Source organism: Centruroides vittatus, unplaced genomic scaffold (genome assembly GCF_030686945.1).
Source record: "Centruroides vittatus isolate TY-2023 unplaced genomic scaffold, ASM3068694v2 contig_4, whole genome shotgun sequence".
Taxonomy (NCBI): domain Eukaryota; kingdom Metazoa; phylum Arthropoda; class Arachnida; order Scorpiones; family Buthidae; genus Centruroides; species Centruroides vittatus.
The window spans coordinates 1,435,407-1,960,340 of NW_027122214.1; the positions used below are offsets into that span (position 1 = coordinate 1,435,407).

The 524,934-nt window shown below is 30.5% G+C and overlaps 18 protein-coding genes across 22 annotated transcripts in view; 6 read left to right on the plus strand and 12 right to left on the minus strand.

The window, feature by feature from the left end:
* The window catches only part of LOC136976248 (malonate--CoA ligase ACSF3, mitochondrial-like), a 24,225-nt gene extending 12,690 nt beyond the window's left edge, over window positions 1–11,535 (minus strand). Inside the window, exons 1-3 of the mRNA XM_067271470.1 lie at window positions 10,620–11,535; window positions 10,375–10,547; window positions 2,305–2,450 (exon numbers count right to left, since the gene is read on the minus strand). Coding sequence (XP_067127571.1) covers window positions 2,305–2,450; window positions 10,375–10,547; window positions 10,620–11,444 — 1,144 coding nt within the window. The 5' untranslated portion in view covers window positions 11,445–11,535. The remainder of the gene's footprint in view (window positions 1–2,304; window positions 2,451–10,374; window positions 10,548–10,619) is intronic.
* An 18,723-nt stretch (window positions 11,536–30,258) lies between these two features.
* LOC136976244 (uncharacterized) lies at window positions 30,259–31,371 on the plus strand. Its single transcript, XM_067271465.1, has 3 exons — window positions 30,259–30,459; window positions 30,548–31,047; window positions 31,114–31,371. Exons 2-3 carry the CDS (start codon window positions 30,554–30,556, stop codon window positions 31,295–31,297), a joined length of 678 nt encoding a protein of 225 aa, XP_067127566.1. The 5' UTR covers window positions 30,259–30,459; window positions 30,548–30,553; the 3' UTR covers window positions 31,298–31,371.
* A 73-nt stretch (window positions 31,372–31,444) lies between these two features.
* On the minus strand, window positions 31,445–33,138 carry LOC136976243 (ankyrin repeat, SAM and basic leucine zipper domain-containing protein 1-like). The gene has a single exon (XM_067271464.1). It carries the CDS (start codon window positions 33,116–33,118, stop codon window positions 31,634–31,636), a length of 1,485 nt encoding a protein of 494 aa, XP_067127565.1. The 5' UTR covers window positions 33,119–33,138; the 3' UTR covers window positions 31,445–31,633.
* Window positions 33,139–33,391: 253 nt separating this feature from the next.
* LOC136976250 (spermatogenesis-defective protein 39 homolog) lies at window positions 33,392–38,831 on the plus strand. Its single transcript, XM_067271472.1, has 17 exons — window positions 33,392–33,491; window positions 33,565–33,622; window positions 36,333–36,456; window positions 36,569–36,654; window positions 36,731–36,799; window positions 36,870–36,962; window positions 37,035–37,171; window positions 37,242–37,269; window positions 37,347–37,420; window positions 37,507–37,597; window positions 37,670–37,804; window positions 37,879–37,920; window positions 37,989–38,078; window positions 38,164–38,250; window positions 38,320–38,409; window positions 38,488–38,592; window positions 38,667–38,831. The coding sequence occupies exons 1-17, from the start codon at window positions 33,475–33,477 to the stop codon at window positions 38,685–38,687; spliced, it is 1,347 nt and encodes a 448-aa protein (XP_067127573.1). The 5' UTR covers window positions 33,392–33,474; the 3' UTR covers window positions 38,688–38,831.
* Window positions 38,832–50,399: 11,568 nt separating this feature from the next.
* Window positions 50,400–106,747, minus strand: LOC136976247 (putative leucine-rich repeat-containing protein DDB_G0290503). Its single transcript, XM_067271468.1, has 12 exons — window positions 106,604–106,747; window positions 93,139–93,240; window positions 84,351–84,456; window positions 75,562–75,693; window positions 73,275–73,375; window positions 71,450–71,535; window positions 68,759–68,843; window positions 67,817–68,685; window positions 67,590–67,665; window positions 59,966–60,014; window positions 59,257–59,357; window positions 50,400–50,825 (listed from the first exon to the last, which is right to left on the minus strand). Exons 1-12 carry the CDS (start codon window positions 106,625–106,627, stop codon window positions 50,691–50,693), a joined length of 1,866 nt encoding a protein of 621 aa, XP_067127569.1. The 5' UTR covers window positions 106,628–106,747; the 3' UTR covers window positions 50,400–50,690.
* Window positions 71,160–126,342, minus strand: LOC136976251 (uncharacterized). Of its 3 annotated transcripts, XM_067271474.1 has the most exons (3): window positions 123,796–125,133; window positions 123,638–123,724; window positions 71,160–71,170 (listed from the first exon to the last, which is right to left on the minus strand). In XM_067271474.1, the coding sequence occupies exons 1-2, from the start codon at window positions 124,739–124,741 to the stop codon at window positions 123,651–123,653; spliced, it is 1,020 nt and encodes a 339-aa protein (XP_067127575.1). In that variant the 5' UTR covers window positions 124,742–125,133; the 3' UTR covers window positions 71,160–71,170; window positions 123,638–123,650. The 3 variants fall into 3 exon arrangements, 2 of the variants coding, with proteins under 2 accessions (XP_067127575.1, XP_067127574.1); XR_010880902.1 differs by lacking the exon at window positions 71,160–71,170 and having other exon boundaries at window positions 123,561–123,724; window positions 123,796–126,342; XM_067271473.1 differs by lacking the exon at window positions 71,160–71,170 and having other exon boundaries at window positions 123,564–123,724.
* Window positions 126,343–126,525: 183 nt separating this feature from the next.
* Window positions 126,526–278,829, minus strand: Dhc64C (dynein heavy chain, cytoplasmic). 2 transcript variants are annotated; one of them, XM_067271466.1, is made up of 91 exons: window positions 278,473–278,829; window positions 268,595–268,697; window positions 265,546–265,719; window positions 264,780–265,035; window positions 257,626–257,812; window positions 257,270–257,490; window positions 257,145–257,195; window positions 248,247–248,416; window positions 241,687–241,843; window positions 241,473–241,564; window positions 240,775–241,078; window positions 238,407–238,562; window positions 238,069–238,200; window positions 237,832–237,966; window positions 233,448–233,519; window positions 233,186–233,269; window positions 226,643–226,822; window positions 223,817–224,113; window positions 223,223–223,458; window positions 222,749–222,821; window positions 222,535–222,645; window positions 219,448–219,567; window positions 219,092–219,331; window positions 218,892–219,015; window positions 215,154–215,299; window positions 212,269–212,379; window positions 211,977–212,186; window positions 211,682–211,828; window positions 209,420–209,586; window positions 209,168–209,341; window positions 208,936–209,101; window positions 208,522–208,707; window positions 207,170–207,370; window positions 206,802–207,084; window positions 205,973–206,073; window positions 205,047–205,203; window positions 201,454–201,688; window positions 201,043–201,226; window positions 200,720–200,932; window positions 196,553–196,705; window positions 196,394–196,479; window positions 195,348–195,504; window positions 194,949–195,179; window positions 193,106–193,309; window positions 188,410–188,577; window positions 185,364–185,597; window positions 185,080–185,254; window positions 184,853–185,006; window positions 177,936–178,101; window positions 177,684–177,847; window positions 177,412–177,598; window positions 174,491–174,586; window positions 174,214–174,309; window positions 171,205–171,276; window positions 170,918–171,130; window positions 170,745–170,836; window positions 170,567–170,660; window positions 165,026–165,217; window positions 164,751–164,930; window positions 158,804–158,869; window positions 158,636–158,723; window positions 153,285–153,480; window positions 143,697–143,814; window positions 140,910–141,125; window positions 140,640–140,778; window positions 139,506–139,606; window positions 139,066–139,250; window positions 138,924–138,993; window positions 138,710–138,856; window positions 137,451–137,540; window positions 137,322–137,382; window positions 134,242–134,329; window positions 133,993–134,158; window positions 133,601–133,735; window positions 133,431–133,525; window positions 131,299–131,473; window positions 130,897–131,133; window positions 130,651–130,823; window positions 130,346–130,583; window positions 130,071–130,241; window positions 129,898–129,999; window positions 129,697–129,815; window positions 129,530–129,633; window positions 129,224–129,459; window positions 129,004–129,127; window positions 127,478–127,620; window positions 127,283–127,393; window positions 127,126–127,189; window positions 126,965–127,061; window positions 126,860–126,887; window positions 126,526–126,780 (listed from the first exon to the last, which is right to left on the minus strand). In XM_067271466.1, exons 1-91 carry the CDS (start codon window positions 278,705–278,707, stop codon window positions 126,643–126,645), a joined length of 13,926 nt encoding a protein of 4,641 aa, XP_067127567.1. In that variant the 5' UTR covers window positions 278,708–278,829; the 3' UTR covers window positions 126,526–126,642. The 2 variants fall into 2 exon arrangements, with proteins under 2 accessions (XP_067127567.1, XP_067127568.1); XM_067271467.1 differs by lacking the exon at window positions 153,285–153,480 and adding an exon at window positions 152,567–152,762 and having other exon boundaries at window positions 278,473–278,827.
* A 222-nt stretch (window positions 278,830–279,051) lies between these two features.
* LOC136976249 (protein pellino-like) lies at window positions 279,052–337,356 on the plus strand. Its single transcript, XM_067271471.1, has 10 exons — window positions 279,052–279,276; window positions 310,269–310,445; window positions 318,285–318,414; window positions 324,040–324,141; window positions 328,287–328,481; window positions 330,189–330,374; window positions 331,648–331,746; window positions 333,356–333,571; window positions 333,685–333,800; window positions 336,076–337,356. Exons 1-10 carry the CDS (start codon window positions 279,257–279,259, stop codon window positions 336,200–336,202), a joined length of 1,368 nt encoding a protein of 455 aa, XP_067127572.1. The 5' UTR covers window positions 279,052–279,256; the 3' UTR covers window positions 336,203–337,356.
* Window positions 337,357–360,183: 22,827 nt separating this feature from the next.
* On the minus strand, window positions 360,184–361,629 carry LOC136976359 (craniofacial development protein 2-like). Its single transcript, XM_067271607.1, has one exon. The coding sequence runs from the start codon at window positions 361,627–361,629 to the stop codon at window positions 360,184–360,186; it is 1,446 nt and encodes a 481-aa protein (XP_067127708.1).
* Window positions 361,630–372,952: 11,323 nt separating this feature from the next.
* On the minus strand, window positions 372,953–375,073 carry LOC136976360 (uncharacterized). The gene has a single exon (XM_067271608.1). It carries the CDS (start codon window positions 375,071–375,073, stop codon window positions 372,953–372,955), a length of 2,121 nt encoding a protein of 706 aa, XP_067127709.1.
* A 130-nt stretch (window positions 375,074–375,203) lies between these two features.
* On the minus strand, window positions 375,204–376,526 carry LOC136976361 (THAP domain-containing protein 1-like). The gene is made up of 3 exons (XM_067271609.1): window positions 376,229–376,526; window positions 376,023–376,134; window positions 375,204–375,553 (listed from the first exon to the last, which is right to left on the minus strand). The coding sequence occupies exons 1-3, from the start codon at window positions 376,379–376,381 to the stop codon at window positions 375,204–375,206; spliced, it is 615 nt and encodes a 204-aa protein (XP_067127710.1). The 5' UTR covers window positions 376,382–376,526.
* Window positions 376,527–380,380: 3,854 nt separating this feature from the next.
* LOC136976332 (gem-associated protein 6-like) lies at window positions 380,381–386,343 on the plus strand. The gene is made up of 2 exons (XM_067271580.1): window positions 380,381–380,624; window positions 385,900–386,343. Exons 1-2 carry the CDS (start codon window positions 380,434–380,436, stop codon window positions 386,264–386,266), a joined length of 558 nt encoding a protein of 185 aa, XP_067127681.1. The 5' UTR covers window positions 380,381–380,433; the 3' UTR covers window positions 386,267–386,343.
* A 2,868-nt stretch (window positions 386,344–389,211) lies between these two features.
* On the plus strand, window positions 389,212–418,317 carry LOC136976362 (small ribosomal subunit protein mS39). Its single transcript, XM_067271610.1, has 28 exons — window positions 389,212–389,220; window positions 389,297–389,584; window positions 392,488–392,603; window positions 393,215–393,279; window positions 395,819–395,849; window positions 399,705–399,750; window positions 399,826–399,894; window positions 400,002–400,106; window positions 400,783–400,906; window positions 400,972–401,063; window positions 401,817–401,866; window positions 402,013–402,100; window positions 402,197–402,257; window positions 402,328–402,410; window positions 403,293–403,443; window positions 403,701–403,751; window positions 403,845–403,925; window positions 407,148–407,176; window positions 407,261–407,370; window positions 407,446–407,524; window positions 407,599–407,689; window positions 411,410–411,495; window positions 411,569–411,651; window positions 411,755–411,823; window positions 412,856–412,909; window positions 414,815–414,878; window positions 414,959–415,053; window positions 418,129–418,317. The coding sequence occupies exons 1-28, from the start codon at window positions 389,212–389,214 to the stop codon at window positions 418,205–418,207; spliced, it is 2,349 nt and encodes a 782-aa protein (XP_067127711.1). The 3' UTR covers window positions 418,208–418,317.
* Window positions 418,318–419,447: 1,130 nt separating this feature from the next.
* On the minus strand, window positions 419,448–426,214 carry LOC136976252 (uncharacterized). The gene is made up of 6 exons (XM_067271475.1): window positions 426,066–426,214; window positions 425,899–425,954; window positions 425,707–425,808; window positions 423,295–423,378; window positions 421,821–421,856; window positions 419,448–419,603 (listed from the first exon to the last, which is right to left on the minus strand). Exons 1-6 carry the CDS (start codon window positions 426,175–426,177, stop codon window positions 419,550–419,552), a joined length of 444 nt encoding a protein of 147 aa, XP_067127576.1. The 5' UTR covers window positions 426,178–426,214; the 3' UTR covers window positions 419,448–419,549.
* Window positions 426,215–433,053: 6,839 nt separating this feature from the next.
* LOC136976256 (uncharacterized) lies at window positions 433,054–470,906 on the plus strand. 2 transcript variants are annotated; one of them, XM_067271478.1, is made up of 6 exons: window positions 433,054–433,210; window positions 433,322–433,377; window positions 433,452–433,553; window positions 434,820–434,903; window positions 435,463–435,498; window positions 470,611–470,906. In XM_067271478.1, the coding sequence occupies exons 1-6, from the start codon at window positions 433,099–433,101 to the stop codon at window positions 470,662–470,664; spliced, it is 444 nt and encodes a 147-aa protein (XP_067127579.1). In that variant the 5' UTR covers window positions 433,054–433,098; the 3' UTR covers window positions 470,665–470,906. The 2 variants fall into 2 exon arrangements, with proteins under 2 accessions (XP_067127579.1, XP_067127580.1); XM_067271479.1 differs by lacking the exons at window positions 433,054–433,210; window positions 433,322–433,377; window positions 433,452–433,553; window positions 434,820–434,903; window positions 435,463–435,498 and adding exons at window positions 465,864–466,022; window positions 466,202–466,257; window positions 466,347–466,448; window positions 467,242–467,325; window positions 468,125–468,160.
* On the minus strand, window positions 442,227–447,100 carry LOC136976334 (uncharacterized). Its single transcript, XM_067271581.1, has 6 exons — window positions 446,954–447,100; window positions 446,803–446,858; window positions 446,608–446,709; window positions 444,275–444,358; window positions 443,475–443,510; window positions 442,227–442,380 (listed from the first exon to the last, which is right to left on the minus strand). Exons 1-6 carry the CDS (start codon window positions 447,063–447,065, stop codon window positions 442,327–442,329), a joined length of 444 nt encoding a protein of 147 aa, XP_067127682.1. The 5' UTR covers window positions 447,066–447,100; the 3' UTR covers window positions 442,227–442,326.
* Window positions 470,907–512,353: 41,447 nt separating the features above from the next.
* On the minus strand, window positions 512,354–515,415 carry LOC136976364 (uncharacterized). The gene is made up of 3 exons (XM_067271611.1): window positions 514,974–515,415; window positions 512,817–514,078; window positions 512,354–512,465 (listed from the first exon to the last, which is right to left on the minus strand). Exons 2-3 carry the CDS (start codon window positions 514,070–514,072, stop codon window positions 512,354–512,356), a joined length of 1,368 nt encoding a protein of 455 aa, XP_067127712.1. The 5' UTR covers window positions 514,073–514,078; window positions 514,974–515,415.
* Window positions 515,416–517,964: 2,549 nt separating this feature from the next.
* On the minus strand, window positions 517,965–521,022 carry LOC136976365 (uncharacterized). The gene is made up of 2 exons (XM_067271612.1): window positions 520,910–521,022; window positions 517,965–519,014 (listed from the first exon to the last, which is right to left on the minus strand). The coding sequence occupies exon 2, from the start codon at window positions 519,003–519,005 to the stop codon at window positions 517,965–517,967; it is 1,041 nt and encodes a 346-aa protein (XP_067127713.1). The 5' UTR covers window positions 519,006–519,014; window positions 520,910–521,022.
* Between the last annotated feature and the right edge of the window lie 3,912 nt (window positions 521,023–524,934).

Below are 524,934 nucleotides of genomic sequence, written 5' to 3' on the forward strand. Positions count from 1 at the left end.
TGCAACATTAAAAAGAATGGTTAATTACTCTTTCTGATATTTTCTATTGAAAAGTGATCAGTCACTTATTCCCATTTGAAAGGTCCTTATGTGATATTTGTTTGAGGGGCTATTTCAAGGCCAACCATTATTATGGAAATGTCCCTAACTTGGCAGTCCTAAAGGACAACACAACACAACACAACATTTACAAAACATTTCTCTCAGTATGTTCTGTCAAGCATGATGTGAGTAAAAAGCAGTCTCTGGTCCAAATGGCAATAACATAGAACAACATATAATTCATTGTAATTGGACTAAATAAACTTTCACTTCATGTGTCATTTTGTTATTCATCATATCTATTTTTCACCGTTTTTACCTTGTATGAACACTACCATATTTCTCTCAACCAGCATATTTTGGGATTAAAATTTTTTTGTGGCATTCTTTTCCATGCTCTGAAAAGTTTACCTTCCAAATTTTGTGACATTTCAACATCAGATCAAAAGCCAGAAAGCCTTAAAGTTTAAATATGACTAATTCATATTTTATTATATAAAACTGTGAAACTAAAAGAATTAATAGTCAACTGGAATGATGTAATAAACACTTCAATCAAAAGCCTTAAATTATATTCCAGTAAGGTTTAATCTGAAAAAGGGTTTTTCAACTGATGTTTTTGATCTGCAATTGGAGATCTTCTTCAGGTCTGTATATTTGATGACAGAATGATTAAATTGAACAATAACGTTTTTTGAAAAATTAAACAAAAGAAATTCTTGAAATATATAAAATAGAATTAAAAGTAACAGTATATGTAAAAGTTAATAGTACAAAAATATACAATTAAAAAGTAAATATTTAAAAACTATATAACTGTAACCAAGAACTTTTTGTTATACTGTCCCTACATCATGTTACATCATATTCAGTCACATGATCATATAAGGATTGCCATGTGTATGATAATTGTTTTTCGTCTTTGAAATTTATGCAATGGCCCTTTTTGTCAGATTTAAATATTTCTAATGCTTCTAGTATCTTGATAGAGCTGGTGCATTTTGTTCTCTTGATGACAGTAGCCTTACAGACCTGAAGATCTCCAATTGCAGATCAATAACATTAGTCAAAAAAAACCTTTTTTGAATTAAATCTTACTGGAATATAATTTAAGGCTTTTGAGTGAAGTGTTAATTGCAAAACTTTTGAGAAAGCATTAAATTATTTCATAGGCTAATTTAGTGAATGACTTCAATTTCAATTCTTTGCAAATTAGTTATGGAAATTATAAAATATATTTTCCATATATTTAAAATTAAAAACAAAAAACAAGAAAAAATATTTGTCTCTTCCTGGATTTAAGCTAATAAAATAATCAGTTAAAATAAATAAATTATATAAACTATAAATAAAATTGCAAGAATATATTTTTGTTGGACTTTTTGCCAATGTCTGAAGCAGCCCCATGGAGAAAGAACACAAATTCTAGTAAAACCTCTGGACCACTAAAACCCAGGCCCCTTTTCTAACCACATTTCCCCACCCACTGTATCTTAATAACTCAGCTGTATCCAACCAGCCAATCTTTTTATTTGGGGAAATTTTTCCATATTCCCTCTTCATAACCACAGTGATGTGTCCTTGCTTAGAAACAAAGAAACTAATTTTTCAAAATGGGCTCTTGAGTCCTCTATAAGGCCCTGGCTCCATATGTATGTCTTCCTCCTACGGAGCTGGTCTGGTATTTTACTATATTTGTTTAAAATCATGAAATTATTTTCAAATATCTTATCTATTAGCATAATCTTTTCTACAATAGTATAATTAATCCTTAATAAATAATAAACTCTTTTAATTAGATTTATAAGGAAATGATTATATTTAAAAAATTTAATAATTCTGAATTTAATTAATCATAATTAGCCTAGTTTGAAAATCAGTGGCTTAGTGAGGGGGGGTGCAAGGAGATGTATCATGTACCAGGCACCACTCGCAGAGGGGCGCCCAAATGGTCTCCAAGACAAACTATATGTGTTTGTGGAGGGGGGCACCAATAAAGTGTTGTGCCCATGGTGCCAGTTATGTTTGCTAAGCCACTGCTGAAAATATTAGTTCATGTAATTAATTTAAGAAAATATATGTATAATAGATATTCCTAAAGCATTGCTCACACATGCAACACTAAACTCTTAAAAACTGAATGGCAAAGTTAAAATTTCCAGCCAGTTAATTAGTTTTATCTAATTATTTAAAATTTAATCACAAATATATTTTGTAATATATTTAAACAATTTGTAAAAATTATGAAAATAGAATTATTACTTGGTTTTCGATTTCCATGTAATGGATTAGATAACGCCATTCCAATTTCTGTCATGCCATATCTCTCTAATAACCTGTGACCAGTAATTTCTTCCCATCTTTCTAAAATTGGCTTTGATAGAGAAGCTGATCCACTGACCATCAATCTGATATATAAAACGTTGTTATATAATTTTATAATTATTATTACATTTCAAAAATAATTATTATAATAAGAAACAATAAAAGATTTTAATAATTGTATCTAGAGTTGCCAGCATTCTTTATCTCAAAGGACAGTCTTTTATTTTAGCTAAAATGTCCTTGCCCTTTATCAAATTGAGATAAGATGCAATTTGTCCTTTATTTTTATCCTTCAATATCTGTGTTTCATAAAGGCAGTGACAAATTTCTGAATAGGTATATGCCTATCATTATATATCACACAATATCCTTCCAACAAAAAAATGGGTTTAGTTCAAAATCCTCAAGAAATAAAAATATCTACAAAATCAAAGCCTGCTGTTATTGTTTTTATATGTTGTTGTTTTGATAAAAAGTTTGAAATAAAATTTTTATACATTTTTGCAGATCTTGGGGATTTTATATTGACAATTTTGTATAGTTTAAGTAGAAAGAGCATAAAATTATATATCAACAAATGTTTAATGGTTGGTTTTAATAGTCTGTTTTCTGTGCCAAACAAATAAAGTTTGTTTTACAATAATTGATTATATAGTATTATGTATTGATGTATTATTTATTAATATACTAGGACAAACAACTCTATGAAAACCTGATATTACTAAAGCCAACCACTGCTATATACCATCACACTGTATAATGACTATAATACTTATAAATTACCAAACAATTTGACACTAGAGGGAAGCATTAGGCACCATCTCATAGTAAATTTAATAATTATAATTTTAATTAAATAATTTAATACTAGGACATCATACGACTTTGTTGTATCACAATAGAATTGAAACAGAGCCGGAAGGAAAGAAGTGACCCCTGCACCTGTTAGGCATAGAAGAGATGATTCTTGTACAGTACCTGATGGATGTAGACAGGTAAACTTTGCAGTTGCTGCCACAAAAAAGGCTATCCTCATACATACAGGCCACAAGAGAGACAATCCTTGCACTGGCCAGGTATGGGCAATGATTCAAGAACAAAGCAATCACTATTGATTTCTTTGTTCATGTGTTTTGCTCATTTTTTGTGCTTATTTTTCATTAGGTGCACATAATCCTATTTTTATTTTTGACCCCTAAGCCTAAATTCCATTAGGTGTGCTCATCGCATCAGAGAGCATGGACATTGTCACGGTAATACCTTTGTATATCAAAAACAAAGTCACAGACTCCTATTTTTACTTTCCCAGTTGTTAGCCTATATATAACAGAGGAAAAGTATGATGATTAGTCAAAAAATAATCCCCAAGATTTTTACTAAGATTCCCTAATACATTTTTTGACTTAGGCCACTAAGTCAAAAAATGTATTAGGGAATCTAATGCATTTCTCGATGTTTCAAGGCCCAGGAGACCTTGAAACATCGAGAAATGCAAAAACATTCAGAGTTTTTTTCTCTATGCATGGATGTTAAGGTGTGTGTGTGTGTTTGTGTGTGGCACAATTTTGTTTACCCTCTTTGAAGCTTAACTCTTGTGCTTTAAAAAATTTCTGAAATTTTGCAGGAAGATTTGTGTATTAGAAAGATTCATGCTAGTAAGTCTTGCTAGTTTAAGCAACAGGATGGAGATAAAGGGTGGTTGTGTGTCATAACTCGACTTAATGATGATTTTACTTGTTATTAGCATTTACAATTTTTTATAACACCCATCCCTACCCTCAAAATTAAGCTTTCTGTCATTTTATAATATTTAAAAATGTAAACAGGTTTTTTAACAGATAGCATAACCAGAATTTTAATGTTTCAGGAAAGTTAAGCAATTTGTTGCTGAATTTTTAAAATTTAAATGAACCCCATGTTACTTTTCTGGATTCCATGTCTCAATTAATGAAAAATGGCAGTTTTATCAAAATTGATCCATTAAATTTTAAGAACAAACTCAATTCTATAAGTCCATACAAGACATGTAGTAACCGTGATATATTACATGACAAAGTCGCTCAATTTACGGAATATCGCTTTGTCGTGCTCACTTGTGAAATGACCTTATATCTTGAAAACAGTCATGGACCCCCATTTTTTATTGCAGTTTTGGATTCCACATCACAATTAATGGAAAATGGCAAAGTTTAATCAAAATCTATCAAACAGATTTTGAGAATGAACACAATTCTGTAAGCCTCATAGAAGAAGCCTCACTAATGCTTTACTTCAAATATTTATCCCTGTACCTATACATCTCTTCCTCTATACGACTACTTTTATTTGTGAAACATGCATTCCTACATCAATCATATTTAAATTTTTTTTAGAACAATCCATAAAATGTTTAATGGTTAATTGATTAGCTGTTATGTTTATAATAATTTTTGGGTTATATTTATGTTTGAGAAAATAAGTTACTTCCATGCTAATAAAAACGTAGTAAAAATTAATGAGTTTCATTATTGACTTGTTATAGCTACTAAACAAAATGAATAAAAAATATATCAAAACAAGTAATTTGTGAAAATTATGAAAGTTATAAATCTAGAATTACAAAAATAATTTTATTTCAATAGAAAACCAAATAAACAACATTAATTAATGAAAGTTTTTTGACAGTGTTTTGATACAGGATCATCACACAAACAGATCTTTTGTTTGCGCAAATTTGATCACTATTGATTTTGTATGTGAGTATGTGTCAGTATGATTTTGTATTGTACAGTATGTCATTTGATGAGATTTTGACAGAATTTTGATTTGTTTGCATTTTGATTTCAGGATTTTGATTGGATCACCAAAAAGACATGGCTTACCATTACAATTTTAAACTAAAATTTGTGAATATTTAGAGTCAATATGAAAACTATAATTTTAAAATCAAAATCTTTCTTTGTAGGCACTAATAGAACCTATTTTCAGGCCAATTGTGGGTTTGGGCCAGGTCCCAATGGGGTGACTAGGGGGTGAGAGATGAGGTTCAATAGTATATAACAGAACAGATCAACCCAAAAAAATTCCTTGGTTTTTTGACCACCCAAGTTTGATCCTATGTTCCCAGAGCAGCAGGCTGATGCTGTAACTCTGCCATCCAGCTGACTTAAATGTTCCATGCTGGGTTTGATTCCAAGCATGGGAACATTTAAGTCTTCTGGGTGAAAGTCAGATATTTAACTACTAGAAAATACAGGAAAACAGAATGTTTAGTAATTAACTAAAAATTCATTCAATTTTATATTTTTGAATGGAATGGAATAAAAATTAGATGGTGGTAGCATTATCATTTTTAATTGTTCCAGTTAAATAATCCAGTTATAGAAATCTGGCAACCCTAGTTGTATCACTAATTTAATTAAAATAATTAAATCTATTATTATTATTATTTTAACATTATATAAGAAGTGTCACCTTTCAACAATTTGATATGAAAATTTTTTAATATAAACTATTCCTTACAGAACTCTATCCTTTCATATTTTAAATCATACCAGAATATAAGTTAAAATTAAAACATTTATACCTTATTTTTTGTACTCAATTTACTTCAGGTAGTAGCAGTTACAAGTTGCAAATTTACCAAATTTTTTATTACTGGTAAAACAGTAAATTTTCAAAACATGACTGGTTTACTGGTAGTGTTACCACCCGCCCGGTTTTCACCTGGACAGTCCGGGAATTGACTCACTGTCTGGGTGAACTATTAATTTTGTCCAGGAATTTCGTAGAAATTGTGAAATTACGATGAAACAAATTTCTTGCAAATATTTTTATAAATTTACTCATCTGCCATGTTACTCTGTTTACGCCAATGCGTGATGCGCAACCTGCCTCTCGACTTTTTTTCTTTCCTTTTTTTTAGCTTGTACATCCGTACACATCTTCTATAAAGCTAAATTGGTTGCTCTTTCTTAATTTAGATTACACACATTACTCCTATGCAAGTCCCTAATCCCTAACTGTAACTGATTTAGAACCGGTATGCACATTATTCTTTGCATTGTAAAATGACATTGCGCATGCGTCAGGAACTTCTGTTCCAACAAACTTGACCTGCCATCCAGGTCAGCAATGTTGTAAAGGTGGCAACACTATTTACTGGTAATTTATTAATTTTTTACTCCAAATGCAAAAATTAGTGTACTAGTGATTGTTCAGTTGTTGACTCATCAGTAAGCTGGCAATTAAATAATTACTAGTATGCTATGTTCAATTGAACTCCCTTTCTTCCATTTTGAAATGCATACATTGCCTGAGAAATGGCATATGTTGTAATTTTTTAGTTGCTATGATTAAATAATGGCCAATGCAAGTACTCATAATCAAATAAATGTTTTCCATTTTATCAACTAAAATCACTTTTATACTCTAGGTGTTACAAGTAAGAAACAAATTTCCAAACTTGTCCAGTATATTGCTGTTATTCAACTGTTAGCTATAGTCATCTGGTTAGGTTATGGTAGGTTAGTTTAGTTAGTGAGTAAGTAAATGTTTAAAAAATAAAATAAGTAAAATAAAAAGAATAAAAAAAAATTAAAATTAAAAAAAACTTGGGGTCTTGCTTGTTTGTCTTCTGTCGGTCCATTCATCTTGTCTAGTTTGTCTTGTGCTCATTTGTTTTCATATTGTCTGTCTAGCTGTTAATAGTATTTAGATTTGCACTTGCATTCTGTTTTATTAGTATTAAGTAGATATAAGTCTTCCTACTAACAGCCACTTGGCACCCAACTTCTATGCTTAGCTATTCATGGCGGCACTCAATTATTGATGTTTGCTACACTCAGGTTTTCTTTTAGACCCTTCGGCAGACTACGGCCTTGCAGCCTAAAAACTGCATGCCAATATCAAACATATAGGGTACATAGCCATATGTACACTGTTCAGAGGGATCCTACCTTTTTCTACTGTCTATCTCCTCCCCCCTTTCCCTTACCCTCTTTTCCACCAGCTAAACACCTTTGTATGGCCAATGTCTTTCATGTATGTATGTATGTTATTCAACTATGGTACTATTGAACACTATTCAAAAGTGTCCTAACTATTTGCTAAATAGTGCCCTAGTATGAACAAAACATTCAAATCAAAAAAATAAAATTTAGGTTAGATTTACTGTTTGAGATTAACTTTCCTTGTTATGGTTAAACAAACTGGAACACAAGATAACAACAACAATTAAAGAATTGTATGTCTTTTCTGAAAAACTACAAAACTACAATTCCAAAGTTACAATTTTCTCATTAAAAATCCATCCAATAAACAAAGTGTTGATTATAAATACACCTCACTAACCTTAATAATGCTTTGCAGTTATTTTGCAAAGTACTACGAACATTTTTGGTCCACACTAGGACCTTCTTCAGGTGGAGTTCTAGAAAAAAACTTTTTTCTGGTGTGATTAGTGCCTTATTCAGTTTCCAATGCATTCTAATTTCAAATGCTTCTATTTTCAAATTTCCTTTTAAAATTTTAATCCCTAACAATGAGCACCTGTGTTAACTGTTATAACGGCGGGCTATACAAAGCCTGCCATGCCCGAGAGTTGTTTTTTGTCTTTAAAATTTCTAATGCCTTCAAATTCCTAAGTTGATTTATATGACAAATTTGCTGGATTATGGATGCTTGTTGTAATTCAGGTATAATGCTGTTTTCACTTGCATATATAGCTAAGGCAGTAGTATTTTTCTTCTTTTCAAGATTGATTTTATGTTCATGGAGGCATTGTTTGAGCAATCTTCTTGTAGATCCAATATATACACAGTCTCTGTGAATAACGGACAAGCAAACAAACCAACTTTGAAATCAATTGAATGGGGCTCCAGAAAATAGTCCACAGTGAGACGTGTCTCCCTGTGGACTATTACTATAACATATGAACACCATATGCAGTCCTTATATCGAGAAATTGGGACTTACACTAATTCAAAAATAGCCTACAGATGTAAGCTGGATGCATTCAGCATGCTAAGGAATGAAAAGGATCAGGCAGACATCAAAAGAGTGCCAGGAGTATATAAAATTCCACTCAAAGATAACAGGTTCAACAGACCTTGTATATATTGGATCTACAAGAAGATCACTCAAACAACACCTCTGTGAACATAAAACCGACATTGAAAAGAAAAACACTACCGCCTTAGCTATATATGCCAGTGAAAACAGCATTACACCTGAATTACAACAAGCAACCATAATCCGGCAAACTTGTCATACAAATCAACTTAGGAATTTGGAGGCATTAGAAATTTTTAAAGCAGAACACCAGGGCCTTTCAATCAATTTTAAGGACAGAAAAACAACTCTGTTGTTTTCCGTCCTTAATATGTTACAAAATAACTGCAAAGCATTATTAAGATTAGTGAGGTGTATTTATAATTTTATTGCTGAAAATATAATCACCTCACAGGCAAACAAACATTATTCTGAATTGAAATCCACTTCTTGTACGTCAATTCAATATTAAGAAGACCTAATGCTCATTTTCTTGTTTTAATCCACACTAAAGGTTTACTGTTAAAAATTACCCCTATTGAAAGATAATATTCCTCTTTCTCTATGTTTAAAAAATGATTTAAATGGATTGTATAATAAAATGGTGGCATGTCTCTGATTCCAGCAAACAGAAGAAACAGTGGAGACGCACATTCTAACCTAACCTAACCTATTTTAATAAATTATCCCTTTCTAATAATTTGGTTGGTGATAATTATGGTAATTTATTAGAATAGGTTAGAACGTGCATCCCCACTGTTTCTTCTGTTTGCTGGAATTTTGCACACCATAGGTAAATTTAACCTATTATTACAAAGTTATATTTTGATAAATCTTTGTTTAATCATTGTTTGATCTTTCAGTCTAAATATTTACACATCACTATTTGTTATTTTCTATATATTTTCCAGTTTTTGTGATATCATTAACAGATAACACTTGTGTTTTTTTTCTTAATTTTATACACAGAGATGTTTGATTTTTTATAAAAATTTTTACTTTTTAATATTATTGTTAATTGTCTACTTGAACTTTACTTATTAATAGGACTTTATACTGGTGTTTAAAGATTGGCACAGTAATGAGAGTTAGTTCAGGAAAGAACAAAATTTCTTTATTATATTACCTGTAGTAATAATTAATATAGATATGTAGTAATATAATAATGTAGATATAATAAAGAAATTTTGTTCTTTCCTGAACTAACTCTCATTACTATGCCAATCTTTAAACACCAGTATAAAGTCCTATTAATAAGTAAAGTCCAAGTAGACAATTAACAATAATATTAGATTTTAAGGACAGTAAGGCTTTTACAATTATTTTTACTTTTTGTTTATGTCATAATATCCTTCTATCATTTAAAGAATTTTATTTTTTATTACGATAAGTAAGTATTACTATTCATTGTGAATTAATAAGTATTCATGCTTATTTATTGTAATAAAAACATTAACTTTCAAATTTTATATAAAAAATTAATTTTTATTTAAGAAATTAGAATAATTTGTGAAGGTGCATTTGAATACTAAATACAGTATAACTCTGATTATCTGAGTTAATGTGGACCAATGTTACTTCAAGTAACTGAAAGCTTGACTAGTCATTTTGGATTAAATACTATAAATAAGTTAATACCATATAATTCTTTTATAGGCTATTTTTATATCTTAGTGACTTTAATCATAAAAACAATATATTGTTTCATAATATAATACGTATCATATAATACATTTTAATATCAACAGTTTGTCTCAAATTGAAGTTAAAATGATAAAAGGTAACAGAAGCAAATTTTGTAATACATTATCATTTTAAACTTTCTTTAAGCAGTCCTTTAGAGTTAAGAAAAGTAATGTATTCACTTACATATTTGCCTTAGATAATGCAGGACCTCAGTTAATCAGAGCTATACTGTATTATATTTTCATAGTTATCACTTTATATTTTAATTCAATAAATATATGACTGTTTTACCTTATATCCTTTTTACAAACAGCTTTTATATACTCTCTACTATGGGAAAAATATTTATTTTTGGGAAACTGCTCATCAAACTCTTCAATTAATTTTACATAAATTGTTGGAACAGCCATGAATATATTAATCCTAGGTATTTTATTTAATGTATTAAGCAAATAATCCCAAACCTAAGAAGGAAAAATTATATACAGTATTAATAAACTTTAAAAAATAACAATATGAAAATTAGATCTAATCACCTCTGTCTTATTAAATTTAGGTAGCATAACGCAGCATGCTCCAACATATAAAGGGCACATCAAAGCATTCACAATACCGTGTGTATGATGAAGAGGTAAAGTATGCAATATCACATCTGTTTTTTTCCATTCCCATGCATCTATCAAAGTACACATACAACAATGTAGATTTTTATGAGTAAGCACAACACCTTTTGGTGATCCAGTAGTTCCACTAGTGTACAAAATCATTGCATTTTTATCCATTATTTTTTTATATTCTTTTATAACATAATTCAGATTATTTTTCAATTCTGGAATTTCTTCAAACTGATCACCTGATTTTCTTGGGTGTGTCATCAATAACATTGGCAGAGATAAAGCTTCAGAAATTGGATTTAATTTTTCTACAAATTCTTCTGTCGTTACAATTACCGAACTCTCTGAATTTTCAATATAATACTGTAGCCGTGGCACTGGATCAACATTACTTAATGGCACAGCTACATGTCCAGACATCCAGCAAGCCCATTGTGCAATTACATAGGAAACATCATTTTGACACAAAAATGATATTCTTTTCTGAACTTCCTTATTTTCATTAGTAAGAACATTTAACAACTTTTCAGTTAATGCTTTACTGTGTTTAAATATCTCACCATAATTATATTGTCCATAATGATCAACAACAGCAAGACGATTTGCGAACTCCAAAGAACGATTGTAAATGGGAATAAAAGGCGGAAATAAAGCAAAACTGTGAGAGTTTCGGAAATGACACTTATTTCTAAAGTTATTAAAATATATCCAATAATGATTTCTCGTTAATTTAGGTATAAACCGCATTTTATCTCTATTTGTTTAAATATTGAAAATATAATTTCATTTCGTAAATTCAAATACATTCAATAAAAATGGATTTTCCATTAATAAAAAAATCGAAATATCACATGCCAACGTCGTCAAGTGCTCTCTACCATACCAAAAACACGAAACGATTTCGGCCACCTAACGTTATTTAATTTATAAATAAATAAATAAAACATCCAAACTAAATTAGATCTTAATATGAAATTTTTTTATTAATGGTAAAATGATTAAAAATTCTTCCGTGTTTTTTAATTGTTTTAATTTTTGAAAATAAATTATTTAAAATAGGCTATATATAATTGTGTATACCAGTGTAAACGAAAAGGTTGGGGGGTGTCCAACCTTTTTCTTTCTCTGGGCTACATTGGAAGAAGTCGTGGAGTTTTGGGCCACAAGTATATTATATATACTTGCGGCCCAATCCTTAAATATACAAGTATATTTAAGGATTGACATGTCTAAACCAATGGTATTGAAACATTTTAACAGTGCGACCCCAAATGGAGTCGCGACCCATAGATTGAATACCACTGGTCTAAACTATGGTAATAAGTATTAAAACTTTATCACGAAAAAAGATATTTTAAAAACTTACTTCTACAAACAGTTTCAACTTTTACTTAGAAATAGATAAATCTATTAATTATAAAGAAGACAAACGTAAATTTATTTGAAAAACAAAAATATTTGTTTTATTTGGATCTCTAGTTAATAAAAAACGACGAAACACCATTTTAAAATGCATTTTTATTCAACTAATATATTTATAAATAATATGTAGCCCAAAAAGTAGTTAATGCGCCAAATGATATTTTTTACGCTAAACTAAAAAAAGTAGCCAAATTTGGCGCAAAGTAGCCAAATCTTCCAACGCTGGAAGGAATACTAAATAAAGCTGGAGTTGGGACTGTAAAGATTATAGACCCAAATGCCGGAAAAGGAGAAAGGACAAAAGATAAAGAAGTGAAGAAGGTTGGAAAATTAAGGGTCAATATTTGCATAACAGGTGTATTTAACCTTTCTCACTACTTTTTATCTTTTGACTTTCTCTCCTTTCCCCGAATTTGAGTCTATAATCCTTTGAGTCACAACTCCAGCTTTATTTAGTATTCCTTCCTCATTCACACATTTCCAAGTATTTGAAAATATTTCCTTTCCATTCAAAAATATAAGTATGTATAAATTACGGCTTTGTGAAACTTTTCTTTTTGAGTTGATGCGGTTGAAATAAAAGAATAATAAAAAATTTGTCGGTTTAGTTTACACGTTTATTGGGCCACATTGGAACTTGCCTTGGACCGCGGGTTAGGTACCCCTAGTGTACATTGTATATATTTACCAATTTTACAAGTTACTAGTGAATGAATAAAATCTACAGTAGAGAGTCGTTAATCGGAATCAATTGGGGACTGGGGTTGTTCAGATTAGTGATTTGTTCGGATTACCGATTCTTCTTCTTCTTCAATTTTATTTAATATGGAGATTATAGCCTTTGCGGCTCTTTATCCGACCGACTTCGGATTACCGATCATGTACGAAAAAATATATTAACCTGTCCGATGTTCAAATTTTTCTCCATTGCGTGTCGTTTCGTGTTGAATTTTCGTCGATTTTAAGCCTAACGAAAATTTTTATAATAATCGAGGCTACTGTATCGTTAAAAATTATTTCTTCATTTTGTACAAACAAAATAAATATATTGAAGAATATAAAAACATGAAAATTATACTTTAGAAGTAAATCTAGTATCTTTTTTTTTTTTTTTAACTCTTTCCGCCATGTGGGCACTAAGAGGGCCTCTTTTTGCAAGCCATTATGGGTTCGGCCAGGCCCACAATGGGGCGACCGGGTGGTGAGGGACGGGGCCCGACATATCCTAACGGACCACCCTCCGAAAGATTCCTGGGGATTTTTCGACCCGTCCGGATCCGATCCCAGATCTCCCAGAGCGGTAGGCTGTCATCTTGCCCGCTCGGTCATCCAGCCGTCACTTGTAAGGACTAAACTATACAACAACATTAGCACCATCAAAACTTAAGACTTCAGTCTACCGCTCTGACATCGAATTCGGACTGTTGAAGAACCCAGGGCGGTCTGTACCTGATGTGTCGAGTTCCGTTCCATGCAGTCCGGCAGCCCACATTGTGGATCTTAAGAAACCAAAAATGGGTAAGATTAAGACAGTTCTCGATGAACAAAACCAGCTACCCTGATGCTTGCAAGTATGATGAAACGTACGATAAGCACGAAGATCTTTAACGAGTTTTTTTTTTTTTTTTTTTTGTAACTCTTTCCGCCCAGTGGGCACTAAGAGGGCCTCTTATAGCAAGCCCATTATGGGTTCGGCCAGGCCCACAATGGGGCGGCCGGGTGGTGAGGGACGGGGACCGACATATCCGGACGGACCACCCCCCGAAAAATTCCTGGGGATTTTTCGACCCGTCCGGATTCGATCCCGGGTCTCCCAGGGCGGCAGGCTGCTAACCTTGACCGCTCGGCCATCCGGCCGCTATCTTTAACGAGTTAGCAATACTGAAATACGAGCGGGATTTGTGCGAAGATAATTTCTTACCACACTAAATTTAACAGAAAAATTCATCACAAAACGATTATTGATGCTAATGTGTGAAATTCCATTTAATCGATGCAAGATGTGTGATCACCAGAGCCCCTTCGGCCGCCAATTTAAAGTCAAGTTTTAATCTTTAAAATTGGCGTTTCCACTTCCCGGGACGAGGACCCAGGGGTTGGATTTGTGGGAAGCGAGTGTTCGGGTTGTTTCATTGTGTCGAATTACACAGAACTAGGAGCTTGGTATGTAAGTGCGTGAGCGCGAGAATTCGAGTAAAGGTTAAACGGTGTATATCTTCGTGTAAAGTGATGTTGTGTCCGTATGTGTTGTGTGTGTGTACGTGTGTGATCGAAGAACATCTTCGGCATGTCTATAAACAGAAAACAGTAAATTACTATACGAGAATAAGATGTGCTAAAAAATAAAACTAAAGAGTCCTTACCATCGAAGATTTCGGAAAATATTCACTTGTCCACTTGGTCCTCTTCATGGTAAAGTTGGGGAGGGAGATTCTTTTCCCTCCCAAATGTTCCTATAAAACACAAGGACAGTGAGAAAAGGAGAAGTTGATTCATTTATTACCTAAGGTTAAAATTATTACCTTTGTCAGATAGTCTTTCTTCCCGAACAGTGTTATGAGAACAGCCTGACCTAGCCTAGCCTAACCTACCCTACCCTAACTGGAAGCTCAATCCTCATAACTCCCCTGTTTGGGAAGAAAGCCGAATGTCATGTCCGGTGAGTAAACGTGTCACGTCTGGGTTGTCACAATCGGGAGTCAAATCCGTTGTCGTCGACCGAGTGTCAAGTTCGGGAGACAAGTCCGTGTGGGTCACGACCGGGTAAGAGAGGTCACGTCCGGGAAAAGGTGTCGAGTCCGGGTAAAGTGTCGAATCCGGTAAGAAAGTCGCGTCCGGGTGAAGAAGAGGAAATCGAAGAGGATCACCGCCTAGGCCAAGGGAACCGCAGCCGTCCGCAGCAACTAAACCACGGACAGCCCGGTCCCTCAACTTCGGCGGCTCTCTCCTTCGACTCCTCCCCGTTCCGACTTCGGCAAGGCGGTGGCGTCGCCGTCGCGGACGAACGGGCAGAACGCGACCAACCAGAAAATGTCAGCTCGGACGAGTTGTCACTTTCAGCATCCTCCACAGCAAGGTCTGTGGCAGGATGACCCCCGAAGACCTTGGCCAAGTGCACTGGACCCAGGGTGTAGCGTCGCATCATCCCGACTCCGGGAGGATGCCACGCCACGCGCACTTGGGGAACCGCTGCCTCTCGCTCGTCGAGCCCCCGTTCCTCCAACGGCACGGAACGACAGACTCGTTCCGCGTCGTCCGAGGAACCCCCTTCCTCCGGCGCCACCGTCTGCCTCCGCCGGAACCGCCTCCAAAGCCGCACCAACGTCTTCATTCTGTAAAAAAGAAAATTTGCAATTAGTCCAGTGAAAACAAAAGCTTAAATTAATATAGACATTGAAATATAACACCTTAATTTGTTGCTGAGAAGAATATATAATTAAAAAAACACAAACATTTTCAGCCCGATTAACAGGCCATCATCAGGTCAAAAACGTTACAGGATACGTTCCATGTATAGAATACAAATATTTAAATCAAAATTTAGAACAAAAAAATTTTTAAAAATATCCAAGAAAAACGGAAGGACATATAAAATTAACACAAAATAAAATTGAAAATAAAAAATATCATAAATCTTCCAATAAACTTTTTTTTTTAACTCTTTCCGCCCTGTGGCACCAACAGGGCCTCTTTTAGAAGGCCCATTATGGGTTCGGCCAGGGCCACAATGGGGCGACCGGGTGGTGAGGGACGAGGCCCAACATATCCGAACGGACCACCCCCCGAAAAATTCCTGGGGATTATTCGACCCGTTCGGATTCGATCCCGGGTCCCCCAGAGCAGTAGGCTGCCACCTTTACCGCTCGGCCATCCGGCCGTCCATCCAATAAACTAATTCTAGCTTAAATTAATGCTTAAATTCTTCCGAGAAAAGCAAAAGTTTCACCGCAGCTGCCTTTTAAATCTAAAAGATTCGAATCCGAAGCGCAAACGGACGACCATCGAACGATATGCCGAGATGCCTTCTGGGACCGATCCTCCAAATAATATTAAATAAATTCTTACGTCTAGGGTCAATATGCATTAAGACTTACCTGAAAAATCTTCAATCTTCTCCGCAAAAGTCCGCAAACCGCAAAAAAAACCAACGCAATCCAAGAGCACGAGAAAAGCACGTCCGACCACAACCAGAAACACAATCGAACTGCGAATCGTCATGTGTGACGTTTTTCGAACAAACGTTAAAAGACGCGTCAACAATGTTCGAATTACGTAAAAATTAAAATAAAAAAATAAATTTTATTTTTTTAATTAATTTATAATTCTTTTATTTTTAATTTTGCTTCAATCATTTTCTTGTGTTCGGAATTTGATAAATAAATTATCTTCTGCATTTACATGATGCAGAATGTCCAACGTGGAGATCTTTTTCAATTCTACGTCTCGAGGCTTGACCAACTCCGAAAATCGTCCGAAATTCGTTTGAATAAACATCTTTTTCGTCCATTTTCGGCCATGGCATGAAATAAATCAGATTCTTAGGATTTCGATTTATTTCGCTTTTCGGAAAGTCCCATAAACTCTGGCAACTGTTCCAAAAGGATGACACTTAAAACCGAAATGTTCCTCTTTTAGATTCTCTAATACTGGTTAACAAAAATAAACATGGTTTGTTGACCAAAAATGGTTAGCGAGCCATTTTTATTTAAAATATTTAAGCCGTGTCGTGAAAAAAATGGTCAGTAAAAAATTATTAACGCGCATAAAATTAATAAATATTTTTTTGTAAATTATGAGAAATAGTATGTACTGTATGTACAGTATATTCAGTGATAAATTCTTCCGAACTACTTGTTAATACTTCATAACGAAGCGTTTAGCATGTTAGTTGCGAAATGGGTTCTCTTTTGAACATACTATAGTTACAAACATACAAATAACTAGAATTTTGTGTTGTCTTGATAATTGTAAAATTTATGGTGATTTCATATTGTTAAGTGCATATTTCAATTTATAATTACACGTGTATTAATTTTTATAAATTTCGTTTAATTGAACGCTTCTATTTGTTTTACATAACAAAAATCAATTGAAATGTGAATTTAATTTGTAAAATTTTCTTATCTTTCATTACTTAAGTTAACATTCTTGAATTGATTAAAATGAATGTGGAGCACTTTAATACTAATCAACTTTGCTTCTCACAAATTGACATTGTTCAAAACGGTTGCTGATTATTCTTTGTGAATCGCAACATTTTCCCTTGCCTGAGTCGCAAAGGTCTCTCAGAATCCTGTTCTTATTATAAAATTATTCAATTTTATCAATCGCATAAAAAAACTACAATTTCTACGTTAAATTCTGCGCTTTGTTTTCTATCTAGTAGTATAAAGTACTTATGTATTGACAAAATTCCCTTTATAATATTTATTTTTATGTAATTTGATGGAAAAAATGCAATTAATAAACGTAGCATATTTCAACTCGGCTGTAAATTATCTCACGTTTCACTGATCGTCATTTGGTTTGTTCGTAAATAGGGAAGAAACATGACTCATTCACGTGAAGTTAGTAGAAATTTAATGCTACTGCAAAAAGATTTGTTAATAGACCTCTCGTTACCCCTACTGCGAGAGACAATAAACGTTAATTGTTTTATGACTCTATTGATAAATGCTTTTTTCCGGGTTATAACTCGACTAATTAACAAACGTTTCATTTCGTTTTACTTATAAAAATGTTGTCTTAAAGATTTAACAGTTGGCTTTGTTAGATTTTTAAACATAAATTTTATTTTTAATTTTTTTATGTGATTCAGTCGTGTGATAGGCAGAATTCGATCACCTGATATTAAAAATTAACATCGCTCAAAATATTATAGAAACCATCAAAATTCTTTGTTGATAGTTTAGACATAAATATTTTTTTTGTATGAAATGAAGCAATAAAAAAAAAATAATGGGTTGACCATAAAAATTTGGCAATTTACGAAGTGTTGTCGATTCTGTAATTTGTTTTCTTAACTTTTCCATATTTTTTATTTTTAGATATATAGTGCATTCATTATATACGGTATTCAACATAATGCTGGAAATTCGAGAAATTTGGTGTAGATCAACGTCCACGTGAATTCAATTACACCTGTCAATACTACTGATTACTGTTAAAACATGAATATCTACGTTACCCAAATTATCACACGAGCAGAATACATATTCATGCATCACTATTCATTTAATTTCATTAGATTAAGAAGTACTTCAACGCAACGTTTATTCGTATAAATTTCTGCTGTGAAGTTTGACATCAGCATTCCGAGTAGCCTTATTTACTCACCACTTAATGGAAAATGTTTACTTAATCATACCACCATGATCTTTCTCAAATTAATACAATACATTTTATGTTTCTGTTTTTACCTAAATAAAGCAATAGATTCAACACATTTATTGCTTTGTGTTTTAGCGTAATTGACAAAAAAACTGTTTGAAAAATTGTACTTAAAAACACTTCAAATTTCTGTCGGGTGTTCTTAGTCTGTGGTAAAAATTTTCTTTAGAACTTCGAGAAAATTTTCACACGTTAAGCCACAAAGCCACGTCAAGGCGACACCCATTTTGTGGTAGTTTTTTGATTTCCAGAAACTGACCCCGATTGCTCGACAGAATAACAATCGAGAAATAAAACTGGATATTCGTTGCTATTCAATTCATTTGGTAAACTAAAATACACTACGAAAATTTAATTTTTATGCCATTTTCCTCAAACTTTCCTATTGAAGGACATGAAGTTTAAATACAGATTTTTCATTTACAAATAAATATAGCAACGAATAAAAAATTATGTTCAAAATATAAATAACCACAAATTATAAAAATTGCATATGAAACATATACTAAAAACTTATTATATTGTAACAAAGACGCTGTTGCTTAAGCCTTTCGCAACCAATTTTTGTGTAGTGAAACTGTTTTTATACAGGAAAATAAATCAGAACGAAAAATATTACAATATTTATTAGGTATCGATTGAATAAAAAAATATATTTTCAAAAGAGAAATAAGCTTGTGTATCGGTCAAATGTTTCGTGTAATCATAGCGCCAAATATTTAAGATATATGTTATGTATTAATATAGTTGTTAAAAAGTATATCGAGTGAATGTTATATGAAATTAGAATATTAAAGATTACTAAAATTCCAGCTTATATATCAATTAGAATTAGAAAGAACCCGGTTATTACTTATTGAAATCATTAAATTAAATATTATGATATTAAATTAAAAGAAGGTGTAAAAATCATGCTACTTATCGTGATTTTACTGTCTGGCGTCGGGAAGAAAATTGTTCAAGTTAAATTTTAATTTGAACGTCGATACCTGAAAGTAATATTTTTGTAAAAATTTGAAAAAAGTTTAATAAGAGGAAAGATGAGAACTTACCTAATTGATTCTGCTTATATTATAAATCATTTGATGACACTGACCCTGGCGATAGTGTTGTTTAACTGTTTTATTCGATTTCGGCACTGAAATTAGATTTAACTGAATAAAACATTGCTTATTCATTGTTACAGAAGACGCTTTCTTTTGTTTTTTGTACTTCGTATTGTTAATCAAACACGAAATATAGCTTAGAAATCTTGGAATTAAAGTACTTTGCGTAGAAAATTATAATGTACATAAAATATATTAAAAGAACTAAGATTATTTATTGAACTGATTCCTGTTCAAACTATTGCACATTTACCGCATTTTCATTTTAATAATTTGAGAGTTATTATCAGAATTTGAACGAAAATAAGCTCGAATATAACAAAAATCTGTATATAAATCAATCTCGCTAATTCAGCAATAATTTGTATAATTATCTAAACTTGACCCGAAACATCGACCCGAATATGTTTCGGGTCGATGTTCTATTAGAATTTATACTCAATATTAATTATATAAACAAAAACAAAGGATTACTTACTTCCGTGAGACCTTCCGAAACGGAATTCAGCTGAAAAGTCTCTGAAAAGAAACAATAATAGAAATCATCTAAAAACAATATGAAAAAGAACAATTGTAAAGTATTGTTCGTTGAGTATTACGTCGCATCACGCGCGTCACTTATTACCTCGAAATTTCTACGATAAACCATTTAAGTCATTACCACAAATATTCAATAAGCTTTTAATTTCGTATAATTCAGATACCAGGGATTATCTGCGCGTGACATTTCAATCATGTTTACAGTTCGTAACGTCGTAAGGAATAGCGTAACGATAATTTTACGTCTTTTCTGTTAAAAACTTGTAGGAAATGCACCGGTCAAAGGCAAAAGCGTAATTTTGTTTCAGAATGTTACCGAAAACGAAAAAAAATTGTCGTCGTCGGACTGTTCAGAGTTCGAAAGTTTTCGGAAAATACGTCACACCGTGATTAAGGTTTGGAAATAGTAGTGTGATCGAATGTCGTTCTGCAACACACGTCGTGGTACACATATTGTCCGATAGAAAGCATAAAGAGATTGTAATTGGAAGATAGTAATAAATTTGCGAGAAAATGTCAGTGTGAGTGGTGAATTCGTGGAAAATCGTGTGCATTATAGAAAATTACAAAAATATCTATGAAATTTTGTTTCAAATATAAGTTACGTAGTTATATTATTGATCAAAATTGTAAAAAGCAAGGCCGTAACAATTTTTCCCCTCAATCCAGGGGCCAGGCAGTTTTTGAGACCCACAATCGGAAGACATTTTTATGTTCGTTGCACTTGAATAACTTATGTTTATTAGAAGAAATTGCGTAGGTTACATAAAAATTAACGAACCGACTTCACTACATTGATTCAGAGCAGCAGTTCCCATACTTTCTTTATATGCATGCCCCGTGGCAGCCATTTCCTTAAGTATTTTTCCATTTCGCATTTTTCTAGTTGTATTTCGTATTATCGACAAACGGGAGTGCCTTAGTCAATTATGTAGCAGTGTACAATTAAATGTAAAAAACATTTTTGTTAAAGCGAAAATTTTTGCAGGAAAAACATAGATAAATGTGATAAAATTATAATTACATTTTATTTAAGACTGAGCACCCAATGACATAGCGTGGTCAATGTAGCACCGGAATACAATACATTAGCTACTATTTATTTTTTTTTTTTTTCGCGTACTCTTAAACCATTCAATGCGTACCCCTAACTCTCACTTCCCTTCTCAACAGACGATCAATTGGCAGAAATATAGAAATATTTTCTGATAATTTCGAATTGCCAGTTAACAGGAAACCTATTTATTGAGTATGGATGTTTGAATTTTAATTGCGTTTTATTAACTTTTTTAAGTTTACTTGATCGGCAGTTTCATGCGCAATGGCCAAAATGCCCAAATTATTATGATGATTTTGCGTGGTAGTGGAACGTAAAAAGTTTTTAATTAAATTTTTATTTATAGAACTCTTTTCCCCCACTAGCTAGTTATTGGTATAATCGGCAGTATTCTTAAGGTGACACTAAGGTTTGGGACAAAATTTAACATTGTTGCTTATCTTTCCTTTTTGCCCAAAAGCCCTCTTTTATGGTTGTTTTCTTCGGAATTAAGGAATGCAAATATTTTCTTAGCTTTCAGGCAAAAATAATAAATACGAAATGTAATTGTAGCCATAGAAAAAATGTAGCCATAGAAAATTGTATGGTAATTGTATCCATAGAAAAAAATCGACAAATATAAATTTCGATTAACTAAGTATTTAACTTATAAATATTTTGTCACATTCACGACCAAAATGTCGCCTTTAGATCTGCCGCCCAAAACAAATGTCCGGGTTGTCCGCGCCTAGAGCGGGCCCTGTATATATATTTTAAAATTATATTATTTTTTTTGTAAGAATTAATTTTTAAAATTTTTTGCCAATAGATGATGCTACGTGTATAGCCAGCAATTAAATGTAGACAGAAATTAATTGATATATATGTCGCAGGGATATGATAAAAGTGGGGATTTGATCAAATTTCTTAACTGGTTTCGTGAAATGACGAAAAACGAATCAACAAATTAAGAAGTACTTATAAGAAAAGATAGAGATTTATTTACGCCAAGTTTATTTATTTTTATTGACACACGTTGTAGATTTGTGGCACCTGGAGTTACAGTGGACGTTATTTTTTTACAGGCACATCTATTTGTTTTGCAGTGTATCTTGGATTTTTCACAGGAACATTTCTTAAACCCTTGACCTCCGAATAAAGATAATTTTCCAGCAATTTCTCGCAAACTTAGCTTTATCGGTGTGACGGTTTCGGTAAATGTGGTTGTAGCTATTTGAAGAGCGTTTCTAGGGAGCCAATTTTTTATAATGCCAGCTGAAGTACCAATTTGGTATAAACCATTTTTTATCTAATACTATCCCCGTAATATTATTTCCATCTAATGGACCTCTATCTACCTTAGGTACAGTACATAGACGTTTAGTACAGAATACAAAGTAATATAGTTAATTTAACCATATGTTCTACTTTTGGATTGATTATAACTTCAAACAATAAAGTTTACATATTTTTAGGTTGATATTTTTCGTAAAAAGATCAAATGAGGAGGTCCGGAACAAAACGCTACATTTCCATTTTGGGACAAACTTAATTTTTGATTGGATCGTATTAAATTTGGATATGGTACACGAAACAATGACGGCTGTCAAATTCTTGACTTAGCATAAGCTAAGTCAAGAATTTGACGGTTGTTTGCAACACTTGTTGTCTGCAACACTTTTTTCAAAAAACGGACGAGTCATTTGGTTACCTACACCAGTGGAAACAGCTGCAGCCAGATCGACTACATGCTGGCACGGAGACGTGACTTCAACGATAGTGTCACCGATGTAAAGGTTATTCCATCCGATTGTCTGGCCCCGCAGCATAAGTTGCTAATCATTGACATGAAGATCACCATACAACGTCAGGGCGGCCGCATGAGAGGGCCGATGACGATTAATTGGTGAAAATTGCAGAAACATGAAGCTGCCATGATCAACAGCATTATCTTCCCCGAAGCCAACGGATCGTCAATTGACGCCATGTGGAATGCGCTCCACGACTCCATCGCCACAGCTGCAAAGACGACCCTTGGCGTCAAAAATTTAGGTAGTCGGCACATCGATAAGCAGACATAGCTCTGGACAGAGGAAGTACAACAAATGCTGCGGGAAAAAATAGCCTTTAGAGCTTGGTTCGTCAACAAGATCTGCGAAAACTGGCAGCGGTACATTGCAGGAAGCCAAGAGAGCGGTGGCTGCAGCGTGGGCCGAACCTATCGAGATCTTTACGAGCAACTTGACACACGAGAAGGTGAGAAGTACATCTATCGACTGGTGAAAGCGCGAACGAGGGCTGCGCGATACATCGAGTATACATGTGCATGAAGGATAAGAATGGACGGCGTCTGCGGGATAAGAAGAAAGTCTTGAGTCGTTGGAGCAAACATTTTGATGAGATCTCAAACATCGAATTCCCACATCCACCGATTCCTGAAGTCTGCTTGCTCTGGGCCGGTCCTTCAGATCACGGCTGGGGAGGTGTTTGTGGCGATTAGAAGTATGAAGAACCAGAAGGCACCAGGACCAGATGACCTGCCAGCCGACGTCTGGAAGCTTAAGGATCTGCACACTGAGGCTACAACTTGGCTAACTGCGTTTTTCAATGCTGTGGTCGCCACCGGCCGACCTCCGACGATCTGGTCCACAAGTAACACTGTACTGGTCTTCAAGAACAAGGGCGACCAAGCAGAATGCTCCAACTATCGGCCAACACGCCTACTCTCTCACACCATGAAAATCTTTGAGCGCATTATTGACCGACATCTGCGTGACATCGTTCGGATCAGTGTCGGCCAGTGTGTTTTGTGAGGGGCTGTGGAACTACTGACACAATATTCGCAGCCTGCAGGTTGATGGAGAAACACCGGGAGAAAAACCACTACACATTGCCTTCCTTGACTTGGAAAAGACCTTTGACCGTGTACCCTACCAGCTCATTTGGTATGCACTCCGCGACCACGGAGTGTCTGAGGACTTCGTCAACTGGGTCAGAATACTGTACACAAATACCAGCAGCCGAGTGAGGTGCCCGGTTGTACATCTGACAACTTCCCAGTGCACATTGGTGTTCATCAGGGCTCTGCACTGTCGCCACTGCTATTCATTCTCATCATGGACACTATCACAAAGAATATACAAAGCGATATGCCTTGGACGCTGCTTTATGCTGACGATATCATGCTTGCAGCTACCACTCGAGAAGAGCTACAGTGCCAGGTGCAGACCTGGAGCGACCTTCTGAGTTGTTTTGGCTTGCGCCTTAACACCAAGAAAACCGACTATTCCAAATGTGGGCACGATCCAAGTCAACGGTGATAACTTGTATAATATTAAAAATACCGAAAAACCTTTATAATACGGCCAAACGAAAACGGGGAAATTGACACAGAGGATAAACAGATTGAGCCAGGGAGAAGCCACCATTCTTTCTCCTCGAATTTCTGGCTTTTTAAAGGATCTCTCCCCTAAATTCTTAATTTGATGGATTAATCAATTTGACACCTCTGTTCGTCTTGGTCCGCGAGTGTTAATTTAAATTTGAAACTTTCGCTGGTATCTCACGCCATGATATTTTCTTTTCTGACGGCTAAAAATTTTCTTTTATGTCTTCACTACTTAGAACGCGACAATTTTGCTTTCGAAGGAATGCTACATTTATTTCCAAATTTTGTCATGTCTACGAGAATCAGAATCGAAGCTGGATTTTTCTGATTGACATTCTAAACATTCCAATCCATTAGTTGGTGTCGACCCGTGACCTCACGTTGCTGCAAATTGAAAAATTTGTAGACTTATAAATTCCCACTGTGGCCCGTCTGCTGTCTTAACAGCGGTCGCTCACCGGTGGCCCGCTCACCATTTGCCCCCTGGTCCTAAGCTCATAGGCATCGAATCTCAAGAGACCCTGATATACGTTACAGAGACTCCCCCTAATTGATTTATTTTAAATATTTAAAGATCGGCTATCGTAAATGTGTGTTTTTTTCTATTTATTTAGTAACGTTATAAACCCGTTATTTTATTTATTAAAATATATTAAACCCTAGTAATAATGCGAAACAATGAATTAAAAGACTAGTAATAATGCAAAATACCGCTTTTTTCCACTTTTCGAATGCTTATATTGCAGCAACCGCTTTATACAAAATCTTGAAATTTTACTACCTAAGAAAATAATTTACCTTCGAACGACACTAGATATTGGAAAATACCATAGGATGTTTGGGGGCAAAAAATCGATCCCCGAAAATCGGAAACTCTGATTCCTGTATATGTTGTCAGTTAGTGACTTTTTTAGTGTCTTATATCAGGGTCACTACCGTGACTCCTGATATAAGACACTAGATTATTGGATCAAATTTCATCCGTTATTATTAAATACAGAACATCCTCAATATATGTCATACTTAAGTTTTTAAAACCCACCGTGAACGAAATGGTGTACATCGAATATCAATTTCTCACCGAAATAATATATTATGTGACATTGCCGACCAACTAAAAACAATTTATGTGTAAGTGTCTAGTGTACAATAAGAAACTGTTTATATGGAAGTGTCGCTACTTTTAACACCTAGAAAACAAGGTGACGGCCGGATGTTTGAGCTATTAAAGCAGTTTTGAATGCGTTCAAAAATTAAGAATTCGCCATATATTCGCATTAATTCGTAAGGGGCACAAAAAATACTCACACGCGGGCGCGAGATACCTTAGTTTCTAGGTATCTTTCTAGTTTCTTTTTTAACATAATTCATATTATTTTTCAATTCTGGAATTTCTTTTCTTAGCTAGGGAATTTTTTTACTGTGGGTAATGTGTGGTAATATTTACACCAATTTTAAATTAGTCTCCTGTAAGATAACTTGAAAACACAAAATGAACTTTTATATTGAGTCCATTATAATTTCTTCGACGTATGGCTTATTGAAGAAATTTTCATATTGGTTAGAGAGTTGTAAATTTTGTATGTTATTTCGCTGTTAAGGCAAAGTAATGTCATCGCGAGCTGTAATAATTCCTGGATGGCCTGTGTTGACATTTCATCGGTTTTCTGAATCCGGCAATGATCTTTGAAACTAGAGATCATTTGGATAGCTATTCAGGTCTCTAAACGTAAGAATCTGAGAATGACCTGATTCCAGCGTTCTACGACTCTATTAATCGCATAAATGTATATGAAATTTTTAAGAATGTTTTATTGACAAAAAACGGCTTTATTCATTCGTTTCCGTCAAAAAATAATAATCTTACCACACTAGTTTTAAATAGGTCATATAATTATGTTGTGCGAATTTGATTATTCATTTTTTTTATATCAAAAAGTTTCAGACTATGGATCTTAGTGTATGTTTACGATAATTAATCTTCCCATTTTCATTAAATGGATACTTTGTTTTTCTTGTCAGATCAAAACATAAAAATGAAATAAAAAATAAAGAAAAATAGAAAAACGTCGCTATGACGTCTTGGTAAATATTTGTGCCTTACGTCTTTTCCTGTCCCCCTTCGCCACGTGGTGTGTCTGACCCGGTGGAGAGAAGTTGTGTAACCTAGGGAGTAGATTTATTGGAGGTGTGTTTCGGGGAGAAGTTACAACGGAAGTGTAGAGAGAAGGAAGAATGAGTAGGGAAGAGTGTGGTGTGTGAAAGTGCGTGAAAAAAATAGTCGGGAAGCCGGAAAGTAAAGATTGTGCAACCAGGTCAGCGGGAAGATTTTGTTTTCGAACTGTTTCCTGTCCGATAAGAAGTAAAAGAAGAGGTACACTTTAAACTCATTGTCGGTACGTTTTATGTCTGCGTATTACGGAATTCTGAAGCATATTATTGTCGGGAGAGTTGTGTGTTGAAGCTATTCGGTAGATTGGATTGTCAGGCTTCATACGTTCCTGTGTGTTTCCCTGGATGTATTATATGTTCGAAGGAAAATTAAAAAGTTATCTTGTTAATTTGGATAGTTGTCTTTGTCTAGTCCCCACTGAGATAAATAGATTCCCCCTTCTAACGTCTGCTCTATCGAGCACGTTTGTTATCAATTTGTCCCATAGAAGAAATCACTAAAGATCTCCGTGTCGACTTGTTCGTACTTTATATAATCTTACAGATTTACGTTTATAAAATGCATATATATATTTGACTACAGGCTTAAAAGAGTGAATTTACATACTGTATTCTAGTATCAACCGAATGAGATGAGAAAATCAGTTGTAATTAAAAAAAAATATTTATTCTTTCATAAATTATATTTGATATCTAATTTTAGCAAATCACAGATTAATTTCTGAATAAATTTGAAATTTGTGCAATTAAAAATTTTTTTCAGGATCATCCCGTGGATTTGAAAAAAGTCGTCAAAATAATTTATAGAATCTTATTAATTGACATTACGTTTCTAAAATAAAATAAAGTCGAAGTTTAATAGAATATAATGGTATCTCAAACGATTCTAACTTCGAAGATTCCAGTATTCGAATGCTAAATTCGTTAGAAATTACACTTGGGGTTCGAACCATGTTTCTAAGTTCGAACTGCGCGAGCAATGAAAAATTGCTTCTCTGTGTAACGCCATTTGTTGTACTACGTCCTAATCGTTTCGCTGTTGCTGTGAAAAATCTCTTGTGTTTTCAGTTCTTTGTTCGTTTTTGTTTTTGGTGTATTTGGTTATACATACTCCCTATCTATTAACCGCGGTCGCTCTGGGAGAACCAGGATCAAAACTGGACGGGTCGAAAAATTCCCACGAATTTTTTGGGGTGTGATCCGACCGGATATGTCGGCCCCCATCCCTCACCACCCAGCCGCTTCATTGTGGGCTTGCTATAAAAGGCTCTCATAGTGTCTACAGGGCGGAAAGAGCAAAAAAAGGAAAAGGCCTTAAGAAATGGGACATCAATACTCCTCACTAAGATACCGTAAATGTCATTTTTATTTTATTATACAGTATTTATGTATATTATTTATTGTTTTCGTATTTTAATTTATTATTTAGGCATTTAACTGTGTTATTTTTGTCTTAAATTATATGTATTTGCTATTCAAGTTTATCAAAATGTATATTGTTTGAAGTCTGGAATGGATTAATTAATTCACTTTCCATTATTTCTAACGTGGTTGATTTGGACTTCGAACGATTCAGAATTCGAACGGTCTCCTAGAACGAAAGTAATTCGAACTATGAGGCAACACTTAATCTATATATATAATCGAGACGAGTTGATGATGATAATAATAATAATAATAATCAGCGCAGAGCCCAAACGGTTAGGAGTTGAAAGTTGAAATTTGGTACATAGTTAGGGTATGTCACCGAAAACGCCCACTAAGAAGGGATTTTTTCAAAATTCCTCCCCACGGGGGAGAGGGACAGGATTAAGGCTTAACACTTCCATCAACAATGAAAGTGTCAAGTAACAATGGAAGTGTCAAGTAACAATGGAATTGTTAAGAGAAAGCGACGTGCAAAACGCAGATGCAGTTTTTTTTCGTTTTTGTGGGAAATCGAACATATTTTTAGACCCATCTAAAAATTCTTTAATTAGTCTGGAAACAGGGGGGACCCAATTTTTGCATTCTGTGAAAACGGGTAAGGTTGACTGTAACGTAATAATCTTAATTTTCGCTAAAACGGTTAGGCGTTGAAAGTTGAAATTTGGTACACAGTTAGGTACCAAATTTAAGTACCAAAGTGTTATGTAACGATGATAGTGTGAAGTAACAATGGAGAACAAGAGAAAGCGACGTGCAAGATTTACGGGCTCTGGAAAAAAAGGAAAAAGAAAAAGAGTAATATGTTAGAACACATTCGATTTTCAAATTTAAACGGATTAGTTCGGTTTTTCTCGATCTTTCTTCTTTAGAACATTCGATGAAAATCGAACGATATAATCAGAACACGTCGTGAAAATCGAACAATATTAGAACATTCGATTTTCAAATTCGACCTTTCTTTAGAAATACTTAGTTTGTTAATGAAATTACTCTTTTTCTTTTTGTGACTATAACGTAATAATCTCAATTTTCGCTATCGTTACTTTTGCCCGAGCAACGCCGGGCCTACCTGCTAGTATTAAATAAACTTGAGAGAGAGGAAAACGTTTCGTGTAAGATTGATGCCTCATCCATATACATTAGCTTATTTATAACTAATTTTAGAACTGTAACAGTACTACTTCAAATTAAGATTATTATCTACAAATCAAAGCATTGTTTAATAAATAACCATTAAATCTTTATTAATAATTTATCATTTCTTTTTCTTCTATTTTCTAATTTATTTTACAAGTTCATTCACCTAATTACAGTATATATTTATATACATCTTTTGTTCCTTTTCAGTTTGATTCTCACTTTTAAATAAAGCAATGAAACTATGAACCTGTATTTTTGTTTTTAAAATTTTAATTTGTTATTGGACTATCAAAACATTTAATTATGCAAATTCTGTATTTTACAATACATTTTTACGAATTTCCATTGTTTTCTACGATATCGAGAGAGGAAAGTTTTGTAAGATAACACTTTTATATGATTGCAATCTCATCTATACATTAAATTGAATGAATGATTTAAAATTTGTAACAGAACACCATTTACTTTTTATATTGTTTTTAAAAATACAATTTTGAAACCTAAATAAAGCAGTATATTGAGCTTTCACTTCTACATTACTTAAAAATCTTCACTGAACAGATGGTTTATATTATCACATTTCAGCGAATTGTTTGGGTTTTTTCCCCCATCACCTAGATCTAGTTCATATCTATCAACTCAACTTTTCCGTCTAAACTCTTCTTAATAACTACAAAACAGGCCGACTATAATTATAACGTACTTTCTCTTATCTAAGAGGAAGTTTGTTCTAATTTGCCTTTTTTTTTTTTTTATCATGAATCTTTATTCAACACCATTTTAAGTTTAAAAGACCAAAAAAATATATATATATAAAATCAGAACAGGAATAAAATACTTCCTGCTTTACTAAGTTCATGGCCATGTCATAAAATTGAATTTTAGGGAATATGCTATAGATAATTCTACATACTTGTTGAGAATTTGTAGGCTTATTTTAGGTTTTTAAATCGATAATTAAGAAATGCGATACTAAACATATCGATCCCTTAATTAACTATTTGTCAAAACCAGATCTGTTGGACAGGTGTACTGATTTGTCACCTCTGTGCTCATTTCTCAAACCTGTTTCGATATATTAATCGGAAAGTTACTATCCAGATCCAGTGAGGTTGTCAGACTTAGTCATTCTCTAGAAAGGTAATGGAGTATTTTGCATTTTAGTATATAGAAAAGTAATTTTGGCATGTAAGAGTAATAAGATCCCATTCTTCTCTTTTTTTTCTAGTTAATAATGTTGGTAGGTTGGATGGTATACATCTTTCTGACTCTATGCTGCATCCACGAAGCAGTATCAGATAAAACTGGAGGATCATCAGGATTATTATATCTGAAAAAACCGCTAAAGAAGCACGATATGAAAAGCCTCAAAGTGTTAAAAGTCGATGCGGATAAATTGATTAAACTTTCTAAGGAAAGAGGTGTGAAGAAAAGCGATTCAGACAATTTACCTGTCGAAATTGAGTATTTGTTGAACTTAACTCAAAGCAAAATAACGAAGAATCGTAAGTACGGATTATATGCTTTAACTCATAAACGATCTAAAAGAACACTCGAAGATGAAGAATACGACATAGATCTTGATGCTGCTGATGTCAATCTCGAAGAATTCTTTGCTAATTTGAAAAGAAACGATGATGATACTTGCTTGGCTAAAATGGTTTGTGAAATGGCTACAGGGAATCCAGCATTTGGTCATTTTGGAAGAGAAATAACAGAATTATTGCTGTAAGTATTGATTTTCTATATTAAAATATATATTCTTGAAGTTAATTATTGAGGTATATTTTACAGTTCTCTAGAGTCTTATGATCCTAATGTTTCTTGGAAACGTTACAAACAAGCAGCAATGATTGGGAGGAGAGCTAGATCAGATAGTACTTGTAAAAGAAGATATCCTTCATGCGATGCCACCTTTGAAGAATTGCTTGCTGCTAGTAGGTGCTTGGAACAAGGTGGAGATTGTCTTCAACCCTAGTTTCTGTATTTTTTGTTTTTATTTCACATTTAAAATTATATTTTCATGTTATTGTGTACAGAGAAATAAATGGTTAGTTGGTGAAATTTGTCTCATTATTTACAAATTTTTTCTATGAAACATGACAAAAATTTATTTTAAAAAATTCTCAAAATATTTACAATATAAGTAATACTGAAATAGAAAAATTATCTTAATAATAAACTTACTGTAATACAAAAATACTGTATCAAATATTAATACAATAACTAAACAATTACAAAACTTAAGTAATTTAGTAGGATATTACATTAAAGTACAAGTTTTCCTGAGTCCTGAGTCTTATTCTTTTTTAAATCACTGTTTAATTTTAATATTTTGAAAAAACTTAATGAACAGTGGAAACTTCCACCAAATACCTGTAGTTGAAATTATTGCAATAACTAAAATTTTAGAAGCAAATAGCCAGGACTTGCATCTGTGTGGAATGATTTCTTCAATCAGATCTGAAGCATGATATTCAACATTATCTTTTATCTTATCTAAATGTTTGCTAAAAGTTTTTAATTCCGTGGAAAGAAGTTGCAAATTTTTCAAACAACATTCAGTTTCATTAATTAGATGATGACTACTTGTCTGATTATTTTGTATTTTCAACATTTTTGGATAATCTTGAACTGTCTTTCTAAGATAAGTAACAGTTGCTTCAATGTATGAAATATGTTTTTGTGCACTTGTCAATACTGTAAAAAGATCAAAACAGGTAATTGTATTTTGTTTTGCTAATTGTGGTAGACTGGATGTCTGCCATTCTACTCTATGTACAGTATTAATCCCTTTTAAAATTCTTTTTCTAACTCCTACTTTATTTACACCAATATCTTCTAAATCTTTTTCTCTCATTACAAGTAGATCTTTAAATGTTAAATTCCTATCATTAAAGAGTGGAATGACATCAGAAAAATTTAAATTACTTAGAAATGTCTCCAAGTCTTCATACTTAACAATTCTTTGTGGCTCTGTTTTAGCTGTGGATGAGTCTTCTCCTAAAAGTTGTAACACTAGTTGGTTATTTTGAGATCGTGCCAGATCACTCGCAGTTTCACCATTATCTGCAACTAGAACAGTATTTGCTTTATTATCTAATAATAACTTCACTATATTTTCATACCCAAAAAAACTTGCCCACATCAAAGCAGTCCAACCTTTATAATCTACCTCATTAATATCTGCTCCATATTCAATTAGTTTTTGCATAATTTGATAATGATTTCCACGACTCGCAAAATGCAACGGTGACATTTTGTGTTTATCTTTGACATTCACTTTGGCCCCTTTTTCTAATAATTGTATAGTACATTGAAACAATTTCTCTTCATTTTCAACAGCAGAAGCGCACACAGCCATCAACGGAGTAAATAAATCCTTATGATAATTCGGATCAGCATTATTCTGGAGAAGATAACGAACGACATCATTTTCTCCAGAATTACAAGCATACATCAAAGCAGTCCACCCTCCTTTCAGTACATGATCGACTGGAACGCCTCGTTCTATAAAATATTTTACACAATCGATGTGTCCTATTTTAGAAGCAATTCTTAAATCATCCAATGGAACGTAATCCTCAGCAATGTTATATAATACGGGTCTATTCTTCTTTACATTTAATTCTACACGCATTGGTATTTCACCCTCCTCAAATTTAATTTCAACTTCAGGGGCGTCTTCTTTAAATTCGTTTCCAGAATCATAATCTGTTATCGGATCATTATTAAAATTATATACGATATCATCATCATCATAATCCCAACAATCTTCCATTCCAGCAGGATACGCCATCTCAGTTCAAACTTCAACAAAGTAAACAATACATTGTCGACACGTGGGTCTGATTCCAAAGCTATCTGTAAAAAATCGCCGCCAAATTATAGCCAATAAAAAAATAAACTACTTTTTCGTAAATCGATATTTTAAGATTAAGGATTTTATCAGTTAGAGTTTAAATTTATTTATTTATTATTTAACCTAAATTAAATGATGTAAAATTTTATTTAAAAATTAACCAACTTGGCAACACTTTCGTAACATAAACGTTGGAAATATATGTCAGAGAAAATCAATTTTTATATATATGAAGATAAACTATTTAAACATGTTTAACAAATGTAAATAATCTATATTTTATCACAGACAATATGAATAGACCACAAGAGTAAGATAATTTACACATTTTATAACATTTATAAAATTACCTTGTTAAAGTGCATTTTTCTTTAAAATTTTAGTTTGGCTGATGAAAACTATTGGAATCATTCGAAACAAATTGGATATAGTTTTGATGACGTAAGTAAATTCCATCAGATTGGTTAGCCTATATAATTTTTTGGAGAAAACTCTCTCTAACTATACACTACTATTTAGTCCAGAGACATGTTCAAGGTACAAATTATGGCTCAATTCAAGATCCGAATGATACGTTTGGGCCTTAACACAGCTGTAGAGCATACTCATACGAGCAAAAAAGTCAAAGGAACCATACCTCTACGTGTGACCCTTCATGAGATGTAGTTCCCCAAAAGTACTCTATGTAAACACAAAAACACAGACATATGTATGTGATATAATTTTTATTGTTTATTATCTTCTCTGGAATAACACTTTTGATAAAGGTTTATTTACTCCATTAATTTACAGAAGATTCAGTTGTATATCATATATATGCATAGTTATATATGTATATATTTACACAGACGTAGAATATGTAACAAAATATTTGATTTACTGAACATTTTTTTTTGTAAAGATAAGACCTATAACAAATGTAATGATCACTTCACGCCAACTTTTGTTAATATTATAAGTTTCACTTACATGTTGTGGTGTTACGAACGTTGACTATTTTGGATGAGTTCACAAGCACTTTCAATAGCATACAGCTACCATCTTCAGGTGAAATTCAAATATAACCGTTTTCAATTTTTAGCTTCACCGTTTTCACTACAATCTGCATTTCTAGTGCTTCAATGTTGCTCAATATGCATTGTTTGTGAACACTACATCATATAAATTGCTGTTCAAAAATATTTTTGAACCACATTCCGTTTTTAAATTAAATTGGTGTTCCATCTAGCCTCTTCGTTTGAATCAACAAGCTGTTCGAAAGCTAAAAATTGAAAACGGTTATATTCGAATTTCACCTGAAGATGGTAGTTGTATGCCATCGAAAGTGCTTGTGAACTCATCCAAAATAGTCAACGTTCGTAACGCCACAACACGTAAGTGAAACTTATAATATTAAGATAAGACCTTGGGGTTAACAAAGATTGTGATAAGATGTCCAAACACTGCCATTGAGCATAGCTAAAGGTGAAGAGTTCTGATAAAAGAATTTAATTCTCAAAAAATTGCAAAATCTGTTACTTATTGAAAATGTTGATTCATATATGTTTATAGCAATAAACAGACCAGAATCTAAGTAATCATAATATATAAAAAAATTTAAATAACGTTTTTATGAATGATTGATCTCTCTCACTATATACATCACTACAATGGTAGAGGTGGCCACTCTACTCCAACCTCTCTACAATGTATTTACCTATGCACACAACTGAAGTATTATTTATTGACATGATTACAGATTAAATTTTATTTTTGGTCATATATTTTGAGATTGGGGTGGATATGGTGGAAGTGGGACATGCCCTAAAACATCACTAAAATACTTTGTCATTATCAGACTTGAGTGTGTCTTCAAAGTTTCAGCATTCTACCTTACTTAGAAGTGAATGAAATTTAACTTGCATGATTTAAGTTATGTAATATGAAAGAACATTAAATAAAAGCTCTTACTAATTAATAATAATGAATTCAATACTATATGCCAAAGTAGAATAAGATAAGGAAATCATTTGGTAACTGATTGGAAGTTTTGCCATTAAAAAATGGGATTGGATTGATGGTGTAAGGCAGTGGTTCCCAAAGTGGGTACTACTGCCCCAGGGGTGGTGATTAAATCTAGAGGGCAAAAAGAAGCAAGGAGTGGCACTGGAAGCAGGACCATGGTGACCATAGGCAAAGGTTCAGGTCATTGACAACCTTTCCCTTTCCTCCATTAAAACGGGTAAGAAGAAATATTGCATTTAATGATTCCAGATGTTGGTGACAATATACGGTAAGGACACAAAGTATGAGGGTTGTAGAAAAGCTTTTCTACAATGGGCAATCTACCAAGGATGGGCAAGTACTTCCCAAGAGGACTTTTATGGGAAACGGCCTCATAGTTAGGTGTTAGACACATGAAGAAAATCTGGAAAACTACGCATTTGTGCCTCAATGAGGTGTGAACCCATGACTAACTACCAGTGTTCAGTAATTTTATTCACTCAGCCACTGGTGGGCTTAAAAAAAAAATTTTTACTACATGTAAAAACATTTCTGCTTTATTTTAAAGATAATTTTCTGCTATTGTAGACTGTTATTTTAAAAATATTGAAATAAAAAAAAGCTTTAATCATTTTTTATTTTAGGTAAATTTTATTACTGTTGTCCCAAAAGAGTTTGACCCTCTTGCCCTGAAAATGTAATTTCATCTAGATATGATGCTAGATACATACTTCTTCCAACAAGCCTTGACTTTGTCTTCATTCTTTTGAATGTACTTAATTGCAACTGATATCTTTGGAAAACTCTGCAATTTTGTTTTTTGTATGCTGCCTCACATTCTTGGTTTCACTGTGGCTTAGAATATTTTGGATACTTGGTTAATGTTTTCTTTATTAAATTTTTAGCTCTTTTTTTTATTGAATATTGTAGTCAGTGACAGCTATTATTGTATTGTTAATATCAGGATTGATACTTAAAAGACAAGATCAAATGTTATACTAAAAAAAAAATATAAAGATTCTCTAGAAAAATAGTACTTAGTTGAAAATTTTATTTTTATATAATTTTTTAGATGTGTTTTGAAGATAGGTGAATATCTTTGTAAATTTTTAATACTTTTCATCACTACATTATATTATTATTACAATGACATTTGTTTTTCTTAAAGGATAATGGCTTTGTTGTTGTAAATGACTTAAACAAATATTCTGGCATACAAGAATCTGGGGCATTTGAAGATATAGATTTTCAAGGTTTTGATGAATTAGCTGGAAAAAAATCATTTACGTCAGGTATTTTATACATTTAAAGTATATGTTAAGATTATATTTAATAGTGAAATATAAAATTTTAAAATAGGAAAATTTTGTAGCTTTTTGAATATTAAAATATTCTTTTTTTTAGATGTAGAGAATACAAGTTTAACAATAACAGAAACAACATCAGCTGTAATTCAAAAGCAGTTGGGCTCCTTAATACTTGAACTGAAAGTATGTAATTAAAAATAGAAGTAATTGTAGTTTTGTATTAGTTGAGTGTATAGCTAAAGTTACAAATTAATTGCAGACACCCGAAGAAAAAGATATCTGTAGTTATTCTCCTGGTGAAACAGCTAAAAACTTGTTTATTGGTCAGGTAAGTATTGAAATAATCATTTATATTTTTTATTTTATTTAAAAATAATTATAAATATTTATTTTTTTAGCCATATTTTTTTGAACAATTTAAGTCTTACGATAAAAAACTTATTCTTCTCGATTCTGCGATAAAACTTCATGATGGTAATGGAATTACTGCTGTAAGTATCATTTCCATAAATACAAAATAAATTTTTTTAAGAAAAGAAAACATTTTTGAAATTTTTTTTCAGGCTATTTTGTTTTTAGAAAAAACATTAAAGCCCTCACTCTTCTATCAAATACTTAAGGATAGACCTGTTGCTGTGTCTCATTATTTGACTTATTTGAAAATGCTACAAAAACATGTAGAACTTACAGATATGTTGGTGTGAGTATTGTTAAAACAAACAGTTTCTAAATATCAGCTTTCACATGATTAAAATATTTTCTATCTGTAGGATGCTTCAAAAGTCTGAAGAAGCAGCTGTAAGTTTTATTTCAATAATCAATTATTCAAATTACATTTAAAAGAACAATCTTAATTTCTATGCTTTTTTTTTTAGATGATTCAATATAAATCTGCAATATCTGTGCAACAAACTGAACAGAAGATAAAAAATTTACATAAATGTTGGAAGTCAGTCATTTATAAAAGAAGTCTTTCTTTTAAATATTAAAATCTTATTAAAATTTTCAATATCTTATTAAAATTTAATATTTCAGAAATCATTTAGATGGCGATCAGAATCTTTCATTATATTCAAATTCTGTAAAAGAGTACATACATTTGTTGGAAAGACAACTTCCAATTGAGGTTGTTTAAATTTTAAAAAATTATAAATGAAGCATATTATGGAAACTTTACATAAAAATTAATAATGTTTAGGAAGAAGATTTGAGACAGGAGAGAGAGATGAAAAATCCCACATTTCAGAAACTTCCTCGTACGGTTTCTTTGTTAAACATGCCAGTTGTGACGACTTTGTATTATTGTTGTTTGTATCATTATAATTTGCCTGAAGTAAGTGATGAATAGTTATTTTATTGAAATTTATTTTTTAAAAATTGATCCGTAAAATTTATCTATGCCAACAGAATCATCTTGCAAGTCCAAAGGCAATAAAAAAATATTTTGGGGTAAGTAAAAATATCTTTAAAAATTACATAAATTCAAATTATAGGTAACTATATAATATTATTTTTAGTTATCAAATAAGCTATTTGTTTGGACTGCACTTGCAGCTCTAGCAAAGAGACAGATGTGGGTGGAAATAGATAATCTTTTCCAGAGTAAAGTATGATCATTTTATTAAATATTTTCTGAAGTCATCAGTAAAGTAAAACCTCTTATTTAAACTGATATTTTACATGTTTCCTCAGTCCTGGTTAGGTGGAATGAAGCTTAGTTGTTGTATTGGTTTTGATAAAGCAGTTGAATTATTGCACGATCACCATGCACCAACCGAGGCAAGATAGTTTTATCCTATATAGAAATATTTATTCTAGATAGGAGTTTAAGTGTTTTATTACTTACAGATAATAATAAAATACTTGAGGTTGGTGGATAATATAGAAATAAGATTAGAATTAGCCAAGAAGTACAACTGTGAACAACTTGCAGTGGATGTAAGTCATGTCATACAAATAATTCGTACATTTATGAAAAACTGTTCATTTTGTAAATTTCTTATTTTTCTTTGATAGACTTTAGTATCCATGAATGATCGACAAGGCCTGGAGAAATATAAAGAAAAATTAGTTCCTCATAGCAAAGCTTATGAATATGTACAGGAAGCACTGAGATCATCTGTAAGTTTTTTTAAATATTAATTTTATAAAACCAAAAATTTTTAAATAGTAACAAGAGATAATGTGTTTTACAGATAATAAAATGGAAAAATTGAAACCAGTTAGGTTTGTTCATAACATGTTATATATATTAGGAAAAAGATTATACAGATTTGTTGTTGTTATTTTAATAATTGTATATTTAAATTTTGCTTATCAATTAAAACTACAGTCATTAAAAATTTTTATTCTATTTTAAATACAGTAAATTGTTGTTAACCACATTGTATAATAATTGTTTTCCAAAAAATATATTAAATAATTATTTTAATGTTGGTTTATATATGTACTCATAATCAGACTTGAAAGTTACATATTAACTTTCAAATTAACATACTGTGTACCAGATATTCTCTCTCTTCATTCAAAATTCATATTACTGTCAACAATTTTTATGATTATTTGTCTGATACCTTTATTTAGAACTGTGTTTATATTTAACAGATACATTTAGTAATAAGTTTTGATAATTATTGCAATAATATCAGTTCAAGAATATTTCATTCGTGATTGAATAAGTAGAATTGCATTATGGGATGATGACATTTGAGAGCTGTAATAGCAATCTGTGAGGTCAGCCCTATCAGAGCTTTGAGGAATTGCACAGTTAATTTGGATAAACTAGAGTTTAAATGATTTGTATAATATATCAAGTGGTGGGGAAACAAATGGATTACAATTGTTTATATGAGTAAGGAAAGTTATGTTGTTTCAAGGGTGAATGTAATTACATGTCATCTAATTTCAACTTCATTTATACATCAATTTTGAGACTAATAGTGGTAAATGAACTCTCTTGGCCATGGCTGAGACAATAAATGTAACTAACTTAGAGAGAAGATGCAGATGAGAAATCTTCCCTGGATAAGAGTCAAAATCCTAAGTTATTCTGGAGAGAAGTTTGAAGAAAAAAGTGAGGTTGAAATGATAATGAGTATGCTTATCTACCTTTATTGGCTCTCCAAGTTTTCTACAGTCTCTCCAATTCTATTCAGTTCCTGTCTATATAACTTGCCAAGTCTTCCAGGTTTGACCTGATCCATCAGACTCTGAATCTCTCTCTCCTAAATGTACTATGTAAAAATAACTACACAAACAAAAAAAAAATGTATTTGGAAATTTGCAGTGCATATAATGTACCGTATTTACTCGCATATAGGACAAGGTGTGACTTTCGAGATTCAAAAAGAAAATTTGATTTATTAATACAATTCTAATTTTTTTTTGTTTAATCACAAGTAAAATATCAAATGAACATAAATGCACATATTGTACCACAAAAATTACTGGCATTTTAAACTTTAAGGAAAAATCTCATAAAATTGACATTATTTGTCCATGTAAAGCCCTGTGGGAAAAAAAACGTTCCCGACTGTCCAAATCGGGAACGTTTTTTTGCCAATTCTTAACGGTTGAATCCACTCTTTGTTGATTACACTTATGAGTTTCTCCGAATTCTAATTTCTGAATAATCATCTGTTTTCACGTGAGAATGGATTAAAACTTATATCGGGCTCCTGCGTGATTTTGGAATTTCAATCTGGAATTTAATTCAAAAGCTTTGCTTTTCCTATTGCCCATCATCTTTTCTCCTGACAATATACAAGAATGATTCAAATGACCCAGATAAAATACTTATGTTTTTAAATACAAGAGAGTGAGCATCCAGTAAAAAATGTGAATACATGGTTCACAAAAATTATTTCGCTTGTGTGTATAGGACGACCTAGGAATTTGAAGCTGTGATAAATGAATGAAAACCTCGTCTTACAAGCAAGTAAATACAGTAATCAGTTAAATTAAAATTTGTTAGGAAATCAACTTTTTCTTTTAATTTAAATGTTTGTGTCAACATTTTGAACTGATTTTGCAACTTAAACCCAGTTTTTCAGGATTCCTAGGCTTTCAACTAACCCTTTATCAAATATATTCCAAACAATTCATATGCATTTCAAGCCAACTTCTTGTTTTTCTTTTAAATATCTTTCTTCTAACAGTCATGCATTTTCCCACCAAAGAAATCCAGCAATGAGATGTGTAACTTTCCCAGAGAAAAATATTTATGTTTAAGAAACACATTAGTAAAATTTAAAATTGTGTATGGTGCAATCTGTTTCAAGATTTTATTTAAAAAGAATAATGCTAGTCAAATTTTTAGGTCTACAATTTTTGAAAATTTCAGTCCAAACAGTAATAGGTTTGATTGGAGGTATGATATTTTATTAATGCATTAGCAAGTACAGTACACACCTGTATTCGGTATAAATAAAACATTTTTGACATACCCTTAACAGAAATAGTTTTTCAGTAGTTTCCAATGCCTGATTTCAATTAATAAAAAACAAACCAAACTCAAGCCAATTAGAGAAAAGAAGCATTAATTGCAACTATGTACTTTATTGCAAGAGATTTCTTGACTACAATTTATGCTATCAAAATGTAGTTGCCAAAGTTTGAATTTGTAATTGACACTTCAGTTCATAATTTGAGATACAGAGGTTTGAAAGAAAATTATTTGAGGTAAACATGGAAAATATATTGAATTTAGGTTGAAAATGCAGGCAAAAATATAAATTCCAAAATAAACATGTTTGAGATAGACACGTTCAACTGTATATAGTAAACAAATCATTACTACAAGAACAATTATTTTTAAGTTTTTGCTAAATAAGAAAAAATATTTAATGATAGGAACTCCTATTTAATGGCAGATTAAGTCTCTTAAAAATAAGTTTCTATGTTAATAGATTTTAGTATACAAGTATCCTTTAATGATAGCGATATATTCCACAAAACATGTTAAGTAAACATCAGAGCTTAGACAAACCCATATAGTATAGCTTACTATGTAGACTAAATGTAACACAGTGATAGTATTTATGTATATATATAAACGTAGAAAAGATACAGGCAGCTACAAATGTTTTTAGTTTCATTATAATCTTATGGGATCCTTGTTAAATGGAATATAAGGAAACTATTAGTAGTATTTTGTAATAATAGATAATGATATGATGATCATAAATAAATAATTCACTTTTATTTGAAATAATAAATATCAATAGCTTCAGTTTGAATATTTTTTAATATTTAAAAAAAAAATTAAATACACATTTACTGTTTTTTCCACCCTTGTCAAAACTGTTATAAACAATTGAAAATAACTTTTTGTTTTGAATGACAAACGAGTGATTATTTATTGTGAGGTCGTCACAATGCCCGGCTGCAATTTATAATTTCATTTAAAATACAGTATATGTTTTCACCTCAAATTAGTAGTGGCTTGCGCCTGTACATCACACTTTTCCTTTACCAATAGAGTCGTGCCGGTCATCTATTAACGCTTACGGGCAGGGGGATTTTGCATCGGAAGATTGTATATAGTTAATTGAGGCCTCCTTAACCTAAGGTTTCCACATCTGGTCTCGGATTTCATCTAACTCCGTTCTCGAGATTAAGACGGCCGGACGACAGTGGAAATTTATAGGTCCACAATTTTTTCAAATTGCAGCCGCGTGCAGTCACGGGTCGATGCGAACTAACGGATTGCAATGTTTAGAATGTCAATCGGAAAAATCGAGCTTCGACTCCGACTCTGGTCTAGACATGAGAAAATTTGCAAAATGTAGCATTTCTTTGAAAGCAAAATTGTCGCGTTGTAAGTAATGAAAACATTTGGAAAAATTCTTAGCCGTCAGAAAAGGAAATATGGCATGAGATACGAGCGAAAGTTTCAAGGTTGGATCGACACTCGTGGACCAAGTCGAACGGAAGCGTCAAATTGACTAAATTAGGAATTTAGGAAAGAGATCATTTAAAAAGCGAGAAACTAAAGGAGAAAGAATGGTCGTTTCTCCCTGGCTCAATCTGTTTATCCTCTGTGTCGATTTTCTCGTTTTCGTTCGGCCGTATTATAAAGGTTTTTTTTGGTATTTTTAATATTAACTTTATCCAATTTAATGTTGCATTAATACGCGAAACCCACAACCCCACGACGACCGAGGAATCTTTCCGAAAAGCGAAATCCTAAGAATTTGATTTACTTCATCCGATGGCCGAAAACGGACGAAAAACATATTTGTCAACGAATTTCGGGCAATTTTCGGAGATGGTTGAGCCTCAAGACGTAGAATTTAAAAAGATCATCTTTTATCTTGCCACGGTGGACATTCTGCACCACATAAATGCAGATAATTTATTTATCAAATTCCGAACACAAGAAAATGATTGAAGCAAAATTTTAAAAAAGTTAAATTTAAAAAAAAAAATAAAATTTAATTCGAACATTGTTGACGTGTCTTTTAGCGTTTGTTCGAAATTCGTCACACATGAAGATTCGCAGTTTGATTGTTTCTGATTCTGGTCGGACGTGCTTTTGTTGTGCTCTTCGGTTGCATTGCTTTTTTCTGTTCGCTGACTTTTGCAGAGAAAATTAAAGATTTTTCAGGTAAGTCTTAGTCCATATTGACCCTAGACGTAAGAATTTATTTAATATTACTTGGAGAATCGATCCCAGAAGACATCTCGGCGCATCGTTCGATGGTCGGTTCGAATCTTTTAGATTTAAAAAGGAGCAGCAAAGCTTCTTTCCGAGAGAAGCAAAATGCTCACCGCTGCGGTGAGCATTTTGCTTCTCTCGGAAGAATTTAGACATTAATTTAAGCTTTTGTTTTAATCGACTAATTGCAAATTTTCATTTTTTCGGAATGAAGATGGCGCGGTTTCACCGGAGGGAGGGGGTTCCTCGGACGGCTCCGATGAGACATTTGAGGACCGTGGGCTCGACTGGGTCTCTGCCGAATCGATTAGTTCGGTGTCGTTGGAGACAGCGGGTGGTGACCTTCCCCCCTGTCACTTTCTGTTTTCGCGAGGTCTTCCTCTTCGTCCTCGCTCGCGACTGCGTCGTCATCGTCTTTCGGAAGTCGGAACGGGGAAGAATCGGAGGAGAACGCCGCCGAAGTCGAGGAACCGCGGTTTTGTTGCTATGGGTGGCTGCGGTTCCCTTGGCCTAGGCCAGGGATGGGGAACCTGCGGTCTTTTGGGCCAACAAGTGTGGCCTTCTGCGGCCTGTGATGTAAACGTTGATATATATATTTTTAAGACCTTTATTTTTTTATAGTTATTATACATAAATTTACAATACACACACGCATATATAGACTGCCTTTCTTTTATTACATGACTTTCAAATTACATAGCAGCCTAAGCCTAGGGATAAAATGACAAAAAAAATTTCAATGCGGCATCTATAAGGGACGATGAATTGTAATGTGGCCTTCATGAACAAAAAGGTTCCCCACCCCTGGCCTAGGCGGTGATCCTCTCCGATTTTTCCCAACTCGTCCTTTGCATCTGGATGCGATATTCTGACCGAATTCGACATTTTTCACCGGGACATGACCTCTTTACTCGGATTTGGCCTTCGCTTACCCGGATGTCATCACGAACTTGTCTCCCGATTGTGACCACCCGGACTTGACACGTTTTTTCACTGGACGCGACATTCGGCCGGCCTTTCTTCCCAAACAGCTGTTACGAGGATTGAGCTTCTGGTTAAGGTTTTTTTTTTTTAACTCTTTCCGCCCTGTGGGCACTAAGAGGGCCTCTTTTAGTAGGCCCATTATGGGTTCGGCCAGGCCCACAATGGGGCGACCGGGTGGTGAGGGACGGGGCCCGACATATCCGAACGGACCACCCCCCGAAAAATTCCTGGGGATTATTCGACCCGCTCGGATTCGATCCCGGGTCCCCAGAGCGGTAGGCTGCCACCTTTACCGCTTGGCCATCCGGCCGTCTCTGGTTAAGGTTAGGCTAGGTCAGGTCCTTCGCTCTCCTCATGACACTGTTGGGGAAGAGACACTATCTGATAAATGTAATAACGTTGACCTTAGATAATAAATGAACGAACTTCTCGTTTTCTCACTGTCTTCGTTTTGTAGGAAATTTGGGAGGGAGAAGTATCTCCCTCTCCAACTTTACCACGAAGAGGACGAAGTGGCCATTGATCGTACAAGTGAATATTTTCCGAAATCTCCGATGGTAAGAACTTTCGTTTCATTTTTTAACACATCTTATTCTCGTATCGTAATTTACTGTTTTTCTGTTTTTAGACATGCCGAAGATGTTCTTCCACCACACACACACACTCACCGACATAACATCACTGTACAGTACATGAAGATATACACCGTTTAACCTTTACTCGAATTCTCGCACTCACGCACATGTCTAGACGTGTGTCTAGCGCCTCGTTCTCTGTAATTCCACACAATGAAACAACCCTAACACTCGCTTCCCACAAATCCAACCCCTGGGTCCTCGTCCCGGGAAGTGGAAACGCCAATTTTAAAGATTAAAACACTTTAAATTGGCGGCCGAAGGGACTCTGGTAACCACACATCTTGCATGGATTAAATAGAATTTCAGACATTAGCATCAATAATCGTTTTGTGATAAATTTTTCTGTTAAATTTAGGGTGGTAAGAAATTATTTGCGCACAAATCTCGCTCGTATTTCAGTATTGCTAACTCATTAAAGATTTTCTTGGTTATTGTATACTTCATCATACTTGCAACATGGCAACTGGTGGTTTTTTGTTCTGTTTATCGAGAACTGTCTTCATCGTAACCATTTTTGGTTTCTCAATATCCACAATGTGGGTAGCCGGACTGTATGGGACGGGGCTTGATACATCAGGTACAGACCGCCCTGGGTTCTTCAACAGCCCGAATTCGATGTCAGAGCGGTAGACCGGTCTTAACCGCTCAAACATCCGGCCGTCACTTTGTTACACTAGGCCTTGAAAATATAACAAGTAGCGACACTTCCATATAAACAGTTTCTTATTGTACACTAGACACTTGCACATAAATTGTTTTTAGTTGGTCGGCAATGTACAGTACTATATCTCTGACATATATTATTTCGGTGAAAACTTGATATTACACCATATCGTTCACGACTAGGGATTGCAATTGCTGGATCCAGCGCTGCGGATCTGCAAATACTCAATTAACTTTCTAAATAATGGCGCAAAAGTCTATGTTGTCGGCGTTGCCGCTTTGCTACGTGCGCTATCGCTCGGCGGCGAGAGTGACGTTACCGTTCAGTGTGGGATGTGCTACACCCCTTCTCTATACCGTACCGCCCGCCCTTTTACCTCTGCTGATCTAATTGCCAGTTGACTTTCCGCTCTCGCTAAATAAAGTGTCTTTGCCCTAAATAAAACAAATAACTCCTCTCTTAGTCCTGGTGCATAATTCTAATTTACGGTAAGTTGTGACATCAATGAATCACGTGACGGAACGATTTGTGTTTATTTGATGACCCTGAAACCAACTAGCGTAGACGCAGAAAACGCCTTCTCCGCCTTCTTGCTATATATGCAATTCATTAAGAAGTAGGTTGGGAGACAACACCATCAATACCATTTATTTCTTGAGATCCTACTTCCAGAAAAGTATAAAAAAAATAACAGAAGTGGTTGATTTAATTTTATTTAATCCTTTAAAATACTTTATTCAAGACAAGACTAATATTTTATAACTTCTACTCTAATTCTATTAAGTAAGAGTTTTGAAAATTTCGTGTCGTTTGAAGGAAAATTGCTTTCTTAGGTAGTGTGCAAAATTTCAAGATTTTATATAAAGCAGTTGCCGAAATATAAGTGATCGAAAAGTGCAAAACTCTGCAAAAAAGCAGTATTTTCTTCTCATTTTTCTTCGCCCGGTACTGCAGACGATCGTAGAGAGAAACCACTGGGTCCGGAAATCTCAAATTTTAAACTTAAGCCTGTCTCGTTATCAGTAGGGCCAAACTTTCAAGTCTATAGGTCAAAGTTCACGAGGTTTCCCATGGATCTATTTCGGTTTTACGGCTTAATTTTACGCTTATAAGAATGAAATTTCACGGAAACAAATGACTTTTTTCAAAATGTCACTCAGAATTACAAAAGCTGAAATTTATGCCAATGTTTTAATTGACATAAATTTCAGCTTTTGTAATTCCGAGTAACGATTTTATTAAACGGCGTTCAGTAACGTGACGATAATTTAATATGTATTTTGCTATCAACATAGATAACCACTAAAAATAAAAATTATTTTCAGTTAAAAACAAGTAAAAAAAATACTCGATCTATTTCCGACTTCGAGGACCATACAAGCCAAAAAAGGCAAACAAATGACAAGAAACAAATTAAACTTTCATCATTACCAACGCTTTAATTCTATAAATGATATACTCCAAATGCATTTCGCCTCTCTAGTAGGCCTAATCAGTGGATACATCCACTGATTAGGCCTACTAGAATCTTATCGACCACAGCCCGAGAGTGACCCCTTCGCCGTCATCGCAGATCCCACCACGTCCCATTCCGACTCCAGGCTTAACACATCCGGTTGAGAGACCGGCCTAGCAGGACGACGAGTCCCTGCCATTCGAAAGACCATGCGCCGTCAAAGAAACGCCGCCCAAGAAATTAGCAGTACAGCCTCCGTGTCGATCAGTCCACATTCGAATCCCGACTGGATGACTTCAAATCAACCCTTCTCGAAAGAACTATTATGAGACATAAACCGCCAATTCGGCTGGTTTTTTTCTTTCTTAAAAGGGGAGGTGTTGGGTCGGTTGTTTTTTTGGTGTGAGAACCTAATGACTGGGGTCCAATCTGGAACTGATCAGGTTAAATTACGTGTGGGCGCGTGATTCGGGTCATTTAGACAAGCAGGACGTGACCGGTATCCGACCATTATAACCAATTCTTTGTTAAATATTAAACAGCGATTTTACGATTAGATCTTTACATGCAAAGATCATAACACTGGTCCAATCTGATTTTTGTATCTGACAGTAATGTAATTTTTAGGAAATCAGTGAAATAAAAAATTTGGCGACTTTTTGTGACTTTGGATACAAAGTGCATTTTGTGCAAGTACAGTACCTGCAATGAAGTCTCTAGGAAATGCAATTACGAGCTTGCTGTAGCAATTGTATTTGTGTATTGGTAAATAAATATGTTGGTTGTCTTTATTTACTGTGTATTCAGTGTACTGCAGTGATTCTGAACCTTTTTTCGTCATGGTACACTTTTAATAATTTAAAACTTTGGCGGCACACATGGTTACTTCGGTAAGTACTGCAGGACAACGGTGACGTCATAACAGTGATTTTTAAACACGTTATTTAGGTCACATTTTCTAAATGCCTTGGTAACTACCTGCAGTTACTGGTAACACCTGTTACAATTTCCAAACGTGCCCTAGGAAGGTAGAATCAATTAAACTACTTGTCTGATGTCACTTATGTATGGATATTCGCAGTGGCGGCACACTTCAAAAATCTCACAGCACAGTGGTTAAGAATCACTGGTGTACTGTATTGAACAAAATGGTTATGCGGCCTGTGCTCAACGTTCTCTGTTGTCTGGCCCCGCTGTGAAAAGTTTGGTGACTCCTGGTCTGGTCCAACAGAACCCTCCTCTACAAAGTTGTGTTGATTGTGAATGAGTTTCTCAACTGCCAGATTCTTTTGTAATAAGCTTTACACATGTTTAGGTGATGAAACACAGAATTGTCTTTGCTTCCCGAAATCCTTTTTTGTAATACACTATAAAAATTATTATTTTTATTTTATTGAAAAAAGTTATTGATAAATCAGCACCCCTAATAGGTGCCTCAAGAATCCAATAAGTACCTATATTTATGTAATCGTCTTCAAATCTTGGGACAGGTGATCGCATCAGAAGACAAAAGAATCAAAAATAAAAAGAATTATTGAATACTTATATCTGTTAATAAAGCAGGGCTGTCTCTAGCTTATTTGCTTCCCTAAGCAATATATAACCCTTTTCACTCATATAAAAGTTTAAAAAAAAATCTATAAAATATCATTCTACTATATACACAATACCACTTTTTCTAGTAGTTTAGAATGAAATGTATAACACAGCTATTTTAATAATGAAATCTGTTTATTCTTAAAATTAATTAATTAAATCTGGATGTTAATTTAAGTAAGATAATAACACGGTAAGATAATAAGAGTAAAGTTAAAAATGTTTGGATGAAATTTTTAAGTCAGTATTGTTCATTAAAATAAAATCAGAACACACATTATAATTTCATAATAAATGTTTTAGCTCCAAGCTATATTTCTAAATATAGCTTGGAACTAAACAATTCTAAAACTGCAAGCAGGTATAATCTTGCTTGCAATTTCATTGCAATCTGTTTTATGCTAATTTTCTTAACAGCATTAAAAATATAGACAAACAATAAAATTAATTACTTTTTATTTTTAAAAAGTTCTGTTGCAGAATGAATTCACAAAACTTTGAGAACGTGATATTTGCAAAGTACAAATTTTATCAAATATTTTTATTGTTGGAAATTTTGATGTGATTAATAATTATACAGTTTTAATTAATTATAATCATTGTTCTGAGGGAAAAATTTTGTAAAACTAATAACATGAACAACTGAATATCAATTCACCCTAACTTTTTGGTGAAATATAACTTCACTCTTTAAATTACATTGTTTAATTATTTTGATTAGTTAAATATATTTCATACTTTAATCTATATTTGGCCAAATATTTTGGGTAAAAATTTATGAACATTTAAATGTAAACAATTATTTATAAATTTAACTAATATTTAAAAAGTTCTGTTTTTAATATTAAATTTCAAGTTGCTGTGTGATATGATAAGGGAAAAATATGCAAGTTTATAAGAGAACACAAAATCATTTGATTGTATACACAGTCAGCCCTTGACTTTCGCACATTTTTTTAAAAATTCAACTTTTTAAATATTTTTGTCGATAATGAAAAAATTTGCTTTCATGCAGAATGCTCATACACTCAAAGCTTGCTCTACGTTCACAGACACATTACTTCCTACAATAGCAGACTTCTCGAAATCCTAATCACTACTGTGTTGTTCTGAGCAAGAGGTCAAAACAGTTTCAGTCTTGCATTGGGGTGTGCGTCAACATGTGTGTTTTACCAATTTATTTATGTTTGAATATTTCGTCCTTATTATTTGATAAACATGAGTGAGAAATGGAGAAACTGCAGTGTTGATACAAACAAAAAGAAATTAAGGACTCATGAACTTCATACAATCGAAACAAAGATGGAAATAATTAAACGATCTGAAAACAGTGAATCTTTTGCTTCAATCGGACGTTTGTACAATGTAAACAGATCTATGACATGTTCAATTTTGAAAAATAAGAGTAAAATTAAGGAATACATTCAAAATTGTGGAAATATACCTTCAAAGATTGTTTCTAAAGGACAAGGCATAGTGATGGATGAAATGGAAAAAGCTTTATCATCATGGATTGATGATCAACATCAAAATAATGTCCCTCTGAGTTTTTCAATTATTCAAGCTAAGGCTCTTAGTTTGCATGAAGATTGAAAGACTAGATTAAATAAAGATTCTAACACAGCGTTTCAAGCAAGTAATGGCTGATTCAACAAATTTAACATGAGATCAATATTCAACTAACTCTTGGCAACTTTTTAAAGAAAACACCCAAAAGCACTTAAACATGCCTCGTTAACTTCATTATGTATATATATTGATAAATAAATACTTTAAAACACAGTTTTTGGTGCATATGTTTTTACATCCTTCTACTTTTGAACTTTCAACATTCGCACGCACTTTCAGGAACCAATTATGTGTGAAAGTTGAGGGCTGCCTGTAAAAAGATACATTGTATCATTTAAAAACTTCAAAATAAAATGAACAAAATAAATAAAAGCTTTTAATTCATTTCCATAAGATGTTCATATAAATCATATCTTAATAACAATAACTTAACAGAAGATACTTTTCCCCCTTTGTAAAAATTAATATATTACAGTATCACTAGTATTTTTCACTAGTTTCTGTACAGAAAGGCATCTTGTTTAAAATGAAAATTTTTCCTATTATTGAATAGTGCAAAGCCTTTTTGTGGAAACAAAGTAACCAAAATGTACACATTTGCTAGTATGAAACAAAGATGGAATGAAACAATTCTGTCTTCTGTCTTGGAGTAAACTATTTTGATTTACAAACTTTAAATGCTGCTTCTGACATCAACTTGTCACTTTCCTTGTGAGTGGTCCCATTTAATTCCATGTGAACAATTATTAGCATTTCTGGTAATAACACTTTCAGAATATAATCCATATCCTGTAAATTAATTATAAAAATGATTTATACATAAAGGAAAACTTTTTTCTAAATTATACCAATTAAACAAAATTAAAAGAAAAGAATAATTGCCTAAAAATTTAGGTACTTAGTTAGTTGGTTCTAGACTTTTTGCATAATTTGAGTTGTAGAGAGATTAAATTTTTCTCAGAATATATATGTTGAAAAGGTATGTACTGTACAATAAATTAATGAAATATGGTCGAGTCCACATAAGTCATCATAGGTATAACTAGACACTGTTGGTTAAGTAGTCAGTTTTCTGGTTCTGGCCAACTTACATAGGCATTAATGTTAAAAAACTCTGGTTTACTTGACACCATTTAACTCCTCACCACTGGCTAAATCTACATACTTTTTCTGTCCCACACTTGTTTAGGCATCTAATAACTCGACTCCCTTCCTGAAAAAAAATGAGTTCACACCACACAGCTCAACATCACAGCAGAATTCGATTTTGCATTTTCTTACTTTTCATTCATGCGTTATTTGAGCAAGTGTTTCACATTTCTGTTAGAAATGAGTATCTGAAACCTAACAACGCTTATGCTAAAGGAAAAATATGAATTTGTATCTGAATTTGAATGTAATAAAACTTCACAAGCCAAATTTGCAAAAAAAATAAATAAATAAATAAACAACAACATTGGTGGGAATTCTGAAGAAAAAACGAGGAAATTAAGAAACTTTTTCTTGGGTCTTCGTCGTGGCTGTTTCAAAAATGCCAGAGAAAGTCACCATACAAAGATGCTCTGGTATGTTGGCTAAAGCAAATTCATTCATCCTGTTTTGGGGCCTATACTGAAACAAAAAATGAAGGAAATTGCTGAGGTACTTGGAGCAGAAACCAACTTTAGTGCCAGTGGTCAGAGAGACACATTGCATGTACCGTATAAAGCACTACTATATTTTCGTAATTGTAGTGTGGTTATTTTTCAACTTTGTTTTAAATTTCATATCGGATAACTCAACACATTTCCACTTCTCCTTGGGGTGTCGACTTATGCGGACTTGACTGTATTAACATTTATATAATTGAAAGTGAAAACTAAGAATATTGTTGTATGATGGAAGATTGATACTCTTGAAAATTGTATAATTAATCCACAGGAAGAAAAAAACTACAAAGGGGTGAGTGCACATGTATGAAAAATTTTGGTTGGGAGCAGATATGCAAGTTTGGTTTGGTTAGCAGATATGTTTAGGGATCTGCAATGACTATTTTTTTGGTTTTGGTGTCTTTGCTATCTAGTCGATGATCAGCAGTGGCGTGCCATCATTGGAAGCAGTAGAAGCGCCGCTTTCCTTGTATTTTCTAAAATATAAATTTTCACATTTTAACGTAGTTTGAATTAATTAAAATTAATATTTTATTATAATTGCATTATGTATCTTATTACAAATTTCTATACTACATGTGAAATAAACGATAAGGTTGCTATTGTATATTCGAATATCAGTGGCGGAATGGAAGCGCTATATTGTCGAAACCGGGTCAACTTCCGAGTAGCCAGGTTATAGGCATTGGTGCACGCGCTTTACAGAGCACCAACCTCACATGGTTTAGCTGGTGGAAGCTACACACGTATAATGCTTCCAATGATTCTATCCCAGACCGGTTCTGGGCTGTTAGCCGCCCTCGCCCAATTATGTGAATCATAAGTACATTTATAACTTAACCTAACCGATAGGAATTTACTGGTATGTTTTTATGATAGTTCTGTATCGTTAACAGGAGTTTAAAAAGAATCCATTAAAATATTTGATATTTTTATTCCGCTCTCCCGTCTTATATTACTTACGGATTTCAATGTTAAACCAGTGATATTACGATCTTGTATGTCCCATCTATAAGGGTATGTAGAAAAAAAATGTGTACAATTCTTGTACAATGTTAAAAAATTAACTGTTACTTTGGCAGCATCATTTACAACCAAATTTAATGAATGAGATGCACAAGGTACAAAGAATTTATTTTCCTTAAATTTGCAATTTATGTATCCATTGTCATAAAAATTTGTCTTTCCACTTTTTTCCCAAGACTACAAATATTCAGGTACAAAGTAACTGGTTTCAACTTATTTCTACTTAACCTTTCAGCAGTGGGAGAGTCAGGTATGGTTCTACCCCTTAGTAGTGGAGAATATACCTGAAAAATTTTTAAAGTATTTTTTCACGCAATTTTTCTCATTTCCGTTTTAGAAAAAGTATTTGTAAACAGTTATGTCTAGTAAAGAAAAGTCTTTTTTTATTGTTACATAATTCATTTTTTATGTGAATTTTTTTTTTGCGGTAGTTTTTGGCTAGATTCTGGTGATACCCCCAAAAGAATTTAACGTATATATATGTCCCTCACCACTGCCACACGATCGCCCTCGATGTATATATACATCCCTCACTGCTGAGTGGTTAAGAAGTAATTAAATAATTAAGAGATTAGGGAATTGGGGACAAATAAAACCCTGCCGAAAGAGCCAGAATTTTACTTAAACAAAAGCTTAACCAAACCAATCTCTAGCCGAGTACAGTGGGGACTGATTTCTTCGTAATATTAGATAATAAAAACAGAAATTTTTCCAGTTCAATGAGAGTGACTAAAGTTGTAAATTTTGGAAATTTTCGTGGACACTGGTTTTAAAATGGATTAGTTAGAAAACAAATGACGGACAATCTACTTACTATTAAGTTTAACATATTTAGATTTTTACAGCTATGGCAAGAAACGTTTAAAATTTACAACAACCCTGTCGCATTCTTTGAGGTATACTAGTGATGTGACAAGAGGCATTTGACATTGACCGGTACCGGCACCCTTGGGATTTGGCATGCACACACCTACCTAGACCGTCTCTGATTCCATCATTAGCCACTCGTATCCAAACTATTTGACTAAGTGGATTGTTTTAAAATTTAAAAAGTAAGGAATACTTTATGTTAATTTTATGAATGTTTTTTTACTAAGCTACATTTAATTATAATTTTCTTTAAAAGTATATTAATACAATTCAACAATATATTGTACCAGATATGTATATCCACTGCCAATTTTGTTTCGCCAAGTAAGTTTTTATAATTTATTTTTAATTTTAGCCCTTATATCGTGGCTAGCAATTCAGAATGTAATTGTGATATTGAAAATATATTTAGAGAAAAGTACAGTTTTTACTGGCTTATCGAACAAATGAATACAAATGGACCCTAGACCAGGGATGGGCAACCTTTTTCTATGTAAGGGCCACATTTTAAGACTTTTGAACTGATGCGGGCTGCATACAAGAGAAAGAGAAAAAAAATGTTGTTAAATCAGAATTATTTATTCACATATAATTATAAATTAGCATAGGTATACTTAATTTAGCTTCTGGAACTGATGTAAACGTAATATATTGGAAATATTTGGTTAAATATTCGTCACTGCTAGTTTTAAATTAGTTTCGATGTATCTGTTAGCCGGTTTCTTGTTTTAATTTTTACTAAATTCATTGCGGGAAAAACTATTCACATACATAAGTTGTAAAAATAACGTTTGAATTTTTGCTGCATAGCTTAAGCTGGGAAATTGATATATTTATTTGCATTTTATGTGTTGCGGGCCACAAAATATATGAATGCGGGCCGCAGGTTGCCCATCCCTGCCCTAGACCAGCAGTGACGTGCAATTAACTGATTGCCCCTGGAAGTCGGCTTCTTACAGAAACACAGCTTCCCTGTTATCAAATGTCATGGCACGCCACTGGTGATCAGTTTGTTTTGTGAAGAATGTTAAACCAAGTTATTTTGGTATCTTATAACTTATTTTGTTATATTTTTTCATTTCGCAATGAAACCAATTGTTTCTGTTCTGTTTTTCAGATGCTAACCGTAAAATACAAAATAAGAATATAACTAACAATGATATAATTTTATTTGGTGTATAGTGTGTAGTATTGTATGTGTATAACATATTAGGGTTGATCATAAAATAAGTAGTTATGTTTTGTTGGCAACACTGCATATAAAGAGGCTGAAGTGCATGTCAAACTATGATCATATTGCAATGCTTCATTACAGGTTTTGGTTTGAGTCACAAATGATTAAACCAACAACACACACACTTCCAGAAGGCAAAAAGCTAGCCACCATTTTTTGGAAAATGAAAGAGGTTTCTGGAGCAGGCAACCTTTGGTGCACTGCTGCTTTCAACTGGTGTAAGAAGTTTGCAGGCAACCATCAATCGATGAAGGATAACCCTCACTCCGGATGGCTATCAGTGACCAGGAAATTCCTGGACCAATTCCAAAATGCATCATTCAACAGAATTGACGCATAACAATTAAGGTGGAGGCAAATGCGTTACACATCAGTTTTGGAAGCACGCGTAATGTCATATGCCAACAGTTGGGATACTGAAAAATTTGCTGCATGGGTTCCATAGTTTCTGACAGAGGAACAGAGTCAGTGAAGAATCTCTGGAACATCTCAGCCACTACCAGCAAGAGGGTGACTCATTCATGCACAGCATTGTTGCTGGGGATGAGACATGGTGTCACCACTATGAGCCACACACAACAGAGGAGTCAAGAATGGAAGCACGGTGTGTCCCACTATCCAAGAAGCTTTGAACCTCAATCAGTATGGGAAAGGTCAATTGACTTTATTCTTTGGTATGGAGGCACCCATTCTTTTAGACTGGCATCCAGTGGCGTGCCGTCATTGGAAGCAATGGAAGCACCAATTCCACCTTCCAATGACATTCCCTTGTATTTTATAAAATATAAATTTTCATATTTTAACATACTTTGCATTAATTAAAATTAATATTTTATTATAACTGCATTATGTATCTTTTACAAATTTTTATACTACATGTGAAAAAAATTATAAGATTGCTGTTGTATATTTGAATAATTCAGTGACGGAAGGAATGTCAAAACCGGGTCAGTTTCCAATCAGCCAGATTATATAGGCATTGGCACATGCGGTTTACAGAGCACCAACCTCACCCGGTTTAGCTGGTAGAAGCAACACACGCATAAAGCATCTAATTTTATATCCCAGACTGGTTCTGAGCTGTTAGCCGCCTGCCTATCAACTTCCAAGCAGCCAGATTATAGGCATTGGTGCATGTGCTTTACAAAGCACCAACGTCACCTGGTTTAGCTGGTGGATACTTCACACACAAAGCTTCTAAATTTATATCCCTGACCAATTGTGGGCTGTTAGCCACCTGCCTGCTAGATATTCGGCCACCCTCGCCCGATTATGTGAAACATGAGTAGACTAGATCAATGGTGGGCAACACCCAGCCCGCAAGCCAGCTGTGACTCGCGAGATCTTTAATAGATTATTAAATTGAAAAAATAACTGATTAATAGTTATTTTTCCAATTTTTTGTAATTTTCAAAAACGATAAGAAAAATAAATGTAGTAATTAACTTTTTATTTATTTATTTCATATTTGCAGACTAAAAAAATTAAAAGTCACAAGAAGGTGTCAATTAACTACTACGGCCTGCGGAAAAAACGTAAAATTTATTCTGGACCATGTTATAAAAAAAGGTTGCCTACCCTAGACTAGATTTATAACTTAACCCAACCGATAGGAGTTCACTGGCATGTTTTTATGATAGTTCTGTATAGTTGACAGGAGTTTAAATCCATTAAAATATTTGATATATTTATTCTGCTCTCCCATCTTATATTACTTACGGATTTCAATGTTAAACCGGTGATATTACAATTTAGTATGTCCTATCTGTAAGGGGATGCAGAAAAAATGTACAATTCTAGTAGTGTTAAAAAATTAACTGTTACTTTGGCAGCATCATTTACAACCAAATTTAATGAATGAGACATACAATGGTACAAAAAAGCTCTAGAATTTATTTTCCTTAAATTTACGATTTATGTATTGGTTGTCATAAAAATTTCTTTCCACTTCTTTCCCAAGACTACAGATATTCAAGTACAAAGTAACCGGTTTCAACTTATTTCTACTTAAGTAGTAGTTAAATAATTAAGCAATTAGGGAATTAGGGACATAAATAAAACCTCGATGAAAGAGCCGAAATTTTACTTAAACAGAAGCTTAACCGAACCAATCTCTTGCTGAGTACAGTGGGGTCTGATCTCTTCATAATATTAGATGTAATAAAGACAGAAATTTTTTCAGTTCAGTGAGAGTGACCGAAAAGTTGTAAATTTTGGAAACTTCTGTGGACACTTGGTCCTAAAACGAATTAGTTAGAAAATGAACGACAGACAATCTGTTAAGTCTAACATATTTAGATTTTTACAGCTATGGTGAGAAACGTTTAAAATCTACAACAACCCTGTCGCGTTCTTTGATATATACTAGTGATGCAACCAAAAGAGGCATTTGACATTGACCGGTATCGGCACCCTCAAGATTTGGCATGCACACACCTACCTGGACCGTCTCTGATTCCATTCATTAGCCACTCATAGGGAGCTATTTCACTAAGTGGATTGTTTTAAGATTTAAAAAGTAAAGAATATTTTGTTATTTTTATGTACGTTTCTTCACAAAGTTATATTTAATTATAAGTTTCTTTAAAAGTATATTCATACAATTGAAGAATTTTTTGTACTAGGTATGTATATTCGTCACACATTTTGTTTTACCAAGTACGTTTTTTTTTTATAATTTTAATTTTAGCCCTTATATCGTGGCTAGTGATTCAAAAATTTATTTTTAAAAAGTTTTGGCTCAAGACCACATAATAAAAAAGAAAACACTATTAAAAGAGAAAGACCAATGCCTAAATTAAATATAAATACGTCAACAAAAAATTTCGACATTTTGACGATAAAATTTATGACGAATGACGATTCTTTCGTAAAATTGAAGCAATTTGGAAATCAAAGCGGAATAGAATTTAACATTGGTAGACAATATAAAATAAATATTGAAAATTATAACAAGATAATTACGATTAATAGATATATCTAAATTAATAGATGTTATATGTTTTTTCTCAAAGCAATAATTGGCATTTAGAGGGCATAGGAAATTTATTGAATCTAATAACGAAGGTAATTATATTGAACTTTCTTATTTATTAAGTACGTCAGATAATCTATTAAAAATACATTTAAAGAAGTGTACGGTTTTTACTGGCTTATCGAACAAACGAATACGAACGGGCCCTGACGCGCAATTAATTGATTGCCCCTGAAAGTCGGCTTCTTACAGAAACACAGCTTCCCTATCATCAAATGTCATGGCACGTCGGTGGCATCCCAAAGGAATGACTATCAACTAAGCTTTCTACTGTGAAACCCCAAAGAAGCTATAATGAGCTGTAATAAAGAGCAAATGTGCCAGTTGTCTCTCACACGGTGTTGTGCTATTGCATGACAACAGCTGCCTCCACTCCAGGTATGCAGAATATGCTCTGTCAGTTCCACTGGGAGCAATTGGACCACCCTCCTACAGCCCTGATGACTGCACACATTAAAGAAAGATTTGAAGGGGTGCTGGTTTCAGTTGGATGACGAGGTGAAAAATGCAGTGAAGAACTGGCTGTTGCAGCAGCCCACCAGTTTCTTTGACGCTGTGCTCAAATAAGCTTTCCACCAGGCAAAGGTCACATTGCCTGGTGGAAAGATGGGACAAATGCAATAACAACTGTGCCACTTACTTTGATTAAAGTTGTTTTTGTCAACCTACAGTTTTTGTTGTCTACTTATTTTATGATCAACCCTAATACATAACTCAACCAAAACATTAGTAAAAGAAATTTGCAAGATTTTATTGGGCAAAAATTATTTTATTAAAGATATGTCATTCTTCGACAAGTTTTACTTCTTTCTAGCAGTTCTTGATTGTAACAGGTTGCAAATTCCATCAGCAGCTGGCAATCATCTTACATGCTTTTGTGTTTATGTTATATGGATTTTTTTAACTTTCTTTCAATGTTTATTAATAATCTATGCATTAAATGGAATCTGTACTTAGCTTTAAAACTCCAAATTATTCCTATAAATAGTGGTTGCAGCATTGACATACTATTAGGAAGAAAATAGCAAACTTCAATGTTGCATAATGATGGTATATTGGTATGAGCAGTACCGTTATCTACTAGAAGAGCTACTTTTTTCTTTTTCTGTATCATCTGTTTGTCCAAGTAGCTACTCATTAAAGATGCTTAAATTATAACATTTTCCATTGGCCTTATAATAAACTGAAGTAAGGAGTAATTATGATGCAGCAGGAGAGAAAAATTAAAGAAAAATATTTTCAGAAAGAAACCTTAACAACAACAAAACTTAGAATGGTTTAAAAATAATTTATACAAACTTATTCTTTGATATGCATAACTTTTTGATCACCCTCTATATTCAATATTTCCTTAATCATAATTTTAAATTTTTATTAGTAAATATGATCATTAAAATTTGAACCAACCTCATAATTGCCTTTATAAAACTCTGGTATTAAAAGATCCATTATATAATCTATTTGCTTCTCTGTAAATTGGTATAGATGTACTTGGTATGTCAGATCAACTAAACCAAAATTTTTAAACTTAATAAATAGTTCATTAAATTTAAAAATGTTTTAATAGGAAATAATAATAATAATAACAACAACAGTATTGGAAAACAGCATGCACAAAATGTACTATGACAGAGCCATAATCACAGATAAAACAATTTACCACAACAGACCAGACATCACACTCATTGACAAACACAATAAAATCACATACATTATAGACATATCCATTCTAAACACTCACAATGTACAAAACACATGCACTGAAAAAATTAGCAAGTACACAGAACTCGCCCAGAAAATAAGGCATTTGTGAAGGATGGATGCTTATTATACCAGTTGTTCTCTCCTCTGCAGGTGTGATATCACACACACTACACAAAAGTCTGGGAACATTACAATTGAATAGAAACACATATATCACACTACAAAAGGCCACTATATTGAATACATGCCATATTGTTAGGAAATTCCTAGACACAAACATTGACACACTTATTTAATTTTAGTTTTGCTTTGGTTGCTATGCGTTGACTCTGGTCCGGCATATTACACAGCCACTGATGTCAACCAAGTATAACCCATTAAACCCAACATAATAATACTAATAAAAACTTACTCTTTGCCCTTCCACCTCGAACATAGTCTCTGTGACGTCTGCTGTATACCTAAAATAAACATTTATTTTCAGTGACAAAAAGAAGTTTAATTGTAATGGACCAAATGGTTTTAAATTGTAATGATATGATCTACAGAAGGAAGAGCACTACTGCAGCAAAAGGATGCAAGGAGGAAGATGAGAAATGGCTTGGGTGGCTTTGAATTAAAGGGTAAAAATCCCTTTATCAGAAATAAATAGCAAGATGAACTCTGCTGACTATCAAAATATGCTTCAAATCCATTTACTGCCATGTGCTGTCAAAATTTAAGGTAGGAATTACACTTTCAACAGGATAATGCCTTAGTTCATATCTTGCAATCATCCAAAAGTAGTTTAGCAGGAAAAACATTCAACCTTTGGATTGGCCTGCATTAAGCCCTGACATAAATTGGATGGAAAATTTGTGGGAGATCATTGTGAAACAGGTATGAGGGTTGTTTGAAAAGTTATCAGCCTGAAAAATAAAATAAGAATTTTGACCAATTTTTTTTTTTTTTTTTTATTTTTTGACACTGAGAAATGTTCATTTGGATGCATTTCTGGTTGGCCTTTTAACTCAATACACTTAGAATAAACAATATTCTAACTTCTTTATATCTTCAGTGTAATATGATTTCTCTAACTCTGAGCTCTGTCTGAGCTGTGACCTCTGTATTTGAAGTGAATTTTTGTCCAGCAATCCATTTCTTCAGATTTGGAAAGAGGAAAAAGTCACTGGAGGTTAAACCTGGTGAGTTTGGTGCATGTGACAGCAATTCAAAGCACAATTCATGAAGTTTTGTGACTGCAATTGAAGAAGTGTGCATAGATACATTGTTGTGATGAAAAAGATCTCTTTTCTTTACCAAATATGGATGATTGGCCTTAATAGCATCCTACAATTACTCCAGAAATGCTGCATAATACTCTCCATTAATGGTTTTGCCTTTTTCTACATAGTCTGTAAGCCTCACTCCCCCAAGCATCCCAAAAAAACAGTGGCCATCATCTGTAGTCATCAATGCTTCCCACTGATGGAACACATTCTGTCTTCTTTGAAGCACTTTCATTCTATTCTAGCCATTAGTTTTGACTGCTGCTTCATCCCTGGTGTGTAGTGGTGAATTGATGTTTCATCAACAGTGATGAAATGTCAGAGACTCAGTTGAATTGCATTTAAACTAGTCCAAGCACTCCTGAGAAATGTTCATTTGGATGCATTTCTGGTTGACCATTAACAAACATGGCACCCATTGCACTGAGAGCTGTGCAAATGTTCATGAAGGACAGGGGTTGTCAACCGTCCTAATGCCACGACCCTTTAATACGGTTCCTTGTGTTGTGGTGACCCCCAACTATAGAATTATTTTCATTGCTACTTCATAACTAATTTTGCTACTGTTATGAATCGTAATGTAAATATCTGTTATGCAGGATGTATTTTCATTGTTAAATTAAATTGAACATAATTAAAAGCATAGCGATTAATCACAAAAACAGTATGTAATTTTATATTGTGAAATATTTATTTCTAATTACAAATGAAAGAAATTTTGTCTTGAAGCATGGTGTAGCATGGGTAACAGTCTTAATATAACAACAGTAAACTACATTGCTACATTCTGCAACAGTATGCGTAAAAAGCCAATGTCAGTGCGAAGGTTGAGATTGCTTCTTTCTCACAGATCAGATATTCTCAGAGCAGTCTTTGCAAGAGCACAACAAAAATCATCTTCCACAATAAGTCTATTTCTGTATTTAGACTTGATAACCAACAAGCTGGAAAACCCTGTTTCACAAAGATATGTTATTGGAAATGGAAGAAGAAGATGCAACACAGTCTCAGAACATGATATGACTGCAAACACTTGATCCAGAATTTTGTAACTGGCATTGTAGAGAAATCAGTTTTCGCTGCATCGCTGTTAATAAGTTCAATGAACTCCTCTTGTGCTGTCTCAGGAACATCTTCAACTTTGACTGTGAATGGGCTTTTGGAAAGTGCAAATGGGATGTCAGATAGATTTGGAAAGTACGATAAAATTTCGTCTGCAAGCATGTGCAAGTGTTCTTTCACAGAAATTATCATTGTAATCCTTTTGTCTGGTTCAATGTCATGTTCCTCAAAGAAAGCAGATAAGGTAGGCAACATGTAAATTTTATTTTCATCCAATTTTTTTTGCCAAAGCTAAAGTTTCATTTGGAATGATCGGATCTTTTCAGACAAATCAACGCATGTTGCATTTGATCCTTGCAGTGATAAATTTAACTCATTCAAGATGGCAAAGATGTCAACAAAGTAAGCTATTTTCTGCAGTTCACTTTTATTGCTGAAAAGTGCTTCCAACTGCAGTCTTGCTTTCTGATTAAAAAATGTTTTGAGTTCATCATGAAGTTCAAAAACACGTTTTAAAACTATTCCTCTTGACAACCATCTCACTTCAGTGTGAAATAGCAGAGCATTGTTTGGCACATCCAACTCGTTGCACAGTTGCAAAAACAGTCAACTTTTTAAAGTGCTTGCCTTTACAAAATTGACAGAACTCATGATGCTTTTCATTACTTCTTGTAACTCGTGTGGCAGTGTCATTGTTGCTAATATTTGCTGATGAATCATACACTGAGTTTGATGACTTTTGGTGACTCATCCAGTACCAAGTGTTGAAATCCAGATCGACATCCTAGCATAACTGGAGCAACATCTGTACAAACACCACAAACCTTTTTCCAAGAGATCTTATGCTCTTTCAGAAATGAACCAACTGTGTCAAATACATCACACGCAGTAGTTGTCGTTTCAAGAGGTTTGCAAAACAGAAACTCATCTTTAAAGTTGCCATCATTAACATACCTCATGTAAACTAGTAACTGAACAGTTTGCAATGTCTGTAGATTCATCAAGCTATATACTAAATATTGGAAGTGGAGCAGATTTAATTTCCTGGCTTACCTGACCAAGAATTTCATCAGACAGGTCATCAATTCTTCTGCGGACAGTGTCATTAGATGAGGAAATTGTACTCAATTTTGTAACAAATTTGTCTCCAATCATAACTCAAACAATATCTTTGGCTGTTGGCAACAGTAAATTCTCAGCAATGTTGTGAGGTTTCATAGCGCTGGTGATTCTGAGTGCTACCAAATATGAAGCTTCAACAGCTGCTACGTTTTGTTTGTGGTACTTGCCACAACAAAACAATCACTTGGCACAATTCATGCCAAGTGATCGTTATTGCGCTATATTGTGCTTATAGAACAAATATAAAAAATACAACACAGTTTTGAAAAATAACATTGCAGTTTCTCAATTCCTGCTGCAATTATTGAGGTAAAACCATACTGTAAAAAATCCTCACTATATTTTTTTTTCTTAACTTTCTTCTCTATATGACCCATTGTTATGGGATGGTTTGCTAATGAAAATAATATATAACAATAGCTTTAATAATACAAAAGATGATACATGGCATAGTTCAGTCAATATAGTTCATTAAAGTTTCCTATGATTTACCATTCTCTGTGTTTTTTTTTTTTTTTTTTTTTTTTTACATACCTGTTACTATCACAAGGGGGCAGTATTCACATCAACCACAGCTAAATACAAAGGCTATTTTTTAAATAAGGTCCGTTTTTAAGAAGAAAAATACTATAAATATCATTAAAATATATTTTTTTCATATTCTACATACTTTTATCTACTTTTCTACATAATTTCCATTTTTGTTTAAACATTTGTCATGCCGCTCAACAATTTTTTGAATTCTGACGTCAAAGAGTCTGCCGCCTGTGAAGAAGCCCGATCCATGACTGCAGTTTTCACTTCTTCATCGTTGTTGAACTGTTGACCACCAAGAAACTCCTTTAAGTATCGAAACAAGTGAAAATCACTGGGTGCAAGGTCTGGACTGTAAGGTGGATGATCTAGTTGTTCCCATCCAAAAGAACTGATTAGATCTTGTGTTTGTGCATAAACATGTAGCCTTGCATTGTCATGGAGCAACATTACACCAGAAGACAGTAGGCCACGCTGCTTGTTTTGTACAGCATGTCAGAGTTTTCTCAAGGTCACACAATATGCATCAGAACTGATTGTTGTACCTCTTGGAATAAAATCTACTAACAAAATTCCTTTCCTGTCCCAAAAGACAGTTGCCATGATCTTTCATGCAGAAATTGTCTGTTTGGCAAAGATGTGCACATCTTCACCATTCCATTGACTGTTGCTTGGACTCAGGAGTCATGTGAGACACCCAAGTCTCATCTCCTGTAACGATGTGGTCCAACACCTTCCTGATCGTATCGAGTCAAAAATGATAAAGCAATGCCCAATCTTTTTGTTTTGTGATCGTCAGAAAGCAGTCTTGGAACCCACAGAGAACACAATTTTTGATAATCCAGTTTCTCTGAAACAATGGTATACAAAACTGATCTTGAAATCTGTGGAAATTCAATTAATAACGTTGAAATTGTGAATTGTTGGTCCTCTCGAATTTTGTTATCCACATCACGAACTAAATCTTCAGAAATCAGAGAAGGTCGGCCAGGGTGTGGCTCATCATGCACATTAACTCGCCCATCCTTGAACATTCTTACCCATTTTTGAACATTACTGTCACTCATAGCATTATCACCGTAAACTTCACAAATCTGACGGTGAATTTCTGCTGCTGCCAAGTTTCTTGCACTCAAGAATCGAATAACAGATCATATCTCACAGTCGGCAGGAGACTCAATTTTCTTAAACATTTTAAACTTCTACAGCTCAGCATACAGACAGACGATATGGCTGCAAATGGTGTCAAAACGTGTGCCAAGCTTGCTCGGAGCAGAAGCGCATGTGTACAGTCATGATTGCACATTATTCTCACTCTCATTCACAAATGGACCTTATTTAAAAAATAGCCCTCATATAAAAAGACTGATCAGCATCCAGATTAAGTTCCCATGATACAGATATATATATATATATATATATATATATATATATATTTTGCAGTAGTTGACGCCAACCCTGTCACATACACCTGTATTTGTACAGGGTGTATGTGATAGGGTTGATGTAATGATCTCATCACACCAACCCTATCACATGTGTACTCGTGTGTGGGCGGACCTGCATGGAGAAGGATAGAGGAGCAGTGTCTCGGTTCCTAAGACCATTGGAAATATGTGTTTTCTAATGGTCTTAAGCAACTCCTATGGAAGGGTCATTCAACTCCCAAAGGGGTCACGACCCACAGGTTGAGAACTGCTAATGCAGACGTTGTGAACACAATCTATTGAGACCTCTGCAATAACAGTAAGTTCATGTACTTTCACTCATCAATCATTTAACACAACACTGTAGTTTTTTCTGATTTCCTTGTCATTGTAGTTTTTGGACATACTGAACATCTGTCATCAAAAATGGAAGAATGACCATGTGTAAATACAGTAGCCCATTTCTTCACTGTAGAAAACAATGGTGAAGTGTCTTTGGAAGTAAAATCCAATTTCTTTTTTAATATCTATTGGCATTAAACCTTTTAAAATGAAGTATTTTATCATAGTTTGACATTTGATTTTATCCATTTTTTTTTGGAAAACACTAAAAGTTGTTTGGTTTGCTCAATCACAACAAACTACTAAATGCATGTGTTTAAAATTTCAGTTTGCCTTCTAATGGATCACACTTGAGAAATAACCTTGACATTTGATATTACCAGTGCCATTTCTGTGTCAGGCCAAGAACTTTTCAAACTACTCTCATAAATAAAAATGGTCAGCAATTTTTTAATGTTACAGACTTGAAGGCCGCAATTCATGATACTTGGAACATAGTTCCTAAAAAATTCTTGAAAATTTATTAAATCTACAAAAAATTGTATATTTACATTAATTAATTTAAATGGAAAGTTTATTGGTTACTAATTCTCACTCTTTTATATTAATGGTTTCAGTTGAGTTGATAATTTTTTTGGGACAGTAAAATTTCTTTCTGCCAATTTAAATAACAGCCAGGAAAGTAAAAGAATTTGGAAGCATACAACTTTGTAGCATTTAATTCATGTAATAAACATGATTAAAAACAACATTGTTTTTAGCTAGTTAATATAACAGGTTTATTTAAATTTCAAAATAATATATGTTAATAATTATTTGGAATACATCTTAGCTACAAAAAGAATAAAATTTCAGTCTTGTAAAGGTTTGTAATGATCTTATTTATTTGTGTTTCAAATGTTATCCTTTGAGCTTGCATTAAATAAGTATTCAAAATTGAAATGTCTCTCACAATACATAGTGGGATAATAAAGATGGTTGCTTTACAGCAGGAGTCACCAAACTAAGACTTATGAGGTCAGTTCATCCGGCCCATCACCTCCCTGTGCCACAAATGAGCCAAAATATAATTATTCATATGGAAATATCTTAGATTATAGATAAACTTACTACATAGAAAAAATAAAAGTAAGTGTAAATAAAAATGTCAAAATCAGTCAAATCTAATTTTTGCATTTGACAGTAATATAATATTTAGGAAAATCATTGAAATAAAAAATTTGGTGACTTTTTGCTACATTGGATATCAGAGTGCTTTTTGTGTAAGTACAGTAGAGCGTCAATAAGTGGAACCAATTGGGGACTGGGGTCCTACCAGTTAATGATTTGTTCCAGTTTCTGACTTTGTACAAAAAAATACATTAACCTGTCCGATGTTCAAATTTTTCTCCGTTGCGTATCTCTTCCTGTTGAATTTTTCTCCGTTGCGTGTCGCTTCGTGTTGAATTTTCGTCGATTTTAAGCCTAATGAAAATTTTTATAATAATCATCAAGGCTATCGTATCGTTAAAAATTATTTCTGCATTTTGTACAAACAAAATAAATATATTAAAGAATATAAAAAACATGAAAATTATACTTTAGAAGTAAATTTAGTATCAAAAACATTCGATTCAGCACGACACAGTCCGACTGAAAATCGTTCCACTTTCCGGCCATTCCACTTACCGACGTTCCACTTATCGACACTCTACTGTATTTGCAATAAAATTTCTAAGAAAAGTGATTACGAGCTTGCTGCAGCGATCATGTTTGTGTATCGGTAAATTAAATATATTGGCTGTCTTTATTTTTTGCGTATTCAATATACTGTATTGAATAAAATGGTTATGAGGCCTGCGCTCATCATTCTTTCAGTTTTCTGGTCTACTGTGAAAAAAGTTTGGCGACCCCTGCTTTACAGCAATGTCACATTTGGCTCATAACACGAAATTCTTAACACTAATAAATTCCTAATGAGTAATATTGATAAACAAATGGAAAGTTAACTTTGATTTATATACCGTATTTTACGGACTATAAGACGCACTTTTTTCTTCGAAAAATTGCCTCCAAAATTCAGGTGCGTCTTATAGGTATTTTTTTTTTTTAAATTGCTTAAAAATTAAGGTGCGTCTTATAGTCCCTAGCATCTTATAGTCCATAAAATACGGTAATAAGTTTAGACTATCAAAATTTTTTGATAAATTTTACATAGAATTTCCTATAAATTAAATCTAATTTAACATATAAAAAATTATTATCTATGATAATTTCAAAATATTTAGTATTACATACAAACCTTGCCACATGCTATACCCTTTAACTTTGACCAGTTTCTTTTAACAATGTCTTTTAAGTAAGATTTCTTCACTTTACTAAAAAAAAAAAAAAATTTTAAATGATCTTACATTTTGATTTTGAAAAAAGCTATTTAGTTAATATGTTAACATAAATATCATATATGCTTAACACTATAAATTATTTAAGAAAAAATAAATTCTCTTAATATAATAATTTTATAATTACCCCAGCCATTCACATTTTTCTACAGGTTTTTCTTCAAAAATTAATTTACTGTTATTATTACTGCTGTCATTTAAAGGCACATCTGAAATGTAACTACATGATTCTTTATCTTTTATTGGTGTTTTACGAGAAACAATGTCATTAAACAACTTTGTTAATTTTGCTAATTGATCATCTGACAGTTCCTGTTCTGATGTAACATTATCAGAATTTTCTTCTGTAGATGTATCATCAGAATCTTCTCCAATATTATCCATTTTGTTTAAGATTTCATTTGTTGTTTCATTTACAGGCAATGGTCTTTCCAAAGAAAAATTTTTTCTCCGCCTGCTTTTTTTAAATCTTTTATTTCCTCCATTTTTCTCTCTAAAATCATTTAAATCATCACATTTTTTAAAATCTTGGTCATCTTCAAACTGATCATTGCTTTGTAATTTCCTTTTTAAATATGCAAAGTTGAGGTTTAAATTTTCTTTAAGAGAATCATTGTACTCAATATTTGTGTTTTTGATGGATGTATTCCTTGATGTTTCATTCAAATCTGTTGATAAATGAAGATCTTTAATATAACTATCTTTTTCTTTATTCGTCTTTGATAACTTTGAATTTACAACACTTTTGCTAAAACATTTATTTAAGTTATTTTGTGTAACCTTTCTTGTTTTATTAAGTCGTTTTACTTTTGGTTTTAAACATGTATCTGTTTGCAAATATTCATTTTTTGATAATGGAGATAAAGTTTCTGTTGTTGAACACATAGTATTCAGTAATCCTGATGAATTTTCTGTTTTTGAGTTTTGAGACAGCTTTTCTTGAACATCCCTCTTTGAGTGATGATTTGATGGAGAACTTAATAGTTGATCCGTTTTCTAAGAAAGATATTAGTCTTAACTTATTAACAATAAAAATTGCTTTTAATTACAAGTATATTTCAAAACTTACCAATTTTTTATTTTCTTCACAACTTGAAAAATTCAACTCATTTTTAACTTGTAATGAGCTACTCTGTTTCTTTTTCCTATATTTCCTAAAAGAATATAATTATTTTGAATCAAATTTAACAGATATAATTAAAAACTGACAAAATTAATAACAAAAAATCTGGTTAATTATGATAATTCCTTATTTCTGAAATTATTTGGTTATTATTCTAGATATTATCTTTTTATCTGCATTCTCCTTTTTCCTCACAAATACTAGAAGTTTTTGTAGTCTATCTTTAAATTAAGGCAGGAATTATCAACCATTTTTGCTTATTGACTGCTTTTCAAAATTAGGTTTAATTCCTCAACCACTTAAATAAATACAACACCTTAATTTGTTGCTGAGAAGAATATCTATTTGAACACAAATGTCACAAACACAAACATCCTCAGGTTACAACTCAGTTGTGACCTGAAAATGGCCTGTTAATCAGGCTGAAAACGTCTGTGTTCAAATAGATATTCTTCTCAGCAACAAATTAAGGTGTTGTATTTATTTGTGTTTATTTGCTGAGCACTGTTAAAGTCCTCAACCACTTCCTATACTGACACAGAATCAGAGAAAAAATTACAAAAATAGAATAAAATAAAACTAATCATACAGAAATTAATAGTAATTTTTTAAATTAAATGTAAACCAAATTCAAAACCACTTTATTTTATTAATATGTAAAGATGTGTCAACCATCTTATATAGAATTATCATTTTTAAATATAACAACAACAAATTTACCACAGAACTCAACTACTAGTAACTTATACTCTCTCCTGTATAAATTAATTGATCTCTCAGGATCATGACCACCATGAAAACCCTTTCTTTAGAATAAAAACAAACACACATTTCAGTCAATGAAAAGTTTATATTCAGAAGAATAAATCAAACCTTAATTACTATATTTTATAGTATATGATACATAACTTTTATCAAAAAGAACCTGATTCTTATATGAGAAGATGCAATCTTCTATATACTAGTGAATTCCCTAAATTATGTATACTAGTATTCTTGGATACCAGATATTTTAATTATGAAATGATATTCTGCTATATCTAAATCTAAGCAACTTTTCATTTACGATATTTTAATTATAAAGATCTTCCTCGTATTCATTATAAAACACTAACAGCTTGCTTTATATACAGGGTATAACAGAAATACACGTAAAAAAACAGAGAGGATTATAGAGAAGTTAATTTTTGAGTAAAAAACTCAAAGTATTTATCCACATCACTATTTATCCACAGTGATGGCTAGGTCAAAATGAGTGTGTGCTTGGCTTGCAGTCACCCAATCTGAATCCCCTAGATTTTTGTTTTGACCATTTGAAATGTCTGGTGTGTGGTACTAAGTTTTGAATCTCATAGAACTTAAGTGACAAATTCAAGACAGTTGTAACTCAATCTGAAATAGCCCAGGAGTGTTTGAATACATCCATCTGTCCTTATACCCATGGGCTGAAATCAGTATTCAAGCTGAAGGACACCATTTTGAATCCCTTTTGTAATTAAATGATTTGTTATTTCCAATAAATTAATAACGTTTAGTGGTTCTGTAAACACACTGATAGCTTACTAACAAATAATATATCTTTTATTTTTTTCCTTACATCCATTATAATCCATATTGTTACAAAATAGGAGTCAAAATTCAAGTAATAAATAAATATTGCAGATAATAAATGAAGGTTATCAAACTAACATGCAATTATTAACAGATATTTTAATGTCAGATGTCATTCTTGCTAAACAGTAAATGACATCCCAATGTTTTAATCACTTATAACTCAAAAAGAATGTTCCAAATCAAATAATGGTACTAGAGTTTTTGAATCAAAATTAAACTTTCTACAGTCCTTCCATTTATTTACACAAATTTCTGTTACACCTGTATAGTATATTTTGCTATTGCTGAGCAGTTTTTGCATGTATTAATGTATAATATTTTAATGGTAAGTTTTAATTGTAAATTACTTCTTTTAGACTCCTGTATTTACCTGATAAATAAAAACATGCACTCTAATTTTCCTTTTTTGTAACCATTATACTCAATACTTTTTTCCTAAATATTCTGTGCTGAAATCAGTATGGGTCATATATACTGTAAAATTTAAAATTTTTGTAATCAAAAGTGATAAACTGTTCTTCTGCAGATCATATTTGTTTAGGCTACACATTTTTTGCATTATCTACAAAAGCTGTCATATAGTATTAGTCTTGGCACTGCTAGATGTCGTGAGTATATCTAAGATACAATGATGTTAAGTTGCATCATAATATTTTTGTTTACATTTAAGTTTTATTTAACATCAAAACAATAATAATTACTTAAATAGTAAAACAACATATCTGCAAAGATTCGTGTTTGATATAAAATACAAAAATTATATTTTTTAGAATCTGTTTGTGTATTAAACATGCACAATAAATAAATGTCTCATAATTGTTACAAATGTAAATCTATACTCAGATCATTTTAAAGAGGTATTAATTTTACATAAATATGAAAAACCTATATATTCTACTGTGCAAGATGAATTATAAATGCAAAAATTCTTTATAATATACTAATTTAAGATTTCTGTATTTTTTGAAAAATTCACTATATCTAATTTGATAATTTCAAAATATTCAAAGACAAAATACTTACATATGAGGCAGAGAAGATTTGAAAGATGATAATGATGATGTGGAATCTTGTTCATTTTGAAAATAAGAACTTGTTTCTTTACATTTCTAATAATAGTAAATTAAGAGTTATCAAATTTGAATTTGAAGCTAGTGACCACTTAAGAAAAAATTAATTAGTAATTTGAGAAATTTAAAACTTTATATAACAACTCATACAGAAAATATATTTTTAAACACAACTTTTCATTATTATAATCTTAGATAACTTTCAAGTAAAAATAATAAATATATAAACATGGCCAATGGTATTACATTTAATTTCATTACACTTAATTGTATAAATATAAATATAAAATTGCAATGTTTAACAAAATACTTTGCTTCTGTTATTCATCCGTCGTTCGCTCCAGTGGACAGTCCATAATTTCACAAGCACAGAGGCAACCTTTCTTTAGAGGCTACTGCCTACACAACAAAATGCAAATATGGTAAAAAAAAAACATATTTTATGTTGAAAATGTGTTTTATGTAAAGATGGCAATAGCGTCAGCAAACTTTTTTTTTACCATATTTGCATTTTATTGTGGAGGCAGTAGCCTCTAAAGAAAGGTTGCCTCCATGCATGTGAAATTATGGACTGTCAACTGGAGCAAACAGCAGATGAATAATGGAAGCAAAGTATTTTGTTAAACATTGCAATTTTATATTTATATTTATACAATTAAGTGTAATGAAATTAAATAAATAACTGTTTAAAATTTTAAACAGTTATTTATTTATCTAAACAGAAAAAGTTGTTGACAAAGTCAGCACCCACTTTTTCTGTTCAACCGCCCAGTTGAGGGAGATTTATAATTTTTGTAAATAGTCAAATTTCAATTTTTAATTGAAGATAACCTGGGGTCTGCAACTTGAACACAAACTATATGGTGTATTTTCTCGGACACATGGCAAATTTCATCACTAAGTTTTCTTCAGTTGAACTGAAGAAAACTTAGTGATGAAATTTGCCATGTGTCCGAGAAAATACACCATATAGTTTGTGTTCAAGTTGCAGAATAAGCACCGGCACGGTTTCATAAACACTACGATAACCTGGGGTGTTATCATGTTATCATGTGTGCTTTTGTTGTTAGATTTTTATTGATTATTATGTTTCTACACCAAAACAAGTAAAGTTTTTATCTAAAACATTTTTTTGAAAAATGTACTTATGAGAAGTTATGAGTGTTTGAAGTTTCATGTGTCTGCCACATGGTGAATCTGTGAAGTTCATTAAAAAAATATATATATCATTATGAAACAATTATTATTTGGTGGAATCGTTCTTTTTCTTCAAAGATGTTGATCTTGGTTCCACAAAATAACAGTTTCCTAATGATTTTCCAGCATTTTTCTTCTTTTATTTCAAGGATCTTAACATGTGTACTGTGTGGTGGCTGTATAGAACTTCAATCACTCATAATCATTGATAAATGCATTAAAAAAAAAAAAAAGGAATTTTAATAAGTAATAAATAAGTTTGATAAGTAGTTAGTTCATTTTTGATGCAAAATCATAATATCCAATAAAAAAATGGAAATTTCCATTTCAGAAAAAGAAGCTGATCTACTTTTGCCAACTGTAGTGCCATCTATGATGAAATCAATAATCATCCCCCTCAATGTCTAACACTTTCGGTTCAATGATTTTTTCTGTAAGATGCATATTTTTTGAGTTATTCCAGCAGATTGATTAAAATGGACTTTTCTGTATAACTGATTCAGTTTTAAATAAAAATTTCTTAACAATGTATTAAAAAGATAAAATTAATTAATGTAACTATGTCTATGACATGTACTTACTAAATCAATTTCTTCCTTGACTTCTCTCTGTACAGCTTCAATTTTTTTAATATTAATAAAGAGGATATAATCCAAAATGTTTATGGGTTCAAATAAACCACCTTAAAGAAATAAAATAATTAAATTGCCATCACCATTACAAAATAGATATATTATTTAGAGAAAAATTTGTAGATTGTTGGGTTATTGATTAGTGTTATATAGGTTATGATACAAAAGCCTTAGTACACCAAAGAGTGTCAAAACCAGTTTAGTTATAGAAAAGAATTATAAGTTGTGTATGGGTAGATAATCAAAAAAAAAATGTTTTTTTTTGATACCAGTATAGTATAGAACAGGGATGGGCAACCTGCGGCCCGCATTCATATATTTTGCGGCCCGCGACGCATAAAATGTGAATAAATATATCAATTTCCCAGCTTAAGGAAGTATGCAGCAAAGATTCAAACGTTATCTTTACAATTTATGTATGTGAATAGTTTTTCCCGCGATGAATTCAGTAAAAATTAAAACAAGAAACTGGCTAACAGACACATTGAAACTAATTTAAAACTAGCAGTGACGAATATTTAACCAAATATTTCCAATATATTACGTTTACATCAGTTCCAGAAGCTAAATTAAGTATACCTATGCTAATTTATAATTATATATGAATGAATAATTCTGATTTACCAACATCTTTTTTCTCTTTCTCTTGTATGAGGCCCACATCAGTTCAAAAGTCTTAAAATGCAACCCTTACATAGAAAAAGGTTGCCCATCCCTGGAATAAAATATAAGTTAATGATTTGGTAAAAAGCAAAGGCTGATTCAAGTTGGCTATTGTCCCTAAGCTTTGCTCAAGCAAATTATCTGGAAAGTCTCATTTGTAAAAGTGGTATAACTCTGGCTATTTACATATATACCCAAAATTATAGTTTAGAACAATATATACATGTTCTAAACTATATGCTTAGAACATTCTAGATTATTGTTCTGAATTATAACTGCTCAATTCTAATAAAATAACTGATGACAAGCTTATGTATTTCATATTAACTTAAGTAAGTGTTCCGCTAAAGAAAATTGCTCACAAAAGTGTTCTGCATCCTAGAAAAGGTTGGGAACCACTGTATTAGACAATGATTTCCTTTTTTTCTATTGATTTTTATCAATAAATAATAAAGAAACACTAGGTAACATTTTCTGCCATAGTGAACTATTCTACAGAATACAAGTTTAACAGAAAAAATTGTAAATATTGATTTGATATTGCTTTTTGATAAACGTTTTTGAATTAAGAAAAATGTTAATACTATAGATATGAATTGTATTCAAAAAGTTTTAATCATGTGAAAATCTTACATAATTTGTATGTACGTAGGCTGTTTGTTTTCAAGCTCCAATGGTTCGTGAAACAAAGACAAGTGTAAATAACAAAATGAATTTATTACCAAAAGTTATGTACAAACATGGTTACTTTTTGACATAATCACTGAGGATTGAGGCATTTGTCATATCTGTGGACAAGCTTTTCCATCCCCTCTTCATAGAATGTTGCTGCCAATGACTTGAGATGGGCCCTAACATTGTTTTGAAGATTGTCATTAGTCTTGAATCTCTGCCCTCCTAGCCACTTTTCCTGTTCAGGAAAGAGGTGGAAATCGCTCGGCGCTAAATTCGGGCTATATGCTGGGTGCTTAAAGGTGGTGAAGACTTCCTCCTCTTTCCTGAACTGAAAACATGGCTAGCAGGGCAGAGGTTTGAGACTAATGACGATTTTCAAAACAACGTTGTTAAGGCCATCTCAATCTCAATTCACCGGCGGCAACATTCTATGACAAGGGAATGGAAAAACTTGTCCACAGATATGACAAATGCCTTCAATCTTCACAGCGATTGTAGATTGAGCAATCTTTACGTTGAAAAGTAATCATGTTTGTATCTAACTTTTGGTAATAAATTCATTTTGTTATTTACACTTGTCTTTTTTTATGGACCATCAGAGCTTGAAAAAACCACCCTCGTAATATTAAAAACAATGCTTTGCTTAATTTTTATAAAGTTTCATTTCAATAATAAAATTATATATAAATAACTGATGAAATTGAAATTATTCTAGTATGTTTTATTCATAAAATGAAATTTTCATTTATTATGAATGAGAAGATTGCATTTTCAAGGTCTGAAAAAATATAAATAATTATACTCTAAGATTATATTCTCTTTCTAAATAAAAATAGTAATTAAAGTTTAATACATTTGATACAACTTTTAAAATTATGAAAATAAATTAAAATACTACCATAATTATGATATTCTTTATCATCTTCATTCTTAACTGTTTCCCATAGTTTATGCTCAAATTCTGGTTTAACTACACTGTTATATAGCTTACTTCTTTGTTTTAATTCATACTTTAGTTGTATAGATACATCTATTAAAAAATTAAAAAATATATTTAATTCTGATATCATCATAGTACTTTTTAGTATTTAAATTTATAAGAACTGCTATAAACATTATACTCAATGGGTATGTTCGTAAAGTCGAACGAGTTAAATGAGAATGACATCATCGTTATTCTTATTTTGTTAGACTTTTTGAACAATTCGTTTATAACTAAATGGCTGTTTCTAAAATCGAAAATATGAATATTGCTAGTGCAGCCTTATCCGAAATATTTTTCTTAGATTGCTTCGGGTGGACAGTTATTTCAATCATTTCACCTTTTAATTCACAATTTAAACACTCGAGTAGATTTAGAAACATCGATATCGTCGAACACCATTTTCTTAATGAAGTAAACTAACTCTTTCCATCGTGAGCTTCGTTAGAGTTTCGTTCGAAATATCATCACCACAGAGCATGCGCACTGAGCAAGACTACTACTTTTCGAATGACTCATTACTAACGCGTTTAACTCGTTTGACTTTACGAACATATCCAATATTATAGGTAGCTAATAAGAATAAGTAAAAACTAATGAATGACTAAGTAGAACATTTATACTGTACAAGATAGATCAATGGAAGTAAACCAAACTTTTGGCATAGGTGTTTTTATTAAACAACACATAGATGCCTACCAAACCATTTTCAAGAAAAGGTCCTACTGTAGCTATAAATCCAAACAAAAATATCTGAGATGAAAAATTTGCACCAAGTAAAAAAATTATAACATTTTAGACAACAGTCCAACTTTTTTCTTAGGAGTTTTTCTTTGCTAAAGATAAGCTTGGCACTTCAAAAGCAAAATGTATTATAAAAAGCAATAATACAGGTAAAAATCTTGTGGGTACTGTTTTAAAATGCCAAGCTTGGGGGCAGAGAAATCAACCTCCAAAAACTGGGACTCTAATTCCAGTATATATTCATATAGTGATTTTTCACTTGGTGTGAAGTCACTGCCACAACTCGATGTCTGTCAGTGTCAATACCAGTTGTTAAAGCAGTCCTGGAAACCATTTAATTATATCTTTATTGGCTTTCATTGCCGTAGTTTCCATCTCTGTTAGTGATTGAAATCTACAACTCTTCATCTTCTCTTTCATTTTAAAGACAAATAAAAATTGAATAAAAGGAAGAAAAGAGATTGAGGAAGCATTATCATGAGACATTAAAATGTCAAAAAATGCAAAATTCCTAGATGGTCAAAATTTGACTTATTACAATACTTTTCCAGCTGTTACAGCAAGAGGAAATGCAAAATTAAAATATATTCTATCATATACAGGAATCCCCTGCTAATGAGTACCTTGTTATTGTGAACTGATTCTTTGTCTCCTGGCTGGCCCTATGGGACTTTTCACTCCTCTTAATGCAAAATTCCCAGTAACATGCAGTGAAAATTGGAACCTCAGTGTTCTACTGACCGCAATAATGCAAAGAAAAGAGAATGAAAAGAAAAAAAAAAAAAAATCAACAAAAACTTCTCTAGCTCCTTAACCCTTTATAACATTACTTCACTGTCGAGCCACTTAACACCTGATTTTCCAGTAAGATCAGCCGAAGATTAGACACAAAGGGGACAGGAAAAGAATGTGTCAAGAGCTGAATCTGTAGGCATATGAAATTGCTCACATACATGCCTAATTCATGTACATTTGTATGTTCATCTTTCCTTCATCTATTCACCCTGTAACCCATCCTCTAGAAACATTTGCCGTTATAGCTTTTGAGTGTTTTTAATAATTTAATGTTCCTTGGTTTTTAAATGAGAACTATACTTCCCATCATACTTAAAAACTATACTATTGTCTGATCAATACAATCTCAGAAACATGATTGTTTCTGAATAGAAGGTTGACATAACATTCAATATTGCTGATATCAGGAATTACTGTATTAGGAATTTAATTAATATAATGACAAACTTTAAATTTAAAATTTAGATTACAAATGAAATTTATTAAGTTCGATTCCTGTATCAACAATTAAAGGATTTCTAATCTACATTCTTGGATTTCACCCATTTAATGTTCAGAAATTGAAATTATGCTTTTGATTGGCTGACAAATTTCAACTGTAAACAATTTTATATTTGAATTTGAAAATACTCCTCAATATTTTAAATTTCTTGCTGTGATTGATTAGGAAAAGAAAGTCTGTTAACTAACAGTGATTTTAAAAACAGTATAAATACGTGCTTTCTGTTTGGTATCTCTATTTTCTAACTATTGTATTTATATACTGTATATTTTTCTATACATTAACATATTGGCCTGAATATTATGCAATGTTTTTCCTAGATTTTATTACCTTAGAAGTTTGCACTAAAAACGAGAAGCAGGCCACACTAGACTAGTACTTTTGAAAAGCTGTAGCTGTTCCTTGAATTGAATTAAATTGAATTGAATTTCATTGAATTCCTTTTGTAATGAAATACTACATCTGATTGAAAAAAAATTTTTGTCATTTCCACTTAAGATGTTTTCCCACTTAAAAGACATTTTTCCAAGTCAGCCCCTTCAAAAACATCTTAACAAAAACATTTTACTATATACAGTAAGTAAATGCTGCATCTCTCTTGCTTAGTATATTCTATGCAGTGATGAGCACTGTAGGAAAGAAGCAATTCACTTCTCGTTTGCATGATAAGGCTACAGCTACTGTATTTACTGCATATATGGTACTGTATTGATTGATTTCCTATTTTTCTCATCATGTTAGGAAAATGGCATGTGAAATGTCAGAGCAAAGAACTGTCAATGTCCAATAAATAAGGATTTTGGAAGAGGCAGACAAAAAGAGAAATCAAAATAGAAGATTGCAAAGCAGTATGGAATTCCCCCCTATTATACTGTCAACATATCTGAAGAGAAGAGATGCAATAGAGTCAGCAGCTGTAGATAGCTACAAAGTTGCAGGAAGAAAATGTGTGCACAAGTCAAAGTTTGAAGATCTTGACCAAGCCGTCTGAGTGGTTTTGCAATGCATAAGTGCATGATGCTGTGGTGTCTGGTGCTATGATAAAGTAATAGGCTGAATAAAAAGCTGCAGAGATCGGGGTTGATTTCAAGGTGTCCCACGGTGATTCTCTCACTTTCAGAATTAACATGCAATAGTTTCACTAACAATCTGCAGGGAAGAAACTGAAGTTGATATAGAGAAAGCAGAAACATGGCTAGAATATTTCAAATCCATTGCCAGAGAATATCCATCAAGCAATATCTTTAACTGCAAAAAGACAGGACCTTTCTTTAATTGCAAGCCAAACAGAACCCTTCATTTCAAAGGAAAAACTTGCCAAAGAGGAAAGAATTTGAAAAAGTGGACGACATTAAAATAAAATTATTTATTATATAAAAATCTACTTGAATATGACAAAATCATAACCGAATTTTTTGCAAAACATCTAAATAGTGCATGAAACAAGGAATCTATGGTAAGAGTGAATCAACCCTTACAGTCAAATTCATCTATGAGAACTCTAAATTCTTTTGTACTGGAGGATACAACCACAAATGAAGTCTATTATACAATAATGAACTTAAAAACCCATACTCCAGACATAGATAACACATAATTAAAGCAATAGTAGATATTATTGCTAATCCTCTATGTTTTCTGATATACAAATCCTTCAAAACAGGAACATTCCCAAATAAATTAAATTATAATATGGTCATAAAGATATACAAAAATAAAGGGTCTAAAAGCGACATAGAAAATTACCGTCTGATTATCATCGTCCCTGTGCTAGTAAAAATAATAGAGAAAATTTTCTATAAAAAAACTTTGGAAATACATTGCCAATCTAAATGTGATTCACTGTCATCAATATGCTTACAGACAAAACTTCTCCACAATAGATGCTTTATTACATTTCAAACAGGAAGTTACGAACAATTTCGACAAATCTCGTTCAGTAATAGCCTTGTTTCTAGACTTATCAAAAGTTTTTGACAGCGTAGACCTCTGGATTCTCAAAAAAATAACTTTTTAATACTGGCTTAAGAGGAGTGCCTCTACAATGGTTAATGTCGTATTTGTTAAACCAAAGATATCAAGTAAAAGTAAACAATGCGTACTCAAAAACCTTCTCACTGAAAACCAGAATCCCCATGGATCAAACTTGCACCATTACTCTTCAATATTTACTTAAATGACCTATTTGAAGTGATACCAGAAGCAAAAGTAATAGCATATGCAGATAATATAGTCCTAATACATTCCAACAACAACCCCCAAGCAGCACAATACAAATTAAATAACATTCTCTGCAAACTAACTAATTACGTGAGCTCAAATATGTTAAAACTGAACAAGAACAAAACAAAATATCTCTACTTTGTAAATAAAAATAAAAACATTGACAAGGTACAACTTCAAATAATAATATATGAAAAGATAGAAAGAATTAACTGCATAAAATATCTCAGAATTTTAATAGATGATAAACTCAAATACATGTCGTATTTGAGTTTATCATCTATTAAGATATAAAGAGTACAAAATTAAGAGTATAATAATATCAGAATATTAATACTGCTCAGTCCTAATGATCTACAGTCACTTCTCGAGTTATGACGAAAAACTTTCATTAAAAAATTTTTTAAATGTATCAATTTTTTATAGTTTTCATCACACATATCAAACACATATCATATACATATATATCTTGCACCAGACAAATCAAAAATTTAACAAAAACTGTCACAATCAGAAAAATACAGGATTTCCTACACATTAATACAATAAAACATTTATATCATATCAGTACAGAACTGAAAATTCAATACGATATAACAATAAGGAGAACGGCATCAGACTATGAGGTACACTCAAGTTATAACACCTCCAATTTTTTCCTCAGGACTGGAAACAGATAGAAACATGAGGTTTGTTTTAAAATATGCGTGCACTCATTGTGAATGCATGACAGAGATGACAGCACTGTACAGCACACAGAACTCTAGCGGCAGCGGCAAAAGTGAGGACTGTTTTGGATACTTAAAATGGCGACGTTTTCATTACAAGAACAGTGTGTAATCATTCATTTTCTCCATTTGAGTGGTGTGACACCGATTGAAATTCATTGCCAGTTGAATGAGACATGTGGTGATAATGTCATGGATGTGTCTGTCTAATGTGCATTCGTGGGTGTGACAGTTCAAAGAAGGCAGAACGTCGTGTGACAACAAACCAAGACACTCCCGGCCTCGCACCAGCCAGTCTGACAACATGATCAAGCAAGTGGAGAAAGTTGTTTTGGAGGATCACCAAATGAGTGTGGAACACATCGCCTCCAAAGTTGGCATTTCCATGGGATCTGTGCACACAATCCTGTATGAAGACCTGAAAATGCAAAAAGTGTCCTCCAGATGGGTGCCATGAATGCTGATGGAGGACCATAAGGCTGCGCACGTGGCATGTTGCCAGGCAATGTCGATGCTTGATGACGGCATGAATGGGACTTTCTTTTCATCGATTATGACAATGGATGAGACATGGATGCTGTTTTTCAATTCTGAAATGAAGCACCAGTCAGCTCAATGGAAGCACATAGACTCACTGCCACCAAAAAAATTTCAGGTAAGCACCAGTGCTGAAAAAATGATCATGACCATGTTCTGGGACAGCGATGGCATAATCCTTACTCATTGTGTTCCAAAGGGCACTATGGTGACAGGTGCATCTTACCAAGATGTTTTGAAAAACAAGCTCCTTCCAGCATTGTGTGAAAAACAGCCAGAAAAAGCTGCATGTGTTCTTTCACCAAGACAATGCACCAGCACATTGGGCAAACACAACAATGCAGTTTCTTCGTGACAACAACTTTGAAGTGATTTCTCATGCTCTCTACTCACCTGACTTGGCTCCTAGCGACTTCTGGCTGTTTCCAACGATGAAAGACACTCTCCGTGGTCGCACATTCACTAGCTGTGCGACTATTGCATCAGTGATTTTCCAGTGGTCAAACCAGACTCCCAAAGAAACGTTTGCATTGGCCATGGAATCATGGCGTCGATGTTGTGAAAAATGTGTATGGCTGCAGGGAGATTACGTTGAGAAGTGACACAACTTTCACAGTTTTCATGTGATTAGTTTGTGAGAAAAAAAATCAGAGGTGTTATAACTTGAATACACCACATACATTGCTAACTGTCTGCAAATACAACAAAATCATCTAATGAGAGCCATTTTTAAATTAACTACTACAAATCAACTTCCTATTGTTATCAACAAGAAAAAAATCGACAACATAAAAACTTTATACGCAAAGCAAACTGTACTTCTCTCCTTTAAATTTATAAAGCTTAAAACGCATAACAATTATCTTCTAATCAATACTGAAAATCATTGCAGGAAAGATAACTACTGCCACCGTCTAAACCATAACTTCTTAAAACCCTCAACAAAACTTTTGATTGGACAAACTGCCCCAATCTTTCAAATGATAAAATACTAGAACTTGTTATTTAAAGACTTTCAAGAATAACTAACAAGAAGAAATTCGACTTAAACATAAGAAAAAACCTCCTCAGCCAGATCTTTAAAGTAAAAATGTTTTAACTGAAAAACCAATGATTCTGCAGATCAAAGACTTTTTCCTACAAACTTAAATTAAAAAAAAAAAAAAAAAAAGGTAATTGACATAAGCCAAAAAAGAGGAAAAATGTAGGAAGAGGGGAAGTAAATTTCCGAAGGGATTTTGACTACTAAATTATGCTTCTCTGTTTTAGTGCAGTGAAATTTTTTCTTAGCTATTAACACATTTGTATTTTTTTGCTAATTTTCAAATGCTTTTTGTTCCTCTGTTGTTTGTTTATTTTGCATTTTTGAGGCACTTGAAAAAGGCCAAATGGCTATAGTGTCTTTTCATTAAAGATTAAAGACCATTATGCTGACTTGCAACACAGACAAAAGTGAAGAGTTAATGTCCATTGTTATTGGCAAGTATGATAAACCACAGTTTGAAACAGGTTTCACAGTTCCCTGCAAGTACACATAGTAAAAACACTTGAATGACTGCTGTGATCTTTCATGAGTGGTTTCTGTACTTAAGAGAGGAAAACGTGTTAACTGAAGCAAAAGATCTTGCTGGTTTTTGATAGCTGTCGCTCTCAGCACGTAGAGAAAAAGCTACTTTCATCAATGTTGTGTTTTGCCATCAAACTGCACTGTGAGGCTGCAACTGTTGGATTGTGGCATTATTTTGAGTTTCAAGGTTATGTACTGCAAGAGAGTGGCAAGGCACTGTTTGTTAGAAATAAAACAAATAGGAAAAGGTGTGGAAGAAGTTAAAAAGTGGACCATCCTGTATTGAATGAGGAATGCTGCAGTGGCATGGGATTCAGTAGCACTCCAAGAGATAGTGAAGATGCTTTATAAAATGCAGCCTCATTGATGAAGAAAAAAGTGCTGCTGAAGAGGAAATGAGTGTTGAAGAATCTGAAAAACATTCCAAGAATGGAAAGAACTCTACTCTAGCAAAAAACACCTTTAAACAATTCTCCCCTTATGTTAGTGTTGATGAGTCTGCTGAGACAAATGATGGTACTGCTGTGGAAGACGGGCCTGCGGAGCCTGCAATGAATTTAAGCAGGAAGTTTCCAATGAAGGAGAAGAGGAAGGAGAAGAGGAAGAAGTGACTCTCCCTTCATGCTCTCAAGCTATGGCAACAGTTGCAATGCTCAATGCCATTTTTTTAAAAATGAAAATACAAATTATAATCTCACTAAGTCATTTGATTCCATCTGAAATTATGTAAGGGGTAGCTATAAATGTGAGAAGAAATAGACTACCATTGATAATTTCTTTACAAAACTGGCCTAACAGAATAAGAATACTATAATGCAATTTTGATTGTTGACTTGGACTGTAAATCAGATTAATTTATTCTCAGATTCTAAACAGAAAAGCCAATCAACAAAAAAACTCTTAATTTTTATTATTTTCAATACTGTAATATGAGCATATTTGAATTTCTTGTTTCAGATCTACAAAGGAAAATGAATGAAATTTTAAATGCAACACCCTTTAATGCAAACTCAATTTTCTTGTCCCCTTCTGATTTGAATTAATGGCATGTATCCTCCTGTAACTGCATGTATTTATTTTTATAAACCACATCGTCATTGCAAATGCTTCTTTATTACTATGATAATAAAGAAAATTAATTAACTTAAAATTCTAAAATGTTTTTAATTCATAAAATGCATAATACTGCTTCATGAAAATAGTTCATCCATTTCTAAAATTTAGCAAATGAAAGTAATGTTCTCAGTATTATTATACAACAGAAAATTTAGAAAATAATGACATTATTATTTTAATATAAATAACTGATAAAATGATTAATTTGTTTTGTTTACATCATAAATGTCATCATCTAGCTAAGTTTATCTTTTAACACATTATCTTCTTCTTCAATGCTGCCGAATGGCGTTTACGACTTCGTATTGATATTGAAAGCCAAGCATGGGGGTTATGAATCAAAGGTGATCAAAAGAAAACAAAGGTGATGAAGGTCAGCATGATTCCAAGCAAAATCATGACCAAATTAAAAAAACACATGTTATGATTAAGTATAAACAAAAAATATAATATGCACTTAAAGGTGCACATGTTAAATTAATTTATATTTTACCATCAAAGTCATATGGAGTAGTTCCAAAAAAATTCACAATGATGTCCTTTTCTTTCAAATGGCTTAAACATTGTTTTAAAAGTGGTTTTAAGAAACATTCTATTGCCTGAAATTTAAAAAAAATAAGCAAAATATTTATAATTATTCAATTTACAAAAAATTAAAATTTAATTAAATTCATTTAATTAATCAATTTTTTATTTTAAAATATAAAAAAATAATAATCATCAACACACTAAAAACCTTTTTTATATCCCAGTACGAACAGCTTTAGATAAAAACTAATGTTTTCGACCAAAAACTTGGTCTTCGTCAAGTTATTGACCAGTATAAAATTTGAAACTGGAATTCGAACAATGTGTTTAAAATTATTTTAAATTCCAAATTATTTAAAAATTGGAAACTAATTTTTGCCGTACATGCTACTGAAGTGATAAAAATATTGTTATATCCCCACAAATAAATAATACAATGTATTTGCTGGTGTAGAAATGTTAGCACGTTGCTAACATTTCTACACCACCTCATGTTGTTCATGCTTTTTTTTTTCGTAGCACCACCTCCATGCATACGAAATATTGGCAGCATCTTTCGCATTAATACAGTTTCCGGCCAGGCCGGCTTTGTATATTTCCAACACTTCCAGGTTGCGAAGGTGTTGAACCTGATCTGACATTTTTACCAATTTGACCCTATGGAGGTCGGCTTGTATTTCAGGGTCTGTGGCATAGGCAGCTAGGATGGTGGTATGCCTTTGGTTGGCGATATCATACCCATGTTCCTGTATTCTTTTGCCTAGTGAGCGCTTTGTGGATCCAATGTATACTAGATCTTGCTGGAATCTGTGGTCTCTGAGAGGAACCATATAGACACCCAGTGCTCAACTTTTCTCTGTCCTGTCTTTGTCATTGCACACAGCCATATACTTTGCAATCTTTGTGCCTTTACAGGTAGTAATTTCTTTATAAATGGAACTTAGGTGTTGGTTGTATTGCACCACTGTGCATGATTGGTTCCCACTATGATTATGGGTGTTATTGGGATTTACCCCTGTGTGCTGTGTGTGTGTGTGTGGTGTGTCGTTAGTAGGTTGGAGTACCTGCATGATAAATTATGTATCATGCTTCCACTATACCTGTGCTTTACTGCTATGTTTTCTATGTGCTTTAATTCCGCCACAGTATCCTCCCATCTAGTGTGGTGCGTGTACGCCCTTCTAGTTAGTGCACAGAATGCAGAGATCTTGTAAGAATAGGGGTCCACAGAGTTCGACAGAATAAATATTGGTACGTAGCAAGGTTTGTAATGTACACTGGTTTGCACTCTGTCTGCCTCAAGGCAAAAGTTTACATCTAGGAAACGTGCTTTTATGTCACTCTTCTGCTACAGGTTGACATTAAGGCCATACGGGTTGTTGTTCATGTAATCCATGAAATCATTTATGTGAGATTGCAGGTTCAAAAGGGCACTAATTAATTAATAAATCATAAACTTTATTGAAAAATTTGAAATAATATCTTATAATTTTTAATAATAATTCAAAAGAAGTTTCCCTTAAAATAACTTCCTGGTCGATGACGTCAAATACGTCATCGACTTTCAATTTCGACTGTTTGGATAAAAATCCCTATTGTTAGCCTTAAAGAATTATATGACTATAATCAACAGTCGATATAGAATGTTATGTAAAAGAAATAATGTCAAGTCAAATTAAGACATTTTAGAAAATCAATAAAATAATAAAATGTAAAATCGAAAGTATTATCAAATCAACAGAAGTAGACTTCCTTTCCATCGACAGAGTTGAGATGAATCATAGAACAAGTCTTCGCCGGCTGCAGGCTGCTAGGCCCTATAAAAGGGAGCCGTTTTAGTGCCAAAATGCGCAGTTCCTGGTAGATCAAGTTGACACCAGAATAAGCCATACTAGTTAACGCAGTTCTATGAAGTCCAGAATACGCCATACTGTAATTAAGCACAGTCCTGAGGATAGGAGAAGCCATGCATATGTGTAGATAGGGCAGTAACCCATACTAGTTAGGCAGTTCAACGGAGAGTAATGCATGATCCAAACTGACCACATAGAACTGTCATAGAAGATACGACTGACCAGAATTTGCCATACCATTTTACTAAAGAAGAAACCTTTGAGGTATTATAATTGACAGATGGTTGTAAACTCTCTCGTGCACATTTAGTTTAGATATAGCGCAAATAAGTTATTTTTGGATCGTTCATAATTTAGTTAATTTTCATGCGATTTATTGTCGTATTTATCTTGAAATTCATTTGTTTATTTTACTATGTATATCTTGTAATTATTCTAGTTTAAGTCTTAATAAATATAATCTTTGTTTTATTTAAAATTGGACTAAGAACAATTCGTTTATCGCTGACGTCATTTCACGAGTTGATTATTCACGCGTGGTTATCCGCGCCCTAAAACTGATAACCTGGTGTTGGGTTCCTGACGTTAAGGAGAACGTTGATTTTGCGATCATCGATCTCCGATCCTTTATCTTTAAGTCCCTCCTACCACTTGGAACGTTACGGTAACCATCCCCTATATTGAGTTTATGACAATCAGAGAAACTGTTTATGACAAACAGGGTCGTGTAAGCAGTATAGAAGATAATTTCGTATCTTTCACACGCTGGTGAATCTCACATTTATGTTGGGCTCAGTCTTCCAAAGAATGCAGATGTCATCTACATACCTTTTATAAACTAGGATGTTGGGTAGGAATAGAGGTATGACCTTTTGCTCCAATTGTCGAACAACTAATTTGCTCAAGTCCTGAGATGGGGCTGCCCATAGGTACACCATGTTTTTGTAAATACGTAGAGTTGTTGAAGTAGAAGAATGAGGTATAGCGTAAGAGATGTGTTAGCTCTAATACATGCTTACGATGCATATCTGCCCTTTGTGGCTTAGTAACAGATCCCTGAGAGCACAGAAGCATGGTTGTATTTTAATCACGGGGTATAGGGAAACAAAATCAAAGACAGTAATGCATGCAACATATGTTGCCTTAACTTGTCGTAAGCTATCAATTAGATCATTGGAATTCTTGACTGTCCAATCATATCCCTGTAAGCACTCAGATATAAAGTTGTGTACTGCATTGTCAAGCAACATAGTAGGGGATCTGGATTTATCCAGAATGGGTCTCAGGGAAGGTATCGGTTTATGCGTCTTTATGAACGCAAATAGCCTATGAGTATCCGGCAAGGCAACCATCGCCCTGCTCAACTTCCATGCCTTGGCCAAGGGAGTTTGTGTGAATCTTTTGAAGCAAAAGGTCATACCTCTATTCCTACCCAACATCCTAGTTTATAAAGGTATGTAGATGGCATCTGCATTCTTTGGAAGACTGAGCCCAACATAAATGATTTAATGGATTACATGAACAACAACCCGTATGGCCTTAATGTCAAACTGGAGCAGAAGAGTGACACAAAAGCACGTTTCCTAGATGTAAACTTTTGCCTTGAGGCAGACAGAGTGCAAACCAGTGTACATTACAAACCTTGCTACGTACCAATATTTATTCTGTCGAACTCTGTGGACCCCTATTCTTACAAGATCTCTGCATTCTGTGCACTAACTAGAAGGGCGTACACGCACCACACTAGATGGGAGGATACTGTGGCGGAATTAAAGCACATAGAAAACATAGCAGTAAAGCACAGGTATAGTGGAAGCATGATACATAATTTATCATGCAGGTACTCCAACCTACTAACGACACACCACACACACACACACAGCACACAGGGGTAAATCCCAATAACACCCATAATCATAGTGGGAACCAATCATGCACAGTGGTGCAATACAACCAACACCTAAGTTCCATTTATAAAGAAATTACTACCTGTAAAGGCACAAAGATTGCAAAGTATATGGCTGTGTGCAATGACAAAGACAGGACAGAGAAAAGTTGAGCACTGGGTGTCTATATGGTTCCTCTCAGAGACCACAGATTCCAGCAAGATCTAGTATACATTGGATCCACAAAGCGCTCACTAGGCAAAAGAATACAGGAACATGGGTATGATATCGCCAACCAAAGGCATACCACCATCCTAGCTGCCTATGCCACAGACCCTGAAATACAAGCCGACCTCCATAGGGTCAAATTGGTAAAAATGTCAGATCAGGTTCAACACCTTCGCAACCTGGAAGTGTTGGAAATATACAAAGCCGGCCTGGCCGGAAACTGTATTAATGCGAAAGATGCTGCCAATATTTCGTATGCATGGAGGTGGTGCTACGAAAAAAAAAAGCATGAACAACATGAGGTGGTGTAGAAATGTTAGCAACGTGCTAACATTTCTACACCAGCAAATACATTGTATTATTTATTTGTGGGGATATAACAATATTTTTATCACTTCAGTAGCATGTACGGCAAAAATTAGTTTCCAATTTTTAAATAATTTGGAATTTAAAATAATTTTAAACACATTGTTCGAATTCCAGTTTCAAATTTTATACTGGTCAATAACTTGACGAAGACCAAGTTTTTGGTCGAAAACATTAGTTTTTATCTAAAGCTGTTCGTACTGGGATATAAAAAAGATTTTTAGTGTGTTGATTTATTCTTCCCAGGGATTGTGCGAGAATTTGATTTTAATGATTATAATGAAAAAAAATTTGAAAAATAAAATTTTTATAATGAAATTTACTACTTATAAACATATTTAAAATGTGCTCAAAAAACTATTTTACTTTAAATAATTGAACAATTTTATTAGAAAAATGCTTTCAATTCTTGAAAAATAACAACAATAAACATGTCATATTGTTAGGAAATTCCTGAATACAGACACAGACACAAACACTGACACACTTATTTAATTTTTGTTTTGTTTTCGTTACTATGTCTTGACTCTGGTCCAGCATAGTACACAGTCACCAGTGTCAACAGAGCATAACTCACTAAACCCAACATAATAATAATAATCTATTGTTAATTTAACATTTATTGTGTAGATATTATGTATAATTTTAATATAAACACAATCAGAACACAAATCAAGTCTGTTTTCTGGAATTTATATAACATGTACTTAAGTCAAAGTGATAAGAGTTGGAAGCAACCTAGGAGTTGACCTAGCAATTATGCCACCCTGGGCAAGATAGTTATGCCACTCCTTTTAAATATAGATATAGTGTAAAAAATAAAACACCTGACACATTTAATAATTTAATTATCTTCAAAAAGTAAAATAATAAATTTACTGAAATTAAGTATTTTTTGATGTTATTTTTATTTTCTTTGCCCAGTTTTGCCACCCCAAGCAATCTGCCTCCTTGGGCAGCTGCCCACTTGCCCATCCCTGTATCAGCCCCTAGTTACAAGAACATCTCTAAATACTGAAAATGAAATAGAACTAATCCCTTTAAAAAACAATAATCTTTAAAAAAAATTGTAAAATTTCTTAAAAATAAACGAGTTTCAAAAATTAACTCTTTTTTATCAGATTTCGAATGAGCTAAGAACTGAGATGGACATCAGTATCCACTGAAGAGGCAAAAAAAATTTGTGAAATGCATTTGGATAATTTGGAAAATAACGTAAGGATAATGAATAATAAAGTAAGGAATATTTATTAATTTTCACGGTGTCCATCTCAGTTCTTAGCTCATTCGAAATCGGATAAAAAAGAGTTAATTTTTGAAACTCGTTTATTTTTAAGAAATTTTACAATTTTTTAAAGATTATTGTTTTTTAAAGTATACAATAACCGATCCCATTGCTTGATATTTGTTTAAGAACTAATCCCATTTCAATGTCAAAATTTTATATTTATATTCAGTTATTATTATTATTATTGTTATATATTATTATTTTCTAATAAAAATTTTATAGTTATTTAAATTATTATTTAAATAATCACTTCTAAGCATAAAAAATAGTCTTATTAATAAAAAATATTGTACAAATATAAATATGTATTATAAAAGTGTTGTTATAAATTTTAATATATATATACTTCAATAATTCATTATAAAGTATTGGTTTTTGTGTTTATTTAATAATCTTTGAAATTTGATTCTTAAAATATGTTTCAACCTTAGTAATCAGAAATGTTTTCTTTTTAAATTGTTTCATGTAGACTACAAACCATAAATTAAAATTTAAAATTAAACTGTTACTCAATTTCCAAAGATAATGGGCCAATTGAATAAAAAGTAGTAAATACCTTTACTACAACTTTTCCAGCATTTACCAGAAGTTTGATGAATAAAAGTTAATAAATGCTTTTACTTACAGTAAAAGGTAGTAAATGCAAAAAGTAAAAACTTGGTTTTATTCACATTGATTATAAAGACAAGTAAATGCTTATAAATCTGTGAATAAAAATAAGTGAAGGCTTCCTTTTTTTTTAAGTAAATACTCCAAAACATTGAAGGTAGCTCTACAGGTACTGTACCTATAAACACAAGTAGGTTTCATATTTGTATATTTTTGATTGTCAACATAGAGAAAATGGCTTTGTTATATCCAACAATGTCAAGAAAAACTAAGCAGTATAGGCCCATAAACAATACAATAACTGCTGATTTCAGGAAATTATATCAATTTGAAGAAGAGAACATGGAGTGGATCACCAACTACTTTCTTGGTTGTGAAAATGAAACGAAGGGAGGTGCCCTTTCCTCCAAAACTAAAATGATGATATTTCTGAGATACATTTCTGATCTGGAATTTCAGACAGGCATTACAAACGACATCAGCGTTCACCCAAGCACTGTCAGCAAGATTATTAAACAGGTAAATTTGAAAGTTTTGCAGTATTATTTACAGAAAACTGAGTTACAGTACGTTTATTGCTATATAGGTTATTGCAAAGGCAGGGGACTGGATAAGGTTTCTGAAAACATTTAGTGAAAACAAGACTGTGAAACAGAATCAGCAAAAACAATTCTCAATTCCAAAGTGCATTGGAGCATTTGACTGTAAACATGTGTGAATCTTGAAACCAGGCCTTCATGGGGACAAATTTGTCAACAGGAAAGGAGTTTCAATGATAAACGTTCAGGTCACATGTAATGCCAACGAGTGATTTACTAGTGTTGATGCTCGTTGGCCTGGATGTGTTCATGACAGTCAAATTTGGAAATGAAGTGCAGAATGTAAAGTTATGATGAAGTCCAAAGATGTACTTCTACTCTCAGATGCTGGCTACAGTATTGCACCATGACTGTTGACTCCCTACAATGACCCTAGGACTCTCGAAGAAGAATACTTTGTTAAAGTGTTTATGAAGAAGCATGTTATTATTGAATGCTGTTTAGGGCAGTTGAAATGTAGGTTTCCTATTTTTTTTTAATACTAGGTTCATAGAAAAACAAATTAAAATAATATGTTTTATTTCAACATGCCCATTGGTGGTACACAACGGGCATGTTGAAATAAAATATTATGCAAATTACACAATGTGAAATAAAATATTACACAAATATTACGCATTTTCAATTTCAGCCATAATGAACTACCAATATAGTGAATGGTATATAAATCACCCATTAAAATTTTTTTTACTACAAAAATATTTAATCTGAGAACAATGAGTTAAAACTTACAGAATGAAGTAATGAAGTCCTTATGACTTTTAAAACACGAAATAAAAAAAGACCATCAAATATTAATTTATATTAACTCATACAAATCCAGATTTTTCAAGTAAAGAATTTAATAGTCTGAATACTCATTTTAATCTGTTGATGGAAATATAATTAGGTATTATCAAATGGTGATGTATGATTCATGTTTAAATTTTTCACAAATCAATCATAGTATTGTTTTTCTATCTTTTATCTAACACCAAGAATATTTCTGATGTGAGATTGTATTCTTTGTTTTGAAGCTTATTTTAAACTTTTTTACATCACATTTCATTTGAATAAAATCAAGTTGAAATGTCTGCAGATAAAATGCACATCGGGCATATTATGCATGCTTTTTAAGTTGCATTAAGTTGTTTTGAAAGTTTCGTTTGGGAAATTTTGAACTAAAGGATACTAAACATATGGGACTCAAAAAGCTGTTGAAGAGAAATTGCAAGAAGAAAATTGTTGAAGATTGACAAATAACAATGCATGAATTTGCAACAAATCTTAGTGTGTCACACACACAAACATTGTTGAAACATTAAATCCACTTGAAATGGCTGTAAAACATGCTGATGATTGTGATCTGCAGCAGTTCCCCCCACTTATGAAAAAAACAAACTGAATTAAGTATAATTTTGTCTGACGAAGGTAGGCAGCTGTAAGGTTTTATTTTTATTTGGTTACTCATTTTTATCTTAGAGAAATTTTACAAATGAATGAAAAAAATTAGTTAAAATAAAAATATTTGTTGTTAACAGAAAATTTGTTCTAGCAGGAAGTGATTGTCCAGTCAAGTACCAAGCTGTATTTGATTAATGCAATTTTGATATATGCAGTAACATTGAGAAACTTATTAATCAAGGGATACCTATAGTAGGTAACCTGTTTGTAGTGGAAACCTGTCTACTACAGAAAAGTTGTTTGGTCCCTTAGGGTTCCGTTATAGACAGGTTTGACTACATGTAGATTTTCCATTTACAGAAACTAATGAAAATATTCTGAATGATAATCAAGTTTTTATTAATATTTATACATAGAAACATTCTGTTTTCTAAATAAATTTAAAATTTATAATTTCTTTATGATAAAACTAATATTAAGAAAGAACTAACAAGAAATTAATAAATTTTAAAAGAATTTTCTAAATGAAAACAAATTTTACCTTCCAATAATTAATATCAAACCAAGTTATAGAAGCTTGTGAATGTTGATCTTGGAATGGTTCTACGATTAAGCAACATTGTAAAACATAATTCTCTTCTATCTGTATAAATCAAAAAGTAAAATTAAAATTGCTTAATTTATTTATAGATAATAATAATAAAGATCAACAACTGCCGAATTATCGGGCTAGCAAATGGCTATAGTAATATTAATAATTAAAGTTAATTTGCTACTAGAGTTAGGCGTTAGGCGCCATCTCTTGCTAAATTTAATAATTAGAATTTTAATTAAATAATTTAAATAATAATAAAACTACAAAACACAAAAATAAATTTCTTATAATAACAATAATTTTATATCAGTAAAATAACAATCCTATTTGCTAATTATTATCTATTTACATACTACTATAAATTTCAAAAAGATTGATTATAGAAATGCTGATGAATGATTATATCAACAAGTCTGTATTCTATATCAGCAATTTTTTTCATGTGAGAGAAGTTTATCGTCACACAAAAACTTTTCTTGATAACGAACTTATTTATATTACAGTGCAGCTATTATAGTGTTTAATTTTATATTTATTTTCAATTCCTTTATAGTTACTTTCCTATTCACATCAAGATTTGTCGATTTTCAAAACTCAATTTTGAAAACCGGTTTTTGAACAGAGACTTAAACATAATTAATTATTTGATTAAAAACATCAACATTTTGACACAAAATCATCTCTGGAATAAAACAGAAATATTGTTAAATACTAAGTTTTATAAAACTAACTACAAAAACAAAAAAAAAAGAAACTTCCAATGCCTAAAAAGTGTCCAATTCTTCCTACAATAGGGAGAAATCTTGCAATGATGGAAAAATGATAGAAAGATTTGTACACTTAAAAAAATATGTTGTTTTAGCTTTGAATGACATCGGTGCTTCTCACACGTGGAATGAAGCAGAGTATTGTAAAACTGTAGAGCTCCTTAAAGTTTTAGGACCAATACATTTAGTAGCTGATGCCTTAGGATGACAAGATGCAAATCTTGTTGTCCTATTTACTAACAAGTGAAGGCATATTTGAATTCATGTTACCTGAATTGAAAAATTTGAAAACTGAAATTTGTTCCAAGTTATAAATAATATGTTAAATCTGGTAACCAGAGTGGTTGATTTATAGGATAGCTAATGTTTTCGAGGTCCATTCTGGGCTCTTCTTCAGGGTTTTTGTGTAAATAATAACCCAGATGTTGAGAATCGAATATTTTTCTTTTGAAAAGTCTACCATTCAAATCAACACACACGTAAACCTTCCAGCAGATTTAAAAACAAAATGAACGATAGTTTGTGTAAAGCGCATACGCTCTGTACTAATGTTGATGGAAATTTTAAATGTTGTTATGTAGCATGATCTGCCACACTGTTGAAAGGGCCATCTCTTCATTAAAATTAATGCACGTGGTGTTGCGTCCTGCTCTAAATATCTTCCATAGCCTCCAACCATTTGAGATGTTCGGAGTAGGTGGTGATGAGGATAATGTGTACCGTGTCAAAGTCCGCCATGATGTCCTGATCAATCACATATGTTCAGAGAGCCATTGTAGTTCTGTTGTGTTGTATGTCAGCCTTATGTTCTTTAATCCTTATCCCCAATGTATGTTTGGTGGAGCCAATATAAACCATTTCTCTTTCAAATCTGTGGTCTCTGAGCGGAATGGTGCATATTCCTGGTAGTCTGACTGGGTTCGGAGGGTCTTTTCCATTACATAGTATTTGGAAAATGGTTTGGCATCTTCTGTATGCTATATTGATCCGACATCTCTTGGCTATCATGGTATATAATGATTTTAAATGTGAATTAAATGTGATGGGGATCCTTTCTGTATTTTCTTCTTGATTATTTATCTGTCTTTCTGTCGGATTGTTGTATGCTTCCTGACTACTTCTGTATCACTTACATAACCCACGTATAAGGTTAGTGTACCCGTGGGCCACTGCTGTTCCTTCTATATGTTTCATTTCCTGAGTCTGTACCTGGAGAGAGGACAAGTGCATGAAAGCTCTGCTAACTAAAGCCCTGAAGGCTGCTACTTTGTACTGAAAAGGATCACAGGATTTTATCGGAATATACGTGGAGGTGGTACTAGTTTTACGATACACCAAAGCATGTATGTTCGGCCCTTCAAAAGTGATGTCGATATCCAAGAAGTGGACCTTTGAGTTGCTCTACTTCAATTAACAGACCGTAAGTATTGTCGTTCATCGCATTAACAAATTGTTTACAATTCAGTTCTGCCCTCCAAAGGATGATGATGTCATCTATGTACCATTTATAGAGTAGCATACTGGGTAGGAAGTCAAACACTGGACATTAAAGTCAAACACAATGCTTACAAAACCCTTATAAATAAAACAAGGACAAACACTTGGAAAGATTTCTGTACCAAGACTTGTGGTCACAATCCCTGGTCAGAACTGTACTACTTAGAGTAAGGAAAAACACCAGCTCCAAATCCCCTCCACTATCCAGCTCCCCATCCCCGATAGTCACTACACTAACAACACCAAGTAAACTATCATGTACTGTACATTCTCATTAGTCTTTACCCTTCAGATGACCCACAGCAGGATGACAATACACAAGTGGTCATCCAGAGTTCTACACTCACTCCACCTAATACAGACAATGACCATAACTTCACCTGCATCGAGGTTTCAAATGCCATCTGTTTGCTCACCGATAACAAAGCCCCAGGTCTTGATGGCATAACCACTACGATGATAAAACAATTACGCGTTTGAGTACTGATGCTCGCTGCCAGATCTATAATAAGCAAAGGAGATGAAAAAGACACATTCGCCACTGCTTGTAGGACCGATAGGCTGTCAGAGAATATGGCCATAGGCCGATCAGACTGAGCGGAGAGTTGGGTACAAAAGCTCCTGCTTGAGTACATCTTTACAAAAAAGTTACTGGCTTACCTTCGCCACTTACTCATTATTGTGTAAGATGGGGCACTTGGTGAGATGCTATAACATTTCTTTGCAAAAATTTTGCTAAAATTAAAGAATTCATTGGGAAGCTTGAGGATGATTCAGCTACGGTGTCATGAGCAAAGAATTTGATTTCATGTAGGGATTTAGATGATGAACTGTATGCATTCCACTCATTCAAGTGTCTTACTGGATACATTAACGAACTTCAAAAACAAAATTTAACAAAGGAAAACCAATGGAATATTTTCCATAGACTTTAAACTCCTTAGATGGATTTGCAAAAGAGAAGCTGCTCTCTTCTGTCTCTAAGAATCCAGATGTGGAAAAACATGTTGATTAATAATGAATTGGACTTTCATATTAACCCTTCAGACTGTCACTGTGTTTTGTTTTTATAGATTAATGTTTGTATTTAGTAAAGTTTATTTAAATATTTTTAGGTAAGTTTTATTAAACTTTTAAAAACTGTAAATATTTCAGTGAAATCACTTTTCTTACAATCAAAAAATGATGCATTGAAAAAATTGAACAAGTTGCTTAACTTTCCTTGCAACATTTAAAACTGTGTGCACACAAGTAAAATCGCCATTAAGTTTGATCCTGCTTGAGATATAGCACACATCCCTTCTCTATTGTTCTATCCCCTTGACCTTTAACCACTAAAATTTAATAGCATCAAACCCCTAATACACAAACCTCTCTAAGAAAATTTTTTACAAAAGTACCGGTGTTATTAAGCTTCAAAGCAGGTGAACAAAATTGTGACACACATACAAAAAGAACAAAAATTTGCATTTCTTATGTTTCCAAATCCCGAGTCCAAAAATGTAAAAATCATGGGGAGGATCATTTTTGACCAATTGTCTTACTTTGTTTTATTTAACAGAGCCAACAACGTAAAAATATATAATTTCAAACAAAATAAAATTTTCTTTGAAATGTTTGTTTATTTAAAAATTAAACATTTTAGCACTATTCAATGGCAGTTTCATCGTGCCAACCAAACTAACCAATCACTAGCACAGCATGGAAAGTTTTAAAAAATCATAGCGGTTTATGGCCCAGGTCGTGATCAGTCATTTTCAAATTAGAAGTTACAAAATACATATTGTGGTGAGTCGAATGTTGTTCACATGGGTTGTTCCAAAGTGATTCACGTTTGAATCAGGTCCAGTTATTTTAAAATTTCAAGTAATACTGTCTTTGATGTGAGACAGACATCTGTTTGTATGAACTGTATCATAGCAGCTTATGGTCCAAATTAGAATAAACTTTTTTAAATTTATAATACAATACAGAGTATTTGTACTTTGTTTATTAATAGAGAGGTTGAGGCACAAGTACAAACATTAAACTTGTACAGCAAGCAGTACACATTTGATGTTTTAAGTCCAGGTAAAAGACCTTGCAGCACTTGTTCACAATATCACGTGACTCAGTGAATGTCATGCATTGACTCATGGGAAATTTGATGAAAAAATGAAAAATACATTTAACATAGAGATTACCAGCAAAGGTAAATAAACAAATTAAACTGTTTAAAAGTATTTATAGGATTTTAATAACACTAAATAATTATTTTTAATTCTCCTACCGTACGATTGGATGATAGGACTACCTCATACTTTTGTAGAGGGAAGTAGTGGCTTATGTAAATCTGAAAGCAGCTCAGAAAATTAATTTATAGAAAATTTACAAACGTATTATGCTGTTGATGGTAGAAGATGCCGTGGAAGAACAAACCTACCTTAAGATAAGCTATTATGAAGACAAATATATGTAAATTCTATAGGCACTTTGCATTACTTGCTAAAAAATTGAATAATTAAATAATTTCTAGATTAAAATCATCTGTTTCTTTACAATATTATTCGTAAATGCTTAAATAATCATTATTTTAATAAAATAGTCATTATTTTAACCACAAACACAAACACAAAAAATGAAGAAGTTTAAGCCGATCGTCTACTCGCTATTCTAGATATAGCGAACGCCATTATCAACCGTATAGAATTGCCAGATGGTGGCGCTCATCCGTCCGCCATTCACGTTTTGGGCTAAATACATGCACCTCAACCTCTCTAATTTATTTTTCTCAAGAGAAAAATAAATTACATTAAAATAAGGAAAGGCCACTTAGAGAACAGCACATCGGAAAGTCAGGACTTGACCAGTCCATTACTATAAGAAAAAAAGCATTTTAAAAATACCACGATTAATTGTCAAAAAGTAGATTATCTTTCCAACCAAACAGGAAAGTTTAGATAGTTTTTTTGTGAATTTGAAAATACTATTTGAAAGTTGTGATCACATGCAACAAAAATTCAAAAATGTTATTTCAATAGTAGTAGTTATAAAATTTTTATAATAAAATTTATCAAGAACATTTTATATAATAATATATACACAACAATTTTAGTAATGTTTATAAATTAAGCCTGAGAAATTTTCATTATTGGTAATATAAACACAGTACAGGATATGAAATTATTGATGAATTATTGACAATGTAGTCAAACCAGTATATTTCCTAAATGATAGAATAATTCAAGGATAAATAAAATTCCTTCATAATATCTATAAAGTGAATAATTAACTGCTTTCTATATTTTATCTTGCTTGCCTTGTGTGTCAAGTTAAAATATACTTCTCCTCCTAAACTATTAAATGTAATCTGAGATATTTAACTTCTGTGTTAATTATCATCATTATCGTAATCACAAAAAACCTTTCACACGCTGTTTCTAGCAAATAAAGCGTGTGAAAGGTTTTTTGTGATTACGATTTTATATTAGTTCTAGCTTTGTGTGCAGAAATTATCATCATTATTTTAAATGATTAACTTTTTCATAAAAACTTCCAACTTAGAAGTTACTGAAAATGTTTATAATTAAGTTCATTTCTCATTCATGAATCTGACTGATAATTAAAAGTTCAAGGGCATATATGTGTGATATTTATAATATGTAAGAGATTTTTCTGTTTATGAATATTGATAATTTATTATTATTTTATGGATTATCAAAAAATGTCTATTTTGTATATTTTGACATTATGTTTTGTGACTTTACACTTTAAGCAAATATAATTAAAGTTCAATAAGATTGAAAATTATCAGAAAATAGCCTTCATAAATTTTTCTTTACATCAAGGAATTTCTCAAGAAAGAAAAATTTTTGAACCAAGAATGAGTAAATGCAATACAACTTCTATTTTATTTTTACAGTTTTGATTTTTGTTACGTCTAATTTATCAGTAACAGGAATAAATATTAATTAAATTCAAAGAATGTACTTTGAATTTAATTCATTCCAGGAGATTGTTTGAATTATCAATCGTTCGAAGCCCAAAGCAATTTTTTTCATAAGAAATAATAGAAAGTAAATGAATTCATTCCCTGACCCTGAACATACTAATTTCTATAAACTTAAAACTATGAATATAGTGGGTGATCGGTAATGAACAATTTGTGAAAGATTTTTATGTTTGGACAACTAACACCTCACAGAACAAACACAAGCAGCAGCAACGTAAAATAATGAATACTGATTGGTCTTCCCTTGTCTTCAGGCAACAGTTCAAAGCTTTTCAGAGCGCGGGTGATGGCGATATATACTGATCAAATAGTATTCCTCTGAAATTTGAAACTCTCCCTTGTAATTCCAGCCTTTTATTTTTCTGACAGAAACAATTCTTTTATAGTATTCGCGAGACTGTCGGGTGGGCACTCGTTAAGTTTTTCATCAGTTTTTATTTTCAAAAGGTGAGAGTATAATAGCAAAGGTAGAGAATGGGCAGAAGATGTCTGATGTTGCTGAGCAGTATGGCTTGAACAGGTTCGCAGTTCAATCTTACCTAAGAAAGATACAGTATAATCAAGAAGACTCAAACAGCTAAAAGAGTAACAAAAATCACATCTGAGAAATAACAAACATTGAAGAGCTCATAATGGAACCTGAAATGGATCTGACGATAGAAGAACACCAAGATACTCAGCGAGATATGTTTTCTTCTGAAAAAAAGGATTAATGCCGATATCTGATATTAAAGATCTTTTGAAGAAGTGGGAGGATGTCAGAACAATGGTCTTAGAATGGCATCCAAACCAGGTTGAGGCTAATAGGCTCAGGGATCTCTACAATTACAATGCTATTAATTACTTCTGAAAAATCCTGGAGAGAGAAAAGCAATCGATATTAGACAGATTTTTTAACCCCCACATAGAAAAAAAACATGACTAATAAAAATGCAAGACTGTGTATATATGTATTTTTACTACTGCATATAAATAAATGTAGTAAGAAAGTACAGTATATATTTTTTTATTTTTTGGGGGTATCCAGAACAAATTAATCAAATTCCCATAAAAACCTATGGTAAATCGATAATTGGTTAACGAACAATTCGGATAGGGAACAAAGTCTTGGAACGGATAAATTATGTTTGTTAACCGATCACCCACTGTATACATTATTTAATGTAAAAATAAGACAATTACATGTTCTAATTGTAAATTAAAACTTGAAAACAATAAATAAAACACGTAAATGTATAATAAAATGAAAATTGCATTTACCAGTTGCACACCATTGACTTTGGCATCTTGTACAGTACATGGCCACTAGATCTGCCACACTTGTACCACTTTCATGCTTCATGGTAAGTTCCTTTTTAATTTCAATTGTTGATACAACAACCTTCCTTTTAGACTTTGTTATCCTTTTCCCATGCCCTTTTTGAATTCCATAGTTAATAAATAAAAGTTATATTGAGTTGAACAGAAAATCTACTTATTTTTAACAGTTGTGGTAGCTTAACATAGTTGTGTGATTTAACTGTAACAGATTTGAAATTAAACACATTATTGCTAATGAGAGATTCTTTGTTTATAAGCTTATTTTAAATGTTTTGCTTCATATTTTGTTGAACAAAATCAAGCTGAAATGTCTTCAGATAAAAAGCATATCCAGCATGCTACTCTTTGAATTTCGGAAAGGATATAATGCGGTACAAACAGTGAAAAAAGGTTCATAATGTGTATGGAAAAGATGCTCCTGAGCTTTGAATATGCAAATGTAGTTTAAATTTTGAACTAATAGTAAACAATGTTCAAAAGATGTCGACAAAGAAAAATTGCAGGAAGAAATTGTTAAAAATCAAAGAAAAACACTATATATACAACCAAACTTACCAAAAACAAAGCAAAAAAGCACTGAAAACATACGAGTGTAACACTCATGATTTCAGTGCTTTTTTCAAGAGTGAGAGATGACTTGTGTTTCTGGTTCAAGCACATTTTTTTCAATGCATGCAAAGTTTGAAATTCAGTGGCTTACTCATATTTGGAAAATCTCTGGTTTGAGTCTCAATGAGTAAGATTTATTTTTTAATCAATGCAGTTGTTACATAAAATAATTGTGAATCACATGGGTTTATATATTTTGTCTATTTCCTAATAAAAATGTACATTTTCTCTTTGAAAATCTGTTTTTGGAACTGTCTGTTAAACATAAATTTCATTTTTTTTACATTTGGAAATGTGAGATGATTGTGAATAATTTGACATTTTAAGCAATATTAAACAAATTCAAAACAGTATTAGTTATAACTAACTCCAAATATCACATTAAATTGTTATATGTTAAAGTGAATACAGTGATCTTTCAGTCATTTCTGCTTTAACTTTATTTTTAACAGATAATAATTCCGAAAACAAATTTTTAAGGACGAGAAATGTATGATTTTCAATAGAAAATAAATAGATAAAATATATAAATTATATAATTTACAATTATTCTATGTAAAAAGTGCATTAATTTGATAAAATTTCACATGTGCAAGACCAATGGTCATGCAAATTTGAGTCAGGTGAGCTTCCATCGAACCAGTTTTCCATGAAAGATTCTGCAAAACTTACTGATAAGTCACACAAAATTTAACTTCGATTTTCTTGAAAAAGTTTGAAAGGCTCACTTTCTCCATTTACTTAATAAAAGTTCATACCATACCATTCAATCCATACACAGCAGTAATATTGAAATACCAGAGGACCACATCCTAACCTCTACATGCTAGACTAGAAAATTGCTCACAAGTTCATGTTTCACCATCAAAAATAAAATGGAATAAATAGAAAGTACAGTATTATTTCTTGCATAACAATTCCTTGAATAAATAACTTCTTTCAAATTCATTCACACATCAGACAGCATGTTAAAATTCATTGAATTTCCAACTATTTTTCACAATATTATATACATATATATCATATAATCAAGATGGGTTAATGATAATAATAATAATAATAAGCAGAGCCCAAACGGTTAGAAGTTGAAAGTTGGTACACAGGGTATGTCATGAGAATACACACTAAGAAGGGATTTTCTGAAATCCTCCCACGCAGGGAGAGGAAGAGGGTTAACAAATTAGCCCACTTGACTGTTTGTGGAGTACTTGATGTTATATAATTTTAGGGGGTGTGGGGACTCACCCCCACCTGGGTGCTGAGGTGCAATCAATAACGAGCACCAAGGTGAACGTCTACATGCAAAGCACAAAGGATAGTGGTAGACTGATACATGTTAAAAATTGACATTCAGAGATGAATATCATGCAAAGGGTCAACAATTATGGGAGTGGTGTAATTTATATAAAAAATACAAAATAAAACATCGATTGCCCTGAAAAAGTTGTGAAAATGACTGGCACCCCATTAATGGAAGTACCACCATTGGGGCTACCCAAGTGAACATTTACGTAATCTAATAATCTTAATCTTCACTATTGTTACTTTTTGCCTGAGCAACGCCGGGCTCATCTGTTAGTATATGTTATATACAGTATACAGATAAACTAGTTACCATTGCGATAAGATATAAAAGAGCTGTTTAACTTTTACGATAAGGACAAGTTCGTTAACATTCCCAACTTTTTATTCTCATTTCTTATACTGTATACTAACATCTATTTTCAAATTATCCAAACAGCAAAAACAGAAAATTTTATTCGTATTTTTCCTTTAAACAAATTTATTGTACTTTAATGTTCCTTATGGAAGTTTTATTATTGGACTATAACATTTTGTATGTATTACCGGTATTCATTTTTAAAATGCATTTTAAATCTTGTTATTCTAATTTTTTATATACAATTATTATTATTATTTTAAAACTGCTATACATTACACAACACGAGCTAGTACATAATTTATATCAATAACTACAAATGACATTAGCAAAGGGAAAATAAAATATGATACAAAATAAACATAGTAAGAACAACATATTCTACAACTGATGGCGTTAAAACTTTCACAACTGTCTAAAGAAATAACAGCTTATTCAAAACCTTATCAGATAATAAGTTTATCACATTTTGAACTTTTAACAACTTTTGCAAATAACAGTACTGATTCTGTAATTTAGGAGTAAAACATTAACATAAACAATTGTATATATCAAAAAGCATATCATATTGTAGCAAACAAAGGACAAAATTATAGCAAGTTGAAGTATGCTCAAAAGTTTAACAAGATGTTTCATGTTTAAACAATAAATAAATAAACTAATCTGAATATCAGTAACAGAAGACACTATAATTAGTCCATGGCAGGTTAGCACTTGAATATTTGTTTGCACACAGCACAAATTTATTGAAGCATGGAATCAACTAGACTTTTTATAATCCAAATCTATTCTCAATGCACAATAGGATTGTCAAATAACCTTTATGGGATTTTCTGTAGTGTCAGTCTTCATAATTTCAAGTGTTTTTTCATTTTGGTATAAAAAAAAAAAAAAATGTTCCAGAACTTCCATGTGTGTTTCAGCATTCACATGATCTTTTAATATGCAGTCTAAGCCAGCAGCTTACATACATACCTTAACTTTTTTCTTGGAAATTTTAGAACATTTTCAGCATTGAGGATTGAAGTGATCTCCTGGCTGACAGTAAAAGTGCAAACATTAGTCATCAAAATTGACACAAAAAACAGCCTTCTCTCTCCAGATGATTTTATACCATCTTCCATTGTCTAATTTAAGTGTTGTTTTGCCCACTGAACTCATCATCTATGCCAAGTGGGTGTAACTTACAGTTTAACTTTTGGCACATGATTGGAACCTCACTCCCTTCATACAGTAAGTTGTTAGCATTATTCTGGAGTTGGAGTCTGTAAATTTTTCTTATTCCGGCAACTCCAACCTTAAATTTTATTATTGGTAAAACATGAAGTATGAAAAAATATTTTTAAATTAGTATCTAAAGAAATTTCTTAGAAAATGGACACTGATAAATTTAGATGTCAAAATGATATTCATCTATAAAGGCTATTTCACACCAACATGCTCTATACTTTCAGAAAATAGCTTTTATTAATTTAAACAAATATGTTCACATCGCCTAGGGCTGTATCATCTATACAACATATGCTGGGCTTGGTATGTTCTTGCTGTTACCAAAAATAACAGCATCATACTTTACTGACTTTGGATTTGCAAAAAAAGTATATATATACTTTTTATACTACATAGTATATACTATATATATATGTATACTTTTTTGAGCAGTGCAAATACTATGCAAAAAAATTGAAACTAAGTAGCATATGAGTCACTCAAAAAGCAGATGACTTTTTCAATGTGTAAATATATTGGTTGATTGGTTTTAGATACAGACAAGGGATCTGCTAATCAGGAAATGTGCATTCTGAGAAATTTTTTGAGGGAAACTGGCCTTATTCAGGCATTATCAACGTGAAGAAAACCCAGAAAACTTCATGAGTCACCCGTCAACCCAAGCTGACTACCAGTGTTAAAGATTAAATCCATTTAGCCACTGATACAGCATGAGTGTAGGATGGAAAACAATGCACCAGTAGATTTACATAGAAAATTGTTTTGCAGCTGACTCACCACACTGGTTGTTACAGTAACACCAGCTCACCTGACAATTAATCGAAACTGTATAAACTATTGTTTATTTAAAGTCATTCCAGTATTAAATCTGCTGCTACTTGCAATATTTCTCAATATTCTCTTATCATATGCTTCTTAATAACTTTGAGTATGTGATTAATGTACGGATCATATATCTCTTCAAGCATCTTGATACACATGATTCTGATCTTCAAATGATTATTGCTATTTCTTTTAGTATTTTGCCAGTAGCACGTTAATTTAATACTACCTTCTTTTCACTAAGAGATAAATCACTTTTCCATTTTTCACAGATCAAATTATTCATTTATAACATGACAATTTGTATAAGGAAACTGACATGATTAATTGTTTCAATACCACAGATATTTTGCATTAATTTACATAGGTATATGGGAGATATTGATAAAGTTGTGAGCTTATTTAATCTGCTTGCTAGTACAGTAGTTTGCTCATAAGGCCACAATTTTTTAGGTGATCATAATTGGACACCAACAGCTGGGAGATACTATAGATTACCACCTATGGAATTTCGGGTCTTTGGGTATATATCTGAACTCAGGAGACCTAGACGAGTTCAACGATAACCTACTTTTACACCGGAGACGAAAAATAAAAAAGTTATCATACTTTTTTCCAGCGATCGTGCGATGATAGGGAGTTGCGTCGCTCCCTCCGCTAAGTCGGCCTTGCTATCGCGATCGAGAGTCGCGTCGCTTGCCGTTAAAATTGCCTTTAGTAGACATTTCCCCCTTTTTTACTTTGTTCAAGAACTACCGTGAATCAATAACTAGTGATGTTTAGCACATAGCGGCATGGCGGCCTGCTGGCGGCTCCCCTCCGGGAGGTCAGTCGGGAGCATGAACACTGGGAACAGCCGCCATGTTCGCTGCCATAAGTAACATTAACCAAAATGGCAATCGCGCGATGATCGGAAGTCGCGTTGCTCTCTCCGCTCTCATATCGCGTGTTTAACCCTACTGGAGATGACCGTAGTCCGACGTCATGGTTTGCAGACTTTACTGCAAGATGGCAGTACTAGGTGCCGTCTAACATTCAAGATTAAAAAAGTATGGTAACTTTTTTATTTTTCATCTCTGGTCCAAAAATAGGGTACCGTGAACTCGTCTCGGTCTTGAGTTCAAATATATAATCAAAGTCCTGAAATTCCATAGGTGGTAATCTATAGTACACCCGATAATAGTCATCTCCTGGCCCATCTAATTGTTTTTCTCAAATATAAGTTCCTCACTGTTGTATGTAAAGTAAAAGTCGCGAGGGATTCTAATGTCATGGATCAACGGCTGAAAAACGTTCATCTTAGAAATTATAAAACAGTTCACAATGGAGCATAAATATATAAGTTAAATTTCGAGTTTAAACACGCGCCAAGCCGAAAATCGACAGTGATCTATTTACGTAATGTAATTTCATTCTAATACAAGTTTGACTTTATTTAAGTATTGATATAAAATAAGTTAATTATGTAATTAAACAAATCATATTAATTAAATAACAAAAATTTTAAATTCTTACTTTTAAGAAGGTTCTGATATTCATAGCAACGTCTGCAAATATTCTATTTAACCAATTTAAGTACTTAAAGAGAAAAATGACTCAATTTTTACCAAAAATCGTTAATTTTGTGTTAAGTAATCATAGCAACGAAAACAGACGACACCACATACCGGCTTCAATTTTTAATAAGATATCTTCCGCTAGAGGCGCGCTTCAATTAGAAAGTAAAATAGCGTCACTTATTGATTTTTATTTATTTACTCGATGATATAATTATTATATTACAAAAAAAAACCCTTTAGCATCGTTGAATAAGAAGTACAGTAATCAATAAGTATTTCAACTGATATAAATAATTAATTAAAGAAATAATAATAAAATATGCTTATGAAAAGTCGATTTTACTTAAATGATATGCAGGCACGTGCGTAGTATTTTTCAAATTATCGGAGTTTAAAAGAAGTTTAAAAGTTTATTCATTTTTACAATACCGATATAAAGAGTAACACGATATAGCAAACTAAGAAGGATTAACAGGCGGCAGGATGGCCGAGCGGTCGAGACGGCCGGATGACCTACCGCTCTGGGGGACCAGGGATCGAACGGGTCGAATAATCCCAAGGAATTTTTCGGGGGGTGGTCCGTTCGGTTATGTCGGGCCCCGTCCCTCATCACCCGGTCGTCCCATTATGGGCCTGGCCGAACCCATAACGGACCTTCTAAAAGAGGCCCTCTTAGTGCCCACAGGGGGGAAAGAGTTAAAAAAAAAGGATTAACGGCCAAACGGTAGGGGTAGTTACAACGCCAGCTTACTACCGCTCCGAGGGCACAAGATCGAATCCGGGCGAGCAACTTCAAAACTTTTTCATGGGTTTTCTATTGGGCCCAGGTCTTTTTTTTTTTTTCCTATGCCCTTCGCGAGTTCATTCTGACCAGCAATAAGTTCAACCAGGCTGCAACTACATGGTGAAGAGCGGAGCCTTATATATTTGGGACAGATCACCCGTGAAAAAAATCCTGAGGTTGTTCACTCGGATTTGATTCGGAGTCCTCTGGAGCGGTAAAATGGCGCCTGGACCGCCTCGGCCGTCGTGTTACATGTATTATATTTTGTTATAGTACCGTACTTTTATATTCATGTCTTTCAGAGCACGCACTTAATCGATTGATATCTGTTTACTTTTACTTTTCAAATCGATCGCTGTGGAAAAAGCATTTTCCAATCAATATGCAAACATGTCATAAACGTTATTTAAATTTATGAAATATTTAATAAGAGACGTTTTTAAATGTTATTTTATCAATAACTCATTGCATATATTTTAATAATAAAATAATTTTGTATAACAAATAAAAAAAAACATAGAGTAGGTTGTTTATAAAGTCCCGGTGTTTTAAAAATTAACTTTAAAGCAAACATTTCAAAAATTAAATTTTACACGTTGTATTGTTTTAAACCGATAATTTAATTATCATTAATTTATTTTTATTCATTTGAAACGAGAAATTAATAAAGAAACAGATTTTACTTTTTACTTTTTCGGTCCTCTAGACACCAGGGAGGCTAAATTAAACACCCGAACACTTGCTGAGATTACTGCAATTTTAATATTCGAACGCTTTCAGCCTATTCTTATAGGCCATCTTCAGGAAATTATAGTTCCACAAACGAACATAAAGCTTTCGAATACTCGTGAAATTTAGTTTTCGAAAAATTTTAAAAATATTACATTAAACGGTTAAATATTGATTAAACAATAAATTACTAATGCATTATATAACCAAATAAATGTAAAAATTAAATACTATATCGAAAATACATTAAACTAGTTAAAGCATAACTGCCATATCCTTTTACGGGTTTTTAACTCTTATTTCTTTTTCTATTATGTATTTCCAGGCCGTTGGGAAGGCGTTGGCGTCTTTTGCATTTAAGCAATTATTGTTCACTTTACTCATATATTTCTATTTTCTCCATACCCAACGCAATCGTCGGAGAATGGACTGTTTTAACTATTCTCGCTTCATCCAGGACCTAATTTAGACCTTCGCGGGCCTTAGGCAAAATATTTACGGGCCTCTTTACAAATTTTGTATTAATTCAAATATAAATAAAATTGTAATGTTTAAAATTAAAGTAATTTTTATTTCAAAACAATTACAAACATAAAATAATCAATATATTAATACGAAAAATAATGATTCATGCATAAAAGAAATAGAAAAAATAAATCATACAATTCTTTTTCATTTTCGATTCTGCAAAAAAAAAAAAAAAAAAAAAAAAAATTAATCAAAAAATCGTAATTTCATTTTTGTGATAACTCGGATTCGATATTTAATATTGATAGTGCAGATAATTTATCTTCTTTTATCGAATTTCTCAAACAATTTTTAACTTTTTTTAACGTATAGGAAGATCTTTCACCACTAGCATTACTTATTGGCATTGTAAGATGTATTCTTAAAAAAATTTGCATATTGCAGAAAGTTGATATTATCATTTATAATAAAATATAACATTTCTTGGAGATTCTTTTCTATGTGGTTATCTTTTAAAATAGCAATAAACTGAAGACACTCGTTACGAATCTCATGAATGTAAATATGTTTTATACGTGTTATTTATTGTCTCAAAAGAATCTGCACTATGTGTGTCTGTTTCAATAAATCAGGGATGTCGAACCTTTTTGAGTCCGCGTACCATATTGTAAGCATACTTAGCTTTAAAGATGTCTATGCGTGCCAACGTCTTAGACTTAGAATAATGATATTTAAAGAAATTAAACGAGTACGCTTTAATTCGAATAAATGTAAAAAATCTGATTGAAAAAAAATGATCAGGTGATAAACAGAAAGAATGATTGAAAAAAACAGAAATCATATGATACATTACGTGCCATATGATTTCTCTTACGTGCCACTTTGGGCACGCGTGCCATAGGTTCGCCATCCCTGCAATAAATAAAAAATTAAAAATATTGTTAATAGATGTATATGCTATTTTTCTTCTAATCATCTCGTTGACTAAAGAATCACATGTCACATAAAAAGTATTTATTTTTAAATTATCCTTGGAAGAAAAGTGAATATCACTGTCACAACCATCATCAAATTGGTTCTTTCGTTTACGGTTTCTCTGAAAGTCAGTCGAATAAATTGCATTTGCAAAATTGCCACATAATTCTTTAGTATGTTCTTCAATAGAATCAAAATCGTTTCTTAATTCCTGAACAAATCCTATAAGACTTTCATATAAAGTACAAGCTACATTTAAATTACCAGTTATTTCTTGCAACGATTTTCTTGTTGCAATAATCCTGTTTAATATTGTTACTTCAAAGAAAAAAAAAAAGCTATAACTGTAAAAATAAGTTATAATATATCCAATCCACCTAATCAAACTCAGGGCCCTGACATAAAAATTACTTGCGAAACAGTGGCATGCCGTGAAATTTGATGATAGGGAAGCTGTTTCTGTAAGAGGTCGACTTTCAGGGGCAATCAATTAATTGTGCGTCAGGGCCCGTTCGTATTCGTTTGTTCGATGAACCAGTAAAAACCGTACACTTCTTTAAATGTATTTTAATAGATTATCTGACGTACTTAATAAATAAGAAAGTTCAATATAATTACCTCCGTTATTAGCTTCAATAAATTCCCTATGCCCTCTAAATGCCAATTCTCGCTTTGAGAAAAAACATATAACATCTATTAATTTAGATATACCTATTAATCGTAATTATCTCATTATAATTTTCAATATTTATTTTATATTGTTTACCAATGTTAAATTCTATTCCTGTTTGATTTTCAAATTGCTTCAATTTTACGAAAGAATCGTCATTCGTCATAAATTTTATCGTCAAAATGTCGAAATTTTTTGTTGACGTATTTATATTTAATTTAGGCATCGGTCTTTCTCTTTTAATAATGTTTTCTTTTTCATTACATGGTCTTGAGCCAAAACTTTTTTTAAATAAATTTTTGAATCACTAGCCACGATATAAGGGCTAAAATTAAAATTATCAGAAAAACTTACTTGGTAAAACAAGATGTGTGACGAATATACATACCTAGTACAAAAAATTCTTCAATTGTATGAATATACTTTTAATAAAACTTATAATTAAATATAACTTTGTGAAGAAACGTACATAAAAATAACAAAATATTCTTTACTTTTTAAATCTTAAAACAATCCAAAGGGAACTGTCGGAGTGTCATCTAATAGATTTTAATAAAATTTAGTTAATAATTACGTTAAAAGTATACAAACTCTATGACAAATTTGTAGAATTCACTAAAAGTGTTAATCAGAGTTATTAGCAATCAAATGTCGTACTATTTTATAGTGGTTTAACACAAATATGCAAATTTTTAGAAGTGAAAGGGTCGCGGAGGAAGACGGCGATATTACATTTAGAATAAATGCTGGAATTTTCGGAAATGGGAGAAGAATTAATAAAATTCAGTTTAATTACGTTAAAAGTATACAAACTCTATATTAAATTTGTAATGTTTACTAAAAGTGTTAATCAGGATTAATAGCAATCAAATATTGTACTATTTTATAGTAGTTTAACACAAATATGAAAATTTTTAGTAGTGAAAGGGTCGCGGAGGAAGATAACGAAAACCGAGGTATTACTGTGACTTTGGTTTTCGTCATTTTTTGCAAAAAATTTGCCCCGGATTTCGTCGGCGTGCCACATGATCTCGTTGCTAATTTTGCGAAAACAAAGAGCGACCCACGCATTTTTCTGCTCACAAGTCATCGTGGCGGTGTTTCTTGCTGTATGAGCATTACTCCGCGCGTCTAGCCAAACAATTCCATTGCTTCCATTCTTTTTAGTTCCATCGTGGGACCAAAGAAAGTTTCCAGAGCCAATAGCCTTTCAAACAAGGCCAGGAACACGATCGAGTTGAAGGAAATCATTAAAAAATACGTGACCGGCATTAAGATTGCTGAAATCGGTCGCATGTACTGTACGGGAAGTCGGCATCCACGATAAGTTTCGTTGTGGCGAAAAAGGAAGCAAAACGGAGGCTAATGTAGCAAAAGGTGTAAATGTGCTAATGAAACGGAGACCGCAAACAATTGAAGAGGCCGAACAGTTATTATTAATTTCGATCAATCAAAAACAGTTAGATGGCGATTCTGTTTCGGAGACCATTGTATTAGTTTTTTATACTCATTTTATATTAATTTCTTAATTTTTTTAGTATTAAACACTACGAAAACAGAGGTATCACTGTATTACATTTACAGAGTAGAAGAAGGAATAACTCAAATAGGAAACTCATAACTCAATAAGGAAACTCAAATAAATATTATAAAAGATTAGATATATATACTAGTTTAACAATGAAATTTAATATAAAAGTATTGATAGAATAAATATAAAGAAAACAATCGAAACGTAATAAATAAATACATTTTAATAGATATATTTAAAAGTTATTATATTCACAAATTATTAGATGGGCAACTATTTACATGATATTTTTCAACAAAGCAAAATAAACAAAGAATCTGTTGGCATCGTGCACATTTAACAAATCGAAGATTTTCGCAATTACTCTCGACACAATTTAAACTGTCAGTGTTTAAAAAAGAAAAACAAACTTGTTTTACATTTAAGAATTGACACTTTTCATTTATGAGTCCAGAAGCGAACCGTGCATGTTTAATCAAATTATTAAATATTGGCGCAGATAATTGATGATGAAGAATCGAATGTAATTTTATAATGCCATTTCTAGTTGTCCAAAACAATTTCATCGAAGAATCATTACAGAATAATTGTATAGCATTTAAAATTTCTTTAGCTAAAAGTTTTAATTGTCTATGAAATCCGACATCTAAAGGTTGGCATATAGACGTACACTTTGGTGGAATAATTAATATTTCGCATGAATTTTGATTTGTAGATGTTTGAAATACTGTATTATAAATATTAATATTTGTTTGTCCACTCCACGAGTCAATTATTAATAAAGAGTTTTCTGTTATATTTGGAGATAATACGTCTTTTACATAGTTTGTAATAATTGCTGTAGATAATTTGCCAGATGAGCTAGCTGTAACAGTTACGTTTGGGGCATTGAACAGCGATGCTTGAACTCTAGGTCCAAAGGTTCCACGAGCCTCTTGTAAGCAAATAAATACATTACCTACAACTTGTCCGTTAGCATTAACTAAATATTGAACAGTGTAGGAATGCGTAACTTTATTACTTGGAGAATGTGCAAATCCAATAGTGTTTTTTTCTCCTTTATATGAAAGTGTTCTTGGTGAAATCATTTCGTATGAAAAACCACACTGATCCGTATTGAATATGAAGTTACGCGAATAAGATGGCAATAAATTTTTTACTGTTGTTTGAAATTGCGCAGCTTTTACTAAAATATCCTTTTCGTTCACTATTTCTGTTTTATTTACAAGTTTTGTAATCTTTCGAGATACTAATCTATATTCTTTTTTAAATTTTGCAACCCAAGAATCACTAGCTGTAAATTTAATTGAACTATTCAGTTGAAGAAATTTCTGTAATGCCCATATTTTTAATTGATTTCCTTTAACAATTTTATAGCTGCCTCGAGCTTCGTCAAACATTTGTTTAGTATGTTCTTTAATGATTTTTAACGTTTCAATTCTATGCTTTCGAGATTTAAATTGTTTTTCCCATTTATATAAATCACTAAAACGTTTTAATTCTTTAGCTCCTTTCCGCTGTAATGTGTGTAATTTCCATTTTGGGTGTTTCTTATGCAAGTTAAGAATTTCTTCTTTTCGTTTTGTTGAGATTATATTCTTATCGAATTTTTCATCATCTGAATATCCTGATTCACAGTCAGTGTCTGCGTTATCAATTTCTTTCTCTAGAAGCAGACGTGTTATTTTATTATCTGAAATAGGCCTATCTATAATCAAATTATTATTTTCCATCTGACAAAACTCTTCGTCATCTCTACTTACATAACTACTTAAAATATCGCTAAATGCATTAAAAAGCAGTTTGGCTACCTGTTTATCAACGTCTGAAATATTAGGCCTACAAATATTTTCTGTAGGCCAAACATTATCACATAAACGTTTAAATTCTGCTATAATGTTTTGAATATTTACATTTAATTCTCCCATTTTCGAAAACTACAATTCATTCATAAATGTAATAGCGCCGTCTTCCTCCGCGACCGTTTCACTACTAAAAATTTGCATATTTGTGTTAACACTTTTAGTAAACATTACAAATTTGATATAGAGTTTGTATACTTTTAACGTAATTAAACTAAATTTTATTAATTCTTCTCCCATTTTCGAAAATTCCAGAATTTATTCTAAATGTAATATCGCCGTCTTCCTCCGCGACCCTTTCACTTCTAAAAATTTGCATATTTGTGTTAAACCACTATAAAATAGTACGACATTTGATTGCTAATAACTCTGATTAACACTTTTAGTGAATACTAGAAATTTGTCATAGAGTTTGTATACTTTTAACGTAATTATTAACTAAATTTTATTAAAATCTATTAGATGACACTCCGACAGTTCCGTTGTTAGTGAAATAGCTCCCTATGAGTGGCTAATGAATGGAATCAGAGACGGTCCAGGTAGGTGAGTGCATGCAAATCTTGAGGGTGCCGATACCGGTCAATGTCAAATGCCTCTTTTGTTGCATCACTAGTATATATCAAAGAACGCGACAGGGTTGTTGTAGATTTTAAACGTTTCTCACCATAGCTGTAAAAATCTAAATATGTTAAACTTAACAGATTGTCTGTCGTTCGTTTTCTAACTAATTCGTTTTAGGACCAAGTGTCCACGGAAATTTCCAAAATTTACAACTTTTCGGTCACTCTCATTGAACTGGAAAAATTTCTGTCTTTATTACATCTAATATTATGAAGAGAACAGACCCCACTGTACTCGGCAAGAGATTGGTTCGGTTAAGCTTCTGTTTAAGTAAAATTTCGGCTCTTTCATCAGGGTTTTATTTATGTCCCTAATTTCCTAATCGCTTAATTATTTAACTGCTTCTTAAGTAGAAATAAGTTGAAACCAGTTACTTTGTACTTGAATATTTGTAGCCTTGGGACACCAATACATAAATCGTAAATTTAAAGAAAATAAATTCTAGAGCTTTTTCTGTACCATTGTACGTCTCATTCATTAAATTTAATTGTAAATGATGCTGCCAAAGTAACAGTTAATTTTTTAACACTACTAGAATTGTACAGTACATGTTTTTTCTGCATCCCCTTACAGATGGGACGTACTAAATCGTAATATCACTGGTTTAACATTGAAATCCGTAAGTAATATAAGATGGGAGAGCAGAATAAACGCAGGATAAATATATCAAATATTTTAATGGATTTTTTTAAACACCTGTCAACTATACAGAACTATCATAAAAACATGCCAGTAAACTCCTATCGGTTGGGTTAAGTTATAAATCTAGTCTACTCATAATTCACATAATGGGGCGTGGGCGGCCGAATATCTAGCAAGCAGGCAGCTAACACCCCAGAACCGGTCCTGGATAAAAACACTGAAAGCGTTATACGTGTGTAGCATCCAGTGACGTGCGTGCGAGGTTGGTGCTCTGTAAAGCGCATGTGCCAATCAGTGGCGTAGCGTGGGTGTCAGCCGCCCGGGGCGGAGAAAAATTTCGCCGCCCCCTTATTTAGGTATTTTTACAAGATATTATTTATTGTGAAATTTTGCCGCCCCCTATAAGTGCCGCTTGGGGCGGGGCGCCCCTGCCGCCCCCACTACGCTACGCCACTAATTCTGAGCTCTTCCGATATAACTACGTAACTTATATTTGAAACAAAATTTCATAGATATTTTTGTAATTTTCTATAATGCATACGATTTTCCACAAATTCACCACTCACACTGACATTTTTTCGCAAATTTATTACAATCTTCCAATTACAATCGCTTCTCAAGTGCAATCTCTTTATGCTTTCTATCGGACAATATGTGTACCACGACGTGTGTTGCAGGACGACATTTTGTCAAACTGCTATTTCGAAACCTTAGTCACAGTGTGACGTATTTCTCGAAAACTTCGAACTCCGAACAGTCCGACGCCAACAATTTTTTTTTTTTTTTGTTTTCGGTGATTTCATAACTTTCTGAAACAAAATTACGCTTTTATCGCCTTTGACCGGTGCATTCCCTACAAGTTTTTAACAGAAGGGACGTAAAATTATCGTTACGCTATTCCTTACGACGTTACGAACTGTAAACATAATTGAAATGTCGTGCACAGATAATCCCTCGTATCTGAATTATACGAAATTAAAAGCTTATTGAATATTTGTAGTAATGACTTAAATGGTTTATCGTAGAAATTTCGACGTAATAAGTGACGCGCTTGATGCGAGGTAATACTCAACTATCAATACTTTACAATTGTTCTTTTTCATATTGTTTGTAGATAATTTTTATTGTTGTTTTTTTTCAGAGAGTTTTCAGCTGAATTCTGTTTCGGTAAATCTCACGGAAGTAAGTAATCCTTCGTTTTTGTTTACATAATTAATATTGAGTATAAATTTTAATAGAGCATCGACCCGAAACATATTTATGTCTTCAAGTTGAGATATTTATACAAATTATTGCTGAATTAAATTGGCGAGATTGATTTATATACAGATTTTTGTTATATTCGAGCTTATTTTCGTTCAAATTAAGATAATAACTCTCAAATTATTAAAATGAAGGTGTGGTAAATGTGCAATAGTTTAGACAGGAATCAGTTGAATAAATAATCTTAGTTCTCTTAATATATTTTATGTACATTATAATTTTCTACGCAAAATACTTTAATTCCGGAATTTCAAAGCTATATTTCGTGTTTGATTAACAATACGAAGTACAAAAGACAGAAGAAAGCGTCTTCTGTAACAATGAATACGCAACATCTTAATTATATATCGATACATGAAGCGAAATTCTGCCAAATATACATAAAATACGCAATGTTTTATTCAGTTAAATTTAATTTCAGTATCGAAGTCGAATACGACAGTTAAAGGAACACTATGGCCAGGGTCAGTATTTTTTTTTTTTTTTTTTTTTTTTTTGTAACTCTTTCCGCCCAATGGGCACTAAGAGGGCCTCTTATAGCAAGCCCATTATGGGTTCGGCCAGGCCCACAATGGGGCGGCCGGGTGGTGAGGGACGGGGACCGACATATCCGGACGGACCACCCCCCGAAAAATTCCTGGGGATTTTTCGACCCGTCCGGATTCGATCCCGGGTCCCCCAGGCGGCAGGCTGCTAACCTTGACCGCTCGGCCATCCGGCCGCTTATACTGCTTAAATTATATAAGTTCTCATCTTTCCTCTCATAAAACTTATTTCAAATTTAACTTGGACAATTTTTTTCCCTACACCAGACAGTATAATCACGATAAGTAGCATGATTTATACACCTTCTTTTAATTTAATATCGTAATGTTTAATTTAAGGATTTTGATAAGTAATAACCAGGTTTTTTCTTATTCCGATTAGTATATAAGCTAGAATTTTAGTAATATTTCACATTCTAATTTTATATAACATTCACTCGATATACTTTTTAACAACTATACTAATACATAACACATATCTTAAATATTTGGCGCTATGATTACATGAAACATTCAATGGATACACAAGTTTATTTCTCTTTAAAAATATTTTCACAATAGATAGATAACACGTGTCTTAAATATTTGGCGCTATGATTACATGAAACATTCAATCGATACACAAGTTTATTTCTCTTTTAAAATATTCTCACAATAGATAGATAACACGTGTTCTTAAATATTTGGCGCTATGATTACATGAAACATTCAATCGATACACTAGTTTAGGGATGGCGAACCTTTTTGAGTCCGCGTGCCATATTGTAAGCATACTTAGCTTTAAAGATGTTAATGCGTGCCAATGTCTTAGATTTCGAATAATGAAATTTAAACAAATTAAACGAATACGCTTTAATTTGAATAAACGTGAAAAATCTGATTGAAAAAAAATGATCAGGTGATAAACAGAAAGGATGATTGAAAAAGACAGAGATCATATGAGACATTACGTGCCAGATGATTTCTCTTACGTGCCACTTTGGGCACGCGCGCCATAGGTTTGCCATCCCTGCACTAGTTTATTATTCTCTGTAAAATATATATTTTTTATTCAATCGATACCTAATAAATATCGTAATATTTTTCGTTCTGATTTATTTTTCTGTATAAAAACAGTTTCACTACACAAAAACTGGTAGCAAAGGGGTTTTAAGGAACAGCATCTTTGTTACAATATAATAACTTTTTAGTATATGTTTTATATGCAATTTTTATAATTTGTAGTTATTTATATTTTGAACGTAATTTTTTTATTCGTTGCTATATTGATTTTTATATGAAAAATCTGTATTGAAACTTCACATCCTTTAATAGGAAAGTTTGATGAAAATGACATAAAAATTAAATTTTCGTAGTTTATTTTAGTTTACCGAATGAATTGAATAGCAACGAATGTCCAGTTTTATTCCTCGATTGTTATTCTGTCGAGCAATCGGGGTCAGTTTCTGGAAATCAAAAAACTACCACAAAATGGGTGTCGCCTTGACGTGGCTTTGTGGCTTAACGTGTGAAAATTTTCTCGAAGTTCTAAAGATAATTTTTTCCACAGACTAAGAACACCCGACAGAAATTTTAAATGTTTTTAAGTACAATTTTTTTCAAGCAGTTTTTTTGTCAATTACGCTAAAACACAAAGCAATAATTGTGTTGAATCTATTGCTTTATTCAGGTATAAACAGAAACATAAAATGTATTGTATTAATTTGAGAAAGATCATGGTGGTATGATTAAGTAAACATTTTCCATTAAGTGGTGAGTAACCAAGGCTGCTCAGAATGCTGATGTCAAACTTCACAGCAGAAATTTATACGAATAAACGTTGCGTTGAACTACTTCCAAATTTAATGAAATTAAATGAATAGTGACGCACGAATGTGTTTTGATAATTTGGGTAAAGTAGATATTCATGTTTTAACAGTAACCAGTAGTATTGACAGGTGTAATTGAACTCACGTGGACGTTGATCCAAAGCAAATTTCTCGAATTTTTATCATTATGTTGAATACCGTATATAATGAATGCACTATATATCTAAAAATAAAAAATATGGAAAAGTTAAGAAAACAAATTACAGAATCGACAACACGTCGGAAATTGCCGAATTTTTGATGGTCCACCCATTATTTTTTTTTATTGCTTAACTTTTATAACATATGTTACAAGAACATTTAATTTCATCATAGAATGTAAATTATTTACTACTTATCTCACTTTCCTGCAGAACTAACGTGCTACAAAACACCATTCCCCTCTCTAAAACACGAATCACTTCCATGCGATCACTGCCTACTAAAATTGGACGATTACAATCTCGATTATTTTTGTTCCCGCAAAATATTTTAAAGTTGTAATTATAATAATATTACAAATTTTGAAAATGTATTAAAAATAATATTGAAATATAATTATAAATCTTTTAATTTTTTTTTCTATTTTATTTTTCGACTAAACTAAATTCCGGTTGGGATTATTCGTCAATATGTATTGATTGAAAAAATAAAATAAAAAATTAATTATTTTAAAAGTTTTAAATAAACAAAAGTTTTATTATATTAATTAATATAATATAATATATATTACACATGAATTATATTCGAATGCCAAAAAATAATAGCTGTATAAATTGTCTATTTATTGAAGAGTCGGTGCAGATGGAAATTTTATATAAACTATGTAAAATTTATTATTTAAAAAAACTTTTTGTATATCATCGGAATCAATTTATATAGTCATTGATTAATGAGAAATACCAGCGCACACTTAGACTGAATGGCCAGATGGTCGAGGCAGTTAAGGTGTCGGCCGCCCACCGCTCTGGGTAATCCCGGATTCAATCCTGGATTACCCAGATTCAATATAGATATTGCTGTAATAAATAATTACATAGTAACGTCAATATTTGAAATTTTTATATTATATTAAATTACTATTCTAAATTTCCCGAGCACGACAAGGACTTTTTTATGATTGGTAACTCCCGAATATATTGGGCTCGTTTCTCACCTCTAGTCGTCCCAATTGCAGGTCTGTTCGAACCCATGATAGATGTGAAAAAAGCCCTCATAGTAGCCACAAGACAAAGAGAGCAAAATAAATAAATAAAATATAGTCTATATAATCGGCCACAATACAGCAGTTTCTAACCCGCAATGGGATCGCTAGCATAGATGAAAGTCTGACCCGAATTAATCACGATGCTAAATTAGACGAATTTCCAAATATAATTCAAACCAGTGGCATAGCGTTGGTGTCAGCCGCCCGGGGCGGAGGAAAATTTCGCCGCCCCCTTATTTAGGTATTTTTACAAGATATTATTATTTATTGTGAAATTTTGCCGCTCCCTAAAAGTGCCGTCCGGGGCGGGCCGCCCCTGCCGCCCCCACTACGCTACGCCACTGGTGCCAATGCCTATAATCTGCTGCTTGGAAGCTGACCTGGTTTCTAGCAGGCAGGCGACTAACAGCCCAGAACCGGTCTGGATAGAAACATTGGAAGTGTTATACGTGTGTAAGCGTCCATGTCCATCAGCTAAACCGTGTGAGGTTGATGCTCTGTAAAGCGCATGAGCCAATGCCTATAATATGGCTGCTTGGAAGCTGACCTGTTTCGATATTCCAGCACTTTCATTCCACCACTGATATTCGAATATACAATAGCAATCTTATCGTTTTTTTCACATGTAGTATAGAAATTTGTAATAATATACATAATGTAGTTATAATAAAGGTAATTATGCAGTTTAAGAGAATATGAGTTTCTTTAATTATTATTTTTTAAAAAGAAGGTACATTTAATAGCCATTCAGAAAACGCATAACATTTTTCCAGGCGATCCGTATATAAAGTGTTATAAACAAAAAATCGTAGGACTACTTACCGATTGTGCTCCGTTCGAGACGCCATTGCTTAAGCTTATTTTCGTGGCGGGGCGGCACATTGGACGGCGGACGCGTACGATGTGTGTCACGTGACATTTCTCGATGCCATCCGGCCACGTGACTACTCTTTCCCTTTGCATCTGACATGTTCCTGATAATTTATTCTTCTGGTTTCAGCTATATTTATTTACATCAAGACAATAACATCTTATGTTGCATTTGACTAATTTTTGTCATCATATCGTGATAGAATTATCGTCGTTAACGAACAGTTTTACCTTCGTTGTTTCATATATTTATTATTATTATTGTTAAGTTATCAGGAACACGTCAGATGCGATGGGAAAGTGTAGTCACGAGGCCGGATGGCATCGAGAAATGTCACGTGAAACACATCGTACGCGTCCGCCGTCCAATGTGTCGCCCCGCCACGAAAACTAGGGGTGCATATACTTTTGGAATCAAACTGATCCGAGATCACTTCGATCGTTCAAATCGTGTATACAAAGGAACTACTGCAATCCGATCAATCTCTATTTGCGTATACAAACGCCATCTAAGATCAACTGGATCGCGATCAAACTAATCCTAGCGGAGGGTAGGATCGTTTGGATCGGATAAAATAGATTAAAGATGGCGGCCTCCATGGTAGAAGTTAAGCTTGTAGTAAATAACGAGGAAATACGTGTAATTGTTGACAGAGAAACGTATTTAAAACTTATAAATGGCAAGTAAAAACATTATTATTAAAATATCCGATAAACTTAATACGATTTAAAAATTCGTATGAATGAGCACAAACAATTTTGTCAAATAAACGATAATTCATAACAGCGTATGTCGTTTAGTACCAACTACTGTTTTAATATCGAGGAATAAAATGGATTATTTTAATTTAATTAATTGATCCTTGTTAGTTAACATATACAGAGTTTTAAAGATATTATACGTATAATATTTTAAAAAATCAGCTATTATACGTATAATAATTTTTAAAAAAGCAGAGACTATTATTAACTAACAAATGTTTGTCGCCATCTTCGATCCTACTTGTATATTTTCTGCTATGACAGAAGCTATCTGTATCACGTGACAAGGGCTGATCCGATTTTACAGATCGATCCATACAAAACTAAAAGTATATGCACCCTAGGTTAAACAATGGCGTCTCGAACAGAGCACAATCGGTAAGTAGTCCTATGATTTTTTGTTTATAACACTTTATATACGGATCGCCTGGAAAAATGTTATGCGTTTTCTGAATGGCTATTAAATATACCTTTGTAAAAAATAATAATTAAAGAAACTCATATTCCCTTAAACTGCATAATTACCAAAACGCGCCCTATAGCTGTATTAACATTAATGAGAAAATTGTACACAAGGATTAGAAAACAACGTGTGTATCGTTATTATTACAGATAAAAATTGTTGGAATGAGATTCGAGGTTATTTCCTAAGTCTCATATCAACGATTGTTGTCTGAAATTGGACCCATAACGAGAAAAGTAATTGCTAGTTACACTGCTCATATCAAGCCTTTTTCAAATATGTTTGTACTGAACGAGCGAAATGAGCTCAGTGCACCATTTATACGAAAAAAGAAACAAGAAAATGTACACTAAAGTGGAATATTCAATAGCAATAACGATTGCACGAAGACCTTAAGAAATTGGTTTTTCAAAAATAGTATCAATGAAGTTGGATCGAGAGTGGAATATTAGAATGCATAGCAACTTCCCACATGTCCCGAAGGAACAATTCTACCGATACCACTATACATGAAAATAAATTTCAGTACTCCATTTCTAATGATAAACAATAGATTAAAATCTGATTGACTTTTGAAAAAACATACAAAAAAGAAAAAAATGAGATTCATAGGCATTATAACTTTGCAATGCTTTCACTTTCTAAAAATAACATTGTAAAATGATTTTTGAATTTTTTGTAGTATGTTCAACGAGCTGGAATATACTACATAGTGGCTGTTCCTTAGATACAGCGCTCATGGTGGAAACGACTGGTACTATCGACCGCCATTTTACTTTAAGTCAAAACATTGAAGTCTATACCCCGTGCTGGACAGGATTGTCACTTTAGAATTATTTTTCTCACCTAAATCTAGATTGCTGTTTGCCCCTGGGTTTGAAATTTAGTCAATTAGATAAGTGATATAAATCTAGATTGTTTCATCTTGAATTTAGCTATTTTCTAGATTTTGTTTAATTATTATGAAGAAGATAGAATCAGAGTTTAAAGTCGTAAGTGTAGTTCTTAATGTCCATCCGCCAAACTCGAAATGCGAGAATTTTCCATGTTTGTGGTTTGTCGGATGAACACACGATAAAGATCAGTGTTTATTTTCCAGTATTAAAATCTTTTTACTTTATTCCATGATTTATTTTGTTAATAACAAGAATGATTTTATGAACAGTTTAAACAATTTTTTTCATTTTTGACTCTCTCTGTGGGCACTAAGAACGTTCATTTTTAGACATATCGTGGGTTCGAACAGGCCCACTAAGGGGCGACCGGGTGGAGAAAAACGGGGCCCGATCGATCCCGAAAAATTCATGGGGTTCGTTTGCCGTTGAAACTTTCTCAAATGTAACGAGATATCAAGGGTGGTATAAACGTTCAGGTAACTTTCTCATCTCACAACTACTCATTGTGTACCTCAGAGGGTGACGAACCAATGGAATTCAAGAATTTGCCTGGCACATCACTTCATTTAGTTGACTATAAATATTTTTAAAAAAAGATAGTAGTATTCTTTTGTTGCAAACGAACCGATAACAAAACATTAAAAAAAACCTGCTTCTAGAGCAATTAAAACGGTAAATATCTGATTTAACATTACGTCTTTCTTACTTTGTATTACTATAAACAAAAGATTAACTATAATCAAACGCAAATGCAAAACTTTATTATAATTTTTTATCAGTTCGAATTTTGTTCTACAAGATCAAACTTTGAAAAAATTTTAAATACGTTTTTCAGAATTATGCTTCGTGTTTGATCTAAAATTATTTCTTAAATCGAGCCTCCCTTCGAGCTCAATTCTTTCCGTATAGAGAAAACAGATTTTTCATTCGGAAGCGAATAAACTAAAACGAGATAAATACCTTAATTTAGAAATTCTAACTGCCAGTTAATTCCAGTTTTGTCAAATACTCACGATGTTCATGAAGACCGTCATCCTGATGGATTTTAGGCATGCTTTTATCTACAGCTCCCACTTGAAACTTATTGTTAGGCCAAAGGAGAGAGTGACAAAGGACATCTTGTGAAGCGCATCTACCTCGAGCTTCTTCCTTTAAAAGCTGGTTAAAGAACGAATTTGCATTTTCGGCATTGATCGAAGTGATGGACGAACACGGATGAGCTTTCTTAACTATTTTTTCAAAATATTCTTTGTCGGCAATTTTTGTCGTCAATAGCTTCACGCGATCTTTGGAAAAAATGACGATATCTTTCCACGAGTAGACCATTTTTTCAAATTCTTTTCCCAGTAAAATCGCTAAGGCAGTTATTCCGAAACACCACATATCCATTTTCTGCCCCGAAAAATTATCAAATTCCCTTTTCGAACGCCATTCTGGTGGTAGGTAGATAGAATCCTTTTCTTCCAAGTCATAAGTTTCTCCTTCGTATCTTATCTTAGAAAACCCAGCCAAGATGGCATTCTGCCCTTTATCGATCAATACGTTATCGACGTTTATATTTAAATGGCATAGTTTCTGATCGTGTAAGTAGCATATACCTGTCAGTAGCTGATATATCCAGAACTTTGCCTGCTCGTAACTTCCAGAGTTATTCGAATAGGTACTGATGACTTTTCGAATAGGATATTCTGCCAGAGGCATAACGTAACCTACATAATCATCTTTGAAATCAATGACTCGAAGTAACGGTATCAAATGGGGATGATTGCATTTAATCCAGTGACTGGTTGAAAATTCGGATTCTTTAGTGTTTTTCTTTATCTTTATAGCTACAGACTGGCGGGTTTGATAAGCCCACAACGAATAAACACTCGAAGATCCAGAAGCCAATTTCGATAAGAAAATCAAATTGTGAATCTCTTTCAACTGCTTCAAGTGATTCTTCTCTTTCTTACCCATTATTTAATTGCAGATTATTATTATTAAAAAAAATTAAATAATAAAGTAGTACAACAACAATACGATCTTCGTTAAGCAAAAATAGGAAAACGTAGCTTTTGCGTAATCAAAAATTTGCAAGTCATCACGCAGCTTAAAATATTACAATTATCCGGCAACTAATTTGCCAGTCATCCTAAAGCTTAAAATACTGCGAAATCTTGCATTTTATTTTGAGACTAGCGATAAAGACCAATTTATAGCTTTATTATGTCAAAAATATAACCAAAATAATAATAATTACATAAAAAAGAAAAAGGAATATATCCAGTTTTTTCTTACTAATATAGAATATTTAAATCACCAATAAACTTGAATGAAAATTATAATAAATAACTAAAAAATTTAAGGCTAGGAACGTAAACGAGCGTCTCTTACACTTTTAACGAAATTACATAACGGTATTTCTGGACAGGTTATATCAGTTTTAGATCTCATCTTAGATAAAAGCCTAATATTTTCCAATTCTGGAGGATCACCACTTTGACAATCTCCTATAATCTTTAACAAATCGTCAGAATAATCGACGTTATTGATCAAACGATTGGCATAAACTAACTTATTCAACACTCGACCTAGATTTTGCACCAAACTTCTTTGATCGTCTACCACCTTCCATTTATCGCTTTCTTTAAGCTTGTTCTTCTTCGTTAATCCATTTTCGAGCACTAGTCTTTGACCGACCATGTATAAATTATCGAGGGAAAACGACCCATAATCTACACCGGTTGAAGTTAGATAGATGAGGGCAGTACTGAGTTGATGCACTAACTTCCACAGATGATCCTCTGGTAGAACGATTTTAGATTTCAGCATAACACCTCTAATACTTTCTAGATTGGCTGTCGGAGTATCGAGTAGATAAAACTGATTTCCCGTAGGCTCGTCCACGACGATGGCGTACACCGACATAACGTATTTGTGCACCACTTCCATCCATTTGCTCTTGTTATCTTTCCGAGGGAAGAAATCCGTGTCGTACGTAGCAAGATATTCGTTGCAGTCCAATTTGCAACGCACTCTGTACGTCAGAGCGCGATGATAGAAATGCAAATCGAACATATCGGTGAACGGAGCGCATTCCAGTTCCTCGAACTCCTCGGTGGATAACGTAGTAAGGTATCTCAGCAGCAAGTTTGGAAGTGGCAAACGTTGGCTTTTTAACCTTTTCAGGCCGGTCCGACGTAAAATGACGCATTTGCACGCGTACTGTAAATCGAATATATGTTTTCTCTCCGTGTTACGACGAAAAGGATGATAACTGTGTACACCAAAGCCGACCGAACGCATCAGACTATCCATAATTTCACCGCTCCCATTCGAATCATCAGCTGTTACAGGAAGAAAACAATTGTTGCGTCGTTGGCACGGGAACTCGAAGCTATCGTTCGGTGACAGTACATTAACACTTACGTCAGTGACGCGGGTGAAGAGTAGAATTGCGTCGGACTCCTTCACCCACTTGGCTCGTTGCCCTGTCTTTTAATGACGTCTTCTAAATCTATCTGGAGAGAGCAGAAGCCAAGCGCGCCGGAATAGCTTCCAAAACATTCCAATGTTTATTGACATTCGAATCACGTGCTATCGGACCAATTCAAATAGAAAACATTTTGCTACAACCAAAACAGTACAAAACGTGTTATTTCAAATTTAATATTTATTGAAAAAAATAATAAATCGTACGACATTTCATTCTTTTAGTTCAAGATATTGAAGGGACATAAAAAAATCAATAATTTACCCTCTATTTTTAACGAGCTTTATTATGACAAAATCCAAGGTGGCTTCAAAAAAATCTAATATAGTTATAAATATCACAAGTGTTTTAATATATAGTTACCCCCCAAAAGTATAAGTGATTATTAACCCAGAGCGGTGGAACATAGTAAAGCTACACCTTTTTCATAAAAACTATGCTCTCGCTGCTTTTCTCCAGCTGCCAGATCGACTGTAAATAATAAATCTCCACGAGTGGAATTCAGGTAAACAGGGAGTGTTATCTGTTAAAATCAAATTTTATAAATTACAGGAGAGTAAACTACAAAAAAAAAAAATTAAAATCAATAAAAATTTACTAACCTTTTTCTGGTACACAATTGTAGTGGTTCTGAAAATTAAAGATAAAAAAAAAATCAGATTTAATTAGGAAATGAATTATATGAACATTTAAAATTGAAAACTTACTTTAACCAACGTAAACTGGTTAGTGGTAAATCTGTTGATATGGTTGATGTGAGATATAATTGATTCCTCTTGCATTCTGCTCCTTGCAACTTCAAGCCTGATCAAATAAATTTATATTAGATGTAAATTCAAGAAGTCTACAAATTTATGTCTTCTCTTACCTGTTACTCCAAAACTACACTCATCCATTGGAAGATCATCCCCTTCCTTATCTGCAATTTTTACCTTAAAAAAAAAAATTATAAATTATGATACATAGTATCTATTTTAAGCAACTAAAATTTAATCAAAAAATATACTACATTAAAGTTTACTTACTTCCATGGATAATTCTTCCAGTGACCAGCCATTAGCCTGAGCAACATATTGTCTTGTAGCTGTGATGTAAGCTTCTGGATTAAACAGACCACCCAACCAAACATGTAAATTCTGAAACATTAGATAGTGAATGAATCAATAAATACAATAGAGAATTAAAACAATGTAACTGAGGTGTCATCAAAATATGTTTACTTTCAAAGCTGCAGCTCCTCCTGAAGTAGACGCTGCTGAAACTTTCTGTAATTGTTTGATACGGTCGGAGAAATCGGTAATCCATTGGATGACTGTACAGCCTTGGGGTACTGTGTATTGACGCCAGTGAGAAGGTAAAATTCCTATAAAATAAAAATACATAGTTATTTAGTATATGTTAACATATGTGCAAGCACACATATGCAATTTTAGAAATTGTACTTTATAAAATTTAAGAAAACAATTTACATACTAATTTGTAAATCATTGTCATCAATGAGTATCAATTTTACAAGCAAATGTATTATTTTTATTAAAGTGAATTGTCTAATTGGGATATAATCTGGATTAAACAGTTAACTGGAATGTCAGTTAAATAAATATAATAGTTAAAAATATAGAAAGTTTAAAATAGATTTACTCTTAGCTAAAAAACAAATTACTGTAGTTGAATGAATAGCTTAAGAGCAAAGGTATTTTAAGAATTCTGCCATCCTTTTTTAATGTATTAAAAAAGAGTGGCAAAATTTGGTAACTACAGTCTTTCCCTCACTCTTCCACCATTCATTATAATTTTAATTTCTTTCACATTATCAGTAACAATTTGTTGAAATTTGCAAACTACAAATGTGTAGCAACATTATTGGCATTTTTCATTATATATTTTTACAGTAAATAATTGTGTTGAACCACTGATTTTACTATTATATTTAGATATACATATTAGTGTAAATCATGTCATCTGTAAAAAATTGTTGCTGTAGGCACATGCTTACTTTGTTTATGCATAAAAACACCTCTACTTAAGAACAATGTCTTTAGTACATTTTAACCAAGGAGTATGTAGAAATGAAAGCTATGAAGATTAGTTTTTAAATGTGTGTGAAATATCAAGTTGAGATTTATAGTTAAAACAGTAAACAGAATCTTATGGTAATGAATCCTACAGAATTCAAACAATTTTGAAAACTCAAATATCATTAATTTTATATTTCTAAATATTCACTGAAAATTCATTTAATTATTATAGCTAACTGAATTTGAAATATAGTTTAGCCCACAATATTGTAAGTAACTATCTTGAAAGCTATGTAATAGAATCAGAAGTTTGTCCTGTATTATGTATTTTAAAGCAACTTTCAATACAGGAAATTGTTCCACATATAAAAATTGTAAAACATTAATACATTAAATTAAGATGAAAATTTTGAAGAACATACTAAAAATTTTACTCTGCTGTTGTGGTAATATGTGATAAAGCAATGTAACATGAGTGATTTACCAGGAATCCTTCCTGGAAAGACTTTGTATGGGAAACTGGACACAATTTAGGTGTTAGACATATAAATCTCCCAGAAATGCAGCTAGTCCATTGGACAACTGTAAACCTGGGATCAGTGTTCAGTGATTTTATCTATTCAACCACTGATGGGCAAAGTTTACTTTAAATTCAGATCTGCTACAAAAATTTTCTTTCTGTATACTTAATGTAAAAACAAAAAAAGATTATTTATTAAATTAATAACCTTTAGCCAAATCATTGATCATACTACGATGATAGTTAGTTTGTTTCTTTTCAGCTTTGCAGATAAGTATCACATCTTCCAAGTCACGTCTCACAATCTGGAGAAGTTTTGATGCAGCATTTACCTAGATCAAAAAATTCAATTTATAATACAGCTGATTTATAACAAAATCATTACTAAAGATTTATAAGATAAATAATACTTATATCTTGATACACACCTCCCTCTCAAAATAACGATATAATGGATCCTTAATATTTTCTACTGTGCGTCTCAATGTTTGTAAACTCTGCGGAACTAATCTCAACCAAGTTAAAGCAGAATTTTGCAATGTTCTCATCCATGCTGGTCTTCCATCAGTTTCACGTTTCTTAACCTCTTGTTCTGAAGAATAAACTACTTCATCATCATCCTCCAACAGCTGCATTTTCAGTAACTTGGCAATTAAATCATATGCTGCAAATTTAATTTTGAATGAATTTTCCATAATGTGAACTTAAAAATTTTTCATATTTGGAAATGTTACCTCGTGTAGTCAGCAAAACTTTCTCTGCATTATTTGGAAGGCCAAGCCAAGATGGTGTTTGGCGATCTGAAAGACTTTCTACCCAATGCAAAAATTGGTCCCTTCTAAAAAACAAAGATAATTTAAGTTTAAAAATAATTTTTTAAAGTAAAAACCAAGATTTTTACCTTATGCCTTCAGGCATAATAATTGCTTTATCAGATCCATCTACACCAGAAACTAATGCAAAGTCAGGTTCAAAACTTTGTGACGTAAATAACTTAGAAAGGAATGAGTTTAGTAGACGCTGAAAAATTTATAACATCCAGTCATTCTTCTGAATTTAGGTATTATTTTCAAATTTTTAAAATTCAAATGTTCAAAATTACCTGATCAAATTCATTATCAATTTTTCCACCATATATACACTGACTAAATAAAATACCAAGAGCATCCCATGGTACCTTCTCAGGAGGCAAATTGGAACGTCCCTGTTAAACAATATTTTTGAGCAAGATTCATTTACACAAACTTAATAAAAACAGCATCAAACAATATTTACCATTGCAACTGTTTCAATCCAGGTATCCAATGTATCACAAGCTACTCTGAGATCAGATTCATTAAATTCATAACGTTTAGACCATCCCAAAGGACAGTATCTTAACCTTTCTTGAACAATGGCATGGAACCAAGCCAGTAGAAAATAAAGTCGTGCTCTTTCACCTGGAGCCTGTTATAAAAATGATCATATATACAAAACTAATCTTAGAGTATTGTAAAAGAAAAGTAAAATAAAAAATCTATTTTCAGTGTATAAAAAAATTAAAGCCTAACCTTCATCATACGTTGAGCAGGAACCGTACTAAATGTTCTAAGCAAATTTGCTTTTATACCTGGAGGTGGTTCAAAAACAAATATACGACCAGCACGTAAAAGATTGACAGGAACCTTAGGATGAATTTCTAATGTTAAAAATAAGCGGAATGATGGATGTGGTAGCAAAGTATGTAATTTCTTCTCCAACTGCACCAACCACTGAGGTGCCAGATGAACATTCTTTAACATTACCCATCTGAATAATTTAAAATAATAATAAGAATTTGAGTGAAAATTCAAACCAAGATAAAAGATTTACAAACCTTCCAGTTTTAGCAGCTGAGTTAATGGCTTTTTCAGCTTGATTGAAACCTTCTGCAGAACCAATAGCTATGGATGTAATACTGGTACCTAGTTCAGCTGCTAAATCATCTACACGCCCACTGGCATCATAACCAGGTACAGAACACATGAGAACAGGAGTGCTTGACTTAATCTGAATATTTCCACAATTGTTCATTTAACATATTTTAATAGATTGGTTTTATAGAAGTGAGTAATAATATTACCTCATTTTCAACTACATTTGCAAGGTCAAGTTCTAATTCAGAAGCTTGAGTAAAAGTAGATCCAAGAACAGTCTTGACAACTTGATGTGCTATGGATATGACAGAGTCAGGTCTAAATGCTTGAATTACCAAAAGTTGATGCATAATTACTCCTGTGGGAGTGAGTGGTCTATCATCTTCCCATAATACTGGGATATCCTGTTCAGGATTGCTACTTTCTATCCAATTTGGAAAGTTCTGAAATTTTGAAATAAGAGATAATGAAAACAATCCTAAAATTTTTAAATACTGTAAATGAAAAACTGTTACTCTAAATGAGCTCCAATAAAACAGATTTATGTTGTTATAAAACATTATTTTATTTATTTACTTTTTAAAAAGTTTTAAACAAACATTACAAACCTCATGACTATCTAATTTACGTTGTAAATTTTTAAAAGCAGGCAATTTGGACAAGGCAGTTGCATTTTCCAACTGGTCAGGATTGAGTCCAGCCATATGAATTGTTGGCTGACCTGGTAAAATTCCTTCTTTTCCTCTTAAGAAGTGATGGAATTCGTGTTCGAAATTAGGTTCGCTGAAAGATCAATTCTTATGTAATTATTAAATTTTAAGAAATGCATGAAATTATAAGCATTGCATTATAATTTTTGAATACAATGAAAATGGTAATGCAATTTATTAAATTAGACAGAAATTTTATTTAAGAAAATTTTCTTGACATTTTACTAATAACCAAACTCCTACTATACACTGTTTTTTTTATACATAAATTGATATATAAAACTTAATAATAGTCCAAAAGATTAATTGTAATAAAAATAGGTCAAAACCAATTACTATTAGTCTCATTCCATATGTAAAGTAATAGAATAACAAATTTTATAAAATAAATATAGAATTTGAGAAGATGCAAACTGCCATGTTGTAGTCAATTGTAAGTCCTTTACTCTACTGGAATTTTTTTTTTTTTTTACAGAAAAAGTAATTTTCACAAATAACATCTCTTAAATTTTAAAAATAAGAAAACCATACAATACAGTAGAGCATCGATTATCCGAATCAATTGGGAACCTTGTTCAGAAAATCAACTTTTTGGATAACTGATTAATAATGTAGTTTTTCGTACATAATATAGTATATTAATAATGTTAAAATTTTTCTCAGTTGCATGTCACTTCACATTGAATTTTCTTCGATGTTAAGCCTAATAAAAATTTTTATAATAATAATCATGGCTATTGTATCATTAAAAATTACTTCTTTATTTTGCACAAACAAAATAAATACATTGAAAAATATAAAAACAAAAAATTATACTTTATTGATCGGTGTTCAAATAATCAATGCTCTACTGTAATTATAAATTTTTAAGTTGAACAGTTTGGTTGATTTTTTCAAAGAATTTGGCAATTTATTATGTAAGTAATCTGGTAACCTTGAATGCTGAATAGACTTCAGTCACTGTTTTTGCCTATTTAGGGCCTATTTTGTCTACTGCATTGTGCAGTTTATACAGTATGAACAAATTATTGCATTCCATAATTAATTATGAATGGAAAGAAGAAATACTGACCAGATAGTAAACTGTGGTATTTTTCATTTATCATTCTTTTGGGGGTCAATAAGTAAATGTCAGTAATAGTTCTATATAGTTAATACTTGAATGAATCATTTGATCATACTATTTTCTACACAGTTTTTCAAATTATGTGAATCATAATACTATTTTTATGCATCTAGCCTAATGTGATTTTACAATTATTGTGTGCTCTGAAATTTAAATAAAGATTAATTCTCAATTATTCATATATTATGCTAAATTTGTTTTTAATTATTAGAATTTTCATTAAATTAATATGATATTTTAAAATTTAAATACTCAAAATTTAGTTTTTAATACAATAACTAAAATGTTTATTTTTATTAAAACCTAGTGAATTTGTTTTCAATACATTAATTATGATAGTCAGTTTGAAATAAGCAAAAATTATTTATTACTAAAAATTAGAAAATTAAAAATAAAATAATCTGTCAAATAGTTTCTAAAAACTTTATATATTTCTGTTTAAACAAATTTTTGAAATTTTGCCAATTGAAATAATTTTTATTTTCGATCAGTTTAGAAAACAGGATGATTATTTAAAAATATATTACATGACATATAAAGTCTAAATGCTTTAATAATTTACAAATAATAATAAATTAAACTAGTTAAATTTATTTAAATCAATTTATAAATTGTGTGCATATTCATATTTCAATACATTCAAAGATAAAATGATTCTAAAGCATTAAATATAAAAAACAAATCAATAAATTCTCACACAATTATTATAAATCTTTTCAAGTGAAAAATCTTAAAAAGAAAATAACCTTAATTTGTTGTAATGTATGCAATTAACTAATTGTCCTCAGGGATTCTATTACAAGAAAGATTTTACCATTGCTGAACTAATGTACTAAATGAAAAGATTTTGGTTTGTGTCTAATCAATAATATTGATAAATTTAAATATTCATTAAACTACAAACCTTGAAAGCCCTCTGAGATAAATTTTACATAATAAAAGAGCAAATATCAGGCGATCTTCGTGAAGGACACCTCTTGTTACACGATTATACACTGTCTATAAAAGAATAATAGTAAACCATGTAACTGTATTTATAATATTTTTGAATATAAAAATTTAACTTAATTTTACCTGGAAAAGATCAGAAGTAATGATAGAAAGTCGAGAACTATAATCAGTAATGCCTGTTAAATGAGTATTATTGGTAAGGACATCATTGTACATGTCCAAGAAAAATTGCAAGGCATATTGGTAGAGAAAATGAACCTGAAAATAGTAAAAAATTTTCATGAAGTGCAAAAAGTTTTATTAGTAAATTACTAATTAATTAAAATTGAAAACTCATTCCATTAAAAAATATTTACATGATACATAAATTATGAGAAAATTTTAAACAAAATGACAATTTGTTAATGAAATATGTCAAATTCAAAAGGTAAACTCAAATAAAAGTTTATTAAATACACAAAATTAACAGAATACAAAGGTTACATAAAACAGATCTAAAATAATCAAAAACATACTTGATGTAATCCTTCTAAAGTAAAGTAAATGCTGCTGCAAGCTTGAGATAATGGTAAATACTGTTGAGATACAGTTTCTACTTCAGCCATAACTTTGTCAGTTTCCTCTACTTTGTGTGAGATTTCAGATGCTTCATGTTTAAGTTTTTCCAAAGTGCCAATAACACTATATTGTTGTTAATATTTGTAAATGTTAATATTTAAATATTTGTATATGTTAGCATTGTTTATTAAAACTAAAAAACTTACCTGTCATCATCTAAGATACGTCCTTTAGCATCATTTAATGCTTGTAACAATGACTTCTCTAGTTGCCTTAGACGAACATGAAATTCACCTATTATGAAAAACAAAATTGTTGCATAACCTTCTTTTAAAAAATATTGGAATTATTTTCAAAAATACAACAAACAGATGTTCAAAATTAACTGTGTGTAAGTAAATATTTTGAAACATTAATCCTGCAGTTTCCTAATATGATTAAGGCAGGACATTCAAAAATCAGTAACTAATATCAAATAACCACTGGATTATATCAAGCTACTTTTCCATGATTATATTTAATTAATTAGTAAATAATTTGTCACTAGAGGGAGGTGTTAGGCACCATCTCTTATTAAATTAATATTTATTAAATAATTTAGAATATTCTGGAAGAAAAGAATTGGCCCAGAATGAGACTCGAATCCACAACTCCTGCTTACTGTGCAGATGTATTGCTAATTATGCTATCCGATCCTCCAGACATATTTAAATATGATATAACTATCCTTGGTTACATACAATGCTTGATTAAATTTAATAATTACATAACCAAAGATGGTTATATCATATTTAAATATATTTGGAAGAGGCGATCAGACTGGAGGCTTGAATAGTGTAACTGGCAATGTATCCACATGGTACAGTAAGACTTTGTTTAGTGCTTAGGATGCATTTCTAAATGAAACAGCATTAAACATTATTTTAACCCCACATTAAACATTCCCCATTATTTTAACCCCACATTAAACATTCCCCATTATTTTAACACAGTAAATAGGGAAAGGGAACACATAACCAAAAATAAACAGATTTTACTTTAATTTTAAGTTATTTTTATATTAATTTTCATAATAATATATGTTACATAACACAAACATATACACACAAAAATATAAAGTTCATTTTTGTAACGAAGGTCCTGGCTCTTCTGAAATTCTTGATTATTTTGCAATGACATTGTCTAGTGTCATTTGTTGCTTTCTTTTTCTTTCATTAAGCAAATGTCTGTAGCAGATGATCGCATCCAAAACGTCTTGTCTTGCTTTTGCATGCCTTTCAAAATCTGGATCATTTGCTACAATTTGATCAATAATTTCAGTTATAGTTACCAAACTTTTACTTAGGAAATCTGTAGCAAGTTCTTTAGGTTCTATGTTTTCAGAATTATTATTTTCCAGTTCTACATAAATTCCTTTTTCTGCCAGTTTTTGGTCATCGTTGATAAGGCTCTCACTAGAAACCTGCAGTAACTCATCAATATCCTTCTCGCCTACATTTCCTAGTCCTGATGTATCGATTAGGTTGACAATTTGGTCAGCAACAAGCTCTTCTCGTTGAGAATCCTTGAATACCTCAATTCCTCCAAACTCCATTCATGCATTTATCAGTTAATTCTTGCCAAGTGAAATCGATATTGCCTATAGCATCCATGTTATACTTTTTCCAAAATTGTACCAAGTAAATATAGATTTAGGAGAAGTACAGCACTATCTATGACAAACTGCCACCTTTTGCTGATTGGTTCGTGTTTGGGAATAATCATATTATATACGAATCAATGAAATGCTGTGATAATTTAAATCAGTGTAAATTTTCAGCTTTTTAAGGCTTTGAGCAGACCATGTTATATTGAATCAGCATTAAATAAGGTCTTACTGTAAATGGGAGTTGAAGGTTCGAGTTCCACTCTAGACCGATTCTTTACTTTCAGAATACTCTAAATTATTTAATAAATATTAATTTACCATATTTACTTGCATATAAGATGAGGTTTTTATTCATTTTTCACTGCTTCAAAAACCTAGGTCGTCCTATACGCGTGAGCAAAGGATTCTTTTCGTTTTACGATAATTTTTGTAAACTGTGTATTTGTGCTTTTTTACTGAATTCTCACCTTTTGGTGTTTAAAAACAAAAGTATTTTATCTGGGTCGTTTGAGTTGTTCTTGTGTATTGTCAGGAGTAAAGATAAATAGCAATATGTAAAGCAAAACTTTTGAATTAAATTCCAAAATCACATGAGAGTCTGATATAAGTTTTAATTCATTCCTATGATTAACAGATGATTATTTGGAAATCAAAATTTGAAGAAACTCGTAAGTTTAATTGACAAAGAGTGAACTCAACTGTTAAGAATTGTCAAAAATGGTTTCCAATTGTCCAGCTTTACGTGAACAAATTATGTTGATATTACAAGATTTTTCCTTGAGGCTTAAAATGCTAGTAATTTTTGCAGAAAATGAGTGCATTTATGTGCAGTTGATATATATATATATATATATATATTTTTTTTTTTTGAGATTAAATGAAATATAATTAGAATTATTAATAAATCTAATTTTCTTTATTTTGATCTTTAAGTCACACCTTGTCCTATATGCAAGGTCATCTTATATCTTACATTCGAGTAAATATAGTAATTGTAATTGTTAAATTTAATAAGAGATGGCATCTAATACCGCCCTGTAGTGACAAATTATTTAGTAATTAATTAAATATAATTGTGGAAAAGCAGCCTGATGTAATCCAGTGGTTGTTTGGCATTACAAATTTATTGTGTTTTGTGATGTTTGTTTATAACTAATATCACACACAAAAATGTCTAGTTTTAATAGTTAAGCAGGAATTTTTTTGTAATTAAATATGAAATATTTTAATAATACAAAAACATGCTAACAAATATCACATAAAATAAATAAAAAAGGAAATTGATAACTTTCAAAAGAAAAAACTAATAAAAATGTTTTTCATATCAATTACAATTAACAAATGTATGTATATTTAAGATTTTTCAAAATTAAAATTAATTACAAGCCTTATTACAAAAATTAATGTTTAAAAATTTACTCAGAAAGTTTTAAATGCAATAGTTAAAAATAACACATTGTTATATGATAATGAGGTTTAGTTTATTATGATAGTATTCAAATAAAAAGTTTCTCTTCAAAGATCATTTTCATATGTGATTTATCTGATATGTTAAAAATAAATAGTAAGAATTCAAATTCAAAATCAACCAACCATATTATCTTTATCCACATTTTTTACAGTGAACAAAAAATTTACCTTGTAATTTCAATAGATCAGATCGTTTTTCATCTATATCAGGCCTTTCTGCTTTCAAAACCTTAAATGCAATTTGAATTAGTAAATATCAAAATTTAATAAAAATTCTTACTCCTTTAATTTGAATACCTGATTTAAACATTGACTCTGTAAACTGCTTCTTGTTACAGTAAAATTAACAAAAGTTACTCTAGAGCATATGTCTGGTGGAAATTCTACCTAAAAAACACAAAAATATACAAATGTTTTAACCAACTCAGTGAAATAAATTATACCTGTATTATTAATTATTTTTAGTAAAATTAACTATATGATAAAAATAGTATATTGCTAGATTAGAACTTTTACATAAAAATAAGTCAAATTACATTTTATATAACTGGAACAAAACTTTAAATAAGTAAGTAAAAGTAAATTATATTTCTGATGATAAAATCAGAAATATAATTTTATTTTTACTTATTTATTCTGTAGTTGTAAATTGTATGATTTAATTTAAAATATTAACTATGGCTTTCAGTAGAAACAGAAAACAAAGTATTAGACACAATGAAATAATTAAAATGCTCAATTTTTATCTATAGTCTACATAATATTTAATAATTTTGATTTTTGATGATATTGTAAGGGAAAAAATTTTGATCATATTTCCTCAGTTATACTACTAAACATTAAACATTTAAGTATAATTATTTTCTTTAGCTTTATTAAGGTTATTGTGCATTTTATTGATAAAGTAGATCAGACTTCAGCAAAAACCTATAGTTTATAGTTTATTTTAAAAAACTGTATATATTTTTATTACATAACTTACATGACTATGAATATTATATGTAAACTTGAAAAGTTAAGAAAGCTACAAGTTTGGAAAAATATCTGGAATTTTACATTTATTTAAATTGAAACAACAATTCAAGAATGATGCATCTATAAAAGCAATCATATATTTTATTAAAATATAAAAGTTTAATTTTTCATAAAGCCAGTCTCAGTTAAATAAGTGCACTATTGTATTATAAATCAATAAAAATATTCAGAATTCTAGAAACTTAAGTTTTATAATTCCTTTGTTAAATTCTTTTAAAACTTATTGAATGCAATACAACTGTATATATAATTTTAAAAAATTCAATTTACAATTGAAAAAGTTAAAATGGATTACTTTAATGAAGTGCTAGATTAATAATGTATATTATAATTCATTTTAATTTTCTTTAAGTGATATAAAACAACAAAATTTTGATTTTATTAAATATTTAAACAATTCATTTATAGTTTGATTTTCTAATATAAACAAAAACTTATTTTATTTACTATCAAATTAAAATACACACACTACAATAAAATACAGACAATCTTAAAAATGCTGTTAAAATAATTTTTCTTACTGTTGGATCTCTTGTGGACAAAAATATACAGAATGAAGGAGAAAGATCAATATCCTGATCTCCAAGAGTAATTAATACTCGACCACCTGTTTTACGAACTTCTCGATTCAACACTGGATTTAAAATTGGATCGTAACTTTCAACATCCTGTTATTGAAAAATCTGATTAGCAAACAAAAAACTTAATTAAATAATTCTAATCTCAAGCACAAACCTGTACAAGTAATGGGTTGCCAAATCTAAGAGCACTTTCAAGATTTTTTCGAAAAGAATCATCAAGAAAACTGAAAATTAAATTAAAATTTTTAATTCTCACTCTTAATTATATTATGAAATTAATAAATATAAACTGTCACCTGGTTTTTGTTATCTTGCGTTCTTTATGCTCATTCATGATATATTCAGTAGCTTGTCCTGATGGGTCAATTATCAGTGGATATCTATTGAAACGCTTCAACATTATGGCATTTTCAGTACACAAATCATCAGAGGGAAGAGCATTAGCTTGCCATCTCAAACGTTCATCCGCAGTAGATAAATACTGAAAGGATATATCATTAATTCATAAATAATTTTATAAAAATCAATTTATGAATTTATTTTATAAAAATAAAACCGAAAAGAATTAAAATTTATTACAGTTTTAGTATTTGAATAAGTTGAAATAAATCTAAACCATTTAATTAAATTTAAAAAAAAATTTAAAAAATTAAAACTAAATGTAAATTTCAATACAGATTTTTAAAAAATGAATTTTTCCTGAATCTTTTTTAATATAGTCAACTTATTAACTTACCTCAGTCCTTGCTAAATCACTTCTAAACAGAATATTTGCTTGTTGCAAATGGGTACACCAATTATTAAACAAATTTTGTCTATATTGCTGATCATAATAACCTAAAATGAAATTTAAATAATGAAATATTTTTAAAAACAATTTGTTACCTATTATATTAATTTTTGAAGAATAACTTAAAAATATTAATTATATTTTTATTAAACATAAATTTAAAAAGTAATATTTTAAGTATAAAACTATTAGCACCCAAATTTTTATATGTCATACTAAAAAATCATCCCATGTGAAAGAGCATTTATAAATGAATTTCTCCATATATTCTTTATTAAAATACAATGTGTTGTTACATACATTTGAAATCTTTATGAAAGAATTAGTTGGCTAAATTGCATAAGTGATACTCTATTAAATTTTAGTAGTTAATACAAGTTCTTATTATTTTTTCATTTATATACATATGTTCTTAATATTTTATTTCAAAGAGATTGCTTATATTGTCACTTTCCACTCTAATAGCATCTTAGATTATCTCATCTTAGGTTGAGCTGACCCATTGAAATAAAAAAACAGTTTGCATTTTCTTAACTTATTTACTCCTTTACTATTTATTTTTTCTTCTATATATGTATATTAAAAATTTTTATTGAATTTTACTTTGTTTAAATTGTATTGTATTGTGAGTATAGGTTCATCCAACTAGATTAAAGTTAGTAATGTAGTTAGTTAGTTAATTTTTTTTGTCTACATGTTTTTGCTATTTTAATAAATCTGATGATTCTGTTAATCTAATGTAATTTAATAATTATGTTTGCTTTATACCTTACACAAAAAAACGTGTATCATGCATTAACTAAATAACATAAAAAAGTTCAAGTATAAAACTTATTTAGAATGAATAAAACTTTCATAAAATATTAAATAGAAAACAATCATATAAATATACTTAAAATAACTTATTTAATGTATTGATTGTATATTAAAAGTAAAATTAGATATTTGAACAAATACTAAAAAAATTTAAATATTTAATAATGAAAATGCTATATAATTTCATTTAAAAATATTTGGCAAATTCATTATTATTTTAAATTAAAATTATTAAGTTTAAACTTCAACAATTCTAAAACCAACCAGCATATGCTAAAAATGCTGATGCTAAGAGTACATCTCCAGCAATTGTTGCCATTTGATTTTTAAATGTTTCACTGGTAGCTTCCCATCTTTGACGCTCAGAACTCAAACTTTTCAGTAAAGCAATACTTCGATCAACCTGATATAAAAATGATAAAAATTTCTTAAATATAATCCTTACATTTTATGCATTAAATAGCCAGAAATATTAATTTAATGAATATAAGATCAGTTTTAACATTTTATGTATTATTTGATATATCACTATACCTTTGCTTGAACAGCAGCAAGATCAGATTTGATAGCTTGTGCTTGACTAACAAGATTTGCATATTCTTCTTTATATGCAGCAATACTTTTCTCTAATTGATTAATAATGGCATCAATTTCTTCTGCCTTTTGTTTATTTTCATCTGCTTCAGATTCTAAACTCTTAAGTTCATTCCTTAATGGTTCCACTTGTTTTAACATATCAGCATAATTTATCTATAGTAAAATTATAGTATTAATATATAAAATACTTATATTATATAATTAAATGTAAAACTATGTATATTAACTGTAAAATAAAATTAGATTTGTTGTAAATACATATATAAAGTGGCACTTTGGTTATAAAAGAAAAAAGTTTAAGATGTTATATATTTCATTATCTTACAAGTTAGATTCTGTTAGTGTCTTAGATTTTAGAAGTTATAAAACAAGCATTCCTAGCAGAATTGATCTTTTTGGGATGATCAACATACAAGAAATATTTTTTAAAAATTATAAAATAATTTATAACTTTTTATGTCATTTATAAAATACTAGTTTATTTATTAATGCTAATGATTAAAGAAGACTTGAAACAGTGTTATGATTTTTAAGAAACAAAAACAGCAACAATAACTCATGCAAAATTAGCACAATTCATAACACCTTTTCAAAAAATATTTGACTCCATTAGACCTGATGGATATGACAGATGATGGATACTTAGCATATGTGAATGCAGTATGCTTTGTTGGCTTACTTGGACAAACTGGCATATAATGACTAAAAATCCAATAAGGGCAAGAGAAATGTTCCAAAAGCCTGTCTCCAGTGTCAATGCACAGATACATTCACTAACTACACTTCGTCTCATTGAAACTACAGTTTCTATGAGGCCATGTGCAAGCTCTATCTTAATGTGTCTGTGAAGAGAGTGTGTTCAGAGAGGGCTTGCTCACATTTATATGAATTCATACATTGTTAGAAGCAAGTATTATTGTTTGTCGAGTGACTTTTCATCATTAAGTATGGTGACATTGTCAAGAATGAAAAAATTTACCACCACCTGATGTGTAAGGTGCAGAAGTCAGTCATTTAATGGTTTGAGGTTACTTAAGTGCCAATGGTGTTGGCACCCTGGACTTCTGCAATGGTACAATTATAGCCCAATATTATATCCAAATCTTAAAATAACATGTGTTTGCAATGGAAATTATTCAGTCAACATATTTCAGTATGATAAAGAAGTATTTATTTAACTATAATTATGAAAGCCTGGGTGGTTGACAAATACATTCACATATACTCCCATGGCCTGGAAATACTTATTGCCTATCAAGAACAAGTGGCATTGATTGAAATGGAAAATGGACCAATAACAACCATGAACACTTTGGCAGTTGATAATGTATTGTGCTGAAGAATGGGCTAAAATTCTGGCCACAAAATTGAGCAATTTGGTCATCTCAAATGTCTTGACAACTGGCCAGCATAATAAATGCAAAGGAGGTGTTACATACTGCTAAGTACCATCATCATTATTAACTTAAATGACTTTTTATGACCTTTGTTGGATATGAATTTTTGGACAGTCTAGTACTTTTTGCTTTATTAATTTTTGTTCCACATACAGTTTCCTACTGGTTTTGTCAGTAATAACACTTTATAAAAAGCATCTGTGCTTATATTTTTTGTTTCTTACACATTTGAACAAGCTTCACTATTTTAAGATTGTAGTTTAATAACTTTAGTAACACAGTTCAGGTTCATTTTCAATTATCTGTCTATCTAATTTTTTTTTTTTAAATAAATGTAGGGAGAGAATAGGCAATCACATTTTATGCAATGCATTAGACACACAACATTCAAGAATGTGCTAGTTTCATAATTGCTGATCAATAATAATTCAAAATTATAATATTTACTATCTATTTTGTTACTAAAATACCTGAAGGTCATGAGTTTAAAAGGGAATGAATGTTTCATTATTTATTATTTGACAACTGTCACTGCAAAATTAATAACTCAAGATCATTTCATTTATATCATTTAATAATTAGCAAAAAATCCAGCTATTATCATACACATATGGAAAAATTTACATATATATGTTACTTTTGTTGTTTATGGTAGTAAAGTTTCATTTTGCTAGCATAAAAAATTCTCTCAAAAAAAAATATGTAAAAAGTGACAGTTTGAATATTATTATTAATTTTTTATTAATTTAAAAAAAAAATTTATAGCTAAAATTTTTTGATTATATAATTCATTTCCATAAGTAACCCTGCACAAACAGCCATTTTGTTCTGTGCATTTTGATCAAAACAAACTCAAGCAGTTATTTGACACAAAAAAATGTCCTGCCTTGAAAAATTATAAATACTTAAAATAGAATGCCATCTAGTAGTAAATATGTGAAAAACAGTGTCCAGAATAACGTACAGTAGTGTAGTGCCATCTATGAATGGAATGTTTTATGAAAATCGAAAATTCTCAAATTGACGATAAATCGTCAAGTGATTGTTGTCATTAAATACTCACTTGGCAATATATTGACAAATGATTGCAAAAGGGTTAAGAAAACTTTTTAATAAACCATCTATGAAATCAATGCATTGTGTATACACACAGTTTTATAATGATCTGGGTTGATAATAAAAATTAAGATGTTTGTTCCATAAATTTCAGTTAATATTCATAACAAGACAACTTTAAAACAATTGTATTAACATAGCTTTTTCTGACACTATCTTTAAAATTTATTTCTGGAAAATGTTATTTACATAAATTAAAAATGAATATTACCTGTGCAATAGCCCATTTTACCATAGGTCCACAAGCCAAACTGGCACGATTTACTTTTTCAAAATTATATTCAGGATTATTTAAGTATCTTGTCTTCATTTTATTTCTAATATCATCCCTAATTGACAGAAAAAATTCAAAGTGAAAATCTTAAAAACATGTACAAAAAATCTTTACATTAAAAATTATTTTCAAGTCATTTGAAGTATTTTAACAATTGTATTTCTATTCTAAAGTTTACAGTGGAACTCGTTTTATAACAAATTCCGAACATCTGCAAACTTTTTATTCATTTTTAATATACAAGAATAAAATATTGTATGTTTTCTCTTTTAAAAATAATTTTAATACCTTCAGGATTTAATTCAATTGAATTAAATTCTTCCTTTTGTCAAAAAATACAAATTAAATTTATAAATTTTTGTTTTGGAGATTTACATATATTGAAATACTTGTCCACTACTGAATGAAAGATTTATTTTAATAAGCAAAATCATTCATAAGTAGCTTTTATTATTAGTTTCCAAAGAATATAAAGACAAATTATTCAGAAACAATTATATAAGAAAGGAATTCTTACATAATTTATAGGTTAATTTGAAATTTGTAAATATTGAGCATTTCCTTAGCTTTTAAAACTAATTTAAGTATATAAAATAGTGTTGAAATTTTCACACTTTTTAATGAAAACATAAACTTTGATACAGTATAATAGCAGTCATCAGTTTTGATTAAATAGACATGTTACCAGCAAAACCCGATTTTACGCCAAACTAGTTTAGAATTATTATTCAAGTATATTAATGATTAAATATATTAATAGTTAAAATAAAATTAAAAGGCAATCAATTAGATGAACAATATTTATTCACAGTCTACTTAATTATAAAAAAACGGGGTTGGTATTACCCTAGATATCGAAGATGGGGCTCGTCTCCGATTTCAGCAATCAGAAGACAGGGAACAGTGGGGACGCATGTTCTAACCTAACCTAACCTATTCTAATAAAATACCATAATTATTAGCAACCAAATTATTAGATATAGGTTAGGTTAGGTTAGTGTTAGAACGTGCGTCCACACTGTTCCCTGTCTTCTGATAGCTGAAATCGGAGACGAGCCGCCATCTTCGATACCTAGGGTAAAATTAACCAAAAACGTTATTGATTAGAAGTGACACAACACTTGTACAAAACTATAAAATAAAAATAAGCTAATCAGTACTTACCAATTTGTATTTTTTTATTAAGCCATGCACTTTTAAAAGTAATTAACTTTCGAAAATATTTTTAAAAATTCAAACGAAACAATAAAAATAACTTTTAAAATCAAACTAAAATTAAAAATGAACTTATTTGTGTTTTTTGATAAACTTAAATTAACCATTAATATACTTGAATAATAATTCTAAACTAGTTTGGCCTGACACACTTACGCCAAACTAGTTTGGCGTAAAATCGAGTTTTGCCGGTAACAGACACACATTTATCTCAAATTTTAGACTAGACAGAATTTATCAGATATTTTGTTTCAATTATCATCATCTGATAAATTTTTAGTATTTAATTACAATTATTAGAATGGATAATAGGAAAAAACACATTATTATTAAAAATATAAAATGTATCTATATTACTGTGCACTTAAATCTAATAAGAAAGACATGTAGTTTCAAGTTTTCATAAAAAGTGAAGTTATGCATTTATGTTCTTCATATCTAAAAGATTAAACCCATACATTTATAAAACTAAAATTATTCTTTCTTCAATAATGTTTTCACTTATTATAAGGCAATTTTCTGCTTGCAAAAGAATATAAACAAATAATGTATATACAAAACACAAACTTAAAACTGAATAAGTTTAGAATAATTATAAAACATAAATAACCTCTATTTGACTGGAGAAACAATAAACTTACTTAAAATACCCAACTCCAGTGTGCATTTGAATGACTGCAGAACCTGAAAATGGAGGCATAAGAACTTTGGTGCTAAATATCCCACATTACTGTTGGAGTTTGGTTATTTTAAACAAGTCTATATAACATAAATTAACATAATTTTAAGTGAAACTAACTAATGGTTTTCTGTATCTAATGATGTAGTTATATTTTGATTTTAACTTGTTCTTTGTTTAAACTTATCAAGGATATCATTTAAAAAATGTAAAACATTCTTTTATATTCATCTGTCAACATGATTTTTTCCAGAACCATCAAATTCATGTATGATTCAAGTTTTGACTTTCATTCCCACCAAACTTGTTTTGCACCAAATAGCTTTTTGAAGCATCAGGTTTAATGTCAATAATACTTATGGTATAATTTTTTTCTATTTAATTTTTTTGAGTTTATTTCAGCATATAGTTATTGTTATTTGCTAAGTAGAACAGAAATGAAACAACAAAATTTCGTTATTTGGAAGCCATTCTGTATTTAACATTTAATGAGGTGAAAGCAGTTTCATCTTAAATTTCTTTTTTTTTTTTTTGCAATTTAGTTATATTTATACTGTATTTACATCTACAATAAACTGCTAACAAAAAATGGAAAAAAAAATGTTTAAGATGATACCTTCTGAACTGTACACCAGGAATGCACAGACTGCAACCCTCCATTTATTTGCTAGCAGTTCCCCCACCATTATTTTTAACTCTGAAATAATGTCCACACTTGAATGTATTTCATGATAATTTAATTGAAAATTAATAACACAGCTTCAAATTCCCACAACTGATTCAAATAAAAGCTATTTATGTCTTATTGAATACCTTCTATGAACTCACAAAGTTTAGTAATTATATATCCAATAGAAATTTTTATTCTTTTGACTTTTTTTCAGTTCCCACCTTCAACAATGCTATGGATGACTGAATAATCGGTAATCTATTCAAGTATACTTGGTAAAGTCAACACATCTGGCAAGATAGCAATCTCCCCCATAGAGATTTTTGGAAGTTTTCTGCAAAACATCAGTAACAGCTGTGGTAGATAACTTTCAAGGTTTTTTTAATGGCCCTCCCGTAAGTCAGTGGATCTATGTGGCCCTTGATCTTAACAAGTCTGTTCATCCCTGCTGTACACTGACAAGTATTCAGAGTTACAGATAATGCAAAGATTTTATTTCTATTCTAGCACTTTTTTTTTTGTGCAGGTTATATGCTACTATAGGTTATTTGAACAAAACTACAGTATAATAAAAAAAAATTTTATTTGATAATTTCTACAACTGGAAAAAAATAAACTAAGACTAAGAAAATTTAAAATTCAACTTTTTAATGAAAAAATAGAAAGTACTTGTAGGTTCCGATAGAAAAACTTCACTGATTTCGGCATTAAACTATTTCTTTTTTTTTTATTACCACTAGCACTTTCGACGAGTTTATAATCGTCATCTTCAGTGAAAGATTATTTTAAAACGAACGTGCAGAATGTCTAAGGAACAGAATTTTTGAATTCAAAAACAGGCATCCGGTAATTCCGTTACGAACGTGCAAAAAGATGTTGGCATGTTCGACTTCTTAAATCTACAGTGCAGGCGGCGCATGCATGGAATTGACACCGCGATGGCGATACGATATTAGGCGCGTTTCGTTGCTTAAGCGCTGATACAATGCTACCCACTCTCCGGGTAGATCTAGAGTGGGGACATTGCATGCTTCCGTAGTAGTTGTGAGTAGCGCTTCCCAGATGAGTACAAGCCTTCGATTGTTGCAACATTTTATTATTTCCGCTCTGGACCACAGGGGGTTGTAGCCTTGCTCGAGAACTTTTTTAGCGAGCTCTGTAGTATATTTTCCCTTGGCTACATCATCCTGATGCTCTGCTAGACGGGAGGCGAGCATTCTTGTTGTTGCTCCGATATATCTTGTGCTACCTCCCCTTTCTTCTAGGTGTATTGCGTAGACTCCTGATTTTTCTAAAGTGGTTAGCTTGTCACGATCATTACAGATGCACCTACGTAGGTTTGGTAGAGGGGTTATAGGTAGATTGTAGTTGTACCGCCGAAAGATACAACTGATGCGTATAGAGGGTGGTCCGAGATACGGCAATGGAATCTGGATCATGGATGTTTTTTTCTTTTTTGCGCATCGTGGTACATGGGAATAGGGACTCCTTTACCCTGCAAAGTACATGCTCATATTTGCCACGCGTGAATCCTGCACGAGATACCGCCACTCTGATGATGTCTAATTCACTTTTTATTGCTATCTGCGTTGATGGAAGCAATAGCGCCCTTCTAACAAGTGCAGCAATGACAGCATTGATATATCTCGATGGTTGGAAAGCATCTGCTGGGATAATAGACGGTAACTCGTTAGATTTGTGATGAACTGCAAATTGCGGCCCCTCAACCGACTTTTTTATGCACAAATCCAAGAATGTTATTGATTCATCCTGCTCTTTCTCCCAAGTGAAACTGATTGTGGGGTATATGCTTGCTAGTTGCTGCACACATTTGAAAAATTCCTCCTCTGTATTCTTCCATATTATTAAGATGTCGTCGACATAGCGCAGATATAGTGACGGATAACTGGTGACAAGAGGAGAGTGGAAAACTCTACGCTTGATTTCTCTCATAATGAGCTCAGCTAAGACTGCAGATAGCAGGGAGCCCATAGGAACACCTCGCTTTTGCAAGTAGATGTTCTTGTTGAAAAGAAAATAGTTGTGCTCGGTGATGAAAGTTAGGGCGTCACGTATGTCTAGCACCTGTTGTATGTTAAAACCTTTTCTGATGATCAAGGTGTTGGCAAGCATTACGGCTTCCAAAACAGGCACAGATGGGTATAATGACACCACATCCAATTTGTAGAGAGTATAGGAGCATCGGTGTGTTCTACTTATGCTGGAAACAATGGCAGACTTGGCAGCCACAGATGATGGGGTAACGTACGGTGAATCTGGAAGAAGTTCAAGTTTTAAAATTAATTCTTTTCACCTGAAGATGATGATTATAAACTTGTTGAAAGTACTTGTAGCCTGCCACCTAGGTTGTTCTGACAACACTGTGAGATGGTGTTGGAACTGTGGATGATAGAGAGCTTGACACGTCACCCAGGCTCAGGATGCCCTTAGCAGACCACTAGCCTGCGAGGACTGCAGATACTCTGACAAGCATGCACACAGCCAACTATATCATTGTCCACCATTTGGGTACAGGTGGTGCCCCTGTGTCTATCCATGCATTTTTGAGGCACCTGGGTGAGGAGCATTTGATATCATGGCAACCATTTTATGTGCTGCCATTGACATCCACCCACTGTTGACCCCATTTAGAGTAGTGTCACTCCTGATGGGATTGGACCACAACAGAATGGAATCTACAGTGCTGAATCCAGATTCAGTTTGGGCACTGATGATGACAGTCTTTGTGTCTGGAGGCCCTGTAGTGAATGCCTCAATCCTGCCTAAGCTTTGGAGAGGCACAATGTCCACCAGGGTTGTGGAGTTGATGTCAGAGTCAGAGTCGGAAAAAATGTGTTGACTCTGATTCCCGCATTTTAAATTTACTTGTTTTTTTATTTAAATGAAAGAAAATTTATTATATATTTATTAATTTTTAAAAATCATTTTATATTTTGTTATAATTCATTTATTTTAAATACAAAATGCATCAATTTAATTTATAAAATATGTAGTGTTCTTTGTAGTATTTGTGTTTAGTAATTAAATTATTTTGATCCAATTGAACTTAAATATTTTTGAATCATTCCTTTATTATCCCTGCTCTAAATAAGTACTCTATTTTTCTGAATGAGCCAGACTAATTGATCAGAATACCAGGTGTATAAGCTTAAATCTGCTGTTTGCTAATAGATGGTGTAAGTGAATGTATTAAGCTACCATGGAGATGCCATACTATTTTAAAATGATTTTGACATCTGTCAGTATTAATCAGTGCACATCATCAGCAATTTCATACAATAACATACATTTTTCCTTTGGTAATCATGTCTAGTTTTGTGCCAGAAAAAGAGCATATGCTCTTTTTCTGGCACAAAACTAGACATGCTCTTTTTCTGGCACAAAAGCAGAAAAGCAGAGCTTTTCTGCTTCAATTTGAAGAAATCGGCTGCCAAAACACATCAAATGCTTGTGGAGGCCTATGGCGACAGTGCTTTATCAGAAACCACGTGCAGAGATTGGTTTTGTCAGTTCAAAGACGGCAGTTTTGACCTGAGCAACAAGAAGCATGAAAATCGGCCCAGGAAGGTTGAGGACCATCAACTGCAGGCTCTTTTGGATGAGGACAATACAAATTGCAAAAAATGCTTGCCGAGCAATTGGATGTTACTCAACCAGCCATTTCCATGCGTCTACAGGCCATGGGAAAGATTCAAAAGATCAGAAAATGGGTGCTGCATGAATTGAACGATAGGTAGATGGAGCGATGCCAAAACACATGCAAAATTTTGCTCTCCAGACAAAAAAGAAAGTCGGTTCTGCATCGGATTGTAACTGGTGATGAAAAGTGGATATATTTCGAGAATCCTAAACGCAAGAAATCGTGTGTTGATCCAGGCAAACCATCAACATCTTCCCCAAGACCAAATCGCTTCAAACGGAAGATGATGCTGTATGTTTGGTAGGATCAGCAGGGTATCATCTACTATGAGCTGTTGAAACCACTACAGAATGGAACCAGGTGGGCATTGACAGTTTCACCAAACTGTCAACGCCCACCGCTACCACCAACAACTGATCAAATTACACCATGCTCTGCATGAAAAAATGTTGGATTATTAGTAAAGACACGACAAGCTGATTTTTCTCCATGACAACGCACCATCGCACGCATCAACATTGGTCCGAAACTACTTGGAGACACTCAACTGGGAGGTGCTACCCCAACCCGCTTATTTACCAGACCTGGCCCCTTCTGACTATCACCTGTTTTTGTCAATAAGCCACATGCTCGCTGAGCAACTCTTCAATTCTTACAAAGACGTCCGAAAATGGCTTGCCTCGAAAGAGAAGGAATTTTTTTGGCGTGGTATCCACACATGGCCTGAGAGATGGAAAAAAATGTGTCGCTAGTGAGGGAAAGTACTTTGAATAAATTTGTTTTCGCTTTCTATGAAAAAAACGTGTGTTTTTATGACTAAAAACAGCAGATTTAAGCTTATACACCTGGTATATATTTTTCTTTTCTGAAGAAGGGGCTGAAGTAGCTAGATCGCACACTTTTTAGTTGGACTAACTCTTCTGGAAGGGTGAAATTGAAGTGCAAATGCTATATGTACATGTAGAATTTTATCGCCCCCTTTTTCCTCTTATTAAATATTTGTTAAAAATTAATTTTTTAATACAAATAAATATTAATGTAAGTTAAATATTAAAAATACTAACTATAAAAGTATTTGGGTAAATGCTTGGGACTCCTTTCTTAGTTCAGAGTAGGGTATACCCCTATGAAAGCCTCTGCCTCCCATAAAATGACTTGGTATTTAATTTTGTTGGGAGTAGGAGTCAGCCCTACTAAAATTATCAGGAGTCAGAGTCAAGTGTTTTTTTACTGACTCCGCAGCCCTGCTGCCCACACAGCTGGTTTGATGATCTCGAGGTGACCTGCTCTTGGTAGTGATGGCACATCACATACGAGAGCAGGTCTCTTCTAGCAGTAATTCAAGGGACCATGACAGCCTAGTGATATGTTAGTGATAAACTGCAGCCACATGTGTCTCCTCTCATAGCAGTGCTCCCAAGAGCCATTTTCTAACAGGATAATGCTCAACCACACATAGCAAGGGTGTCACAGGACTGCCTCTGCCACATTGCCATACTTCTCTGGCCTGCCCAGTCCTGATTTGTCACCAATTGAACATGTTTGTGATCACCTGGAATTCCAAGTTGGACAGCCTAGAAGTTTGGACTAAGAAGCTTGCAGCAACTGTGGACCAAGATACCAAAGGACACGGTAAGGCACCTGTATGCATCCATGTCTGTCCATATCACAGAGTATTCAAACTAGAGGTGGCCCAACAGGATACTTTATTGCATATATTATAACATTTAAAAAATGTTTTAATTCTTGATTAAGTGAAAAAAAAATTCAATATTTTTCAGATTGAATAATAAAATTGCTTCAGGTAGATTTAAAAAAAATAGAGAATTAAAAAATATTTAATTGAATATAAATTAAACTAATCCTAAATTAAATAAATTCATTATAATAAAATACATAAATGAATACATATTCTAACTAAACACATGAATTTTTCAGTATTATCTAAATTTACAAATTTCAAATTAATACTTTACATTAGTCAAATTAATGAAACTTGAAAAATTGCAGTTAACCATAGATATTTCATGTAAACAGTGATTGTATATTAAAAAAAATTTATTTATTGAAAGTTTATCATTGTCTTTATATACAAAAATTAACTAAAATATTATTTTCATGTTTTCTTATTAAAGATTAACAATTACAATCTTAAAATATTAAAAGCTTTTAAAAGAAAACAATGGAAGAATTCAGGAAAATAACTAATGTAAGAACTTAATACAAACAAAAAACTTTTGGAATACTAGAAAATAAATTTTTCATACTACAATAATTCCATTAAATAATCTTTTTGTATGCATGCCTAAATAATTTACAACTTAAAATTAATATTAATCATCATCAGTTGTAAATTAAAATAATATTTTTAAGTTTTCAATAATTATTTTCTGCAACAGATCTAGTTATTATTTTAAATTATAATTATTGTATGGGTAGTTTTTAAAATGAAAATTAGGAACTCGTTATAAAGGAGTTCTACTGTATAAAATTGTATTTTTTTTTTCTTTTTGGAATAGATACACAGCACATGCAAATGACAACATGACATTCATTACTCCAATATCGCATAAAAGCCTTACGCCAGTGTTTCAGAAGAGAAGTTCACAATGGTAGGAATAAAGTTTTCTCGAATGATGACTGAACGTATAGCTCTCCAATCTGGAGCTGGTTCTCCAAGCAAAAGACAAATTGATTCCAGTGCCATCTTCACAGGTGGAGGTGGATTGCTCATGGATCTTACCTCCACTAAATGCTGTCTCTTGATACCCTTCACCGCTGAACAATTCAGGAAATTAAGCGGTCAAGAAATTAAGAATACCATTTTAACAACAAACATATTTAGGGAACCAATTAATTGATTTCCTAAATATATCAATAAATTGACTAATTTATAACAATTTAAAGTTTATTATAGTTATATTTAAAAAATTTTTAACATCTAACTTACTCTAAATATACTATTATTCAATATAATGATATGTAGCTTTTTAAAGGCTTAAATTATTTTCTTTTCAGTTTGCATAGTTTATAAATAATATTTGTACATAGAAATATATTTATACACATTTCTTCTATAGAATTTTTAAGAATTAAAAAACAAATCTATTATCTAATATTACTTAGATATTCCAATATTAAAAATTTAGTGTACTAGCTCATATCATCATATGATTATTATATGATATCTTTGCAGATGTGTGTTTATTGAAGATTGTGTTCAAAATTAATCTTTCCACAAGCAAACATCTACACAGATATCACCTGAAAAGAGAAAAAAAATTATGTCAGTAGCCTTACGTAATATCATCAGTGTGGAAGTTGACAATGATGTTAATAAAGTTTTCCCGAATTATGACTGAACGAATTGCCTTCCAATCTGATGTAGATTCACCCAATAGCAAACAGATGGATTCAAGTGCAAGTTTAACAGGTGGTGGTGGATTGGCCATGGAACGAACTTCTACTAAATGTTGCTTCTTGATAGATTTAACAGCTAAGCACAACACAAAAGCCACAAATCACCAAAATAAAATTACAACACTTAAAATAATAAAAATTGCAAATAAAACTGGAATAAAAGCGATCATTATACTGAAGCAGGTATTTATTGAATTTGGGGAAAAATGAAAATAACTAAAAATAAATATAAAAAGTGCAATACTAATAATAATAACTATTAATAAAATAAATTTATTAACATTCAAAATAATTTTTGAAACGTTCATGCAATAAACACATACACAACATCATTAAATTATTGTAAAAATTTTTAAAGAACTTGGATTTATTTTATTCAACTGAACTGATGTATAATACAATATTAATATACATAGTACAGTTTTTCTACTGATTTTAATTTAAAACTTAAAATTAATAGAATTTCAAAAAATTTTCTACATTAAAATCAATTATATTAGCTATAAAATGTTTTTACCTATTTATAGTTATAAAATTTGTTAAATATATATCTATTAGTGAATATATTTTTACAAGATAAACAAAATAAAAATATACTGCATATTTCAAATTATTTTTTTATCAAACACAATGCATCAAGTTCTAAGTTCTCTCTCTTTTTCGTAATCAGTCCAAGATAGATAAGAGAAACAACTATACAAGTTAAACCAGTTAATGTCAGACCACAACACAAATGGTAGCACTGTACTAGCTGTACACTAGTAATAATTTGGTTAAAGTTTACCTAGGGAACCCCAATGGCCGCACTTCCGGTCGCCATTTTGTTTACTGTACTACGCACGCATACTATGTTCAAAAACTTATGCATATTAGTTAGTATTTAGAATTTATTGAAAAAATAATTATTAAATTAATCTTAAAACATTTATTTTTTACTATTTTGCAAGTTCAGCTAGCTATGAAATAAAACAAACTTTTACTCACGTGTTTGACGCTCTGTCATACATTTTCTTTCCATTTTTTCTCACTTTTCTTTGTTTTGCAAGCTCTATCACTAGTGTTTCTCTTTTTACTTGATATTTTTACACGTTTTTTAGTTTTGCCACACGAATGGGCCTTACTTTTTTTTACCTTCTTACACTCGTCGCTTTGTGGAGCAGCTGGAACGGACTCCGGTTCTTTCTGTTTCGGCTCGATTCCAGACCCGGGATAAATAAAGCTCAAATGTTTTATAAAAATTTGAAAATGTTCACCTGCAGATTTCAATTGCAATTTGTGAGATTTCTTATACATAAAAGAATACAGATAGGATTCTGACAATTCCTCTGTATAATGTACTGGAAGATGTTTCCTGTTTTTTAAAAACCTCCACAATCTTTCAATTTTCTGAGTGTTTGCTCCTGTTTTCGGATCCACGAAATTTACGACATTTCCCACATTTGTCGCATACATCTTCTACATGTTGCAAATTCAAGAAAATTGCAAATTTCACATCACTAGGTATTTTCTTATCTATTGTCAAATCATCGAAACCAGAGTACATTAATCGAAAGAATCGACCAGAGGTACAATTAATCCAAAAATTTTCAGAATTAATGACTGCAGCATCCATTTTCTCGCCCCCTCCCAAAAAAAAAAAATTTCTGACAACAAACACAAATATGATAAAATTATTAAATTTGCTACACATTGCACCACGAAAAGTAGACGGAATAGAAACTTACCTATTTACTATTAAAAAATAGCAGAAAGTAGCACTTTTTCTTCAAAAATGTTTAACTGGTCAAAAAAAACCACACACAGCAGTCGAGCCGTCACGAAAAACAATAAATTTGCATACGATAGCATTATTTAAAAATTGCGCCACCTACACCGAATTTCTAACATCACCTGCCGTCGAGATTACCGGAAGCGCGGCCATTGGGGTTCCCTAGGTATACTTTAACCAATAATTTTATTATGACCTGTTTGTGACATCGTCAAACCAAGATTAACATGTTATAATCCATTATCTGCATTTATGTTTATGTGTTTATTTGTTTGTATTTGTGTTAAGAGAGAGAGATTCAATAACAGGTGACAGAGATATGTAATGATGTGATGGACACAAAAAGCATATACTCCTGGATGTGGCAGTTCCATGAAGTCTAACACATCTTGCCTCAAATCAACTTTTCCAATAAAAACTACCTGAGTAATAGTAGTAGTTATGTTCTTACAATGCAGACCTTATGCAAAAGCTTTTGCCGACTTTACAGCATAAACAGTTATAGAATGCTTCATAGTTCTATTTTCACAAAGACAATGCTTCCACTCATTATACAACTTTGATGAAAGAATTTAGAAAAAAATGCATTGAAATACATGTCTATTTTATATTATTTGTAAATTACAAAATCAACAAGCCAACTGCTATGAATTCACAGAAGGACACTGTGTGTGAAATGGATTATTGAAACCAAATTTGAAAATACATATTACTGAAAACCATCTGAATGCATGACAATTAAAAAAATAGCAAGTATCCTTGTGTTTCTGAGGAAATTCCAATGGTTATCGTAAATGCTTTACACTTGCAATGTCATCATATGCAAGTTCAAAAAGCAACACACTAATCTCAGTTAAGGTTGTTACAATCAATAATACAATACATCAAATCTTAGGACACTTGTGCCTTTGACCATGTAAGTTACAAATAATTATACAAGGTAATAGGTTAACCTGAAGGAATATGCAATGACTATGCCTGATAAAGTGGACAGATATAATAAATTTCTGCAAAAAGATTATTTTTCCCAATAAAGCAATGTAACATATTTCAGGGAAAGAATAAATGTATAAGATTCTGTAAAGTAAAATTTTGTCACATGAGAATACATCAGAATCTCAAAATGGATATGCATAATTTTAAAAAATGCATCACTGAGTGATGGTTGACATACTTCTCTATAAATAGCTAAGAAATTCTGCCCCACAGTATACAAAGCTCAGAAATTTCTTGAAATATGGTAAACAGTCTAAAGAATATTTTCAACCTTGAAATGGCTCCAGTCAATGACCTGTACAGATGTTATGCACAAACAGTTATTATTTCAAAAATGACCCTTGTATATGTATACACACACACAATGTATATTGTATATAATTGTCACAAGAAACTTTAAATATAGTCAGGAAAATTGTTATTAATAAGTTGTAAATATATTCTGCATATTCAAATATTGCTTGTATATGGTATGAAGAACATTTGTGGATATGCATGTTTCAAATCATAAAAAATCCTACCATTCTTCCTATTCTATTTATATTTTTGTCAAAGGACTGACACTGTATAAAGAATTTATATTATAATAATGCATTATAATGGAAATATAAGTGTACATTAAATAATGAAAACAAAAAATCTTTATTTTGATCAGTGTTTAATTTGTAATAATGGCAAATTTGCTTCTGTTCAGTTTTTAATGGTACTTTATATCTTGATTTTTTGTTCTAAATATAAAAATAGGCAATCTAATAAATACAGTGGAAACTCAATTATTGGAACTTGATGGGATCAGGGATCTTTTGGATAAACAAAATTTTGGGTAATCCATACACTTGTTTGTTTTTATGTATTAGGTTCATCAAGCATTGTGTATTTATGCATTTAAATTTTCATAAACATAAATACTGCAATGCTATTAATGTATTTGAAAGTAAATTAATTTACTCAAAATGTAATGTAATGACCTAGTTTTGAATGTTACAATTGATAGATATGCAGTAATTTCTAATTATATGAAGAGTTTGGTCTCTGTATTATGCTCTGTGGTGTACTGTACATCTGAAGTTTCAGATAATCAAGTTTCTACTATATATACTTTTGTTTATTATTAATAGATAGATAATAGAAATTGAAAAGTAAATAAATAAAACTTAAAACTATACAGCCACAGATTTTAAAAGTTGAATTTGATCCAGACTAAAAATGTATTTTTTTAAGAATGTTTTAAAATCTCTTCTTTTACTCCAATACAAAATTCTCAAATCTCAAATATTACATAACAAGTTCATTAATTTAAATCAAATCATCACAAAATATAGTTTTTTAAAAATTTTTAAAATTATTTGCATTTTTGCAATAATTCTGTAGACTTACTAGTTATTACCATATTTTCGCAGAATGACCGGCATGCCAATCTATAAGGGGAAACCACAAAATCAGATATTTCTGTATGGTAAAAGTTGGCATGCTGGTTTAAGTGAGGTTATACATCCCTCTCTAGAGAGTGCATTAAAAAAAAAAAAATGAACGAGTTATGTCAAGTAAAAATGAATGAGATTTTTTATTCTAAAACTGAAACTGTCAGCATTACATCAAAACCTATGATTATATGTTTAATTTCTTCATTTTGTCTTCTTTCTAACAACATTAAAATACTCTTGGAATTCCGAAAGTGCTTTTTTTTGTGTGTGTATTTGATTGCTATTTGATTCAAATTGATTTTATTGTTATTTGATTTAATGTGTTTATTCTTGTGTTTTTGAACACAAGAATACACACATTAAATTTAAGAAACTCATTGTAAATTATCTCAACTTACACCAATTAACGTTGACTTTAGGTAAAATTTGAGAGAAAGGTATTATTTTTAAGGTTGGGGTAGATGGTACAGGACAATAAAACAATGACTCAGTCAGTGTGGGCACTGACTGAGTCATTGTTTTATTGTCCTGTAAATGAAAACTCTCTTCCAGATTTTAAGTCAGTCAAATTACAGTGCTATTATTTTATTGTATTTGGAAGAATGTTTTCTTTAACGTTTAATTAACAAGTAGTTTTGTTAGATCTGATTAATATCATATTTTAGTCACAGTTTAACAGACATGCTGTAAACCCCAAGGTTACTGGCATGCCAATCCCTGTTTTTATGCGGAATGCTGGTTATTCTGCAAAAATATGGTAAATATTCTTTTATTTATATGAAATAGTAATTATTATAATAGTAATACTATTAAAAAAATAAATAAAAATCTGCCAAGAAAGTATTCTTCTCCAATAATAATAATAATAATAATAAATTCAAGAATATGAAGTATATGGTGGCTGTGCTTCATATCTAAATTTTAAATTTAATTTTGCATAAATGTATGACCTTAATTTTGCAAAAGGACAGAATAAATAATAATAATTGCATATTTTCCTTTACCTTAATTTACATATACATGTAAATTTGCAATTTTATTACCTTGCTGGGCTTCAATAACAGCTGGTTCCACTTGAGCAAGATCTTTCATTACACTAGCTCGTTTTTCAACTATTTTTTCTTCTTGTTTCTAATAAAATATAGAAATTTTTAAAAATCAAATTCAATATTGAGAAATATAAACATGTTTTATTCAAAAATAAATATTACTCTTAATGCTGCTTGAATTTCATGAGACTGTACTTTTTTCTTCTCTGCTTCTTGTTGATCTTTTAACTAAAAAACATCTTAAATTAATATTATACAGAATTTATTATTATTGATGAATATCAAATAATAATTAGATTATTAAGCAATTATTTAAGATATTCTGTTGTTATATTTTGAAAGTGTAACTGGTTAAGAGGTGATGGAATGTAGGTTGGCCATCAAGAAGTTAGTCACCACTTGTTCTCCAGATGTTGCCTGTACCACACCTCCCTCATGACTGCTCTGGCATCATGTAAAATGCCACCTTCAAACTCCATCTTGCTACTTACTCTGTTATGGTATGTAGATATAATTTGTTTTGTATAACATCATTACCTTATTATTCCACTAATTTTAATACTGTTTGTATTAGTAACCTTTATGTCAAGATACCATGTAACATTATGAAGTCACCTTAAGCCCGTCTTCTCTGCACCTATTTAATGTTCAATGATCATATCTTTATAGCAGTTCCTTTATCTTGTATAATTTTAAGCATTATAACCTTTTTACATGTATACCAACTGAAGAGGAACTATTCCGATAGTCCGAAATGCATTTTGGTTATTTCATGTTAAAGAAATGATAATTAAAAACGTTTGGAGACGAGAGTTTTTTGTAACGGCCAAGTAACGGCCAAGGGCGTCAGCCATATTGTTTTTTTTTCTTGTTCTTGTGTAACGACCCGCAAACCGCATTAAACTTTTATCAAACCGCAAGTGTTTTCTTTCATATTTATACAGTCCATTAAAGATCGACAAACATCTGGTCCGTCGAGGCGGATGAGAAGAAAAGAGACAATTTCGCAAGCAAATAAGATTGAGTTCAAACTTCATTAAGTCGCCTATCCAAGGTAGGAAGAATTTATTTGTCCGTTACACGTGGTAGAGAGTTTAAAATGGATCAGCTCGAGAAATTAAGGAAAAAACGCGCTTCGATAAGAGCTAGTGTGACGAGATTAATTAGTAAAGTCGATAGTCTAGTTGAAAGCGACGATAGAGAGACAGAAACCTTTCTAGAAATATTGGATCAGTTTAGTCGAAAGGAAGAGTCGTTGAGAACGTTAAACGGGGAGATTGAGGGCCTCATTACTAGCCCAACTGACTATGACACTGAGATAGTCAATAGTGAAGAATATGAGGACAAAATTATAAGTTGTAAATTTAAGATCCAGTCTCGTATTAAACGATTAGAAGCAGATTCGTCCGTCGTTATGGTGAGTCAGGCCCCCGTAGGTCGAAATAACTCCGCTAATATTAAATTACCAGAGATTCCTCTACCGAAATTCTCTGGAAGATATGAAGAATGGAGTAACTTTAAAATGCAATTTGATAATATCATTTCGTCAAGCGAGCAACTATCGGCTGAACAGAAACTACATTATTTGAAAGCTGCTCTCATAGGGGAAGCTAAGAGTTTAGAAACGTTAAATGATTCATTTGCTTCATTGTTTCAAGCGTTACAAGAGAGGTACGAAAACAAGAAATTAATAGTAGAAACCCATGTTAATGCGATTCTGGACTCTGTAAAACTAGCTTATGAGTCAGCAAAGGGTTTGAGGAACTTAATTGATCTTGTGAATCGGAATATGCGAGCTCTAAAGGTCCTGGGATATGAAAGGAATGAGCTCTCCGATATCTTAATTCTAAACATTGTACTTCAGAAACTGGATAAGGAGACACTAAAACAGTACGAGTTCAGTATTAGTTCGAATGACGTTCCTAAGCTAGATAATTTGATTTCATTTTTGGAAAAGCGTTCTCAGATTTTAGAAAATATTAATAAGGCCACGTTCGTGAAGCCAAGGTGTAATCAAGATAGAGTTAAACCGAGAAACTTATTTGTGAAATGTAACAATTCTATGTCTCGTTGCATTTTATGTAAGCAGAATCATCCTGTTTACAATTGTGATTCTTTTCTACAGTTGGAAGTCTCCCAAAGAAACGATGTTGTGGCCAAAAACAACCTCTGCTTCAATTGCTTAAGTGATCGGCATAAGTTATCACATTGTAACTCCAAAAGCTGCTGTAAGATATGCCGAAAGCGACATAATACATTACTGCACCAAGAGAAACAAGCTATAATTGGTTCAAATGCACCAGTGATCGACAGCAAACCGATTTCAACCAAGCAGGATCTTAATCCCGACGCAATAGAGTTTCGTGAGAGTATACCTCACTCACTATCATGTATTGACAAGGGAAATAAGACAGTAATTCTCTCGACAGCCATGGTTTGGGTTTTAAATCATACTACCGGAGCCAGCATTCAAGCGCGCGCAGTATTGGACTCGGGCAGTATGTCAAATATCGTAACTAGAGATTTCGCAAGTCGTCTGGGCACACCGCAAGAAAGAATCGACCTCACAGTCTCTAGTATAAGCGGAAATAAAACCTCGGTCAAGTTTAAGCTGCCTGCTACAATAATAAACGGTAATGGATCCTTTTCTAAGACGCTAGAGTTCTTAGTGGTGCCAAGGATCACGGATTTACTTCCGGTTTCCTCTCTACACGTCAGCAAAACAGAAATACCCCGTCAGTTAGCTGATCCAAGATTTGCTACACCAGGCAAGATTGACATGCTTATTGGAGCTGAAGCATTTTTTGAAATAGTCAAGAACGATCAAATTCGTCTATCGTGCAACAATAACCTAACATTTCGCAACACAGTTTTTGGATACATCGCTACTGGGTCCACAGACTCTAATGATCAAGATAAATATTGTGGACTAATATCAGAGTCTGAATCAATCGATAAATGTTTACAAAGGTTCTGGCAAATAGAAACTCTTACAGAGGCTCCAAGTTTGATGAGTAAAGAAGAAGAGTATTGCGAAGATCATTATCAAAGAACTCACAGACGTAATGAAGATGGGAGATACATTGTGCAGATGGCAACCAAGGAAATACAAAACTTGGGAGAGTCAAGGAAGTTAGCATTGAAGAGATTGAATCAATTGTGGAAGAGACTATCAAGGGACAAACAATTAAAGGAGTTATATCAGAACTTCATGAAGGAGTATTTGGACTTGGGCCACATGGAAAGGGTGCAGGAACCTCCCGCTGATCAGACAGCATACAATATATGTTACTACCTTCCGCATCACGGTGTGTTTAGACCAGACAAAACCACTACAAGGTTAAGGGTAGTCTTCAACGCATCTGCTCCCACAACTTCTGGGCTGAGTCTAAATGATCATCTCTTGAAAGGTGAAGTAAAGGAAGATGTTTTCGAGATCATGACAAGATTTCGAAAATACAAGTACGCTTTTACAGCAGATATCCAGAAAATGTTTCGTCAAATTCTAATTGAGCCCTCGCAACGAGATCTCTTAAGAATTGTTTGGAAGAACGAGGAAGAAGAGATGCCAGTCACCTACAGACTGAAAACTGTGACTTATGGAACCGCCAGTGCTCCCTTTCTGGCAGTGAGAACCCTTAAGCAGTTGGCTTACGATGAAGCAGCAAGATATCCTCTGGCCTCTAAAACCATATTACGAGATGTCTACATGGATGACATTGTGTCAGGTGAGCAAGATTTCGATGCTGCCCTCGAACTACAATCTCAGTTGTGCAACATGTTGAGCACATGTGGAATGACACTACACAAATGGAACTCTAATTCAATGAAATTGATGAACAGTAGTTCACCAGAAAATAAGGAACATTGCTTTTCCTCAAGTGCGGAACCAACAGTAAAAACCTTAGGCATTATTTGGAAGCCGGTTGAAGATCAGTTCATATTCAGGGTATCGATTCCAGAAAAATTGCTTTATACAAAACGAGAAGTATTGAGTGTCATCGCCAGACTTTATGACCCCTTGGGTCTTCTGGGACCAGTTATAACTCGAGCAAAGATCTTTCTACAAAAGCTGTGGCTCATTAAGCTCGACTGGGAGGATACTCTACCAGAAAACCTTAACTATGATTGGGTGAACTTTGTGTCGTCCTTGAAAGCCCTGGACGATCTTAAGATCACTAGATATATTTTAACAGATCCACTTCAAAGGGCTGTCTTGCTAGGATATGCAGATGCCTCGGAGTCAGCTTATGGAGCAGTAGTTTACATGCATTGCATAAAGGAAGATGGAACTGGCAAGACACGACTTATTGCTAGTAAATCTCGTGTCGCTCCTCTTAAGGTTATGACAATCCCTCGATTAGAGCTATCAGCTTGTCTAGTACTGTCTCAACTTGTCAAAAAAGTACGCTCATGTCTGCAAATGGATATAGCTGAAGTGATCCTACACACAGATTCAACTATTGCCATCGCTTGGATCAACACTCCCGCATATCGCCTGAAGACCTTTATTGCGAATCGTGTGGAAAAGATCCAATCTATTACTGAAGGCTGCCACTGGAAACATATAACTTCCCACTCCAATCCTGCAGATGTAGTTTCTCGGGGTTTAAATCCGCAAGATCTACTATCCATGGAATTATGGTGGAGTGGAGTGCAGTCTCAAGTAGCACCAACCGTTCAACGTCAGGATGAATATGCCATCGACACTTCCTCCGATGAAAAATATCTATCTGAGCTTAAAAAACAATCGCATGTTAATTTGGTGTCAGTGTCAAGCTCTGACCTTGACAATACCCTGTTTGAACTTAGTAATAATTACATCAAATTAATTCGCATACTTAGTTATATTTTCCGGTTTCTACATAACATAAAACACGTAACTCGTCGATTTGGCCCTTTATCAAGGAAAGAACTCCAAGAGTCCAAAATTTATTTGATCGGCAAAGTACAAGGAATGGCCTTTGCTGAGGAAATAAAAACATTGCAAATGGGAAGGAATCTAACGAAGGGTCAATTAAGCAGATTACATCCTCTTCTCTAAAAGATGAAACACCTCCCACCCGGAAGTTGGTCGCTGGGCCGTGTACAGGAAGTTATCAAAGGACCCGACGGGAAGGTGAGAGTTGTTCTGGTGAAAACTCCTCAAGGTGTTTTTAAGAGAAGCATAACAAAATTGTGCCTGTTACCATCCATCTAGAAAGAAAATGTGATTCTCCTTGGTGACCTACACGTGTCATTTCTGTTGTAATTGTTAAATTTAAATTTAATGTTTAACATTGTTTATTGAAGTATTACTTCAACGCGGGCCGGGATGTTGCCGCCTCGAGCGCCACCGTATTTTTTGTGAGAAGAAAAAATGATAATTAAAAAACGTTTGGAGACGAGAGTTTTTTGTAACGGCCAAGTAACGGCCAAGGGCGTCAGCCATATTGTTTTTTTTTCTTGTTCTTGTGTAACGACACCGCAAACCGCATTAAACTTTTATCAAACCGCAAGTGTTTTCTTTCATATTTATACAGTCCATTAAACGATCGGACAAACACCACACTGAAGAGGAACTATTCCGATAGTCCGAAATGCATTTTGGTTATTTCATGTTAATGTAATCGATTTTAATGTACACTCCTTTTTGTTCTTTTAAATGTACTGCATTGACATCCAGGTATCAATGTCAATAGAGTACACTGGTGTGATAAGTCCTTATTATATACCTCACATTAGTAGATTTTTCATTAATTTAATTATACCAAGGGCTAAAAGCAATTTCTTTATATTAATTGTATTTTGCTAGTTTTTACAATTATTAAATTTACCAAAACTTCAATTCTTATCATTAAATGTAAAAAATGTAATTCTAAAAAATAGCTAATTCTAACACAGATTTTGTTTTTAAAGTATTCGTACAATATTCTTTTTGCTTTCATCTTAATCAAAGGTATTCACTGTTAGACTTTATACCATTTCTAACTTCCTGCAATTACTGTACAACTGAATTAAGCCAAATCCCTTCGTAATTACAAATTAAGTTTATATACATTCCCATATTCATTAATTATCATGAACAACAGTTAATGTAACTAATTATAATACATTCATTATTCAATACCATTTCTTTCAGTTTGGCATTAGCAGCATGATTTTTAGCTTCTAATTCTTGGCTTTTTAATGCAAGAGATTTTTGTAGTTCTTCAACTTGTTCTACAGTTTCTTGGATTTTTGAGAGTCCTACATTTAAATGCAATTGTTGTTCTTCTAATTCTTCTTGTTTCTCATTAAATAATTTAACCTTAAAAATAACAATTTAAAATAATTTTATAAATATCAAAGTTTTTACAAAACAAAGAATTATACAAAATAAAATTTAATCCAATTACTACTTACATAATGATGAATAAAATCCAAGAAATGCCTAGGTGTTATTGTTATTGTTCTTCCACCTCGTTTTGCCAGACGAGCATTTGCTTTATGCAGAGTTTGATGAACATAAACAAATGCATTGATGATTGCACTCCGATGATTAGGAGGCAGTGATAATCCAGGAAAAGCAGCAGGGAAGTAGTCTGGTACTTTATACTACATAGCAAAACATAAATAAGAATGAAATAAAATTTATAATTTAATAATCTTTCATAAAATAATATGGTTAACAAACAAAATTAAACAAGAATGATTAATAAAGTTAAATGAGTATCTTATATATTAATTTATTTAAAGCAATAAAACAGGATATCAGTTTAAGATTATAATAATAATAAATTATCAGTTTTCCTACCAATACAACAACATTGCTATTCAAACCTATTTGGCTACCTATTTGGCTAAATGATAATACAGTGTACACTCTTCAAATTTTTAATTTGGGAAAATTTGCAATTGATTATTCAAATCATACAAAAAATTTCTGCATACAAAGCATAATAATTCAAATAAATCTTTCTCAATGCATATGACAGCACTAAGAAATAGTAATTAAACCCATCTATGGTAATTAACATTTCTTTATAAACCTTGACAATTTTGATGAAAATTTACTATTTTCATCATTAGTTATACAGATCAGATAAAAATGAGAAAGTTTCATCATGAACAATATCATTGGATAAAATAACTGCACAAAGAAATAATATTGCTTACGTGTATTGATAATATTTAACAACTTTGAAATTATAAACTACTAAACTAAAAGAGGAAAATAAAAAATAGAAATGACTAACCACAGTTTGTAAGAATAATTCTCATTTAAAAACCACACAAGCTAGAACATCTAACTTAGAACAAATTGTTTCTTCCTCTAAAACAAGCACCTTGCAATTTCAAATGTTTTAATTGATCTGTAAATTTTGAATACCAAAGTAATTATCTTCTCACAAAAAGGATCTTCAAAATTGAATTAGTGTTCCAACAACTAAATCTCACTGCACAACTTTTATGAGCTAACATTTATAAGAGTTGAGAAAGTACAAAATAAATTGAAAACAATTTTCATATCAAGACTAAAAAAAGAAATTAAGCATTAGGGTTTCTCAAACGGGATCCCAGTTGTTTTTTTTAACCCAAGAAATCCCACAAATTTTTTTTAAAAGTTCACTTTTTTCTTATTTTGTTTTAAGGTTGAGGAAATTTTGCAAATAGAAAGTATAATTAACTCATAAACTGTCAGAATACATTTGTATTTATTAATTTTAAACCTACTTATTAGTTTTTTAAACTTTCCCGCATGTCACAAATGGTCAATAATCAATACATAGCTTATTTGTGGCAGGACTAAAAATTCTTTGCTTGTCAAAACCTGTAATATCTGGAATAATTGTGCTTATGCTATCTTAATTTTTAATCATGCCCAATAGCTTCAGTAACTGCATAACACCAGGTTGTGCAAATTGGGCAAGGATACAAATGAGTATGAGGTCTGTAAGTATGAAGTTTTTCTTCATAAATCTGATTATTAAAGTCAAACGAACTGCCTAATTATTTGGCTATAAGCTTGATGTTTCTATTAAAGCAGCCTAGGTAGACAAATCAAAAATACTAGAGAGCAAAAGAAGTATTACAATCTCGAAAATGAACTAGAAATCTTCCAGGCTGCAGGTGAAAAAACAGATAACATCCGTCTTCTCTTAAATGCATTAAAGACGATTCCACCCACATCAATTCGAATCGAAAAGGGCATTCTCAGTAGCAGGACTTTTCTTTAGTAAAATAAGAATCAAATTGAGTGATCAGAGTATTGACCATCTTTGCTTTTTGAAATCTTATTATAAAAATTGTCAATAATATTTTGTACTATGTTTTATTTAAAAAACAAAAATTACCTTTTAAGTTAGAAGTTTGATCTAAGTTCATTTTTTTCCTTTAAATTTTCAACTCAATTCAAAGGCATTTTTGTTGTAAGCAGTTTCCAACAAACTTTAATAAACTTTTTCAATTTGTGAAAATTTCTACGTAACTCAAAAGTAAATTTTTATATATATTTTACAGAGCATTATTATTATTGTGTTGGGGTAAGTGAGATATACTCAGTTAACACCGGTGGCTGCATACTATGCCGGACCAAAGTCAAGGCATACTAACCAAAACAGAAATTAAAGAAGTGTATCAGTGTGTGTGTCTGTATTCAGGAATTTTCTCACAATATGACATGTATTCAATATAGTGGCCATCTGTAGTGTGATGTATGTGTTTCTATTCAATTGTAATGTGCCCAGGCTTTTGTGTAGTGTGTGTGGTATGACACCTGTAGAGGAGAGAACAACAGGTACAATAAGCATCCTATCCATCCTCTACAGATCCTTATTTCCTGGGCGAGTTCTGTGTACTTGCTAATTTTTTCAGTGCATGCGTTTTGTACATTGTGAGTGTTTGGAATGAATATGTCAATAATGTATGTGATTTTATTGTGTTTGTCAATGAGTGTGATGTCTGGTCTGTTGTGGTAAATTGTTTTATCTGTGATTATGGCTCTGTCGTAGTACATTTTGTGTGTGTTGTTTTCCAGTACTGTCTGTGGAATGTACTTGTAGTATGGCTCGTGGCTGTCTACTAATTTGTTTCTTCACAAGCTCTTGGTGTATTATATTTGCTACTTGATTATGTCTGTGTAGATAATCTGTCTGTGCCAAGAGCTTGCAACCAGAAGTGATGTGTTGTATAGTTTCTGGCATGACGTGACATTTTCTGCATGTGTCATTTGTGAGTGTTGTATCTTTGAGTATGTGTTTTCTGTAGTTGTTAGTATTTATGACCTGATCCTGTATGGCAATCATGAATCCTTCCGTCTCCCCAAAGAGGCATCCCCGTGCTAACCAGCTGTTTGATGCAGTTTTGTCAACAAAATCCTGGGCCAGATCATAAGGATGCCTGCCATGGAGTGCCTTTCGAGCCCACGATTGCTTAATGGTGTCTATGCTTTTTATATGTTGTTACAGAGCATTATTATTATTATTATTTTGGAGGTTGCAGGTTGTATTAAGTTACTTAAAAATGAAAAATAATTATATCATTCAATTCTAAGATTTATTTTATATCTTAAAAATAATTAATTTTATCCCAGAATCCCGGGACAAGCAAAAGACTGGGAAATGAGAAACCCTATTTAGCATGAAAGAAGAGGTTTGGATTCAGAATATTTTTCAGCCTGTAATTATGATTAAATAACAATTATTTTAGTAGGTAACTTCAAAAAACAAAGTAATTACTTCTTTTGACTTTGATTATAATTCAAAACTTGTGAGCATATGTTTTATAAACTTGAGAGCATATGTTTTATAAACTCAAACTATTTCAAATATATTTATGAATCTACTGCATAAGATTATAAGTGCAGTTTGCAGCAGTAAAGAACACACCAAGTTTGTAAAAAACATTTAGCTTTATGAACAAAATTAGCAACTTATTTAGACTGTTCAACTTGAAAGGTATATTCATCACTGAAAACATTTCATAAAGCATAATATCTGCTTACAGGGTAGTAAAAGACCATGTGACTGTGAGATGGCACTACACCTTGGCCTACCACATTTTCTGATTTGATCCCTATAAATTATCACAATGGCCTGAATATTAGTTGATTTTTTTCTCAGTTTAAAGGAGGAGAAAGAAAAATTGCTCTATCAGTATTTGAGTCCAATTAAAGTTTTTGATTTGAAAAACTGTTTTGATGCATACTGTACAATGTTAAAGTAATGCTAAAATTTGATGGGTGATTGTTAGAAATACTAAACATCAGCAAAGTTGTAATCTGTCATGCTGCAGCCCACAAACTATGCACAGGAATTAAATGTTTGGCATGATTGTAAATAACTGATTAGTTGATTGTTCAAAACAAATTGTTTTTATTGTATTCAGTAGAATCAGTCAGTTTTGATAACTGCTTTACAGAAATTTTATTTTAGTAATTTTTATTTTACCCCTAGGAGTCTCTGCTAATTGAATGATTGTCAAAAACTAAAGATTGCAAGGATTGCTGAAAACTTACTACAAAATTTATTCTGTTGTAAAATGTAAATTTCTACTGTAATTATAAATTTATATATTCAATGTAATCATACGTTTTTGACAGTTATATAAAAAAAATAAGATAACCAAAAATAAAACAGTTTCAGTTTCATTTTCAATAGTCATAAAGCTGAAAGTACACATTCTGGAATACATGTGAAATATGCAAGGAAGTGTACTTTCCTTGGCATGATTTATCTGCAGGCCAGCATATTACCAGGTATACAGAGAAAAAAATCCCAAGATTGTCCTAACTTTTATTATTTTTATTGATATTGACAAATGGAGGCAAGAGGAAGTTAATAAGTTAAAATCATTTACAGTGTCAGTGTTTGATTCATATTTCTATAAAGAAATTTTTGAGTACAACTTTCTGATTAACTAGATATGATTTGAATGTAATTTATAATAATTAAGAAAACAATCAAACCTTTATGATGATTGATTCTCAGATATCTTAAATATTAATTCAAACAAATTTTATTTCTAACTGAAGTAATTTTGAAAAGAAAGGAATGTAATTGAATGCAGATAATTTTCATAATCAATTATATAGAAAGTAGTAAAAAAGTCAACATATTCTTGTAAAAATGAGAATATGAAAGTAAAATTATGAAAATATAGTTACTAAAGAACTGTGTTACCAAAAACTTGGATAGAACAGTGGATAATGTGTTGTTCAAGGAGGCTGAAGATCATTATGACAGTGAAAGTTCTGATGAAAATAAAAGTGATTGGTGTTCCAATTACTTTCCTAATTTTTAATAAAAATTGCTCATTTTTGTATTCAAATAAAATAAATAATAAAAGGTTGACTTATATTCATGTCCTAATGTTTTCAAAAAGCAAGAATTCCTAACTGGGAGGTGATTTATTTTTGGGCCAATTCAGCACTATGAGGACATAAAGATTTTGTTTATCACAGTCACTTGAAGACTTATCAGCAAGAATAATCCACTGCTGAAGATTTGAATCCTGATATTTTGGTCAAAGTGATAAATAAGCTTGATATGTATGTTGTAATAAAAATCAAGCTATATTGTGAAATTATAGGTAATAAAAAAATTTGAAATGTTTATTAGTTAAATAGAATTTGTTTTCAGTAGTATAACTTATTTGGTTTTAGACATCAAATTTTTGAAACAGTTTATCGTTTTCTGAATAACTCTACTATTTTCACTAGTCCTTTGTATTTCCTTCCTTGATTAAATACAAAGTTGATAAATTTGAATTATGTGCTTGAGTTAAATTTTCATATTTGTTTGTTCAAAATCTGGTAAGTTATTTAAAGATAAACTTTTCTACAAATGATTAATTTTGGAAGTTATAAGCAAAGCTGTGATAAAACATACATACAATACATGAATGTCCATGATAAAGTAATATTAATAAGTAATTTTTAATTTAACTAATAAAACGTTTTTTTACCCCAGTTCTTTCCAAATCTATTTTAGATGTGAATTCTCTTCCTACTTGAAAGAAAGCTTCATCAGACCAATCACCAAACCAATTCAATACACATCTGTAAGTTTAAAGTTGTTGCTTTTATAGAAAAATTTACATTTTGAATCAGTTTTGAGTTTTAGAACTTTATTTAATAATTCACCTGTTAAACAAAGCTGGTGAAGTGGCAGCTCTATCTTTCAGTCCTTCTGATGATGGATTCATTGTAAATACAACATGAAGATTTCTCATTACCTAGAAAATGATGATAAATCAGTTTATTATATTTTAAATTACTTAAAAATAAAGGAATGAAATTATTTTAATATTAATAACCTGCTGAGTAAACCATTTATATAATTCCTCATTAGAATCAAGCATTAATCCTTCTCTTTGAGAACCTTCCTTACATTGAGTCATTAGTGTTGTAAATTCATCACCTTCAAATAATCCAGGAACTTCACCATTTGCAAGAAGAGTATTCATTCGCTCTAAGAAACTAGAGTCTAATACATTTGATTCATCAAGAATGAAAGAGATTTTTTCATCCTAACAAAAGTAATTTTATACGTAAATAAAAAGATTAAAAATAAACCCTAATTATTAATTAATTAGTTGTTCACCTTGCATCCAGCTCGTCTCAAAACATGTCTCAAATCTTCATCAAAATATGCAGCAGTATACTTATTATGAACCTATTAAAAATCAAGATTTTTAAAATAAATAAAATTTCTCATATTTAATTCTAATAACAATCTGAAATAAAATAGTGTTTTAAGAAAATTAAAAGAAAAACTTAAACTTTAAATAGCTAATTTACTCTCAATCACAAACTATATCACAGTTATAAAATCTGATTTTCTATTTCATCTATAAGACAAACAGAAGTCATCCTTTATGTTTGATGAAGATAAAGCTTTCTTACAAAAATGTTTTCTATAACTTATAAATTTAGATATTACTTTACTGAATAATAGTTTATGATTAAATAAGTTTGAATTCGTGGAAGAGAATAATGTAATACATAGTATAGTTTTAATAATGTATTAAAACAATTCCTGAAATTTTTAATTTTATATTGCTACCAGATAAGTTTTTATAAAATGTGGCTCATCCAATAGGAATGACCTACACTAATATATCTATATTTTATATATAATCTAATATTCTAGTTCAACACCGTTTGAGGAAAGGTAACGAAAAACAAGACCCTATTGGATTTGATAAATGGATCAAGTTTTTTGGAAAAAGACAATTAACTAATATTAATTTTTACCCAGATCAAGAACAGATAGGTTTGTACAGGAAGGAGAGGATAATAAATATACCAATTCTGGCCTCAGAAATAATAAAAACTATTAATAAACTAAAAGAAACCACGGCCACAGGTCCTGACTCAATTCCTAATTGTTTATTAAAAAGACTACCACCTGAAGCAATCGACTTAATAGCGCTTAGCTTTAATTACATGTATGAAAATAATAAATATCCAGATTCATGGCGTTCAGCATACTTTAGAATGATATATAAAAAAGGAGACTGCACAGACCCAAGCAATTATAGACCCATTGCAATACTATCAACTTTAAGGAAGGTTTTTACAGCTATTCTCGCAAAAAGATTTAAACAATGGCTAGAAGAAAAACAGTTGACGTTCGATACTCAATTTGCTTTCGCTAAAAATGGTGGTACAGAAATAGCCATTTTTATATTGATATCAATTATTCAAATTCAGTTATCTAGAAAAAGGCATAAAGTTTACGCTGCTTTTTTAGATCTGGAGAAGGCCTTTGACTCAGTTTCAATAGAATTAATAAGTGAAAAACTAGAAAAAAATGGAGCAGATATCTTATTCATAAATGCCATAAAATTTTTATTTGGTCATTATCATGTTACTATAAAATCTGGCAAAACTGTCTTCTCCCCCATAGATATTTTTGGGGGTCTGTTACAAGGTGACCCATTATCGCCATTTTTGTTTAACTTTTTCATATTTGATATAAATAAACAATTTGATAAAGCAGAGGATGGAATAAGAATTGGAAATTGTGTAATCCACTCAATACAATATGCAGATGATATTGTTTTACTTTCAAATACAAAAATTGGTCTACAGAGAAAAATTAATTTAATGCAGAAGTACTTTACACAACTTGGACTGAAAATTAACCCAAGCAAAACATATATTCAAATTTTCAGAAGAGGAGGAAGACTGGCGAAACAAGACCATAATTTTTACCTTTTAAATGAGAAATTGAAGCTTACAGAGGAGACCTCTTACTTGGGGCTTAATATAACTTCAACTTTATCTTTCGAAGCCCACTTTAAAAATATGAGAAATAAAGCTAATAAACTAATTAATAACCTTATATATCTATTGGTCAAAATAAAAATTAATTCAATTCAAAAACAAATGCAACTTTTTTCGGCAATAGTGATGAACTCGATATGTTATGCTTTCCCAATATGGGGAATTGACTGGATTACTCGTTTTGAAATAATACAATTACAATATATAAGGAAAATATATGGGATAGATAGAACAGTCCCTGGATATGCCATACGACATGACACAAACCGACTACAATTGGAGCCCTATTTGGTATCAAGAATACAAAAATTTTATAAAAGAATGATTAACAGTGATCATCCTTGGATTAAGACCATATTAAATAATCTGAAAAGTCTAACAGAAACAAAGAAAAATTATGTCAACAATTGGTTTACTAAATATAGTCAAATGCTGGCTAAATATGGAATTTCTCCTATTTTATTTGGAAATACAGAAGAAGACTGGCAATTTGGTAACCGTACGTTAATAGAAAATGTGTTTAACAATTCTATTCATCAAGAAATACTTAAATTACAGAGTTCAAAATTCCATCCCTGGTATATGGAGAATTTAAACTTTCCTCCTTCAAATGAATACATCAATTTTCACCTACCGTTTATAATTAAAAAATTTTATATGCAGCTCCGACTAAACAGTTTTTATATATTAGTGGATCAGATTATATAAGGATCAGCAGAGAAACATGTAAATTATGTCAGGAGCAAATTTCGATCTTCCATATAATATGTACATGTAGAGGTTGTACAGAGATTAGGCAAAAATACGGTATTTCTACTTTATCTGAGAGTAAATCAACTAGTGAATTTTATAAAAAGTTGTTTCAAATGAGCCCAACTATAATAACAAGATTATACAATTATTTTACTAAATATGTTAAATTGTCCGGGAAGGCCAGTAACAAATCTGATAATGAGACTTAATCAAAAATATCTTTTTGTAATTCAAGATAAATACTGTTATTAATGTTAACTATCAAATGTGTTAATTTATGTTCCCCCTTGTAACGGGAATATCCCATATTACGAAAATAAAAATTATTATTATTATATTCTAGTTCAACATGCATTTGAGTTATTCTTTCCTTTGAACATGAAATTCTTAAAATAAGCTGAATAAAACATACAAAATGATCTGAGATGTTTGTTATAAAATCTATATTTTTGATGTATTGAAGTTAAACAATTATTCTTGCAAGCACTTATCTAATCTTCGTTCATAATAAAATTTTTTTAAAATCATTAAAAACTAACAATTATAATATACAAAACAAAAAATTTACCTTGATTTGGAAGACACTTAACCCATTCATCCATGCTACAAAACGTGATAATGTTGTTTTACCTGCACCACTTACACCAATCAACAAAAGATGCCCCTAATTAAATTAAAAGCCAAGCTTTTATTAAATTTTTCTTGAACTAAATTGTTTAAATTATGTAACTTCATAATTAATAAAAATAATGGATAATATGTAGGGTATGAGGAATATTTCAAAAAGTAATTTTACCTCATTAAAAAAGTTGTAATTATTAAATTTTTGAACTGTGATCACTTACCTGAGGTTGTCTAAATATCCTATCAATTCTCAAAACATGATCCAGGACTTCATTAAACAACACTAATTGAACATCTAATTCTTCTTCATAAAATACCTGAAAGAAGAAAAATCCAATTCTAAAATTGTTTTGCAAAATTACATTCATATAAGATTTTAATCATTATAATACTAATACTAAATATTACAATATTTTTTTCTGTTATAACATTTAAATATTTTAATATTAAAAATATTTTACTATAAATAATACTGTTTGTATAAAAATATAGTATAACTAAACAATATTCATCACAAACTTATATAAAATTATTCCAAAATTTTAAATTATCTTATATACAAAAAAATTTGTTGTATTGGGACCTTGAATAAGTTCTCGCTGTTTTACAGCAGGTGGCGTTACTAGAACTGCGTGCGTGTATTTTTAGATGGTGACGCATCTGTAGATGGTGAAGTACAATAAGCAACCTTGAAAATCAGTATATGTCATTTCGCCGAAGTGTTAACAACTTTTTTTCTCGTGGTGTTAAAAATGTCGCATTTTGTGCCAAAAAAAGAGTATTTGCGGGGAATTTTATTGCACTATTTTATTCAAAAAAAAATCTGCAGCTGAAGCATACAGAATTCTTGTTGAGACTTACGATGACCATGCTCTGTCGGAAACAACATGCAGAGATTGGTTTAGACGCTTCAAAAATAATGATTTTGACATTGAAGATAAAAAACGTTCTAGCGCACCGAAAAAGTTTGAAAACGAAAAATTGGAGGCATTACTTCATGAAGACTCATGTCAAACGCTAGCTGAACTTGCAGAATCATTAGGAGTTGACCATACAACAGTTTCAAAATGTTTGAAAGGATTAGGAATGATTCAAAAGCAAGGACATTGGGTGCCGTATGAGTTGAAGCCGAGAGACGTCAAACGGCGTCTTTTCACGTGTGAACAGCTGCTTCAACGGCAGAAAAGGAAAGGTTTTCTGCATCGTATCGTGACTGAGGATGAAAAGTGGATTCACTACGATAATCCTAAGTGTAGAAAATCGTGGGGTAAGCCTGGCCATGCATCATCATCATCAGCAAAGCCATCCATGGCTTTGCTGATGATGATGATCCATGGCTCAAAGCTTCTGCTCTGCATTTGGTGGGATCAGCTAGGTGTAGTTTATTATGAGCTGCTCAAACCGAATGAAACCATCACAGGAGACTGCTATTGACTACAATTGATGTGTTTGAGCCAAGCATTACAAGAAAAACGGCCACTGTACGAGCAGAGACATGACAATGTGATTTTGCAACATGACAATGCTTCGCCACATGTTGCACAACTGGTGAAAACCTACTTGGAAACACTTAAATGGGAAGTCCTACCCCGCCCACTGTATTCACCAGACATTGCCCCTTCCGATTATCACTTGTTCCGATCGATGGCACATGGCCTGGCTGAGCAGCACTTCCATTCTTATGAAGATGCCAAAAATTGGGTTGATTCTTGGATAGCCTCAAAAGACGTATCATTTTTTCGACGTGGAATTCAAATGTTGCCAGAACGATGGGAGAAAGTAGTGGCTAGTGATGGACAATACTTTCAGTGACATGTTTTTTTATGACTTTTTTTAAATAAAGCATTAATTTTTATGAAAAAACAGCGAGAACTTATTCAAGGTCCCAATAATTACATAAGCAAATATAATTAACTTGAGAATTTTTTAATATCATAAATTTGTTCATTTGTAAAATTTCATCTTAATTTACTTGTATACAGCATTATCATCATGTATTATTCTATTTATGATGAAATTAATTTGTTTACAGCTAATTTGCTTGTTGTTTTTATTTAAATTCATTAAATAATTATTGCAATTTCCTTATAACAAATGAAGTTTAGACAGAAATAATTAAGAAATGTTTTATTCTATGAGTAAAAACATTCTAAAAGAACTTTAATGAATAATACATAATAAAAATATTTTTATGAAAAACTTAATACAGTTGAGTCCGCATAAGTCATCACCCGGATAACTCGACACCATCGGATAAGTAGTCAGTTTTTTGTGGTCCTGGCGGACTTACGTAGGCAGTAATGTTAAAAAACTCCGGTTTACTCGATACCGTTTAACTCGTCACTACTGGATAAGTCGACATACTTTTGCTGTCTCACACTCCGATAAGTCGTCACCCCTCCTGAAAAAATGAATTCACTCTGCACGTGTGGTGCGAACTCATTTTTTTTTTCAGGAGGGGGAGTCGATTTATTTATTAATATATTTAATAATATAATAATACATTATTATTATTAATATATATACATATTAATAAAAATGCCTTAACATTTTATGTATTTTTTATGTATAAAATAATAACAGATAAACAAAAAGAAAATATACAATCTACATCAACGTCACACCAGAATCCAATTTTGCATTTTCTCACGCTAGAGGCAATAAGAATCCTTAGACATTACTTGCCAACAATTGACAATTGCAAGGATGATGTTTTCAAGGCATTTGTGATCGTTGAAAAAGAAAGTTGAGACAGTTAAGTGCTCAAAACAAATAACACTAAACGAATTTTTCAGTTTTTCATCTATAGAGTAATTGTAAATGGAGGACACAATGTATTGTAAGCCTATACTACTGTATAACACACTACTGTATTTTCCTAATTGTAGTTTTGTGGTTTTTTTTCCAACTTCGCTTTAGTCGTCACATCAGATAACTCGACACATTTACACTTCCCCTTGGGGTATCAACTTATGTGGAGTTGACTGTAATTATTAATTTATTATGAAGCAAAAAATTTATGAATTTATGTAATAACTAATGTTGTCTAGTTGTGTAATTAACAACTAAATGCAATTTATTATAAAAAGTTTATAATTATTTTTAAAAACCATTTTTAAGAAATTTCAAGCATCACTAATACCTTTAATCTAGCTTTTACATATTCTCTCAACTGTTCACGATCAACAGGTAAATAATCTTTTGACAGCCAGTTACTATACAAGATTGGCCTGATCAATGCAGTTTCTGAATTGATGTTCGGGAAATGTTTTAGTGCAACAACATCTATGTTTTCATCAGTCCATCTTCTTTCATCTTCCTCTACAAGTCTGAAAATGGTAATGCATTTTAAAAAATAATTCTAATCCAATAAATTTCTAAAAGTAGATATAATTTTTCAAATAATATTCTTACCTGTCTTGGAATAATCTCAATCCTTCATGTGCCCATAAACGAACAAGTCCTTCTACCGGTAATGTTTCTAGTGGTCTAATAGCTTCACAGATTCCCCTCACCCAACGTGTCAATTCTCTAGGACTGTACACATAGTGAGGTTGCATGTCTTGAGTAAAACGTTCCTAAATTACAAAATCACAATCATTTAAAAACTGTTTATATTATAATAGAACTTTTATAGTTTTTTTATAACACTTGAACAAAAAATACCTGAGACATCAAATAAAACTCCACCATAGCAGCTGTTAAAGGTTCAGCAAAAGGACGTAAAGCTGGTATTAGGCGCAACATAGCACGATTAAATGTACCATAAATCTGCTTTAATGATGTTTCTCCAGGATAATCAACATAAACAACTGGCACATGACGCAAAAATCTGAAATTATATATTTTTAGATTTTTGAAAATTTTAAGCTTTTTAATTTTTGGGAACAAAAAAAAACTTTAAAAAGTAAAATATTTTAAAATATAACTTTTTCAAAAATCAGAAATATGAGAATTTAATGAAATATGTGTCATTACGTATTGACTAATTAATTATTTTTAAAATAAACCCCAAGATTAATTCATTATATTGGGTTGTTCGGAAAGTAATTTTGCTATTACTACTCAAGACACGTTATGCCTCTGAGAAATTATTAATTTATAATATTGCAAACATTTTCCACCTGTTCTACAGGTCATCTTCAGGCAATTTTACTTTTGGAATGTTATCTCGCACAGGTTCGAATGTATATGCGCAACATATTTCAAATTTTTAAAACCGTTGGAACATTCCATGTAAAATATAAACAATAATAAAATTAATTGTAAATAAATAAACGTATGGATCCGCTAAATAATAACTTAAGGGATGTAAGCTGACATAAAATGCATTAACAAATAATATATATCTATATTTTATATGAGATGAGCATATGCTGCATGCTTGATTAAATGGGGTGTTTGTCAATCATGAATTTCCACGCAGTTGGCAAACTAGTTTTATACAAACATATGATATTTATGTTTGTATAAAACTATTTTTATTTGTAATTATGGCACATTGCATATGATATAATTCTAAGAACCCGTACCGTAATTATCACAGACAATTTATCACAGTTTATTTGTTAATGCAGGATAAGGCACTAAAATAATATACATCTATTTTTAAAATGAAGGAAAAGTGCTGAAGAGTAAAACCAATAACTATATTAGTACATTTTTAAATAAAAGAAAAACTGAGATGATAAAATTAATGCCAAGAATTCTTCTGGCAACAAAATGTGAACACGACAAATTGGACAAGTACTCTGTTTAGTTACCCATTCATGAATGCAGCTATAATGAAAAGAATGTCCACATTCAATTTTAAATGAAACAAATGGGGTCATGTCTTCTAAACAAATACTACAACTGTTATCTGAAGAATCCTTACTTAATGTACTCCAGGTTGTCATTTTTGCAACTGGTTTTGTCCATACTTCTTGTGAATCATTATTATTCAAGAAAGCAGCTGGATATGTAGATTTACAAGCTGAATTCTTTTGTTCTTTAATAATTAATGCAGATATTCCTGCAATAATAGCATCTATAGTCATCCCATTTAAAGAATTATTACACTGTGCTCTGTATTCTCTCAGGTAATTTACCAATTGTGTTCAATTCATATTTGGGAATTGCATATGTAATTTATTCATTAATTTTTCAAAACTATTTCCCTGACTATTATCTGTAATTGATTTCAGTTGCAACTTTGGAGGTGCAATTGTTTTTGAGTCTCCATAATTTGATTTTAAACTCATATTTACCATCGAAATAGATGAAATTTTGCTGCCAGAACTTTCAGCATTTGAAAAAAATGAAAAATTTTGCCTATCATCAGTCTTAATTTTGTTTTATTTTCCTCGGGTGATGTTAAACTACTTATAGATATAAAAAGTGGTTCTTTTGAAATTGAAAATGGCTCCTTAATAGATGCAGATTTTGCTGCTGTTGAAACAGGATTAGTTGAAGTGAAGAATGGTGGAGATTTATCTATAGGATCATTAAAAACAATAATCTATTTTATTTATATACCATATGTATTTTTTGGTTCGAAAAACTGCATTTTTGAAGTTGCCTAATAAAGCTTATTCATTCTCAGATACATAAACTCATATCAGAATATATTTAAATTTAAAAATACCTATTATAAAGTGGATACATAAATTTAAGGACAAACAAAATAAAAAAAAAGATAAACTGACAATTATGTTCAATAAGAAAGTTTTAATTCATGCAAGTTCTTTCATTCCAACTTTTTCAAACATACGGAATCCATACAAAGAAGTTTAGATTTTACTGTGCGATGACGATACTGTGACGATGCAGTTATAGTTCAAACATATACCTGTTGTCCCTGATCTGTATATTTGAAATTTTTCCATGGTTAATGCTAACGATGGTGAGCGTACTTGTTTGATATCTTTGGCTTCATTCCAATTAATTACTGATCCCTCTGTTTGTGCCATTCTTGATAAGTTGGTAGTGCAGTGTCCTTTACTAATGTCATACATACATTCTTTTAGCCTTTTGTTTAAGCTTCTGTTAGTGACTCCTATGTATTCTTTATTCAGGTCTAATTGATCATTTTCGTATGGCATTTTATAGACCCCAGAGCATTCATCTGCTTTTGTGCTATCCTTGTCGTTCCTGAGGGCACTGTAGATGGTGGGTGCCCGTTTATAAATCAGCTTTGCATTCTTACAGTTGGCTATTTCCTTCATTATCGTGGACAATCCTTTTCTGTACGTGAATTTAGTTATTTCTCCGTTTGAATTCCCTTTTGGTTTCTTTTTTTTAGGTGTTATGTAAGATTTTATTAGGTTTTTGACTATTGACTTTTTAAATCCTAGGGTTGTTGCAATGGTTCTGATTCTATTCAACTCTTGTATTCTGTCATAAATGTTGGAGCAATAGGCAAATGCTCTTCTAATAATGGCCCTAAATGCCGATAGTTTGTAAGTGGGCAGATCGTTTGATGCGGAGGGAATGTATAGTGGGTCATGCGTGGGTTTGATATATACTTTCGTGGATAAGGAACCTTCTTTAAATGTAACACTGATATCCAAAAATTGCACCTCTGTTGTGCTGAGCTGTTCCAGTTTTAGCGTTAAGCCATGGTTATTAGAATTCATTGCATTCAAAAAATGTTGTATTTTTCCGTCTTTTTTCCATACAATTAGTATGTCGTCTACGTATCGTTTATACAAAATGATATCATCCTTAAATGCTCTAATAGTAGTTTGCTCCAACTTACGTACCACCAATTCACAAAGTAGCCCAGACATTGGGCTGCCCATGGGCACACCTTTCTTTTGCTTATAAATCTTGCCATCAAAAACAAAAACTGAATGGTAACATATTAGGTCAGCCAGTAGTTTCATGTCTTCAGGATAGGCTGTTATCCGTGGGTCTAATGTGCTAAGGGTGTCCATCAAAGCTTGAAAGCATGCATCCAGTTTAATTGATGGATATAGATTTTCGAAATCCATAACTGAGGCAATTTCTTCTTCTACTAAAGATATGTTTTGGAGCTCTTTAACCACGTTCAATGGGTTCTTTGTGACATATTGGTTATTCTCTATATGCTCCGACAGATATCTATGTAGGTTCTTTTCTAGTTTATAAGTTGGTCCTTTGTACTTTTCAACCACTGGTCTAATCTGCTTATTATCCTTATGCGTTTTAGCAAATCCGAAGAGTCTCGGTATACTTGGGTCTGTTATACTTGTTCCTTTGAGAAATGGAAGTATTGTGGTGATTGGTGATTTCTGTAATTTTTTGACCTTCCTGTCTAGGCTATCAATTATATTTTGATCCACCCTTTCGCCTTCTGTATTTCTTATATATTTTTCCAGTGTATTGATATAATGTTGCTTATCCATTATTACTAAATGTTTGCTTTTATCTGCTTGTGTGAATATTGACTTGTTGTCGGCCAACCACCGTTTCGTGCACTTAATTTGTTTCACCTCTGTTTGCCTTGGTTTTTGGTTATTTTTTGTAATTTTGTTTTTTTTTTCATGGAGGAAAAAACCTGTTGCCATCTTTGTGGTAGTAGCATGATTCCACATTCATGAAAGTTTTGATTTTTGCTTACAAAAAACTGATTCAAGTGATTTTTGACATCCTCATTTGAAGTAAAAATGTTTTACTGTTTAAAAACTTTTGTAAAGACCAGACAAGTAATAATCTGAGGGTTCCAGATTGGGCAAATATGGTGGGTGTTGTAGTACATCCCATCCAAACTGTAACAGTTTTTGACGAGTTACCAAACTTGTGTGAAATTTGGCATTAACATGGTAAAACACTACACCTTTTTTGTTGATCAATTCTGGCCTTTTCTGTTTGATGATATTACTCAATTTGTTTACTTGATGGCAGTACACTTTTGAATCAATTGTTAAGTTGTCTAATAAAAACTCAAAAAAAAAAAATTTTTTTCTTAAAATCCCAAAATCCCACAATGTTCTTAAGGAGAGAGCATCTCTCCTTAAGAACATGTGAAACTCATATATTGAGCTTTGAAATGAAACCAATTTGTTTCAAGTAATCATAAATGGTTCAATTCAACAAATTTAATCACTTAGCAATTTCATGTGTTGTTATTTGGCAGTTTGCTTCAATCAGTACCTTTATTTTGTTTTCATTGGCTTCAACTGGCCATCCAGAACATGGTGCATCTTCAATATTGAAATTGCCAGAATGAAATTTTGTGAACCAGTTTTGGCACTGTCTTTGTCTCAACATCATCTCCATACATTTACCACAACTTTTTGTCTTGCTTGAACAGCATTTTGATTTTTTGGTAATAAAAAAGCAAAATATGCCAAATATGCTTTTGATTTTCCATATTTGATGGGACACCGAAAAAAAACAATTATACAGAATCAAACAAAATTTTTTACAAATAAGCCTTAAAATGTCAGCTGTCAAAATATATAATGAAAATGTGGTTTAAAATGAAATTGGCTGGTAAAAATAGAACTAATTCCTCTAGGAACAAAAAAAACGAAATTACTTTCCAAACAACCCAATATTTCTGTAAGAAAATGTAATATAGAAGTATTGAAAAAAAATTAAAATTTGATATTGAACTACAGTAAACTATCAGTATAATGAAATTTCTACACTGAATTATAGTCAAAATGCCAGAATGAAGGACTATTTAACCTATCCGATGTTCAAAGTTTTCTCCATTGCGTGACACCATGTTGAATTTTCGTCGATGTTAAGCCTAATGAAAAGTACACCTTTTTTGAAAAGAATAATTGTGGCTATTGTATCATCTGAAATTATTTTATTATTTTTCACAAACAAAATAGATATATTAATAAATGTAATAACAAAAAAAATTATATTTCAAAAGTCAGTTTTAATATAAAAATTATAATGATTAGCAACATCTAGTTTCAAAAATGTTCTGATGCTGAAACGAGATATCTCGGATCAACCGGTCGAGGTCAGAAGTCACGATCCCGAGATAAGTTGAGAATAACACTGGACAGGTTAATAATGAACTCTTAAGCTATGTGTACACTGTACAGAACATTTTAACTAGATTTCACATGCTACAGTGAGACCAGTCTCTAACCATATCTACACTATGTCAGAATTTGCTCTAAACCTAATACTGTCTCTGAGCATTTAATGTGGGTGTCTTGAAATCATTGTATGGGTCACTGCGTGACCTACAGTCCATGGATCACTGGTCTAGAACAGTGTTTCCCAACCCATGTGTTGTGAGAGTGACTCAGGTGTGTTATAGAAATATTAAATACTTTTTAGAATTTTGAATATGCTCTTCTTTAAAATTTCATTTATCACCTTATCTGCCTTAATATTTATCTTTTTACCACCTGCCAACCAAAAGGAGAAGAAGGTATTGACTAAAATGCAGTTTGTTGCAAAATTTGCAGCATTGGCATACCCCCCTCACAAAGTTCTATGCATATGTCAGCATACCAACTCTACAGTATAAAAGTTTTGGCTTACCAGTTTAAAGAATGATACTAACTTTTTATGCATTTATTCAAATAGTCTTTTTAATTTTTAACTACATTTGTAAAATTGGGAGTTTTTGTCTTTATAACCTTAACTTCCACATTATCAAAATTTTTAAAAATTAAAATAAATTACAGTTGAACATTTTTATTTAAAAAATTATGGTGTGTCACAGGAATTTTATTAGATTCAAAGTGTGTCGCTAATCCAAAAATATTGGAAAACACTGGTCTAGAACATTGCAGAGTTAATATGAACATGTCATAATGATATGACTGAAAAAGAAGAAGAAAAAAAAAGTCCATAAAACATTGTCTATATTGTCACCATTTTTTTCCTTTATCTTCCTTAATTCAACATTTATTTTACATTTTAAGTTGTGCCATTTTTGAGTAATTTTTATTTCAGAAATGTTTAAGATTCCTCTATTTTTTAAGATCCTAGCTTTTTTCCTCTCATGGTACTCTTTTAATAAAACATTCCACAATTTTAGAAACATTTCATATCGTTGAATTAACAACATTAGTATCATCTCAGTTTCACTTGTAATATTTGCCTTCACTCAACATATGCTGAATAAACTACCTAGACAAAAATCTATTCAAACAAACAGAGCTAGAGAATTCTAGACCAGCACTCTCATTTACACTGCAACCATAGCTAGACTGCTAATATCCTAGTGAGAGACAAGATAAAAAGCTGAAAAGTTGGAGCTTTTTGTTTAGTGCAAATAAAAAGGTTTAGAGTACCATTACGATCTTGAATGAATTGTAACCAAATATATCTGCCAATTAGTCAAAAATAAAATTGAGATTTTTGACACACATTGCAATATTAATGATGACCCTTATAATAATGCATAATTGCAAAAGTAAAAATTATTAGATGTAACAAAATGATATGAAATGTACTAAAGTGATGTTTACTTTAAATATTCTATTTGTACTAAAATAAAATCTTATTTGTGGAGTAAATGTACTATCAAATCAATAAAAATATTCTTCCTTTGAGCCAAATTTTACTAAGCCTTGATTGAAACAAAGTTCTGCAAGAATATTTATTAAAACAACAATTTAGATATAAATGCATGCAATTACCTGTGTGATAGAGGTTTTCTTCCAGGATCTGTTGGAGGATTACAAGCACCAACAAACTGAATTCTTTCAAGTCTTACCCAGGCCTGGTCACTAGTTCGAAAGAAGCCACCATGTTCCACCATTTGTCGTAAGAATGAAATTACTCTCTGGGTTCCTAAAATTTATTTAGTTTAAAGTAACTTGAATTTTAGTTTTCTCTCAAAAGTATTATAAGAATAAGTACATACCGTATTTATCCATATCTGGTAAATTTATCTCATCACAGAAAAGTACTAGCCATTTGCCCAATTGAATAGGAGCTAAAACAACACCATTTGGAGTTCTCCTATATTCACAATAATGATCAAAAGTTTTTAACAGAAGTTCAGGAGTTGTTGCACTGGAGAAATTCAGGCCAACTACCTATTTTAATACAAAATAATCTGAATACTTAAATAACCATAAAACAAAATTTTTACAATAATCTGACTCAAAATAATAATAAATCTTAAACATTGTATATAACAGATACCTCCATATCTGGAAGTGATCGTAAAGCACTAAACAGTGTCATTGTTTTTCCAGATCCTGGTGGTCCACAGAGAACAAGAGGTTTATGTTCAGCTAACCAAGTATACAATAAGGATTCATGTCTCACTGTATCCAATGTGGGAACAACAATATCTGGAGCTGCTACTTTGTGTGTTTCAACTTCTATTTGAGGGACTTTATTTTGCCAAGGCACCCATTCACCTCCAAGTGAGACCTAGAAAAGATCTTGTATCAATTTCTAAAATTTTCAAATTATAATAGTGCCTATTGTAATCACTTTTAAACTTTCTTATAGTGATGATGCTGACTAATAATGTTAAGTAAGCTAAATAATAAAACTACAGTTTGTAGAAATTCAGATTTTATTGATTCTGATATCAAAATAATTAAAAATGCTTAATAATAACTTAAAAATGTATTATAGTTATTTAATACGAGGGTAATTCCAAAAGTAAGGTCTCCTATTTTTTTAAAAATACAAAGAAACGTTTATTTTCAATAATGTTCATATCATTTTAAAGCTTGAACATTTAACTATTTTTCTACCTAATTGCCATTTCGGTCGATGCACTTTTTTAGGCGCTGTGGCAATTTTTGTATGCCCATGTCATACCAGCAAGACCCATGCCCATGTCATGCCATGTTGAAAGACCCATCTTGCACACACCTTCTGATATTGCAACTTCTCTGTTAAAATCCTATGACTGGTGCTTTGGTGCACCAAGAACCAAAATGCAGAGATCATCCAGAGTGATTTGCCGATCTTCACGCATAGTTTGCTCAACCTTTGCGACTGTCTTGTCGGAAATTGACAGTTTCCCATTTCTTTCTTTGTCGTGAATTTCAGTACGATCAACTGCAAACTCCCTACACCACTTGAGGACGTTTTTGATATCTATGCATGATTCGCCATACACTTCCGTCAATTGGCGATGAATTTCAATCGATTTAACACGACATGGCGGCCAGCTGGTATGACATGGGCATACAAAAATGCATTGACCGAAATGGCAATTAGGTAGAAAAATAGATGAATGTTAAAGTTTTAAAATAATATGAACATTATTGAAAATAAACGTTTCTTTGTATTTTTTTCAAAAAGGAGACCTTACTTTTGGGATTACTCTTGTAGTAATTCATCCGGCATACAACTAGGGATTGCAATCCAGCAGTGTTTTCAATCCAGCTGGATTTTTGCTGGACCAACATCATTTCAGCTGGATCCAGCACGGATGTATTATTGGTGCAATAAAGTGTTATCTATCTATCTATCCAGCAATTTATGGTATTTTTAAAGAAATAAAACATTTTTTTAAAAATACTTAAGAAACTTTTATTATTTAGACTGGTCACTATAAATCAGTAAAACTTCTTACACATTTAGGTAGTAAACTTAACTTTGGTTCGGTTTAACACTTGAGATAGAGATAATTAACTTTAAATGTTTAGTTAGATTATAATTATAATGTAATCTTTAAGTTAAATAATAGCAAAGGTAATATTACTAATTAATTTATATTAATATATTATAATAATGTAAGGACGGATAATCAGTGGCTAAGTGGCTATCCGTCTTACCCGTTTTCTTATATAGGCTCTACATGTCAGTCTGTAGTTATTTATAAGTAATTTAATTATTAGTGTTTGTAAAGTAGTGAGTAAGTAATTAGTAGTAGTCTAGTAGTTAGTTATTATTATCACAATCATGAATCACATACATTCATATCATCATATATCTTAAGATACTGATACTCATTAATTTAATTAACTATTTAACTAACTAGGTAGTCTCAGTTTCTCACTAATTTTCACAATAAAATTGCCTATCATAGCCCACTAACCACTTATAGAATAAAAGTTATAAACTCATACTTAGTAGAATTAGAGTAGAAGTTATAAAATATTAGTCTTGTCTTGAATAAAGTATTTTAAAGGATTAAATAAAATTAAATCAATCACTTCTGTTATTTTTTTGATTTTTCTGGAAGTAGGATCTCAAGAAACAAATGGTATTGATGTTGTTGTCTCCCAATCTACTTCTTAATGAATTGCATATATATCCCGCTGCAGAGAAGGCCCTTTCTGCCTCTACACTAGTTGGTTTTTTTCTTTCTTTCTTTCTTGTTTATATGGAGACCCTAGCATGCCAGAAAGATTTCAGGGTCATCAAATAATCATAAATCGTTCAGTCACGTGATTCATTGACATCACAACCGACCGTAAATTAGAATTATGCACCAGGACTAGGAGAGGAGTTACTTATTTTATTTAGTGCGAAGACACTTTATTTAACGAGAGCGGAAAGTCAACTAGCAATTAGATCAGCAGAGGTAAAAGGGCGGGCGGTGCGGTATAGAGAGAAGGTGTAGAACGTCCCACACTGAACAGCAATGTCACTTTCGCCGCCGAGCGATAGTGCACGTAGCAAAGCAGCAACCCCAACAACGTAGACTTTTGCGCCATTATTTAGAAAGTTAATTGAGTATTTGCAGATCCGTAGCGCTGGATCCAGCAGGCCGAAGAATGCGCTGGATCCAGCTGGATTGCTGGATAAAGGAGCCAGCAATTGCAATCCCTACATACAACTGAAGTAACAAATCCCAGCAATTTAAATTATATTGTAATTATATTGTGAGTAAATAGCAATTAAAAAATGGACATTTAAAGCCCTGGTTAAAACTAATAGCATAACCGATAATGTTCAAATACTGTTACTATTAGTCTTAACTAGCCGTATGTTGATGCTGACAGTACAAAAAGACAACTTAAAAATGTTGTCTTACTTAAAATCAACAGTGACTGTACTCAAATTGATTGACATAAATTAAGTTGGGTATAAATGTATTTTATACTCAACTTCATTTCAGAATTAAATCAGAATTAGCAAGTTCCAAAACTTTTATGTTTTACAACTTGCTAATTCTGATAACATTAAATGATTGATAACAATATAAGCAGATTCTACTATAGTTATTTTAACAAACAAATGTTATTTATTTATATAGCATGTTTTTAGATAAACTTACCTCATAATCAATAATAGGCATAGAAGAACTAGGTGGAAGAGGTATAGTAGTAATGCCTCTAATAAAATCTCCCATATCCGATCTGATTTTTAATTTCCCATCTCCAGCAAATGACCAAAGAAGAGCATATACAAGACAACGAGGAATGTACCGTTCAAGTTGATCTTGCTGTAAATAGAATTTTAGTAAATAGAATGAAATATTTATAAACTGGCAAGTGTTTTTGCTGCCCCTCCTGGGCTCTACCTCAGGCCAATTTTTGCTGAAGCTGGATTCTATAATCGAATTGCATTTTTTCAAAGCATTCAATTATAGAATCCAGTTTAAGCAAAAATTGGCCTGAGGAAGAGCCCAGGAGAGGCAGCGAAAACGTTGGCCAGTTTATAAATATTTCACGCCAGTTATCGGTTATAGAAGGTATTTATTTTTGTTAAAAACAGAATCTGATTATAATCAGCAATGAAAACACTTTGGTAGACAAACTTCATTAAACATAGTGTTTAACAGATAAAATGCTTTTTCATGTTCAATTTTCAAAAATACAATTTCTAATTTGAACTAACCCTTTCAATTAAATAAATTTAATCTAATCTCTGTCCTGATTCCTGTTAGGTGCATGATAATGCATTTGTAACCAATAAAAATTCGTATGAATGTTTTTATTGATGGTAACATCCTAACAGAAGAAAAGGAACATTGGAGGTCGTAAGAAGCAAGCCATCACTAATTCTATTATCCTCAATCTTTCCTTACATTAACTATCAAAAATCTTTGCTACATACTCTTTAGCTAGCTTTATGTAATAATTCAGATATGTAAAATTCATTTAAAATTCAAAATGTAAAAAAAAAAAAAAAAAAAATATTGATAATAATCTCATTCAGAGATATGTTACAGTTCTATGTTATACTATATGATAAGAAAATTTACATTGAAATAATGGATTCCCTTGATAATTTCAGAAATCTTTGGTTGTCTGCACATAATCCATCATCATATAACCTGAACTATTTCTTTCAAATCAGAGAAAACAAAACCATTTTAAATACAGGTATCTCTTAATTAACATGATTAATTAATCCCTCAATGCTACAATGTATATCAAAATCACATCAATCAAATACAGTATCTATGTTAAATAAAAATAGCTGGTAAAGTCATGTTAATTAAAACTTCTGCCACAATTAATTTTGCACATTAATCAAATCCTGTGTTAAGCAAAGCTGCATTAAGCAAGAGATATATTTATATTTATTAATGATGTAAAGGTATCTTTTATATATGAATGATCTCAAACAATAACTATCATCATCAGAACAAAACTTTATCAACAGATATTAATATACAGAAGTATATTTATACAGAGTATTTCTGTAATTTACATTTTGTATTAATATCATGACAAAAAAGAAAGGTGAGAATACTCTACTTCTACTCAAAAGACAGTATATTCTATATTGAAAAGAAAAAAAAGCATGAAATTAATAAACATAATGAAAGAAGGAAATTAAGTATAACTATCTAGAAACTATAGAAACAGGAATTATAAATTAAATAAAAAAACTAATAAAAGTGTCAAACTGTAACTCAACCAACTTAGTGTCCATAATGCCACTATATTTATCAATACTTATGCAAACCTAGTTTTAATCAACTGCTTTGATATCAAATGGACTAACACAATTTCTGTTAAAGCTAGAAAAAAATGAGAAGATAATGTCATCAATAAAAGAAAAAGATTAGATACAAAACTCTATGTCAACGATCAGCAACCGGGGTGAGAAAATTTGGGTGGTCTGTGGAGAAATTTGGACATTGATCAACAGGTTATGTGAAGTATTACGAAAGAAATGCAAAATGCTTAGTTACTTTTTTCACTTATTGGGGGTTTTTTATTCAAATCTAAAACCAAATATGAAGCGACTGCTATCAATAAATAATGAACAATAAACAATATTGTGAGTGCAATTGTCGTCCTTTGTGGAAAAGCACTAAGAATTCATAAACTTGTTTCAAAGAAGCAGAAACAAACTTTAGGCTTGCATTAATTTGTTATAATTAAACACGCAAATTTCATATTAATATAGTAAAATTGAACTTTTATGATCATTATTCTACAGATTTTGTATTGTATAAAAAAATTCATGATAGTAGTACGCAGGATTCAAAATTGTGAGTTTAGTGTCTGTGAGGTCAGAAAGGTTGCCGACTGCTGCTCTATGTGGTCAATAATTATGATTTTAACTATTCTTTTGTTGACAAAGTGGTATAAAACATATAGTTTAGGAAGAAGAACTGTTTTCTAAAAAAGAAAAACCTTTTCAACTGCCAACAAAAAAATCAGATTGTTAGACCAAGAACCATAGTAAATACATTTTGGAACTTTCTAGAATAACTTTTTCTGGAACATTCTAGAATGTTCCATGGTAGTATATGAACAGGTCGGGGTGTGTGCTATGAGAAAATACCAAATCCAGTTCTCTCACTCTACTCTACCATGACCAACTAACATCCACTAACCAAAGAGCAAGTTCACCTGCTCCTCATTTATGACTATCACTCCAACAAAAAAGCAACCAATTCTATCACTGACATCAATGCTGCGTTAGGTCTGGACAGTGTCGCCAGAAGAACTGCATACGATTGGTATGAACCCTTCAAAAGCGGAGATCCCTAACCCAAGAAGATAATGATCTCTGTCTTCTGGGACTCTAAAGTAATCATCATGTTCGAGTTGCTGCCGCAAAATACAACCATCAACATAAGTTTCTACTGCAAACAATCAACATCTGCAGCAGAAACTGGTGGAGACCAACCCGGAACACCAGAATACCATCCTGCCGTATGTGGCATGCATTGTCATGCAGACAATGCATGCCACATACGGCTAGGCAGACTTGCCAGAAGCTACTGGACCTGAACTGGGAGGTCTTGCCCCACCTGCTGTATAGCCCTGACATTGCATCTTTTGATTACCACCTATTTGCCATGTTCGACTGTCACCTGGCTGGCAAGGAGTTCAATAATGAAACCGACGTGGAGGCCATCCTGACTACTTTGAGTCACAGCCACCAGAGTTTTATCAAGATGGCATCCATTCCTTGAATAAGCGTTGGCAGGAAGTGGTCAACAACAACAGTGATTACATTGATGATTGAAGTCAATTCTATACATAAAATTTTTTTTGGCTAAATAAAATGCATCCAAAAGTGCAAGAACTTTCTGTTCAATCAGATCCTATATGTATATATTTATACATATATAATGACTTTTACAAAAAATGCTAGCAAGTACTTGGAACAATTTAACATATTATCTCAGTATGCTCCCATCTGCTAAAAAATTTTCATTGTCACAATCAACTTACAAACATAACTTTGCTTGTAAACAGACTCATTCATAATCCAACACCATATTACAAATATAACACCAGTCCTGTCTTAGAGAATAAAGAGTAAAAGTTACAATACGATAAAACCATATCTATGAATAGGACAGTGCACAGAAATAAACTAGACAACCTTAACAGATACGTAACAGATCATCTATCTTGTTAAAATTATGGTACTTAACACCAATAATTTAAAGCAACCTGATACAGCTTCAAAATTATAAAAAATTACAATAGGAAAAGAAAACAAATATGACATGAAACAAGTTAGTCCTTTGCTTACTAGAAGACAAACTGAAATCAATATAGAAGTTTCTTCTTTCCAAATTTTTAAAAATATTTTTTTAAAAACCAGAATTTTTAAACTATTTTTATACATTTAAATATTTTAAAAATTCTGTTTTTTTTTTTTTGTTCAATGTAAAAACATTAAATGTAAAAAGTAGTTCTATTCTATTTATTGAATTCTTTCCGCTAAAGATAACCAAAAAATGGTTGAAAACATTTCTGATTTTTTTGAGTGAAAGACAAGTAAAACAAAACATTGCATTTTGTGGCAATCAGTCTTTTTTCTTTATTCTAAAAGCAAATTTCGCATTTACATTACAGAATAAAAAGATGGTGATAAATTTAGCATTCAAATGCAACAATGTGTGTTTTGGTTAAATAGAGCACAAAAAAGAAGAGATTCCTATTTGTGTACAGGCTTTCTTAAACATTGGAATAATTATTGCAGTGGTTGAATAAGCTAAAACCAAAGATTCTTGCCATAAAAGTTTGTGTATTCCAGTTTGCCATTTCATATGGATTTTTAAAAAATTTATATTTTATGATTAGTAATGATTAAATATTAAAAACAAAAAAATTTAGTCACTTCGGATTTAATCTGTAATCTTGCCATATAATAATATTAAGATTATTGCAGCAGAAGACAACAATCTTGATTAATATGTGAAAAAAATATATTTTTACAAAAATTTTGATTTTTAGTATTTTTCTATATGGTTGAGACAAAACAGAACTTTTTATGCATAAAATAACAAAATTATCTCACAGCATTAAATTAAATAAAAATAAAAATTTTCAGCCAATTCAAAAATATTTTTTTTTGTCATAAAAGGCAACTGAATTTAAATCATGGATTCTGTAATTTTTTCCCTTAATCTTAAATATCAGTAAGTTATCTTAATATCAATAAGTTAAGTATCTTATGAATGTGATCAAGATAATAAAATTATATTAGATTCACTTTACATCTATCTAAAATTTCTATGGTTTTATTATAAGAATATTTAACTTATTTACCTGCATTGGGAAATCAATATGATTATGGTTATAGTTGAGAACATTACGGCATGACTGGTTAAGCATGGAGAATAAGGAGCCTAAGGCTCTTAATCTTGTGAAGTCCATCACATGATCCTGTTTTGCAGCAAAGTCTAATGCTCTTACTACCAAACCATCAGATGTAAAGTAAGGAGCCAAGATTGAGGCAACATCTCTTTGCACCTACCAAAACAATTTAAAAAATAGCTTAGCTTTACAAATTTTTAAATAGCAATAGTAATGAAATTATTCACTTCATAAAAAATTAAGAATTACTTAAGCATTAAATGAAAATAATATTTTCAACTTAAAATCTGATACAAAATTAAAATACAAAATATATATATATATATATATAAGAATGTAGATCTATAAAACAAAATTAAAAGTACATATTTGAAATTATATTAACTACAGTAGTATTTTTTGAATCTTTTCCTTTACAAAAATTATTCAAAACCATTAGACAAACATTTCAAATAAAATGAATCCTATGATGTAGTTTCATTTTGTTAGATTTGCATAAAATATTTATTTAGTGTCAATATGAGTATATTTTAGCTATAATACTGCAGCCCATTTAAAAATAATCCCAAGACAACGTTTAAGTTGTGCATCCCTAAATAGTATTATCACACCACTACATACTGTTGATATAATTACAGAATAACTGTCAAAAATCAAATGAAAGATTATGTAATCTTAATCTATAATCTTACATAGATTATATCAAGAAATGTAAATAATAAACACTTATTGATTAAACAATTCTACTTCAATATCATTTTATTAATTAATAAACATCTTAGAAAGATGAAAACCCAGCTTATTTTTTCACCAATTTAAAACCTTATAAATTTTGAGATGAACACAATCTTCATAGTTTACAAAAATAAAAAAGAATGATTCTTTGATTTTGAAGTCTTACTTATTAACTTATATATATATATATATATATTGAAAATGGGGCAATCCCAAAAGCTTTCTCCCATTGAATTAGAAATCAAATCTGTTTAAATCTCTATTATTATTCCAAAAGAACTGACTCTCTTTTGAATTATGTAATATTAATAAATCATTTATGTATCATCTGATCACAAATATTGTAACTTCTTAATTTATGCATATTAAAAAAAAGTCATGCAAATTTACACATGGTAACCATATTTAAGGAAAAATTTAATATAATTGCTCATTTCCACCTATTCATTTGCTGAAGATTGTCAGCAAATCAATAGGAATATTTATTAGAAGTGAATATATTTTGTTTTAATTTTTGTGCACACTTTTTTGGTTATTTTCCAATAGGTTAGATCATAAAAATTTCACTTATAGCCTCTTATCACATTATTTTGCTAATTATTTTCATTATACATAAATTTAAATTGTTCAAAATACTCTGATACATAACTCTTGTATAATACAAAAGTTGCATGCATATGATTTTTCAAAAAGTTTTTTCATGTCTGTAATTTTTAAGTAAGAAATAATGTTTCAGCTACCTCATAGAATCAATCTTATTAATTGCTACTATAGAGATAAGAATTTTGAAGAAGACTGAAAAACTACTGTGTGACAACACTTAATAAATAAATAATGTAATTAATAAAGTATTAGTGCAAATGAACATCATATCAGAAAAATATATTTAACATTAGGATTTAGTATAGTTATATAAATAATTAAATTTATATTCTTAGATAAATATTTTAATTTAATTTATATTATTTACATGTCAACAGATTACTATCTTAACCTATTTTATAGTAAAGTTGATTGATTGCATCATATTCAGTTAATTAGAAGTATTAGTAACATTTACCTGCAAAGTAGGAGACAAGATGTCTTCTTTCAAGGATTCTCCTTCCTTTTTCTTTTTATAAGTTAGTTCTTCTTCTGCTTCTTCTAATGGAATGCTACGTAATCTGGACATAAAATTTTCAAAAATCATTTCAGTTGATAAGACATCTTCACTGAACCAAATCATACCACAACGAGACACAGTAGCAAGAGTAGCAAATTTCAAGTCTTGTACTTCAAACATTATTCTAACCTGTAAAAATTTATACAAAAATTTAAAAATTTCATTTATTTTAATCAAAGTAATTTGCAGACTTAATAATATTTATGTTAATTACAAATAATTTTTTTGAAATAAACTATCAATTTTCAAAGAAAAAATGTTATCATCATCAAGTTAACAACAATAATCATTATTTACATTTGGAGGCAAACTCAGACGTTCACCATTTGGTAATGTAAGTAGCTTATTGTCATCAAGAACACTATTCAAATTTTCAACCCATTCTGGATCAACATCACCATCAAATATAATCCATTGTCGCTTATTAATTTCACCACGAACATTGTCAATGATTCTAAAAAATGTTAAAATCAAAAAATTTGAATAATTTTATTAGATACAATTTAATAATTTATTTATAATTTAACTACAATAAAAAAGATAACATATTAATTTTTATGTTTACTGTATTTACTCACATATATGATGAGGTATGACTTTAAAGATCAAAATAAACAAAATTAGATTTATTAATACAATTCTAATTTTATTTTGTTTAATTACAAGTAAAATATCAAATAAACATAAATGCACACATTGTCCTGCAAAAATTACTGGTATTTTAAACTTTAAGGAAAAATCTTGTAAAATCAACAACATAATTTGTTCATGTAAAGCTGGACAATTGGGAATCTTTTTTTAGCCAATTCTTAACACTCAAATCCTCTCTCCGTCAATTAAACGAGTTTCTCCAAATTCTAATTTCCAAATAATCATCTGTTTTCATATGGGAATGGATTAAAACTTATATCGGGCTCCCATGTGATTTTGGAATTTCAATCTGGAATTCAATTCAAAAGCTTTGTTTTTCCCTATTGCTATTCATTTTTACTCCTGACAATATACAAGAAAAATTCAAACAACCAAGATAATAGTTATGTTTTTAAATACAAGAGGGGTAAGCATCTGGTAAAAAATGTGAATACACAGTTCACAAAAATTATTTGCAAAAACACAAAGAATCTTTTGCTCATGTGTATAGGATGACCTAAAAATTTGAAGCTGTGATAAATGAATAAAAACCTCGTCTTATATGCAAGTAAATACAATATATAGAAAATAAAATTTTAAAATTTAGTAAAGGTAAGATTACAATAATTACATATTAAAAAAGTCCATTTAATTATAAAGTCAGTTTTGAAATCTTAAAAATTTCCTAATATAGATAAAATAATAAAACTTACTTTCTTAATACATGTGTAAAAAGACCATCTGTCCATTCACGAGTATTTGGATCGAGAGTGCCATATAAAGCTTCTTTAGAAATTGCCTATTTAGAAAAAAAGGCATTTGTTAATGTTAACCATAATCAGCAGTTAAGAATTTACAATAAAATTACTGACCTTTGGATCAATAACATGAGCAACACCTTCTACTCCTTCATATCTTTCCAACGCTTTTAGCAAAACTCGCCATGCAGTTGACTTCCCACTTCCACTTGGTCCCACCATCATTAAGCCATGATTTAATTGTGATATTTGATAAAGTTGTAATACCTAAACATAATAAATTAAAAATAATGAATAACTGAACATTATTAAAATCAATAAACATTTATTATCTTTATTATATATTTATTATCTGCCTATTTCCTAAATTCTAACGAATAAGTAATTTAGTTAAAAAAAAAAATTCCTATTTATTATTTTATACCTAAAAACATTAAACTTAATTTTAAAAAATATTAAGTGAAAATACTTCAGCCATCATCTCCTCAATCTTTATGAATTTACATTTTATGGTATGTACTGTACAGTACATATTCAGATAAACTGTTTCATGAAGAATAGTAGTATTAAGAATCATTCAGGAAACAACTAAGTACCAATACAATTACTTTTTTAAAATTAGAATGATTTAGTATCTGACATTCAGAGCATTAAGCTAATTTTTTGTTAAAGTTTGAGATAAATATTTAAAAATGCTTAGTTTGAAGTTTATTTTAAATATTGTAGGTATTGTTACAAATTTATTAGTGTAGTTCTGCAAGTTATCCTGATTTTGTGAAGACATTTATATAACAATACAGATTATACTGTATAGAAATTTCAAATTTAATTCAAAAAGAAAAACTGATTGTAAATTATTATTTACCACTTTCTTCAAATATAATTTATTAAATTTCTATTTGAAAGAAATATATTAATTTAAACTATTTTGTATTAATTATCTAATATTATATATATTGTGCAAGTATTATCCATTTGAAAATAAATTTTTTTACATAAAATTTATTAATTTTTTAAAATCTATAACAATATGTTACAATAAAACTATATTTATTATTAATCTGATAATATAAAAAAAATTCAATAATATCTTGTGAAGTTATTTTAGTGTATAATATATAAATTTAAATCAAACACCATATTATTAAGTACTAATAAGTATAAAATCCAATTACAGTGAACTTCATTATTTCAATATTGGATAGCTTGAAATAAATGCACAATAAAATTCAAAATCATTATCTGGTCCAGCGACCCACAAAAATATCGTTTGATTTGAAATCTTGCATTGTATTGTGTGTTTATAAGAGAGTTTCTATGCTCAAGTGGCAGTTTCAATATCACCAACTATACATTGATTTATCGGATGTCTTTTCAAGTTCATTCAAACATTGTACACATTGCCAACAAAGAGAGAATTTTTTAATTTTTATGGATGAAATCTGTTTGACATTAATTATTTTGAATATTTTTTACAATAATCTATTGTTTCAATAATTCCAAAGTCCACTAAATAAATGTGTGTTAATAAAGCTTGTTTTCATTATATAACATTATTTTTGTAATTTTGAACTCAAGATGAAATTTGTGGTAATTCTTACTGAAGAACTTAAGCTTCGTTTGTATGTTATTTTCAGGTCTTGTTTTGAGTGTAATTTGGTTATGTTTTCATTAAGTACACACCAACTGATGTGTACTTAATGACAATGTTTTACCGAAGTTTTATTCACAAAAAGATTTGACTAGAGGCAAGTTGGAGCCCTGAACATGATATGAATAATATACTGAGTGACATTCAGAAATTGAAAACAAAACCATAAATCTTAATAATCCTAAAAATTATATATATGTGTGTAAAGAACCCAACCTTCCATCAACAATATCATAATCAAAATAACAAAAGAAAATACAGTGAAAACTGCTTATGCGACCACCTGCATTCGACAAGCACCTGTCAAAACAAACAAAAATTTCTGGCACGAAAGACTTTATACATAGAGTCTTCATATAAGTTACCCATATTAAATGACCACCTGTGTAACGTGACTGCAGGCATCAATTTTTGATCCAAAACAACATACAACAACTGTAATAAGCAATCACTCCCGCAAATATATCTGGTCTAAACTCTTGTTCGAATCCACCTTGGACACTTCTCCCACCCTTGAAATTAGGTGCAGGTATTAATGAATTAGTCTAGCAACAAAGGAAATTCATTTCAGTTTGTTCGAAATTGTCCGAAAAATGAAAGAAATGCAAAGCGCTGTCATTAGAAAATTGTGTTAAAGTTATCAGAGAAAGTGAAAATATTTTATCACAATGGCAATTAGTGGTGAATTTTAACTGTGGGAAAACGAAATTTATTTTCCGTAGACCTACAGTATTTTCCTTAGGGGTATAAAATATCGTACACGATACAATTAATCGGCTGATCTCATCATTTCATAAAATTTATTTTATTCATTAATTTTTTTTATGCTCATATACAGTACATGTGCAATAAATAGTTTCTGTATCAACCTACCTTATTTCCACAATATTTTTAGAAAAATAATATCCAAGTTATTTTTGCATGCAAAATATTCAAAAAGCAATAAATGCATTAATGCGAAAATCAGTTTTATAGGCAACCTTCCTTTTTCAATTCCATCATTGTCATTGGACAATCGCAGAATGTAATGAAATCGTATTATGAAAAAAAATAATAAAATCGTTTTATTATTAATTAATAATTTTCCTTATTGTACTTAAGAAAATATTAAATATGAAAAAATTACAGTATTTCAGTATTTTAAAAGTTAAAATAAGATTAAACTAATGAAAACCAACCAAAGTGATGGAGAGATACAACGTGCATGTATATTAATGACATAATACACACAACTGAGGAACGAATAAAAAGAACAGAGTTGAATTAATTAAATCAGAAAAAAGAAAGTGTGCATTATAATCGAGAAAATGCAAGTATTGTATTAATCTTTAAAATACTGGTATTAAATCTGTCTTATAAAATCATGATGACTCCTGTAAATTGAGTTATACAATAAGAATAAAATACAATACCGATATAGCTCTATTGTTGAAAAAATTCGCTTATTTTTGCCCACTTCGAGTTATGCTTAGTGGAAATGGCTAAAAAGTGTGCAAAATACATACAGAAATACAGTATTACAGCACCACCTGTATTGGATGACCACTTGTCTAAAAGACCACTTTTTGAAGGAACTGTGAGTGGTCGCCATAGACAGGTTTTACCGTACTATCATTTTCAATAATAGAAATTTGTTAGCAGTGATATCTATCAACTTCACACCTGAGAGCATCGCCTCCTACTTATTCTCAGCAGCAAAAAAAAACTTTCCTGCAACCTTCTGGCCTGCTGTCCCCATTCAGCTGTTTTAATGTGACAACTGATAGCCAGTGGGTAGTTGTCGCAAGTTCAACGAAATTGATTGCAAATCACTGCCAGTTTCTCAACCAATATAGTTAACTCTGTGCCACTGAAAATAGATTATACTATCATTGCCAACACTGAACACCTTGAAATCCATCCCTCTCGAATAGATCTACTCCTGCAATGCAGAAATAGCCACCTACAAGACGTTCTCTTCTAGAACAATCCTACTCAACCCTCTCGTGCATACAACCTCTGGCTCCTTCAAAAAACCCAAGTATTTACATCAAATTGCGGTCTAAATGTGAGCTCTCTCTCTAATGAGACCGCTAACAGTGTATAACTAATTGTTTATTTGCTGTAGATAGCTTCTATTTTTTCTGCTCAAATAAATGAGCATTTATTTGTTTAATTGGTATTCGAGTGATTCACTTCTGTCTCGCTGACTGCCTCCATCTGAAATCTGATCGTCTGCTCATGTAACTAAGGTAGAACTAAAATAAACAGCCATTCTGGCTTCTGTGTCTGTTTGCCGGGACACAATGGTGTCATCCTGATGAGTGGACCAACGATGTGCCGACTCTCCAGACACACACACACATATATATTTATTTATTTTAATGAATTAAATATATAAATTGCTCAAATTGCATAACTATTGCAATCTTCAAAATTTATGATAAATTTTTAAAAGTTAAATAAAAAAATTAAAAATATTCAAATAAAACAAAAATTAATTACAATATCAATTATTAAATCATTGTTACTTAAAAAAATTTTTCCTGTTTGTAAAAAGTGGCATTGTGATTAATTATAATTATTCTTCAATAAACTGATAAAAAATGAAATTCACTTCAAGTAACAATTTTTTCAAATAGTATACTTACTTTTTCCATCCAAAGGCATCCTTGTTCATCATAACCACCACAAACAAGATACATTTCTTGGCAAACTTTCTTTATTTGCTCTTTCAGTCCTTTCATTTCAGCTCTAGTATATGAAATGCCAGGAAATACATCAGATAATAAAGAAAATAAAAGAGGAATGTCTTCAGCAACTAATTTTGGAACCATGGTCTCACACACACTTTGAATTAAAATCTATTAAAAATTAAGTTACTATAATTATTACATAATGTATGTAATAAATCTTAAAATTATTTATAATAATAAAACTTGAAGTGTCATTTATATATTAACAAGTAACTTACCTCCTGTTCTGGTAATTGTTCAGCAATAATTCCTTCATCTGCTTCTTCGCCTCTTTCTTTCATATCATCTTTGATTTTTTGAATTCTGTCACGTTTAATATTTCCTGCACTCACAAGAACACTTTTCAGAGCTCTCAGACCAAAATCATAGTGGGACTGATTAGAGAGCTGTTCATCACATAACCTGGAATATGTCAGATTAAATAAAAATATTTTATTATTTAATATTAAAAAAGTTATCTTTTTTCAAATATAAATAAAAAGTGTAATGATATTGCTGTTTATCGTAAATAGCTTAATTAATGTATTATATATAAGTATATATATCGTAGAAGTATTTTTCTTTCATTTTAAATTAATGAATTTAACATTTATGTTTTATATATTTTTACTTAAAGATCTTGCACATACTTGAAAAAGGGTACAATTTTGCTAGCCAATTTTTCTGCTGTTCTGAATCCTTGAGAAAAAAGCATAACTTGAGCAATTAATTGTCTGTCAGGAGTAGTCATTGCCAATGAACGGAATAATTTTTTTAAATTGTCAGGTAAATTTGAACGACCAGCATAACCTGGATTCATAGTTATAAAAATAGCCATGTCTGGATTTATACGGACTTGTTTTCCTATTAATTCAACAGTCATTTCTGCAAAAGTTATAGGATAATTATTTTAATTTCATAATGTATGTATATATATATATATATATATATTATTTGTGAATTTTATATATATTCACAAATTCTAGAGACAAAACAAAAGATATTTTAAAAACATTAAAACTGATTATAACCTTTTTGGTTATAACATCAAAACTAACTGAATAGAGAACTAAGAGATATTCATATACTACACATCAAAAGATTTTGTTGAACAAAAATTTATTTCGTAGAAATCCTGTAAAACTTAAACATACGATACATAAAACACAGTTGTGCTAACCTGGCAATCAATAACAGTGCCTGTAGTAATTAATGTAAATTTTTTGAAAGTACAATAAAAAGGCATATACAAATAATTAAAGTAATGCTTAACTATAAAAGCTATTAAAGAAAAATGAATTTCAATAATGAATTAGAAACAAACATAGAAGGAACATATAATATGAAGAAAGCTGTGAGGGAATATGATGTAGATGGTCTATATATGTTTTTCAATCTTTTTCTCATTGTGATCAGTAAAATTATGGTAATTTTATGTGGACCAAGTAATTATATGTGACTATGAATTATCTTTATTTATTAAGCTTATATATGCTTATATAGAGTTACTGTACATAACGAAATACACACAGTAACTCTAGATTGCTATTTAAAATATCACCCATAATTGATTGCACAAGCTTCAGTATGGTCAAATATTTTTCTGTGGGTCAGTTAAATTTTTATCATGAACTGATGTCAGTTTTTGGACTGGTAAAAAACACTGGTCTATATGAATTGACACATTTGGGTTGCTGCACAAGCTTCATTTGGTGTTGGTGATTTTGTTAAATGAGGACATCTTTCTAGAATTTGAATAAAAACTTTCAAAATTATATAAATTCTTCTGTATCATTTTAATTTATTACTATGTTCATGAGTTACCTTTAAAGCTAATTAGCATAATGACTGCCAGAATGCTTACAAAAATACTAATAATTCATTCTTTGTTCCTGATTCATTACTTCAGCAAAAAACATTTTTCCAGTAAACTTTGTATTAAGATTCAAATTTTAAAACACAATATTATTCAATCAAAAAAATCATTTTCTAATACAAATCCATAGTTAAGCGGCAATGCTGAAAGTATTCTGGTGGATTTGAATACTAAATAAGGCTAAAACAATAAATAAAGTAAACAGTTTGGAATCTCATTATGGTGTCTTGAGTCATCTATAAAGATTTTAGAAGAAAAATTAACATCAGTAAAAAAAAAGAAAACTAGATGAATTAGATTCTAAACGAATTCATTTGTATAAAAATATGCAAATGAATTTATTGATCGGGCAAATAATGGTGAATGAAAGAATAATGTTTGGTTTAATAACAGATAAACATTATAAGGTATTTAATTTTATTGAAGTAGCTAAGTTTATTATAAAAAGTGATTTAAAAATAAATTTAAGCTGAATGTGTTAAGAAGCTTTAATGATATTGCAAAATGTCAGAGGATCATTTTTCTACATTATAGTAATAAATGTTAAACAAAAGTTAATTATAAATCAAACAATAAAGATTTATTAATAAATGGTATCTTAAAAAATCTTATACATATTTATTACTCAGAATTCTTCATGGGAATTCTTATTTTCAGCAAGCCAAAAAATTTAAAAAGTTATCAGTATGAGGGAATTAGACATAAAATTGTTAAATTAAAAATACATGGCTTAAAGAACAATTGATCATACATATGAAGCATTTCATATAATCAAAATAATTTTTTGGGGGCTTATTGAAAACTTGATTACAAGAAAATGAAAAGCAGAAACTGTTGGATGATACTCAAATATCCTGACAATTTTTCAGTTTTTAAATTAAAACATTTTGACTTTAAAATGGTTGACCAAATGTGTAAGAAACTATTAGCCATTTCTAAGAGAACTCAGTCCAGATCCCCATAATTTATCATATATAGCATCGGTCAAGGCACTGTTCCTAATTCTTCATCATACTGTCAAACCCACCTGTAATGATGATATAATTATGGTGGTTTTATAGCATAAATGTGCCTTGTATTAATCATCATTTGTAAAAAAAATGTATCTTTAATTTCATAGAAACATATTCATTTGCTTTATTCTAATTTTTATTATTAACTTTTATGATGTATAATTGTAATTATAATGTGTAAACTGTAAATAGTACAAATTTCTAATGTTTTTAACCAGAACTACATTAAAAAAATCTCAAATCAGATTCCATCTGACTGATAAACTGATTTCTAATTGCTAATGTCCTACAATAAATCATAGTAGCATTCCCACTAGTTTTTATTCCCATTTATTATAGATAGCCAGATGCAAGCAAGGTGTCAGCCTACCATTCTGAAGAATCTGGGAACAAATCAAAAGACATCATAAATTTTTTGAAGGATAGTCCACAGCTATCCCTCAAAAAGTGTAGTAAAGTGATATGTTAGGCCTGTCATTCAACCATACAGCTTCCTTATTCTGGACCTGGCTGAACCAATAATGGGTTTAATAAAAAAAATTTCTTAGAAAGACACAGGGCAGAAAGAATGTACAGTACATACAGGGTGTTTGGAAATTCCCGTTACAAACTTCTAAAACTTGTAGAAGGGAGTGAGTACATAATATTTTGATTAGGAACCCATGTCTGGAAATGTATCGTTTCCATTCTACGACGGTTTCAATTCAGATGTTTAACTCTTCCCCTTCTGCTGAGAGAAAGAGAAAAGTCTCAGAGTGTACCAGAACATGCTTCATAGGTACAATGTCTGTAAGAACGGTGGTGGTCGCGAGCCGCTGTTGTAATGCATCAGTACTGTTCTGTACGTAAAGTATGCTGGGTTCTTTTTTGTTTTGGAATAATGTAAACACAAAAAGCTTAAGTGTTAAGTACTCACTCCCCTCTACAAGTCTTAGAAGTTTGTAATGGGAATTTCTGAACACCCTGTATATAAAAACTACTTTATTACATACAAGATAAGTGAATTTAACAACTTTCTAAAGAATGTCAAATGTAAATGTGACATTCAAATTATTAAAATTTAATTTTAATAAAACAATTACATAGAGAAAAAGTGCTTGAGGATAAATTTTCAAGCATTCTTCTCTAAGCATATGCAACAAAATATAGTTGTCATAATAAAAAAATTGATGAATAAATAATATTTACATTCATTCATAACAAATTAAAATTGAATTACATAAATAACAATTATATTACTTATAGTTGAAATATAATATCAGTTTAACAGTTAAGTGAAAATGTTTCAATAGTAAGAGTGTAAACAGTATTTTCTTATAACTGAACTAAGGAAATGCATTAAATTATACTATACCTCTATCTTTTTTATTTTGTTGATTTTTTAATGTTTCTTGTATCATCTGTATCTGTTGAGAAACAGCAGATAGCATTCTCTCTTCAAGCCGGTTAAATTCATCAAAGCAGCCCCAGGCACCAACTTGACACAATCCAACAAATATCCTTCCCATGGCCTAAACATAAAAAAAAAAAAAAAAAAAAAAAAGGTAAATTAGTGGGCATTCTTCTTGTATAGAAAATTTTGTAAATCAGTTTTTTGCACAAGATTTGTAAACTGCATGGTATAGCAAATCATGTGAAATAATTGCATAAACTGTATTATGTATTATACAGAGAAAAAGTTACTGCATTCCTGGTTTACGAATACTTAAACTGTATTCGTAAACCAGGTGCAAAGTGCAAAGTGACTTTGTTCATTTTGTAACAATAGAATTCATATTCTTATAGTTATTATGTTACAGATCCATTTTATATACAGGTTTAAGGAATTTTGTTCATGTATATTAAAATTCATTAAGGTTTTTGGTGCACAAAATTGATTCAAATACAAGCACTCCCCACTTACAAACACATTTACATTCCCAAGGTTATTTTTATCCTATATATATATAAGATTAAAAAAAACACACACACAAACAAACATTATGAAACCTGATAAATTTGTAAAGCCAAACAATATGTAGTGGGAAATCTCAAGTAAAAAAATAAGGAAACATTTTTTAAATTAAAATAATAAACAGTACATATATAAATTACTACAAATTATATATTTTATAATAATATTTGTAAATTTTGAAGCTGTATTAATTTCTTACATATAGAATGCAATAATTTAATCTTTTATTTGTTGTGTAGTGAGAATTTAGTTATTGTTACAAAAACAGATATTTAAAATTGATGTATCAGAAATTACATTAAAAATATATTATAAATTATACATACTTGGAAATCGAAAGTTTCATCACAATTAAATACAAGAACAAATCTTCCAAGCTGATGACCAAGAGCTTTAACAGATTCAGTTTTCCCTGTTCCAGCAGGACCTATAAAATGTATTAAAAATATTATTTACACAGACAATACTTTTAGACTACACACACCATTGATTCACTTAACATTATTGTTTTTTTACTTTGAAGATTATGATTGATTAAAAAAAATGTGAAGTATGTTTTGTTTTAAGACATTACAATTTTGTATCAATACTAAATATGATTAAAATTAAAATTGCTTATAAGTTAGCTTTCTGAAATTTGAACTTTTAAACATCATGTAAAAATATAAATTGTGAAGTATGAAAATAATCATAAGTTTCTTCAGATTTAAAAAATATTTGAAAATGATTATACAACTATAGAATAAGATAGTTGTTATATTATACAAAGTATTATTTATCCTAACAATTTTATTTTGTAAAAATTAAGTGTAATTAGTCTCATCAGTCTTGAATAACAGTGTTTAGAGTACTTCTTTTCTAAATATTGTTTCATAACTTATCATTACCAATTCTCCAAATAGCAATATCAATTTAAATTTTTTAAAAATAACCTTGTTTTTAATAAATGACATTATGTATAATAAATGAGCAATTGTAATTTGAAACTAATGTTTTTAATTGACTTTTAAGTCAAAGATATTTTTCAATATCACAAGCTTTAAATAATAGACATTTGATAAAAAACACTCACAGTTTGAAAATTAAACAGAAGTTTGAAAATCATAGATATAATTAAAATTTTAGTATCATTTAGTTTAATAATAATAAATTTACCAAACGGAGATCCACCAAGTCTTGCTTCCAATGCTTGTGTCATTGTTAAATAACATCGATCAGTTAAAGGTGTTTGAACTAACTTTTCTTGAACACCAAGATATTCAAATCCATAATTAAATTTGGCATTTGCCATATGAATTGACAACTGTTGTAATACATCTGGTTGGCGAGGATCAAAGTAGAAACGCATTCGACTAAGCCAGTCAAAGCATTTTGGACTGGTAACTTTATTTTTTATTAACATTCTAGTAACATCTCTTTTATGTACAAATTCTGTAATCTGTATAATAATAATAATAATAATAACAATAATGATAATTGTATTTTAATATATTTATTATTAAAATTTATAAAAATGGTCTTACTAAGTGTTCTAATTTTTTTCTTCGGAGAGGAGGTTGTTCTTGTAAAACTGAATCAGCCAAAATATTAAGTGTAGATTCAACTGCCTGTAATACATCTTCAACTGGTTTCAAATCATTGTCACTTTTATTAGCAATTGTCTGTAATGCATTTTCAATATCTTCTGACCAAGAAATTTGTGCTGCCAAGACCACAATTTGAGACTAAAAATAAATGTATTTAATATATGATTAAAATAAAAGTTTTGTTTTTAAAATTATTTAAAAATTGATCATACAAGTATATAAAATTTTATCATAGGAGTTGTTTAACCAATTGATATTCAAGGAATAACTAAGAGTTTATTTATATTAGACTGATTATAACACATTAAAATAAATAAAACCCAATTATTTACTTCAAATATAGCCAGATTATTTAGGCAATTATTTGGTAATGTTTCTATACAGTCAAACCTGTTTTTGTGCGGGGGATAGGGACCGCATAAAAGAAAATGCATTAAAAAAAAATCGTGCAAAACTTCACGAGTGACTATAAAAAATAGTTTTCGCAACACAATTAAAAAAATATTTTTTTTATGCGATGAATAGGGACCGCATAAAAAAAGTCTCACGTAGAAAATAACTCAAAACCGTACGAAATAACTAGGAATTGCTTTTTTAACTCCTTGGGCCTTTTTCTGCAACACCTAATGGGGAAAAAATCCTCTAAGAATTTTAATTTTTATATTAATTAATTATTTCCACTTAAATACCAATCTAACATTAAAAAGTTAAAAATAATCGTTAAATAATGATTTTATTTGATAAATATAGCTGCAGGAAGTGTTATTTCATTTAACAAGGTGTGAAATTTCACACCTGCAGTCTAAAGCTGGAGGGGAGTTAACTTACTGCATCTGTTCAAACATAACATAATATTTATGGTTTTTATGCTATTAAAATAAGAGGGGACCAAAATAAACATATGAGAAAAAAATTTTACTGAATAAAAAATGAAAAAAACCTGCTGATGTCATAGAAAACAACCAATAGAGTTTTTAAAAATTTTACAGGAGTCAATTATGTTCCAATTTGATTGAAATTTTCATATACGGCACAAAAAAAAAATTGCACAAAACAAATCGCACAGAAAAAAGACCGCACAAAAACAGGTTTGACTGTATAAAACATTTTTCACATGTTTCATATAAACTTTATATCAAATACACATGAATTAATTGAAGTGAATTTTATTAAAATTTTCATTGAATGAAGTACAATGGTTAAATTTTAGATATATTTTTAAACAAAGACTAGCAGATTATTATTAGTTATAATTATTTACAAAAACAAAATAATTAAAATTTATTTACCTGATAGTTGTCAACCCACTTCATATATTCAGATGGTTTAATATTTCCCTGTTTATATGGTACAATTTCAACAACAGCTGAAGCTAATAATTTAGCAAGTGTTACTCTCATTTCTTTTTCAACAAGTGAAAGCCATTCATTTATTTTTGGATGTTCTGTTATTGACACTGGAGTACTGAAAACCACCTGTTTACATACAGTAAAATTATGATTTGTAATATGCTAATAATTGATAAAATTTTTTTTTATGTATATTACATTAAAAATTTAATAAAGATCATATCATATATATAATGAATAAATCAAAAATATTTGATTTTTAGAAACACTAAAGTAACATTGCCAACTTAAATTTTAATTTATAGTTATCAAAAATTTTAATTGAATAAATTAAGTTTATTCAATAAAACAAACCTCTTCCCCTTCTTTTGATGCAATTCCTTTAACAATAGTATTATCTTCATTTAATATAATAGCAGCAACACCAGCAAACATTTTTTTAAAGTGTTTTTGTAAACGTGGAATATTTTTACTATTGCCAATAATTTCCAAAAGATCTTCATCTCCAACAAAATAAAATCTAAATGAAACAGACTTATCAGGCATAGAATTTTTATTAAATTTAAATGTTTTCAAAGCACATTACCTTGGGAAAGATGATCGTTCCCTTTCCAAATATTCACCAAGTGCTTTCTGAATTTTTCCAAGTAAATCAGCCAGACGTTCTAAAGACCTCTGGACACCAGGGATGTTCAGAATATCCATCACAAGTGGAGATTTGGCTACTTTTTTCATTAATGTAAGAAATTCTGCACTGATGCTACAAATAAAATTCAAATTCAAATTAATTATTTTGTTTACAAATAAACTGAAAAAGTTTTTATCAGAATTTTTTTACCTTTGAAATCGTGATGTCTCAACAGGAAGAAGTGTTTGAATATCAGCACTTCCTGAAAAAATACCTTCAAGATAAACCCAACGACGCTGAACATCGATCCATACATCAAATAAAGCATTAATACGATTTAACTTTTCTTCCCATGCTAATGCATCTTCTTCAAATTCCTATCATTAGAGTATTTTAAATTCATGAATAGATAAGACAATTGATAAAATATTAAATAAACATACTTTGCTACTACAAAATCTTCACAAATATACTTATGGCACAAAGGTTTTTATTAAAAATTAAAATTACAAATGGTTTTATGAAAAAAATATATTGAATTTTCATTATTTCTGGAAAATGTATTTAAACAATAATTCTAAAAAAAAAAAAAAAAAAAAAGCCTGAGTAATGCAAAACACTTTCTATGATTATAAAAGAAAACAGTTTCCAATTTGTATTTACAGTAGAGCATCGATTATCTGAATACTGATCAATCGAAACATTGATTAACCAAAAGCATTCTAGTCGACAAATTCAAATTTCCACTAGTGCTGTGGCACTGCAATATTTGGCTATGTCTTTGGTTACTCCAATATTATTTTTGTTAATGTGCATTTTTAGCTGACTGCACTGGCATGACCATGAGAGGGTACTTACCAAGGGAACATGCCAGTATTTGAACGAGGTGCTTTTTTTCTTATTGTGAGTGGTGAGCTTTGCTTGTTTTGTGTAATGTTTTTCTGAGGACTGTGTGCCAGGACATGTATCATGCTGAATTGGAACGTTTTTGATACTAGATTAACTTCCGAAATATAATTTTTTTGTTTTTATATTTTTCAATATATTTATTTTTACAATTCTCATGTTGACTCAGAATATTTTCTTCATAATTTTGAAGTTTAGAATAGTCTAAACTTCAAAATTATGAAGAAAATATCCTGAGTCAACATGAGAATTGTAACCATATGCAAATAAAGTGGATGCCTTGTACCTACCACCAAAGGGCTAGAAACAGTTAAAAATGGGATACGGACAGTACGTGTGAAAGTACATGTGAAAAGAATTCTTTGTGGTTTTAATAGAAAGGTGTCAGATCCTTCAATAAAAGACTGACACTGGATCATTTTTAACTTTGTGAATTTTTACCTACATTTACCTTGTTTTAAGAAGTTTATTCTTCTAAACCATTATTGTTGTTACTTCTGTGGTCAAATTAAAGGATTTAAAAATAGACTCAAAAATATTTTATTTTTTGTGAATAGTCTAAACTTCAAAATTATATATTTATTTTGTTTGTGCAAAATAATGAAATAATTTTTAACCATACAATAGCCACAGTTATTATTTTTAAAAAAATTTTGTTAGGCTTAACATCAACAAAAATTCAACACAAAGCAACACGCAACAGAGAAAAATTTCAACATGGGATAGGTTAATATATTTTTTGTACAGTACATAATCAGTTATCCGAACAAACCCAGTCCCGGATTGTTTTGGATAATTGATGTTCTACTGCATTTATTTTACAAATCAATTTTAAAATATGGCAAATTATTAAAAATTATTTAATTGTTTCTTATTTTGAAAAATTTTTTAGTGAACTTTTAGAATATCAAAAAATTTAATGGAAAGTTCTGTCTAAAGTATGATTCATTAAATTTCATTCTTTTGGACAAAACTCCTCTGTATTAAATATTGTATACTAAGAATTGTTTTATGTTAATGATGTTTCATATATCATTAATATTGTATTGTATATTCTGCTTGTAAAGTTATGTATTTTGAGATATTTGTTCATCTCTGTATCATGGGAATGTATCTTTTCTATTATTTAAATAAATAATTATTAAATGTGAATTATATTTATATACAAAATCAACTGAAATCTTAACTGATTATTAAATACTGAATGATTTAATTTTTATACTAAAGAAAATGAATATATTTGAATTTAAAAAATAAGAAAAAAAATTAATATATTTGATAGTTTATTTTATTGTGTTAAATTCCAATTCAAAATGCTGTTTTTGACTGAAATATAGCTAGAGGACATTAAATAATCTTAATTTAAATAGCTGTATAATAATAATAATAATATTTATGCAAAGAAAGTTTATTATTTGAAAAATAGGAGTAAGAAATTTCTTAAGAATTTCAGTTTAATTAGGTTACCACCATAACTATCATTTAAATGTTAGTTAAAACAATCAAGACATTATTACTAAAAATGCATTTTGCTTGCAATTACTATATAAAAATAGTTTTAAATACCTTATAATATGGAGATAACTTCATAGCAGCAACTGAATTGATATGTTCCTTTACTCTATTAAATAAGTCATCCCAGCCTCGTATTAATCTACACTTATTTTGATAATTTACTAATTCTAATTCATAGTTCTGCCAAGCTTCACGGACCTAAAATTAATATTGATTAATTTAAACAACAATTTAAAAATTTTTTAAATTATTAAAAGATAACTTAAGTATTCCAAGATAAAGACAGATCTCACATTGAACTATTATTGAGAATTTACATTTGAATATAAATTACATGTTTTGATACCTGTTTCAAAAATTCTTCCAAAGCCATCTCTCCTTGTGCTACTAATATAACATCTTTTATAACTGATTCATTTCTTTGAAGATCAATATCCCAAACTTGACCTAGAGTCAAATCTGATAAAACCCAGTTTACTTTTAGTTGTTTCATTAATTGTTTCCAATGACGTTCTTTTAAGGCATCTGATTTTAATTCAACAATTAACATATTCACCTAAAATTAGTTAAAATAAATTTTAAAAAATTCAATGTATTTTGGAAAAATAAAATATATAAATTAAGCTAAAAATTTTTACTTTTGTATAGCCTTGAAGAAGCCTTTTCACAAATTCATATGATGCATATTGCCTTAATCTTGCTGGTAATTCTTTCAATTGGTTTAGTAGACCATCTAATTGTTGTCTAAGCTGAAAATTCAATAATATGTAATTTAAAATACATTAAATAAATAAACTATTCTATAAATAAATTAAATAAGTGTACTGTGTTCAGAGATTGTTAGATATTCAGCATATTAATGTTACATATTTTATCAATATTAGAAAAATGTATTTCTCCAATATTAATATGGGAGAAATAAATTTTTCTAATATTGATTAAATATGTAACACTACTATTAATAGCATTAGTATTAATAGTTTAAAAATATACTTATACTGAAAGTATTGATAGCATAAGAAATCTCTCTCTAAAATTATTTAAATTATTATAGATCCAAACAACTACTGAGGTATATATTAGCAACAAAACATTGTTTTATTTAAATAAAAACAAAATTGTTTCATCATCATTCATAATAAACTAGAAAATTAATTTGATGTTATCTATAAAATTTAATAATATCTAAATAAACAATAGTTTAGTCATGTAGATTTTCAATTTTAATAGCTAATTTAACAGAAAAATTAATATTTAAGCAAGAATGTTATAGTGAAAATAAGTATTTAGTAAATAGTTTAAGATAAGTTTGTTTAAAATTTATATGATGATCCAAAACATTGTTATTCCAAAAAAAAATAAATACTACCCAACTGAAGAGGGATGAATGTGTTCATCCAAAATGCATATTGGAGTCAATAAAATTGAAATGATACAACACCTAAAAGCCATTTGTGGTTATTATGGTAAGTTTGGTTTTGAGGCATATTAATAGACAATTAAAAATTTAACAGTTATCCAAACAAGAAGAATTTTATACTATTGTTATTCCATTTAATTATTTGAAAATACAATAAAACTTTTATGATACAAAAATATCATCATCCTGCAGTAAATAATTACTATATAATGCATACTATTTAAAATGTTTAATATAATTCTTAACAGAATTAGATTGTATAATTATATTCTATAACTGTTATGCAATTTATATCATCTTTCTTTAACCTTTAGCCTGCCGTTTGCCACGCCCCCTTATTTTGTAAAACGGCCAAGGTCAAAATAGGTGAATCAGGCAATATTATTTTAAAAATTCACTAAAAATTAAATTATTATTTTATTCATATAAAAAAAATCACATATTTATCAATATAGTTAGTTTTAAATAAGACATTTTACAATAAAGTTTATTTGAAAAATTTATAAGAAAAAAAAAAATAATATATGATAACTGACATTCAGACTTGAAAATTTGTTACTATTTGTCAAAATTAACATTGTCTGGTTACTTCATTCTTATTGTCACTGAGTTAATACAACATACAATATTGTTCTGTACAATTTGATATAACATTTATGCATGTATGTTTATTTGTTGTTGAATAACTGCACATTACATTCAACATTTGTTTGAAATCTGAACTTTATTCTGCTTTCAACTAATATAATGAACTAATATACTTTATTTATTTTATATCAAACAAGATTATATATTTTCGTAATAAACATATGATTACCAGTAGCAATAGATGTAACATTTGCTGATATTTTAGATTTAAAAAAAAATTAAAAATTAAAAAAATATATAAAATATCAGAACTGAAGGTCATAACTTGAATATTTATAATGCATTAACATATTATAGCTGAATAAACTTATTATAGCATTGATGAACTTATTATAGTATTATTATTGCATAAATATGCTAAAAATGAAATAAAAAATTATCAGAAAATAAAAAATTAAGAAAAAAACACTATAATTAAATTTTTTTAAGTCGACAAAACACCACCTGGACAAAAATATGTAAAACAGACGATAAACAAGATGATAATGTCAAGTGCTGACATCTGTTGTTGATAAATTTTATAAAAATCGATTGTTAACAGGGTAACGATGAATCGGTACCCTGGCCGTTTTGCGAAACAATTAGGGTAACAATAGATCGGTACCCTGGCCGGGAAAGGGTTAACAGAATATTTTGTATCTAAATGATTATTATAAGATTAAAAACATTTTAAATCTTTTTATGAACAATTTTAGATAACAAAAAACTTCAGTTAAAATTTACTATTTATTTTGCATTATTCTATTTGTTAGATAAATAGCATACATTATGTACAATTAAACAAAAATACATATAACAAAAATATATTTTTTTTTATGAATTGAAATATAATAACAACATATATAACTGTTTGATCATTTTACTTTTTAAAAAATTTTTTAGAACTTTATGATACTAATATGCAAAAATAAATTTTACTAAAGTTTCTTCCCTTAATGAATAAAATCACTAATCATTCATTACTTGACTGAACAAATGCAGCCCACTAGAACAAATTTTTGATTAATTAATAATATTTTCTTTATTTCATCATCCATGAAAATTTTGCTGATACTTCCAATCAAGATAAACAAAAAAGCTGAGATGATGATAATACTTTGTAAAAAGAAAACATCCTCATTTAACTAAAATTAATATTAATGTGTAATACAGTACTTTTAATTGTGATTGTTAATTAATTATTGATTGGAAATAAATTATCCATTGCTTTAATAAACATATTTCTCTTAGTAATGAAAAAACATAGTATACTTTTGCTAACTTCTGGAATGTAATTCTATGTTTTGCATTAGTCCTTTGTTTCATATAGCATGAATTCACATAACACATTTTCAGAATGTAACTACCATGTTATACAAAGGATATCTGTACAAGATGTCACTATCCTAAGTATTACATATAAAATAGAATACTATTGGTGTAATTTTACTATAATTAAAAAAAAATAGTTTTTACCTTTCTTGGTTGAACAGAAAGCCATGGTTGTTCCTTAAGTTGATCTATCTGCTCCCAAATTTTAGACAATTCACCCCATACACCTTTAAGGTCATGCAGTTCTTCAAGAGCTACTTGTAACCGTTCATCACTTGCACTAAGAGAACCTATAGTAAAATTCAAACTAACCTTAAAAAAATTCCATAAATAGTATGTTTGTTTTACTCTTTAAAACTTGAAAGTACACATTAGTTTATTAAAAAATGTGTATAATTAATAATCATTGTATAAATTTGTAGATTTTATTAATAGCAATATACATGATTATATTTATTTACAAAATTACATTATAGTAAATATAGTTTAATTGGAAATTGTGTTTCTCTTTCCTCGGTATAACAAATCCTAGTATACAAGATCATCCAAAGTGAATAAAGTATAATATATATGTTTATATATTAATCTTTAAGATATTACTCCATGTATTTACTTTGCTAAGTATAAATACAAAATAATAATAGTATACACAACAAATAAGTTTATTATCTAAATTAATACAGCAGCTACTTTTCCAGTCAGTTATTTTATTACTGTGTTATATTACAAATAATTTTGTCAATTCGAAAAGTTTTAAAAACTGACTTATCGAGAATTGAAGAAAATGTGCACAGCAGTAATCATGATGCTCCACTCTACAACATTTACCAGAATTAAACATAATGAATGATGTTACATAAACAAGAATGGGTATGATCAATTATAAGATCTGGACTTCAGACATGGACAGAAGAAAATAGCAGACACTTAATTTCAATTATTATGCCTTTGTGTCTTTTATCGTAGCTTAAATTTATCTTTGTATACTAGTACATTTATCAATTAACAGGACTTATTATACTGGAAAATTATGGATGCAGATATTTAGTCTTACAGATCAGAAATAATATTTTTTATTTAGTTCACCTGATAGTTCACTAAATAAAAAATATTATTTCTAATCTGTAAGACTAAATATCTGCATCCATAATTTTCCAGTATAATAAGTCCTGTTAATTGATAAATGTACTAGTATACAAAGATAAATTTAAGATAGCAAACACTTGTTCAGAAATGACAAATAACTCAAAAATGATAACTTGTCATTTTTGGACTATCAATTTATAACAAATCATCAAAAAACTCAAAACAAAACAGTAGTATTAATTAAATCAATGAAAACAACTATATACAAGTTAATGAGTGTGAACTAAACTAAAAATACAACACAGTTCCAGTTAACACTAAATTAAGTTATTTTTAGTAATTTGTAATGAAAAAACCATCAAGTTATAAAATCAGATCTATAATTAGTCTAAATCAAAATCAAAAACCAAGACTAGTATTTACAAATTGTTCCAACAATTAGAGAAATTATCTACCTAAATATTTAAGTCTCCACAAAAACTTGACAATAATAACTCAAATCAAACACTTACAAAATTCTTAGAATCTAAACTGCCTAATTGTAACATCAGGAATGCAAAATCCAATCATTTCAACTTGCGAGTTTTATCTTGCTCTTCTTTCCACTCTAGCTTCACCTCAAATTCTTCCTTAATTCATCATCCCTGTCATACTCCTTGATGGGTATGATGTCACAATCACTTACTACTCTATCTATTTATATACATATACATTAACATATTTTACTTGACTCCTAGCACCTTTCCCAATTCAATCAATCCTAACCATTACATTTATTTGTCTATTAAATTTCTTTTTTTCTGTACAACATGGTTAAATGGCTATTCTGTAGCTTATTATTAAGATTGCAGAACTGGAGATGACAAGAGCATTTCATGAATGACAGTCACCTGGCGAGCAGCAGTTAGATTTTTGAATTTAGCAGGGGGAGAATAAGGTAGTTTTCATCTTTAACATAAAATAAGCATCCCAAACAAACATAATAAATGGGAAATAAATAAAATCCCACAAACATAAAATAATGCTCAGGCTCAACTCCTTACACCAAGAATGAAGTAAATTTAAATGCAACACACATTGCATTATTGGCTGAACAACAACTACTTATATGCAAGTGTAGAATCCCATTTAGTTATCTTTGTGAAAATAATGAAATTGACAAGAAGAAATTTTAAACAGTAAATTACTATTACTATAAAAAGATTTATGACTGTCAGAATGTTTCAAAGTTTTAAAAACATTTTTTTTTCCAATTTGTCTCCTCTGTTAACTGTTTGCCATAACAACAGTGGTTTTCTTTTGACATCATTGACTGCTAGAGTATGAAAACTGTTCAAAAAAAGTAAAAGCAAATCCACATGTCACATATTTTCAGAAACATCTGCAGTTTTCATATCACCATCAGATTTAAACAGTTGTTTATGGTGGATCTTTCATGTTTTGACAACAGAACAGAAAGAATAGCATATGAAATTGTGAGAGTCTGAAGAGGAGAGGGCAAGTAAATTAATTAAATCATTTAATTAATTAAAATAATATTCCAAACCAAATGTAACCTCCCCTGGGAAAGGGATGACAAAGTGGAAAAAACCCAAAACCCACACGTCTTATGTCATTTGATTTCTCAACTGATAAGACAATTGAAAGTTGGGTTACTTTAAACAATTATTACTAAGGTCGCAGGACAAATCTTGACCTTAAGTCACCTTCAGTTATTAATTCAGTTTGTTTGACAGCTGTTATCGATGTTATGAGGTAAAATGAGTAACAATACTGGATAGAGAGATGTCATAAATTTGTCGAAACGTTTGATTTTTAACAATTTACATAAACTCTAAACACAGAGCGAACTGGGAAAGAGTTGCATCATCCGATGCATTAGTCAGCTACCTTGAAACGGGTATAAAAAGGGGCAGACCTCCAGGTGGACTCCATCAGACATCAACCAGCCTCCCTGGCCACCATACATGACAGCGGACATCGATGACAGACATCAACAGAAAACATAGAACTCGTCCCGACGGTTACGAAGCCACTTGACTATCATAATCGCCGATGGCTCACCTCTGATACTCTGCTAGATCAGCGAATGTCTTCAGAACAACGCATGAACCCAGCAATCCATACTCAGCAAGTAATCATCATGAGGTATTAACTTAGACCAATTTGTAAACTCTCTTGCTCTCTGCCCAAATAGTTTATAAGTTAGACTAGTATTATTGAACGTAACAACGAATAGCCACACGCCACATAGGATTGTCGTGTCGATACCGCATTTACTGTTTTAGTTGTATCTCCATTTGTTTTGTACTTTAGAATAATTGTAGTAATCTATCTGTTTATTAAATATGTTATTTTATATTATGTTATGCCTGTCATCCTTGAGTACGGCCAACATCTTATCACCACCTCACCAACCCTCCCACTCAATTTCGCCCTCCTAAAAGCCATCCATCAATGGAGAAGCCGGTAAGTGAGGTCAAGCTTGCCACTCAACCCCCTCAGTTCTCACAGAATGATGTTGTATGCTCTTATAAAATTTAGACGTATTGCTATTGATGTTTCTGATATTGTAACGAGTGATAAAATATGGAAGAAACACTATCTTCTAGAAACAAATAGTCAATACTACAAAACTGAACCTCCCAACAACTATTATGAATGCTCATTCACATATGGCTCTTCAGACTAGATTTTGTGTTAAGGATTTAACAATTAAGAATTGCATGTAAAAATTTCACTATCTATGTTATATGTTCTTTCAAAAATTCAAAATCAAATTACATAACTTCTTACCAGGCTCTTGTAGTTCTAAAGCTTCTTTGGCTTTCAGTACATTATCTCTATCTTCTTTCAATCTACTGAATTTAGATTCAAATATTGAAAGTTGACTGGTAGCTTCTGTAGGTCTTAAGGATCCCTAAAATAAAAATTATTATTATTATAATAGTAGTTTATACTTATTTATTATACCATCTGCATTGTGTAATAAATACCTCAATTGGTTTACTTTTTTCCCATTCTACTAAAAGATCATTAGTTCGTGCCTCAACAGCTTTATCTTCTGTTACAATTTTCATCTGAAGACTAGCAACTTGAGTTTGGATGGAAGCATCTTTGCGTTTTATTATTTCATTAAATGCAGACCATTCCCCTTCAATATTATCAACATGAAGCCAATTATTTGGGAACTGAAATCTTTGTCTCTCTAAAATACGTTGTCCTTCTTTATATAACTAATACAAAATACAGTTAAATATATTTATAATTTAAAATCAAAGTTCTGTATAGTTTAAGAGTAAGTTCTTTACAGTCTAACTTAAAAGTAACTGCAAATTCTGTTAATCCTTACATCAACTTGTTTTTCCCAAGACTTCATCTTACGTTTCAAACTCTGAACATATGTTATGAAGGATACTGCATCAGACGTACTAGCTGTATCAATTGACTGTTGTTCTAATTCACTTCGAGACTAAATTGGTATAAAAATTGCATTTCGATTATCATCAAGAAAATTATGTTAAGTCATTGTGAATTATTAAGAAAAATAAAAAGTTAATTTCATTAATGTAAGTAAGAATATTTTAAAAATATTTACTTTATTAAATAGTTAAATATAAATTACATATCAATTATAAAAAACTTAACACAAATAGCTATTAAATGTTTGAATTGCTAATAATTTATTATTCCACATTCCTGTAAGCTTTTATAATGGATTTAGACAGAATAAATTCATTAATTTTGAAAAGAAATCTCTCTATTTACAAGCATTTACTATAATAAATACTATATTTTCACAGAATGACCGACATGCCTCATAAAATGCCAGAAATTCCAGGGTTACCAGCATACCATCCCTGTGACTAAAATATAAAATTAATCAGATCTAACAAAACTAGTTGTTAATTAAACATCATAGAAAACATTCTTTGGAGTACAATAAAATAATAATACTGTAATTTGATTTAAAATCAGGAAGAGAATTTTCATTTACAAGACAATAAAATAATTAACGATTTATTGACAGTAATAGTTAGTCAGTGTGGACTACAGTAACCATCTACCCCCACCTTAAAAATAATACCTTCCTCTCAAATTTCACACAAAGCCATGTTAATTGGCTTAAGTGGAGATTTTTAAGTTTAATGTGTTATTTTGTTGTTATTTGATTCAAAAACAAAAAAAAACAACACAGTAAATTTTTGAATCAAATAACAATAAAATACAGACAAAAAAAAAAGCACTTTTAGAATTCCAAGAATATTTTGTTGTTAGAAAGATGGCAAAATAAAAAAATTAAACATATAATCATAGTTTTTGACATAATGCTGACAGTTTCACAATTTTAGAATAAAACTCGTTTGTTTTTTTAATGTGCCCTCTAGAAGGGGATTTATAATCTCACTTAAACTGGAATGCCAGCATTCCCTGGGAGAAACAGGCATGACAGTTTTTACCATATGGAAATATCTGATTTCCTAGTGTATCCAGGGGAGACCGGCATGTCCATCATTCTGCAAAAATATGGTATAATAGCAAATGTGCCTAATTTGTCTCTCCTTGTTATCTAGAAATTTAATAAGATAGCTTAGGTGACAATAAAAGCATTTAAAGACTGATTTAAAAACTATGTCATACAGGAAATGGAAAGATACTATATTTCTAAAACTTGCTCTTCAAAATATTATTAGTGCCTGATAATAACCATTCTTCCAGCATGGATAACTTCCATGATAAAATTATGTTTGCATTATGAGGCAAAGTAACTTCCTTTATACAACAAACAGGCTAAGATAATGCAATCTCTCATAAGGCTTAGTACTTAAAGATCTTTTTTTCAGGTCATTACTTTACATGAAGAGAAAATTTCTGGTAGAGCTAATTTGTGATCCTGTCCAAAACATTGCTAATGTATGAAATAATGTAAAAGTAACAACCTTAAATGATATGTGGAAGAACCTGTGTCTACAATTTGTAAAAATTTGAATTCTTGATGATTAAGTACACACACTGACTATAAACTGTAAAACTGAGAAATAAAAGTTATACTGCACACAATTCTTGTGAAAAATGTGGTAGTCACATTTTGAGAAAATAACTGATGAATTAATTCAATTACAGAAAAATCTATAATAGAAAAGCTTTAGGCTTCTCAGCCTCCCAGAATATTAACAACAAAGAAAATAGCTGGAGCTTTAAAATTGATCCTGAGGAACAGCCAATCTTTGAAGAACATGGCTCAAACATTAAAAGAATTGTGCATATTCTCTATATACATGTTTAAAAAAGTAGAGAAACAAGTTGTTTTATCATTACACCATCTTCCATCTAATTCATCTGCATCTGGAATTATTTTTATGGAAAATGTGAATACTGAACTGATTAACAAAATATTTATAGGTAAAAGTTTATTAATAGTTAAGTATTTAAATAAATTAAAATTCAGCAATTCATATTTTAATTCATTTTTGAGATTTAATAAATGAAAAATTAATTCAAATTTTTAATCATTTAATACAATAATATTTTATAATTTAACATAACTTGCACCTGAATAACATAATTTGCATCTGAAATGAAAACCAGACGATAAAAATTGATCATGATAATCAAATAATCAGTTTCCATCATGGGATCAAATGAATATTTATCATCATAGTCTTAATTTCTGTGCCTATTAACTTCACATGTTCAATGCCAGTTTATACAATTTTTCTTCATGTAAATTTCACAACAATATGCCAATGATGTAATTTTATGTCATCTGAATGTTGAAATTTTTCTAGCAAATAGCACACATATTATTATTATTTACTACTACTTGTAATCTCAAAAATGTTTCTGTCACTTCCATTTTATTATTTGATTTATTAGTTTCCTATTGAAATATTTAATTATAGTAGTTTATCATTATTATTTATCAGTGCCAATAACTCAATTAAATGATATCACATACAATTCCATAAAGATCACTCAAATTGAAAACATTTTTTAATTCTTTATCTATGTAAACAGTGACATAGTTTATGAAAAACTTATTGGCATTTTGAAACAAACCAATTTAATTCAAGCAATACCAAATACTCCCTAAACAGGAAGAAAATTATTGCAATTACAATCATCAAGAATTAATAAGTTTTCCATTGTAGTTTATTAAAAGAAAAATATCACTACTAATATGAAAATTTTTAAAGATTTTTATTAAAACAGCTTTCTTGAATAATTTTTCTAAATAAGGAAACAATAATTTAACCATTGCATACATTAAGAAAACTCAGACTTTCAAAATTATCTACTTTAAAAACAAGATTGCATTTAGCATGATTAATAAGCTTAGGACTGCAGCACAATAGCTAACTTTTCTTGGTTGTAAGTACTAAATTACAAAGTAAAATAATTATTTTATGTGTAATAAATTCATTTAATTTATTATTACCTTTGAGACATTAGAATGAAAATGTGCCATCTCACATCCTAATAGTGAACCAAATTTTCCTAAAACATCCTTGTGCCAGGAGTCATATTTTAATGATACTTTGGATTGAACCTATTTTGTTAATTAAAATATTTTTAATACAAACAATTAAAATTTTTTGGTGCTAATATTTATTTTGTAATATAAATTTATAAAAATATTTAAAAAAATATACTTTAGCATAGTCAATTATGATTGGTCCAATTTCTTTTCTAACTTCTGTAGTATCGAATGTTGTACGGGATTTCCTAAAAATAATAAATATTTATGTAAAATTTTACTGATACTTTCTAGAAGTAAATTAAAAGCTGAAAAAACCAAGATAACATCTATAGATTATTATTTTGAATTTTCTATCTTTATAATAATTTCTGTAAAGTTGTTTTCATTAACAAATTGGACATTTAATATATGTTTTGAGTAATTTAAAAATAACTACCTTATTAAATTTTTATAATATAAATTTCTAAGTTTAATTATATAAAATTTCTGATATCAATAAACTAAAATGTTTATATCTAATAAAGACACTTCTAATACAGCACTTTAGGACTGATTAAAATTTTGAAAACATTGTTAATAAAAACTATTTAGCAATAATAATAATAATATAAAATTAAAAAAAAAATTATTATTATTATTAACTCACTTTATTTCAACTAGTGTATGCATCCAACATCCAATATCTTCTCCAAGTTTTGAATACAACATCTCAGGTTGTAAATCCCACAATGTTTGATATCTTAACCATTCAGCAACATACTCTTGCATTTGTTTAATTTTGTTTTCAATACTGGAATAAGCAGCTTCTAAAATAATTGCTCCATTTGGCATCTTGGTTAGTAAGTTACGATAAGTTTGTGATGTTGGACGATCCAGACCAACCTAACATTTAAAACATTAAAGATTATAATCATATTTTAAAAATTAAAAACATACTTCTGTAATTATATTTTATAACAATTAAAATTACCAAATGTAAATTTGGTAATTTTAAAGTTCTAAAAAAAAAAAAAAAAAAAAAAAAAATGGAGACAGATTTTAATTTCAACATTGACAATTTGATGATCACGTTTTTACATAAATTTTGGGAACTGTTAGAATTTTCTAAACTTTTGAAAACTCATATATATATATATATATATATATATATAAATTTCTTAGTAGTTAAAATCTCACATCTTTTGAAAATTATAACATTATATATGATGATATATATCTTAAAGACAAAGTGAATACAAACCTGATAACGAGAACTTTGAATGCGAGTTTGAAGAAGAACAACATTTTCCCATGCAAATAACTGCTGCATAATATTAAATCGTGCTTCTTCCACACTGGGACTGACATACATGACTTGATTTGTAATTCTCACTTCATGCACTAAAACTGGTATCTGAGGGTCACCACCAGGTTTGTGAGCTACAGTAGCTGGTCCATCAGTATCCATACATACGTCTACTTCATCCTTTTTGCCTTCTAATGCTTTGGTCCATGCTTTTATACCAGCTTCCAAACGACATGAAAGCTTTTTCTCAACCTACATTTGAAGATAATTATAAAGTGTTTTGAAATTAATTGTCTTTATTCACATATTAAATCATTATCAAAATTTCATAATTTATCCTAAATATAAATAATACTATAAATCAAAATTATTCTTTAACATACTTGAGAAAAACATTTATGCTGGACACAAGAAATTATAAATAACTTCAAAGTTGCCATTCAAAATAACAGTCTGATTAATGACCAAATGAATATTAGACTATATGAATATTATGACCAATATAACTATTATGTGAAAAAATAGTGAAATAAAACATAACCAAATTAGAAGTAAAGACTTACAATCAATCAAACTTTCTGAAATAAGTGTTATAAAAAATATCCTTGAAGATTCTTTTACATATTACACACCACACTCCAGTACATAGATCTTTCTATTTAATCACTGCCTTACATTTTAAACAGTTTGCTTATTAAGAAACAAAGTTTTCCACCAGATCACTGCTTAGTATTAATTTTTAATGAAACTGAGATGGAAATTCAAGATTGACAGATAATTTGGTGCATTGGTAATAAAACTTGTTTCCTTCTGTGAGTGGTGGTGTCTTTTCTTTCCATACTCTCTATATTTTATTTGTATTTTAAAAAATTATGGATTTTTTTTTCTAATTTTTTCATTATTTACATATGAACTCAGAAAATGATTTCCAATGTATTCAGGTTAATCAATATGATTACAATAAGAATTTAATACTTTATGCTGATTAAATTTTAATTTTGGTTGTTCAAAAATATAAAAACATTGTGTCGGGTTTAAGATTTTCTCAAATGAGTCGATGTGGTTGCTTCAATATGTAAACAAACTAGTTTTTATGTTCACTTGTCTTCATGTCTGTTTGCTTTTTGCTACTAACAACGATTGCCACAAATTGATGAGTGACTGCAGAGAAGCATCGCTAGTCACAGAATGAAAATATATAACAAGTTGAATATGCTCCTCTTCAAAAGAACTTCCTTGAGTCCACTAGTGGGAGACCTATAATCACTCATTCAACTGCAGGCAAATTTGCTTCAACATTGAAGACAAGTTTCCTTCAATACAGACTTATTAGTGACTGGCTTTACATATACAAATAATTAATATACAGTGGTGCCTCATATAACGTACTTAAACCGTTCCAGGTGCACGTCCGTTAAGTGAAACGTCCGTTATACGAAACGCATTTTCCCATAGAAATACATGTTAAAACATCTAATTCGTTCCGCAGCATAAAATAACTGTACTGTATCATAAAAAATGAACATGGTGTGAGTTCTTTTATTCCTCCGCGTAACTCTGCGTGAGCGACATCCATTTAAAAATTCCTGCGGAACGCGTTCCTAAATTCCGGTGGGAGTGCGTGCCGTCGAACGACAAAAACGGTCGCTCGTAGCAGTAGTTTACAGTGGAAAGCAACATGGCGTCCTCCATGGCTCAGATCGTTTCGTTTCCGGGTCCATTACGTGGTTTTATGAATGAGAATTTAGAAATTGTGAAAGCGCAAGTTAGCGCACGCGGTGATGTAAGTGTCTTTATGAATTTTTTTTCGAGGCTATGTTGAATGCTCTTTCAACAAATAATCCATTTTATGGTTAAATTTTACAATTGGGACCCTTCTTTTGCCTTTTAAAGCTCATATTTTAGAATTATAGATTCCTCCATCACGATACTATCGATATTGCGGGTGCCGCCATCTTTCTTTCTTTCACCGTCATTTCTAAATGTCTACAAACAGCAGCGTACTCCCGTAGTAGCGGAGACGCATTAAAGAATGCACCCATGGAGCAGTTACCAATTATGCAGGAAAGTCCGTTGTTCGCAGCCAGTCCGTTGCTCGAGTCACGTAACGGCCAAACAGAAAGTCCGTTGTTCGCAGCGTCCGTTATTCAAGGCGTACGTTATACGAGGCACCAGTGTATATAAAATATATAACAAGTTGAATATTCATAGCATTGGATTTCACACTACAGGATCAAAAATACAATTAAATGTTAGTTGTAAGTTTGGAATAAAATTACATAATACAATATATCAAATTAGATTAGATTAAAAATTAATTGTAAAAATAAATAACAAACTTTTCATTATTTCGTAAATAAGAGTGTTCATGTCATGACAAATATGATTTTTACATCAAAAATAATTTTAAATGTTTATTGCAGCTAAAGGAAATTTTATCTAAATAAATTAAACATTGCAGACTTGGATTAATGAAAACTCATTTTTATAAAATTTCTTTCTAACTCCAATTCATTCTTGGAAAAGAAGCCTGATCTCAATCAAATACAAAAATTCAAAAACATTTTAACTTCATAAGAGTTTAAAATACTCAATGTATTCATTTTCAGTTATTATTATAAAAATTTTTCAAACATTAAAAAATTGCTTTAATAATTACAATGATTTGACAGTAAATAAAAATGCTTTTAAATAAGACTGAATTTCAGCTAAAGTTAAATTGGTAATTCATAGTAAAAAACAAGAATAATTATTTCATTAAAAATGTTGACTAATTCTTACCTCTTCATCTAGTTTTCCAACCCATAAATTCAGATTTGAATACTGATGCAAGCTTAAATCATCGACTGCCTTCTGAATCTTATTTAAAATGTCAGTAAATACATTTGTGCTGTAACTGCATGTTTCTAATGATCGAACATCGACATCTATTTGTTCTTCAATTGCTAATAAATCATCCACCTAAACAATAAATATTAAATATTTAAATTTCTTTTATGAATTCTAATACATTCAGATATAAAAAGATGTATTATAAAATCAAGTTAATAAAATTAATGATAAAATAAAAAGTTAACTTAAATTTCAATTATAGGGCTTATCAATTTCTATTTGGCTTGTGTAAATGTATGTACACTGGGTGATCGATTTACGAACATACTCCGTTCCAAGACTGTGTTCACTACCTGAATTGTTTGTTAACCGATTATTGATTTACCATAGATTTTTATGGGAATTTGATTAATTTGTTCTGGAGACCCCAAAAATTAAATAAAAAATTATATACTTTCTTACTATGTTTATTCATATGTAATAATAAAAATACATATATATACACACAGTCTTGCATTTTTATCAGTCATGCTTTTTTTTCCATTTGTGGGGAGTTAAAGAATCTGTCCAATGTCAATTGCTTTTCTCTCCAGGATTTTTCTTCAGTTTCTTCTTTATCTGCACTAGCAGACTCACCATGAATTACTACATGTTTAATGCCAGATTTCCTTCTAAACTTTGTAAACCATCCAGTGGTAGCCTTGAATTCTATCTCTTCATGTAATGAATGTGGAGTTTGTTTCTTCAGTTCTCCAAAAATTTCTTGAATAATAGTCATACTAGTTATATCTCTTTTCTTACTTAACTGTACTATAAACTAGTATACAAAAATTTAAAATCTCTTTCCTTTCTGATTTGTGGAGGAGATTAATAACAAAATCTGACTCCATTGGTTTTTTAAATAATTTTAATTTTTTAAATTATATATCTCTTTTCATTCCCCTTTCTTTTATCCAAATTAAAAGCAATCTCTCCATTTTTTCATGGATGGCACATCTTTGTTTCTCAGACGTGATTTTCGTTACTCCGTTAGCTGCACGAGTCTTCTCAATTATATTTTTCTTAGCTAAGATTGTGCCTACTGTAGACCTGTTCAAGCCATACTGCTTAGCAACAACAGACGACATCTACCGCTCTCTACATTGGCTATTATCTCTTGCTTGGTTTCTATGTGAGCACAGTTCATGACACTTCACTCTTTTTAGGCTCCATAATATCACTTTCTTTTTGAAATAAAAAGTTCAGAAAAGCACTCACAAAAATTCAGAGAAAAGAAATCAACTAGCGCACAAAAAATTATGTAAATGTAAGGCCCAAATAAAATTCAAAATTTTGGAGTTAAAACATTAACGAATATCTGATAGGACAGTTAAACTCTCACATTTCGAAAACAAAAATTGGTGGATCTTTATCACATATGGAGTCTCCCCATACCTGATAAATATCCACCAATTTCTTGGCACAGTTAGGTATAGATTTTGAAGGTATTCTAGCTTTTTCCCAAAATATGATACACTCGCGTATTACAAGATTTACGCTTTCACTCACAGTTAGTTTAACTTCACAAATGTTAAAAAACAAAACTGCGAGTACTTGCCGATTTAATGGTAATTTTGCACCCGTGATTTGGTGGTTTATCTCTCCAACTAAGAAAATATGTTTTTTAGTGTTTCATAATTTCACTGACATCTTCAAAAAAAGCTATACGTGTTAATAGCCCGACAAACTGTGTTAGAATGGCGTACAAAGCGAATATGTGCCACTTCTCTAGCACCATATGTATGGAAATGATTCGATGCAAGTCGACACGGGTTCTACTGATCAAAATAGGCTGAAATTTATTGTGGGAGTATTTAAGGGTAAAATAAATAAAAATAGGCCCTATGTGTTAGAAAAAAAAATATTCAAAAAATAAAGGACACCCTAATATATATATAGTATTATTCTTTTTTTTATATTCTTTACACATTTATGTGAAAAAAAACAATAGGATTTTTTTATTTTTGTCTTCTATAAAGGCAGTAAATTTTTACTTTTGTACAAAATTTATCAGAAACTATCTCAATGTGTTAATGAATTAAATTTATGTCTGTAAGATGCCAATATATTATATACATTTGACAAATCTAATTCACTCATTATAGACAGATCTCTCAGGTTGCAATATAGTTCCACTGATTGATTCATAAATCTAGAATAAATCAAATTTATAAAATATAATTTTTTAATCTTTATTTAAATTAAAAAGGAAATACAACAGCAGAAAATTAAAGCAAAATATTAATTTAAACTGTCCATGTTTTCTCTCACCAAACAACATATTAAACAATAAAACAAAATCTTTATTTTTTGTGATGTAAATTTAAAAAAAAAAAAAAAAAAAAGGTAGAATTCAATTTAAAAAATTGTTTGAATTCCTTGATTTTCCCCAATTAGAGGCATCCCACAAGGATCAATTTTGAGTGGATTATTTTTCTCTGTATATGTTAATAACCTATTTAATAATATTACATCTAGAGTTATAGATTATGCCAATGATATAAAACTCTTAAATTATAACCCTAACGTTTTACCATCCATACTAATCTCAAAATTTTATTTTTCGCTTTTAGAAAACAAATCTAAATTACTATCAGAGAAGAGCACATCACAACAGTTTTATGAATTAACATTTGTAAAACTGTTGTGATGTGCTTTTCTCTGATTAGAGACCCTCCTCTTTGCTCATATTTATATCTATAATCATGTCTTGAATTAAGTAAATTCGTATAGTGATTTGAGATCATTTTTGACAATAAATTGACCTTTAGACGTCATATAGAAAAAAAACTGCTAAATCTATTGTAATCTGCCATGGAATTTTATGGCACTTTTGTTGGTTGATTTTTTTTTACAAATTTTCAGTCTACTCGTTATCAATCTGGGCTATGACTGCCCTTCTGTAGTAAACAAATTAATTAATGAAAGAAACAAAATATATTTCCTTCTGAACAAATTTTGCCATCTATCATATACTAATAATGCCAAAGTCACTAGAGTCAGACTGGGATACCTGCTTTCAAAGAAAGGGTCAAATACTTTAAAATATTTATAAGCTAAAATACTATCAATGGTATAATACCCAATTATTGGCTCAAACTGAAAGTTCCTTCCAGCAAAACTCAATCACTATCATGTCTGAATACTCTTTTTTATTAGTGATGTAACGAATAGTATATTCGGCTCAGGCTGAATACCAAATATTCGGCCAAACTATTTGGCTTGATTAACGCACGTACGAAAATTGACGCGCAAACTGTATTATGGCAAGGATCGCACACCCTGCTCTCCTATTGGCCTGCTGTCACTATGATTTTTTCTTCCAGTAGGTCTAAATTATTTAAATTAATTAATTAAATTATAATTATTAAAGTTAATATGAGATGGAGTCTAGTGTTTACCTCTAGTGCCAAATTGGTTTATAATTTATGTAATAGCCATAAATAGCCAGATATGATTCAGCAGTTGTTGGTATTTAGATGTAAGTTATAACTTATGAGTTATTTTATTTGCAATCGATCTTTTTAACTCTTTAATTAAGCACTAAAATTTTGCTTTTAGTACCTATTTGTAGACTGAATAGTACCCTAAGGATATACTTTAGTGGGGACATATGGACTAGTTTCTCCTCAGTTGTAGAACAGTTCAAACATATTATTGGGGGGTTTCTATTTGTGAAGTTTTGTGATATTTTGTTGCTATTGTTTTTGTCAATATTTTTAAAATTAACATGATTTCAAATGTTATCTTTTGTATATAATGAAAAATGCTCATTTTTTTCTTTATATATAAAATAAATTATATATTAGTTACTCATCTAGAAATAGATAAATAATTCTTTCATTAAATATGATAAGTTTCAATAAAACGTTTCGTAAATCATTTAAAAATATCGTAAAAAATATTAAAATATACACGAATATGAATATGACATAATTAACTAAACAATAATATTAATGCCCGATACATTCTAACCTACACGCCATCAATGCCATAAGATATCGAGCTAGATAAAGGCTACATTATTATTTAATTGCAAAATAATTTAATTCTAGAGTTAGATGCTATTTTTTACTAACCTTAATAATGATAATTTAATGTTCAGCATTAATAAAAGTTGCCAAAATTATTAATTTACTGTGTTTTTGTTATTTCTTACTCCTGTTTTTAGGTATTCGGTATTCAGCCAAATAGTGATTAAATATTCGGTATTCGGCCAAATAGCGAAAAATAGGCCGAATACCAGGTAGTAACTGAATATTCGTTACATCACTACTTTTTATCATTTATCACTATCTCATAGATTCTTGTTTTTTTTTTTTTAATTGTTCCATCAATTACATGTCTCCTGTTGAACATCACCTTCATCATGACTTTACAAAACACAAACATTTATGCCAACAATTTTTATATAATGTGTGATTTTGTTTTGTCCTTGTATCATTTTGCCATCCTTTTACATGTATATTTCTTGTTGTTATATAATTTTTACTATATTTATTTTTGTTGTTAATTTTAATAGTATTTTATTGTAACCTGGGTAATTTTGTTATATGATTAAATATAGAATAAATTATTGTAGACATTATTTAAACACATTTAAAATCAGAAATAATTTATAAAATCAAATTCTCTTCAAGGTGAACCATTGATATATTCATCAAATTGCTAACATTTATAATATCTAGTCTGTTGTGTATTGGTATTTTAATGAGATTCATTTCACTAAAACCAATATAATATATAATAATTTCACTTAAAATTATCGTATGGCCATCTTGGTCTGTTACACTTATGCCTTCTACCCTAGATAGCCCCTCGTTATATTGCAGATTCGTATATATCGCATGTTTTTCAGTCCCCCAAACTTTAAAAGCACTCGAGTCAATAAATTTTAAAATATCAATTGCCATTTGAATTTCTTTTTTCAACGAAATATGGTATTTTATTCCTATCACTGCCCTTGAAACTACCATTGCAGGTGAAACAATAAATTTGTCAAGATCTACATAAGCAAAATGTGAACAGGTCAATTATCATTTATATTTCCCTTTGATATTAAAAGTTGTTTAGTTATTGGTTTCAAGTACTGTCTCCTCATTTACAAGTTTCTGTGAATTTGAAATTTCACACCTTTATGTGATTTCACAGTATTGCATCAATTCACAAAGGTGTGAAATTTCCAATTCATCATTAATGTGTAAGGAAAAGATTTCTTTATTTCTAAATGGAAAATTCTAAAATTTTTATACAATAGTAACTTTATTTTGCTTTTTAGAAAATTTTTACTCTTTGTAATTTAATATAATAAAACATCACAACTTATAAAATAAGTTTTGATGTTTTATTATATGTTCAATATTTACTTTTTAAATTTTCAATTACTGCATTTATAATTTCTATTGAAAAATATAAATTACATGAATTTTTAATAAGCAATTTATTGTGAAATATAGTACTGTATAATAAAATTGAAACTAATATTTTGTTTTTATATGGACAGTGTTTGTCTTTAATTGTCATTGTTAAAGAATTCAATGATAAATGGGCATTCATGATATCAATGTTTACATAAATGTCATTTAATACAATAACCACAAATAAAATTCAGTATTGCAAAATTAAGCTTATTTTATATCAGAAACACTTGCTGACGAAAGAATGAAGGATAGAGATTCCATAGCATGTATAATCTGTTTAGTTTAAGCTCAGAATTTTTAGTACTCAGTCATATCCTGCCACCAAATATACCATGCTTTTTCTTTGTCTCCTGACAAGAGCAATATAACTTTAATACAGGCTGCTGTGTTAAAGCATTTTTGAAGTACAGTAGAGCGTCGATAAGTGGAACCAATTGGGGACTGGGGTCCTTCCAGTTAATGATTTGTTCCAGTTTCCAACTTTGTACAAAAAAATACATTAACCTGTCCGATGTTCAAATTTTTCTCCATTGCGTATCGCTTCCTGTTGAATTTTTCTCCGTTGCGTGTCGCTTCGCGTTGAATTTTCGTCGATTTTAAGCCTAACGAAAATTTTTATAATAATCATCGAGGCTATCGTATCGTTAAAAATTATTTCTGCATTTTGTACAAACAAAATAAATATATTAAAGAATATAAAAAACATGAAAATTATACTTTAGAAGTAAATTTAGTATCAAAAACATTCGATTCAGCACGACACAGTCCGACTGAAAATCGTTCCACTTTCCGGCCATTCCACTTAACGACGTTCCACTTATCGACGCTCTACTGTAATTCTAAAATGTACAAAAACGCATCATTGTACAGGAAACTATCATGTTTGTCTAAGTGTAAAATTTTCTGTCACCTTTTTGCAAATTTGCAGACAAAAGATATCACTAAATTACACCATTTGTCGCAAAATCAAAAATCTATCATAGTGAGATCCCTATATAAGAATATATTAATCTTTTACAAAAAATATTTTTACCTTCTCCTGAAAATTAAAAACTGTTTCAGCAAGACGTTGCACATATGGGTCCAACTTATATGATTCCCAAACTTGACCAATTCCCTATAAAAAAATTTAATTTTCACAATATTAATCACACTTTATATTTATTGGAAATTATGAAACAAACCCTAATAACCAATTTATATGACAAAACTAAGTATAATAGTCTAGAAAATTACAATTATTAATTATATATTACAGCTATAATTAATAAATTTTATATTCATATAAAAATTACCTCAGCAACAAGCTGCTGAACTTCTTTCTTTAAACCAGCAACTAGAAGAATAATAGAAGGTCGTTCTTCTACCTGCACATAAAAAAATCCATCATTTAATAAATTTACTAAAATAAATAAAAATTTAAATTTAGTTAATTAATTTAAGGTCCCATTAGAATTGTTTATTCAAAAACTACAAGGTGTATCTACTAAGTTCAATAAAAGAATCCTTTTTTATTTAATGATATTAGTTACCTTCAAACAATGGTCATTTGATAAGTATGATAAAAAAGTCACGTTAAACACAGTTTTTTTTTTTGGAAAAAATCAATTTTATTTTTCAACATAATCTCCATTGAGGGCTATACACTGGGTCCAGAAAGTTACCAAATTTTTAATCCCATTGGAAAAGTAGTTTTTCTCAAGGTCTGCAAAATACTTATTGAATAAGTATTTCTTCTCAATGAGCCAAATTTTAAATTCACATTGTCTTGGTAAAAGAGCCTTGAACTAAGAGAAACATTCATATAAAAATGCATTAAAGAACATTTTTAAGAAACACTTTATTTTCTGAGAGTGCTTTCGACGTACCTTTCGCCTGAAGGCGTTTATAGTACATCAAAAGTGCTCGCAGAAAATAAAATGTTTCTTAAAAATGTTCTTTAATGCCTTTTTATGTGAATGTTTCTCTTAGTTCAGTACAATTGTTGGCATGACATCCATTCTATGTATTTAAAAAAACATTTTTTTGTGGGTGAATCTTTGGCCTTCTTTCAAATAGTCCAACACTTTTGCACTCATTCAGTTGATACCCACAGCTCAGCAATCTTGAGCACTTTTAGTCAGTAGTCTTCCATAATGATACCATGAACTTTTTCAATGATTTCTGTTGTGGTTACCTCAACTGGACATTCAGGGTGCACTTCACCTTCAGTGCGTATTCAGCCACATTTAAACAATTTTATCCAAAAATAAACAGTCTTCAATGCTGGTGCAGAATCTCCAAAAACTTCATCCATCTTCATTTTAATCTCGCGACTGTCCACTTTTTAAAATAAAATTGTTCTCTCACTGTATGAAACTCTTTTTTTTTATTTATACAATAACTGCTACAATGCCTGCTTCAAAATGTCCATAAAATGTGAAAAATGTATTGCTTCTGGCTGAAATTTGGCCCGAGCTAGTTTGAAAAGTTCTAAAATACTGGAAAATTCTAGTTTACAATAACTTAAATATTTTATGTTGTATTCTTTGTGAATCTTAGAATTGAAAATTTTGTTCTGCTGATATAGAAGTATCTCTTGATAATAAACAGTAGGTAAAATATATAAATTACATAGATTTTTAATTTAAAATTGCAAAAATTTCTGAATAAAGTAACATAAAATAAATGTTTACCTAAAATTTACTAATGTTTATCTAAGTAATCAATCATTATTATACAGAGTGATTACAAAGTCTTGATCCATTTTTGTGCAACATGTTCATCCAAGAAGAGAGAATCACCATTGTTTGTGCATGTTTAAATGGATTCAAATACACAGAAGTGCAGCCAAACTTTATCCAAACATTCAAAAAGTCTGTTTCTACCAGGACCAATATCAGATTGTTGATTACAGATTCAGGTGAATAGGTAATGTACTGTACATGATGCAAAATGTTCTATGAGACCCACTATACCAAATGAAATAGTTAAATATGTAGAAACTGTAATAATAAGTATTTATATCATCAACCAGAAGACTAAGCTGGATGCTTACTATGCCACAATCATGCTTCCAAGTGTGAGAGATCCTTTATTACAAACTCATAAGTAGTGCACAGTATGTCCAGGTGTTACATCAGCTGGAGGAGGAGAAAAAGGAATGTGTAACTTCCAAACAATGTGTCATGATTTCTTGAAGGCTATGGAACAGGAGGATTTAACAGTACTACCATGTAGGTTAATCCACTCAAACATGCACAAACCACAACAAATTCTCTTTTCTTGGGTCACATGCTTCATACAACTTGCAAAAAAAATGATTGTGTTACCATTCTCACAAAAATAGATCAACACTGTAATCGCCCTTTATTTTCATTAAAATTTCATCACTTCCATACAAAAACATTTTGTAATGGATAACTACCCAAGAGTATATTACAGAAAAATATCAAATAATAATGAGTTACAAAAATGAACATTTTTCATATTAAAAATATTTCAATTATTATACAAAATATTTGCAAAAAAAAAATAGATAAGGCAATATTTTAAAATGCTTATTGCACATTTTATGCTTGCTGCAGAAATTAAGTGTCTGTGCAATAAATATTTAGACATCTACCTCAAACATATAATGATAACTGCTCCTTGTAAGCTAAAAAAAGAAAACATTATATATTTTGATTTCATTCTAAAAATATTGCTAAACTTTTATTAACATAATATTTTATATGTAGCAATGTGTAGATTTTATCATTGATAATAATAATGAACATAATATTCAATAAAATAAAAATATTAAATTTTTATTGCAATTATATATTATGAGTTTTATAATCTGCAAAAAATACATTAAATTTAAAACTTATAGAATTTAAATATTTTTTGTTGCATTCCATCAAATTATTATTAATATGAGTTAATAATTAAATCTTCTGCAATAGAAACTTCTGTTCTGTAGAATAACCTTCAAAGTTTCTACTAAGTTGATTATACTAGCATTAGAAATACAATTCAATATTCTTAGATGCTTATTTACAAGAACAGTAAATATTTCCTTGTTACTATCACATATTTAAAAATTCAAATAATACTAATATAACAAAATTATCTGCATATGTTAGTTTAAATATAAAAACAATCCATTTCTCATTAAAAATATATATTGAAAAACAAATTGCCTTCTTAATCTATCACTCATACTCAACTAGGAACAAAAACAATTTTTAATCACAAACACCTTTCATTTGAGGCTGAGCTTCTGAAAGTATGCATAAACAACCAATTTTAATAAAACTATTTGTTTTTAATTTCTGACATTGTCACCAGAGGACATTTTAACCGTTTTGCATATTTTTACAGAACTTAGCATGAAATAAATGGTCATCCCTATGGTCAAAAGTTGGTTTTTGTTTCTGATGAATGTGAGTAATGAATTTAAGAAGAGAATTCATGTTTCTTCAATAAATATATTTTTAGTAAGTAAATACTATTAGCAAATCTTAATCAAATCCATTTCTCTGTTATATTTTGTTAAAATTTACATTAACTATAAACTAATAAAATCAATGTGATAACATCCACTGTTCCAAATACTGTTTTTCCCTTTAAGGATTAATTTCTTCTGGCAATTCTAGTTACTTATCCATATTTAATTAAACTATAGCAACATAAGAAAAAAACTTTTGTATAAATATGCTGTTTAATAATTATATGAATTCTAATGAGTTCTTAATTGATTAGAAAAACTTTCAAAAATACATAACTACAAGTAAGAATAAAGTTTAGTTGTTTTTTTTTTTTTTGTTCACACACTAAAATAAGTATGCTTTCTATTATTATTATTTTAAAACTGTTATCTCAATTTTAAAGAAAGTTGTTTTACTTAAAACAGAATTAACTGCTAAGTTCAAATGAAAGTAAAAAGCATAACATATATTAAGATATTACTATTCATTAAAAAATTTTCATAAGTTGTTTCAATCTGTTTAAGACTATTTTAGTGAATAAAAATAGTTTTCTTAAAAACTATGCATAAATAATACATTAAAGTAAACTTATTCAAAAGTACTGGGTGGTTATAAAGTAAGTATCTCTATTTGGAGTTATTAGTAGCTTCAAGGAATAACACAGATAAAACCAAAATTGGTACACTTATCATTTAAGGAGAAAGAGGAATGAAACAAGGAAAAAAAATAGTTAAAAAATTGCTGATAGAGGGTGTTGTAAAGTTTTCAATGTAACGTATAATACAAGAAGAAAGAATTAAGATGCAAAGCTGATGGTATACCAGTATTTATTGGAAAATGTCACAGTTAATGTGATTATGCTATCACATGGCATTGACAATCCAGTTCAAGTTCCACAATATTGCAGTACCTGAACTGCACTATGAGACAGCATAACGTCATTAACTAAAAACCTACATTCTTGTAAATATAGCTCATCTAATAGAGATATTTTAACATAATATTTACAAATGGAAATTGAAATAATTTATATCATCAACATACTAATAAATTATATACAATCATCATATCAATTTAAATTACATTTTAAATTTAATTGAATAACTATTTTATTTTAAATTTATTAAACTGTACTAGTTTAAAAAATTCAAACTTAAAATTAGCACAATTATTTAAAATTCATAAAAAGAAAAAAATTAGATTTAAAAAAAAATAGAAAATTTCTAACCTTTTCACACGTTCTTTCATATGTTCTTACACTTTCTATCAATGAAATTGCGAAGGGATACAATTGATTAGCCTGATGAGCTTTATTGATAATTGCAAGTGGCACGCGAAAACCAAGCCAACGAAGATTCCGAACCTGTTTTAATAAAAATAATGTTTAATCTGTCAATTTTTACTATCCATCAATTAAATACATTTTATTAAAATTTATTTCATATTTAAATGCAAACAAACTTACTTCTTTTGAGAGAGTTATAATCTCTGGCAAAAAGTTCACTCTTAGTTTCAATATATTGCCTTTGCCAGTACGAGAACGTGTACTGTCAATAGCAAAAATGCGACCAGACACACCAAGTTGTCTTTGTTGAACCTATCATATATAAATATACACATTGCTATGAGAGTCTAGATATGTAATTTTTTATGAACTTATAAATTTTTAATTAGATACAAAAGTAGTTCTTTCCATAAAATTTTAAAATATTTAAAATTTATATTTTTTATAATAATTAAAGAAAAACTTTATTCTGAAAACAAATTTCATAAACATTACTAAATATTTAATTTCAAGCTTACCATTCTTGCCCAATCATCAAATATGCTTTGTGTATTAAGCTTAAGTCGAAAACTATCAGCATCAGCTTTTAACTTTTGGCCTTCAACATGATTTTCCCAACCTTTACCAAGAACATCTTCTACTCTCTTCATATATACTGAAAGTTGCCTATCAATCTAAAATAATAATCAAAAATTTATAACTATCATACATGCTAATTTATGAATACATATTATAGTTAAATATTAGAAAAAATTTTCCCTTGTAGCAGAGAAATATTCAATTTATTTCATCATAGAAGACAACAAGATCTTTATCCAATATTTCTTCAAAACTAATTCATGCATTACATTTTGGGAAACATTTTGTAAAAGTATCACAAAAAGTTTATATTTATCAATTTTCTAAAAACACTAACATTAATATTATAACATTTTCTCCCTTTTTGTATATCCGCTTTAGATTCTTAAATCCATCACAGTATCTCAGCAGAGTTTAGTTGTCTGGAATATTTGCAAATGGATCCAACTGAAACAGCCACCTTCTGATGTAAATATAGAAGGCATTGTGCTGAAGTCAGGAGTTATTTAGGTTACTTTTCAGGTACCATAAATTATTCTTTTTTTAGACACTATAAAATATTACATTGATGTATCGAAGCCTTGCATCAAGGTCTCAACAGATGATCATTTTTCTCCTCAGATTTCATTCTATTCATAAAATCCTCTTTGTTCTACTTTGAATGTGATTTCCATTGAAAGTCTGCCATTTTGTTCTGAGGCTGTCAATCTGAGAACTTTGTAATTCTTGTAAGTTTCTCAGGTGGTGTGTCCATTAAAGATTTGTTTTATTCAGTAGTTTTGCTGAGATTCCAACATTCAAAGTCCTGTCCAGTTGTTTAGTAAATGATTATTATTGATTTAGCTAATGATAACAGACCAACAACATAGTATGTCTATTATTTTTCTGTACACAATTTTAAAACAAAATTCATCCTCATCAGAAAGTTTTTTGTGAAGCAATAGTTGCCTCATGCAAAACTTTCTCTGATGAAGACATGATAAAATATGTCCAGATAAAACTGAAATTTGTTCATCATTAATAAATGAATTGCACATAATGCTCAAAAATATATAAATTTTTCAGAATGTCAGCAGGGCAAGTTGAATTCTTCATACATTTAATTGGTTCTCAAATAGTTAAGCAAAGAATTAAATTTAGATACCATTACTGTCTTTCACAGGAATTCTGACTAAGATGATGTTAGATAAGAAGGAAAAAGTTTTCAGATAAATATTTTCATAAATATTTATTATTACTAACATAATATTTTACAGGAAAACTATTAGTGGATTAATTCCATTAACATGGTAAAACAATAAACACCAACTGTATCAGAAAACTGAAACTGTACATGAAGTTATCTTCATGTACAGTTTCAGTTATGCCTAAATTAAATATTTCCAGCAAAGAAATTCGATCATCTAACATTTTTGGCCCTCGCCAGGAACTGTAAAACAGAAAAACCATTCTATAAATAAAACAGTTTTTCCATTTTACAGTTTCTGGCAAGGGCTGATAAAGTAGTGGCCGAAAACGTTAGAAGATTGAATTTCTTTGCTGGAAATATCGAATTGAGGTGCAATTCTTATTAACATGGTACATAGATTATTTATACATGTTATATATTCAAATAGGTATTTGAAAGACAAACTTTTAAAGATTAAATTTATTTATTTATAAATTTTTTATCTGGAGAAATGTTTAGATGACTGAAACAAAACTATAAAAAACTATTAACTTAACAACTCTAATAAAAAAATTACAGTAGAGAGTCGTTAATCTGAACGATTTTCAGTCGGACTGTGTCGTGCTGAATTGAACGCTTTTGATACTAGATTTACTTCTAAAGTATAATTTTCATGTTTTTATATTCTTCAATATATTTATTTTGTTTGTACAATATAAAGAAATAATTTTTAACGATACAATAGCCTCGATTATTATTAAAAAAATTTTTGTTAGGCTTAAAATTGACGAAAATTCAACACGAAGCGACACGCAACGGAGAAAAATTTGAACATCGGACAAGTTAATATATTTTTTTGTACATGATCGGTAATCCAAACAAATCACTAATCTGAACAACCCCAGTCCCCAATTGATTCGGATTAACGACTCTCTACTGTATTATGAGCCATTAATTAAAAAACATCATAACATTGTAACTTTCTTAATTTCAGCACTTGTTTACTAAATAAATTAATATTAGTCACATGTTAGTAATTATGTCTTCTAGACAATTTCAAATATTATTTGCAAGAAAATATTATAGCATATTAATAAAAAAAATTTTCAATTATCTTTTCAATAAAAATATTTTAATACCTGTTTTGCCCAAATGATGGAACCAGATACTGGTGGAAGATCACGAACTTTGCTCATACGCCATGCTTTACTTTGTGGATATTGAACTTTAAATTTTTCATGAAGTGCTTCAATATCATCTTTAACTCTTTGAATTAACTGTGTTTGATATTCACGTATAGCTCCCCTGATATGAGGTCTTACAAACAGAGCATTAAAACGTGAAAATATTCTAAACATCTCATTAGCATTTTTAGCTGTCCCTAATTGATCTCTAAGACGTGCTGTTATACGTGTTTCCACACGATCAATACGCTCTTCATATCTGAAAAGATAAAGCATAATTCATGTTACATTTTCAAAAAATAGTAATGGAACTTGAAACAATTCAATAGTGACTTAACAATTGAAACAATTCAAATGTTTCAATTTATAAATAAGATTTTCAAACTTTAATTAATTTTCTAGACAAACAAACAACAAAACAATTCAAATATTTTCAGTAATTTTGTCATGAAGAGATACTAAGTCTACATGAAAAAATTTAGTACATTAAATTATTTTATTTTAAAATGCTTCACTGATTTAGAGATAATTTTTAAAATCTATTATCTCTTAAAAATTGTATTTTCATTATTTAAATTTTAAATATTTATTGTTAATACAGACTATGTATATATATATTTTATACATTTCTTACAGTTCATGAACTCTAGTACCTTTTAATTGCTGCTTCCCAGGCTTCAGTTCCTTCTTTGGAAATATCTAATCCATCTACTTCTTTAACATTTTCATAAGCCAAATTTACTTCCTGCAATAAATTTTATAAATTTAGCTAACAGAGCTAATTAATATTAGTTAACCAAACAAGCAATTTTTACATTTGGATTCATTATCATCTCCAAATAAATTTTAAGTGTCAATCATAATTACCTCACTGGCATTTACATCAGCTGCATCGAAAGCACCCGATTCTGTTTTTTGTTCTTGTTGTTCTTCAGTTTGGCCTGACTGTGGTGGTCTAGGTATTACTGCAGGTCGTAAAACTCTTAATATAACAGTTCTCAACTGTTCATGTTGACGGCGAAATCTGTTACAAGTAATAATAATATCAATACTAAATTGTTTCTACTTAAATCAAATATAATTTTATTCATATTAAAAATAATAAAATATGTTATAATGCTAGAGTGCCCAATATGATTGCTGGAGTTAATCAAGTTATATGACAAATGAATGAATTTATTAAATATTGCTTCAGTGTTGGTATACAAATTTACTTCTATTATATTTAAAAATACAAGTAAAATGGCAAAGCCGTATTTGGGACAAGACTATGTCTCGAAGACTCACTACTAAGTGGGATCACCTTGACGCTCACGATGGGTCTCGTTCTCATTCTCCAATCATCTTTGGTATCGCTGGTTTTGAGCGCAATCATCCAAACTTTGCTGGCCACAGCCACAACTTCGATATCTTCCACAATGCATTTTCATTGAAATTAACTTATCAAATGTTGAAATTTCTCTCCGTTGCATGGCACCCCAGGTTGTATTTTTGTCAATGCAAAAATTTCCCGTTTTTTAAAAAAATAATGGTGGCTATTGTATCGTTCGCAATTATTTTTTTATTTTACACAAACAAAATATATATATATATATATATATAAATGTAAAAAGAAAAAATAATTCTATTTCGGAAGTTAGTTTTAATATAAAATTATAACGACGCACCAATTAGTTTCAAAAAGTTCCGATGATGAAACGAGATATCTCCAGTCAATTGGTCAAGGTTAGCACGTGGCAATCAGAAATATGTGGGGAATAACGCAAGACAAGTAAATGGGTTTTTTTCAAAGATTTGTTTGTCAAAATTTCTTTTAGCAACATTTCAAACTTCCCAACGCACATGTTTGTCAAAATTTGATTTCACAATATTCGTATTTCCAACTTACCAACCAGCAGCGCATGCGCAAATCTCGCACTACTGCCTGTTTGTAGAGTGTTGCCATTTTGTATTTTATTATGTTTCAGTTCTCAGTCCCCTGACTATCTACAAGTCTGGGTTTTTTATGCGTGCATGATTTGGGCACCTAATACTCTGTGCCAAATTTCAACTATTGACATGTGCTCCTTCATACCTCTAAGCTGATAAGACAGCAAAATGTACAATTTTATAAACAAGACAGTCTTGTCAATAATATACAAAATTTGATTTATATTAAGTAAAAAATAAATATCAATTCTGGTTTTATTCATCCTATTTTATTTATTTTTTATTTCTATTTTAAGTCAGTAGAGGAAGGATTGGCAAGCTAAAAAAGGTAAAACCAGTTTTAATGTGAATATATATTATTTAAACCAAGTATTATATTACATAAATGTGTATTATGCACAAATTAAATTATTGACTATATTTCTTCTTTGAAACCGTGTTTTGCTAATTGTTGGACTATGAACCCAAAGTTGAGTTTTAATTAAACACTTGGCTTTATTTCCATCTTTATTTAGTTGATCAACTAAATAAAGATGGAAATAATAATGGTTCATAGTCCAACAATCAGCAAAACACGGTTTCAAAGAAGAAATAGAAAATTTCAATTACAGAAACGGCGAATTCCATCAAGAAAATAATACAGCCATCCCATTGGAATGACATGATTGAGAAGATACAAGGTGAGATCCAAAAAATCCTTATTGATTTAGACTTCCTTAAAGCACACCTAAGAGAGCATAGACCTTTAAGAACACTCTCTCCTCCTAAATCCATTGCAGAAGCAATCCCTACAAGGGATAGGAAATATTTCAATCTCAAAATATTGCAATTGGCTATTAAGTACAAATACATTAAATAAAGACGACTAAAGCATGAACTTAAAAAATCTAGGGATAAAAACACTAGATACGAACCAAAAACTAGAAGAGACCAGATACAAGATTTATGATCTTATGAATTTAATAAGCGTAAAAAACTTGAAAAAAGGTTCAATTATACAACTAATGCCGAAAAAAATGATTGGGCACAATCTCTAATTATAAACAAAACCCAAGTAACAGTCCCTGATGATATATTGGACACTATAAATAAAGGTCTGGACTTTAACGGCCCTAATAGATGGGAGGTGTTAACAATAATCCCAAATCTAGATCGAGTTTGTAATAATTTACCAGAAATGGAAGCACAAATTGCAAAGGCAACTCTGAGTAATAAGGTAAAGAAATACGTAAAAAAAGAAAAAGGCAAAACAGTTATAAAGGATAAGGAATATTATAAATATAGAGATAAAAATTAGTAAAGCGAAAAACTTCTTAATTAATAACAAATTACAGATAATCAAAGCAGATAAATCTAAGCAGATTATTCTCGTGGATAATGATTGGGTAAAAGGCAAAAAACAAGAACTAGTAAATGATAATCGTTTTCGAAAACTCCCAATAGATCCAAAAGAGATTTCACACTCAACAACCTTTTAAAAAACCAGTAATAGCAATTGAAAACAAATGTTTTCGACCGTTAACTCGGTCTTCCTCAGGTTTTAAATATTGAGATTCATTACAAGTTCAAAAGTCTTTCAGAACGTATTCAAATTTTCGAATAGAATAGTTGATCGTTCGTGTTGCCATGGTATCATACGTGTTGTTGACAAACGTAATACGTGTGGCACAAAAACAAAATGTAATTACATTCCATATATAAACGAAGGGATAGGGATGTACTGTACATTAAATAGAGCTATGGGGAACGTCCCCTTCGTAACAAAACTTCCAAGCTTGAGAAATGTTACACGCATCTTTAGAATTGATGCAGGTTGTGCGCAGTCCAGCTTTGTACATTTCCAAAGTTTCCAGGGATCGCAGATGGTCCAATCGGTGGGAGAGTTTAATCAATTTCGCGTTTTGCAGATCAGCAGTTATGCCCGGGGTCAAGACATAACTGCTGATCTGCACAACCTGCATCAATTCTAAAGATGCGTGTAACATTTCTCAAGCTTGGAAGTTTTGTTACGAAGGGGACGTTCCCCATAGCTCTATTTAATGTACAGTACATCCCTATCCCTTCGTTTATATATGGAATGTAATTACATTTTGTTTTTGCGCCACACGTATTACGTTTGTCAACAACACGTATGATACCATGGCAACACGAACGATCAACTATTCTATTCGAAAATTTGAATACGTTCTGAAAGACTTTTGAACTTGTAACGAATCTCAATATTTAGAACCTGAGGAAGACTGAGTTAACGGTCGAAAACGTTTGTTTTCAATTGCTATTACTGGTTTTTTAAAAGGTTGTTGAGTGTGAATTCTTCGATTATACCAGTACATAAGTCGAACCTCCAAAAGAGATTATAATCAAAGAACTAAAGAGTAGAATCACACTTTTACAGAAGGCGGAAAAACTGACGAAAAAAGAAACCGAATTTATTTTGAATAATGACAATGATCGTACGCCCAAATTCAACATCCAACTTAAAACTCACAAACCAAACGAAAAAGTGAGACCCATTATAGACTTTAAATTCACTCCGCTATACAACCTCAAAAAATTTTTAAAAGAAAAACTGAAAGCCTACCAAAATTCAAGATTTTCAATATACAGTACAGAAGAACTTTTAACTGATATAAAAAATGTAACAATACAAAATACCTTTAAAATAGCCAGCTTAGACATTATCAATATGTACCCCTCAATGACATGGGACATTGTGGAAACGAAATTAAAACAACTTAACGTAGAACAAGAAATGATAGACTTATTAAAATTTTCGTACAGAAGCAACTACTTTGAAATGGAAAGCGAATATTACACTCAAAACGATGGGATTAGCATGGGCTCAGTAGTTGGACCTTAATTAGCAGAATTAGTAATGATCGATATTGATGAAGAAATCAGCAAGATACAGGGAATTAAATTTTACAAACGTTACGTAGATGACATTTTAATAATATATGATGACCAAGAAACTATGATTAATAACATAGAAACCATCATAAACAACATAAACGAAGAAATACAGTTTACTGTTAAAGAAGAGAACAAAACCAATAAGAGTATAAATTACTTAGATGTTACAATTAAAAGGAACGATTACAGCCTAGAATTTAAACCTTATAAAAAACCATGCTCCATAGATGTAACAATCAGATACGACTCCAATATCTCTTCATATATAAAACAAAACATCTTCAAAATGGAGTATACAAAAATCATCACTAGAACCAGCAACCCGACAGACATACATACCCATACAAAAAAATTAAAAAAGAAATTCGTTCTCAACGGTTACCCCAACAGTTTAATTAATCACTGGGAAAATAAAATAAACGGTAACATGAATAACAATAAAGCAAAGAAGCTAAATACGGACATAAAATACATCAGCTTTCCATATATAAAGGGACTATATGAAGACATCAACAAAGATCTACAAAAAATGAACATAAAGCTGGCTCCAAAATACAAAAAATTACAAAATAGATTAAGACCCACAAAACCCAACAGAGAACCAGAAAAAAAAGAAGAAACAAGAAATGTAGTGTATAAGATACCGTGCACCTGCAACACAACTAATTTCTACATAGGAGAGACCAAACGAAAACTAGGCATAATATTAAAAGAACACATCGCAGACCTCAAATACCATAGACTAAACTCCGTTTTCCATGATCACTGTTTACTTAATGACTGCAACATAGACAAAAATAACGTCCAAATCCTATACAAGGAAAAAAATATGTATAACAGAAAATTTAAAGAAAGTGTTTCAATCCTAACTGCCAAAAATTGCATTAATAAAAATCTAAGCGTAAAAATAAATGAAAACTGGTTAAAAATATTGTAAAACACACTGTATGTATTAATATAAGTTGTGATTATTGCAAGAAATTACATCGCTGTTAACCAACTATATTAACTCTGAAAATATGCAAATTTGTACTATGCCGCAGCGCAGAAAACGAGGCCGAAACAACCATAAGACACTAATGAAAACAAATTTTTACGTCCTTGTGTAAAATCACTTATTATACTCCGTACAGCTATAGTCTACATCTTCTAGATATTGTGATAACTGGATACTGTAAAATAAGCAAAAGATTATGTACAGTACAACAAGTAATCAGTTAACCTACTTCCGGTCAGTGTTTTTAGAGAATTTTTACATTTTTTAAAAATATCTTATTATATATTGCTTATACTCTTATACATTTGTTTTTATACCAGATATAAATATTGTGTATAAAAGATTACACAGTTTATAAAAATTAAGATATATGTGTCGTCAGTGTTTAAACCTTGTATGCATAGCAGTTCAAATATGATAATGGTAAGAACCATACCTTGTGATATTTTTATTTTTGTTTGGTAAAATACTTTGTATAATATTTTAATTGTTGTATTATTTAGTTGACTGATGAGGGGCTCTATGCCCGAAACATGCAAATGGCACGTATCAACTAAATAAAGATAGAAATAAAGCCAAGTGTTTAATTATTGAATATAGTTTATTCAATAATTCAACCGTAATTATTTAATAAACTATATTCAATAATTCCAAAGTTACAGTATAATCAATATAAATTTAATAAATTCAGACATCCTTGAACTTCAAAATTACTTGTAATGATAATTGATAAAATAGCAAAATAAATTTCTTGCCTTTCTGCTGATTATGAAATGTGATGATTTGCACAACTTTTTTAAATCAGAAATTTTAAAATAGATTATCTTACTTATTTTAGAATAATGGAAAATATTTTCATATGAAAAGCATTATTTTATACTTTTTATTTTCTTTACTATTTAGTCAAATAGGGAATAATTTTAGTGATCTATCTTTACACCCGAGTTTCAGTATCATAGCACTTAAGAAATAACACATGAATGTGCATACAAATCCAGTCTTTACTTATAATCAAGAATAGTTTGCAGTGATATATTAAATTGTTCAAGAGATTAATAAAAATTCCAGGAGAACAACAATTGCAAAACTTTTTTAAAAATAAAATTTTTTAATGTTTTATGTGAATCCTAGTCAAGTAACACAAAAATATCCAATTGCATAATTTTGATCAATGACAGTTTACATAATAAACTGATGATAAAAACAGTCAGAAGTTTTTAAATATTTTTAATAATAATCTTACAGAAAAAATTTAGTGGAAAAAATTAATTTCAATAATTAGATCGACATTATAACTACTAAAACAGTTTAAAGTAATGTAATTTTTAATATCAATACAGATTGTTATATAAGAATTGAACTTTGCATTTTTGTTTTTCTTGGAATATAAACTTTTAAAATATTTAGAAAATTTATATTAGAATACTTTATTTTGCAAATAAAAAGTTAAAATATTTTTTAGATAATTAAAACTAAATTAAAGTAGAAAAATACACTCATACAATGAATGAACTGTTGATCCCTGTATATTTAGAAATGTAAAAACAAAATGGAGATAAATAATTCAAATTAAGAATAAAATGCTTACTTTCTCATTTGTTCCATGCGAGCCTGCAATCGTTTATGAGCAGGACTTACTCTCCAAACCATTTTCAGATGTTCATCTCGCTTCTTTTTAACAATATCTCTAAGCAAGCCTTGTAATTTATCATATTCATCATCCCATGTAGTAAATACATCAAAACAAGCATTCATCACCTTAAAAAAAGCATTAACATTAAAACTAAATATAGATTTGTTTTAAAAACTAAGTTTTAAAGTAAATATAATTCTATAGATAGTTTTTTTTTTTATAACTTTTAAAATACACAAGTATAATGCACTGAACTTTTTATTTAATAATATAATAAAACTTCATTTTACATTTAACTTTACACAATCTTTAATTTTAACTAATATGTTTGACAAGAATAATGTTAAATTTCAATAACAATGCATTAGTTTTATATTTCTTTCTCAAACATATATTATTACTTGATTCACAACTATTAAAAATTCAACATTGTATTTACCAGCTAAATTCAAAAATTGTATTGAGTTTTAAATTTGAAATTAAACTGGAAAAAAAAAATTAAAAAAAATCATCAAATTTTCATTATGAATCTCCAATTTCTCTTATAAAATCAGTGTGAACCACAAGGTTTTTGATACAGTCATTTGATTAAAAATGATATAATGTAAGATTTTTATTACTTCAAGAAAAAGTTAGTATTGTATACTTATACTTTGTTTTTAAAATTATGATGAAAGTTAAAATTAAATAAAAAAAAAACATCTAAAGAAATGACTAACATTTTTTCTAATAATTTTACTTTTCTAATCTATATATATAATCAAGACGAGTTGATAATACTAATAATAATCAGTGTAGAGCCCAAACAGTTAGGAGTTGAAAGTTGAAATTTGGTACATAGTTAGGGTACGTCACGAGAACGTACACTAAGAAGGGATTTTTCGAAATTCCTCTCCACGGGGGAGAGGGACAGGATTAAGTCTTAACACTTCCATCAACAATGGAAGTGTCAAGTAACAATGGAATTGTTAAGAGAAAGCAACATGCAAGATGCAGTTGCAGTTTTTTCGTTTTTGCAGGAAATCGAACATATTTTTAGACCCATCTAAAAATTCTGTAATTAATCTGGAAACAGGGGTGACCCAATTCTTGCATTCTGGAAAAACGAGTAAGGTTGACTGTAACGTAATAATCTTAATTTTTGCTGAAACGGTTAGGAGTTGAAAGTTGAAATTTGGTACACAGATAGGGTACCAAATTTAAGTACCAAAGTGTTAAGTAACAATGGAGAACAAGAGAAAGCAACGTGCAAGATTAACGAGCTAAGGAAAAAAAAAGAAAAAAGAAAAAGAGTAATATGTTAGAACACATTCGATTTTCAAATTTAAACAGATTAGTTCGGTTTTTCTCGACCGTTCTTCTTTACAACATTCAATGAAAATCAAATGATACAATCAGAACACGTCGTGAAAATCGAACAATATTAGAACATTCGATTTTCAAATTCAACCTTTCTTTAGAAATACTTAGTTTGTTAATGAAATTACTCTTTTTCTTTTTGTGACTATAACGTAATAATCTCAATTTTCGCTATTGTTACTTTTGCCCAAGCAACGCCGGGCCTACCTGCTAGTTGTTTATATAAAACAGAAGGAAAATATAGTTATTACTCAAAAACTGACTCCCAAGATTTTTACATTTTTGGACATAAGAGACCTTGAAACATCAAGAAATACAAAAAAGTTGGGTGTTTTTGTGTGTATGGGTATGTTAGTATATGTGGAGCAGCATAATTTTATTCACTCACTTAACTCCTGTGCCTTCTGTTGAAAGTTTCTGATATTTTTCAGGAATGTTTTGTATAAGGGCATTGATGCTATTAAATTTTAGTGATTAAAGGTCAAGAGGTGGAAAAATAGAGGGGATCATGTCTCATACCTCAAGTGGGATTGAACTTAATGAAGATTTTACTCCTTAATTCATAAATTTGTTGTTGTAAAACCCATCTCTACTCTCAAAATTAAACATTTTGCCATTTTACAATTAATAATTTACTTTCCTAATTGTTTATATAAAACAGAAGAAAAATATAGTTATTACTCAAAAACTGACTCCCAAGATTTAAATAAATTAATAAATGTAATAAATTACGTTTATCGGCAAGAATAAGGTGTTATTTATATGTATGATTTGCTGAGTACTTGAGGATAGTATAATTAATAATATTTAAAATTTCATAATAGATGGTACTATATGCAATTTTAACTTTGTTTACTGGGAAAGTTACACAATTTGTTGCTGGTTTTCCATATAATTATTATTTCTTGGTTAAGCATGATAAAATTATATACTTCCCCTTGATGTCAGTACAGATTCCTAAGTTTCTAACACATGCATCATGAGTCTCTTTGTGTAGACTTTTAGTTAGGATGTCTGTAGGCATTTATTATGAAGACTTATACATCATGTTTATTTTGTTTTCGTTGTGCATATCCCAGATGAAATGCTACAGAATTTCGATATGTTTAGTTCTAGAATGAAACATTGGGTTTTTAACTAGGTGTTGTGCACTTTTGTCATCATTATGCAAGGTAGCTTCAAAAAGTTTCCAGATTAATGCTGGGTTAGTCAATTAAAGATAATGAAAAAGGAAACATGTAATGCATATCTTAGCTAAACATGTCAGGAATAGAGAAATGTGTTCAAACAAATCTGTACTCACTGCAAAGATAACAACAGTTACCACTCACTGAAGGTTGTGTTAATGAGACATCATGAAACAGACTCTGGTGAAAATGTCTGTGGAAAAACAACATGCAAATATCAAATTGTGTGTGTTATTGGGAAAAAACCCTCTGAGACCTTGAAGATGCTTCAGGATGCCTACGCTGAATCTGCCACAAAGCATTCTCAAGTATATGACTGGCAAAAATGCTCTTGTGAGGGATGAGAAAGTATCGCTGATGATTTGTGAAGTGATCATCTGTCAACACCAACATCTGAGGAGAAAGTGTCGATTGTATGCGAGATTGTGAGTCAGACAGACAGCAGTCAATTGAGCAGATTGCCAAGACAGCAGGAATTTTGGTTGGAAGTTGTCATTCCATCCTGCATGATCAATTGAACAAGCACTGTTTGCCAACACACAGTGTCATGAATGCTCATGGCAAACTTCATGTGACTCTTCTCCCGGTTGAAAGATGCCATCAAGGAATGCCATTTCAAGAATGCAGATGAGATTATATAGAGTGCAACATCCGCTTTGCAGACACTGTTGTGAGATGGCTTCCAACAATGTTTTCAGCAGCTATACAATCATTGGCAAAAGTGTGTGGTTGCTAAAGGACAACACTTTGAATGACATGTTGCTTGATTTGTCAATTGTACACATACTTTTGGGTAATAAACCAATTCTGGGAACTTTTCGAATCTACCTTGTATAATAGAGTTGATCCCGAAACTTTTTCAATGAATTTCATTTCTGTAAGAGTAATCAGAGATGGGCAGCCTCCTTTGCAGCTTCACATATAGCAATGTATTCCACTTCAGTAGTTAATAAAGCTATGATTCTCTGTTTTTTAGATTCCCAATATATTAAAGCTCCACCAAGTTCATTCCAGTATGAGATTTTCTGTCATTGACATTGTTGTCCCAATCTGTATTGGCATATCTGAAGAGATTTTTTTCCAGTTTTCTTATAGATTAACTTATAATCATTGGCACCTTTCAGGTATTGTAAAACTCGTTTGGCAGTGTTTAAGTGTTTTCTAGGGTCATTGCAAAACTGACTTAATGCACTTACTGTATAAGCTATGTCTGGTCTTGCAGAGACTGACAGATAGAGTAATCATCCAATTCAAGTTTGATATTCTCTCATGTCAACAGATTCAGCTTCCCAAGATTAGTGGGTTCTTCCTGCACTTGAAATTGTTGACCATTGGGGTACCTATGGGTTTGCAATTTTGATACTTTGAAAAAAGTTTTTCAATATATTTAGTTTGATATATGGAAATTGAACCAGTTTCCTTGTTTTGAGTAATGTTCAATCCCAAACAATATCTGATCTCTCCTAAGTCTTTCATTTCAAAGATTTTGCTTAGTTTTTGTTTGATTTCCTTGATTTTGTCTTCATTTTTGGATACAATCATCAAATCATTGACATAGACTGCAATTATGATGATACTTTCATTTTTGTTCTGAAAATATACACAGTTGTCTGATCGAGCTTGAGAAAAACCTAAGGATTTCAATTCAGCTTTAAGTATTTCGTTCCATGAACAGCCTGATTGCCCAAGTCCATATAATGATTTCTTAATGCAACATACTTTGTCAGGATAATCTTTTGAGATAAACATTTTGGGTTGCTTCATGTAAATTTCTTTGTCTATGTTGCCATTTAATTATGCTGACTTTACATCTATTTGATGTATCTTCAAATTGTATTCAGCTGAGAGGTAAAATTGTTCTGATAAAACTTATATGAACTACAGGCGAGAAAGTTTCAGTGTAGTCTATTCCATATTTTTGTGAACAGATTTTGGCCACAAGTCTTGCCTTGTATTTAAAATCTCTATTTTGACTGTCTTGTTTTAGTTGAAATACCCATTTATTTCCAATGACATTACGTTCCTCAGGTGATCTACAAGCTTCCAAGTCTTGTTCTTTATCAATAACATATATTCTTCTCTCATGGCTACAATCCACTTATCTGCATCTATTGAAGCCAAAGCTCCTTCTAGTGTTTGGAGCACTTTGATTGTCTTCAATAATTTGACAATCCAAATCTTCCTTTGTTACCTTTGATTGAACAAAGTGATATTCTTTCTTTAGTTGGCCAGGGAGTCTTGTTTGCAGTTTTTTTCAGTCTTCCCCTTCCTCTTTGAATTGTTTGAATATTGGTTCCATTTTCTTGATCATAATCATTCAAACTTAGTTCTCCCTATAACTTGAGACTAGTTAATTTTCTTCAGGTGAGTCATTGTCTTGGTCCAGAATATCCTATCATATACAATTTTCTTTCCATTTCTCCTTCTGCCAGTACTGGTCAAAATACTATAACAACTTCATTATTTTTTGATGAATTTGTTGTAAGACCTAGTTCAATAAAACAGACATCTCTACTTTTGATAACTTGGTTTGTACCTTATTTCCAAAGATGCTATGCTTTTGCATCACTATCATATCTCATTAAAATATATTCATCATTACTTCTTGGTGTAAATTTACTTTTTCCAGGTTTATTTACAGTGAAAGTTTTGCTTCCTATCACACAAAGATGGAATATAGTAGGTTTCCTTAAAGTAAAAATTTCTTCTGGGGTCATGTTTCTAGTAGGACACCTATTTCTGATGTATGCAGTGGTAATTATCATCTCAGCCCATAATGACTCTGGTAATTCTGAACTTATCAATATGCACCTTGCCATCTTGACAAGAGTTCTATTAGCATGTTCAGCTATGCAATTCTGTTGAGGTGAATATTCAACACAGAGCTGATGTTTTATTCCCTCATCCTGAAGAAATTTTGTGAACTCCTTGCTTAGATATTCTTGACCATTGTCACTTCTAATCATTTTTATTTTTTGTCCAGTTTCATTCTTTGTGGTTGATTTATATCTTTTAAATGCATCAAATGCCTCTCTTCTGTTCTTCAGTATGTAGACAGATTCTTCTTCTGGATTTATCATTTATAAATGTGACAAAATATCTTGCTCCATCAAGAGATTTGATCTTCATTGAGCCACAGATGTCTGTAAGTAGTAGTTGTAATACATGATTTGAACTTGAAGATTCTTTTGGAAATGGTAACCTTGTCTGTTTTCCTCTAATACATGTTTCACAAGCCTGAGTGTCTCCAGAAGAATTATCAAATGCAAGCCATGCACCATTTCTTTTGTCTGTAATTTTTTCAAATTGCTGTAGTTTAGATGTCTAAGCCTATTGTGCCATATCTGGATATCTTTCATTTTTGGATTAATTTCTTGAGTAACTCTTCTGAGCAACAAACTTCTGCTATAACAGTAGTTAGAGATGAACTTTCTGTGGGTTGTCTTAAAACATAAAGCTCATTCCTTTTAATGCCTTGTGCCAAAATCTCTTTAATTTTGGTATTTTATAACCTCACATATTTACTCTGGAATGTGTTTGATTGAAGTAGGTCTTACAACAAATTCACCAAAAAGTAATGAAGTTGTTATAGTATAAGATGTCTGGGTCCATTTACTGATTAAAATTAAATTTCCTTGAAGGTCAGATATAAATAGTACATTTTCCAAAAGTAGCATATCTTGTTTCAAATTAATTAAGGTTTTCAATAAAATTGAGCCCCTTCCAGCAGCTAGAGTTGTTTTATTGTTGGCCAGTTGCACCTTTTGCTCCAATATCAACACACCATTCCTTCTTTCTTAGAGTTTGAGATAAAGATTCACAAGATTCAAATGTAGTTACTGTTGCTATTTTGTCAGGTTCTTTTGAAGATGTATTGTTTTTTCCTTTTGTTCCACCAACAATCAGAAGATTTGAGCCCTTGTTTGCCACAGGTATAACACTTGAAAGAAAATTACTTTCTTTTCTTAGGGTTAAGCTGATCTTTGCCTTTATTTTCATTTCAGTGTCCCATGAAGGCTGTCTGCTCCATCTTCTTCCCTCTCACATCTCTTCTAGAAGTTTCACTATTAACATGTTGGATTCTGAAAGCCAATTTCTGCTTTCGATTGCTACTCTAAAATTGTCACATTCACCAGAAAAGTTTGCAAAGGATCAGAATGGAAAGAAAGTCATTGGAAACACATGCATCAATTTCTGCCAATTTATCAAGTGTTCCAAAGAAGGCACCTAAATATTCCTTCATACTTTGATTCAACTTCATTTTCATTTGAAATACTGTAGTTGTTTCATAAGACTTACTTTCGTAATTGGTCCTCTTGACTGATTTATTTCTTTCAGCTTGTCCCACACTTCCTTTGATGTGCTCCATCTTTTTACATGAATTATTTCTGATGATTTTATGCTGAAAATAACTGCTGCTGAAGCTTTTTGGTCCTTTTTGTTCCATTCTTCATCAGATTCACCCTTTGGTTCTTCAACATATTTCCAAAGGTCATTTTGTATTAAAAGTATTTTCATTTGCATTTTCCAGCAATCAATTATGATTGCTTGCTGGAAAATGCAAATGAAAATATTGCCTTTATCTAACTTTTCTATTTGAAACAATTGCATAGCCATCTTGAACATTGATTGGAGCTAGTGGGTTACAACTTAGACTATTCTAGAAAAAACTTGCCTTTACTTCATTAGAGTATTAATTTGACAGAGTTCTAGGAGTGTGGCCTGGATCCATAACCTGTTAAATGAATTATTCAATCCTCTAGTTTTCATAATACACTTTATTACAAATTAGATAAAGAAAAAAAAAAATCAATAAATTGCATTAGTTAAATTATATATAAAAACTTCAATCCTACAGAATGCTGTTTTCAGCGAGAAGAAGGAACAAGATCACAAATACAATTTGATTTGCCGCTTGTCTGTATTGCCTGTAAAGATATTGAGACTTAAAAATTTCATACGATGTCAGCTGACATCGCATTAAATTTTTAAGTCTCAATATCTTTGTCCAATCTTAATTATTTCACTTTGTCAGATTCTTGTAAATTAAAAATTTGAATAAGTCTAGCATGTATTTTCCATATTGATTTCTTTATCAAATCAATTCTTTCCTGCCTTCTATATAAAAACCTTTTTCATCTCATATTAAGTAGTGATCTTGAAATAATAATATACAAGGGACATCCAGAAAGTAAAGAACATCTGTGCATAGCACTATGCACAGGTAAATTTCTGCCATCGAATCGAATCGAATCAAGGTCAATTTGTTCTCTGATGTGTTAGTTTAGCATGTGTAGAATTTCGATAATGGCAGGCTTATTAATACTGTTTTGTCAAGGGTTAAAATGTGTACAGAAATCAAAAATTCCACTAAATGCAAAGTGTTATTCTTTTCTAAGTGTGAAAAATGTCTGTCCTATAAAAATTCATAAACAAATCACAAAAGTTATAACTTTTAATAAAATATTCATTTGTGAATTTTTTAATGTTTAATTTTTTAAAAAATGTGTATTTTGCCACCAGATGGAACTTTTTAATGTTTTGCTTGTTGAGGTGGAGAATAGTAGCCTCTATAGAAAGGTCATCTCCATCAGTAAAATTTCCTGATGGTGTTCGAAGGTACAACGAAAGAAAATACTTATTCAGTTAGTCCAAAAAAAAAATTCATTTCTAAATTTTTTACATCACAAGTGTTTGGTGATCACATGAACAAAGCAGGTGTAAGAAAATGGTGTTTAATCTTTATTCAAGGAAGATAATGCACAACCACACAACACTGCAGCCAATCAAGCTGTGCTTCAGAAAATTGGCTGGAACATTTTTGACCCAACCAGAGAATTGTGACTTGGCCCCCAGCAACTCTAGATGACATTCCTTCATCATTAGAGCTGAGGTTTTCTTTTTTTCAAAATCTGTTAACACACATTCTTTTTTCCCATTTTGCTTGCACTTCAACAAACAATGTTACTTCAGATTTTGCCTTCAAAATAAATCTTAGGCAAATTAAAACCATGTTCCATTTGCATACCATAAAATTAGACCCCATTAGTGGGTCTAATTTTATGGGATGCACCATAAATGAGAATAAGTTATAAAGATAAATTTATGTATTATTCTTAAACTAAATATAAATAAGTAAATATACATTTATTTACTTTTATATATTGTATTTGTTTTTAAATAGAAAGAAAGACTATGTAATTTTAATTATAAAAGTAAACTACAAAGGTTAGCTTGCACTTCATTTCTGTATGAAAAATATCTAACTTTGATAAAAATAAACGTTTTAAACTAACTACATACATACCTTCTCAAACTCCTCAAATGGTATATGCATTAATCTTCTTGTGCCAAGAACCTAATGCAATTATAAAATCATTATGAACTTATAGAATTCATTTATAACAACAAAAATAAAATCAAAAATAAAACCTTTAATAACTGTGACATTAAATCTCTTGAAATTGCTTCAACTAACTTAAGGGCTCGCTGGATAGGATATTTTGTACTGCGTATTTTTCTTAAATGAGAAAATATTGCTTGCAATGCTGATCTAATTTTATCTAATTCTGTAGCTGATAACAAATCATTCAGAGGAAAATCTTTCATTAATGGATTATAATCATTCACAGTAGCTAAAGCTTGTTTCAATCCTAAGCACAAAGAAAAAACAAAAATTTTTAATTTGCATTATTTTACAATTAACATGTATTTATATATGCAAACATATACATTCACACACTATTGATAAAATTTAACAAAATGTCTTTTCTAAGTAAATATCTTACCTGTGTCAGTATCAAAACTCACAGTTGCATGAAACCTTTTTCCTTTCTTTAATATATCTAATGTAAGGGCTACTTCTGAGCTCTCTCGCTTTTCTTGAATACGTAAGAGGGCTCTTTCTAAATTTAACCAAAAACTGATCTCCTGAAGAGCAGTTCCAGATGATGGATCACGATCTAATTTGGTAACCTACAAATATAAATGAATAAATTAAATTCACTTCATGAACCATAAAGAATAGACAACAGATATAGGTGTAAATTAAAACAAATATAAAAACCAGTGATGCCCAAATTTTTTGATTCATAGGTGAAATTGTATACAAGCAATTATTTATTGTGATATTGTGACATATGCTCTCAATTTTAGTAGTGTCTTGCTGCTGTACATCATACTTTTCTTGTTAACAATAGAATCATGTGGTCATTTATCTGACTCCATTTAGGGAAAAATTTTTTAATTGATTAACTATATAATGTGACATCATGTCACATTATATAGTTAATCAGGGCCTCCTAACCCCTAAGCTTTCAGTATCTGGTGTCAACTTTCATCTATGTAACTTCTCTCAACATTAAGGAAGGACAGACACACACAGACAGATGCCAATGAGAATTTAGAGGTGATATTTGCAAAGCAAATATAGAGCAATAAGCAATTTAGATATTTGCAAAGCAAATATCACCTCTAAATTGCATTCATGTTCTTAGAGGTGATATTTTGCAAATATCACCTCTAAGAACATGAATGCATCTAAGAACATGAATGCATTCTCATAATCATGAATCAGAAAAATGATGTTTAATTCCAAAAGTTATTTAATTTTATAAGAAAGCTTGTATTTAATTATAAATTATAAAATTAATGCAAAAATTATTATTTTTTGTCTTATATACAATAGAAAATCAAACTCATTTCAAAACAAACTTAAGAATCTGGAAATCATCTAACTGAAAAATTCAAAACAACTTAAATATTTAAAGTTCATACCTGCCTGTGTTCCAGAATACTTGTTACCTTTATGTACACCTAATCTTCAATTTACATAGCATATCAATTTATATGTAACAAAAAAATCACATAAATGGAAACTAATATTTATATAGGAAATAAAGAAATAGATTACAAGGCTCCATCCTTTATTAACCATTATAAAACAAATGAAAATGAAACTTTATTCTGTACCTTTCTTTTTCAGTTGAAAATTTTCCATCATTTCTATTACTAACATTCTCAATTCCAGTTTTTTCTAATTAGTTTATTCAAGACATTCAGTAATAATTTCATTACAATAAAAATCCATTATTGAAAATTTTTTTTTATTTCTATTTAATTCATTATAAACTTTTTGATAAATAGATTTCTTAATGCATATATTGTTATATCAAAACACAAAACAAAAATAGAGAATCCCATTTCTTTGAATATGCAAGTTGAAAATTATGATAACACAATAACACAACTGCAATGTCAAAACAGTTAACATGGACCAAAACATTAATTTTATCAACAAAACTGTAAAAAATACTGAAGAATGTTTTAAAATACTGTGTTAAATTGAAACTATCATCTAAAACAAAATTAAGATGAATTAGCCACTGTAGTTAATCTACTGAATTAACCAATGCATCTTTAGCAGTGGGTGATTAAGTATGTAAAACAAGACTGTCATACTTTTCCAATAGTATTTAAACCAAAATCAGAATCATACAAATTAAGTACTGTGTAAATCAAGAGTTAGGTGTATTTTCTTTATGAATAGTAGTAGTTTCTCTTTTTAATCAGAATTGACATCTAATTAATAAAAGAAAACTTTATAAAAAATATATGCCAGTCCATTCTGGTAATTTTTAAATGATATGTAAGTGAAAAAAGTTTATTCTAAAAAATTCCAGAAATGCTACTAGATTGAAAACCTACTTCAGTGAACTGCACCTTCAGTGTTTTTGAAATTGAATCAAAGCAAACATTAATGGAAATCTAAGCTTAAATAAATAGGAAAAAACAAAATAATAATGAGCAAAATTTATAACACATGAAGTTCCTGTTAGAGCAGACATTAAACAGTAAACTTCAACATAGTCTCATGACTATCTCAAGCATAACATGTAATCCTGAGCTGTCTTAAAAGCTTAAGAAGCTTGAATAATGCTTATATTTAATTTATATTTTTTGGTTAAAATAAGATAACACACATTTTTATTTTTATACTGTATTTTTTAAAAATATGGCAATTATCTCAAAACAGAGAAATGTTAATTTATTATAATATACTATTAAGAGTTTTATAAACTAATTTTAATTAAGTTGTTAAACCAATTTAAATTTACTATTAAGATATTGAAAAATATAAAATAGTTTCTAGCTTTAGAAACTATTTTCAGTTAATTTTTATTAAAATATTTTATTATAATGAACACAGAACCAATTACCAATGTAAAGAGAACAAAAAATGATCTCTGTACAAATGTTTTTAACTCTCTCTGAGTTCTTCTTCAGGTGCAACAATGGTTACCGAATGTCGTTTTGAAACAAAAGTTTTCAAAAAAAACATAAATTCAAACAACCATTCAAACAATAAGTATAAATTTAAAAGCTGCACATTTGTGTTCATTATTACGTATTTTCCAGTGTGGTATGTTGTAACTTAATATTTTATTACAGCAGAGTAGATTAATGTTTAGAATGCAAGAACTATAATATCAATTTTAAAAGTCTTATTTTATTTTTATAAGAAAGATATCATCTTGACATATTTTATACTGCATCTTTATTGGCTTAAATAACTTCATGATCATGATTTTCAAAGTTCAAATTTTTCATAAAAAAATATTTGTATTATTGCTTAAAAATTTGTTATCAAATCATAATTGTTAGCTAAAATGATCATTATAATATCAAAATTTAAAGGTTTCTGATATGAAATTTTTAAAAATCTAAAAGCTAACTGTAATGTTATTAATACAGTAGAGCATCGATTATCTGATGCCTGATTAACCGACTTATCGGTTAACCGACCGCATTCCAGTCGGCAAATTCAAATGTCTGCTAGTGATGTGGTGCTACAATATTTGGTTATGTCTAGGCTACTTTAATACTATTTTTGTTAAATTTTTGCATGTTTTAGCTGGCAGCACTGGCTCGACCATGAAAGGGAGGCTAGTATTTAAACCGGGTCTAATACACTATACTAATAATGTATTTTTTCATACTTTTCGGTTATCCGACTTTTCAGTTATCCGACCAACCCCAGTCCCCAATTAAGTCGGATAATCGATGCTCTACTGTATATCATAAATAGTATTTAAAATATGTTGTATTATATATATATATATATATATATATATATATTTTTTAATACATATAAATTTCATAAACAACATTAAAAGCATCAAATCATTTAAGTTAATATTACTGTGAAATATAATAAAATTAAAATCTTCTGGAGTTAAAAAAAAAAGGCTGATTTATGAAGGCTGTTCCAAAAATATATAGGCTGGAAAAGCTATATAGTATGCATAAGTTGAGATGCCAGCACCAATAGCATATTTCCTCTACTAAATTTTAACTGTGTGGATGTTCTATTGTGTTTTATAATTATATTATTATTAATTATTTTCAATAATATTCACTGAGGTAAACAAAATCCAATACATTTCAAGTTATTATAGAAATTGCAAAAAAAATTCATGTAAAACTAGAAGTAAGTTGTCAGAAAACATTCATTTTAATTTACAAACATTAGAGACAAGCTTTAAGGTTAAACAGCCATTTTTATAAAACATTCCAAGAGGAAACATTTAGTGAAGAAATGAATGCCCAAGTAAGTGAATGGCACAAATGCTGCAAAACAGAATTTTTGAAAGTAGACTTCTCTTTCTCACTCTGAATTAGTTTTATCCTCAATGCTGGTTCAAGATGGCTGATTAAATTTTGCAGAACAGGTTATAGATGTCAAGTTTTTACAAGATGAAAGCTAGAAGATTTAACTGAAGAGAATAAAAAAATCAAACAAGTTGCCAAACAATTACTCCAGAATGCAGAAAATAAACCTGATTTTTTAAAGATTATTACTACCATTAATTAATTTAAAGTTTATCAAAGGTCAAGCATTTTGATCCAGAAACAAAGCAACATTGACAACATGAAAACATCATTCATCATAGCAGAAAAAATTTCACTTCTCTATCAATATGGAAACTCATATTAGTATTGTTGTTTAACACAAGAAGCACCCTACTGGTCAATTTGATCAGAACAAGATTAAGCTTCTCTTCAATTTTCTTACATGTAATTGTGCTTTTGTGACTTTACTGATTTTTGACCTAGGATGAATGTCTGAAATATTTTTTACAAAATGTTTAATAATTAACAAGTATTAGACATGTGTATTACATAATTATTGGGATAAAGTACATATATAAATCATACACATATATATATATATATATATATCTTGTTCAAATTTCCAATCGTTAAAAAAATACTTTTTATTCATCCACTCAAGTTCAAATACATTTTTTTAAACTTGTAGTGGACTACACTTGATGTTGATACAGTTTTTTCAAATATTAATTCATTAATTAAATTTAATTAGTGGTTAATATTACCTGTGGTATTGAAGATGGCAACAGGGAATTTTTTCCCTAGATACTAGACGGCGACAGGGAAATTTTCCCCCTACGTTTGAGATGGCCGCGTTTCCGGTAATCTCGAATCAGATTCTCGAGTGATAATCTGGAAGCAGATTAACAATGGATAATCTCGAAGTAGAATACCAAGTGATCTAAACGTTAGGGGGCATACCCATACTATCTGTCGCATTATGCAAATTAATAAATTTCCCTGTCGCCGTCTAGTATCTAGGGAAAAAAATTTCTCTGTTGCCATCTTCGATATCACGGGTAACATTAACCTAATTATTAATACTTTAAATAGAGTTTTAGCAGTTTGTAATGAAAATCCAAATCAACAGGCAGTAGCTCAATCGGTAAAATGCAAGGATTTCAGTATTTTTCACGTAAAGGTGAAGAATGAGAGTTCAATTCTTGTGAAAATCAATAATTTTTTGGTAAATTTTTGAAAATTTTTGCTTTAAGTAGACGTTTTATCCAAATGATTTTCGAGAGTGAGTTAGCAGTTGTGGCTTAGTGGTTAGAATGAAAGATTTTTCTCAAAAAATAAAATTGAAGACATTTTATGCTTTGGGTTCAATTCCGATTTCTCTTTCTATTTTGCCACTTAATATTGTGATTCTGTCATATATATACACATATTTATATTAATTGTAATTATTTAATAAAAAGTAACTAAAATAAAATTTTTCTGTTGACCTAAGTACAAATTGACTTTAAAAAATTTTTTTTTATATTACTTGTTATTATGAAACCTACAGAAACTGCAAGAAAACATTTCTTTATTCTTCTAAAAGTATGGGAACAATGACTCAAACTTTTTTAATATTATGTTATATTCAATTAAAAAAGTAATGAAATGTTTGAAAAATGATTCAATAAAATCATCTAGGTATTCATATAAGAGAAAAAAAAATTGGGAGAAATGAGGCTAAATAAGCTAGAGATTGCAAAACGATGGCCACGGAAGCCGAGATGACGTGTTGATTCGGTCATGCAAGCAGCCACGTGTGCGGGCGATCAGCAGATGGAGTGAGAGACAGCACGACAGAAGTGACTCATGCAGAGACTAGGTTAACGAAACAACCGTTTATTGGTAAAGGACATAAAATACATAACATACAGTTATTGATAGTGGGTATAATAAATCGAGCTGAACAAGGGTTAAATAGGCCTAAATTTGCAGTTCTCAAGAGAGAGAGTTTACAGTGGGTTTGCGAGTTGATAATTTTGAAGTTAGAAAGATCCAGTTGTCCGGTTTTCGGAAATGAGGTTATTCCTTTAGGGCAATAGCAAGGTATTCTGTTTTGGAGGCACTAATGTTTTTAATCTGTTTCGGAGGCAATAAAGTAAATCTTTTTGGGCAAGTGACTGGCGATGATTGCACTGTCAAAAGAACAAGCGACGACTGCCTAAAATTTCAGGTTTGTGTTATATTCAACTGATGAACTTGAGACAATAGGTCGGGAGGTTATGAGAAAGCACTTAACTGCCAAGAACTTAACAAACGATTAACCCCCAGATATGAAAGTTAAGTTATTCGACAAAATGGTATTGTTGGAAAGTTATGTTATGCTGTAGTTAAGTAAACAAGTTACGTAGTGCTGAGTATCACAAGATTATAGTAAAGTACTTGACTTCAATAACAAGAATGAATCAAACCAAAATATCTTCTTATCTTTTAGAATGAAAATCTACTTGGCATTTATAATGACATCATAATGTAAGGTTTTTAATCATGTTTATCAAAGGAGAGTTAAAACATAAATTTAAAGCAGAAACAGATTAATGTTTGCATATTTATAAGTAAAATCAGTAAGTAATTTATAAGTACAATCAGTAAATTCTGACATTCTGACAAGTTTATACCAATAAGACAGTTAAATTTAAAAAACTATCTAAAACAACATTAATTCTTGCATCATAGAAACCAAAGATGAGGTTAGATTTCCAAAATATTTTTTACAAATAAATGAAATTTGTAAAAAAACATTTTGAAAAACTGACTAGATATGTTGAATAAAAAAAGAAATATTGAAACAAAATTTAATATTTTGCACTTATTTCAAATTATGACAAAAAAATGACAAAAATGACAAAAACAATTTCATGACAAAAAAATACATAGTAACACTCCAATTACTAAATGCTAACTATCCTCTGGATTACCAATTATCCAGATGGCCTGAGGTCCCAATTAATTTGGATAATTGGAGTTTTATATAACTCAATGAGGTTCAATTAATTTGGATAACACTTAATGTAAAAGAAAGGTTTTTGCAAGTTTGCATTTATAGAAAAATATACTGAAGCAGATAAATGTAAATTTACATACATTTTTTGTTGTCATAACATATGATTTTAATTTATCAGACAATTTTCTATATTAATTTTTCAAGAGAATATTTTAATATTATACAAGTGTTATCATCAATAACAAAATAATTTTTAATATTTTGATATCTAATCTTTTTAAGAGGAATTCTAAAACCAAAAATCTGTAACATTATATAATTACTTACTTTTTGTATTTCACGAATCCAACGATTAACACCATTCTGCAACTGATTCAAAAAAGTTGAATCCTCAACTTTGTCACCAAAGTCATTTACTGTAGCTTTACGACCTTCTTCAGTAGTTTTCTTAATTGTAGAAGCAACAAGGGCATGAATTGGTAATGTAATCTCTGGTATATCAATATTTTGTTGAAGATGCAATAATCCCATTTCTAACTCAGCAATTTTCTTTTCTACAGTTGGTGCCATCTTATCACCATCTCTGAAAAATAAAAATATTTCTCAAAAATTTGAATTACAATAATCAATTCCTTAAAATAAAGTTACAGATATCATAAAAAACTATAAAGTATTTGAGTATTTAATTCCAACCCTCATAGTTAAAACTGTGCTTCTATGTAGGCTAAATACGCAAGCTAAAACTTTTTAAATCAAATCAACATAAAAAAATCAAATAAATAATTTTTCCAACTAGAAGATAAAATAATAACTCTAGATCAGACTAAGTCAAGTAAGTTAAACTAAAAGATTTGGCAAATTACAAAATCAGTACAATAAATGTGTAAGGATTTTCACATTAACAATACAATATTCTGCTGCATCAAATGCATTCTTCTGTTTTCTTCCAATGTGAAAAAAAATCTAAACTGATAGTATAAGAAATTTTTAGAAATGTTCTTTTAGTCACCAGACAAAATTTTCTAGTTATCAACCAGAAATTTCCAGGTCCATTACTTAATTATGAAATCCAATAAAACTAAAAATATCTCACCTTTCTGCACGTCCTGTTTCTCTTACATAGGACTTAAAATATGGAGCAACTGCACTGCTGATATAAGAATGAAGTGTTTCATATGGTGAGGAATCATTTAAATTCATTATACGAAGTTGATGAGCTATTTTTTTATCTGCTTCAATCACAGTTGATGTTTTAATGATGACAATACTGAAAATTTTGAAAAATTTTATTAAAAAATTATTTTATATAGTTTATAAGTAAATAGCAATAATTTATATAAGAAAATTAATATATTTCAAAGAATTTGTCTTAACATCCATATAGAAAACTAACAACATGCACTCCTGAATGGATTTGAACTTTCAGTTCAAATCCATTCAGTACATGTTGAACTCCTGCATGAACTTTTGAGTAGGATTTGATCAGTTCAAATCCTACTCAAAAGTTCAATTTCAGATATTCAAAATTATTAAATCATCTAATTATTAAAATTAAGAGATTATGACATTCTTACCTCAAAAATTAATTATCAATAATTAGGGTAAATTACCCTAATTAAGCTAGCTGATGTAGCATAAATTTGTTTATATTTTGCTTAACCAAACCCTAAATACTATCATTATACTCATTATAAATATATATACAGTTTAACCCAATTATAACGTCATCGGATATAACGACAACCCTAATATAACGTCAAATTTTTATCAGTTCCACAATTTTACTATACTAGATAATGTTAAAAAACCCACTTGTAACGACATAAAATCCTGTTTTAACGTCATATTTGAAGCCCTCCCAAATTTTATTTAACAAAAAAAATACTACGTGTTCAGTCCTAAGGTCAGAATTCACTTTCCTAGAACAACTGTGGGTGGTGCTCTTTCCACCTGACTTCGGTGGGGTGAAATTCGCCACTTTTAAACAACATGACGATCGGTTATTACGTGCTCATTTTTAAATTACTTTATGCTACATTGTTAAATATTCTATTATTTTTAATATAACATATTATATCAAATAGTTTATAAAGAAATAATTGAATTATTTTTAATTGGCATACGTTAATTTAACCTTTTGTTGCTTTTTGATTCAACATTCTAAAATGGAAATTCTGCCATTATTGAAACTTAAGACAAATGGAAATTTCTTATAAAATGTAATTTTTGAAATTTTTAATTACATCAATGTAAATAAAGTTTATTTAAACATGTAGTTTGCATTTTTATACATATGATAATAAATTATTACTATCATAATAGATATAGTATACTGTATTAGCATTAAGAAATAATTTTACGGTAAAACATACAATGTAAAATTAGAATGGAGTTTATAATAGACTCTTAAACACACTTGGTACGTTTTATCGCACTGAAATTATGACCCTGCATAGAATGACACTCAGTTATAATGTCAAAAAATTTCCAGTCCCATGGATGACATTATAAACGGGTTAAACTGTATATCCAAAACAGAAGTATTATTTAATTGATTGTATCATACATTTGCACCCCAGTTTAACAATCAGTAGAAGTCACCAAGTAGACCACTAAATAAGTTATCTATCAATAACAGATAATTCTGGTTATACTTCTCCCTAGTCATATCAGTACAAATACACTTATCTGATAAAAAGAAGTTTAAATTAAATGCTTATTAATGTCTATAATGGTTTTAAGATAGTATTATAATGCAGCATTAAACCTCACAGGTGTTCAGTTAATTTTATCTTCAATTTTCTTCCCATTTCTCCTATATACACACTTGAATACATGTTAGTAAAAACAGTATTAGTTAAAAAGGTTAGTTAGTGTTTATAGATTAAAATATAGATGTTGTGGATATTGGAAAGCAAGTGCAATGTCATTACTGTGTTTATACTTGCTGAATGAGGACAGTTGCAAAAATAAAGTAAAAAATAAAAAATAAATAAAAGGATTCACTGATAAAATTTAGGTTTTATCAAGGTTGTTAACAGTTGTGTTAATAATTATAAAAATAGAATGTAAAATTTAAAAGATGTATGTAAGTGTATTGGTGTTATCAATGTAATTAATTTATGATGGCATATTATGTTTTTATATAATTTTGTAAAAAAGTGGAAATAGTGATTTTAAATCTGGCTTCATAAGGGCTGTTTCACACTATGACCGACTGGTCCGACCCGACCGATCCTATAATCAGACTGACTAGTAGCAGAAGCATTCACATTGAGTACGACTATATGTCGGTGGTCGATTCGTAAGGACCAATCTGAATGGGTGTTAGAAATCATTTTAAGTTTTTCTAATTTTTTAAAATATTTTTGTAATCTACCTGATTAAGCTTTGAGAATATGATCTTACTTCGTTTATAAATTCTTACTAAAAGTCTAAATAATACCATCTTTTCTCATTACATTGATATTGTTTTTTTAATATATATATATATATATTAAAATCATATGTGTTTCCATATAAAATTTAAGCAGTTATGAAAGAAATAAGAAACAAGGAAAAATTAAGTAAATCAGAAATATATATAATGTAAGGCTACATTTGACTGATTCGATAGTTTTCATATATCCAAAGTCTGATTGGTTGTAGTTTTGAAGCTTTCATTGGCTGTAGCTCACCGACTGCTCTGACCTGACTACAAATATTTAACTTTTTAAATCTGTCCAACTAGAACGACCAGTTGGTCGGCCGACTGCTGGCTCCAAGTTGTGTTGCCAGCTGTTGCCATGGCAACATGACCTGGAGTCGGACCAGCCGGTCATAGTGTGAAAGAGCCTTAAGACAACCATGACATCTGAAAATATTTGTTTAAAAAGAACCATAATTTCTGTTACTGACTGATGACATGTTTTAGAAATTTCATGAATAGCAACAAAATTTGAACTACAAAAACAGAAAAGTTAAAAACATGTTTTCATTCAGTTACTATTTTCAAGAGAAATTATTTAAATATTGAATCATACCATTAGATATGAAAAAATTATGGCAATCTGAACCAAAGTAATAAGGAAAATGAATGTAATTGTAGCTTATGAGAATAATAAACAACACCTCTATCTTTGTTGAGTAACTTCATTACATACCTATTAATTTTTGGATTTGTAAAGTGAACTTCATCTGAAATTGTGTAAATATTTTCTCTTTCTTCCTCACCTTCACCTCCAGCTTCTGTAACTTCCTCATCATCTAAAAAACAAATATTAAAATTAATTATGTTTTAATACTTTATATTAAAATATTTTTTTAATTATTGAAATAAACTTGAGAAACTCTGTTTATAGGTGTTAATTAATGATTTAACAGTACTAAATGTTTTTAACAAGTATAATCCCAACAAAAAACCCTCAAACAGCATGTATTTTAATCCATCTCTAACTTATCCTTCAATAATATCAAACAGAAAAATTTTGTATACTTATAAATATTTTATATTAATGAACTTTTATTATAACTGAGGATTTTACATAAAAATTTTTTATGTTGATAATACATGAAAAATGTTATAAGCAGTTGAAAAAAAGCATATATGATGAAAAAAGCTAAGGTCTTAATTGTCAGAGCCATTTCTGACAAATAAGACCTCAGACAGTACATTAATGTTTAACCTTTGGCTTGTATAACAGTGTCCATATGATCATTCATCATATCAATAAGAGCCAGGCATTCATTTGAAGTAATTTCATCCAAAATTTGCTTGATTTTTTGCTTTAAACCATCCACACTTACTTGAGGACATTTACTCAATGCTTTTTTAATTTTACCCCACACACTTTCTTTAAGGGAAAGGTCGGGACTGCTCAATGGTCATTTTAATATGTTAATATTATGTTGGGCCAGCCAAGCCTTGGTGGTTTAGCAATATGGCAACTTGCACAATTCTGCTGGAAAATAAAATGTCCATGATATTCTAATTTTTGTAATGATGGTAATAAGTTTTCCTCAAGGATTTGTTTATATTTTTCTGCATTTACTGATCTCACAATGAAATGCAAATTTCCCATACCTTGAGCTGATATGCATCCCTACACTATAACACTTGCACAGTGCACTATAGACAGTCATGATGGAATGTCTCTTGCTTTCTGATGACTTTTTTCTATTGCCTCCAATGCAGACTTCAAACTTTGCATCATCACTAAACTCAATCTGCTTCCACTGTTGTTGTGTCTAGCATTGGTACTCTTTGGCCTATTTAAATTGGTTTTTTTATTTGTTTAAAAAGAACCATAATTTCTGTTACTGACTGTCATGTTTTAGAAATTTTATGAATAGAAACAAAATTTTGTGAGAAGTGGTTTTGCCTTTGCCTAGAAATGTCACCTGTCATAATCATTAAATAAAAAATAATAATATTTTCTTATATGTAGAGGCTATAGCCAAGTTTGTGCAGATAAATACAAGTTTCTTTTGTAACTTCCTTTCCAGTAACTATTCCATTCGCTCACTAATTTCACTGAGTGATGCCCCTCAATTTTTTAAAAATTATTTTACATAGGTGTGTATAACAAACATTGCAAAGCCCAATGAGTATACATTCAAGTCCCCATAAATCAACACCCCAAGGGAAAATGAAAATGTGTAGAGTTATCCGATATGATGACTAAACCAAAGTTGAAAAATACCACAAAACTACAATTAGGAAAATACAGTAGTGCTTTATACAGTACATGTAGTCTATCTCTCTGACCATCCATGACTGGTACTAAAGTTGGTTTCTACTCAAATACCTCAGCAATTTCCATCACTTTTTGTTTCAGTATCAACCCCAAAACAGGAAGATTCAATGAATTTGCTTTAACCAACATACCAAAGCATCTTCAACATCTTTGTATGGTGATTTTCTCTGGCATTTTCGAGACAGCCATGATGAAAACCCAAGAAAATGCTTCTTAAACGGTGTCAAGTAAACCTGAGTTTTTTGACATTAATGCTTATGTAAGTCAGTTGGGACCACAGAAAACTGATTACTTAACTGACAGTGTCTAGTTATACCTATGATGACTTATGCGGACTCGACTGTATATAGAAACATCCAACAATTGCCTATTATTTAATAAATTATTAAAATTATAATTATTAATTTAGTTAAGAGATGGTACCTAATGCCCCCCTCTAGTGACAAATTACTTTGTATTAATTGTTTAAATTAGCCATATCACTGCCTAATCATTTAGGCAATGGTTGGGTATTTCTATTTTACAAAGGTACACATGATCAGTCTTTATTATGGTTGCTAGCCTTCCAGTTGATTTATGTGGATAAATTTTACCAGTTTCCAGACATTTTGAAACAATACTCCATACTGTAAAATTACAAATTTTTAATTCCTTTGCAATTTCTCTTAAGGATTTGCCCTATCTATAGAGAATGATAATTACTTCATGTATATCAACACTTAGTTTTACCAGGTGCCATTTTCATTAAACAAATACACTTCAATAATGTTAATAAGAAAAATATGCAAATATCACACGTCAGCTCATTTAATGTATTGTCTGAGGTATTATTTGTCAGAAATGTCTTTGTCTGAGCTTTTTTTTGGTCGCACATGCTTTTTTCAACTGCTTAACTTTTTTCATGTATTATCAACATGATAAGTTTTTATGTTAGTTAGTTATAATAAGTTATAATAAAAATAAATTATAATAAGTTATAATAAAAATTATAATATTAGTTATAATAAAAATTATAATATTAGTTATAATAAAAATTTACTAATATAAAATAATTATAAGTGTACAAAATTTTTCTGTTTGATATTATTAAAGGATTAGATAGAGACTGATTAAAATAACATGCTATCCAAGGTTTTTTGTTGGGGCTATACTAACTGTTGTCATTAGGAAACAAGAACGAAAATATTTAAAACAAACTATGACAAACAATTTTTAAAAATGTCCAAAATAATTAAATTGCAAATAGATTTCTTCCATAAAAATAAAAAAAATTTTGTCTTTATTGGCAATGTGTACAATGTCCAAACATCCTTGAGTGGATGTCCAATAAATCAACAAAGCATAATTTGTGAAACCAAAACCACCATGGTTTTGGCATGGTTTCTATATCTGGTCTTATCTTTCATTTATCTAACTCTGTTCTCGAGATTAAGGAAAGATATACAGACAAACAATAGTGGGAATTTATAGTACATTTTTTTCAAATTGCAGCCCAAGTAATACATTATTTAAAGCTTTTTATTAACTTACTCTGTCCATCTCGTCCAGGTAAAAAGTTTCAATTCATCTACTTCCCACTTCCCGATCTAGTAGAAACTTTGCACACGATTATTGCCAACAGCAGCATATTTTTTAATAGTTTGCAAACATTTTTAACAATTAGCAAAAAATTAGCAAATAATTAAAATCTGATAATAGATGGTGCTACAACACATGACCATTATTTGCCATCCTGCACATGGAAACAAAAGTGAAAACAAAGAAAAGCAGACAATTAGTGTGTTTCTTTCTTTAGTTGGTCTTACACACAAGATACAATAGACTACATAAGTCAAGGGCACAAACAAGCTACATCAAATTTAAATGACTTAAAGCTTTTTTTGAATCAAAACCAATTTCACAGAGAATAACATATATAAAATTAAATGCTAAACTAAGAAGGATTTTGATAGTTCAGTGTTACATACATATAGTATAACTAAAAAGTAGAAAATTAAAATGTTTTTTATATATTTTTTAAGTAATGCTTCTTATTCAGATAATTTATTTTTTTACTTTTTAGTGCATTTATCTGAATAAAAAGCATCACTTAAAAAATTTATAAAAAAATTTTAATTTTCCACTTTTCAGTTATACTATATATATGTAACACTGAACTATCAAAATTCTTCTTAGTGTAATCAAGAATGGAGTTAGATAAATGAAAGACAAGACCAGGTATGGAAACCATGCCAAAGTGGTGGTTTTGGTTTCACCAAATATGCTTTGTTGATTTATTGGACATCCACTCAAGGCCATTTGGACATTGTACACATTGCCAATAAAGAGAAATTTTTTTTTATTTTTATGGAAGAAATCTGTTTGCAATTTAATTATTTTTGACATTTTTCAAAAAAATCTATTGTATCAATAATTCCAAAGTCCATTAAGTACACATGCATATTCATGATAGATGTTCATATAGAGTTAATTGGGGCAGGAAGTCCCAATTAACTCTATGAACTTCCATTGCAAACTGAAAATTATGTTATTTCAATTCAAAAAGTTTTCCCTGAAAGGTGTTAGACAGATGACCAGCAGGACTCTATTGTTAAAGGAAAAGTATTATGTACAGGGGCAAGCCACTAATTTGAGGTGGAAAGCATATATTTTAAATTAAATAAATTACAAATATAATTTAAAATTGCAACCCAGTGTTGTGACAATGTCACAATAAATAATTATTTGTTAGTATATATGATCAAAAGATCTGTTTCTATTGCTTACACAATATTTACATAATGATAAAATTAAATTATAAATAAAATAAAATAAAATGGCTTAATAATATACTCCTATCTCAAACAATTACACTCAAAAAATTAGATGAATGGCTGGAGCCAAAGACATGATCAGTATCTCTACTCCTGTATACTAAAATATGCTTACTACGAAAGTTTGGATATAAATGTCCAACATATCAGAGTTAAAACAAATTTAAATCTGTTGTACAGGTATTATTATTGATATCTATATTATATGTTAATTACATAATTAGTTTTATATATCTGAAAATAATGATAAAATTACATAGTTATATATGTGATCAAAAGATCTATTTTTATTGTTTATATAAAATTTATATCAATAATTAGAAACACATTACAGTAAAACCTCATTATTTCAAAACTCAAAAGGGAAAAAAACACTTCAAATTATTCAACCTTTTTTCATATCAGTTGTTTGTAATTCTTGAATAAAATTATATAGTAAGGTCCTGAAAACTTGGCACTCGATAACCCGGCAGAAATTATTGCTGCTGTCACAGTTAATAAAAAAATGCTGGAAAATGATGAAGACGTTGACGTTGAGGACTCCACCATACAAGCTCCTAAAATATCACATAGTGAAAAACTAAAGGCTGTTGAAACCACCCTTCAGTATTTTGAACAACAAGGTGCGTCGGTAATGGACTTACTACACAAAGACGACTGTTCCATCGTCGTCTTCATGATGATGAAGCAGCAAAACGCAGAGTGCAGTGCAGAAGACAACAGGACATTACACATTTCTTTAAAAAAAAGTAGCCAGTTTTTGCAAAGTTGGCTGGTTAATTTTCATTATAGATAGCTTTATGTCTCAAAGTATTTTTCTGAGGTTTATCTTACCAGATAAATTACTGTACACTGTGTATTCATTACTTTTCATTTTCATGTAGTAAAAGCTCTATGCCTTCATAAAGTATGTACATTTCTTTTGTTTAAGGGTATTTGGGCAGTTTATTCTCTGTTGTATTCTCAAGCAAACAATACATACAAGTACAGTACAGTATTTTCTGAGGAAACACTTGTATTTATTCTTTTTTAACCCCATTCTTGATAATCTAGCATTTTCACAAACTCGGCCACCCTTGGGTCCAGATTAGGCCGAGTTTTCGGGACTCTACTGTAATATTATTTTATATAAATTTGCTGTTCATTTACAAATGCATTAGTATTGTGATTTATTACTTAGTAATTTAAGCTATTTTGAAAAGACTGTCAGTTGGCATATACTTAATGAAAACGATGAAAACAAAACAAAATTACACTCAAAGCAAGACCTGAAAATAATGTATGAAAGAAGCTTAAGTGCTTCAATAACAAATTTTGCAAATTTGTTATTGAAGTACTGCAAATTTTGTCTAGAGCAGGGATAGGCAACTCTTTTCTATGTAAGGGCCACATTTTAAGACTTTTGAACTGATGCGGGCCGCATACAAGAGAAAGAAAAAAAAAATGTTGGTAAATCAGAATTATTTATTCATATATAATTATAAATTAGCATAGGTATACTTAATTTAGCTTCTGGAACTGATGTAAACGTAATATATTGGAAATATTTGGTTAAATATTCGTCACTGCTAGTTTTAAATTAGTTTCGATGTATCTGTTAGCTGGTTTCTTGTTTTAATTTTTACTAAATTCATTGCGGAAAAAACTATTCATATACATAAGTTGTAGAAAATAATGTTTCAATTTTTGCTGCATACTTCCTTAATCTGGGATATTGATATATTTATTCACATTTTATGCGTCGCGGGCCGCAGGTTGCCCATCCCTGGTCTAGAGGATCAATGGCTAGTTCTATGAAGAATTCAGCCTTGATTCAATATTACAAAAATCATGTGACTGGATTAAAACAAGCTCTATTAACAGGATAAAGCTATAAGTACACATTCTATCGTGAATATGCATGTATACTTAATGGACTTTGGAATTATTGATACATTAGATTTTCGCAAAAAATGTCCAAAATAATTAAATTTCAAACAGATTTCTTCCATAAAAATAAAAAAATTTTATATCGACAACATGTAAAATGTCTGAATGGCCTTGAATGGATGTCCAATAAATCAACAATGCATAATTGATGAAACCACAACTACCACTTCGGCATGGAAACTTTCTTATAAACACATAAAATGATGGAATATTTTGAATATCACCAGACCAGATAATAACTTTGAATTTCATTGTATGAATATTTTAAATTATCTGAACTAAATATATGTAAAATCCTATTCTTTGGTCAGGGACTAAGCTTGACTTCGAATTATCCAATATCAAAATAACAAGGTTTTACTGTATACATAAAAGTAACAAAACAAAATGGTTTGAATAATAGCCTACATTCCTATCCTGAACATTTCCTGTGCTGTTTGTTATTTTATTTATTGTAATATTGCATACTTTTTATTTCATGTAATCTTTTATTATTGTTGATGTTCAAAAACTTTATTCCAATACTGCTCTATGTAAAAATTATTTTTTGGGAAAATGGTTTGGTTTATTTATTTGAAATTAAAATGATTACATTTTTATTCACTGGGTTATGTAAAAAAAACTACACCTTTATAAATCCAGCAAAAATTTTTAATACAATAAAAACATTTTCAACTGTTTTAAATGATCTTCATCAGTTACAGAAAAATCGAACATAAAATAAATTTGAAATAAATATAAAAATTAACAGAAAAATGCCCCTGTGGACAAAATATAGATAGATAAATAAGCAGCTTAAATAAGGTCAAAATACAGTGAAAAAGAATAAATGTAAGATATAAATTAGCATTAGCATTAATTATTGTAAAATGATCTCCAAACAGTTGACAATGCATCTGCATCTCTATGGTTTATACAACCAGTTCCTATGTGCGCCTTGAAGATTCCTAATTTCTCAAGATGCTTCACCGCTTGCCTATTCAATGTTGTTCTAATGATTGCCGCCTGATCCCATTGAACACTAACATCTTGTCTTGCATATGCCGCTAGAACAGTGCTGTCCAGGTTCTTATTGATTGTATATTTGTGTTCTTTGAGCCTTTGTTTTAAAGTGCGCATCGTTGCCCCCACAAACAAATTTGGAATCAAAACGTTAGTCGTGTAAAGGTACCAAATAAATACCTGTCATTGAATTCCGATCCTCTTTATTGTTTCTTAAAAGTTTGAAAACAGTGAGATTACATCGGTACACAATGTGAAAATTATTAGCTTTGGCAGTACCTCTATGTAACCTGTTTAAATATAGGATATAAACTCTAAAATGGTGTAGAATGCATTGTGAAAGGCAAGAAATTGTAAATACAATAACTTTCTTATTTTTTGTCTCCGGTCAAAAAGTAGGGTATCGTTGAACTCATCTTGGTCCCCTCAGTTCAGATATACTCAAAGTCCTGAAATTCCATAAAGAGTAATCTATACAACAGCCTATTTTTGTTCTGAACATTTTAATTTTTTTTCTTATAAAACGAGTTCAAACTAAATGATTGAATTTTATTTCATCATGTTCAAATACTTTTTGCCAGGGGTTGTAATAGTAGAATAAGACTGAATGGGGGAGTATATTCAATTGAATAGTAGCTTTGTTTGTTTGTTTTGTTAAGTTATGGCAATGCAACACTTGGTCAATCTGCCTAAGGAAACACCTTCCAGGGGTCTTTTTAAGGGTAACTGGCCCTATTTGGGTGTTACGATGTGACGAAAACTCAAAAAACTCCACATGGCCAACCTGTCCCGGTGAGGCACAAACCCATGACTGAACTCTCGCAGCTGATTGCAGAGACAGAGTTTACGTTAAACGACGTTTAACAACAGAACGGCCTATAGACGTTGGCTGGCTGAACCGCGGTTTAAAATGCGTTGCAAAGACGACGAGCGTCTATTTCTAAATGCCCTCTACACGAACTTCAGCAAAACATTGGCTCTTACTTTCTTGGCCAGTACTTCCCTGTTTTAAGAGTCGTTCGGCCAATCGGGTTATTCGTTTGTGATGTCAGAAAAGGTCGCCAGCTATATTCCGAAAGCTTCCGGAAATAAAATCTTAAGGCCGTCAACAACCATTGTTCGGCAGTTAATGACGACCCTTTTCTATTTCGATATTTAATTTCATCGCCAATACGGTTTAAAATACAAACAAATCTATATTTAGAAAATTTATACCAAATTCGAAATTTGTCTTCAGAATAGATTTTTGACGAATTATTTCAACATCGTATTACTGTCACCTTTCGTAACTGTAGAAATAAATAATTTTAAATATTTTATTATTACTATTATATATTTTTTTATTTCTATAAAAAGATTTCTGTAATTATTAAAATTGTCTCGTTTGTTTAACAGAACGTTCTGTAACTACAATAACCCCGAAATGCATTAATGTTTTATAACCGACACGATATTCGAATTGTAAATAAATGCATCTAATTTAAATTAATTGCAGTTTTAAGTCTTCTCCCATTTGAATATCGAAATTTGAACATTTAAAACAAATTTAAAGTACATATTTAATTTTGTTATTTTTGCTCCAAGCAATTAATTAATGAATAATTTTGTTGATTCGTACCATTTACAACATTTATCGAAGGAACGATATCCATTTTTTATCTAAGCTTTTCCACCAACAAAACTACAAAAAGCCCTCTAAACTTGCTGTCGAGTGAGTCTAGAAAGTAGGTCAAATAGCTTGTTTCTAATCGCTGTCTATGCATTGTGGCAAGCGAGAAACGCCGTCTCTGCAATGAAATTTTTCTGAACCGTGGTCTACCCAATCTGTAAACCGCCGTCAGCCTCTAAATGTTGTCTCTGCAATCGGCTGTCAGTGTTCAGGGAACAGAACCACTCGGCCACCAATGGGCCTTCAAATAGCAGCAGCAGATAACAATGGGAAATGATCTATCAATGCTTTATTTCTCTGTTATGTATCCACAACATTAATTTTAAATAGTTTAAATCAAAATGGTTTTCTTAATTATTTTTGGTAACTAGTATTAGAGACTCCGACAGAGGAACATTTCGGGATAAAGCAACATCCTTTGCATATAGTTGCGATCCCAGATGGGTCACAACCCATTGTCCAAGAAGCCCTGCTCTGTAACATAGGTAACATTTCTTTTGATTGAACTATTTCATTAGTCTGTTGGAAATCTGTTTCCATTTAACCATTTCATGTTATTCAGCAAAATCAATAAAGCCTTAAGTATATATATAAACCATTACATATTTGTATACTAAACAGTATACTTTATCAATTAAACATTGTTAAACAAGATTACATACAAAAAAAAAATTGAGTTTAATAGAAAATTTGTAAATCTAGGAACAATGCAGAATGATTTCACTAATTGAATAAATAACGAAAAATTCGTTAAATAATTTAAATCTGCACCCCTGACAACATATAAAATTCAATACAATGATGAGTAATATAAATGATGCAACATTGACGCATCGTATCGAAATTTTCTAATTCATTTTTTTTTTTTTTACCTTTACTTGACGACTTTTGTATGAGTAGAGATCTGACTTGTGGATCACTTATAAATCGTTTTAAACATTCTTGATTAGACTTTTCTGCTAGAGCCGAAACCAAAGATGGATGCAAAACATCTTCATCTTCGAGAACAGGAACAATTCTTTTAATATACGCTACTAATACACTAACGTCGGCCGTCGTAACTGACCGAGGAACCTGAGAATTATTTCCTTCACTTTGTTCACTCATTTTTCTAACTGTTACGTTCACGATTTCTTTCTAGAGTGGGCGTTCTGACTTCCTACAGCCGATCCTGAGTGACGCCATCTTGAAAATATCCGGGTGTTTTACTGCATTGACGCCGTAGTTATCGATACTCTTCTAAGTTATTTTCGTATCGCGAAAACTCTCTAAAACTTTTCTGGTTAACTCTATCGTATCTAAAATATTGAAATCGGTTACATAAATAAATTTTATTTAATAAATTTTAACGTAGTTAATTTATCAAACAACGAAATAATTGAAATTTCTTAATCCATACGAAATTGTTTTGGTTATTTAACGAATGGCAAATGCTGACAGGTCTACACTGGTCTAAACTGATTGTATTTTAATTTCCGTTACGGATCGTGCCATTGGCTGCTCTTATGATCGAGTGTGTGTCGACGACCAATTAAACAGCACATGGCAAATTTTGTCTTCGGTTAAGGTTTGTCAGACGAAAATCTTTCATACACATCATAATGGGGAAACGGGAAGAGATGTGTTTATTGTAAAATTTAGGAAATATTCTAAACAATGCCGGATAATCAAAAAGCGTAAGTGTTGTTTTAACCATTTAGTTCGCATTATTTATCCACGTTAGCTTCTTTCGTTATAGAATAAAGCTCCGATATTTCTAATTTGTTTATTTCTATTTTTTTTATTCTTTAATTTCATTCATATTAATCATATTCCTCCATTAGTTACAAAATTGAATTTCATTTCACATTAATTAAAACACATTGTATAAATACCTACATTATTAAATTATTAACTAATTTAAGTCTGCTTGTGTATGGAAATATTTTATGCATACTGAAAAATAAAGCGTTTTTGTATTTTTTCACACGAAGAAAAACAATTTTTTTTTCTTTATTTTTGAAATATTACACTTAGAAACAATACAATTATTTTTAGTTTATAAAACAAGAAATAAGAATATTTTGTTTTAGTTATATTGAAATAGTGAATGAAAAATTAAAATTTTTAACAAAAACCCATTAAAAAAGTAAAAGAAAAATAGATAAATTTAGCTAGAAATATTTTTTTTTATATGTTTTTGATTTTAATTATTTTAAACAATTTATTTACTTAACAAATATAATTTTTTTTTAATTGAATTTTAATTATAATCGAGACTTATTACAATAGAAAATAATTTGTTTCAGGGAATTATTTAACAAAATGTTTACTTAAAACAGAAATACAAAGTACAAAATTTCATTTATTTAAAAAAGAAATTATAATTATCAAAATATGATATATTAATTTTTTTATTTAAATCATTTGATTTAATTTATAGATTTCTGCAGATACATTTTCACTTGATTCATTTCTAATGTTTGTTAATTAATGAACTTGAAAAAGTAAAAATTTATTCACAGCCATTTAACATTCTTACATATGTTTGTTTCATTAAAATTGTTAATTCTCATGTTTTATTTTTTAAAATATTTAGTAAGGATAAGTTAAAGTAGCACCTAAACATGTTTTACTTAACTAATTTGAATATTTATAAGTATAAATTACAACAGCAGTGATATAGCAAACTTTAGATGCAGATTGTGAAAACAGAAGCTGCTTTTTTCTTGGATGGAGAGAAAAATATTTTAAAATGTCGTATATATATATTAATATATAGTCTGGCCTATACTATATGTGATTTGGCTAATAAAGATTTATTATTTTTATAAGATATTTAGGGATGTAACCTGTTACAAGAAACATGATAAAAATATTTTACATCAGTAGAAAAATTATGCAGTTTGTAAATAAGATGATTATCATTTTAAACAAAATAAATATAAAAGTTTTATTAAATTCTTTAAAGTCTCTATATGTTTTCTTCTTAGATTATTGTATCACATTCTTTTAGAATATGGAACAAAGAAAAATTGTTGAATTATACAAAATACATTTTATATAAATGTAAACTAACAAACACATAACAATACCAAGGTTATTAGTATACGCTAACATCATTTAACAGATAATAAAATATTAAAGTTCTCCAAATACGAAACACATCGCAAATCATTTTATATTTAAAAAATTTATATACAATAAACCTGTTAGAGTATTTGTTATATCCAACTTGTGCAAAAAAATTTTTTAAATGACAAATTAAGTTTTTTTAACATATATAATTTCAGAAATTTAAAATGTCTTTGTACCATAAATGGATAACTTGAACTTTTTGAGAAATCTTGATCCTTCAATAGGTACATGAATTGAGTGCATTTTATATTAAAAGATTGAACCCAAATTTCCAGTCTTGTTCAGTCATATTAAATGAAATTAAGAGATGCATCATAAAATATTAATAACTTTTCTACCTTGAGAATCCAATTATTTGAGTTATTCTTTTGGTTTTGTATTTTGTTATATAACCAGAAAATCTAGTTGTAAAACATTAAACATTAAATTTAAGAAATGCTTGATAAAAACAAACATTTTCAATTGCTTTCAGCAATCATCTTCAGCTTTACATTAATTAACAATATGGAACAATGCATGGAATAAACTTTACAAATTCAAATTAAATGGAATGTTTTCCAATTGATCATTGCCACATATTACATTGCATATATTATGTGCATAATTTCAAAAAGATCAATGAAGTTATTTTTGTGCCATGCATAGTTAAATGTGACTGGCTGAAGATCTGTTGTCATGGATTCAAGTATGGAGCAATGAGTAGCAAATAAAATTCTGCTATAAAGCTGATAAAACTGCATTCAAATGTCAATTGAACTGATTGCAGCCTAAGGCTTTCCACTATTGCACTCCAATATTTTCTGATGGTATGCATGGTTTTGTGATGGACAGGAAGGTATTGGAGATTATTGTAAGAATGGTCACCCTAATTGCTGATTAAAAATCATCACCTGTCACTAAGAATTATAGCAGAAGTGAGTATTAGCAAGGACACTGTGTGAAAGATTGTCACTGAAGATTTGAAGAAAAGGAAGCTTTGTTCACAATTTTTTCTACACTCTGACTAAAGTTAAGCAGTTTCTTGCCAAAAATTAAATTAGTGGGCTTAACTACCCTCCATATTTGCCAGACGAGTTTTGCTGATTTCTTTCTATTCCTTAAAGTGTAGTACCAATTAAATGACTGTCATTTCAACTCATTTCTGACATCTAGACAAATGTGATGAAAGAACTAGTCTGTTCCAGTTACTGAGTTCTACAACTGAACACAGCAACTTGACATTTGACATGGTCATACAGAAACTGTATGACCATGTCAAGAAATATATAGACTTAGGAGGGATGTATCTTGAAGGATAAATAATGAACAAGTAATTTCCTTCATGCATGTATTTTATATTATATTATATTATGTATCATATAACTCGGCAGATAAGACAATAGTTGAATCATAAAAAAAAGGCCACCCCCGAAATCCGGGGTCGTCTTATAGGACAGATACAAAAAAAATTCGATTGAAATTTATATGAATTAAAACCCCCGGTTTTAATTTATATAAATATTATAATATATTATATGGGTTTTCATTTCCATACTTATGTAGTAATTTTTATGTTTATTAAATTGTTTTCACTTGATCCCTGAGTGTTTGTGCCCATCATTGGTCTGATAAGCCCTCACTATTATCTGCCTCACAGTTGTTGATAATTTAATTAATTATATATAAATTAAAACCATTATTAAAAAAACGGACAAACCATAATTATTTACTAGTAGAGAGTAGGTTATGTCCACAAAATAGAATAGCTCATACAACATTTTTGTAAATAGTCAAGGTCATTACCCTAATGCCCAAATCAGGGTGAGTGTTTGCAGCAATCACGAGGCAGTGCTGCCAGATGCAAGAAAATAAAATTTGTTCATTCGAAAAATTACAAATAGGACATAATTTCATATACGCTATACAGTATTATTATTCGGATGATGATAGCTGATCTAAATTAAATTCATAGGCCATTGATAGTTTGCGGGTCATCTTATAGGACAGATATATGCTAAAACTATAAAACTTCAATGAAAATTTACACCGCGTCTTATCTGCTGAGATATATGATAGGTTAAATCATCCTAAAACTTAATAGATGCACTGTATATACTAGTTAAAAGTGACAGATAGGTAGCATAGTAAGTGTGCTGAATCAAGGCTATGCTTAGGGAAGTTGTATAGATTGCTCCCTATGGAATTTCAAGACTGAGTAGATATCTGAACTCTGGGGACCGAGAAGAGATATTCAACGATACCCTACTTTTGGACTGGAGACCAAAAATAAGAAAGTTATCATATTTACGATTTCTTGCCTTTCACAATGCATTCTATGCCATTTTAGAGTTTTTTACTAGGTGGCACTGCTTGTAGTTCAGTATTGTTTCCGTTTTTTTCTTTTGTTCAAGAACTATTGTGAATCAATAACTAGTGGCGTTAAACACTGGGTGGTCTGCCAGTGGCTCCCCTCCAGGAGAAGTCCGTCGGGAGCATGAACAGTCAAACACCGGCTAGTGGAAAACTCTAAAATGGCATAGAATGCATTGAGAAAGGCAAGAAATTGTAAATATGATAACTTTCTTATTTTTCGTCTCCGATCCAAAAGTAGGGTATCATTGAACTTGTCTTGGTCCCCTGAGTTCAGATATATACTCAGTCCCAAAATTCTATAGGGAGCAATCTATACAACAGCCTTGAATAGTGTTCATTATTTGATGAATTCTTTCTCAGTTGCACTGTGCATATTCTCCATATGCATAAGTAACTTTTCTACATTTGGAATGAGTCTCCAGAATTCTTGCCATTGATTCAAGAGTAAACACGGGACCAAATTGAAAAGCATCGACCAGGCACTTAGATGGCTTAATGCAAGGTGTTAGGATCTGAGGAAAACAAAAACAAACTCTGGAAGAAGTGTTACACATCCAGAGGATAATTTCACTCTAAAAATTATCATAGGATATACAGTGGACCCCCGATATAACGCACAAGTCTGGCGGGAAACAACACAGCGTTATAAGGTAAACCATGTTATACTGAGCAGCGCAGTTAACACGGTTCACCTCTTTTCTTTAGCAATAATGTCAAGCTTTTCTTTTACTCATCATGCATTCAATAATTAAACACTATTCAAAATACATTCAGGAACTCAATAAATACACAATTTCTCAATACGCAGTAACAATAAAATGCACTACTCACTAACGCAGCATGGACCTGTATAAATGTGTTTGAGCTTATCACATCGCAAACATCGCCGCACTATAACCGAGTGCGCAGTATAGTGAGCAGTGCTATAATAAAGATCCACTGTACAGGTACTCCTCACTTTACGACCTATCTGCTTAACGACCACTCGCACTTACGGCCAATCGAGTTTCAACCTGCTGTTCGGGGAATTCCCTTTCTCGGCTTGAGTGTCGGTCAGTGGCGGATGGTGACGTGTGCACTAAGCGTACTATAGTAGTCTTATAGCGTACTATAATAGTCTTTTTATGAATAAATTTGAAGTTTGTTGCATAATTTTACAATGATTCCTATATTCCCGGTGCAAGCTCCTCGCTTATCGACCAATTCGCTTAACGACGTAGTCGTTGGAATGGAACTCGGTCGTAAAGTGAGGAGTACCTGTACTTTGTTTCTTTTGCATTCAATCAGGAAATTCAGTTTCTCTCTGGTCTTAGTTAGGTCCTAGCATCACTTTTTTATATATTTTGGCCAGCATCCCCATATCCAAGTAAAACACTGCTAAAAGCTGAATATTCAACAATACATGTTCAGAATATGCAGCATACAAGGAATGTTCAAAAAGTATCAGACCTTTATTTTTCCTGCGTAAACCAATGACGTGCAGGAGGCCTCCTTTAGTGGAGATGTGGAGGGGACAGTCATGCGCAGTCCTGAATTTTTTTCCTGCCCACAGGAAGTGTCAGTCGCTTGCAGTCGGCCTATGAGTGAGGATGTGTAGTGAGTGCTCATCGGATTCCGTTAAGTTGGAAAATGACTGAACAACATGAGCAGCGATATTGCATCAAATTTTGCCAAAGCTTGGCAATACCCAAGCAAAAACCATTCAACAGGCTTTCGGGGGACAATTCCTTGAGCAACACACGGATAAAGGAATGGTACAACTGCTTCAAAGATGGCCGCACATCAGTGGATGGCGAACTGCATTCTGGCGGTTCACTGTCCACTGATGTGCTCCTGTCTCGTTCGCAAGTTCTCTGACTGTGATACGATGGTTCACCATGACCAAAGTTTGCAGTTGCTCAATGGCAGTTTCATTTCGGCTTGTTGAGGCCTGAACGCAGTTTGCCTTCCACTGATGTGTGGCCATCTTTAAAGCAGTTGTACCATCCCTTTATCATTGTGTTGTTCATGGCATCATTCCCCGAAAACCTGTTGAATCTTGCAAATGGTTTCTGCTTGGGTATTGCCAAGCTTTTGGCAAAATTTGATGCAACATCACTGCTCATGTTGTTCAGTTATTTTCCAACTTAATGGAATCCAACGAGCGCTCACTACACGTCTTCACTCATAGGCCAACTGCCAGCGACTGACGCTTCCTGCGGGCAGGAAAAAATTCAGGACTGTGCATGACTGTCCCCTCCACATCTCCACCAAAGGACGCCTCCTGCACGTCATTGGTTTACGCGGGAAAAATAAAGGTCCGATACTTTTTGAACACCCCTCATATAACAAAATTGGACATACCTAACCCTGGATTAGATTTCCATGCTATACAAAGTATACTCTACAGGATGTTTGAAAAAGTAATTCTCTGTCAAGAAATTAATTTGATCCATTATTTTGAAGTCTTGTTTCCATCTAAGGGTGGGAAAGAAAGTCACTTAACACCCCTGCTACAGAATATAGAATGTATTGTACATTGTAACATACATAACTCATTAACCATTTAAGGTAGGTGAATAAAATCTTTCAACAATCAATTCCTTATGAAATTCCAATCCTAAATGTCACATGACCCCCTTCCCATTTACAGTTTTGGAGTTGCATTCAATGTGGCCACCATCAAGATGGCAGCCATGTCTGTTTCTCCCTTGGTCTAATGTGTTCCTGACATGAGCAAATTAACTTCAGATACATTCTATATTTTGTAGCAGAGGTGTTAAGTGTATTATTGTATATTTTGTAGAATAGCTAGAGAGGCAAACAATATAAGCCAGCCAGTCTTTTGATTAATAATGTAAAAATGTAGGGTGGACGTCGTGCCAACAAATGTACATTACATATGTGAGGAGAATAACTCAACATAAGAAAGGTGTTAAGAAATATTTTATTTCTCTGCAAGCACTTTTGACATTATTATGAACATTGTATGAATGTGAAACTAAAGTATCAAAAGTCTACCTGGTCAGCCTACAAGCATAGAAACTGCAAAAATTTGCAGGCAGTAGAATGCATGTTCAATAGGACTTGGAACATCATTGAGAACATCAGCTGCAAAACTTGGTCTTGCAGTAAGTACCCTATGTCAATGATCACCAACCTTCCTGATCTCACAGACCACTGTCAATGATATTTTAATAATTTTGAAATCAAAACCCAACGTCGAAGATTTTTTGCAAACTATTAATGACAATAAGTATGATTTGAAACTAGTACTAGACCAATTGGACAAAACAAAAATGCATTATTTAGACCTAGAAATAGAAATCATTGAGAACAAAATAATCACAAAAGTTTATCACAAACCAAATGCACCTTCCTTTTTCATATCTGCTTCCTCTAATGATCCAAAGAGTGGCATTTAGGACACTCATTCGGAGAGCTTACACACATTATTAATTAAAGAGAATACATGGCAAGAGATTGAATCTATTAAAAAGCTAGCAACAAAACATGGCTACAGTATTAAACTAATTACTGAATCGGCTAGAATTTTAAAAAAACAAGTCACATAAAGAAGCAGAGCAACCAAAACCTGACCACAAATATGTGACAGTTGAATTTGACTTCAGGTTATTGCAAAGTTTATTTTAGCATAGCAAAAGATATACAAATAAATATAGCATTTAAAAGAAACCCAACAATATTCAGGTTATTAACACGTTGACTGCCACGTGACTTTTTAGGATTCTTTTGTCAAACGCCAACTTAATTTAATTATATTATATTATTTAAAACTCTAATCAGAGTATATAGTAATAATCAAATAGCATATAGAATGTGTTTTTCTTAAAATAAAGGTATTACGAATTATCTCGTAGTTGGCTTATGTAACAGAAAGCTCTTCGCTAAAGCCAAACTACGAGTTAATTCGTGCACAGACACGATTCGTCCTGTCACTTCGCTACAGCCAATCGGAGATGTGCGTCTAAATTCATTAGTAATAAATCGGATATAGAGGCGAGCACATCACATTTACGTCTTTTTTGAGAGTGTTATTTTTTATTTATTTTTATAATCAAATTATAAATATCCCAAAATGGATAAGAAAAGACCACTGACTAAAAAACAACTTGATTACTACACTAATCTAAGTGATTCAGAATCTGACAAAATTTTTGGTGAGGATGGGGGAGTTTATTTGGCAGCGAAATGGTCCTGTTACTGTATGTAAATGGAAAGACAAACGAGAAGTCCTTACCATTTCAAACATGCACGTTGTTGAAATGGTAGAGGTGTTCAATCGCAATAGAAAATGTTCGATGAAACCGAATATAATTCGAGATTATAATCATGGAATGTCTGGCATTGACGATCAGATCAAATGCTATCGTACTACACAGCTCTAAGAAAGACTATTAGATGGCCCAAAAAGGTTGCATTACATATTATAGAAATATATATACATAATGCGCACAAACTCTTTCAAAAAGCAACTTCTTCTAAAATAAAACTTATAAAGTTTAGAGAAGCATTCGTCAAAGCGTTGATTGGAGAAGAGATTCAACCAGTTTCAAAAAAAATTAAATTGCAGAAGCTCCACTATTTACAGAGTATCCCATCTACTCAGAAAAAACAACATCTGACAAAGCCATGTCGAATTTGTACCAAAGCTAAAAAACGCCGAGAAACGCGTTATTTCTGTCCAATCTGTCTTGAGAAGCCAGCCCTTTGCGTAGAAGATTGTTTTAAAAATTATCACAAACAATAAAAATATTGTTTTGCTTTCGATTTTGAATAAACTTTTTATGATTATATTTTCTGTTCATTTATTAATAAATGTTCTGTTCATGTAAGCCAAACTTGATTTTTTGTTCTTGCCCCTGAAGCTATCTATTCATATTTACACTGATATACTACGAATTACATCGTAGCTGCACAAATATGGCAAGGAAACAAACTACGATATAACTCGTAGGTGGCGTCCTAGGCAGAAACGGTAACTACGAGTCATCTCGTAGATGGCAGTCAACGTGTTAACGAATGGAAAAGATCAAATAAACGAGAAAAGAGCCCCTGGAGTGTACATCATACCTCTGGAAGAATCTAAACTCAGCAGACACTTAACCTATATAGGCTCTGCTAACAGATTGATTGAGACCAGAATAAAAGAACATAAATATGATAATCTTGAAAGAAACATATGTATAACACTGCCATAGACCAATATGCAAGCAAGCCCGGGTGTCCCCTTGTTGGGAAGATGCAAAATTAGTAAGAAAAATATTTGATGTGCAAAAATTAAGAATAAGTGAAACCATCAACCTATACAGTAGACTCTTGTATAACACGAGGGATACATTCCATGTTGTAGGAAATCGCGTTATATGGGACAGATCAATTTATACAAATTCAGGAGTCTAAATTGTAATGGTTGTCAATAAATCTGTACTGTACAACCAATATTAACAAAACAGTGTCGTTGGAACTTATTTGTTGATACTTCCGATAGTGAATAAATGTTAAACAGTGAAGTGCATAATTTTATTTTAAGTTAAATAAAATTATTTTTCTCTCATATCTTTAAATGAGTATGTATTATTATTTTTTTTATAAACCACTACTTCTTTAAAATATCAGCTTCACTATTCATATATAAACAACAGGTAAATGTTTAACCTGTTCGCTTTTCTAAACAAAAAATCAGAAACTATGTGAAAATGTTAAATTTATCTTATGTGTTATACGGGACTGTTTATCGTGTTGTATGAGTACTAGTCACAATTTTTTTGTCGCGTTGTACGAATTCACATTTTACGAGAGTCTACTGTATAAAGCAGCAAGCCAAAGGCTTTGCATTAATAACAGCCTCAGCATATCACGAGGTTGGCAAGCATTTTAATCTAAATATACTTAAATCAATTAATAATTTTTTATTAATTACCTCCATGTGCTTAATATTTATTATAGCTTCTTTTATAAATTTAAATAAAATTATTTATTGAAAATATAAATCTCAAGTCATAACATATGAAATTTAAATAACCTCGAAGAAACTTTGGATTGTTCTATTTTGGAACACTGCATAACTCCTCCTAATTAGAATAACTAACCTGAAGATGATCTGTAAATCATGCCAAAAATGTTCATTAGAACTGTAAAGAAGTGCTGGAAATGTATGAAACAGGTGTGTTTTGATATATAATTTATAAAAATTCCAGCTTATGGTAGAAGATTTAGTTTGTTTTATGAAGTATCATTGCATTTACAAGTGCAATATTCAGTAGTAACTCAATAGCTAATTTCTTATACAGTGTCTTTTATGGTCTTTCTCAATGATGATGAATAAGCAGTTATTTGATCTGACAAATTAATAGCAGCCTTTGATTATAATCACTAACTATTTGTGGTGTACTTTTCTTGGCCTCTCTTGTTAATAGTCTTCACAAACCTTGTTGAATGTTTGTTAGATGAAGATAAAATCTCCTGTTTATCCTTCCACTTTATGACAGTTATACCTTTTTTTCATATTCTTGAGCCTTGAACTCTAGTCTTCAAATTTGCATTTTCCATGTCTTTTGTTATATTATTCCTATTTTTTCTAATCATTCCAACTAAGTGTGTATCTTACACTTTACATAATTTCACTAGACCTAATTTCACTAGACCCATAAATAAAACCATGCCAAAAATGATTTCATCTCATTTTTGTGTGTTTCCAGTCACATAAGTGAGATTATCTTTTCAACATTGTACTCTGGATGTTGTTCAGCATACAAATTTGTCTGAAAAGTATTCAGGCTTTGAATCACACTTGACTGGTACCCTTAGGTTTCCACTACTTTGGATATTATATGGAATATTACTTGATGTGGATGGCTGTATAATTTCATCATCATTCTCAGTATCAGATAAAATGCAGTGATGTTTCTTATTTTGCCCCTGATATAACAATGAATTATTGCTCGGTCAATAACCTTTTTTTCTACTATATTGTGATTCATATTCCTCTAATTGGGAAGGATCATCTTGATTCAAAATTGTCAAAATCCATTCTAGTTTAGTTTATTCACTGTTAAATGTATTATATAACCAACATGACATGACCTTCAGAACAAAAGTGACGTATGGGTAATTCTAATTCAAACAAACAATGGTGAGTGCACAAAACATAAAGACCTGAACAATTGCTCACTGGCACCATGACAGACATTGGTGATCAACATATCAAAAAATTACTAATTTTGTAACAAAAATTGCACCAAAATAGAAAAACAATTATATTTTTATATATCCTAAACAAAACTTGAACAAAGAATAATTTTTTAATCATTTTAGATAAAATTTGACAGCAGTCAATGTGTTAACAAATCTAATCTTTTGATCAATAAACTGTCACTTTCCTCATACCAAGAATTGTAATGTTGCTCATATGCATCAAATTATATTTTTGTTCATGTTTCATTTTTTAACTGATGGAATCAGTTTTATATGTGTTCCTTTTACTTGTCTAAGTATAACTTGTAAATCCTTTTTTTTTCCCTCAAAACTATTAGTATTAGAGCAACAATTACTTCAGGACTTTTTTACTTTCAAAAAACATTGTACAAAACATTCCTTTGTATTATGGTATTTTATAATAATAATAATTTTATTTTTTATATTTGTATTCATTATATTAAAGCCAAATGATTATCGGATTAGATCTGGCTATTACTGCTAATCATTTGGCTTTAATATAACTTTCAGGCATATGTTTGTTTGTATTTGCAGTGGAACCCCGTTTTATCCAGTTCAGGCAGGACTGGACCCAATCCAGATAATCTGGAAAATTTGTTAATGACATAAATAACAGTTTAGATGTACATTTTATTTTATTTATTGTACATTATATATACTTTTACAATAATAACAATATAAAGCAAAAGACATATCTACATACAGTATTACTTTGATTTCAATTAGAATACTGTACATCATTTCAATTAGTAAAAAATTTGTGAGTTTCTTTTGTTTCAGCTATGAGTGATGCTTTCATGCTGTGCAATCTCGTAGATGCTTTACCATCATGAGTTCAGTCAGTTCTGCATCAGGTTTCCTTTCAAAGTACATTAACACATTTTCAAGTGTTGTTTTGACCAAACCGTTCATCTTTTGGCTCTATACTACCTGCATCCTCATCAGAATTACTGTAAGTCTCCACATTGTCATTAGATGAACAAACTGCAATAATGTTTTTATCTGATAATTGAAAGAAAATCTTCATCATTGTCACATTGCAAACACAATCGATCTCTACATCTGCACACCTATATTTCTGAACATTCCGACAAATTCTGAAGGGCCAATATCAATGATGTCCTCCAAAAATTGTGCAGTTTCAGGCCAGACATTTTTCCACAACTTTATAATTGTCAATTCACTTGCTTGTCCCAGGATGAAGCAGTTGTGTAAGTTAGACATGTAAATTTCTTATTCTGGATAAACTGGGTTCCACTTTATTACATTTATTGTTTTTATATTATCTTTTCATATATTTACCTGTTCATTTTTTTAATGGAAATTATTGTTCTGAGAGCATTCAAATGTCCTTGTGAATATTACTGGAATGTCACTGATTGATGAGTTATGAAATTTTTTTGAGACATTTAAAAATATTTATAATGGTATGAATTTTCTATTGTTTTATCCCTGTAAACAACTTGTGGTATTTTAATATTTATAAAAATTTTTTTTTAATATAAATTAATTAGGTCATCAAAAAATGTTCACAAATGAACTGCTTTTTTCTGGTTGAATTAAATAAAATATCAGTTCTATATAAGAAAAAGTTGGTAATTTACTGCTTAAAAATAATTCATTTTTATTAAGTTGACATCAGAAATGAAAATAAAATTATCATGTGCAAGAAATTTTAATTTCAGAATAAATTAAAATATTGCATTGGTGATGAGATTTTGGAGAAAATAATTGTAAATTAAAAAAAAAATTTTAATTATTCTCGTTTAAGAATTAAAGAAATTAAAAGCCAAAGAATTTTCATTTTGTGTTGTAATCATCTGTGATGGCACTAAGTTAACGGTATACTTATTAGATAAAATGAGGAAAATTGTCAAATGAATGAACTGATAAATTAATGAATAAAATTGAATTTTCCAAATTTTTTTTCCTGTTTTTGTTGCTTTTTATTATTTAACAATAGGAAAATATTTCAAAGATTTTGATTTTTAATAATTTAAAAAGATTAATTTATTATTTTTAAATTTGAATTATGAAAGGTATTTGAATTTTTTATAAAACATAACAGAACTAATTAAACTTTACTATTAAACTTTTAAATAAAAATATAGTAATTTAAGTGCTTTTATATTTATTAAACTTGAAGTTTAATTTAAAAGTTTTTTCAAACTAGATGATAATGAATGATTTGAAGTGTAAAATGAAGGTAAATGAAATTTGATCCTTCTCCAACAAGTTTTTTTTTTACAACAAAACAACTATGAATGAAATTTTCAGTTTTTTCTGCTAATTATTCTTGGTTCTTCTGGCAGATAGATAACTTAGATTCAAATTGAAAAGATTAAGGAGAAACTTCTTTCTCACAGCAGGTACTTGTTTTTAAGCAAATAATTACTATTGATTGTATTAATTTTACAAGATCTAAACTTTGTTTTGAATGATAAATTATCTTCAAATTGAGAAAATCTTGGTATCATATTGTAAGAAATCCAAGCTGCTTATTCAGGTAGCTAAATTGTTTATTACTCACAAGAAATGTTTTTAGCTTGTTTCAGTCCATTTTCAACTTATATAAAACATTCTAAATAAATGAATTTAATATAACAACATTATGATAAACAGGAAAGTTGATGTTGATTGTTTTTATGATTTTTTTTGTTTTTAATTCAAGAGTAATTTAATTTAATTTTAATCACTAAATTTTTATGATAAAAGTTTAAATAAAAAGTTTTGTTGAGTAACTTAGATGACTTTTTTGTATGTTATATTATTTCATTACATTCTGAATTATTGTTATATATCCTTTTGTAAAATCTCAGTCCATGCTTATTCTTTTTTAATGTGGAATATAAATATAAATGCTTGCATCAACACACTTAATATCAACAAATGCTAAGATCTTAAGGAACCTTGAAGACAGAATGAATAGTGAATAGCTTTAAGCATGTTTTTTTTTAAATTTATTCAAATTACATACCAAGACTGTTCTTTATTTGAAATGTATTAATGACAATATGAAGATAAAAATAAAATGTTTTGAAAAATAATTATGAATAAATCTACAGGCTCCTTAAAATTTTAGCTTTTGTTGATTAAGGTTAAAGCTATATTGATCATTTTGTTAGTAATACATTAATTATTAGCAAGGTTGAGGCCAAAGTTTTAAACACAAAAACATGTATGTTGACATTCAGTGCCACTTTCCTGTAAGCCTAGAAGTTTGACACTGGTGTTTGGAAAGTCAGTGGAACCATCTCAACATTCCAAATGTGATTGTCAAACTTCTAGGCTTACAGGAAAGTGCCTCTGAACGTCTGACGTACATGTTTTTGCATTTAAAACTTTGGCCTCAACCTCACTATTGTTATTTTTGGATTCAACTAATGAAAACTCAATATGCTTTAGAACAGGGATGGGCAACCTTTTTCTACGTAAGGGCTGCATTTCAAAACTTTTGAAGTGACGCGGGCCGCACACAAGAGAAAAGAGGGGGGAACTGTCGGTAAATCACAATTCTTTATTCATGTATAATTATAAATTAGCATAGGTATACTTAATATAGCTTCTGGCACCGATCTAAACGTAATATATCGGAAATATTTGGTTAAATATCAGTCACTGCTAGTTTTAAATTAGTTTCGATGTGTCTGTTAGCCGGTTTCTTGTTTTAATTTTTACTAAATTCATTGCGAAAAAACTTTTCACAAATATAAGTTGTAGAAAATAACGTTTGAATTTTTGTCGAATATCTCATTAAGCTGGGAAACTGATATATTTATTCATACTTTATGCCATGAGGGCCGCGGGTTGCTCATCCCTGCTTTAGAACATTTTTTTATCATCTATATTTCCTGCAAATAACCCATGAGTATTGAAAGCATGTGTGGGTTATGTGGCTGACTTATGTGCCAGTTTTAAATTGCATTTACATTTTTACCCAACAGCTTTTCCTTTTGTATAAATCAATGGTTCCCAAACTTATTTTGCCCACAGACCCCCCCCTCTATAGCAAAAACCTGACCATGAATCTCCAAGTGAAATAACTACACAACTACATAATAGCAAAATTACAAATTTAACTTAGTCTTGAATGGTGAATGGTGACGTAAAAATAAAATATAAATAAAACATTTTGATATTTAAAGTAATATTTATCGAAATTACTAGCTAAAAATTTGCTCGTTTTTGAAAAATGAGTATAATATACAGTAGATATCCCCCCTATGATACGGGTTCATGTAAGATGGATTCAGATAACATGGCGGAAAAATTGTGATCATGTTTGTATAACACGGTAAAAGAATGAGACAGATTGTCATGGCCGACTCGTGTCTCAACAGGATTGGTCAAATCTGCTCTCGTTCAGTTATCGGAAGAGCTCAGAATAGGTCCCCAGGACCAATAGTGGACGAGCAGCAGACCTACTTGAGAGCTACCAGCATAGCGAGGATGCTGATTGGATGACTGCCGCCAGCGGCACATATATATACAGACAGTTTAGGCAGGAAAGTTGTTTTTTTTTTTCTGGAAAAAAAAAAACATTTATTATTCAATGGCCATAAAAATTGTCGTCATGATTACTTTAAGCCTGATTACTAAAGAAAGTTATTTTAAATATAACAAGTAAGTTAATCGCTTTGGGCTGTGAACGGCTCATGTATTTGTAAAATCTAAGTGACTTGTACAACATGGATTCATATAACATGGAACGTATCTACCATGTTATATGGGGTCTACTGTAGTGAAAACAAAAAAAAAATGTATACTTTATTTCTAATTTGGTTATAAATTACTCAATCTTCCTTACACACCGGTGATTCAATCAAAAAATACACTTACGTAAAGCCAGATAACTGGAGTGCGACCCGAATACTAACCACTCCGGTTATCTGGCTTTACGTAAGTGTATTTTTTGTTTGGTTATAAATTACATTACAAAAATATAAAATTAATGAGTTTTTATTTTATCTACTGAAATTTCGTAGAAAAATAAATGAATTATTTATATATTTTTAGTCATTAAATAGTTTTTATAATTATGAAAAACAACCAATAATTATCACTGTTTTGGAAAAGAAAATTAAATAAATGTATAAAATTCTATAAACAAACAAAATAAATTTTAAAATGTCATAATGTATGCAAATTATGAAGCTCGGAGCCTGTTTTAACTTTTCATTAAACTTTTCAAGGACCCCTGACATTGTCCATGCACCCCCAAATTAATGTTAATTTGCCATGGACCCCATCAGCAGTTCCAAAGACCCCTAGGGGTCGTGGGAACCACTTTGGGAAACATTAGTATAAATTTACTACAGTGTGTTAAAAAATCTTTTACACATCACATCATCATCTGTCATTGAAATTTTTTCAGAAAATGCTAAAAATATGAATAAATATGCCACAAATAAATTTTCTTCTGATTTTTTTTTATGTTGGTCTACATTTTAATTGATATTATTAGGCATTCCTATTAACATAAAAGCTGATAAATTTCCAGCAGTTCTCTCCTTTTTATATAATGACTTTCTGGAATCTTTTACATTCTGAATAATAATCAGCATGCACATTGCTGTTTCATCTTCCTGGATATTCTCTCTGTTTCCTTCACATCTTTGATAGAACTTTTATACATGTTTTCAATCTAGGATCTAAGGGTTATTGGGGAAAGTAAGAATTTGTAAGAAATAAAATTTTAAACTCATATTGCAACGAGGCAGTTGAATTCATCTAGTATGTTATTGACAGTATTTGTATAATATGAGTCAGTTACACAATTTCTTGGTTATAACATCTTAAAACTTCGTTATGCTGTCTTTTCTGTTACATTCATTGCATTATCAAATGTAGCATCACACAATACCATACTCTATCAACTGTTCTTGTGTAAGAGCTGGAAGCTAGGATATTTAATCAGTAATATCATGTACCTGTCATGCAACTCATTTCATATTTCCTCCTTTTACTGTGAAATCCAGAAAATTCTGTCCACTTAAATAATGCAAAGCTGCTTGTATATTCTATAAATGTATTGAATATTCTCAAATAGCAAAGCAGTTTTGATTTTGAGACTGGATTCCTTATAACAATTCAGTAATTTTTTGATGAACAACATACAAAAACAGAATTTGTGAAAATATATAAAATTTAGAGAAAAATTACATACTAGTACATGCCCTTGTAACATCTGAATGGCATTTATTGGCAACACTATTTAGACTCCAAGGCTGAATCTTTGCTGTGCAAGATGTCATCTTGTGGTCTCAGTTTGAAAGTGAAACAGAGATGTGTGATTAAGATTTTGGTCCAATCAGATTCCAAGCCAGATGATATTCATTGACAGTGTATGCACACTTGGAGATGATACTATCTCACCGTCTCAAATGTATGAATGGTCAAGTTCTTTTCTAGTGACAGAAATCCACTTATCCAGCTTGGCTAGCAATGGCAATCACTGATTCCATGATACAGAAGGTTCTAAATCTTATTCTTTCTAATTGTTGGGTCTCAGTATGCTTTCTTGCTGAAGAACTAAACATCAGTATTGGGAGTGTAGTTCATGAACACTTTTCGTTCCATGTGGAGGTCAGATGCTGATGTTTGAACACGACTCAGAAAGTTCTTGTGTATTCTCAGCATTTGATACAATACAAATAACAAAGTTTTCTGAGCCAAATAGTCACTTATAATGGACTGAGTTTATTTTTACATGCCAGAAACAAAGTAGATCAGCATGGAATGGAAATGCAGTGATTCAATTCCTCCCCAAGAAGTTTAAAACTTCAGCTCTCTGCTGGAGAAGTCATGGAAATATTTTTCTGGAATGAGCACTGTAAAGAATTTGTGTTGATTTTTAATTTAAAATGTGAATTTGTGTGTTTCTGGAAAAGAGTGTAACTATAGGAAATCCTTGTTAATTTGAACTCATATAGTTCGAAATCTCATTAGTTCATAGCTACTATTTGTCCCAGCCAAGGATATAGGGATTTACATGTTAAGGAATGTGGTTAGTTTGAAATACAGCTATTTCAAAATTTGAAATGAAAATTTCTGTCCAAACTGTGATATGGGTATGTTATCTTCTTCATTTAGATTGAACTGCCTCCATACTATAAGAGAAAAATAGACCAAGAACACAAAACTTTTATTATATAAGTATATAAGAAAATATAGTTTGTTTTAAGGTTATCAAGACTTAAGTGGATAAAAATTTTGTCCACAATGAATTCACTTCCATAGTTTTATATCTTAGATGTTGCAGACTTTGAATTTATTAGATTGAACCAAATTTTTTCTCCTTGAGAGGGAATCAAAGAATGATTCACTTTAACTTCATCTACCACTCTATTTCCTTGTGCAATTTACCAATAATAATAATGATGATAATTAATAATTTGATGTAGTTCATTAGCCCCAAATTAACAAATTTGAAACTAAGTAAGCCCATTGCCCCAAATTTTCCTCACTGGTACTGCTTAAAGATGTTTCAACATTCAGCCAAATTAATGTAAATGGAATGATTTTAAGGTACAAAGTAGAGTTTGAAGTCTTTCTGTGCCAATTTTTATTTCTATTCCTATTCCTTTTTATTATCATGGTGAGATTGCTTTATCCAAAACTTTCTATAGCTGTAGTCTGTGTAATGTTCACTTTATTTATTACTAGCAGACCCGGCCACGTGTTGTTGTGGCTCAAAATGTAACTAATATAAATGTATAACACTTTCCCCGTGGGGAAATTTCAAAAAATACCTTCTTAGTATGTGTTATCTTGACATATCCTATTAAAACGCAATCAAAAACGCAAAAAACCACATCTAAAATAGTTCAATAGAAACCAAGTTCTTCACGGTAAGCCTTAATCCTGTCCCTCTCCCCCACGCGGGAATATCGAAAAATCCCTTTTTAGTGTATATTCTGTTGACGTTCCCTATTGAAACACAATCAAAAACACAAAAAACCGCATCTAAAATAGTATAAATAGAAGCCAAGTTCTTCGCAATAAGTCTTAATCCTGTCCATCTCCCCTCAGTGGGGGGAATTTCGACATGTATATTATATAAAAACACATGCGTATTTGAATGCAACGTTGTGTCAAAATTTCAAAGGAATCGGTAGGAACAAACAAACATTACATTTTTATTTATATACATAGATAGATGATCTGCTTTAGTTCATCCTCACAGAAAAGCATGATGCCTCACAGTAAAGCAAACTTAGGTCATCAGAGTTAGCGCCATCTGTTGGACATAAAAGCCCTAATCCTAGATGATATCTTTTAATTTATATAATTTAGGCTGTATATTATTCTGTTAAACATTCATATATGTCCACCCTGAAGGTCTATTCTAAATATTGGTGAAAGAATTTTTGAAATCGGATGAGTAGTTTCAGAGAGTACCTGTTACATACAAACTTACAAACATTTCCTCTTTATTATTATTTATTATTACATGTTGAATCTTACTGTCAAATCTGCTTCCACTATTCTTATGCCACAATTTTCAAAACTTTTCTTTAATTAGATGTTTTTGCTGAGCTTTACTTTTTCAACCTGGTTTCGCCAGCTTTTTTATAGGATCACATAAAAACAATTATTCTTGCATTTTTATAGGATTTTTTTTAATTAATTAAACAAGTTTTATATCAAATCTTTTGGATGTTAAAGTTAGCAACTTTCATCACATGTGGGGACCATCAGAACCTGCAACATGGATCACTTTTCAAATATTAATAGTAGACCAGTATTAATGAGTAGTCATTGACCGTCCTTGCTTCTGGGATGAGGTCAACCACTACTTTTGGTCAAATTAACTTCAGTCCCCTACCACAACAGTCCCTTCTTGCTATTAAACCCAGCAGTATGGTGGCATTTGAATATTAAAATTGTATAATATGAGATTATCAGCCAGTACAAAATGTTTTCAGGAGTACTGAGTTTAAATATTTGGTCCATTTTTTGCAAAATTTGATTCATTGGTAGATTACCATTTGATATTTGGCTGTGAATAAAAGTTTGTTACAGTTAACATTAGAAAAAAATATGGTATCTTAAATTTTTACCATATTTTCAATTGCTGTTTACTTGAACAATGAAATTCTGCCATTTTGTACCACTCTAGTATCATGATAAACATGACAATAGTAAGCTAAAATAACCAATTTTTTTATATGGTTTTTGTTTTAATGTTTGTTATATTATAGTATTTGATTTATATAACTACAAATGTTCTTATTTAAGGGTTTATCACATCGAGCGACCAATCTAACACATTTTAAATTAAAAATTCTTTATTTCTCTACTGTACGCAATTTAAAGAAATTTTTAAATGTGTTAAATTGGTCACTTGATGTGATAAACCCTGACATTAGATAAACTTTATAGTTATATAAATCAAATACTATAATATAATATATATAATAGAAGGATTAGAAGTACAAAATAATCTTAATGTCTGCTCGGGCAAAAACATAAAAACAATGTCGGGCTTACCTGATAGTACATTATAAAATAAAAGTGATTACAAAACAACATATACAAAAGATTAAATGCTTATAAACAACAAAGTCTGAATAAACTATATTCCAAAACAACTGGAGTCTGATATAATTACATAGTTGCTAAATGTGCTTGAGTACTTTCCTCCAAGCATGCGGCATTGGAACCGTGTCCCTGCTGTTGATAGCTGTTACTCTAGAAATAGCCCTGTATATCTCAAGGATCTCCAGGCAAATATTTTAGATGCAATTTTAATGCTATTTAATGTAGAAGGTGAACCCTATCAAAGTCAATCTCTACATCTGTGTCCAATCAAAGTCATACTGCCCAATTTCCTAGTGATTGAGTTGTGTTGTTTCTCGACCCTAGTCATAAGGGATCTAAATGTAGCGCCAATGTGTTCATAGCAATGATCTACTCTATGGTCATGCAACAGAATCCCAGAAGATACTTTTCATTGGGTAGATTCTTATCGTTTGTAATGAAAACATAGTTGGAGTTCTCCTGTATGCAATTCATGCATCAGAATCCTTTTCTCCTGTAATGCAATTCATACATAGAATGCTCAAGAAGATGTATGAATTGCATATGTCTTCTTGAGGATTCTACTTAAACACTGGTTATAAGTGACTGTACAAAACAGTTTGGATTCTCTGGAGGTTGTTACTTTTTTTTTACCCCTAAAACATTGTATCAAAGGAGGATCATGCGAGCACAGTGGTATGAAGAACAGATTGTATGTAGCCTTATGAAAAACATCCATAGTGAGAACGCCATTACTCCAAGTGATGGTGAGATCCAAAAAATGTATTTGCTGACCACGACTTTGCTCCAGACTGTTATTGATGGCCTCCAGGAAGTTGTGGAAGGGTGGTTCACAAACCAAATAATCAAATTGTCATTGACATACTGGGAATAGAGTAAGATGATGTCAAAGGATGGAAGCATGTGCTGTTTCAGTCGTCTAACCACTAGTTCACACAGTGTGTCCAAAATGGGACTCCCATCAGTATTCCCCTAGATTGGAGATAAACAGTGCCTTAAAAGTAAAAAATGAAGAATGACAGATTAAGTGCAGTAACTCCAAGTTGGGCACGTGGTACTTGTGAGACTGGGTTCAATCCTGATTTTAAGGATACATAGACTTGAAGTCAAACACCATAAAGAACACCTGCCATTCCAGAGTAAGAGTGCACAGCCTCTGGAGTAACATGCGATTAACCAGAGATTTGGAGATGATCAGAGATAAAACTGTTGAGAATCTTCTCGATGCAGATGATGTGAGTGAGACAGCCTTATCCTGAAGATGGTGTTTGTAAAGGTTGAAAACATTTGTTTTTTAATAAATTTTATTTTACTAACTGGTTTTTAGGTTTGGAAGTGTTATATAGTATATACATCCAGTTTGGGATAGAGTTTCTGCAAACCTGTAAGTGAATACACCATTTTTCTTATACAGTTGTCATAAAAGAAAGTTTAAAATAATGGGCCAGAGCTAACGGGCCTGAATATATATCAGGCACAAAGTGTGTATCCTATAATTAAAACAACTTGTTTTGATCATAGGATGGGTGATTCTTTTTTCTGTCACGTGCTAACAGTTTTTATTGATGGGTGCTAATCCTGTCCTTAGTAGTGGAGGTAGAGTTGAGGGCCTATATTGGAATTTCCATCTCCAGTGAATGAAACATTTGAGGAATTCTTTCCTCAACTGTTTCATTCAAAAAATCCAGCACTTGACTTGCAGTGTGAGGTATTGACTTATCTTACACAAACCATTCTTCTGTTGCATCAACTAATTCTGGTAAGAATTGGTCCTGCCTTATCTCATATTAACTATCTTGATTTAAGGTGTCATTGAAAAAGAATGGACTAATTTAGGCCTTGAGTAAAAATTCGGTACATTCTAGTATGCATCAGTCTCAGCCACAACTGATGCATCAGTGAATAGTTTAACAAGCTTTTACTGGAGCATCTGGCAACTTAATAAGATGGTGGAAGCAAACAGCACTGTATTGGCATTTGCAGACTTATTTTGTCAAAATAACTTTGGATTAATACAGATGAACACTAAAAAATGATGATGATGATGATAAAATATTTTCATTAGCTACTGCTGTTGATGAAGCCTAAAAGAACTCTATACAAAAACTATAATGTCTATGTTTCAAGTAGACATACTAAAAAGTCCTTTTTAAATCATCATCAAATCTAATGAAGATCAATAGGGTGTTTCCCAAGCCAAATATTGTATTCTAAATTGAAGAAAGGCGTTGAAAGTGCTTGTGGAAAAAGGACATACTAAGTATAACACCAATCTCAGTGCTTTTCTTCAACTTAGAACGTCAAATCTATATATATATATATATATATATATATATATATATAATCGAGATGGGTTAATGATGATAAGCACAGAGCCCAAACGGTTAGGAGTTGAAAGTTGAAATTTGGTACACAGTTAAGGAAAGTCACGAGAACGTACACTAAGGAGGGATTTTTCGAAATTCCCACCCATGGGGGAGAGGAAAAGAATTAAGGCTTATCCTAAAAAACTCAGCTTCTACTGTACTATTTTATATGCAACTTTTTGTTTTTAACTGCATTTTAGTAGGGTACCACATGGGGATGAAAGGAGTGTATTCCTTAACAATGGAAGTGTCAAGAGAAAGCAATGTGCAAGATTTACAGGCGCAAATGTGGATTTTTGCATTTTTGCGGGAAATCGAACATATTTTTAAACCCATCAAAAATTAGTTTGGAAACGGGGACCTAATTTTTGCATTCTGTGAAAACAGGCAAGATTGGCTATAATGTAATAATCTTAATCTTTGCTATCGTTACTTTTTGCCTGAGCAACACCAGGCTTATCTGCTGATCTTACATTTAATTACACTGTATGTGATTAAATAAAATTACGTGCTAACTGTCTTATTCAATTTTTATGATTATTTTATAAAGTTGCTAAAAACAACCATGGAGCCAGCCATATTGCTTCATTGGAGTTTACCATAACCCAATGAGTTCAATATGTATTAGTTGCTGCAGCAGTGAACTCATCAGTGAATATCAGACATTTTTTGTACATTGCAGTTCACCAATGTGCTGTTCGATGGCATACTGTAATATATCCATTGTATGCCATAGGTGCACCCATTTTTTCCAAATATACACTTTTATCAATATCATTAATCTCACTTTCTCATTAGGAAACTGTAAGAATGATGTCAAATTGGTGTAATAATGTACACTATTCAGACAAAATGAATGTACAGTACCACACATTGTTAAGCACTGAGAATGTAATGGTATTACTACAAATTGACAAGGTTTTTCAGAGCCCCTAAATTAATTTTGCTTGTTAATATATCCACTTTATTTATTTATTTGGGCCTCTGTAAACTACATATTCTAAAGCAGATGAATTGTCCTGAAATATCTGAATTTTATAGGAGAAAATTTATGTCCCTTATGAATAATCCTTTACACTGTGGACTGAAATTCTAGTTTCTATAGACATTCTGCAAATCAACTTCTGTTGACTTCGAAAGATTTTATGCTGTATAAAGTGAATTGTCTGCAGTATTAATGTACTTTTAGGCCTAAAGCATTTTATATTTACTATGATCCTGTTTCTCAGAACTTCTTATTAAGCTTTCTAATTGCATTATTGGACAGAACTCATTGCATCCATATTCTACATGAAAGTTGTGATGTAATTTTTGCTTTCTCTAAACCACACAAATATTAATGCACTACTCCAATAAAAATGCATTACCATTTTCATGAATGACAGTATTGCCATCAATTTATGAGTAAACTGAATTTGTGCAAAGTTAAAAAATTGGGTACAAATAAAGCTGTGTGGTAATATCAAAACCATTTCTTTTTGGTAGGATCCCTGTAAACTGTATATCATATACCTATATACAGTAGAGCGTCGATAAGTGGAACCAATTGGGGACTGGGGTCCTTCCAGTTAATGATTTGTTCCAGTTTCCGACTTTGTACGAAAAAATACATTAACCTGTCCGATGTTCAAATTTTTCTCCGTTGCGTATCGCTTCCTGTTGAATTTTTCTCCGTTGCGTGTCGCTTCGTGTTGAATTTTCGTCGATTTTAAGCCTAACGAAAATTTTTATAATAATCATCGAGGCTATCGTATCGTTAAAAATTATTTCTGCATTTTGTACAAACAAAATAAATATATTAAAGAATATAAAAAACATGAAAATTATACTTTAGAAGTAAATTTAGTATCAAAAACATTCGATTCAGCACGACACAGTCCGACTGAAAATCGTTCCACTTTCCGGCCATTCCACTTACCGACGTTCCACTTATCGACGCTCTACTGTATATATAAAATTACATGTCTTGACTGACTGAGTGATTGATTCATCATTGCGCAGAGCAAACTGCTGAACCTAAAGAGATGAAATTTGGTACACAGTTAAGGTATGTCGTGAAAATGCACACTAAAAAGGAATTTTTCGAAATTCCTCCTGCGGGGACAGGGAAAGGATTAAGGCTTAATTAATCTTAACCTGGAAAGGCAGTACCACAAACATGGTTTACAAAGAAGTGTTGGGGTAACTAAAACTCTATTTTTCTGTAAGTATTTATACTTCAGGAATTTTCATTTATGTTTTGGAAAAAAAAAAAATTAAACTCAGATTTATCGTATCTCAAAATCCCATAATATTTGAAACTTGAATTTAAGTGTATTAGAGTCCATAGTTTGAAACGAACAAAAGTCAGTAATTTTTACCAAATTAGTAACAACTAATGATTGAGAATCTTAGTGAAGTACTGAAGGAGGGTTATTTCTATCAAATTGCAAAATCCACACAGGCAAAGCCGTGGATAACAGCTAGTTACAGTATATGCAAGTATCTCATAAAGCATTTCAAATTTTTTAAGGAATGATTGATAGTTTTCGATGAAGGAAAATCTATACACCCTAGTAAATTGTAGCATTTCTCTCTTAAAATGCAAAGAAAACTAACTGCTGAAAACTGTGTATTATTTCTTCTTCATGAATGAACTGTTTTAATGTTTATTTAAATCACCATTTTAAAAAATTTCACAAAATTAGATAATAAAACTACTACTTTTTAGCAGAAAGTGAAGTTCAAGAAATTAAATTAACTTTTACTATTAAAATAATTTCTAAGAAATTTTTTTTTTAGAATTTAAGTTTTATTTACAATTATCAGCATTTAGTTTATGCAGTTCAGTGTACTGTACTTGTGTATGCTGCAAGTAGTCTACTTGTTTACGTTGAATGTAATCAGTTACATTAAATTAAATTGTTTTAATCCAAAAATAAAATTAGATATTAAACATTCTGATGTTTTTATATGTATGAAACTGATTTAAAGTTTCAATCATTCATTTATAGATAATATGATTGTTAAAGCAAGTTCAAAGTTACAAATTGCAAATGGAAAATAAATTAATTCACTTATTTTTAGAAAAGTCTGTGAAGAAATTTTTATTTGCTCTTTGGACACTAAGCTTCTTTTTTTCCATACTGCAAAGTTTGACAAGGCCCACAATAGAGGCAACCAAGTGGTTGAGGGACTTTTTTTTTAACTCTTTCCGCCCTGTGGGCACTAAGAGGGAAATGGTTGAGGGACTGGACTGGACATATCTGGTTTAGACCTCCCATGAAAAATTCGTGAGGAGTTGCTTGCTATGATTTGACTATGGATTCTCCAGAGCAGCAGATTGACGCCTTAACTGCTTCCGTCATCCACGGTCAAATAATAATTTACTAACATTCAGAAATAAATGAAATCATGATATAGCTAATAAAAATATTTTTTACCATCTTGTAATGTTAAGTTTAATTGTCTAACTTTTTACAGACTAAAAAAATTATTAATAAAGTGCTTTCCGTAAACTTCGAAAAAGTGTTTTTAAAAATTTTTAGTTTTAATTAATGAACTCTGTATGATGATAAAAATGACTTTTTGCTATATTAGTTGTCTGACTGAAATTTTTCTTTGGTAGTTGACATTTTTAACTGAATTTCTTACGTTTTTGTGAAAATGTTACCTAATATTTGAAAGTTGACATGTGAATGTGAAAATTCACTTCTTGTATACGTTATGGATATTTTGTTTGATATTTTTCGCAACCTACAAACTTGCCCAAAGATAATTGGTTTTTATTTATTGAAAAATATTTAGTAATTTTTATATTTGCTATTTTTACAAATAATAATAGACACAATAATAATTGTTGTTGTTATTTCGTAATGTTTTAACTGTGTTCATTTATTAAAATTTTATTTATTTTTAATATTCGTTATCGTTTATTTAACTATGTTACAAGTAACTGGACTTTTATAACCAGAAATTAAATTTACAAAATTGTTTAGTACTTTAGCCGTTGTCCTTTTTTTATATAAGTCATAATTGTTATGTTGTATTTCAAATGTTTTTTTTAAGCAGTTCCCAAAATGTCATGGGTTTCTTTCGTGACGAAACTCACGAAAGTTAATGATCAATTAAATTTATGTTTGCCTGGTTTGTTGAATTGTTTTGAAAAATCGATTGGAAGTAACAAACAATATACAGCATAATAGACATTATATGAACTTTTTATAGCGATATTGATAATTAAACAGCAGACATTTGATAAACACAACTGTAGGTCTGAAAGTAAAAATGATCGTATTTTCGGCCGAAAACTGACGTAATTTTAGAATTTATAGGTGAAAAATTCGAAATATGATTTTGAAAACAAGCTATACAAGTACGCTTCAAAGAGAAGTGTATTGCACCATTAATTGAACCATGGAAGAACGAAACGAAGTGGAAACAGTCGTGACAGTTGGTGTAGTTTAATCGGTCTCGAAACATATAAAAAAAGTAGAAATCGTGAATCAGAATGGGTAACAAAAATACATGCTGGAAATGGTTACAACAGACCAATGAACTCTCGACCAGCAGAAAGGATGAATGAATCCTGCAGAGAATTCCAACCTCATTGAAGAAAATGCATTTCTTTAATTAGACCTTTATCGTTAGAACAATAAATTCTATTTTCGTGCTATTTAATGAATAAATACCCCTTCCCAAGCGTTTAATTTCTTTTGTTGTAAATGAGATTTCGAAGCAAATTTAGATTTTAATAGCCGATTTCCAATTAGATAACAAGCACTCTTGTTTAACTACGAGTTAATTTTGATAAATGGAGTAAAAAAGTCGAATTTCCCAGTCATTACGCTCATCCCTCTGTTTTCGAAATTGCTGCTGCTATTGCTTGATGCGAGTAATAAATATTCAAAAAGTGAATTTATCTAGCGAACGTCAGTGTCTAATGAAGGTGAGTCATTGTGAACAGGATGTTCAGTCGTCGAGCGATCAACCCAGACGATTCCTCCACTTGGTACGACTGGACGCTACCATTATCATTGTTGCATTCTAAATACGTAGTACAGTCACTCAACTCTGCTCATAAACGACGCGGTAGACAGATACTGACTCCTTTCGCTTTTTAGCAATCGATTTTTCTGTTATACACGTGATTTCGTTATTCTCTAACACAGTCAGCTGTGTTAGAGAATAACGGTCGATGTTTGCTAGGTTAATAATATTGTAACCGTCTTTTTTTCCCTTCCTTTTGATGTGACAATATTATAAACATTCAATTCTAGCTGTCATGGTATTTTCTTATATATTTGGCATGTTGAGCTGTCCACTTAAAAGAAGAAATTTGTTCTGAAGGAGCATATCAGTTTTTGTCACCTGGCTCTTCTGACTCATCTCTATCATTTCATTTTGTGGCTCCTTTTAAGTTTCTTCTCTATTTATTTATTATAAAAATTAATAATATCCTATTTTTTATACTTAAAAAGTCGACGCAATTTTCTAAATCATCGATCTCGATAAAATAGAAATTTTTGTATTTAAATAAAATTTATGGCTTTTTGGAAAAAAATGGAAGTAATATAAATGGCATAAAATTGCAATATGATATTAAACTTTGTTTTTATTGAAATGATTGCGTATACATGGTAGGTAGATCGTCATGCTATTGATGTATTAAGATAAAATTCCAGTGGCTTGTTTTCTAGCATGTTAATAATACAAAAGACACCATCTCGTCCATAAAATGATTACTGTTTCGTGTTATGTCAACTGAAATAATAGCATAGCAAGTTAAGATGATAGAACATGCATCCTTATTAACAACCATATCTTCCAATCTTTGAATTGACATTGATCAAAGAAAGAAAGAAAAAGAATCAATATGGCGACATCCTGTTCGGAGAAAAAGCAGTTGCGAAAAGATCAGCCATATAAGATAGCCCTACAAATTAACTGATACAATCGATAAACTAATTGTACTATAAGGATGATACATCTAATAAAGAATTTTGTTAAATTTAATTTGCATGAAAATTTAGTAATTTATTTTCTGAGTAAAAATGCTAATCTAAAATTAATAATTGTAGAAAATTTATACTATAAAAATGGTGATAGCTTTAATTTTTGTGTAGTAATTTTTTTTTATTCCTAGAATTTATTTCAAACGTATAAGTTGTTATTTTGTTTTGTGAAATGTATTCTGACCAGTTTCAGCACTTGTTTAATTATAGAAACAAGCTACAAAGCATCCTAATCAGAGTTAGGAAGAAAATCATTTTATCGCTGTTGTGATCAGATAAATGGATAGATCCAGTCATTCTTCTAGTCAGGAAGTGTCACCTAATTATCTCTGTCTCTAGTGAATTTCAGATTACTGTTTCCCGATTGAAGTTTATTCCCCGAATAGATCTTCTCTTTCCTGGATTTCTTTAAGAAACAAAACTAAAAGCGTCATCTGTAAGTCATTTTGCAACATTTTGTAAATATTAAAGGTTGATATGAATCATTTGGGACATTAAGGCGTCAATTACATTCGTACTTTCCCCTTACAAAAGTATATCTGACATGTAAATTTACGTGATGATGCATCAGTCGTTTCGCATAAACTAATAGCTGCGTACTCGCTTAATAAATACATATCACGAATATTTGCCTGAATTTCTATCTCTAAAACCCATCTTTCCTGTTTGTTAAATTTTTATCTACATTTACAAAATTTATTCTTTATATATTTATCATAAATTATATGTATAACGTGTATAGATAGGCCTATATATTCTCAGTTTTCTGGGAATTAATGTATGATTTATAATTCTAAATTTTTAATATTTCCCGTATGTTTCTATATATGGTCATTTTCTCGTAAGGATTTTTCATTCGATAATAAGAACACATCGTGATTCGTGAAGTGTCACGTTTATTCGCATTAATAAAGCTAAAGACAGTCGGAACGTGACCGAGCTGAATAGCTTGGCACGTTTCTACCGAACTGTCGATTGATTATTAAAAGAACAGAATGAAATAAAATTAATTAAATGCTTTTATCAGCACCCGATTTCACTTAAAAGAAGTAGATAGTGTGATTCCATTTTTAAATAGTCACGTGTCATATCCAAAGTGGCATTTTTCACTCATTGAGGAGGATAAGCTTAATGTAGTATTGCCCCCTCGGGCGTGTATAGCGTTGCGTGAAAGAAACGTCCCTGACACGAGTGTCGAATATTGTCACGTCCAACGATTTTCTTATAGCAGATTGGAAGTTAATATCAGATTTCGTTCAACGTTTCCTTTTGGGAAAAAATTTATTAAAGATGAAGCTAAGCTTTAAAAAAATTTAGGAAATCGTAACATGTTTCTCACGTTTAAACATATGTTTTGCTTAATTATTACGAAAAAAAAAGAGCGTAATAATAATATTTATTTATTTAAACGTGTGTATGTGCAGGTGTAAAAATTTATTTTCGTTCATTGTTCTAACATAATTGCCACTTTTCCAGTTGGCGTGTAAAGGTAAACGACTCTCTACGTAATGATTTAATTACTGATCGTGAAATTTGTCATTATTTTAAAGTTTAAAATTATTCTAGCATCGCGTTACAAAGTTCAATAATTCAAGAACTAGTTAATTTTCTCTAATAAGTTTAAATATCGGCGGAAATATGTTTACGATTTAGTTGTAAACGATTTACAGGATCAATTTTCATCTGCTTTGTTTCTAGGAATTGATTCGGTTTGTCCCGAAACGCAGTGGTGACATCATATCCTGCTTCGTTTAATACTAAAATATAGTTTTGATATTTATAATTTCTGTTGCTGTGTCGAATTACCAGTTGTCTAGAATATCATTTATAAATACTAGGGGTTTTTTAATTTTATATTTTAACATTATTTTTATCTGGTGGGGTCCTAGCAGCAGCAGCAGCAGCAACCTACTGACCCGACTGCAGGGGGTGAGGTCGATCAGCTGTGACTGCTATGTTGACACTGCACAAACTGCTTGCTGTGTTAGGAGCTCACACAGATCGATACTGACGTCTTCTCTCTCCGTTTGTCTGTAAATGCTTGAGTTAAGTCTTATTTTCTCATATGATGGTCCTTAGTGCTGAAAGTTCCCATAATCCGAAGTCTATCGGCTGTTCATCATCAGTAGATCGTTCCAGTGGAAGTTCGGGTCCATCCACACCACATCATGAACATAGTGAACACAGCAGGAGTGAAACAGAACTAAATCCTAATAAAGGACAGACTCTGAAATATGGTGAACTCGTTTTATTAGGGTAAGTTTAATCATTATTTTACTTTTGTTGGTTTTAATAAATATATTTACAGAAAAATGCACTTTATTCTGATTTATAAGTATAATGATTGAGTTATTTTTATGCATTTGTGGAATTTATTCCTATCTATAAAAGTTTTTAAGGCTTGCAGTTTTTAATGATTTATTATTGTGATTTTATATAAAGAAAAATAAGTCTTATGAATATATTATGTGTAATTTTTTATTATTAGAGAAATATAATGAAGTTTTGTTGTAGTCAAACTTAAAATTGAATTAAACAATTTCAGTTTGTATTAACTTTAATATATTAGTTGAGCACAAAAAAAACGTCAGAAATTTATTTAGTAATATATAAAATGTATGTAATTTACTTTATTACATTTTAATACAACAACAAATTTGATCAAGATAAAATTCTGAAAAATTATTTTTGATAAGGAATTCTGACATAATCTAGAGATATACAGTATATTATCAAGTAACATAATAATAAATAATGATAAAGATATTTATATTTTCACAATATACTTGTCAATACTAAAATATTATTACTATTATCAAGAACAGTAAAGTAATTAAAGCGATGACATCATTTTGCAACAATTATTTGCTCCATTTATGCTTGAAATTTAAAAATCATGTGATTATCACATTTGATTTAATTAGAGAAGTTGTATATTAACAGGAATAATCAAGTTTTATATATAAATATAGTTTATGATTCATAATTAATAGGGAGAAAAATTTAATTTTCGTAGTAATGTTTAATTTAAAAATAGACAATTTAGAGAAATAAAATTAAAATGTTATTAACCAATAATTGCATTTACAACTTATTTCTATGTACTAGATATAACTAAAAATATGTAGTATATGCATGAATTAATGAGTAGCTTTTATTCCATTAGGAAAATAGTTTACTTTTAAAACAATTCTTAATAATGATTTGCATTTTTATTTAATTTACACTTGTAACATTGTTGTGGAGTTTGTTAAATTTTATTATTGAAATATTTTTAAAAATTTTCCAGTTATTTTTGTTTTTATAAGAAAATGATTATCCATCTAATGTGTTAATAAATAAAATTTAAAAATTTCCATCGTTATTAATGTTTAATTACAAAATTTTTAATTAAACTTTGATGAGAAAAATTTCAGCATTAGTAACCTGTTTTATACTATATCTTTTAATTACAAATAAATTGAAAATATAAATCAGATTAATTAAATATTGTAAAACAATTTTTAAATTATTAATTAAAAAATTCTCTTAAATCTCTTTTTTTAAATTCTTCTACGTGTAGAAGTTTTTTACTAGGTTAATGCTATTTCTTAATCATTCAACTTTACTCTTGTTTTTATTTCTCTATTGTTTTAGCTTATCTTTATTTCTTTCTGGTTTTAATAAGTTAACAAAATGAAATCTAATTGATATAACTTTTAATAATTATCAATTGAAAATTATCATCTTATAAATGTTTAGATCAAGATAAAATTCTAGAAAATTATTTTTGACAAGGACTATATATAACTATGTGAGCCCCTATTTTATACTAAGAATCATATTTCAATATTTTTTTTTTTTTTTTTTTCAAATAACAGAAGTTTTATAGATCCTAAATTTCTTTTTATGCTTTCTCATCCATAACCAGAGAAAAATCAAGGTTGACTAATGGAAGAATAATTTTTTTTTTTTTCTAAATAAAGTATTAATAAATCATGATGTGTTTGACACACAATTGTTTTTCTTTTAAGCATTAAACACAACTATCATTTTATTGAAGAATTTGTGTGAAACTTGGTATCATATTCAAAATTCTATCATTCTCATGATTCTTATATCTCAAAATTTGTTATTCTAATTATTTCTAAATTCTGTCTAACTGATAAGTAATACTAATAATTAATTTTAAAATATAACTTATTAAATAGTTCTTCAATAATCACTACATATATTAATCTAATTATTTTTTTTGTATAATGAATTTGTTTTTATGTGATAAAATCTGTTTTTAAATGGATACAAATTTTTTCTTGAATGAATTGTTCTTATTTTATAGTTTTAGCCATATTTCTAATGTTTTATATTTCATGTATTATCTAATTTTATATTATTCATTATACAATTGTAACTCTTGGCCTAAATATATCATAATTTTTTTTTTTAGTTTGAAGCCATATTCCAAAGTTATTTAAAAAATGTAATAATGATGATATTTTGTTGTCACTTTTTATATTTGTGCTTAAAATTAGTGAAAATAAACAAAGTCTATGCAATGTGTACAGGAATACACCACTTAGTGTTGTATGGATTGCAGAAAATAACCATATTAATTATATTCCCTAAATTGTGTGAATTCATTTAAAAAGGAAAAAAACTATTGCTTTATTTGAAAAGGAGTTTTTCATTTAATAAATTACATATAATAGTGCATAAAAATCCATAAAAAACTAATAATGAGATGATATTAAATCTAAATTTATTTATTTATTTAATCACGGATTTACTCCAGGATGTGAGGATACAAAACAAAGAACAAATCCAAATTTTTATTGTTTTATTTTGTCACTAACTTTTTTATCTTTAACAATGTTCTATTATGGTTTGGGCTCAACTTTCATTATATACATGTAAGGGTATCATATAAGAATTAGGAATTTAAAGTTTCATTTTGATATTCATCCATGAAGCTGTCAGTAGTACTGAATTGTTTTCTAATGCTTATTTTGCATTAATGCTTTATCTTTTATTTTGCTTTAAATTGTTCATTTGAATCATTATTTAAAATTATGCCATAGGAGTCCTTTTAACATATGTATGAAAAAATAAAACTTTGTTCAGTCCCACTGATAACATGGTGTGAGCAGCTGAACTGAATGCTGCTAGCCATTTTGCCAATTCTTCTCAATCTAAAGTGACAACTTTGCTATCAGCAGTATGTCAAAGTAAAAATATAAAAAAAGCTGTACAAGTTTTTAATCATTAAATAGGTGCTTATGTGTAACTATGAATTTCTCTGAACTTTTCTAAAATGATGTGTAACTTTTTATTCAAATAAATATATAAGTTAATAGCACAATTAAAGTGATTTGGATTGACTTTTTATCATTTATTTATGACATTTTTTGTTAAAATATATTTTGAAAATGATTATGTTATGTATAAGAGAATTTATACTGTAAATCAGAGATGGGCAACCTTTTTCTATGTAAGGGCCACATTTAAAACGTTTGAACTTATGCAGGTCCCACGCAAGAGAAAAGAAAGCAAAATTGATTACTAAGTTGTAGAAAATAACATTAAAATCTTTGCTGCATACTTTCTTAAAGTCTGGAGATTGATTATATTTATTAATATTTTGTGTGACATGGACAGCACTAAATTTTTATGTGGGTAACATGCGACCTGGAGTCACAGGTTGCTCACCCCTGCTGTAAATAATGTTTTAATGATTATAATGTGCAATGATTACTACAGTATAATCCATTATTGTGACATCACAGATTAATTGAATCTGCTTGTGCATATTATAAACCATATCATAGTGAATCCCACACTAAATTTGGTATTTCTGTATGCATTTTGTATATTTTTATAATTAATTGATTGTAAATTAATTTGTAATAATATAAACATTGTACATAAAATTAATGGAAAAAAAATGGAAAATCTGAAAAACATTTTATTCAAATGTATCTTAATAAATTTTTTATACTTGGAAATACTGTGGATTATTCATTAATACAAATTGGTTACTGTCAGTTTTGTAAGATCAATACTTCTTATGGCATTTATTCTTTGTAATGAATTTTCAGAATGCATGAAAAATCTTAAGATTATATAGTCAATGAAAAAGACAATATTACAGAAAACTTTTGATAAATTTTTATAAATATCTATCTAAATAATATCTTATTTAAATAAAATAATTGAAATGATTTACTGCCATTCATTACTAATTCAAGACTAGAGTAAACATTGTTTTAAATAAAAATGCATGTTTATGATAATCATTATTTTGATTTTTACATGATTTATTTATTAATAAAGCAAGCATTATATACCAGTAATGATGATTTCATTGAATTGGTAGGTAAGAATTTAGACTAATATCTGTGTAGTAAATCTTCAAATGGAATATAAAGGTTATATTTATTTTTATTTATTATTTTTTTTTTGAAAACATTAGTTAGTTTTTTTTCATAGTTCTTATATAAAATATAGAAATGTTTTCCCCCTCCCTTTAAATTTTGAATTTCCTTTTCAGTTACTTCTAGTATATATGCATACTTCATATAATAATTTTTTTTTAAGTTTCTTGATTTTTATTATTTGTATTTTCAAAGAAATTTGTTTAGAATAATTTATTTATTATTCTGTTATTTAATTTTACTTTTTCTAAAAGATTGAAAGATTGAATCTGTTTTAGTAATGTATTAAGTTTTCTATAATTGATATTTTAAAAAATGTATTTTAATGTATTACATATAAATATAATAAATAAAATACATTTTTTAATAAACTTATTTAAATCTGTACATGGTTAAGTTATAAAAACTAAATTTTTTAAATTTAAAAGAAAAATCTACAGATACAAGTCAAAACAATTTTCTTTAAATACTATAATTTTAGATACTAGTGCAATTATTCCATTTTTCACCTATTAACCAAAACTTTTATATTAAAAATTGTTATGTTATAAATGGAATTTATCATTTTTAATATTTGGGTCTACCCAATTCCAACTTTTTTTTTTACATAATTTTGATTTTTGCCTGAAAATAAAGTTCAATTCTTTTTTTCAGTTTGTTTGATTAATAAACATGTTTCAATAAATTTGTCTTTTTTAAAAAATTATTTTTATTTTAATTCTAAGAAAAAATATTCATACTTCCTTCTCTAGAATAGTGCTATTTTAAAAAAAATTCTTAGAATTTGCATTTAATGCTGCTACATATGCTCGAGTAAATTTTAAGATTTAACTATTTTTACAACCTTTTTTAAACATGCAGCAATAATAGGTGCATCTAGATTAGTTTGCCTACTTAGCTGTTTTCAATGACCCAATGACAGCCTATTTTATATGAAACATGTCATCAGTTTGCTTATTTAGCTGCTTGTCACCTATCCTATCTCACCCGGTCATTCTTTTATTCTGACTTTGTTCTGGAATTAAAGCAATGATAAAACATTTAATTTGAATTGATCTAGTAATAGTCTCTTTAATCCGAAAAATTGATGGTAGACTGCCTCACAGCTTAACTAAGTTTAGTCTACTGTCAATTTTTCGGATTAAAGAGACTATTACTAGATCAACATAGAATACAGCTACCATAGAAAATTTAATTTAATTTGAAGTTTGATGATTTGTTTGTATAATTGCATTTCTTTTAATATCCTAAAAATCTGCACAGATTTCAGTAAGGTTTTCCAATAATTTTGAATAATTGTATGTGTGCGTGAGACAGCATATGTTCTTTCTAGAATGTTCTTGACTCCATTTATTGAAAAAGTTTGTGTAAATAATGTTCCATTCTGAAAATTGAAGGATTAAATGAATTTGATCAAATAAATGTAATTGGCAGATTTTATACTGAAAATTACAAAATGAGAAATCTCAGACAGTTAAACATTTCTCTGCAATGGAAGTTCCACAGCATATATAAGTATGACATCAGGGATAAAGCAAGAAGAACTTGCAGAAAACTTGCTGTAAGTGGTCATGGCTCTCCATCATATTATTATTCAGAATACATTCAGAAGCTAGATTCTAAAGAAATACTTTCTTTCTAAAGAAATACTACCCTGATCAAGTATATATCTTCTGGCCAGACATGGTCACTGCCCATTATACTGACGTATTGTGGAATTTGATATATCTGCAGATCTATTGAGAGATTTTGGTACCAACTGAAGGAAAAATTTTATGAAAATGGTTTGGAAGCTGATGTTGGAGGACTGATCAAGACTGAACTTTGCTACTTCAAAGCTGACATTTCTGGAGATTAAGGGAACAGATTGACTAAAATTTCAATTTCAGTTAGTTGTGATCCTGATTATGTCGATGAAATGTTAAACAACCTTTCTGTACTTAAAAAGACGTTGTTTAAAATGTATTTAATTTTAAAATAAGTTTGATATTTGTGCACATTTTTAGGATATTTGTCCTTACTTTTATTATGCTATTTGGTGTTAAAAGATAGAGGTATTTTGGCATTTAATTGAAAAAAGTCAAATAAAAATGAAATTAAATTTTGTTAATAAGTAAGTTGAAATATTTTGTTTAAGCACATTCTATATTAATTGGTTTATTGTTATTTTTAACATCTGGAACCAATCTTCCATTTTTCCATACAGTATTTTTTTTTGTGTGTGTGTGTGTGGATTTTTCAGACATGTATCTACTATGTAAAAACAGAATTAGTGTATACATATAATTCAAGTTTCATGCACTTAATATCATGCAGAGATTTTTAACAAAATTAAATAATTGAACATTTGTAATGTCATATTATAAAATGAAAAAATCAAAACTTTTTAAAAATGTAAAGTGTGTTTGTTTTAAACACACTTTACATTTGAGTAAGGTGTTTAAAACAATTGTTTTAAACACCTTACTCAAAATTTATTTTTGGAAAAGCTGTTCTCATTATAATAATCTTTTTATGACCTAATATGCAATATATATATATAATGTTTATACCATGCAAAAAAAAAGTAAGAAACAAGCAAGTACTTATTGCAATATTGCCAACATGCCAAGTTGCAATTTTTATGTATTTAACTTTGTTTTCAAGAGACTTTTGAATTGAAATTACTTTATTTCTTGTCCAGATTAGAAGTTTGTATGTAGTTAGTTGAGTCTCTGATCTCTAAGCTTTCCACAACTGGTCTTAATTTTTATCTAGCTAACTCCATTCTCAAGATTAACAAAGGACAGACAGTGAAATGGAAATGTGTAGGTTTGCAATTTGAAAATTGTAGCCTAATAAAATACTATACTGTATATTGAACTTAAACAACTGAATTTAGACTCAAAATTAATAGACTTAAAATTTCTTTATAAATATCAATTACTAAATATTTGCTAATTTTATTTTTGTTATAAATTAGACTATAAACTATAGGAAAACCTATTTCACAAAAGGAAATGGGAGGAGAAGATACACTTAAATTTTTAATTGCATTCTTAGTATATAAAGCAAGAATCTTTGTGTAATCAAAATTCTTAGCAGTTTAATAAAACTTCTATATAAAGTAATATAATAATTTTTATTTTGATGGATTCATCCAGTTTGGTTGATACTGGTATCTAATACTATGATTAACCAAAGTCAAGGCATAGCTACAGAAAATTGTTCATGCTATTGATGTACAATATGTATCCATATTTAACAATTTCCTGACTATGTGGCATATGTTTGATATAGCTGCTCTCTGTAATGTGATGTACTGTATATGCTATTATTAAGCCATAATATTTCTAGGCTGCTTTCTAGTATAAAAGAGAGAACTACAGTCATTACAATAAGTATACTATTCATTATCCTCAGATGTTTATTTTGTGAGTTCTGAATTTTTACGAATTGTTTTTGTATGTTTACTGATGGATTGGATTTATCTATTCTTATTAAATATTTTTTTAAAATAAACATAATACCTATAAGAATATTTTTAATAAATATACAGTATGTAAATTAGAATAAATAAGTATGTTTCTAAGAGAAACATAATATGATTGGATTTAAATTTTCATAAATAATAATGAATTGAATTAAAAATTTTAAACAAGTGTAACCTTGTCAATCAAGCATGTTAATTACTTTTGTTTCTTAGATACAATGGATGTTTACCTCAAGGTGAAAAGGGTAGAAGAAGAAGCAAGTTTGTTCTGTATAGAAGACCTGTTCCAAATGGAGTTAAAAAATCTAGACACTATGTTGTCAAAACTCCTCAATCATCAAAAGTAAATAATTACTTTGTATTACTAAATATTTTTAATGTATATTTGTTAAAATAATTAATAATTTTTATAATTATAGTATTAATATTTAAAAAAAGATTTAATAAATTTTATAAATAATATGTTGATTTTAAATATGTTGATTTGTTGAATTTTCGAGAACCAAACTCCTGATTTCATTAATAACTACATCAATATATCATCTATTTATTTAAATGACTTTATAAATACAAAAATCTTCCAGTAAACTAAAAGTTGACAGCTAATTTTCCAAAAAAATTTAGTTTAAATTTTTTATGCATTTAGAATGTTGGTTTATTTGTATTGAATTTTTCATTTCATTAAAGAAAATATTATAGAAAACTGCAGAAGACTAAAAATGACTAAAATAGAACAAATAAGACTTTTTAATCCAGCAATTAATTATAATTAATTGTTAGATTAAAGGTGGTTGTTTAATATTTTTTAAGATACTAATTTCTTTCGTTCAAGTTAAAATATAACTTTGTCAATGAGGAAATATAATAAAATAACTTGGGTAAAGTATTAATATTCAAATAAATAAATTGAATTTTCATTTTTATATTAAAAGGTAATCCTATTTCAAAGATCAATTATATTTTAATTTAATGAATATTGAAAATATTTTATTGTTTTTGAAAAATACTTCTATATTTAGAAACTAGAATTTTTATTATTTACTTAGTTGAATGCATAGATTAAGCTTCCATTTCAGGAAATAATTTTAATATTTATTTTTTAAAAATAGTAGCTTGTGATATGAAATGTTTTAAGTATTTTATTTCCTTCTAATTCATTATTGTAGATATATTGGTAAGTGTTATAATGACAATATAATACAATAAACAACCTTTTATTTTGTGATATTTGATGATGTACTTTTAGAATATAAATTTACAGGTATTGTATATTGAATACTATGATTCAATAAATTTTGAAAAGTACTGTGAATTTTATCTTATAAAATATGAAATAATTTAAATCTGAACCAGTAGTTATTACTAGTATAGAAGAATAAACAAACTGTATGAGTATCATTTCCTGCAGATATACGATTGTATGTAGTGGAACAACATTATCATGCTTATGTACAGGAAGTCAATGTACTGTTATTAAATGTTTTGATTTTTGTTACTGTATATTGTGATTAAACTATTGATAAACACATTTTCTACATTGCATAAAGACATATTAGGAAACAAATTAAAATAATTATTATTTTTTAGTTTATTTTTTAATTTTGAACTGTCTATTAATGTTTTATTTATCTGAAATTTGAAAATTCTTAGTATTGACATAACAACCCATTCACTCCAGTAAAGAAAGAGGATGTTATGCAATTGCCACATCATATCCATGCATTCTTTAGTTACACAAAACACAAATTATGTAAACTTGAGTCTTGAATGGTTGTATGAACAACTCAATTGGAAATGGTGTCTTATTTCTTTTATTCCATTAAACATAATATTAATCTCAAACTCCTCTAAGAATTGTCTACTTAATTCCAAGATTTCAGGTTTCCCTTTTTGAACTGGACCCCAGGATTACAATCCTAAAAGTAATGACTAGGTTCACTACACCAATATATTATCCAATTAAAGATCAAGATAACCATTATCTATTAGTGTTAAATCATTTTTATTATTTATAACATAATCACAAGAATTTTCAACATTTTATAAATGTCATCTTCAGGTGAAGAAGAGAACAACATTTTCTTGTTTGTCTGAATAGACACTGTTATCTTGTTCTTTAATTGGATTGCAATTAGGGATTGCAATTCAGCAGTGTTTTCAATCCAGCTGGATTTTTGCTGGACCAACATCATTCCAACTGGATCCAGCGCAAATGTATTTTTGGTGCAATAAAGTGTTATCTATCTATTTATCCAGCAATTTATGGTTTTTTTTTAAAGAAATAAAACATTTTTTTAAAAAATACTTAAGAAACTTTTATTATTTAGACTGGTCACTATAAATCAGTAAAACTTCTTACACATTTAGGTAGTAAACTTAACTTTGGTTCGGTTTAACACTTGAGATAGAGATAATTAACTTTAAATGTTTAGTTAGATTATAATTATAATGTAATCTTTAAGTTAAATAATAGCAAAGGTAATTCTACTAATTAATTTATATTAATATATTATAATAATGTAAGGACAGATAATCAGTGGCTAAGTGGCTATCAGTCTTACAAGTTTTTTTATATAGGCTCTACATGTAAGTCTGTAGTTATTTATAACTAATTTAATTATTCGTGTTAGTAAAGTACTGAGTAAGTAATTAGTAGTTAGCTATTATTATCACAATCAAGAATCACATACATTCATATCATCATATATCTAAGATACTCATTAATTAATTAAATTAATGATACTCATTAATTTAATTAACTATTTAACTAACTAGGTAGTCTCAGTTTCTCACTAATTTTCACAATAAAATTGCATAGCCTAGCCCACTAGCCACTTATAGAATAAAAGTTAAAAACTCTTACTTAATAGAATTAGAGTAAAAGTTTTAAAATGTTAATCTTGTCTTGAATAAAGTATTTTAAAGGATTAAATAAAATTAAATCGGTTACTTCTGTTATTTCTTTTACTTTTCTGGACATAGGATCTCAAGAAACAAATGGTATTGATGGTGTTGTCTCCCAACTTACTACTTAATGAACTGCATATATATCCTGCTGTGGAGAAGGCCCTTTCTGCCTCTACATTAGTTGGTTTCAGGATCATCAAATAATCATAAATCGTTCCGTCACATGATTCATTGACACCGCAAATTAGAGTTATGCACCAGGACTAGAGCAGGAGTTACTTATTTTATTTAGCGCCAAGACATTTTATTTATCGAGAGTGCAAAGTCAACTGGCAATTAAGTCAGCAGAGACAAAATGGCGAGAGGTGCGGTGTAGAGAGGGGGTGTAGCCGTGTAGCACGTGTCGCACTGAACAACGTCGCTTTGGCCGCCGAGTGATAGCGCACGTAGCAAAGCAGCAACGGGACAACGTAGACTTTTGCAGCATTATTTAGACAGTTAATTGAGTATTTGCGGATTCGCAGCGCCGGATCCAACAACTGGTGCTGGATCCAGCAGGCCAAAGAATGCACTGGATCAAGCTGGATTGCTGGATGAGGGATCCAGCAATTGCAATCCCTAATTGCAATCCTACTGAACATCTAGCTATAACATATATTATAATTATCTAAAATTCATATTATTTACAAAATATAGTTTCATTGAATATCCCTATCATAAGGGAACTTATAATCCAGACATGGGCAAATGCAGCTCTTTTTGAGTTATATGCGGCTCTTGCTGAAAATGTTAATTTCTGTTTATTATTATTTTTACAGTTTTATTTTTATAATTTTGTGAGAAATATGTTTATTAAAAAGAATTCAATATTTGTTTTATATTATATTTATATTATATAATAAAACCGCATGCCTTACCATACTATCCGCCACGACAATGCAGAACTACAGCTCCCACTGAACTCTTGCTTGCCCACCCCTGTTATAATCAATGATGCTTAACAATGAAATATACAGGGTGATTATAATTAAAGGAGTTGCTATTTAGAACTTTCTGTAGAAAAACTATTGGAAAAATCTCAGTCAAATTTGGCACATGTACTGTCCTGATTATGATTTTAGTTTTCAGGTAAAAATTTTATTTCAAAATGTAATTATTCTAGAAACTGGAGAGAATACCAGAAATAAAATTCATGCCTTAAAATATACTCCAGTAATAAATTTTAATGAAATAGAAATGTTTTTAACTTAAGTTTAAAGATGTTCATCAGTTGAGCATTTGAACATAGAACACATAGAAATTCAAAAAGTTATTCATATTTCGTATTTTGATTATTTTCATTCAAAAATATTCTATTCAAAATACAAAATAGAATAAATTAAAAAATTATTTTTAATTTATATTTTTATGTTTGAATGTTCTTTTTATTTATGTTCATATATGTTCAAATGCTCAACTGATGAATACCTATAAACTTAAATTGAAAATATTTTTTTCATTAAAATTTTTTGCTGAGCACATTTTAAGGCATGAATTTTACTACTTCAAAATTCAGCAAAACTTCTTTTAGGACAAAATTAGGTGCAGCTGTCTTCATAGTATGCATATTAAGTGCATTTTAAAATGAAGTTTTTATATAAAATGAATCAAAAAAACATTCTTGAAGTCTTTGACAGGTGAAGTCATAGTGCTTGCTTTGCCTGATCATGCATCACTTGTTAAACTCTTCTGTCAACGAAACAGCAATGCTAGCTCTGCATGTAAGGAATTTTGGCACTTAAATGGCTCAAAATTTGTTAGGAAATGTACATAATATGCAGAATATGAGAACAGCATTGTTAAATTTTATCCTGAGCAGCTGAGTTTGAAAGTAAAATTTTTTCCAAAAATTAAAACTACATACTACATACTCAGGACAATATGTATGCCAAAGTTTGTTGAGATTTGCCCAATAGTTCTTTTTTCAAAGAGCTCTGAACACATATTCTTTACTTATAATCATTCTATAGAATATGGGAAGGAAAAAATTTAATGTTGTCTTGTAATAGAATTTTTTGTCTATATTTTTCTCCAGTGAAATGATGAAATGATGGCTACAAGAATTCTATTGGAATGATGTAATGCTAAATTGATGAGCAATTGATGCACTTTCCAAAAGAAAAAAAAACAGTTAAAATTTTAGAAACATACCATTCTTTCTAATTGCTGTGCACAGTGACACTATATACCATTTATTTTACACACTGGTAGACAGATTCAACTGTAGGTAAAAAATTTTATCTCAAACCTCTTTATCATGAAATTTATTTTTTCTTCTGCATTTTCAATCTAAATTCAATATATTTTCCATGTTTATCTCAAATAATTTTCTACCAAAATCTCTATCTCAAATTAGGGGCTGAAATATCAATTACAAGTTTAAAGCTTGGCAACATTTTGATAGCATAAATAGTAGTTGAGAAGTATCTGTTGCATTAAAGTACATAATTGCAATCAATGCTGTTTTTCTCTGATTAGCTATGAGTTTTGTTTGGTTTATTTGTTTACAGCAACATGATCTGCCAAGGAGGTGCCTTCTGAGAGGACTTTCTGTGGGAAACTGGCCCTTATTTACATGTAACAAACATGAAGAAAGCCCAGAAAACCCTATGTGGCCAACCCTTTGGCCAATGACCTGTGTTCCATTTGGCTACTGGTAGGCCAAGGCTAAAAGTTTGGCTTGCATCTTATTGGTTGAAGAAAGTTAGGCATTAGAAACTATTGACAAACTATTTATGTTAAGATATGTCAAAAATGTTTTATTTATATCTAATATAGGTATGATCTGTACTTGCTATTGTATTAATAAAATACCATACTTTCAATCAAACCTATTACTGTTTACTGTGTAAGAACCTCTATATCTCAATCTGTCCATCTCAAATTTTTTTTTCCTGTTCCTGTGAGATTTGAAATAGTTAGGTTCAACTATATATATTTCATTATTATTTATAAATAAATTTTTAATATATAATGCTATATTATAAAATATTTTAATTTTATAAATGTTTTTCTTGTATAGGCTATATTAGACAGTAAACAGCATTCTATATCTTACACCTTATCAAGAAACCAAGCTGTTATTGTAGAATATATGCCAGATGAAGAAACTGATATGTTTCAGGTATTTTGAATTGTATAAAAGAAGTATTTTATAAATAGTTGAATAATGATTTGTAAGTATTACAGTTAAATGAAATTCAGTGTTCAGCACTACTGCCAATCTCTTAAGAAATTGTCATATCAAGATACCCAAGACAAGTTGGGCAATGTATGTCCTCGGGTATTTTTGTAAGGTTGTCAACCCAGTGGAGATAGGGAATCAGTTAATCCTGCTTCAGGATGAACCTAAGGGAAGTTTGCATGTGGGCTGTAGCAGGGGAGGCAAATAATGACAAGTCTTTTCCAAAAGAAAGCTGTTTATTTGGTAACATTTATGCTTACATCAATAATTGGCAGTTCCAATTCTCTATATTCCTTCGGGATGGTGAGAACTTCGACTTCAGTCGTAGCCCCAGGGTGGACAAGATGGGATCAATGGATGATGTGGATGATTGCAGAGACGCTGTGGCATCGTAAGTGTCGGTAGCGACACAACACAATGTAGAGAGCATGACTTTGAGCTTAATCTAAAGCAAAGGTGGGCAACCTTTTTTATAACATGGGCCAGAATAAATTTTGTTTCTTCTGCGGGCCGTAGTAGTTAATTGACGCCTTCTCGTGACCTGTAATTTTTGTCTGCAAATATGAAATAAATGAAAAAAGAAGTTAATTACTACATTTATTTCTCTTATCGTTTTCAAAAATTACAAAGAATTGGAAAAATAACTATTAATTAGTTAGTTATTTTTCCAATTTAATAATCTATTAAAGTTCTCACAGACTGGATAGAAACGTTTCGCGGGCTGGGGGTTGCCCCCTGTTGATCTAGAGGACTGTTCTTTGACCTTGAATTTCCGATTTTTATAGTTTTTCTCCCACTATACATATTTCCAATTGGCCCCCTCGTTCCATTCCTCACTTCCTGATTGGTCTCTCCTTTGTTTCCAGGTGAAAACCGAGATCAACTCGGTTCACGGGAAAAGTTTGATTTGAGGTGTATATTCGACATATTTTTGTCAACTATGCTTGGAGATTGTTGATAAAACCATAAGACTTGTGCTCATAATTTAGCCCATTGTTTGTGATTTCTGTCATCTTGGAACTTTAATGATCATATATGATGTTTTTCTATCCATCAAATCTTTCCCCTTTTCTGAAATTGTTTTCGTAGATTGACTATTTACTCATATAAGCGCTTGAATACTACCTTTCAGTTTGACATTGACAGATCATTTAACATGTGTTGATCGTCCCGAGACTCATTGTTTATATTTTGTGCCACATTTAGACTAAGGTTTCTCTCTCTCTCTCTCTCTCTCTCATAAATTATAATTTATTGTTATAATTTAAACACAAGAATTCTACGATTTCAGACCTTGTCTTGGACCTCACATTTTATACCCAGATGCTTGTAGTGTTTTCTTCTGACTTTTCAAAAAATTTCCATTAATTTACATTTTTTGTCCTACAGTTAAAACAAAGATGGACAGTTGACAATAAGAATATTAAAATCAATTAACTATTATAGTACAGTAGAATCTCTATTATTCGGACTAATTGAGGATGAAGGTAGTCAGGATAAGGAAAAATCCGGATAATAGAGGTCCGGATAATGGAGGTTCTACTGTATAATAAAATTAATGAAATGTTAATTTAATGTGTAATGTGTGTATAAATTTTTTGAAGGAAACTTATATGTACTGTATGAAAGTGTGAGAACTGATGGGGTCGAGTGCTAAGCTCGGGCCCTTCTTACTAGCTTTGCGTCAGGGGATGGCCTATGTTGTAAGTGAGTGGGAGGGTTAGCGAGGTCGTGATAAGGTGTTGGCCATACTCATGGATGACATGTATTTAAATATAAGAATAGCATGTTTAATAAACACAAAAATTTATACAAAAAGAATATAAAATGAAGAATACGAAACAGATTTGAGAATTATCCTGTATTAGCTCAACAGTTAAGATCATGGCATTATCCGTAGTGCCATCGCCTTCTCAGGGTCCTAATTTCTCTTTAAATAGTTAATCTTACTCTAACTTATAAGATATTTGAACAGAGAGAGAGAGAGAGTTTCTATCTACTCTTAAGTAAATACCTCTTAGCTTGCGGCGATCAAGTCCCGAACAGTTCTTCAGTAGGAGAGTTGAGCAGAAGTCCAAATAGCATTACCCATCTGGAGGCTTCTTTTGGATGATCGCCCAAGGCATGGGTGCAACCCCTTTTTATCTTGTTTTGCAGGACAACTATCAGGGGGCATTCTGATGCAATGTGGTCTACATTTGATCTGGGTTCGGGTGTTGTTTATGTTAATTGTCAGAAATTGAACGTCTTGACAAATTTATTAATTCTTTTCTATTCAGTATTGTTACTCATTACCTCAAAATTAATAACAGCTGTCAAACAAACAGAATTAATTGCTGGGGTTGACTAAGGTCAGAGTTTGTATTGCAATCTTAGTAATAATTGTTTAAATCTGAGGGATATTTGATTTGTTCTGTCTATGGTGAAATTGTGAGAAATAGGAGGTGTATTGGTTTTTCCCTCTTTGTCGTCCTTTCACAGGGGTATTAGAATCGGATTGGAATATTACTTTAATTAATTAAATTAAATGATTAACTTAATTGTCCCCCTCTTCAGATTCTCACAAAAGCAAATTTCTTTAAAAAAAAAATTAACTTAAAACTTGTGTATTTTTTACATTTCTATCAAAGAACCATTTACTATTTTTTTTCATTGTTAGATTTTTGTATCTTTGTAATTTATTATCCAGAATACAAAGATAATGCTTAAAAGACTTCTTTAAAATCAATCTTAACAGTGCAAAAAATTGTGGAATACTGTGGATACAGCGGAGAAAAGTTTTTTACTGTCTTTTACTTTTCTCATGCACACAGAACAGAAGTAAGTCATAAGTAATATGCACCCTAAATTAATTTAATGTTGTTTTTATTTTCCATTCTCATGAAATACGAATTGATCTGTGTTTTATTTGCTACAAAACAAAAAGTTCTCCCTACATTATATTTTTATGACATTGATTTTTCAGAATGAAACCATAGAATAGATAGAAGAATTAAAACTTTCCATTAATAAGTTTATTTTTTTAATGCTTCACTGGTTAATATTTTATAAATAAAAATGCATACATTGAAATAAATGACTTTATCTATTAAAAATTTAATCTCATATATTTTTTCCTTCATATTTATAAATTTATGAATAAAAATAATTTTATCATTTAAATAGTAAATTATTAATTATTAAGTTTCGTCGTTAGATAATCTTTTAGTCGATTCAAGAAGACGTAGTCTGTTCAAAAAATAATTTTTGGGTCCACCATTTATTTCTTAACTGTGTTCTAGAACACCCTTTGACGACCGGACCTTTCCTTTGAGGCTGCTAGGCCGCTGGGTTAAAATAGTTCCTTTAAAAAACACAATAAAACATCCAAATTAAAACAAACAAGGGGATGCTGTGTAATCAACGCCAATTTCTGAATTTTTACTTTTGTTTTAATTTGGATGTTTTATTGTGTTTTTTAAAGGAACTATTTTAACCCGGCGGCCTAGCAGCCTCAAAGGAAAGGTCCGGTCGTCAAAGGGTGTTCTAGAACACAGTTAAGAAATAAATGGTGGACCCAAAAATTATTTTTTGAACAGACTACGTCTTCTAGTAAATTATTATTATTTAAAATTTTTCTTTGATATAAGTTCCATTTGATTGTTTTGAATTATTGTCTATTATATATGTAGTATTTTTTTTAATTGAAGTGTAGGTTGATATTAAATCATAAAATTATAAGTTTATTTAAATTTATTTTTAATTTTATTGTAAAAAGGCCCATTGTGTAAAATGATATTTTTATCAAAATTGTAACTTTTGTTTCATCTGAATTTTTTTTTTAGTTTTGGCAACCACATCTTTCAGCTTTCCTTTAGATATTTGTTATCTTTCTGTAAAGAGGTCAGACTTTTGAAGTAATTCCTTACAAGAGTGCACAATGGGTCTTTTAAGTTGAAATGCTTCTGACTTGCCCTCACACACATAATTTACAATCTACTATATTATTTCTATATTAAATTTTGTAGTAGTAGTAGTAAGAGTTAATAAAGTAAATATAATTTTAAAATATCTTTATTTTGAAAGCTTATTTGATATTCTTCTAGATTGGCCGTTCTTCTGAAAGTCCAATTGATTTTGTTGTTATGGACACTATAGCTGGTGATAAAATGGGTGAAAGGAAAGTTACACAGAGTACTATATCACGGTTTTCATGTCGTATACTTATAGAAAGAAACAATAATCACATAGCAAGGATATATGCAGCAGGATTTGACTCTTCATGTAATATATTTCTTGGAGTAAGTATTTGAAGAAGTAAATGTTATTGAAGAGTGATGGAAAAGATAATAATAATAATAATAATAATAATAATGTTTTTTGAATATAAAACTAGTTCTTAGGTTTAAATAAAGCATTTTATTATTTCTCTTCAAAAATAATAATATATAAATTTAAATGTGTTTATAATCAAATCTTGTTTTAAAAATGTATGAGATAAAAAAACAAATATCTAGATACAATGATAAGATCACATAGCTATTATGATTATATATCTATATCATTATATATATATGAGATATAAAATCAAATCATATATAAATATCTATATATGATTTTATCATATATAGATATTTATTTTTAAAAAATTTAAGAATAAATAGACAATTACAAATCCTGTAAAATAGAAGAAACTCCCAAAAAATATTAAGAGCCTTTTCCTAATGTGGTCTTTTAAAATACCTCACATGATCTCCTTTAATATGTTCCTAATCAGATATCTCAGAAACATCAAAGTCACACAGTGGAATTGACCTTTATTTTGAGGCATATTAGTTGAACATATTAAGGTAAAGACCTTAATATGTTCAACTAATGCAGAATGGATTGCTATCATTAAAATAAATCTTGGCATTATAAAATAAAATATGCAAATACAAATTTTTCTATTTACTGTATCAATAAAATTAATATACAAAATAATATATAGGAACATTTAAAATGTATAAAACTGTGAATTATAATTTTGAACAAAACAGTTAAAACATGATACAGTAAAGATTACAATGATGATGATTTAGAAATATCTGGGGATGCTGTGTAATCAACTTTAAAATATACAGCAAAACACATCAACAACCAAAGATTGAAATGTGCAATTTTCAGATTAACTTCAATAAATGTAAATATTTAGTAAATCATCAGTGAAAAATATGTTGTAGCAAGATTGATTGTATTATGTTGTAAATGTGTCCTCAGTTATGAGTTGTATAGCTTAAACTAATAAACTAAACTGAAACTAATTTGGAAATATGAGCATTAAGTATTGTTGGTTGTTCAATTAAGTTTGATGTTCATACAGTCTCTTACTACTTTAACCTTCTTTAGAATTTTAAAAGTTGAAAACCATTCAACTTTTTGTAATCTTAATTTTTTCTAAAATAATAATAAAAAACATTCAGTATTGTTATATGAAGATACAAAAATGCTAGTTTAACAAGTACTTCTGCCATATTTTTTCCAATATCTGTGTTTTAAAAAGAGAGGAACTGGAGTAAAGCAAGATCTGAATCTAAATTATACTTTTAGAACAGTACTTTGTATAATTCTAGTGATGCATAGATATTATTTTAATTTTTATAAATTTAAGTCATTACTTTTATTAATGTTAGTCTATTGTGACTATAATTTATTAACAGTTTATTATCCAGAAGTTAAATCAGTATAATGAGTCCTGTTAATAGATTATAGTCACAAAAGACTAACATTAATAAAATAGTATTTAAAAAACTAGAAGCATTAATTAAATTACTATTATTTAATATTTACTTAATGTTGAAATTAATTTCCATTCATTTCTTTTCTATTAGTAATAAAACTGGCTCTCTTGTTCACTGTTCAGTATTTCAGTTTAGTAGGTTTAATTAGGAGCAAGCATTCAAAATTGAAATTTATTTTGAAGCTCTCTTACCTGTTTAAATTTATCAGGCACATTGAATTTTCTTTAGGAAAAGGCTACAAAGTGGCAACAAAGTGGCGAAATTGATGGTTTAACTACAAATGGTGTTTTAATAATGCATCCTAGAGGTCCTTTCTCTGCTGGGACAGAAGCTGGAATTTGGAGAGAGATATCAGTTGGAGGTGGTGTCTATTACTTAAGAATAACCAGATCTGCTGCTCAGAAAGGTGTAAAAGTAAGTTGGTTTTTGTTTTATTTATTCATGTTTAATAAAGTATTTTAATGTAAAGGAGTTAACACCAAAAGTCTATTATAATGGAGCAATCTAAAGTGAGAATATATATTATACACAATCATTTTGCTTTTTATATCAGTTTTATACATTTTAATCATGAGCACTATTTTGGAAATTGTGCTTAATAATTCATTTTACCAATTATTGGATTAATTTAATTATATATATTGTAATCTTTTTAGGACAGAGTAATATTAATTTACAGCAATTGTACATTATCAGCAGCAGTTTGCAAGAATCTTTCAAAATATATTGCTCTTCTCACTCCTCATAAAGTGCATCAAAAATGCTCTATATGCTTTATTTTTAATTATTACATGTTTTAACCATTTATTGTAATAATGCATCAAAGTGCTAAATACTTATATATTGTACTTATACTGTAATATTTAGCATTTCGATATTTGATTAAAAAATAATTTGACATTTAATATCAAAGTTTTCTTTGGTAAAACATTTTTCAGAGAGTTAAAATATGTGTAATTTTTGAAAAAGTTCTGTCAACATTAACTGAGCTGAACAGGAATGAGAAGGCTTTTGTAGAAAGGTTACTGAGTACAGTCATGATCTTTGAATAAGTTTGTCTGAATTTCACAGAATTGTGACTCTCTTCTGACAAATTTTCAATTAGGCTTTAGTTGCAGACTATGTTAGCAATTAGTACATAATTTTCTGAAAACAGGTACAGTTAAATTTCATTTTGCTACAAAGATTTGGGTCAATATGATGAACTTGCTCTCAGAAAACAGAAGCTGAATGTTGTCATTCATATCAAGCAGTTTTCAGTTTTTGCCACACATCACTTGCAACAAAAGTATGCTCAGGTTGAGCTTCAAGCTTGTAAATTAATATGTAGATATCAAAACACAGAGCCTATAGTTTTAGCTCCAATTCAAAGTTTTTGTTTTGTACAAAAGGTGACAGGTAGCAAATCTCTCATCATCAGATAGTAGAGAAATCCATTTCTTCAAAGTTGGAAGATATTTCAGATTGTGCAGCTTGGAACCATGCAGCTCATAGTGTAATTACAGAAACATGTTGATAAAGCAGCTGCTTGTTTTCCTCTCTGAATATAATTCAGAAGAATTATTTTTCTGCTTCAGTACTTTAACAGTTACTGCTTTCACGCAGTATTAAACTGAAATATATTAATTAATTATTATTATTACTATTATTAATTTTTGAAGTAATTTGTTTTTACCTGCTGTTTTAGATTGAAGAAGATACAAATATTTTACAAGATGGAACTTTAATTGACCTCTGTGGAGCAACTTTATTATGGCGTTCAGCAGAAGGCCTTAGCAGATCTCCAGTAAGTATTAATAAAAATACTGATGGTATTTTTGTGATCATGTATTAAAATTATATCTAATTAATTTATAAGGAAATAGCTATGATTAAGTGTGATGATGATATTATGACTATTATTAAAACATAAACATGAAGTTTTTCATGCTACAATATAGAATTTAATTTTTTTGAATAAATGTTTTACAGTATTTAAGAAAAGTTGTGTGCAGATTGAAATTTTGCTTAAATTTTTAATAGTATTTTAGATAAAATTATAATAATCCTGTAGTAACAGTAAATGCAAGACTTTACTTTTATGATAAAAAATTTTACAAAAATCTCAATTATTGTTAAGTTTTAATGAGACTTCTGCTTTTTTTTTTTTTTTTTTTTTTTTTAGTATATTATATTCATTTAAATTAACATATTTTATTATAAACCATAAAAAATTTTAATCATAGATATGAAGTGGATCTATCAGTTCAGGCATTCATTAAATAGAATTGACATCTCTTAAAACACTGAACATTCTTAAAAAATCAGTAATGAAAACAGCACCACATTTCTTTCAAAACTTAATTTTTATTATTACGGCATTTCCAAAAATGCAGTACATGACCTAGTAGTAGTATACTAAAAAAAAATGCTAGCCTACAGAAAACTTAAATTATAATATGAAACAGCAGAAAATTATAAATTTCTAAGAAAAATAAATATGTTTTAAACATTTCATCATTATTCAAATTATTTTTTTATAATGTTGCACAACAATCAGAAACACAGTAAATTGCTAATTATGATGGAAATTGTCATGTATATATGACTTATTTATGCATTCAAAATGACTTTCAAGAAAAATATTCAAAGTTATCAGCTGGGAAAGCTTGGCAAGACTGTGTTATACATTTTACGTATTAGTAACAAACAATTATTAGCAATTAAGATATTAGTGAACAAACAAGTATATTTTACTATCTAATATAAAATATAGTTTTGGTAAAAATTATTGGTTTTCTAAATTAGGATAAGTTATTAGTTTTCTGTAATTAAGTAACTTGTTTACAAGAGAGATTCTTACAAGAATTTTTTTCAGTTTTGCACTATTATCCTGCATTATTGAGTAATAGTTAAAAACATTTTCATTGGTATTTTCAGTTATTTGTCTCAAAAATTTGTTGGTTGGGTTTTTTTTAATTAACTTTCTATGATTATTAAATTTGTGTGTGTAAAAAGTCTAAAACTTTTGGAAATTTCTCATATTGGTTAACTTAACTAAATGATTGTTCTGTTTGCTATTGATGATTTAAAATTTTATTATAACTTTTTATATTGTGGAAATTATAATTCTATTTGTTATCATAAACTGTTTTACTGAAATGACTATCATTTTAAAAATATTATACTTTTATTGTATTAGAATTGTTTATTGTTTTTTCTTTTTAACTCAACTAAACAGCTGCCATAATTAATAGGGCTATAGATGTATGTATCAATATATTGGGATTCAGGAAGTTTTATTATATCTAGTGTTTTTTTTTAATTTGATTTTTCTATTTTAGGAAATTAATTTAGCTATGAATTGAAAATATATTTAAAAATTTAAATTTTGACATTTATTTCATAAATTTAAGACAAGGCAACATCTTGAAGAAAAATTGGATGAATTAAATGCTGGAAGACCACAATGTCCAGTTGGACTTAATACACTTGTTATACCACGCAAAGGAACGCTTTCAGCAAATGAAAAGCAACCTTATGTATATTTAAACTGTGGACATGTGCAAGGTTTACATGACTGGGGACAAGAGAAGAATTCTAATGTTCGTATTTGTCCCATATGTTTAGAGGTATAAAATTTTTATTTATAAACTCGATAAAATGTAATTACTGTTGTTCTTTAATAAACATAAAACTATTTTTTCCAATAAGGTGTACTTATTTACTACATGTAATTAAATAGGTTGGACCTATCGTGAAATTATGTATGGGTATTGAACCGGCATTTTATGTTGATATTGGACCTCCAACTTTTGCCTTTAACCCATGTGGTCATATGGCATCAGAGAAAACAGTAAAGTAAGTAAATTGGGTTAAAACTTAAACCAAAAAAGTTGTTCTAGATTTAAATATAAATATTTTTAAAAATTTTTATACAAGTAAAACAAATTAGTTAAATAAGTGTTTGTTTCTAAAAAAAGTAATTTTGAACTCCTAATTAAATTTTAGATTTAAATATGACAAAATGAGATTTTAATCAATATGACCTCTGAATTAAATATTTTCAAGTAAGCATTTATAGAGGCTTATGTTAAAAATAAAGAAAAATTATTTATTATATTTATAAGAATAATATATTAATGAAAGATTTTTATTCTATTTAAAAATATATTGTAGAAATTCCTTGAAATCATTCAAAATTTTATATTTGATCAGCTAATAATGTTAGCATGTAATGTTTAGTTTAAATATAATAAATAATTTTAAATATACAGTCAAACCTGTTTTTATGCGGTGGATAGGGACCGCATTAAAAAAACGCATTAAAAAATCGCACGAAACTTCACGAATGGCTGTAAAAAATAGTTTTCGCAACACAATTAAAAAAATATTTTCTTATGCGGTCAACAGGGACCGCATAAAAAAAGTCTCACATAGAAAATAACTCAAAACCGTACGAAATAGAATTTATTGACAACAGATGTCAGCACTTGACTGCATCGTCTGGTCTATCGTCTGTTTTACATATTTTTGTCCAGGTGGTGTTTTGTTGACTTAAAAAGTAAATTATTTCATTTTTCGCATATTCATGCAATAATATTACTATAATAAGTTTATTTAGCTATAATAAGTCAACGTGAGACATGACGAATCGCACGAGACTAGTCGTCAACTATACCGCACAAATAAAAAAACCGCACAAATTAAAAATTCGCATTAAAAAAATCGCACATAAAAAGAGCACATAAAAACAGGTTTGACTGTATATGGATAATAGGTAGCAGTATGCCATATATTATAAATTGTCATAGAAAAGCGAATTAAGAAATTGTATTATTATTATTATTTAATCTGATTTCAATCCATTCAGCCCCCTTGTTGTTTAAACTTCATTCCATGTGTTTTTGGTTGTGATGACATTTAAAAAACTTGGTTTATTGATGACATGCATATTCAACAGCCTTGAAAGTCAGTAGCACATTGTTTATTACCTTCAAAATGAGTCCCTTGTATTGCTACAGTCTCTGTATAGCATGAATGTCTTGTACAAATAAAATTTTCATTACATGCAGTGCCAAAAATGTCCCAGTGGTGAGTTTTGGTGCTAGTTTTTTTTTTTATGATGTCATCTTCAACATGTTCTCAAATGCCATCAGGCCAGATTTAGTTGCATTTGGACTGCTGAATATCTCTAGAGAATGTTAAGTTAGGGATATTTTAGTTATAATTACCTGGTATAATAGAAATTTTTAAATTTTAATTTTACAATAATTTTAGACATTTAATTTTTTATTTTCAGTCATAAATTGTCAAAAATTTTATTTTACAAAGAAGAAGAAAAATTATTATTATTTCATATCAGAATGAATCTTTATGTTTTCATTTAGTTTTTTAAAATTTTGTTTTAGAAAATGATGATATATTTTCTGTTTTGTTCCTTTATTAATTAAATATATTTATAATTTTTACTCCATGTATATATAAATTTTTATTAATAAGTTGTATATTTGTTTAATTTGTATTTACTATAAATGTTGAATAAATTTATTCAAAGAACACAACTATTGGAAATAAAATCAATATTATAAAAATTTTGTAATAAAATAAATTTATATAAGTAAACCATATTTTGATGATTTTTATGGAAATTTATTAGTCATGGTCAAAAGTTTGGAAATTTCATTTTGTTTCAATAAGTTTTAATAATTTTGTTATCAATTTAAACAAATGTTAATTGTTATACAAAACTGATCTAAAAACATCTCAGAATAAAAAAGAGAAATCAGTATTTGGAATAAAGTTTGTTATTTTTCTTTTCAAGAAAACACAAACGATTCTTTAAAAGTAGAAAGACTTCATTCCTAATATTGATTTCTTTTTCTTCTTATTTTGAGATATTTTAAGATCAATCTTGTTTAACAATTAACATTTGTTGTTTGAAAAAAAAATTAAGAAACTAGAATATTTCCAAAATAATTTTGGCCTTGACTGTATATCTATCGACAAGAGTTACTAAAGCTTATTTAACATAGAAAATGTTAATTTTAAGAAAAATAATCAATTTTTAATTTTTGATTATTTTTAGTTTTATATGCATATTTAATTATTTTTGTATTAAATTTCTTTATTTCAGATATTGGGCATCAATTCCTATACCTCATGGTACAAACACCTTTCATGCTGCATGCCCATTCTGTGCAACACCATTGTCTGGACATCCTGGTTATGTGAGACTTATATTTCAAGATCATGTCGACTGAGCTCAAATACTTTTTCTGGAGCCAACACAAATCGGAATTGTTGTTTATATATAAAACAAATTATATATATAGTCTTCTGACAGAAGATACCACATTGGTAATTTATAAAAGACTTCAATATCTGCCAGTATATCATAAAAGAACAGATGCCAAAAACCTGTGATCCTGTTCTTCTGTGCAGGAATTGCCACCTAGCACAAAACACCATTATTCAGACTTTGGTTTCAAGGTTCTCTTCACGATTTTTCTTCCTTTGGTTTTGTGATTTGAAAAAGATGGATAGTCAAGTACACCAAGTCATTTTGTGATTATTTGCATACAGTGGACCAGTTCAATGTATTCTATTTACGATACATATTGCAGATTTTCTTATTTAATCATGCTTGTTTCCATTCTTTGTAAACTTTATGATCAAGTTTTTCTCCTCATATTTCGCACCATTCCTATTTATCATATTATTCCCAAATGAATTTTGAAATGTTATCATTGAAAAGGACATTTTATGCAATTAAATGTGTATCTGTGTGCATATTGATAAGCTTTTTGAAAGTAAATAGTGATTTTTGTGGGTTTTATTATTTTGTTTATATAATAATTATTATTCATATATCATTATTATTATAGAAAATGACAATAGTTGTGAATTATTTTTAGTCTTCTGATAGAGATCAACATGTTAGATCTCTTTGTGATGTTTTACAAAATACTTCACATGACCATGGCAAGTGTTCATATACCAAAAAACAAAAAGTAAACTAAGATTGTTTCTCATTTCTAATTCAGACAATCCAAACATCTTCCACTAGAACAGCAAAACTTTATTGATATTATTTTGAACTGTTAAGAGAAGAAAAGAAAAATTTCTGTGACATCCATTAGTTACAATTTATTAAGAACTTTATTCAAGTTTGTACATTGTTTACACTCTTAGATTGTTTATGTGAAATTCAAGTGTTCAGATATTCAGTAAAGTGTTTGCTTTCTTGTTAATTTGTGTACAGTGTTGTAAATCTGGTCACAAAATTTTGATCTCAGCAGGTGACCTTTCTTTGGAAATCTGCAGACAGAAAGAACTCCATTAACAGTGCAACAGTTCCAGATGCAATTGGATATGTGAACATTCAACATCAGATAATAAAATAAATTTTTGTGCAGATTGTCTTTATTCTTTTCTTCATATACATGATAAACTTCAAAATGACAAAGTTAATCAAATAGATAAATTAAGACTTAATATTATTTTTAACAAACTTGATATTAACTTTATGATTACAATGTTAATAATTTTGTTTTTGCTAGAAGCAGGATCCTTACAGACTTGGAAAGTCAGGGAATACCCCGAAATCATCTTTCGCTCTCCTCCCTTTTGATCCCAACACGTCTTTAATTTTAAATTCGGTTCGGTATAGGTAGGTCTAAGAAAATTGGAGCGACCAAACAAATGGAAAGATTTGTCGCGCTTATATCTCGTAACCCATAAATGATAGTCTCACGATTTAAATTTTGTTGGATAGAAGGTTTACGTCCGTGTTTAAAATGGTGGGGGAGAGGTAGCAGTTGCGCTTGAGAACTGAAAATAGCGATGGGTACAGCATTTGGCCAGTGAAACTTTGGATGGCGAAGAGATAAAACGTCGAAATCTGTGTTGATTTGTTCAGAACGACAGAATCTACAATATTAGCAATAATAACAAAAAAGCCGATAACTGTGCGAGTCGAAGAAATTGCAAAGGAAAGTACGAACAGAAATGTAGGAAACATATTATTGGAAAGAAAAATTGAAAAGGAATCAGAAAAACCCAAAATGACTAATGCAGATTGTATAGAGAGCATAAGAAAATTCAGTGCATCAACTCTGACGCGAATATTTTGAGTGCACCGCTACCCGAACTGATAGATATTGACTTGGAATGTGATAACTAATAACCGGATTTTTGGGTGCTTTTTTACTCCGTTTTGGGTGCCAGTTTGGGTGCTTTTAAATGTTGTGTTATTAAGGCAAAAACCAACAAGATGTACTACATTTACAAACTACGTAATTGTTTATTTCAATTTAGACATAAAGATGAGCATTGAAATGGTTACTGTTGTAAATTACAATGTTCTTAAAAGTTTCTCGTTTGGAGGATAGAATGTCTTTATGTAAGGAAAAAGATTTTTTACGTCGACCGAGAGTAAGGGGGACATGTTTCAGTTTCACTCAGAATTCTAGTTCAGTGCAATCCAGAATATTTTTCAAATCGGGATTTTTTTGATAAACTAGATTTGAGTTTGTCCAGGGCAAAACCGTCCAGTACGTCAAGCGCCTGACTTAAACATTCCACTGATCCCGCATTTCAGTTCCACGTCTTTCCAGCTCGTTGATTTTATCCACCAATAACTTGTATGAATGCAAGGAGTAGAGCTCTGTGGTCATACTGGATCAACGACCAGTTTCCCGACACTGTCGACGGCCGCAGCATCACCAGGAGGAAGTTCGTTGATAAACGCATTAATTTTCTCGAAGTTCTCGCAGTAGAATACCACGCTGTGTTTATCCAAGACCCCCAACAGATAGGGTTCGTTGAGTTCGTATTTTCAAGTTGGTTCATTTTAAACAAAATTAGTTGTACATAGCACCTGGTCAGTGGTGCAACAAGAATGTTCAGCACGTACCGTTTTGTGGAATCCGTTGTTTCTTCCAGTATAAACACCACAGGATTGTTACCAACAACGTCCAGGTGCCCCTATAAATATATGCTCGAAATTCCTCCTTTTTTGTTTGCTTTCTCTAAAGGAGTTAGATGAAAGTCGAAACCAGATATGGAAAGTTTAGGGGCATAAGGCCTCGATTAATTACATACGTACTTCGATTTGCACCGGAAGTCACGTTATTTCAATAAAAAATATTTTCCCCTGAAAGAAGTTAATGACCAGTACGACTCGATTGCTGACAGGAAAAATATGATTTACAGGGGCAAGACACTACTAATTGAGGTGGAGATCATATATTTTAAATTAGATAAATTAAAAATATGATTAAAAATTGCAACCTGGCATTGTGACTATGTTTGATAAATGTTTTATCATTGTCTAACACGGCATTATTTGCAAAATGATTGTGAAAAACAAGGGAAAATTTCCAAAAAATTCAAACTATTGATAGGTAAGGAGTGAAAAACAGGAGGAAACTGTTTCTAAAATGGCTACTGTTGTAATAAATAACAATCAAATAAGAGCAATCGCAAAGTCAAATTTTATTTCAAAGAGTATAACAAATATTCTGTTAAGCTTAAGGCTGAAAGCGATGGGAAGAAGTTAATCCACGATTTTTCTGGGGAACGAAAATGCTGGTGTCATTTCAAACAAAACTACGGGAAAGTCAGAGATTTAATCTATTCTCGATGAATGGACTAGTACTAAGAAGAAACATTACATTAATCTTCATGGAAATGACAGCGAAAATTATAATCATGATTTAGTTCTCATTTTTAATTTGTATCCAACGTGTCATTGACTGAAATGGACAAGAATTTGAGATTTAACAACAAAATCTCATAACCATCTGTTATGAGATTTTGTTACAAAAACTTTGTATTATTAATTATTATAAAATGGCAAATACTTCATTTTGACGGTAATGATAATTTTATTTTTAAAAAAAATATTAAATGCTAATTACGTGTAAAATCCAAATTAAACCTGACCTCTCTCTCGGGATGTGATACACGACACTTCTCTATCTACCCACTTGACTCCCTTGACCTTTAACCACTAAAATTTAATAGCATCAATGTCACTTAAAAGTTACCATGCCAAATTTTGTTTCTCAATCTTCACCCCAGCCCGAGATATTAAATGAAATAGGAGCCAACACACACGAGTATCACGGAATTTTTTTTCTGTTTTTTCTTTTACTTTTTTGGGTTTTGGAGGTCTCAAAACGTGGAGATTTGCAAAAAAAAAAAAAAAAAAAAAAAAAACGGGGGAGGGGTTAAATTTGACACGATTTCATTACTTTCCCTTGTTATTTGTACATAATAGTCTGGATTGAAAAGGAGAACAAAATTTTGTTCACGCGTATGCGTTGTCTCATATTTTGCTTTATATCTCAGGATTCCACTGATCAAAAATTTTGAAATTTGGAAAGAATAATTTTAGGTATATGGCATTGATGCTATTAGCCTACATTTTGGAGAGTATAAGTCATGGGGAGGGCATGTAGAAAAGCGTAGGGTTCCTATCTCGAGTGGTGTTAGATGAATAAAAATTTTACTCGTTATTGGAATTTTCAATTTTGTAAAAAACTTGCCTCTAACTCCAAAATTAAGGCTCTTACCTTTAATAATAATTTTATTAAAGTGATTTTCTTCAAATAATTTCATAACAGATGGCGCCACACACAATTTTTTGAGCCATGTTTTTAATGCTTCTCCCTATAATCTATTTTGAAATATCTTCGTTTTTTTCTTTTTTTTAAATAGAGGAGAAATTTCTCATAATTCGAAAAATTAATCCTTGTAAAATTTAAATAACAATAAAAACTTAAGTCATAATATTTGAAATTATCGTTCCTTCCTGATCCCTTAACCTCCTGTTCGAGCGCCAGAAAATTCGCGCAAGTACTCTTACCAGCTTTTTAATAAAAAAACAAAATAAAATGCGATTATTTATGAACAGAAATAAAAAGAAAAGTACAAATATAATTAAACACGAAAAACTTTTCATCCCGCTATATAATCTAGTTAATTTGATAGCTTAAGTCTAATACAAGTATTTATTTGTTTTGTTACGAATGATAAATAGCATAAATACCAAAGGATTTAGTAAATTCAAATAGATTAAAATGAGTTTAACAATTTCAATTTAAAACATTCGCCTTGTGTTTTATACGTAATGGCTAGATATAAACATTTAAAAAAAAACAAAAAAAAATGATACTAGAGAGTCAAGAACACCGTGACGAAGCCAATGGGGAAATCCGTCTCTTGGGAATTCCTCCTTTAATAAAAAATGAAGTGCTCCAAATAGTTAGAATATTTAGACACTCTCCAAGCAAAAATGACGACGTTTTACCAAAATTAGAAAAAAACTCAAGTGTGGCAAAGAATCGTTTGTTTTTGGGCTCCAAACTCAAAGGAGTAGCAAACTGAATTTCCAAGATTATATGTTTAATATATTATCCCAGGTTATATATAGTGTCCAGACGGAAAGAGCCTTTTATTCGGTCACATTGGTGTGTACGAAAACAAAGTCTGGTCTCGGGGATAATTGAGAAACGAAAATAATAAATCGAAATTTTTACTTTCGTAATTTCGAGTCGACACCATCCAGTAAAAGTAAAATGACTGAATTCTGTTAATGGTTCTTTGAATAAAGTCGTTCTATTATTCGATTATAAAAACTTGTTAATATTTTATTAGTTGCAGTACGTAATATTCCTCGTACATTATATATTAGCTTTTAATAATGTATTCGTCTGGGTCGAATGAAAATAAAAATTTTTTAGAGACGATAAAATATTTTCATATTTCAATTCCTAGTCCGATAAAGTATTTTCGCGTACGATGATAATTTGATAATTATAATTAATGTTCTCAAAACTAGAGACGAACGTGTATTTGCTAAATGCGAGGATTTTCCATGCGTAGACTTAAATATAAACTAATTAAAGTAAGTCTAAACATAATATTTTTGTTTTGTTAAAAATACGTACATTTTTCTTATTTTGAACATTTTGTAGATACTACAATTCAATCGATGGTACAGGCGACTAAGACCGGAAAGAGCAAAAGGGGAACCAGGAATCGATACATTTTAACACAAACCGGAACTGTCCCGAAATATCGAGTTTGCCAAACCGTGCATTGCGTGTATCTGCACTTTGACAAAGTCGTTCTAAATGTTTTATTGTCAAAGTAAAAACTGCGGTTATTAAAAAGGTACTGACTTATAAAATTATTAAAAGACAATAAAAATTCTCGTTTAATTTATTTATCAATTTTGGAGCGAATAGAAATTATTAGTCGTTTTATCTCCTCGATTTTGCTAATTGAATAAAAAAAAAAAAAAAAATAAGAAACTGTCATTCGTAGATAAATATAATTTATTTAAAACATTTTTTGGTCGAAATTAATCGTTAATAACGATGTACAGTACCTAAATACTAAATTAATGCATCGACACATCATGTTTACAACATGCAAAAATTAACAATGATATTAAATAATGAATAAAAATAGTCTTGTAAAACTTTTATTACGCATTTAAATAAAAAATCATCACAATAAAACAATGGGGAAAAATATTATTGTAGTATTTGTTAGTAATTATTGTATATAATATATGCGGAAAAATACTCGTTACATCAGTGGTTTCCAACCTTTTTGTACCTGCGCCCCCCTTTAAACAAAAAAAATTGTTGTGCCCCCCTAATTTTTCTAACAATCTAATTTGATAAATACTCAACTGATATTATAATTTATTTAATGGGCTACAAAATAATATACAATATTATGTAAAAATATATATAAAAAAATAATTATTTATTATAAGAAATAATAATTTTAAATGTAATAAAAACAAATCTTACAAAAATACAAAAAAAGAATATATAATTAATACAACATTATAAAATTTAATGCGATGGTTGAGCAGCATGCCCCCCTTGCAACAGCTTGGCGCCCCCTAGGGGGCGCGCCCCACAGGTTGGAAACCACTGCGTTACATGCTTGATTTTTCATCTCTGCAGTAATTAACGTTTATCTTAATTTGAAAAAATAAATAAAAAATAAATAAAACTATTTAGTAAAATAATTGGCCTGATTATCGAATTTTTCTTTTTAATTTGCGTTGCGAATTGCAATATAATACCGAACTAATAAAGTCAAATTATATGTTATGTTTGTTGATTGTCTCCTATGATGATCAATTTTAAATACAATATAATTACTTAATGATAATTATGAGAATTAAGCAGGTTTATAATTGCTTATCGAGTTACCTATGAGACATTTAATATAAACATATAATTTGACTTTAATGTGTAATCGAATTTGTACTCTGAAAATAATTGGTTTTGTCAAATTACATTTTGTTTTCGTGAAATAAGCTTTATGTTTATATAATTTTGTCATTTATAATTTAATATAGTTTCTAAATATATAAATTCATACAAACACGAGAAAAGTAAAAAAAAAAAAAAAAATATATATATATATATAGGCCTGTACGAGAAGCGAATATAACCACGATTTTCGTTTATCAACGAAGATATTTCAAAATGTTTTATCGTTATTGATAAAGAAAACAAAATTGTAAGCCAGCCTAATTCAAATCTACTTTCTGAAAACTCGATAACTCATTTAGAGTATAGATCTAATGATTATTGCAATGATTATTTGCGCCAGGAGCATGCCAATTTAATGGCGCCAGAAAGTACTGTACATCCAGTGCATGGTTTTATTGGCACGGGTCAAGTGGCGTTACCTAAATTTGTTGTTTCCTCACACAAATAAATTGATCTAGTCGAATGGTAGCAATAACAGAGTCGCTGAGAGGGGAAAAGCTGGAGATATTTAACCTGGAATTGATGCTGCCAGTGAGTCTGGTATTGGTATGGTGCAAGTTAACCGATTGGCAATCCGACCATCGTCTACAATGGAAATGAAAAAGTCTTCTTGGTGCTCATAGGAAGGAAAGAATAAAAATTAAAAAAAGAAAAGCTTTACAAGTCTCACGCCTCGTGGCATTTAATTTTTTAATTCCTGAATAATTTAGTTATTACACTGTGCAATACACTTATTGCGGTGAGATTAAAAATTATTAACATAGTGTACTTATTTCAATAATAAAGATAGATTTTCCCAAACAAAAATAAAATATTATCTTAATTTGAAAAATTTGACTAAACTTCTGGGGTTTTAAAAGATTCCATTCGCAACAATGGACCCACCAGTAGCTGAGTGGATAACACCACTCAGCTACTGGTGGTTGGTCGTGAATTCGCGTCTCGTCAACGAGCTGGCCACGTGGTTTTCTTCACGTTTGTAACACCTAAATAAGAGCCAGTTTCCTGTAGAGAGTTTTCCAAGGAGGCATCCCCAGGGCAGATCGTCCACGTGTCGCGTTGTCGTATACAAACAAATAACATCAATGTTGAGTTAAAATCGAGAAAAACTACAATAAATTAACTTATATAAAAATATCTTGATATTTTAAAACTATAATTAACCCATTATTTGCATAGCATTCGGGCTCATTTGAATAGCTACTACAGTGTAAGTAATAACTGCTCCAGCAATCGATAACATGAATCCTCTATTAACCACCGAAAATTTCCAGACGCTCACTCCTAAAATAAGATTTGTAACTTGCATTGTTAATAATTGAAGCTGAGTTAATACCCGTTCGTCATTTCTTAGTTGCTGACAACAACTTAAATCATTTATGGATTCGATAATAGAAAGCGATTCTTCAAATATTTGGTATGATGATATAGAAATGGATAAAAACAAAAATATAACATAGAAAAGACGTAGAGCGTAAATTACATCACCCCAACTAGAGTCCATTTCTTCGACCGATCCTTCAAGAACTTCTGTGACTTCAAAGCAACTGTTCACGATGATCATTGAATACAACACGAAAAGCAGATGTGTGAACACGCTATCTATTTCTGTAGACAGGGTATATAGAATGGAATATGTTATTCTCAATTTTCGTATTGTGTAGATAGAAGGATTGTGAATACTATTTATGGTAGATTTGAATTGCCGAATGGCAAGTACTAACGCTTTACTGCAGCATCCATACCACATAGGAGTGAAGATGAGTATGCCCCAAGTGATATAAGCTCTGATATTCCATTCTAAACACAGAATAATTTGAGGAAGAAAGTCCTCTTCGTCGATTTCACTTCCATAGAAATGATCTTCAAAATATTCTTCTAATGGAATATCGGGTATCATGAAATTGGAAGAAATCATGAAGGCTAACAAATATAGCCATGTGACAAAAACTCTGTACTTCACGTGTCTCTCAATTTTCTTAATTTCTTTAGCATTTCTGTCTAATTTGCAAATAAATAAGACGATTCGATCCAGAAGACGCCACGAGTCGTTGCTCTTAAAAATTACAAGCGTGAGCACTGCTGATGATACACAACTGTGCAATAATAAAGTTAAATTTTCCCATAAATGTTCGGTATGCCAGATAGTGGCTCCAATTCTATGAATAGAATACAGATAAAGAAAAAGAATTTCGGCGACGAGCCATAAACGAGCTAAGCATCTCCAGAGAAAACCTATTTTTGGGAGAAGTGGTTCGGGTATGATTCCGAAAGGTAACCACGAATACATCAAAGGAAGGAAAAGATCTAACAATTGCTCGCTCATAGTCTCTATAAAATTAGTATATGAGAAAGAAGATAATAATGCGTCATGACATGGCTAGGGTTATTTATAAGAAACACGTGTATTTAAAAAGCAATTCGTGTAACGGTTTCCAAATTATATTAAAAATGTATAACATCGATTGCGAACTAGTACAACGAGAAACAATTGACTCTGCACTATACAGAAATAAATATTTACTTCCCTATTATTATTCCTTTATTATATCAAAAAGAAGAATATAACACGCAAAACTTACAGAATGAAAGCTAAATGACATTCGAATTACAGTTATTATGAAATACGTGTGTATAATTTGGAAATAGCTTCTGTTTGACAGTGCAATTGCTATAGATTTAAGCTAATTGGTAAACAGCGTTCTAAACAATATGATAGTTTTGAATACAGAATTAAGAATTGTGCAGATAAACAGATTAAATTTTAAAATATAACTATTTGTCATTTTACTAAAATTCTGACAATCAAAATACAGAGAATATAAATAAATAAATACTATTGATATATATCTATATTTATTATTATTTGTTTAATTTTTATTTATACTTATATAAATAAATAACAACCAGATAGCCCATTGAAATAGAAATCCAATTGTCGTTGGCACTTAACAATGCATAAAAATCAGCACTTTAATCAAAATTTTAAAGTATATTTGTTATAAATACAGTATTTGTTTTATGAAATGTTTTGATTCTCCGGCATCTTGGAAGAAAAAAATATTTTTTATTTTATCTTATATTACATTACTTCATTTTTTTACTGTTTATTGTATCAGTATGATTAGCTACAAAAATTTTCGTCCTGTAAATAAATTAATTGTCAATGATTTTTGTTGTCTGAAATAACTTTAATCTCATTTTTTAAAATGATTACAGTGAAATGCATAAAGGAGTAATTCAATTGTCTTTATTTTATATTAATTTTTTAAAAGAACACTAAATTTTAAATAATGAATGACAGAGGGTTATAATAAGAGATAATATTATAAGTTACATATTCAAATTTCTAATTACAAACAAATGAATCATATAATTTCATAAACTTTTTATATTATTTATGTTCTTACGATTTTTTAAAGATTATCGATTTTTAAAAATATTTATAATTTTATATAAAATAATGATATTGCGTAGAATTCTTTATAAAGTGAGGAAATGATATAATTATAAGGAAAGTATCTGTTTTCTGTCTTTGTAATTAATTAATTAAAATATATAAAGTGCCTGAAAATAAATTTAAATAATTTCTAAAGAAATATTAATTATTTAACCTTTTCCTTTTGTGTATGTGTTGTCTCAACACATACACAAAAGGAAAAGGTTAAATAATTAATATTTCTTTAGAAATTATTTAAAGTTATTTCTCTCTACCTTATAAAAGTTCGGTTATTTATTTACGTAATCTTATCTTTCATAAACATAGATTTACAATACGACGAAGAAATATTGCATGATTTGTATGAATGAATTGATGTAAATTAAATCACGCATGAAAAGGAATTATATAGCAAAATATTTATATGCGGATATATAGCTGACGCTGCTTGATATAATAGCGAGTTTGCCCATTGGTATTTTCTATTGTGCTTACAAGTTTATATATAAAAAGCCTATTGTTGAACGTTATTGTTAAGTATTTGCACGATATCATACTTATAGGCTAAAATATATTTTGAAAACGAGATTGTTGACGATATTCAAACGATATCGACCATTTGTCGCCTTAAGATCATACGTCATAAATATCCTTACTCAATAGAGTATATATATATATATATATAAATTTTTTTGATAATCTTAAATTATACAATTCGAATCTAAAAATACAAATACATATCGATTTCTATTAATTATCATAATTAATGTAATTATGCAGTAAAACCTCACTAAGTCAAACTGCATTAACTCGAAACGGTCTCGGGCCTACTGTTATAAGGTTTTCCATACAAAACAGTTGAAATTGTCGGTACTTTTAACTCGAATCTATTTTCCCGCGTACTCTTCGTGCTTTGATAAGTCCGCGATCTTCATTTGTTCTTATATTTCGTGCGGATATAGACGATTAAGATAAATAAACACGACGTTTCGTGCCGAACACGACATCGCGCCATTACAACTTGGCCTCAACATCCTTTTACCAATACAGTCTGTTACCGGTGTTCCGATAGGAGTACGAAGCGCTCAAAGACTCTACACAACTTTGTGATCAGGGAGAGTCGGCTCGATGAGAGGAAATTCACAGGAAATTTTCTCAAAAAATTTTATCAGGGAAAATTTTAAGAAAATCGAGGTTTAATTCTCGATTACTGTAAGCTCTAACTCCTCCAAGCGCGTAAAGACAGCTAAAAAAATGCTTATTTATTTGAAAATAATATGATAGCTATAACCAAAACTGTTTACAAAGTTTTATATGTGTATTTTAATTTCTGTATTTTGAAACATGTTAATTCTGACAACATAAGTGACTGATAACAATAACCAGATTCCATTGCACCGTTTGATCACCTGATATAATTTACCAGTACATAGTGTTTTCAATAACTTAGTATAATTAATTAACAAAAATTTTAAAAGTTTTCCATTTATTAATGAATTACTTCATGAAATGTTAAAGAGAAATTTTGAATGTAACCAAATAGCTTATAATCGACATAGGAATATATTCGTACTTTAATGGAATTTAAAATCTTACCATATCTTACAGTTATAACATTTTTAATCATATAAAAGTAAATCTAATTTAAAACATTGTTAGTAGGGGAAGATCGTCTAGTACCGGACAGGGTCTAGTATCGGACAAGCGTTGTTTCTAATATTTGCTACAAGTGACAGAACCTGTGAAGATACCAGCATGTTGGGTAAATAAAGAAAGATCAGATTCCCGCCATATTTAGTCAATCAGTTGTGTTGTTGACACATGGCAGAAAATTTGGTAGTTTTAATAGTGTTTTGAGTGAACGAAGATGACTTCTGGTTGTCATAGCTTGCTTGAAAATGAGAATAAGTTGCTTTTATGTTTATTGTAGAAAACAACTTTTATTGTTCTTTAACTTGTAGGCCGGAAATCTCCTTAAGCTTACTAATACGTGTGTGGTAACCTATGTTTTGTTTTATGATGTTTCGGGTTGTATCGGATAATAATGTTGCGGTTTGTATGAGACAGAGGTGTTACGAGTTGTATCGGAAACAGTTTAAAATTGATAAGAATAAACACAAAATACATTTGTCATTAAAACGAATTGTTAAATTTTCAGACTGATAATTTTTAAATTTTTCTTATTTATACCACTTTCTTCTCGTATATTAACTTAGTTTTACAATCTATAATTTGTACTTTTATAAATTTCTCAATAATAACTCTGCCAAATAATAAAAAGTTGTTTGAAAAACCGAAAGTAATTCTCTTCTTGCAGATTTTTGTCATGTCCGATACAACCCTCCACATTTGAACTTGGTAAAAATCTAATGACTGTAAAAAGTGTAAAAAAAAAAATGATTAATATTTTTATCTTAGAAAAATGAGTTTTAACAAGTGTTTTTTAAAACAATGAAGTTTTGTATGGAAGTTTTTGTATGGAAGTGACAATGAAGTTTTGTATGGAATGTAATCTGGACCAATTGGGCTGTAAAATTTTTTTATAATATAGGAAAAGCTTAGGTGTCCGGTCTAGACGACCTTCTCCTAATTATTGTTGGCAAGAACAATAATGCTAACAATATTTTAAATTAGATTTATTTTTTATGTGATTAAAAATACTGTATTATAACTATAGTTTGAATTAATGAAATTATTATTTATGAATATATTGTTATAAAATATTTTTGAGAACAAAACGATGCATTTATATTTTCTTTGTTATAAAAAATTATAAAAAATTACCTTACATTTTTTACGTAATAAGAATACAATTATAGTAAATTATAGTAGCACATTTTTTTTCTTATAAATTGAATGTTTTTTTATTTTAAAAAATATTTAATTCAAAAGAAAATTTTATTTTTAAATATTTTCCGATGATTAATGAAATCGTAATTTAAAAAAGTATTTTAAATAGGGTTGCGTGATTTTTATAAACAATTAAATTCTACGACAACAAAATAATGATCGTTAGATTGCATGCACCGTTCTCTCGCTACAAAAATGAAAATACCTTTCCATGCCAATAAGATTATGCATATCCAGTTAACAAGAATGAATGAAGAAAAGTGGCCAGAAGTGTTCTTTCACAGAACGCGAAAGGGCAATCGTCTCCTGATGGATTTACGCGGAACAACAGATTTTATAACTAAGGCTTTTAATCCGATATTCATCTCCTTAAAAATTTTCGGCATTTCTATGGATAAATCGTTCACAATACTGTCGTATGTGATTGTATTTCTTACATTTTTATTATTGCACGGTTTTTTAATTTTCAAATTTGTTGTCGTAATTGTACATGGTGAAGAATTTTTAGAGAATAACAGTATCATACTGAGAACTATAAATGCCACCATTTCTTTTGATATCTACATTTGGCGCCGAACTAGGATTCGAAATTTATTGATTAATGCTGATGTCATTCGTTCACGTTATTTAAATTCTTTAGATTTGGATAAAAGAGAAATGAAGAAATTGGATAAGATTATTAATGTCATGGTGATTTCTGCTTGGATTTTTATAGCGGCTATGCTTCTTTGTGAGATCTTCTTTGTCAAGCATCTAATTGATACCGAGAATCACGATACGCTAAGTGGTTTATATTGCCTCTTTTCTCATGAGGCTCTTTCATTTAATATGCAAATAATTTCGGGGATATTAGAATGGATCATATGTAACACATTGACATTTGCCATCTTGCTTTTCATCAACATCTATTTGATATCTCTCTGTTTGGCTACGTCACAAATGCTGAAGGAACTAGCTGAATGTTGCAAAATCAGAATCACGCATGGAAAATCAGTTTCGATCGAAGAAATTAAAACTTTTAGAAATGTATATCAACACTTCTGTAAATTAATTTATCGCCTGGATGATATATTCGGTCAATGTGTGGCGTTGTGGTATCTCATGTTTATGCTAATTATCTGTACGGACATTACTGGATTAATCAGTTCAAATAAGCTACACTTCTCTTCGACATCTTATACAATTTACTATGGCCTTAAGAGTGTTTTCTTATTGTTCTTTTTTCTCGCTAATTCCATAGCTGCTTCTTTTATTCCTGAGAGATCATTGGCATTGTTACCTCTGGCTCAGCAATTAAGTGTCATGTTACCTTCTTCGGATATAGTGGCTCATTTGCAGATTGAACTACTTTGTCTCCAATTATCGGGTCCAACGATAGGATTAACAGCTTGGAAATTTTTTCAAATATCGTGGAGTATGATTGTCACGACCATTAGTGTTATTGTCACTTACGTTATTTTGGTGGTACAGATGCACCAAAATGTGAACTAAAGTTTGAAATGGGATAATTTAAATTAACAATATATGATATTTATTGAAGCAGAGTGTTAGCGAGGCGTCTTCTGTATGGTTTAAAGAATTGTGTTTGTTCTCAAAATTAGATTTTGATTAAACTTTACCATTTTCAAAATTGCGATGACGAATTCAAAAATCTAATTTAAAAAATGGAGGGTCCATGACTTCATTTTCGAGGTACAATGGGTCAAAGTGACAATGCCCAAACTCCCGATGCAAGTGAGAGCGCCTAATGGAATTTAGAGAGCAAAACTAAAAAAAAAAAAAAAAAAAAAAATAATAATAATAGCATTGCGTGCACTTAAAAGAAAATGGACGCTAAAAACAAATAAAACAGAAGAACAAAGCAATCGACGCCAAGCGAATGTAAGGATCGCCTTCCGTGCATGACAAGTGTAAGAATCACTTCTTCCGTGCGCAGCAGATGCAAGAATCGCCTCTCCGTTGCCGACAAGAATAAGGATTGCCTCCTCGTGTGACCAGCGACAGTTTTCTTCTGATCACACATACACACACACAAACACGCAAACATTCCTTACGTACACATTCAAACACGTGTCAGCGCTCTAGTTAAATGGAGCAAAAGATAATTTATATGTACTAATACTAATTAAAACATTTTTAATTACAGAAAAACGCAACGCTCTGCCTTAATTCTATCGCGATACGTCAAAGTCGCGCAGTGTTCCTAGTATATTCTATAATGAACATTTAGAACGTATAAATTTATAGCATAAGCCATTTTTATTTTCAGGATATTCTCAGTTACAAAACTTCCAGAAAATAAAAAAATTATTATTTCTGGAAGTTTTGTAACTAGAAGTTAAAGCACTTTTAAAAGTAACAAGTTCAATCACCTTTTTAAAATTATAAATATTCATGGATAACGAAACATTTCTAAAGTTGCGTGTTAATGTTAACTAAAGATAAATTACAAATTAGTACAATAAAATATTAATTAGCTTGATTTAAGTAAAATGTAGTTTACATCAAATGATGCTAAATGATTATTCCAAATGCTATGTAACACTTCATATTTCTTCACGCTGCTATTTTACATCCTTTAGCACACCATTTATCATCAATAATTTGTTAAATAATATCGATATTAACGATTTAAATATTGCAAACCAATTAAAAATATTTTACTTATAAACTTATTTATAATAATTATAAATTTTTATAAATATTCTTGATAATTTTGATAAAAATAATTACATTAAATGATTTTTAGTTGAAATAAATACTTAATATTTTATTTTTTAAAATAGATATGCCTAAAAGTTAAAATCGTCGATCTTAGATTCCAATTAATTATAAATGATAATTGTCATGTCGTATATTTTGAATTTTAAACTTTTTGCCTTATGTATAAGTATACAATATTACAATGTTACAATTGTATTACATTATTACTATGACTAATAAAGTTTTAAGTCCTGTTATCTTGAATTTATTTCATTTCCTGAATACATTCATTATAAGTAAATTAATTTCCAGTTGAGCTCAGTAACGTAACTCAAAAATTTTATTTAAAAAAGATAACTAAATTTTTAACCTAATTTTATAATAATTTGAAGTTTATTAAAATGAATAAATGACGATAAAACATAACGCTCAACAAAATTAAAGAATAATGCATTATAAGTAGTGGATAAGGATACCACAAGAGCTCCTGGATAATCATTATCAATGCCAACAGGTGTGCTACGATTATAACAGTTCATGGGAATCATACATTGTACTAGAGATTTTTCCTTTGTTATATTGATTATTAAAAGTCAATATAACAAAGAAAAACTCTAGTAGAATGTATGATCCTCATGAACTGTTATAATCAAAAATTGCTAGCTCTTAGCAAAACATTAGATGTGCAGGTCTATACATTTAAATAAATGTAAATTGTTAAGACAGTTGTTTTTTTTGTTTTTTTTTTTTTTTTTTTTGTTGTATTTCGTATACAGTTTCGTAATTACCGTTTTCTTGAAGAATCTTCATCAATCAAACGTTCGGTTTTGCTACATTATCTCCTAATTTTGTTGAGCAGTGTATAATAAATGATAAGCTTATAAAAATATAATTACTTTTTAGAAAATTATATTCTGTTATAATTTCAAAAATTATATACTACGATTATTAACTAATCGTGTCTCTGAATTATATTATAATAAAATAGGATTAGTTTTATCTACGAAGTTGAATCTTGTCTTGTTTTTCTTCATATATAAATTACAAATAATTCATATTAATTTTAGTTTTTAGATTTTTAATTTAATAAGTTTTTTTCATAGTTATGTTATGTATGCTTAGGACTAATTTTCGAAATGTTTAACATTTGGTTCTATCTGTCATTCATTCTTGTCAAACTATTAATCATAGAAAGATGTGGAGACATTATCTTTTTATTTTAGAAAACAAAAATATTAAAAGAAGTTGTTCTGGTTCCAAAATCATGTTCTTTTAATAATAAATTTGAAATTTTGTAAAAAGAATTATCATGAAATTAGCTATGTGTCAGCATTTGTGATGTAGTGTATTACTTTATATGATTCGCATTAATGAAATGCCTATGAAGAAATTTAAGTCATATAGGCCAAACTATATATAATATATTTGCTATTTTCGAATTTTTTATTTACAATTTGTTCAGATCTCATAAATAAAATGTAGTAATATGCACGATTTAAATAACTAAGTCAATTCCAATCTCTGTCTTAAAAACTAGTTTAGATAAGTTTTTAATTATAGAATTAAAATAAATAAAATTATGTTTAAAAATAAAATAATTTATATAAATTTATAAGGAAATTTTAAATATATTTATTTATTTATTTATTATTTTAAAATAAAATTTTGATTTTAATTTTGAGAATATTTTATGCAGGAAAAAATTTATCAACTTTTCTACGTTTAAAATAAAAATTCCTTTTTAAATTAAAAATAAGTGAATGAATTTAGAATATTTTAATTTCTAATTAACTTAATTTTCATTCAAAAATTTAAAATGTAACATGCATTTATATACTAAACGTTAATTTCCTCATATACTATTTATGCATTATATCAACTTGACTGTAATTTAATATTATTATTTTTTATAATTTTGATAACAAAAACCTTAACTTTTTAAAAATAAAAACTTTCGTTTATTGATAAATTTTTAGCAACAACATAATAATGAGTTATAATCGTGTTGTGTAATAGATTTTGCATTAATATTTATATTCATATAAATAAAATAATATCAAAGATATTCACAGCAAAGAAAAATACTGTATATATATATTTAAAAGGAAATCAGCATCCTTTCTAGGAAGTGGGTGTCATAAAACACGGATAAAGTACACAATGATGTAAAGCAGTATTTGGTAATAATGTCAAATGCAATTATCACAAGGGAAATTCATTTATGAACAAAAAATTGTGCTTTCCCATTTATACTATATTAGTTGCTATTCCTTAGTTTTTTCAATTTTATTTTTTAATTTAAATGTTAAAATACATTTATTAAATTTTAAATGCATTTCCTTATTTCAGTCTAAAAATACTAACTTATATCAACTTTTGATAATCAATTTAATCCAAAAATAATAATAAACTGGGAATTTCCAGTATAAACTATGAATTATTAAACCTTAAAATGTAAATTTTGGTCAAGATACTGTTACATAAACTTAATTTAATATTTGGTTAAATAACAGATTTTATAAAATAAACAATATATTAATTCATATGTAAACATTTGCTTTATTGTTTTTTAATAAAACTAAATATTCTGAGAATATTAACTACTCTGTCCCATTTTTTCTAATTTTATTTAAAATCCATAAACCTTGACACGTACAGTTGACAACTTAATTGACATTTTTTTATCAGATAAACTCCCAAAATTCCTTCCGGAAGATGGAAAAACCCACTTTAAATACGACATAACCTTAAATATCAACATAAACTCGTATATTAAAATTGACGTAGGTAACGCCCAATACTTGTCCCATTTTTGACGCTATAACATTGTATGTCATCATCAGAAATTAAAATAAGATTATTGCGGTTCTACATCAACTTTCGTAACAACATCATCGTCAACATGTGACTAAATTGCACCATTCTCAATATATAAAAGTACGGCAACGTGCTATAGATTCGGCAGTATCGGCAATAAGCAAAGATGACTTGGTTCAGCTTAACTCTGGTTCTTTCTTTATGCCTGTTGGCTGTCTGTTCACCTAATTGTAAGTACTGAAATTTTTAATTGCTTCGATACGTTTACTTATTAATTATCCTTCTATTTTATTTTAGCAAAAAGATGTGAAGGAGAAAATGAATTTTTTGACACTTGTGGATCATTATGTCCCGAAACTTGTGAAAATGGAGGTGAACCCGTACCCTGTGTTTATGGCTGTAATCCTGGCTGCTATTGCAAAAGTGGTTTCGTCAGGAATCCTTATGGAAAATGCGTTAACCTAAAGGATTGTTAATAAGTTTGTCAAATTTGGATCAAGTGTTTTCCTTTTCGAAGATTTTGGCTAATGTTTTATTACATAATTTAATAATTTTATCCATAAATAAAATATATTATCATTAAAAGTTTATTTTATTGTGCTATGGATATCAGAAAGATAAGAACTACTTCTTTCTTTTCAATAGAGACCTGTGTTTAGATACATTAAATATTGTGCATTTATTTTACCCGAACCGTTTCAAAAAGTTTTTCTTACACTAAAACTTGAATATTTTAATATAAATTATTACAGAACTGATTTGTTTGACTAATTGAAAACCATAATAAAAATGTATAGAAATATTGGAGTAGATTCAGTGCCTTAGAGATTAATCCACGTCTCCCCGACTATTGTTATGTCGCATCTCACCTGCCAGAAGTAGTAAAAATGTTAAACAAAACACAATAGTAGAATTATGTAGTATATTCGTACTTTTCATTTTTGTTTTTATATTTTTAGTACTAAACACGAAAAAAAATTTATTGAAAAAACTATTCGTTCTGAAATTTTGCTTGAATTTCATATAATCCATGGCCGTTTTAACCGTTAGGAACATTAGGCACATGCCCAGGACCCAAGAAATCACCAGGAAAATGATAAGAAAAGACTAATACTGTTGTGCAAAAATATACAAAAATACGGTTATGTACTGCATTCTAGTATGTACTGCATTCTAATATCAGGGTCAGGCGGTTGACTATAGAGCGGTGAAAAATTAAACTCCCGGAAGGAGCCCAAAATACTTACCATAAAGGCCACAAGTTAAAAGGAACTATTTGTTAGGGTATTTGTATTAGTTTAAATACAAATAAAAGTGTTTTTATTCGCTTATGCCAACGATAAATCTGACACCTAGCGGTATTAGCGCGAACTACATAATGGCGGCTGTTATGGGTATAAAGTAGTTTGTTAGAATAGAAAGTGTTCACCCTATCTAATATAGGCCATCGTCAGGTTTAATATTATAAATGTTCCAAAATGGAACGTACCACGCTGTTGGAAGCGCATTAGCATCCATAGCATTTAGGCAACGGTTTTTCATTTTACTTTTATAAATTTCCACCTTTTCCATCTCCAACGCAATGGATGGAGAGTGCACCGTTTAAATGACTTTAGCCTGTTCCCATTTTACAATCGCTCGTTCAGTCTGCAAGGGCGTCGCCAGGGGGAGGGGCAGAGGGGCAGTTGCCCTCCCCTAGAAATTCGAAAAAGTTATTTAAATGCTAAGTTTTAATTAAAATAATCTTCTTATGCTTCTTGTAAGTTAAAGAAAGTGTTTTATTTGAGATATTTCTTTTCCGGTACATAGTGAATGATTAAAACTTTATGAATCGTTTTTATTTTACCTACATACAATTCATATCCTCTATCAATTTACATCATCTTGCCCCCCTTACCCATTGGCTGGCGTCGTCCTTGTCAGTCTGTGCTATAATTGATAATATTGTGCTGTTGTGTCGTTTGTCAACGTTGTATCAAATGCTCTTTTTCTTATAAAAATCGAGAATGATCTATAAAAAAGCACCTAATATCTGTAGCTTGCTACGGAACGATAAAGACAGCGTAAAAAGGGAAGGTAAAGCTGGGGTATATAAAATTCCATTTGAAAATCAACAGTTAGGAATCGAAAAAGATTATGTGGGTGTGACTAGAAGAAAACTGGCGGTACGTCTGCGAGAACACACACAATTTTGACAAAGCACACAACACTATTAGCAATTACGGCACAGACTGAAGGAGCGATTGTAAAATGGGAAGAGGCTAAAGTCATTTAAACGGTGCACTCTCAATCCATTGCGTTGGAGATGGAAAAGGTGGAAATTTATAAAAGTAAAATGAAAAACCGTTGCCTAAATGCTATGGATGCTAATGCGCTTCCAACAGCGTGGAAATATATAATAGAAAAAAGAATGGCACTTAAAAACCCTTAAATCATTTCTTTCTACTTAGCTTTGTTTTCTGTTTTATTTGTTTATTTATTTATTTAATATACACACTTCTTTCAATTTATTTTAAAGTTAAATTATTTTTTTGAATTTTAAATATGTAAAATATTCGAAAACGGTACGTTCCATTTTGGAACATTTATAATATTAAACCTGACGATGGCCTATATTAGATAGAGTGAAAACGTTTGTATAAAAAAATTTTAAGCTCAGCAAAATTAGCTGTGGGAAATTGAAGTGAATTGTTTGCTGAGAAAGAGCTGGATAGATATGAAGTTATCAGTTTTGGTATTTCCTCTCCTTCTGTAACACATCTTTTTCGATCAGCCACATATTCTAAAATGTCACAAAGTGTAATCGTAGTGACTTAAACAACCACGAAATCAACTAGGATTAATGTCGGATACAAATGCGAATAAAACGTTTTGACTACAGAGAGAAAAGTTATTAAAAAGACAACACACAGGTAACTCTCGTACATTGTCAAGCACGCTATACCCTTTGTGGCAGCCATTTTAATCGACTCATACGCCACCTATATTTACTGGCACAAGCGAATTGCTGTTTTCTTTCATTAAGAAAGCGTTTATGATAAAATGTCTTTTAAGAAAAATAAGAAGAAATATCAACAAAAACATTGCTCCGTTCATCAAATACATTATTGTATCACAGGACACAAAAATAATAATAACAGTTCTTATTATTTTAAGAATGAAGAGCTTTGAGTTTTGGCTGAGAAAACAATTAAATGGAGCATGTAAATGCAATTTCATTAGTAATTTGAAAATGTGGAGAGTTAGACAAGTTATTACTTAATGTCTTTGCGAAATTTGGTGGTTACAGGATGAAAAACGTACTTTTACGAAGAGTCAAACGTATTTCTTTTGAAAGACTAAAACTTATACTGTACAACAATAATAAAAACGATATTCAGATCAGTTTTATAAGGTAAAACTTTGATAACATATATAAGATTTCATGTAAGATATCATCATCATCATCATCATCATCATCATCAACCATTATCAATCCACTGCAGGATGAAGGTCTCCCCAAGCCTCTTCCACAGTATTTTGTTTTGGGCATTTCGCTTCCATGTTGTGCCAAGATGCCTCTTAATCTCATCAACCCACCGAATGTGAGGACGTTTTCTTGGTCGTTTTCGATCTCTTGGTATCCAATCAAGAACTTCAGATGTCCAGCGATGGTCAGTTCTTCTTGCAATATGTCCAGCCCACTGCCACTTGAGGGATTTTACTCTTGCGATGATATCGGTAACTCCTGTCATTTTCCTGATCCATGTTATACGTTTCCGATCTCTCCTTGATATGCCAAGCATACACCTTTCCATGCTTCTTTGGGTAGCCTGTAGTCTTTGGATTTCTGATTTCTTAAGAGTCCAAGTTTCTGCTCCATAAGTGAGAACTGGCAAGACACACTGATCAAAAACCTTGCGTTTCAGGCACAGGGGCATCTGTTGATTTTTCAAGACTATGCTATTCCTACCAAAAGCACTCCAGCCAAGTTTTACACGTCTGTTTATTTCCTCCTTGATGTTGCCATCCATTGATATTCTTTGTCCCAGGTAAATGTAAGCATCTACCTTTTCCAATTCCATGTTATTTATTTTTAGTAGTGTTTCTTCACGTACAAAACTGTTGTACATAATTTTCGTCTTGTTCAAGTTCATCTTTAAACCAACTTCTTTACCTTTGTTTGCAAGTTCTTGCATCATGTCCTGGAGCTCTGAAGGGCTATCTGTAATGATGGCTATGTCGTCGGCAAATCGAAGATGTGTCAGGTGGTCTCCATTTATCAGTACACCCTTGTTCTCCCAGTTCATTGATTGGAAAACACTTTCTAACACATTTGTAAAAAGTTTTGGGGAGATAGTATCACCCTGTCTCACTCCCTTTTCAATTTTAATATCGTTAGTATCTTGGAACAAGCGAACTTTTGCGGTTGCCCCTTCGTAAATGTTCTCAAGAATTTTGATATACATAGTTTCGATACCATATGCCTTTAGAGAGTTGGTGATTGCTGAAGTAGTTATAGAATCAAAAGCCTTTTCACTAGTCAACAAATGCAATGCATAGTGGGATTTCGTATTCGTTTGACCTTTCAATGAGCTCCCTCACAACCTGAATGTGATCAAGTGTGCTGTATCCACTCCTGAATCCAGCTTGTTCTCTTGGTTGGGCAAGGTCCAGTTGTTTTTGTAGGCGATTAGTCAGTACCTTAGTGAAAATTTTATAAGTCACCGGGAGAAGGCTGATAGGCCTGTAGTTCCTCAGGTCTTCTATGTCACCCTTTTTATGAAGTAAGATTATTATTGATTTTTTCCAGTCTTCGGGGATTTTGCCACATTTAAGACAATCTGTAAAGTGTTTCGCAAGTATGGTTTCAGTAGCTTCGCCAGCTTCTCTCAGGATGTCTTTTTTTTTTTTTTTTTTTTTTTTTTTTTTTTTAACTCTTTCCGCCCTGTGGGCACTAAGAGGGCCTCTTTTTAGTAGGCCCATTATGGGTTCGGCCAGGCCCACAATGGGGCGACCGGGTGGTGAGGGACGGGGCCCGACGTATCCGAACGGACCACCCCCCGAAAAATTCCTGGGGATTATTCGACCCGTTCGGATTCGATCCCGGGTCCCCCAGAGCGGTAGGCTGTTTCCAAGTATGGTTTCAGTAGCTTCGCCAGCTTCCTCTCAGGATGTCTATAGTAATTCCATCCTCTCCTGGTGCCTTTCCTTTCTTCATATTTCTGATTGCATAAGCAACTTCTTCTTTAAGAATTTCAGGTACCTCATTTGTTACCTCATATGTTGTCTTTACTGTTGGTGCAGTATCTCTGGCATACAATTTTTTGTAGAATTCTTCAACTCTTGCTAATATTTCTTCTCGATCCCTGGTGACGGTGCCATCTTCCTTCTTCAGTGCAAAGATGTGTTTCCTTCCATTTGTTAATTGCTGTTTTGCATTTCTCAGACTTTTGTTGTTTTCAAGGGCTGTTTTCACAAGGCCACAATTGTATTTTCTGATGTCTTCAGTAAAACATTTTCGGATTGTTTTGCAGAGTTCCGCGTATTCGATGTTTGACGTTATATTTTCTTTACTTCTCTTCATCATCCGCCTTTTGCCCATCAATTGTCTTGTTTTTTCTGTTATTTTCTTCTCAGTCTTTCTAATTACATAACCTCCAATTCTAGCAGCTGTTTCCATAATTATCTTGGTAATCTGTCTGTTGGTTTCTGATATGTCCGTTTCCTCTTTAGTTAAATTTTCCAGGACTGAGAATTGGTTTTTCAGTTCCATCTCGAATGTTCCATGTTGCTCTTTAAGATTCTTCAAGTCAACAGACTTGGTTGTTCTCATAAGCTTTCTTCGTTCCAATCTAGTGTTAAGATGAAGCCTACCTCTTACCAGCCGGTGGTCACTGCCTGTATTAAATCTATTCAGAACATTGCAGTTCTCAACGTTGTGTTGTTTGTTCGATAGGATGTAGTCACTCTCATATTTTCCTCCGTTTGGGTGGCGCCAGGTCCACTTTCTGCTTGACTTCTTTTTAAAAAATGAATTCATTATGTAGAACTTTTCCGCTTCAGCAAAATCCACAAGCATATCTCCACGTTCATTTCTTTTCCCATGTCCAAATTTACCAACGGAGGTTTCGTTCTTTTCCTTTGCTCCAATTCTTGCATTGAAGTCACCCATGATGATCTTTACATAATGTTTCCCTTTTCCATTCATCTGTTTTATTTCATCATAAAAATCCTCTATTTCTTCATCAGGGTGACTTGCTGTGGGAGCATAGACTTGGATGATCTGTAGTTTATTCCTTTTTGAAAGTCTAAGAACTAATCTTGCCACTCTATCTGAAGAACTATCTACTTCTAAGATGTTATCTTTCCACCTTTTGTTTATTATAAAGCAAACTCCACTATTCTTTCCATTTTCTGTGCCTCTGTAGTAGAAGATATGTCCACTTTTCAGTTGAATTTGACCTTCACCTTTCCTTCTTACTTCACTCAGTCCTATCACATCCCACTTGATCTTGAGGAGTTCTTCTTCCAGTTCTTGTAGCCTTGGTTCGGAAGAGAGCGATCTGCAATTATAGCAAGCCAGGTTCATCATCAAATGGCAGCCAGGTCCAACCCGGTGATTCTTAGCACCCTCTGCTTTCATACAGCACTGGTCGCTGCCTTGACCAGGTGTAATCCTGCCTCCGCAAAGGATCTGGTCCGCAAAGGATCTGGTCCGCAAAGGATAGCTAGCACTAACTGGAAGGAGACCCACACGCTGAACATTTTGTGACGATGCGTGGAACCGGCCGGGTTAGCTATCCAATGTCCTACCCCACCTCCACGTGGTGCGGACTGGCAGCTTTCATCTGTGGTACCAAATCTTGTAGTTGTTGCCACAGATGGAAAGACCAACAGGGAGGGCTACCTGCACTCACTCACCAACCCGCCTGGCCAGCGTGGTGAGTTATGGCCATTAACCCCCAAGATGAAAACTCAACCGAAACCATGGCCCTCATTCCCCGGATGTAAGATATAAATTTGTAAAAGTTTTCATAATAGCAAATTATAAAAAATGAAAACAATTATTATTTTACAACCAAAGCACCATTAACAATCTAAAGTTGTCTCTCCGAAGTCGATAGCGCCATCTGATGGAAACGAATTTTTCTAGAACCTGTTTCTGGAAGCGGTTGATACACGATGTATTCGGGTGCGTTCGTTAATAGCAATCTCTCTGAGTCTCCGCTACTACGGGAGTGCGTTGATGTTTGTAGGCATTTAGGAACGAAGGTGAAAGAAAGATGGCGGCGCCCCTACTATAGATAGTATCCTGATGGAGGGATCTATGATTTTAAAATATGAGATTTTAGAGACAAAAGAAAGGTCCAATTGTAAAATTTAACCATAAAATGAATTATCTTGCCGACAGAGCACACAGAGTAGCGGCGAAAAAAATTCGAGAAGACATTTACATCACTGCGTGCACTAACTTGAGCTTTCACGACTAGATTTTCATTCATAAAACAACATAATGGACACCAAAACGAAACCATATCAGCCTTGGAGGACGCCATGTTGCATTCGACCGTAAATACAAGCGGCCGTTTTTGCCGTCCGACGGCACGCACTCCGGCGGAATATAGGAACGCGTTGCCGGGACGAGATAGTCTCTTAATGGACTCACCGCAGACGTCAACCACCCATGGATTCTCCAGTTCCGAAAAATGTAAATACGGGGCGAAATAGCCATTTCAGCTATCGCCCAACCATCCCGCCAGAGAGCAGGAAACTAGAGAGCCTATAATGAGAGAGTGGTCATAGGAATAGATAGCTGCCGCCATGTCTTTTCAAAACTGCTTATTTAGCTGCAACCACATACTATATTTAGTTGAGGAAACGGAAACAATCTAGCACTTATTTAAATGGAAATTCGGGAAGAAGAAAATAAATGTCGTTTTCGACTTTTAGAATTAATTTTTACTATTATTATTTGTTTATTTAAGAATCGTACAATAGAAGTAAAATAAAATAGGTTTCGTTAAAAGCGCATAACAGATTTCCGAGCTATAGGCGTATTTCTGTCTTCTGTGACGCCTTCCGTGTTAGAAAGTTAGCCATGTTGTTACTTAATAATAGCGATGCCGCTCTTTAACATTGCTATGATTACTGTCTTACAGTGTCAGCTCTCACTTTAATCCGTCGGACCAAGGTTCAAGTCAAAATTGATTCGAGTTTTTTCGAGAGGAAATCAACCCAGATATGTTAGGCACTATTCCCCACCGTTCAGCCGACTCTATTATGGGCCTTTTTGAACTTGCGACGGTTAAAAAATAGGCCGAGTTGAGTTGAACACATAAAAGAATTTTTAATGAGAATTCAATAAAATTACCACCTTCACTGATTCATTTATACGATAGAAATAGAAGACACGACACAATATAAATTTTAAAAAATGAATTTTGATTAAGAAAATATATTTGGCATTAATATAATTGAACTATATTGCACTAATTTTAATTATTTATTGTAGAAAAATTGATTAATAAACTGCCATCAACAGCAACAGTGCATACTGTAATACTATTGCACAGATGCCGGTTCAGATGTAGCTATTGTCATTAATAATATTACTCTTTTTGCCATGTAAACGTTAAAAGGAATTACATTAGTTGTATATGGGCATTCTTCCTCACACGACACGTGAAGAAGAATGCCTCTCGGGTGAACTTTTAATGGAAAACTGACCCCTATTTAGGTGTTACAAACATGAAGAAAACCCGGAAAATTCTACATTGTCAGCCCGTTGGCGAGGCGCAAATTCACGAAAAACTACAAATGTTCAATAGTTTTTCCACTCGGCCACTGGTGGGCAACTCTTAAAGGTCTTCAATCCTGTTCATTGTGGGTTAGACCATACGCACAATGGTGAGGGACGAGGCTCAATGTATCTGGGACAGAGCTTTCATAAAAAATTCTTGGAGACTTGCTCGCCCGGATTTGATCCCGACTTCTTCAGAGAGGTGAGCCGAGACATTTACTGCCACGATCATCACTCTTTAATCATTATTACACAGGGACAGATTCAAAAGTAAAAAAAAAACCAAAAATTAATCATTCAAATTTTTTATCTTCTTCAATTAACGCGTAACAAAGAAACTCAACAATTGACCCGTTGATTGTTTTGCTCTTTTGTTGCGAAGAGTGCGATTTCGAGTGATTGAAAAATGTTTTTTGATTCTGGCGATTATCGACCCTTGCCTTCACCTTTGGGGTAAGAGATTTCTCACATTTTATTGTTATTTGTGCAAATAAGAAATTCATTCGAAAAATTAATGGCTTTAAAAAAAAATTGCTCGGTGCAAATGATAATTTAAATTAATTTAATTTGTGTATTAGGGAAATGGATGCTATTAAATTTTGGTTGTTAAAGGTCGAGGGGTGGGGAGATAAAAGGGGTCATGCGTCTTATGTCGAGTAGAGTCGGACTTAATGACGATTTTACTCTTTGTTAGCATTTACAAATCATTTATCAAAACCATCCCTACCCTCAAAAATAAGCTTTTTACCATTTTATAATAGTTAAAAATATGAAAAGTTTTTTAATAAAATATCATAACAGATGGAGTCACTAAACGTTACAAGGAAAGTTAAGCGACTCGTTGCTGGATTGTTAAAACTAAATTTAGTCACTTTTATACACATTTTCCTCTCATTCTTCAAAACTCTCCTTGTTTAGGCGATGAATAAATAGTCACTCCATATGTGTAACACAATGATGATAATTATTTATATATCTATCCAGTGGCGTAGCGTGGGTGTCAGCCGCCCGGGCGGAGGAAAATTTTGCCGCCCCCTTATTTAGGTATCTCAATTTAAAAGACTAAAATATACAGTAATTCTAAAGAATAAGTAATGAAAAATTTCATGCTTATTTCAATCGGTCCGAATCGTAGGTGCGACAAAAATATGAAATGAAATAGTTCAAATTTTTACAAGATATTATTATTACTTATTGTGAAATTTTTCCGCCCCCACTGCGCTACCCCACTGTATATATCTATACCTATCTACACGTAGAAAAGGTACAGGCGACAACGTATTCTTTGGCTCCATTAAAAACTATAGACCTCGGTCGTGATGTTATTGAGTCCATCGTTATGCGACACATACCTCCTATTATACGTAATCAAAGTTCGATAGAGCACCACTGTTCTCCTCTGAGATTGGCACTAAACCGAAAAATCTCAGAGATAAGAATTACATAAAGTAATGAATTCTGAATTCGAATTAGGAGAGCCCAACACGTCCACAAAATAGTAATAACTTTAATAACGCGAATTTCTAAGCGATAATTTGCTTATTTCATAGAAAATTTCGCGAAAAGTTAGATAAAATGTTTTCCAAGTAATGTATTATAATTTCTCTATTACTTTTACAAATATTTATTGCATTGTAAATTCTTTCTTTCCACTTTTAGTGTGCGATTGGATGAAGATAAGAAGGATTGTGGATTAAATAATAATGGTAGGTTTCCTCCAAGCAAGATCGAAAGGAATAAAGACTCCAGAAAGCAAGAGGATAGTACGGAAAATAGTTTTGGATATAATATTGGATATGCTATTGGATATACTATTGGATGTACTATTAGAGATAGAAAGGCATTGAAAAAAGCCGGATCTTTCTTCAAGGCAGTATGGAAACCAGTCAAGAGGTAACTTTCTGTATATGTCAGTACAAACAAAGTTCGATTTAGCTCGGTCATTCGTTCGCCTTTACAGTTCTCACTGAATCCAGTGTGATGCTGAACCGAAGTACCTCAAATAGCAACACAATTATACACAGTATTAAGATATACGCAGAGATTTGAGCTTGAAAACTTCGTAATTTTTATGAGAATAGCGTAATTTTCCTATATTTTTGGCGCTACATCGAGATTTACCAAACTAGTTTTATTACTAATCCAATGAAAAGATAAGCTACAAATGAAAGTAATAATAATGAGCAATTATTTATTGTGACATCGTCACAATGTCGGCCTGCAATTTTTAATAGTGGAAATTTGTGGTACAATTTTTTCAAATTGCAGCCCAATAATTACAAAGCTTTTACAATAGTAAAATTGAATTTAAAATATCGCTGAAAGAATATCATTCAGAATGAATAAATATAGCATTTTTTGATTCTCAATTTGATATAATGTAATATTTGCAATCAATCAATATAAATGCAGCCGAACCTCCGTATTACGCTCTCTATATGCTTTGATAATTTAATTCAAATTCAGATATAGGTTTTCAATAAATAACTATACTTGTTTTTCACATTCCAGATCAGCGCAGAAAGTATGGGAAAGCATGAAAAGTGGAGAAACCGAATACGTTCGGTTTGAATAAGGATCTCTTTTTCTCCATCATGGAATCAAGTATAAGATTTATCTGCTTGATTTTGTCCGAGTTCGTCTCGGGTAAGTGTTTAATCGGAATATTTTTGTATTCTATACTCAGCACTTAGGAGATTTTCCACTCTCAACTTATAAATTAAACACCATTTCTGTCCCCGATGTACCACTAACACACAATGGCCAGGTAACAGGAGAACAGAAAACGTGTGTTAACGTGGAGATACATCATGTTCTTCATACGATTGAGATTTTACATATAGACAGACTAGAGTAGGCTTTTAAAGCATTAGAATTATACATACAGTATATGTATATTCTTGTCCAAGTATCGACAAAAATATATTCCTTGGAGTGTCTCGTAACATAGAAAACAACAACGTAAATAAGAGTAGAGATTAAAATATTCAGCAAATTTATGTGAATATGAGTACATGAAGATTCTAAAGTAATCAAATTAATAATAATATATTTGAATCATAATCAATGACACAGTGCGAATTAACAATTATGCACTGAATAATTTTCGTTTGATTCGTATATAATTGTTTTTAGAAGGAAATAAACTTATTGATTTAAAAATTATTTTAATAATTGAATATTTCAGATTAAAATATTTATTATTTTCATTTTATTTTCACAGATTTTAGAAGAAATTTCTAATTATTTCGACTTTTCGACTGTGGCTTCCGCAAATTTGTCTTTATCTCGATTTTGACTTTAACTCGATTATGGCACTTTAACTCGATTTTGACCTCCTTAATTTTGACGTTATCTCAATTTTGATCTCAGTTTTAACCACATCCCGACTGTGACGTCTCGATTATTGATTTTAACTCGATTGTGACTTCACCAATTTTGACTCCCAATTGCGTCTCCTCACACTTTGACTTTATTTTGATTGAGATTCTTCTAATTTTAATTTCTAATTGTGTCTTCCCGAATATCGACTTTTTATAATTGTGTCCATTGTTTATTTTGTTAACTAAATCCGTTGACAATCCGATGAAGGCGGAAGAACACGGAAACACAAAGAAAACGAAAGGTCTCTGAAACATTAAAGGATACACATTATGAAATGGTAAGTGGAATTATTTTTAGGAATATACAAATTTTAAATAAATGTTGTTAAGCATTGTTTGTCGTTTCCAGATTACGGATCCTGATTCTGAACGTCTATGATTAAGAAGCGTTCGGAGAGTTCGAGAGAATAAATTTTCAACAAACAAACAACGTGGATTCATTCGAATTACATTGAATTAAACGCGTGCATTGAGTTTATGTCTGAGGATCGAACGTTAAGATGCTACATCTTCTCTGTCTTGCTGTATGGATGCGAAAGTTGGACTCTAGACCCCCAAACTGAGAAGAGAATTGAAGCTCTCGAAATGTATTTGTACAGACGAATACTTCGAATATCATGAATGCAAAGATTACTAATGTTGAAGTCCTGAACCGCATGAACAAACAAAAAGAACCCCTGCTGACCATCAAGATCAAGAAAACACAATACATTGGTCATATAATGAGTGTAGAGAAATATTGAATACTTAGACTAATATTAGAGGGAAAAATACAAGGAAAAAGGTCTGTTGGGAGGCCAAAGAATCATTGGTTGAAAGACATCACAAGGTGGTTCGGGAGAACATCTATGGAGATATTCCGAGCTGCTACATCGAGGACGACGTTAGCTATATGGATCGCCTACCTTCGACAGGAGATGGCGCATTAAGAAGAAGAAACGCGTGCATAGTGCATCTGCAAAAGAATGGAATTTTAATCAGTTTAAGAATGTTTCAGGAAGATGTTCTTTCCACAGTTCTGGCCTTGCATCAATTTGAGAACTTCTAACTTAATCATAATTATATAAAGATAGTTTGATGAATGATTAAATGCGACCAGAATAATAATATTTAAAAAATAGAAATTGTCTCTGTAAATACTTTTCGTTGTCTAATAAACACTTTTGTTTGATTTTGCATCGAATTGTTTCAAGATCACAAAAACTTGTCGTTATTTTTGCTTTTTAGATTAAAATTAAACGTCAAAAGCTTGTATTGTCGAATAATTCGAGTGGTGCAGCTTTGTGCCAGGTTATAGACAAGTTTGTAAAATGTTTACGATCGCAAGAAGTACTAGATTATTTGGATGAAGAGCGAGCATCGAACACAGAAACGCGATATCCATATTCAAAAGTACTCCTGTGCCTACACCCATCTGTAGTTGGTCGCTCTTTACTAGTGGACTAGCTATGTGCACTCTTCTGGTTTTTCTCAGAACTGTGGAGTCGGAGTCGGGAAAAATGTGTCAACTCCGACTCCGAATCCGGCATTTTAAATTTAATTTAGCTTTTTTTATTTAAATGATAGAAAATTTATTTTATATTAGCTGTTACACGCGGCTTCGCCCGCGCGGATTATTCAAGCAAACACCATTTATATTCAGTATTTCAAAAACAACCATAGTAATTGTATTATAACACTTACCGCTGAGAATGATGAGAATTGCCGAGAATCGAACGAACTGTTTTCAATTTGATCAATTTTCTGGAACATTTACAATCGTTCTACAATCGAACCAATATGAAATAACAAATTCGAATTTAAAACGGTTCGAACATTTGGTTTAAAAACCGAAATATATAAAAATATTTATAACAATGTTTGAAATGTTATCAATTTAATACGCCTAAGTACTCAATGAAGACTAAACGTAGTTAAACACAAAAAATCGTATCTAAAATAGTACAGTAGAAGCCGTTCTTCAGGTTAAGCCATAATCCTTTCCCCGCTCTAAATAAGTATTCTATTTTTCTGAATAAGCCAGTCTAATTAATCAGAGTGGCTGCTATTTATATATTTTTCTTTTCTGAACAAGGAACTGCTGAAATAGCTAGATCGTACACTTTTTTTAGTTGGACTAACTTTTCTGGAAAGGTGAAATCGAAGTGAGAAAGCTGTAGAATAAAGATATGTAGATGTAGAATTTTATCGCTGCCCCTTTTTCCTATTATTTGTTAAAAATTAACTTTTTTATACAAATAAATATTAATGTAAATTAAATATTAAAAATACTAACTATAAAAGTATTTGGATAAATGCCCGGGGCTCGTTTTAGAGTTCAGAGTAGGGTAATCTCCCATGAGCGCCTCTGTCTCCCATACTTGGTATTTAATTTTGCCAAAGTTGGGAGTCAGAGTCGGCCTACTAAAATTATCAGGAGTCGACTCCGCAGTCCTGGTTTTTCTTCACGTGTCTAACACCTAAACGGACCAATTTGCCGTAAAAACTCCTCCCGAGAGATATTCTCCCTTGGCAGATAGGCCATTTGTCGTGTTGACCTAGCTCTTCAAAGCAAACTAAACCAAACCACTACATAAAAATTTTAAAATGAAGGAAAAAGATATTATAAATGAATTTCAGGTTATTAACGTGAACAAAACGTGAAAACTTTATGCAGCTAACCTGAGACGCGAACCCACTACCAACTTATCAATGTTTAAGATATTTAAGTACAGGTGGTTTACATACGAGTCACAAAAAGAAGAGCTTTTTTTAACAGTGGCGTGCCGTGACATTTGATGATAGGGAAGCTGTGTTTCTGTAAGAAGCCGACTTACAGGGGCAATTAATTAATTGCGCGTCAGGGCCCGTTCGTATTCGTTTGTTCGATAAGCCAGTAAAAACCGTATACTTCTTTAAATGTATTTTTAATAGATTATCTGACGTACTTAATAAATAACAGAAGTAATTATATCGAAATTTCTTATTAGATTCAATAAATTCTCTACGCCCTCTAAATGCCAATTCTCTTTTCGAGAAAAAACATATAACATCTATTAATTTAGATATACCTATTAATCGTAATTATCTCGTTATAATTTTCAATATTTATTTTGTATTGTCTACCATTGTTAAATTCTATTCTATTTTGATTTCCAAATTGCTTCAATTTTACGAAAGAATCGTCATTCGTCATAAATTTTATCGTCAAAATGTCGAAATTTTTTGTCGACGTATTTATATTTAATTTAGGCATTGGTCTTTCTCTTTTAATAATGTTTTCTTTTTCATTATATGGTCTCGAGCCAAAACTTTTTTAAAATAAATTTTTGAATCACTAGCCACGATATAAGGGCTAAAATTAAAATTATAAAAAACTTACTTGGTAAAACAAAATGTGTGACGAATATACATGCCTAGTACAAAAAATTCTTCAATTGTACGAATATACTTTTAAAGAAACTTATAATTAAATATAACTTTGTGAAGAAACGTACATAAAAATAACAAAATATTCTTTACTTTTTAAATCTTAAAACAGTCCACTTAGTGAAATAGCTCCCTACGAGTGGCTAATGAATGAAATCGGAGACGGTCCAGGTAGGTGTGTGCGTGCCAAATCCCGAGGGTGCCGATACCGGTCAATGTCAAATGCCTCTTTTGTCGCATCACTAGTATATCTCAAAGGACGCCACAGGGCTGTTGTAAATTTTAAACGTTTCTCACCATAGCTGTAAAAATCTAAATATGTTAAACTTAACAGATTGTCCGTCGTTCGTTTTCTAACTAATTCGTTTTAGGGCCAAGTGTCCACGAAAATTTCCAAAATTTACAACTTTTCGGTCACTCTCATTGAACTGGAAAAATTTCTGTCTTTATTACATCTAATATTATGAAGAGATCAGTCCCCACTGTACTCGGCAAGAGATTGGTTCGGTTAAGCTTCTGTTTAAGTAAAATTTCGGATTTTTCATCGGGGTTTTACTTATGTTTCTAATTCCCTAATCGCTTAATTATTTAACTACTACTTAAATAGAAATAAGTCGAAACCGGTTACTTTGTACTTGAATATCTCTAGTCTTGGAAAAGAAGTGGAAAGAAATTTTTATGACAACCGATACATAAATCGTAAATTTAAAGAAAATAAATTCTAGAGCTTTTTTGTACCATTGTACAGTACGTCTCATTCATTAAATTTGGTTGTAAATGATGCTGCCAAAGTAACAGTTAATTTTTTAACACTGTACTAGAATTGTACACGTTTTTTCTGCATCCCCTTACAGATGGGACATACTAAATCGTAATATCACCGGTTTAGCATTGAAATCCGTAAGTAATATAAGATGGGAAAGCGGAATAAACGCAGAATAAATATATCAAATATTTTAATGGATTTTTTTTAAAACTCCTGTCAACTATACGGAACTATCATAAAAACAAGCCAGTAAACTTCTATCGGTTGGGTTAAGTTATAAATCTAGTCTAGGGTGGGCAACCTTTTTTATAACGTGGGCCAGAATAAATTTTACGTTATTTCCGCGGGCCGTAGTAGTTAATTGACGCCTTCTTGTGACTCGTAATTTTTTTAGTCTGCAAATATGAAATAAATAAATAAAAAGTTAATTACTACATTTATTTCTCTTATCGTTTTCGAAAATTACAAAGAATTTGAAAAATAACTATTAATTAGTTATTTTTCCAATTTAATAATCTATTAAAGATCTCGCGGGCCGGATAGAAACTTTTCGCAAGCCGTAGCTGGCCCGCGGGCCGGGGGTTGCCCGCCGTTGATCTAGTCTACTCATGATTCACATAATCGGGCGAGGGGGCCGAATATCTAGCAGGCAGGCGGCTAACCAACGCCACCTATAACACAAGGCCTGTCGACAGAGATGGATGACTCATCCTAAGTAGGCCATCCTCTTCTCTCCAATCTTGTGCACGCAGAATTGGGTAGTTTAATTATCGCAATTTTCCGCTATAAATTAAAGATTTATGTTGTATAAATACAAATTACATCGTAAATTTACCTGTTGTCACTGTATTAGGAAGAAATACTTTGATAATCATGCTTTGCTGACGTAAAGATGTCGAATAAAATAAATGATTCATTGTCAAATTATATTTTTATATTTCCCAATTTTGTTACAAAATATTATAGCATACATTGTACAAAATAAAATTCACTTGCAGATAGGACTTTTTATTGTCAAAATCAAGTAAATTATAAAATATTTAATATACAAAAATATTACAGAAATAGTTTACATATACAAAGTTAATTGCAATAAATGATGTTATTGTCTACTCTTTCTGATGTATTGAACTACAAAGGAAAACTGGATCCTATTATGTAATGATCCATAGAACTTCCAAAATATGTTGATACTAATAATTATAGCTGTTGTAATTCCAAAATACGGATGCACAACAGATGTTCATATACTACCTTATTTATTATATCAATATACTTTAAATCATATTTATAAGTATATTGATAATAATTTTGGGTAAATAAAAATTAGTTTCATAAGAGCAAAGATGTTATATGTGTCTCAAGTGTTTGGCTTCAAATCAAAGCTGGCTTTTAATGTTTTCTTAAGCTGAAAAGCTTAAGATTTGACATTAGCATAAATTATCACTTTTTGTATAGTAAACAATAGATTCCATACACTTGTCTTTCTTAAAATATTTCTTGGTTTCTTTAAAAACAAGACTAATACAGTAGAACTCCAATTATCTGGATTAAATTAGTGTATCCTTCCCACTTTCATCCTTTTACATTGTGGCATAGTTTTCTTCCTGATATCATCATTTTTTCTCTTTGTATAATTATTTAAGAAAATATTACTAGCAATATGCAAAATATTCTTTTGCATATTGCTAGTACTATGTGAACGACAGTTATGACCCAAAAATATATTTTCAGGCTTGTTTATTAAACTCAGTGCTACAAAAACACCCCTTTGGTTTCTTTGCTGCAGAAAAGTTTCTTCATTTTCTTTTGAAAGCAACTTATTTACAATTACATAAACATAAGACATACAAGTCACAACATCTATGTGAGGATAACATAGACCTCCCCTATCAGTTGCCCTAATCAATCTTTCGGCAGCTTTGTTTTCTTTGCTGTCATCGTCAATTTGTGAACATAAAAACACTTGACAATAATCACATTTAAATTTTTTAATCATTGCATAGCTAGTATACCCAGCTATATAAGTTAATAATGGCCACACTGAATCTTGAATAATATCTATGTCATCATCATCAACATGACAGTTGCTTATTAAACTTTGTGGCAAAACACAGTCATAATCTTCTGCCGCATGCTTTATAAAATGTCTCATTTCAGGAACAGCACTTAATGGAAGAGAAACCTCACCAAAAGTATGTGATTTCAAAATTAGGGGCACTGTTGTTTGAATACGCAGCTTTGTTTCACATTCATACAGTTGGCGGATAGAAATATGGTAATGAGATCCAGCAAGTTGACGATACCTAACAAATCTATCCTCTAAATTATCTGTCTGTAACTTGCCACAAAGGAAGTAGCTGTTCCCTTTATCATAAATCCAGAATTGTGCTATCTGAAGCAATGCATGGGTAGTGTGTTTAAGAGCAAAATGTGTTTCTCTTGTTAACATTGCTGCATCATGTAACTTTTCCCACCTCTGTAACCAGTTTAAAAATTTTTGTAGAAAACTTATAATATGATCAGAATTTTTGGTTATAGGTTCTTGAAATGGATTTCGAAGCCTTAGACCTTTTAAAGGGGTTTTCACATTTACAATATCCCACCACCTGCAAATTACCTCAATGTAATTTGCAGTAGTTTCCCAGTTATCAAAATGTTTCACACAGCCCAATTCCCTCATAGCTATGTAGGTGCTTGGAGTAAAAATGTGCAAGACCAACTTTACATTCTGGCGTTCAATATCAGAAGGATACAAAGATTTCAATGACAAATTAACTCCATATTTTAGCAGATTTAGCTTTTCATTTGAATGCAGCTGTTTTAAAGCTGAAAAGGAAGCAATCTGTGGAACTGTAGATGTATCATTAAAATCAGGATAAATCATATCTTGATTGACTTTGTTTAACCAATTATTTCGTATGCATTTAAGGATGTGAACTGGATCAATAACAAAAAATAGTTTTCTGTTGGAATCACTTGGATGGCAGTATTCAGTTTTCACTGATGGTGGTTTGCTAAAAAAGGACATTGCTTTACTGTTGATTGAATTATTGTCAGAGACAACAGCCACTACAGTAAAACCTATCTCTTCTAACTTAACAATAATTTTCTTAAGAAATGTATGAAGTATATCACCTCTAATAGTTTTAACAGGTAAAATATGCACAACTTCCTTGTAAGATGATGACAAGCTAGAAATCATAAAAACATAAGCACTTGTAGCCAACTCTTCTGTGCCAAATGCATTTCCTACCACAGAGCCTCCTTTGTAGTCAGAATTTGCTCTTAAATGAATTTCATCTATTTGAAGAATGACAGTTTTTTCTTCTTCTTTCAGGAGATGACTTTTGAATGAGACATATCTGAGCATGCTAGAGGTATCTTGTTCTAATTGTGGGCTACTTTGAAACTGTGCACATACTCGACGTATAGTACTTGGGCTTGGTATCTTTATAATGTTAGCTGATCTGAGAAACTTATATGCATGAGGAGAAATAGAATATAATAAGCTGAAAAACACCATGATACTGCAGGAATATCGTGATCTTGTTTTGCATACTGGAAGAAGTAAGACCTGCTCTTTCAGGAATGCAACAATTCCAGTATCATCTTCATGCACTATGCCTTCCAACTTATTGAGATAACTTAAAATACATTGTATGCATTCATCCATAGTAAACTGGGAAGCATCATTTGTGAACTTGGTATGACATTCTTGTACAATTTCATCTATCTCATTAACATTACTTACAACCAGTGGCAAAGAGACTTTGATATTAGACAGATGCTTCACTTCTTGGTTTTTATAAAACACTTACTATAAGTTCTTGATTTATTTGTACACTGCAAAGTACTTTCACATTTTGTGTGTCACTGAGAAGCACAATGCTGATGCAATTTTCTCTTGAAATCATGATCCATTCTTTTGGAAATCTCTCAGCATTACTATAAAGTTTATCCTTCATTTCCTGAAAATTTGCAAAAGTTGTAGTATTGACATAATGATTAAAGGATGTGACACTTTCTTGTATTGTAGCTTTTAAAGCTTCATTTTCGAGACGCTCCTTTCTTTTACTTGGTGCCTCCCTTGCCACTGCAGTCTTTTTATCTGACAAATACTTTGGACAATTTGGTAGTTTTGAAGGTACTGCACCTACAAAGAAATACCAATATTGTTTTACTAACATGTAGAGCTTTAATTCATATTCAACAATGTGCAACAAAAACTTAAGAGAAATTAAATATCAACATTTTTATGACATACGTGTAGTGTAATAGTACAGTACACGTATTAATACCACATACTTGATCAGGGCTTTTTTACAATTATAAGAGGGAATACATGTATCATCATTTGACTACATAGTATAAAGAAATAATGATAACTAACCACGTGGAATAAAAGGAGATAAAAACCAAGATTTGACAAAAAATCAAAATTTTAATAGATGTAAAAAAGAAATATTTAACATACTTTGGGAATAAATCATTAGAAACATGAAAGGAATATAATGAAGTTAGAAATAAGGTCAATATGCTGAGAAGTGAAAAATAAATTAAATTTTGGAAATTTAATGTCTTAGACACAACAGATTTACTATGTGGAAAAGAAAAAAACCAACCTTCTACAAGTCTTGGATGATTAAGGGTTACTGTAAGTTTTTCACCAGTCTTACTGTCGTAATCACAAGCCGTCCTCTCAATTTCATGATCATGAAAATGTAATTCACATACCTGCAATGAAGTAATATCTACATGAAACGACCAATACATGTAAACAGCACTATTTCGAATTACAATTACTAAAAAGCTGACACAGTACGCTTACCTTTGAGTACTTTGTTGGAACAAAGTTTTCCCTGCAAATAGCTCTTATCCACTGGCTCTGTAACTCTGGGTTTTTTGGAAATGAAAAAACACTTAATTTAGGCCCACCCTTATAATTTGTTCTACATCCAGGAGCACAACACTTATATGGCATTGTGGATACTGAAACACAGCAAATCAACACTGAAGATAAACTCGTAACACAGACAAACCCGTCGTCTTCCACGTGTAACACAACGTACAAAATGGCCTACTCGTGATTGCACAACACCCCTTCCAGCTTGCTGTCGACAGGCCTTGTGTTATAGGTGGCGTTGGGCTAACAGCCCACAACCGGTCCGGGATATAAAATTAGAAGCTTTATGTGTGAAGCATCCACCAGCTAAACCGGGTGACGTTGGTGCTCTGTAAAGCGCATGCGCCAATGCCTTAATCTGGCTGCTTGGAAGTTGACAGGCAGGTGGCTAACAGCCCACAACCGCTCCGGGATATAAAGTTAGATGCTTTATGTGTGAAGCATCCACCAGCTAAACCGGGTGAGGTTGGTGCTCTGTAAACCGCATGTGCCAATGCCTATATAATCTGGCTGATTGGAAACACCTGGTTTCGACATTCCTTCCGCCACTAAATTATTCGAATATACAATAGCAACCTTATCGTTTTTTTCACATGTAGTATAGAAATTTGTAAAAGATACATAATGCAGTTATAATAAAATATTAATTTTAATTAATGCAAAGCACGTTAAAATATGAAAATTTATATTTTATAAAATACAAGGTAAGGTCATTGGAAGGTGGAATCGGCGCTTCCATCGCTTCCAATGACGGCACGCCACTGTTTTTTAATATTCATATCTCTAATATCAGTACATATTGTTCTATCAGAGATAGTATACGTAGCATATATAATTAAAATACGGGGTATATATACTGTAAATATATTACTTATCTTTGCAACTATAAAAATATCATTTTAATTGAATTTTAAATAGCAAACGGATTGGACAAGTTACTTGAAGTGAGAAATATTACGACAAAACGTAAATAATCGTACATTAATTAATTATTAATTCATCAAAAACCAACATGGACAGACGAACGACAAAGAAAAATAAAAGTTGTTATGAATGGTGGACAAAGATCGGTTTAGACAGAGTTCGAATGTCGAGTTACGAAGGCGATCTACTTCAAGAGGCGAGAAATGTGTTCGATATTCTTGCATTTATAATCATTTATGATCTAAGCGACTAACAAAAATCGATATAGGGATTTGTCTGCTTTGTAGTTATCAAATAGGGGTAATTTTTCGAACATTTTTGATTTTTTTCAATAAATTATTTATAAAGAAAATTACATGTAACCCCTACAAAGCTGCTAAGATCATAAATGACGTCATAAATTCCAGAATACCGAATGTCTTCTTATACTTTAAAATGGCCGGCAAATCTTTTTTGTAACACGACCTTTGAACTTTCATCACAATAAACGCTGTTGTCGTAACCGTTCTAAGTTTCTTTTTCGTTACTATTGTATTAGGTTCTTGCTGAATGAAAGACTCGAGACCAACGAGATAGAATAACATAGAGTGCTAGTAGCAGCGATTACAGCCAAATAGCTTATACGACAATAGTGGAAACTCTCGTGAATTAGCATTTACCGTAGTGGTGACAGCGAGAACTAGTGACATTTAGCGGTTCAAGGAGAAACTAACACCGCAGACTATGTAAAGTCTAACAAAACTTGCAAAAATGCAACGAAATAAATATTTTATCATCTTTTTGTCTATATTTTATTATCTTAAAACATCAGCTATTTGGTAATGTAGGCAATGCTTATCCAGAAGAAGTTATCACCTTTCAACAGAAAAAATTAAAGTTTATGCATTTCTTGATGTTGAAATTGATAAGGAATCTTTTGGCTGATCTTAAAGTTGTAAAGATGGGTGAGAATGATTACAGAATTAAATGGCATGAATTAAATTATTAAATGGCAATATTTTATTCAGTTATATGACTTACAGAATGAAGGTCTTCGTGTCTCAAATAAACTAAAATCATATCGTATTGAATGGTGGAGACAAAAAATGAAGGTAAATATAGCAGCACAGACATTAAGTAAATCTGTAAGTAATGCTTTTATATTTTGTAAAGAAAATTGGATAGAAAGCTTTAATAATATTCATGGAACTGCTTAATTCACATTGAAATATTTGATATATTTGACCCGCTTAATTCTTGTCACCCAATGGGGCGATGGACAAAGAGTCCAGTCACAAACAGAAACAAAAAACCAATGTTTAAAAATTATTAATAAAAGATTTGATTATTTCAGTAAACTGAATAATTGTAAAAACTGTCCACTTCTTAAAGGAAGAAAGAAGATTCTAATAATTGGTCTAATAACTGATTTTAAAAATATAGAACAAATAGCAAATCAACATGTTTGGAGTGAATTTTTTATAATTCGTATTAACTATATGTGTCAAATGGAAAGTATTAAGATTAGAGGTGCACAATTAAGACAAATGTTTACAAAAATGTCTATATTTAAAGGACATCATTATTTTTAAATATGATATACAGTATGTGTAATATAAAACATTGCACTGTAAAACTATGCTTAATATGTAATGTAATGTCGATATGTGTATTTTAAAATTAATTTTTGTTATTTAATAAAATTATTATAATTTTTCATTTGTAAAAATTTTTCTAAAAATCCTGAAAATTTGCTTTTTTTTTTTTTTTAACTCTTTCCGCCCTGTGGGCACTAAGAGGGCCTTTTTTAGTAGGCCCATTATGGGTTCGGCCAGGCCCACAATGGGGCGACCGGGTGGTGAGGGACGGGGCCCGACATATCCGAACGGACCACCCCCCGAAAAATTCCTGGGGATTATTCGACCCGAAAATTTTGCTAAAAAAAATTGTAATTTTATGAAACAATATAATAGAATTATGATAAATTTTACACAATATATTTTGAATTTATCTAAATTGCAATCAATTTAGATATATTATTATTAATTTATCTAAATTGAAAAATATCTTCAGTTATCATTAACTTAAATTTAGTCAACGGATGGAGTCCACCGAAACTGTCATGGCTGCCGCGCTTCAATTCGCCTCAGCTGTGGTAACCGGTTTAGCACTCTACGTTACTCTATCTCGATACTTTTGAAAGCTGCTACCCAGCAGACCCATTGATCATAATGTTCACCATATCTACAGCAGTCGGTAGAATGTTTTTCTGCCATGGTCTGAGGCTTTTTACATTTTGCGATTCTATGTACCACCTTTATTACTGACTTAATGATTTGCATTAGGTCTGCTAGATGTCCCATCTTATCACATTGAATTAATAGTAAAAGTAAAATTATTAAAATTTTATAGTATTTCGCGGCGCCCCTGTGAAGAAGCCGCTGCTCCCTAGGGCGCTGCGGCGCACACTTTGGGAACCGCTGTACTAGATGCATAGTTTTATTTATTTATTTTGACTAGTAACTATTTAAAATGAATTTACATCAATTTTAATCATTTTACTTCCACTTCAATTCAATGTGATAGAATGCGACATCTAGCAGACCTGGTACCGTAATGTTAATTCAAACAATAAGACAGAAGTTTAACAAAGTTCAAAATGAAGTTTCACGATGCTTCCTAGCAAATTCAAAGGAACAATCTATTGACAACTTTGAATAAATCAGAATTTTTATCGAAATTCTCGACAATATCGAAGAAAACTGGACCGATCTCAATACAGCAATGAGTGGTGAAAAAATTTCATTCGAAGATTTTGTCAACGTCGATATATCATAGGCATCATTGCCGTCGCGCGAGAAACACGCGTTGAAGATGAAAAAGAAATAAATCCTGTAAAGGACAAACATCCCGCTCCCACTACACGTAGAGGAGGATAGCCAGAAAATCCCCATAAAATTGCGGAAATTGCCGAAGAGGAACCCGAAATTTCAGTTAATTCAAAAATTTCCCTTCGTTTCCCACTTCGTGTTATCGAGAGTCTAATAAATTCCAATTGTAAAATAATATTCGTATAATATAAATTTTTCTTCAAATTAAAAAAATATATATATTAAAATTTTAGACTGAAAATGTTTATTTATTTAAAAATTTTATTACGAATAAATTTATAAACAAAAGAATTTTTGGCAATTGAAGTTGGCAACACTTGTGCATGAGAATGTCACATGTCAGAAATGTCAAATGGTGGGAATAACGGAGAAAGTGCAGAAAATGCTGACGAGGAATATGTTCATCCCGTATTCAAGAATGATCCCATAAAGTTATTTAGTTATGTAAATAAAGAAGTTGAGGTAAAAGTTAATGGAGGAAAGGTATTTAGAGGTTGGGTTAAAACCATTGATCCTGTTTCTGAAAGGTAAATATACTGAAATATATTATTTAAAAGTTGTTAATAAAGCAATTTTCTGATTAAAACGCAGCAATATAAATAATCTAATAAATGCAAGATTATTATTAGAGTGGTTGACTTGTCCCAACAAACTGTTATCCTATTATCTTCATTGAAAGTAAACAAAACACGGTCACTAGACACGTTGGCATCATTTGAGTTTTTAACTTGATAGCAAAGAAATTTATAGTCATAATTTCAGATATTAATTCAGCTTTATGTGCAAGTCGTAAATAAGATAGAATGAAACTGCACAAACTCTGAAATGCTTTTAATGAGAATTGGACGGTTTCCTAATAGTAACACTAATTAAAGTTGTGAAAATCACAGATTCATTAATACTTTCTGGTGAAACTTATAAATTACGTAAAATTTTTTGGGTCTTTTGTTTTATAGCTATACCAATATAAATATGTAGAAGATAAAGAAATTAGAACAAATAGAGTAGATATCAATATATCTCCCTCATGCACACTGGAGTGTGTATAACAGATAAATAAAACTCACTCACTTGAGTGGTTACAGGCTGGAATGAGTAAGTTTTATTTATCTGTTAGAGTAGATATCAATTAAAAGTTTAAAATATTAAAGTTATATTGCATCATTTTCCTAAAATACACACAAAAAAATTTATATCAATGATAATTGCATTATTGAAAAGTGGTGATAAAATAAATGTTATCACTAAGCAATGACAGAGATGGTTCAACATAATTATCATTTTATAGTATTGACTTTTTCTAGACTTTCAATTCATTTTTTCATTCATAGAATGAAAAAATATTCTGGTTTTTCATAGATCCATTCCCATATATCTTGAACTTTGGCTTTGATGTCTGATGAAAGGTGTGAACCTATAAATGTCTTCATAAATTTTGGAGAAACCAAAAGTCTGACAGTATCCAGGCTGTAAGAATGAAAAGGAATAATCTGCAGTCTTTTTATAGCTCAAATCTAAGTACATCAGACTTCTGAATGCTTCCAAAATTCAAGAATTGTTGAACAGTTAATGCTTTTTATGAATGCCAAAATTCAAGCTGCTGAACAGGAATGGATCAAGGAAAATCTGAAAGTTTTTCATTCATAATGAAAAATACAAAATTGAAAATTTGAAAATGATGTATCACTATAAATGATGATTATCTTGAAAAATTAACATACAGCATACGATTGAAATAAATGATTTTCACTACTATTACTTTTTCTGCTATTAAAACATAACAGGAATATTTGTAATTGTATCAATTTGGCTTCTGGATTTTCTGTAAATCTCAACATTTTGAGACCCCTGAATCCAAAAAGTGGAAAAAGAATTTCAGGATGTGTGTTAACATGTATTTTGCTTAATATCTCATGATGGGGTAAAGATTAAGAGATGAAATTTTGCACCATAACTTGTATACAAAGGGCATTTAAATTTTGGAGTACAGAACTCAAAGGGGTGGATAGAGGAGATAGAGGAGGTCACATGTCATATCTTGAGTGGGATCTGGTATAATGAAAATTTTACTTATTGGAATTTACAATATTTCAAAAAACTTTTTTGCCTTTTTATAATAATTAATAATATGAAAATTATCTTTTAATAATTTCTCATAACAGATTGTACCATACACCAGTGTTTCTCAAACTTTTTGGACCGCGACCCCCCTTCTGCACTTAAAAATTTCAAAGGACCCCCAAAGAATGAGTATGTGTTAAAAAACATCCCGGAGGGAGGGGGTTAGGCTCGTATTTAAATATTTATATTGTTTTTATTATTTATATGTGTAATTTATTAAGTAAAAATTATTTTATATATTTTTTATTTCTATTATTTCTAAACATGAATCCATAGTAAATTTATAAAATATTTGAAAAAAATTGATCTGGCATCAATTTTTCAGCGACCCCCGCCCCTCCCCCAAAATATTTTTCACGACCCCCACTTTGAGAATCACTGCCATACACAATTTCATTTTAAATAGTTACTAGTCAAAATAAATAAATAAAAATATGCATCTAGTAGATTTAGAATTAATCCTAGAAAATTTTTCTAAAAAAGTACAAGCAAAGCCTTGAGTACAGTAACTCTTGTCAAATGGAATCCAACAAAAGATGATGATGCAAACTTTCCTGGTGAATTCAGAAAAGTTATGTAACTCATTGCTGCATTTTAAAAACTGGTCACATTATTTTATTTTTTCCCAAATTTATCTCTAGTAAAAAAATCAATTGATATCATTTGAAATAATACCTTTCTAATCATAATTGAAATTATATGAATTGAGATAATTGAAATATTAGTGGCTGTTAAATTATATCAATCATTATCATTTGAAATAGTATCAACAGATATCATTTAATATGAATTGTTTAGAATGAATACTATGTTAATGTTAAATGAAACTAGGACATTGTGTAACTTTGTCATATTGCAATAGAATTGAGGTGGAGTCAGAAAGAAAGAAGTGATCCTTGCACTTGTTAGGTACAGAAGAGATCCTTGTACATGCCAGCCATGAGAGAGACAATCCTCGCACTGGCCTGGTTCGTGGAGATGATCCAAGAACAAAGCAATTGCCATTGAATGCTTTGTTTTTGTGTTTTGTTTGTTTTTGCACATATTTTCCATTAGATGCATGCAATACTGTTTTTATTTTTGATCCCCTAGGCCTAAATTCCATTAGGTACACTCAGTCATATCAGAGAACACAGACATTCTCACTAGTGATGTAACGAATATTCGGTTACTACCCGGTATTCGGCCTATTTTTCACTATTCAGCCGAATACCGAATATTTAAATCATTATTCGGCTGAATACCGAATATTTAGTCACTATTCGGCCGAATACCGAATACCTAAAAACAGAAGTAAGAAATAACAAAAACACAGTAAATTAATCATTTTGGTAACTTTTATTAATGCTGAAAATTAAACTATAATTATTAAAGTTAATAAGAAATAGCATCTAACTCTAGTATTAAATTATTTCATAATTAAATAATATTATAGCCTTTATCTTATACTATAGCCCGATATCTTATGACATTGATGGTGTGTAGGTTAAAATGTATCGGGCATTAATATTATTGTTTAGTTAATTATGTTATATTCGTATTCGCGTATATTTTTATATTTTTTACAATATTTTTAAAATGATTTACGAAACGTTTTATTGAAACTTATCGTATTTAATGAAATAATTATTTATCTATTTCTAGAAGATGAGTAACTAATATCTAATTTATTTTATACATAAAGCAAAGAATGAGCATTTTTCATTATATGCAAAAGATAACATTTGAAATCATGTTAAATTTAAAAATTTTGACAAAAACAATAGCAACAAAATATCACAAAACTTCACAAATAGAAAACCCCCAATAATATATTTGAACTGTTCCACAACTGGGCAGAAACTAGACCATATGTCCCCACTAAAGTATATATCCTTAGGGTACTATTCAGTCTACAAATACGTAGTAAAAACAAAATTTTAGAGTTAAAAAGATTGATTGCAAATAAAATAACTTGTATGTTATAACTTACATCTAAATACCAACAACTGCCGAATCATATCGGGCTATTTACGGCTATTACATAAATTATAAACCAATTTGGCACTAGAGGTAGACGTTAGGCTCCATCTCATATTAACTTTAATAATTATAATTTAATTAATTAATTTAAATAATTTAGACCTACTGGAAGAAAAATCGTAGTGACAGCGGGCCAATAGAGAGCAGAGTGCGCTATCCTTGCCATAATGCGGTTTGTGCGCCAATTTTCGTACGTGCGTTAATCAAGCCAAATAGTTTGGCCGAATATTCGGCCATTCAGCCACACTCCTGGCCGAATATTCGGTATTCGGCTGAGGCCAAATATACTATTCGTTACATCACTAATTCTCACTTTAATACCTCTGTATATCAAAAACAAAGTCATGGACTCAACTTTTTACATGTAAATGGACTCATTACATTTTTAGATTCCTCACCACAAAATGGAAAATGGCAAAGTTTTATCAAAATCAGCCCATTAAATTTCAAGAATAAACTTGATTCTATAAACCCATAGAAGATGTGCTAGCAACCATGAAACATTGCACAACAAAGTCACGTGATTCTGCACCTGTGAAACAACTTTATATCTCAAAAATGAAATCGTAGACCCCCTATTTTTTTTTATTAGATTTTTGGATTCCTCATTGCAATTAATGAAAAATGGCAAAGTTTAATCAAAACTGATCAAACAGATTTTGAGAACAAATACAATTCTGTAAGCCCGATAGAAGAGGCTTCGCTAATGCCCTGCCTCAAAAATGAAATAAATTGATATGAAATGTTAATGTATTAAATATCAGTTGACATTGTTTAAAATATTGTCAACTGACATAATTTAATAAGAATTGTATGGATATTTCAGAACTAAGACAATTGATATTCTATTATTACAGTATTAGTAAATAAAGTAAATTGATATTTTAGCATGTGAATTTTAAACTGCAGTACTAAAGAAAAATATATATAACTCACAATAAGCATATTTTGACAAATTTGGCTGGAAGTATTGCAGGATCAGTTATGGGCACAATACTATTAGTTCTGAGAATATCAGTGGTTAGTAGCATAACCAGAAGGTCCTTTACCTTTATAAATAAATAAATGAAGAATAAGTCAAGGAAGTACAAAAACTTTGAATGTTACAAATGCATTTATATGGTATTTAGACTATCTAGGAGCACTAGCATCTAAGAAACTCTTCAGCCACAGCACTAGTGGTTACATCCATGGTGGTACAGGGCTCTAATGATATAGGATTTGTGGACTTTACAGTTTTTCTATAAAATACAATAGAGGGGTTTGTAGAAAAATATATAAGTAAAAAGAGTGATAAATATCCCAATGAAAAGTTTAGAGAAAAACAGACAAAATTCAACACCATGAATCCAAACACAAATGTGTCTACAAATCTGTGTCACAAACAAAAAATTTTTGTTTTATTTTTAAGATAAATAATTTTACATTGATTTAGTTAAGAATTATTTTATTCAATAACTCAATTTAGCTTCACTTTAAAAAATAATAATAATTTTTTCTTTTAAACATGTTTAACATTATATTAAATAGTGAATTTTTATCATTAAAACCACATTTATTCATATTGTACACATGATAACATACAATTTACTTTCATATTACTTTAAACATGTTTTTTAAAAGAAAAGTAACCTAATATCACTTTTCTGTTTCTTGTAGTGTTGTCTTGGTTAATTTTCTAGAAAGGAAACCTGTCATGATACAAATAATCATGGGCCATACTATAGAATTTATAAATATTGTATGCACGGAAGAGCATTATCATTCTCAATTAGAATCTCTTTTCCAACAAGAAGAAGAATTATGTTCTAAAGAAGATGTAAATGACAGAAAAAATAGACTGAAGTTGTGGTTAATAAAAAATAGACTTCCTGTTAAGGAAATTGATGATACTCTAGAAGTGGCAGAATGTATGAAAATTCTTCCTCCGTATGGAACTAATCAATGTTTTTGTACTAATGAAATAATATTAGGAAAGATACAAGGATTGATTACGTCCATGCCAAAAACGCATGACGACTCTTAAAATATTATTTTTCTATGTGACTATCAGATTATTTATAAAGTAATAATAAATATCTGAAATTTTAAAATCAGACATAATGATTGTTTCATTAATTTTTTAAAAAACATACACAAGCACATTTTTCAAAATTTTTAACTTTCTGATCTTTTAATTAGTTATATATAATAATCTAAATTATGTATCATGAAATTTAAAAGAGGCAATAATTAAGATTTTGTTATACAGTATTTTTAATTAAATTATAGCAATGATCCTAGGATTTCTCGAGTAATCATAAAATTGTTCAGCAAAAAATAACAAAGTTCAAAATAACTTCTGATTTCAAATTTCTTTAAGTTTTAGTAACCAATCAGGATACTTATTTCTCATGGGCCAATTGTGGTGTTTTATCAGGAATTTTGCATGCATATGTACGACATATTTTTTATTCAATTTTTTTAGTATTTTAATTTTAAAGAATTTGTTCTTCAAGCTAATACAATAATCAAAATAAATAACATGAAAATTTTCATTTAATTTTAACTTCTTACACTACATTAATAATAAAAGGCAAAAGCATTTAAATCAAACTTATTAGATTTAAGTTAGTGCACAAATGTTGATAGTTCGTAAAATCAATAATAATAAAAGTTTTGTTGATTTGTTTCAATCAGAATTACAGCATTTAAAGTTACATCACATGTTTATTTTCTTACACAAATTTTAAGCATCCTTATCACAATTATACTTCGTAAGTCGACCTTCAAATTTGGATCAATTTTATTTTTCTTAGGTTGTACCGGTTCATTGGAACATCATCAATATTTACAAAATTCTACTTGCAGGACTGAATTTCATTTTGGATGTAGGGAATAGTGGTGCTGCTTTCTTTTTGGTGGCATAATTACTATTTGGTGCAGTTAAGCAACACTTAAGAGCCCATGACAGAAGGTGGTCCAGACCAGGTCATAGATACTGTTTAAAAGGAAGAGTAAGAGTAAGAAAAATATCTTGTGTATTTGTTCTGACTAATGACAATTAATTTTTAATGAACATGTACTGTTGTTTTTACAGTTTCTTTTCCAATTATACTTATCATTTTGCAATGAATGCAAAAGAAAAAAAGATACTTTACACCAGCAGCGGCAACCTTTCTGACCTCATGGACCACTAAACTCATAATTTTGAATCCTGCAGACCACTATCATGAATTTTTTTAAACAATACAAAATCTGCAGTATAATAATGATCATAAAAGTTCAGTTTTACTATTAATATGAAACTCTTGTGTTTAATTATAACAAATTAATGAAAGCCTAAAGTTCATTGCTGTTTGTTTGAAATAAGTTTATGATTCTTAGTGCTTTTCCACGAAAGATGACTATTGCACTCACAACATTGTTTATTGTTCATTATTTATTGATAGTAATCACTTCATATTTGGTTTTAGATTCAAATAAAAACCCCAATGAGTGAAAAAGCAACTAAGCATTTTGCATTTCTTACATAATACTTTGCATAACCTTCAGTTGATCAATGTCCAAATTTCTCCACGGACCACCAAAATTTTCTCGCAGACCACCGGTTGCTGACCATTGCTTTGCACTATATTATAATAATATATTACACAAATAAAACAATAACAAAATACATCAAAATACTTCCTGTTTGTCTAATGTTTTTATAATTAGTTTTTGCTAAAATTAATAAGCTTTTACTCAGTAGCTATAGAATATAACAAAGAAAATATGGTGATCAGTTAAATTTTGAATTCTTTTTCACATTCAAGCCCAAAAAATGTAAAAAAAGAAATAATACAAAACTCTTTGTGGGTGTCTATTTTGCATTATATATGAGGACTGGATGAATCAAAACTTTTGAAATTTTGCATAGATATTTCTACATATAGAGCATTGATGCTATTAAATTATGATGGTTAAAGAGCAAGGGAATGGTGAAATAGACGGGATCATGTGTCATATCTAGAGTGGTCAAGGACTTAATAAAAATGTACTCATTTGCATTTACAACATTTTAAAATATTCATCTCTATCCTCGAAATTACTCATTTCGTCTTTTTATAAAAATTTATGTTCCCACTAATGGTCAAGTGGATAAAAACACTGATCACTGGTATGGAGTTTCCTGGTTTTATTCACGTTTCTAACACCTAAATAGGGGCGTTTTCAATAAAAACCTTCCTGAGACATTCTTCTCGGTAGATCGCCCATGTCTAGCGATGCCGTATGCGGATAAAACCAAACCAGAAATTACTTTTTATAAAATCTCTCGTAACAGCGCCATACACAGTTTTAAATTTGTATTAATGTGTCTCATGTTCGCGGAGTATATGCATCTTATGTGACTAAAATTTCTAGTTATGCCACTGTTTCTTTTGTTCAAATTTTAAAAATACAAACCCAAGTACTACAGTGAATGCACAGAAAAAGTCAACCAATACAGTAAACAACAGCAAATAAAGGAATTAATGATGATGAAATAGCAAATGTTTGACGACGACGAGAAAATATATTCTAGCGTATCCAGATTTCAAGTTGATTATAAAGTCCTTCATATAAAAAAATTATTCGTAACTGGCTACTCATATTGATAAACAGAAAAAAAAAACTTTTATAAGCAACGATTATCAAAATCAAACGTTTTCGGTTGTTTTTGCAACCATTAGGATATTAGAACATTCTATTCCGTTAAGATATAATCTTAATACAATTATCACTTCAATTTAATTTGTGGTACACAAATAAATGGAAACTATTTTAATTTAAATATAAATGTAAACTTTTGACACAAGATAAAAACAAACGCAAGGGCGTCGCCAGAGGGGGGCAGAGGGGCAGTTGCCTCTCCCTAGACATGCGAAAAAAATTATTTAAATGCTAAGTCATTTATTGCCCGATTTATAATTCCCGCGCGATGCGACCTGAAACGCACACCTATGCGTGTTTATGTTGAATGTAAAAACGATGCCATGCATTTGTAATAAATATAATTTTTTTAAATCATAAAGTGACATATCTTTTCTATAATAAGGAAGATATTATAAAAGAAGTAAAAGAAGCAGAAGCATATAGTGTATTAGCAGACGAAACAGCTGACATTTCTGGAACAGAACAGTTATCTATTGGACTGCGTTATTTTCATGAGAAAAACAACGAAGTCCAAGAAGTGTTTGTTAGATTTGTTGAGGTAAAAGATCTGGATGCGAAATCTGTCGCACAAACCATTGATGAATTTTTGACAAAAGAACAACTTATTCCAGTAAAATGCGTTGGATTAGGATTTGATGGTTGTTCGACGATGTCCGGAAAAGAAGGTGGTGTACAAGCAATCTTGCGCAAAAATACACTGAAGCTTTGTTCTTTCATTGTTCTTCGCACAAACTAAATCTAGTAATCAATGATCTCAATGCTTTGCCTGAAATTCGGAACACCATAGAAACCACGAAAGACATTATTTCATTTTTTCGGGAATCAATTTTGAGGAGGAAGTTAATACCTAATATTTCCACGCTCTGCGAAACAAGGTGGAGCGAGAAACATAAAACCATCAGGTTTTTAAGGATAATTTTCATGTTATAATGGAGGCCTTAGAAACTTTATCGCGTGATGGAAACAGTGCGACTCGAAATCATGCATTCCAGCTCCGTGCCGCCGCTTCAAGAGTTTTGTTTATTCTGTGCTTTTTGTTGATAGCCAAATACTCGGTTTTGATGGAACCCGTGGTAAACATACTCCAGTCTGTAACTTTGGACGCGATCAAGGCCTCGCAGCACATTAAGAACATTATGCAATTGCTTAAAAGACACCGCGATGATGCCGATAAAGTCACAGATGAAATTTTAAGGGATGCTTTTGTCATTGCAAAAACACTCGGACTGGAGGAGGACATGAGATGACATCAGTGCCGCGCATTTTTGGAAGACAAAGTTATCGAAGCAACCATCCACCAAGAAGTCTTTCTGAATACTGGAAAAGGTCTTTAATAATACCATACCTGGACTCCATTCTTAATTCTCTTAAAGGACGATTTGCAAAAGAAAATACTCTATCATTCGCATTATCTAAATTACACCCGGCGCAAATGCAAACCATGTCCATGGAAAGTCTCACAAAAGCTTGCCAAACTTTCTCTCAATTTTACGATTTACCAAACATAAAATACGAAATTGAACTGTGGCAATAATTGTGGCAGGATAAACCCAATGTAACTGAGCTGGCCGTTGTGGATGTTCTAAAAGAAACGAAAACTTTTTTTCCCGAAACGAGTAAAGCGCTAAAAATTTTGATTACTCTACCGTGCACAACGTGTACTGTAGAGCGATCCTTTAGCAGCCTGAGACGGATGAAAACCTGGCTAAGAAGTACCATGGTGGAAAGTCGCCTCAATGGTCTTGCTATGATAAGTGTCCATAGAAAGATCATCAATGAGAACAAAAAATTTTAATAATAAAGTAGTAGAAAAATTCACCAAAAACCCAAGAAGATTATGTTTTAACTAAAATAATCTTCTTAAGCTTCTTAAAATTTATGAATCGCTTTTATTTTACCTACATGCAATACCTCTATCAATTTATATCATCTTGCCCCCCCTGGCCCATTGACTGGCGACGCCCTTGAACAAACGTGATTGATACAAAAGCTGATTACTAAAAGTAAAGCGCTAATTATCATGAAGGACACATACGCTACAGAACTTCAAAAATATATTCAGGATACAAAATGTACAGAAATTGGTGATATTAGCGAGGTTGAGGCCGAAGTTTTAAACGCGGAAACGTTTAGGTCGGAAGTTCAGCGCCGCTTTCTTGTAAGCCTAGAAGTTTGACAATGGTGTTTAGAGTCAATGGAATCATGCTCAACATTCCAAACGCGATTGTCAAACTTCTAGGCTTACAAGAAAGCGGCGCTGAACTTCCGACCTACACGTTTTCGCGTTTAAAACTTTGGCCTCACCTCGCTAATATCCTTCGCTCATTACAGATCACCAAATCATCTAGATTTACGCTAACACACAAATTAGGCTACCGTTCATAATAGAGGTGGGTCGGAACCGATCTAAAGGAACAATTCCACACCGAGTATAAGACAGTTTCTGTCGGAATTACTAAAGTATTCTTCGTTTTGTACCTTTATGAATGTGGTTTTTTAAGGAACAATGAACATTTTATCAGAGTTTCAATTCGAATTTTTAAATAAAATATTCACTGAGTTTTTAGGAATAATCAAATTGGTTTCCAGTATTTTAAACTTATAAACATATTTCAAAAATTTATATTTTGATTACGATTCGTAATTATTTCTTTTATTAGTGACTCACAGATATGTGCGGCATTGATCGGCCAAAAAAGATAAGGCTGAACGTTAAAATTACAACCATACTACAAGTTTGGTTATTTTAGCATACCATTTGTTATGTTCATCACGAAATGTCAAGCAAATCAGGGAAAGAGTGGGGTATCCAGATTTCATGGAAATTGTATTTTTCTCAGAATCACAGAGAATGAAAAATTTGGTGTAGATCGGACAAAGGATTTAGGAGTTACTAAGGGGGATGAAATCAGGGAAGGAGTAAGGTATCCGGGTTTCGTGGTAGTCCATACTTTCCTTAAAGTCCGAGGTAAGCAAGAATAATTTGGAGCGGATCGACAACAAGAACAGAGAGAGAGAAACATGGGCATCCGCAGAGAGGAACAAATGGCAAACTTGCCCCTCCCTGGGATCGAGTAAAACATTCCCAAAATTATGATCGTAAAAGTGCTTGAGAAAGTCTTTGCTCTCCCGATTCGATTCTAGGTTCCCAGAGCTGCAGGTTGGCGCCTTAACAGCCTTGGCCCTCAAGCTCGTCCTATTATTTATACATTTCCTTTTCCTTTTTTAACTCTTTCCGCCCTGTGGGCACTAAGAGGGCCTCTTTTAGAAGGCCCATTATGGGTTCGGCCAGGCCCACAATGGGGCGACCGGGTGGTGAGGGACGGGGCCCGACATATCCGAACGGACCACCCCCCGAAAATATTTATACATTTATGCAATATTTACTGTTATTTGACGAGATAATAAAGGCGTCAGCCTTCCGCCATGCGGAACACGTAATCGAATCCAGGCGAGTTACTCACCAGATGAGTATGGAAAAAAGCCTTCTAAGTTTCTACAGAGCGGAAAGAGTTTAAAATGTGTATATATATATGCATTATTTTTTTTTTAAATATGAATTTTTTTATCAAGATAGTGGCAAGATTGGCAACACTGTACATTGAAAACAAGATGGCGACATCCAATGCATGTGTGTGTTGGTTACAGTTTCTGAAAAGATTTCCTGTTAGAATTGTAAATAAATTAGGGTAAGTGACAAATTTTATGAATTAAAAGAAGGCATGATTTTATCTCTGCAGAGATAAAAGTTTCTTTATTAGCCATCTGCAATCCGTGTTTCATAAAATTAGAAATATAAAATGATTTAGATATAAAATTAATCAACGAATATATATTAAAGAACGTATACGTTTATAAAAATATACACCTTTTTCCTCTTAATTATATTTACAATAGAGGTATAGATGCTAGACATGTCCAAAACACGCACTTGTGCAGTTTAGGGGGTACGGCTGTTTGAAAGATATAACTAATGCAGTATATTTATGTTGTAATAATACAAAGGCTTTGTGGGGATGATAACTACCAGTGTAATATCATATTTCCTAATGTGGTGAGTGACAAGGGAGATAGATAGGTTAAAAATAAGGAATTTTAGCATGACAACATTTACAGATGGCTCTATTCATAATTAAAAATTAATTTCAAATTTTGGAACAATTAAATTCTAAACTTGTATTACGTTTATCGTATAAAATGCTCTAATGATTATAAATTTAATTTAATTATTTCAAATAATGATTGATAAATTTTATTGCAAAAGAGATGTTTATATATTTCTATTAAAATATATTCCTAGAATTCAAAATACTAGAAGATGCAGTTCATTAACTACCAATAAAGAAAATAATGTTGCTGTTTCAGGTTTGTGAATAAAAGTTTTGATTGCATTTGTCTTTCCTTATTTTTTGTTTTTAAAGTACTTATTAATATACAGTAGAGTCCCTCTAGTCCGAACTAATTGGGACCGAGCCCTGTTCGGATTAGCCAAATAATTGAAATAATGCAGAAGCAAGCAGTAAAACTGGTTTGATTTATATAGATCCAACACCATCAAAGAAGTCAGCACCCTACTCTTTATTTCACTTGTACTCAATAGACAGTGCAAACAGTTAACAAAAACAAGTTTTGTAATTATTCAAAAAATTTAAAAACCAATGGGATCGGTAAAATTTCAATTCTAAAAAACTTTAAATTAAAATCCGAGTAAAAAGCTACTCTTTAAAATCCGACTTCGAGTGAGTTAAGAAGACAAAAAAAGAACGAAACGATGCTATACTTTCATAATTTTATTAGTTCTATTTCCCAAATGTATTTCGCAACGCCTCATCAGTGGGTAGTTGAGTCTTGGTAACCTCCGTTCCTTTTATGCTGGATGATGTTTTCCCAGCATGCATCTATCTGCGTACCATCATTCAGATTGATTAAATTTGCATATTCTTTTATACAAAAATGTTCTATTATTCTACGTTTTAAACAATCTTCTTCTTTATAAAGTATTTTTATATTATTTCTATCTATGTTACAAAAATTATTTTTATAATGTAGGTACCACGGCGATTCTTCTCTTTTTAATCTTATTGCTGCCTCGTGCTCTTTTAAACGTACTTCTAACTTCCTTCCGGTTTCTCCAACGTAAGACTTCGTTTGTGGACAAGTACAAGATAATTTATAAATTACACCTGCAACATCAAGTTTGTTTAACATATTGGCATCATCTTTGTTTATGACATTAACTATATTCAACAATTTGTTCTTTTGTTTTGCCACGATACATATAGAATACTGTTTAAAAATTAATTTATATCTCTTATAAAGTTTATGTACATACGGAAATTTAACATATATAATATTATCAATATGATTCTTTACATTATATCTGTAATTTAGAAAAGAATAAAGAATCATATTGATAATATTATATATGTTAAATTTCCGTATGTACATAAACTTTATGAGAGATATAAATTAATTTTTAAACAGTATTCTATATGTATCGTGGCAAAACAAAAGAACAAATTGTTGAATATAGTTAATGTCATAAACAAAGATGATGCCAATATGTTAAACAAACTTGATGTTGCAGGTGTAATTTATAAATTATCTTGTACTTGTCCACAAACGAAGTCTTACGTTGGAGAAACCGGAAGGAAGTTAGAAGTACGTTTAAAAGAGCACGAGGCAGCAATAAGATTAAAAAGAGAAGAATCGCCGTGGTACCTACATTATAAAAATAATTTTTGTAACATAGATAGAAATAATATAAAAATACTTTATAAAGAAGAAGATTGTTTAAAACGTAGAATAATAGAACATTTTTGTATAAAAGAATATGCAAATTTAATCAATCTGAATGACGGTATGCAAATAGATGCATGCTGGGAAAACATCATCCAGCATAAAAGGAACGGAGGTTACCAAGACTCAACTACCCACTGATGAGGCGTTGCGAAATGCATTTGGGAAATAGAATAAAATTATGAAAGTATAGCATCGTTTCGTTCTTTTTTTGTCTTCTTAACTCACTCGAAGTCGGATTTTAAAGAGTAGCTTTTTACTCGGATTTTAATTTAAAGTTTTTTAGAAGTTTTGTAATTTTGAAATGGCAACCTGCCTTCATTGTTTACCTTAAAATTATTTTAACTGTAAAAAAGGTTGTTTTTAATACACAGTCCAGGATTTCAATCAGTTGACTGATGCTACTGTGTGAGTTAGCATGCTTAATTGTGAATGTTAAATGTACTCTTTGCTCTTCATTATTTTAGTTCAGTTTAGTCTGCTGCTATAATGGCCACAAAATTTTGAAAAGGCTAGATAAGGATGAAAGTGCAATGAAATTGGCATTAGAGTTTGGAATGGACAAGGCCACAATAATCAAGTGGAAAAAACTGTGCAAAGATTGAGCAGTTTTGTGTCTCTACTTCAGAAAAATTGGTTGAAAATCGACAAACAGCAAGGTCCTCAACATTTGACAAGTTTGATGAAACCTTATTCACGTGGTTCAGTCAGGAAAGAGAAAGGGGAACACCCCTAGGTAGACCTCTTGTTAAAGAAAATTTTCTCTCTGCTGACCGAAATATGTTTGGATTAAGTGGACATTCGGATTAGTGGGACTGTACTGTATAAAATTCTAAACAGAATGAGAGTTGAATCAAGCTTTGAAAAATGTATTAAATTTTAAATAAAGTACTTATTTAAAATTTAATACTTAAAATCAAATAATTAATATAAAAATAAAATAAAATTAATATTTAAATAAATACTTAAAATCAGATACATGTTTTGAACATGATTCAAATATGGTATTTTTTTGAATTTTATGAATATATGAAGATTTCTGAGTACAAATTATTTATTTTGAAAATAAGTTATAAGTTTTCTGAGTGAATTTTTTTAATTTCAGATGATATAATTATACCAGAAAGAATAGAAAGGTAAATTGTCAATTCAAACTTTCCATAAGTTTTTTAAACAATAAAAATACAAAATATTGCAAAATTTATTCAATAATTAACTAATAATGAACATTTTTAGAAATTGAATATTAGGGAGATCATTATAAATAGTAAAATATCACAAAAATCTGTCACAATTGAATACATTTGAAAAAATAATGTAGTTTTTCTTTTTAATTTAAAGCCATTAAATTTAAAAACTAAATAAAATATAATTACAAATATGCATATAATTAAATAGAAATCTATAATTAATGCCATATTTACAATAATTATTTTAATTTTACTTGATTATATATAAAACTATATTTTGTATATAAATTTTAGTTATAAATTTGTTTTCTTATAATAATTGAATGGAACATAAGCTTTGCTTATGCTCCATTCAATTAATTCAATTATGCTCCATTCAAGCATAAGCAGAGTTCTGTGTAAGAAAATACTTTATCTGTGATCAAAGTTGAAAGCATGACCACTCAACATGATTTTTTTGAAATATGTGCTATATTTATTAAATTGATAATATTTGAAATATAAAATACTAGAATTCAAAAGCCAATATTGTGACAAACCCAGAATTTTGAAATTCAGTCTATGGACCGATTGCCAATTGTAAGCTAGTTGCATACTACGTGTCAATCAACTTTCTGATTGCTGTCAATTTACATCAATTTCTATAACAATGTTTTATTTTGGATTTAGATCAGTTTTGAAGCCTTTTTTTACACAGTTTTAGTTTTCTATGTTGTGGAGCTGTTTCATTTTTCTAGAAAATACCTAGTTTATCTTCACTACAGTAGCTTTAATTTTTCTTTAAGTAATCAAATTTTTTGGATATAAATATTCATTATTTATCTCTTAATAAATGTCTTTATTTTAAAAAATATTTATAAAATATGATTTTAAGGTTTTTATATATTAAATTCCTCTTTTTTTTCATTCTCTAATAGTATTAAAATAGTGATATATTATGTGGGAAGGAAGAATGATAGCATTTAAAAAATAATTTAAAACCAAGGTAATTTTTTAATGAAAAATTGATATAAGGTTTAAAGAAAATAGAAATAACAAAAACATATTTGACATTTTTTTTTTATAGAAGATAAAAAAAGGTTGAATATGTTTTTATCTTCTATAAAAAAAAAATTCTATTTTAGTATTATCTATTAGTCTGTACAGGTGATCTATAAATGACATCACGAAGAGTATTTTATATATATTTTTTTAATCTTGACTATTCTTGTACTCCAACTAATATAATTCCTTTTAATTTCCATTTGATAGCACAAATTCACAATATGTATTATGTAAAATCAAAATACAATATTAAACATCTATACAGGATATCCCAAAAGCCTCCATACAGTGACACAAATCAAGCCCACCAGTAGATGAATAAATAAAACCATTGAACACTGGTAGTTGGTCATTGGTTTGTGTCTGACCAATGGGTTGGTCACCATGCAGTGTTCTAGGTGTTCTTCAAATCATTCCAAGACTTCTAGAAAAAGGAAATAAATAGAACCAAATAAGTTTTTGCATTAGAATCTTATTTAATTCTTCTATTATCACATGGTAGAGAATTTTAAAAATCAAATCTATTAATTTTGTACAAATTTTCTATGACTTTAAAGATTTGTAGTAAAGTAATAAATTCAGTTTCAAAATTCTGAATTGTATATTAATAGAATTAAATAGGACTCTAATGTAAAAATCTATTTAGTTCTAGCTACTTCCATTTTCAAGAATTTTTGTAAAGGGATTTTCCTATAGAAAAGTATTAAATTTTTATGACATAGGATCGACTTACTTTAACCAAATAACTGGAGTGCTTATGTTCAATAACTGCAAATATTTTTGAAGTCCCTTTTGGGCTCTTCCTCAGACTTCTACCCTTATTCCATACAAACTGGTCGTTAATATTCAAACTCAATTTGAAAGCTATTCGACTTAGGACACCACACACATTCGTTCCAAGACTTTTAAATATCAAATAACACGATGAGTTTTGAAATGCACATGCATTCCACTTTACATACAAAATATAGACATGGATATTTTGTAAGAGAAATGGGATGTTCCCCATGTCTGTTTCGTATTAGATGATTGGCATGACTCTGTTGTTATCAGGAAAAGGATGATGTACAGGGGCAAGACACTACTAATTTGAGGTTGAGATCATATATTTTAAATTAAATAAATTAAAAAGATGATTAAAAATTGCAGCCTGGCATTGTGACAATGTCATAATAAATAATTGCTCATATTAATAATAATTAACTTCTTAACACACCAGGATGAATGTAAAATCAACCTTACTTAAACCAAATAACCAGAGCAAAAATGTTTTACTATTGCGAATGTTTTTGATGCCCCTTCTGGGTTCTTCTTCAGGCTTTTACGTAAGTCCATTGCAAGCTGTTCATTTAATTTTTGAATTTTATTTAGTAGGCATTCGATTTCTGATTCAAAACATGCATGCATTCCAAGATATTCAAATATTGGATATAAGTATGATATTCCAAATGTGCACTAGTTTCAATTTAAACCATTATAAAACCAATATAAAATCAAATTCTATCGTCCATTAGGACTTCCCATGTCGTGGAAAGCTACATTTCTTCTTTAAAATTAATGCATGTGGACTTGCAACCCACCTTAAATATTTCCATTGCCTCCAACACTTTGAGGTGATCATGATGTGGAGTGATGAGGATGATATGTGCTTCATTAAAGTCAACTGTGATGTCCCGGTCTGTCACATAAGTTGAAAGGGCCATTGTGCATTTATTGTGTAGTATGTCTGATTTATGCTCCTTTAATTTTACCACTAATGAATGTTTGGTGGAACCAACATAAACCATTTCTTTATCACATCTGCCGTCACTTAGTGGAACCCTGTAGATCCCTGGTAATCTGTCCAGATTGGGATGGTCTTTTCCATTCCTTAATATGCCATAAATGGAGGGACACCTCCTGTACGCTATATTGATCTCACACTTCTTGGCAATTGCATTATATATTGATTTAAAATGCAGGCTATAAGTGAGGGGCTCCTCTTCTTATCATCTTTTTTGTTGTTCGGTATTTCCATCCCACTCGATGCTGCTACTTGCATATGTTTGTAGTTTTCACATAACCTACGTATAAGGTTGGTGTATCCATGCTCAATGGCTATCCCTTCTATATTTCTTATTTCTTGCATTAACGCCTGTGTGGAGGAAGAGTGTGTGAATGCTCTCCAGACCAATGCTCTGAAGGCTGCTATTTTATAAGAAAAGGGATCACACGATTCTATTGGAATATATGTTGCGATAGCAGTTGGTTTTTGATACACAGCAGTGTGTATGTTCGATCCTTTAATTATGATGTCCACATCCAAGAAGTGGACTCTATTCAGGCTGTGTTGTTCAATCTCAACAAATAGACCATAGGAATTGTCATTCATTGCATCTATAAATCGTTTAAGATCTGGTTTCGTCCTCCAAAAGATGATGATATCGTCAATGTTGATTTTAATAATAATTTTCATAAACATAAATATAACTAAAAGTATTGGCAAAGTTGGTTAAACATGTTTTGTTTTCTGAACTTCTTAATTTCAAAATATTTAATTAAAAATTATATATACTGAAATTGTAATATTAATTTTTTATAAATTCTGTAAAAAAAGTCTGTTATATCTGTTAGTTAATAAATGTTAGTTCATATTTCACATTATTTTATCAATTATTCTCAAAAAAATAAAAACCTATGAGATAAATAAGTTGATGTATGATACTAAAGTTTCAGCTATCTTTTAATTTGTATTTAAATAACATTTTTATGTTTAAGGGAACCAACTGATATATTAAAAGCACTTGCATCAACTGTTGGAAGAGTAAGATGCATTTTATTTTATTTTTAGCTAATGTTTTACATTTATCGTATATAGAGCTTTTGATTTCTATTTCAGGATTATACTGCACCACATTATAAATATCATGATGATCCATTTTTAATTCCAGTTAGCAATGTCTCTAAAGTTAGTGAACAGATCATTTAATTTATCTATCTCTTTCTCTTTCTCTTTTTAATTGAAAAGTTTTATGTTACTTTTATAAAAGTTTATTAAATAATTTCTTTATTTAGAGAACTTATGCATTAGCTAAAGAATCTGGAAAGAAAGCTGCACGATTTTTTCTTGAAAAATATCCAGATTCTTTTGAAAATAATCCAGCACAACCTGTTATTGAGGTAAATTCTTACTTTAAATTGACCACTTACATACATATGTGGCCTATTTGAATATTGATAATATATATATAAAAAAATCTATATATATACCATATATCTCGGCAGACAAGACGATAGTTGAATCATAGAAAAAGGCCCCCAAAATCGAGGTTCGTCTTATAAGACAGATACAAAAATGATTAGATTGAAATTTATATAAATTAAAACTATTATAAAAAATGGACAAACCGTAATTATTTACTAGTAGAGAGTAGGGTATGTGCACAAAATAGAATAGCCCATACAATGTTTATATGAATAGTCAATGTCATTACCTGAATGCTGAATCAGTGTGAACGTTTGGAACAATCATGAGGTAGTGCTGCCAGATGCAAGAAAATAAAATTTGTTCATTCGAAAAATTACAAATAAGACATAATTCCGTATATGCTATACAGTATTATTATTTGATGATGATCGCTGATCTAAACTAAGTTCATAGGCTGTTGATAGTTTGGAGGATAGTCTTGTAGGACAAATATATTGCTAAAACTATAAGACTTCGACGAAAATTTTTGCCTCGTCTTATCTGAAGGTTGTCTTATCTGCCAAATTATACAGTATATATATTGATTTTTTATTTAATTATAACAAAACTTATCACTTAAATTAAATTCTGCTTACATTCTGTTATCAGGCATTTATAGCTCCTGAGAAAATAACTGAAGATACTGAAGTTACAGAAATAATGTTGATTAATTGTATTAAACAATATGAAGTGAATAATTCAATTACTGTATATAATAATCTAAAAAGAAAAGGTTGGTTTCTGTTTTTTTTTAATTTTAATTTAATAATTTCAATAGTCAAATTTTATTTATATTAGGTATAGAAGTTAGTCAGGAATCTGAACAGTTATTATTGGAGTTACTTTGCTTTTACAATGGCCAAGAACCACCACCTGAAGAATATTTAGAAGTAAGTAATATAACTTTTCTATTTATATTTCTACTATATGTTTTTCATTTAGCTCTATTGAGATATGATATTGTATATATTAATAATAATTCAGATAATTTATTCTTTTGCTTTGTTTTAAGATTTTTTAAAATTTATTTGAGATAAGATTATTAAGATTAAGATTATTTAAGATTAATTTGTAAATCATAATAGAACTAAAATGTTTCAATATTAAAATATTAGAAAATTTAAATTAATTTTAAATTAAAATTTATTAAAAATACAGTAAAATTTGTACTTTGCAATCACTAATGGTTCCAAGCAAAAGTCATCTTTATGGGAGGTGGTTGCTTAGAAGAGTTTCATTGTATATTAATAATTACACAGCATGGATATAATTTTTTATTATGAAAATTTGTTTGCAAAACTTCTTTAAAAGGTCTTTTTTACAAGTCATCATAGATTCTGCCAGACCTACAATGAGGGTGAGTACATGGTGATGAGAGACAAGATGTGACATGTCCATATTAGTCCTTTTATGAAAATTTTTAAACTGATCTAGCCTTGAATTTTGGTAGCCAGAGCAGCAGGCTGATGACTTTGCTATCTTGGCTATTTAGTCATCAGCATGATATTTGAATATGTTACATTTTAAAATTATTTTATTGTTATGAAAAATATTATTTTTTTATTTAAGAGTATTTGAAGAAACAGATTGACATATCATTATTGGTTAGAATCTAAAATTATTTATAATTTTTTCTGATTTAGTCTCAATGGCTGCAGCGTAAAGGTGATTCTGAAACTAGAAGATTATGGAGGTTAATAATATATATTTTTTTAAAAATTGAAAGGAAAATTTTTGGAAAATAATATAAATATTTACCAGTTTACAATTTAATTTTTTTTTGTAGAAATTATTTACTGTGTACATTAGCATTGTTTATTTTTGATTTTTATTTAATAGACAAGATAATTTAGCTGATCAAATATTTAATGACATGAAAGAAAAAGATGCAAAAGCATACTGTGCTTTTATTCAAGGTCTTTGCAAGGTATGCAAAAATTTTCATTTCATAATCTGTATATGAATTTTTATATTTAAATATATATAAATTTAAAATAAATCATATATTTTACAATTTTTTTAGTATTATCAAGCAAATCGAGCTTACAGTTTATATGAAGAAATGAGAGAGAAAAATCTTTGTCGTAAGTAGTAACAATTTTTTTTTATTGAATGTATTTATAAACAAATTAAATTTGAACTTTTTTCCTTCAGCAAATGTAGAAACTTACAACTCTTTAATTTCTATTTGTCCATTCTTGAAAGAGAATTCGGAAGCTCGATGGGAAATGGTTAAAGTAATTTTATTCTTAATTAATGAATTTTAGAATATTATATGTTGATTATTATGATATTTATGAAACAAATCATTAAATAAAAATAATAAGACCAATAAATTATGTTTAAAGTGTAATAGTATAAAATATCACTTTAACATTGAAAAGATGAAACTGATAAAAAAAAAGTGGTAGTTAAAAACATAATTACTGATGAATTTCATATTATAACTAGATTAATATAATAATAATCTATCTTTTGTATATTTAAGTTTGTAATATAAAATTACAAAGAATTTGATTCCTGTTCATTTGTAAAATTTGTTTCTCAATTTATTTTGGATGTAAAGTTTTTGTAACTATATAAATTATTATTATTATTTTTATTTTATTTTTTGTTTTTGTTCAAAAATATAACAGCTTTGATAATTAAGAATTTTATGTTGAAGCCTAAACATTTTTGGATTTCTTCAACATACATTGGCCAAATTGTGTCATTGCTTGTATGTTAAAATATCCATAAAAATCTAATTTTTTAGGTTTTTACAACATTACTTAAAATTATAACAACAACATGAAAATGATATGCATCTGGTATTAACTTAAGAATCCATCATTCTCATTGGACACAAATAATTTTATCATTATGTAAAATTGAACATTGTTCTTTTTGTAGTTTCAATAAAAATTCAAATAGAATGCAGTTGAAAAGAGACACCCCCAAAATTGTGCTTAAAGTAATCCTTAACTTTTTAGTTATCAAAACTGTTATATTTTTAAGCATCAAGCCTGAAATTATTTCAAAATATATTTCTTATTGATTTTTTTCACATTTATATGACTTTTAATATAAAATTTTTCATTTAAGTCTTTAAAAACAAGTGTAAAATTTACTTTGAATAGCAACTGTTATTTGAAATGGCTGAAGAAGGATTAATGCCAAATTTATATACTATGAATGCTGTTTTGGATGTTGTTAGTAGGTTTGGGAGAATACAAAATGCAAAATCTTTGAGTCTGGAAGTTTTGGCAGAAATGAAACATCTCAATATAGGTAATGAAAAACTTTTTAATGAACTTTTATGTTTAATATAACTGTAGGAGTGAATTAAGAAATTATTATGTTTAGTTGAAAAACAACAATCAGTTTTTTAATAATTTTTTAAATTAGTTTGTCATCTTTTAACAGATTTTTTTGTAAAATTTATATAAACATATCTTTCTTGTTAAAAGGAAAAGTATAATTACATTTTTTGTCAAATATTTCTTTCTGTATTACTTAAAATTATTATAATTTTGAATTTTTTTCAGTTCCTAGTCTTGGAACTTGGTATTATATGTTGACAATATTTTGCAAAGAAAGTAAGTATACACTGATATTAATTTAACAATAATAAATTCATAATGTCAAAGCAATAAAACAAGCAAAATTCTGCAATTTTTTTTTAATTACAGAAGGCCCACCTAGTCCTATACTTTATGAAATAATGGAATATATTGAAGGAAAAGAATTTGAAATTTGTCATCCAAAAGATGGTATTTTTAATACTTTAAATATGATATAAACGTTTATTGCTATTATCATTATAAATTTTTTATACACAGTCAAATTTTGGTTTCCAAACATAATTAATTCCTAAAAGTTGTTTGAAAACTGATTTGTTCTAAAACTGAAATTTTTCCATAAGAAGATATAATATAAAATAAATTAATCTATTCCTGACCCCAAAAACAAAGCTTTTTTTACCTTTTCGGCTGTATTTCATGCATAAAGATGCCTACAAATGCAATGTAATATTATACATAATATTATATTTTAATAATAAATATTATAATATATATTATAATATTAATAAATTTTTATTATTTAATATAACTTAAGCATATTTATACATGAATTCTTGGATGTCATTTATATTACATGAATGTCAGTTAACATGATTTTTATTATATAAATATTCACAATATGGAAGTAACAATAAATGTCCACATCTTGTCCTTTCCCACAACCTCAGGAACAAAGCAGTCTATATTTTTTAAAGAATATTTGTGAATTTGGTGCTGCCACCTGGAATTGTATTTTAACATTTCTGCATAATGTGGTGGACGAGAAGTCTCAAAGACAAGGTTGACTCCACCCGTAAAGACTGTTTTGTTCCTAAGGTTGTGAGAAAGGACAAAATGTGAAGACATTTATTGTTGCTTCTATATTGTGAATATCTATATATTTATATAATCCTTGACCCTTTTAATTAATTTTTGTATTAATTGAAATATTTTTAAAATGGTTTTTATTAATCAGTTTGATTTAAATTCAACTGTGGTTCATACTGAAAAACAGAAGCATTATCTTTTTTGCATGCACATTGAGATGTAATTTAAATAGCAATGTCATTGGTGATTCATGTCATGACATCTAATGATGTGAGGTTATCTCAGTGCCACTAATGACTGAATCAGTAGTCCTGTCATTGATTGGTTGAGCCGTCAACTGTCTTTAACATAGGAAGTATAGGGAGTTGATTGTCTGTGTCTTTCTAATCTGTGGCTGGCTCTTGCAAAGTAGCTAGCTTATTTGGCAACTGAGTTATCATATGGCAACTGGTACAATTATAAGTTCAAAATTCTGTTCATGAACTGAATTGTTCGAAAAGTGAATCAGTTGAAAACCAAAGTTTGACTGTATGTATAAAAATTTATATATAAAGTAAACAGAAAATTTTTATAAAAATTTGGAAATTAGGATAATTATAAAAAAAGTAAAAGTTTATGTATTTTTTTTTATATCATAGTCTATTAATAATTATAAAATATCTTATCAGGAAAATTTAAATATTAAACCATAGTTCAATATTTGAATGATTTTCAATTAAAAATACACACACACACACACACACACACACACACACACACTGATAAAAAGTTATACATCCAGATAAAATTATCTGATTGTTGCAAAACTTGACATGCAGCTTTTTATCAGACAGGTTTGTAAATGATCAGAGTTATAAAGAGTTAGTTTGATTGTATATCAAGAGTGCTTTAAAATTGCTACCCTAGTATCCCTATTATAGCCCATTAGGAATTCAGCTGTTCCATTTGATTAACAACATTTATTGGTTTGGTTTTATATGTAATTTTACTCTGGTATTCTATAAGAAGGCTTAGAGAGGCTTACTGTGTTCAGAATTTTCTGTGTACCTATAGGGTCTTCAAACATCAAGTATGCATGTATGATGCAGTCAAAGACATTATGTAGAGCTGATGAATTTGAGGAAGGCCACATTATCTGGCTGAGGGAAGCAGGATGGCTGTTTCACCAAATTGCCTGCCATCTGGGCTGTTCTGACTTGACTGTGTGGAGGAGTTGGGCAGTGGATATGTCAGGGTAAACAAATACAGTTATAGGCTCTAGATTTTTCAAGTGAAATGATTGTCTGATCTTAAGACAAGCATGAGCAATTGCAATGGTGTCTTTGTCCACCATCCAGAGACAGGCCTTGCTACAGAACCATGTTTCTTCCTGTACTATTGACTGATAAATTTCTATGCATGCAACCACTACATGTCCTGCCATTAGCATCTTATCATCATCAGCTTTGTTTGCAATGGTGCCATGACAAAGAAGCATGTACTGCAATGGACTAAAGCAATTCTATCATCTTTAGCAACGAATCCTTGTTCTGTTTGGGAGCTGATTATCAATGTGTTAGTGGAATAACCACTTTGGAGTGCTTTAATCCTACTCTTACTGTCGAAACACACTGCTCTCATTTCTGGCATGCTAGACTAGGGAGCCATCGTTTATGACAGTCTGTTATCTCCAGTAATGGTACAAGGCACATTGATTTGCACCTCATGTTTCCTTTCTTGGCAGATCTGCAGTCACTTTTCAGCCAGATTAACACATAGCTAGGGATTATCACAAATGTCTCAATCACATCTGCACCCTTCCTTGGCCTGCCTGGTCTTCAGATTTGTTGTCCATTGAGGAAGTTTGGGACCAGATGGGATGCCAATCTCATTCAAATACTAGTGTAAGGAATCTAGAGAAGCAATTATGGGCAAATCTGTGTCTTTATGCCTCCATGGCTGATCTTATTGGCACATGTATCCAGGAAAGAGAAGGTCCTACAAGGCATTAAACATTTGTTTAAAATTGTACCATTGTTTTGTGTAAAATTGTTCCTCTGCTGTGATATTGTAATCACTTATTACTATCATTATTATGTTCACACTAATAAACTTTCACTCAATTCCATTGCTGCTCTTGGTGCATAAGTCTTTTTTTCAATGTGTTATATATGTTTAAATAGTATATCAAAATATTTTTTTATAAATTAATGAATAGTTTAAATCAAATATTTTATTTTAATTATTTTCTTTAACAAATAAGCAGTGAATAACTATAACATCAAATTTTATTCTTAAACTACAGAAAAATTTTTAATTTGTGAGTTGAAAAAAATTCAAATTTTATATATATTGTCTATTAAAATTTTTTTTTGACTTTCTAAAAAAAAAATAATTTGATATTATAAGTTATGATTTTAAATTTTATTCAGTCCTGTGATTTTTTTTAAAAATATTGTGGTAATTTATTATAGATCACTCTAAATTTATAATAATTTCAATTAAATTAATTTGGTTTAAGATTTAATGTGAAACAAATGTAATAAATATATTGTATAAGTAGCAATATATATTGTTAAAAAAACTACATTGTTAATAGAAATTTATATTTTTCTTTTTTTTCAGTATATTTTTTTGTTACAGCTATGGATGTGGTAAGTTTTATAATAAGTATATAATTATTAAAAAATTGTAATTTAATAAACTATTGTAAATTGTTTTTTATTTTTTGGTTTCAGTGCTGCTATCATCTAGTTGATAAAGAACTAGCATATAGAATTCATGACCTATTGCAACATGGAAATAATTATATTCTTATTGGGGATTCATATAAAGAATCTATTTTTTAGTAAGTATTGGTATGACAACTTAAAAATTAATTATTTGTTTGTTTATAGAAATTACATATGAACTTTATTTATAGTAGACTGTTCTTTCAATTATTATGTCATACTGAGAATATTGATATTTTGTTTGAAAACTATAATAAATATGTACCCAATGTAAGTAATATTTTTCTATTAAATTTACCACATCATTCAATATAAACTGAATAAAGTAAATCTGAAAATCTTAGATTTATACACCAGAACCATCAGTGATGGAAGAATTAATTAATGCTGTTAATTTGGGAGGAGAGTTTCATTATCTTCCTCAGTTGTGGTCAGGTATGTCTAATTTAAAAAAAAATATATATATATTTTATATATATATATACATATATATATATATACAGTAGAGCGTCGAAAATTGGAGTCAATTGGGGACTGGGGTTGTTCCAATTAGTCATTTGTTCTGATTTCCGACTTTGTACGAAAAAATATATTAACCTGTCCGATGGTCAAATTTTTCTCCGTTGCGTGTTGCTTCATGTTGAATTTTTCTCCGTTGCGTGTCACTTCGTGTTGAATTTTTGTCGATTTTAAGCCTAACGAAAATTTTTATAATAATAATCGAGGCTATCGTATCGTTAAAAATTATTTCTGCATTTTGTACAAACAAAATAAATATATTGAAGAATATAAAAACATGAAAATTATACTTTAGAAGTAAATCTAGTATCAAAAATGTTCGATTCAGCATGACACAGTCCGACTGAAAATCGTTCTGATTTCCGGCCATTTCGATTACCGACGTTCCGATTAACGACGCTCTACTGTATATATATATATATATAGATATCCAATCCATACTAATATATATATAATATATACAGTGAAACCTGCTAATGTGAGCACTGAAGGGACCAGCTCAAAGTGATTATCTTACACAAGTGGTCACATTAACAGGTTTCACTGTATGTTAGTATAGATTGACCATATGAAAAATTTTTAATTTTATATTCCTGAAGTCTTTGTACTTTCCAAGAAATTTTCTTAATTTATTAAAACTGAGATATTTTCTATATGACTTATGTACAATATTGAAGACTAACTACAAAAAAAATTTTTTTTTGAAGTCTTCTGAATTTTCATTCACAATCCAATCCACAAGAATATCTAATGTCAAAGGAACTTTTAAACAATTTACATATGTTGAGCAGAGAAGAACCTATGAAAAAAGTCGACTCTGCTAGTGTTAATTGTGTTCCAGTGATCATGAGTGGATATTCAGAAGGCTTCAAAAATTTTTATCTTCTTAGTCTTCAATATTGTACATCTTTAAAACTATATTTCTTCATGGACTTTTTAATCTTTATTTTACAATGAGTTATATAATAAAACAGCTTTAAATAGTAAATTAAAGTTAAACTATTAGATATCAAAAATGAACAAAAAAGTATTGAAATTTTTAAATTAAACTATGCATTCCAAAAGTAGACGATTTTAAAAATTTCTTCTATTGAACTGAGCAATATGATGTAAAAAAAATAAACAGGAAACAATAAATATTATGAAATGTCACAATGATGGTTATTACTCATTGTTTTTTCTATGATAAAACATTTTGTTTTAAAATAATAGAAAACATTAATCACATATTAGAAAACTACATTTCAACATTGCTTTTAGCATAATGTCCTTGACTTTTCATTGTTTAAAATTATCTTTACATTAGAGAAGTAATGATTAATGAACAAGTTGTTTACTTCTCTATTTATTATTCATTGCTTTCTAACATTTCTATGCTTTTACAAGTCTTCCACCACTTTTTTTTTTTCTTATATATATTATAAATATATTATTAATACTAAGAATAGTACATTTTAAGATATAGGGAGTGTTAAATTTTTTCTTATTCTCAAAACAAATTGAGTCTTTTTCAATTTCTAAAAAGATTTTGAACACAAAATTTATGGCACTAATTTTAGTAGAATAGTTTCTCTGATTAGATGAAACTGATTAATCTAGTCCAGTGCTATCAATTTAGCAATCAATAAAGAATTTTCATGGGTTATTCATGACTTTTTGAATATATTCATTATTTCAAAAATATTAAAAGTACTTTGCAGTATTTCTAATTTAATTTTTTATAAAAAATTTTCTACTTTTATGATTAATTATGAATTCTTATTATTCATTCGTGTTATATTACTAGCTCTGTTTTAGGAACTTTAAAAACTTTGGTTTTAAATACCTACATATACATACAGAAATCCCCCATTAATGCAAATTGAAGGGGAGAGAAAAGCTGAGTTTATATTAACAGGGTTTTCATTACAGGGGTATTGCATTTAAAACTTCATTCCTTTTCCATTGTAGATCTGAAACAAGAAATTAAAATATATTCATATTATAGTATTCAAAGTAGTAAAAATTAAGAGCATTTTTTGCTGATTGGTTTTTTTTTCATGAGGTTCCAGATCAGATTCAAAACCCCAAAAGTGTATGTAAAAATTGAAAGAATGTGAACATAAAAATTTAAAGCAAAAGAATGTATAGAATAAATAATGTCACGATAAGGAGAAATTGCCAATAGAAAAAAATGTATATTGTAAACATGTCAAGAAGAGTATTTTAAAATAGTGATGTAAGTCATGAGCCTGAGACGAATGCGGGTGATCAGAATTTACAGGTGTCTGCTTAGGGAAGTGAATTCTGACATGGGCATCATAAATATGATGAAATGGGAAAATAGAACAAACTTTTTATAAATAATTTTAAATTAATGGAAGAAAATTGTTGTAACAGAATCATTAAAATTTTTGATTGTAATAATATCAAAACACAATAACTTAAAATATGAGAAAAAGGGGTAAGATTCTATAAACAATTCTTGAATGGAGTTGAAATGAAAGATATCAAATTGTATCAAATCAGATGATTGACCTTTCTCATGTCATAATCTGAGTCTTGTTACACCTAGAAACAGATTAGTGACTAATTTTAAACAGAACATATGTGTATTGCATTTCTCATTACAAAATTTATTTATAAAAATATTGTGACTAGTCATCCAATATTCAAGAAAATGTCAAATATTCAAATGAGAATACAGAATGTACTGTATATGTAGCATTATCCCATATATTTGGTATTTCATTTTCAGAACAATATTTGATCACTTGTTTAGATTTTTGTGTTTCACTTTTTTTCTATTTTTTTTTAATTTTATTTACTTTTTCCAATTTAACTTTTTGTACTTTGTAGTTGGTTTCTGCTATAGCTTTGATTCTTTATTAATATCATTCAATCTACTTTACACAAATTCATTTCTGTATTAACTTTATTTTTGTTCAAGTTACATTATAAAAATTTTACTGGAATTTATAAAAATACTTTTTTAATTTCATAACAATCTCATTACAGTTTTTATATTTTGTTTTAAAGATTAAAAATAAATTTATAATTAGTTTATTAAAATTGCACATTGATTAATTTAATTTTTCCAAAGAATTATTAATTATTTATGCAATGTGTTTATGTGAATTTTATATTTATTACGATGAATAACTTTTTAGAACTTAGAGTTAATATTCTTTCTGAGTACCTAGAGACAGAATTCTTTTTACATCTCAGATTACAAGGGAAATTTGTTTAACAAAATCAGTCAAACAACTTTTCCTTGGTATGATTTTGTCTTGAACAGATTAAGTTGATTTTGGCTGATTTTGTGTTTAAAGAGTTAATATTTTGTTTCTTATTCATGATTAATATAAATAGTTTTTAATAATATACAATTCTTATCAATATTATTTCTTATGTTTTCAGTAAGTTTTAAATTAAGTAATTGTCAGTATAAAATATTTATAATAGCATATCACTCTTTACTTAGTTCATGTTTACTTATCAAACATCACATAATATAGATGAAATAAAATATATCATTTGTCTTAAACTGTTATAACAGTTTTAATATAAAAGTGAATAATATCTTGGGATAAATAAGTAAATGTCACATATTAAAAGAAAACTGTAAATACCAAAATATGTTTTATTTCATTTCAGATATTATAACATTTAATCATGCAGATAGAGAGAGAATTGTTCAAAGTATATTATCTGTTATGGCATGTACAAAACAAAATGAAGAGGTTGGTTCATTATGTTTATGGAAGTTAGTTAGGTTTAGAACATTAATTTATGTGATTCTATATTTTTTTAAAGCTTCAAAAACAATTTATAACAATTGCGTGGGATATTAAAGAAAGAATTGATTCTCAGGATGAAAATAGAGTGAATCGTATATAGTAAGTTATGATAATTAAAATTATTTATCTTGATGTATTTTGAAAATTTTAAAATTATCTAATTTTTCATATGGATGAAATGTATTGCATACTTAATTTTCAGTTGGACTGGACAGATGCTTGATAATATAATTGAAATATGTCTTAATGGAAATGATTTAGCTAAAGTTTGGTATGTTGCTGATTTTTCTTTTACAGTTGAATAGTAGATTTTTATTATTTAGTGTTTGTTTTCAATAGTATTATTATTAAAGACTAGATTAATAATTAAAAAGTTTTTTACATTAAATATTTTGAAAAATCAAAGAACACTAAATCAGTATTTTTATGCTAGTATAGGCAGCTGAAAGAAACTAATAAAAATTATTTCACATTTTAAGAGGTTGAAAAATAATTTAGAAAATTCACAAAAAACAACAAACACTACAAAAATAAAGTATCTTCATATTTTGTTCTTGTAAAATACCTCAAGAACTTAATAGTTCTGTGGTGGAGTCAAATTTTTATTAGAGGCTACTCATCTGCCTCAATATACAAAACCTTTAAAAAATTTCCTCTTGTTGATTAAAATTAAAATGGCACAGTCATAAAAATGATAATTTAAAAAGTGGCCAGGACAATTACAAATGGTCATCCTGGTCATTTTTTAAAATATACATGAAACAAAAAAGTTATTTTTGGCTTTTAAGAATATTTATTAAAATCTGGCAATTTCTACTCAAATTGCAATTTTGGTATGATGCTAAAATTATTCTGGCAATATTGACTGCAACATGTGGTACATATGGTAATTACAAACTTGTCTTGTGGTGAATGATTGTTAATTTAAAATCTTCAAATTTAAACAGTGGAAAAGTTAAGAATATATTGTTAAAGCAAGTAATAACTTATATTAAAGATTGGTGGTGCCAATATTTATGAACAGGAGGTCAAGCACTATTTTGTTGAGTGTGTGACAAAAATATTGTGTAAACAAAAACGTTGCATTCAGCAGCATATTTTGAATGATAATAAAAAATCAACTCCAATTACAGCCACAGAAACAACAATTGCTATTGAATGAATTAATAATATAAAATATGGAAGTAAAAAAAAATTGAAGAATATAAAAAGTTTTAGACTTTTCTATATTTAATTTTTAAGTTAAATTTATTTTTTATAAATTTCTTTTTGTTGCTTAAAATCTGCTATATGTTACCTGTAGGGAAATTATGAAGAAATTAGAAGAAAAAGAATCTGAAGTAATTGGGATTCCAAGGTGGGTTCTTAAATTTTCATGTACAATAAAAAAAAAAGAGTTAAAAGATAAATACAGTCAACTCCACATAAGTCATCACCTGGATAACTTGACACCATTGGTTAAGTAGTCAGTTTTCTGTGGTCCCAGCCAACTTACATAGGCATTAATGTTAAAAAATCCTCCGGTTTACTCGTCACCACTGGATAAGTCGACATACTTTTGCTTTCCCACACACTGATAAGTCATCACTCCCTTCTGAAAAAATGAATTTACTCCACACGTGTGGTGTGAACTCTTTTTTTTTTCAGGAGTGGAGTCGATTTATTTATGAATACATAATTAATATATTTAATAATATAATAATATATATATACATATTAATAAAAACGTTTTAACATTTTATGTATTTTTGTGTATAAATAACAACAGATAAACAAAAAGAAAATATACAATCTACATCAACATCACAACAGAATCCAATTTTGCATTTTTTTACGCTAGAGGCATTAAGAATCCTTAGACGTTACTTGCCTTAAAAACATCATCTTTGCAATTGACATTTGTGAAGATGATGTTTTCAAGGCGTTCGTGATTGTTGAAAAAGAAAGTCGAGCCAGTTAAGTACTCAAAACAAACAACACTAAACGAATTTTCAGTTTTTCATGTACAGAGTAATTGTAAATGGAGGACACAGTGTATTGTAAGCCTATACTACTGTATAACGCCTGTACTGTACTACTACTTTCAGTACAGTTTTTCCTACTGTATTTTTTTAACTGTAGTTTTGTGGGTTTTTTTCCAACTTCGCTTTAGTCATCACATCGAATAACTCGACACTTTTTCACTTCCCCTTGGGGTGTCGACTTATGTGGAGTCGACTGTATTTTGATTTTGTTTGATATCAGATTTTGCAACATTATTTTTAAAAAGTTGCAAAAGTTTTTCATTAACAAAAAATAATAATAATAAAATAAAAATTTTAGAGGTTTTTTTTAAAACAATAAAAATCTTGTTCTATCATTCTTGTTTTATTCTGTTATTCTTCATCTAGTGAATAATATAATCAAGTATTTTTGTTAAAATCCATTCATTAATTAAGAAAAACTCATTCATATTTTCCATTATTTATCTAAAATTTATTTATAGAAAACTGCAATCTCGGTTATCGATTAATACTAATTAAAATTTATGGTAATTTTGATACATAAATTCAACAGAATCAAACTCCAGTAAAGAATTAGATTTCTGTTGTTATTGCATTGTACTATAGGCTCTATAATGTTGTGCTTTACTCAAAAAATATTTGAAAACTTCATAATGAATCCATTGATAACAGAAAATCTATATTTCATTATCAGTCATCACCATCTGCTTATAATACCAGACTTATTATACCAGTAATGGAATTAATGCATGTTTAGGAAATCATCATAATTTATTGAGTCAAGAAAAGGTGATGATTTCCTAATCAGGTGATAATTCCATTACTGGTATAAAAGCAGACGGTGATGGGTGGTAATGAAACTGAGAAACAACAAAGGCATGAAGCAAATACAAGAAATAGAAAATGTAACCTTGATTACTATAAGTAAAAATCATATTACAAAGAGCTAGGTATATAATTAAGAAACTTGTATTTTTCCTTATTTGGTTTGTTAGTTTGGATATTTATTTTTATAGAAATTGTACTATACTTTGTGAAAAATGGGGTATCAAAATTGTTCATGAGCTAGCTCCTGTAACTTACTTGAAATAAATGAATAAATAAAATAATATAAAGATTATCCAAGCAATTGAAAATTTTAATTTTAGGTTTATTTTTATAGGTTTTTTAAATGATTAAAGATTACTGAAATATTTTTTTTAACAAATATAAATATTCAATTATCAGTATTCAAACTATTCAATACTTGTTTTAAATAGATTACAATGCTTAAAATATGTCTGTGAAGCATTCCTAGAAGCAAAATCTATAGAAAAAGCCATTGTAAGTATATATATATCTATATATTAATTTTGAATAAAAAATGTATTATTGTATTAAAAATTATTCCAATATATTTTTAGTTTTGCTTGCATTATTCTCTTGAATGCGGATATGGAGAGATAGCAACGTATTTAAAGAACAATATTGATAAATATGCCTTGACAGAAGAACATAAGTAAATAAAGATTTTTGTTTAAAACATTTTAAAATAATCACTCATAACTAAAGTTATATATTAAATAATTTTAAAAATTATTTGAAAAATGAAAAAAATTATTTTTATAACAATAAAAATATTATATACTACATAATTTTTATACATTTATACTAATTCAATTAAAATTAGAAATTTAATATAAAATAATTTTTCTGGTGAAGTCATTATAACTTTATAAAATTAAAAAACATAACACATGCATATGCATTACTATATATATATATATAATCTTTATACCTAACAAAATATTCATTTAAAATAATTATCTTTTGAAATATATACAAACTTTATTAATAGATGTAAAAAAGTTGATAAATCTATTCCTCCAATTATATTAATTACTACAGATTATAAAACCAATTGTTTGGTTTTAGAATCTGCAATAATGCATATATTATGAACTTTTTTTATACTTATTAGTTCAAAATTAGATATTAGACTTTTTTCATTTTATAATCAAACTAATATAGATAACATATTTACAGCGATTAATTATTTAGTTACAGGAAAATTTGTATTTCAATATTCATTTTTGATGTTTTGTGAAAATGATCAATTTGCCTTTCATTATTTTTTTGAATGTTTCTTTACAAAAAAATTAAGAAAACTAAATACAGTAAACCTGTGAGAGGCATAACCTCCCTAAGATGGGAAATTGTAGTTATTTTAGCAATAACATCAAATTTTTCTTACAAAGTACTCTGTTAGGACAGAACTTATAAGATGTGAATGGAAAGCTATATGTGTTATATCTCTGTTATTAATTCATATTAGATAGAATCTGTGAATGACAAACAAGTTTGGCTGAAACAAACTATTAGGAGACGAACAAAGAGTATCTGTCATTTTTCGAGTCAACATAAAACCTCATGAGTAATGTGAATATATCATCATGAGAGCTTTTACCTATTGGCTATACTTATAAAATTTTCAGCATGTAAAAAGAAGAAACTTGCTCTATTTTATTCAGTATTTAATTATGACAAACTTCAGAAAATATGTTTTCTATTTTCATATGTATTTGTGCTATATTTTATGGATGTGTGTCCAAAGTTTATTTCTATTTTCAAACAGCAAGAAGAATGCTATACTTTCTTGATGCAATGACATGTTTTAAAAAGAACCGTATAACTGAAAATGTTGACTACCTCATTATTAATTATACTAGCGGGTGGGCCCGGCTTGCTCGGGCAAAATTAACGATAGTGAAGATTAAGATTATTACATTATAGTCAACCTTACCCATTTTCACAGAATGCAAGAATTGGGTCCCCCTGTTTCCAGACTAATTAGAGAATTTTTAGATTTGTCTAAAAATATGTTCGATTTCCCGCAAAAATGAGAAAAACTGCATCTGCGTCTTGCACGTCGCATTCTCTTAACAATTCCATTGTTACGTAACACTTCCATTGTTGATGGAAGCCTTATTCCTGTCCTTCTCCCCCATGGGGTGGAATTTTGAAAAATCCCTTCTTAGTGTGCATTCTCATGACTTACCCTAACTGTATACCAAATTTCAACTTTCAACTCCTAACCGTTTGGGCTCTGGGCTGATTATTATTATTATTATTATTATTATTATCATCAACTTGTCTCAATTATATATATAGACTAAGACAAAAGCATAAACTGCTCAAAAGTAACAAGCTTGAATTTGATCAATTAAACCATATAAGTCTACATTTTGAGTGAGAAAGCACAAAGTTTCACTTAGAACATATGTAATTTGGTTTTCTCCCTTTTGTTTTTAGTTAAGAATTCAAACTTGAATGTATATTTTATTTTATGTTTTTGCCTTTTCCTTTTGTTTTGAGGTTTTTCAATAAATATAGCAAATATCTAGATTGAAACATGGTAAAAAAAAATATGTTCACATTTTGAATCAGTGACCTTTTTTTTGTTCATCTTATGACAGAAAATCTACTTAAGCTGGAAAGTCTACAGAGTTCTTTGCAACTGGCTTTCACAACTTTCAAAAGTGTCCTTTATTTATGTTTTTGCTGAGCTTTTTTTTTCATTCTAGTTTCACCAGTTTTTTAATGGAATTTCAAGAATTTCAGTCATCAATATCTTCATAATAGACTAGTTTTCATGACAATTCTACAGTCACATGATATCCAGATGTTACATAATGATTAATTAGTAACATGCCAAAATTTTAAAAATTGGAATACTATTTTATAAATACTCTATTTTTAAATGGTTAGGTTTGTATTAATTCATAGACATGAAGTCGTGATAATTATCTGAGATCACGTGATAATTCTATTTTCACATGACAGTCACATGTTAACCTGTACTATGTCATCTCACTTGATAATTAATTGACCAATAATATGTTAAAATATTAAAAAATGGACTCTTATTTTATTAATACCTTTAAAATAAATTTTCAGAAGGGCAAACAGGAGGCAGTCAGTTCTCAAAAGAGCTATTAAACATATGCAAACTCCTTCTAGATTGTTTGGTAGTTTGGTGTTGCTGTTCTCTCATTGTAAATCTAGACAACAAAATGCTGATTGCATAATTCAAAAATGATCTAATGAATTTATTGAAAATTTAAGATACCAATAGAACATATTGCATCACGGACACTAATTTTAATTAATTAATTAAATTAATTAATTAAAATTAGTTCATTGGTTGTGGAGATATTCAGGGTCAAAGTTCGTACTTTAACATTACCTGTGGCTGAGCTCTACTATAGAGTGCTACTGTGCTACTGTACTATGATAATCTTAAGAATGATACTGTGATTTGATAATTTTCAAATAAAAATTGTTTTAATAATAAATTATACAAGTATTATCCAGTAAATAAAGGAACTAAAATTGCATATGTTTAATATAATTCAGAACATATAGATAAACTTCAGAACAATATTATTCTTTATATACCTTCATAATAATTTAAATTTGTTTCACTTTGTATTGGAAAATTTTTTAGAATTTGTTATGAGTGATTACTTTTGAAATATTTTGAGTAGTTTAACATTCTAATAATTATGATTTTTATCATTATTATTATTTTCAGACAAATACTTGAAAAAAATTTATCAGCAACTTCACTGAATCGAGAAGGAAATGATGATGATGATAATCTGAAAATTTAGGAAATATTTTTAATAGATTTTTATATTGTATATAGATTATCATCTTTAGTAATTTAATACATGTGAAACAGTAATTGTTGTTATATAATAAAATGATTTTTGAAATTTAATGTTACTGCTGTTGTTGTTGTTATTGTATGATGTTCCACTGATCATATGTAGTGGTTTGTGATAAAAGTGAAGATAGTGTAGTGATGTAAAATAGTTTAATTTAAATTATTATTTTGGTAGCCTAATAGCGCTGTTTTTTTCCAAACTTATCACATTGACTTCTATATAAAACTGAAGAAGGACGATACGAGTTCAAAATGCATTTTGTTAAAGGTACTTAAAAAGAATTTTAAAAAGTGTTATAATATATAGAAGTCATCATGATAAATTTGGGAAAAAACAGCACAATTAGGTTGCTGAAATAATAATTTAATACAAATCCAAACAAGAAGCTAAATGAAAAATAGTTTAATTTATTTCTAATGTCATCTTTGGACCATGCTCTCTTTACACATATTCTCGTCTGATGAGAAAGCAAAAGAGGGAAGTAATCTGACAATGTACTTTGATGCTGCTTGTCTCCAGGTAAAATGCCAAAGGGAAAAAACATAATAAACTTTGTATTGGGCTATATGAGTAAAAGTACTGCAACAATTATATTGTGAAATATTATTGGTAGACGGTATTCAAATTGCCTGATACATCATTTTCAATATCTTCATGATATAGATATATATTTAGAATATGATAACTCGACATAAATATACATTTTATTATAAATTTTCATGTTAATCTTAGCTAAAAGTAATATGCCTAAAAATAATTTTAATTGAAATACAATATTCTATAATTCATTTTGTATGTAATGACAGTTATCCACATGAGAAGCATTTCAATGAATACAAACTTGCAATGAACTTTCAAATATTATTATTAAATGATTATTAGATAATTATAATCACACTCGCTTTTACAAAAAGAAACAGTCTATTACAGTCATAGAATTTGAAGTATATTTATACTGTAAATATTATGAGTGAAATAGTATAAAAAGTACAATAAAATCATACAGTATGGCTTGACCATCAAACCTCTACCTAATCTCATTGAGCCAAGTTTAGAGCTCAATTTTTTTTTTTTTTAAATCAACGTAATTTACTATTTAAAACTTCATTATTTTAAGATGTAGACTGCATTATATCTTCATTGTGTTTAAGTATATATAAGAAATCATAAATACAATTATAGATGTAATTTAAAAATTAAATTTTATTATTGGTTAATAATAATTAAAAATTTTATTGTTTTTATAATTATTTTTCAATTAAAGGATTCAATAATTGAACACAAACTAGATGGGCTTATAAAATTTCAACATAGGATGATACCAATAAAGTCCACAAACCTAAATTAAAAAAGAAAAATGTTCTTTTAATATTAATATTTAATAATTTTAAATGCATAATTTTGATTTTTTTAAATGTATGTAATATGAAATTATTTAATATACAGCAATTTGAGGTAATACAATTTCATATAGGTTTTATAATAATTAATTTATTGAGTTCAGGCGATTTTTGACTATGGTCTTCCCAAAATAAAAATGGAGTCGATGATAATATTAGGACGCGAAAAAATATATTTGCATGTTAATTAAGAAGTAAGATACACAAAATAGCTTATACGTAGAATATATTTTAGAAACTATATTTTAAACTGTTAAATCTATAAATGAATGATATTTCTGCAAGATATTTGAAATTATACAAAAAAAAAAAAAAAACAAAAATAGTTTTTGAATTTTCGAAGAATTTTCATTGCTTAGTTATGGCTGCGGAGTACTACGCATTTGAGATCCAGCACATCGGCTCTTTTCTTATTCTGGAAAATGCTAAAAATTATTATATTTTCATATAATTTTTCTCTTTTGTATACAGTACTCATTGATTTGATTCGTTTTTCCATATTTTAAGTACGAAAAATTTAAATCCTTACCAAGACTAGTCTAGTTTCACTTAGGTCTAAACAAGGCAAACAAGACAATTACTAAGGCCCAAATTTTAATCAAAATTTAATCAGATTTGTAAATTCACATAAAACGAATAAAATTTTAAGTGTATAGCGAAAATGTGAATGTAACAAATATATTTCGTTCAATGTCACCTCTAAGCTGCGCGGCCGAGCACTGCTCAAATTGTTGCCGCGCACGAGAATTTATGTGCCGCGCAGGCGAGCATGCACACTGATTTGAATTGCTGTTTACTTATTTCTCACTCTGTCTGCAACATCATTGTTGCTACGTATATTTCGATTAAATACATTAAATCATTGACAAAAGATAATATTTTGTATGGAAGATTTTATATATATATGCTCAGAAAAATTTTTCGCTCAGAATCTGCTCACCAAAATTTTTTTTTTTTTTTTTGCTCAGAGAGGTATATGTTCCGCTCATCTACAATAAAAATTAGAGGGAACATTGATTTCGTCCTGAATGTTTTAGAAGTTTATGCAATAAAATTTTTATTTTGGGAAGAACCTGGATCCCAAGTCAAAAACTTCATAAACTAAATTACAATTGAGAAGTGCTTAAAGTAATAAATTTAAAACGTTAGTTTTCTAAATACAGTCGAGTCCGCATAAGTCGACACCCGGATAACTCGACACCATCGGTTAAGTAGTCAGTTTCTGTGGTCCCGGCCGACTTACATAGGCATTAATGTTAAAAAAAACCTCCGGTCTACTCGTCACCACTGGATAAGTTGACATACTTTTGCTCTCCCACACTCCGATAAGGCGTCACCCCCTCCTGAAAAATGACTTCACTCCGCACGTATAGTGTGAACTCTTTTTTTTTCTTTTCTTTTCAGGAGGGGACTCGATTTATTTATTAATATATAATTAATATATTTAATAATATAATAATATATTAATATTATTAATATATATATATGCATATTAATAAAAATGCGTTAACATTTTATGTATTTTTATGTATAAAATAACAACAGATAAACAAAAAGAAAATATACAATCTACATCAACGTCACACCAGAATCCAATTTTGCATTTTCTCATGCCAGAGGCATTAAGAATTCTTAGACGTTACTTGCCAACAATTGACAATTGCGAAGATGATGTTTTAAAGGCGTTCGTGATCGTTGAAAAAGAAAGTCAAGACAGTTAAGTTGCTCAAAACAACACTAAACGAATTTTTCAGTTTTTCATCTACAGAATAATTGTAAATGGAGAACACAATGTATTGTAAGCCTATACTACTGTATAACACACTACTGTATTTTATTAACTGTAGTTTTGTGGTTTTTTCCAACTTCGCTTTAGTCGTCACATCGGATAACTCGACACATTTCCACTTCCACTTGGAATGTCGACTTATGCGGAGTCGACTGTATATAATTATGGGGTTAATCCGAGTGAAATCTTGAGATATATAAAAAAAAGTATCACATAGCAAATTTTGCATATTTTAAATGCATTTATAAAATTGTATAAAAACTAATATAAAATTGTAGTTTTAAAACGTTTAATAGAAAATACAAGAAGGTATTGCAACGAAGGGAAAAATAATTTAAAACAATTTATGCTTGAAAATTCCACTTACTTTGCCCTCTTTGTTTTCTTGAATGCCTAAACAATGCTGAAAATATAGAAATAATTAGATGCAAATGAAATTCTCGACATGGCATTTTACATTTCTCTTCCAGAACTTAACACAAAGCACTAACTTATGACAAAATATGGAACGAGAAAAATGAAGAGCTTATGCAATCATAAAATTTTGAATACTTCCAGACTATAGCTATGAAATTTTAAATAATTAGCAATTTTTATTTCTCGATCGAAAATAAAATATATATATGGAACTTTTAATTATATATTATAATGTTTTTTCAGTTTAATTTTTTGGTGTTTTACGTATTTGTTTAATAATTTTGAAATTAGAACATCGTTATGTTACAGTCGAAACCCGTTTTATAGTTAGAACGCGTTTTAACTAGTTGAAACTAGTTTTTTTTTACTCTTTCCACCCTGTGGGCACTAAGAGGGCCCCTTTTAGAAGGACCATTATGGGTTCAGCCAGGCCCACAATGGAGCGACCGGGTGGTGAGGGACGGGGACCGACATATCCGAACGGACCACCCCCCGAAAAATTCCTGGGGATTATTCGACCCGTTCGGATTCGATCCCGGGTCCCCCAAAGCAGTAGGCTGCCACCTCGACCGCTCGGCCATCCGGCCGTTTGTTGAAACTAGTTTATACTGGATGTCTTTGTTAAAACTAGTTTTAACTCAAATTCATTTTTGACTAGCAGTAAATTCTAGTTTTAACTAGACAAAACGGGTTTTAACAAAGACATCCAGTATAAACTAGTTTCAACTAGTTAAAACGCGTTCTAACTAAAAACGGGTTTTGACTGTAACAGTTATATGTTCAAATAAAATGTTTTATTACATATTATGTTTAATTGGTTTATTGCTGACATAAATACTAGAAAATTGTTAATTTTTTTATTTTTTACTTTTATTCATTAAATGCTAACTAATTAATATAGAACATTTAGTATTAGCATGTTAAATGGCTTTCTTACTTTACGAGTTTTTATAAGAGATATTAAACAGAATTAGATAAATTACGCCCACCATTGGCTGAGCGATTCTGTCGCTAAACACGGAGTTCGGTCGTGCGTTCGCGCCTCGCCGGGACGGGCTGGCCACGTGGAGTTTTCCGGGTTTCCTCCACGTTTGTAACTCTTGAATAGGGGCCAATTTTTCTTACAAAAACTCCCGGAAGGCATTCTTTCCACTCGCGTAACACCGCGCTCCAGAGAAGGCAACGGAGAACCACTGGTGGTAACTTTGGCGCGTTGCTAACCACTTATTAACCTGCGCCAGGTGCTTGCCGACGTCAGAATTCTAATATAGCACGCAGAGAGAGAGAGAGATAAATGACAATTAATCCTACCATAAATTATTCAGGAGAAGCTTATGTTATCATATTTCATCTTTAATTGTAATAATCCATAAGAGGAGAAAGATAATTTTCATGCAAAAAAATAAACGTTTAAGTAAACTTACGTTAGCAGCATTGTATGATCTTCCTTCTCTTTTCAAGTCCATTTTAAATGCATATTCACAACAATTAGAAATGCCGATGTATTCCTGAAACGATTACAGTGTTTTTAAAAATAATATATACAATTTATACAAGAAATATATAAAAATAATACATTGTTTTTATAACATACTAGCTGACCAGACCACGCGTTGTTGTGGCTCAAAATGTATTTATTATAAATGTATAACACTTCCCCGTGGGGGCATTTCAAAAAATCCCTTCTTAGTGTACATTCTCTTGACGTATCATATTAAAATGCAATCAAAAACGCATCTAAAATAGTATAATAAAAGCCGAGTTCTTCACAGTAAGCCTTAATCCCGTCCCTTTCCCCGCTGGGGAATATCGAAAAATCCCTTTTTAGTGTATATTCTGTTGACGTAACCTATTAAACGCAATTAAAAACGCAAAAAAAAACCGCATGTAAAATAGTATAAATAGAAGCCGAGTTCTTCACAGTAAGCCTTAATTCCGTCCATCTCCCCCCACTGGGGGGAATTTCGACATGTATATTATATAAAAACACGTGCGTATTCGAATGCAACATGGTGTCAAAATTTCAAAGGAATCGTAGGAACAAACGAACGTTATATTTTATTTATACATATAGATAGAAAATGAGCTGCTTTAGTCCATTCTCACAGAAAAGCATAATGCCTCACAGAAAAGCGAACTTAGGTCGTCGGAAGTTAGCGCCATCTGTTGGACATAAAAGCCTTAATCCATATATAAATATATTTTTGAAAGAAGGGAAATAGTGGTCTTCACATATGCCAGAAACCTTCGCGGGGATGTATTAAACAACTTCCCAAAGTTTCATGGCAATCGGATAAATGGTGTAGTAATTCATGAAGGACAAACAGACAACAGACATACATTCGTTTTTATATATATAGATGTAGAGAATGCTACAGACAATTTAAGAATTATTTTCACAAATAATTTTAATTATATTTTTGGAATTGTTTAAATCGACAGTACAAATTTAGAGAGTGAGAACAAAATAGATTATACGAAAAGGTTACGATGATATGACTAAAAAGTCATATTATCGTAACTGTTACATCTAATCAAATTGTTATTTTTCAGTTAGAAAGTTAATTATGCTGATTATCTAACTAGCATAAAACAGAAACAGTTCTATTAGAATTGCATCGCAAAACACAAAAGTTATACAGTCAAAAATAAAAGTCATTCTCCTTGGCTTCCTTCTTATTGAAATTTTGAAGTATCTTTACAAGAAGTTGGGTTGTTTTCGGTTCAGTTTGAACTGCTTCTTAACTTTCTAACTAGCGTATAAAAGTTTGCAAATATAATTTTTCGGATTCTATACTCTTGTCAACGTTATTATTCGTAATTAGATTTCGTAGAACTTAGTTAGATTTCGTAAGAACTTACAAGTTACAAATATGAGGTTCCAGACGGAGATCGAACTTTTATGTTTCGAATGATGAAAAACTAGCGAGTTAGTTAAGCTCTCACTTTTCAGAATTGAACAAAGCTTCACTTGAGTCTAGCTTAAACAATAAAAGTTCTTTCCAACAAACGGAAAACAAAGGGTTTCAATTGCGAGGAGAATATCAAAGTCGAAGGAATTTTAGATGATCGGGAATCAGGTCTAGTCGCGAAATTGACCTCTCCCGCACCCAGAAAGGTTTCAAATTATCCCCAGGTGACGAAGGAATACCAATCGGTACGAGAATTGAGGGAAAAACTGATAAAATCGCACTTTTCAAGGACACGAAGTTCTTTGCTCCAAGATTTTGCTTTGTCATAAAAATCTGCTGTTGGACCTTTCATCTATTTCGGAGAGACGTTCGTTTTCCCGGAGTTGATCTTGCTCTTCAAGCTTTAAGAACTATTCTTTTCCAAGCTACAGTGCGCCCCGGGCCTTCGAATCTGCCGACCATAACCGAGGAACTTAGGAAGACACTCTTGGAAATATTTGTTACTTTACCCGACTCTATCCTTGTAAATTTGAGTCGATGGAGACAGAGATATTTGGCAGAAAACCTTTAAACATTTTTATTAAACGGGAAGAGATGGAAAGCTTGTCTCAGTGCTAATTTCATGCTCGCACACGATCGTCACGATCTCTTGAGCATCCCGATCATCGCACAAAGTCAGCAAGCCTTACACAAATTCAATAATAATTGATACAGTAATATGTTAACATACTGTTATATTGGTTGTAGTTTACTGTTACGATGTAGTTATTACTTTTAAAATAATTAATAAAAGAAGGAAAATTTATAGTCATAACATCGTAACCGCTAATTGTCACTTAATTTCATTATTCAGAATGAAATTCTAGATTAGGAAGTTATAAATAATTCTGAATATATTATTTCGTAATCAAACAGGGAACTTACATCATGATTCAGGAAACAAACTTTTTCAAATTTCTCGTCTATGGACAGAAGTTTTCCCGTCTCAACAATTGCATTATAACAATTGTCAAGTATCTCAAGACTGAAAATATTTAAAATAAATTATTTCCAAAAATCCATTATTAAGATAATTTAATTAATACAATATTAAAAAATGCAATAATTCATTCTTACTGTGTAAACGCCAAGATCTTTAGCACAAGCGGGTGGTGATATTCTGTCGTTTAAAACTATTTAAATGTAAATAATTTTAATCGTTTTACAGGCAGAGAATTTGTTTTATATATATTTATATAATAATTAAAATTTCATATTTAAAATATTTTTAAAACATTCCTTACCACAATATCGATCTAACATACTCTTCGGACAACTCGAATATAATTTTGTTTCTAAGCTATTAACTTGGTACAAGGAAAAGCAAACGAAGAAAATGAAACCTACAAAATGCATCTTCAAGGTTTTTAAAAGCTAAAATTTTCAACTGTGATCTTATATATTGACACGAATCATTTTATAGGACGAGATTCATGATTATTCATCGATTGAAAGTAATAAATAACTTGCTTTGGGGATAATATTATTTATTCAAGGACGACATCTTCGTCTTTAAAGTTAATAACTGGACTTGTTTTAAAGTTTGCTTTTTTTCGACATCTGATAAAAAAAACTTTCTTATTAAAACTGTTCTTCGTGTTTAGAAATGTTTTAAACATTAAATAATTTCAGGTAAAAATTATTTGAAAATAATCTCTCCTTATTTATATATTATAGGAGCCGATATTCCCGGCGTTACTCGGTAGAAAAATAAGAAGAATAAGCATTAAAATTAAGTTTGGTTAATTTAGGCCAGCTGAAATTAACGGCGTTATTTCGGCGAAGTGCGAAATTCAATTCAAAAAATCACTAAGAATATGATTGGCGGATCGCACCGCGCTTTCATTAATTATTATGCAATGCTTGCTTATAAAATAATGCATTAAATTTAAATGAGCAGAAAGTGTCAAGTGGATAAGCTCACACGGTGGACGGGTTTTCATGGTAGACTATTTTCTTCACGGATGTAGAAAGTAAGTAAAAAATTTGATTCGAATTGATCAAACAGTTTAGAAGTAGGAAGTATTTATGTCGAAGTTTTCAAAATTCGAAAATTTCGAAGTGTAGAGAACAATCAAAATTTCCAGAGAGATCTTTCCATCTTGGAGACCAACAACAGAAAAAAAGATCAATTGGTAACTATTGTTAATTCAGTATGACGTCGCAAGAAATGAATCACTTATTGATTATTCTTATGATTTAGTGATTCACGTCATTAGCACAAATACAAGTATTTAAATAGGCTTAATTTTTAAGTTTTGACTAATTCAGTATAACTCAGAAGTTAGTGAAAATTGGATGTGAAATACCACGGATTATCTCTCATTTAATATTGAAAAGTTCTATGACCTTGCCTCGAATTTTGTTATGTTCTACGTGATTTTTGTTTTCTAATTTAATTCTATTAAGTTAATTTGAATTGTTTTACCAACCACTTAAAATATAATACTAAAGTTCTCGAGAAAGTATTGAGACGATCAAAATACCTTTAGTGAATCTTATTGTTTATAGGACCTAATTCTATGAGATAATATGCATAGCCTAATTTCAGAATATTTAATTTCATTTTCATTTAATCATTGAGTAAATTTTTACATTATGTTTTCTTCTTTTACATGGCTTCTTAAATGTTACACAGGAGAATTCGGGTTCGGTCCTAAGCAAGACTACCATAATTTTTTCGTGGGTACATAAGTCCTGGTGCGAATTGGTAGACCCCATTTTGTGCCAGATCCGCTGTTAATGGCGCAATTACGGTCTCTTATATACATTTATAATACGCTAAAACTACGCATTAATTAATCAATCTAACTGCTTAGAAGACACTACGGAAGACATATCTAAAAATAGAGGGCATCAAAATTGCTTAACCATAGTGAAATACAGAGACGAGGATCCAATATGGCCATTATTCTAGAATGCTTTAAATACGACCAGTGCTTGTCAAATTTCTGAAACGATCGTGCTATGTACACGGATAAGTCTTTTTTTTTTTTTCCAAGCTCTCGCGGACAAATATTTCTGTGAAATTAAATAAAAATAAACTCGTAGTAGTTTATTTTTATTTAATTTCATAAAAAATTTTATTATAGAAATAAGTTCAAATGCATTAGAATGAATTAGGAATAAAAATACAATAAAATAATTCGTTCTAAGCAATTTCGAAAAATGGGTTTATAATTTCCCGGACCGATGTCCATCGCCAATTTACTCTTGCTAAAATTCTTACGTTTTTAAATGTTCTTTATATAACGGTTTTATTGAACGTTTCATACACTTATTTAACATTTTTTTATTCATTTATATTATACTGATGGCGCCGATTACACAATATTTCTACTTATTTTTTCTGCTGATTGGCTTTTTTATTCTCACTTCGTTTTAATTGCACCCTGTGTAATAAATGTACGAGGTGCATTCAAGTTATAACACCTCCGATTTTTTTCTCAGGACTGGAAACAAATAAACATGCGGTTTGTTTTAAAATACGCGTGCCCTCGTTGTGAATGCGTGACAGATGTGAAGCTTCGGAAAGGGGTCTAGAATTTGTGCAAAAAATGAAAAAAAATTTTTTTTTGTTTTTAAATAGAAACTAATAATTATAATAATTAAATTTTCAATGTTAACTCAGGATATTATTTCTTCGTAAAATGTTTAGACTATTTACAAAAAATTTTTACATTTCTTGAGTCTTTCTTTTAATCCTTTTCACTACTCCAGAAGTAACAGAATTGAAAATTGTACCATATGCAAATGATGTGAAAAACTATCTACCACCAGAGGGCTTGAAGCAGTTATAAATTGGAAAAGGAGAATATGGTGAGAAGAATTCTTTGTGTTTTTAATTGTAAAGTGTCAGAACCTCTAATAAAAGGCTGACACTGGATCGATTTTAACTTTGTGAATTGTTTACCTATTTTTACCTTTGTAAAAGAAGTTTTTCTTCAAAATAACCATAATAACTGTTACTTCTGGAGTAGTGAAAAGGATTAAAAGAAAGACTCAAGAAATGTAAAAAATTTTTGTAAATAGTCTAAACTTCATTTTACGAAATAATAATTAAAATAATTTTATGTTGTGATAGGAAACCGTGTAACAAAAAAAAACGGGAAAACGAAAAATGAATATTTTATGTCCATAAAAGAACATGTTTGTAAACATTTCCGAAAAAGTCGGTCTTCTTAGGTTGAAACAATAGATTAATTTGAGTGCTGAGATCGAACATCTTCGATAGGGATCGAATTGTCAGACAAGATTGACTCATCCCGCGATCTGGGTTCCGATCTCGTTACAATTCGTAACGAGGGAGGGGCAATTGGAGAGCGGGGACAAGTCGGCATCGACCTATCGGAATGTTCGATCTGGGACTTGAAAGAAACTTATAAAGACCGTCAAGAAAAGGATGTGACGTTCTTGGTTATTAGTTCTTGGTTCATAGCGCTCCTCTCATGGGATCTTTGTGCTCCTGTCCGTATACACCGAAGACTTGTTCGGCGTCCCAGGATTCGTTTTCCCGTCCTGTCAAGAACCAACCCAGGTGCACCTGGTCATCAGTGGTCATCGCTACGAGTTGTACTGTGCGCCCCGGAATTATCGTTCTCCGCTTCATCTCCGGAGGAATCTAAACGACCGCCTGGACATTCGGACTCTCTTTATATTTTTGAAGGACTTAGTTCTCTTCGTTGGATTGGCATTACGCCTCTTTGTCAGCTTAGATGTAAGGAATTTTTATTATTATTAAACGGTTTGACGATGGGGAACCCGTCTCTGAGAATTTCTTTCACTCACACACGTTAGTCGTGACCGCGCGACATCCTGACTAACGCAGTCGGTCGGCTAACCTCACAACAGAGATGGCAGAACTGTACGGCACACGGAACTCTATCGGTAGCGGCGAGAGTGCGGACTGTTTTTGATACTTTAAAATAGTGACATTTTCATTACAAGAACAGCGTGTAATCATTCGTTTTCTCCATTCGAGTGGTGTCACACTGATTGAAATTTATCGCCAGTTGAGCGAGACATGTGATGATGGTGTCATGGATGTGTCTAATGTGCCTTTGTGGGTACGACAGTTCAAAGAAGGCAAAACGTCGTGTGACAACAAACCAAGACAATCTCGGCCTTGCACCAGCCGGTCTGACGATATGATCGAGCGAGTGGACAAAGTTGTTTTGGAGGATCGCCGAATGAGTGTGGAACACATCGCCTCCAAAGTTAGCATTTCCGTAGGATCTGTGCACACAATTCTGCATGAAGACCTGAAAATGCGAAAAATGTCCTCCAGGTGGGGTGCCACGAATGCTGACGGACGACCACAAGGCTGCGCACGTGGCATGTTGTCAGGCAATGTTGACACCATCACCACATGTCTCACTCAACTGGCGATGAATTTTCAATCAGTGTCACACCACTCAAATGGAGAAAACGAATGATTAAACGCTGTTCTTGTAATGAAAACATCGCTATTTTAAGTATCAAAAACAGTCCGCACTCTCGCCGCTACCACTAGAGTTCTGTGTGCCGTACAGTTCTGCCATCTCTGTCACGCATTCACAAGTGCACGCGTATTTTAAAACAAACTGCATGTTCCTATCTGTTTCCAGTCCTAAGAAAAAAAATCGGAGGTGTTATAACTTGAATGCACCTCGTATATAACCTTGAAACATTAAGATTACGACGACTGAATTAATTTGGAATGTATTATAAAAGGTGTCTTCGTTGTTTCCTTTCGAATGATTAATATACACAATGAGGAAGTGAGATGAAAAACGACGTTAAATAAAATTATTATACAAAATGAAAATCCTATTTTTAACTTTCTAATGTAAATGATCAGATGGATAATGTAAATTTGGCTTGCAAAACACAAATCGGTTCTTGATAATCATCAGTTATAAATTTATTCCGTATTTTAATAAATATTTTTTCTAAAAATATTTCTTTAAAATAATTTATTTACATAAATTTAAATTATATGCTCACATTTTATCATTCTCAAATTTTCTGATATAGAGGGTGAACCAAAAGTAAGTTAAAATAATTTAAATAAATATATCTCTGTTAACTGTTAAAACCGGTTTGGAACAACTGCGAACTGTTTCTGATTCGGTCACTTCACTGTAATCGAATAATAATTTATTTATTTTTCTTATAATTCTTTTGATATTAAAGATTAAATTTGGAGATCTTTCTGCCTCCGGAATATGCTTCAAATGACCTTGTTGGTTCTCTGTATAAATGGCCTTGCCAAAATTGAACTGATTTAGAATCTTATTTACACTGTCATTGATAAGTGAAGATGTATTTTGTCACGAATAAAATAATTTTATGTGAATATTTTGCAGTCGCGCATTCAACTCATGTCATGCAAAATATGAATATCAACAACAAAATAAAAAATATTAATAATCTGGAAATATCAAACTAACCTTATATAATAACAATAAATGGTTTACTCCATTTATACTATTTATATAAAAATTTATCGTTTCTTCCTTATAATTTTTAAACTTGCTTTCCAAACATATTTTTGTAAAAAACAGCTTATATATTTTTTGAAACTTTCTATGGGCTATTTAATTCTTGATAATTTTTTTCTTCTTTTTAATTCATAAATATTTATTTATATAATAATTTTAATAATAAGAATTATATGTTCTATGCATTAATTTTAAGTTTACTATTTATTCCTTTTATTTAAATAATTTTTCTATGAGTATTTTTGAATAAATAAATAAAAGCCGTTATACAAAACAAAAGTATTTGTTCAAATAAGTATAATCAACAAGATGTAACGCTCGGGTTAATAAAGTACCTTTCGCAGTCATTGTTACATCCGGCGTTATTAATCGTAAATTTAAAAAATGTACGTCGTAAAACACATTTTAAGTTAATTATCAGAATGCTCATAGACTACGTGGAAGTATGTCCTCGTAAATAGCAAGTTTATAGATAAATGATTATAATTAGTTTGGATTATTTGGTTACGGCAAGGCGTACGTGGGCGATGTGCCGAGAGGAGTTTTATGGAAAACTGATTTCTATTTTCATGTTACTAACTTGCAGAAAACCCGGAAAACTGTACAGTATATGGCCAGTCCGTTGGCAATGTGCGACCCAGACCAACTATCTACCAGTGCAAAAGTTTCGCCTCCACACGAGTGTTATCAAAGTAGTAATATAGAGCGTATAGAGAGTCTATTAAGCGCTATATCATTGTTGCCGTAACTAAATGAATGTAATATTTGTTTTTTTAAAATTATGCTCCTTTTTATACGAATTATATTTAGTTATTTTTAAAACATTTTGCGCTACATGTAGCCTAATTCATGCAAAAAGAAATTAATAGATATATGAAAATCCAATCATTATTTTGGAGTGAGATTATAACGTTATTTAAGTTAGAAGTATGTTAAAGTAACTGCTCAGTATCGTAACAATTGGTCAAAGGCATAGGAGTGTATGGCAAACAAACAAACAAAGAAACATTCTCATTTACTGTATATATATAGATAAAAACAATTAAAATATTATTAACCTTTCACACTTTTTAAGATTAAAAAAAAGGAAAATATATTTAAACACTGCATAGAATGATTCTCTATCTGCCTATTTCATATATACCAATCTTTTCTATTCTAAATCCTTTGATCAATTCGAATCAAAATTTTTTTTTTACTTGCTCTCTACAACCGTGAAGAAAATATTCTATCATGCATGTCCACCATGTGATTTTATCCACTTGATACTTTCTGCTCATTTAAATTTAATGCATTATTTTATAAGCAAGCAGTGCATAATAATTAATGAAAGCGCGGTGCGATCCGCCAATCATATTCTTAGTGATTTTTTGAATTGAATTTGGCACTTCGCCGAAATAACGCCGTTAATTTTAGCTGGCCGAAATTTTAATTTTAATGATTGTTCTTATTATTTTTCTACCGAGTAACGCCGGGAATATCGGCCCCTATAATAAGGAGAGATTATTTTCAAATAATTTTTACCTGAAATTATTTAATATTTAAAAAAATTCTAAACACGAAGAACAGTTTTAATAAGAAAGTTTTTTTTTTTATCAGATGTCGAAAAAGAATCAAACTTTAAAACAAGTCCAGTTAAAGACGAAAATGTCGTCCTTGAATAAATAATATTATCTTGAAAGCAAGTTATTTATTACTTTCAATCGATGAATAATCACGAATCTCGTCCTATAAAAGGATTCTCGTCAATACATAAGATCACAGTTGAAAATTTTAGCTTTTAAAAACCTTGACGATGTATTTTGTAGGTTTCATTTTCATCGTTTGCCTTTCTTTGTACCAAGTTAATAGCTTAGGAACAAAATTATATTCGAGTTGTCCGAAGAGTATGTTAGACCGATATTGTGGTAAGGAATGTTTTAAAAATATTTTAAATATGAAATTTTAATTATTATATAAATATATATAAAACAAATTCTCTGCCTGTAAAACGATTAAAATTATTTACATTTAAATAGTTTTAAACGACAGAATATCACCACCCGCTTGTGCTAAAGATCTTGGCGTTTACACAGTAAGAATGAATTATTGCATTTTTTAATATTATATTAATTTATTTTAATAATGAAATTTTGAAAATATTTTCAGGGTCTTGAGCTATTTGACAGTTGTTATAGTGCAATTGTTGAGACGGGAAAACTACTGTCCACAGACGAGAAATTGGAGAAAGTTTGTTTCCTGAATCATGATGTAAGTCCACTGTTTGATTATGAAATAATATATTCAGAATTATTTATAACTTCCTAATCTAGAATTTGATTCTAAATGATAAAATTAAGTGAAAATTAGCGGTTACGATGTTTCGACTATAAATTTTCCTTCTTTTATTAATTATTTTAAAATTAATAACAATTTTATTAAAACTGCATCGTAACTGTAAACTACAACCAATAGTACAAGAGTATGTTAACATATTATTGCGGACATGGGCAAATGCGGCTCCGAGAGCCGCATGAGGCTCTTTTTGAGTTACATGCGGCTCTTGCTGAAAGTGTTAATTTCTGCTTTTTATCATTATTTTTACAATTTTATTTCCACAATTTTGTGAAAATATGTAATTATATATATGTAATGTTTAGTAATTTATTTCCAATTTGGTGCAATAAATTAAATTGACATTTCAAATCTATTCTTTGAAAACAAGTTCTCGACCCAGATGGGGGACACCCTTTCCTTCCCTGCCTTACCATACTATCCGCCAGGACAGTACAGAACTGCGGCTCCCATGCATTTTGCAAAACCTACATTTCGGCTCCCACTGAACTCTTGCTTGCCCACCTCTGTATTATTGTATAAAATATTACGAAATTGGTAACTTGTTCAGTAGCGTTGACAGAGTATAAGACCCAATTATATTTAGCAACTTTTATAAGCTATTTAGAAAGTTAAGAAGCGGTTCAAACTGATCCGGAAACAACCCAACTTCTTATAAAGATACTTCAAAATTTCAATAAGAAGAAGCCAAAAAGAATGAGTTTTATTTTTGACTTTTGAGTTTTGTGATGCAATTTTAATAGAACTGTTTCTGTTTTATGCCAGATAGACAATAAGCATAATTAAGTTTCTAACCGAAAAATAACAATTTGAATAGATGTAACAGTTACGATAATATGACTTTTTAGTCATACCATCGTAACCTTTACGTTTAATCTATTTTGTTCTCGTACTCTAAATTTGTACTGTCGATTTAAACAATTTTAAAAATACAATTAAAATTATTTGTGAAAATAATTCTTAAATTGTCTGTAGCATTCTCTACATATGTTATAAAACCAATGTATTAATTTTATATATTAATATTTCTTGCATATACTATATGTAATTTTTAAAAATACTGTGTATTTATTTTAGGAATATATTTATTTTAGGAATTTCAATATAGCAAAATGTACTACTTTTATATATTTCTTGTATAAATTGTATATATTATTTTTAAAAACACTGTAATTGTTTCAGGAATACATCGGCATTTCTAATTGTTGTGAATATGCATTTAAAATGGACTTGAAAAGAAAAGGAAGAGCATACGATGTTGCTGACGTAAGTTTACTTAAACGTCTATTTTTTGCATAAAAATTATTTTTCTTATGAATAATTTATCATAACAGGATTAATTGTAATTTATCTAATTCTGCTTAATATCCGTTATAAAAACTCGTAAAGTAAGAAAGCCATTTAACATGCTAATAGCCTAATACTAAATGTTCTATATGAATTAATTAGCATTCAATGAATAAAAAGTAAAAATAAAAATAAAAAAACAACAATTTTCTAGTTTTTCTGTCAGCAATAAACCAATCAAACATAATATCTAATAAAACATTTTATTTGAACATATAACGATGTTCTAATTTCAAAATTATTGAACAAATAAATTAAACACCAAAAAAATTAAATTGAAAATAAGCATTGTAATATATAATTAAAAATTAAAACATTTTATATCTATATTTTATTTTTCGATCGAGAAATAAAATATGCTAATTATTTAAAATTTCATAGTTATCATAAGTTACTGCTTTGTATTAAGTTGTGGAAGAAAAATGTAAAAAGCCATGCCGAGAATTTCATTTGCATCTAATTATTTCTATATTTTCAGCATTGTATAGGCATTCAAGAGAACAAAGAGGGCAAGGTAAGTGGAATTTTCAAGCATAAATTGTTTTAAATTATTTCTTTCCTTCGCTGCGATTCCTTTTCTTATTTTCTATTAAACATTTTAAAAGCACTATGTTTTATTACGTTTTTATACAATTTTATAAATGCATTTAAAATATGCAAAATTTGCTATGTGATTCTTTTTTTCATATATCTCAAGATTTCACTCGGATTAACCCCATAATTATATATTTAGAAAACTAACATTTTAAATTACTTTAAGCATTTCTCAATTGTAATTTAGTTTATGAAGTTTTCGACTTGGGATCCAGGATCCAAAATAAAAATTTTATTTTATAAATAAAAACTTCTAAAACATTCAGGACGAAATATAATTGTTACAGTTTACCTTTCGGTCTTCTTGGAGAAAATGTGAAATTACATTCACATTTTTCGCTATACACTTAAAATTTTATTTGTTTTATGTGAATTTACAAATCGGTCCGATTAAAATTTGAGCCTTAGTAATTGTCTAGTTTGCCCTGGTTACACCTAAAACGAAACTAGACTATTCCTGGTAAGGATTTAAATTTTTAGTACTTAAAATGTGGAAAAACGAATCAAATCAATGAAAATACAAAAGACAAAAATAAAATGAAAATGTAATAATTTATAGCATTTTCCAGAATAATAAGTGAGCCGATGTGCTGGATCTCGAATTCGTAGTACTGGGCAGCCATAACTAAGCAATGAAAACTCATATTACATGTTACACGACATTGTGTTACCGTTTTGTGTTTTTTAAAACAATCAAATTTCTTGCAATGATATCGGACATTTCAAATACATTATAACAATTTTACATACAATTTTCTAAAATATATTTTATATATGTCATGTTATATATTCTACTTCGCATTGAACATAAAATCATATATCCCTCGCGTGTGTAGGATAATGAACCTAGACTCCATTCTTCTTCTGAGAAAAACTATAGAAGATATACTAAAAAATTATTTAATCTTTATAAATTGATTATTATAAAACCTATATAAAATTATAAATTACATTACTATAAATTGCTACATTTTAAAGATATTTATTACTTAAAAATTCGAAATTATGCATTTAAAATTATTAAATATAAATATTTAAATTTTTCTTCTTTAATTTAGGATTGTGGACATTACACATATCATCCTACGTTGAAATTTTATACATACTTCTAATCTGCTATCATTTTTTGGATCCTTTAATTGAAAAAAAAAATTAATTTTTGTTATCTAATAATATCTGTTTATATGCACTTTTAAGTACTGAAGTATCGTATAACTGAAGTCAACTAACGGTCTGCACGCTTCTTCTATTTTGTGAGTTTTATTTACTACTAATTTTATTATCCAGTTGTTTTTATGTGTTGGAAGCGGATATGAAAATAATTTAACTTTTATGCTTTCTTATATTTATAACTATAAGCTATTCCTATAAAAGGTTCATTCACGTAATTATTTCTACTTAATAATTTTCTTATTTGTTATCTAAATTATTCAATTTTTTACATTTAAATTTAATTACAGCTTAGAAAATTTGTTTTTGCAAACTTTCATATCTTATGTTTCATAATGACATTTTTTCCCGAATTTCTTAGTTTTATTAGCTGTAGTCCCTCCCTTAAAAAGCACTTTAGATCAGTGTTTCTCATACTTTTCGCTCACGTGATCTAATATATTTGTTTGTAATGATTACGCGATCCAAATTGTTATAATACAAAATTTTTTAAAAACCTGGTGAATTGGAGTCACTGTATATTAAATAACGAAATAAAATTGTGCATTATTGTAATAGCCTGCGTGAAATATAACATCGAGTGCATTTCTATTAAGAGCAGTTCGGGCGAATTTCGATTTGTAACAAACAATTTGCTTCAATTTCAGTTTTTATTATTGAAATTTAACTATTAAAAAATATAAGACTGGCGATTGTAAACAAAACGGACTGTTTCAAAGTTATTCGGGAGTCTATTTTACTTTGAAAAATATTTTAAGTTTTTTCTTTTTTATAAACTTCATGAACCCTTTTTTAAAATGTACAGTACTTTTCAGATTGTAAACAATATTTTGCCAATTTTATTTTGTATATATATATATATAAAAGAAAAGAAAAGAAATTTATTAAAAATTATTTATTAATCCGCTTGTTCTAAAATTCATCCGTTATTTATTTGTTATAATTTATTGCTATGTATATCCCCTCCCTTAAACCTAAAATTTTTAATAAAATATTTTCAAAACTATTGCAAATTAAATGCCTTTATGACTACGACCTTACATAAAGTATGATGTTATTCAAAATTAAAAAGTGAAATTAAGTTCGTATACACACATTCTATTATCTTAATTTTATTACTGAATGATAATGAGAATTAGAAGAAAACGCGTGTTAAAAATTTTCAGTAGTAAACAGATTTATGTATTGTTGCTAGTCCTTGTAATATTTGTATTACTGAAATATTCTATAAGTATTTATGCGGAAGATAGAATCGGATTTACTTCGGATTTCATGCACATTTCTATTTCTCGATTTGTTTGTTTATTAAGTTACGTCAACGCAACACTTCGGAGTTTTTCCTAGGACGGATGCCTTCCGGGAGATCTTTTTAAAAGTAACTGGCCCCTATTCAGGTAATACAGACGTGCAAAAAACCCGGAAAACTCCACGTGGCCAGCCCGTCTTGGCAAAACGGAAACCCAGGACCGATCTTCCAGTGTTCGGGGAATGGAACCGCTCGGTCACTGGTGGGTCTTCTGTTTCTTGATATGCACTATTACGTGGACGAGGAGTATTGAAATTTAGCTGTCTTTTCTGTGTAAACCTTTCAAATTTAAATTTTCAAATAACGTATTCCGCCATTAAAAATGAAAACTCTTCAGAGTATAATTTCGTATACGAGAATATCTGGAAATTGAAACATTTAAGTTTATTTCAAATTAATTTATCTTAAAAATGCATAACAAAATATTTCGAAAGTTGGTGTAAATTATAAGCGATACATAGCAATAAATTATAACAAATAAGTCAGTTGGTGTAAATTATAAAATTTAAAAATCTCAATATTATTCAGTAGTTGACAGCATAAATTTTTTAAAATTCGGAAAGTTTGTTTTATCCAAATTGTGCTAATGGTCATGAAATAAAAACAAAAATAAATTATATTTATTTGATAAAGTTTATTTCTAATAAATAAAATCAGAATAGATGGTTTTTAAGTTTGTATAAAATAATAAAATTATAAATATCAATACAGGACTTTCTCAGAGAAACAGAAAAAAAATTTCGAAATATGAATAGAGAAAGTCTTTAAAGTAATATTTACATTATAAAAAACACTATAACTAAAATTATAAATAAATGTAATTTGAAAAATAAAAATTAAGAGACGTTTTGTGCTTTATTATTGAAAATCATATTCAATTTCCAATATGTAATAATAAAACTGCATAAAATACACTACGATAATAAGAATAAATAAACCAGCAACGAGTTGCTCAACTATCGTTGCACCATTTTAAATTTTAGTGGCGCCATCTGTTATCATATTTTATTAAAAAAAATTTTTTTATTATAATTATTATAACACCAAATGTTACCCGCGACTTCGCCCGCGCGGATTTTTCAAGCAAACACCATTTATGTTCAGTATTTTAACAACAACCATAGTAATTGTTATATAACACCTACCGCTGAGAATGATGAGAATTGCTATGAATCCAACGAACTGTTTGATCAATTTTCTGGAACGTTTACAAGCGTTCTATAATCGAACCAAAATGCAATAACAAATTCGAATTTAAAACGGTTCCAACATTTGCTTGAAAAATCGAAATATATAAAAATATTTATAACAACGTCTGAAATGTTATCAATTTAATACACCTAAATACTCAATGAAGACAAAACAGAGTTGAAAGCAAAAAATCGCATCTAAAATAGTACAATAGAAGCCGTTCTTCAGGTTAAGCCTTAATCCTCTCCCTCTCCTCCCCGCGGGGGAATTTCCAAATATCCCTTCTTAGTGTGCGTTTTCATGACGTACCCTAACTGTGTACCAAATTTCACCTCTTTAGGTTCAGCGGTTTGTTCTGGGCGATGATGAATCAGTCAGTCACCCAGTCAGTCAGTCAGGACAAGTAATTTTATATACAGTATTTAAATGGAAAAAGCTTAATTTTGAGGGTAGGGGTGGGTTTTATAAAAAAATTGTAAATGATATTTACAAGTAAAATCGTCATTAAGTCCGAACCTACTGGAGATACACACGACCGTCTTTATCATTCCACCCATCGACCTTTTATCACGAAAATTTAGTAGCATCAATCCCCCTAATAAGCAAATTTCACTGCAAAATTTCAAAAATTTTCGACAAAAAGCACAGGAGTAATTAAGCTTGAAAGGGGGTAAACAACATCGTGCCTCCATCATACACTAACATCCATAAATACAAAAATTACTCGCGAATGTTTTTGTATTTCTCAACGTTTCAAGGTCTCCCCAGTCCAAAAGTGTAAAAATCTTGAGGGGACATTTTTTGACTGATCGCCATACTTTGCCCCTGTTATAAACATCCGAAAAAAAGTGAAAATAACTGAAATCGATAATAAAATCCTGAATAAGTGGTGGTATGCTGTACGTACAGTACGTCTGCATAATGTATAGTAAAGTACAGTACATCAAATACCAAGTAAGTGAATGTACTGAATTAAGATTTTATTGATTAGCGAATTTATTTATACGCATTTAAAATGTTAAGAATTTATCTAAAGAATTTGGTGGCATTCAGGCTTTAGTTTAGAATGCAAAATTTCCGCTAGGCTTTCTGAAAGTAAGCCTACTAAATAGCAACAGTAGCGAGATTGAGGCCGAAGTTTTAAACGCGAAAACGTGGGTTAGGTTAGGTTAGTGGTGTTTGGATTTGTGGTGTTACACTGGTGTTTGGAAAGTCAGTGGAATCATGCTCGACATTCCAAACGCCATTATCAAACTTCTAGACTTACAGGAAGGCGGCACTGAACGTCCGACGTACAAGTTTTCGTGTTTAAAACTTCGGCCTCAACCTCGCTAATATGGCTTGACCATCAAACCTAAACCTGATCTTATTTAGCCGAGCTTAAGGCTCATTTTTTAAAAATTAACGCAATTTATTTACTTCTTTTAAACTTAGTTACTTTAAGATGTAGACTGCATTATATTTTCATTGTGTTTATGTATATACAGTAAAACCTGTCTATGGCGACCACTCACGGTTCCTTCAAAAAGTGGTCTTTTAGACAGGTGGTCGTCCAATACAGGTGGTGCTCTAATACCGCATTTCCGTTCGTATTTTGCGCACTTTTTAGCCATTTCCACTAAACAAAACTCGGAATGAGCAAAAATAAGCGAATTTTTTCAACGATGGAGCTATATTGGTATTGTATTTTATTCTTATCGGATAACTCGATTTACAGGAATCGTCGTGATTTTATAAGACAGATTTAATATCAATATTTTAAAGATTAATACAATATTCGCATTTTGTCGATTATGATGCTCACTTTTTTTCTGAATTAATTAATTCAACTCGGTTCTTTTCGTTTGCTCCTCGGTTACGTGTATTACGTCATCGATATACGCGTCGTATCTCTTCATCACTTTGGTTGGTTTTCGTTAGTTTAATCTTATTTTTTAATATTTAATATTTTCTTAAGTACAACATGAAAAATTATTAATTAATAATAAAACAATTTTATTATTTTTTCTCATAATACGATTTCATTAGATTCCGCCATTGTCATTGGACAATGGCGGAATCGAAAAGAAAGGTTGCCTGTAAAACTGATTTTTGCGTTAATGCGTTTATTGTTTTTTGAATATTTTGCGTGCGAAAATTACTTGGATATTATTTTTCTAAAAATATCGTGAAAATAAGGTAGGTTGATACAGAAACTATTCGCACATGTACTGTATGTGAGCGTAAAAAAATAAATAAAATAAATTTTATCAAACGATGAGATCAGCGATTAAGTGTATCGTGTGCAATATTTTATACCCCTAAGCCAGGAAGGGGCATGGGTGGGCACGGCCCCTCAGTTAACCAGATGCCCCTCCTCAGAAAATTACAGCCTCTACTAGGCCCCTCATAACAAAACCCTGGCTACGCCAATGCCCCTAAGGAAAATACTGTAGATCTACGGTAAAATAAATTTCGTTTTTCCACAGTTAAACTTTGCAGCTAAATTACCGTTCTGATAAACCATTTTCACTTCCTCTGATAACTTTAACACGATCTTCTAATGACAGCACTTTGCATTTCTTTTGTTTTTCGGACAATTTCAACCAAACTGAAATGAATTTCCTTTGTTGCTAGACTAATTCATTAATACCTGCACCTAATTTCAAGGGTGGGAGAGTGGGTTCCAACAAGAGTTTAGACTAATTCATTATATTAGGAGGGGGAAACGTTGTTGAGATGGGTTCGAACAATAGTTTAGACCAGATATTCGCGGAAGTGGTCGCTGATTACAGTTGTTGTATGTTGTTTCGGATCAAAAATCGATGCCCACAGTCGCGTTACACAGGTGGTCGTTTAATACGGGTAACTTATACGAAGACTATGTATAAACTATTCCGTGCCAGAAATTTTGCCCGTTTTGACAGGTGCTCGTCGAATGCAGGTGGTCGCTTAAGCAGTGTTTCACTATATATACGAAATCATAAATACAATTATAGATGTAATTTAAAAATTAGTTTTTATTATTGGTTAATAATAATTAAAAATTTTATTGTTTTTATAATTATTTTTCAATTAAAGGATTCAATAATTGAACACAAACTAGATGGGTTTATAAAATTTCAACACAGGATGATACGAATAAAGTCCACAAACCTAAATTAAAAAAAAAAATGTTCTTTTAATATTAATACTGTATTTAATAATTTTAAATGCATAATTTCGATTTTTTAAATATATGTAATATGAAATTATTTTATATAACATATATTTACAATTTCATATAGGTTTTATAATAATTAATTTATGAAGTTTAAGCAATTTTCAATATGGTCTTCCCAAAATAAAAATGGCGTCGATGATAATATTAGGACGCGAAAAAATAGATTTCCATGTTAATTAAGTAGTAGTACGTAGTATATATTTTAGAAACTATTTTTTTAAACTGTTAAATCTATAAATGAATGATCCTTTTGCAAGATATTTGAAATTAGACAAAAAAAAAAAAAACAAAAATAGTTTTTGAATTTTCGAAGAATTTTCATTGCTGCGGAGTACTACGCATTCGAGATCCAGCACATCGGCTCCTTTCTTATTCTGGAAAATGCTAAAAATTATTATATTTTCATATAATTTTTCTCTTTTGTATATAATATTTATTGATTTGATTCGTTTTTACATGTTTTAAGTACGAAAAATTTAAATCCTTACCAAGACTAGTCTAGTTTCGCTTAGGTCTAACCAAGGCAAACTACTACAATTACTAAGGCGCAAATTTTAATCAGACCGATTTGTAAATTCACATAAAACGAATAAAATTTTAAGCGTATAGCGAAAAATGTGAATGAAATTTCACATTTTCTTCATGAAGACCGAAAGGTAAACTGTAACAAATATATTTCGTTTTGAATGTTTCATAATTTTTTCTTTATACAATAAAATTTTTATTTTGGGAGAAACCTGGATCCCAAGTCGAAAACTTCAAAAACTAAATTACAATTGAGAAATGCTTAAAGTAATTTAAAATGTTAGTTTTCTAAATATATAATTATGGGGTTAATCCGAGTGAAATCTTGAGATATATGAAAAAACAATCATACAGCAAATTTTACATATTTTAAATATTTTTATAAAATTGTATAAAAACTAATATAAAATTGTAGTTTTAAAGCGTTTAATAGAAAATACAAGGTATTGCAACGAAGGGAAAAAATAATTTAAAACAATTTATGCTTGAAAATTCCACTTACCTTGCCCTCTTTTTCTTCTTGAATGCCTACACAGTGCTGAAAATATAGAAATAATTAGATGCAAATGAAATTCTCGGCATGGCTTTTTATATTTCTCCTCCAGAACTCAATACAAAGCACTAACTTATGATAAAATATGGAACGAGAAAAATGAAGAGATTTGAAAATCATAACAGATGAGAAGAAATCAGTAAATAAATTAATCCACTTGTAAAGTGAAATTGTGTTGCTTCTTTATTGACAAATTATCACCGAATAATAAATGTAAATTGCATTGCATATACTAAAAATTGATTGTGTTATTAACTTACGCAACCATAAAAATTTGAATACTCCCAGATTTTATATGTATGAAATTTTAAATACTTAACAATTTTTATTCCTCAATCGAAAAATAAAATATAGATATGAAATTTTTAAACTTTTAATTGTATATTACAATGCTTATTTTCAGTTTAACTTTTTTATTTTTTAATGTATTCGTTTAATAATTTTGAAATTAGAACATCGTTACATGTTCAAATAAAATGTTTATTTCATATTATGTTTGATTGGTTTATTGTTGACAGAAAAACTAGAAAATTGTTGTTTTTTATTTTTATTTTTACTTTTTATTCATTAAATGCTAATTAATTCATATAGAACATTTAGTATTAGCATGTTAAATGGCTTTCTTACTTTACGAGTTTTTATAACGGATATTAAGCAGAATTAAATAAAGTACAATTAATCCTGTTATGATAAATTATTCACAAGAAAAATAATTTTCATGCAAAAAATAGACGTTTAAGTAAACTTACGTCAGCAGCATCGTATGCTCTTCCTTTTCTTTTCAAGTCCATTTTTAATCCATATTCACAACAATTAGAAATTCCGATATATTCCTGAAACAATTGCAATGTTTTTAAAAATAATATATACAATTTATACAAGAAATATATAAAAGTAATACATTTTCTGTCATTGTCAAATTTATGCATAATCAAATTGTCTGTAGCATTATACAGAATGCTACAGACAATTTCACAATTATTTTCACAAATAATTTTAATTATATTTTTAAAATTGTTTAAATCGACAGTACAAATTTAGTGTATGAGAACAAAATAGATTAAACGTAATGGTTACGATGATATGAGTAAAAAGTCATGTTATGGTAACTGTTACATCTATTCAAATTGTTATTTTTGATTTGAAAGTTAATTATGCTTATTATCTATCTAGCATTAAACAGAAACAGTTCTATTAGAACTGTTATGTTTTTTTTGTGAAACAGTTCTATTAGAACTGTATCACAAAACTCAAAAGTTATACAGTCAAAAATAAAAGTCATTCTCCTTGTGTGTGAGAAACCGGAGGCTCCAGGGGTGTCCCTAGGAACCACTTAATCGGCAACAGTCTGCAAAGACTCCTGACGTTGTCTGGGGACGGTTAAGAGGGCTGATTTTTCTAGTGGTGAGGTCACGGGTAAGTCGACAGGTGTCCGGATTCTGAATTATGGACAGTTAGACCGGTTAACTACTAAATAAAGAATTTATTGAACAGCTAATTCTAAAATACATGAGGATATACAGGACCAGAAGTGTCGTTTCCACTACGGAAGGTATGGAAGACTCCATACCTCACATTTTTGCAGGTATGGAATTGGACCTCAGAATATTGAAAAAATTATTTATAATTTAATGCAAGGCAAGCCAAGGCACTTGCTCTCTGTATGAAAAGAAATTTTTTCCTTGGATGTTGATCATTCGAACTCTTACATAATCCAAAGTATCAAAATTTTTTTAACTCTAAGCAATTCATCACTCATTAGGTAGCTCTAGATGCGATTTTTTTAAAAAAATATTCAATTTAAATAAATTATTTCTTTACTTCAAAATACCAATTATCTATTAAGTTATGAAGTTAAAAAGCTTAGGTTATTGAGTGGGGGGTCCTGCTTTCACAAAATTCCATACCTCAACTTTTAAAGAACCGACATCCCTGTACAGAACTAACTAAAGATTAAATGCTGTTAACATGCGGATAAAATATAGGTTATTTACAAAGACAGCGACGAATCTATTTTCTATGCCTCGTGCCTAAAGTCCCTTTTCTGCGAAGAGAGAGTTCACAGGCCTCTGACAAAATGTGGGAGTGGAGAGCCAAAGTGACGAGCATCGTCTGTATGGAAGCTTGGAGCCGACAAAATGTTTGTCAACCGGAGTCTTCTCCGTTCGCTGGGTCGGGGGATGGCCGGGAGACGATTATAGGCACTATTCCAAAAATAACTTCCTTGGACGAACGCCTCGAGCTTCTAGTGGCTCGGAGTCTTCTATCATTATCGTGGGAAATGAGCCAAGTGATCGTCCGTTGTTTACGATCTGCTCTGCAGGTGTGCGATGACGCAATTTTGGTGAGTCGTTTCGTAACTGACAGTTATTCTTTCGCAACAACCTGTTAACTTTCCACTTGATTGTTGACATCGGAGGTGACACCCGATCCGATGCTATGCGATGGTCTTTTCTATCGGCGGATGTTAATACTTTCGAACGAAAAAAATGTTTAACATTCAAATTTGAATTACAAAGGTTATACAAACATAAGTTCGAGTCCTTATTTCTTTATTTTCTTCCCTTTATTCCCTTTATGTTTAACATTCATTTTAAAATTTCCTTACAATCCGCTGTCTCACATTTGGCTTCACCCCTATCATTGAAATTTTGAAGTATTTTTATAAGAAGTTGGTTTGTTTTCAGTTTAGTATGGACTGCTTAACTTTCTAAATAGCTTATAAAACTAAGTATATTTCTTCGGTCCTATACTTTGTCGACGTTACCAAATAAGTTATATTTCGTAAAAAGTTACAATTTACAAATTCCTTAATAATTGATACAGTAATATAATAACATACTGTTATATAGGCTGTATGTTACTGTTACAATGCAGTTTTTTTTAATAAAATTGTTATTAATTTTTCGTTATTAATTTTTCGTTATTAATTTTAAAATAATAAATAAAAGAAGGAAAATTTTGTAGTTATAATATCGTAACCGTTAATTTTCACTTAATTTTATCATTCAGAATCAAATTCTAGATTAGGAAATTATATATAATTCTGAATATATTATTTCTTAATAAAACGTGGACTTACATCATGATTCAGGAAACAAACTTTTTCCAATTTCTCGTCTATGGACAGAAGTTTTCCCGTCTCAACAATTGCATTATAACAATTGTCAACTAGCTCTTTACCCTGAAAATATTTTAAAATAAATAAATTATGTTGAAAAATTCATTATTAAAATAAATTAATATAATATTTAAAAATGCAATAATTTGTTCTTACTCTAGAAACTCCAAGATCCCTAGTACAAGCGGATGGTGATCTTCTGTCGTTTAAAACTATTTAGTGTAAATAATCGTTTTATAAGCAGTAGAATCTGTTATATATAATAATAATAATTTTATGTTTAAAATATATTAAAAAGATTCCTTACCACATAATCGATCTAACATACTATTTCGACAACTCGAATATAATTTTGTTTCTAAGCTATTAACTTCGTACAAAGAAAGGCAAACGATGAAAATGAAACCTACAAAATACATCTTCAAGGTTTTTAATAGCTAAAATTTTCAACTGTGATCTTATGTATTGACACGAATCATTTTATAGGACGAGATTCATGAATAATCATGAATCTCGTCCTATGATTGAAAGTAATAAGTTGCTTTGGGGATATTATTATTTATTCTAGGACGACATCGTCTTTAAAGTTAATAACTGGACTTGTTTTAAAGTTTGCTTTTTTCTGACATCTGATAACAAACTTTCTTATTGAAACTGTTCTTCGTGTTTTCGAATGTTTTAAAATATTAAATAATTTCATAAAATTTTGTAAATTCTAAAAATAAATAAAATAATTTCCAGATTAAAAACAAGTAAAACTACTCTTTCTTAACCGACTTCGGGCGATTTATTTTAGCAGACAAACAAATAACGAAATAAATACTAAACTTTAATTGCCAATAACTTGATGTTCATTGATTTCACAAAATCCAATTTTAAATCCAATATGAAATAATTTCAGATTAAAATTATTTGAAAATATCCTCTCGTTATTTATATATTATAGTGGCCGATATTCCCGGCATTACTCGGACGAAAAATAATAAGAACAAACATTAGAATTAAAAGTTTGGTTAATTTAGGCCAGCTGAAATTAATTTCAGCTGGCCTGGCGTTATTTCGGCGAAGTGCGAAATTCAATTGAAAAGTTCACTAAGAATATGATTGGTGGATCGCATAGTCTTTAAATAGGCCTAATTCTTAATTTTTTTTATAATTCAGCATAACTCAGAAGTTAGTGAAAATTGGATGTGAAATACCACGGATTATCTCTCATTTTATATTAAAACGATTTTATGACCTTGCCTCGAATTTTGTTATGTTCTACGTGAATTTTGTTTTCTAATTTAATTCTATTAAGTTAATTTGAATTGTTTTAACAACCACTTAAATATAATACTAAAGTTCTCGAGAAAGTATTGAGACAATTAAAATACCTTTAGTGAATCTTATCGTTTACTGGCCTAATTCTTTGAGATAATATGCCCAATTTCAGTATATTTAATCATTGAATAAATTTTTACTTTATGTTTTCTTCTTTTACATGGCTTCTTAAATGTTACACAAGAGAATTCGGGTTCGGTCCTAAGCCAGACTACCATAATTTTTTCGTGGGTACATAAGTCCTAGTGCGAATTGGTAGACCCCATTTTGTGCCAGACCCGCTGTTAATGGCGCAATTACGGTCTCTTATATATATTTATAATACGCTAAAACTACGCATTAATTAATCAATCTAACTGCTTAGAAGACACTACGGAAGACATATCTAAAAATAGAGGGCATCAAAATTGCTTAACCATAGTGAAATACAGAGACGAGGATCCAATATGGCCATTATTCTAGAATGCTTTAAATACGACCAGTGCTTGTCAAACTTCTCAAATGACCGTGCTATGTACTGTACATGGATAAGTCTTTTTTTTTCTTTATTTAAAAAAAATTTTTAATCCCTCGCAAATCAATATTTTTGTGAAATTAAATAAACTCGTAGTAGTTATAAAAAATGAATTCAAATGCATATATATATAAAATTTATTTATTTATTTATTTTTACACTCAAATACGAATAAAAATACAATAAATAATTTGGTTTTAAGTATTTTGAAAAAAAATGGGTTTATAATTTCCTGCACCGATGTCGATCGCCAATTTACTCTTGCTAAAATTAACACATTTCTTTATATAACAGGTTCGTTTTATAACTTAGGTTATATAACGGTTTTATTGAACGTTTCATACGCTTATTTAACTTTTCTTTTATTAATTTATATTATACTGATGGCGCCGATTACACAATATTTCTACTTACTTATCTGCTGATTGGCTTTTTTATTCTCACTCTGTTTTAATTGCACCCGTGTAATAAATGTATATAACCTTGAAAAATTAAGATTACGACAATTAAATTACAGTAATTTGGAGTGTAAAAGGTGTCTTCGTTGAATAAGTCGAGGTTTCCTGTCGAATGATTAATATACAAAATGAGGAAGTGATATGAAAAACTACGTTAAATAAAATTTGCATAATTGCCGTCGTTCGAGATTATCGAAGGAGTTTGAATCACCTCCGATAATCTCGCGACTCCGTTTCGAGGTTACAGGGAACGCGCCCACGTCGAACGTAGAGTAGAAAAAATTTCCCCGTCGCCGTGTAGAATGTAGGGAAAAAGAATTTTCCCATCGCAGTCTAGAATTTCCCCGTCGCCGACTTCGCTACCATAGGTAACATTAACCAAAACAAGAAACACTTTAAAAAACCGTTTTTCCAATACCTTAAATTCTTCATACACTCCTTTTACACCTATACAGTAGTTTCGGGTTTTGTTCACATTGCCTTAAAAAATACGATTTTTTTCCATTGCAACAGTGCACTACAGCAATACTACACAAATAATTATAAAAGTATAACATCTAATTAACGTTCTAGCCTATTTTAAATATAAATTTCAAAAGTTTTAAACAATCAATTATACATACGTACAGACCTTCCATAAAAATGTTTTAAAACCTTACACATTTCTTTAAAAATCACTACATATGTTATACACATTTGAAATGATCCCTTCGGTACAGTTTTCTCCCGTCTACGACAATGTGATTCTATTAATATAAACTACTGGCATGTTGCGCCCTCTATCAGGTTATACCATTGTTGGTCGATCTGTATTCCATTTGATATACAGTATTTACTAAATTATTATTATTATTACTATTATATTTTATTATTTCTACATGCTCTTTAAATTTACGTTTATAGATATTTTCTTCATAGTGTAAAATTTTGGTATTATTCCTGTCTATTTGGCACTTGCTATTTTTTATGTGGGTAAACCACGGGGAGGCATCATATTTCAACCGTATTGCTGCTTCATGTTCCTTAATACGCGATTCCAACGTCCGCCCAGTTTCACCTATGTAGTATTTCGGATATTGGCAATTACAATTAATTTTGTAAACTAATCCCGTTTTTTCCATTTATTAATATTACTTTGGTTTGTTGCCTTATGTATTTGCTGTGATGTTTTATTGGTCAAAGATGGGCCAAAACTATATTATCCTTTTTAAGGAATTTAGAACAATTATCATATATATTTTCAGTAACGTAAGGAAAAGTTTTGTAATTAGTATCTTTTTTATTTTTTATATTAAATCTATTTTTATAGTATTGTGCATGCCAATTCGTTAATAAATGTTTTGGGTAGTTATTAAGGATAAATTTGTAGTCTAAATTATTTAATTCAGCTTTGCATTCACTCTGTTTACTCGTTCTTGTTATATGTTTTCTTTAAGTCCATCATTATTATATAAAATGGAAATCCTATTTTTAACTTTCTAATGTAAATGATCAGACGGATAATGTAAATTTGACTTGCAAAACACAAATTGGTTCCTAATAATCATCAGTTATGAATTTATTCAGTATTTTAATAAACATTTTTTCTAAAAAAGTTTCTTTAAAATAATTTATTCACATAAATTTAAATTATTGGATTGTTCGGAAAGTAATTTCGTTTTTTCCATAGAAAAATAATCGCAATATTCTTATAATAAATAAATATTTTATTGAATTATATATTGACCATTTGGGTCAAATACCCGTTGTCATTGTTTCTGGTAGTAGCATGATTCATAAAAATTTTGATCGTTGTTTACAAAAAACTGATCCAAGTGATTTTTGACATTGTCATTTTAAGTAAATAACTTACAGTTAAAAAAATTTGTATAGACTGGAACAAGTAATAATCTGAGTGTGCCCGATCTGGCGAATATGGTTAGTGTGATAACACATCCCATCTAAGCTATAACAGTTTCTGACGAGTTACCAAACTTGTGTGAAATTTGGCATTATCATGGTAAAACACTACACTTTGTTTGTTGATCAATTCTGGCCTTTTCTGTTTGATGATATTACTCAATTTGTTTACTCGATGGCAGTACACTTTCGAATCAATTGTTAAATTGTCTGGTAAAAGCTCAAAAACAAATTTCTTTAAAATCCCACCATAGAGAGCATCTCTCTTTAATAACGTGTGAACCCATATATCGAGCTTTGAAATGAAACCAATTCGTTTTAAGTAATAATAAACGGTTCAATTTAACAGATTTAATCTCTTAGTGATTTCACGTGTTGTTATACGACAGATTGCTTCAATCAGTACCTCTATTTTGTTTTCATTGGCTTCAAATGGCCATCCAGAATGTGATGTATCTTCGATATTAAAATTGCCAGAACGCAATTTTGTAAACCAGTTTTGGCACTGTCTTTCTCTCAACACATCTCTCCAAACATGTACCACAAGTTTTTTTCTTGTTTGAACAGCATTTTGTTTTTTAGTTATAAAAAAGCAAAATATGCCGAAAATGATGCTTTCGATTTTCCAAATTTGATAGGGCACCGAAAAAAAAACAATTGTACAGAATCAAACAAAATTTTTTACAAATAAGCCTTAAAATGTCAGCTGTCGAAGTATATAATGAAAATGTGGTTTAAAATAAAATTGGCTGGTAAAAATACATCCAATTCCTCTAGTAATAAAAACACGAAATTACTTTCCGAACAACCCAATATATGCTCACATTTTATCATTCTCAAATTTTCTGATATAGAGGGTGAACCAAAAGTAAGTTAAAATAATTTAAATAAATATATCTCTGTTAACTGTTAAAACCGGTTTGGAACAACTGCGAACTGTTTCTGATTCGGTCACTTCACTGTAATCGAATAATAATTTATTTATTTTTCTTATAATTCTTTTGATATTAAAGATTAAATTTGGAGATCTTTCTGCCTCCGGAATATGCTTCAAATGACCTTGTTGGTTCTCTGTATAAATGGCCTTGCCAAAATTGAACTGATTTAGAATCTTATTTACACTGTCATTGATAAGTGAAGATGTATTTTGTCACGAATAAAATAATTTTATGTGAATATTTTGCAGTCGCGCATTCAACTCATGTCATGCAAAATATGAATATCAACAACAAAATAAAAAATATTAATAATCTGGAAATATCAAACTAACCTTATATAATAACAATAAATGATTTACTCCATTTATACTATTTATATAAAAATTTATCGTTTCTTCCTTATAATTTTTAAACTTGCTTTCCAAACATATTTTTGTAAAAAACAGCTTATATATTTTTTGAAACTTTCTATGGGCTATTTAATTCTTGATAATTTTTTTCTTCTTTTTAATTCATAAATATTTATTTATATAATAATTTTAATAATAGGAATTATATGTTCTATGCATTAATTTTAAGTTTACTATTTATTCCTTTTATTTAAATAAATTTTCTATGAGTATTTTTGAATAAATAAATAAAAGCTGTTATACAAAACAAAAGTATTTGTTCAAATAAGTATAATCAACAAGATGTAACGCTCGGGTTATAAAGTACCTTTCGCAGTCATTGTTACATCCGGCGTTATTAATCGTAAATTTCAAAAACGTACGTCGTAAAACACATTTCAAGATAATTATCAGAATGCCCATAGACTACGTGGAAGTATGTCCTCGTAAATAGCAAGTTTATAGATAAATGATTATAATTAGTTTGGATTATTTGGTTACGGCAAGGCGTACGTGGGCGATGTGCCGAGAGGAGTTTTATGGAAAACTTATTTCTATTTTCATGTTACTAACTTGCAGAAAACCCGGAAAACTGTACAGTACATGGCCAGTCCGTTGGCGATGCACGACCACGACCACCAAGTGCGACAGTTTTGATTCCGCACAAGTGAGTGCCATATACTACTCTTCAAAGTAATAATATAGAGCAGGCCTGGCCAACCCGCGGCCCGTCACGTTAAATTGTGTGGCCCGCTAAGCGATATTATATATCTATTAAAACTTTTGTTTCCCGTTATGTGTATACCAAAACAATTAAATAAATGAAAATTTGCATGTGTCATTGTTATAATGCGCAAGTGCGAGTACGAACTCTTAGTATAACAATAAAGTATTATTCATTTTGTATTTGTTTTACTTTTTTAAAAGCATGTTTGCCTAAATTGTGGCCCACCGTAATGTTACGCGTGGTCAAAGTGACGCGCGAAACAATTTGGGTTGGCCGAGCCTGATATAGAGCGTCTACTTCACGCTATATCATTGTCGCCGTAAATGAATATACTGTAATATTTGATTTTTAATTATACTGTTTCTTATACGAATTATATTTAGTTTATTATTTTTAAAATTCTTTTTGCGAATAGATGACGCTACATGTAGATGCATCAAATCCAATGTAAAAATAAATTAATAGATATATGAAAACACAATCAATATTTTGGATTGGGATTAAAACGTTATCTAAGTACGAAGTATGTTAAAGTAACTGCTCAGTTTCGTAACGATAGGTCAAAAAGCATAGGCGTGTATAGCAAGCAAAACAAACATTCTCATTTATAGATATAGATGAAAAATAATTAAAATATTATTAATCTTTGACACTTTTTAAGATAAAGAAAAAGAAAAATATATCTAAAGACTGCATAGAATGTCCGTCTATCTGCCTATTTGATATATCTATATATATAATCGAGATGGATTGATAATAATAATAATAATAATAATAACTCTCCCATGGTCACCACCTGGTCGTGGTGGGAGAGCCCAGTAATTTTACTGATTCATAGGGCAATGCAGGCTGAAGCACAAGCTCCTGGTAGGGACACCCATGCCAGTAAGGTCTATGGGGAGAAATGAAGCTAAGAGTGACCACACACCCACATTCTGTGGAGATACGTATCATGGTAGTAACCAGATCTAAATGTGATACCGGCTCGGACGTCGCCCGGGTTAACAAGGTCCGCGTTCGTGAGTTAGGCAGAGGCTCACGTTCGAAAAATAGGCCACAGTCTCCCTTGGTTACCGGTGGCAAAAGCAGCACCGGCCCAAGCATGGTTACTGCAATGCCCTCAACAGATGTGAGGAACCAACCCAGCCTTGGTGTTTCTGTGGCAATGCATCCACAGACCACAAAGGCTGGAAAACCACGCCAACGGATGAAATGGACGGTAGAAATGAATGAGTTTATCATCCGTACTTACTACACGATCACAAAACTCGAAACAAACATGACAGCATACAGACAACAACTATACCATAGATTCACACAACAGTATCCTCATCTCACTGTCACCAAACAAAGGGTTGTTGATCAAAAAAGAACAATTATACACAACAACCTTATTCCACAAACAACACTCGAACTTATCAAACAACAGGTTGCAAATCAAATACATCAACAGACAGAAACATCTAACATTAATGAAGATCACGTAACCTGTCAGGATAATCCAGTAACAAGCATTGATAATAACACACATACAACAATTACCACTAATGATACTACAGACACTTCCTCATCCATCACTGATAACATAGACATGGATTTAGTTAATACACTCTCACTTATATTTCAGGAAACACTCACTAAATATACAGGCACAGATCCCACACAAAGACCACGAATACCAAAAATCAACACGTCGAAGGAAGTAGGAAAAACACTAAATTATGTAAACACTCACTTACTACCACACTACATTCATTCAATTTCTACACTCTCAGACATTCATACATTAGTTTATGCTAGGGCAGTCACAGTAGTGACACACCATGGACTGAAAGTACAATCACAGACAAATACACAGAAAACACAATTCTATCACAAGCCTGCCTGGCAGAGAAGAATAGAAACAAAAAATAAATGACATTAGACAGCAATTAGGCAGGCTGACACAATACACTAAAACAACATATCACCCAAATTAAGGAAACAGCTCAAAAACATTTTCAAGAAAATAAAAACACACACAAAACATGAACGTCACAACACACACATTACAGAATACATTGATACACTAAAACAAAAACTTGCTGCCAAAGCACGTAGACTCAAACGATACAAAACATGTACACTACGAAAACAACAAAATAAATTATTTACAAACAACGAAAAACTCTTTTACAGACAAATTAATAACAAAGCAAACACTGATGTACAGCACAGTGGCACACCAACAGAAGAAGAACTCACAACATATTGGTCTTCTCTTTGGTCCAGTGCTGACACGCACAATGCTGATGCAGGCTGGATCGAGGAGGAGAACAGAAACTTGCAGAACATACCAACTATGCCCTGTGTTGAAATAAGCATACATGATTTCCAATACACTGTTAACAGAACACACAACTGGAAGACACCTGGTGTAGACAACATTCACAATTTCTGGTACAAAAAGTTCACATCACTGCACCAGGAACTAGCTAAACACCTAACACACATAATCATCAATCCACAAGACATGCCAAATTTTCTTACTCAGGGCATCACCTACATGAAACCTAAAAACAACAATACCACAGACCCCACACAATACAGACCAATTACATGTCTTCCAACACTCTAGAAATTATTGACATCCTGTATTGCAAACAAAATATACAAACATGTTGAAGAACACGACATTCTAACGGAACAGCAAAAAGGTTGCCGTAGAAATCACAGGGGATGCAAAGAACAGTTACTCATAAGATTCAGTCATTCTACGGCAAGCACACAAACAACACAGAAACATACACATGGCATATATAGACTACAGAAAAGCATTCGACAGTGTTCCACATAGTTGGCTGCTACATATTCTACACATGTACAAAATACATCCATCACTCATTGCATTCTTTCAAAACACTATGCAGCACTGGAGAACAACACTACATCTCAGGGTTAGTAACACTTCATACAAACAAAGCAAATTTTTATTAGGCGAGGAATTTTTCAAGGAGATTCCTTGAGTCCTCTCTGGTTCTGCTTAGCCCTAAACCCATTATCCAACATGTTAAACAACACGCAATGTGGTTACAATATCAGACATGAAAAAACAACACAGTTTACACTGTCACATCTCATGTACATGGATGACATAAAACTTTATGCATCCACACACAAAAACAACTTTATCAACTCCTACAAATCACACATTCATACACAAGGACATACAAATGGAATTTGGCCTAGATAAATGCAAAACACTTCACATAGAAAAAGGAATCCTGAAGAAAGAAGATTTTGTGCTCGGAAATGGAGATGTTATTGAATCCATGGAAGAGGGCGAATTTTACAAGTATTTAGGATTCCAACAGGCCAAACTAACAGAACATACACAAATAAAGCAAAGATTAATTAAAGAATACAAAAGTAGGTTAAATGCTATTCTCAGAACACAGTTAAATGCAAAACATACAGTCAAAGCAATAAACACATATGTCATTCCAGTACTTACATATTCTTTTGGAGTTATACATTGGAGTTGCACAAGATCTGTGTGCAGCTCCAAAGGAAAACAAGAACAACACTTACTAAGCATAAACAACATCATCCTAAAATCTGCCACAGAAAGATTAACCCTTCCACGTAAAGATGGCGGACGTGGCCTGATTGACATAGTTAACCTTCACTACAAACAAATACAGTCACTGCGAGAGTTTTTCTACAAAAAAACAAGAAGCATCACAATTACATAAAGCAGTAACTCTAGCAGAACTCAAATAACACACCATTAAACTTACACTCACATCATATGGACACAACGCAACATATAAAAAGCACAGACACCATTAAGCAATCGTGGGCTCGAAAAGCACTCCATGGCAGGCATCCTTATGATCTGGCCCAGATTTTGTTGACAAAACTGCGTCAAACAGCTGGTTAGCACGGGATGCCTCTTTGGTGAGACGGAAGGATTCATGATGCCATACAGGATCAGGTCATAAATACTAAAAACTACAGAAAACACATACTCAAAGATACAACACTCACAAATGACACATGCAGAAAATGTCACATCATGCCAGAAACTATACAACACATCACCTCTGGTTGCAAGCTCTTGGCACAGACAGATTATCTACACAGACATAATCAAGTAGCAAATATAATACACCAAGAGCTTGCAAAGAAACACAAATTAGTAGACATCCACAAACCATACTACAAATACATTCCACAGACAGTATTGGAAAACAACACGCACAAAATGTACTACGACAGAGCCATAATCACAGATAAAACAATTTACCACAACAGACCAGACATCACACTCATTGACAAACACAATAAAATCACATACATTATAGACATATCCATTCCAAACACTCACAATATACAAAACGCATGCACCGAAAAAAATTAGCAAGTACACAGAACTCGCCCAGGAAATAAGGCATCTGTTGGAGGATGGATAGGGTGCTTATTGTACCTGTTGTTCTCTCCTCTACAGGTGTCATACCACACACACTACACAAAAGCCTGGGCACATTACAATTGAATAGAAACATATACATCACACTACAGAAGGCCACTATATTGAATACATGTCATATTGTGAGAAAATTCCTGAATACAGACACACACACTGATACACTTCTTTAATTTCTGTTTTGGTTACTATGCCTTGACTTTGGTCCGGCATAGTACACAGCCACCGGTGTTAACCGAGTATCTCTCACTTAACCCAACATAATAATAATAATAATAATAATAATAATACAGAAAACACATACTCAAGGATACAACACTCACAAATGACGCGTGCAGAAAATGTCACATCATGCCAGAAACTATACAACACATCACTTCTGGTTGCAAGCTCCTGGCACAGACAGATTATCTACACAGACATAATCAAGTAGCAAATATAATACACCAAGAGCTTGCAAAGAAACACAAATTATTAGATAATTTAAAAACCAATGGGATCGGTAAAATATTCAATTTTAAAAAACTTTAAGTTAAAACCAAGTAGAAAAACTACTCTTTAAAATCCGACTTCGAGTGAGTTAAAAACAAATAAACGGAAACGAAAAGATGTTATACTTTTTTCATAACTTTATTGGTACTATTCCCCAAATGCATTTCGCCAAGCCTCATCAGTGGGTAAGTAGGTTCCGACAATCTCCGTTCCTTTTATGCTGGGTGATGTTTTCCCAGCATGCATCTATCTGCATACCGTCATTCAGGTTGATCAAATTTGCATATTCTTTTATACAAAAATGTTCTATTATTCTACGTTTTATACAATTTTCTTCTTTATACAATATTTTTATATTATTTCTATCGATATTACATAAATTATTTTTATAGTGTAGATACCACGGCGATTCTTCTCTTTTTAATCTTATTGCTGCCTCATGTTCTTTTAAACGTACTTCTAACTCCACGCGTAACGAAATCGACAGATCACCATATAGACCTCGTGTAACGAAAATCGACAGATCACCATATAGCATAAAAAACACAGATGAATTAATTAATGGACTACTAAAAGGTAAAATTAAAAAAAGTCATTGTCTTATGAGCTTAGACATCAAATCCATGTATCCATCAATAACGCTAGAAATGATTAAAGAAACTTTAAACAGATATAATATACCTGAACATATTTTAATTTTTATTGAATTTATATTTAAAAATAATTATTTTAAAATTTACACAGACTTTTACCGACAAAAGAACGGAATCTCGATGGGATCGGTTGTCGGACCAAAACTGGCTGATATTTGCATGATACCGATTGATGAAAATATATCACAGGCTCCAGGTATAAATTTCTACGCACGTTACGTTGATGATATATTAATTATATATGACTCAAAAATAACTTCATCCCAAGATATCGAAAACTATGCAAACAGTTTGAGTAACAACTTAGAGTTCACCAGTGAAGAAGAACAAAATCAGGAACTAAATTACTTGGATATTACTATATTAAGAAAGGAAAACCGACTGCTATTCCGTAAGTACGAAAAATTATGTAATACAAAAAAGACTATTAATTACAAATCATACTGTCCCGTAGAAACTAAGAAAAACGTCTTTACTATGGACCTTAAAAAAATAGTGAACAGGACATCCTTACAAGAAGATATAGATAAAGAAATAAAACAACTTTTTAAAAAATATTTATTGAATGATTATCCAAAGAATTTATTATGTAAGTGGTACAATCAGTTTGTAGATTACAGATACAACGTAAAAAATCATAATGAAAATATTATATATGTTAAATTTCCGTATGTACATAAACTTTATGAAAGATATAAATTAATTTTCAAACAGTATTCTATATGTATTGTGGCAAAACAAAAAAACAGATTGTTAAATATAATTAATGTTATAAACAAAGATGATGCCAATACGTTAAACAAACTTGATGTTGCAGGTGTGATTTATAAATTGTCTTGTACTTGTCCACAAACGAAATCTTACGTCGGGGAGACCGGAAGGAAGTTAGAAGTACGTTTAAAAGAACATGAGGCAGCAATAAGATTAAAAAGAGAAGAATCGCCGTGGTATCTACACTATAAAAATAATTTATGTAATATCGATAGAAATAATATAAAAATATTGTATAAAGAAGAAAATTGTATAAAACGTAGAATAATAGAACATTTTTGTATAAAAGAATATGCAAATTTGATCAACCTGAATGACGGTATGCAGATAGATGCATGCTGGGAAAACATCACCCAGCATAAAAGGAACGGAGATTGTCGGAACCTACTTACCCACTGATGAGGCTTGGCGAAATGCATTTGGGGAATAGTACCAATAAAGTTATGAAAAAAGTATAACATCTTTTCGTTTCCGTTTATTTGTTTTTAACTCACTCGAAGTCGGATTTTAAAGAGTAGTTTTTCTACTTGGTTTTAACTTAAAGTTTTTTAAAACAAATTATTAGACATCCACGAACCATACTACAAATACATTCCACAGACAGTATTGGAAAACAACACGCACAAAATGTACTACGACAGAGCCATAATCACAGATAAAACAATTTACCACAACAGACCAGACATCACACTCATTGACAAACACAATAAAATCACATACATTATAGACATATCCATTCCAAACACTCACAATATACAAAACGCATGCACCGAAAAAATTAGCAAGTACACAGAACTCGCCCAGGAAATAAGGCATCTGTGGAGGATGGATAGGGTGCTTATTGTACCTGTTGTTCTCTCCTCTACAGGTGTCATACCACACACACTACACAAAAGCCTGGGCACATTACAATTGAATAGAAACACATACATCACACTACAGAAGGCCACTATATTGAATACATGTCACATTGTGAGAAAATTCCTGAATACAGACACACACACTGATACACTTCTTTTAATTTCTGTTTTGGTTACTATGCCTTGACTTTGGTCCGGCATAGTACACAGCCACCGGTGTTAACCGAGTATCTATCACTTAACCCAACACAATAATAATAATAGACAAAAAGTTGCCGTAGAAATCACGGGACGCAAGAAACTGTTACTCATAGATTCAGTCATTCTACGGCAAACACAGAAACATACACATGGCATATATAGACTACAGAAAAGCATTTGACAGCATTCCACACAGTTGGCTGCTACATATTCTACACATGTACAAAATACATCCATCACTCATTGCATTCTTTCAAAACACTATGCAGCACTGGAGAATAACACTACATCTCAGGGTTAGTAACACTTCCATACAAACAATCCAAATATTCATTAGGCGAGGAATTTTTCAAGGAGATTCCTTGAGTCCTCTCTGGTTCTGCTTAGCCCTAAACCCATTATCCAACATGTTAAACAACACGCAATGTGGTTACAATATCAGACATGAAAAAACAACACAGTTTACACTGTCACATCTCATGTACATGGATGACATAAAACTTTATGCATCCACACAAAAACAACTTTATCAACTCCTACAAATCACACATTCATACACCAAGGACATACAAATGGAATTTGGCCTAGATAAATGCAAAACACTTCACATAGAAAAAGGAATCCTGAAGAAAGAAGATTTTGTGCTCGGAAATGGAGATGTTATTGAATCCATGGAAGAGGGCGAATTTTACAAGTATTTAGGATTCCAACAGGCCAAACTAACAGAACATACACAAATAAAGCAAAGATTAATTAAAGAATACAAAAGTAGGTTAAATGCTATTCTCAGAACACAGTTAAATGCAAAACATACAGTCAAAGCAATAAACACATATGTCATTCCAGTACTTACATATTCTTTTGGAGTTATACATTGGACTCACACAGATCTTGTGCAACTCCAAAGGAAAACAAGAACAACACTTACTAAGCATAAACAACATCATCCTAAATCTGCCACAGAAAGATTAACCCTTCCACGTAAAGATGGCGGACGTGGCCTGATTGACATAGTTAACCTTCACTACAAACAAATACAGTCACTGCGAGAGTTTTTCTACAAAAAACAAGAAACATCACAATTACATAAAGCAGTAACTCTAGCAGACTCAAATAACACACCATTAAACTTACACTCACATCATACGGACACAACACAACATATAAAAAGCATAGACATCATTAAGCAATCGTGGGCTCGAAAGGCACTCCATGGTAGGCATCCTTATGATCTGGCCCAGGATTTTGTTGACAAAACTGTGTCAAACAGCTGGTTAGCTCGGGGATGCCTCTTTGGGGAGACGGAAGGATTCATGATTGCCATACAGGATCAGGTCATAAATACTAAAAACTACAGAAAACACATACTCAAAGATGCAACACTCACAAATGACACATCATGCCAGAAACTATACAACACATCACCTCTGGTTGCAAGCTCTTGGCACAGACATAATCAAGTAGCATAATACTGATACTTATGCATAATCAATATTATGCGTTCTGTAATCAAGAGATTACAGAAGGCCAAGTAAAATTTTCTATATGAAAACTATTGAACTGGAAATCTATACATCCACAAGAGCCGAATTATCGGGCTAGAGTTGGCTATAATAAATAAATAATTAATAAGACAATTTGGCACTAGAGCTTGGCGTTAGGCGCCATCTCTTACTAAACTTAATAATTATAATTAAATTAAATAAATAATTTTAATAATTTGGAACTGGAGGAAAAGAAATCGGCCCGAAGCGGGACTCGAACCCGCAACTTCTGCTATCCGTGCAGACACGTTACCAGTTATGCTACCCGGACCTTCAGTCCGATCGCCTCCTCCAGTATATATAAGCTAACACGACGACCATCGACGGTCATTACAATGCCGGCTGGGGACACATCAAGTGCCCACGTCCTCCCAAGGCACTCAACCGGCCATCGCAACTCCGGCAAGGCGTATAAATATAAATAAATAACGACTAACCCGTTACAAAGCTATCCACAAGAGCCGAATTATCGGGCTAGAGTTGGCTATAATAAATAAATAATTAATAAGACAATTTGGCACTAGAGCTTGGCGTTAGGCGCCATCTCTTACTAAATGGAAACTGGAAATCACCGGGAATAGACAAAATTCAAAATTACTACATTAAATATTTGACTAGCGTTCACAAATACTTGGCCGCATTATTCACAAATATGGTTTCAAGAACAGAGACGTTAGAAAAATGGTTCACTGCAGGTAAAGTTACACTTATACCCAAAAATGAAAATTCCGAAGATCCGAAAAACTGGAGGCCTATAGCGTGCCTACCGAGTATGTACAAACTAACTTTCGTACTAGCTAACATACATTACAACCACTGCCATGTGGACGGGAAATTTCGCGTATGTGCGACCAAAGACGAGACCACCAGCACATTATATCAGGATGCGAAAAACTGACAGGGACTTGTTATGTAAAACGTCATAAAAACTCGTCCAGTACGTCTACTGGTGCCTGGCCCGAAAACATAAAATAGAAGTTCCTAGCTAATAGTGGAAGAAAGTACTAACCCAACCACAGGTTTAAGAAAATGGTTCGGCCAAGATCTAACGGGAAATGCCTGTGCAAACTGATGTCACTGTATCTCATAATAGACCGGAATTAATTTTTGTTGATAAAAATTGTAATAAAACATTCTTAATAGATATAACTGTACCATTAGATTACAACATTGGTGCTAAAGAAATTGAAAAATTAAGCAAATATCACCTTCTGAAATCTGAAGTTAGCCGTCTGTGGAATATACAGACGACTGTCATTCCAATACTAATAGGAGCAACAGGAATAGTAGCAAAAAACATAAAGAAACATATAGAACAATTAGATTCAAACATGGACATCAGTATTCTTCAGAAACAGCTTATACTTAGCAGAATGCTTAGTGATACTATCTTCGTAGTCAATAAACCAGATCAACTTATGCATAATACGCAGCAATCTCAAGGCATACCATGTAACTGTTGCTTCTCCATACATCATTATGCCGTTTTACTATCGATTTTTTAATTTCTTCATCTTTATGTATAATTCCTCGTGGTAAATGTAATTCACCTTTTATCACCTGTGCTTCCTTTATTATTGAATACAGTAGAGCGTCGATAAGTGGAACCAATTGGGGACTGGGGTCCTTCCAGTTAATGATTTGTTCCCGTTTCCGACTTTGTACGAAAAAATACATTAACCTGTCCGATGTTCAAATTTTTCTCCGTTGCGTATCGCTTCCTGTTGAATTTTTCTCCGTTGCGTGTCGCTTCGTGTTGAATTTTCGTCGATTTTAAGCCTAACGAAAATTTTTATAATAATCATCGAGGCTATCGTATCGTTAAAAATTATTTCTGCATTTTGTACAAACAAAATAAATATATTAAAGAATATAAAAAACATGAAAATTATACTTTAGAAGTAAATTTAGTATCAAAAACATTCGATTCAGCACGACACAGTCCGACTGAAAATCGTTCCACTTTCCGGCCATTCCACTTACCGACGTTCCACTTATCGACGCTCTACTGTATTTATCCCTACCTATATCATGCTTTACTATTACTTTGATCAGATTATCACTTTCCGCTTTTAGGTATTGGCTGTATTTAACTATTTGTGCTTTATACATGTACTCTATATTTAATAGTCCTTTTCCTCCCTGATTTATCGGCAAGTACAATCTTTCTACTTCTGCTTTATGCTGATGTGCTTTTTTAATTGCTAGTAGCTTTCGTGTTTTGACATCTATTTTCTTTAGGTCACTACTTTTATAGTTGATTATACCAAATGAGTAAAGTAAGACCGGGGTAGCATACGTATTTATACCTTTTATTAGATAACGCAAATTAAGGTGTGTGTTTAGAAGTTTTTTAATCTTTCTAAAATAGTCTTTTATCTGTTCTATTTTTCCTGATTCGTGTACTCCTAAATATTTGTATCGATCTCCTATTGCAAGTTGCTTAAAAGTCTCTCCACTCAGCAGAACATGTCCTTCTCCTACTGCACTGCTTCTGTGTCCTGCAGTTATATGTAATACTTTGCATTAATCCAATCCAAACCACATCCCTATATCGCTCGTAAAAATCTTAACGCTATCCAGTAATACTTTTAGGTTGTTTCTATTATATGCATAAATCTTAAGGTCATCCATATAGTTATAAGAGATGATCAATCCAAATGCTATCTTTCAGTTTATAGCCTTTCCCTTCATACTTATTTAGTACGAATGAAAGCGGGTTTATAGCCAAGCAGAACAACAGTGGAGAGAGAGTCTCCCTGGAATATCCCACGTCTTATGTAGCTGAAACGCAGCAATCGTCAGATACGCATCATTCACCAGTCAATTCAGTATTACCCAATGCGACTCTTGAGACTAGTACACAATGCTCATCTGGAAATCTATTAAGTAGACGAAATGGAAAAAGAAGAGGAACTACTCGCACGTAAAGTGCAATTAATGCAGTAAAGGGGGGAAATAGGTACTGTACCTTCTTTCCCGTGGGTTACGGGACGAGGTATTTTTTACTCCGATGTAAATCGTGAAAATATTGGATAATAATAATAAGCACAGAGCCCAAACGGTTAGGAGTTGAAGGTTGAAATTTGGTACACAGTTAGGGTACGTCACGAGGACGTACACTAAGAAGGAATTTGTTAACACTTCCCCCTGCGGAGGAAGTGTTAGCAATGAGTGTTAACAATGGAAGTATTAAGAATGGAAGTGTTAAGTAACAATGGAAGTGTTAAGAGAAAGCGACGTGCAAGATTTACAGGAGCAGATCGAACTTATTTTTAGACCCATCTAAAAATTTTATAATTAGTCTGGAAACAGGGGGACCTAATTCTTGCATTCTGTGAAAACGAGTAAGATTGGCTATAATGTAATAATCTTAATCTTCGCTATCGTTATTTTTTGCCCGAACAACGCCGGGTTGCTTTCTACCACCGTGAAGAAAATAGTCTACCATGCAACCCGTCCACCGTGTGATCTTATCCACTTGACACTTTCTGCTCATTTAAATTTAATGCATTATTTTATAAGTAAGCATTGTATAATTATTAATGAAGGCGCCGTGCGATCCGCCAATCATATTTTTAGTGATTTTTTGAATTGAATTTGGCACTTCGCCGAAATAACGCCGTTAATTTCAGCTGGCCTAAATTAACCAAACTTTTAATTTTAATGATTGTTCTTATTATTTTTCTACCGAGTAACGCCGGGAATATCTGCTCCTATAATATATAAATAACGAGAGATTATTTTCAAATAATTTTTACCTAAATTATTTAATATTTTAAAACATTTGAAAACAGGAAGAACAATTTCAATAAGAAAGTTATTTTTATCAGATGTCGAAAAAAGCAAACTTTAAAACAAGTCCAGTTACTAACTTTAAAAACGAAGATGTCGTCCTTGAGTAAACATCAATCTTGAAAGCAAGTTTTGAGTGATGAATAATCATGATATTTATTCATCCAATAAAATAATTCGTGTCAATATATAAGATTGGAATTAAAAATTTTAGCTTTTAAAAACCTTGAAGATGTATTCTGTAGGTTTCATTTTCATCGTTTGCTTTTCCTTGTACCAAGTTAGTAGCTTAGGAATAAAATTATACTCGAGTTGTCGAAAGAGTATGTTAGATCGATATTGTGGTAAGGAATGTTTTAAAAATATTTTAAATATAAAATTTTAATTATTATAGAAATATATATAATAATTAAAATTTTTATAATTTAATATAATTTATTTATATAATTTGTTTTTAATATAAATATATATAAAACAAATTATACTGCCTGTAAAAGAATTAAAATTATTTACAATTAAATAGCTTTAAACGACAAAATATCACCACCCGCTTGTGCAAGAGATGCTGGCTTTTCCAGAGTAAGAATAAATTATCGAATTTTTTAATATTGTTTTAATTTATTTTAATAACGAATTTTTGAAGGTAATTTATTTTAAAATATTTTCAGAGTCTTGAGATACTTGACAATTGTTATAATGCATTTGTTGAGACGGGAAAACTTCTGTCCATAGACGAGAAATTGGAGAAAGTTTGTTTCCTGAATCATGATGTAAGCCCACATTATATTAATTTTAGAAATAACATATTCAGATTTATATATAATTTCATAATCTGGAATTTTATTCTAAAAGTTAAAATTAAGAGAAAATTAACAGCTTCTTTTATTAATTTTTTCAAAATCAATAACAATTTTATTAAAAACTGTATCGTAGCAGTAAGCTACAACCAATATAACAGTATATTATAATATTACTATATCAATTATTACGGAATTTGTAACTTGTAACTTTTTAAGAAATGTAACTTGTTTAGTAACGTCGACAAGGTTTAGGACCGAAGAATTATATTTAGCAACTTTTATAAGGTATTTAGAAAGTTAAGAAAGAGTCCAAACTGAACTGAAAACAAACCAACTTCTTGTAAAGATACTTCAAAAATCCACTAATAAGAGTGAAGCCAAGGAGAATGAGTTGTATTTTTGGCTGTGTAACTTTTGAGTCTTTGATGAAATTCCAATAGAACTGTTTCTGTTTTATGCTAGATAGGTAATAAACATAATTAACTGTTATAAAAAAATAACAATTTGATAAACAATAGTTACAATAATACGACATTTTAGTCATATCATCGTAACGTTTACGTTTACTATATTTTGTTTCTCACGCTCTAAATTTGTACTGTCGATTTAAACAATTTCACCAATATAATTAAAATTATTTGTGAAAACAATTGTTAAATTATCAGTATCATTCTGTACATATGTTATAAAAACAATGTATTAATTTTATATATTTATTGTATAAACTAATATTATTTTTAAAAGTACTGTGTAATTATTTCAGGAATACATCGGCATTTCTAATTGTTGTGAATATGCATTAAAAGTGGATTTTAAAAGAGGAGCAAGATTTTACAATGTTGGTGAGGTAAGTTTACTTAATTAAACGTGTAGTTTTTTCATGAAAATTATGTTTCTCTTTTTCTTGACTATTACAAATAAAGATGAAATATGCTTTTCCTGAATAATTTATCATAACAGGATTAATTGTAATTTATCCAAGTTTGTTTAATATCTGTCATTAAATCTTGTAAAGTAAGAAAATCATTTAACATGCTAACACTGATCGTTCTATATGAATTAATTAGCATTTAATGAATAAAAGTATAAAAAAAAGTTAAAAGGTTTCTAGTTTTTCTGTCAGCAGTAAACCAATGAAACATAATATGTAATAAAACATTTTATTTGAACATATAACGACGTTTTAATTTAAAAATTATTGAACAAATACATTAAACACCAAAAAAAAAATTAAATTGAAAATAAGCATTGTAATATATCAATACAGTTAAAAATTAAAACATTTCATATCTATATTTTATTTTTCGATCGAGAAATAAAAATTGCTAATTATTTAAAATTTCATAGATATAAAGTCTGGGAGTATTCAACGTAAATTAACAACATAATCAACTTTTAATATTTGAAATGCAATTTACATTTGTCATTTGATGATAATTTGTCAATAATGAAACAACACAATTTCACTTTACAAATGGATTAATTTATTTACTGATTTCTTCTCATCTGTTATGATTTTCAAATCTCTTTATTTTTCTCGTTCCATATTTTATCATAAGTTAGTGCTTTGTGTTAAGTTCTGGAAGAGAAATGTAAAAAGCCATGCCGCGAATTTCATTTGCATCTAATTATTTCTATATTTTCAGCATTGTATAGGCATTCAAGAAAACAAAGAGGGCAAGGTAAGTGAAATTTTCAAGCATAAATTGTTTTAAATTATTTTTTCCTTCGCTACAATTCCTTTTCTTATTTTCTATTAAACATTTTAAAAGCACTATGTCAGTGGTTCTTAACCTTCTTATACTCGCGGCCCACCAAATATTTCATAATTTTTTTGTGACCCCCATTTTTTTAATAATAATTTATATTTGTTAAATTATCTATAATAAATTGATTTTTTTATTATTGCTTTACTTTTTTATATAATAAGTGTAAATCATAACTTTATTATTTCATTATCTATTTAAATGACATTCAAACTTCACAATTAAGCACGAAAACTCATTAATTTTTAACAAAAAATAAGAAACATGTCGATAAATCGATCCAAAGTCGATGCTAAAACTAAAACTAAATCACCCACAACTTGTAAAGATTTTGCATATCTTTTGCAAAAATATTTAAATTTTCAAAGCCTACTACTAAGCCTACTATTTTTCCTAATTATTTTTAAAATTCCAAGCATTGATAGTTTCTTAGAATTAAATAAAAGAAGTAAATACTGCGGTGTAAGTAGCATATTTGCATTTATTTCTTCTGTACTAACAAAGTTGTATGTAGGAAGAAATAAAAAATAAATAAATAAAACCAAATAGGAAAATTTTATCTTTCTTATTTCATTTTTCAATACGATATTCGGTTATACATCTATTTTCTTTTTATTATATTCTGAAGGAAATTTTGCATAATTTGGTGGCCCACGGCAAACTTCTTACGGACCCCCAGGGGGCCGCGGCTCCCCTGTTAAGAATCACTGCACTATGTTATATTACGTTTTTATACAATTTTATAAATGTATTTAAAATATGTAAAATTTGATATGTGATTTCTTTTATATATATATATCTCAAGATTTCACTCAGATTTATCCCATAATTATGTACCGTATTTACTCGCATATAAGACGAGGTTTTTATTCATTTCTCACTGCTTCAAAAACCTAGGTCGTCCTATACGCGCGGGCGAAGAATTTTTTGCGTTTTTTCAACTTTTGTAAACCAGTATTCGCATTTTTTACCGGATGCTCACCCTCTGGTGTTTCAAAACAAAAGTATTTCATCTGGGTCGTTTCAATCGTTCTTGTGGAATCGAATTAAAAAGCTTCGCTTTTCCTATTGCTGTTCGTCTAAAGATGTACAGCAATAGGAAAAGCAAAGCTTTTGAATTCAATTCCAAATTAAAATTCCAAAATCACGCGGAAACCTGATATCAGTTTTAATTTATTCCCATGTGAAAACAGATGATTATTTAGAAATCAGAATTCGGAGAAATTCACATGTAATCGACGGAGAGGGGATTCGACTGTTAAGAATTGGTAAAAAAGATTCCCCATTGTCCAGCTTTACATGAACAAATTGTGTTGTCGATTTTACAAGATTTTTCTTTAGTTTAAAATGTCAGTAATTTTGTTTTTGCGGGGCAAAGTGTTCATTTACGTGCATTTGATATTTTATGTGTGATTAAACGAAATAAAATTAGAATTGTATTAATAAATCCAATTTTCTTTATTTTGATCTTTAAAGTCACACCTCGTCCAATATGCGAGATTGTCTTATACGCGAGTAAATACGGTATTTAGGAAACTAAAGTTTTAAATTTATTACTTTAAGAATTTCTCCGTTGTAATTTAGTTTATAAATTTTCGAATTGCGATTCAGGTTTTTCCCAAAATAAAAATTCTAAAATATTACGTTCACATTTTTTCGCTATACGCTTAAAATTTTATTTGTTTTATGCGAATTTACAAATCCTTTTGATTGGTGTTAGTAATTGCATAATTTGCCTTGGTTAGACCTAGGCAAAACTACGCTAGTCCAGTTAAGGATTAAATTTTTCGCATCTTAAATATAGAAAAACGAATCAAGTCAATGAAAATACAAAAGACAAAAATCAAATGAAAATGTAATAATTTATAGCATTTACCAGAGTAAGATTGGAGCCGATATGCTGGATCTCGAATTACTCCGCAGCCATAACTAAGCAATGAAAATTCAAATTACATATTACACGACACTGTGTTACTTTTTAATTTTTTTTATAACAATAAAAGATTTTGCAAAAATATCAGATATTTCAAATGCATTATAACAATTTTATATACAATTTTCTAAAATATATTTAATACATGTCATGTTATGTATACTACTTCGTAATGAACATAGAACTATACATCCCTCGCGTGTGAAGGATAATGAACATCGACTCCATTCTTCTCTCAGAAAAACTATAAATAATTGTTTAGTATATCTTCTAATCTTTATAAATTGATTATTATAAAACCTATATGAAATTATAAATTACATTACTATAAATTGCTACATTTTAAAGATATTTATTATTTAAAAATTCGAAATTATGCATTTAAAATTATTAAATATAAATATTAAAACAAAATTTTTCTTTTTTAATTTAGGATTGTGGACATTATACATATCATCCTACGTTGAAATTTTATACATACTTCTAATCTGCTATCATTTTTTGGATCCTTTAATTGAAAAAAAAAATTAATTTTTGTTATCTAATAATATCTGTTTACATGCACTTTTAAGTACTGAAGTATCGTATAACTGAAGTCAACTAACGGTCTGCACGCTTCTTCTATTTTGTGAGTTTTATTTACTACTAATTTTATTATCCAGTTGTTTTTATGTGTTGGAAGCGGATATGAAAATAATTTAACTTTTACGCTTTCTTATATTTATAACTATAAGCTATTCCTATAAAAGGTTCATTCACGTAATTATTTCTACTTAATTTTCTTATTTGTTATCTAAATTATTCAATTTTTTACATTTAAATTTAATTACAGCTTGGAAAATTTGTTTTTGCAACTTTCATATCTTATGTTTCATAATGACATTTTTTCCCGAATTTCTTAGTTTTATTAGGTGTAGTCCCTCCCTTAAAAAGCACTTTAGATCAGTGTTTCTCATACTTTTCGTTCATTTAATCTGATTCTAATCTATTTGTTTGTATTGGTTCTGTCATCCAAATTGTTATAATATAAAATTTTTTAAACATCTGGTAAATCGGAGTCACTGTATATTAAATTACGAAATAAAATTATGCATTATTGATAATAACCTGTGTGAAATGTAACATCGATTGCATTTCTATTAAGAGCAGTTCGGGCGAATTTCCCAGTATTCAGGGAACGGAACCGCTTGGCCACTGGTTGGCTTTCTATTTCTTGATATTCACTATGATGTGGCTGAGGAGTGCTGAAATTCTAGCTCTTTTCTCTGTAAACCTTACACGTACGTTTAAAATTTTCAAATAATGTATTCCGCCATTAAAAATAAACTCTTCAGAGTAGGCTATAATATTCGTATATGAGATTATCAAATAATGGAAATTTCAAATTAATTCATCTTAAAAATGCGTAACAAAATTGTGAGAAGCCGGGGGAGTTAGAGAGTAATGCTCTAAACCCTTTTCCCTACGTCCGTCCGGTGAAGACGGCTCAAGTGTCACTGGATGGCTGGCTGTTTAAAATAGCTGTCTCAAGATCGTTAGATCTTGAGGACGGTTTTCCTGACATTAGTTAGGATAGTGGATGTTCGTGTCCTAACTCGCGAGAATAATGAATTATCGTACGTTAACGTTATTTGTCGAGTGGGGAGGGCGTAGGTAAGTCGATATTGGGTCCGCGTGAGGAGTAATAACTGAATCGACGTTATTTTAAATAAACGACAATTTTAGTATAGAAACAAAGCGGATTATAATATATAGCTAATAAACGTATGCTCGGCCACGCGGTTCTAGGGATACCGATTCCGCGTTACTATCTACCAGGGGCGAATTCTCTGGTCTTGCTTAGCATGCACTGCATGCTTAAGAGAAAGTTTTGACTGTCAATATACTTTTTATATGAAAACAAATATGCCAATAATAATTTATTCTAACGTGTAAACTCTTTTATCATTTGTATTTCCTTTTTCACTGGCAGCCAGCGGCTAGCCGTTTTAAGTTAGTGCCATGCTTTTGGGAACTCGATCGCTTGCTCGTATGGAGGTTTGCCGCAGCAAACAAGTGCGCGCGCATGACGTTATTCGAAGCATTTAACACTGCCAGATTGTATCGAAAGCTTGTGGTACGCAGTCAGCATACATGTATTGTGTACAGGGGTGGATCTACGTAGGGACTAATAGGGCTTAAGCCCTGGGCCCCCGTGTCAAGAGCCCACAAAAATTGATTACCATAAATTTTTGATACTTTTTTTATTATAATATATTTCATGTGTAGATATAATGGACTTTATAATAGTCCATACTTTTTTATTCATACCAAATAACGTTTTTGCCTATTGTTTAGTGCTAGAGATAGGCCTATTATTCTTATTATAACTTTCAACATGCCAAAAATTTTGGTCAGATTCACCCGTGCTATCTACTTCTAAATGAAAGAGAAAGTTTACCATTTTAAGTACAATATCTTGTGAAGGTAACCCGACGTTTCTGGTTCCGGTCATTCGATGTTGGCAAGACGATCGTGGATCTAATCGGGGTAGTACCGGCGATCATTGGAGAGGCCTTCCGGGAGTCGAATATCCAGGTGAACGAGGAGATGGTCTGGACAATAAGTCCCAATGTCACTAGTAACAACGTAAAAGCTACTTCTTGGTGAACAATCGCCCCAAAGATCGGGTGCACGACCGTTATATCCCCATCAGGTGTCCGAATAAGATCAGGTGACCTTATGTTTTGTAGTGATGACACTCCGAATGTGTCATCGATGGGCCAGACAGGGCGGTGGAAATTTGACTTGTTGTCAGATTCACACGGTGAAATTGTTTAAATTTCGACTTTCTCACGCTTCAACAATTATTTGTTATAATGTTTTCACTTAACTCTCGGATCTCACAAAATATTTTGAAAGTTAAATATAAGTCAGTCGGTGTAAATTATAAAATTTAAAAATCTCGTTATTATTCAGAAGTTGACAGAATAATTTTTTTGAAATTCAGAAAGTCGGTTTTATTCAAATTTTGCTAATGGTCGAATCATGAAATAAAAACAAAAATATATTATATTTATTTGAAAAACTTTATACAGAATAGATAGTTTTTAAGTTTGTATAAAATAATAAAATTATAAATATCAATACTTTTTCTTATTAAATTTCCTATGGTAGCTGTATTATATGTTGATCTAGTAATAGTCTCTTTAATCCGAACAATATTGACGGTAGACTGCCTCACAGCTTAACAGGTTCCAAAAAACTCCTTTATTGTTTTTTTACAAATGCATTTCGGATCAGTATTAAAAAACATTTGTAAAAAAACAATAAAGGAGTTTTTTGGAACCTGTTAAGCTGTGAGGCAGTCTACCGTCAATATTGTTCGGATTAAAGAGACTATTACTAGATCATCAATACTTTTATACAGAACTTTTCAGAGAAACAGAAAAAAATTTCAAGATGTAAATATTACTTTAAAGACTATTTATATTATAAAAAACACTATAATTAATAAATATAATTTAAAAAATAAAAATTAAGAGACTTTTTGTACTTTATTATTGAAAATCATATTCAATTTCCAATATGTAATAATAAAACTGCATAAAATACACTACGATAATAAGAATAAATAAACCAGCAACGAGATACTCAACTATCGTTGCACCATTTTAAATTTTGGTGGCGCCATCTGTTATCATATTTTATTTCAGAAACTTTTTATATTTTTTAATTATTGTAAAATGGCAAAAGCTTAATTTTGAGAATAGAAGTAGGTTTTATAAAATATTGTAAATGCTAATTACAAGTAAAATTGTCATAAAGTCAGACCCTATTCTATATATGACATGACTCCCTTTATTTCCCCACCCAATCGACCTTAATCACGAAAATTTAGTAGCGTCAATTCCCCAATAAATAAACTATACTGCAAAATTTCAGAAATTTTTCGACAAAAAGCACAGAAGTAATTAAGCTTGAAAGAGGGTAAACAAAACCGTGCCTCTAACATCCATAAATACAGAAATTACCCGCGAATGTTTTTGTATTTCTCAACGTTTCAAGGTCTCCCCAGTCCAAAAGTGTAAAAATCTTGAGGGAACATTTTTTGACCGATCGCCATACTTTCCTTCTGTGTTCCCAACAGGGGTTCCCAACTTGTGTTTCGCCAATAAAATACATTGTGTCTAGTGACGTATGAATGTGCCAATGCAGATTTGGGATGTGAACAGTGACGTGCGGCGACATTTGTTATAGGGAAGCTGTGCCGGCCCTGGATAGAATCATTGGAAGCGTTATACGATATTTTGGTGTGTAGCATCCAGGAGCTAAACCGCGTGAGGTTGGTGCTCTGTACAACGCATGCCCAAATGCGTATAATCTGGCTGCTTTATATGATTCAAATATTTTCGCCGTGGCAGCTGTCCCCTATTCGACAATACAGCGCTACCATTCGGAATAATATGCATATACGAATTTATATTCGAATATACAATAGCAATCTTATCATTGTTTTTCATATGTATAGAAATTTGTAATAATATACATAATGCAGTTATAATAAAATATTAATTTTAAGTAATTCAAAGTACAGTACTTTAAAGTATGAAAATTATCGCACAATATGTATTTATATTTTAGAAAATACAAGGAAAGCTGCGCTTCCTCAGCTTCCATGGACTTCAGCCACTGGTTGGGAAGTGTAATTTTTCTAATCTCGGATCGAGTCCGCCGACCATATGATCTATCATATGGTCGACCATATGATAGATCATATGGTCGACGGTAATAATATGATAGATCATACGGTCGACGGTGTCTAGGTTTTCTGTAGAGCAAAAGCAAGAGGCAGTTTCTGCCCGGTTATACATCGCCAAGTAGCTTCTAAAATTACCATGCTCAGTACGAAGTTGAGCAGTAGCAAACGTTAACACTCTAAATGGTGATGAAGAACCTGCATTCAACACTAGGAAAATAAAGTCTTGTTATTCTACCAATTTTACTGCTCAACCGTTGTTGATTCCACTTTTGCATTGCATTGTCATGAATATAATTTTTAAGGCTGCTACGTGAGAGAGGGATGTGAGTGTAGTCCAGTCTGTGTCCTTTGCAGCTGACTTAGCCTCAGAGTCAGCTTTTTCATTTCCTAGTATGCCAGTATGGCCAGGAACAAGTATAAAAGTTATCTTATTTACAAGATGTTTAATATGGTGCTGGATATATGTGATTTTCTTGTTATTGCAATTGGGATTTAATAGAGCTTTTAGGACAGACTTAGAATCATTGTAAATGTTGATAGACAGTTTTGTGTGGTAGTGAAATGGCCCATTGAACAGCTTGGTAGACAGCATCTTCAGCTTGGAGGTATGTGTGGAGTATCCGTATCTTCTAATATATTTTGGGCAAAATATGTCAGTTTGGAGGAAGATACGGATACTTGAGCCGACATGAAGGGGGCTTAATATCTACACAGATGTAGCTATGTCTATGTAGATATTAATGTCTACATAGTTATCCATGAAGGAAGCAGATGACACCAAATGTACCCTGGGGATAACCTTGTTTACAGGGTGATGATCAGAGATAGTAGGGTAATTGCAATGTGGTAGCATTTGAAAAGCCGTAGGAGTAGAGACCGTCGTTGAGCCTTGACCTTTGCAGTTCTGATGTAGTCGTTTAGAACCTTTCTACAATACATAGTGGCAAAGGAAGGAGCTCTTCTAGTATCAGAGAGGCATTAGTAGAAACAGTTCTGCAACACTTTGAAATTCTGATGGCAAACTGTCTTTGAAAAGAGAGTAGTTTACTTGCTACTGAATTTTTACTAGTGACATGATCCCAGCTAGAAACCGCGTAAAGTAGCATTGGTTGAATTGCTCCTTTGTATAGAGTTTTACAAGCTTTATGATTTAGTCCCCAGGTGCATCTAGCACATTTTATCAGCATGTAGTTTATTTTCTTGGCCTTAGTCAAGGTGTAATCAATACGGTAACAGATGTGGTTTCTCTATTCCCTTTTGTTTTATTTTGTATGTCGTTTCTGTTTACACGTACACTAGCTAATCGATTTGTCAAAGTTTTTTCCGTCCTTTTGTGAAAATTAAAATTAATATAAAAATGAATATTATGACGTTGATTAACGATGATGATGATAATAAAAAGATTGTTAATAATTAAAAAATAAAGTTCTTAAAATAAATTGTTCATTCGAATTCATTAAATTTTTATATTTTTAATTTTGTTCACATAGTCTTTTATAAATAATAGTACATATTAATTAACTAATTAATAATTATATATTTTGGACCTAAGGTTTTTAAGGTTTCATAAAAATTTTTTTTGTTAAAATCTTTCTATAAAATCATGCCTAAATATTACGTAAGATAGGGAAGGGGAGGGGGGATCAATGAAAATATTACGGTTTCTTATACAGTGGTGGGTGGGGGGTCTAGAATGGCCGAAATTGCCCTTACGTAATTTATGGACGGCCCCTTATGACACCCTACACACGTGCTAGAGTTATAGCTTTATAAACAGTGGCGACCGATTTATCGTAAGGAAAGAACCGAAATTATGATATAATGTTTGACAAGATTATGATAACCATAAATACGGTAAAACTTAACCTAAAGCTAGAAAATCATTTAAAAAATGAACTTATAAAGTATCCAACATATAAATAATAATATAAAAATATAATCATTAAATATGATTTAATTCGCATCTGCAGCGCAAGCCTATTGAATTTAATAACGGGAGTAACCAGTCAGGTATCCAATGGTACTGTACTCTACAGTACATACTACGATACTAGTGATGGGACACTCATGTCAGACGATTGTCACGTGTCTCTAAGGTGTTAGTAAATGTCCTATCATTTGTAGTGTGTTAAAAAACAATGGTATAGCCTATAAGAGGGCATATCAGTCAATTATTAGAGTTTTGCACTGCAATCGTTTTGTGATATTTTAAATACTTTTAATATAAAAATATAGTGGGAATCTTATAAATTTATAGTACTTTTAGTATTGTGTATACCCCAAATTAAAAAATCATGGAACGTTGGCTAGGAAAAGGGTTTTGAAGAAAAATATAGCAAGTACTTCAAATGTGTGTAGTGACAAGGAGACTGAAAAGGCGGATACAAACGAAGGTGCATATTCAGGCCTAGCGCTGTTTAAAATATTGAAAAAGAATAAGACCCTTCACATTAATGACTAGTTTGAATTAATTAATAATATTTGCTTTCTACTATTCAACTGTTTTTTTTTTCTTTTGCATTTTCAATAAATTGTTTTTGGTGTTTCTATTTGCTGTTTTATCAATAATCATTAAAAATTGTCAGGTTTCAACACTTTTTAGTAAGGTAAAGAGGGTTCCGCGATAAAAATAAATTGGGAATCTCTACTCTGTTATATATAACAGTCGGAAAACTAAAAATGCTTAAAAACATTATTATTTTTTATTCTTAATTAATTAATTAATATTAAACATATAAAATAGCATAACAACATATAAAAACATATAAAATATAAAATTTTTCTGGAAATCTTAATATCTTTGTCGTCATCATTACACGAAACAAAAATTTGAAGTATAAATTTATCGTACAGGTTATTAAAATTATACATTATATTTGATAATGTTTTTAATTTTTACAACTTTTTACAATGGATTCAATATGCATTATTGTTTAGGAATCGTCCATACATTACGTAGCCTTATTTTATACTTTTAGACTACCAACGCTTTGTAAAGACGTTGCACATATCCACCCCAAAATTACGTAACGCATATCTTTGATCAAACCCTTAATTGTACTAAGGAATAATAAACAGCGTGAAATACTGTCGTTATATTATTTTCGTAATTACAAATATAACGTACAAAGCAGTGACATAAACACTTCGGAAACAAAAATAAATCATTCCGTTACCCAAGAATTGAGACCTTAGCATTACATAATATTTTTGTAAACATCTCCATCTTATCGTAACGCATCGCAACGATCACCACTCATGTTTGCGTTAGGAAATTTATGTGGACGGTCTCTTATGTTCTGTACATTTCTGTTTTTGGCATTTCATTTAAAAAAAGTTACGAGTTGCGTAGCTTTCTCGACTGCTATGAAATTTTGAAATTTTATTTTAAAAATCACTTTTTAATTATTAATCTTAAATAAATAAATAAAATCACATGTGGCGCTATCTATCGTGAGATTTTGTTATAAAAATTTTATATATTTTTAATTATTATAAAATAACAAACGACTTAATTTTGAGAGTAGATATGTTTTATGAAGATCTGTAAATGCTAGCAATAAGTAAAATCTTCATTAAATCCAATTCCATGCGCGATATGACACGTGACATCTCTCTATTTTCTCTCACCCTCGACTTTTCATCACCAAAATTTAATAATATCAATGCCCCTTATACACTAGCTACCGTGCCAAATTTCTTTTTTTAATCTTTACCCTCTCCTGAGAATCGAACGAAATAAACGCCAACACACACCCACAAAACACACACGTATACAGGAATTTTTTTGCCGGTTTTTTTTACATTTTTGGGTTTAGGGGGTCTCAAAACGTGGAGATTTGCAAAAAACTCGATAGGTCAAATTCGACACGATTTGAATACTTTCCCTTGTTATGTATACAGAACAGCCGGGAAAGTAATACAATGTCAAAAATACAAATTTAATTAACAAAACTAAATTGAACATAAGCTAAATACATTTAAAAATGACATTAAGCAGAATATGGGATTCTTCTATAGTTCACTCTTTATCATTGCTTCTTCTCATATTGTTAACGAATAAATTTGGATTTTACTGATATATTTTAAATAAAAATATATAGTCCAAACTTGAATAAATTTGTAAAATCTTTTCAGTTCTCACAGATCTAAATGTAATAGAAAAGAAAAACTGTTTCAGTAATATCAATGTCAATATTAATATTATTTATTTTATGTAAAACGTTCATATAAAAGACATTAATTAAAAATAACATTAAATGTCTCAAATGTGTTATCTTTAGCATACTCCACAACTACAATTTTAATTTTAAAGCCTTAAAAACTTAAAATTTTTATATAAAATACCTTGTCTTCTTTGACTTCAACTTCAGAATAGCATTCCTGTAAAAAAATATTTCAATTGTCATAACGACTCAGAAATATATTTTTTTTGCATATAAAATTTAAGTTTTACGGGCTTATTTAATTACTTATTTCAATATTAAAAATTATTAATTTCTTTTATACTCAATTTACAAAACATTTTAAATGTACAGGTTTAGTATTAAGACATCGCACGACTTTATCGTATCGCGATAGAGTTGAGGAGGAGTCAGAAAGAGACGATCTTTGCACTTGCCGACACAGAAAAGAAGCAATTCAACAGTTCTTGTGTTTTTGTTCGTTTTTGTGCCCATTTTCCAATGCCGTTTTTCTTTTTGCCCCCTCAATTTCATTAGGCACACTCAATCGTGTCGTGGAGTATAGACATTGAGGTCAAAGTGACAACGTATCTAGAAAACGCAATCATGGACTCACATTCTTTATTATATAATTGAGAACGAAATCAATTCTATAAGCCACATGGAAGACGTGCTAGCGATCTGAGACATCGCTGATTTGCAGGATATCGCTTTGTCGCATGAGTTCGAACTACAACTTTGTATCTCGAAAACGAAGTCCTGGACTCCCACTTTTTATTACATGTTTGGATTCCTCGACACATTCAATATAAAATAGCAAAATTTTATCAAAATCAATCGATAAAATTTCGAGAACGAACACGATTCTTTAAGTTTAACGTATAGGTTACATAATTTTAAAATTTTATATTTATATAATTTATATAAAAGTTATAATGTCATATTTAATCTAAAATTCTAAAAATATTTTATTAATACAATTAAACCAAGGAAAAACTTATTTATAAAAAAATAATTATTATGAATTATTTTACAAATATTCTATATGAACATAAACAATTATGGGATGTAATTTGAAAAAATTGCAGACCTATAAATTCCTACTGTCGTCTGTCTGTCCTTCCTTAATCTCGAGAACGGTGTTAGATAAATAAAAGTCAAGACCAGATAAAGCTTAGAGGCTGGAGACTCCGATTAAGTATATAGAAAATTCCACTTTGGACTGCCAAAAGTCACGTTATGTCGATTCAAAAATTTTCTGAACGGAGTTAGATGTATGACCGCCATGACTATTGTTAACAGGAGAAGTATGATTTACAGAGGCAAGACACTACTAAACTTAAAATGCATTGTGACGAAAAATTGCATCTAGACATTACGACGATGTCACAATAAATAATTACTCGTTTTTAAGTACCGTATTTTCTTGTTCCTAAACTAAATACAGTAGTTGATGAGGAAGAACTTTCTCATCGAGAAGAAGCACTACTCCTTGTCTTGAACTACTGTAACTAATAAGAATACGAATACCGATATACAGATCCCTTACGAAATTAAAGAAAGATTTTATTATTGAAAACGTCATTAAAATTTAAGTTTCTATTCGAAAAATTCATTTAATTAAAATGTTAACAAATTTACTCGCAGCCTAATTCAAAAAATGACTGCCTTAAATCATCCGGTTGGAATCGAAATTGGTGTCGAATTATCGTCTACGTCGACATTTCTCGCGATCCTAAAAGTGTCTAAATTTTCACTTGGAGTAAGGCGAGGGACCACTCGAATCGCGAAGGTGAAACCGGTCAGAATGTCAGATCGAGGGCCCCAAACTTTGAAAACTCGTGTCTCCGGGATACGGGATTCCGTTCTATTCTGTCCAAGTTACGTCAGTCCAGTCCAGAAGAAAGAAGTGTGGGTGTATGTGTTTCTTGGTGGCAGAGAATTTTTTAATCTTGTGTGTGTGTGTGTCTTCTAGTCTCGAGGATCTATTATTATCAATCCATTCTCTTCACTTCGGATATTGTCTTATACAAAACTCCCGAGCCTTGCCTTAACTATTTCTGATAATGCTGAAGTTTCGTAACCAATATCAACGAGAGGCGACGTGGCATATTTGAAATAATGCTACGCGTAAGTCTTATTGAATGTTAGTCACTTAGGTGCGGTTTGATGTTTTAATACACAACCTAGACGTTGCTGTTAGATACCGAAACTTTGGTATTATCGAAAGTATTAAGACTAGACACCTAATTCGGACGAAATAACTTTTTGCAAACAATCGAAGCCCGGAGAGAGACGTGAAGGTGTCGCGCTGCATAGCGCCAAAATTGCCATTTGGCGATATTACAGTGGCAATAAAAATACAATATGGTAATAAAAATTTTCCGCTTGTATCTACGTTCAGTGTGAAATTAAATCACAAAGCGAGCTTCAGAAAGTATAACAGAATGTCGAACTCCCGTGCAACACACACCTAGCGATGTTATGTCGTCACTCGGCAAGTTCAGAGAGAAAAGCAGGAAGTGACGTTGAGTCACTGGTTGGCATGTTTTCATGCCATGCCACCAGCGACTCCAAATTATGGATATTTTATCAACTGATAGAAATTTGAGATTTTTTGGGCGATATTATTTTTCACTTATCTTTTTTCAGTAAATTAAAGCATAAAATTTTGGCATGACAGAATCCGTGAAATAATGCTTAAGCATTGTAATCAAATGAGTTATTCGGAATTATTCGCTAAAATTCTTTTTCAGAAATGATTCCCATTTCTAAGTGTCAGCTTAACACGTTACTTTTGCTATCCAACTTGATAAGGCTACCATCACCTGCATTACTTAAATAAAACTGGTGGCGATGAATAACTTGAAGTAGCGGCAAAAATAAAAAACTGGCAAAATGGTTGGCGATTTTTTAAAATTTCCCGATGACCAGGGCCCAGAGCGACCCCTGGCTTACCTGCCATCCAAAGACGATAGCTTATATTATCAGTTACGACACTACATTTTCATGTAATTGTACGCAGATCTTCTCTCTCCAATAAACGAATTATAAAAACAAAGCGATTATTCTCTCATCCCGAATCCGCTGCACTGACATACGCGTGTCATACTTTCGCTCATTCCATCCAAGTCACAACTTTTCCATATCAATTAAAAGAACGTATTACATTTAAAAATAACTTCGATTTATGACTAAGATAATATTCCCTGGCCTCATATAAGAAAACATTAATCTTGAAATCTTCACAATTGGTCACTCTCATAACACCCCATGAGGGAGAAAAAGCGATTTTATTTTTAGTCTCTTCCTTCCACTAAAACATGTTAATTCGTTAAAAAGTTCCTCTGAGTCGATATAATTTAAATGGTTTAACTCGTATAACAATTTCATACATTAAATAAATTTTAATTAAAAATAAATACGATAAACGCTAGATTAATTCATTTGTAATGTTTTTTATGACTTATACAATGAGAATATTTCCCTCATTTATTGAATATTATTATCCGAAATAATATAATATAATACTGAGAAGTGGGAAACGGAGGGAAATTTTTGAGTTAACTGAAATTTCTGGTTCCTCTTCGGCAATTTCCGCAATTTTATGGGGAGTTTCTGGCTATCCTCCTCTACGTGTAGTGGGAGCGGGATGTTTGTCCTTTACAGGATTTATTTCTTTTTCATCTTCAACGCGTGTTTCTCGCGCAACGGCAATGATGCCTATGATATATCGACGTTGACAAAATCTTCGAATGAAATTTTTTCACCACTCATTGCTGTATTGAGATCGGTCCAGTTTTCTTCGATATTGTCGAGAATTCCGATAAAAATTCTGATTTATTCAAAGTTGTCAATAGATTGTTCCTTTGAATTTGCTAGGGAGCATCGTGAAACTTCATTTTGAACTTTGTTAAACTTCTGTCTTATTGTTTGAATTAACATTACGGTACCAGGTCTGCTAGATGTCGCATCTTATCACATTGAATTGAAGTGGAAGTAAAATGATTAAAATTGATGTAAATTCATTTTAAATAGCTACTAGTCAAAATAAATAAATAAAATTATGCATCTAGTACAGCGGTTCCCAAAGTGTGCGCCGCGGCTTCCTCACAGGGGCGCCGCGAAATGTTATAAAATTTTAATAATTTTACTTCTACTTTCAATTCAATGTGATAAGATGGGACATCCAGCAGACCTGATGCAAATCATTAAGTCAGTAATAAAGGTGGTAATAGAATCGCAAAATGTAAAAAGCCTCAGACCATAGCAGAAAAACATTCTACCGACTGCTGTAGATATGGTGAACATTATGATCGGTGGGTCTGCTGGGTAGCAGCTTTCAAAAGTATCGAGATAGAGTAACGTAGAGTGCTAAATCGGTTACTACAGCTGAGGCGAATTGAAGCGCGGCAGCCCATGACAGTTTCGGTAGACTCCATCTGTTCACTAAATTTAAGTTAATGATAACTGAAGATATTTTGCAATTTAGATAAATTAATAATAATTTATCTAAATTTAGTTTTTAATAATAATAATTTAGATAAATTATTATTATTAAAAACTAACACCGCAGACTTTACATAGTCTGCGGTGTTAGTTTCTTCTCGAACCGCTAAATGTCACTAGTTCTCGCTGTCGCCACTACGGTACATGCTAATTCACGAGAGTTTCCACTATTGTCGTATAAGCTATTTGGCTGTAATCGCTGCTACTGGCACTCTATGTTATTCTATCTCGTTGGTCTCGAGTCTTTCATTCAGCAAGAACCTAATACAATAGTAACGAAAAAGAAACTTAGAACGGTTACGACAACAGCGTTCATTGTGGTGAAAGTTCGAAGGTCGTGTTACGAAAAAGATTTGCCGGCCATTTTAAAGTATAAGAAGACATTCGGTATTCTGGAATTTATGACGTCATTTATGATCTTAACAGCTTTGTAGGGGGTTAAAGTATATATACCCCGTATTTTAATTATATATGCTACGTATACTATCTCTGATAGAACAATATGTATTGATATTAGAGATATGAATATTAAAAAAGCTCTTCTTTTTGTGACCCGTATGTAAACCACCTGTACTTGAATATCTTAAACATTGATAAGTTGGTAGTGGGTTCGCGTCTCAGGTTAGCTGCATAAAGTTTTCACGTTTTGTTCACGTTAATAACCTGAAATTCATTTATAATATCTTTTTCCTTCATTTTAAAATTTTTATGTAGTGGTTTGGTTTAGTTTGCTTTGAAGAGCTAGGTCAACACGACAAATGGCCTATCTGCCAAGGGAGAATATCTCTCGGGAGGAGTTTTTACGGCAAATTGGTCCGTTTAGGTGTTAGACACGTGAAGAAAAACCAGGACTGCGGAGTCGACTCCTGATAATTTTAGTAGGCCGACTCCGACTCCCAACTTTGGCAAAATTAAATACCAAGTATGGGAGACAGAGGTGCTCATGGGAGATTACCCTACTCTGAACTCTAAAACGAGCCCCGGGCATTTATCCAAATACTTTTATAGTTAGTATTTTTAATATTTAATTTACATTAATATTTATTTGTATAAAAAAGTTAATTTTTAACAAATAAGAGGAAAAAGGGGCAGCGATAAAATTCTACATCTACATATCTTTATTCTACAGCTTCACTTCGATTCTTCACTTCGATTTCACCTTTCCAGAAAAGTTAGTCCAACTAAAAAAGTGTACGATCTTGCTATTTCAGCAGCCTCTTGTTCAGAAAAGAAAAATATATAAATAGCAGCCACTCTGATTAATTAGTCTGGCTTATTCAGAAAAATAGAATACTTATTTAGAGCGGGGAAAGGATTATGGCTTAACCTGAAGAACGGCTTCTACTGTACTATTTTAGATACGATTTTTTGTGTTTAACTACGTTTAGTCTTCATTGAGTACTTAGGCGTATTAAATTGATAACATTTCAAACATTGTTATAAATATTTTTATATATTTCGGTTTTTAAACCAAATGTTCGAACCGTTTTAAATTCGAATTTGTTATTTCATATTGGTTCGATTGTAGAACGATTGTAAATGTTCCAGAAAATTGATCAAATTGAAAACAGTTCGTTCGATTCTCGGCAATTCTCATCATTCTCAGCGGTAAGTGTTATAATACAATTACTATGGTTGTTTTTGAAATACTGAATATAAATGGTGTTTGCTTGAATAATCCGCGCGGGCGAAGCCGCGTGTAACAGCTAATATAAAATAAATTTTCTATCATTTAAATAAAAAAAGCTAAATTAAATTTAAAATGCCGGATTCGGAGTCGGAGTTGACACATTTTTCCCGACTCCGACTCCACAGTTCTGAGAAAAACCAGAAAAGTGCACATAGCTAGTCCACTAGTAAAGAGCGACCAACTACAGATGGGTGTAGGCACAGGAGTACTTTTGAATATGGATATCGCGTTTCTGTGTTCGATGCTCGCTCTTCATCCAAATAATCTAGTACTTCTTGCGATCGTAAACATTTTACAAACTTGTCTATAACCTGGCACAAAGCTGCACCACTCGAATTATTCGACAATACAAGCTTTTGACGTTTAATTTTAATCTAAAAAGCAAAAATAACGACAAGTTTTTGTGATCTTGAAATAATTCGATGCAAAATCAAACAAAAGTGTTTATTAGACAACGAAAAGTATTTACAGAGACAATTTCTATTTTTTAAATATTATTATTCTGGTCGCATTTAATCATTCATCAAACTATCTTTATATAATTATGATTAAGTTAGAAGTTCTCAAATTGATGCAAGGCCAGAACTGTGGAAAGAACATCTTCCTGAAACATTCTTAAATTGATTAAAATTCCATTCTTTTGCAGATGCACTATGCACGCGTTTCTTCTTCTTAATGCGCCATCTCCTGTCGAAGGTAGGCGATCCATATAGCTAACGTCGTCCTCGATGTAGCAGCTCGGAATATCTCCATAGATGTTCTCCCGAACCACCTTGTGATGTCTTTCAACCAATGATTCTTTGGCCTCCCAACAGACCTTTTTCCTTGTATTTTTCCCTCTAATATTAGTCTAAGTATTCGATATTTCTCTACACTCATTATATGACCAATGTATTGTGTTTTCTTGATCTTGATGGTCAGCAGGAGTTCTTTTTGTTTGTTCATGCGGTTCAGGACTTCAACATTAGTAATCTTTGCATTCATGATATTCGAAGTATTCGTCTGTACAAATACATTTCGAGAGCTTCAATTCTCTTCTCAGTTTGGGGGTCTAGAGTCCAACTTTCGCATCCATACAGCAAGACAGAGAAGATGTAGCATCTTAACGTTCGATCCTCAGACATAAACTCAATGCACGCGTTTAATTCAATGTAATTCGAATGAATCCACGTTGTTTGTTTGTTGAAAATTTATTCTCTCGAACTCTCCGAACGCTTCTTAATCATAGACGTTCAGAATCAGGATCCGTAATCTGGAAACGACAAACAATGCTTAACAACATTTATTTAAAATTTGTATATTCCTAAAAATAATTCCACTTACCATTTCATAATGTGTATCCTTTAATGTTTCAGAGACCTTTCGTTTTCTTTGTGTTTCCGTGTTCTTCCGCCTTCATCGGATAGTCAACGGATTTAGTTAACAAAATAAACAATGGACACAATTATAAAAAGTCGATATTCGGGAAGACACAATTAGAAATTAAAATTAGAAGAATCTCAATCAAAATAAAGTCAAAGTGTGAGGAGACGCAATTGGGAGTCAAAATTGGTGAAGTCACAATCGAGTTAAAATCAATAATCGAGACGTCACAGTCGGGATGTGGTTAAAACTGAGATCAAAATTGAGATAACGTCAAAATTAAGGAGGTCAAAATCGAGTTAAAGTGCCATAATCGAGTTAAAGTCAAAATCGAGATAAAGACAAATTTGCGGAAGCCACAGTCGAAAAGTCGAAATAATTAGAAATTTCTTCTAAAATCTGTGAAAATAAAATGAAAATAATAAATATTTTAATCTGAAATATTCAATTATTAAAATAATTTTTAAATCAATAAGTTTATTTCCTTCTAAAAACAATTATATACGAATCAAACGAAAATTATTCAGTGCATAATTGTTAATTCGCACTGTGTCATTGATTATGATTCAAATATATTATTATTAATTTGATTACTTTAGAATCTTCATGTACTCATATTCACATAAATTTGCTGAATATTTTAATCTCTACTCTTATTTACGTTGTTGTTTTCTATGTTACGAGACACTCCAAGGAATATATTTTTGTCGATACTTGGACAAGAATATACATATACTGTATGTATAAATCTAATGCTTTAAAAGCCTACTCAAGTCTGTCTATATGTAAAATCTTAATCGTATGAAGAACATGATGTATCTCCACGTTAACACACGTTTTCTGTTCTCCTGTTACCTGGCCATTGTGTGTTAGTGGTACATCGGGGACAGAAATGGTGTTTAATTTATAAGTTGAGAGTGGAAAATCTCCTAAGTGCTGAGTATAGAATACAAAAATATTCCGATTAAACACTTACTCGAGACGAACCCGGACAAAATCAAGCAGATAAATCTTATACTTGATTCCATGATGGAGAAAAAGAGATCCTTATTCAAACCGAACGTATTCGGTTTCTCCACTTTTCATGCTTTCCCATACTTTCTGCGCTGATCTGGAATGTGAAAAACAAGTATAGTTATTTATTGAAAACCTATATCTGAATTTGAATTAAATTATCAAAGCATATAGAGAGCGTAATACGGAGGTTCGGCTGCATTTATATTGATTGATTGCAAATATTACGTTATATCAAATTGAGAATCAAAAAATGCTATATTCATTCTGAATGATATTCTTTCAGCGATATTTTAAATTCAATTTTACTATTGTAAAAGCTTTGTAATTATTGGGCTGCAATTTGAAAAAATTGTACCACAAATTTCCACTATTAAAAATTGCAGGCCGACATTGTGACGATGTCACAATAAATAATTGCTCATTATTATTACTTTCATTTGTAGCTTATCTTTTCATTGGATTAGTAATAAAACTAGTTTGGTAAATCTCGATGTAGCGCCAAAAATATAGGAAAATTACGCTATTCTCATAAAAATTACGAAGTTTTCAAGCTCAAATCTCTGCGTATATCTTAATACTGTGTATAATTGTGTTGCTATTTGAGGTACTTCGGTTCAGCATCACACTGGATTCAGTGAGAACTGTAAAGGCGAACGAATGACCGAGCTAAATCGAACTTTGTTTGTACTGACATATACAGAAAGTTACCTCTTGACTGGTTTCCATACTGCCTTGAAGAAAGATCCGGCTTTTTTCAATGCCTTTCTATCTCTAATAGTACATCCAATAGTATATCCAATAGCATATCCAATATTATATCCAAAACTATTTTCCGTACTATCCTCTTGCTTTCTGGAGTCTTTATTCCTTTCGATCTTGCTTGGAGGAAACCTACCATTATTATTTAATCCACAATCCTTCTTATCTTCATCCAATCGCACACTAAAAGTGGAAAGAAAGAATTTACAATGCAATAAATATTTGTAAAAGTAATAGAGAAATTATAATACATTACTTGGAAAACATTTTATCTAACTTTTCGCGAAATTTTCTATGAAATAAGCAAATTATCGCTTAGAAATTCGCGTTATTAAAGTTATTACTATTTTGTGGACGTGTTGGGCTCTCCTAATTCGAATTCAGAATTCATTACTTTATGTAATTCTTATCTCTGAGATTTTTCGGTTTAGTGCCAATCTCAGAGGAGAACAGTGGTGCTCTATCGAACTTTGATTACGTATAATAGGAGGTATGTGTCGCATAACGATGGACTCAATAACATCACGACCGAGGTCTATAGTTTTTAATGGAGCCAAAGAATACGTTGTCGCCTGTACCTTTTCTACGTGTAGATAGGTATAGATATATACAGTGGGGTAGCGCAGTGGGGGCGGAAAAATTTCACAATAAGTAATAATAATATCTTGTAAAAATTTGAACTATTTCATTTCATATTTTTGTCGCACCTACGATTCGGACTGATTGAAATAAGCATGAAATTTTTCATTACTTATTCTTTAGAATTACTGTATATTTTAGTCTTTTAAATTGAGATACCTAAATAAGGGGGCAGCGATATTTTCCTCCGCCCGGGAGGCTGACACCAACGCTTCGCCACTGGATAGATATATAAATAATTATCATCATTGTGTTACACATATGGAGTGACTATTTATTCATCGCCTAAACAAGGAGAGTTTTGAAGAATGAGAGGAAAATGTGTATAAAAGTGACTAAATTTAGTTTTAACAATCCAGCGACGAGTCGCTTAACTTTCCTTGTAACATTTAGTGACTCCATCTGTTATGATATTTTATTAAAAAACTTTTTATATTTTTAACTATTATAAAATGGTAAAAAGCTTAATTTTGAGGGTAGGGATGGGTTTGATAAATGATTTGTAAATGCTAACAAAGAGTAAAATTGTCATTAGGTCCGACTCTACTCGACATAAGACGCATGACCCCTTTTATTTTCCCACCCCTCGACCTTTAACAACCAAAATTTAATAGCACCGATTTTCCTAATACACGATTTAAATTAAATTTAATTAATTTAAATTATCATTTGCGCCGAGCAATTTCTTTTTAAAGCCATTAATTTTTCGAATGAATTTCTTATTTGCACAAATAACAATAAAATGTGAGAAATCTCTTACCCCAAAGGTGAAGGCAAGGGTCGATAATCGCCAGAATCAAAAAACATTTTTCAATCACTCGAAATCGCACTCTTCGCAACAAAAGAGCAAAACAATCAACGGGTCAATTGTTGAGTTTCTTTGTTACGCGTTAATTGAAGAAGATAAAAAATTTTAATAATTAATTTTTGGTTTTTTTTTTTTACTTTTGAATCTGTCCCTGTGTAATAATGATTAAAGAGTGATGGTCGTGGCAGTAAATGTCTCGGCTCACCTCTCTGAAGGAGTCGGGATCAAATCCGGGCGAGCAAGTCTCCAAGAATTTTTTATGAAAGCTCTGCCCTGTACATTGAGTCCCGTCCCTCACCATTGTGGGTATGGTCTAACCCACAATGAACAGGATTGAAGACCTTTAAGAGTTGCCTACCAGTGGCCGAGTGGAAAAACCATTGAACATTTGTAGTTTTTCGTGAATTTGCGCCTCGCCAACGGGCTGACAATGTAGAATTTTCCGGGTTTTCTTCATGTTTGTAACACCTAAATAGGGGTCAGTTTTCCATTAAAAGTTCACCCGAGAGGCATTCTTCCTCACGTGTCGTGTTGCCATATACAACTAATGTAATCCCTTTTAACGTTTACATGGCAAAAAGAGTAATATTATTAATGACAATAGCTACATCTGAACCGGCATCTGTGCAATAGTATTACAGTATGCACTGTTGCTGTTGATGGCATTTTATTAATCAATTTTTCTACAATAAATAATTAAAATTAGTGCAATATAGTTCAATTATATTAATGCCAAATATCTTTTCTTAATTAAAATTCATTTTTTAAACTTTATATTGTGTCGTGTCTTCTATTTCTATCCTATAAATGAATTAGTGAAGGTAGTAATTTTATTGAATTCTCGTTAAAAATTCTTTTATGTGTTCAACTCAACTCGGCCTATTTTTTAACCGTCGCAAGTTCAAAAAGGCCCACAATGGAGTCGGCTGAACGGTGGGGAATAGTGCCTAACATATTTGGGTTGATTTCCTCTCGAAAAAACTCGAATCAACTTTGACTTGAACCTTGGTCCGACGGATTAAAGTGAGAGCTGACACTGTAAGACAGTAATTATAGCAATGTTAAAGAGCGGCGTCGCTATTATTAAGTAACAACATGGCTAACTTTCTAACACGGAAGGCGTCACAGAAGACAGAAATACGCCTATAGCTCGGAAATCTGTTATGCTCTTTTAACGAAACCTATTTTATTTTACTTCTATTGTACGATTCTTAAATAAACAAATAATAATAGTAAAAATTAATTCTAAAAGTCGAAAACGACATTTATTTTCTTCTTCCCGAATTTCCATTTAAATAAGTGCTAGATTGTTTCCGTTTCCTCAACTAAATATAGTATGTGGTTGCAGCTAAATAAGCAGTTTTGAAAAGACATGGCGGCAGCTATCTATTCCTATGACCACTCTCTCATTATAGGCTCTCTAGTTTCCTGCTCTCTGGCGGGATGGTTGGGCGTTAGCTGAAATGGCTATTTCGCCCCGTATTTACATTTTTCGGAACTGGAGAATCCATGGGTGGTTGACGTCTGCGGTGAGTCCATTAAGAGACTATCTCGTCCCGGCAACGCGTTCCTATATTCCGCCGGAGTGCGTGCCGTCGGACGGCAAAAACGGCCGCTTGTATTTACGGTGGAAAGCAACATGGCGTCCTCCAAGGCTGATATAGTTTCGTTTTGGTGTCCATTATGTTGTTTTATGAATGAAAATTTAGTCGTGAAAGCTCAAGTTAGTGCACGCAGTGATGTAAATGTCTTCTCAAATTGTTTTCGCCGCTACTCTGTGTGCTCTGTCGGCAAGATAATTCATTTTATGGTTAAATTTTACAATTGGACCTTTCTTTTGTCTCTAAAATCTCATATTTTAAAATCATAGATCCCTCCATCAGGATACTATCTATAGTAGGGGCGCCGCCATCTTTCTTTCACCTTTGTTCCTAAATGCCTACAAACATCAACGCACTCCCGTAGTAGCGGAGACTCGGAGCGATTGCTATTAACGAACGCACCCGAATACATCGCTTCCAGAAACAGGTTCTAGAAAAATTCGTTTCCATCAGATGGCGCTATCGACATCGGAGAGACAACTTTAGATTGTTAATGGTGCTTTGGTTGTAAAATAATAATTGTTTTAATCTTTTATAATTTGCTATTATGAAAAATTTTACAAATTTATATCTCACATGAAATCTTATATATGTTATCAGAGTTTTACCTTATAAAACTGAACTGAATATCGTTTTTATTATTGTTGTACAGTATAAGTTTTAGTCTTTGAAAAGAAATAAGTTTGACTCCTCGTAAAAGTACGTTTTTCATCCTGTAACCACCAAATTTCGCAAAGACATTAAGTAATAGCTTGTCTAACTCTCCACATTTTCAAATTACTAATGAAATTGCATTTACATGCTCCATTTAAATATTTTCTCAGCCAAAACTCAAAGCTCTTTATTCTTAAAATAATAAGAACTGTTATTATTATTTTTGTGTCCTGTGATACAATAATGTATTTGATAAACGGAGCAATGTTTTTGTTGATATTTCTTCTTATTTTTCTTAAAAGACATTTTATCATAAACGCTTTCTTAATGAAAGAAAACAGCAATTCGCTTGTGCCAGTAAATATAGGTGGCGTATGAGTCGATTAAAATGGCTGCCACAAAGGGTATAGCGTGCTTGACAATGTACGAGAGTTACCTGTGTGTTGTCTTTCTAATAACTTTTCTCTCTGTAGTGAAAACGTTTTATTCGCATTTGTATCCGACATTAATCCTAGTTGATTTCGTGGTTGTTTAAGTCACTACGATTACACTTTGTGACATTTTAAAATATGTGGCTGATCGAAAAAGATGTGTTACAGAAAGAGAGGAAATACCAAAACTGATAAGTTCATATCTATCCAGCTCTTTCTCAGCAAACAATTCACTTCAGTTTCCCACAGCTAATTTTGCTGAGCTTAAAATTTTTTTATACAAACGTTTTTACTCTATCTAATATAGGCCATCGTCAGGTTTAATATTATAAATGTTCCAAAATGGAACGTACCGTTTTCGAATATTTTACATATTTAAAATTCAAAAAAATAATTTAACTTTAAAATAAATTGAAAGAAGTGTGTATATTAAATAAATAAATAAACAAATAAAACATAGAAAACAAAGCTAAGTAGAAAGAAATGATTTAAGGGTTTTTAAGTGCCATTCTTTTTTCTATTATATATTTCCACTCTGTTGGAAGCGCGTCAGCATCCATAGCATTTAGGCAACGGTTTTTCATTTTACTTTTATAAATTTCCACCTTTTCCATCTCCAACGCAATGGATGGAAAGTGCACCGTTTAAATGACTTTAGCCTCTTCCCATTTTACAATCGCTCCTTCAGTCTGTGCTATAATTGATAAAATTGTGTTGTTGTGTCGTTTGTCAACGTTGTATCAAATGCTCTTTTTCTTATAAAAATCGAGAATGATCTATAAAAAAGCACCTAATATCTGTAGCTTGCTACGGAACGATCAAGACAGCGTAAAAAAGAAGGTAAAGCTGGGGTATATAAAATTCCATTTGAAAATCAACAGTTAGGAATCGAAAAAGATTATGTGGGTGTGACTAGAAGAAACCTGGCGGTACGTCTGCGATAACATACATACAGTTTTGACAAAAGACACAACACTATTAGCAATTATGGCACAGACTGAAGGAGCGATTGTAAAATGGGAAGAGGCTAAAGTCATTTAAACGGTGCACTCTCAATCCATTGCGTTGGAGATGGAAAAGGTGGAAATTTATAAAAGTAAAATGAAAAACCGTTGCCGAAATGCTATGGATGCTAATGCGCTTCTAACAGCGTGGAAATATATAATAGAAAAAAGAATGGCACTTAAAAACCCTTAAATCATTTCTTTCTACTTAGCTTTGTTTTCTGTTTTATTTGTTTGTTTATTTATTTAATATAACACTTCTTTCAATTTATTTTAAAGTTAAATTATTTTTTGAATTTTAAATATGTAAAATATTCGAAAACGGTACGTTTCATTTTGAAACATTTATATTAAACCTGACGATGGCCTATATTAGACAGGGTGAACACTTTCTATTCTAACAAACTGCTTTATACCCATAGCAACCGCCATTATGTAGTTCGCGCTAATACCGCTAGGTGTCAGATCTATCGTTGGCACAAGCGAATAAATTCGCTTGTAATAATCGTGTTATGGGCAATAAATCGCTAATTAAATGTTGTTTGACAGTGTTTAAACGAGTAAACACGTTTTCAAAACCATCTAGCAATAAATATTCTAGAAGTTAGCTAATTAGAATTTAAACATTATGGAATTACATATAAATTTAAAAAAAAACTGATTGTTACACGACAATCGTATCGTGTAGCTATAATTTTTTATTATTATTATAATCTAATAATCTAAATTAATCTTCTAAAAATAATTTTAAGTATAATCTGCATTTATTATCTATTTATTTTCCAACGCTGTACAACAAAACTAAAAGGCAGCCCGAGCTAAATTCCAAGTAATTATAAACGAAATCGCTGCCTTCGTTTGCATCGCAAGTTTTTTTTTTTTTTGTCGCGATACTCAACGCGACAAAAATTATAAAAATAAATTATGATAATACTAATTATGAAAATTATAAGAATTTTTGCTAATTGCATTTTTATAACATTCAGAAATTGACATGGATGCCTTTTTAAAGTATTATTATGTGAAATTTTTATATTATTGAAAGAACAATTTACAGAATCGACAACATGTCGCAAATTGCTGAATTTTCGATGGTCCACCTATTATTTCTTTAAACGCTTTATTTCATACATAGAAAACATTTTTGTCTAAAATATCGGAAAAGAATTTCGTTGTTTTCTGTAATATTTTAAGCGATGTCAAATTTTGATATCGTGTCATCGAGTTAAGTCTAACACAGAACTATATCATATTAAAAATTAAAAATTAAATTAATGTGTAAAGATCTAACAAAACTATCTGTTAAATCTTAAACAAAACTTTTTCATGAGTAAACTGAAATAAGAACTTTGTCAATTAGTGGATTTACAACCAAGAAAGAAGCATTTGTTAATAGAATCATAAAACAATTAACGGTTAATGTTACTCTAGGTATACAAAATGGCGGCTCGTCTCTGATTCCAGCAAGGAAACAGTGGGACGCACGTTCTAACCTAACCTAACCTAACCTATTCTAATAATTTGGTTGCTAATAATTATGGTAATTTATCAGAATAGGTTAGGTTAGGTTAGAACGTGCGACCCACTGTTTCCTTGCTGGAATCAGAGACGAGCTGCCATTTTGTATACCTAGGGTAACATTAACCCAATTAACGTTTATCGACTCTGGCGGTAGAGGGTAACGCGGGTTTTATTAACAAATCTCTTTGCAGTCATACGATTTCTACTGATTTCACTTCAGTGAGTAATCTTTCTTTCCCATTTGCAAACAAACCCGACAACAATCCGTGAAACTTGAAATAATTTACAGCGAGTTGAAATTCGATATGTTTATTTTTTGCGTTTTTTTGTATCAAATTACATAAAAATAAAGATTAAAAACGCAATTTTGTCAACACACAAGTAATTTATACCACTAGAAAAAAAAACAAAGTGCGGAATTAACGGGAAAGTTGTAATTTTTTTACGCAATAGATAAAATTGAATAATTTTATATTAAAAACACTGAGTCTGATAAAACCCCGCAAATCAGGCAAGCGCAAAGAATTTTGGGACTTACGAAGGGTTAATTAATAAAATATATGTAGAATATTTGATGATAACTTACCGCAATAACGATCCAGTAAAAACGGAGGACACGGAGGATGTATTTTACTGCATTGGATGCTGTAAACAAGAATCATCAAGAGACTAAATATAATCGATGAGTGCATTTTAGCGTTCGTGTGTAACAATTCCAAATATATCATTACAAAAGGCGACTGTTATTAAAGGCGAATCGTGAATGGACGAAAAGGTTTTAATCGAAATTCAGTTACCAATCAGATTGCTTTTACTGAACTTGTTTCATAATAACCACACGATTGATTATGTAAGTCACGTTTAAATGTGGCTTTAATTTTAACGAATAAATTAAATTAAATTATTAATTATGAGAATTTTATTAAAAATAAAGACATTATATTTTATTTATAAGATGTACTGTACAATACTTGACGAGGAAGGAGAAACGTTCTTAGAAAATAAATTTTTTGTTAGAATATAATTTAAGTTTGTTTATTAAGAAAGATACGCAATAACCATTTTTTTTAATTGAAAGAATAGCAATAGAATTAACTTAATAAATTTATATTTTGCCATTTAAAATTCTATCTACCCAGTAGTTTTTTGAACACCTTGAAGTGCCATGTTGAAGGTTTATGAAAGCCTAGAGCCATTTATTCATTTTTCTGAACTGTCATTGAAGTGAACCAAACATAACAATTAATTCATTTCCTGTAATGTAATGCTGTTTTTAACACTTAAGATTTTTGTCTCTCTTGATCTACTTTTAACTTTTCTCAACTTTTTGAAGAATATTTTTTTTAATCATTCATAGGTCCATTCCTTATTTCTACTTGATTATAATATAATATACGAGTTACTGTAAATAGTATATAGTTTAGACGGCATTTTAATTTAAAAATTAATAGAGACTCGTTCTTGGTAGTTTGGAAGTAGGACAAATAAAATAAGAATAACTTTTTCGAGGTTATAAGTCATTATTGTTATGCCTATATAACAAGTTCGTTTCTCTTCATTCTTCAACAGTAAGCTTGCATGAGTTTGATATATGACATTTTCTACTGTTATTTACTAGGGTACAACTAATTATTACAGTTTTAAAATAGCTTTGTAATTTAATAATTTAAATAAACATGTTACATAATATTTAACCGAAAGGAATTTTGTAGCCCATAGCTTCAAACGAGTTCGAATTTAAACTCATATATTTGTCAACACTTAATAACATACATGATTTAAAATTCGAGTCATTTTGTAAGCAATTTGTGTGTAATTTTTTAACAATTTTATTTCTTTTATTCTGAAAGAAAATAGTCTGTAAAAGATTAAATTAATGACATATGAATCGTGCCCTAAAAACTATAATTTAATAATTTTAAAAATAACTTTCTTATAGAAGTGACACGATGCGGCTGTCATTTTTTTAAGTTTAAATTTTAAATTTAATGAAATAAGTTTAAGATACGCCATTTGCCAAAATATGTAAAAATGCAACTTGAGGAAAATTTCGTCGACAAGCATGAATGCACATGGTCACTGACGTCATTGCAACGTAAGTGCGATCACCGATCCGAAATCTATAAAACGTTTACTCTATATCTAATATTTAAAGTAGTTTATACTTTCCGTCAGAACATAAAACGAATATAACCAAAATTTCATCCGAATTGGTCAAAAATTGCAGGAGTTATAAGGAATTCTCACAGACGACGGCTTTTATATTATTAATTCTTATAAATCATTGCATATACGTAATAATACGTTTTTTATGGCACATTTTATTGAATTTAGAATGATGTTTTTGAAAAATGCAAGAAACTTCGGATATTACAACTGCGAAAAGGAATCCTTACACTTGTAATGTTTAGCTTGCGTGAGCTCCGATTCCTCGACTATATCTTACTTTAGGTTCTGTAGCGGGCAAATCTGGCTCTAAGTTTAAAAAACTCAATCAAGTTACAGTTAGTAGAAATAAACAATACGAAAGGATTAATACTAATAATACGTTTAATGACAGTTCAAAACAATAATATTCAAACAGGTTACAAAACAAAGTCGTAATAGAAATAACAGTAAAGCTATTAATGCAATAATAAAAAAAACACCGTTATAATAAACAAATAAACATTACATAGATTACTAATCTGGATGTTTTCATTACACTTACATTTTTAGAATGATTTTGTTTCGCCTGTCAATTATTTCTAAGTCATTGATAGGTAAAGAAAACTTCCAAGATTTCCAAGATAAATAAGGAAAAATAAATAAATAAATAAATATTTCTATCTCATAGAAAGTCGTTTTTTTATTTTTCTAATGAAAATATATATTTTTCTTTTTTTAATTATTTAAAATCAATTTAATTTAGTTTTATTCATTTCACACACAATAGATATATAGGCTATTATTAATAATTTAAACTGGAAAATAGATTTAATTATTTTACAAAATGTTTCTAGATTATAAAAAGTATTTTGCATTATAAAATAAAATAAAGCAAACACTTAAAAAAGTGATGTCCACTGATCATCGGGTGACTATTTTAAAAATAAGAATATTTAAAAATTATTTTAATTCTATAATCAATAGATCAATTAGACAGATCTACGATATTTAAGCGCTCGAGATAACGGAAGTTGGGGAAAGTTGACGAATGTTTCATAAGTTACTTTTTAATGTGTAATATTAAAAACACTTATCTATACTTTGATATAGGCCTAAATACCTTAATTATTAATACTTGCGTACATGATGTGGATGACAGAGGTTAAGTTTAAAATACTACCTGTTTTGTCATTTTACTCCTAAAGACTTTATAGGCCTATTATTTTTTATTTTGAATCTTTCCAGCAAAACATTCGTTAAATTTCGTAAAAGAAACAATCATTTATAACTTAGTTTACATAGATAACATCTGAAGTTTTAATTGCTCTGATTATAGATTTATATTTATATTTTACAAGAAAATAAAATACAGTAGTAATATTTTAATTATTTGGTTAAAAACATGTTTAACGATATTTATATATCATGATAAATATCGTCTGAATATTAAATCATATAAAATATGAAACGCATTTCTAATATTTATAAACAAAAATAGATTTAAACACAAAATATTTTAACTAACTTTAAGTTATACAGACAAAAGAAAAAAAAAACATTTATACATAGAAGATTTTAATTAACTTTACACAACTTATAGATAATTTATTGTAAAAGTATTACAAACTTCTGGCACCGATGATAAATTACATTTAAGGAATAAAATAAATGTAAATAAATTTATGAAAATTTACTAATTAAAGTAAATCTCACAAATAATAATTAATCCTTAATCAAACCAAATTTGGCTAATTGCAATTCGTATGACAAATTTCTCTTTTACATATAAATTTCTTGCAATTATTATTTTCTTCTGTAATTCTTTTGATGGTATTTATCTTCTTAGTTATCGATTCTAGAAGCAAACTTCTATAAAAAAAAAATAAAAAAATTAAACTATTTTAAGAATTTATCAAGCTAGAATTCTTCTAAACATCCTGTATTGATGGGCGGACATAGAATTTAATAATAATGTGTAACAAAGTTAAAGAATGGAAGCGTTACATTATCAATGATTGCGCATAGTCACACTCGAAATGTTACTTTGAAAATTTCCTGTGTGTAACTATCAGTTAAGTCGTAAACTGTATCCTGTTTATGGAATCCGGCTTAAGGGTAAATACGATTTAATTTTTATGAAATTTTGTAGTTGAAATTCCTACGAACAATCCATCTAATTGTATTTTTAATGGAAAATCTGGCTGATATTCGCTACGTTTACAAATCCGATTTACAAAAACAAATCAGTATTCTTCATATTAGATTCAACTAACACCCATAAGATTCTTTACAAAAGGAAAAGTATCTTTTAAAAATGAGGATTTAATTGTATCTTATAAATATTATTAGATTAATAATATTTTAGGTGTCCAATTTTGTTTATCCAATTTAAAATTTTTGTTATGAATAAGGCTGGGACATCAAAGTACTAAAAATCATATAAGTTATCACTCGTATAACTCATAATATATGATTTTCATAACTATTTATATGATTTTTAGTGCCTAGATACCTTAGCCTTAGCTATGATTAATGCTTTTATACTGTAAATTTTATATTATTCTATATATTCAGTTAGATAAAGAAGTAACGAGTTTTAAATCACGTTTTACTTACTTTTTAAGAGACTCGAATATTTCCAAAATTTCTAAACTTCTATTTATGTACATTTTGGCCTTTTCTGGATTTTCACAAGCAAATTTATAAACGCATTCATAATTATCCCTGTTTATAGCCAAGAAATAGTTCAAAAAATCGTTAATATCGGGTCTACTTGCACTAATTGATCGTTCTTGCCTCTTCTGATCATCATAATCCGAATCTTTGTTGAAGATATAGTAATATATGGCTCCTATGAGAACAACCTTCGCCACAATCATAAAAATAGCATTAGATAAATTGACAGTGAATACTTTCGAAACGGAATTCTGTCTATATTTTTCTACAGACTGATTCAATGTTACGTCGTCATTTACTTTTACACAACTGATAAAAGGCAAAGTGCAGAATAAGAAGAAAAAATAGCATGTCGTATGCGAAATCATTGCTCGTTGCTCTTATCTGAAATGAAAAATTTTTTAATTGTTTACATTAGAGCTATTGTCTGTATATTGAATATACTTACCTTATACAGCTGGCATTTCTCATTCGGAGTCTGGTCTTTAATATAAACTGAATTAGTAGGTGGTGGAAGTGTTTATATGAATGGGAAAGACTATTGTATGCACTCCATCGCATTTTACTCCTCCCCATACGCATAATCAGTCATGAAGGAAGGCTCGTTATCTCATTTGTAGGTCAATGTGCTATGTTTAAAGGGTCCGAAACGGATCTAAATATCCATAATGAAGCATTTAAATAAGTTAAATTATATAAGTAAAAATACTTTTAGTGTTAGTTTTTCCTTTTATTTTCTTTAATCTAAAGAAACGTATAAAAAGTATAGGATAAATCGGTAAATTTTAGCTTTTTTTAAAGCACAATACTTACCCTTATTATATTTTAGACACTAATGAACAATTAAACAGGATTTATATATATCTGAACATCCCTTCATGCTGTAAATTATATCAATGATGCAAAAATTTTTGTAGAATTGAAATAATTGAAGCATTGTTTTACACTTTTTCAGTTGAATACATAAAAATTTATCTTATCAGAAAATCAAAGTAAGTTACTGTAAAGATAAGATGCAAATGATAAATCTAACATTTAATAATACAATAAAAACATTTTCTTCACTAATGAGTAAACAATCTTTAAATGAGACTTCAAAGCAAAACCATTTATTAAACTGAACAGACAGACAACAGTATAACGGAAGATGGTTCAAATAACATAATGTATATTTTCCATTAAAGCATTTTTAAACATAATTTGGTATTACACTGATTTACTTCTGCTTGGAAAATATGTTAAACTTTCAAAGGAAATGTTAATTTTCAGAAATGATTTTATTCAAATTCCTCTTTTACTTGTAAAAATTATTTTTTTCGTTATTAATTTTAATATATGGCAGGGAACGAATTTAATTAATAGGCGTATATTTTATAAAGTTATGATTCGTAATTCATGACAAAAATCCCTATGTCAAGAAGAAGAAAATTAATCACTAAATTTATTAATTTTATTTTACTTTTTCCTGATATTCTGTAACATTTTTTACTTCTCAAGTTACTATAAAGGGAATATGTGGCAAAATTCTATAACTATATTAGTAATATCTAGAGCACTAAGAAAGAGTTAGAACTAAGTTTTTGATATAACAAATGTGGATAAATTGACTCATTAAAAATTAATTAGTCTGTAGAAAATTATTTACGGAATATAAAATATATTTGTTTTATATCCATGAAAGTTTTTATCATTAAATAAAATTATTTTGTATTTCAATAACATATTATCCATTTTATCTTCACTTGTATGTGACTTAAATCAACCCCACATTACTTTTACGCTGTAAACTTTTACTACTCTATAAAATATTTTAATACATAATAAGTATATTTAATGAATTAAAAATGAATGAAACATGAGTATAATATTCTGTTTTGTACAGTCAAACCTGTTTTTATGCGCTCTTTTTATGTGCGATTTTTATTTGTGCGATTTTTTTTAATGCGAATTTTTAATTTGTGCGGTATAGTTGGCGACTAGTCTCGTGCGATTCATGTCTTACGTTGACTTATTATAGCTAAATAAACTTATTATAGCTAAATAAACTTATTATAGCATAAATGCACTTATTATAGTAATATTATTGCATGAATATGCGAAAAATGAAATAATTTACTTTTTAAGTCAACAAAACACCACCTGGACAAAAATATGTAAAACAGACGATAGACCAGACGATGCAGCCAAGTGCTGACATCTGTTGTCAATAAATTCTATTTCGTACGGTTTTGAGTTATTTTCTATGTGAGACTTTTTTTATGCGGTCCCTGTTGACCGCATAAAAAAATATTTTTTAATTGTGTTGCGAAAACTATTATTTACAGCCATTCGTGAAGTTTCGTGAGATTTTTTTTATGCGTTTTTTTTAATGCGGTCCCTATCCACCGCATAAAAACAGGTTTGACTGTAATTAATATAGGCGTATAAAGTATTTTCGTGTAATAAGAGGAAACTGTTCTAAATGATATGAATTTTGAAAAATATTTTAACCAAGCTCAAAGAGTTCTCATTGATCTTTAATTATTTTATATTATAAATGTTATTTAATATTCTTATTGGTTATACACTATATCCCACTGTACGCCTGCTATACATTTTTTATTACTACTGTATAAAAGACCCTGTTTAATTGGCCATACTTTTATAACATTCTTATAATTAAAAACTTCCATTAACGTAAGCTTAATTTAGCTTGGAGCACCGTTTATACGTACTCGAGGAACTTGATCAAAAAAGATGTAAGTTATAATCGAAATTGAAATCGAGATGCATCACAAGATGACAGGAGCTAACAGTCATAAAAGCTTAGTAATATAACTTTTAAAAATAGTTTCAATGTTGATTTTGTATTTTATATCTTTATATTAAGTTATAAAGAATAATAAAACAGTAATACATTTTTATTGTACACTTTTTTTGAAATTGCAATGATCAGTATCTAACTAGACATAATTCAGATACTTGATAAATAAGTAATAAATCTTAAAGTAATTTTCATATATTCAAGACTCAAAATGTCATTGGTAACGAGTCATATGCTGTACTCTATAAACTTATATTACATTTTAAAATGATCAGTAAGAATCGTACACTGAATTAGTTCCTAAAATAAGTTCGCTTTCTTTTTGCTGCTAGGGATAATACAAACGCGTAGATTTTCTTTATGTTGTAATCGTTTTACACTCATTAGCAAATAACCTATTTCTAATCCTCCTCTATGAGAGATAATAAATTGGTAGGGTCAATTTTATGCCATTTAATTACGAGATTGTAAAGAGAGAGCTGCATCTCTCTGGGTACGATATCTGTTAGCTGTATTAGAAAGATAATGACATGTGAAAGAAAAATTTTAAACAAAACATTTCACCGTTGAAAAGAATATTATACTTTGGAACCGACATAAAATGACATTTAAATGTGAAATGTATAGACCTAATCCGTGCTCCACCGTGTTTTAGATTTTAATCAATACAATGAAACCTGCTAATGTAACCACTGAAGTGATAAGCTCAAAGTGGTCACCTTATGCAGAAAGAGGAATGTAGGTATTCTTGAATGAAATCACTTAAGTAGAAATAAGAAAATAGCCTAAATATAGGAAATTTAATATGAAATACAAAAAAACAACAAACAAAACAATTGAATAAACAGTGTTCTAAACAAAAACTCAGAGAAGAAAAAAACAATGCAACAAATTCAATTTTTTGTAAGAAACTCATCAATCCTGGATTGCTTTATAACTTTTTTTTTAAATTTCATCAGCTACAGTTTTCTTTGCTTGATATATTGGCATAAAAATCTCAAATGTTATTGAAAAAAGAAAGAAAATGAATCTCACCTTCAAAATAAAAATCCATACAAAGAAACTTAACAATAAGCAAAGAACACATGAAGCTAACTCAATTTACTAAACAAAGTCAAAATACGAAACACTCTGACAAGAGAAACTTCAATAGTGACCCGATGCGATTCCTATCATAATGAAAATTTTTAAATTTCCCGCTAACACGGCTGCTAAAAATTGCACAGCATTGCTAATGTTGTTTTCAATTTATGATTATTTGTAATTTCTTTTACTCAAGCTTCCAAAATAAATAAACCTATTTCAAAAAATTATAGGAAATTTAGTTTAAACCCCTTATCCACAAATTACAATGTTTCAAATATAAAATATTTGTAATGTGATCGCTACAAATTGAATCATATTCTTTAAAATAGTTGGTTTTTATGTTTCTTTTTAATGGTCACTTTACCCAAGATGATTTTTTATCTTAGGACACGACCGAAGTGGTCAATGGTCACAATAGACAGGCGGTCATTGTATGCAGATATATTCCCATTACAAAATGTATTATTTTGCTGGGACCAGCTTAAAATGGTCAGACACTTTAGCAGATTTCACTGTATAGCAAATATATATATATATATATATATATAATAGCATTCTTTCAATAGCATTTAATATTACACGATTCGTTTTCTCTTGAAACGTAATCCTATAACAAAGAAGAAAAATCATATCATATAATTCAAACCATAATTAATATATATAATCTATAGGAAGACATGGCTAACTTATAACTTTACAATAGACAAGCTTTGTTTTAATTTCAATTGCAACTGTTTTAAGACTGTTGTATTTATTTCTATATTTAAATTTGAAAAGTTTACCATGACTCAACTGATCTCATTATTACCTTATTATTTTAATGATAAATATTAGGTTCGAGTACTGAATTATATTCCAAAATATCTTATCATTTTTCTTCAGTGAAAATTTATTCTCAAAAAAATTAAGTTTAGAACTCCTTTATACTATAAATATGATAGTGGCTTCTTAGTAATAAATAATTGTTTAATAAATAGTAAGCCTTATTCTTTGATAGATACTGTAATAAAATTCCAAACTTAAATTAAACTTAATGAAGAATATAACTATGATATTCATTACAATAAAAAATTATTCAAAATAATTAAAACAATTAAATAATAAATGCATTTCTAAATAAATCTTAAATTTCTAGTTCACGTAACAAAATACATTAGAGGAAAACAAATATATAAACAACCATTATCTATTCAATGAACAATCGCGTCTTTGAAGTATCCGAGATTTACATCTTTCTGTACAATACGCCAATACTGTGTAACAGATGTAATTTATCAAGCTAACGGAATATGGCTACTTATACAGATTAATAATTAATAATAATAATAATAATATATTTTCGCTAATTTATTATTAATAATATTAATATGAATAAACTACAGGTAAACAGCACGTATCCGGTGAGAACCTCACAGGTCGTCAGATAAGTTTTATAAAAAGTAAAGTAGAATTCCTGGAAATGTAGCTCAAATGTAGTAGCCTAGAGCCCTACAAATATTTCAATCTGCAAGCTGCATCCCAATCTTGCAATCCCAAAAACCAGCCGTATTTTATGAGATAAGAGAAAAAAAACGGTTAGTCCACGTGTAAGGTGACATCGAAAATGTGTTACTATAAAAGCAAAGATAGAATAAAGTCGTTCTCGGTCTGTTGTTCTCTTATAGCATGGAGGCACTTCGATCTAAACGAATGAGTTAACATACTCTATATCCCCGGCTGGGACAAATAGTACAGTTACGAACTAACGGGATTTCGAATTATCCGAGTTCGAATTAACGAGGATTTCCTGTAATGATTTTAAGAACCATAATTATTGAAATATTCCTTATTCGTCCATTTTACATATGATATTTCGCCCACCAGTGGCGAGTGGATAAAACCACTGAACACTGGTAGTTAGTTGGTTCTGGATTCGTGCCTTGCCAATGGGCTGTCCACATGGAGTTTTGCGGGTTTTCTTCACGTCAGTAACGCCTAAATAGGAGCTAGTTTCCCCTTTCCTCAGCAGACCGCTTACGTGTCGCGTTGTCTTAATTGAATGAAACCTAAACCATATGATATTAAGCTGGCTAAAGACACTGGAATGATATAATTTTAGTGATGACGATGAGAGAAGCATAATCCGTATTCTAATAAATTTCATCAAAATAAATTAAAATTAATTCTGTCCAATTGACTGCTAGGTAATTTAATTCTTTAATATTTTTTTAAAGCTAGCGATGCGAATTTACTTCATTAAGTAACAATTTTTATTCGGTTAATTGATATTCTTCTGATTTACTTTTACTTTTATTTGATTTGATTCAAACAATTAACTCATAATTGATTGTGATTAGAACTCTACAGAATAGAATTATGACAATTTAATTTTTAAGAAAATGTAAAGGAAATAATACATTCTCTTGTCTTATAAAAGTCAAAAATGTTAGATCGTTAATAAAAAATATATTTAGATTTATTAGAATCTTTCTGCTCATTTAGCTTTATTATAGATTTTATTAAAAGCGATAAAATTATTTATAGTTACGTCCTGAAATTGAGGATTCTGTTGCAAAGATTCTATAATTTTATATATTTAAAATTTAAGCATCGGATTCACGAACTCTTAAGATGAGACATTATATCCGATCTCTTCTTTGAAATCTCATTATATCCGATGTCTAAATTTATTCGTATTTATAAAATAAGCTTCTATTGTAATATTTACGTCAAAGCAGAAGCACTCGATGACAACAACGACTCACAAAGTCATCAGTGTTCAATTTAATATCAACAATAAAATGACTGTCGTGACGTGTTTTCAGTTTTTTTTTCTGAAATTTTCTTGTTCCTCGCGTACTCTTTACATCCGAGAAAAAAGTTGCTCGCATTTTATTTCATCTGAATTAAAATTCTTCGTGCAATGGAATGAGTAGAAAGAAAAAGAAAGGCGGTAACGAGTAAAAGTCGGGAGTTAAATGAAGCTTGTCTAAAAGAAATCGGAAAAATATACAGGTGAACAAAGATTTTGTAAAAAAAAAAAAAGTTAACGATAATTCATAATAACTTAAGACGTTCTATAAGTAATTTCACTTTTAATATGAGGAAATTTGATAATATTCGATAATAATTTTATCTTAGATGCTTCGAATCAGAAATATTTGAATATTTTAACGGGCAATTAGAACGCCGATCGATTTGACTATCAAATAAGGCTATTTTAAAGGCCTTTTTCAGTTACTTCAGCATTCGACATCGTAGTATTTACGAGTTTTATTACAATATCGTAACTTATTCTGTGCTTTGTGAATACAAGATTTCTTTTATCTGGCAAGTTAACGAGGAACTTTATCGTAAATTAAGATAAGAAGTAGTTATAAATCCAGCTGTAAGGTTTGAAGTGAAAATTAAATGTGTAAAATAATTTAAACTGCTTTCGTGTGGATTAGTTTCATTTTTTCTTATTCTTAATCTAATTAAAATTATTTATAAAATGTTCCTATAACAAAGTGAAACGATATTAATTTATCGTTTAAAGTAGGGGTCGATAGTGGAAAATTAGTAGGGGATAGATTGAAAATGGTTCATTAAAAATTATTAGTCCGATAGGTTATGTACTGTACAGCCTTTGACAGTTTAGGGTATTGTAAATTTGCCCATTATAAGTAGGTCTTTTCTATGAAAACATTGTGTTATTTTGTGACTCGGCAAATTTATTTATTTATTAATTATAATGACAATAAAACAAGAGGGGGATCGATAAAAGGTCTAGAAACCCTTGATGGGATCAAGAGTCAAAAAGTTTGGCATCCTGGTTTAAAGGATAGTTCATTTATTTTTCCTTTAACAAGAAAAGACGGAAATAATTTAAATGAAACAAAAGAACAATTTATCCAATGACATTTCCTTGAGGAATAGTTGAAAAATTTTTATTTCGTACAATGGTAGAGGCGCGACATGGTTGAACGCGTTGCGATATCAAGTTGTATCGCATCACACCTGGCGTTATCTCGTGGCGTATCATCTGAATTAATTTAATACCTAATTAATTTCATATTTATATATTAAAAATATTTCCTTTCTTCATATATTTCTACGATGAATAATTTTTAACTTAAAAGACAATTTCTATCTAAACTTTAAGTAATTGTTTCGAAAAATTTTGTGAATAAACATTTCGTTTAAGAAGAACGACAATCGCTTAAACAACAAAAGTTTTCGTATATTTAGCAGAATTAACATTAAAGAATGCCTAGGGGCCTTGACCTTTCTTTTGAAGCTTATTAAAATGTTTTTAAAAATGTCTCTTGGAGGAAGAACGGCTCGTTTATATCTGTTATATCATATTAAATTTACATTGTTTTGAAATAGTTCACAATTAAATTTATTTATTTTCAGTATTTATTGTTCAAACAGATCTATAAGATCCAGTGTTTTAACCATCAATTTTTACTTTCCCGGCTGTTATATATAACAGATGGAAAGTATAGCCATCGTCAAAGAATGACCCCCCAAGATTTTTACATTTTTGGACTCAGGGGACCTTGAAACGTCAAGAAATGCAGAAAAATTCGTGGGTTTTTTCTGTATGTATGAATGTTATCCTATATGTGTCACAATTTTGTTTACCCAGTTTAAAGCTTAATAACTCCTGTCTTTTGTCGAAAATGTATGAATTTTGCAGGGAGGTTTGTGTATCAGGGTCATCGATATTATTAAATTTTGGTGGTTGAAGGTTCAGATGGTGGAGAGATAGAAGAGGATCGTGTACCATATCTCGAGTATGGTCTGACGTAATGACGATTTTACTCGTTATTGAGCTGCAATTCGAAAAATTGTAGACATATGAATTCCCACTATCTGTCTGTCCTTCCTTAATCTCGAGAAGGGTGTTAGACAGATAAAAGACAAGACCAGATATGGAAAGCTTAGGGCTAGAAGGACTAAATACGAATTTTCGGTCTAGACCAAAAGTCACGTGAATTTAATTCAAAAATTTTTCTCTGAATGGAGTTATATAGATGATTGGCACGATTCCGTTGTTATCAGGAAAAGTATGATGTACAGGGGCAAGACACTATTAGTTTGAAATGGAGAACATATATTGTAAATTAAATAAATTAAGAATTAAAAATTTCTGCCCGGCATTATGATGATGTTACAATAAATAATTGCTCGTTAGCATTTACAATTTTTCTTTTTTTTATAAAACTCATCTCTACTCTCAAAATGAAGCCTTTTGCACGAAATGTCTCCATTATTGGCTATCCACTTGTCAATCACACATTTTTTAAAATATTGGTTCAAAACTTTCAACGTGATATCCTCGAGATATCATAAACATCGTTTTAAATTTACACCACGAATTTATCGAATGATTTATAAAAATATGTGTAGCTTCAAATATATTTAAGAAAAGAGCAAAATTCCAAATCAGCTCTTGTTTTAACATTAATTTTTAAAATATTTTTACGTGAAAACGTACAAATAAAAATACTACTAGTAATTGGTTGGAGTTTTCTAGGTTTTTCACGTGTCTAACGCTTAAATGGGGGGAAGTTTCCCATAGAAAATCATCCATCTTGATAGACCCATGTGCTGCGATGCCATATTCCATCAAATCAAACTAAACTTTATATTTTAAATTAAAGTATACAAAGTAAAGTAATTTAAAAATACAAATCAGTCAAAATTACAATTAAACGGAGATTTTATGAAAACACATTTTTATATTGATAAATCAGTTTATTTTATAATAAGGGATATAATATTATATTTCTTAGAATAAAAAAATTATGTTATCAGCATGGCATCTTTGCTTATTTATGTTGTTATCTAGAGTACTATATTCTGCATTAGTTCTAAACCTAAAATAACTTTGGGTATATTTGAACTCTATATTAAGGCATTAGTGGTCACTTCCGCAATCTAACAAACTAAAAATATATATAATTATAAATTTGATCATTTGTCATTTTCTACATTCTTTAATATAAAAACAAAGTATAAAATCAGCCATGTGAGAAATTCATTGTATTTTTTACTAGCAATTTCTATTGATTAATTGTTATTTTTACATGAAATTGGATCATATTCCTACGAAGTGTGCTTTTAGATTACTGGTTCTTAACATTTTCCTAACATTTTCCTCTACCTCTAATTTTTAAAATATACTTTCGTACTTCAAATGAAAAATTCATTAATATTTTTGTTTAAGGAAATAGCATCTTTTATTACAATTCCATTTTATCACGTTTATTTCAGCTTAACTTTAGTTATAATTTGAGCAAATAAGATATATATATATATATATAAATTATCTATACCTATTTATCAATATAAAAACGTTTAGATCTAGGTTAAAGAAGTACGACAGAAAAAAATACATAATTTTATATTTGAATTTGATATTGGTACATTTTATTTTTTAAAAAAAGACTTAGTTTTCAATGAGAAAATGGAAAAATGATTTAGAAACTTCAATAAAAGGAAGAAGAAATTTTAATCTAGGGATCAAAATTTTATCATCACAGACACAAAAATTACGGATAATTTTCCAATAATTTAAGCTAAAAAAATAACATAAGTATTCAGTTACATAAAACAATAAATATAAAATAAGAGTGAGTTTTTTGAGTCTGTAGTAAAGCAAAGCTTCTATGCTATTATAAACTCTATAAATCTAGATACAAGTCTAATTATATTAATTTTGTCATGTTTTTATGCTGAAGAAATTAAAAAGATCAGTTTAAAAGTTTATATTCTTCTAAAGTCAGTAAATTGTATTATTTCTGGATGATACCGATGATGGTTGATACTAAAATCATTATAACAGAAAACAGTATATAAAGACGAAACGTGGCAATGCCTTTAAGTCACAAGAAAAATGTTAATATCTGTTGATATTTTAAAAAATCCAGCAACGAGTTGCTTAACTTTCCCGGAAACATTTAGTGGCGCCATCTGTTATAATATTTTATTTAAATTTTTTTTTATATTTCTAACTATTATAAAATAGCAGAAAGCTTAATTTTGAGGATAGGGTTTCATAAAAGATTGTAAATGCTAATAACGAGTAAAATCGTCATTAAGTTCGATCCTACTGGAGATATGACACACGCTTCTCTTTATCTCTCCACCCCTTGACCTTTAACCACCAAAATTTAATAGCATCAATCCCCTAATAAACAAACTTTCCTGAAAAATTTTAGAAATTTTCGATAAAAAGCATAGGAGTTATTCAGCTTCAAACAGGGGGGACAAAATCGTGCCCTCCCACACACACTAACATTCATACATATAGAAAGAGAGCCGGAACTTTTGCATTTCTCGACGTTTCAAGGCCCTCTGAGTCCTAAAATGTAAAAATCTGGATGGGTCATTTTTTTGACCGATTGCCATCTGATAGACAAGAAAGTAACTAGTATTAAATATGATTATAAAAGTTCGGCAATACAATAAGTTTAAGTCAGAATTTTCAATACTTCTCGCTGTTTCTCATAGATTTACTCTTAACAACTTAAAAATACTGGTAGTTTATTGACTCAGTTAATTTGTTTTTTCTATAATTAATAGGTTTCTAGGGTTACTGAATATTTAGGTAATAATACGTTCTAAACTTAAATTGATTTATGTTATTACTGATGATGATATTGAATACAATAAAATTACATATCATAATTGAATAAAATTCATTTTAGATATGATTTCAGTTGCTTATATTCATTTTAAGTATTAAAATTTCTTCAGAAGAAAGGTTTCATTTTATAAAAAAAGGTTTTGTAGAAATAATATAATTTCAAAGTTTAAAAAGAATGAATAATGGTCTCATCGATTCGGATATTAATACAGTCAAACCTATGAATAGCGAAGGAAATTGTTTGAGGTATACGTTGTTTGAGGGTTATTCCGCATATATTTTTGTTGAAAAGAAAAAAATTACTAAAAATGGTCGCTATTTACAGGTAAACGTTATTGGAAAATGGTCGTTATTAGAGGTTTTTGACCGTACTTTCACGAAGATTCCTCAATTTTTATTTAAAATATATTAAAAATACTAGATAATTCTTATTAATTTTAAAATTTTATGATAAAATATTTTTTAATATTTGATATTGTTTCATTTACAAGTTAGTTTGGTAGAAAGATATTTAAGAAGTTTTCTTTAAATATGAATGAAATCCTTAAAGATGTTTTGAATTTCTCTCATATATAACAAGATCAAAAGTATTTTAAATGACCGACAAAAGTCATAAAAATGTTCAAATAGTGTTTATGATTATATATAAAATTTAATGTTTTGCTCGATCTACTTGAATAGAAAGTTTTTAAAATGCAAAATATACCATAGGAAACGTTCTAAACTACATATCATACAAATTAAAATAATAAATTGTACAAAATTTTACTTTGTGCAACTCAGTGGGGAAATTTTATAAAGTAGTACTTTAATAATTTGTATTTTTTTTTAAATGCATTTAATATCAATAGAAGGTAAAACGTATTTATAACTCTAATCCAAATCAACCATTTAATTTGTAGAATTTATCTTGCGATATTTTCATTTAAGGATCCTTCTTTTCTTTCGGAGGACATGGAAATAATTCACATTTATCTCGTTTAATAGCTCGAACTAGAAGTTTCATGCCAAATTTTTCGGCCCAACCTTCGTCAATTCTGAAGTAAAAACAAACAAACAAACAAAAAATGTAAGTTTATAATTATAATAAATAATATCATAATATATAATATTAATAAGTAAATAAAACATATTTGACATTAATAGAATTAATACTGAAAGGTCGCTGTTCGCTTTACATCTAGAATTTTTATTTATAAAGGTCAGTTAAATTAATTAATAACTATTTAGTTTGGTTTTTCTTTTGTGGCATTAATATATATAATGTTAATTATCCGCCACAAAATCAGATTAATTAGCACGAGTAATGGAAATAAACTTCAATTCTATTAACCATTATAAGTTTAATCTGTATAGAAAATTGTTACAATTATAGGAATATCACTTACAGTTTAGTAATTCCGTAGAAAATCTTCTGAAAAAAATTCGATTTCTCGTTTTTTCCTTCATTTGTTACTTGACAAAATATTCTTTGCAAGCACATAGGGTCATCTAAATTTCTCACACCGTAAGTAGTTACGGCATCGAGTACAGGATTAGAATATTTCTGATCTAAAATGCTTCTCTTCTTTCTTCCGGCTGCAGTGGTTACTGTAGCGGGTATGGTCATTACGCTTGGTACAATGGCTGCTAACATCAATCCTAAAGGAAGTAATCCTAATGCCAAAGCTAAAGGCGCGTATTTCGATTTCTTTTTTGAATAAACTTTATGTTTGAAATGAACGGGAGGTCCCCCGTGATCGTAATAATCGCCATAATAATCGTAATTATAGAAAGGATGATGTTTGCTTTCACTAGAATACTCTGGCTTGCTAACGTGATAACTCGGTTGATATCTATCTGGTTTTTTTAGACGATCTTTGCCCTTTTTGTAAGATGGTGAAATCGGTTTTTTCGCATAAAGATCATCAAATGATTCATCAGTTTCGAAAGGATCATCAGAAGGATCGTCCGGCTCGTTGTAATTAGAAGGTTTGTTTTTGTTATAGAATTCCTGAGGTCTCCTGTCATTTACTGGTTTTTTCTTACGATAAGGATTCTCGCTATATACTGGCCTTTTGTCGTCATCGCTATTATATTCTGGATAGTAAGGACGAGAATATGATCCTTCTCTATAAACTGGTGCCTGAAGTCTCGATTCTACTTGGTTATTGTTAGATTCTGTATCTTGATCAGGATAAACGGGTTGATTATACGTAGGATTAGGAAAATTTACGCTCGATTTGATTTCTTCATCCGGTGATGAATATGCCACTACAACAGGACTTTTATATGGGGATGACGTTGTAATTGGGGGTCGAGTAGTAGTTGAAACAAGGCTTTTATAAGCATAACCAGATTTCTTTTGACTGGATTGCCCGTAAGAAGACGGCGAATACGCACTATGTCCGTAAAATACTGATACGCTGCTATCGGTAGTGGATTTTAGAGCATCTCCGTCAACTTTGGCAACTCCTGAATAGCTAGGGTCGAAGAGAACATTCCAAGGGATATTAGTAGCTGATCCTGTTCTATGGTTATGGTAACTTTGATTAAAACTAGACGGCACAAATTTTTCGGCTCTGGGTAGTTGTGGAGAAAATACCACCAAAACGATACATATCTTCAAGCATAATGAAACGGGTTCATGCTTTACATGAAACATTGCCACCTTAAATAATAAATAAAAAATATGTTAGCCTATGTAAGATATACAAAATATTTTGAAATTCACTGAAACATAAAGATAATATTTTCTAAACAAATAATAGAATCAATTTATAAAGCAATTATGTAATTAAATGATACTTCATCCAGAATAAAAAAAAAGTTTAAAATTCGATTAAATTACATCCTTGTTTGTTATGTAAACATCATGATTGATGTGCCTTTTTATTTGCCATTTACTATATTCATTGTCTTCGCTTCAGTAAAAATGTTCCTTTAGAAAAATATGGAATTTCTTCTTGCATGTTGCTAACATGGTTCCACATGGAAAGACTTATTGTATCTACAGCCCGGTTGCTTTAAAAATGACTTCGGGACAAGGGTTGCGGTCCAATGATCTTCTTTGGGTCTAACGGAACATATTAGTCCACACCTTCTTATTTACTATTGACCCCAGGTCGAGAAAGTTCCGATTTTATATTTTTACAAATATAATTTCGTAATACCTTGATATGAAAATATACACTATTCTGAGAGAAATTATCTCAGAATACTGATCCATTTCTATAACTTTATACTATAAAAATTTTTAAATTTTATGAGAACAAAACCTTAAAATTTCTGAGAATAGCACTTCTATAAGTATATTTTACACATTTTATTTATATAATTCAATTTCAATATAATAAGATCACACAAAAATGATATTTTGGAATATTTTACCAAAGTTTGCTTATCAATTATCAACAGTTTTGAAATATTTAATGTTTAATAATTAAAAATTAACATTAATCTCTACAATATTATCTGTACTTATACATGAAAAATGAATAAATTTGTCACTACATTTGAAGTTTGTACAAAAAAGAGAAAAAACAAATAATATACTCGTTACATACCTGAATTAAATCCCAAATGAATTTTTCAACTGTAAGAAGCACATGTGTTCTAATGTTATGTCGAATCCCGTCACCCTCATCTGCAGATAGTGGAACATCCACTCAATTATATTAGTTTTACACAACACGCCTGAGAGATCGGATATTCGAGGGTGGGACGACCTTTCGGGTTCGTTCCAAAAGTTTGGTTAAAAGGGTCGTCTGTGGTTTTGTAGTTTATGTGGAAAAGTAACTGAACTAACGTTTTTGGTGCAAATGGTCACTACCCTTGAATGGCATCCTGATATTTTGTTTAAAAAAATCCGTTTTTGGGACATTGCCCCATATTTTTCCTATTGTAACATCTTTCTCTTTTTAGTGAAATTCATGGATACAAAAGTGTTTATGGTTCTTATCCTCTTAAAATATGAAAGACTGAATAAATATGATATTTTAATGATAACTAACGGATGTTAATCTTACAATTTAAAAGGTTAAGTGAGAAAAAAAGGTCAAAAGTTCAAGCTGTTTAACAGGAGTAAAGTACAGGATTTTAAAAGTAATAGAACTTACACGATTTAAATCGAAATTTTTTAGATAAAATCGCTTTATATCAAATAAAAATAAAATTTTTGAACGTTTTAAAATAAAATATAACAAGTTTCTAAGAATTTAACAAGAACCAAAAACAATATCATATCATAAAAACGAGTTTATAACGTTAAAAACAATTTTAAAACAAAAAAAAATGAATAAAAAAATAAAAAGGAATTTGTAATAGACCAAAAAAATCCTAAACTATTAAAATAAAGAATTCTACTATTATGAAACTCTATCATAATAAAAAATAAGATCTCGAGATATAAAATAAAGCGATTTCTAGAATCAAAATTCTTATAATATTGAAAGAAGTTTCAAGAAATTGAAAGTTGCTTCTACTAAATAAAAAGTTTATTTATTTTTTTTTATTTCTAAAATGCTTTTTTAGATTAATAAATTTGAAGTAGTAAACATTTAGACATAAAATAAGAGTTAAACGACTTTAAAAAGAATTTGAAAGGTTAAAAATAATTTTTTTTTATCTCAAAAAATCTGTTTTTCGCTTTCAGAATTGAGTTTTCTTAAGGTAAAAGTATATTTTAAACACTGAAAACTAATTAATATAAATCAAAGCAGAAAAAAATATATTAAATGTATAATAGTCATTCAAATATTTATAATGTATATGAAGTAAAAAGTGACTATATTATAAATTATAAAATATAATATAAATAAATAAATTATAGAAAAAGTTTATTTCATAAATTAGCCAAGCGTGATAAGTTAAAAAATTCGACTACAATAAAGATTAAATGACTTCTTATTAGCAGCAATTAGGAAGTTGAAAGAACAATGGCAACGTGAATTGTCCCGCCCTCTCTTGGATAAAAAATAATGATAATAAAGTGCAATTTCTTCGACTAGATGACAGATCGCTTTCTGTAGAAGATAATTTAATAACAACAAATAAAAAATAATAATAACATTGCGATTCTTATTAACAATAAGCTAATTGTTATTCATAATGAAGCAACTAAATCATATACAATATGTCCTTTAATCATTTGTTATAGTTAAAATTAGCGTTGTTAACCAAGTTTAAAATAACTTTATCTTATATATGAGATATTAAAATAAACTTATTATTATTTCTTTGTATTTTTTAAACGGAAATAAATTAAGAATAATTTATTTTAATTATAAAAGGTTACGTTAGTTTAATTTTACACGTACAGGTGGCGCTGAGTAGGTCTTGTTAAGTTGCTAAAATTGAAAATTTTAATTATAATTTAAAAAAAAAATTAAGTTAGTTAAAATTAAAATTAGTATTAAAATATTTTATACACAATTTCATGCTTAAAGGAATATTAAATATTAAAAGATGGTATTGGAATTTTATTTTATTACTAAAAATGTTTTAGAATAAAAAAAATATTTAATAAAATTTATTTGAGTTTCAAATTATTTAGATTAACGCAGAGCAGAAAAAATAATAATAAATGCATATTGAAATATATTAAAATGTAGAACTTATTTTATTTTAATGATTTATGATGTCACTTCCGGAGAATTGTGAAAAGCGACGTCATGTGATCGTAATCTAAATGATTAAAATGACGTGATCAATGTTGTAGTTTATTATGCAAAAAAGAATTACTATTTTTTAATTTTACAAGAAACCTATATTATTTATCATTACTTTCATGTATGAAATAATAATAATAACAATTAAAAAAATAATGTTTCCTACTTTGATGAAAATCACGGAAAGAATCTGTCATTTTATTTAAATAACAATATAAATTCTAAAATGTTTTTCTTACAAAATCGAATAAAATCGAATAACTTTTATATTTATCAAAATGTTATTTTATTATCATAAAAATAAAATTATTTTAAAACATTCCCTATGACGTCAATTTATTGATTACGATTACGATTGCGTAATTTAAAATAGTTCGTAATTTCCCGGAAATTACGTATTTTCTCGGACATCGAAGCTTGAATCGAAAAATGCATCTCTGTTTCCACTTATGTTTGTCTTCCAAATTAAATAAAATCCCAAAATAATTTTCAAATATTAAATTAAAATATTTTCAATTCCAAATACCAAAGTTTGATTTTATTTTTGGTTTTTTTTATACATTATTTGTACAATAATTGATTATTATTATTACTGTATTATTAAATAAGGAATCATTTCAAAAACAGCATGTAAAAATGCCGTTTAATGCCTTGATACAATAACATATGGCACAATTCTCTCTTCACAACACACATGACCATTTAATTATAAATAACGTAGATTACAATTCTATATTTAACATTATTAAATATATATATCTATATATATACAATAAAATTGTTTTAAAAATATTTAAAATTATAATTATAGCAAATTACAAGATGATAGCCATCTTTTCAAAAGCTTTTTATCTAAAATATTTTCCTTTAATATTAAATATATATTCTTTATACAATGCTTAACAGTATAATAACAGTTAAAGCTAGAAGAGCTCCTGGAAGCATTACTAAAATTCCTTCAATTCCGGGTCTTTGTAAAAGTAGAGACAGAAGATTTTGCCTTTGTGGCGGTGGAGGAGGCCTATTGACAATGTTATGAGTTCCAGCTATGCTAATACTCGTGTGAATTTGTGGAGGATAATTAGAAGATACAGCAGTCACTTGAGAGATTGCTGTTTCTGCAGAATCTTCCTCTTCGGAGATGTCTGCTCCGGTAGAAGACGAAGTGGAAATCTCCGTATTTTCAACAGAAGATCCATTCAGAAAGTATTCCGTATTCCCAGGTGTGGTCCCGTTTACGAAGATTCCTATAGTTTCATTAAATGTGCCGTTGAAAACTGTAGTTGTCGTTAAGTCAAATTTACTTATATTACTAATAGTTGGTGACTGGGTGGTAATTTCTGTAGCATTTTGTTTCACGAATACGGTTAAGGATTCGGGTTCAGTCCCTTGTGTTCCGAATGGTCTCTTCAGCACTATCAGATCCGAATATAACATTGTTGTATCCTGAGGTTTATCTATGAATGAAATTGCATTAGACGAAATAACCCCATTAATTTGATCCTTGTGAACGTTGGATGTTACGTGCAACTGAGGAGGATTTAAACCGAAGACCAGAGTGTTATTAGTTGATATTTCGTTTGTTGGCAGAGGACGTCTGGTAGATTCGTGCAATGGAAAATGATTATTGATTATAGTAGTAGGACGTGAAATAGGACGATGATTATTTACAAGTACAGTCACAGGATAATTGTACGGATAAGGCTTCGCCTGAATATGCTTGGAGGGAAAAGGTAAATTATGATATTTATTCAATGGAGGTAATCTACTGTTCGGTCTTCTGTAAGGATAAACAGTATAACCATAATCCAAATATTGATAGGCACGATCAATAGCATTCTTCTTCGGATGATTCTTGAAAGGAAAAGACGCACAGATAAAGGAAATCAGAGACATCAATACAAATAATTGAAAAATTTGTAGAAACATCTTGTATTCCTAGAAATATAAAATGAATTTATAAATTCGTTAATATAAGATAATAAATTATATTCTGGAATATAGCGTGGATGAATTAATAATTTACATATTTAAAAATAATTTTCTGATACATATATTCTAATTTAAATTATAATTAGATTCAAATATATCCTTATTTAGAAAACTCAAACATCTTGAAGCATTTATAATGTTTAAAATAATTATTTAAAGTTGAACCTTAACCCAAATTTATGTTAATTTGACAGTAGATTTGAATCATACATCATTTACATTTAGCCTATATCACCTTTGCCACTTGATAAGAAAAAATAATGTTTATTTTTAGAAAATACAGATTTATAGGAAGATTATAATGCTTATTTTTAATTTAATTTAGCAAAGTAAAGAAACGTTCTCGTGACTTATTGTCCACTTATATATTTATCGATCGTATCAATACTTTCGCATAACTGATAACGAGTATAAGCTTTATATAGATGCATTATTAATTTAAAAAGGATTCCCCTTAGCATAATATTCAGTAGAAAAGAATGACTTCTGATTTCTTCTCGACTTCTCTTACATGTTTTTAACAAATTTGAGAATTGTCTTCCTTATCCTAACTTTTCTCTATCAATTAATTAAATTATAAAGGTAGGTTTTGACGGGGGTTTTTGACCTAAGAAAACTGCTTGAATTCATTTTTATCATTAATTATGTGTATGCATTAATAGAAACTCCCCACTGTTTTCCTAGAAGAATAATTAATTGTCATGTGAATATTATTTAACTGTGTGTGAAAGTAATCTACATATGAATGCTAGAGATGGTCTAAAGAGATTAATTTGGGAAAATTCGACTAAAATTAAATGTATAAAACAATAGTGAACAAGAAAATGTTTTCAAATATATTAAATAAATTGATATTTTTAATTAAATTATCATAAATAAATTAAATTTTTAAACTATATCATTAATTTACCAACAACAGATGATTTTTTTACTTAAATGTTTAAATAATAGATATAACATAAGAGTAATTTTTTAAAATTTTATACAATGTAAACTAAATTTAGTATTAACATAAACGATAATGTGTTTTATTGGGTTATTAAAGTAAATATTTAAACGCCTTAACTTTAAGAAGATTGTTGTTATCTCATATATGTTTGAATTAATTTTGCAGAAAATTTAAATTACTGTAACGCACAGCAATTAAAATAAATATAAATCGTTGAAGAAGTTTTAATTCTTAAATGTTGAGCATTTAAAAATTTATTTTAATAGCTTTTAATAATACTGTATTAATATAAATCGAACTTAACCTAAAAAATGATCAATTTTTGAAATTTTTTAATGAATTTTGGGAAATAAAATAGTTAAAATTTAATAAATTTAGTTTAAAAAGTTAATTTATTTAAATAATGAAATTAATTTAATTTTTATAACTTTATCCTGTATTATCTTTTGAAGAATATTTAGGATTTGCTATAGGATCTATACGTTACGATCTGATTATTTTCCAAATATTGTGCCTAATAATAAAAATAAAATCTATTTTATAAATTAAAAAAATAGATTTTTCTAAAAACTTAGGATTTGTTAATTCTTTCTATTTTATTATAAATAATAATAAAGATATGCGAGAAGAATTCCGAATAATCGGTCCCATGTTTCTAGATTTTACTAGAAATTTGGACAGATTTATACCTTAAGCGAAGATCTTTACCAAGTTTTAAAACTTTAAACTTTAACTAAACTTTATAAAAGAAAATAATTTCCACTCATTAACCTTAATTAATTCTACAATATTAATAAGACACAAAATTAGAAAAATGAGAAGAGATGAGACATAAAAAAGTGAAAATTAATTAAAATTTGTTATACGAATATTACTAATTATGGTTACTCACCAGTATCTACCTTGAATTGACACCTGGCAGAAGTCATCTGCTTTCTGTTGATACAAATAGCCTTAACTGATGTCTGTACAGCATGTTCGCAAGCCGGAACCTGTCACGCTCGGATGGACATCGTTTCTCCGACTGAAGACGAAGTGTTTAAAGACGATTTTGCTTAATGATAAACTATGATTTATTGAGGAAACAACAATGTTAAATGTGGGATTAAATACCTAAGGGGAAACAGATGTTACCATTGCATTCACGAGTTAATTATGCTTTAAACTGGAGATATTTACGAATAAAAATTCAGTTCGATGTAAGAAAACAGCGTAAGACATTAAAATATAATTAAATTTTAAGTTAAATACATTTTCTATATAAATTATAACGTTATTGTTAACGGAAAACGTGCAAACATTGCGATTTTAATTGACGCAAAGTGTACAAGTTTTAATTTTTACATTTAAAAAAGAAGCGCAATTTTTGGAATTTTGTATTAAAAAAATTGTAGAAAATATTAAATTTGAGGAAGAAACATTTCACTTACCTCTAACATGTACTGAATAGATATTGCTATAAAAAAAAAGAGACGAATTGTAGTCTAGCCTATCTGGTATTATTTAAACCGTCAAGGTTGCTTGGACGAACCCTATCTGAGTGGTGCGATAGCTGGAATGTTATTTGAATCAACGGACTATATCTTCAATAATATCAAGTCGAAAAGAATCATTTTATGTAAAAATAGCAAAAAATGACCATGAATGATGCACTAGTGGACATTGCTTTCTTGGAACAATGTACACCAAATGAACTGTATCTTCTATTTTTGCGATAATTTATATCATTAAAAGCTTATAAAATATATATATATAAATTTTTTTTAACTAACGTTAATAAAATGATATTTTTGGAAGCTTACATCCTGGATTTTTCATACCTTTATCAATGGATAGTGTTGTGGAGAGTTTGAATTTTTTTTTTAAGAACAGTTGATTATCAGTTGATATTCTTTACAGATAAAGAACTTACATATGAACAATAGCATTCGTGGATGACTCTTGTTTGTTGAGGAAATGCTTTTTTTAATTTTTTACTCATCCGTGACAATAGATAAGGTCAGTTGATTGAACAAATGCACTGGTGACCGACTATTATCGTCATAACTTACCCTTTATAATTCGAAGGTTCAAACAAATCTTTACGATGATAATAATTACGATATTTTAAAGTATACATTTACACTCAATAAAAATTCTGTAGGTTATTTACTAAGTGATTCATTAAGGCAACTCTCTTATAAAATACGCAGCATAATAACCACAATAATGATGATAATAATAAATGAATTCTGCTTATATAATTAAAATAAATTATTGAATAAAATGCATTAAAGAAATATAATCTTCTTCATTTTTTAATTTTTATGTTTGAGTAAATATATTATAATTTTAAAAAAATAATAATAATAAATGTCACACTTTAACCTTGCATGCATGGCTTACAAGTTAAATCGCTGTAAAATTCTTTTTTTTTTTTTTTTGCATATATATAGACCTATAATTTAGTAGAATAAGCGAAAAATTATATTATATTTTTATAATTTTATTAAATTACTAGGATCCTTTTTATAAAATTCTTAAATTAAATTTAGAACATCTCCCGTTTATCAGATGTCAAACGTTTACTTTTAATGATATGCATCTCACATACAATATTAACGAACGGTCTATTCAAAGCGTTTGTGCATCAGGACATATAAATCATTGAAGCATCGTATAGGAGTTATTGGATTACGTATGAATCAGTACAGAGAATTGTTTCGACGTTCCACCTTAATTTTGCATAGCAGAGGGTATGACATTTATCCTATTTGCTTAACATGTGAGAGATGATGATTATAAACACGATACAGATGTATACAGGCGCAATTAAGCTATGTAGAAATAATAGAATATATATGAAAATTACGGATATATAATTATTATATCTACGATTTTCATGTTTATCTGTTACAAATGCATTAAATGTTTATAAAATTTTGTAATAAAATTATTATTGTAATAGATAGCAAACAAAGATAAAATATAGTATACAGTTAGTTAGCAGTTATTGTTTTTTTTTACAAAAGAGCCTTATTAAGCTTACATAGTAAATAAATTAATTGAGAAACATACACGCTTGATAACTAAACTCTATTAATTAATAAATTTAATTAAAGCATAAAATACTTAACAAAAATGGTCGAAATTATATTGAAATATGTGAAATTGGCCAATATATAAAAATATAGTGGAAAATCTTTTTAAGTAACGTAACAATGACGCAGTCAATAGGAGAGACACGCGAGCGCAAAAATAATATACAACTGTATACAATCGTTATTATATTTTCTGCGATTTTTCTAAAATAAAAATATTTGTTAAAAAAACGAAACATCACCCTCTATAGAAAAGTGTTAACAAAAAACCTGCAGTAGAGAAAGTGGGACATTGACTGACGTCAGAACTGGCCTAGAATGCGTGACGTGACGGTATAATATACGCTTGGGCATCGTGACAATGTCCGGGATGGCGTATAACGCAGTCCAATTATAAAATAACGGCTAACGAAGACATTAATTATTATATTGGACTTATCGAAAAAATTTCGATATCAAAAAAGAACCATGGTACAAATATACATGTGTACGCTTCCGTAAACTGATATCGTACAACATAGCATTGTTTAGAATAGTTTAGAGTGTGACTATCTTTGTTAATCTATCAGCATTAAGTTGAATCGGAAATGCAACCGACCTTTACAACCGTTTTATTGACACGTTCTGTGCTATTCTTAGACAATCAATATCGGAGGACTTCTAAAATGGTTAAAGATAGAAGGCGTATTGTTCAGTTACGGAAATGACCCGATTTATTTTTTTCTAAATGTGATGCTGTATGCGATTCTCTTCAATTTCCCTCATCCTCTCCATAAAGATGTGATTTGTATCTTCTCATCTTTTAGCATAGCGTGAAACGTGTCTCGATGGTTTCGGCGCAACCTAAACTACCGCAATGATAAATGTTCATTTTCTTTATAGAAATCCATTATTAATGTAGCTGAATCAATAGTTTGAGTTTTAGATAACCGGAACGTATTATATATTTTGTTAGAGCGTGAAAAGAGTTTGCACTTTTCGGGATCTTACGTTAACTTCTGAAAGATTTGGAGTAGAAAGTGAAGAAATGTCGGATGTTAGTCTTTCTTTATCAAACTCATCTGACAGATAATAAGACCCACTTCTTATGGTCGAATAAGAGTGGGCGTGTATGTAAAAGGTGTACTTTAGGAGGTCACAGAGTCGTAAGTTCAATGTTGTCGGAAGTATAAACAAAGTAAAATTCGTATACTGTTTGAATAAAAATTGTTTATTGTTTTATATGGTTCGGAAGATTCTTTTTTTCTACGATGCTATTTCTAGAATAAAAAGAAAAAATATATATTCTAAGAGGGAATATGCTCTTTGAATACTAAATATGGAGGAACTTTTTGTTCCTCGAGTAAAGAAAACAAGCATGCATTGTAAACATTTATTCATGCTTTTAGGCTGCATATGAAACTTATATATGAATTTATCAATACATTTCCTATAATAAATGGCTATTTAAGCATAAAACCTTTTATTTTATGAGTTCTATCTTTTGATAAAGAAGGAAATTGTTTTACGATTTCAGTGTTTAGTTTATAGCTTACATGTTAGGTTATATTAACTTTACATGCTTTATATAAACTAGATTTATTTATAATTTATCTATTTAACATAGGAGGAAAAATACGTAAATTTATATATTTTTTTGTTATAATACAAAATTCACAAAATTAGTAATGGAGTGCCCATAAATGAGAATGGAATATTCAGGAATAAAAAATTTGATATAGATTATAATATTATAATCAATAAAAGATTGTAAAATTTTAATTTAAAAAACTTTTTATTTTTAATTATTTTTGTTTGTTTTTTTACTACCTTTTTTATACATAAAACTCTAATTTTA

Excerpts from the sequence above, each read along its gene's own strand:
- LOC136976244 (XM_067271465.1), top strand. The coding sequence starts at position 30,554 with ATGTTGGTAGGTTGGATGGTATACATCTTTCTGACTCTATGCTGCATC. Across the intron at positions 31,048-31,113 it reads GAAATAACAGAATTATTGCT|TTCTCTAGAGTCTTATGATC; the intron begins GTAAGTATTGAT and ends TATATTTTACAG.
- LOC136976243 (XM_067271464.1), bottom strand. The coding sequence starts at position 33,118 with ATGGCGTATCCTGCTGGAATGGAAGATTGTTGGGATTATGATGATGAT.
- LOC136976250 (XM_067271472.1), top strand. Across the intron at positions 33,623-36,332 it reads TTGGATATAGTTTTGATGAC|GATAATGGCTTTGTTGTTGT; the intron begins GTAAGTAAATTC and ends TTTTTCTTAAAG. Across the intron at positions 37,805-37,878 it reads ATCATTATAATTTGCCTGAA|AATCATCTTGCAAGTCCAAA; the intron begins GTAAGTGATGAA and ends CTATGCCAACAG.
- LOC136976247 (XM_067271468.1), bottom strand. The coding sequence starts at position 106,627 with ATGAATATCAGAACCTTCTTAAAA. Across the intron at positions 71,536-73,274 it reads TCAAGGAAGAAATTGATTTA|AAATGTAAAGAAACAAGTTC; the intron begins GTAAGTACATGT and ends TACTATTATTAG. Across the intron at positions 50,826-59,256 it reads TTTATAAAGGCAATTATGAG|GATATGGATTATATTCTGAA; the intron begins GTTGGTTCAAAT and ends ATTAATTTACAG.
- LOC136976251 (XM_067271474.1), bottom strand. The coding sequence starts at position 124,741 with ATGGGTAAGAAAGAGAAGAATCACTTGAAGCAGTTGAAAGAGATTCAC. Across the intron at positions 123,725-123,795 it reads TGACGGTCTTCATGAACATC|TTTATTCGCTTCCGAATGAA; the intron begins GTGAGTATTTGA and ends ATCTCGTTTTAG.
- Dhc64C (XM_067271466.1), bottom strand. The coding sequence starts at position 278,707 with ATGAGTGAACAAAGTGAAGGAAATAATTCTCAGGTTCCTCGGTCAGTT. Across the intron at positions 248,417-257,144 it reads CATTTGAGGAGTTTGAGAAG|GTGATGAATGCTTGTTTTGA; the intron begins GTATGTATGTAG and ends GCTTTTTTTAAG. Across the intron at positions 188,578-193,105 it reads ATATTGATTTCCCAATGCAG|CAAGATCAACTTGAACGGTA; the intron begins GTAAATAAGTTA and ends TTCTATTTACAG.
- LOC136976249 (XM_067271471.1), top strand. The coding sequence starts at position 279,257 with ATGCCGGATAATCAAAAAGC. Across the intron at positions 279,277-310,268 it reads ATGCCGGATAATCAAAAAGC|TGCTGAAAGTTCCCATAATC; the intron begins GTAAGTGTTGTT and ends GATGGTCCTTAG. Across the intron at positions 330,375-331,647 it reads CTGCTCAGAAAGGTGTAAAA|ATTGAAGAAGATACAAATAT; the intron begins GTAAGTTGGTTT and ends CTGCTGTTTTAG.
- LOC136976359 (XM_067271607.1), bottom strand. The coding sequence starts at position 361,629 with ATGAACCTGGCTTGCTATAATTGCAGATCGCTCTCTTCCGAACCAAGG.
- LOC136976360 (XM_067271608.1), bottom strand. The coding sequence starts at position 375,073 with ATGGATGAATGCATACAATGTATTTTAAGTTATCTCAATAAGTTGGAA.
- LOC136976361 (XM_067271609.1), bottom strand. The coding sequence starts at position 376,381 with ATGCCATATAAGTGTTGTGCTCCTGGATGTAGAACAAATTATAAGGGT. Across the intron at positions 376,135-376,228 it reads TTCCAACAAAGTACTCAAAG|GTATGTGAATTACATTTTCA; the intron begins GTAAGCGTACTG and ends ACTTCATTGCAG. Across the intron at positions 375,554-376,022 it reads TCATCCAAGACTTGTAGAAG|GTGCAGTACCTTCAAAACTA; the intron begins GTTGGTTTTTTT and ends ATTTCTTTGTAG.
- LOC136976332 (XM_067271580.1), top strand. The coding sequence starts at position 380,434 with ATGTCAGAAATGTCAAATGGTGGGAATAACGGAGAAAGTGCAGAAAAT. Across the intron at positions 380,625-385,899 it reads ATTGATCCTGTTTCTGAAAG|TGTTGTCTTGGTTAATTTTC; the intron begins GTAAATATACTG and ends TGTTTCTTGTAG.
- LOC136976362 (XM_067271610.1), top strand. Across the intron at positions 400,107-400,782 it reads CAGCACAACCTGTTATTGAG|GCATTTATAGCTCCTGAGAA; the intron begins GTAAATTCTTAC and ends TTCTGTTATCAG. Across the intron at positions 400,907-400,971 it reads TAATAATCTAAAAAGAAAAG|GTATAGAAGTTAGTCAGGAA; the intron begins GTTGGTTTCTGT and ends TATTTATATTAG.
- LOC136976252 (XM_067271475.1), bottom strand. The coding sequence starts at position 426,177 with ATGCATTTTGTAGGTTTCATTTTCTTCGTTTGCTTTTCCTTGTACCAA. Across the intron at positions 425,955-426,065 it reads TATGTTAGATCGATATTGTG|TTTTAAACGACAGAATATCA; the intron begins GTAAGGAATGTT and ends ACATTTAAATAG. Across the intron at positions 425,809-425,898 it reads AAGATCTTGGCGTTTACACA|AGTCTTGAGATACTTGACAA; the intron begins GTAAGAATGAAT and ends TTAAATATTTTC.
- LOC136976256 (XM_067271478.1), top strand. The coding sequence starts at position 433,099 with ATGTATTTTGTAGGTTTCATTTTCATCGTTTGCCTTTCTTTGTACCAA. Across the intron at positions 433,554-434,819 it reads TTTGTTTCCTGAATCATGAT|GAATACATCGGCATTTCTAA; the intron begins GTAAGTCCACTG and ends TAATTGTTTCAG. Across the intron at positions 434,904-435,462 it reads GAGCATACGATGTTGCTGAC|CATTGTATAGGCATTCAAGA; the intron begins GTAAGTTTACTT and ends CTATATTTTCAG.
- LOC136976334 (XM_067271581.1), bottom strand. The coding sequence starts at position 447,065 with ATGTATTTTGTAGGTTTCATTTTCATCGTTTGCCTTTCTTTGTACGAA. Across the intron at positions 446,859-446,953 it reads TATGTTAGATCGATTATGTG|TTTTAAACGACAGAAGATCA; the intron begins GTAAGGAATCTT and ends TACACTAAATAG. Across the intron at positions 442,381-443,474 it reads AAGAAGAAAAAGAGGGCAAG|GTTTGTGGACTTTATTCGTA; the intron begins GTAAGTGGAATT and ends TTTTTAATTTAG.
- LOC136976364 (XM_067271611.1), bottom strand. The coding sequence starts at position 514,072 with ATGTTTCATGTAAAGCATGAACCCGTTTCATTATGCTTGAAGATATGT. Across the intron at positions 512,466-512,816 it reads TTCTACGGAATTACTAAACT|AATTGACGAAGGTTGGGCCG; the intron begins GTAAGTGATATT and ends TTTTTACTTCAG.
- LOC136976365 (XM_067271612.1), bottom strand. The coding sequence starts at position 519,005 with ATGTTTCTACAAATTTTTCAATTATTTGTATTGATGTCTCTGATTTCC.